Consider the following 576,716-nt stretch of genomic DNA (forward strand, 5'->3'; position numbering starts at 1 on the left):
AGCTTGCTGAAAAGTCAGTGTGTGCCTTAGAAAGCAAAAAGCTGCTCCTGGGCAGGCCCTGAATGTCTGGGTGTTAACACTGCAGCATAAAACCTCAGAGGTGGTGGAGTTGCCCACAGCCCTGGGTGGGTGGCAGGGCACTCTGATCCCACACCTCCAGCCTCCCGCAGCTTCACTGGAAGTAATGTGGCTATGGGAGTTCTTCCACTGGGCATCTGCGTGGACACTTCCATTTCCCGCTCCGTAACAAAACGTGTTCACCATTTCTAAGATTGCAGGCTGTGATACTCGACTTTTGCAGAAAATCTGAGTTGCAAGCCCTTAGTCCAAGGACTTCTTACAGTAACCCGGCAGGCTGCACTTTTAACAGGCAGCTGGGAGTGTTAAGGTCACTCTTACTATGCCTGTCCTCAAGGAAAACTAATCTTCAAGCACTTGTTCTGCCTGTATGAGTGTGAGACTACCCAATGACCCACTGACATGCACCAAAATGGGTATACAGTCAGAAAAACCACAGTTCGAATCAGCCGTTGGCTATCAGATGGTTTAACGAGCTCAACTCACAGACAGCCTGTTCTCTGTACCTTCTGTACTCACCCACACGTAAAGGTTTGCAGATGGTTTATGAGATCTTATGGTCCATGCCCCGACAGCTGCAAGATATTCAGGTTGTTTATAGAGATTAGAAAAGAAGTTCAGTCCTGGCCCCTTCCCCACCTACATGCAAAGCTGTAACTGGAACAAAGCGTCTGATGTTTGCACTGAACCACATCAACCTCACTTTCACTTGCAGAGCTGAAGACAGGAGGAAACAAAAGCAGAAGGCTGCAGGGCCTGAACATAAATGCAGACATTCATTTGAGACTTCTTCCAACATCCTGCTCTGCAACAAAGATTTAACCTTTTCACTGCTATTCTAATCAATACTTTCTGATATGATCTTACTGGGGAGAAAAGGTGCCTCGTATGTTCTACAGCTCTGCATCCAGAACAGATACACCAAAGTCCCTGTAACCTCAACACGACAGAAAACCCCTTTGCCTTGCCAACACATCCCACCAGCCCTTCTCGGGCTTGTCATCACTTGACAGTTTTTGGTGTTCACACACACTGCTGACAGCATTGTGTGAGCTGCTTAAAAAGGAGAATCTGTGCTCTGGATTATGCCAGTGGATCATGATGAAACTTTTTTGGGAAAAGGTTTTCACCAAGGTTAGATAATAAAGCTATAAAGTGACCTACCTCAGAGAAAAATACCATGCAGTAACGGGGGAAAGTTATTGACTAAGTGAGGAAAACGCTTAAGAATCAACATTGCCTTCTGAGAGATGGTATAATTATCATTCGGGCTTTCTTTTGCTGTCTAATAGATTAGGCATAATGGTAAATAGTATTTACAGAGAATTCTGCCTGGCTTTACAACAGCTATGAAACCCAAGACTATAAGAAAAGCAAAATCTGGAGCTTCTGCTCAGTATATGTTGAAGAGATTGCTCCAAGATGTTGTCTCTGATGGGTCAGTATTGTCCTGCCACAAGGTATGATGAAAGCTTACTCTGCATTGTGAAAGCTAGTGTGGTTGAGGAGCTACTTCTAAAGCTGAGAAGATTACCTAAGTGACTGAGGTAAGAGCATTGTCTGAAGGCTTGTGTTTCATCTTCCCAGAAAAGGTTCTTCAAGGATCAGGAGCCTGATAACAGGCTGTGTTGCTCTGGCTGAGAGAAGGTCCCTTGCTGCATAATGTGACTACGCAGAGGGTCTGGGGACAATTATCTCTCTTGGATTAAAATAAAACCTGTGATTTTCCCTAATCCCAGGAATTAATGGTGAACGTGAGTTCAGATGGCCTGATTTTTGAGAACCTTTTATTATTAACATCTGAGAAGTGCAAAATGTGATTGACTATCCACCAAAAGAGTGGCTTGCTCAGGATTTTGAAGGTGCGTAGCTTCTCCTGGGACTCTGAAAACAAAATAAAGATCACCTTCAACAAAGCAGGACCCCACCAGAGCAACTGAGAAATCCGTCTGGATTTTTTAATCCACAGAGGTCAGAGATCAATTTCAGGGCACTTCTTGGCTGATGCCACGAAGTGCTACAATTAAGAGATCACAGACCAGAATACCACTACAAGCGATCATGCTGCAGAGAGCAGAAATGGAACAAAAGGCAGTGAGCTAAGGTCTAAAGTTTTGCCTTAGTAGATTGCTAACTCAAAACAAGTGTAAGCCCTGGATTCTGGGAAGAGGAGAAGGCAAGTGTACTTGGTTTCGGTAGTGGAGGGCACTACAGGAGTGGCTTCTGTGAGAAGCTCCTAGAAGATTCCCCGATGTCTGACAAAGACAATGCCAGCCGCTCCAAGACAGATCTGCCGCTGGCCAAGGCCAAGCCAATCCATGGCAGTGGTAGCATCTCTGGGATAATATATTTAAGAAGGGGGAAATGTTGCTGAGCAACTGTAGCTAGAGACAGGAGCAAGAATGTGTGAGAGAAACAGCTCTGCAGACAGCAAGATCAGTGAAGAAGGAGGAGTTGCTTCAGGCACTGGAGCAAAGATTCTTCTGTGGCCCATGGTGAAAACCATGGTGAGGCAGGCCGTCTCCTTGCAGCCCATGGAGGTCCATGGTGGAGCAGATAACCACCTGCAACCTGGGGAATACCCCATGCTGGAGCAGGTGGGTTAATGAAGGAGGCTGTGACCCTGTGGGAAGCCTGCACTGATGCAGGCTCCTGGCAGGGCTTGTGGCCCCATAGTAAGAGAAGCCCACACTGGAGCAGGTTTACTGGCAAGACTTACGACCCTGTGGAAGGGACCCATGCTGGATGGGGCTGTTTGTGAAGAATTGTCTCCCATGAGAAGGACTTATATTGGGGAAGTTTGTGCAGTACTGTTTCCTATTGGAGGGACCCTACACTGGAGCATGGGAAGTGTCTGAGGAGTCCTCTCCCTGAGAAGAAGAGAGAGACAGAAACAATGTGCAATGAACTGACCAGAATCCCCATTCCTCTTTCCCCTGTGCCAGTGGTGGGGAGAAGGTAGAGAAACTGCGAGTGAAGTCAAGCTTGGGAAGGAGGAAGGGGTGGGAGGAAAATATTTTAAGATTTAGTTTCATATCTTATTAACCTTCTCTGATTTGATTGGTAATAAAATAAATTAATTTTCCTCTAGTCAAGCCTGTTTTGCTCATGACGGCACTTGGTGAATGATCCCTCCTTGTCTTTATCTCAACCAATGAGTCACTATATTGCCTGTTCCTCTTCCAGCTGAGGAGGGGGAGAGATGGAGTGCCTTTGGCAGGCACCTGGTGTCCATTCAGGGTCAATCCACCATATCGAGTCAAGAGGAGAGAAGAGAGGAGAGGAGGTCAGGTTGTAAAGCTTACCTATGGAAATCTTATGAACTTGTTTTAAGGTATAAACAAGGGACAGTGACTCGAGACATAAAGATCAATGTATTAATTTTGATATTATTTGACTAGGGAGGCTCAAAACTTCAGATGTGTAACACTCCTGTTTCTGTGTCATAGTGGATATCGCTATGAACTATGAACATTTTTTTCACTTTGGCATTGAACAGATGGCAAGAAACTGGAAGGGATTCAAACAGCAGTAGACATGATTTAAGAGGCACTGTAAGAACTGGTTTGAGAAACAAACAAGCAAAAGTAAAACTAGGGATGGGAAATGTGCTAGGGCTATTTAGAGAGTATAAAGCCATCAAGAGAAGGGAACTATTCAGTTTACAGAACAGAGTATAAACAAAATTAACATACCATGAGTAATCAAAGACTCTGGAAAATCAAAACTAGCCGATCGCTCTGCACTGATTCCTTTTTCTTGCACCTTTCTTACAACTGGGGCAGCAGCAAGGCAGGCAGTGTAGCATCTCCTCCACTGGCAGCCTCACTGCTTCCAGGCTTAAAGTGCACACCAAACAGCAGGCTTGGGTGCCTGGTGCAGGTCTGCTACCATTGCTCCTGCCCCAATATCCCCAGCAGCACAGGGGCAAAAAGACAATAGTGGGTGGCAATTTCTACAGTTACCCAGCATTAATTACTTGTGCATATGAGTAACCCCCTGTGGCAACTTTTCTGCAGGGGACTTAAATAAATCCCTGTGAAGGTGATGGTAACAGGAACAAGCACCTTGCTCAGGTGGATGTCCCACAGCAGAAACGTCCTTTTTCAGTACTCTCCCTCCCTATGACTCCCTGGCCAGCAGCTGCTGGGCATCACTTCCCTCTTTGACTGGTGCCTGCAGTGTGCTGACAGACTGTGTGAGCCCGAACGATTTTGGCTGATTTCTTCCACACCTTCACAAATCCAGTGCACAGCAGGAGAGATGACGAGCAGAAAGGCGGGCTGCCTCTGCAGGAAGTCCACTCTTCCTTGAACTGCTGGGTGTTGGCTTTTGCTGATCGCCTTCATGACTTGCATGTGCACGTAGAGCTGGCAGCATGGCGAGCATCCTTGCAGCCCCGCTTCTTCCCTTTCTAAAACTTGTCTCCATTTTCAAAGAAGACATAAAGTTACAGATGCCCATACTGAGCCCACGCAAAATATTTTTCCACAGTCACGGAGCATTTCTATGATGCATGTCTTCCTCTTGCCTGGTGGCAGTTTGTGGGATGCTTATGCCTGCAAATGAGCAGAGAGATGCTGGGCCCCTGGTGGGATGCCTGCCCACGCAGCCATGCACCTGTGCACTCCCACATCCATGCACTCATGCACCAGTGCAGCCAGGCACCTGCACACCTGTGCACCCACATACCTGCTCACCCACGTACCCACGCCCCCGTGCTTCCTTGTGCCCAGAAAGCCACAGTGGTTCCTGCTAGCTCTGCTGCAGCAGCACTGTTTGCTGTCTCCCCTTTAGTGGCCATGGCAACTGTCATTGTGTAAAGAAGTGTTGCCAGGATCTGGGCCAGGAGCAGAGCTTCGTAAAGGAAAAGGGAAAACAAAACAACCCAAACAAATCAGGGAAAGGCATGATGTCAAGCCACTGAAATCCAAGAACCCCTCCTGCCTGGCGTCACACATACTTTTCAATTCTGGCCCCCTGCAATCCAGCCTCTTCATGGCTGACCCAGGTCCCATCAGCTAAAGTGTCACTGCTTGGAGCCTCGTGTGTGCTTGTTTGTTCTGCTGTTTTCTTTCTCCTCCTTGGTAAACAAGAACAAACTGTATCCACTACTCATCTCGTTGTTCTTTAAGGAAGTGGCTCAGGCAATGAAACACGTATCAGTTAAGCAGCTAAGCCAACAGTACAGGCTATGTATTGCTGGATACCAGGATGAAGCAGTTTAAATAATTGTTATTTTGAGCTAGAATTGTCTACATTTGCTTTGATGAAAATCCCCCCACTGAAAGACAGAGGTATTTTTAAAAGTGCTAAACCTTACAGGTCTCTCTACATTTGTCTCCATGAGGGTTCAAGAATGACTGAATCCCTTCTGTGCCAGCCAGTTCAGACCTAGAAATCCCATCCCAAGCACAGTGAGCTCTTGTTGCTCCACAGGTGTCCCAGGCAAGTGCACTCGGAGTACTCTGTGCCTCATGGAGCTGCAGCCCGGCTAGGCTTTGACTGAGTGATATCTGTCCACCTCTCATTGCACAGCAAGGCACAAGGGAAGGCAGGAACTGCACATGGAAACTAATAAACTAATTTTCTAAAAATTAGAAGGTGGGAATGCAGGAACAGAGGTGTGGGAACAGGCGCTCACTGCTATCGTTTCATCTTTAATCCCTGGTTTCCGTGAAGGCACATCACCTCCACAGCCTGGACCCCTTGCCAGGCTGGCCTGTCACAGTGGGAATTGGGGAGAATGAGGGGAAAATAGAGAAGGAAGGCTATTTTATAAACAAGGCAAGGGGAAATCGTTTCTGTCCCCAGCCAGAGCGGAAATGAGAGGAAACACTGTTTTCTCCCAGGCAGTTTCTGTTGTCTTCACAGGACTTTTGGTCAACACAAACCTTGATTACCAGCTTTTGTGAGATAAATTCTCTGGGGCAACACACCATGAGGAAAAAACACGATAACAGAGCTTTTGATTAACTGCAAGAAGTACCCTGGTCAGTCCTATTCCTCTGTCACTGGTTTCATTTCACCATAAAACCGAAAGTGCCTGTTCCAACTCGTCTTAGTTCAGGACAGCCTGCAGTTTACAGCTTCTTGGAGGTAACGGTCATAGCTGCTTTCTCCTTTAATAACAATAAACCCCCTGCAGCTGTTAGTCTTCCCTGCCAGAGTCCACAGGGGCAACCTCAGCCTGCCCAAGTAGTTGTAGACATGAGCAAGGAGTGAGGATGCTGCTGCTAATGATCCTGGTGAGACATTAACTCCCTTCCAGCATATTCTAGGACAAGGGCAGGAACTTCAGGTCGGAGTTCTCTCCCCATAAAATGTGGCTTCTTTTGGCTTGTGTAAAAAAATGTTTATTATAAGAGAGACATGGCGCAAAGACGCAAGAGCCTACCCTTCCCTTTTCCCCTTTGCCACTGCAGTGCAAGAACTCCCCTTCTTTCAAGGGTGAAGACTGCCAGCCTAGAGGAGGGGTCTCTCAGGCAGCTCCTCCATGAGTGTGCACGAACCTGTTTGCAGTTCAGACAGAAGCACTCGTGTGTTTGGGCTGACATCTAGTGTCGGTGTGGACGAGGTCAGAGAAACCAGCTGACTCATTTCTCCCAACGTGTCAGTGGCGACCTGCAAAGAAGAAGGAAGAAAATATTTCCTTGCCTTACTGCTTCTAATTTAGTTAGAGACCTGACCCAAAAGACCATGAGTACTTTTATTCCATTAACTACCAAAGAAAATAATAGTAGTAGTAGTAGTAGTACCCCTAATTATCATTATTATTATTATTTAAAAAATACTAGTTGATGAGTTTTAGGTCTGGAAATCACTAAACCAGCTCAAATTGCTTACATATGCTGTTGTCTCCTCATTGTGGAGCATCACAAAGAGGAGCAACTGCTTTTGAGAGGGCAGAGGTTTGTTTATGGGGATGAAGACGCTTATGGCATGCTCTTGAATGGTAGTATATGATTTCAAAGGACTTATCCCATCAAAAGCATTCGGTATGATGAGCTTCAGGAAACTATATTGCTGTCATCTTGATGTGTCATTATTTGCTTGGCAGCCATACTTCATGTGGACTCATCCTTTTTCTCCTCCTTTAACCATTGCAAGGTCTTTTCACAAGTTCAAGTTGGTTCAGTATCATACTGTCTCACTCCTGAAATACCTTCCTTGGAGACTTTCAGCATTGGTCAGAGGCCATTCATGGAGTCAGCCCCTCCATGGATGTGTGGAGTGTGACAGGGATGGACATTGATCATCTGGCACAAGGAGAAAGAGATAAGCCACTTTTATGGATACTCAATACCTCTCAAAATTGTGGATCCAAGAATGAACTGGAAAGAGCATGCAGCTCAGCTGTGAAAATATATCCTGAAAGAAGCTTTGGCTGCTCAAGTTCACCCAAAAGCTCAGGTTCACAAGCGCTGAAGGAATGACTGAACAAGTTCAAGGAAGAGACATTAACCAAGGCTAATCAAGTGCAGAATGAGGCTCAGAGAGTCGCTGAATTGATGCAGGATGGGAAAGCATCTGGGAGAAGGATCATCAAGTACTTTCCCTGTTTTGATACTGCCCTGTAGACAACTGGTTTCAGCCTCTCTCTGAGGGAGACTGCTGGGCAATAGATGACCCTTTGGTTGATCCCAGAAGGGCTGTACTGGTATCACCCTGTATTACTATCTATGAGCGTTTTTATTTTTAACTTAGGTCTGCTCCAACCTTTTCAAGTGGCACAGGCAGAAGAAAATACTTCTCCCAAACAAAAGCAGTTTGGGCTCTCTCCTAAATGTACCCTTTCTATATTCCCACCTTCAAAACTGGATAGATTCTTTGGAACTGCAGGAACTGGCAAAAGGAGGAAGAGGGAAGAGGAGGAGCATGTAGGACCTGCTTTGAGTGCACTTGAGAAAGTTCATTTTTATTTTTATTTTTGCCTTGATACAGGAATGTCACCATTTCATATAGAAGGTCATATTCCTCCCACTTGTGCTGAGAACCAGCAGAAGACCTGGCTTCAGTTTTGCCCAACTTCCTGTGTGCCCTTTGGGGGTCACCTCACCCATGCAAACCTCATTTCTCTTCAATGGTCCCAATGTTGCCGCCTCAACCTTCCCCCTTATCTCTCTTGCAGATGAAGGCCATCAGCTGTCCTTATGGTGACACCACGGTGACACCACCTGTCTGGTGTGGTGGGGTTCAAGGTCCCAGAGGCAGCTTCAGAGGAATAATAACCATGTCCCACTCGGGGTCTCCCAGAGCCACTCTCTGCTCCTCACCTCTCTTTTTTCTGGACTTGTTTCCTTCCAGGTGCAACAGGAGTTTTATCCAAAGCTGCAGAAACAGGCTTCAGGCTTACAAGTACATGAAGGAAGAGGAAAATGTGTTTGTGCCCAACTCTCCCCATGTGAGTGAGAGGCAGTCTTGTGCAAGAGGACTCCCTAAGTGCTCTTGGTCAAAAGTTGGTGTACACAGGAGTGCCTTTGCTGAAAAGACGAAATGGAGTCAGGGAGCAGATTTTATCATCCTGACAGAGAATCCCCCTTCCCTTGAAGTTTTGAGCTCAGGAAATTTCCTGCTATAGTTTAACCTTTAAATACCTGGTCTTTCCTTTCAGATTCCCCATCAAATATATTTCAGACAGGGAACTCCTACTTAAGGTGAGATGATACAGGGCACCTTATCCAACCAGAAACTATTTGCTCTGTATACACACATGAAATCTGGACACTACATGGAGATACTTCATATAACTTTGAACCATTTAAAGACAAAGCATTCCCTCATACTGTTTTACTTATAGTGTATTCTACTTCATGCAGTATTCAAATACATACATATCTGCATTTGTGGCCACTGTTTATATTTGATACAGTCCCTCTCTTTATGACCACATCAATGATATTATTCTTTGCTGCTGTCATGTCTCATGAAGTCCCTTTCCACAAAATAAAAACAAAATACCAGAGAGCTGATCTTGGCATGTAGAAATGGCTACTGCAAACAAACCTCTTAAGAGGAACAAAACCAACACCAACCACTCCAGTTACTAAAAGCATCCATTAGTGACAGATCTCTGCCCAGCCCCAATGCTAAGGGGTACATTTTCATGACAGAAAAGGCAAAAAAGGGTCTGACATAGCACAAATAATATATATATTAAAGGTAATATCAAGGGTTTGGGGTATCATAACCTTCTTCCATTATACCAAGGCCATCTTATCGCTTGAGGAATCAAAAAATCCCCTTCTTCCTCCAAAACCCTTCTTCCTGGGGCAGCTGCTGCTGGAGGTGCTGACTAAGGCAAACACTGCGTCTGTTACAGGAAACCATGGCAGAAAAGGCTGTTGTGAGAGCACACCTCAACTATAAAATCTGATCTATTGCCTCAAAAGAAGACAAAACACACTTTTCTGTTACAATGTATGCTTTTAGAGCATTGCTTTTAAACCACTACTGGTTTATATTTCATAAAACTGTTTAGTGTTTTTGTTTTGAGGAAAGAGATACTAACAGCTGCACAACAGCTACACAAAGTGCAACAGCTTTGGATGACTAATCATTAGTTTCTGCCTATGGAATATCCAGAAAGAAACTTCGTTCAGAAACTGCCGCTTCCCTTCTTTTCTTCAGAAGAGCTTTCCCAATTGGTATCCCATGGATGAAGTTGCCTAGCCCAGTGTTTTGGCTGCTGTGAGATGTCAACTTGTTCCCAGGGCGCTTTTGACTCTTGTCTGTTAGCTGGTGGCAGCAATGCTGCTGTGGGAGGGACCCCCTGCATGGATAGTTTCTAAGGAAACCGTCCCACGCTGGGGTACAAACAGCCTTTCCCCTCCTGTTCCCCATCTTTTGCTTCACATGCACTCAAAGCACTGTCACTAGAAAAGTGTTTAATGGCTCATGCAAAGTATCTTTAATTACTATTCATCTGATGTCTCCCTGACAGATGCTTATGTCCTAGGTTTTAAAACAACATGCTTGTAATTCATATTTAAGAAGTACTGGACCAATTTTCCCCTTACAGGTTACTTCTGTGGCATATTCCACCACGGCAGCAGTGCTGTTGCTGGTGAGGACTGAATGAGTGGGGAGCAGCACCTGACCCCACAGCACTCCCAAGATACTTGCTGACCCCTGTGCCATACTAATTCCCAAGCGAGAACACAAACTGGAAATCACCATGAAGGCAGAGCCATGAAGGATGCTGGAGATGCTGGGCATGAGAGACCACCTGGGGGATGGTGCAGTGACCAGCAAGGGGCAGTGGGGATGCCTGACAAGGTAGATGAGAGGAGATCGCCTCAGGGACACCTAAGCTGGTGTTACCCATGCTGTCACTGGCGCTTTTCCCCAGAGAAAGGAGTGGAGAACTCCAATGCTGTGCACAGGGCAAGGAAAGTGGCTGGATACAGATGATGCTTCCACAGCAGAGCATCATCTCCAGAATCTGGACAGCGCACCTAGGTGTGGGGACCATGGTACATGTCCTGTCCAGCCAGGGAGGAGGTGGAGGCAGTAACACTTGGGTGCAGTTTTGGATGCCCAATTAAGGCATCTTGTAAATCCCTGCCTGCAGTACTGGAAATATTCCTGTTTGCCCTGAGACTCTGCTGCCTCTGCTGCAATTGTTTCCAGCATATGGAGGAAACTGCAGCTATGCAGGACTATAACTAAATAAGCCAAACTCCAAACACAAGGACCAAATAAGCTCTTAACCATATTTCTCAGGGGAAAAAAAATACCAATTTTCAAATCTTTTTTGCACCTGCTGAACGCATTAGCAGCAGTGTTGTATCTCAAAAGGGCAGTTGTAAGGAAAGAAAAATAGCTTCTTTGTGGTGATCTGGTGTGCTTGTGACAGCCATTGAGGAGATGATTTACTGCTCTGTGCTGTAAGCTGGACAGCCACGCTCAGTGCTTACGTGGTATGAGGTTGCTCTCCAACGTTTGCAAACTTCCTTGAAAGAGTAAAGTACTTTGCCACATATTTTCTCTTTTAAAAAACTGCAACCATCTTTAAATTTCACACGCGTTGACCATGCCAAGAAAAGTAAGTCCTTACTGGGAACTGGAGGCAGCAGGCCATTGGCCCTGGAGGTTATTGCAGTTCCAGCAACTGACAGCACCATAGGAAATGTCAAAGGGGTTTTTTTTGCTGCCATGCAGTGTATTAGCACATCAGCATAATGTCAGGAGGGAAAACATAGAAAATATGACCCATGTGCTATTAAAACAGATTAAGTGGAGAGCTTTGCTGGCGTTGGGCTGCCCCAGGGGACTGGTGCTGGAGAAACAGCCCATGCTTCCACTTTGGGGCCACCAGCTGCCTCTGCTCTGCCTGTGTGGCCTCGACCACACTTTTCCACTCTGCTTCATGGCGAGTAGCCAGGAACATTCCAAACAGAATGTAGTCCGGAGACCGATACCGCAGCCCTGGTCAGCTCTGGTGCAAGGCAAACAAGAAGCCTTTTTTTTCACATCACTTTGGACTCAAAATAATGTTGGGGAGTCATAGCTACTTCTGATGTGGTATCATCAGAGGAGACAGCAGTGGCCTCCAGGGCTCACAGGCACAGACTGTGGTTCTCTGGAAACAAGGTGAAAATGAATTCGAGGAAGCATGAACTCTGCAGAGTGAAGTGCCAGCTATGAGGCCTGGGGTCAGCCATTCTGTAAAAGTTTCATACTCAGTGCAGGATAACCACCACTTTGCCTTGTCTTTTTGAGGTGGCTGCTGAGAGTGTTGGCAGGTCATTTTGTCAAGATGCATGTGCTGTTTCCCTGTGCTCTTTGTTTTGGAGCTAAAAGAGGAATGATGAAAGAGGGAGGTTTTTACTAGTTAGCCTGAGCAGAGGAAAGGGCACATTTCTACCTACCTCTCTCTGTCAGTGGTCAGTGTGATGCCTTCCAGCCCACCATAACTCCTCTCTACCCCATGATGGTCTCAAGTCCCCCAGTGTAGTTACAGGAGAAAGTACGGGAAAACAAGACCCTGAAGTGATTTGGGTTCATGACAATATTTCTTACCCCTTAAAAGGTGATTGTTCAGGCAGAACAATCAGAGATTGGAGAAGTCCCAGAAGAAAAGAACCTTCTGAGGGAAGGCTCTGGAATCCAGAAAGAAAGCAAAGCACGGTAGGTTCTTGGATATACTGAGAAGTTGGTTGCCCAAGAAAGATGCTCCTTCCTGCTCTTTATTTCTCTTCATTTTGGGGGATCAGAGGTTTGTTTAGCTTCTTCTCAAGGAAAAACAGAGGGCAATGCAAAACTACCTACATCCTTAATTCTTCTGGGTCATTCTGGCTAAAGGGAACCCCTGAAGAGCAGCACACTGCAGTGGTTGGTCACGCAGGCCAACGGGGTGAGCCATGCCTTACATGTGCTCTCTCTTCGCTTGTTTGCCAGTGTACAGACTGGCTGAACTGGGCTACAGGAAAAGCTGTGCCACCAGAAAGTAAGCAAAGAGCAGCACAGGCAGGATCCTCTCCACTGGAAGAGGCAAGGTTTTTCCAATGGCAGGAGATGGACCCAGCAGTCCAGAGCCATTCATAGAGCAAGGGGAAAAGGAGAAGGCCAGCTCTTCAGGTTTCCAGCTTCTCTGGGTAGCACAAAGGGATGTGGAGGGAGATTTAGATATTTTTAGGAAAGGTGGGGTTGGTTGCAAACATATTGATTTAAGGATGTCAATATGAGGAGAAGAACATGTTTTATGTTGCCTAAAGCTGGAGCATTAAAGAAGAGCCTCCACACTGGGGACAGATTACAAGGAAAACAAAGATATGATTTCACTCAAGTATACGAGAAACTGCTTGAACAGAAAGGAGGGAGATTTCAAACAATGGAATGTTTCCACTATTGGAATTGGAAGATGTGAATATAAACCTCAGGACTGTGCCAGAAGAGCGGTGATCTAAAGCCACTAAGTTGAGGCAACTCAGAAAGAGAATGTGGATGTGGCATAGTAAATTCAGAGCTGACTACAGTCACTGGCCAGGTTCGCATCCCACTGGAATCTGGTTGAAGTCTGCTTTGGAATGCATTAAGTCAGAAAAAAAGGGAACAGGAATCAAGGCAATTTGTCTCAGACAGAGACCTGTGAAGTACCTGGATAGAAAAATCAGATCAGTTTCCCCGAGATCTGAGGGCTGTCCTAGCTCCTGTCCTCAGATAAAAGGTTCCTGCAGTGACTGAGATCATCTCAAGCTGTAAACATGTTAAAATTTCCTAACTTGAGTGTTTAGCCAGTGAGAGAAAGTAACGTTGACTCTGATGTAAATATATGACCTTGTCCTCCTATAGCAAAGGACGTCACCAGTGGTACTTAGACGAAGATTGGACCTTACCTGTAAGGAAATCTTATGCAGATTTGGCTTTGCATGAGAGGTTGTAGATTGCTGATGGAGAAACACCCATAGCTGGGAAACAGATATTGTGTAATCAGGTTGGGTTGTAAAACAGTGGTCTCTTCTCTGTGGAAGCAAATTCTCCAGAGGTAACTCAGCAGTCAGTGATATGAGAACCAGACACTCATGTTGCTACACAATCGGCAAAGCTGGGACTTTAATCTGTGTCCTCCAGGTGAGGGCTTTGACCTCCAGCTGATGAATGAGATACAATGACTAAAAGTCATGACTAACAACATTGAAACTACGAAAGCCAAAATGAATAAAGTGAAGTGGAACACGACAAAAGCAACAGCCGCTGTAGGCAGAAACCTGGAAACTCTCTGGAATACAAGGCACACTCACTGCAGACAGCCTGGCAGAGGCCAGCCTTTGGGGCCTGATTATAACTATTCTCAGGTTAGCTTAAATAACTACTGTCAGAGTAAAGACCTTCGTTAAGTCACACTTGGAGCTCAACTCCCACAGACCTTAAGCGGTGATGTCAGAAGTTAAAGCTCAACTCCATATAATCTCTGGGCGATAAAGGATGCCAAATGCAAAATACTTGGGAGTTTTAAAATGATATTTTACGCTAGCCCTGGATAGTTTACTTTACACCTATGTTAAGTTCAAGTCAAGGCTTAAAGTCTCTTCTGTGCTCCTTGTAGAAGTATACTAGGAAGATCAAACACAGAATATTATTTTATTCTTGAAAAGTAGATGCATGAGCACTGTTTCACCAGATATTTAGCCTGCCAAACTACCCCTTATTTAATGGGAAAATCTGAAATCTGAATACTTTGCTGAAATAGGTCTACATTTGACTAACACTAGATGACTGCAAGATTGTGTAAGATTGTTAGACCTTGGGCTCATACTTGCATCTTTAAAGGCTGCTGCTCAAGTGAGGTAATAAACTGGCAGAAACTGCTGTGCAAGGCACTGGTGGACATGCAGAATACCCTGTTGTTCTCTTGGAAGAGCCACTGGTATTTGAATGGATGTGCTGAGCTCAATGTCCTGAGGAACACTTTAGTGTCACAGCACAGCAAGATTAGTAACACTTACTTTATTTTACTGATTATGGTTTTATTTTTTTATATGAAATAAACTAGTCTTGATCAACTTGCATAGCTTGCCAAGCTTCCATCCTCACCCACACCATTGATGTTGGCTGCTGTTTCTAGAATAGCAGTAAAATCCTTCACCACAGTCCTCCACCACATGAGGAAATGACCAAACAATGGAGACAAAGCAGAAAAGGCAGTATCCAGTTACTTAGGACTATCTGGTTTTGCAATCTAGCAAACTTGACTAGATGATTTTGACAGAGAAATGCATTGCACAAGGTTTCGTCAATGAGGTAAAAACTCCAGCTTTACAGGACACTGGCGTCCAGGCAAGCATGGACTTGAGCTAATTAAGAAATAACATTGTAGACACATGATTTAGAGACATTGGAGAGGTACTGGAAGTTGAGATGGGTTGATATCCAAGTAAGACTCAAATGTTTTGGAAGGACTGAAGACTGTTTTCAGTCCAAGACAATGATACCCTCTCCCTGAGCCAGATGGTCCTGTGTTCAGGCTGATGTGCCATGGGGTAAGGGAGGAGGTGGTCTTCTGCCCCATGCAGCCATGAGATGTCATCACCTGGTGCAGACTTCTCAGGCTTTCTTGACCTGAACTCTTACAAATCTTCCAGTGGCAGGGGCCTCCTGCACAGGGAATTTAAGACCACTGGTGACCAGCTTATTTTTCTTAATTGCTAATAGAACCAGTAGGAAGTAATTCATGAATCTTCATGGCTCTGCAGGGTTCAGGTTAAAATTATTACTCCAGCCCACACTAGCTATATGAAATGTGTTTTTCCTTAGGGGAATATTTTGAGGGTTTATTCTATGTGATGCTTGCAGCCTACCTCCCTCCTCAGCCCTGATGATGTGCAGCTTCTCCTTTTGGGCAGCAGCAGATGGTGGATTTAGGGCATTGTTGACTGTGTTTCGTCTTGTTGGAGACATGTCACTCCTTCCTGCCGAACACCCAAACCTTTTCTTCTCTCCTCTACTACAAGTGTCTGCTGCAGCAGTTCAGATCATTTGTGTGGTTTTGAAGCAACTATTGCCCAAGAAAAAACATTAAGAAAAGATGTTCTTTGAGTTCTGAGACCTGGTTGTAAAAGAGCTAGGTTAAGAGAAGTACTAAGCAAAGCACCTAAAAGGTTCTCCTGTTCGATAAATACTCCATGAAAACATAAACTACAAGAATGGCTGGACTTCTTTGTGTTTCCCAGTCTGAGTGCACTTTTTTCTGTGACTTTGTCCCACATATGCTTTTAACAGTCATAGTCTTCAAGGATAAGACATTGCACACTTGAAGAATGCTTTGGTGTGAAGAGCCACCTCCTTTTTTTGCTCTGAAGGTGGTTTAGTCTCATTTAATGAAATGAAGTGTTCCCGAAGGCCAACATTGTTGGGGAGTACTCACAGGGAAGGGCAGCACCACCAATGATGCACCAAGACCACACAGCTCCTTGCAAGGAAACTGGGAGCCACTGAGCCACTGAAATCATTAAGTTTCTTCATCTCCACTAGATTTTTCTCAAATAGAAAAGTTATTAAAATGACATGTGACCATTACAGTGAGGGAGGAGTAAAAGATGTGGAAAGCTGCTCTCCAAACATCACAATTGCCTGGACTGAGACACTTCAAAGAGCATTTAACCAGCCACTGGTTGTCCAGCAGTGCCACCGTTGTCCCACTTTGATATAGTCACTACACAGCATGTGGATGTTTCCAGTGAGGCAAGTCTCATTCCAGCCAGGTAGGATAAAGGAAAACTGTCCCTTAAGAAGCTGAGAAAACTCACCAATTTTCTGCAGGAAAGTGGAGTTTCTAGCTTTGAAATGTTCTGTAACTAACAAGTGTGGGACTTCCTTTACTGTATGCATCTGTACACAACTGACAGTTGTGTGTGCCAACCAACCAGTTTCCTGTGTATTTAAGTCCTCATGACTGCACTACTGCACCCCAAAATATTACAGAAATAACTGTCTGTGCCTCAAATATCATTGAGGAAGATTGGATGGAACAGCAGATTCTTTGCCTAATGTGCCCCTCTATGCACAAGCATGAGAATGCACGGTCCAGGAGCAAAGATGCTGATACTAAAGTTGTGCAGCTGATGAATTCTACCAAGGCAAAACCTTCTGTCAACACACAAGGCAGATACAAGCATTGACAGAGGTTTTCTGTGGAAGTCAGCAGAGGAGTGAGAACCACCTGCCACGTTTTCAGCTAGGGTTTAGTGGGGAGAAAGTGGCAAAAATCCTCTTCTTCAAAGAAACACAAGCAACTTATCATTCCCCTCAAGGCTTTTATGTCTGGAGGTGGCCATGCCTTCTTCTTTAAAGAGAGAAAAGGAAAAACCAAAATGAGTAAGTCAGGCCGTGTTGGCCAAAGTGTTTAACTACTATCGTGTGTGAAAAACAGAAACTGAAAAGGAATTAAAAGCTGACAATGTCGTGTTATGCCTTCTTGCCCTTCTAGCACAGAAAGAAGGACATGTTTCCCCTTTAGATTCTCTAATTCACTGAGGAAAAGGGAAACCATGTTTTACTTCTAGTAGCTTTTGTTCTTGCGTCTGCTCCCGAACATAAGGGCATAGATAGAGTGGTGGTGCTGTGGAGCCTGGTACCTCTGACAAGTCAGACTGAAGACATCGGTGTGAGTGCAGAGAATTTTCTTTTATTTCTATTGTGTGCGTGTGATTTCTGTGGGACAAAACAATAAAAAAGAGGGGGGCAGAAGATATTCAAGGACACTGTAGGCAGTTTTCAAAACAATGGGAAAATGGAAACCTGTGTTTTGCCAAGAGGATTTCCTGAGTGATCTAAATGGTTCAGGATCTTTTCTCAAACAAAGTTTGGATCAGTGGGGTATCTCCTCATGCACAAATTGTGCTTAGCGGTTTTCATTCCTTTGTGCATGCTTCTTCCTAAACCTGCTAACTAGTGAGGACTGTTGTCCCTGTACACCAGCTCAGGCTCTGATAGCCTTTGTAAGATCATTTGTATCAAAATATTGTTGTGCTGGAGTCCCCAAGGCCATCTGGGGCTTTGTGAAGACAGGGTGCTTACAAATGAATGTGAACCAAAGCAAATCAACATTGCTTGGCAGGGATGAAATGTATTGCTAGGGTCTGTCTCTGCCAAGCTAGACTGTTTGGCTCCAGTCCTACTCTTTGGGGGGATTGTCTGTCAAAACACAATTTGGTATTGTACGGCGTCATGGTTACATGGCTCACTACTCCTTTAACCCTTCTTAAGTTTTACGTTCTTGTTGTTATTCGCTGAGTGGAAACCTGCAACTCTCCAACTCTTAAAGCAGACCTCAGGCTCTGGTACTGAGGTACCAGAAAATTGGTGCAAATTGTCCCTCATGACATTATGCAAGTTCAGGTAGAGTTTTCCCTTAGGAGCTGTTGACCAGTAGATTGCAATCTTTTTGAAAGACGTTATTTCTTAATGCTGTAAAATAGTAAGACAACATATCTTTGTACAGTCACATGATGAAAGCCTGGCTCCTTGACCTAACCACTTCAAAAACTTGATCATCCTTTCAAGGTGGAAGTCTGGCTTGGACATTTGATTGACTCCTCTCGATGATACTATCCCTTTGTAAACAGCAGCTGCTGCTTCTGCTGGGACCTGCTGGCAAGCGCAGAGGCCACCCATTAGAGGACAAGCCAAGACATCACCGTGAGTGTCCTCAGGGGTTTGCCAAAAGGTGTATAATAATAATTCCCTCCCCACTTATGGATATGTTTCTGAGTTCATTCAATATAAATATGGACATAGTAAATCATCACAGTGGCTTGGCCGAGACGTGCCAATACAGGCAGATTCAAGTTATACACAGTTTTTCCTGTAGTGAAAATCCTTAGTAAGCACAGGTTCTGCAGGGTCACCTCTCATCCTGGAAGCCTGGCAAGGGGCAGAACAAGGAGGACGTGCATATTCCCTTCAGGAAGAGGGTGAAGAGGCAGATACAGAGCTGAGACCTTGTTAAGCCTGGAGATGGCTGAGAAGAGCAGCGGGTCTCTGTAGGTATGACACACAGCACGTGCCACCCTGCAGGCAGGCAGCTGCCTGCACTGCTGCCCCGGCTGTCACGTCGCCTGCTAGACGGCATGCAGCTGCAGTCTCATCCCTGGCAGGCAGGGCAGTGGCAGCCTTGCACAGGCTGGGACACCAGTCAAATGCAGCCTGGCTGTCCAGGTCACGCAGCCTTCCTTGCAGTTTTCTCCTGCAAAGACACAGACAGAATTAAAGTTGTCAACAGTTAGAACACAAGGCTCCAAGTAGTAAGTGCTGTGTGAAAAGGGATAAACCACTGAAGGGTCTGGTTCACTCACTATCTTTTTCTAAATGTCCCTGAGCTGGAGGTTAGAAATGTCCTAAGTCCTTTGTTCAGGCTTAACTGATGTAAGGGTACATCCCAAGTGCTGGGGTCTGACCTGGGGACAGAAAAACAAGCATTGTCCAGGCAGCTGAACAATTTGTAGAGAGGGAGATGTCCATGAGGAGTGCAATTTAATCCACTGGCAGGGAGGAAGCGTGAAGAATTTGATTATGAAACACTCGAACATGAGTGTTGCTGGCTGAAGAGCCTGAGCAGCCCTGCTCGACTGCAGGCTCCCCCTCCATCCTCATCCACCTACCTTGAACAACTCTCTCCTGTAGAAAATCCCAGCATCCCTTCCACTGGTAGAACATCTTCTTTCTTAAGCTGGAAGCACTGTGGGAGAAGAGTAGGGGTAGCACTTCAACAACCATGTCCTGCGAGTGGTGACCTGCAGACAGCTGGTCTGGTCATGGATTGCAAAAGCCAGTATGAAGCCACATAAAAGGCAGACCAGGACGGGAGGGGGTTTTACGCAGGCATAAATAATTGCTTGAGGCAAAGGAAGCTGAAGGCCATCTTGCTGAGATTGCATCAGCCTGGTGTTTGGCAAGAGGCGACTAGACACACTGGATGCGCACTTGTGAGCATTGTAAGGAGCAAACAGAGGTTCCGACGTCCACACTGGGATAGTGGCCAGGTATTGCAGCCTTCCCCAGGTGTAAATGTTTGTGAGGTGCCATTCCCACGAGAAGGAGTGAGACACAGGCTGGAAACAACCCTCCCCAAGGCTGTATTCTCCTTGCACTGAGAAATTAAAAAGTTAGCTTTTCCTCCCTCCAGCTCTGTCCAGCAGGCAGCTTCTCCTCATCTGCAGTGTTTTAGTTACTACAGTGCTATAAATGTCTTTTATTTGGGAACACGAAATACAATTCAAGTAAAGTGAGTTAATATGTAATTAGAGAGTACAACAGGCACTGGCTTTGCATTAAAGGTATAGTCAGGCTCCTGTGGCTGGCAGGAGAAGGACCTGCTAATGACTCGTTATTAAAATGTGAACAATTTTTCATTTTTAACATGAATTTTGACACCACACAGCTCTTACCAGTAATGATAATAATATGAACAGTCAGAAAACAAATGTTTAATTTGTTGTGTCTAATGCTGAAAACTAGATTTTTCTACTAGTGTATCAGGAGCTGGATTAGCCCCACAGTAGCAGAGTGAGTTGAGAGGACAGGGTCCGTTGTGGGGTCTAGGAGGCTGAGGGGAGACCTAATTGCTCTCTACAACTACCTGAAAGGAGGTTGTAGCGAGGTGGGTGTTGGTCTCTTATCCCAAGTAAGAAGTGATAGGATGAGAGGAAAGTTGTGCCAGGAGAGGCTTAGACTGGATATTAGAAAAAATACCTTTAATGAAAGAGTGGTGAAGCACTGGCATAGGCTGCCCAGGAAAGTAGTGGAGTCACCACCCCTGGAGGTGTTAAAAAAGACATGTAGAAGTGACATTTCAGGACATGGTTTAATAGGCATAGCAGTGTTGGGCTGATGGTTGGACCTGATGACCTTAGAGGTTTTTTCCAATTTTAATGATTCTATAACTCAGGTCCAGGCAGAGTCAAACTCACTCAGCTGAAGCTCTTAGCCCCAGTGTGCCACTTGAACACTCATGTACGCCCCTCCAGAGCTGGGAAATGAATCATAGAATCATAGAATAGTTTGGGTTGGAAGGGACCTTAAAGATCATCCAGTTCCAACCCCCCTGCCATGGGCAGGGACACGTCCCACCAGACCAGGCTGCCCAAGGCCCCATCCAACCTGGCCTTGAACACCTCCAGGGATGGGGCAGCCACAGCTTCCCTGGAAACCTGTGCCAGTGCCTCACCACTCTCATAGTGAAGAAATTCTTCCTAATGTCTAGTCTAAAACTGCCCCTCTCCAGTTTATACCCATTGCCCCTCGTCCTATCACTACAACCCTTTATGAACAGTCCCTCTCCAGCTTTCCTGTAGCCACGTCAGGTACTGGAAGGTCACTATAAGATCTCTGAGCCTTCTCTCTCCAGGCTGAACAACCCCAACTCTCTCAGCCCACTCTCGCATCCAGCCCTATGATCATCTTTGTAGCCCTCCTCTAGACCCTTTCCAACAGCTCCATCTCCTTCTTATCTTGAGGATTCCAGAACTGGACACAATACTCCAGATGAGGTCTCACAAGACAGGAATAGAAGGGCAGAATCGCCTCCCTCGTCCTGCTGGCCACGCTCTTCTGATGCAGCCTCAATCTCAGTCTAAGTTTCTGTCACACTGGCATGTGTGACAGAAAGGCACTGCCAGAAGGATAAAAGGCTCCCCTTTCTGGCGGCTGGAGATGACGGAAGGCTCTCTTTCAAGGCAGCGGCTGCTCCCCGTGAGCGTTCAAGCCAGAGGCACCGCGCTCGCCCCTCCGCTCGCTGCGGGATGGAAGCGAATCGCGTTGACAATTAACCCGTGACCTCCCCCGCCCGCGGTGGGCAGTGCTGCAGCTTTAACACGGGCGGGGGAAGCGGGGGAGGGAGGACAGCCTTTCCCAGCCCCGAAGCTGCCGCAGCTCCTTCGCTCCTGCCCCGCAGCGCCCATGGGGAGCCGCAGCCTCTCCGCCTGCCTCCTGGCCGCCCTCCTCGCCTTCCTCCTGCCGCCCCCCGCCGCCTCCCGCAAGCTCCTGGTATTCCTTCTCGATGGCTTTCGCTTCGACTACATCGACGACAGCGAACTGGAGGGTCTGCCGGGCTTTCGGGAAATCGTCAACATGGGAGTTAAGGTGGATTACATGACCCCGGACTTCCCCAGCCTTTCCTACCCCAACTACTACACGCTGATGACGGGTGAGTACCTGCATCCCTGGGATGCTCCTCGGAGCTCAAGTGGGGGGCTGCTCCCTTCCCTTTCCCCTTACGAGTAACACAGCTCATGCTTTTAGCTGGGAGTTTAAAGGCAGTTGAAGTATCGCTTGCCTAAGACTTGCTCTGAATTTGGAAGAGCTGCTCACAGCTGTTGTTTGAAGTTCTTCTGCACTCTTGTGTGGGTCCCCACCTGCTGCCCAGTGCTCCCCAGTGGGAGCTCTGATGGGGGCTGCTGTGTATAGGACGTAAAAATGAGTGGGAAGTGCACCGGAGGTTAATATGGAGCCTGCTTGCAGACTTCCCAGTTAATAAAAAGGCTTGTAAACTGAGGGCGGCTGAGAGAAGAACTTATTTTCAGCCAGCAGTTCTGTTTTGGCAAGCTGAGTGTTAAATTTCTCTTAAAATTTGACATACTTTCTGCTTTCACACATCCCTGTGTTGCTCTGAGTCCTTGTATCTGTAAGACAATCTGAAATAACCAAATAGAAAGACATTAAAGATTTTTGCTTTTGCTCCTCTACGCTTTCCCTTATTCTGACTGCCCAGGAGAGGCTTTTAGAAAATCAGGAGTCATAGAGTTCATGAGGCTGATTTCCTTTTAATCTAAGCAGAGCAAGACATTATTACGGTGACACTAGGAAGGTGCACAGAGTACAGCCGAGTCCTTGTCAGTAGAGAAAGACACCCTGGAAACAACATTTAAGTGAAAAAAAAAACAAACCAAAACCAAACCAAAACCCAAATCCTAAACAAACAAAAAGCCCACAGAAGTTTTTCTTGCGTTTCTCGTAGATTTTTCTCCAGAATTATTTAACAAACAAGAGCTCCCACCTAACGAGGAGCAAGAAAATATGTTCTTTCTGAAGAAATGTGGTGTCTTCTGCTGACCTTGGAACAATACAATGCCCAGCAGTCCATATACTGCTTGCTGGGAAAGCAAATAGATGCCTTTGTAAGACAAAAATCTGACATCAGTTGTGCCCAGCTTGTTTTGAATTTGCTTAACCCCTTCCTTTCTCTCTTGAGAGAAGAATGCTTTTCTCTTGCTCATTTCTGAACAGAAAAGAGTGCAAAACCACCACATGACTTGGTGCAAACGCATAAATGCAGAGCAAATGGCATGACTGGAAATAGAGGTGTCACTCCACTGTGGACCTTGTTCTTTAGGTGTACGTAGGCAAACCAGCTTAACACATCATGTGTAATAAGCCTTCAGGTGACATCATTTAAGAGAACAGGGAAAGCAACTGCATCCTTACCACATTGGATCATTGTGCCTGTTAAGTGCATATGTATAGAGTGAAGCCTATAATCAGACTTTCAAGTAGTTTTGAAACTATCCTATTCTGTACTCGCAAAGGTGTTTTGTTTTAGATGATGAAATACCACTACTAGACTTTTCATGTTTTTAGGGTACCAGAGCTTCTACACCCCATCTTGAAACAATGAGACAGTCTATAAGACCAAACTAAACTCATCTTGCCAGTCTCCTTAATGGCCTTCATGATGAGAATCTCAATACAAATACGACTTAATTGCAGATAACAATTCGCCCTCATAACATATGAGTCACAGCAGTGTTAAATATGTCAGGAACCAACAGAGGGCCAAGTTTACGTGATGAACATGCCTAGAGGAAGATCCAAGACTGCACTTGAGACCTTGGGGTTTTAGTGGACCTCATGGCTGTGTCCTGGCATGACAGCAGTGTAAATCCTATGGCTGCGCTGTTCTTACTCCCAACACCGTTGTGCAGTCTGTATGGAAAGGGGATGTCACATTTTAGGTGATGATGGGGTTAGGAGTGTGGGGCATGCAGCAGATATAGTGGTAGCTGTGTTTGGTCTGTGCACATTTGACTTGCAAAGCTGGGACAGATTTTGGACAAAAATGCGGCATGGTAGGGTGACATGAACATTTTGCTGTAGTGACCTGCTTATGGACTGGCAAATTACTGTCTCCTCATCACTGCTGTATGGGCACGGGAAAGCTTACGTTGCATCTCACCAGTCGTGCATCTCCTGGTGGGGTTGGGGAGTGGGGGAGCAGGAAGGGAAAGGGCACAATTGTAACACATTTTGCTTCTGTTTGCAACTGGGATGTGTGAGTATTAATATTGCCATAGTTTCTTCTAGGAAATCCAGGACTACAAGGACAACCTATTCTTCATGTCTTGTCCTATACTACTGCTTCACGAGCTGTTAAGAAACTGAGATTCTAACCTCCAAATTGCTGTATTGTAGCATTTGTGAATGTGGTTTCATAGTATATTTGCTTTTTTCAGCTAAATCAGCCTAAGAAATTTCTGATCTCACCTGGACATTCCCACCTCTGGTTTGTTTATTATATCCCACCACTTCTTCAGATTAACACTCCTGTCCTTTCTTTCTCTGCTCATTCACAAGATCTTCTGTCCTTCCCTGTCCATTCAGGAGCGTATGTGGCTGCTAGGTCTAGGACAGTATGTGCATGAAAATGCTGTGGTTGGAATGTATTTCTCTCTTGTCTCTATCCACTCATGTGAGTGAGGCTTCTTTCTGTGTACTGCTCTTCACTCCACAGCCACACAACCCTCATGGCTCTGAAGAGGTCTAGTTGCTACAGAGGGAAGTTCTCCTTCATTTTGGTGGCTTTGGAGGAGGGCAGTGGACTCTGCTCCTCAGACACCATCACTGCTGGGACAGGTCAGTCCCCTTAAACATGAACTCACCTTCTCCTCCTGCCCAGAACTGCAGGTGTAAGTTGTGGAGGTCAGCAGCATCTTCCCCACTGTGTCTCAGTGCAGATACCAAACTGCGCGTGTCAGCCCTGCCAGAGGGTAGCTTTCCTCTGCAACAGGCAACTAGCAAGCAACAGCATGCAGTGCAGCTGCCCAGTTATCTGCAGGTTTTTCTCCACAACAGATTTGAAGCTCTCAATGTGGAGGACGGACCAGAGGAAAAAATGGAGGAAGATGCACCCATATCAGAGCAGGGTCAGAGACCGAAAAGGCTTAAACGCTCCATTGCCGCAACTGCCACAAGGACTGATGAGAGAGTCATAGTTATAGGAGACTCTCTATTGAAGGGGACAGAGGGTCCGATATGTCAAGAGACCCCACTCACAGGGAAGTCTGCTGCCTCCCAGGAGCCCGGGTAAGGGATGTGGCCAGGAAACTTCCGGCCTGGTGAGAGCAACTGACTATTACCTGTTACTGCTGCTCAATGTGGGAGGGGATGAAGCAGCAGTAAGAAGCCCGAGGGGGATTTAAAAGAGATTTTAGGGCCTTGGGACTGCTACTGAGGGAATCTGAGGCTCGAGTGATTTTTGTCTTCCCTCCTTCCAGTTACAGATGGTGACATAGCACAGCTCAGATGGGTCCTGCCAACTAATACATGGCTCCGTGGCTGGTGTCACCACAATAACTTTGGGGGTTTTTGATAATGAGATGGTCTACATGGCACTGGGATTACAGGCTTCAGATGGGAGACACCTTTCTCAGTGGGGGAGGAGGGTCTTTTCCCAGGAGCTTGCAGGGCTTTAAACTAGATATGAAGGGGGAGGGGGATAACATCAAGCTAGCTTGTAACAAGCAGTGGAAGGACGGGTGTCAGGGGTCAGGTGTTAGGGAGGATACTTCTCTAAAACACCTTATAGTTAACAAAGAGCAAGGGTCTTCAGTCGTCATTTGTAGAAAATCAGGCAGGAAAGGGAAGAGACCGGAATGGCTGAGTCGAGACCTGCTGGTTTAACTAAAGAAGAAGAGGGAACTACACAGGCAGTGCAAGCAGGGACAGATAACCTGGGACGTGTATAGAGATGCTGCCCAGCTGTGTAGAGATGAAGTCAGGAAGGCCAAGGTGCAACTGGAGCTGAACTTGGCAAGGGAAGTAAAGACTAACAAGAAGGGCTTTTACAGATACGTCAATCAAAAGAGGAAGGTCAAAGAGAACGTACCCCCACTGGTGGTTGGAAATGGCGATCATGTATCGACAGATGAGAAGGCTGAGGTACTTAACAACTGTTTTCCCTCAGTCTTCACCGATAATCGCTCTCCTCACCCCTCCTGGGTTATGGGACATCAAGATGGTGACCAGGGGTAAACCCCCTCCCACAGGATCAGGTTTGTGACCACCTGAGGAACCTGAACATATATGTCTGTGGGACCTGATGAGATGCATCCCAGAGTCCTGAGGGAATTGGCAGATGTGGCTGCCAAGCCACTCTCCATGATTTTTGTTAAGTCATGGCAGTCAGGAAAGTCCCTGGTGACCGGAGGAAGGGTAACATTGTGACCATTTTTTAAATGGTAAAAAAGACAACCCTGAGAACTACCAACCTGTCAGCCTCACCTCTGTGCCTGGGAAGATCGTGGAACAGATCCTCCTAGAAGCTATGCTAAAGCACATGGAGGACATGGAAGTGATTAATGGCAGCGAGAGTGGCTTAACCAAGGGCAAATCCTGTATGACTCACTTAGTGGCTTTCTGTGATGGGGTAACCACAGCAGTGGACACAGGTAAACCGATGGATGTGATCTATCTAGACTTCTGTAAAGCCTTTGAAACGGTCGCCCACAACATCCTTGTCTAAACTGGAGAGATATGGATTTGATGGGTGGATGGTAAGGTGGACAAGAAACTGGTTGGATGGTCATATTCAAAAAGTAGTGGTCAATGGCTCAAAGTCCAGATGGAGATCCGTGATGAGTGGTGTCCCTCAGGAGTCTGTACTGGGACCAGTGCTGTTCAATATTTTTATCAATGATACAAACAGCGAGATTAAGTGCACCCTCAGCAAGTTTACAGATAACACCAAGCTGAGCGGTGCAGTTGCCACACCGTAAGGATGAGATGTCATCCAGAGGGACCTGGACAGACTGGAGAAGTGGGCCTGTGAGAACCTCATGAGGTTCAACAAGGCCAAGTGTAAGGTCCTACACCTGGGTTGGGGCAATCCCTGTTTTCAGTACACGATGGGAGATGATGTGATTGAGAGCAGCCCTGCAGAGAAGGACTTGGGGGTGCTGGTCGATGAGAAGCTTGACATGAGCCGGCAATGTGTACTAACAACCCAGAAGGCCAACCATGTCCTGGGCTGCATCAAAAGAAGCGTGGCCAGCAGGTTGAGAGAAGAGATTCTGCCCCTTCATTCCTCTCTTGTGAGAACTCATCTGGAATACTGTGTCCGGTTTTGGAATCCTCACTGTAAGAAGGATATGGAGCTGTTGGAACAGGTCCAGAGGAGGGCTACAAAGATGATCGGAGGCCTGGAGCATCTTCCATACGAGGACAGGCTGAGAGAGTTGGGGTTGTTCAGCCTGGAGAAGGAAGGCTCACAGGAGATCTTTATAGTGACCTTCCAGTACCTGAAAGGGGCCTACAGGAAAGCTGGAGGGAGGCCATTTGTAAAGGCTTGTGGGAATAGGGTGAGGGGGAATGGGTATAAACTGGAGAGGGGCAGATTTACGCTTGACATAAGGAAGAATTTCTTCACCGTAAGTGTGGTGAGGCACTGGCACAGGTTGCCCAGAGAAGCTGTGGCTGCCCCATCCCTGGAAGTGTTCAAGGCCAGGTTGGATGGGGCCTTGGGCAGCCTGATCTGGTGGGACGTGCCCTGCCCATGGCAGGGGGTTGGAATTGGATGATCTTTAAGGTCCCTTCCAACCCAAACTATTCTATGATTCTGTTCTATGATTTCTAACCATTATATTTTACTTTACTGATGATTTCAAGAGGGCAGCTGAAGTGAATGAAATATTATGGGGAATCTGGAGGTTTGCTGAGATTTTCTAAGCTACAACCAAATACGTGTAACCATAACTGATGGATGGTCAAAAGCCATGTATTTGAAAACAACTAACTAATGTATACTAATATGAAACATACCCTGTTTTGCTGAGACTAGGTGCTAGGTGAAGCATAGATGCAGTGGGAGGAAGAGGGCCCAACCTAAACAAAATGGATAAATTTTGGAAGGGAAACTGGGGGGAGCAAGGTAACTTGCCCATGGTCATGCAGTGCTGCAGGGCAATGGCAGAACTCTCAGTGGGTCCCCTTCCCAGTTAAATCTGCTGCTGCTGTTAACCTATGAGAAAATATTGCTGGAGCTTGCACAAGACACATAAAGCCTCAGCTCAAAGCCCAGGACCTGCCTTTTCCTTTCCTCCACATCTACAGTAATTAAGAGAAAGAAAACCAGAGTATAGAAACATGATGAATAATGATTTGGCTTCTTCATGTAAAGTCAAGTGATTCAGAGCTTGGGGAGAAGCTCCAGTCTCCCTGTGAGCCAGGGTATGGTGTCATGACTTGCAGTTTACTTGAAGGAGCACCAAACAACAGGCAAGTCACTGCTGGAGCAAAGCGTTCTTACTGATGTGCAGCTGGAGAAGTTGGTTTGTTACAAAAATCTGGTGGTGTGCAAGGTGGCCCAAGGATGTACCAGCTTAAAATCCCATTCTTGGAAAAGCAGTTTTCTCTAGCAACTTCATTTGTGCCATGTTTCTCAGTTTTTGCTTCCTCAGGGGCATTAAGACTGGTTCTTGGGTGGCTGGGCTGTTTGCTGAGCTGCTAGATTGAATCCTACCTTGTGTCCTAGCTCTCCATGCTCCAGCTATGCTATTGCAGTTGCTGACCTAAAAAGCATGACATAAAATGGTGAATTGGGTAAAAGAAGCTCTTGCTGATGATGTGTATTTGAGAGCTTTGTAGGTCTTGACAGGGGCTTGTCAAGGGAGGGAAGAGGGCATCCAAATATGTGTGCCTGAAAGCTCACTTAATCACACCACGTGCTGTTTGTTTTGCAAAGAAAGGAGTTAAGACCACGAACCACCCCAGGTTCTTATCCTGTGGGGAGCTTTTAGCATTTCTTTTTCCCTGTCTTGGCCTGGCTCTGCAGGGAGCTCTCACACCAACCTACATGGAAAATCTGTGGTCTCCCCATAACCACTGTTAGCACAAGTTATTGCTTCAGAGCTCGTATTGCCATATCTCTTGAGTAAATCTGCTCATGCTGAGGAGTTTAGGTCTCCCTTGCCTGCCAACTCACAGAGGGACTCTCCACACCGCATCTTCCCTGACTCCCCACCTCAGCTCAGGATATTTAGGGGCCCCTCACATTTCCAGCCCCAGCCAGCATAAACACAGTATCACATCTGAGCTGGAAACTCAGGGAGGATTAGTTTTCCAAAATCCTAATGACAAATGAGATCTTCTCTGGCAGATCATCTGTGAGGATGCACTGGTTGGTCAGCTGTGCAACCCTGCATCCAACAGAGTATCTGTGGATTTCTCTGCTTATTTCTCTTGGACTCCATGGGAAGCAGAGGGAGTCCCTGCTTGCAAAGGTGGGTGGAGAGTGGCTTGGAGAGCTGGCGATAGGCCACTGAGTCCGTCTTTGGAGAGAACTTTATCTTAAATACTTGGCAGAAAGGCTATGAGAGTTCATTAATCTTGTGGGATGGGCGAGGTTGAACAGATTTGTGTTTCAGGTCTCCTGAACCCCAAGGTGAGGCCTCTGGTCTGCGTAGGGCTGGCCCATACTTGCCATAACTCAGCGATGGCATGTTTGGGGGTTCTTTAAAATACAGGGGTGGTGTGTGGTGCTTTCCCACCTGCTGCGACTCAGCCCTGTTTATACCATCACCTTCTCTGCAAGGCAGGAGAGAGAGGAGTAGCACAGCGTGTCCCAGGGATGCATGGCAATCAAGGTCTGCTCTGCCAGACTGAAGGTTTCACCCATCCTGTGTGTTTCTTCCATCCTTCCTCCACTCCTCACCCTCAGTATTGGCATACTTTACTGCTGAGGGGCTTTGGTGGATGATGATGTGGTCTGATATATAGTCAGAGTGTTTCTGTTTGCTGCTGAGCACAGCAAATCTTGATGTACGTTGCACTTTGTTTATTCCATGTTTTCTGGGAGCAAACGTCCATTTAGCTCCCACCCCTGGAGTCCTCTGGGGTCTGGATGATGTGCACATGTACTAGTACATTTATCGTTTGCTGTAAGAGATCTGCTGGCTTGCAGCACACAACTCTCCATCCACTTCATACTCGGAGGAAATCTCATCTGGTGATGGCTATAGTGGATGCCTCTTTTCTGCTGCCCAGTTAATAGTGCCAGACCCCTGCGTTGTCCAGGAAAGGATGCTGACAATTTCTCTTTAGCAGTTAAGCAAGATTTTAACTATGTAAACAATGCCTGCATATTGTCTGAGGCATGAAAAATGGAGGGATAGGAATACAATAGGGAAAATTATTATCAGTACACATGAACTGAAACTATCTCATCCTCACTGTCCAAGCTGAGAAAAAAGCCAGAAGGACACAAAGAGCTTCATGAGTGACAGGGGAGTAGTTCTTTTCTTTTTCTTCCTCTTCTAACCACCACAGATGCCAGCAGCAGCAAAGATTTAAAAGATTCTGTGTATGATATACAGTTTTAAAATCAATAGTCTCTTCTTTTTCTTGGGTTCAGTAGCTTTCTGAAATGGTGTGTTAGAGGCAAAAGAACATGTGGAAGTGTGTCGTAATACTGTTAACTGGTAGCGAAGAGGTACTGTCCTAGCAAGGACAGGATGGAAAGGAGAGTGGGAAGCAGGAGGGTTTTTCATTTTCACATTCTCTATCTTGCTTTGTTTACTCACCACCTGCAGGAAGGCTGCAATGCCAAGCACCAAGATTTTTCTCTTTCACACATACACAAAATGTTGTAAAAATCTGTGTTTGCTTTCTACCAGTTAAAAGGATAGAATCACTTTCAAAGCAGAGAACGGAAGGTTTTTTTTATCACAAGTTTGTATGCTGCAAGTTGAAACACAGAGGTTTTTCCTTCTTCCTCACAGCTCTCAACTAGCATACTTGTTACCAGCTGTTAGCAGCAGTAAGTGGACATTCACGTATCGAGGTATTTCTTTGCCAGAGCTGAGGTCACAGCTGATGAACTGAAAACTGCCAGACTCATACTCTCTCTAACAGCGCAGGCAGCAGCTTTAACTGTCCAGGCCCTCTGTATTGTTTGGAGCTGCAGTGCCATGCCTTCGAGCTATACCTGGAACCCAGGGATGCCAGTGTGCTCCCTCAGCCCTCTGCTGCCATTCGGTTCAGGAGACCCACCGACAGCTCAGAGCACCTGCTCTGCAGAGCCGCAAGACCTGCCTTCCCACACAAACAATCATCCAAAGCCTAAGCTGGGTGCTTTGGAAGCAATTTTTGTGTACCCCAGCCCTGGCCCCATTATGAGAGCAGTGAGTTAGAAGTTTCACTCTTATTAAATGAATCTTCTTCAGGAAAAAAATAAAAATGCTGTGCATAGCAGAGATTTTTCTGTGCCTTTTGGTGTGATCCTACTTGGATTGTGAAGTCTTGCCTGACATACGATAAAGTGTTTCTGCTTTGGACCTGCCTGTATTGGAGGTTATGAAAAATTGTGAAGACTTTGCTAGCAAGCTCTTCTGGGAACATAAATTGTCCATGAACATCTTGCAGGTACTGTTTTTGCTTGGGGGCCTGCAGATGGCTGGGGCACATTGCCCAGACCGGTGCTCCCGTCCTGGGTTCTCAAGTGCCCTGGTCTTCTACAGGCCACTAAAGCTTTAGCACATGCATTTTGGTTTTTTCCCTGAGGTCTTTTTTTTTTTTGGAGCAGGGCAGATGAGACGCAGCAGGGGAAGAGTGGAACAGGGCAAATAAAGTGTGCAGAGCTGGTCCCTTCTGGATGCTTTGCTTGGAGCAGGCTGGACTCAGTCCTTGGGGACAGCAACACCATGATATCTGCTCTGGAGTGAGAACATGGTGCTAGCAGCTTAAAGTCCTCTCTTCCTCCTCACAGCAGGCAGCATGAGCAGAGCATTTGCCAGGGCAAGTCATCCAGCAGGTCTTCAGGAAGGATTGGGAGTGGGGTGAGGAGCTGATAAGTGAGCAGGTATGGGTCAGTGTTCAGGTGACTCTTTGAGCAAGGGAATAGGGGAGGAAAGATGTTGTGGAGAGGGAAGGAAGGGGAGAAATGGAACTGCATGTCTCACTGACTGTTAAAACCTACCTACCTTATGTGTGTGCAGCTGTTTGTGTGGAGGAACTTAACTCTTCCCCAGCCTATGTAGCCCATGGTAGCCTGTGCTTGCATCTACTCTCCTGTCTCTTGTCTCTTCCTAGGGAGTGGGGACATCATGGTTGGGCATAGGAGGAAGGCTCTCACCGTAATGTCAAAGCATGAATATAATACTACATATTGTACAGTATGTTTCATTAAATGCATGTACTTATGTTCATCATCAGGTGGGTACCGCATGGATACATTTTATGGTACCTTTGCTGCATTGTCTAACATACACAGCATGGGTTCTCTGATAAATCTGATTTGCTCAGTGCAGAGACAGGTTACCTCTGTTTTGTTGCCCCATGCACCAGGCATAGCGTTGCACATCTGCAACATGCTGCCTCTTTTATGAAAGAAAAAAAGAAAAAGGATCATTGAGTGTCTCAGAAGAGCATTTTCTGTTGTAAATTTAGGCGCAAGTGGTTCCTGTATGATATATTGTGCCTACTGGTGATGTACATGCTGTCCTTGCAGTCAGTTCTTGCAGACCAAATAAAGAAGAGGCCATTCCTGTAGCAAATGCTACAGGAGCACACCCCCTGCTTTCCAGATCTCACGTATGGTCGATGTAGCTTGCACAGTGCTGAGCATTACTGTGCTGCTGTTGTGAATGGTCAAGTGGCTGTGTGTTCTTTTGGTTTTATTTTAAGTTCATCTTTGTTTTGTGTAGATTCATTTGAATGCTGACAGAAGTGCTTGGAGACATGGGAATGTGCTTTAGACAAAGCCAATGCTTTAAGAAATGTAGTGTCCAAGTAAGCTGTAGCACGCAGACTTGCAAATGCTGTTGCTGGCTCTCTTCCAGAAGAATACAGCAGTTATCATATTCCTGGGGACTATACCCTCTTTGTTTTCCTCTGTTGCTTGAGGAAGGGGTGTTTTCTACTACAATTGCTGTGAGTTTAGCCAATGGCATCTGTACGCTGAAATTGCTTTTTACCCTGTTGCTACTTTTGTAACTCTGAAGATAATGGTTGATCACAGAGGAAAGCTGCAATAATGGAAACAATAATAAATTCAGCATGTTTTGGTCACTGTTTAACACTACGTTGCTATTTTGATAATCATTAAAGAGGAGATCACAAAAGGTCATTTTCTCAGGAAGAAGAAAATATCTTAAAAGAGGGATGTAAAGAACTTGGGTTTTACTGGTGACTTAAAAGAAATTTGAGAAGTGACCTTAATTCTGTGCATGTCGATCAGGGGTAGAATTGCCAGCTATTTCAGAGATTTTTAATCTAGTGAGCATCGCACAGAATAGCCATGGTTGAAGATTAACAAAGATCAAAAATAAAATTAGAGACCAAGCAGAACTTTTGAACAGTGTTTACTGTCATTAAATAGTGAGGTGAACAAAGCCAAGGAAGAGATTAATTAGTTGGGTATTGTTGTCTTACTAGGAGGTCTGAGGTCTTTCTGGGACACAGGCTTCAGGCAAGCACATGTGATTGGTTCCAGGCAGCATTAAATGGGCATGTCTTTTGGTTTCTCTGCTCATCTGATTTTCCCTTCTGGCCCTATGAAGCTGCATTAAAAATTGAAACCTTATAGTCTCTAGGTCTCTTTCACTATAAAAAAGATAGTTGGAGTCCGTGGAAGAATGAACTTGTCTTATCTGGTGATCAGAAGAATACTGTCCTCTGTGTCAGTACACACTGTTAATTATACCTCCCAACAATGGTACAAAGAACAAATTCCATTCTGTTTCTTAGAGAGATGGGCAAACTGACATCAGACCTTAAATCCTATGGGGAGCTCAAATCAGCAGCAGCTGGAGCTCATCGGTTCTATATGGAGACTACACTGTACATCATACAAATATGTGACCTAACAGCTTCAGCACTGACCTGCAGGTTTTCCAGGCTGGCACCAATTGCCTGCCCAAAGCTTAGCAGGTTAACACATGCTTAGGAGTATGTGGACTTCAAGAAGCTGGAGAGATAGGTTTGTCCTGTAAGGAGGAAGGCTGCAGTTTTGATGCACTATAGAGGCTTCTTTCTAGCTCTTTTTAGACTTAAAGAGAAGAAAGCACTCAGCAGCCTAACGGGGACAGATTACTACCTATCCAACCCATCAATTTTCCTACAGTAAACCTAGTTGGTTTAATATGGTGAATATTGACTGCCATAAGTTGGGACTGCTTTTTCTGTGCTGGGGAGAAGTAAGTATTTTGCATAATTCAAATACTGCGTAGTAGGGAAGGAGATCTGAAAACCCATTTCAAGGTCATGTGTACCCGAAGTATACAGAGTCTCCTGCTCAAAATCACACAAAAGAAGTATACCAAGGTTGCTTCAGTTCTGATCACCATGCTCAGTGTCATAGTAATCAAAGCCTGTGATCTGGATCCTTGCAATAGCATGAATCACCAGCTAATGACAGTGTCTCACGTATGCATCAGTCATTGCTTTTTAAAATATGGAAATCGTGAACTTCCAGTACAACTTAATTTTCAACATTGCTTCTGTTTTTGTTAATTCGATGCAGATTAACTCTTAAAATAAAGCATCCTCTCTTCTGAAAATGATGAGAAGTGGAAGACATCTCTTGACTATTAAATACTGGTTTCTAGTAATATAAAGTCGCCCAAGGGCCTCCAAGATGCAGTAACAGGGCTGAAAATGTCTGGTAAAGCGATTGCTGTCACACAACCACAAACAAATTGTTCTAATTTTTTTTTTTTTAAATAGCAAAAATGGAAAATAAAAGTAATATATAAAGGTTTTAGCCTAGTTTTTGCTTGTATGCAGAAAAAAAAATGCCCTATGGATAAAGGAGAGGAGAAATATGCGTTTCCCAAACTTTATTCTATGGTTCCAGATCGTGCCCTTCTGCCTTCCAGTTCACAGAGTGCTTTCTGCACCCCCTTGGGTCTGTGCACTGGCAGGTACCTCAAAATGACTGCAGACTTGGCAGATGTTACATGTGTTGAGGAGCCACATGTTAGCCAAACGTGTGGCACCTGTGCAGGCTACTGCTGCCATGGTTCGTGTGGACTGGGTATGGCTCATTGAGCAGGCCATGTAGTGCAGGATTTGTTTCTTCTGGCCTCAGCTGTCTAAAAGTTGTCTGTCTCAAGCTAAGCTAGTGATGTGATTTTTCTCTGCAATTAATGGAGAGCAATATGCACCTCCAGACGAAAACTCCTCCCAGATGCCTTAGACAGCTATGTTAGTGTGGCATAAACTGCTTTCCAGAGGTGCCTTTTCTTCTACATTGACCATGAAGGGAATGCAGGTGGCTTACCTAAGCTTCAGCATCTAACTTTCAAGTGGCTCAATTGGGGGATATAGACTGCTACCTAGAGGACCTCAATAAAAGGTGACAGTTGAGATTATATGAGCAGTTGCAAGGTAAGAGGTCCCCAAGTTCAAAAGTGAGCTTTACAGATGATTTGCTGGATGAGCTGGTGGTAGCAGTGGTGGTGCTGGTGGTATCTTTCTGCTGGAGAACACCAATCTGATTGTGGGGTTTTTTTTACCATCCTTGAAGGTCGCCACTGCGAGGTCCATCAGATGATTGGAAACTACATGTGGGACCAAAAAGCAAATGTATCTTTTGATATTGGTGTGAATAAAGAAAGCCTGCTGCCTCTCTGGTGGAATGGATCAGAGCCTCTGTGGGTCACAATGATGAAAGAAAACAAGAACGTTTCCATGTACTACTGGCCAGGTTAGTATGTCGAAAATTGCTGCCGTCTTAACAGTGCATCTTTACATTTAAGCACTCCATACACTGTAGAACTGCTCTTCACTGAAGTACAGGTAAGACTTATGAATACTTTACTAACCATTCGTAGAAATGCATTCTCTTTTCTTAAGCCATCACAATTTACATATGCTTAGAAAGGAAAGCACTGAAGTGTTACTGGAGATAGTTTTCCATCAAATGTTATCTTCGAGAGAGTTGCTGGCTTGCAGGGCATCACCTTCTCCACCAATTGCTCATTCCTTTTGCCCTCCTGTAGTTTCTGCTGTGCTGAATCGTTGCTCCATGAATGGTTCATAGAGTAACACTGTAGACCATGACACCGATTAAAATAAAACAGTAACCATCCCCCCCCAATGCTTGTTTGGTTTTAACCTGGAAATAGAAGCTGAGACCTCAAGATCATTTGTGTGAAGACAGAAAAATCCAACTGAAAGCAAAGCATCCTTTGGTGAGCTGGAGTGGGCGCTCTTGGCTTCCTTCATCATTAAGTTGGGTGAGATCCTAGTTGCTCTGAGTCTGAGCCATTTGTTTGGTGGGAGTCGTTCGTTGTGTGCTGGGTACTGGACCACTGAATCACTAGGCACTTATAATAACAACTCCTTTTTAACAAATAGTAGCATAGCCTTAGCCTTTCCATTTAGGGACCTACATGTAAATAAACGTTCCAGCTGAGCAGCCAGACCAAATCTGTTGCAAGGTACCCAGCTTCTCAACTTTTTGACCTTTAACTCGGATACCTAAGCAGCATGCAAATATAATCCAATGTATAACTGCGGGCTAGAGGACCAAGTTAGAAGAGCTGTACTGAATACAGCCAGTGCCAGTCGGCAGGGCAGCAGCAGCTGACTCAGGCCTTGGGCTCCTGTCCAGCACATCTTCTGCATCCCAACACACATGTACCTGGTCATGCTTTTTCCATCCTATATGGCTTATGGTATCCCAGAAGAAAAAGGCCACAGTTCTTAGGAAATGGAAGAAAGACCAAACCAAGATGAAAAATATCTCAAGATGACAATATTGCCTTATGGACTCAAAGGCAGTCCAAGAGACTGGAAGTGCCAAATAAATGTAATGGTTTGGATCAGCCCTCAAAAAAAAAAAAAAAGCTTATTTTTACTGGGGATTACCCAAGTGACCTAACAAAAAGGATACAGAAATTTTAGAAGAATGTAGAAATTCTTCTAAAGATTTACGAAAAGACCTCTTTCTGTAGACTGTTCATTTTTAACTACTAATGTAGCTGCACTGAATAGGTATAATTAGGTACTGAATAGATGTAGCAGTCTACAGAGGGCTACTGAAATCCAAAAGGAAAGTATCCCTTTCCATTAAATGCCTTTGGGTTTTACCTAGCTCCTTCATGTTGCCCTTTGAGCAGTGTCTTCCCAGAGGAGGACATATAAGGTGTATTTGTGTATATCCCAGTATACGTATGTATAACCTTCACATTTATCTAGCTACTATTTCCAGTGGAAAACTGCAAAGAACAGCAGAGCCTCCCTTTTTCCAGTGTTTACACCGCCAAGTGTATGCCTGGACTCTCTTACAGCACAGAGGGAGAATTTGTGCCCTATTGATACCAGTGGGAGTTTTTGCATGGAACTGATATTTTAGCTGTGGATTGTGATGTGTACATTGGTCTGTCATTAATTATTTATCTGTGATGATCAACCTTTGGCAAAGTCACCAGTTCTTCGGTTCAGCAAATGCTTAAGCAGATGCTTATTTTTAAGGTTGTTCATGATCTCGAAGGACAAGTTGGCCATACAGGGTCAGGCACAGGGCGGGAAGCAGGGTCAAACATAGAACCATTGAACTAAACCACAAGGCAATTGGGCCACAGTGGGAGCCCAGGTGTAACTGGAGTAAACACAAGTCATGCCAATTACAATAGTATTGATTTATTACATTTTCCCCATATGATTGTTTGAAACTGTTTTCTAGTTCCATGGTAAAGATGTAATCTGTTTCTTCTAGATTTATTATTTTAAAATTTTAATTCTTTAAAAAGCATTTGACTGTGGAGAAGTGCCAAACAAAATGAAAGAAAAAATAAGGGTTTAATAACCAAGTTGGGTGGAGGTCCCATAGACATTTGCACTGAGTATGATCTGCTATTAATGATTAACTTTCCAGCCTAAGGATATACTGTTGCTTAGTCGTGAATCTTGCAAATCTGATAGAGATCCAACTAAGGAAAGTCTCATAAACTGTTAGTATGAACAGCAATGTGCAGCCAAATTCATCATGCTTGGTTCTGGAAGATGCTATTTTCTCTCTAGCCAGCAGTAAAGACAAACAAGACTGATCAAACGTAGCAGAAACGCGTTGCAAATGTCTGTGAGCTGATTCTAAGGGCTAACTTACACCACTGCCATTTCCTCCTCAGAGCCATTTCCCAAGCTTTGCAAAGTCTGAACCCAAAATGTGCTGCTTTGTATTCCTCCGTACATTCTTCTCTCATGCTTGTTCAGTGCTTAAAGGAAGAAAATTGAACAGAGCCACAGAGTAGGACAGCTGCTGGATGCGAACACCTATCCATCATAGTTTATCTGTGGGCTCTACATAAACATGGCAAAGATAACTAGTGGGCAGAATTCATCCAAGCTCTCCTGCCTGTAGAAGTAGAGGAGCCAAAATACGACTGTGCTGGGGGTCCCAGCTGCTGCTTGTGCCAAAACATAGGAGCTTGGCTTGTAGGGACATTTCTCTTCTTTCTCCACAGCATTTATTAGGCAGTTTCTGCTCTTCAATACATTCCTGGGGAAAAAGTCATGTATCATCTCACTGTTTGCTAAGTAAAACACAACAGCTAATGCCGTACCTGGGGTGAAGTGCACAGCCTCACACATAGGTTGCCTGTCTGAAGCACTTCAGCTCCAGCTCAGCCCCATGGGTGGTGTCATCCCAAACTTTCAAACTCCCTTATTTTTCAGCAGTCTATGCAACTACTTCAGCTGAAGTGCCGTGACATCTTTTCTCAGCACTAAAATGAGAAAAAGGGATTAAAAAAGGACTCTAAACCCAACCTTTCACCTTTTAAACACAACATTTACCAGACCATGGACCTAGTCTGGAAAGTTTTCAAAACCTTCTGTTATGACAAGTGGTGTCTGACTGTTAAATCAATGTTTAGAAATGCAGTTTAAAGCTGGCAAAGGTTCAGGTCTCCATGTCAGATAGATAAAGAGGAACCTATATATCACTGTGAAAGCAGTCCTTATTCCTGCTCCAGTTGTTCAGGTTTTTAAGTAAAGGTTTAGCATCATATGAAACAGTGCAGAAAGTTGTCTAACATTATATCTTAGTAAATATACCTCATCTGTTTGTAGTTTAACCCAGTAAAACTTAACTTTCCCTTTATCTGGCTCCAAATCTTTTTAAATTTCCTGTCCTGTAATATTAAGAGAGAAAATGTACCCTTTGTCCTGGTCTCTACCAAAATGAAATTTAAATAGTAAAGGGTCTTCATGGCCAGTATTTTTGAATTGTAACAAGCCTTAGCATCAAAAATCCACATTCAAGTTTTTTTCATCACAGAGGCTAAAAAAAAAACAACAAAAAAAGAAGATATCTAAGCAGCCTGAATTTTCAATGTTGCTGCTAATGAACTGCACACTTGAAGACCAATATTTAGTGGCTACAATTATTTCTAATTGTTGCTGCTTCTGTAGTCTTTTATGTCATGCTCATCACCTGATGATCTAGAAATAGCAAAGATATCTCAGCAACTAAAATATCGCAGATCCCCAAGAGGTTAATGCTTCTGGTTATAATTATCCTGTGAGTAATTCTGAGGAATAATATCCGAGAAAATTATAATCTGATTTCAGTATCTAAAGAGGGGAAAAAAGAGGTTAAATCATCATGTTAGTCATTTGCTATGAGCAATCATTCACCCAAACTAAAATACTAGGCATTTCCAGTGCTTTTCCACATGTATCCTTAATTTCTTGCCTGGCTTTGGAGCCAGTCTTTTCCCAGACTCAAGTGTCAGAGGAGAAGATGGCTCTGAAATTCCAGTTCAGACCTGAAACACTAGCAAAGGCCACAGAGAACTACTGCATCACCTCCAGAATCTGAGGTGGCTGAAAAACCATAACCCATGTTTTGCTGCTGGAATCTATCTTTGCTGCACAATGTAATTTATTGAAGATGCTGTGTGCATATGTATAGAACTTTTATGATGGGATGGTGTGGAGAGACAGTTCTTGCCAAGTAGTCCGCAGGATGTTCATCCACGTTGCAGATTAGTTCTGTGGTGGATAAAGTATCTCCATGCAGAAAGGGGAGGATTAAATCATAGAAGTTGGGGCAACAGGGCAAGAACAAAAAGTGACATCATCACACATTCCCACAATTTAGCAGACCCAAATATAGAGTTTCAAAATAATGTAAATAAGCTTTTACAGAAAAGTTAGTTGACTACATTTTCTGTTTATTTTTGCAAATAATTAATTCTTACAAACAATTAATCATAACAGACGGGGTCCCTTGAAACATACAAAGAATGTGGAGACCTGACAACCACTACCATGGATCAGTATGTGAAGAAACTGAATCTGTTGTGTGTACTAAGACTCTTTAACTTTTGGAAAGAGTAACCTCCATCTGGCTTTCTGAAAACCAGTGAAAGATTTTAAGAAATTTCCTAAGCTTGTATATTTAAGTTTTTTTCATTTTTCATAATACTCTTGAGAAGTCACAATCAGAAGTCTCTTAGCCAGCTTAGACTGGGAGTCTCAGTCCCCATGTCTCAGTATTGCACTTCTGCAATGTGAGCTCATGCATGCTGAGATGCAAGACACTGAGAAATTCTCTTTACTGAGTGTCCCAGTAAGCAAACCGCTGTAAATCATCCCTGAAGGTGTCTCTACTTGTTCCAGTACCCTCTCTGTACTTACACCTCCTCTGCACCTTCTTCCTCCACAAGCAATGAGTCAACTTGTGATAGTCCTTAATGCCTATTCCTTTCATCCCAAAGATCCAAATGCAGGCAGATTCAGGCTATGACTTACAGTTGCCTTTTTTATCTGCTGGCATTGCTGTATACCAAGGCCATTTTGCAAAATATCTCTCTTTTTTTTTATTTTCTTTTGTCCCAAGAATACACCAAAAAAATGCCTAACCGTGATGGGAGGACTCCGGCGCTTGCAAAAGATAATTTGCATGAATCCAGTGTTTCTAAAAGCACCATTCTTTAAAATATTAATGTTATTCAGCAGCATAGTCACTGGAGAGCAAAAGGGCAAAAAAACCCTCAAAAAACATGTTTTTGTGTGTTCAGGGCCATGTTCTCCTCTAGGATTTGTTGCCATAATTTTCTGCACCACAAAACAGACTGTATTTTGCAAGTAAGGCTGCAAGTTACCAAGAGAGTTAATTGGTTTATCCTGTTTTAATAAGACCTCCTGGGAAACAAATGTAATAGTGGAGTGCCAGTATCACATAATAAAATGTGGTTTATAGAGGATATTACAGCGTAAGATACAGCATGTCTAACTGGAAAGTATTTGCTGAACTTTCAGGGAAAAATATCTCAATCTATTATGTTGGAAGCCTGGAAATGAGGCTATGTGGCTGCAGTAGTTAAAATGAAAACAAGCTAGCAATTTAGGTGGAAACAGTCTGCCACAAGGGAACTAATAGTTTTATTGTGGGACAGTCACACAGAGACCTTACTTTTTGATAGTGAAATAAAATAATCAGATGTACGGTGTGCTACAAACGCTCATCAAACCAACCTCTTTTCCCTTCTCCCTTCCCAACCACAAGGTTTCCTGCAGGGAACATATAAGGTAAGTAATATCACAGGGAATTTACAAACCTGAACTTGGACCCCATGGTGTGGAGTTTGAGATCGAAGTGAAACAGCAGACCTTACCGCATTTTTTTGCTCGTAGGTTGTGAGGTCGAAATCCTTGGAGTCAGACCAAGTTATTGCCGTGAGTACTTCAGCGTCCCAACAGACAAAGACTTTGCACAGGCCATCAGTGATGCTCTCGAGTCTTTGCGGTACGTCAATGGCTTGAGGTTTCCTCTCTCAAGAATCAGTATTTGGGTTTACAGTCAGCTTTGCTGTAGGGTGATTTTCAGGATTGGCTCCCAGGCAGGAAGATGGAGGCTGAGGGTGGTTTATAATCCTGTCATACAAACACGACCGTTACAGAAATAGGCCCTTACATTAAGATCAGAGGGATTACTCTTCTCATGGGTAGGTTACAACACAGAGGAGACATCCTGACTTACTGTTTTTAATTTGCAATTTCAAAGAACTTTAATGTCAGTCTATGAGTATCTATTCACTGCAAGAGCAGACTTCCAAATGCTTGGATTTAGACAGAGCTCCCGGGAATCTGGAAACCCACTTGTTTACAAGACCAATGCTTTGGCTCTTTCTGCGCTTTAGAACACCCCAAGCACAACAATTTTGGAGGCATTAATTTTGTACGAATATGAGGATAGGATAGGATAGGATAGGATAGGATAGGATAGGATAGGATAGGATAGTTGGAAGGGACCTGCAAAGGTCATCTAGTCCAACTGGTGGGAATGATGGGAATACATTGCTCAACTAGCTCGTAGGAAAAACATATGCTCCATCCTCAGCTTTCCAGTTCCACTGTGTCGCATCCAAACATTAACAAGGGACAATTCCATGTGCTTTGTGAAATCAGGGAAGATTACACCACCACATGCGGAGCCAACACCTTACCTTAGTGATAACTAAGCTTCCTCTTTTAAAACCTTGTTGGTTCCATAATTTATCCAATCCTAGGATGCACTTCTAACCTGCTACTTGCAAACTGCCATAACAATTTGAATCTGAAGGGTTTCATATTCTAGTGCTGAGTGTTACTTGTTCTTGAAATGAACCCTCCAAAATGATGAGGCCGCTGCAAGAGATGTTGCTCTCAGTTGCACACTGGGTCCTGTTGCACAGATGCTCACAAATCACAGTGGCATTTACTGCACAGGGCTTAGAAAGAAGCTATCATCTCCGAACATGCGAGACATTTGATCCTGAAATGATTTAGCTTATATTTTAAGAAAGTCATTTGCATGTGACATGAGGAGGTCACATGTGCCAGAGGAGGCTTTCTGGGGCTTCTGCAACACTTTTAATTCAGTAAATAAAGAAGGAAATGGAAAAATGAATACAGACACTAGCTCTGACTTCTGGTGGAAACCTGGAATTAGCATGGAAAGCTTTATGCTCAGATATCGTTTGGGGATGGGGCAGGATACGCTTGGTGCTCCCTGCCTGGTTTCTATGAAGCAAGATGTGTAAGGCTGCTTCAGGTGGGTTGCAGCTTTGTAATTGTGAACATGGTTAAAAGCGAAGCACAAACTGTTAACAGCTACAGCCCTTCAAATTGCTCTTGTGAGTACCTGAGCCCATTGAAAAAGTTTCAATTGCTAATTCACCCCAAGTCACAAGGCTTTTCGCTGCTGTCTTCCATGGAAAAGAAGAAAAGGGCAGGGACCCAAGGGGTTCAGTGGGTCAGCTTGAAAGAAGTGAGAGCTGGTGATTTCAACAAAAGAGCAAATCGCTGCCACCACAGTACCTGCTGTAAACAGCAGCTGTGGCCTGCTGGAGAGCCCAGGTCCTATAGATCATGATGGAGCTGCAGGAGGTTCTGTCTCTGCTGTCCATTTACACACCATCCTATCTTGAATTTCTGCTTGGCTTCCTTTTCTTTAAACTATGTACCCTGTCTGCAGCAAAGGAGGAAAGAGAAAAAAGGAACCATCACCAATAAAATTAATAATCAGTTGTGGATGTAAATACTGCAAGGACTTAAAATAACAAAGGAGGTTAGAGAACGAACAGAGAAAGAAATAGGTATGTTTTCCTTATCCTTGCTCTCAATTGTTTTTCCTTTCATTCATACTCTTTGTTTAGTCCTTTAATATTCAGCAAACTGCTTTCATACTGCTAGGCTAGCCCGTAGGAAGTCAAGCCTCTGAAATGTCTTTATTGTTGGTGCATTCATTTAGCAGGATTTAGCATCTCTGGGTAGAAGAGTCTTGAGCATGTTTTATTGCCACCTGCATCTTTTGCAAGAACTTGTGACTCTTGATGCTGTTCAAAGGCTGGCAAATGCAGCACGTTTCCTTTCCACACTCCAACTATTTGAAAAAGCTCATTAAGCTGAGGCTGGCATTAGCTTTCTGCAGGAAAACAGCCTGTGGCAAGGGCAGTCTGTTGCCTGGAGCACTGCTTTGCTCAGCTGCCCTAATGGCAGGAATTGGTGGTTCGTGAACTGCACTTAGGCTCCCACCAATAGCAAACCTTACAAGGACTTCAGAGAAGAGAGAGTAAGCCCTTTATTGTGGAGTGGTGGCCCAGGGGTTAACTTGAGTTTGAGCACTGGAATGTCCTGACCCATCTTAACTTCACCAGGGGAGAAGAGAGTTTTATCAATGCCCTCTGCAAGGCCAGGAGTAAGCAACTCATCAGGGAGCCACTGAACTCCTCTTGCAATCAGAGGAAATCATCCTTCAGGAATATTCTCCAGTCTCTTCAAGCAGGTGTTTTGAGGCTGTTATTTAGACCAAAAATACTCAAAATGAAGTCAAGCACCCATTTTTGGCAAGTAAAACTAAAACCTCTTGTATGTCTTTTCCACAACTATAATTTAAGGGCTGTTGTAATCTACCTACCTTCCTGGACAGGTGTCATGAAGTTTGCAGGATACTTGCAAAGTGTATTGATAAAATATTTATTATTTATATAATAAATATATTTTATTATAAAAATAAATATATTAAAATGTTTTTGTATTGCCATCGGTGCCACTCAGCTTTCCTCAGCAAATTTCCGTAGCCATTTCTTTTGAAAGTTACAGGTGATTGGAGAAGACAGGACTAATAGAGTCAGAAAAACAGATTTCTTCTCCCCATGCAAGCCATGATCATCTGCATATCTTGATCAAAATGATTATTTAGTTATGGCTGAGAAGACACAAAGCAGTCTAAGTAAAGGTAATTAATACAGACACTGCAGTAGAAGAAAACTGTTCCAGTAGGTTTAACGAGTGTGTAAGATGGAAATTACAGGGTTAAATTGTAGAAATGAATTTGTGCCTAGTATAGATGGAAAGTAACACTTCAAGTGAAATTGGGTGAGGAAGGCTGCTTCATTTGAATGGCTTTAAAATCATGAAGAGTGAGAAAGAAACTATTCTGCAGGGCCAGTGGTGGAGAAATTTCCACCATGACAGACCTTCAGCTTCCTGCAGGACTGCTTCTCTGAGCCCTGCAGCAAGCTTACAAATGCAAATGACAGACACTAATTCATTCATTCAGTCCCTCACCTCTGATTTTTTTCCTTCTCTCTCTCATCACACAAGACTACTTGGGTGTCTTTAATCAGAGAACCTGGACCTGTCAGTACATCACACAAAGTCTGTTTGTAAGGATCTTGATCTGAATGAGGGCATGTATTATGGATGGCACACGCTGTCGTAGCTTAATACAGTAGAAAAAGACTTCACGAGCGTAGATTAGTGATTTTATCCACATGACTGCTTTCAGGAAACTTTACAGTGAACTGTAAAGTGGTCATGAAAATGTAATTAGGAAAAAGATGCACCTGCAATCTCCACTAATTACGCAGAGGGCATTCAGTGCAGAAGCGTGTGATCAGCTAAACTTTTGCAACTCCAAGATTAGCTTTGTTTCCTTTTGGTCATATTCCTGAATAAACACCCCATCAAAAAATCTTACCCCAATTCATACCATTTGGGATTTTGCAAGGTCATGGGAGAGCCTGTCCTGAGTTGGCCACGGTGGTTTGGAAGACCACACAAAGGAGAAAGTTTTATTAAAACACATTTAACACATTAATCCTTTTATAAAAGCATTCAGCACAGAAATTAATATTTCTTCAGAGTCTTTCTTTGTCATTAAAGGAAAAGCTGCCTTCTTAATTTGAAGAGGTAGCAGAGGGCTGCCAGGTCAGCCTGTGCATGTAAATGGCAGTCTCTACCTCCAATGGGAGTCTCAAGCAAACTTGAGAGACTCTGGGTGTGAATAATGAGCCCAGTCATGTGGCAGCGGGTAGGAAAGCACAGGCTGGAAGCAGAAAATGGTGCTTGGGGCTCTATATGCTGGTGAGGACAATAACACCAGCACCCAGGAGGTGTCATGTGTGTCAGCCTCTCAATCTTTTCTCTCCCTCCCACCTCCAGCAATGGCAGTGCAGAGATGGCTGCGGTGTACTACGAGCGTATTGATGTGGAAGGTCACCACTATGGTCCTTTATCCCAGCAGCGGAAGAATGTTTTGAAGGAGGTGGACAAAGCCCTGAGCGACATGATCACGCTTATCAAGGTGAGTGCTGTCCAAAAATCCCAGGCTCCTGGGTGTGTTTGGACAAGCCTTTTAAAACTGCTTTTTGTAACACTGCAGAGAACCTATTTAATGCCTGTTAATTGGATGCCTTGTCTGTAAACTTTTATTTCCTGAGAAATGGAGGCTACCAAGATCACATGGAAGTCAAGGCACTGTTCCTCTGATTTTTATTTTTGTGGTGTTATAATCCTCCTACTGTATTATTACACTGACAGCCCTGGGAAGCCAATATATGTGTTGCTCTGTTTATAAGTTGTTTTGCCGGATGGGATTTATAGTAGGAGAATGAATCAAAACTGCTCACTTCTTAAGGTTTGTGGAATCAGATAATTAACTTTTATAGCAGTTTTTATGGCACCACTCAGAACTCTGTACTTTAAACTCAGTTTTAAAAAACATTACCTAAATGATTTTGCAGCGAGGAAAAGAGACTAGCAAGCTTTTGGAAAAAATGTCAGTTCTATGAATATTTCTGACAATGATGAATGCTCATTAGAGTTTTTCAGCTGTTTCAGTGTGGAGAGGAAAATATATTTCCAGTCTCACTGAAGTAGAAAAGCTCTAGTGCTAAATGATTGTATATTTGTTGCTGTGCTCCTTCTAGTCACCTTCCACTAAATCAGTGGAGGTCTAATGGGTTTTAAAACTTGTTAGTGGACACATGGTGTAAAACGTTTACCTGGCTGTAACAGCTGTTATGCACTCACTTCACAGAAGAAGGACCTTCAGCATGATATCGATGTCATCCTCTTCTCTGATCATGGGATGACAGACATTTCTTGGGCAGACAAAGTGATTGAGCTGAAAAAGTATATCAATATGAGCGATACCATACAAATGAAGGACAGAGGTCCTGTTGTGAGCCTCTGGCCAGCTCCAGAGAAGCATGCAGAGGTACGTGCAGCTTATTCATATTTATTTGGTTTTGCATTTCCTTGTTTATGACAATTGTGTCTTTTGTTTGCTTGTAACATCCAAATTCTGCTCTCAGATGTGTGTGTAAAAATCAGCCTTAGGCTCTTACCAGAAGTCAGACTTGGATCCTGTGACACTCTTGTGATGACAATTTCTGAAGGAAAGTCACACCAGGCAAATTAAAAAGCATGATCTTTCACCGTTATTTGGCACAGATATATGTTTTCAAACCTCACCACTATATGCTTCTGATAAATAGCTAAAGGAACTCAGCTCAAACCCTATACTTAGGATTATATATATAAATATTAGTCAATTTATTGACACTCTAGCTGGGATTTTCAAATGATCTTCAGGAGGTCAGGCATGCATATTCCAGAAAACTCCCATAGACTTTGAGGAAATAACTCCATTAGACCAGAAGTACAAAAAATAAATGTCTTACAATATTCTTCTTTGAAAAATTTTGACGAATAAGCTTGTTGGATTGGATCAACCATAAGAGCCCAAGGCTAGAACTGTAGGATTTTGAGTGACAAACTAAAACAATATAGAAAAAAAACAACCTGGAAACCACTTGAAAAGAATGAAAATGCAGCATTTGTTAGTAATAGACTAGTACATTATAGTTTAACCAGAAACCAATGCTTGAGAAGTTGTTGTTGCTGTCCTCAGAATATAGATGATTGGATGTACAAAACTAGTGTGCTCCAGGTGAATAATTTTATTTTCTGTATCGTATTTTAGCTACTTCGAATAAATTGTAGCTTGTGCAACTTTTTTGAAGAGAACATTTGCTACTTTTTGTATAGGCTCTTCAGGAATTGCATAGCTGTGATACCATGAACATTTCAAATTAGTGCCAGAACTGAAAACTGTCCTTCATTTCTTTTTAGGACTTCTTACTGGAGTGCTTATAAAGTTGGTTTTCTGTTTCCCAATAGCCAGATTCCTCTATTTTTAATTCACTTTAAAGAGCCACATCTAGGAATTAGATTGTGTCATACCATAGAGGTATCACATGTAAGAGTTGTCCCATTTTGAAGCACCAGAAGTACTCCAGAACACTAGAGCCACTCTTTAGTCCATTTCATGGTGGGAGAGTCGGCTGAGTCCTGCCGTCACATCGTGGTGACACCTTAGTGACTGCATATCAATGCAAATCTCTTGCACATGAGTACACATATCACACATGCAAAGGAGATTTTGCTAAAGGGCTATTGAAGGAGCTTTCGTTCTTGTTGTATTATTTCCTGTTTATTCCTGAAGATTATTTATATTTAAGCAAATATATATAACCTCTGGGGAAACCCACCTTCTCTATGGCGTATGAACATCTTCTTTAGGCATTTAAAATATTTTTCTGAATAATTTGGGTTTTAACCACATTTGTGTGATTGTATTTGAGACAGTATGATTAATATTAATAAACCACTTGTACAGCATTGTGCAGCTTCAGAGCCACAGGCATCGGCTGGTTAATCTCACAACATTCTTATGAAGCAGATAACTAAGCACTATCAATCCCTTTGATAGGGATTGACTTGTTAAGTATAAGAAACATAGGTGTGGTGACATTAATTGTTCATTGAAGAGCACAAAGAGGAACTAGCGGCAGAAGCCAAAGGCAATATCCCCTTTCTGCAACTGTACCCAGTCTACATGGTGCCTTTGAGCCTCCTTCGTCACTTAGGACTGTCTCCTATGATGATTTGGCTTCTGCTGGTGTATTTCTGTTGGTTGATATACTCGCATGCACACATTTCTGAGTGTGTGTATTATAAATATATAAAATACAATAATTCATACTTTCCTATGTGTTTATGATCCAGTTTTCAGAATCTCCTAAAGCACATAAGCAAGTTTTGCACAGCTGGCATCTTTGGACTGGGAAAGCTCCAGTTTGAACGTGCTGATGATTAGCCATTAAAGGGAGTTAGACATTTTATGAACTCAGGAGTTTCCATATACCCATAGGTGTGCATATGCTCTTTACAGCCATATGGTATCCTAACATTTGTTTTATCATATCAAAACATTTGTTTTCTTTGCAGATATATCAAAAATTGAAAGCTGTGGAACACATGCATGTTTATAACATACAGGATATTCCAGACAGGTTTTTCTACAAAAAAGGAAAATTTGTGTCTCCTCTAACTCTTGTAGCCGACGAAGGATGGTTCATAGTAGAGGTATGATATAGAAGCACAATACTTAGACATTAATGTGAAAAGGTGCAACATATGAAAACAGTAAGAAAAATGTACCGTTCTGTGCTGGACGTTGTGTTAAAGTATTACATCATTTACCTGACTTGATTACAATGCTGATGTCAAAGATTGCTGTATGCTCAAAAGAGTCTAAAGGTATGGCATCTATGCTGAAAATAGACAAAGTTAAATAGTTAAGACAGCTCTTTTTTTCTGTGTCATCATAAAGCAGGAAGAGTTTTTGTATTTCCCATTCCAGTTCTGTTGTTTTACTCCTCTTCCCCCTGCCAGTTTACTTCATCTCAGACACAAAAGTGTTTCCATTTCAAGAGCTTACTATCCCTCCATTCAGCAGTACTTCATGGCAACTTTTCCTTCTTCCTGGCTTCCCACCCATCAGAATGTGTCCTAAAAATGCCCTGTTTCTCCCAAGCCCTCCAGTCTCAAAAGGGTCAGTCTGGGGATTTATTCCTTAGAGGTACCTGGTGCTTGTTCAGCAGAGAATTGATTAGACCTGCACATCAGGAGATTTTTCATACCAACTTATTTTGCTACTGTAAAATAATGTTGTTGTTGTTTTGTACTTATATGCTACTGAGCATCTCCACATTACATCTCCACATCCCTGCCCATCACAAGCGGGTTGGAACCAAATGATCTTTAAGGTCCCTTCCAACCCAAACTATTCTATGATTACAGATATTAACTGCACCCCAATACAGCTCAGAGAGTGGGGCAACTTACACATCTTATAAGTAGTAAATTGAGAAGCAGTACTAAGTGATTTCCCCAAGGCCAGACATTAAGTCAGTAATTTGGCACCTGAATCAAGGTGTCCCATTTTTCTGTAGTGTCCCAGCATAGTAATTAGATCACAGTGCCTCGCAGATTATAGTAACTTAGCTGAGCATCTATGACCATACCATGCTTTGCTCAAGATGGGTCACACTAGCCAACATGACTTTAGGATAATCATTTCTACAGCTGAATGAAAATGCATCTCTAAAAAAACCCGATTTTCTGAGTACAGATGGTTAACTTTATGGTTTAAAAAAAATTTAAAAAGCCAGAGTTGAGATTCAGGCTCATAAAGCAGGAATCTGAAACATTTTTGCTGGAAAGATTTTTAAAAAATTACAAATCTTTTGTACAGAATTTCAACACAGAACAGTTTTACGTATTCAGTAAAGAAAAAAAACCCCAGCACTTTAAAAAAAATCATTGAAACTCTGACAAACCTTAATAACAGTGCAGCAAACACTGCTGCCATGGTAATTATTTCTGTCTCTCTGCCCATTCCTTCCCATTGTTTCTGATTTTCAAGAATGTCCTCTCATTAATGCTGTCAGATTTTCCTTCTCCTCAGTACATTTTTATTATCTGTGAATGGGATGTGAAAATGAAAGTTTCCTGTCATATTTTAAAGCAATAATTGAGCCTTCCATTATACTTCCTTCCCAAACCACCAAAGAGAGGATGTTCAGCTTTTCCTTATCACACTCACAGAATGTTTTAACTCTCTTACAGCTATAAGCTGTTTGCAAAAGGTGGGAGGTTTTCAATTTTTTTTACTTTTTTGAGAGACAAAGTGGATGTATCTGGAAGGTTGGGTTTCTTCCCCTAGCAAAAAGCATAGGGACAAAAGCCCATCCACATTTTGGTTAAAGCAGGGTGAGGAGGGATTTCACGCACCTCCAGCTGTATAAAAGTTGGTCTGCTAATGATATCTTGTTCCTTACACATGAGTGAGTGGTCTCCATCCTTTGAGCAGAATTTCTCTCAGCTGCTCTCCTGTGTGCAAGAATGGCATTAGTCCTCAGAATTTGTGCTCACCCTGTACCCATCCCGGAATACTTTCCCAAGTTCTAGGGAACACTTGCTGTGCTGCTTCTAAGCATGCACCTGCAGGGAAAAGTCCATTGTCAGCAGTCCCAGACACGCCTGCTTCACTTGTCTTTGAGAGCAGGGCTAACCCCAGCTCAGGCTTACTGTGAAAAATTGGCATCTCAGTTGTGAAAGAAAGTAATAGGTTTTCTGACCCAACTAGCAGCAAAAGTAACGGAAATGGTGATGTACTTCGGCTGCACATCTACTATAGCCACAAATGGGTATCTCCTCGTGTCTGGGCAGGTGATGGAAAGGCAGGCTGCCTCCTGTGTTTGCTGGGGAAACAGCTGAGTCCACAACATCATCCATGGAGAGTTTTAGCTTTGGCAATGTCATGATAGTGCCAAAGAAACACTGCAAATGACATGTGACTTGGCTTGTCTGGGGCTTGATGCTAACTAGTCCTTGTACAGGTTGTCTAACGGTGAGCGGCCCATTGACAATTCATTCCCAGGAGTCGCAGTATGTAGAGCCTCAGCATACAGAGGTGCTGGGGTAGGAAGAGGAAAGGAGACTGTTTTCTCCTTGGCTTGCTCTGAGTGCTATCACTGAAATAGGTGAGGACAAGAAAAGAGATTTAATTTGTCAGCTAAAATTGTTTCATTATCTGGTACATCTGCTGACTACTACATTCAAAGAAACACAAGGGATACTCTGGGGGTTCCCCTGGAAAGCAGTTGGAAGAACAGACATAATCATTGCTGTCCTCAATGTGCCTGCACACAGTCAATTTTCTTCTTGGGCAGAGGAGGAGCACAAAACCAGACAAAATAAATGTCTGTAAAAGGAAAGGGATCCTTGGTCAATGTTACTCACTATCTGCAGAGGCTGCAGCACGACTCGCCTGGGGTAGGAATGCAGGAAACTTTGTCAGGGCATCTTCTGTGCTCCAGCGACAGAGTACGAAGCCCAGACCTTGCCAACCATAGCTCATTCTCTGTAACTGCTGAAGAAATTAATGCCAGGGTCTAACAAAGTGTCAGCTGATGTTCTTGATCTAAGTGAAATTCTTGCCATAGTTTTGGGGATGTTTGGAGTGTCACATATGCTGCCACCCTTAGGAAGCATGAGAAAAGAGAAATTCATGGAGAGGGTTGGTCCAGCAGTTTGAGCAGACCTCAGGGACCATGGCTCCCAAGTGGGCCAGGATATAGCACTATTGTAGGTAGTCTGATAAGAGTTGTTAAAATGGAGCAGGAAAAAGCAAGGAAGAAATTTAAAAGTATGCAATATGGGCAAGAATTATGATGACAAATTATTAAAGCATAGACTAATAATTAAAGCAGGGATAGAAAACAGTGGTCTATGCCAGGGATAAGGGGACCATCTTAGGTCTGAGCCTGCATTCTCTGAAAGGAACCTCATTGCTTTACTACTAAAACAAGCAGGGAGAAGAAATAATGATAATGATAAGGTATGTAGTAGGGGGTGATATTTGTATTGTTTAGGCTGACTAGTCAAATGGAGCAAAAATGGCTTCTTTTTCTATGGTGCCAATGGCATATCAGGCAGAACATGCCATCAAATCCACAGGATTGTGTGGGGCTGGGTGGGAGAGCAGAACTGCTAGCGTGCAGCAGGAGTGGGACACCACCTTGCTTACACATGGCACACATAGCTGTGATGCTTTGTACTTACAGTATACCTTTAGATGCTGAGATGGCAAAGCTGAGGGCCACCCCTCCTGCTGCTGAGCCACTGTGCAGCTGGCGGCACATTGTGGGGGCTGATGGGGTGGTACATCATGCAGAGACTTACTGTGTCACGCCATGGTGCACCGTGGAACTCCACACTCAGCCCAGCACTAACTGCGTTCTGCTGTTGTCGCCCAGAGCAGGGACAAGCTGCCCTTCTGGGAGAACGGGACAGGGAGGAAAGAGGCCTGGCAAAATGGTTGGCACGGCTACGACAACGAGCTCATGGACATGAGAGCTTTCTTCATCGCGTTTGGGCCAGGTACAGTGCCACGGTCCCTGGTGTCCCGCTCCTCTCACAGCCCCATGGCCCCGGCCGCACTGTCCCTGCAGCCCTGGCATATCAGGACCTTGATGCAGCACTCTGCGACGCCCCAAAATTACAAATAGATGGCAGGATTTCCTCACTATGGCTGGGTGCCGGGAAGGTTTCTAGCTCTGTATCTGTTTTATAGCTGGAGAAGCAGGGCAGAGAGATATGAAGGAATCTGGTCAACCCTTATCTGATGTCATGGAACAGTAACTCTATTCTTTTGCCCTGTTTTCCAAGACTGGCCTAAATTTTTAATTCTATTTGAAACACATGAATTCTCCTTTTGTTGGTGGATTCAGACTCACTAGCACGGAGCACTTTCTTTGGGAAGGCTGTAGCGTACCTTACCCACTTGTCCGATAGGCAGATGTGAACCCCCTGACTTTCACTTCATCAGTGGAAAACACTGCCAAGCACCAGGCTGCAACTGCAGACAGGAGCAAAAGCAAAGCAGAATGTGCAAGACAATTATTTCAAGGCTTTTAGATCTACCAAGTTTACAGAGTAAATTAATTAATTATTTTTTCTCTTTTAGTTTTTAGAACAAAATTGGACTTCAAGTAAAAATCATGAATTAAATAATTTGAAATGTGTTTGCTGAGCTGTGTTGCCCCACAGCACCTTGTGTTTCAGGAGCTGAGCCCCAAGCTGTATGATGCCAACTCCTCTCTTTGCCTCTTTTCCCTGCAGATTTCCGATCCAACTTCCGAGCACCTCCCATCAGATCCGTGGATGTTTACAACATCATGTGCAGCCTGGCAGGAATACAGCCACTGCCCAACAATGGCTCCTGGTCCAGGGTGGAGTGCATGCTCCGAAACACAGCTCCTTTAGCACCACTCCCCCCACACAGCAGCTGTGCCCTGACCCTAGCTCTGCTCTCCCTATTTGCCAAGCAGATCTCCTTACTGTGAAGCCTGAACAATGTCAGTCAGTGTCACCAGCAACTCCATCCTTCTCTTTTTTTCTTTTTTTAAATTCTTCATTTGAATAACAACTTCATTAATAGGGTGCTGCCCTGCACTCCTCTGTCATGCTCCACCAGGCGTGAATCTGACCCATCCTGCTTTTACAGTGGTTATAACATAAAGACAGCTTTTGTGTTGCTCAAAATACAGCCAGGAACGTCAGTGCTGCTACTGTGATTTACAGCACTGGTAACAAGAGCAGAATCCCATTTGGCTATCCACAAAATTTTCTGGTGAGTGTACATGGAGATTTCTGAGCATCAAACATGTCTTACTCTGGCACCTCTAACTGAGAGACTGACCCTGGCTCTTGGTGCTGAGAAACTCAGGGGTGGAGACAGACCTCTGTACATTTTTGTTCTTTCTGATTTATTCCTTCATCTCCAGCAGAGCCCCACCTTCTCCTTGCAGTGCCAGACAAGCCCAACCCGTACCAACATGTGCTTCAAGGAGCCAAGCTCTTTGCTGAGCAATCGTAATGCCGAGAGGGGTGGATCAGCAGGAAAGCAGTGGGAGCATCCTACTTCTCTCAGCCTTTCCTTCTTCATTTTCCCTGAAATGAACCCTGGCCCTGCACTCCTCCAGGGCTGGGCTTTCCTCACAGATTGCAGTGGAGGGGAGGGCTGGGAAAGGGAAAAGCAATAGAAATCCTCTACTTCAAAACCAGGAGGAAAGTGCAAAGACATCTGGATGCACAGGGATCAGGAGAAAGTAGGATGAGAAAGCCTGGCATTTAACTGCCTCTCTGCTTTTCCTGGTGAAGATAATATCTGATCAGATTTGAGGGGTTTGTACCCAATTTTGTTTCTGAAGCTTTTTCAACACTTACTGCTCTTCTACCAGCTCTTGCTCTCTACAACTCTGCCCAGTGAGCTGCACATTCCTCTTTATTCTGCAGCAGGGAGAGAGGTCTGCATTGATGGATCTCCCACTCTCTCTGCTAATCCTAATTAATATTTCCATCACTGACTGTCAAGTCCAAACAAAGTTGTAAGAGTAAAGTTAAATAGCAGGAGAGGATGGAGCTGTTGTTGGAGGTAATGCCTCTGAAGTTTAAGGCAAATGGATTATGTAATCCTGAAAAAATCAATGTGGCAGACATATTAAATCCTTGAAAAAAATGATTTTGCTCTATTCATTCTGTCCAGCACAGCCATGGATCCACCTTGAGGTGCTATCCAACACAGGGCTGGTGGCAAAGCCAGCACCACGGTCTGTCAGCTCAGAATATTCATTTCACTTAATTATTAAATCGTCTAGTTGTCAGAGTCCGTGCTGTTACATATGTATGCCATGGTGGGTCATTAGAGAGGTGTTCTTTTTACATCATTAAATTTCTACTGTGAAACAAGCTCCTCTAGACCTGGGCTGTAAAGCTCTGATCCTGCAAAGTGTCCTTTCCTCTTCAGGAGGCTGTGGCCTTCGGCAATGCCTTTGGGAGTGATCAACGCTTTTTCCAATATACCTCTGAACCAGGAGCTTTCCATGACAAACTGCCTTTGGAAGGATTCTCAGGGGTGTCCCCCCCTCATTGCAAAATAAATCTCTGGGACTTCTTCTTATGGATCCAGAGTCAAGCACGATCCAGGTGGATCCAGAGCCAAGCATGATCTGGGATCGTGTGATACAGTGAATTTCAGGATGAATGATTACACCGTGGAAAGAAAACCCAAACACCAAATTAAATGTTGACAAAAGACTTCTGTAATAGCTGTAAAGATTTATGTAACGTGTTTTTAAAGCTCAAGTGAACCATCAAATCAGTTGGGAAAAAAAGGGGAGAAAAATCAGTCTTTGTTATTAGACTGTTCAGTATAAAAGGCAATTTAATGCTTTTGAAGCATTTGCAGTAGCTGTAAAACAAGCACCTATTGTTCAGAGTTCCCTGTTGCTCTTTAATGGACCAGGCTCAATGAATTCACTGGAGCACATTTTTAAAATGAAAAAATTATCAGTATACAAGATAACCAAGTTTTGTTTGAAAATCAACAGGATAGATACAGTCAGTGCTTGTTAATCCCCTTATGGCCTACCATTTTAACTCTTACAGTGAGCAGAATCCAAGGTTCTTTTACAGAAAAAAGACCCCAAGACTGTAAAGGTATATTTAGATTCTCATTTATACAAGCAGAAATCGAAAATAACAAATCAGATCCATTCGGTTGTTCCAGGGATGGGCCACGACACACACAACCAACATTGATCCCTGGGAGTACTCTGTGTAACTCACTTTTGTCAGTGTTCACATGCAAATAGTGCAGAATAAATCTTTTAAATGCAATATAATTTGTTTTACCTTACTGCCAGCATTGTGTTTACGGCAATACACCTCAAAAGATACTTGAACTGTAAAAAGGAAATTTGATGGTAGACCTACAAGAAGCTCATTAGCTTCAGGAGAACTACAGCTGATTATTTTTTGAGAAGTGCACCTTTCTCCCTTGGATATGTTGTACCTCTGAATCAGTTCACTTTCTCATTCAAAAATCAATTGTCTTGACTCTAAGCCTGTTTTTCTGTATACTGTGCAGCAGAGGTGGGTGTACTTTAAAACCTATTTCTGAATTATGTTTTTTTACAATGACTGATTGTGAATGAGTGAATAATTCTAAGAATGCTGTTAGACAAAAATATGCATCTTTTTGTAAATACTGTAAGATTCTGGGAAAAAAAAAATGCCTCTGTAACACCTTGCCTTTCTTGTTTGATTGCTGCATCAAAGTGTGATAAACAGTGTTTGAAGCTTGTGCTGATTAATCATCAGAAAGATGAATGATAACATTGTTTAGAAATAGGAAAGTTGTCAGCATGTAAATTAGGGACATTAAATACATCACACGAAATACTGTAGCTTGTATATGCAGTCCTTTTTTCCAGCTGTATTTCAATATTTAACTTTTTGAACATCCATGCAGGGACGTATAATGCACACTAGCAAATGGACATGACAAACCATTTTTCTCTTCTAGGAAGACAGGTGAGCCTTAGGTGTTCTGCAGAGCCATTTCTCCAAGCCCATCTTGTTTCCATTACATTAGCTGCTTGCACAGAAGTCAGGTTCATTGTCACTAGTACCATGGTTCAGTGTCATTAGGGCTTTCTGGAGCACTCATGGTACATCCTGCTTCCCAACACAGGGTGGTGCAAATGGCAACCAAAAAGACCTCCCCAAAACCACACCAAGAGCCTCAAGGGCAAGGGGCCCTAGTCTTGCTTAAAGGTCCACAAACCAACAACAATGTTCACAGAATAGACCGATTTAATAGAAATAAAATTCCACTCAGCAGGTTTGGAGCCTATCTTGTTTTCCTTAAATTAACTGACCAGAAGGGCAGGGAGGGGATGATGGAGAAACCAAATCTGGGAAAGCAATGAGTCCTTCAATTCACAGTAGGACTACCTTTGAACTGGCAGCACCACCAAGCTCTGCCCAGAGATGCTCCTCCTGTGACCCATGAACACAGGTCCTGCAAACAAGAGAGTGCTGAGAGACAGCGTGGGAATCGGTCTCAGTCAGGTCCCTGTAGTTGTGCCCATTTTCCCACCTAAATAAGCTGGACCATTTTCATCAATGAGTTTGGCAGACGTATAGATGGCACAACTGACCAGGGCTCAATGGGTGAGCCCTCCAGCATCTCTTGGGATGCACCTTACATCGCCCACGCAGACTGCAGCCCCATGGAGACTTCTTCCCATCTGCCTGGATGCTGACCACAGCCCTCCACAAGTAACAGGACTTCACAACTAAAGGGGTGAATTAAGAGATTTCATGGCTCTGGCCACCTTCCTTGTCTTCTGACTGCTCAGCAGAAGTCAAAATATCTGTCAGATGTCCAGATGTCTGGGGAAGCTGCAGACCAAATGACCTCTGAACACTGGAAGGGAAAAGCATTGGAAAAGCTCAGTGCAACATTTGCCCCTCCTGCTTTCCCTGTAAGGCTGTGGCAGAGGGCTGGCAGCTGCAAAGCCAATGGGAATTTTTTAAGAAAGCATGGCTTAATGAAGGGAAAAGTTTGAAGCCCTCCATTTCAGCCTAACAAGTCCTTAATAGCTGTTTTGAAAGACAACTTTCACTTACATGGAAAAATGTTTTTGTGTAGGTACTGAAACACATTGGTGTTAAAGGAAGGTTATTGTGGAGTGCTCAAAACCAAGAACATTCCAGACTTACTGCTGACTGTGCACCATAATTCTCAAGCTTTGTATGGAGATTTATAGCTGTAGAGATTATTCTAATAAAATCTGAACTATATGGAAGCTGCTATGGACTGTGGTGAACATTACCCCAAATCTGGCAACTCCATCTCAGCAACACAGTTTCAGCTCAGTTTCATCAGAAAATGATGGTGAGACACCAGCAGACCTGCCCTGGTCATCACTTCCTCACCTGGTGCTGTTTGTTGGCCTCCCTGGCACTAGGTGAAGGCCTTGATGCCACAGCATCTGCCAGCAAGGATGCCTTTTCCCACGGCTCCCTGGCAAGCATCTCCTAGGGGTGCAGGCGAGCTCCAGCTTCGAGGTGGAAGGCATCAAGTGTCAGCAGCAGCACCAAACCAGCAGCATTTGCCCTGGGCAGGCCAAGAAGGCAGCAGCACGGCCCTGGAGGAAGGAGAAGGACCTGTGATCCCTCCCTGCACCGCTCATTTATGGGTGCTGATTGCTGTGCCCTTCCCTCTCTACTCACCCCAAAAATCAGGTGGCTGGGGGTGCATGTAAGTGATGGGTTAACTATAGACACGAATGCTGGAGTGAGCAAAGCGAGAATTGAGATTTATTTTTTTTCCTTTCATTCAGTATTTCTTATTGTAGTTTATTATTTCTCCCTTTTAATTCTCTTTCTGATTCTCTCTCCTGCATTGCCAAGGCCCCCGACAAACCTGCTGCCTCCGTGTATTTTCCCAAATGCACCTCCTGCATACCTAATTCCAATAGGAGGCTGAGTGGCCTCAGAGAGCCGTGGGTGTTTACCTGGCTATTACTCATCCTTGATAGTCATCAGCTGGATATACTTCCAAATGCAGCAAACCTGGGCTGCATCTGGAGCTGCTTGTGTTGTTATCAAAGGCTGATCCCACTAATGGGAAACAAAACACACGTGCCAAAGAGGGGAGCAGAGAGCTGCGGAGATGAGCAACACAGCTCCTTGTTCTGGGGCTCATTCTCACTTGCAGCATCGTGCTAGGGTGCAAGTGGCACCCACGGGCGCAGCAGTCCCAGCAGCGCTACTCTGAAGGAGTCTGAGCCTTCATCAGCTCAGAGGAACTCTGATTAAAGCAATAAAAGACAGGAGGGAAACAGCAAAAAGGGCTGAGAAGAGTGGTCTGAGGTTAGGGGAGACATAGCGTCCACCTCCTGCGCCAGCACGGGTCAGCACTGTGCCATCCACCTGTAGATCTCTCTCTCCCTTGTTACTCCTTCCATGTCTTGCCCTTCTGAGGGCAAGACTTCGTGTTTGCCAGGGTAGGTAGCACCGTGCTGTTCAGCTTTCAGCTCACTGATCCCAGCAGTGGGAGAGGGGTAGCATCAGCCGGCCACATCCCGCACCCTGCTCACATTTCAGCTGAGAAGATGCTGTGAGGGAGAGGGAAAGCACCCCTTGTCCAGACACGGAGCGCTGCTCCGAGCATGGATTTAATTAGGAAATCACTTTGGGCTTAAAATTAAGCAGCTTCCTGTAGCAGCTGTGAAGGAGGACAAATTAAAAACAACATTTAACATCTTTTAAGGTGGAGTTAAGCGCTTTATGAGGTGGGTCATACAACCTGCTTGCCTACACCACTGTGGGGGCTGGACAGGATGACTTGGAAGGTCCCCTTCTGCCCTAATCTCAAGTGCTTCCCTATAAGAACAGTTTTGACAAAGACAAATAACTTTTTAATTTTCTCTAAACAGAATGAAATTGAGAACCCCCTGAACTTTCTCTTTGCACTTCAGCCTCTTTCTGCAAGAACAAATGGGATGAACAAACACAAGTCCCACTGACAAGAAGATACTTAATAGCCATGATATGGGGAGCTTTCTGGCAAAATGAAAGGCCGTTTTATGCAGAAATAGCTGAATGCAGCCTGTAAAGGCCCAGCAATTAATCACATGTTTGAAGAAATCCAACATATTCATTGAGGCTGAAATTTGAATGCTCACTGCTCTGGTTTGGACAGTGACAAATTAAGGCCCATACAAAAGCAGGTATGGCTCTTGAAGAAGCCCTCTGAGGGCAATTAAAAATGGGAAACCAGCTGGTAAGTGTGCAAATGTGACAGCTTGAGCAGCTTAAGAAATGAATACAAAAGAGCAGGATGGCAGAATTAATGGTGTAGGAGCTGAGGTGAATGAAACAGGACCTGCTCTCTGGAGGAGGTTGCTCTGTGGTGGATGAAATGCCTCATCATGTGGGATGGGAAAGCTGTGACAGCCACATGTCCTTGCTGCCCTGGAGAGCTGCCCTGTACCTGCCACAGACAGGCTCCAAATGAACCCCTCTAAACCAGAGGAGGTGCTGCCCTGTGCATCCCACAGCTTCCCCAGTGCCCAGAGGAGAGCTGCATTACGGGACATCCGAAGCTGATGGCATAGGCACCTCTGAAAATGCCTGTGGTACCTCACAGTGGGAAAGGCAAGGGGCTGAGATCGAGGGTGGATTTCCACAAATCAGCTCGAATGAGAGTCAGGTCTGCTCCAATCCAACGGGCTGTCTGCAGCCAGGTTTTGCACACAGTGCTTCATCGTTCCCAATTAGTTTATGGTCTCCAGCGTTCGCTGTTCTGACTCAGTGAAGAAAATGGTTAATTTTCCAATTGAAAATGCAAAAAATAATTCAGATACCAGTCAAATGATGAAGGATTTGTAACTTGCCATGAAGGTTACCATCTAGGAAGTGTTAGCAGATTTATAGATAGTGCCACGAAAACAAACTATGAACCAGTATAAGCCAGAGCTTGTCACCCCAGTTGTAAAAGGATGGCATAATTTCTCCATGCCCTTTCTCCCGCATTTACCCCTACCCTGCCACTCCTCACACATACAGAGGGCATCAGGTACCACTGGGACAGCCTTTTCTAGAAATTACCAATGTGTGGGCTGGGGAACTGGTCACATTTGCCTCATGAAACTCTGTTCTTGTGAGGGAATTTGTGGATATAGATCTCTTTCCTGCTGTGAATTATACAAACTTTTTCTCAGAAAAAGCTGTTAATACAGATCATTATAGACAACTTGTTCCTTTTTCTTCTCCCCTTGTCCATAGCAAAGGATTGCTTCCACTAACATTAACCTTTGGCAGACAATAATCCTTCCGGGAAGCTCAGCATGACAGCATTTCATTTGAGGCTGCTGATAGCACGGAAGAGTGGACACGATCTTTACTGGTTTGAACATCTAAATAAAAAGAAAAAAAAAAATCTTCCATGACAACTTTCTCAGCCTCTCATCTGTCTCTGTGAAGCTCATTTAAGCTACTTCTTCCGCAAAAAAAAAAAAAAATCTTACGTTTGTTGGCCCTGTTTCCAGCACAGGGTGATGAAGCATGGGAAATATTTATGTAAAAGGAGTTCTCTTCTTGCATCCACCCCACAAGCCTTGCTTTTTGTCACCAGTGTGGGTAGTGAGAGTCTTAAAAGTGCCATCCTGGCCAGCACGCCAAATAATAAAGCAGGTGGACAGCCTCACCATAGGAAGCAGCTGCCAGATGATCATGTCTTTATGCTTGGGCACAGGTAGTCACTGCAGCAAGGAGGCCCTGTTTGGCCTAACAGTTTTCATCTGAAAAAACCACATCCCAAGACTGAATAATTTCTCTTATAATGAGCTCAGCATCCAGGGTCTCAGCCAGTGAAGAGGGCCCCAGCTGGCTGGTAACAAACCCAGCCTCAAAAAGCAGCCCTTGCCAAAAATCCTACGAGGGTGGGAAGAAAGATGCAACCAGAGAGAGCCACAAATGCAGCCCTGAGGCTGTGCTGAGCACATGAACAGCAGCTGCAGGGAAGAGATGGTTTCAGGCAGTGCTTTTCTTGTTTGAAGGGACAGAAATGGGCTAATTTGGATCTGGCAGTAGGTAACCGATGAGGAGATATAAGATGAATCTTATATAATGATCTGGAAGTGTTCTGCATACCCCCTCCAGTTCCCATTGACAACCACAGTCTTTCCCAAGTACAGCCGGCTAAAAGCAGAGAAGTCTCCGAATGACATTTAAAAGGTTTCACACACCAGTGCGGTAAACAGAGCCAGCACTAAGAAGAGGCATAGGGAGAAGCAATTGCTCCTTCCTTATCCACCTCCCTTCTGTAATATGTTATGTCTGGAGACTGCTGACATGTGCAAACATCTGGGATACATCACGGATCTTCTCCTGCTGGAGAGAAGAGATGGGTTTTGGACATAATTAAGCTTGGAGGCTCTCTGCAGCCTTTGCAAGGGAACAAACAGCAAGTTACTGCACGTACAACAGGAATGGAGGGAAAGAACGGAGGTTTTACTCTAAGACAAACGTGTGAGCCACGAGGGTGTGCAAAAACTTCATGAGCAGAAACCTCATGCGCACATGAGGAAGGGGAAGGCTAATGGGTTGAGACAAGCGATCTTGACTTGTGTTTTAGGGGGCTGCCTGAGCAGAGGGGAATACTGCCAGATGCGCTGAGTACCTTGCTGGTTTTGCAAGCCATGACTAGTTCCTTCTTCAAGAGGGAGGGACAGCAAGTTGTTCTTCAGGCCAAGAGTTAACCACAAGTAAGGAGAGCCATTGCACTTGGCAGCAGAGAGGAGGGCACTCATGGCAACACTGCCAGGCAGGCCCTGCTGGGATCCTTCTCCACCCCAGGGCTTTTTCCAGGATCCCAACCTGAGTGCAATTCAGCACCTCCAAAGGAGCCAGCTCTGGCTGTGCTGGGTTGTGGCTCCTGGCTGGGCACCGTTCAGGGGCACCACATCCTTGCAGCATGACCACAGACACATGTCAGAATACAGCAGCATTTATGCTCTTTATTTTAGGTCTGTACAAACCATGCAGGCAGGCACATGTAGGTCCCTGCCTCAGCTGGCTTTTGGTAGCCCAGGATCCTTCCATCTCCAAGTAACGCGAAGATTTTTTTTTCTTTTGCCTTCAGTTGACATCTTTCTTCTCCATGTCCTCATCCCAGTAGTGACTCTGCTACTGAAGTTCACCCTCACATTCCTCTGCCTTCTTTGAGTTTTCCTCTCCATCTCAGTGAAATCTCTTAAGCTTCTAAGCCCCAATATTCTGATTTCCTTGCTCTTCTTCTGAGGAAATGTATCCACCCTCCTTCTCTTCCACTCAAACTGCAGAGGCCCCAGTCTGGAACAAATTTGGGCCAACGCTGACAGTCTGATAACTCATCTGTCCATGGAGATCCATGCCAGGGTTGTACCACTGTCTACATAATCCATGGCACAAGGCAGCAGTCATGAGACACAGAATTCACATGCTACAGATCAATATAGTCCAGACATTATTTTTTTATTTTTTACTGAAAATTAAATGCCAACAGTCTTCCTTAGTCTTCTTTAGCCCAACATGAAACTACCTCAGTTGCCTTGCTCTCTTTCCAGATTGAAGCTGGTAGTCTTGCCCGGCTGGACCCGATGATTAGTCAGCCCCGCTACTAGTCCAGTGTCAAAAAGGCAACTTCCTCCTCAGCAACATCCCAAGCGGCTCTTTTTTTATAAAGACAAACAGTTCTGAAATCTGCAACGGTCTAAATATTTTAAGGCAATAGTCTTTTATTCATTTCTGGTTCAAGGGAAGTCCACTCATCTCCAGGTGAATGTTTTAAATACAGCGAGAGCTTTTCAAAACTGTTTGTCCTTCTGTAAGGCTTTAGTTTTCTTTTCTCTGTACAAGCTGTAATTTGGTGAAACAGTTATCTGCTGTATAACAGTGAAGCATGAGAAATACTGTCTCTCCATGCTGGGTTATAGGTAATAATAAAAACATTACAGGCAAATGATCTACATTTAAGGAGGAACAATAAATATATTGGTTCCCCTAGGCCTGAGGACTCTCGAGTTTCTTCATCATGAATGAATACTAAATCTCCAGGGTCCACTGCCAACCACTTACGAATAAAACACCACGATGAGAAGAAAAATGACTTTCTTCAGACGTGAGTGGGGAGGAGAAGATGGGACACTAGTACTGCCCGGGAGGACTCCCAGGGGGCTGCCAGCCTGCCAGGTGCAGGAACCAAGGGACAGCAGAGCCCCAACAGAGCTGCGGAGCTTCTTAGGTTTCCTCTCTTACCACATGGGTTGGCTGTGTCCTTACCTGCCACAGGATAAGACAGGCAGATCCAACACCACTCAGAGGTCCCTCTGTGGGCTTTGCACCTCTGTTCCTTGGGCTCGATGCAGGGGTCGCCTTGTGCACCAGTACGATGGACAAAGTGGCCCCTGCCCCTCTTCTCCTCGCGGTGCCTCCCCTGATGCTTCTGCCACAGACTTTGGCTGAGGGCGAGACCTCTGCTTCCACCCAAAGTTTGCTGGGAAGTTTCAGGCCGGGTATCTCAGCACAGAAGAAAACAAAAAAATCATCCAGAGCATCATCTAGGTTAAAAACAAAGGAAGAAAACCCGAAAGTTCTAATGTTCCCTGCCAGCTCTGACAAGGCCATGCCTTAGATAGGAGTTACAGCAGATAACAATCATCTGAAAGTCATCAGCAGCTTGTGTCCGGCAGAAGCACATTAAACTGCAGCAGCTGGATGCTAAATAGGATTTTCCTGTCAAGTTCACTTTGGGCTCGAGCCAGAGGCAAGCACTAAACTGGACAGGAGAGCCTCCTCCCCTGCCGCCTCCCCACGCCAGCAGCGAGCAGCAGCAAGGGGCTGGGGCCCTGCAGCTCACCAGGCAGGGGGCTGATACCACGGGGTTGCTTCAGGGGCAACAAGGGTGAGCTGGGCAACTGGCTGCAAGGAGCAGCAGTTCAGAGAGAGCAGGAGGGCTTCCCCATGGAGGCAGGGGCAGCATCTGCCTTCTGTAGCCAGAAAGGCAAATGCCCTTCCCTGCCATCCCCACCGCGGCCACTGTCCACAACGCTGAGGCACACCCAGCTCTGAGATGTACACTTGTTGAGTCCTCCAGTCTGCAACCTCGGTGGCTGTTCCTGGCAGACACTGCCCAGTGGCACCCGTGTAGCAGCGTGCATGTGGCAGAGACCACAGCATGTGGCAGATTCCAGGTACGTCAGACACGAGATATGGTTCAAATCCCTTCAATGTGCAAGCTGCCCCGAAAAATTAACTATCTAGTTTATTTCCCAAAACCTCAGGTAATAGGACCCAGAAGATCGTTCAGGGACAAGGCTGACCTGGTGGATCCAGGACGAGGGAGGTACTGCCTGTGCACCTTTTGGTGGGTGTAGTGAGACAGCAGGCAGCACAAGAGGAGACATTCCCACAGCTAAGCTTAGTCTAGGGGGACCAACAACCCCAGCTTCCAGCTCCCGGCTGCTCTGAATTGTCCCCTCCAGAAGATTTGCCTTCTTTGTTGACCACAGATGTATCCAAGGAGCTTTGTAGGCTAAAGTTATGCTTTGTGAATACCCTTCGTAGGTAGTAGCATACAAATGAAGAGCAATTCATTTGAAATACGTCACTTGCCAGGGCTTGTTATCTATATAGCTCCCAGACCAGAGCTGGCTCACAAGCTATCCAGGAGTGCAGGAAGAGCACATCCATGGCTGCTTGCACACACAGGCAGACTCATCGAAGCAGTGATCCCCACATAGCTTTTGCAGCTTCCTGTCAGACAGACCCTCCTTGGCACATCTTAGACAACCAGTCCAATTTTACCAGCAACAAGTGGGGGGACAAGAAGAGAGAGATGCAAAGAACTCAAAGCCAAAGGTTCCAGTTTTCCATAAGAAAGACAGAAAGGAAATGGGGTTCGTAACTATTCTAGTGTACAGAGATATGTACCTGCTGGTAGACTTATTTACTGTGTTTGCTTACTTTTAAATAGCTGGCAGCAAAGGGTTACGTTTTCTCTGCATGTTAGGATGAGAGATAAGAAAGAAGTTGTAAAAAAACCCATACTTGGCATTTTCTGTTCCCAATTGCCATTCGTCACTGCTGTAACATTTGGGCTAAAAATACTTTCTTAAACCTGAGGATCTAAAGGCAGAGAAGGGTTACCTGCATGTGCAAGCTCAGCCATCTCAACACAAAACCACTGGCAGCTACTGAAGTCCCAGCATCTTCAACTCTGCAACCAAACCCTTTTCCCTTCATGTACGAGCGGTGGTGAATGGGAGTGTCAGAGCAGTAGGCTCCCTCCATGAAGGAAGACAAGTGTGTCCTGTTGTTCCAGCATTATTTGGGGTTTGGAGTTTCCTCCTTGAGCCCTTGAGCAGTAGTGGGAAAGTGAAGAAAAGATTACGGGACTATGATGACATTTTGAGAAAGGAGAGTGAGAAAAGGGGCAGAGGACATCTCATGTCAAGTAATGGGTAGGAAAAAAACCAAAAGCCAAACTGGAGGAAAGAAGTGTCAAAAATGAGCAGGAGGGCAGGGGATTTTGAGCAATGGGAAAAAAAGATAGGACGTTATAGGAAATAAGTTGGGAGAAAACAACAGAACCTAAAGAAACAATCGAGAGGTTGATAGAGGGAAAGTCTGGAGAACTTTGAAAAATGTTATCTTACAGATGTAAGGTTATCAGTACCTATAGAGGGGTAGAAATCTGCTGGTTTGACTCCATGCTCTCAGCAGGAATGACATAACCCAACAACAGGAGGCTAGTTCTTCAGCCAAGCAGCAGCCCTGGACATTCTAAATATGTTATAAACCATGCCTCACAAAAATTATATCACTTGCTTAAGACCTTCAGTTTATCTGCCAGCAAACTAAGGACAAAGAGAATTCAAGCCAGGTTTCTAAGCACGTTTTAAAGCACATGGTGTGACAGGACTGGACAACAGCAGTTTCTTTCTAGACAACAAACAGCCTCATCTATTGCCTCATCTATCTAAAATCTGAGCCCACCAAGAGGACAGAAAGAAAGCTGCAAGGGTGAAACAGCGCTTGCAAACTTTGCCAGCAATACTGAAAATACATTAAAAGTCTGATTCTGACCACTCCCCAAAATTGACTTTACTTGTGCAAGTTATTAGGTCAGTGCTGGCATAAAGCCCTAACAAAACTCTGCCTGGCTTTGGCTTTTTTCCTTGCTATAATTCAAAATTCACTAATTCAAGGAGATGGATTATGATTGCAAGTGATGGATGAAGGGGAACCAGCAAAGAATACAAATGGCACGGTAGTAGTATGTGCTCTGAGCATATGACAAGCCAAGGTACTTATGACAGCACCTACTTCCAAGAGATGCTGCTTTGTTTTTTATCCTGTAAATCCTTGTAGCGGACCTTGGCAAATAGCAATTCTCAAGGCAAAACACAGGCAAAGTTCCTGGAGCATATATCTCCTCCAAACCTTCTTTCAGGTGGCGATAGGGGGCAGGAAAATGGCACCTGCATGTTACACTGTCCACTTGGACCTTTCCAATCAATCAGTTGCTGTCACAGTACAGAAAAAGAATCTGAATAATTTTTTGAAGAACGTGAAAACCAGTCCTTGCTAGAGCCCTTTCTCTTTGATGTGTGGAGTAGGTCCTCCTTTGGCTTATGAGGATGGAGAGAAGAGGAAAAGAAAGACCTGACGCTTGTTGCTTTTGGTGTCACGATGCCCTAAGGGTCTTCTCATTTCTTGGAGTGTGGGTGAGTCTAAGATGGGCACTCATGCGTTCGGTGGGGATCACACTCTCTCTGCACCCATCACCTCCACGTCCAATCCAAACCAGGATGTTTCAAAATCAGTGACTTTCCTCCCTTGCACTCTGACTAGAATGTCTCACAGACCTTTTATGAAGGGTACATGACCACGGCAAGCTGTAATGGCCCTTGGCTTTCTGAGATTTCTGGGTGGCTGTGCAAGGCTTCCTAAGTGAGGGAGGGAAACAGCACGTTACATGGGAATGTAAGTATTTTCTCTAAAAACCACTGATTGGTGCAAAGAATCCACTTAAAACATATAACCAAATGTTATTTAATATCTTAAAAAGTAACACAATCCAAAATGGATATTTCACACAACACTACATAAACAACATGAACACAATATTACCATATGGAGGGACTTTCAAATATAGACTTACAAAAATCCCTGTCCTTTTTTTTCCTTTAAATTATTATACTAAGCATGACAAGTAATCATCATTTACAATATGGTACACTGACACAATAAAAACCATGTTACAAATGTGCTGTTATAAATCAGTAACGTTAGGGAAGACATTTCATGAACTGTAATTATTTCATATGAAATACTATACAATATAAACAGAACATCCATCTTGGATGACCTTTACAGCAACCAGAGACCAAGTAATTTTTAATTTTTTTTTTCAGTGCAAACACATTTATACAAGGCAGTCTTGGCTGCAAAACTCCCTTCTAACATACAGTAAGTCCCACTTGCATTTATTAACTCATTTAAACCCTAATGCAACAGCCACATTCAGTCACTCACAGAAAATTACCTGCAGAATTACGATCCCTTTAAATGTAAGTCTCCTCCACATACAAAAGTAACATTTGCGCCAATCACTCCAAGGGCCCTTTCATACTTCTGGGTGGGTATCCTTTGGGTTGCTCTAACAGCTGCACAACACAAGGAAAAATCGCCCTTCTGAGGTGGGAAATGCGTGGTGGCTGTCGCAGCATCCCGGCTGGGTGGCTGTGCGTTTCACAGGGCATTCAACCCTTCCAGAGCCAGGTGCGTGCATGTGGCCTTTTGCTCCTTCTCTGCATTTAGTGTCTCAGGGGGCAGGGGAGGACACGGAAACCCTCAGCTCAGAACTGAGCTTCAATGGAGTTAACAACCCATTCCCATCTCTGTCAGATCTGCGGGAGATCAGGGGAGTTACACCAGATTTACACCTGTGTAACTGAAACCAACATTTGGAGTGCTGCTACGAAAGAAGAGTGATAGTCCCATTTTCTTCTAGCACCACCTTGGCTTTCAGTGGGTCTACCGCATGCTTCTCATGCAGTAATGATGTACTTTACTTATGCTGGGGGGAACATTTTAGATATATACTTTTTTTTTTAAAGAATTTTGTAAAAAATAGAACATTTCTCTCTAATACTATACAGTTTTCTTCAGAAGAGCAAAGAGAATTGTAAACTGTGGGTGTGACACCAGATTAGGAGTGCTATTTGCTTTCTCTGCACAACAATTTGGACAATTGTGTTGCGAAAAGCTCTGCGAAATGTATTTGAAAAACAAATTTTTAATTAAAATAACTGTTTCTAAAACCATCGCTGGCAGTACTCCCTCATATGACTGAAAACTGACTGGTTTTGGCACTTCTAACCCAAGAGTCTCTGCAGGATCGCAAAGTAGCTTCTCTCTTAAACAAACTGAATGCATCAAAAGAATAGCTTCGGAGTATAAACACAAAAGACTTTGGTTAACTATTAAACTTATTCCAATAACATTTAAAAAACAACCGGTTATTAATTAGGCTGCAGACTCTTAGCCTTTGTTTTTTTTCCAAGATGCCTGGACATAAAACAAGGTCAGTGAACTCTGCCTACCTCACAGGCTCACCAGGCTTAGCTGGTACCAGGTAGTTCGAGGCCCTTGGGTGAAAAGGCTTGATTTAAGTGCACAGTTTGATCCCTATTTACTATGGCCTCTTAAAATATTGGTTTGACCATCCTCTTTTCTAAAAATTACTACCACTGGCAAGCACTTAGGCATAGTTTTCATTAAAATTTGTTTTCCAATACATTTTATTTTTTAAAGTTGAGTGAACTATGTTTTGCTTCTAACTGGCATTTTACAGTAGTGCAGGAGTCAGATGGCTAATGATTTCTTATAGTTTTTAAACCGAAATACTTAAAATGGCAAAATGAGCTCAAGTGATGATTGTATATTAATTTGCATCAGGATAATGGTACTAGGATTGCTGAAAAAGGTGTTCATAAATTGGGATTTTATATAAATGTGATCTGCTTAGGTTCAACTGCCACTTCCTTTGGTTTTTTGAAAAATCTTTCTTCCCTCCTGAAAGGTGGCTCGTTGCTGCTGGCTACTTTTCAAAAGACAGCTTCATTTTTTTTGGAAACTTGCCCACATCCTTTGAACACTAGGGACACACCTCAAGTAGGGACCCTAATACTGCTCCCAGAGAAGTCAATTAAAGGCTGATGGTAATTTCTACAGGAGCAAGCGTTTCAGATGCACACAACCTAGAGAAGAGAGTGCATCTTGTTAAAAGAAGAGCTGTTTTAACACCCTTGCCAGTTCAGAGAAACTATGAGCTGATATGTTGACAAAGATGGAGGCAGAATAGGGCCCAAAGTACTTGAAGGCTGCCAAGGAAATACCCAGAGTCTCTTCTGTTAAACCCCAAACTGTCAATCACATTTCACAGTCCATAGATGTTAATTTGCTAAACTACAAGTACATTTTCAAGTTCTACCAGGCAGAAATTTTAGCAGTAACTGGGGAAAGAGGATGGAAGGTTTTAGCCTCCCTTTCACTTTTATCCCAATTACGCAGCCTTGTCAAAGTCTTTAAGTGACTCATCTGAAAACCAGATTTCTAATACTGCAGAAAGAAATTGTGGCAATGGAAACATGATGACTTCATACGCAAGCATTGACACACAAGAGAACGCCATGACCTAATGCTTCAAAGTTTTTAACCTTGCTTTGTACAATACACTTTTCATGTTGCTGCATTTCATCAAATTCATGGAGGTAGTTATATGTGTAAAAAAAATTACCATAAAAGTAACATGTTGTATTATAATAATACATATTAAGTGTGCAAAATGCCGACAGATTTGTGTTGACCCTCTACAACTGAACACAACACAGATTCAACCTAATCTAACTCTGTAAACCTTTAAATTGATACATTAGAAGAAGAATGATAGATTAAGCAACCATGTAATACAAGGCTATGATTTCATCAAAGGATTAGGGTGACATAAAGCACTCAAGCTCCACTCTTGTGGTTTTGTTACCAGAACCTCAAGATGGAATTTCCTTATATTCCATTGTTGATTTTAAAAGGAAAAAAAAAAATAATTCAAGATTAGAACGTTTCTATTTGAAACTTCTGTTTACATTCCATATTCCAAGAGTCACATTAATATTGGTACAATGCCATGTCAACATTAATATGACATTTGTGTTGTCTGCTGGTCTCTGGGAACTTTAGGAAATAACATACTATACAGTTTATAGGTATGTACTACTGTATTTTGTTGGAATTTCATCTTCTGTACAAACAGCTGCCTGCATAAATTCTAGTTAGGTTATGACAAACAAATATTTCCCCCAAAGGTGAAATTTGTTTTTGCTGTTCACATTTCAATACTGCCGTTAGTACTTCAGATCATCACTGTAAATTTTTTTATCGTTTCGATATTTTTATTTACTTAATTGATACATACTACTGATGTCAGAGCTCATCTCAGAAACAAAATCACAGTCAGCCACTGCATAGTATATGACAATTCCCCACAAAAACTCTGACTCTACAGTTCACATGGAATAAGTACGGCTGGAATTACATACTGAATAATAAGATGCGTCATGCAAAACATTATATGGTAATTAGAGCACATCTTGGAAGGTATGATAAGGCAGAAGGCTAAAGGCCAAGTGACTTTGATAACCAACCAAAAGCACAATAATTTCCTTTATGTGCACTGAAAGGTCTTATTGCTCCTATGAAATGGAAATGATACACTGAAATCAAGGAAAACAGACCTGTGCATTGACCGGGTGTTCTTGACAGAACTAGAAACCGATTGTGTCCAGAGTTAGAAAGCTGTTTCATAAGTAAATGAACTATATCCAAGTGTGTAACATAAGGCTGAATGTTCAGCAAAGACTTCTGATGACAATAGAGAACATGAGTGAAGCTCAATGACTTTGTGTACAGAGCAATATGTGTCACCAGAACCTGATGAAAATACCAGTTTTCAATATGTACAGTTGGGTTTCATACCTGTGTACTACAAGAGCTAGACAACGTAAACGTCCCTTTTTAATGCAACAAATTGGGCTGTTGAACATTTCAGTATCTTTGTTATTCTTCCACCAATTTGTCTGTTCTGATAAAAAAACAGAGTTAAATTTGAAGTCAGTTTGTTGCACTACCAGGTTGCATGAGTAACAGAGCAGAATGTGACCCTATACCTAAAATTACTCCTGGATAGTTTGACTATCCTTAGAAGCCACTCTGCAGTAATTGGCATAGTACTAATTACTTCAGAGTAACACTTTAGGGGAGAGCAATTAGAATATATCATACCTACGGAATTCAGATTTCTACTGCCAACCATGTGGACACATTTAATTTCTAGAAACTAGACATGTCCATAAAATGTTAAATTGCAAATAACATACACTGAATAAAAAGGCCAGAAGTTTATAATTCTCTAAATTTTGTTCTCTGATAATCACTACAATGTATGCTATTTTTAATAGCCTAATTTAGGCACTCTATTTATAAGCTACATAAAATAGATTTATGTCCTTCCACTAGAAAGAAATCAATTCTTCAGGCCATACTTGTCACTTATATCATAAAGAGTATTTTTCCCCAAGAAATTAGTTATCCTGATTCCTATATTAATGGCGATTGCAATACCAGAAGTGACACAAGAATTAGATTACCTTTTTTAAATACTTGATTTATACTGAAGACATCTGTTATATTTTGTGTCACTCCACATTGTGGCTTCATGACAGTTATAACTCTCCCTTCCCTCCCCACTCCCCCTCTACACAAAGGCCCACCTCCCCATTTGTGACTATGGAAGGTTAAGTAGCAAGTCTCAGTAAGTAAACATCTCTCATACTTTTGAAACACAAAAGGAGAAGTTGTCTCCCTTCCCACCCTCCACTTAAAAAACCCCAAAGCAAAACAAAACCCAAACCTCTTTTTACTTGCTTAAACAGGTATTTGCAAAATTGTGTCACAAAAACGCACAGTGAAAATGACTGATTAGTATTAATAATTCACAGATAGAGCTGAGGTCATCACTTGTCATGTTTGGCATTGTTTTCCCTCACGGTGATCCTGGCTGGTTACTTTCAGCAGTGGCTCAGTTTCTGAAGTAAAAAATTATTAACTCTGTAGCAGAGTTTAGCCTCTGACCGGGGACATCACACATCTGTGGCATTTTTTTCAAATGAAGTTGGCAACTGCATGGACATTGAAAATGCAGATTACACTTACAGTGTCTAGACTTTCATATATGTGCTCAGTTACAATTAAGTGAAGCAAAAAGTGTACGTATTATCTCTACTGCTATTCTGCTGCTACAGAGCCGCAAATGTGAAAAGCAATACCTTGAAATAAAGATTTCTTTGTTGCCCCTAGTCTACATAGCAGCACAGTTTAGATAAACACTAAAACTGTGGTTGAGATGCTTTTTTCATTTTTCCCCAAAGATGTAAACATCAGTCCCAGTGTCGTAAACTTTGCTGTATAAGATGAGACAGAAGATCGGAGGCAAGATGACTATCAGACACTAGTGACAGAAGCTTGCAGGCAGTTAGCAGGTTTCTGCAGTTTCTCAGCTTCACTTGTTGGAGGGTCTGCAGTGGCTCGGAAGTTGAATGCTGGGCCTGCGCCACCATGTGCAGGGCTCAGAGCAGGGTTCTGACGTCTGTTGCTTTCAACGATACTTGAAGTGTTGGATGCCAGGCTCTCACGAGTACTAGAATGGAAAAGAAATATATATACACACTCATATATGACATGCCTATGTATCTATCAACCAGACAGGAAAGGAGAACAGAGTGTTTTATAATAGGCTTCCTGTGTTTGTATGCAATGTCACATCAATGAACCATCTCATTTTGATGGTACACATATGTTCCTCCCAAATGGGTTCCAGAGGTACTCAGCAGTCACCATACTGTATCACAGGTATAGCACTAAGCAGAGCTGAAGCTGTCACACAAACTGTGAGCACACAAACTGTGAGCTGAACCAGTATTGAGCATCTGGATTTTTCACCCAAGAAAATAGCTTCCATCTTGCATGTGGAACACATTAATTTTCTTTCCTGAATGGTGCATTTTTGCACAAAGTAACTTCATCAAATCAGTTCCTGTGACTGTGTAGAGCTGGGCGAATGATAATGTAATACAACTTCCTTTGTTATCTCTTCTACTTATGTTTGGTACACAAAATATTAGCTATTTTACATTAAACACACAAATGCTACCAAACACAATGTTCCAATTTTGCTTTGCAGCTGAGACAATTGCAACTCAGAAGATGCTGAGAATTCTTAACTACCTGGTCAGAGATCATGCCCGAGACAACAACTAGTGCTGCTATTTCATTCATAAAACGGAAACGTGCCTTGAGTTCTAACATACCATTTATCCACGGAAGTGATAGGACACAATGTTTTTAAAGACTAAGCCTTTTAACGATACATCTAATGACGAACGCAGAGGAGCCTGTACTTTAGTCTACAGCTTTTAAAAAATTCAGCCAAGATATGCTAAGGGTAGTTTTACTACTACTATTCTTTTTATTCTCTTTCCTCTCTTAATAATTTTTAATCTCCAATAAAGTGTTCCTGTTGAGAGAAAAAGATTTGGTTGTCAAACAGCCATGTGGTCCCTGGTTATGTATCCTTCACCTATATGCCTACTTCTTTGTAAAATGACATCACCACTTGCTATGGAGATGTTTACAGAGTACATTTGGAAGACTGAATGGGTTTGTTTAATAAGCACTTGAAACAAAGACACTAATGTTTCATAGTCAGTTGAAAGTTAACCTAAATTTACCTGCTACTGAAAGGGGGAGCTCTTGCCTGCCTTGTGTGGACCTGACCCTGCCACATGTTCCTGCTGCTTCCCTGATGCTGAGCCATGCAGCCAGCCAGATCAGGGACCGCTCTCAGTTAAATACTAGCCCTAAGAAAAAAAAAAGATAAAACAAAGTTAAAAAAAAAATAGTGCTAGCATCGGGGAAGAGTAGGAATGCACAGCTTTGGATGTGGCAGGGGAGAAACATGTCAGTGCATGGCACAGGGGAAGGAAGAAACTCCTCGTTTAGTTTTGGGGCAGACTTAAATGCTCTTAAACTGACTGAATCTAGAATATCAATGATGCTTTTAGGAAAACTCGCATATATCTTTTAAATTGATCAAAATTGTATTGATCATCTTCTGCCAATTATCACCTCACTGTCAGTAGTTCCAAACAGCTACGACGGGTGATGCACTCGGAGATCCCTGTGAGCTGTGGTGATGCATGGTGCACTTCTGCTGCTCATGTTTCGATTCCTCTCCTGCTCTCTAATGAAAATAGCTGCAATTGCTGTTCATCAGAGATCATTCAGTGTTACATCACTCTTTATGGGACCACCAACTCCAGATCTTCAAACATTTTCAATTCTGATATTACAAACTGACCATTACAACATGCATACACAGAGACTGCAGCGAGAATATTGCATGCAGAGTAACGCCCCAATCAGCTTTCTTTAGGTGACAAAACAGAAGTATTATATAAGCTCTAAAAATAAAGGAATAAAATGAATATTGACAGCTAGTATTTACTGTATACAACTTGCAAAAAAGGCAATGAACAAAATACTGTGAAACTGTTTTCCCAGTGGTGATGTGTTCACAAATTTCAAACACAAAATACTTTTGAAGTCAAATGACCATTGCAAATCTCTTTAACTACACCGTGGTTTGTTTTTTTTAAAATATTCCTTTTTTTCAATTTGTCACACTTTAAAAATACACTTTTCCCTTCACAGTGCAGAACTGGTAATTTTGATCTCCCAAGCAACATGCGCACTTCAGTTTAAATGAAAAGATATCACCGCACCTCAGGAAGTCAAGAGCTACAACATTAGTGGAGGTTAGAAGAGTTTACCTGAAGATTATCACTACATGCACATCCTATTCTTATACTCTCCCCTAGGCACCTGCTAATGGACACTGTCAGATCCAGGTGAATCTTACCAGATTGATGCTGGGTAGCTTTTTTTGTATTTTCTGGAAAAGGGCTGTGAAGTACATTTTTTGTTATAAGGTAAGAAAGTAACAATGGCATGGTAATTATAGCCAAAGGGCTGAATTCACTCACAGCTCTATTTATTTTTATAGACTCATACTGAGGAGTGACCAAAACTCAGCAAAATCATCCAGTCTGATCATATTGATGCAAAGCCTATGAAAAAGCCTTTGAGATATCCAGGCTATATGCTGGTCTTTCAAAACAAACACACAAGAAAATCCTACTAAATGTTGCGTTTTTCTTTTTTTTCTTTAAAGCTTTATGCAGCCTTGCCAAGAAAAGATATTAATTTATAAGTAGACAGTAAAATAAAAAAAAAAGGGACGTGTCGAATACAATAATTATTGAAAGCTGCCTACCTGTTTCTCTTTTGATCTAAACAAGGTGGTAGAGAAGCACTAAATCCAGTATGCTCACCATGCTCTCTTCTCCTGATGGCTAAGTTTAACATCAACAGAAATTTTAGCTTTTGTGTTAATAATTAGGGAAGGAAATGCCTGCCCTTGCATTACCCAGAAAAAACAGTGTGATATCCAGCCAGCATACAGCTAGCAAAATAGTAATCTAAGAACTGATTTTTAGCCAGCTGACATCCTGTCCTGGAGGTGAAATGCACTCTGCAGAGTGAGACAGGCTGGGCCAGAAGCAAACACCACCACGTACTTCCCCACAAAAGCTGACTGCAAGCACTTCAACTATAAGAGAGATTACATTTAAAGAAGAACAGTGCAAACAGCCCCGTACAACAGTTGTATGTGAGAAAGATGCCAACCATCTGCAGAACAACCAATAATAGGAACAAATTCAAAACCTTTATAAAGTTTCTTTTTAAAGCTGGACTCAGTGTAAGTGGTACAATTTACTCAAATAATTTTTCACTCATAAAAATTATACACGTGCTAAAGCTTGCTCTAGTTTGATGATCACTGCATGCAGCAGTAGGCCCAATAATTGCTGCCTTGTCATTAACATCAAGTAGGAGTAGCCATCAAATCTTAAGGAATTTATTCTAGATTAACATGACTTAAAGTGAAAATGAAATGTAGTCCTGTGTAGAAACAAGAAATCCTTCATATGCCTTTTTGAGAGCTTTTGCTATAGATTTTAAAAAAAACATACGTATAATTCTGAGGAACAAGAATACCTTTTATGGGATAGGAGAAAAGGCAACAAAAAAACCCATTTCCCTTCACGTAACAGAAATCCAGTCTTGGAGGTTTTATTTTTAAACACAGGCAATAAATAATTTAAGCTTAAGTAAGATGCTCTAAAACAACTACCATTGTAAATTATTTCTGTGTTCTTGGAGTCATTGTTCTGAACTCCGATGGGTTGCTATCCAGGGCAAACAAAATCAGGCAAGCACCATGCCAGCAGAGACCTAGGACTGTCAGAGGCTAGAGAAAGAAAGAAGGCAGCTCGAGTGAAGGATTCTTAACCTGGAAATGAGCTTGTGAAATCTTCAGGGCAGGGAACATGCCAGCAATGCTCTTCTCCCTGCGCCTGTAAGGCTCCTAGCACACCAAGACTTCCATGATGTCTGAGATCCCTGGAATGGAAATGACTAACCAGAACCACTGTACAGAAATGTCTGGATTCTTTTCCCAAGTAACTTAGGTAAGGCATCTCTCTCCCAGCTACTGCAACGCTGGGCCACCTCTGAAGTTCAAATATCCTGAGCATTTTCAGCCACGGGGGGAAAGGTGGTTGTTCAGTCTTACCAGTTTGGAAAGTGATAGATACTTTTCCAAAATTTTTGAAGAAAACAAACAAAAACACCCAAAGCCAAAACAATCATGTTTGGGTTTTTTTGTCTGAGCCAAAGATTATGCCACCTACTCATGTCTAGTCTTTCAATTAATCATTTTGATGGCATCTTAGAGGGAAAGGGAATATGCAGGAGCTCATCCCTTCTATTCTAAATGCAAACACAAGTTTAATACAGAGAAAAAAAAACAATACAGGGAGGTTTTCAGCAAATGGAAAATGAACTAATACAGAGTCAATGCAGCAAATGGCCATTGGTTGCTTACGGTATGGCAGGAAAACCACACACCTGAATAGCAGATTCCAGAGCTGTAGAAAGCACTGTCTGAAAATGTGTGAAATTGTTTAAAATGGCCCTACATTCTGTCACCATATCACACACATATGTAACTAAAACTGAAACTTTCTAGTCTGTAAAGCTGCAATGAATGTGACAGTCCTACCGTGGAGAGTTGAACCCGCTGTCCACAGTAATGCTGCTGCTGTCCATGCTGTCCAGGCGGGCTGAGTGGGTGGCTCTCTGGTTGTTGCTATTTTCTGTTTCCTTTGGGGTGAGAAGAGTAAGATTCTTCTCAAACTTTCGCTGCAGATCCCTCTCTTTTTCTCTCTCCAGGAGCCACTGCATTGTGCCAACATCATCCCTGTTCTTTTCTTCCTCAGCATTTTTGTTGGTTCCTTCCTCTGAGTCATCATCATCAGATACGTTGTAGTAGTCGAAGGAAGCCTCCTGGTTCCCAGCTGTTTCTTGCTGCCTCTGTGAAACGGGCATGACTTGTGTGACTGAGGTTACTGTCGCTTGTTCAAGTTTCTCATATCTGACTGGCAATGTGTCAGAGGGGGTCTTTTGATGGGGCTTTAGCAGGGGTGTGCTAGACTTATGATAACTATTCACAGAAAGAGTGTTGTGCAGAGGTTTAAAAAGTGTATCCTTGCTAAATATTTCTTTCCTTTTATCAAGGCTGCTTGATTCAGCGCTATGGTGTTGAACCAGCCGCCCATTTGCAATCACCTCTTGTGTTTGGCCAGTAATCGCTGAACCACTGTTTGGGCCCTTTGGGGACTCCTCTTTGAGCACTCCAGGCTCCCTAGCAATATGTTGAGACTGTCTTTCTGCAGAAGTCATTTTTTTGAGGCCATCTGTCCCTGTCAGCGTATCATGATCCTCTTTATTCTTTCCCAGTGGTGATGGAGCAGTAAGCACAGTCTCACTGGATGTGTTGCACTGAAAATAGTCATCGACTGCAGATTTTGCTGTGCAGGAGTTGAGCTCGCTATATGATGGTAAATTCTCTGCAGTCTTGCTTTGTTCCAATAGGCTACAAGAGCTGGGAGTTTCTACACTGCCACTAGCAATTTCAGGGATGCAAGTCTCTTTGTAGCTCGCAGATGAAATCAGAGCCCTTTGATGACTGAGCGACTGAGATGGCCTTAAGGTACTATCGTCAATGTAAGTTTGGCTAGTTGTTTGGTCATCTGGGCTACAGCCTTCACCTATGTCTTCAGGTGTGCCTAAGGTAGCTGAGCCCAGAGGTCCCTTGGAGTTATCCATGGATCGAGACCTTTCTTTAGCCTTACTGGACCGCTCATTCCTTGATCTTCTATCCTGCGTATGGCTGTGGCTTCGATGGACCTTAGAATGGGAGCTTCCCCTGGAAGGTTCAGGGAAGGGCATTTCAGTTCTTCTTTTGGCCAGTTCACCAGACACATCCCACTCTGGTGTCATGGGAAAGTGAGATTCAATCATGCTAGGATTGCTGTGCATTATGTAATTATCTCCCTTGTGTTCTATTATAAAACAGCCTTCTCTTGGGGATCGAGTCAAGGGATCATAGAACTCATACTCCCTTTCAGCAGGTATATCCAAATGAGAGCCATCTGATGGGTCCCCTTTGGACACCCGAGTCTTGCTGTGCGATCTCGATTTCCCATGAGACTTTCTATGATTCCTGCTCTTTTTACTTCGCCCACTGTGGTGAGCTGAAGATCCTGCTTTGCTCCTTTGAGCTTTTTCTTCTTCAAGTTTCTTCATTAGTGCAGTGTGCCTCATGACATTTTCCACAGTCAAGTCTGGGTTAATACGCCTGATAATCTCCATTTCTACCTCTCTAGGTATAGTGGTAGGGGTGTCCTCGTCCCTTAGTGGCCACTCTTCTGGAGGAAACTGGGCAGAGAAATTTGCCAACTGTTTTGTCTTGTCCTTCTTAAAACTTAATCGGAATAATTTTAGTCCAAATTTCTTAGACTGTTTTTCTACATCCTTAGGCTTTGTGAGCGTCTCTGCTTTATAAGAAAAATTGACAGTACTTTTACTTTTCTCAGTAGGTGGGACCTGACATAACGAAGGAGGACAGTAGGAGTCTTTACAGTCTTTTGCTGATTTCCTCTGTAGGGTAGATGCATGCATGCTGTGCATGTCTTCTCTGCAACAATGGCAGGAGTCGCAGTGGTTTTTGGGTAGTGTTCGGTCCCTGACGCATCCCGAGGTGGAGGGAGTTATAGTTCCTTGTTGTGGAGAGGTACATTGAGACCTGTCAGGTATCCTCTCATCCAAATGGTACCACTTACTGTTAGTTCTTATGAGAGACGGTGTTATAAAGTAAGTCTGTGGGGTTACAATGAAATAACCATCTGGAGTTGGGTATATTTTCCTCTCCCGCACAAGCATATTCAAGGTATGCCGAAGGATTTCTGGACTGGGTGTTGGAACTCCTAGAAATGACAGTAAACACATATCAGGGAGTGCATAGAACCATGCAGGACTCTCTGGCTCCCCTCTCCCCAACAAAAAGCTTTTTCCCCCAATGTGCAAGCTGGAATATGCTGAACAAACAACTCCAGCAAAGCACTATGTTAGGCATCCTCTTCTCTGTTTGTTTTTCCACTTATCTCCTACATTTCAGACATATCAATTATTAATTCAATAGAAAGGAGGCCATTAATGGAGTGTTAAAAAAAAAAAAGGGGAGAGAACTTCTAGTCACTTCCACTGTGCAGGTGACCTTCAGCTACAAGATGGAATCACTGGAAATCAAAGGGTGTCAGGGGAAACATTTCACTTTTATTCTTCTTCGAACTAAATATTTATATCCCAGCTCAACAGACCTATTTATTGTAATGCCCAGTCACATATAAAACAGTGATTATTTCTTACTTTGGAGGCCTAAGTTGTTTTTTCACAAAAGAATATTACACAGAATAAAGTATTCTGCCAAATCACCCCTTTATCACAAACTTGATTGAGCTGACTTCCTCTACTATTAAAGTATGTTCCAACTACATCAGCTGCTCAAAAAAAAAAAAGACACACCTTGAATACCACAGTCCATCTCCCCCAGAAGTTTCCACTATGCTGGAAATCACAGATTTAGCTTCTAAATATTTGCTTCTAAGAGTTCCCTGCCTTTCACGTGAAATGTTAAGGGACACGACATAAGCACTCATATAACATATTGAGTGGGAGACAACTATGACAATGCTGCATCAATGCCACATTAGCCACACAGCAGACCTGGCACTGACAGCCTGGTCATTCCCAGTACCAATCCCCTTGTTGGGTTCAGTGGTGCAGGACCAAATCTTCTATACTTTTTTAAACAAAATACCAAGTTAGCAAGATCTGCATAGGAACAAGTTCCATCTAGAGCAAAGGAAGGAAGAGATTTAGGTCACAAGCTGGTTTTAAAAAAAAAACATTTATACTGACTAAGAAATCAAAATATTTTGACATGTTCAGTGGAAAAAGCTATCTATAATCAATACATTTTGCTGAACTAAAATGCATTTTAACTTAATCACAGAATCATAGAATCATGAAAGTCGGAAAAGCCCTGCTAAGGTGATTAAGTCCAACCATCAGCCCAACACCACCACGCCTACTAAACCATGTTCCAAAGCATCACAACTACACATTTTCTTAACACCTCCAGAGACGGAGACTACACCACTTCCCTGGGCAGCCTGTTCCAGTGCCTCACGACTCTTTCAGTGAAGTAATTTTTCCTAATATCCAATCTAAGCCTCCCCTGGCACAACTTGAGGCCATTTTCTCCTGTTGTATCACTTGTTCCTCAAGAGAAGAGACCATCACCTGCCTCAGTATCACCTCCTCTCAGGTAGTTGTAAAGAGCGATGTCTCCCCTCAGCCTCCTCTAGTCCAGACTACACAATCCCAGCTCCTTCAGGCGCTCTTCATAGCATTTGTGCTCCAGACCATTCACCTGCTTCATCGTCCTTCTTTGCACAAGCTCCAGCACCTCAATGTCCTCTTGCAGTGAGGGGCCCAAAACTGAACGTAGTATTTGAGGTGTGGCCTCAACAATACTGAGTACGAGGGAATGATCACTTCCCTGGTCCTGCTGGCCACACTATTTCTGATACAAGCCAGGATATTATTTGCTTGCTGGCTCACGTTCAGCTGCTGTCGACCAACACCCCCAGGTCCTTCTCCGCCAGGCAGCTGTCCAGCCACTCTTCCTCAAGCCTGTAACTCTGCACAGGGTTGTTGTGTCCCAAGCGCAGGACTCGACACTTGGCCTTGTTGAACCCCACACAGTTGGCCTCAGCCCATCAATCCAGCCTGTCCAGATCCCTCTGCAGAGCCTCCCTACCCTCGAGAACCCACCCAACTTGGTATCATCTGAGAACTTAGTGAGGGAGCACTCGATCCCCTCATCCAGGTCATGGATAAGGATATTGAACAGAACTGGCCTCAACACTCAGCCCAGGGGAGCACCACTTGTGACAAACCACCGATGGGATTTAGCTCCGTTCACCACAACTCTCTGGGCCCAACCATCCAGCCAGTTTTTAAACCAATGAAGAGTGTGGCCCGTCCAAGCCATGAGGAGCCAGTTTTTTTCCCGGAGAATGCTACGGGAAACAGTGTCAAAGGCTTCACTAAAGTCTAGGTAGACAATGTCCACAGGCCTTCCCGCATCCACTGAGCAGCTCATCTTGTCATAGAAGATGATCAGGGTGGTCAAGCAGGACCTGCCTTTTGTGAATCCATGCTGGTTGGGCCTAATTACCTGGTTACCCTGTACTTGCCTGGTGAATGCACTCAAGATGATCTGATCCATAACCTTTACCAGCAATGAGGCCAGGCTGACAGACCTGTGGTTCCCTAGATCTTCCTTCCAGCCCTTCTTGTATATGGGCATGACATTGCCAAGCCTGTGGTCATCTTCCCTGTGTGACCTTCCCTGTTAAGGGAGGGGACTGAGAGACACCTGGAATCGAGGCAAAGATGGCATTAAGTACCTCAGCCTTTTCCTCATTCTTGATGGCAATGTTTCCCTTCGCATACAATAAAGCATGGAGATTCTCCTAAGCTCTCTTTTTGTTGTTAATGTATTTGTAAAAATATTTTTTGTTGTCTCTTACAACAGTGGCCAGACTGAGTTCTACCTAGGTTTTTGCCTTTCTAATTTTCTCTCTGCATGTCCTAACAAGATCCCTGTACTCTTCTTGAGTTGCCTGCCCCTTCTTCCAAAATACTGGGCAATGTTTAATTAATAATGCTGGATACTGACCTGGTTTACATTTTTAGAAACAATTTTCAAAAGTATGGACGATCTATTTTAAACCAAAAAAAGCTAATATTGTTTGCTCTGGGTCTTAAGTTTTCTTTTCAACAAAACTCATTTAGAAAAAAAATAGAATCAGAGAGTAACTTAGGTTGGAAGGGATCTCATGAAGGCATCTGGTCAACACCCCTACTCTTGGTTCAACCTATATCACGTTGGTCAGGACCTTGTCAAATCAAGCTCTGATTACCTTTAAGAATGGAAATTCCATTGATTTATGCATGCAAAAACATTTCAACACAGTATATGCTTTTCACAAAAAATCTCAACCAGGTGTACCTGCCACAAACACAATATCACTGGTAGTGCATACTGTTTGGTCACCAACTCTTCTCTCACACAAAGGCTGAAGGCTGCAAGCTCACTGATTTCCTTCTGTCACCAAACGTGAAGACAACAGCAAGGGGTCTGGCACTATAATCAACACCCCACCAAAAGATTAGGAACAAGAAATAGAGACTCTGTACTAATTCCTTCACCCAGCCTCTTTCTTGCTACATGGTTGCAGGCAACATAGCAAGTATTCTTATATTTGGCTTTGAATGGTGTTTCAACCTACAGACATAACCACACTGCTCAGATGCAGTAATACCTATAACTAAAAATCTTACACTGGAAAAGGCAAAGTGTTAGGAGTAACTACTTTCACTAATATGCCCATGCTATATCAGAGAGGGTGTCAGGGAAAAGCACATGGGGGAAGTAAATATAGTTCATGCATAGTCCACAGAGCTAAAAGACTGGGGTTCATCCAGACGCAGGAAGTAAAAGGGGTGAAGAAAGGATATAATTTGAAAGAATAAATGAGACAGAAAATTTGAAAAAAATGAGCAAGTGAAACGGAAAATTGGGAACGTGCGTTTTCTCCCTTTTCATGTGGGTGTCCACAATTTACGTGATAATCCTAGAGAGTAACAAACATCCTCCAGAATTTCTGGATGAGTAAACATGCCAGAAACAGCAGTAGATGGGAAAAGCTGAAATCCAGAGCGCTGGGGGAATAAAGGACTACCCTTCCATAGCCCAGAGTCCCGAATCTCTCTGGACTGAAGGAAACAATATGCTGAGCTTCCTACAGATAGTGAGGCAACTGAAGAGCAGACATCAGGCTGCCTTCTGCATGAGCCTTCAGTAAAGCACAGGAACACAAAGAGTGATTTCAATTCCCGTAACAACCAGTGGTCATCATCCAACCCCTTCTTTACTGTGGAAGAGCTGCTGTACCTGCTTGCACAACACCACCCTTTTCACATTATGCCTCAAATCCCCACAAGAAGTGGATGACCCCAAACTCAAGCTCATGTGCTTCTCCATCCCGTGCTGAAAATGCACTGCAGGGTCCAATGTTGGTTCAACTGAGATGCACTTGCTGTGCACCAGCCAATCCTGCCTCTACATAAATCTGACTGATCCATTGTTTTCCAGGAGCTTATATGTAAATACCTCGACACGCACCTACCTTTGTGGGAACTTGGTCCATCATTCTGATTTTACTAAAGACTTTTTTTAACATACTGTTTCAAAAACATTGGAACAAAAATAAAAGCAAGGAAAACATTCTCCTGGGAGTTTACAGAAAAGTTGGGGAAAGAGGTTGAAATGAATCTTCTGATGTTTTACACTAACTTAGGCAAAAATGCTTTGCAAATACATGTCAAAAATAAGTATGTATTTTTCATCCAGTAAACCATAATGATTACAATGTATTGGGTAAATGAGTTCCTAAACACTGGATGCACAGTAGTTACATTAATGGACTAACTGCTGCGGAAACAGAACATTTAGACAAACATCAAGAAAAGGAAAAAAAATTAACGTGCCTGGGCAGTCAATGATGCTGTGAAGTTAATCGTGTCAGCCTTCTCGATGGAGCTGGAGACTATCACTTTTATTATACCAAGCATATAGAACTTAGAAGTGATTCACTAAGCCAGCAGTGACGATGGCAGATGCAGATCTTTGGAACTCAGCATTGCCAGCTAATGCTAGCTGAGGGTTTTGTTCACATCTCTTTCAAGTATTTAAAAAGCAGAAACAGACTCAAATTTGAACTGGGCTTTCCCGCACGGTGGCCAGGACCAATGACACTGCTCTGGCTCCCAATGTTGCTATTTTAAAGAGATTTCCTGGCTTTCCTAAGATCTTTGTCTTTACAGCAGCCTGCCTGCACTATGTCTCTATACGTAGCCTACCCTACTACATTCAGAAGCCTCCTTATGGTCTCCCTTCCTTTATTAAATAGGAAAGAAAACCAGTAGTTTAGAGACTCTAGCATATAAAATACTGCATGACAGCAGTGGTGTTATTTAAGATTATGTAGTGCTTAAATAATTCAAAAACAGAAACTGTCTGGACACTGAATCATCAGACATGTGCATTTTCTGCATCTCAAGAGAGTCTACTACGCCATCCACTGAGCTTCCAGACAGAAGATTATGTCTTGTTTGCGGCTCACAAAGAATACTGACCTAGAGTGAACTCAGTTAATGCAAGACACTTAAAATAAGTGCTACACGTACATTTCACATATTTAAGGAGCGAACAGTTATGAAGGTGAATGTCAGAGGAATTTGCCAGCTTTCAGAAAACAGTTTGCTTGGAAAGCAACATAGTTCAACACACACATCTATTTTCTAGAATGAAATTCTGAACACCTTAAAATGACTTCAATAAGTAGGTGGACAAAATTGGAAAAAAAAAATAAAAAGAAAAAAAATCCTTACTAAAGGTAGCATAGACTAAGGCTTGATGTTTTCTTCAGCCAGGTTCATACAGATAAGAGACTGTGGCTGCCAAACACAGGAACAGAGGTTACATTCTTAGCTCCTTATACTGGATTTCAAAGATTTACATTTAGTGTACGGGATTTAAACCATGGTCAATAAATTAAAAGTAGGTCTGTACAAACATCTCATTGTTTAATTGTAAGTTGGAATAAAGGGAGTGCATACAGCAGGAGTCCTCTTTCTTTTTAAAAAAATCTGACAAATAACAAATGCCACAAATAAGATGTGCATTATTATTACAAACTTTTTCAATAAAATAAATTCATGAAAAATACATCTGTAGTATTTAAATGGTGTTAAATCTGCTAAAATGATTTTCTCCTGAGCTGATGCTAAGGCTTAACAAGGGATAAAAGAAATACTCTGATTGGCTCATGAAATACTAGTTAAGGACGTGGAGTGGTTGCTATGTGATGTTATAAATAATTAGCATACCTTATTTCAGATAGAGCCATGGCCCAGATTTATGCCTGCACAATGGCTCAGCAAACTAGAGGGCTAGACTGCAATTGTAAGATCCTGCACTGAGAAGAAAGGTTTATTATTCTTAAGCAGTTTGAGAACAGTGTCTGGGGTCTTAGGAAATTTATATACGCCACGAAATGCAGTGAATCATCTCTTCATTAAAACACAAACAACACAGGCAGACAGGGGCTGCTACAGAGTGGGCTACAGAGGTTATATGACAGCGACAGATACATCTGCACTGGTAAGGCTTTCTTTCCTCTCTCTCAGAGCATCAGAACGTAATTAGGTAAAATGAACTATCAGAATATGGGAAGACATTTGATACTTGAAAATAGCCACAGTGAACATAAGGGCCTAAAAAGCTATAGGCGATTTATGAGAAATTTTGGGCGGAAGCACCACATAACACTCAGCACAAGAGGAGGTTCTGTTTACTGGAAAGGACAGAATTTTTGGATAATCCTCACGCACTGAGAGAACACGGATGTTTGCTAGGTTAAGCATGTCACAGCTGGGAAAGAAAGGCATATCTCTAGAGAGGAAAAAAATTGGACAACGAAGTGTGGATTCCACCCCCCAATAACTTTCTTTACCATTTGGGAAGTGAGTTTGGAAAAACAAGGCTCCCCTTCTTTTAATCTCAGACTTAAGAAGTGCACATGTTCATTGCTAGTGGAAAAAAAAGAGGTAGCAAGAGACTGTGCACTAACTCGCCTCAGGCTTCTTCAGAGCAGAGTCTACAAAATAAGCCAACCTGTTGAATTATTTTTGATGCATGGTTCCATCTAGCAAGAATAGCACAATACACCAAGTCAGTCATAATCACGGTCCCAGGTAATCAAAGGGATGCCACCATTAAATTACCATTTCCACTATGCAATAATGTTTATATAAAAACATTGATAGAATTATTGGAAAAATACTTGCAAATCTATGGGAAACCTCTAGTACATATATAGAAAACATGACTTGGAAAAAAATAATCAAATGTAGTTAAACTGGAATTATAACTGTGATTTGCCTTCTTTGCATTTATCCCTTTCAACTCTTACCACTACTTCCAAAATCAGCCAAGCATACTGGAAAAAATCCCTGATAAATAAAATCACAAATTGAGACAGAGAGCCAGTATTTACAAAATATACTTGCAGTACTTTTTTCCAAAGTGCAATTATTAAATGTCATACAGAACTGTTTATTTCAAACATAACCCTCAATCCAGAATTACATTTTAACATCTCAGAACTTAGTATTAGATTGGTGCAAAAATAATTCTGATTCTGTTGTTGTAAACTGCGATGCTTACTTTGGATTAAAGTTTTATTTAACTGAACTGTGGTGACGTAGTATACCATTTTAAAGCAAAAAGTTCACTCTACGTATTTATGCTAATGGTTTTGGATTCACTGTCTATTGTTTTTTATATTACACTCTTGAATTATAGATGGAAAAAAAGCAAATTTCATTAGATTTTGTTGTATAAGCTCAAAAGAGAATGTAAATCGACAGAAACTGCTAGCAATATCAACCAAGCACTGGGCCAAGGGACTGTCAATGAATGTACAGTTTGACACTAGTTCCCAAAAGTTTGTAACAGAAACAAGAGTGTTGAAGATGAGGAGGGTTGCAGACGTCCTTCTGTGATAAGACAACCACCAATTGAGGGCCATTAGTGAAGCAGATCCCTGCAAAACAACTCGGGAGGCTGCAGAAGAACTAAACGTTGACCATTCAACAGTAGTTTGACATTCGCACCAAACTGGAAAATCAAACAAGCTCGACAAGTGGGTGCCGCATGCGCTGACTGACAATAAAAAAAGTTGCCATTACAAAGTCTGCTCTGCTTTGCCAACAGACATGATCCATTCCATGGACCACATTGTGACATGCGATGAAAAGTGGTTTCTATTAAGAAACTGACGGTGTTCCACTCAGCGGCTGGACTGAGATGAAGCACCAAAACACTTCCCCAAACCATCAGAGCAGAAAAGTATTGCCAGGAAATCAACAAAATGCACCAAGAACTGCAACATTTACATCCAACACCGGTCAGCTGACTAGGACCAGTTATTCTCTATGACAGAACCTGGCCTTATGTCTCACAAATGATTCTGCAGAAGCTGCACAAACTCGGCTATGAAACTCTATCTCACTCAGCTTACTCACCAGACCTCTTTCCCATCAATTACATTTTCAAGCACCTTGACAACTTCCTGCAAGAGAAAGCTTTCAGCAACCCAGTAGAAGCTCAAAATGCCTTCAATTCATCCGTTCCAGAACTCCAGAGTTCTATGCTACCAGAATAGACTTGTTTCTTGTTAGCAAAAATGCATAGGTTCTAATAATTCTTATTTCAATTAATAAATTTTACTCTAAGCTGAGATACACTGCTTTAAAGTTGATGGTTAAAAACAGCAATTATTTTTGCACCAACCTAAGACCAGCTACAGCAAAAGCCACGTAACCTCCCAGGCTTTACGTAACTCTTACTCTAAAAGGCAAGCAAAAGAATTGAAGACATGAAAACACAGGTATCTTCTGAACACCAGCACTTATGAACATGCCAAGTGGCTCCCCAAACCTTCAGTCGCAGAGAGAGTTTTTGTGTGAAAGAAAAACAAAACACAAAAACCCAAAACAACAACTAACCAACCAAAGTATTCAAAGATTTTCAGGCAAGGGCAGTACAGAAGCAAAAGCTAGAACTGCATCCAAGAAGACTCTGAAACTTCACAGAAACCAGGTTGACAATATCCTTTCAGTTTAGATGTGCCTGCTTTGGGAAGAGGTGACATCATTGTCATCTACTACTTGCATCAAGCCATACCAGTTTTGAGAGCCTGTCTTAGATGAAGGAAGACATGCACCACGTAGGAAACCTACTCTTTAGAAGAGAATGACCTACACGGAGACCACCATGAGGTTATCCCTAGGGAGACTGGACAATGACACTTGAACTGATACTTGAACTAGTTGAGTGATGTCAATAAAACTCTTATGAGTTAGCTTATGACTAGCTGGAAAGCCATAAAGTGAAATAAGTTTGCTCTGGTTATGACACATGCTTTGTTCTTTATAACTACTGAAGAATCCCTAAACTCTCTTGAGTATGATGATAAAGGCAGCTATTCTGCGAGCAAAATCACAAACAAGCTTATTCTGGTATCAGTCTGAAAAAAGAAACATGCAAATATGGTTTACTGTTTAGTACTTTCCAAGTAACATTTCATATTCACGTGAAGTCAGGAATTAACCCTGCAAAATGCATCTCCACAATAATGGTTTGTCAAAGAGAACTCAATTCTCTCTTTATGTTTAAGAATAAAGAAAAGATTACGGGGTCAGAACCCTAAAGCCTCCATTTACCTTTGTGTAGCATCTCAGTATTAATCAATATTGCCATTCAGAAGAGGGAAGAAAAACAGACCACCCAAAACTGAAACTCCTTCTCTTAAGGAAGCCAAAAAGATAAGCAACCTTTTGGGTAGGGACTAGGACTTCTTTAACCGCCCTTTTACAGACATGTGCCTATCTGATCAAAGATTTATTAACATACACGTACCTGGGAAGCAGGTTGTTAGGTGCTCCATTAGTGCTTCTTGTGTGACTTGTTTTCGGGCAGAGTTCATTGCTGAGATGGCCAGGCAAAGGATTTCTCCAAGTGGAATAAATTGTGACTGACTGATGGGAGACATGTTGATGGGTGATACATCACCTGTAAAAAGACAACAGATGTGCAATGAAGTATTTTGTTTAAAAAGAGGTTCATATAATAAGGATGTAGAGATAAAACCGAAGAAGATGGGCACAGGTCTGTAGTCTTTATACTACAATGGGGTAAAAATGTTGCAACACAGAACCATTCAACAGCTTATTTTAAAATTTACAACATAGTGACCTCTGGAAAATGGGAGATATATACTATACAGACATAGTTTCTCAAAGGGTGCAGTAGACAGATTCAGAAAAATGCCTACAAATTAGCACTTATGGTTGCAAAACCGCATGCTTGAACATCCTCCCAGGTAACTGCACAAACAAAATAGCTGCATTTAGTTCTCTGGACACAAAAGGGGAGATTTCACTCCACTTTCAAAGGCGAGCGGTATGGATCACCCACCATTTCCACCTGATAGAAAATACTTTCTTCAAAGTAACAAAGACCAGAAAAAAATGTTGTTAATTTAATGAATAACATTTTCACTCAGCTGATAAAGCACAACACACTTTATAGAGGCCTGAAGTCTGATACTCTGAATAAATCTCTCTTGGATCTACATGTCAAATGTCTTCGTACAGACAAAAAAGTGATGGTTTAACAGTTCCAGGATAGCCTGAAAATTAACTTTGCTGTAACTTTTGTCATTTTGTATTTAAAAAGAATTCATTAACCCGTACTTAAACCACTGAAAATTCTTCAAGATGCAAGTTATAGGAGAAATTACAATTTCATAATACTAACATGACTTCACAAATACACATACACGTGCATTTTAACCTACTTGATAGAAACACAGAAATGCTTTCAGATTCTGCTCTGTACCTCCTCTTGAACTGTAACAGTTCCCCAATGATCTCAAATTGAGGGAAGCAGCAGGCTGAAAGATTTCCTTTGCCACTGAAAAAGGTATAAGAAAGAATAACAGGCAGAATAAGGGGTGCTTTGACTACAAATCCTTTTCTGGCCACAGCTTCGTCTATAGCCAGGGATTAAGTTTTACCTAAAAGGCTTTGAAATCTCAGGAAAATCACCCTATTTCTGCTGTCATGGAGCAATACCTTGTGACTAAATCAGGAATCAAATCACTGGAAATTAATTCATATTCAAAGTTTCTTCCACAATTCAGAGGATCTAATATTTGCCCTATTAATTCTATATTCCTATTATTTATAAAAAACAGGAACAGCAGCTTCTAAAACTGATTATCAAAATTCATTTAAATCTTCCGTTATATTCAGCACTTTGGGAAAAACAAAAAAAGAATTGGTGGGAGTAGCAAATTGCATAACTGCTTCAGTGAGACTTACAAGCAATATTTTTCAATACACCAGCTGTACAATCTGTTGTACAACAGTGATACGCATTACCCAAGACACAAGGATTTAAAATACACATTTGTGCTATGCTGCCACCTGATCGCTTCCACTGAAACAGGCCTTACCAGATCAATGCTGCAATCCCAACACAGCAGCATTTCTCCAGCTTCAACACAGCACGCCCCGAGATTCCTCTCATTTTTATCTGACCACCAAATGATGACTATAAAATATAACCTTTTCTGGATAATATTTATCCACATACACCTGAAGAGTTCCTGCCACGCATGCTTTACAGACAATGGCAAACAAGAAGATCGTAAGCAGCTTACAGGGAAATGTCAGAGATACGCTTTCACATGATTCGGGAGCCAACACCATTTGTCCCCTCATCATTTGAGAGTGGAGAAAGTTAACCATAACTAAATATAAAGAATTATTTACTACTAATTATACCTGCTATCAGCTTAAACTTGTTCATAGATGAATCTTTGTAATCAGCCAGACACATAAGTTTACCAAATTTGATCAACAGCTACCACACACTTTGTGTAGAGGATCACTTTCTTTACTGATTAGTTTCATGCCTAAAAAGCATCAGAATTATGATAAGAATTATGCAGATTTAGCTAAGCAATTTAAGAAATTACTGTCCTTCACACAGGGATTATCTGTCATGGGAGTTCTTGTGAGCACTAAGTTCAGTTCAGTGCAATGTCAAACGGATTGGCATACATTACCCTCAGCTGAAGTTTAACTTTATCTGGTTCACTGGGGACTGAAATGGGCTCCCTGGGTAGCTTTAAGGGCTTCCAGGTGAAGGGCAGTAACTTCATGAATTGTTTCATCTGGAACACCAAAGAGATCTAGCAATTTCTTAAACCAAATCACTGCGGTAAGAGTATCTGCCTAATTTATCTGCTGCTAATTTTTGCAGGTTTGCTCTGCAGTCTTCCCAGCTGCTCCCAGAGGGATGCTCGCATAAGAACTCAAACCAATGAATCTGCTCACCCCTGAGAGCTCCTGACTGCCGAGAGCCTGCAGAGATTCACTTCTGGGATCACTCTCAGTCGGGACCTGTTAACTTAAAACTGGCTAAGTACAAGTTAAGGAATAATGAATTTTACCTGGATTTTAGTAACCTTGCACTTTGCACAATCTTTCTTTCCAAAGCAGGCCTCCAGCATGGAACTGCTTTTCTAGGTTAGCGTGCAGAAAAATTCAGTCTGCACATTTGACCATTGACAGGTGCTCTTGTCAAGAGGAATAAGACAAGAGTTTCCACTGAAAACATATATACAGTAACAGTTCCTTAATGTTAACACAGTCTCTAGCAAAACATGTTGTAGTTAGTATGCCCGGGTAACATACATCCTTGCTTGCAAATATTCGCGAGCTTAACAACCATTTAATTAACCATAATGAAGACTGTAATTGTCCATAAAATCATAATGTCAATGGTTTTAAATGCAACAGAAGTGGCCAACAAATATTGGTTTATGTGTGCGCCTTTCTTTCTGTTTTATAAGGGGCTATAACCAGTTAAGCCGTATTCTTCGCCACCGAGTGCTTTTCAAACTTCTTCATTATGACAAGAGAGCTCCTCTTTCACCTCTGTTTTTGCCAGAATTACCTCCATTGCTTGTTGTCCCTCAACTGTCTGCTGGAGATAATTACTGGCTCTTGATCTGAAAAAGCTAGCACGCATCTGTAACATTTTCAGTAGATCTAGTTACAGAAAGCCAAAACCCCCTCAACTCAGGATAAAACTTGGCAAATGAGAGTCTCCCTAACTGTCCTGTAGCTCTGGGAGATTACAAGCACTCTGTGGATATAGTTAAGTGAACAAACTTCCTTAATGCACAACAACAGAAAATAGCTCATGTTTATGATTTAACATATTAACATTAATTATGCACATAAATACTGTTTAGCCTGTTGAACAGAAGGTTTAGAACAACTTCTTTAGGGAAGACCTGTTTACGAAAAAAAAAATCAAATAAGCTTTTCTTCTTTTTTATTTTTGGAAGACCACATCACTTACACAAAACATCTAGCATATGGCTCCTGTTAGCTCTGACTGATGCTTGTCTTGAGCAGCTTTCTTTTGAAATCAAATTACTGCCCTTGACTTTCATATGTTTATGTTCTAAATTAAATGAAAGCCGGAGCTCAGAAAGCAGTTTTCGCCAGCTGACTGCATGTTTTGTTTAAATACTATATAGATACACAGTTTTAGCTCTGTCTCTGCAGTGTCTTTCCAAACTTTTCTCTAAAGAATTTTTTTTTAAAAAAAGTTTCCTATATTTTGTGTTTTAAGTAGCACTTAATTTCCAAAAATATCTACATACATGATAAGCAATGAATGAGACTCATCCTCATTTATGCCTCGGGGATTTACAGTGCTACCATATAGAGGGGGAAAAAATGTTACTTTGAACAAAAGATTACGTAGCGCATAAAATAAGCACTTAGCTCTTACATAGAACATTTCTTCAGTGGATTTCAAAACATACCGAACAACTGGGTAACCATAACTACCCGTAACATACAGACGAGGAAGTGATGGTCCGTAACAGAGCTGGGAATCAAAATGCTCACACATCCTGAACCCACACCATACTGACTCCTTTCTGTGACATTGTATCTGCTGTCTCTGCTCTGTGAAAGACTGTGTAACACCACCTTGGGAGAAATTCTGCACCATGTACCAGCAATTAAACTAGCAACTACATACTGACGACAGAATTTTTATTGGTGATTCTGCTGCTGGAAAGAAGTGACCTGGACATCAAACTCGCCGTCTCATGAAGTTTGCATGAAAATTGTTTGAAATATCACCTCTTGGCTCATAAATGGAACCAATTCAGTACAGTCATTCTGAAGGTAAATTAAGGAAAATTAAGAAATTAAGGAAATTAAATGCAAAGCCATATTTTATTAGAATTTATCATACTATTTCCCTGAAATGGAGAAGAGATCCTCTGGTTATACCTTGCATTCTGTGAAATAAAGGAAGCCAAAGCCCAGTTACTCTTCTCCATCCAGCTTCTCAACACCTTTTTAACCTTGTGTTCCCTACGGATCAAGATAAACTTCAAAAATTACTTTTTGCCTGGTTTCCACAGGAAAAAAGGCTTGCACAATCACAGCCTGTGTACATGCATGTGCCAGAGAGGTCAGGTCTCTCTAGACTGTACAGAGATTCTACGGGTGCTTGTTATGAATGGTTTATCTGAGCAGAGTTTCAGGTATAGCCACTTCCCACTAGACAGGAGAGAATCCAGTAAAAAAACCCACTTGACAAGGGATATCTGACTTCGCTACTTTTGCTGCTTATAGAACTACATTATTAATCAAAGAATATCAAATTAGAGTACAGCAATTCTGCAGTACATCATGAAATCAAAAAAAATTTCTTACCAACAGCCTGCTCTGGTCAACCCTTACCTATGTTTTCACTCTGGGAAGAACTAAAGAAAGTCCTTTTCAAACAAAAGGTAGCTAACAAAACCAAAAGTACTGGTAATGGCCACAAAGAAGGGCCTTCAGTCCAGAATATCATCACTTTTTTTCAAGCACACCATAAATAAAATAGCTCTTCTAGAAAATGCTCATTTTCAGATTTACTTAAAGATGGGACAGATGCTGAAGAGGTTATAAGCCGCCTGGGTTGCACATTACCCTTTTTTCCCCAAATCCTAAAGCGACTGAATCACGCTTATTATAGAATACTTACACAGATGTAGCAAACAAAACGCTTCTTATGTGAATTCACAATAATGATAAAGAAACGCCATTTTAAGCCAGATAACATTTCCATCTGATTAAACAACAGGAGGGAACAGGAAGACTATGCAGATTTCTGTAGTATTACCTAGATTACTCTGAAATACCTTGGATCTGCAGTAGCACATTAACATAGAAAAGAACATATTTTACTGGCAAAATCTGAAATAAAAAAAATTAGAAGCTATGTTGCTTTTACTGTTCTCAGACAAAGCTAAATCCTCCTTCAAAAACCACATTTTTTGAGTATTTAATGAACAAAGCTGTAGGTTGTTTTTACTAGACAGTTACACATATCAGAGGACTGATAAGAAAAATTAAATAAAGATTCCTCCATTTATTCCTGTTTAAGAGCATCTTAAACAAAGGGTCAGCAAATGCTCTAACACACATTCGCTCACCATCAAGGTCCTTTCCCACCTCTGAAATGTACGCACACCAAAACATACCTTCCCTGGCATACACAGGTCATGAACACTTTAAGAATGTGACCTGGCAATGTGGCCACTCCAACTCTAACCAGCCTGAAAAAAACACGCCAACCTTAATAATGACCAACCATATGACAAACATTTGCCTCTTGAACATGGTTCTGCTCTCTTGCCTGTTATTAACTTCAACCATGTAAACTGATCTTAATTGTTCAGATCCAGCTAAAAGCACGATCTCCACATTAACCAAGTGCCACAAACTTTCAGAAACAGGTGCTAAATTGCCCGCAGCCAGCAAACCTGTCTTATATGCGTTCATCCTGTGTATTTCCTGTGAGTTAGATTTCTTTTTCTTTGTTCATGTCCTGTGGCCAGCTGCCTCCCATTCCAAAGTGATATCCCAGCACGTGTTACAACTACGATCAGAAAAAGCTTCTGCTGGAGCACGGAACTTTCCCAGAGGATTCAGTTGAGGAGATATTGATGGCACTGCTTATCCTGAGAAGGAGGGTAGGACTATCTTTTTTTTTTAATATATTGTGTGCTTTAGAATGTGCTTTCTCAAAGAAATATTTTTCAAATGCATTTTTCAATAAACATCCATGTCTATATTCCTGGCACACAATATTTTAAAAAAAGGGGACTTACCTGAACCCCTATGGGTCCGGTTCCATGCTCCAGTACAGTATCCAGAGCAGCTATGATGTAACAACTATGTGCATATTGGGGCTTTATATCACTGTGGAAGCTGGCTGGCTGCAGCATAGGTCAGTGCCACAGCATCTGAAAGAAGAAAAACAAAGCATGCTTTTAGGCAGTAACATGCTGAACACCCACATCTTACCGAAGGAAACAGGGGGGTCCAGAAAACAAAAAATAATGCAGTACCTATGCAGCTCCACTGAAAGGAACGTTATTTCACACAATTCCCACATAAGTACAAGAAATAAATGGTTAAGAAATGACAGGGGAGGTAGAGGTAGAGAATCTAAAGGGGACTGACTACAAGCATAACTCCCACACAGTGTTTTGAAAACATCTCTTTCCTTTGCCCTATTTCCACTGAACGGCTAGAATCATGTTCTGACACCACCCCCTGTTCCAAAGGCACTCACAGTCTTCGCAAAGCACCTCTCTACTGCAGTGCCTCAGGATTCTGCAGTGTCACTCCTCTTCTCCCTGGCTCTCTGCAAAGTGAAGTCATAGGAATGGATCAGCCAACCTGACTTCTCACTACCCTGCCCAGAATCCTTTGTGAACTGAAATGAGTCATCGCTCTGAAAAAATCCACAGCGCAATGTTCCAGGTTTCTCCCTACGTCTGCACTGGCTTCTTTGTCTTTGAAACGAAGTGCCTCTGCTTCTGGAACCGTGCCCAGCTGCACCACACAGGATAACAAGCCAGCCTCCTCATTAAGTGGACAGAAGAGCTATTTACATGCATTAGCAAAGACAAGTTAAAGCTTTAACCCTCTAATCAAGAAAAAAAATTTACCCCTCCTATATCTGCTTGATGTAATACATAACCCCCTAACACACAAAAGCAGAAATGCACAAATATACATGCACACGCTTATGCAGAGCAATATTTTTCTTAAATTATTCACTGTTTGAAATGACACTTACCAGTTTTTACTCTAGTGGTTAAAAAGGAAGATTTACTCCCCTTTGTCAGCTTGAAGAATGCTGTGGACCTGCATGTACCAAGCAGCCCTGCTGTACATGGGATCAAAGTTGTGCTGCTGTAAACTGTTATATCAAAAAATTAGAAGCAGTGGACAAGTTCTTCCAAGCTCATTTTTCATGATCCCATTCACCATCTGGGCTCAAAACAACGTGAGTCCCGAAACCATGCCAGACAGAAAATGTCAAACTGCTCCAAGTGCCGAGAGCCAGCGGAGCTGCTTCAGCTTCTGCTGCCACTGACAAAGAAGGTAATGCTCAGAATGAGGTCACTGTGTCAGGATCTCACTCCCAGTGCTAGGTTTTCCTTCCCTTGGTGAGGTTAAGCTAAGCTAAAGCATCAGGAAAACACAGAAGAAGAGGTAGGAGTACCGTATGATGCAAGGCGGATGCTGCTGTTTCGGAGAAACATTTTTAATTGTTTGCGAATTCTTTTCGAAGAGAAGGAAATTTCAACTTGTCTTTACTGCAAAATAACTATTTCTAGTCATGATCCAGCCATCAAAATGATAAGATCAATATGCAAAAACAGAAGGGGGGGAGCAAACAAAAAAAATGGAGTGCTGCCATGAGGCAATTCTTTAAAGGTTTCTGTATTCTAAGCACTCTGAAATAGTTTGAGGCATAGCAGGCACATAATCCATAAAATCCTGAAACACAGCACTTCAGGACTAACCTGTGCTATGCTGGAATAGGCAGTTCTCTTGGATTCTCCCCTAAATAAAAATACCAGGTGTTTAGGACTGAACACAAACGTCATCACCTCCCTAAGCTGCAATCCCTAGTGTTACAACTACCCTGGCAGTGAACGAGTCAAACCCAACCTAAAATAAGTCTGTGTAAATGTTTCAAGAGGACAAGTAAATAGCTGGGTTACACAAATAACAAACATAATTTTTGTTTACAGGTCTATGTCAACTGTTATGGAACAAAGACATATTACAAACAGGCTAATTTACACCTGTAAGGTAAGCTGGGTGCTTTGCTACACCTGCAGCTACACAGTAGCCAAGATCTCAACACTAAAAGCTGGGCTTTTGCTATACAGAGTCATCAATTTCTGTGTTCCCTGAAAGGCCTCATTCCAGGAAATCTTCCTTAAATTTTACAAAAGTTTTATCTTCCCTGGGGCTGCTGTATCAGCCACAAAGCTTCTAATGAATCCAACCTGGCGTTTGCAATGTTTAGGTCCCACAGGATCATCCTGCAGAAACTCTGATTGTTTGTCTGCTAAGCCCACGGTCACTTTACAGCAATAAAACTCATTCCAAGACAAAAAAAAAAAAAAAAAAAAAAATTCCGTGGGCTTAAAAGTGAATTACAACAGGTACGGACTGAAAGCAAAAATGAGAGCTCCAATCTGCTTTTCCCTTACACCAGACAACATTCAATGCAAAGCTGGGCTTGCGCGTGCAGCAATGTTCTCACACACACATAAGTTTCTGCAGCAGCTGTCACACTATCACTGAAGTTAAAATACTGGCAGAAGAAAGATAAAGGTAACATCATAACACTAAAATCTTTTCTCTCTAACAAATTTCTCTAGCACTGGAACCCATGTTTTTTACTCAGGACCAGCTTGACTACTCTGAACAGACTGATAACAACTTCAAGCTCTTTGAGGTAACTCCTCTTGCACATGTGACACCCTACACACACCTAGAACGCACTGAGCACAAATGTGTACCCACGGTGCACACACATCTTATGTGCACACACACCTTGATGTGCCTTTACGCAAACTGATCACCACACAGTGCTGTTACGCAGCTCTTTAATCAGTATTAACAACAGCAAAAGTGCCCGATACCTCATGCATGGCAGAGAGCAAAAGTGAACGCAGAGACCAGCAGCACAGAAAATGTAAATGAGAATGTTTAGAAGAGCTGAAGTTGATGGATAAATCAGTGCTGCCATCATCAGTGATGATATGGCATCCCCTCACAGGAGGAAAGCCTAGCCAAAATGCCACATGCACTTCCCAATCAAGGCAGCTACTTTGCTCCGCCACCCCACATCTCCCCACCAGCACGATAGAAGTTGGTTCTGAAAAGCTGCCTTATTGACAGTGTACAGCACGAATACACCATATACTTCTCTCTGTACAACCCCATGCGTGCATGAGCACCCAAAAAGACCAGCAGAGAATACAGCATAGCCTGCAATCAGCCTCCATCATACCCTGAGAAAACAGATGAAGTAAAGATCCTGTTCTCTGCCTTTGCACACACATTGTATCAGAGTTGAACACAACCGCCTTTGTCAAACTCCACGTTAGCCTGCATGCATCCCTGAGCCCTCTGGAGCCAGAGCCTGCGATCCCCCTCCTTTGCCACAGCCCTTTCACCATCACCAGAGGGAAACTCAAGAGGAGAAAAGGAAGGGCTCAAAGGGGGGTGGGGGTGGGGTGGGGTGGGGTGCTGCATAGAACAAAAAAAGTTAAAAAAATAAACCACTGCCAAAAGAAGCCAAGGGATTACCATAAGCATGAGAAAATTCAGACTAGCCCGTATCAGTTTCAGCGGATCCTGAATTTCGGAGCCTAAATCAGCCATCAGCACTCAGCATTTAGAGCCTGCAGCTGCAGACTACAGCCATCTACCTTTATGATTACGTCTACAAAAACCAACTTCACAAAACAGGAAGCATCCAACACCATACTGGGAACACAACCATCAACCCTGTGGCACCAGAAGAAACCAGACTAAGGAACATCAAAAAGACAAATTTACACTTCTATTTCTTTAGGAAATCTCTTCATACTAACAAGTTTGACATATCAGTGCTCTACTAATAACAACTTACTTGCAGTATGCTAATAAGTTCCACTTGGCTTACCTGAACAAATCCCATGGTTCTTTAAGAAATCACTTAAGAAATCACAAGAGGGAACATGATTAGGGTATTAAATATCCCAACAGGTAATGCCCATCTGGTTTTGTGATCATTTTGTCTATGAGCTTAAATACTCTTTCTTTTTTTTTCCCCCTCCTACTGCTTACACCCCAATGTATTTGCAGAAAACAATCTTCCTCTCCTTCAGACCTCATTCCACCGGATTCAAAAAAAACAAACCAACTCTCTCATTGTCCAGCAAATATTCCTGGGTTTGACTCTAAAGACCATGATTTTGCCCATGGTACTTAACCAGCTCACTCTGTGGATATGATTAAGGATCTCTGACCATCCAAGTCTTTTCATTTGTTATGCATTATTTAAGCATCTCCACTTTATCATATCCTAAAAAAAGTCACAAAAACGAAAACCAAACTACTTTAAATGTTATGTAGTGCAAGACAGAACCATAACCTTGTGCCACACTTACTAATACAACAACTCGGTAAACAACATTTGAATGAAGGCATCACTCTTAACAGGAAAAACAAAGCAACCCAACAACTGTCTCTTCCAAATTCAACTACTAAAACAGGTTTCTTTAAATTACAGCTCACTGGAAAGTATGTGATATTTTAAACTGCACAGAAGGATTCTCTAACAGATTCTGTAGCTAGGACCACAGGATGGGAAGAAAGGAGAGATTTGGGTTTTGTTTTTGGGTTTTTTTTTCACATAGACACTTGTTATTATTAAATTAATGCTAAAGCTACATTGCTATCGACCACATCACCACACCACCCCCTCAAAACCAAAGCCTGCCTGTTTTCTGGCAGTAAACAATAAATGCAAGGGAAGATAGAAGCATAAAAAAATCTGACACTAGAGGAGATATGGCAAGACAGTAAGCAGATGTGAAACGAGAAAAAAACCAACAATGGTAAACCTATATTTTTTTTTTAGGGTGGAAATCTTACAAATGCAGAGAAAAATATTGCAGACACTCCTGAAAGCACTGAATATGGCTACTGAAACATAACAACCAGCCTTAGCCACATGTTCTTCACTTTCCTCTTCAGTTAGCCAGAACACATTTTCAGTGTGTCTGGGGATGCTGCAGCAAACATACAGTCTAGCCAGCAGCTAAAATTCTTGAAAGGTGAAGGGCTGATTAGCACTATAACCCAACAACAGAGTAAGTCCTCTCTCATTTATACTGACTGCTGTAACCATGGAAGGCTTTTATCCCAAAGATGATACTGCAGTAGTTACAGCTTTTTAAATAAATAGTGATGACTGGCAGATAACTTCAGGTTAAAATAAGAACCTGCAACACAGAACACAAGTCCCACGGTACTGCAGCAGCCTTTAACAGCCCAGTTTTTCCTGGCTAGGAGAGAACTGATGAAAAGGCCAGGCATGGAATCAATTAAAATAGTGCTGAAGTGGTTTTAAAAAGAAAAAGGTCAGACACTCTGAAGACTTAGCAGTTGAGAGTTTAACAGACCATTTTTTATCCCTATGCTAGAAAGCAGAATTTTCACTATGGCCAGAGTAGACTTAAGAATATGTACTTTAATGCTTATGAAATCAAAATATCTTACACCATAATACATCAAGTAGCTATAGTAGGATATCCTGCCCCTATGCTCTACCTGTGTGCAGTAGATGCAGTGTACCCTATTTCCCACAATGGACCCAAATACTTTAAAATTGTGTCCTATGGTCTCCCTGCATGGAGATCAGTCGTGAGGATAAGAACTTGCGAAATGTCCTGACACAACAATTCAGCAGCTCACCAAATCTGCTCTCTTTTCTCATGCTGGTCAATCATTTAAGAGGAAGCATTAGAAATCCAACTGCACCCACTGCCACTAGTGTATCTTAAAGGGAAATGCCCCTGTTCTAGACAGAAACAGTTCTTTGAGATCTTCAAGAACTAGCAGATTTTCATTTTTTCTCTCAATTATTATGACTGTCAGCAAATACAGGAATCAAAAATTACCTCCAATAAAGGACAGTATCTGGAAGCAGGCGTTCACACATTTAAACAGCTCGCGAGATTAAATGTGCTTCTTCCTGTCCACTTCACATGGATTTTGCTTCTTAATTTTATTGAGCACTATTTTTATTACAGAAAGCAGTAAACCAAAACCTACACCACGCTTTATACCACTATTATCACAGTAACACCTCCCTATCACCTGCTCTTTTCTCTTTTAAGGGAAATTTCACAAATCTGAAAATCTCCCTGTACATGAGCCATAAAACCAAACACAATATCCAAAACAAGGATGAAACTATCAAATTCACAGGCAGACTTCTCTTGCGTGACTTATTCTTAGATATCTCCTAATTTACAGTCTTACATTTAGACTTCTAATAACTACCCCCCTGTCTAAGATGTTCACCACTGACTACAGCAACGTGCAGACCACGCTCTTAAAAAAGCATGAAATCGAATGTATTTGAGCACTGTTTTGTCCGTGCTCACTGCACTGCCTTACACGCCACTGCTGATGTCACTATCTGGCAGAACTGCTCAGCTGTTTCGCTCAGCTGTCGCCAGTGTCGTCTGAAGTCCTCCCCAGCAGCCTCAATGAATCTGAGCAACTGTGATCTGACAGATAGGGTTACCATTTCATTATCCATTCCCTCCTTCAGATTTCTAATACAGCTATTAAAGCCCAAACATTTGCTATTGATCTGTGCTGCACAGAACACTGTTAACCCTCTCCAGGGACAGAACTGATCATTCTTTTTTCTCCTCTGTGTTTTAAACTGAGCTCAACAAGATTATTCTCCTGGACCTTCACCAAGCATATAAAGCACTAGAGCGTGGAAGAGTCCTTGTGCTCCCCAAGTGTCGCTATGACCCAGTTTTCTGAAAGATGAGAGCACATAAAAATAGTCGTGTCTTTGCCCTCTCATTCAGTATAAAGAAACCTAAATTAGGATATAAAGACTAGGTTCCCGAGATGATCTCAGGAGCTACTGCTGATCTCAGCTTACATTGAACCAAACCGAAAGGCTAGCAAGATGAGAGATTTGGGATAATTTCTTGAGCAAATCTGGCAAGTAACCACTGGACACAAAGAGAAAATCACATATAACAAAATTCTGAGATTGAAGCATAGGGGACATATAAATGCAAGTTCTGAATGACTATGTTTTGTACCATAGCAAGGTAATATTTTCTCAACACACACTAAAACAACAAATAAAAAGTCATTCCTTATTTTAGACCATAAGAAAAAAGGGCTTAAAGTTAATGGCACATTCTTTCACCGAGCTTACCCCACAAGCAGTGCTTTAACTCACCCAGACCTTATAGGCCCAAGGGCACAACTCTTATTTAGAAGAGCAAAATGTGTCTGGGTCAGAGTTGGAGTTTGACAAGTGTCTCTGCCTTAAAAGCGTTTCTGATCATCAGTAAATACTGCCTCACATATAGTGAAACAGAGAGTGCACACCTCTCTCCTTGCCTGGCCATTCCCTTTGAGAGACTGGATTTTCTGTGCAGACCAGCCCTCGGAAGCACCCATGGAGGGGCATGTAGCTCTAAGAACATTTCTTGAAACCTCTCTGTTCCTCCTACCTGTTTGGTAGCTACAAGTTTCAGTCTTAAAGAGCAGATGTAGAGGCTACTTAAAGAGAAACCTAGTCTAAAAAGACTGAATTAACAACAGGAGAAGACTGGGGGGGGGGGGGGGGGGGGGGGAAGAAACAATGTAACTAAGAAAAAACACAGGAAAGGTTAAATGTGAGGAAAGAGATGATTTTTCTCTGATTGCTAAAGCAGGCGATGAAGCATATGTGATGTTAATGATGAAAGAAGACTTGTTAAGAGAATCTAATGATTAGAGGAACTAAACAGAAGCAGGAATAATAACCAAATGGTAAGAAATAAATTTAGCACCTCCAGCTGTAAGGCTAGGAAAATACAAGGGTCTACAGGATTGCTGGAATAAGCAAAGTGGGAATGGCTGCCTGTTTCAGTGAAGAAAGAAGTGGAACAAAAGGACAGTTGTTTTGTGAAGGCTGATCTGCATGTGCTCTGCATTCACTTGGTGCTTGCCTTTGTTTTGTTTTCCAGGCTGGCCTTCACCCCATACCACACAAAGGATTCAATGAAAGCCTCCATTCAAAGTCCCAAATTAAAAGCCTTGCTTACAGCCCAAAGCCTAAGCCCAAGTGCCAACCACCCAGCAGAGGGAGCATCCTGGGCAGCTCTGGCCAAGGAACCTGCATCCTCCAGCAGCTTTGAATGGGGTATCCCAGTGTTTGGAACAGGCAGAATAGCTAAATTTAGCTTGTTCTCTAAAGGGTGATTCCTAAGCTTTTACGATCAAAGATCAAAGCTAGAGAGAAGATGGGAGCTTACAGGACAGTAAAGAAAGTTGAGAGTAAATTATTAGTATGCATGCTAACAAGGCACACATGTAACATCCCTCCTCTGAGAGCACATGTGAATGGTTTGGGCAGTTTGAACTAAAACATGTGAAAGCAGTTAAGCATGTCATCACCAATACTGCCTTTAGAAGTGTTTCACTGCTTTATGAGAAGCTCTTCAAAACACACGCACATGTAGTTTCACTGAGGAAGGTGTAATCCACAAGAAGTCAAAAATGCCAGGCTGCCAAAAGTGCATCCTACATGCCACGTGTGGTCTGCAAAGCCTCTGCATGAGGCATGTGGGTTTTTTTCTTGACATTATGGTATTTATTTCAATTTCGGTATAACACTTAATTGAAGCATTGCACTGTAGATTTGTTATACAGCATATAGTTTGGCACACTCCCTGAACACAATTTGGGGAACATCTGTGTAACAGGGATAAGATGGGAACTGACCTCAGGGCTTTGGTCTAAAAGACTAATTTACTGATAGAATTATCTTGTTGTAATTATACCTATGTAAATCCTCATTTATTCTGGAATAAGAGCGGATTTAGCTTATACAACTTCCAAAAATTATATCAATGGGGGTAGCTGTACATGCATAATCCTGCTCAATTCCTCCGCATGACCTTTCATAGCACGCATAAAAATGTGAAAATGAAAACTGAGTAATCAACAGTAAAAATAAAATACTAATTTTATTAGCAGCAAGAACTTGTCTTTCTTTCTGTTGTTGAATCCCATGCTCCCTAATGTATTCAAAAAGTAAATGTTAAAACGAAAGTACAACCCTTTTCTTCTACTAAGATTTTTTTCCCTGGGTTCTGATAGCTTCAGATAATCACTGACATTTAGTGTTAAGTACTGTTCCTCTAAAAACTTCCTGTTATGGTCAAAGACAGAGATATTAAAGAAGCCAAATTTGGTTCCTACTGCCATATGTTGTTTCTAATAGTCACAGCTTGAGTTTCAAAACTGATGTAGATTTGCACTTCCCTTTATCTCCATTGACTGCTGCTGTACACTCAGTACTTCTTGAAAGGAGTTACGGAGGAGCCTAATTTTAGGCATTCAAAGCTCAGACTTGAACGTGAAAAGAATCCATGCATGTAAGCTATTTGGGAATATCTGACTGAAAGTCTCGGACACAATGCCTAAGGTTACACAACTCTTTCATACTTCCACTTATAAACAAGAGCCTAAAAGCCTAGTTTAGAGCACAAAACTTTGAATGAGACTTACACGTCTTTTGCCTTGCTCCTGACAAACTTTCTTTTCATCAAAGTTTTGATGGTATTAGGCAAGTTTTGGGCTTGCAAAATTATATTCTTAAGATGAAATATAAAAGAGGAATACTGAGTAAGGAGCTCTTGATTTGAGAGAAAATAATTCCGCTACTCAGAGTCATTTCCTTATGATATCTTCGGAGTCCGAGGATGTGAAAGCCTTGTGCAACTTCCTTGTGACATTTTCCTCTTGGTAACATAACTTCTTTCAAGGGCAGAAGTATTCTTGCCAAGCATAATCACCACAACTTTTCCTCTCATACGCAGTCTCTAACTCTATCATTCATCACCTATGCAGACAGACATTATGCAAGCTTGTTTGCCCGATACTGCTCCTTAGAAAGTGCTTGCAGAACACCAGAAGCACACAAACTCTCCCAGGCCTCCACAGAATGGGCCATATTCCCTTCAATTTAGGCTTCCCACCAATACTGAAGTCACAGTGCTGGCTTCGTGATATCACAGCATTCTCCGTGGCAACAGCCTATGAGGTCACAAATAAAGGATTATCACTTTGCTGCAGGATTAAGGGAACTAAGAAGCTGGTCTGTCAGGAAGATGGGCTTTACTTCAAATAATGGGAATTAGAAGAATGCCAAAAATAAATGGGTTGTAAATTGTCTGTCTGACATGTACCCTTTTTTTTCAATAATACTGTTGAATAAGATGTTGCTTTCTTTGACAGCTCCCAAGTAAGTGAGTGAACTGCAGGCTGCCTCTTGAGCCATTACACGGCAGATGAATCCTGAAACAACTTCTGTATCTTTTGATTCCCTAGTCATTTGATTTTGCAAGTGCAGACAGCAGTCAGACCGCTCTCCTCAAATTGCTGGTTAGTTTAGGTGCTCAGAGCTCGCAGTAAGTTCTAAAAAGTGACTCAAAGAAGAAAAAAAGTTAGAAAAGAAAGTCTGGAAACATCTTGCTTTATCCCACCTTATTGTTTAGGCAAGGGTTTGTGAAGACAATTTCAAACCAAGACTCTGTGGTCTGTGTTCCAAAGTCAGATTGAAATAATATGTGTTTTAAGTTACAGTGCTTTAACTACTTTTTAAAAATGCAAGAAATAGTAATTATTGAGAAGAACCTTCCCTGCAAAACACACGCATTCACAGGAATCTTTACCATAAGCATCGCTGTTAGAATAATACATTTGTACGAATAACGTCATTACACTCTTAGTCGTTAATTTCTTTCAACAGTCTCTGGTTTATTCCCCAATGAACAGCCTCTTCAGAAGTTTTGTAAAATACAGAACTCCAAAACCTGTTTGAAACTATACCAAAACCTTGATCTCCTCTCTTCCCCACTATGGAGCAAATCAAAAATAGCACAAACACAATCACCCAACAAAGGCTTCCTGGCACTTCAAGGGACCACTGAGGTTTCCATGCAACTTCCCACAGCACAAATTAAAAGTTAACTTTGTTTCAGCTTTTTAAGGGAGTTATAGTCCACTGGGGGAGAGGGAAATGAAAGGAGGATGATACCAGCTGAGAATACACTTACTACATTATCCACAGGAAGCCTACATCCCGTGCATGTTTGCACACGAAAACATTTTTCCTATATATTTGAAGTAATTGCCCACTTTTCCAGGTGCCTGGCAACTCTGGCTGTCCGATATCTGGCAACTAGCTACTGTATGCATATAGACTCATCTCATGTATGCAGCAGGTCCAACACAGTGTCCCATACATGCATAATTTATCTGTCACGGACTGTTCCAGGTTTTACAATTAAGCTTTTAAAAAACCTAAGCCACCCTGGTTTGCAATTTGCAACCTGAGCTGTGATGCAGTCATAAAGACTGGTAGAGAACATTGGACAACTTTGCAGTAGCTGATAAAGACTTCACTTGGAGTCTAAACCACCTGTCTGCAAAATTTAGATGTCTATTTTGCAGTGAAACACTGTTAAAAAGGTTATGAAGAAATTATGTAGACAGACTGATTATATGCTTCACAGTGTTTTAAATATGATCTGAAATTCTGTAGCCCATTTAAAAACATATTTGTTTCTTCGCCTTCTAGCAGAGCAATAAAGAATCCCAAAAGAAGCAGTTGGATATACCAGACTTACTGGCTTTGCTACCAAACTCTACAGCTTCCTACGTCTGTAAATAAGAGCCAAATTCGGCCCTCTGTTCTGGTTTGAGCTAAGGTAGAAGTTTTCTAACTTTAGCCAAGCCTCATCTAAATAACTTTATTTTCTGAAAGTTAACTGCATGTTTTCACACAGAGTTTCTCTTTAGAAGTGATAACACAGGGCACTGGTATGCAGAGAAGCCATTGCTTATAGTTATTCCTACAGTAAGCAAGGCCATCCTCGAGCCAGTGAGACTGCCGTAAATCAAAGATGAAAAAGGGTCACAGCTGCAGGAAGGAGTAGCCAGGACAGGTGACCCCAAATTCACCAAGATACTGTTTCATCCCATACATGTCATTCTCAGTATAAAAATGAGAGATCGCAAGGCTCTCTCTTCTGATGACCGATGTCTTGTGAGGACCTCATATCTCTGTTTGCCCTGATCCTGGATACGTGCATTCCCAAATCCAGTTCCTGCGCACAACTCCCTCTTCCCGCTGACCTTTCCCTGTGCTCGCTCTGCAGCATTTGTGGTGACCTACGGTCGCCGAGGGCTGGGGACACAATTTCATATATTTGTATATATTTCATTCATTTTCATATCAGTAGTATTTTATTGTTGTTGTTCCTATTGTTATTATGATTATTCCATCATTAAAGCTGCCGATGCTATTATTATTATTATTATTAACATTCCAGTACCTGAAGGGGCTACCAGAAAGCTGGGGAGGGACTGTTTACAAAGGCTTGCAGTGATAGGAGGACGGGGAATGGGTATAAACTGGAGAGGGGAGATTTAGACGAGACATAAGGAGGAATTTCTTCACCATGACAGTGGTGAGGCACTGGCACAGGCTGCCCAGAGAAGCTGTGGCTGCCCCATCCCTGGAGGTGTTCAAGGCCAGGTTGGATGGGGCCTTGGGCAGCCTGGTCTGGTGGGATGTCCCTGCCCATGGCAGGGGATTAAAAAAAAAGAAAAAAAAAGTAATAATAGTAATAATAATTTCTTTATTAAAGCTGCTGAAGTTGTTATTATTATTTTTATTACTATTATTATTACTATTATTATTTCTTCACTGAAGCTTCCGTCTCCAGCCTCTCATTCCCTTCCCAGCCCTCTCGTTCCCCCTCCCGGGGGACGAACCGCGAGAGCCAGTTTCAACCCGCTGCGACGAGACGCGCGCGGCTCTCACGGTACGGCGAGCCCCGCCCCGCCCCGCCCCGGCTGCAGCCGCTCCCCTTTCCCAGCTCCTTTGCCCAAGCGAGCAGTGTCCCAGGACCCCCCAAAATAAGGAAAGAAAGCACCGTTCGCCCAGCTCGGACTGTCTGGCAGAGAAGGACCCAAGGGTGTTGGTTGACAGCAGCTGAACACGAGCCAGCAGTGTGCCCAGGTGGCCAAAGAGGCCAGCAGCATCTTGGCTGGTGTCAGCAACAGCGTGGCCAGCGGGACCAGGGAGGTGATTGTCCCCCTGTACTCGGCACTGGTGAGGTCACACCTCAAATACCGTGTTCAGTTTTGGGCCCCTCACCACAAGGAGGATGTTGAGGCTCTGGAGCGTGTCCAGAGAAGAGCAATGAAGCTGGTGAGGGGGCTGGAGAACAAGTCTTAGGAGGAGCGGCTGAGAGAGCTGGGGTTGTTTAGCCTGGAGAAGAGGAGGCTGAGGGGAGACCTCATTACTGTCTAGAACTATCTGAAAGGAAGTTGTAGCGAGGTGGGTGTTGGTCTCTTCTCCAGTTAACCAGTGATAGGCGATAGGAAGAAGGATGGAATGGCCTCAAATTGTACCAGGGGAGGTTCAGATTAGATATCGGGAATTATTTGGTTGGAAAAGACCTTTGAGATCAAATCCAACAGTACCTGTCCACTACTAAACTATATCTCTGAGCACCTTGTCTACCATCTTTTGAATACCTCCAGGGATGGTGACTCAACCACGTCCCTGGGCAGCCCGTTCCAGTGCCTGATAACCTTTTCAGTGAAGAAATTTTTCCTAATGCCTAATCTGAACCCATCACTTGTTAATCCGGAGAAGAGACCAACACCCTCCTCACTACAACCTTTTTTCAGGGAGTTGTAAAGAACAATAAGGTCTCCCCTCACCCTCCTCCAGGCTAAACAACTCCAGTTCCCTCAGCTGCTCCTGATAAGACTTGTTCTCCAGCCCCTGGGGATTTAAGAGAATTAATGTAGTATCTACACTTGTACAGAAACTTAGGCCAATTTTCCACCTTTTAAAAAAGAAGTTATTGTCTAAAAAGACAAACAGAAAAGAAATGTTTTTGCACAAGAAAGGTAAGAAGACTCCCTACCCCCATCTTGAATAGATGCAGGAGTTTCTATGACCCAAACATGCTTTGTAAAAAGTGACCAGCACACGCTGGAATCTGAATTACAGCAAATGAGAAATCCAAAACAAACCACACTCTCCATCTTGCTCAGTTCTGCTTATAAAATGATGTTTGACTACACAGTCTTAACAAAAAGGCATCGAAAGCAAGCCAGACAAATAGTTTATAAAGACAAATCACAGGGTAGCAGGGCTGCCTTGCTGGAGATCCTGAGGATGAATTTGAACTTTGTTCTGAATTTGGGCTAAAGGCTTTCTTCACAAGTGTAAATGGGCATCTTGGGTTTTAGGGCTGGTGTGTCTCATGGTCCACAGGCATCAGTGACATGTTGAGCCTAACCACACCAAGCTGATGCACATTTAGGAAAAAAGCTAAAGCATTATTTGTGTCACAGTAACTCAGTGTCTGGGATGCAGCTGATGCAATCCCTGGTAAAATGTGGGAGGTCTGCAGCATGCTGTGGTCAAGAATCAGCGCCATGACCTCATCCTTCTAGAGCACCCAGGCAAAAGGGAAGCTGAGATCGGACTAGCAGCCAATTAACTACTGATTCAGCCTGAATTTCAATGTTCTTTCCTTTATGAGCTCACTCATCATTTGAATTACTTAAGGAAGCTGCACAAATGCTCTTATTCCAGACTTTGACATGCAACCCATTACTGGAGCTGGCTAACTCGAGAGAAATGGCAGCTTTCTGCTTGAGCAATGGAAAACAAAGATCAAGAAGGCAACGCAGCAGAGTAACACTAATTTTGAAAGGCAACTGCCACCACTCTGAGCAAGACTGAGAAACAGTGCATGGCAGAACAAGTGCTAGAATCTCCCTTGCCCTGCAACTGCACACTGGAAATGCACACACGATCCACAAGACTGCTGGCACAGCCCCTTCATACTAAACAAATAGCTGTAAGAGTTAAAAAAAAACAGAAACAAACCCCTCTATAAATCAAATTTCCTATAAATCAAATTTACCCATAGCAGGTAGTATAAAAAAGCAACAGCAGGTACTTCCTATGATCATGCAACCTCTGGCATGCAGGAAATCCCAGGCCAAGGCTCAGTGGAGAAGATACAAGCCAAGACAGTGCCAAGGTTTTTTGAAAGGCATACCACCATGCTGCGTCCAAAGCATTTTCTTGCCTGCATGTTCATACTGCTTGGCTTTTCTGCTTAATATTAATCTTTGAGACCTTTAACTACTGGCAACAGCCTTTTCTTCACTAATGCCACTGAACCTGTGACCTCCTCTACAAGTCAAGTACAAGGAAATGGTTCTGCAGTGAGTGACATCAGCAGCGTCTGGCATTTTACGAGATCTGGAAGAAGACCGGCCCTGTGCCAAGGAGTTCACAGCCTAGTTCAGACAGAGCTAACAAGTTTCAGATACAATCTATGAAGCCATGGAAGTATGAGATCACTTCCTTCTCGTGGTCTTCAACTTTACACACTTATCAATTACTTTAATTTAAAAGGCTCCTTTGAAAAAATCATAATGATTTTATCAGGTTTTGGATTTGGCTTTGAGACCAACCACGTACCTTCAGTTATTAAACATCCATAATTCCCTTTTTCCTCAAGTACAGGAGGAAGAACCTGCAAAACAACCAAGGAGGAGAAGACCGACAATACCTTGCAACTGCTCAACCAAACTGCACAATCCATAGAAAATACGCCACCACTACAAGCTTAAGGATGATAAGCCTAAATCAAAAGCCATCATTTCTATTGGCATCTCTTGTTTGTATTTATAGAAAATTAGGGAAAATCTGGTGCTCACATTTCTACAGTATCCAAAAGCAATGGATTAATTAGCTTTCTCCACAGTTTCTGTTCACTGGAAGTCTGGAATGACCTAACAACTACCTCCACATACAGGATTTGCCCAGGATACTAAAATTCTGGATTTTGGCTGGAAACTCACAGGATGCTTTTGCTCTTTTCTTCTTCACTGCTAAAAATGAAAGACTATGGCAAGCATTAAACTAGGCTATAGACACTCAATCTCTTCCAACTTCCCGCTTCTCTCAGATGCAGGTTCAAAAATGTCAATCTGACCTGAAGAGACGATCATCAAGCAAAGTAGTTACAGCAAAAAAACAATTTGAGAACCTGCACTGACCAGTAATAACACCAAGAGGAGAACCTCAAACAGCACACCTGAATTCTTCCATCCACCAGGAAAAGCTCCAAGACAGGTCCAGCACACTGAGTTCATGCAGGCTAACTGTCAGGATTCCCTAAACGGCACCAGGAAAAGACTTCTCATTCAAAAGAAGCCGGTAGCCAAGATGAAGTAAAGATACCTGACGTATTTGTGGTGCAGTCAGTGCTGTGACTGTAACTGACGCCAGCTTTACCCTACCCGTGTGGGGTAACTCCCTGACCGTTCAAATAGTTTTTGCAGTCTGTGTTGAACACTGTGGTGCAGCAGTTACATGGCTTGTGTTAATAGAGTTGACTAGGTTAGAGTTAGCTCTGGCTTGCCTATACAAGATGAAGTCATGCTTATAGCCTCTAGTACTCAGCATATCCTAGGCATCTGTTTGACCCTTTAGATTTCTTTCTAATTTTGAAATCTAACCATCTGGAAAACCTTACTGAACTGTTTATGCAAAATGGTCTCTCCCATGCCAGAAATCTTCCGTCTAGAACACAGAAATAGGGTTAAACAGTCAATAAAAGAAAATGCAAGCTCAAATTGCCCCTGAAACTGCATATATTAGAAATTATATACTCTTGACTGTGCCCAAAACCTCACTGGGAAATCAGGTGCTTTTCACAGGCAAACACCTAAGCTGGTGATGGAACCAGAAGCAAACTGCCTTCAACAGTTCTGGAGAAACCATAGCTGAGCACCATGCTAAAACAGCTCACAGCACACAGTCCAGCCGCACTACCAACAGGTACATTTGGGTAAGCCTCAACAAGACCAAACCACCCCAGCCTGACCTACACAGGAAAACAAAGTTATTTCTAACAACTATTTTCAGCTAGATCCTCTGGACTAATACCGAAAATGCTGCTGACTGGACGTCATCACTGCCACTTCAGATGGCATCAGAAATCCATCACCACACCAGTGATATTTAGTGATATTTCCTCTCTGTTCATAGGAAACTGGAAGCCCTTACACAGCCCTGTTAGGACAGAGGAGGCCTTGTCTCAGCAAAGGAGGCAATGCAGGTATGGAGAAGAAGGATCTCCTACTCTGGGGTCCACTAGTTATATGTAAGAACTATTCAGCTGTCATGAAACTGTATTGTAAAATGGCCACTCACCACAAAACTGACTGACAGAGTCACCATCCTGACAGTAAGTCCATGTGACAGCTGGAATTTTAAAAGGGCTTTAAAAAGGCTTACTAAATTCCATCTGTTTTAATGGCATCCGGGTTCAGGTCTATCAGCAGTGGTTTTATCAACAAAGGGCAAGTTTTGCAAAAGCAAGCATAATTTGTCGTATCTGACAGACCATCAAGACTTGAACAAAGTAAGGACACATATCTGGAAAAAACAAGGATATAAGTAGCAAGTGCACATTCCAAGAATGTGTTTAAAAATAGTGCTGTTCTGACAGAGACAGCATGTACCCATTTTCATCAGTAGTACCAAGGATCTGTTAAAAAGCATCACCAGGAGTAACTGAGTTTCACACGATACTGATCATTCTAGTGGAAAAAACCATGCTGGACAGACAGAATCCTGCATTCCTCCACCCACTCCTGGAGTATTTCCCCAAAACACAAATGACACACAGCCAGAAAGAATGGCTCCACAAGAACGACATCCTACTGTGTAGAATACAATTCCAATGATACTAAAATGTATCAGAACATCATATTGAGATTGTGAAATACTAACTTCGGAGAGAGGGAGGAGTACTTTGACAAATGTCAGAACTTCCTGTTACTGCATTCCTACATAAAGTGTTTCTTTCTCTCCCTTCAAATCAGCTTGTTCTGAAAGGCTGCATTAGGTAAAGCAACATTTAAAACATTTGAATGTCAAATTTGAAACAAAACAGCCTGATCCTGCTGGAATTAGTATTTCATCTGATCTAAAAATACTGGGTTTGGGATTTTCTTCCATATGAAATTTGAGTACTTCAGAGCTCTGTTTCAAATCAGAAAACAATTCCTTAGAATCCAAAAAACCTCCACAAAACAGAGCTTCTGTCTACTAGTCAGCCACATGTAAGCCTCAAATTTTACAACACGAGTTTCAACAAGAATATCCAGTATCATTTCCTGATTTCTTCATTTCCTCGTGAAGAAGGAAACCTGAAAACATTAGTTTCAAATGAAAAGTTTCACTCAGTCTGAGCAGGATTTGAACTTGAAGCGCTTTTGCCTTGTTCTGCATCTCAATTGCTGTTTTGTTAATGTATCTTGCGAATGCAATACTTGATTGATTTGCATGTGTTTATAAATATGTATGTACAAGTCTGAGTAGGAAAGCAGCAGCAGCATTACATCAGCCTCCACACCTGCACCATGTTGACTGAAGCAGAGAAGACAGCCTATTGTTTCTCTTTCTTACTAATGTCTAACTCGCCAGCCTTATAAACTCTGTATTTCTCTGCCAGTAACAGAAATCATGCTGACTCCATTTGACTTGTAAAATTTCCACTGTGACTCGCAAGGCAGGTCTTAAAGAAAAAAAAAAATAGAAGAAAAAACAAACAAAACCCAGTGAAAATATCTAACAAATATTCTTATAATTTCTATAATGACATCTGCCCCAAGTGCCCATTTGTGTGGAAAATGTTTAAATTGCTCCATTTTAAAAAAGTCTACAGTCCTAAGGGAGCTTTTAGAGTTATACACAAAACATTTTCGTGCAGATTGACAGCATTAAGTACTTCACGCGTGAAAAAAAAAAAAAACCAAAAAGAGCTTGAAGAAATTTTCAAGGAGAAAGCAGGAATATTTAAGTCTGAGACAGATATCTTGTACATCACCATCAAGAGAAAACAAACTGAAAAGAAACACAAAGGAAGCAACTAATAAACTACAGAACAGATTATTTCTGTAGTCAGCATCTAATGTGAATGATACAATAATCCTTCTTCTAATCTAAAACATAAGCCTTACAAAACACTTCATTTTGCACCTCAGACGTTTACCATTCTTTATGCCAAGCTATGCATTTAGGCAGAACAGACAGTAGGGATCCAGCCAGTGAAGGGGAGACACCAGGTACTACCTAGAAAACAGAGTTGTTCCAGCAAAAAGGAAATCTGGACAGGAATGGAGACTAAGACTGCTAAGCTATGACAGCAGTGTGTTAACAGTACAGCCTTCTAACACAAAAAGTAGGGAAAAAACTCATTTTGAAAATGGATCTAGAATCATTTGTGAAAAGGTTTAACTATCATCTGCAGCAGTAGCAAGTGATGGCACTCAAAGGCCCCAAATGCACTCGTCTTTAGATTCAGGCCCCTATCGGAAGGCAGCCATGGGAATGACTGCTGGAGAAGCATCTGAATACCTAGAATACAGGCTACAAAGCAGCAAGCATTGAGGCAAATCCCTGCAGGGCAGCAGGACTGCTTTTGAAATGTTTATTTTTAATTTCAAATCTTGATTCTGAAGTGATAAAGAGAAGCCGCAAGCAAAGGAACCAGAATGGCAATGCTGTCTTGAGTGTGATTTCATCCTCCCCACCTCATGAGTTGCTTATCAGCTCAAAAGGACACTGTCAAGCTTAGCAGCCCAGGCTTGCTGCTAGAATAGTGTGACCCCTCTGGAAGAATGTGGAGCTAAGCAGGGGTTTTCAGCTCAGGCTGGGACCTGGTACAAGGCTGCAGATTGAGCAACTTGAGTAAGTGAGGCACAAGTTTCAGGAACAGATAATTTGCTCCCAGGAAAAAGATCTGGAGTGCCTAAGCAAGCATTCCTGTAGGAAGGGACTGCTAGTCCTTCATTTGTTCCCACTTTGATGTTCAAGGGATCAGAATGGGTAGTAAGTGAGCAATCATACCATAAGAAAACATTCTGTTTCACTAACCTCTAATGTATATAAAAATACTCTGGAAAACTAGTTTTGGTTCCTGCATGCCAAAAACTCCAGCACTGCTTTGAAGATCTGCTGTGTTTTTGCCTTAAAACTCATTATTACTCCAAGCCCACAAAAAGTTTACTTTCTCCCCACCAGTGAACACACCAAACAGCAATAATAAACAAGCATAGTGAAGAGAGCATATCTAAGCATATCTACTCCCCAAGAGACTGATCAACAGTTTCCTGAGGGGCAGTTCTGAAGGGCAACAGAGTCCAGAAGACTGAATTTTCCTTAAGGAGGAAGTCTTAAGACTCTCTAAGCAGGAGAGAGCAGGCTCTAGAGCTTCCTCTAGAGCAGGCTCTCCCCATCCACTGGAAGACAAGATGGCAGGGAAAAAGATCAGCCTGGCCAAACACAGAGTTCCAACTGGAACGAGGTGGGGGGGGGGCGGGGAAGGAGAATTTAAAGCTTTTGGAAGAAGGGGCAGGCCTTTCAGGAGGACTATAAGGATGCTGTGAGGTTATGCAGAGAGAAAACTAGAAGGGTCAAAGCCCAACTTGAACTTTACCTGGCTCCTGAGGTAAAGCACGATAAAAAAACATTCGTCTAAATATCTTAGCAGCAAAAGGAGGGCTAAGGAGAATCTCAGACTTTACTAGATATTGGGGGAAATTTAGTGGCAAAGGATGAGGAAAAGGTTGAGGTACTTAAAGCCTGCTTTGCCTCAGTTTTTAATAGTCAGACTAGTGTTTTTTTGAGTACCCAATCCCCTGAGCTGGATGACAGGGACGGGGAGCAGAATGCAGCCCCCATAACCCAAGACGAAATGGTTAGTGACCCGCCACTCCACTTAGACAAACACAAGTCTATGGAGCTTCATGGGATCCCCCCCGAGAGTACTGAAGGAACCAGTGAAAGTGCTCACCAAGCCACCCATGATCATGCATCAGTCCCAGTTAACAGGGGAGGTACTAGTTAACTGAAGGTCAGCAAACACGAAGCCCATCTGTAAGAAGGGCCAGAAGGAAGATGTTGGAACCTACACGTCTGTCAGCCTGGCCTTACTGCTGGTAAAGGTTATGGATCAGATCATCTTGAGTACTTTCAACAGGCAAGTACAGGATAACCAGGTAATCAGGCCCAACCAGCATGGATTCACAAAAGGCAGGTCCTGCTTGACCACCCTCATCTCCTTCTATGACAAGATGATCTGCTCAGTGGATGCGGGAAGGCCTGTGGACATTGTCTACCTAGACTTTAGTGAAGCCTTTGACACTGTTTCCCATAGCATTCTCTGGGAAAAAACATGTCTCCTCATGGCTTGGACGGACCACACTCTTCATTGGTTTAGAAACCGGCTGGATGGTTGGGCCCAGAGAGTTGTGGTGAATGGAGCTAAATCCCGTTGGTGGTCGGTCACAAGTGGTGCTCCCCTGGGCTGAGTGTTGAGGCCAGTTCTGTTCAATATCTTTATCCATGACCTGGATGAGGGGATTGAGTGCTCCCTCACTAAGTTCTCAGATGATACCAAGTTGGGTGGGTTCTCGAGGGTAGGGAGGCTCTGCAGAGGGATCTGGACAGGCTGGATTGATGGGCTGAGGCCAACTGTGTGGGGTTCAACAAGGCCAAGTGTCGAGTCCTGCGCTTGGGACACAACAACCCTGTGCAGAGTTACAGGCTTGAGGAAGAGTGGCTGGACAGCTGCCTGGCGGAGAAGGACCTGGGGGTGTTGGTCGACAGCAGCTGAACGTGAGCCAGCAAGCAAATAACATCCTGGCTTGTATCAGGAATAGTGTGGCCAGCAGGACCAGGGAAGTGATCGTCCCTCTGTACTTGGCACTGTTGAGGCCACAGCTCGAGTACTGTGTTCAGTTTTGGATTCCTCACTACAAGAAAGACATTGAGATGCTGGAGCTTGTGCAAAGCACAACGCTTTGGAGGATCTGGAGCAGCTGAGGGAACTGCGGTTGTTTTAGCTGGAGAAGTGGAGGCTGAGGGAACACATTATCGCTCTTTACAACTACCGGAAAGGAGGTAGTAGCAAGTTGGGTGTTGGTCTCTTCTCTCAATTAACAAGTGATAGGATGAGAGGAAATGGCCTTAAGTTGCCAGGGGAGGTTTACACTGGCTATTAGGAAACATTACTTCACTGAAAGGGTTGTCAAGTACTGGAACAGGCTGCCTGACATAGCTGAGACTCCATCCCTGGAAGTATTGTCATGTGTAGATGTGGCACTTGGGAACATGTTTTAGTGGTGAACTTGGAAGTGTTAGGTTTATGGTTGGACTTGATTATTTTAAAGGTCTTTTCCAACCTAAACAATTCTGTGATTTTGTAATTGATGGACAGGTTCTTGAAACCGAGACACAATATTCAGGCATTTGTGTGTCAACTCTGTGATCTTACGCTTGAACTCCACTGTCAAGAATATATGATTCTTCTTTGATTCTATTATTATTTGCGGATCTTTCTACTGTCTCTTAGTGGAGCCCAAATCCTTAATAGCATCATTCAGCATTAATTATCTACTACTAAGATGTAAATGAGAGAGTCCTATGACATTCCTATTGCCTCTCAAAAGATGAGCATGTAACACCAGCTATTTTAAACAGAAATTTAATAATGGATAGTCTCACAAAACAAGGCAGACATACCAGGCATGTCCCCGTGTGTATTGGATGCATCACTCTTGTAACAGAGCTATTCATTAACCAGCTATTTGAGGAAAACAACAAAATGTCCACCTGCTTCTTGAGAGTGCAGTAAACTAAGACAGATAAACTTTAAGAGGCAGAAAATGATTTTAGCTAGAAAATTCATCCTGAACTTCTACTTTATCTAACTGGATCTCATACCTTAGAAAGCTGACACAACAATTCAGTAGATTCTGAGCATGTGGAAGGAATGAAAAAAAAAAAAAAAAAGAAATTATGAACTCCTCACCTTGGGAATTAATTTTCAGCCACCTTATATTACAAACCCAAAGGATGCCCACAAAATTGTATGGGTGAAAGCAATTTAAAACGTGTTTCTAATTATGCCTGAATGAAGAGCTGCTAGTGGAGTTATTCACACAAACTATTTCCGTTTGTTAAAGCCATCATCCTGATTACATGACTACTCCCCATTCACCTCCTTAAAAAAGAAAAAAAAAAAAAAAAACCAAACAAAAAACTGCCCAAACCTACAACACCCTCAAAAAGACAGAGAACAATTTTAATGTTTGGATGTGACAAATGCCAGACTCGAAAACACATAAATGTGCTTGAACAACGCACTTAAACTCTCATCCCAGTACCATACTTCTTCAAATAAATCTCCTGAGCTCATTCAAAATGCAAGCACTTCAAGCACACAAACACAGAAAGAACTTCCAAGCTCTCCTAAGAAGATAATGAATCACAAATTTAACTTTTTGCTGTCAAGATGACTCTCAATCGTTGCTTCAGTGATTTTGCTTTCAGCCTCACCCTGTCCCAATCCTGGCGCAGAACACACGCCGAGATCAGAAAGGCTCTGCTCAAGATTCTGAAAGAAGATTAAAAGTACGGGTGATTAGAATTGTACTCTACTCTGCCTGAAAAGATGCAGGGAGGGCTGATAGTGATGCGGGGAAGGAAAAGAGCACACGTGATATAATGAGAAATGGGAAATACTCTTCCAGAATGAGATGGAAGATGAAGCAAGGGAAGAAAGAAAAAAAGAGATCTGAAGCATTATGAATAAAAAAGGAGACATACTGGCATTTTTTAATTCCCAAGAGAAAAAATATCTACAGCATTAGGGAAGTGGGTGTATTTTTTAAAAACTTAAGCTAGAAGACAAAAAATGGATTTAAAGAAGAAACTAAGAGAGAGGTACCTGGGGGGGTGGGGCATAGGGCAATGTTGCAGTAGATGCTGATACCATCCATTATGGAGCCTGGCATTTGAAGAGGAAAGTGTCTGGAAAATGCTTTTCCTCCAAAGGAAAACTGGACAAGTTTATGACCGGGGGAGACCGATAAACAAGCGAGCATCATCTGTACAATGGTTGCATCGGCTACCCAGACCAAAAAGACACAACTAACAAGCTCCTTACTTGACCACAGGAAATGAAGGGATGGCCCTTTGCGGATGACACATGAAAGCCACAGCAGGAACCTTAGGCTGGCTCACACCTCAGCATCTGGACAAATTTTCCAAGCATCTACTTGAACATAGGTCTGGGCTGCTGGCCTAGGGGATGGTAGGACTGGAAGCAGGGTGGAATATACAGCTTCCAAATGCTGCTCAGCACTTTGAGCCACAGGACAACCCAGTGCAGAGAAGGATTTCTACCCAGGTTACTGCAGAACTCAGAATACCTTCCAGGCAGAAGCTCGCTCACTTCATCCCCACGACTTGCTATCCAAAACTGATTCCCAAGAACTCTTCCTTGGGTTGGGTTTTTTTTTTGTTTGTTTGTTTTGGGATGGATTCAGGTTTTTTCTTTTTGGTTCACTCTCCACTCTCAGGATGTAATTAAAGTTCAAAGCAAAGAAAGAAGAGGAACCAGCTCTGTGTCAGAGATTAGCTCAACATTCTGTTAATATCCACCAGCAATCTGTCTCAGACTAGACATGTATCACCTGAGAACTCTTCATTAAGAAGAGGCTCAAGACCATTTATGAGACCCCTGGCAGATTAACTTTCCAGCGCCTGCCTCCACGGGTTACAAATCTCCTCTATTTCTTGTCACATGGGCAAAAAATAACCTACCCTGTGAATACATAACCAGGTATTACACTTCACGTCCATGAACTCTATCCTCCTCATACCACAGCCTATATCCCCCACATAAGGAATATAAGCTTAGTGAGAAAACAAAAGTCCTGTTTTCCCATGCACTAGATCATCCTTCATTTCACATTTAAACCACAATGTAGGTGAGTACAAGTAGCTAGAATGACCTCAGAGGTTTTATTAAGGGTTTTTTTCCCTTCTAGTTCTTTTGCTTGCTAGAAAATTGTGTTAGTTTCACAGTCTATGGGTGTCAGTGCTCATGAAACATAAGATCAGCAAGCTATAGTCCCAGCTTTTAACAAGTTCTCAAAGTTCCTTAAAACCACATTAAACAAGTATCACTTATGTCTCCATCACCTTCGCACAGTGATCCATATTGAACATGTGCCACAACAGCATATGCACACCATTTCCTTCACAGCATTGCTCAGTCAAATCAAGCTGACATGCAAGAATACAGTACCCCACATCTCCATTTTTTCCCTTTTCCAACCCTCAGTGATGAAAAGTAGGGTCTGTAACCCAGCCCTGTCTTAAGAGTCTCCCAGGCAAACATTACTGAGTCTAGCCTCGCAGGCGTCTCGGACAACTTCACCAGCCACTGTGCTAAGACAATTCTGGCCATTCTGGTAGCCACCACTATTTGGAGACAGGCAGACAATTCTCAATATTTCCTTTTACTTTCCTAATGTCTTGGGAAAACAGAGATTAGCATCAAAATCACTAGAGAGAAGTGACCTAAATGTTAAAAAAATACACTACATCCTTACTGCTGACAGGAGTATTCATTTCAGAATGGAGGGACTCTGTTTATGTTGCAAATTTTCTCCATTTATATACATACTCTCTAACTCATAAACACAAAGAAGTTCTCATCATCAGACAATGGCTGAATGACAGAAAGCTAGGAATCATTCCCATTTCTTTCTCGTTGATATTTTTTTAAACAAAACTCAATTCAGTTTATGCATCATTTATGGAGACTGGTTTTAACTCAGCTATTTTGCACATAACTAGAAGGATGGCTCTCCTGCAAAAAGGGGAATAAAAGCTCCCAAAGGATGATTTACTCCATGTTCCCCAAATTCCAAAGTCTCTCTTGCAAACTGTAGTTAATAATCTGGATTCCTATCTGCTGAATTATTATTTCACTGGCAGAATTTACTGGCAGTATAAAATGTAGGAGAATATTTTCCTCTGCAAAAATTTTGCACCTCCATCTTTTTGCATCTTTTTTCTCTGAGTACATTGTTTAGATCATAAGGCTTTTGAGGTATTTACAGTCCTTTTATTTTCTGTGCCGAGCACAACGGGTACCACTTAAACAAAACTGCAATAAAAATAAATAATCAGCATCTTCTCTTCAGCTGTACACCAGGCAAGAGATCTTTGGTGAAGTCTCTGTTATTACAGAAGAGCCAAGGCCTGAATTTCTAGTCACGGCAAATCACTGTCAATAGAAAGGGAAAGCTATGTTGGGTTGGACTGGGACAGAGAGGAAGGGTCAAGTCCAAGACTTACCCAGCAGAGGTCAGGCTAAACCAACACTGCACCATCATTATGGGTTCTAAGAAATCATCTCCTTAGGTGCTTCACACCATTTCCCCTCAGAATTAACCAAGTACTTTTATAATGTGACAGATACCTATGAGTTACTGTGAGAAGCTACAAGAAAGGCTCCAGTTCATGGGCCAAATGACTTGAAAAAGACTCGAGATAGAAGTATCTGACACAAGACCTCAATATTATCGTTAGGCAAAAAACGTATTAATTCAGCGAAGTAAGAATGAAAAACCATTGTAGTAGTATCAACAAAACATTGTACTTCATCTCCGAGAGTATTTAAACTGAATTTTTGCTGAGAGAGATGAAGAACAGTAAATGCTTGTAAAAATGTTGTTATGAATGTTTCCATGAATACACAACGTTCACAGGGAAATCACAAAAGGTCTCAGAGTTTGGGAGTCATCTGTCCACACAACTGAAACAAAAGCATCCCGTATGAGATTTAACTCATAGCACAAAAAGCAAAAGACAGAAAACACTTAAAGCAAGACTCACGGAGACAGAATAAAGTAAGTCTGCATAATGTGCTCATATGCATAACAAAGAATCTATATAGGCCCCCACAGCTTTCACTTAAAAACATTACAAAAACATTACAAAAACCTAACAGAAGCAGATGCAGACAGTGTTGAGTACCACAGTATGCCACAGTATGCCGTGCTAAAATAAAGAGTACAAAACACTACAAAGCACAGAAAAGTTTTTAAAAAGTGCAGACTCAAGAATGTCTGTGTGTTAGTGACATGTACATACATGCAAACATGCATTCCTTGTTCAATAAACTTCTCTTCTACAGACAATAAGTGTTGGGGGGCGTGAGGTTTGGAGCTGGTGAAAAAGATGTAAGCACAGGTAAGACACTCTGTACCATTTCTTATGACAGCTAATACTACATTATCTCAGAGGTAATTACGCCCCGAGCGTTTTTTAAATCAAGTGGTGAGACACATCATCCAACAAAGTATGGCAAGCTGCAATACTGCATTTCACAGGGGAAGACATCAGAGCTGTTACGCCGCCACTACCTTAGGTATGTAAGGAAGTCAAGTATCTTAAGGCTGACTTGGGCAGAGTTGGGGGAGTGGAAGGGAGTGATTTCCATTTAAAAGGTATAAATTGAAAAATCCAGAGCACTTTCTTGTTGCACGACAGACATCTAGTACACTAGTTTATGCTCTGGTTCCCTCCTCCTTGCTGCCTACCCAAAGAATGCAAAGCCTGGTAATTCTGAATCCCCTTTGGGGTTCCCCTACCTTGCCCTGCTCTGTTGTCTCAGTAGGGTTTGATTACAACTTGAAGCTCCACAGCATTCCTCGTCCAGGAATACACCTTTTTCCCAAATGGTCACCCTCCTTAGGGCTTATGCACTGTCCACTAAAGGCATCCCCCTAGGATTGCTTTCCACTCTCTGCACCGAGAACAAATTTCCCCCAGGCAGAGCAGTAGTTTAAAGAGCTGCTCCTCTATCCCTCTTGCTCCACATTACACATACAGTCAGAGTGTTCTCAATGACCGCATCTAAAGCGCAACAGAACTGGCTTGTAACCCATCTGTATTGATATCAACACTTTGACGGGATGCCTTCAAGTCTTGGTTGTGCAGACAGCTGAAAACAAAACTACCCACTTCAAGGGGTAGTTCATAACACTTCATAATGCAATACAAAGTTCCAAAACTGTTGCAACATTATTATATGGCACATAAACAGTTTTATCAACCTAACGCATGCACAAACCTTTCAGATCTGAGTAAGAAAGACAAACACGTTCATGTAAACAATACTGCTCAGATGCCAGAAATGGGTCTTTTCTAAACATGACTCACATTGTACGTAGGTTCTTTAGCATGTAATTCCCGCAAGGATGGAAACAACTACGTGTGAATGAAATTAAATACAAAATGCACTTTGGAACGACTAGTAAATACTACTGTTAGCCTTTAAATGCCTCTTCTGCAAAGCAAGAGTCAATTACAATGATTGCAAAAGCAGGAGCAGTCTCCCTCGTGACTTGGAAATCGTGAACAAGAACTTGGGATGAAGTCAAAAGGGAGACACAATTCACGACATGAAAACAAGACAGACACCACCACTGCTCCTCCAGACATAGCCCATTCATCCGACTATTCAGCACGCAATTTTGCTTGTCTGCTATGCCAGCCACCCTTGCTCCATCTCCTGGCTAGTGATTAATCACTCTTCAGTGCAGCAATTCATCGACAGCAAACCCTGGAAACCAAAAGACGCTGTGGGAATCTTATGCTTTGCTTTGTAAAGTGCTTTCCTCTACTGGTGAAACTGACAGTAGTAAAAGCCATGTGGTATCACAAGCTTTTGGAGCAGAGATGAAAAAGAAAACACCAAACCAGCAAACCGTTGTGCATCTTCGTGTTAACTACTTAGCTGCCACTGAATAGTTATCACATCACACATATAGCCCAACAAAAGTTTCTGCAAGGAAAATGAAACACTTTTCAAAACCAAACCTACAACAAACATGCTGTACAAGCCACACTCTGGTTTGCAACAATGTGTGCCAATATCCCAGCTCAGTTCCTGCTGCGCTTTGCCAGCCACAAATCTGCCTCCTTACACTCTGCCTTTTCAGTCCAGAATTCGTTGCACTGCTGCTATCACCACCTTTTCTTCTTCCTCCAAGAAGTCTTTCCTCCCTGTCTTTTTGACAGCTTTGTTAAAAACTACCCAGAGTGTAAGCACAGTTTAGACTGCGCAATTACCTCACTCATACGAAGGCAACCAACAAGCCTAAAATTAAATTTACAATAATAATAAAATAATGAGAACCATTCTCATGGGCACATCTGAAATTTGGTGCCAGATATGCGATACAGCCCTGGCTAACTGTAGCACAAGTTCACCTCAGGAGGCAAGAAGTGCAGCACTTCAGAACAGGGTTTTTTCCTCTTGCTTTATTTTCGCTAATGTCACTACATAACTTCTTGGGTTATTCCATAAACTGGACACAAAACTGCACAAACAAACAACAATGATACACAAGTATTACATAATCAACAAACCCAGTATTTTTGCAATTAAAGCAAGAAATAAGATAAGGCCCTGGATGGGCCTGGATTAATTACACTTGTAAGTAAGAAATTAATGGCAAAAAAGCATGGTCCTTTAATTAGGGGTGCAGTTTATTTCAGCATGGACTTCACACGCTTTTGGTTAAGGCTACTGTGATCTGCATGTACTGTTCCTCAGCTGAATTAATAGAATTTAATTTTAAAAGCATTGTTTGTGCACAAATATTCAATTCCACTTGAGAGGAATGGCTTGTATTTGCAAGGAAGAGGTAATATAATCGCCTGAGATCCCTTCCATCCTGAATTTTCCCATAATCTTCACCTTCCTGGTGTTCAACTGGGTGCTGATTTTTATGGGCTACTGGGATGACTGGAGGAAGGGTCTGGAAGCCAAGATCTGCACAATCCTTTTCAAAATATCAGTTCTTATGCTAAACCTCTGACGCATGTCACGCAACAGTCAACAGCGATCAACATTGGGTCTTAAATTTGCAAATTCTGACATACTTGTATCCTGTGACTAGTACTGTCACCCTGGATGTGTTAGCAAGAGCAGGGCAACTAAGCAAATGTCCAAAATCTGGGCCTCAATGTGATCCACTTATGTATACTTTCAACAGAATATTTATAATGAAAACTCACAGGTCGAATCCAAGTAGAGTTCTTGTTATCCTTCCTAACGCAGCTTCAGACTTTGCTGATGATGCTATGGGATTTGTGCATGTTTGGGATTTTTTCCTTTGTTTTGCCAGCAGGACCAGAGAAGTCCCAGGGCTGAGACTGGTGGAAAGGCAGCGTTCCCAAGGACTGCACAATAGAGCAGTGTTTCCTAAAGTAGGTTATGTGAAGGACGAGCAGAAAGGCACAAAAGGAAGGGGTAACTGTGGAAAATACAGATGAAGTCACCCTTAAGATGAGCAGATCTTTGAAAATACATGGCAGTGAGTTACTATCCTAGTGAGAGCTGATCCCAAAAGTTGGGTAAAACGCAGACCTATCCCGTTTTTTTTCTTGTTTAACTGAATTCTTTTAACCAAATAGTTCATGCAATGTGGACAACCTGGTTATAAATGGCCACGTGCTTAGCCTTTGTCTTAAGCCTATGCCCAGATGACCCATTTTGCACATTTCAACCAAGAATAAAGTGACCTCATTTTCAAAAGTGCTGAGCACCAGCTGTTCCTATTGTGTTCACAAGCCACACTATAGGTTCCTGTTTTCAAGTTCTTGACCTCAAAAGAATTTTGAGGTAGTGGAGTGATTACATGTTCTTCCACTTGCCTATTTATTTTAGCTCAAATATAAAAATCTGGCTAAACTACTCTAAAATCCTGAGTGCTTTGAATTGGAACAAGCGCTCTTGCCATTGGAACATAAGAGCAATGTGAGCCACGTGGTTTAAAATTTTTTTTTGCACAGAAGCACAACTAGATTGAAAGTTAAGAGTATTTCAAGCTTAACTAAAAGTTTCTTGATTCTTTTTCTTCTTTTTGATGAATGGTTTAAGAATGAGGCAAGGGTAGTATCTCAGATCATTTAACACCTCAATTTGTATTTCTGGGATGAAGTTTCTTCACTATCTACTATATAAAGTTAGGTCAAATAATTCAAGAACATTTTACTACAATTGCCAGACAGTGACTTTTACACAACAAATATGCATTTGCCTCTAAATTGTTTTTAACTGTTACTTCAACACACCACTTCAACACACCACCAAAATATCACACTGCTTGGCAAAAAGTAAACATGATTACCTTATCTCTCCCTCAAACCCTAGGGCTTCAAGTAAAATCAACAAAACAACTTGCCCACAAATAACAAAAAGAGCTATGCCAGTGCACAACATTTGGATCTGATCTTTAAATTAAGTAATTTTTTAATAAAAATGTAGCAAGGGAAACTCAAAATATATCCAATCTACTGTGGCTTCTTGCTGTACTTTTACTGATAAGATGTTCTGATTTGCATTAAGCTTGGCTTGAATGCACTGTACAGATCCCAGTAAAATATCCTGAGTAGGAGTGAGGGAAATACCACTGCTTTTAGGTGCAAGGAATATCCATATAGAGACAACACGTACATACACACCATTTCGTAATCAAATAAAGTCATAGATGTTCTCTCTCCAATTACAATATTTTAATATTCACAGTAAGTAACTTACAAGAGCAATTGCTTGTACTCCAAAAAGAGGTGAGGGTGAAATAAAGGCACAGAGGTTTCAGGGTAAAAGTGAGATACAAAAAATTCTCACTGCTGCAGAGATGAGCTGGTAGCTCAGTCAGTGGCTTAATGTGGTTTTCTGAAATTCTTCTCATACTTGCTGACATTTTAGAGGTCAAACTTCCTCTAAACGTCACAGGAAACTATCTGAAGTTGCTGGCAAAGTGCACAGGAAGAGGCAAAGACTTTATTTTGGAAATAACTCAGAATAGAGCCATTCACTGTCAGGACATCAATGGTCCCAAGATGTTTGAAGGTGTTTCAGAGGACACCTTGTAGTATCAATAAAGGAAATACATAAAAACAGTTTCTTTCTCTTGGTGACACAACTTTTGAAACAACTTGTTTCCTCAGTGTGAGAAAGGTTTCTCAGAGGTATTTGCAGAAAAATATTGCATAAATCCTGCAAAGACACAGCTTATAAATCCCTTGACACATCAGTAGTTTCAACTTTAGGGCTCCAGAGCTACTTCTCCACTCTTACTTGAGTACCACAGCTCATCTCCTTCCAGAAAGACTTACTCTTCTTCATAAAACTGATGCTCAGCTCCTTCTCTCAAGATCCAGGGGCATGATCAAAACTTCTAAAACGTCATACTGGACTGAGATCCACTTGACCAATGCCTGGAGAAGCAAGGCTAGAAGGGTAGTAAAAATCACAACATGGAAGCTGGCAAAGTAGTGCTACCCATGGAGGAAGCTAGAAACTAACAAGAGCACTTAAATACCATCAAGTTGCTGAATTCCTTGTCTCTTTGGCTATAAAGTTCCACCTACTTCTCTGGCTTCACTGGTCTCATTATGGAGCCAAATTTAAGATTCTGACTGAATTCCGAACTTCCTACTCATCCCCAACTGCTATGTGGGGAGTGAAAGGTAAGACTGAAAAAAAGTGAGTGGAAGAAAAAAGCTAACCTTTGATTAGTCAAAATGAGAAGCATGGGAATTTCAGGAGTGCAAGATTTGAAATCAAAAAGAAACCACTTAAAAGCACGTGCACTACCGTTAAGACCATAAAAAAACATCCTGTTCTGTATCACTGATGCTCTGAGAACCACTAGAAAGCACATTCCAACTTTGACCCCTAAAGCCAGACCACATTATTCCCAAGGTTTGCTGTACTAGTGAGCCACAGAGCATTTGCTAATGATACATGAAGACCTGCCTCATCCTGCCTGACAAACTATCACGAGAAAAGCTATAAATCTAATATTTGTTCCCTAAAGTCACTCCTCTATATAAACTACAGCTGCAATCACAGTGGAGATGTCATTGTTAACAAGATGTAAGATTGTCTTCTATAATCACAAAAGTGAGGACAAGCAATGTAAGAGTCCAAATTTTGAGGTTCATACGCTAAAAAAAAAAATTGACATTTTACACCACACATCAGACGTGCTTATCTGAATGCAAGCTACAAAACCAGATTGTGCCTTTTGTTCTTCACAGAACAAAACCCACACAACAAACCCATGTGGACCAAGAAAGATATGAGCATAACTACAGTTTCTAGATCTTCAGAAACAAGTCATGCCTTGTTATATGTTTGCTGATGCTCTGAGCTGGTTTTACTCAGCTTTTACAAGCACACAACATAGCATGAGCCATGAGACATCCAACAAATTAACCTACACTACTCCTGTCTATTCATAACAGGCTTGGTGTCAGGCCATCAGTTCCTTGGTTTTAAGAGTCATACCACCCTGCCCTTTGTGGCTGTGAAAGAGGTGACAAGAGGGGTGCGTAGGATTTGACCTCATATAACATAAATATTTCTATACAAAAGACTTCCAAAACCAGCAAAGTTGAGATGCAAATGTTAAAGAAAAGGTACAAATGCATCTATGAACATGAGCTCTTTGCAATTAAACTCATTAGGCTTTGGCCTTTTCCTTCTGACTACATTATACTTGTGTCTTCAAAGATAAAAGTAGTCGGGCCAAAAAAAATACCCAAAATGCTCACACACAAACCCCAGCTGCTTAGCATATTTCATTACCATACTGACTTCAAAAATACTGAGCAATTTAAACCTGCAAGCCACTTGGCTTTAGTTACAGATAAGTGCCTGAGATAAGAGAAATATAATTGTTCAATGTAATACTGTATTTTGTTCTATATAAACATTTGCTAACACTGCACTTCACATATTTTGTTTCAGAGTTGTGAAATGCTGCTGAATGTTCCAACTTTATTTATGGCTGCGCCTTTAATACGCACACATCCAGGGTTCCCCTCAATGCTAAATTAAATAAACTATCATACCCACAAAGTGCCAATGCAATACAGAGCATAGGCTACAGGTTTCCAGCAGACACCCAGCTGATTCCCCTCCAATGCTGAAGAGGCAGGGGAAAATCCTAAAAGGATCTGCTCATGAAGAGCTCTGAAATGGGGATTCACAAGACAACCTTCAGTTCTTAATAAAATGCTTTGGGTTTAACAAGAATTTTTCCATAATTCACCTTTAAGTAAATTAGACACTCTGAAGTTAGGGATCCCGTATATTTCCAAGGGATCTGTTTGTAGACTTTTTTGGGGACCTAGCTTCATGGTGGAACAGAGAGTGCGACACTGTTGTGTCTATTAGCCCCACACTATCAGTTCTTCCACATCACAGCTCTTGGACAGTTATCTAGCAAAACTGACAGAAGTGAAGCAGTCTCAAAGGTCTTACGTCTCCCTAAGTTTTGGTGACCCATCAAACGGTCTGCTGAGGAAAAGACTAAAGCCAAAGCTCAGCCATATACGGACATATCAGAACACCCACAAGAAGAGACGTGGTCTGTGAAAGAAAACAATGGAAAACACATCTCAAAAACTTCCTGGCTTTCTTCACTTTAATAGCTACTTGTGAGTAACTACTGGGGAGAACCTTACAGCCTACACTCAGTGAAACCTCCCTCCAAACACTTGAGTTTTCTGCCTTCTTCACTCTTGCTTCACCTAAACATCAGCCTTCGGTCCAACTCCCTGCCCTCCACACTTTCGGTAAAATCAAGAGGACGGACTGTCATATTGCAAAGACAGCAGGGTGAAGCTCAGGATCATAGGAGGGAAAGGTGAATTCTATGATGTCACACTGGCATGTTCTAGCAAAGTACGACATCGCACCAAAAAATTTGGCACCTCACCCTGATTTTAGGATAGCCTGCAAGTAAACTCAGCAATAAGCACTTAAGGCTCCAGTTCTTCCCCTTTCCTCACCTACATGCTTTTGACGTAAGTGCCCCAGGGTCTTCTCCTTAGCCTTCCCACGAACACAAAGAGCTCTAGATTCCTTTTCACCCCTGGCACAAGCAGAGGCATCACCAGCCTGTGTGCATATGCCAGACCAGACTGAGCTCATTGCTGTCACAGCAATAACACCATTCATTTCAATGACACTCCTGCAAAGATAAGGTATTAATCAACGTGAGTGTGAATATCTGCCTTTAAATCAGAAAATTAGGAAGAAGCCAGCACCGCTAACGAACGCAGGACTAAAAAGTGCTGATTTTTATACCGCAAATGATCCTTAGTCTTCCCTGACCATCATCAAGTGGAGTCCAATTTTGTTTTCTGGCTCTCCGTCTAGAGAAACTACTTAATTTTTGCTAGCAGTGGACTCAAAGGCCTTGATTTTGCTCTCACCCTATCAACCAGTAACAACGAAGTTAAAAATCAATAGAATTGTACGGGTATACAAAGAAGAATCTGACCGTGAGGTCTATCAGGTCATTTTCAATGATCCTCCAATTAGAGAAGCCAAATTAAACATTTAACATTTGACCTCTGCTGTTGTTTCTAGATTAGCTAATACAGATTAAAAGCCCATACGCTTTCAAAGAGTTCACAAAATAAAGGTTTTTGATCCTTTCAAAGGGCATTTGACATGTTCTTATTATGCGCTAGAATTTAAAATGCTGTATTTCTTAATATGTAATAGGAACTTCAAACTCTTAAATCATTTACTTTGGACTTACTCTGATTAAGCACCCACTAGATGCTTAGATTAGATCATGGACTGGAGCGGACAAAAATCAATCTCCTGTGAGAATCTCAGTGCTAGAGTGGTAGTTAACACTTCTGCAGATGAAACAAGAAGTGACAAATTCAAAGATTGCAGAGAATGAATTCTTACACTCTTAAACTCGAGTTTACTACTAAAATTTCATCACTTTTCTATCATTTTTACTGGTTTGTATCCTACACTTTCAACCATTTGCATTGTTTTTCCAATATTTATATTTTAGTTTTGCCAGGAGACACATCTGCAACATCATTTAGAATTACTAACAGCATGCACATCTAAATTAAACACCTGCAGATGTACACAAAGCACAAACAAAATACACTCACGTTGGTGTACAACATAGTCTCTCCAAACAGAGCATATGAAATGGATGTGCTCTGATGCTATATTAACAAGTAAAATACAAAAACTTCAGCAGAAAGCTAGAGATTAAAGACAGCAGTCTTAAAAAGAACATAAGGTAAAATTATATATAACCTAAATAAATATCTCATGCTACTCAGCACATGCAGTGAAGTTAGTTATTTTGCACATACACAGCAAAAAGAGGATTCCCATGAGCGTCACTGAATATGCATACAGCATCCCTTGGGAGGACTGGACCATGCACAGCATGCACACAGAGCATCACTGGAAAAACAACCACACACAGTAATTTCCATCCACATTCACACAACACACCTGAAATCTATTTCAGAAAACAGATTTACACTCCTACGATGCCGGTCTTTGAATTAACAGTGCATGGGGACATACGATTGACAGACACTTTGGCAGCTCTGCAGAGAAATGATGGTGAGCAGACAGGTATTTAGCTCTGTGCTCTGTCAGCGCTTCCAAAGGCAGCCTATTTGCTGCACACATGGATGGGGTCCATCTAGGCTCAGATAAAAATCCAGATATCTTAGTTTTGAAAACTGCTCAGCCCAATTTACCAGCCTCCAGAGATATTTAGCGTTTGGCTCTTGTGGAATCAGCACTTTCACTAAAACACTCAACATGTCACAAGCTCAGGAAGCCAGGCTGGAAAGTTATGGCCTTTAGCTATTAACAGAACAATTACCTCGCAACCAAGATTAATCTTGTGAGCCAGCTAACACCTCCATCATAAGGAAAGGGGAATATCTTGGAGACATGAAACATTACAATCCATTTCTGCAGTATTTTCTCAGGACAACTGTCCTGGAACTGCAGCTCTGCGTGATTAATAAGTGGAAGACTTGGAAACGAGCAACGTCTTTGCACCAGATCCTGTGCGCAATGTGAATCAGGAGTTGACATTTTTGGAATGTCAAGAATTGATACAACAAGAAATTCCTGCTTAATGCAAGCCTTTCATCTAGGCACGTGTCACCTTTGAGATGAGACAGCTCGTGATACCCAGGATTCAGAGGGGTAGAAAAAGGAGGAACTAAGGGAATAAAACTAACTGAAAGAAGAAGGAAGGGGAATTACAGAAATAATTACCAAATGCCTGTTTCATGACCTCAAAACCTGTCTTATGTAAACAGAGAACGTGTGATTATGTGAATACTATTCATATCCCAATCACAGGAATCTGGAATTTGTGCGTGTTGTATTTGCAGAGGCAATTGATGTTGCCTCTTGACCTAACAGCTGATCTCTTCCACCACCAAGATATCAAGGACCTCAAAACCATCTTCACGTTTGTATCCTCCTTATTAGTAAGATATTGCAAAACAGGACAACATGAGACCCATGAGATTCAGGGTTAGTAGTGATAAAGCACACAATTCAGGACTACCAAAGCACAGCTCCTCGTATACAAGGGAAGCAGACGTTAGTCCCCTAATATTCCCACAGGTACCACAGAGTACACTTGCAAGGGAAACCTGCTGAGGATTACTAAAAAAAATGCATTGCCTGAAACAGTGGGAGTCAGGGAAGCTCCACTCTTCCTGGAGCTGGGGAAGTGCCACTCACACTTGCTCTCTTCCTCCTTTTCCCTGTTTGTGGTCATAGCGGGAAAAGGATCTGAGTCTTAACTGGCATAGCCACTCTTAACATTCTCACTTGTGGTAAAAAAAAAAAAAAAAAAAAAAAAAGGAAAATTTTCCATACATGCTCCACTCCAGCTCTTACTGGAAAATGATCACCCAAAACTGCCACTGCTCAGCAACGTATACCAGAGTGGTTTTGAGATATTTTTTATTCTTGCTGGTTCCCCATAATAGAATAGCTCTCCTAATGTTACACACAGCAATCATCCATTTAGGCGTACACAAAACCCAGTCCAAATATTCCAGTTTGAAAGTCAGATTTGAAGCTTATTTGCTACCAGAGACAGGCGACAGTTCCCAAGGGCAGCTGTGCCACCAGACAATTTTGCCACACCTAGCACTGACAGAGCTTGGTTTGACACCAACCAATGAGTAAAATCCAACAGTCCACATAATTTTGTATGTGTTTTAATTGTTTGAAATACATCATCTTATTCAGCCACTCCACTAATTAGTGAATGAATTACAATGACACAAGCAGGTAAAGCTTTTTCCTGAAGTTTTTTAAAATTAGGTTCTATTATTTAACTCTAAATGCTACAGTGAAGCACTTGATTTTACTTTATTACATTTCTTGAAGAGGTGAAAAAGGTAACTATGAAACCTGAGTGCGCTGTATTGCTGCATGCCTATTGCTCTACTCAGAACAACCAGCACTGGGACAAACACTGAATGAGATTGACAGCTGGTAGGCAGAAAAAAAAGTTGTTTCAATTATTAGCCTTTGAAATGAGCTCAGAGACACGCAAGTGAAGGAGCGACGGTCCTGATTTAAGTCCAGCAAGGTAAATGACTTAAAACTGAAATCTAAGGGTGAGCTGGGGAAGAGCACTTATGGCCAGGATGCAAGAACACAAGCCTGCTCTGGCAGAAAGGCAGCTCTGCCCACACCTCCTCTTTTTGTTCGCTGCCATCACATCCACGCTTGTTTCTGGTAAGCCTGTCCCAGTTTCCCCAGCTGTCCAATCTATGGCCCTTATTCACAGGCAGACTTCAATTAAAAGGGAGCATTACTCAGCAGATACAGCTATGCCCCTCTCTGCCTTTCCAGTTCCCTGATGTAGGCAAAGAATACGTGCAAGAGAAATGGGGATGTGCATTGTTTGGGGAAGCTGCACCGTTAGGAGTTAAGGTTTCCTACCTGAACAGTCAGCCAAAACTTTGTGCAGCTTTCCCACCAAAGGATAGAATTGGCACCTTGGGGACTTAAGTGTGCATGCTCACCTATAACCATTAGCACACACGCACAGAGCACAAGTTTGAAACGTAAATCTTAATAAACTTCTTATACTTAACTGTGCTGCTCAGGGCAATATGGAAGACCACATAGCTGATGAAGAGCTACTGCACGTGGCTCAAAAATAAACAATAACTTATGTAGCTACTTCACTCTCTTGTGAAAAGAGGTAGTTAAGAATGTGGGTTTTAAAATGAGGCCACCAAAAGATGACTGAATTTTACACTCATGGTTACTGAAGAATATTTCTGCAACTAAAATAATTACACAGACAGAACCTAAGACTGACTCAAAAGAAAATGCCTCGTGATTTTAGAATAAAAGATCTGCTAAATGTTTCATTTAGAGACGGCTGTATCTCTTCCCACAGAAATTCTAAAACGTTGTTCAGAAACTGAGACTGCATTATACCTCACTGGAAATAAATGCAGAAAAGCATTTTTTTGCTCCTGTGTTCTGTGAAAATATTCCAAGCAGATCCATTTTTATGCAGATATCCCATGCAAATATGATTTCAGGATTTCACTCCTGAAATACAATGTCTATGGAAGGACACTTGTCCTATACAGAAGCCCAAATTATTTGCATCAAAAGAAGCGTGGCCAGCAGGGCGAGGGAGGGGATTCTGCCCCTCTATTCCTCTCCTGTGAGACCTCATCTGGAATATTGTGTCCAGTTCTGGAATACTCAACATAAGAAGGAGATGGAGCTGTTGGAACGGATCCAGAGGAGGGCTGCAAAGATGATCAGAGGGCTGGAGCATATGAGAATGGGCTGAGAGAGTTGGGGTTGTTCAGCCTGGAGAAAAGAAGATTCCTAGGAGACATCACAGCAACCTTCCAGTACCTGAAGGGGCTATAAGAAAGCTGGAGAGGGACTGTTCATAAAGGCTTGTAGTGAGAGGACAAGGGGAAATGGGTATAAACTGGAGAGGGGCAGATTTAGACTAGGCATAAGGAGGAATTTCTTCACCATGAGGGTGGTGAGGCACTGGCACAGGTTGCCCAGGGAAGCTGTGGATGCCCCATCCCTGGAGGTGTTCAAGGCCAGGTTGGATGGGGCCTTGGGCAGCCTGGTCTGGTGGGAGGTGACCCTGACCATGGCAGGGGGGCTGAAACTAGACGATCTTTAAGGTCCCTTCGAACCCAAACTATTCTATGATTCTGTGATTCTATTTTCACTGAGTCTTGGTCTCACAGTATTTCCAAACAATGACCCCACTGACCAACTGTATACATGTATACCACTCCCCATAATTTTTATAAGATTTTTTGTAACTTCCATCACAAACCAACATAACGCATACAATTGCAAAACATTTGCATCTAAAGAACAAGAAAGCAACTACATCCATCCACAATGAAAGCAGAGACTAAAAACCTAGGAACATGTTACAAAACCTTAAATATTGCCAAAGATGGATTTTCTTTGTTCACAGTTTTGGACTGGACTAGTGCAAAGGGAGGGAGTCAGCACCTGGCCTAAAAGCAGCAAGATGGGCTGCTCCCACCTGTAATTCTATCTCTGCATCACTAAACCTGCCTTAAAGTTGGCACCGGAGGCTGATGGAACACTTGGGCATTGGGTCAACTTTCCATGGCCAGTGGTATCTGCCCTCTGCCTCTCAAAAGAGATGTGCTGCAGACATACCCAATTTACATGTGGGGGTTGCAGCTGTTTCAAACTTAATGTTAAAGCAAATAAACCTTTTGAGTTTTTTGTTCCCTCTGCTCACTCAGCCAGCCTGCAAGACTTACGCCTAAAAGCACACAAATCTTAAGAAAAACTTGCAAAAATATTTCCATTTCACCCTGTTTAAAATAATATTTAGTTTAAGGCTTACATGTAGCAAAACAAGGTCACTGTATGATCCAAGAATGTAAATTCTCAGCAGAGCAGAATTTAGAACATCCTATGAAAATGAAGATTGCTACTTCGCTTTAAGCACTGTGAAAAGAGGCAAAGTTAAACACCGCAATGAAAATTAGTACATCATTTTTACTGGCTTCTAAGATAAATGATCCAGTCTACGGGATTTAAAATGTTATCACATATGGTCAGAAGTTCATCTTCTAAAACTAGGTCACAGGTCATCAACAGGAAATTCATAGGAAATGATGAAGGAAATTAAAAGAACACAAATGGGCATGAAAACTTGTTTATATAATCTAGGTTCTCCCAACACAGCTTCCTGTGTTATGATGAACTCAGCTTTCTTACTGAACTTTGCCTTTTCCAGGGCACATTAAATAAGTATTTCTGAATTGTCTATTATACTCCTCAAGCCTCAAAATGTTGAGGTCAGATTAACTGCAAAGGACCATCCACTCATTTTTTTCTTTAAAAAATACAGCTGGGGAAGAAAAAGGTAGCTGGAAAAGGCATTTTGAAATCACTAAATGAAGGTTCCTATTCACTATGAGCACCTCAAGAACAGGTGTGTGAGATGCTTCACGGACAGTATCTGAGGGCCAGTATCTGCCCCCTCACTGAGGGCAGTATCCAAACTGAAGAAGAGATTCTCATATTGCTTCAGTTCCAGCATCCCACCCAAACGGCAACTGCATTCTCCAATACGTTTGGGGAAGATGATGGTTAGTATTAAGGAATCTGTTCTATTGTAATGTCAGACAAACTTTTCACATACAAAACCCATGGCCAACAAAGCATAAGGAAGAGAAAGACCTATAGCTCATCCAGGTTACCTGGACAAATATTTAAAAGGAAAACCTGCTAAAAAGAGCAGTTACTGCTTAATCATTTCAGCTGAAAGCCAAAGCATGCAACATACTGGCTATTCACCATTAGCTCTACTGGATCACAGAGGAAAAAAAAAAAGTTACTTTTTACAAGGCAGATACAAAATGGAAGACTTGCAAGACACTTTTGCTGTCTCTCTTCTTGCCACTTTCATTAAATAAAAAGACCTAGCATAACTACAATCAATTTCTCATTCATCCTTTTTCACAATACCCAAAATCCATGTGCAATTCACCAACCATCCCTACCCTCAAGGGCCATAGGTCCACATAAAAGTCTCCAAATAAAAAGCAGTTCCTCAAATAAATTGTTCATTTTTCCTCTTTCATCTTCTGCTTTTACACTATATCACATCCGATAATACCATAAAGATCTTGTTCATAACACCACAACTTTAGATTTCTAATAAACTGTGCATTTGTAGCTATCTCCTACAGTGTTTCTGACTAAAGTAATAAGAACCACTCCTCTACTTTAAAAATTATAGGAATCACATCATCTATGATTTCATGAAAAACAACTACCTTTGGTTTGTGAGGAGTTGATTGGCAAGGTGACAGTGGTAACAGGAGTGAATAACATTTTGCATCATTTACTGATGCAGAACAGACTTTCTTTTTTGGTTTACGCGAAGAGGAGATGGAAAATTGTTGTGAACATCGTGGCATCCAAAGGCTGATCTGCACACCAGATTTTACTTGCAAAATGAGGACTGCTTTGTTCACACTAAATACACCTGGTTTGGGACATTCATTCTTACCCCGTTAAGCACTCAAGGCCTGGGTTGAGATAGGACCTTTTTTGTGACTGGCAACATTACAGTACAAATTAAAGCAGACAGCTCCCCAACTGAACAGACTGCAATCTAACTGCTGCAGGAGCTGCAGAAACAGTTGAAATGCCTAGGAAAAAAACAATGACCACAGACACAACTGGGAACACCTCCTTCACCTCAAACTTTCAAACTCAGCCAGTTTAATCTCTCTTTGGGGGAAGGAAAAAAGGAAACTTCTTAGCGTTTTCATAATGAATCCAAGCCTTCTGAAAATCAAGTTTTCTTGTTTTGGTTACCTTTTGCAGGCTGCTTAAAAGCTGCCAACAGAGCCCAGGGCTCTGTCTACACTGGACTGCTCTACCCACTCCACCATGCTGAACGCCTAAATAAGCTTCCTGTAAAGTCAGGTTCTCCTTTGCTCTTTTTTTACCCCCGTCTTCTTCATGGAGTAAAATAATCCCAGTATCTATATGTCATCCAAGAGTGAGATACTAAACAGCATCAGTAGAGCAACCAACTCAATAAATGTGCAGAAAAAAAAGCAAGCCAGTAGCTGCAAACAACTTTCATACTCTCCTCAGAGCTACAGGCAGTCACTTGGGAGCAATAAATGTCAGTTTGGGAGTTTTGAAGCTCCAGTATTCAAGCATTTTTCCTAGGACTACTCTGGTTGCCATTGGCCTTGGTACCAAAAATTGGTGCAAGGACAAGTATAGAAGCACGCAGTTTTCTGAAACTTTTAGAGCTACTTTTAACCCATAGTTCTGCTTCCTATCCTCTAAATGAACTATAACTTAAAGTGTTCTGGTTAACTTCAGACCTTCAGGTCTCGGTTTCAATGGCTACAATGCCTTTTCCTTTTTCTGGTAACAATTAAACTCAATGGTAAAGTGGAATTGCATGAAGCATTCACTAGATACTTCTTACAAAGGGCAAAGGCTTAGATTTACATCTACTCCACCAAACACATCTAATACTCAGTTTTGATAATATAATGGAATCTTTATAATTTGAAATAATGTAATACATCATGCTTTTCAAGGAAAAAACGCCTCAAAATTAATATTTATTATTTAGTAAATCTTACACCTATTCTAAATTGGCCGACAATTTTCATCATGGTTTTAACACTGCCTGGCCTCTTCCAGCCAGGTAAAAGCACACTCAGGAGAAGTCAAGAGTAATCATATTGGAAATTTTTTCAGCATTGTTTTACTTGAATCATGGCCCAGAGTTTAGGTAATAGGATGCTGATTTGGTTTTAATGCTGTTCACAGCCCGCTACGGGTTATGAAGCAGTCATACTCAAGAAACTCTCAATTTCTGGAGGACTTCTACAATGTGTCTAGTAAAATATCGTCTTTTCAGTTTTCATACCTAATTGTACTTATATGTCTTTAAACTGTGCAAAGAACATTACAAAGATGGCAAGTTCACCATGGGATGGACTTTCCTGCATACAAATGAAGGCCTATTGTTGCTCACAACTGAGCAGGTCACTGGGCTAAATCAAGGTGATCTGCAAAATCCTCACATTTCAGCCTCCTCCAACAAGTAATGCATTTTCCAAAGATGTGGCTGCTATTCAATTCCAAAATGGCAAGATATTCGATACCTTTCAAGTTATCAAATGTTGCCAACAAAGACAGAGTGTAACTTCTACACCTGTGAAAGACTGGGAGCTATTTGTGATGAATCAGTACCGTGTTTGATCTGATACCTTGTCTATCCTTGAAAGAGGAACTTCCTGTATCTTCACTAGGCTATTATGATGTCTATGCATATATATAAATTACTTTCTATATATAGATTACTTTATATAAATTTATGCATATAATAAATTACTTCAATCACAGGACTTCTGGAAAACACACCTAGAAATGTATCTGGATTCAGACTTGACACCCCTGCACAAAGCCAATGAGACGACCCTCTTTGGCAACCGGATCCTGGAACACCTCTCTGTGCCCCGATGCTGCTGAAGGTCCCAGCAAACTGGCAGGGAGAACACAGGGACTTTGGATGCAGCAGCAACAGAGGCTGGGGAGGAAAAACAAGCTGAAACTTAGCCCTGCAGGGATGTGCACTTTGAACTGAGGTAGAAACATGAAGAGGTCTAGGTAAGATAGGCACACACACCGCCTTCTGTTTCTTTCTTATATGCACTCCTCTTTGACTTAACTCATACGCCATGAACAAAAAAAAGCCACTCTGCATCCTCCTGCTCATGGGTCACAGCAGCCATGAAGAGCAACAGGTACTCGAATGCACTTTGGTCAGGTGAATGCACGATGGGACACCGCCTACAGCCTGGTCTAAAAGTGAAGTCATGGACACGCAGAAAATATCTTGGTATCTGGTAGGGAAGGACCAGGTGTGGAGACAGTGGCATATACACAGGCGAGGGCATAGCCTGGGGAGTTAATACTGCACAGGTAACCACAGGAGTGAAAAAAAGGGGTCTACAAAAGGAGGAGAAAGAAGACTGTCTTTTGTATTCTTTGAGGTAAAAAAAACAGGATAAAAAATAAATGAGCTAGAAACCACAAAAATGACTGGTCTATGAGCTTGGACCAAGTCTGTGGTCTGAAGACAGAGCACACTTACACCCCCTCCCCAGTTCAGGATGCAGGGGAAGTTCCTGTTTCTCCATCAACGTAAGTGGATGCCCAAGAGGCTGAAAGGGACTGAAAAGCACAGCAAGTCCAGGAGCAACTTCCAAGCAGCAAAGCAAGCATAGCCCCTGAAGTAACTGAACAGAGTGACCTATGTGGGGTTCACCAGGTCTGCACGGGCTGAAGCAAAGGAGATGGAGCCAGAGTCAAGAGGCAAAGCTAGCCCTGCTAGCCACTGACACCTACACACTCTGATCTTTTCACTGTCCCATTAATGGGTCTGGTCTAAGACAGTCTAAAACTACTTAGAATTCAAGGAGGCAAAGAGATCACATTACTGTTAAGCAGATGAGTCGGAAGGTGTTTCTTAATACCACATTGAGTGAAAAAGAAGGTGATGCAATACCGATTATTCTATTAAATATTAATTACAATACAGCTACATTCAAGCTAGAACACATTCCTTTAGATAACTGAGTTAAGGGATGGAAGAACCAAATGAGCTTCAAGGCTTTGCATGTATCTGTCACTCCTCAATTAGATTAAACTTAGTTCTTCAGATCACACATGGTTATCTCCAAATCATAATTTTTATTACAGGGGAAGTTCAACATTATTAAGAAAAAAAAAAAAAAAGAAAAATAATCAGGACTCTCAAATTTACTCAAATTACTCCCCAAATCCCTCTCACTGTTCAAGGAGGCTGAAGAGGCAGTCCTGGACCTTCCATCAAACATCCTTGCAACAGAGAATGATATCTTTTCCTTCTACAAATTTTAATTTGCCCACAGATACCATCAGTTGGGTAGCAGCATTACATACTTCTCTCCTTTCCCTTCTGCTTCAACTTGGTAATCAAACTCCAGTAACAGCAGGGCAACACCAAGACCGAATTTTACGCTTCAACTACAGAGCACTGAAACCTCTGCAAGGAAATTTTATAGCAAAGAACAACAAAGAAATAGCAAACTTTTCAGAAAGTAATCATCAAATAAGCATGCTTTGGAATTAGATTTTACCGTTGTGGAAAGCTTGTCAGACATTCCTTGATTCTGTATGTGCTAGACTGTTACCCTACACCGCCTCCATCTCAAACCCATGCATTACCTCCAGCAGCAACATCTTCAATTAAAATAGCTCAAGAAAGACTGCAGGAAAAAATTATTTCTTTCCAGAGCGCTACTCAATTCTGGTAACATTTAATGGCTGGGTCAACTACAGGGTACAGTTCCTCTCTCCGCTAAAACAAAGAACAGGATCTGCCTGTTATTTAGGAGGGGGAAAAAAAAGAAGAAAAAGCAAGAAGCTTCCAACATTTCAAAACCTATATATATTATTACATCTGACTTTTTGGAGCTCTCCTAAGTTTCAGTAAGTTTTATCCTGCTTGGCAGTTTCAAATGTTTTCTTTATTTTCCCTTCAACTAAGCAACAATCTATCAAAAACTTCAAGAGTTTCTCCTTTTTCTGTAACGCATATGAATTTTATTGGACTCAAACTTTTCAGCATCTCTTTTCATGCAAGGTCAAAGCTCTACATTGTTGTAGTTTTCTTTTTCAGTGTGTTTTCTCCAAGTCAGTCCTCCACTGGGAAATTAATATTCCGCATGAACAATGAACTTCTTGCATGGCCTTTGAACCTAGTGGTTGCTAGGAGGCCTAAAGAAACCCTGGAGTACAGCTGATTTAATAGTATGTATCAAGAGATTATTCAGCAGTAGAACTGTGTGATTTTCTTAACTCCCTGCTTCTTTTCCTCCTTACTTCCATCTCCCTTCACCTATTAAATAATCTTTAAATTTCAGATGAATTGCATCTACATCAATCTTCTACAATGATGGGCAGTTTGTTCCCCAAGTATTGACAAACGTGACTTACAGCTGCCAATGCTGCTTCTCATCGAGCAAATATGAAACTGGTCCTCATCCAGTTTTACAGCAAAGGTTGCTTAAAAATCAGGTGTGCCTCATCTCTGTAGCATGAGATTTGCACTCCCACTACAAACAGGGTTCTGCACAGTCTGTATTTTCCCACCACCGTATTGACTCTAACATCATTCCTCAGTGTCTCTGTGTACTGAAAGAAGTGTACATATATACAGTTCTCCATGCCCCATTCAGGCGTGCTCAAATATTAATGTTTTACGCTTTTCAGCACCTAACTGAAAGCCGTTTGACTGTCTGCTTTTTCGTATTTCCCTAAGCAGAGTAATTGAGGCAAAACCCCAAGGTTTCTTTCCCACCGTCCACCCCCACCCCAAACAATGTGGCATTTAATTAAAAGAGAACCACAATAATGCTAATGGTGATGAGGTTAAATGGTTGGATAAACAGAATGCAGCCCTCTGAAAAGGCCATGTGTTCCAGGACACTTTCTGCCCTACAGTATTCTGGGTGATAAAGAATGTATTTCTGTTCCTGATCCTCACAACTTTTTCGGCCAGAAGACTTCCTATAGACTTCCTGCAAGGAAGAGAGTTTCTTTCTAATACTGAGAGGTGTTGAATACAGCAGCCATTCCTCCCAAAACTAATATTTGGAAAGGCAGTGGACAAAGACCCTTTAAAAAATAAATGAATGTGGAAACTATCCATCAAGAGAGAACAATTGCATTTCCAGCTAAAAGCCTACTAAGCTGCTGTTGTTTATTTAAAAGAAAACCACAAAAACAGTTGCCGATTTTAATTTTCAATGTATTCCCCTCCAACAACTTTAGCAAATTACTCAAACGTAACCTTCTTCTTCAGCTATTGCAGTTGAAGTCAATGTGCTGCATATTCATTAACACTGTATTCCTGGGGTCTGGAGATTACTTTAAAACGTTCATAGCAGTTTAAAACTCTATGCCCATCCCCTCCACGACACAGGTATCTGCCAAAAAATGCAGGGTGACGCAGCTGATTGTGCAGATCACTGGTGTTTGACTGAGAGCCTGGTGAGATCGTACCAACCTGCCAAGATAAGCTTTAACAGAGCCAGGCTGCTTCCCTGAAGAATTAAAAACAAGCAAAAAACCACACCGCTTGGCACAAAACGTTCACGTGAGCTCCTTCTCCCTTAAAGACGGGCTTCAATAGTGAATGGAAGGCCTTGAAGTACTGACTTCAACAGAACTGACACAGCGGATCTTACAGTGGGAATATCAGGAGGTTCTCGCAGAACAACAATCTTTGCAGAACGGGCAGATTTGGCTTTCCAGCTGCTTTCAGGTCCTGCAGCACCAACAAAACAAAACAATCCCTCCACCACCACTCTCCTCTTCTTCAGCTGTTCAGGCATAAATTATCCTTGTCATTTTCTCTCAAGATGTGGCTTCCCAGGCGAGGGAGAAATCACAGCAGCTATTGCCAAAACAGCACAATATTCGTACATGGGTGGATTTTTCAATAAAACACGTATTATTTCCCTTGTGCTCGGCCATTAGAGAAAGAGCAGTCACGAGACATTTTTAAACCATGAGAAACCAATCCTGACTGAAGAGATGTGTTTATTAGGGACAGAGATAGGAAAGCGAGCAAATAACTGACAACCACAATTTTTGGCTCAACCTTTGCAGCAGAAATGGGGGAGGGCGGTGGGGACAGGGCTGGAAACGTTTTCAGTAACGCATAATAAATACCTTCGCTTTCTCCCTCTTTTTCGCCTTTAAAGGAATCTGCCTACTCAACCTAAATCGAACCTCAGAGGGAAAACGTGCCTTCGTGGTAAATTGGAATTTGCCATCATAGTAAGGAAACGCTATGTGCAATCGCCACAATAAGGAGGCAGAAGAACAACAAAGAAGGTTTCCAGGATTTTCTGCCCCCGGCCCCCTCCCCATCAGCATTTTCCCAAGTCTTCTTTTGGGTGTTTATGAAATGTCTGAATTCCAAGGCCATGAAAACGATGCATTTCAGGATGGAGCCGCTTCCATCACCAGTCCCGAGGCTTTCCGAACCCGCAGCAGCACTCCACCGGAGGCCGAGCCTCTCCCCAGAGCCTGCCTTTTTTTGTTTTGTTTGTGCTCCCTTTCTCTTGCACAAACAGTGCGGTGCCCGCGGTTCTCCCACAGCCTCCCTTGAAAAGCAGCCGAGGGGAGAACATACGTGCACGTGTGTGCGTTCACACTCACAGGTCTGGTCTCCCCCTGCACCTCATATAAAGAAGGCGTTAAAAATAAAGCGTGTTTACAGTTCGTTTTCACCAAAGCACCCTCGGCGAAAGGAGAGCCACGCACGCGGAGAGCCCGGACCGAGGCGAGCAGCTCCGCAATCACGGGCGACCCTTTCCAAAATGGGAAAAAAAAAAACCCACGGAGCCTCGATGACTGAAGCAGAGTGAACTGCATGGGAAGGGGAAGGCGCAGGGCAGCGATAAACACCCAGCACACGCATGTGCGCACAAAAGGACCCAAGGGCTCCCGGCTCCGCGCTCCCGGTCATCTTTATCCGCCCTTCTCCAACAAGAGACGCGACCCTGCATCTATTTCACCCGACTGATAGATATTAAACACCATATTGCGAGGCCCCCGCTGCGAATCTCGCAGAGGTTCAAAATGGTGGATGTAGGCTGGGGTGGGTTTTTTTGTATATATATATATATTTTTTTCGCATTATTCGTAACAACTTGCTCTCTCTCTCTCCCCTTCCCCCGGAGCCCCCGCACACCGCCCCCTCCCCGCGTTCTACCGACCTGATGTCATGTATCCCCGCGACGCCTGGGAGAGGAAAGCCGGTGGGAAGTGTTTGTGCAGCCGATAGTCCTTCTCGCTGCGGGACCTCACGCGGTCCGAGGCTCGGTCGGAGAAATCGGAGCTGGGCCAAGCCCTCCGCAAGGTCGTGCTCCTCGTTTTCTTCATGGTGGGGCCGCCCCCCCCGGCCGGCATCAGCCGGGCATCCTCAGCCTAGCGCCGCGACACCTGCGCGCATCCCTCCTCCTCCTCTATCTCCGCGCCGCCACGCCGCTCGCTTTTTGTCCTTTCCCCCCCTCCGAGCGATCCTCCGGTCTCCCCCGCGCCCCACAATGCATTACACTTCATTTGCAACCGGCCGCGGATCGCGCCTCCCTTCCCCCCCCGCTTCGGGGAAAAACGAGCGTCGTGCGGGCGGGTTCGCGGGGGGACGCGGGGTGAGCTCGGGGGGGGGGGGCACGAATAGAGCACCGGGGGAGCCCCCCGGGCCGGCTCCGGCAAGAGAGGGGCAGACCGCGGCGCGCCCGGCGCTGGGGAGGCGGCGGGAGAGGAGGGGAAAAGGAGGGGAAAAGGAAGAGGAGGAGGAGCCCCGAGCTCCTCTCCCCGCCGGGGGAGGGGAGGAGGCGGCCGCGACCCCGCGCTGCGAGCGAGGTGCGAAGCCGCGGCGGGAGGGACGCCGCGCGGGCCCCTCCCGGCTCCCACGGTCCTTCCTGCCCTCCTCTGCCGCCTACCCCAAACGGGTGCAGCGGGGGGAGAGGGGCCAAGAGGGATTTGTGCCCCCGCGGAAGCCCACGAGTCCTCAGCAGCACCTTCTGCTCCCCGTTGGTGACTGGAGAGATGCTGCTTCCCAGATCTCTCCAAGAGAGAGTGAGGAATCTCTGGTCTATCACACCATGGGGAGTTGGTTGGTAGCAGACAACGTGAGCCAGCAGTGTGCCCAGGTGGCCAAGGAGGCCAGCAGCATCTTGGCTGGTATCAGAAACAGCGTGGCCAGCAGGACCAGGGAGGCGATTGTCCCCCTGCACTCAGCACTGGTGAGGCCACACCTCAAGTACCGTGTTCAGTTTTGGGCCCTTCGCTACAAGAAAGACATCAAGGTCCGGGAGTGTGTCCGGAGAAGAGAAAGGAAGCTGGCCAAGGGGCTGGAGAGCAAGTCTTATGAGGAGCGGCTGAGGGGACTGGGGTTGTTAAGTCTGGTGAAAAGGAGATTTTATCCCTGTCTACCTGAAAGAAGGTTGCAGAGAAGCGGGTGTTGGTCTCTTCTCCCAAGTGACAGGTGATAGGACAAGAGGGAATGGCCTCAAGCTGCACCAGGGAAAGTTCGGATTGGACATTAGGAAAAAATTTTTCACCACAAGGGTCATTCAGGCACTGGCAGAGGCTGCCCAGGGAGGTGGTGGAGTCACCATCCCTGGAGGTATTAAAAAGACGGGTAGGCGAGGTACTTAAAGATACGGTTTAGTGGCAGATAGAAATGGTTGGACTCGATGATCTCAGAGGTCTTTTTCAACCTGGTGATTCTATGATCTGAATCCATCACACCACTGCGTTAAACAAACATTGCACCCCCCCAAAGATATTGAGGACATGCAGCCTGCCCACCCTCTCAACGCCGTGGCACGCATGTCTGCACCCAGAGCACCACTGTTAACCGTACCAGGCCCCCCAGGAGACAGGGTTTTATGAACTCTGACCGAAACTGCACAAAGGGACTCAGTTCCTCCTCTGCAAGATGGCTTCGAGCACACCTGACCTCATGGTGCGCCAGCCTTAGCTGTGGAGGCAGCTGCAATGCAGGGATTTGAAATTGTTGCCAATAAATTGCTTAAATTTACATTTTAATAATTATTTAGCCTTTCCTACAGTGGTTATGTTACATTTCTAAGAACATGGAAAATCAAGAGGACAATGATTTTGTCAGTAATGGAAAATTTTCAGCAGTGGTGAACCAGTAAAAGGATGACCATCAGTGAAAGAATTGAACATCAAAGCCAACAGACCTTGGGACATCATCCCTTTGCTGACTCACTGTGCAGCTTTGGGTTAATCACTTCAGCACCTCAGCTCACCCAGCTCTGCTGCTGTGGGCAGAATGTGCACCAAAGTATCTTTCAGGGCTCAGATTGCTGCCAGCCCTTTCACACAAGTAGAAATTACGTGGATGAAACCTAGCAAGAACATTGAAAATTAAATATTCTGAGGTCCTTCCTCATTCAGGCTCATCTCCTTCCAAGTGTGTGAAAAGACATCAGGAAGGACATGTTTCCATCAATACTTTGTATACTGGTAGCAACAGGGAAAAGCAAGATGAGCAAAGAAAAATGGCCTAGATCTCCACTAATAAAAATATGTCTTCCATCATGTGATTTACTCATCTAGTATTTTACTCATCAACCTACGAAAATCTTGTAATTGACGTTTGCAACCTCATACCAGGAAAAAAACTTAAGGAGAACTTGTAGAATTATTCAACTTTTCTCATCAAAGACCAAAGAAGTTGGGATAGGTTGCTTAGCTCTAGCTAGCTAAGTCAAACCTAAAAACCTCCCTGTTTTACCAGATGCAAATTAAATTCTAGCCAGGAGCATAAACTCTCACTACACTGATTGAAAATTGAATGAACGATGGCTGGGCATTTCCAGCTGTCAAGAAGTAGTTGAATATAGCTGGCCAGCTAACTTCTACCTACGGCTGAACTAAACTCAACCTTTCTCCTAGTCTAGACACAGCCCTAGATATCAATCTGTTCCATTAAAAAAAGACATGAGACAAATAGGAATAAGCAATGAGGAGGAAAAATGAGGTCAAGAAGTAGAAAGACAGAACAAAGCAGGGTGGGGGAGGGAACAAACAAGACCACAGTGATCCTTACTCTGGCTTTCTGCATAATTATTCCCAACTAAAAATATGAGTCTAGTTTAAGAGCTATTCTAACAAGCATCAAATCAAAAACCAGGGGATAGCTCTGCAACTGTCCGATAAAGCACGCATATCCCAGTTCTTTTTGAGCAATTTGCTGTGCGCTAATGAACCAGCGACAGTGCACAGAAGTCTTTCAAGTAGTTTTAATTGATTTAATTTTTACACTTGCAGGAACTGTCATGAGAGTAATACAGTACATATGATTAACACATGATATCATCTACTTATCAATTGTAGGAATCAAAATGGTTCATAGTTTTGGGCACAGGTACCGGGAAACACTTTTACTGTGTCATAATTTTAAATTATTAATACTTTGTTCCTAGAATGATGAAAAGTTATTTTCATTTTAAGATGGGAGGAAGAGGGAATGAGATGAATAAGCAATCAATCTAGCAAGGTCAACTTTCCCTTCCTAAAGGTGGGGAGGTTTGTTTAAAAGCGGTTTTGGAGGCCTCCTCTCAGTACTAAGACATTATTCCTGTGGTCAGCTAAAACTCCTTGTATTCAGTGTTCTCACAGTTATCTTGTTTGGTTTCAGCTTAAAGTTTCCTGACATGGTATCTGAAAGAGTTCTCCTCTTTGAAGACAGGAATTCAGAGCAAGTTTCCTCCTGTTCTTGCATTGTTTGAAGTCAAGCGTTGTTACTGGGATGAATCAAATATATAATTAAAGACCAAGTTTAAGTTTTGGATGTTTTCTTTTTAAAAAAAGAGCTAGAACTGTGAGTGAAATTGATTTTTTGCTTGGGTGGCCAAACTGAAATAAAACCATTTTCTTCATACAAACTGAAAGCTAAAATTTGAGGGCTTTAAAAAAATAATCCTACAACATTTTATTCTTAGACATTTTAAATTACTTTTTTTTTCCACCCAATAAATGTCTAGATTCATATGGCTATGTTGGAGCAGAGTTAGCTACAAATGGGTGTCCTGCTTGGTGAACAATTGTACAATACCCTTATAAACACAGAGTGAAGTAAATAATAACATGCTGTTTAATCTGACAGTTCCAACAGGGGTGGGGAGGATCAATTTTCTTTGGCTGAAACACTGTGAAATTCTGCTTTAATTTACAAATATTTTTGCCTCCCTCTTACACATTTTCTTTTTTGCCTAATTGTAAAAAGAAGTATGGGAATAGTATGATGGAGCTTACTAGGAATAAAGGAAAATATATCTTCCAAGCAGGAATTGAATTGATGGAAATCTGATCACTTGCTATCAAAGATGAAGACAAAAAGGAGATGGTTTCAAAACTTTTTGCCTTTTTTTGTATTCACCTCCAGGTTTTTTTGTGTTCTTTTCTTTTAACTAAGGGAAGGCACTAAATTCAGAAGCTTTTTGTTGAGAACCAGATAAAGCATTTATTTTTATCATTTGGTATAATGGCCAACAGGTGCCATCTCTTTCTTGAATTACTAGAGGGAGAGGTGAGGCTTGGATGAATATACCATAGAGATCTTGAGGGGAAAAAAAAGGCTCAACTAAATAAAAAATAGACAACCTGCCTCTCTCTTAACCTAAGAATTCCTTATCAGGAACTGGCAACATAATAGTAGCCATTTCAAAGGCACTGATTTAACATTATGAATTTCAAAAAAGAGGCTTAGGTACACATAAGAAATGGCAAAGGATTCTTGTGTTCAAGCTTTCAATCACAACCCTACTTGAAGCCCAAACTCGTCCTGAAGGCTTTTGGAGAAGCAATTCAAAATCTTAGCTTCTGAAAACCATCTGTGTTATTTTTTCAAAGTGAGAAAACAAATATTAGTAAGGATTTCTATTTCATTTGATCTTCATAAACACTGCCTTATTAGTTGCTAAGCAGGTCTGCTGGCTTAGCTGGTGCCTGACAAACACCCACCACCACCAGAAGAACCGACACTGTCAAGATGCCAAGTGCTCGGCACAAAGCCTTGTGGCTTCACTCTCTGCTGGTCTAAGACAAGAGTCCATTCCTGGTCCCCAGCTTCAGAAACAAAGACTACGAATAGCATTGGTGTTACTGGGACACAAGGGAGAAGAATTGCCCTAACAGGTAAAACCAGGGGACATAGGGTCATTTTGTGGCCTACAAAAACAAACTATCAAATTCTGTAATTTTCTAAAAAGTCAAGATAGGATCTTGCAAGATGCTGGGAAGGAAATGCAGGGCCTAAGAAAGTGGGAGAGGAAGAGCAGGAAGGAATAAATAGAAAAAAACGAGGGGACAAAAGCCTGTAGTACAAGCATTTGAAAATCAGTTAAACAGAGTAAGGGGAAGGAAAGTTGAGTGTGAGAAGAGGTGGATAAAATGTAATTAAGAACTGGGGAAAACCACTAAACTTAGGTATAACATCCCAGGCCTTGATGATGTATGGTTTTATTAGATCTACAGTTCAGCATAATAGCCTTCCTGAGAAAATATATTACCTGCATTTCTAATATTAATAAATCCATGGTGGGGGGAAATTATCCACTGCATAATTTCACCATTTTCATGCGTGGATTCTTGTGTTTCTGTATTTTCAAATGTGCAGAACTCAGACTCTAAAAAAGATGGGTGTTGTGAATCCGTTACTGGTTGAGGAGGTCTGGTAACAGGTTGCAACTGTCCTTGGCTGTAGGAAGCACAAGGTTTCCCTTCCAGGTCTTTGTAATCAGATATACTGGCAAGAAACAAACCAGAAAAGTCATGATGCTGCGCATCCTCTCTTATATCAGCCCTTTGACTTTGGACACTAACACTGTTCATTTGTCACCTCTCGCTAGTAGTTGTTGTTTCTCAAACATACAAGAGAAGCCAAATACTTGTCATCTATGTTTGTGGTCCAGATCACAAAATATGACAGCCTCTCTTGAAGGATGTTTTGGTGAGGAAAATCTTGGGCTTGCTCGGACAACTCGCTCTCCTTGGAGAGCATTTGAGAAACTCCTCCAAAAGGGGAAACAAAAAATCCCAAAGTCAAAGATGCAGGTGAATAAACTTCCAAGTATAAGAAAAGGAAAATATTTCAGACCTTATCACAAGCAAGTCTTCTGTCTAACTCCAGGACGCTATCAGGTTGTGCTATACTATGGTAGTAATACTGGCTTACTTACAGCACCTCTTAAACCAGTTTCAGATCATATTTCTCTCACTGTTATGCTTTGGGAATGTGTGATGACAGGAATGCAGTACTGCTGCTGCACACATGCTGTAGCTCACCGATTCATTTTTCTGTGTGCTGGCTTATATGCTGTGGTATTTATTTTAACTTGCATGACTTTTAAGAAAAACCTGCCTCTGTTACGAGAAGAAAGCCTCCTCTGTTTTTTTTTTTCATGCCAGACCTTCTGATTGAATTTGTGCTTCCTCTGCACAGAAGACAATTGATGCAGGAGGGTTTTAAATCTGGGTACCCAACATTACCAAAAAACACTGCAGCATACTGAAAGGAACACAGGCTGCAGGATACAGCCTTTGCTTTGACGCATGCTTTTCCTTTCCTACTAGCACCGACTCAAAGCAACGAAAGCTGGGCTTGTAGCTTCTCAGTGCACAAAACTAACTGGAGAGGGAAGCAAGCTGTGAATCCCGCACAGATTTTCACATAGTCAAGCATTTATTAAACGTCTCACATATAATAGAATTCAAAAGCTTGGAGAAGTGGAGTTACAGCAGCTCATATCATTCACTGACTGCTCTTCCAAAGGATATAGTAGTAAAAGATGTGCTAAAAATGTTGGCCTCAACTTTCTTGTTTTCCACTGGTGTCGCATATCATTAGTACCCTGGTATTTAAGTAACATGCTGATATATGGGGGCCAGCTGTACTGTACGTTAGAAAGACGGCCTATCCTCCTGCTTCAGGAGTTTGAAAAAATAGACAGCAAGAAGTAAGTATCCAATATAAAGCCTACCAGCAGTAAAAGCCATTAAAGATTATGTTTTTAAAGACTAATTCACACATCTCCACACCTCTTCCAATTCCTCCGCAGAGCCTTCATTTCTGCTTTACTCCCGTGTGATGCATGCACTTGCCAAGAAGGCACCTAGCACGAGCAGGGCTTGGCCTCTGGGGAAGCTCCTGGGTGCTACAGCAACACAAACAACAAGCAGATTCTCCACGTCAAGTAGGTACACTTAAAGGAAAACTCCATTGAGAAAGAGAAGTAAACCCTTGGCCATAGCAAGTGGGCACTGTTTTGCATGTTGCATGGCCATTATTTATCACTTTATTAGTTTTGAACTCTTAACTTCTTGTCTAAAATAATTACTTACCATACATGAAACTGAACAAAGCACTGCAGGCACATTTGCAAATGGGACAATGAACACATTTGATAGGCAGCCCTAAAAAATCGAAGCGGCATACCAAGGGAACTAAATCCCAGCAGCTGCTATAACCCCACAAAGCATTTGCTGAACAACCTAGTACCAAGCTGCCTCTCAAAATTCTTGCTTATACAGCTGAGCAATATAATGAGTATACTTTATAGATGCGTGTGTACATATATATATCGTATGCATAATAGGCAGGGATATTAAAAACTTTAGAAAAGTTGGGAGGCCTGAAAATAGGCCACTCCACCCTTTGTTAACAAATTCATCATGAATTTACTTCCATATGCGCGTGAAGGTCTGCCTACATTAAACAGTGGTTTAGCACTGAAAATGCATGGTTCCCACCCATCAGTTTGAAGCGAATACAAGCAAGAGACAAACCCAAGAGTGAAAAAACACTGATTCATCACCTCACAGAAAAGTAATTCAATTACTTCTTGGATATTTTATTAATGTCTCAGATATAGAGGCTGTCTCATTGGCATATACTAGTATTTGGGCAGGAAAAAACTCTAGAGAGGAACCATAAACACAGACAGAAATTAGATGACTCAACACATGCCTGACCCAGAGGCTTCTGGAAAATTAGTGCAAAACTATCAGCCTGCATGTTCTCTGGAACAAGCTGAAGTGTCACGGAGTCAGTTTGTTCCCAGGAAGATGGTACTCTTTAGTCACTGGTTTTCAGTGGGACCCTGGAGCTTCTCTGTTCAATTCTGATGCCGCAGTAGCACCCATCAGAAGGAAGACTCCACTCTTGGGATAGCTACCCTACTTATTCCTGGTTACCATAGCGTCTAGTCACCCTCCACTTGTCTTTTGAAGCTCTGACATTACCCACCTGTGTGCACCCAGAGACAATTTCCCATTGCCCTGTTCAGATGAAGGTTTATTCAGGCACCACTTGCACTTGCCTCTCTGTAGAAGCTGTTCTGAGCATTTCTCCTGAGTGCAGAGATTTATGTATTCTAGTAGAGGAACAAGAAAAAACATTTTATAGCACCGGGTCTCAAACTTCTTCAATCACCTTGTAAGAAAATTAAAGTCTTCAGCTGTGGACTAGGCCAACAAAATAATTTTTTTTTCTTACCAAACGGCACCCTATGCAACAGTGCAATCTGATAAAGCAAAGATATCAACCACAAGGAGCTCTACGACTTTTTTCTATATATCCTTCTATATTACGGGGTGGCTGTGGGTCACTTTGTTATTAATTAATTTGTTTTTAAATACGAAGAGGGACTTAAATCCAGCGGAGCACTGTTACCTCCCAGATTTTCTGTAGGTCAGGGCAAGGTCTTTAACTCTTCTGTGAAGCTAAGCAGAAGGGAGCAACACACAAAGCCTCACCTTAGTGAAATGCTTCTAACATAGCACTTGAGTGTCACACTGGATATAAAAGCAGTCTCTGGTGCGAATTTTTCAGCCCACGACTTTCCTACCAGAGTTAAGGTTGAGAACACGTGAAATATGTAGATGTCATGAAGAAAAACATCCCTTATTACAAAGAACTGTAGCTGCAATAGCCAAATTGAAAAAGCAAAATTAAGAGAAGTAAACTAAAATAAAATCAGAAAAATAAAGAAAAAAATCTCCTGTCTATTTCTGAAAAGCATACTTTTCACTTGAACCAAAAAAAGTGTGCTTGCATCCTTTAAAGCATGTGAATGGCACTGGCAAATGATAAGGTTTCTTTCAAAATGCTTTTGATATTATAATGATTTTTGTGAGGCATAGAGAACCACTTATACTTAATATTTCCAGAAATCTAAAAAGATCTTTTTCAAAAGAAGCAAACATCTCAAGTAAGACCATTTACATGAACATGAAATTTCCTAGCATTATAATTCTACTTGAAAGAATCACGTACAAAATGAAGAGCTAGAAAGTCTTTAGTCTTCATTAAAACTGATCACTATTGAGCTGAACTCAATACCTTCACAAGCCAACCATGGTAAATCTTATTAGGTATGGTGCTTATCTCACAAACTCTTGCAAGGAGTCACCATGTTTCCATACATAAAAATTTCAAGTGCTCTCTACCCCCAGCTATTCCAGGAATCAACAAATACTCAGGACAAACACTTATTAGGTTCTATCAGAAAGTAAAAGAAGCTCCATATGCAAGTGCTGAGCGACTTGCCTTTGATCTTTTTCTTGTTGGGGGAGATGTTTGATAACCTTTCCATCTCCCAGGGTAAGGTAGATCAAGCAATCTGCCTTCATAACTGGCAGATTTCAGATTTGTCAGAGCATGATGCTAGTGTCAAATCATTTTTTTCTTCCTTCTTCCCCAAAGACAGATTTTACTATTATCCCAGCTGATGGAACCAAGACAAAATAAACACAGACATCCAGGACTGAAACAATGATAGACTATCCGAGAAGGCATTTAAGTGCTCTCAGTCATCCAAGGAGTAAAAAGTTATAAAAACAACTACTTCTTTTTATTGCCCACATCCCCATGTCATTACTGTGGTACTTAAAAAAACACAAACCCTATGGATTTCTACCCACCACACAGTAATTACTGAAATAACAAAGAATTGGGAAAAAAAGTATTTCCAAAGCCTGATGTTATTACTGAGCTGCCAATGAAAAAACGCTCACTAACACCCCTTAAGTCTATCCTCCTGCATTCCTAATCTGAACACAAAAGGCTGGGTTTAAACAGCCACCCCTCTCCCCCTGAGATTAAAACCACCCGCGGTTTTCAGCTTTGGGCCAGCAATGACAATACTTTAAATCCTTGGCTACTGGCTTCATGAAGACACAGCCTACAGACAGTTCCCCAAAGTTCTTTGAAATGTTAAATACAAAGCAGGAGGAGGTCATAAAGGAAATATTCCTTATAAAAAGAATGGATATTATACGCAGGCTTTTCATACACTTCTCAGTTTCTTTGCTTTCAGCCACCATATTATAATTCCTCATTGTCTGAAGCTTTTGAAATAAAATTTAGGAATTAAATGAAACACACAAATTAGTGCTGTAAATAGCTGCCAATATACGTGTTACCTTTTAGCTCTCATAAATCTCTCCAATGTATATTGTACCCTACTTCTTATCTGGAAAGACTAATTATTTATGTAGTAAATGGTCCTACAGAAATTATCAAAACCCAGCCACTTAAAAGTAACACATTGGTTTTACTGCATCATCTTCTCTATCATCTGCCCAGTGGTTCCCTGCCACACTGGAAATCCAGCTATCTTTCTGCCAAGAGCCTTCCAGTGCATACAAAAGGAATGAGGATTATGAGACCTCTTTTATCCACTCTTATCCCATAAACTAACAAGCCTTTTTTTCACTGCATTTTTTTCACAATGAGTACAAGAAATTATGTAGGAGGATGGGATTTTCAAGGTAGGCAAAAAAAAAAAAGTTTGGCATACCAGCTTTGCCCAGAAATACTGTCAGTCTAAACAATGAGAGAGTTGCTAGCGGGGTAGGGGAGGTGGCAAACACAACAGTGCACTGCCACTGACATAGGCTCCAGCTGCAAGTGGTGAGCTTTGTGGTTCAAAACTAATGGTAGGTGATCGAGTTTTCCTGTCCACTTGAATTCCCCTGGAGGTAAACAGCAGGACATTAAATTCTGGCCCCTGCTCCACCCTGAACACTCAATGCCTCTCTTTCCTCATTGGGGTGTCTTAAACTCAACAAAAAAATAAGTTTTATGTTAATTTAAAAAAACTTGTGTTTGGTTTGCTCATCTCATAAGGTCTCATGAGCCAAATCCACACTAGCTTCTAGCTAGATGCTCCACCAGACAGGCATAGAAACATCCACGTCCAGGTTTACAGATTGTATTATTGAGGAGGAACACAGCTGGTTGCCACAGTTGTGTCCACAGTCCAAGGGGCCTTCGGACTTCAGTCTCATGAAAGGCACCAAAAACCTCTTTAATTAGATGAAGCAATTAATGTAAGCAAGCGCTCCAGCCAGCAGCAAATGCATGGTTAAATCACTGGTGATCCCAAAGAACCAGGCTTCTGCAGTTTGAAATTATTTGAGGTGTTTAATGTTGGATTATTTGCAAATTAGTGTAGCCCAGCCCACAGAAACTGCCACTGCTGTGACTACACACGCACCTGACAAGGTGCTGTCCTCTGCTTCTAGATACATGTACATCATTTGGGTAACTTCAAAGGAGGGAACGCCTGTTCACAGAAATGTTCCAGCTACGGAAAAGGACTGAAAGATTATAGCAAACTCAGGAACATCACATGCAAGGTGGGATAGAGCAGAATGGATGGCAAAGAAGGGCAAGCAGAATAATTACTGTTACTTGATGATTAAAGAAGCATCAAAACTCTTATTATAGATCACGGACATCTTTTATAACACTTCAAACTAGCACACAGAAGAACATGCCTCCATGTCTCAGTTGCACAGGCAGTATTGGCTCTCCACAGTTTGAGAGAAGATGAGGGTCTTCTGAAACAGAGGTTCTGCCTTGAGCCACTACTTTAGGCCAGTGAAGCGGTACAAAGCCTTTGAAATACACTGGAGAATAGACACTGCTGGGCACAGCCCTGGCATACAAAAGTGCTCCTTGTATTCAATCTTCACTCTTCATGGCAGGAATCAACACAAGACACATAGTGATCTCTGCCTGTCTGTTAGGCTCCCTAGCCCCGTAAGAAAAGTAAGAACAAACCCCAGGTAGTTGTAACCTGCACCCAGGCTTCAGCAAACTGTGCAGCTAAAAAAAGTGTCCCTAGAGGAACCCTGGTAGGTAGTTACCTTTTGTTAGAGGAGATCAGGTGTGTAGAACTCCCTAGGAGCCAGAAGCAATAATTCACAGACACAGTTTGGGCTTGCCTTCAACTCATGCTGCTTGCAATATTGACTAGTCAGTCAGCCTGGTTTGTCCAACAGAAAAAATAAACAGTATAAAACAAAACTACTAGTACTCCATCCTCAACTGAAGTAACTGACTGCCCATTAGTTATAAAAGAATGCTGATGATTCAATATTAACATTTTTTTAATATCCCGTATTTCTGATGAGTAAGGCAATTGTAATGACACATATACCGCTAACATTATAGAAGTGTGATATTTTTTCATAAATGTATTCTATCAACAGCTCATTTAAATCTTTATTTCTGCTTGTTGTTTTGGTGTAACCAGTTAGAGAAGTTTCCAACACATTTTACTTCTTCCCTATCTAAAGAAAAAAAAGACAAACAAACCAAACAAGAACACTAATCTCTGAGAACACAACTACAGTAACACAGATTGCTCTTTAGCAAATTAAGATGTTGACCGGGCCACTTTGAAAGTGTCAAGATCTCAATTCAGAGGTTGTCTGAACAGATTCCTATTCATCTGTACCACTTTAGAAAACTGCATTCTCTCAGATTGCTATGCCTCGAAAATCAGTGCAAAGCCTAGTGAACAGATTTGAAAGAAGAAACAGAACAGATTGAGAGAAGAAATTTCATCATATCCATATTCTAATAACAATATTCCACCACCTCTGGAACAATCAGGTAAGAGATTGAAAACTTCTATCTCATAAAATAATTTTTAAGAAAAGAAACTTGAGCTTACCAGCTGCGAGAAAATTCAGTCATCAAAAGAAAGAGCAATCGCAGAAAATGTTCGGGCTATCTTTGCCATTTCACAGAAAACAAAAAGTCATTTGCATACACTTAATGGAAAAAATTGCACAAGTCCTTTCCAAAATAGCTTTAGTCAGTTATGGAGATGTATCCAGCAGCATGAAATCACTACAGGTACTACAACCAGGAACATCTCCCAAGTGACAGACACAAGTTATTGGGTACTAAGTGCCTCTAAAGAAATTTAATTATGTTCACACCAATGTTTGATCATATTCCTGCACAAACCAGGGTTCACATTTACCAAAAAGCGTGATCACTGGTTTTAGATTAAAGAAAATCAAACTCCAGTATCAAAATAGTATTCTGACAAACTGGATAAATCATGTTCTTACTTAATGTACGAGTTCATACATGACTTTTTTGGAAATCAGCTCATTCTTGAATGTCATGGTCTTCATGGTCAGAATCAAAACACAACCACCCATCATCCCCAAGGATGACTGTGACAGCTGAATTATTTGAAGATGGCAAACTGAAGCTCTCTGTGATACATTTTTGTATCTGAAAAGCAGGCAAGGAAAACAATGCCGCAGAGAGAAGCAGATGGCCAATGAGTTATCACTCTTGGTCTGATGACTTATGTGGGCTGAACTTGTTTATTTACTCCCATATTTGCAAAAAAATAAGCTTTCCATATGTTAGCGGTGGCTATATTATATATTATATACACAGTACACCACATAAAAGGTAGGTACCACAGTACCCACACATAAAATCAGGGATCAAGTACGTACCCTCAAATTACCACGTGTTCTCCTGCAATGACACAAGTCACAGCTGACCCTTCCGAGGGCCAAAGAGTTACGTGACTGATATTGCAGCTCAAGAAAGGGTTAAAAGGCGATCACAGACTTACAGCTGCCCTGCTTATTGGCTTGGAGACAGAACAGAAGTAGCTCAGGTCCTCCAAGGCAGGGAAGGGAGAGGAGGCTTTAATTACTGGCTATACCCTTTACATTCTCTAGGAACTGCTACCTCTACCTGTTCACTACCCCCTGTTGATGCAACCCCCCTACTAGCACTGCATGATGCATGATGAAACCTCTGTCATATGGTCCTGAAACAACAGGCACTATTTGTGTGTCAGTAAGCCCTGTCATATGAACCATCCTCAAAAATACAGATTGTTCTTAGATCATCTCACCTCCTCTTCATGATTGTTCTCATTATCTTCTCTTTAATTGTTATTATCTTCTGGGCAGAGAAAAAGAATGCCACTTTTCTAAGCACATAAAATCCAATTACGTATAAATACAGTGTTAGGAAAATAATTAGCATATTTTAGCTGACAAATTAGCCACTGAAAATCAGGATAAAAAGGTCACTGTGTGACCATCTAACCCCTTGAAAATCACAGAAAGTGTTTTCTGTCTGCAGTTACAGTAATGCTACTGCCCTCAGCTACAGTTAACAACCAGTGTTACAATAATAAAGTCTATTTGTAAACACCTACTTTCCTGTATCTTTTGGACAAAGAGCTTCTATGTTATTTTCCCACTAGCCAAAGTTTCACAGTGTTCTTGTACTGCAACTAAAGTGACTGAAGGATTAAAAGTAGTTAGTGTAATTTTACCTGCTGGCAAGAGTCCTGAAAGTAGGGCATTTTTCAGCATTTGATAGATTCTCTGAATTACCAGGATGTAAATGGGATGCAGGGTGTGCTTATTGACACCATCACACAAAGCTATGTGCTAGAAGATCCACACAGGATAGCTTGGATCAGATCCTCTTCACATTCGTAGGTATACAAGTAGTATATGTCCTCTCATACGAGCAGAGGCTGAGAGAGTTGGGGTTGTTCAGCCTGGAGAAGAAAAGGCTCTGAGGAGACCTTATAGCAACCTTCCAGGAACTGAAGGGGCTACAGAAGAGATGGGGAGGGACTGTTTACAAAAGCTTGCAGTGACAGGAGTAGGGGCAATGGGTATAAACTGGAGAGGGGCAGATGTAGACAAGACGTAAGGAGGAATTTCTTTACTATGGGAGTGGTGAGGCGCTGGCACAGGTTGCCCAGGGAAGCTGTGGCTGCCCCATCCCTGGGAGTGTTCAAGGCCAGGTTGGATGGGCCTTGGGCAGCCTGATCTAGTGGGATTTCCCAGCCCGTGGCAGGGGGGTTGGAACTGGATGATCTTTAAGGCCCCTTCCAACTAAAACTATCCCATTCTATGATTCTACGACAGCCTGGCACTGTACCTAATGCAGCGTCTGAGACTTTATGCCAGCATAAAGAAGTCTACACCCACCCCTCCACCCACCTGATAGTGTAGGAAGTGTTACACAGACAGACTCATGAACATCACCTGCTCAACTGTAGTGTTTGACTCCCTCCCTCCCGCGTATTAATAGTCTGAGATGGTCTAAGTGCATTTACACAATGCTACGTTTCCCATTTCTATATGAAGAAAAAACAAAGTCAAACATACTTTTCATCTCCCACAACATTGTTTTCTAGAATTCTCAATGAATTTGTTTGCACTGTTTCTTTAATAAAGGGAAATAGAAAATCTGTGGGAGCATGAAGTTTAACTAGAAGAAATCCTTACTTCAGTAAAAATTAACAGGCACAAGACTGACAACTGTACAGAGACAAAGTCTACAGAGGAAACAACTTTTTTTTTGGTGGCATCTTTATTCATTCTACTACGAAGAAAGAACACTACATTTCATACATTAATGCAAATAGAATGAAAACCTCAATCCGTAGCAGGAAAAAGGCCCTTCTTTCTAAATATGTAAAATCACTACCCATCTTCTCCCTGTTCAAATCCACAATTTAAAATGAAAAGAAATGAAGGAAAAAAATTTCCAAGTGTTTGGATTCTCAAGTCATGTGACAGTATGGTCTATTAATGACAGAATATATTACTTGAAGCATTTCTGTAAGTATCTCCAGGAGATATGACAGCTAGTTAGACAGACGGAAACAATCTAGTACACTCCATTTTTAAAAGCTGTCCAGTGATTTCACTTGCTTCATCTTTCATGAATAAAAGGATGATGGTTTTAAATGTATTTTTCACAGAAGTCCCAAGTCCCACAACTGCAAATGCTCTTGGCTCTCACTGAGCTCCAGCATCCCAGGAAAAAACAAGGAGAAAATCAGTTCCCAGGAGGCCCCACAATCAAGTTCTAAAAAGGGAATATTCCAGTGCACTGCTTGGTCTCCAGAGCATCCTAGGGAGCTTGCCCAGTACCACACAGAGAGCAGAGTTAGGAACAGCGCTTGCATCTCCTAGTGCCAGCCCTGCATCCTAACAAGAGATCAAAAAGGTGTTCCTCATGCACATATTGTATGTGGGCTATATGTCAGCTTTCCTTAAACTCACAGGCATATAGAGAGACAGGGTAGCTTTTGAAACACACAGATACAAATGATCCCAATCTTTTGTATATCTTTAATCCTAAACTATCTGTAGAATATCACCTGGGGAAAAAAAAAAAAAAAACAAAAAAAATATTTTTTCCGGAGACTTACGATAAACCAGTTTTGTTTGACATAGGAAAGAATGGCACAGGAAAAAAGGAACATACTTTTAATGTAGCAGCGATTTAACATAGCAAGAAGAATGGAGACTGCTCAGAGGGCTCACTACCACACCTAAACCTTTCTCCTGTAAGAGGAAGTCCCACCAGCCCCAGGCTCACGCTGACATCATCTTACATCTAAGCACTCATTCTGCCCCACCTCAGCTCAGTTCCCAGCAGGCATGCCTGCCTGCCTCTACACCATCCCACCAGTCCCACCACCGGCACTTTCTGCTCAGAGCTAGAAAGAAGGGGAAAGCCGAAGGACTTGAAATACCGATGCTTACCTGAAACCATATACCCAAATAAGCAAAAGGGTAAACTCCAAGCAAGGGGGTAGTTTCTGGTTCTTGTAAGACACAACAGATACCGAACTAAGAAAAATACGAAACTGTCAAATGAAACACAAAAGGATGACACAGTTCAACACTCACTGAGTATTTGCATGTAGACAAGACTGGCTTGTTTGGGATGATTAAAGCAATGCAGATCAAACCTCGGAGCATGTACTTCTGAGCACTCTCCCAAGCCCAGACAGGCCAGCTGGCTGCAGCAAAACCCAGCCAAGGGAAAAGCTGTTCTTCCGGAGGCTGGCGAAAATACAGCATTCACCGCCCCTCGCTAGGAGACAGTGCCCACATGCTCCAGGCACCCACAGCATCCTTTTACCACCTGGCATTTCCACACCCTGCTCTGCTCCTGGGTCTTCCTGGCAGATGTGGGGAAGACAAGCCCTCCTCAGGCAGGAGAACATCCTACCAGCAGGCTGGTGTGCCTCATCTTCCTGTGCAAAGCCCTACGTGAGCTGCAGCTGTGTTGAGATGTGCTCCACTTGCTCAGTAAAAATGTCAGTGCAGGGCTAGGAAAATTACAGTGCAACTAAATGGAAGACTCCCTTCAAAGACATTGAGCCATGCTTTTGGTGCTGGTGATACTCTGCTGCACGGAGATGCAGCAAGCGTGGGACATAACAGCCGTAATTCCCTGCTGGGACTGACTGCCTTTCTACTATAGACAAGACTGGAGTTACTACTGTGGCCACAGGACTCCTGCAATGAACACACATTAATTTAGTCCAGAATTCTATGTTTTGAATAGCAGACAGCATTTGTAACCTGCTCAAATACTTTGACTCTCAGGATAAGACATTAAAGAAAGCAACTACTCAACTTAATATTCTAACATCCTGCAAAATGGAGAGGAAACAACAGAATATGGGAGGTAAGGAGGAACTAACAGAATACAGGAGGTCACGGAAATATTAATATCACAATTATTCATTTCACTATTCATTCTAGTAAGCTATTAAAAAAAATATGAGAAGGTAGCTTTTGAAAACATTTAGAAAAACATGCTCTTAAGCAAGGCTTGAAAGCCATCAGAATAAAGTCAGCAGAAATCCTCCACAGGCGTGGGTTTATAACTATGATTTATATTTATATTCTATATTCTTCTGGGTGGAAAACTGGTTGGATGGCCAGGCCCAAAGAGTGGTGGTAAATGGAGTTAACTCCAGTTGGAGGCCAGTTACAAGTGGTGTGACCCAGGGCTCAGTACTGGGTCCAGCCCTGTTCAATGTCTTTATCAATGACCTGGATGAAGGCATTGAGTGCACCCTCAGCAAGTTTGCGGATGACACTAATCTAGGTGGAAGTGTCAATCTTCTGGAGGGTAGGGAGGCTCTGCAAAGGGATCTGAACAGGCTGGACCGCTGGGCTGAATGGCATGAGGTTTAACAAGGCCAAATGCCGGGTCCTGCAGTGCTATAGACTAGGAGAAGTCGGGCTTGAAAGTTGCACAGAGGAGAAGGACTTGGGGGTGTTGATTGACAGCTGTGTGAACATGAGCCAGCAGTGTGCCCAGGTGGCCAAGAAGGCCAATGGCTTCTTGTATCAGAAACGGTGTGACCAGCAGGTCCAGGGAGGTTATTCTGCCCCTGCACTCAGCACTGGTGAGACCGCACCTTGAGTACTGTGTTCAGTTCTGGGCTCCTCACCACAAGAAGGATGTTGAGGCTCTGGAGCGTGTCCAGGGAAGAGCAACGAAGCTGGTGAGGGGGCTGGAGAACAAGTCTTATGAGGAGCGGCTGAGGGCACTGGGGTTGTTTAGCCTGGAGAAGAGGAGGCTGAGGGGAGACCTTATTGCTCTCTACAACTACCTGAAAGGAGGTTGTAGAGAGGAGGGAGCTGGTCTCTTCTCCCAAGTGACAGGGGACAGGACAAGAGGGAATGGCCTGAAGGTGCACCAGGGGAGATTCAGACTGGACATCAGAAAAAAAAATTTCACAGAAAGGGTCATCAGCACTGGCAGAGGCTGCCCGGGGAGGTGGTGGAGTCACCATTCCTGGAGGTATTTAAAATACAGGTAGATGAGGTGCTCGGGGACACAGTTTAGTGGCAGATAGGAATGGCTGGACTTGATGATCCTAGAGGTCTTTTCCAACCTAGTGATTCTGTGATATTCTGATACCCAAGCAATGAATGCAGTTTGTCAGGCACCTGAAACTGCTTTACATTCATAATTCATTTGCTCAAGAATTGCTTTCAACAGCTTCATTTTTTTAAATTTGAATTATAAGACCACTAAACTAGAAGGAAGGTCCCAGCAATCCTCAACACACATCTAGTCCAATATTCAGCCTTCTAAATATGCCAGCAATGCACAGCCAGGGAAGAAGAAGGTGGCATTCATACTTCCTCCCTAATAATCTCTATCCCCCACATTTTCAACTCAAAAGATTTGCTGTGCCTACTGCGATTCCTCTGTTGAGTAGCCTCTGTAAGATCTCTCTGCGAAAGGCTTGCCCAGTCTCCCCGTCAACCTACATAAACTTCTTGCACCCACAGCACCATACAGCCAGAAGTCCTGCATGCAGGTTATTCCCTCTGGCAAGAATCACCTCCTTTTTCTTTTGAACACACCTCCCCTCACTTTTATTTCCCAAAAAAAAAACATTTTGGCCACAACAAGCAGCGTGTGGATGAGCAACAACTTTAAAGTGTATCACATGATGCATTATAGCTAGAAGCGGAAGCATCATGTCATTGCACCATATGATTATGTCATCTATATATTAGCACAGATTTATACATTATTGACATTGCCCGATTTGATGGAATAGTGGCTTCTGGGCACTTCAAACATTTTTATTTTTTGAGGACAGCATTGCTCTCAATATAGAAAGAATTCAGCAGTGGCATTACTTAATACTGGAATTTACAACCAAGGTTGCATGCACAAACATGTCTAACAAAGACTGGCCACAATATGCTCGCTCTTCAGAGAAGTAACAGTTCACCTTCTCATCTCTCACTGTAAAGAATGTTTTCATCCCTGATGTGTTGCGCTTAAATATAATAAACTCTTGCCTCAATCTATTTTTGAACCAGGAAAGTTGAATGTACTCAAAAGATAGCAGCGATATAAACTACTTTTTAGTATAGGGTTATGAAACTTGTAATGAATTGTCCCACACAATTTTTGTATCAGACAGCTTGAGAAACGTTATTTTGGATTATTCTTCTGTTGAAAACGCCACTGTGCAAAACATCCTGCCTGTAGAAATCATGAAAATACTTCAGTCTCCAGTTTTGCAGTGGTTGCTCTTGGTTAGCAAATTCTTCAAACTCTAACCCTATTTTTCTAGGAGTTTGCCTACATCATCACTGTGGAACAAGAGATTTGTCTGGGTCTTCCCCAGCTTCATCATGATTATGCCTGGAAACTTAGGAGTCACCATAATGACAGAGATGACTGCAGATGAACTAATAAAATGAGTACAATGTTTGATTTTTTTTCAAAACACATAAAACCGCCAACAGACTTCCTTTGGATGGGCCATCTCTCTAGATTTTATGAGGGCACAATGGAAAGAATCTGACAAAGGCACACAAAAAAGTACTAGATGGTAACACAAGAAGTATTCCTAAGGAAGGTTTCTGGGTAATGAATAAAATTGCAGAACTTTGCTGTACTTTAAAAGCTAAGCACCGTGTAGTGCCCTCTGCTGCATACAGAGGTAACAGGCACAGCACCACTGAAAAATGACATCATTCGATATTAAACAACACGATATGTTGTATGTATGACAAATATTTATTTCCTTAATTACTCATGTTTTCTAAAAATACTAATAAATTATGCAAACATCTTCAGTACCAGCTTAGAGCAGATGTTTTTTCACACTCTCTTCCCATCTAGTATCCTGTGTTCTGTCTGTGAGCAAGCTGTCAACCTGCCTCCCACATCTACACAGTAGGAAATTCATGCTGATAGTGAGATGAGACACTGGGCGGCTGGGTGGGGGAGCGTACAGCACCCTCAGCATGAGATTTAATCACGAAACACTCATGATGGCCAAAGAGCTCAGTGGGACATGGTCTACACAGTGCCTTCACCTCTCATCCTAAATTCAAGTGAGCTAGAAGTGTCCATTTCTCCCTACTCTCAGCTAAAAGAAACAAAGCAAAGACAAACAAACATACGGGAAGGTTAAACCTCCTATGTAATTTTCAACTTCTAAATAAACGTGCATTAACAGTCTATAAAAGATCCTTTACACACACCACAAGAGGTAAAAGTAGACTGGCTGAACTGCAAGCCTGAAGAGGATTTATTGATTGTCAGACAGAACCAAGGAGGTCTCCTAATGTGGGATACAACTATTTAATCTGATTCTGAAATCTTATCTGCTGCCTTTAAGAAGATTAACAGAAATTGTCTTGTAGCAGACTATGAATTCTGATCCATTTAATGAACTAGGAATATTTTCCAGAAGCAAAGCTTTTGCATTTTAACTAGTTTATTAGCATTCTACTCAAAATCTAATACAACAAAGTTGATCAAGATTAAAACCTGTTCAAGGAAGTTAGGTCATAGAAAAAAAAGTTATTTGCATACATACATATTGCATGAAACAAGCATGTCCTGCTTGCACAGACATGAAAATGTAAGGTCTCATATTTTACATGAAACATGAAATGTTCAAGGTCTCCGTGCTGTTCATAAACACAAAACTGGTATGAAGATGTTACGGTATAAACGTTCTTACTGAAAAAATTAAGCTTTCCCAAACTGATAGTTTCTGCTCCAGACTGGAATGAAAGGAGATTTTCTGGAGTAGAGGGAAAAACTCATACATACATCTTTTTTTCTGTCTTACACAGACTGAATAAAGGTCCATCGCTGTGCTTCGTTCTGCCTTATGAATCCATGCAACTGGCCAAGTTTTCTGCTTATCCTTTACTTCTCCTTCATGTATATAAATTGGCAAGGAAAAGGAAGTACAGACAGCCGGCTTGTTGCAGCTGGCTTCCCTTCCCCAGAGGAAAACAAGGGAGTCATCCTTTCTATTTCTTTTATTTCTGCCCATAAGCTAAGCTGGCAGTATGCCAGACAGCTCAGTCCTAAGTTTTCCTATAAAAACTTATAGTTTTCCAGTCTTATGTTTTTGTCCTATAAATCCAAGGGCTCCAGTAGGGTCTATCTGAAGTAAGAAGAGAAGGGTAGGCACTAAGGTGGAGGAAGTGGAAAGCTTCTGCCCCCTCTCTTTCCTTGGGCAAGTCCCCTGGCTATCCAAAGTGAGATGAACTGCTCAGGACTCTGCTCTGTGGTCACAAGCTGCCCTAGCTGGCTCGCCCTGCAGCCCCGCTGAACGCACAGCATCTCTGCTGGGCTGCAGGAATAAGGTGGCAATGATGCCAAATATCCATTTAAAGCAGAGCTGAGAAGGCATCACGCATCAGGCAAACCTCGAGAATTTGGCAGGTCTGCTTTAGATCTGCATTAGCTGGTTGAATTCAGCATGTCCCTGTTCAAAACAAGTTAACCTGCATTTCAGCAGGGCTTCAGCTGGGAGTTGTCAGCATGATGAAACCAACCCAGCAGCACATATGCCAGCACTCTTGCTTTATTCTTAATAGTCAATTCATAATGAAGCTACCAGGCGCTGAACATTATATCCCTGCACTATGAGCCCCAGGGCTTTTACCCGAGATGTAAAATAAGTCAAATAACCTTGCATTTATCATGACCAAAGAGTATACACGCCGTTGCAGCACCTCACGTAACTTAGTCTGAGCCTTTAATCTAGGCAAGACCTTGATCCAAGGGCAACCAAATCAGTTCTCAAGTACAGCACTGCGTGGGCTTCTGCTTGCTATCCAAGAAGGTAATGTAATACACCACTTGTACATGTGAACGCTTGTATCTTTCCTGTAGTCAAAGAAAAGTTTTAATTATATTTTCATGGTTTAAAAGTCCAAATTACATTGCTCTTTTAAAGCTCTATGTAATTCTTTATATTATCTAGAGCAGAAATACATCTTTTTCAACAGGATTACAAACACATGTGTCCATTGGCCTCCCAAGCTCACAGGAACTGAACACACCAAAACCATCCTCTTCAGCAGGGCACAACGAGTACTTCATATCCATTGGTTTTGCACATAACTATAGTCATGTAACAAATCTCCCCTACAGCAAAAGAAGTTTAACAAGGATCCTTGCATAACTTCAGGTGAACCATGTTAGTTTCAAGCTCTCCCTGTATCTTCTTATGAAGACACCCAGCTGGTGAAAAGCTGTATGTACACTTGAGGCAATGCAGTAATGCCACAAGTGCATTGTCATGGGACACACTTCCCAGTCTAACAGCCCAGATCCAAGTGGCCCTCGCTGTATTTTCCTTCATACACTTATCGTGCAGCTAATATGAAGCAGAATCCTGGGGTAAAATATGTGTATGTGATTATAATATGCTCTCCTGCTCTCAACTGTAAACCAACAACAGTAATGTATCCTTTCCTAAACAGTTTCTGTGATCATAGAAACAGAAAATAGTCACATAAGTTCCAGTATGCAGATAGCAAGGTCCGTACACATACCCCAAAAAAGCGTTTGTCCATCATAACCCAGAAGTAGGAGAGTGTCAAAATTTAAGTTGTACCAGAAATTATAAATCTGCTATTCCTTAATCTGAAAGCAGTTGTCTTCAGAGCTTTTAAATTTAAGATTCAACCCATAAATGCCTGAGGTATCTTAAGGAAAACAGAAAGGCTGCTAATTGCATGCATACGCGCGCCCTACACTGTACATGTACAACTCTAAATATCTTCTTTTTTACACTGTGGAAAGCCATTATTCCAGAACATACTACCCTGATGGTCCTCATTACTGAAGGCTGATCTCACGTTGCCTCTATTACTGCTGCCACTAAGAGTACATCATGCCAAGTTTACAGACTTTAAAAGTCTTTTTTTTTTTTTCATCTTAAGCCAAAACACACATTTTCTATGCAATATGCTCAATAATATATACACAGAATACTTGTTGGGACCAGCAACTACTACATGATACTCATCAAAAACTTAAAACTACACCAAAAAAATCTTCATATTAGAGAGGTTACATTGGACCTTGCCTGTTGAACTTGATCCTGAACTTCATCACACAAGCTCTCCTCTTGAGCAACGTGACAGTAGGGAAAGGCTGTGGTTACTCTGGAAGGAAGCAGGAACAAGAGGGACCAGCATCCCCAGGGCTAAATGGAGAGCCTGGAGGCTGCTCCTGGGAAACTCCCAACTGGAAGATGAGAGACTCTTATCACCTGTTACCCTTTAGCAAGGTACTTGGGATATATGCTGGGTGCTGGAAAGTTCTTCTTTGTCTCATAATTTCCTAGGCAATCCCACAGCCGTTGTGGCTGCTGCTGCTTTGAAGGCTGCGTGGTCAGACAGAGTACATATTTTCTGGCACACCTGAAATTTTCTCAAGGGATATAGGCCATGGTGAGAAAATTTTCACATTCTAGCTCCCTTATCTTTGGCTTTCCCAAGCCAAAGAAAAGATTCTGCCCTAAACAAAAGGCAATATATATGCTGCTGCAAACAAAATCAGTTTTATAGTTCCTTTCCCACACCTCCTGCTTCCCTTAAAAAAAGAGGGGAAAAATCCGTTGATAGCACAGTGCATTTGGTGGCCTAAATATGGTGTTACCAGATTCCCCACTGACGCAAAGAGGTCATAACTTGAGAAGGTGAGAAAATGACTTAAGCTTCCATAAGAAATATTGCCATGGAACAATTAACCTGAGAATGGCACCAGGATGATGTCCCAGAAAACTCGTTTCCAAGATAAGTTTCTAGTGGGAAAAGTTTAGCAGTTCAGGACTGCTGAGAATAAGTTCTCACATTTACACCTGACACAATGAATTCACTTGGACACACAATACTGTTAGAAGCCATCTGAAAAAAACAACTGCTTTTTGCTATCGTGTTCTTACATCATTTCATAACCTCCTCATACAGACACTACAAGTAACACACCACGAAATCCAGTATTATTGGCATCTGCCTCCAGTATACAGAAAGGAAAACTCTGTTGCGTGATAGCAAAACAACTGAGATCCTTCGAGAAACATCCTTGCTTCCCAGGATCTTGCCTGCACAGCAATAACTAATTACCACACACCACTCCTGATCATCTTTGCAGGTTTTTGATACACTTAAAAACGCTTTCTTCAACTACAATCAGTGTTTTTAACACTTTTTTTTTCCCTCAAATGTGAGAAGTAAAACACCATACTCTGTTCTGTCCTTCAATAAAATTGCCTACACAGCTACATTTGACCTACAAGTGCTTGTTCTCCCTCCCAGTTTTCTCTGCAAACCCCCCCCACAAGACAGACTTAGATTACTTAATTTTTTTTATAAGCTGTCTGATGAACCTATATTAGTGCAGATAAACACATGAAAATATTAGAAATCAAAGAAAGAGAGGCATATAAATGGGCTTTCACTAACCTTTCGCCAGGGTGTGGAAGCTGAAACAGCTTGCAAAGGTTGAGCCAAAGGGGACCAAACTAGGCAGTAAATTTGCTCCTGTCAGCCTGTAAGCAAGTGAGCAAACAGGGAGAACTGGTGGCTGGGAGGGGAGGAGGAGTGTACCGGGACAGATGAGTGGTTAGCTACTAAATTTGAGAATAGGAATTGCAAATAACTGTAAGCTGTCTGGGAAGAGATATTTTCTGTGAAAAACTGCCCTGAACTGTCAAACATCCTCATTTTTACTCCACAAAGGGTCTCTGCCCCACCTCCTCTGCCAGCCTTCGCTCAGCTTTTCACTGGAAACACCAGCTGAGTTAGCAAGAAAACGCAGGGAGGTGGCATACGTACACACACCTGGAAAGGAGTGCTTAAGAGCTGAAATTGCTCGCGGGGACCACTCAAGTCCTGCAAACCTTCCACTGTTGGGAGTGCTCTCTGCATCAGCTTCAAGTCTTTTTATGGTCAGCACAGTAGCAATGTTGCCAAAACGTTGAGATTGCTGAAGCTGCTTTGATGGCCTAAGAAGGTCTCCAAAAGCCTGAAGCAAGGGAGATGTGATTAGTCTTCATAATGAAATTTTCAAATACTCCTCTGTTGAGGTAAAGTCAACGAACAATAAACAAACCACAACCTCTATTAGAACAAACCTACACCTTCTGTTAGAACATAGCTCTGATGACTGTTAACACTCTAAAACTTTTAATTATGAAACTGAATGCATTTTGATCGTGGATGGATGGTTGTGGGTGAAGTAACTTTTAAAAGGAAAATGACTAGAGACCTTTCACAACTTGAATCTCAGATGTCATTTGAAAAGCCAAGAGGATTCAGATTCAAACCCAACAGATTCAAACCTGACCAAGATTGGACTGAAGCTGAAACAGCAAAGACCTTAATTTTCCAGTCAATCTTCGTACAGGAGGAGAGATTGCGTGGGTTGCCAGTGGGCACAACAAACTCCTCATTGTCCTCAAAACACTAGTCTAACCCACAGCACACATGAAAATAATACCTCATTGTACCATGTCTAAGTAAAATGATAGCCTTACAGTACCCTATCCTATTTTGATTGCTCTTTTTGTTCATGCTTCTACTCATAAAAGTAATATTTAAACCTCCTTTTCAGCACACTGTTTCTGTCTTATTGTCTGTAATTACCATTTAACTCCAAATGTATTACACGGGAACAGGTCATAGCATCACCATGCTTCACCACCTTCTCCAGCAGCGTCCTCTGACCTGCATTGCACATGAATCCTTGCTTAGCGGTTAGCATTAAGCTTTCATGTTAGTGACCAGCCTCTGGCTCTGAGAGTCTTTGGTGCCTTGCCCAGGTTTAGCAAATAATTATGTCTTTAGTGTTTCTGCTTTAGTTGATCCCAAGACTTATTTTCTCCTAGCAGAAATGCAAATACATATTAAAATAAAATGCATCTTTTTCATTACAAGTTCTACTTGTACAATCTTCTACCAGTTGGTTCCACATATTTCTGTTTCCTAGGTTCTTTGTAGTTGATATTTCTCTTTAAATACCTACATTCTAGAGTACAGGAGCACAAAATTTATTTCTACAACCCTCTCAAAACCACTTTTTGATGACAGAGATGATACACAGTCTGGCACACCTGCAGTCTGCAGTACATCTATTCCCTGGATATTAAAGAGGACTTCGCTTTCCAGTCCACTCAAGCCAACACATTTCAACAAGGGAAAGGAAAGGAAAGGAAAGGAAAGGAAAGGAAAGGAAAGGAAAGGAAAGGAAAGGAAAGGAAAGGAAAGGAAAGGAAAGGAAAGGAAAGGAAAGGAAAGGAAAGGAAAGGAAAGGAAAGGAAAGGAAAGGAAAGGAAAGGAAAGGAAAAGGAAAGGAAAGGAAAGGAAAGGAAAGGAAAGGAAAGGAAAGGAAAGGAAAGGAAAGGAAAGGAAAGGAAAGGAAAGGAAAGGAAAGGAAAGGAAAGGAAAGGAAAGGAAAGGAAAGGAAAGGAAAGGAAAGGAAAGGAAAGGAAAGGAAAGGAAAGGAAAGGAAAGGAAAGGAAAGGAAAGGAAAGGAAAGGAAAGGAAAGGAAAGGAAAGGAAAGGAAAGGAAAGGAAAGGAAAGGAAAGGAAAGGAAAGGAAAGGAAAGGAAAGGAAAGGAAAGGAAAGGAAAGGAAAGGAAAGGAAAGGAAAGGAAAGGAAAGGAAAGGAAAGGAAAGGAAGTAGTTCAATAACATAATTGCATACTTAAAAATAGCATGTTTTCCATGTGTGTCAGATATCAAATAGCTTAATGACAACTGATAACTGGCTGATTTCTGCAACCTGCTATCAGCTGCTATTTTCAAAAGAACACAAGCTATTCCTCATACCACAGTACAACTCCACTTGGTAGTGTAGGAAGCTTACATTTTTCAACCAGATGGCAGGTATATACTATTTTAACCAAAATCCTGTTTTAAGAACAGCAGTCAATATAATGACAGTGCTTGACAAGCCAAGAGGCATACAAAAGTAGATAACTACATAATATCATTTATTATTGCTCTTTAAAATAACATACTTATGAACGGTAACAGATGGGCCAGGCAATCAGGCTGCATGACCTGATCTACTAGAGGGAAAAAAAGTGGTTTGTTTGGTTTTTTTAATTAAACTTCAGCCTTTACTTCCAAAATATACTTTGTAAAACTTGGATGTGATTTTTCGGATATATATCAAGCCCAAAAGCACTCTGAGTCAAGCAGGGACAAGAGCTGTTTGGCTGCATTATAATGCGATTAATCCACACAACTGCATTCACACCAAATAGAGGGAAAAGCCACCTCTAGAATACAAGGTTTGATATGATACAACTAACCTGTTAAAGACCTCTGTCATTAGAACAGTGTCTATCAATTAGCAAATGAATTATTTACACCACCATTTCTATTGCAATAGAAAACATTATCCTGTTCTGTTTCCCTGCCATCTCCTAAATAGCAACAGCAAACAGTAGCTGTGAAATCCAGTTTACATCTCACAGGAGCAAAATAACTGCATTTTTAATGGGCAGGAACTCAGAATTGCCTTAGCCCAGACAATTTTTTTCTTCTTTTCCCTGCCGTGGTAACAAGCATCAGTCCCTTTTCACATCTGACCCACTGCATCCTCCTGCTGCTGCCTCGACCACAGGACGTGGTTTGTCCTTCCGTACTTACATTACTGCTGGGGTCCTCTCTTCAAATACAAATGAAGAACCAAGAGAAGTAGACTCTGGGTGACTGAGCAGCACAACTGAAACACCCCAGGTGGTCACTGCAGCTTCTCATCTCTTCTGTGTCAGAGACTTCCTTTGCATTCAAAGCTAATTTGAGCGCAGAAGATCCGATGTCCTACCAGTCAAACACACTGAGCCTTTGGATCCCCTAAATCCCTATCAAAGCATTTAGGAGTAGCTGTCTGTACATTTACTTTCGCTTTTTTTTGGATGTATGCCTATGCAAGAAGGAAGCAAACTCTTTATATTTCACACCCATTCACACTGCATTTTTTTCAGGGTGTTGTTAAAAGAATAAAAAGAATCCCAAGCTAGCTTCAAATGCCCAACCACACAATCATTTCTTTTCCTCTACTTAATAAACCAGTCAGTATGACTGGGTTATTTTCCCACACGCTCCTGATGTGGTGAATGACTTGCCTAAGCAAGCAAGATAATGCTTTAGGCAGCAGATTAGAAAATACAAATGCACAGGGAGTCCAATAGGCACCTCCTGGGCTGTGTCCTGCCCAGAGAGGCTTGGCTTTCCATCCCCAGCTGAGGTTTTGGGAGGTGCCCACCTCTTTGAAGGCTTACACTGGGGATCTTGGGCACTGAGGGAGGCGCTACACCTTCCCCATGCCCCAACCCTGTGTCCAAAGGCAAACAGCAAGAATGATTTTTGCCAACGGCACACACCAAGGCTCAGCCCTGCTATTAACCACAGTGACAGCTACCATGTCACCAATCCAGGGCAGGCTATTTCAGCCAGAACGGATGTATAGCTTACTGAGGAAAAAAGGACAGCACAACAATCCCTACTCCATCATGTAGAATTGACTTTTGCAAAAAGGGCAGGGAAAACCACAGATGGAAGGGGTTGGATTGGTTCTTCCCCCCACCCCCCTCTTCCCCTAGTCAGCAGGATGGCTTTGCCTGCTCTACACCTACTCCCAAAAGAGGAAAATGAGATCCTCAGACCTTGCATCCACCTCCTCATGGCAGGAAGCATCATGTAGAAGTGTCCCAGGCATGTGGCATCATTGCTTACACTGCCTCCTAAATAAACAAGAGTCTCAGGAACATCTACAGAGCGAAGGAATGACAGTATGCATTTACTTCTGACCGATTCTGTCTGCTCTAAGTACCAAGTGGTAATGATCAGCAAATCATCAAGAGTGTCCAAAAATGGGTTTCCCAGTGGGGTATGCTTTCCATGTCCCTGGAGGCTTTCAAACACCCGACTGGATCAAGCCCTGAGCAACCTGGTCTGATCTCACAGCCCTGTGTATGAGGTTGGATCAGAGACCTCCTGAGATCTCTTCCTACATGACTACTCCTGGGATCCTCTTCTATTTGACCTTCTCACTCAAACCAACACACTGCTGACCATTTACTATCCAAGGCAGCAAGTTCTCACAAGCCCAGACCATCATAATGATTTTGGGGCCAATTCACTGCAAAGGCACAGCGAGGTACCCTCCTCCAGCCAGGAAGGTCCCTGGATCAATGTTCTCCTATTGACCACCACTGAAGAGCTCCTAACACATACAGGGTTGGGAGTCAAGAAGTGTAGAAATAAACAATGTCTCTGCTATAGAGAAGGATTTTCTAGATTTCTCTGTAAGCTTTTACTTCTCAGTTTACTTTTTTTTTTTTGCATTGAAAGAAAGTCTGTATGGATCTAGCAAGAATAAACACATCACTTTTTTATATTTAGAATAACTGAAAATTTGTGTTACATCCAAACCTTAACTGGAATCAGGAGGTAATTATACAAGTGGCAATAATGAAGCAATGCTGAGAAGGAGCACCCTGACACCTCTTTTCACAGGCTTTTCACTTGAAATTGCAATTATAGTGATCTAGGTATGAAGACAATGCTGTCGTTAAAAAAAAAAAAAAGTTGTTGTAATAAAAGAAAACACTCTTTTCAGTTTGTGGGGCAATCCTGAACAACAGGTATGCCTGAACCATGGGGTATACCCCACCAGCTAGCAGGATGGGTCCGTCAGCTGCACCACACGATCCTCCCCAGGCTACTGGCTCATGCAGTACTTGAGAGCACAGCTGAGATGTCCAGAGCCACATCCCACTGCTCAGCAGTAACGACTGGCCTGCTGTCTTCTGGGCAGGAGCATGGTTAGGGGTGATGGCAAGGTAGGAACAAAAGCTAGTCCTGCTGCAAAGACATCCCAAGACTTGCAGTATCTCACAACGCCAAGTCAGTCTGGCTTCCTTCCATCTGACTCATACCCACGTGCCAACGCAGCTGGTGCATGGTTGTGCCGGGAGGGAAGCCACATTTCTACCCTAAGGGAAAGCTTGATTCATGCTAAAAGTTATACCAGCCTGGATCTCGGTATTTGCCTGCTCTTGCTGACACCATGGCTATTTAGCTTCCTCCCATCACCCATCCAATATGCTCAGCAGCTCGGGCACATCACACCTGAGCAGCAGCGGTCCCACGAGGGGGAAGGGATTTATGGACAGGGTGATATAATTCAGGTGTTCAAAGCCCCCTGATCCCATTCAAAGCTTCACAGCAGGAAAACAGGGAAAAAGATAAGAAGAAAAATTAAATTTAAAAAAAAATGCGTCCACAGAAACCTGAAACACAGATAGACAGTAACCCTGTTATCACTGCTACAGCTCATTTAAAGGCAGTACTTTTCCACACTGCAGTCACATTTCCAGTTACTTCGCAGACCTACCTGGGGGGACCAAATAATTTGCATCTGTCTTTTCCCAACATTCCACATATTATTTGCATTTATCGTGAAAGGGTGGAGAATAATAGTGCTTAGTGCAAGAAATAAATACATTTAAAAAACAAATCAGTCAGTGCTGCCAGTCAGACAGATGCAAAAGTTGACAAAATACAGCCTTTCATTATTTTTTCATTCCATCCAATGCACAAAATACATGAAATATAAAAGACTGCCTCACATAGATTTTTTCCAGCTGAATGGAGCTTTGACAGTCAAGAACACTGCATTTTTCACATAATAAAATGTGATTTTCCATCAATTGTACCAGTAATTGAAATGTAGCATACAGCACAATCCCTTGAAAGCCAAGGGTGAGGCTGAAAGTTGCAAAACCAGAACCCTCAAGGGAAGAGAAGCAGGGGATAGAGAACTGGTCCTCTGCCAATCATGTATTTTTCTACCAACGTCCCCCAAAAGGGCTCCCTCTCCTCCCATTCCTGGTGTTCAAGAGGCCGGGGGAGCAGCCAGAAGAAAACCATCCATCTGGTTCCCATCACAGGAAAGACTGCCTAGGCTAACTCCTGCCAAAGCTTGTCATTAGCAATCAGCATGAGAGAGAGCATGAGAAAACACAGCACAGCTAAGATAACAAACTTAATACTTTTAATACACTAATCATAACAACAGTACTCAATTTTGTTCTTTATAAAACTATCACAAGCGTCAGATGGGTCATCCCAGTAGCCTCATTTTATCAGAGAAATTAATGTAACAAGCAACACAAAAGTTATTTTCTTCTGCCACAGTATATCCATCAGCACCTATTAGAAGCATCTACAGGAGTGAAATATTGGCAAGGAAGGATAATTTGGTTAAGCGTGTGCAAAACCTTGCTACCCATTAATAGACTTTGTCTCCTTTTAGCTACAGCATAATAGATATGACATTTAAATCCTGATGCGGCTGCTATAATCTAAGATCCGGTATTTTATGAAAGCTTGGAGAGACTGCCATCGGACTGCCCATGTTTCCTTGCCATGGAAGTTCAGCACAGTCTTTCCCATTTCTCCTAGCCTTGCCAGTCAGGCAGAGTAATGCCATCATTTCCATAACTTCCACAGAGAAACTGCCCTTCTTACATATCATCCTTTAAGATCCATCTTATCACTCTTTCATTTCAGGTGACCAGGAAAAAAATCCAACAAAACTCAAACCCACATGCAAGTGGTCTACAGCAGTACCTCACTGGCTGCTACCACAGAGAGCAGAGACCTGCAGTGGTATTGGGACCTTGCAGTGCTTGACACTGCATACAGAGGAAAGCAGTGCTGTCAGCTGGACTTTTCAGTCACAACTTCCCCCCATCCTCAGGAATATAATCACACACACCACTAATTTCTGAATAAGAGTGTTGGTAAATTACCTACCCAATATAATTAAATCTGACTGGGGTCACAAGCGATCTGCCAGTAGGGGACAGAGAGAGGTGGCAAGCTCTAATCTTTTGCTATTCTCTGAAGTTGCCTCAAGCCTCAAAACAGACCCTGAAGGAGCTCGTTCTCCTCCCCACAGGCAATTGCAGACTCTGTTTGAAGTGTCAGTCCACTCTCTACAAGCCGCATTTCCCCTCTTCAATTCAGCAAGAGGTACCGCTGCTCCATTTGCTCAACCCAGCGATCCTGGAAGAGTGCATGGGAGAAGGTGAACACTTCAGGATCTCCAGGAGAGCAACCTGAGAACAGCTCTGTGTCACGATGCCTGCCTTGAGCTCCTTGCACCAGAGTACCAGCAGCAGCATGACTGACACTGGCACAGAAGCAATCAAAGCTGCTACGTTTCTTCCTAAACTCTGCTTCTTCCTGTGCTGAGGCCAGGGCAGAGACATGGAAAACGGGGAAGAAACCTTCGGGAAGAATTGTGGTGTCTTTGCCTTAGGATGACACGGCGCGAACTCCCTCAGGACTGTCCCCATGCACATCACCGTCACCTATCTTGCTTCTCTAGAGCTTCTTCCTTTTGTTAGGCTGTTCCCACGCAGATCTAATAATATCATGAACAGATGAGTGAATATGAATAACAACTCTTTCTCCCTCCTTTCAGGAAACTATTTCCCCATTTGTTTCTTTCACCCCCCTGCTGCGGGGTATTTAGCTCCAAACTTTAATGACCCATTTAAGAAGGAGAAAGAGGCTTCTAGGAATAACTTGCCCTTGGCTCTTCCATGGGCTGCTGAGAAGTGAAATCTCATCATTTATACCCTTTTCAGTTGAAGAGGAACAATTCTGGGACCACATCTAAACACAAAGATGGAAAGGGAGGGGAGATTTTATCTCATTCTCTTTTGCATGTTTTGCTGTGTTTTGTATCCTTAGAAAGTAAATACATCTGGGAGATCAGAGCTGAGCCTCAGCTGACTTGATGCTGGGTAATTAACGAGAAACTTTTCAAAACGTTTTGGGGTTTTTTTAGCTCTGTTGTGGGACAGGGACGTTTACATCTCAGCCTGCTGTGCTGAAGCTAACACAAGCCTCCAAAGGGTCAGACAGGCGTTGGTGCCACAGCCCAGGGCGGAATCGCAGAGGAGGGCAAGGAGGTAGCACCGCTGACTGAGAGGGGCCTGGACTGCTGCAGGAATGTGGCCAACATCAGTACTTATCTCTGCCCTATCTGTACTCCATCATAGCTCCTCCTGCCCTTCATTCCGGCTGTCCTGGCTTGACACTGCACACTCACCTGCTGGTTGGTAAAAAGCTGCGTGCTGGTTTGACTCCTTCAGGTTGCTCACTGGATCCCAGGAATCATTTCCCCTCCCACCAATAAGAGGCACGACCATGGAACACCAACAGGAACCAGCCACGGGGCACTGCATGTCCGAGAGAGCTGGAGAACAGGATGAGATGAAGAATGAGGACAGACAGCTCTGTGAAAAGCCAGAGGGGCAGCATGGAAGGAAGAGATATGGTAGAAACAGAAGTTGGCCCATAAAAAAAGGAAAAAGAGCAAAAAAGGCAGTGGAAGAGCAACTCAGCTGCTGAAGACCAAGCAGTTAAGATGTGAGAAGCAGCAACCAGTCCAGTGCTGATGGATAGGAGTTCAACTTCTCTCCTGTACCTCTCATCACAAGAAGATGGAAAAGGGTGTGCAAAAAAACCCTCAGAAACCAGAACTAGTAGAAGCGTATCTTTTATTTTAACCACTCAAAGTCATGGATCATGAAGGCTTTGCTTCCCTTACCCCATTCTTCTCATCTCTGAAACATTTTTCCTGCTGTTTTTCCACTCTAAACTTCCAAATAGCAGAAGATACTGTGTATAGGAAGCCAGCCTGTTGTTTAGACACAGTCATTCAAACCTAAACAACACAAAGAGAAAAAAAAGCAGAGGGGAAGAGACAGGCAGATGGTGGTGAGCCGTGCAGACAGCAGTGTTATTGCAACATGCTGAAGCACAGTTTGCCAGAACTTCTAACTCCCTGTTTTTTTCACAACCTTAAAAATGCAAATACAAAGTCTCACTGTGAGGCTGAAAGTTGGAAGCTCAAGTTTCAGCTCAAAACTACATTCCTAGTGATCTTGTACTTGAGCTGAGGAACATTATACACGTACATTGAAAAATCTGATTCATTGTGTCTCTAAACTTAACAAAATTAAAATAAAGTGCAGTTTTGGAGAAGTGAAAAAGGGGAGAACATTATAATATTTGCTATTTATTAGTTGATCATGTATGTTTAAGAGATTATACATAATATTTTCACAAAAGACTTCACCCAAAATCCAATAAAGCTTCTGAATACGAAGGAGTACCTCAATATTGCTGGGCTCCCTTACATTTAAAAAACAGCACTGGACATTTTTTAAATGCATAATGCTTGCTATTATAGATACTATGTACACTATACTTACCAGGGTAGCGCCCAACAACTCTTAAGACTATACCCAGAGATATTCACAGTAGGAAAAACAAGTATTTCCTTTCCCTTTCCCTTGAAATTGCCTCAGGCTCTGGTGAGGCAGGCTGTGAGGAGAGGGCAAGTGCCCAGTGACACCTCCTTTGACCACACTGAGCACCCAGGCTCCTGTCTCTGTGCCCTCCTGGAGTTCAGCTGCCATCCATCCATCTCCAACCAAGTCAGGGCAGCCAAGCCGTGATGAACCATCGACACTGAACTTTGTTGTTTTGATGAGGTAAATGAATGACTGTGTTTGTGCCCTAAGTGGACCATAAATCACCGAGGCATTTAGCCACTTAGCTTAGGGCTGTCAAACATACTTTGCAATGGCCAAACACAACCTGTATGACAAATTTACTCAGCGGAAGTTTTCAGACCACCAGTAATTTCTGCCTGAAAACCCTCCCCACTAAGAAGAAAGATAAGAGAGGAACAAAGTAAGGAAGAAAAAAAGGAATAATATAAGTTCCATTGACCTAAAGTGGCACAGATTTCCCAGAGAATGTGACAAGCGGAGGCAGAATAAAATAACCTGGAGCGAAAAAGGCAGAGGTGATGCTTTCAACTCCTCACTCCTGCAACCTTGCACTGTCTGTCAGCAGAAATATCGGTGCTCACAGAAAACGGTGCAAAACCACGGGACCTTCTGAGTGCCTGCCGCAGGACAGATGTAGAAAGGGACGATTTTAATCTTACAAATCCTGGATCTGGCCGCCGGACACTTTCTCCTCTGCACACCCAGCGAGCAGGGACGCAGCGATGCGAAAAGCCCGGCTTGGAGGGGCCCCTAGTGGTGCCGCCACCATCGGAACGGGGCTCCTTCTCTCCATCCACCCCAAGAGCAGCAGCTGCACCCCATTCCCGCTTTTGAAGTGGCATCACTTCCAGCCACCACCTTCCCAGTAACAGCAGCCCCGGAATTTTCAACCAAACACCAAGGATACCAGTGCTGTTGCTGCTGGTTTGTCGAATTACGTGCATCATCCCTCCTCATCCATACAGGGAACGTGTTCACGAGGTCCCCACTCACTCCACAGGCTTCGCTTCCCTGAACTGGCCCATGGTGTCAGTGAAAACACAACTGCAAAAACAGTTGGTGATGGCAAGGCTCAACCCCCAGCTGCCATCCAAGCTGCTGACATCAGCCCCAGAACCACTGAGCACCAGCTTTCCTCCACAGACCACCCTTCAAGGGCTTGCACCCCATCCCCACCCCTCCCAGCATGGATGGTCCAGCTCCTGACCACTGGAAGAGGGACCCCAGCCACTAAAAGGCCAGTACGCTTGGGGAAAGCAGGCTCCAGCCAGTACAGAACACTTTTATTTTATTTTATTTTACTCCCAGTTTCCTGCAACAAAACCTGGATCTCAGTCAAGCCATACAGTCTGTCAATGTTCACCCATCAACTTGGGAAAGGGAGATAATGGCAAGGCTGAAGGTTTGGATGACTTCAGGGCTCTATTTGCTGCACCTCAGATAACCCCCTCACTTGCCTTCCCAGCGCTCCCTGATGGGGATACAATTAGGCAGGCATAAATCAATTGCTTATCAATTTGCTGCAGCAGAATTTCCCCACTAATACCAAGTTTAGCACAATCACAATGGAGTCTCTTTTTTCACTCTCATTTAGAACTGGAATACCAAAGGAAGTGCAAGCTCAGTCCATGCTGCATTTCGCTCCCCTCTAAAGTCCATGTTTATGGGTAATGTCACTAAACAAGGTTGTTCAGGTGGGAAAGAACCATGGGAAGTCTCCGGCCTCCTGCTCAAAGCAGGGTCAACCCTAACTTCATGTGAGGTTGCAGAGGGCTGGGTCTAGTTGGGCCTCAAAAACTGCCACAGACAGAGTTCCTAGAGTCCCCCTGGGAAATTGGGCAATGGTTGATTGCCCTCATGGAGATTTTCTTTTTTTACTATTTTTGTCAGTTTCATTTCAGTTTGCAGCCATTGTCCCTCAGAGCCTGGCTCCATCTTTTCATTAACTTCCTCAAAGATAGAGAGAGGCAAGCTTCCATAAGGTCCTCCTCCAAAGCCATCTCTTCTTCAGGCTGGAGAAGCTTCTGTTGCTCAACCTCTTCCAAAGCATGTGCTCAGGGCCCCTGACCATCAGAGAACCCAGGAATTGGACTGTTTTACATGATGTGCTCCTCTTGTTTTACAGGACCTAACATAAAACTAAAATGTGTATATATGAATCCACAGGTCAAAGATTAGATAGCTGTCTAATTAAACAGGATCAAGCTTACCAGCTATGCAATTGTTCAAGCAAAAGTCACACAGTACAGATCATCTCTGTTTTAATAAAACGGCAAGCCTCATTCAAGGCAGCAGAGGGAACCTACTTCCCATTTTTCACATGCCTCACTGTGAAATACACATGAATATACTTAACTCCTTGAAAACTTAATGCTGTCAATATGAGTCATGCTCCGAAATGCTGGAGTGCTTTATACCAAAAGACTCCTCTGATTCACACACCAAACATATTTGATGCAGGTAAATTATTTGTAGCAAGACAGATGTCATATTAGCAAAATACATGCTGTGGTACAATCACAGAATCACAGAATCACAGAATCACACAAGGTTGGAAAGGACCCATTGGATCATCGAGTCCAACCGTTCCTAACACTCCCTAAACCATGTCCCTAAGTACTTCATCCACCCGTTCCTTAAACACCTCCAGGGAAGGCGACTCGACCACCTCCCTGGGCAGCCTGTTCCAGTACCCAATGACTCTTACTGTGAAGAATTTTTTTCTGATATCCAACCTGAACCTCCCCTGACGGAGCTTCAGGCCATTCCCTCTAGTCCTGTCCCCTGTCACTTGGGAGAAGAGGCCAGCTCCCTCCTCTCCACAACCTCCTTTCAGGTAGTTGTAGAGAGTAATAAGGTCTCCCCTCAGCCTCCTCTTCTCAAGGCTAAACAACCCCAGCTCTCTCAGCCGCTCCTCATAAGACTTGTTCTCCAGCCCCCTCACCAGCTTTGTTGCTCTTCTCTGGACACACTCCAGAGCCTCAACATCCTTCTTGTGGTGAGGGGCCCAGAACTGAACACAGTATTCGAGGTGCGGTCTCACCAGTGCCGAGTACAGAGGGAGAATAACCTCCCTGGACCTCCCTGGACAAGAGACTGCTCAGTGCCCGGTACCTGGGGAAAACTAGAAGAATTATTAGCACTTTTGTATATGTTGATGGGAACGGCAATAATTAAATATTAGACGGCCTGAATAAAACTCCCAGGAAACATATCTGGCCAGCCTGACAGGTTACTCTGGCAGCAGCCCTTCTTCTCTGATATAGCCACAAGCCATATCCTTGGGAAAAGCTGCTAGAAAGTCTCAGCTGGACTGAGAACTGCACCTAAGCCCAGCTCATGTACTTGTTGGGGTACCCTGGCAAGTCACTGCTGCATATGTAGGAAATTCAGCCTCTGTGCAGAACAACTTCAGCATATACAGTGAGTTGACACTGTCAAAAGCTGCCACCCAAAAGTAGGAACGAACACAGCACCTGAGCTCAGGGACACTGAATAAAACTTAAGGATTCAGCTGCCTTTCTGCAGTCTGGGAAGACAACACCAAAACCACCCAGTCAGACTGGTTAGCTGGCTATTCTGCTCCTCCACATAAGAATCAGGATTTTCAACTTGCTCCCCAAGCGAGCTGGAACAGTGAGGCATCACCATGACAGAGCTACACTGAGACATGACAGAATCACGAGCAAGGCTCCCATTGACCTCAGGTAAACTCAACCACACACCACAACAGCCTCCGAAGAAACTTTACAAAGACAAAAATTAACACCACTATTATTTTCTTGTTCTTTTTCCTAACATTTCTGGGGACAGCGTTTGGAAGCTTATCTCCCACTAGCAGCCAATCATTTTTTTTTTTTCCCCACTGGTGATATTTCAGAGGGAAAAGCATCACACTAATTCAGAACAAGGAGGTATCAGAACAGTCAGCGGGCTGTGCAGGCCATCCACGAGCTACAGAGTTACTGATCTGGAAAACACACATCTTTCTTCTTTCAGCTACAATCAATCGCTACTTTTCAAGCTCACCAAAGCAGAAAACTCCATTACCACTCAGCATGCCAAAGCATACTCTAAACTGCTCCGACATGTTACACTGGAATTAAAACAGAGTTATTTCTGGTTTGTTTTATTTCCTCGCTAATGTGGCAACTGTGTGAGGATCCTTTGCTGAGAGCAGCTATCTTTTGCTGAGGCTAATAAAGTTAACAGCAAAAGTAGTTGTGTCCTGGACCAGACCGAAGCCAGGGATGAGGCGGAAGCTGCAGGGCCGAGCAGTGCAGCACGTCAACGTGCTGTTTGAAGCATGGACAAGATAATGCAGATTTTGTACTAACCAGAAGTAAATTAAAACTGTTGATACATTTGGGAGGTAGCTCGTAGAACAAGATAGGCTTCCCTAGGCATCCACACTGATGTATCTCTGTTCCCAAAACCCATATGGGAGAAGGCAGCTAAGCATAAAGCAAGGTTACAGACAGGGAGTGGGTAACAGGGAATGGGTGACACAGATGCTGACACTGTGTCCTAGGACTGTGGGGGTGAGCCCTCCCTAAAGCTCCAGCTCAGGGGCAGTCCCCGTAGCCCAGCACTGCACAGGCTAGATGGCAAATAACCTTACTGATTCTCTGCCAGCCCTGCAGAGGGGCACAGAGTTATAGAATAGTTTGGGTTGGAACCGACCTTAAAGATCATCCAGTTCCAACCCCTCCGCCATGGGCAGGGACACCCCATGAGATCAGGGTGTCTAAGGCCCCATCCAATCTGTCCTAGAACACCTCTAGGGATGCGGCAGCCACAGCTTCTCTGGGCAACCCGTTCAGTGCCTCACCACTGAAGAAATTCAGTGAAGGAATTTCTTCTTGTGAAGCAATTCCTCCTTATGCCTAGCGAAATTCCTCCTTCTGTCTATGGGGCATCTTAGGGTGCTTTGGGAAGGGAAGTGTGCGACTTCAATGCTCTGCCAGCCTTGGAGGGAATGAGCAAGAAGTAGCAAATCCGGTGTCAAGGGCAGCAGAAGGGCTGGCTAGGGTGAGCAAAGGTTAGTCTCACCTTATGTGCAAGAAGCTACAAAAAGGATTTGAGAACAACCCAGCGCACCATGGCAGAGAGAGGGTCCAGATATGAGCATCACGAATGAACGAAGAGACTCCCACCAGCTTGGGAGAGGTGCCACAGCACTCTGCTGGAGCCAGGACCCAGCTACAAAGAGCTGGCAACCAGGGTGCCAATTCACAATACATCCGTAAACACCTTTATTTTTCTGGAGCTACATCAAGGTCTGGAAGCAGAAAAAACAGTTACTCCAACCCAAAACTTGGCACAGCAGCCCCAATTGTGATTATTTGAGAGCCAACGCATTCCCAGGACAATTAATAGCACCATGCTCTGCTTAGAAAGGAGGACTCCACAAACACAAAAGCGGAATAAACAGAGGCAGCAGTACCACCAAAGTTGCAGTTACAGAGGATTGCAAACAGGTCAGATGCCAATGATACAAAGCTTATTCAAAGACCATCAAAGCACAGACTCATAGTATATCACAGACACAGCTTGAGAGACAGCTATTTTCTTCTGTTCAGCAGCCATGAGGCTTCAGATGGAGATTTCACCCAGCCTCGGAAATAACCCTTTTGTAAAAAGGCAGGCACATTTGGGATACAGTCCAAGAATCAAGCAACAAGAGCCAAAAGACATTCGGAAACATTAGTTAAAACTCAGAAGATTAAGAAAAAGTTACAGAGGTGGCAAATACATCCTGAGAGTATACGGTCCTAAGACCAGATAACTGTACAGAAAGAACAGTCATCAGCTGTTCTACTGCACAAAGAAAAACAAAACCCTATTCTACACATGGTAAGTTTTGAGGGTATTATGAAAAATCCTTCTGACATGGAGAGTGAAAGCCTGGCACACAAGTTGTTGACAAGTTGTGAAATCGCTCTCATCAAAGGTTTTGAAGATAAACATCTCTCCTTCTTGGGGGCAAAGAGATGGATTAGAAGATATCTTGAAGTCCCTTCTGGCCCTGAATTTCTAAAAGTACTCCAGTTCCACTTGTATGCCCTTTCTTGTCAGTAGGCTCTGATTTTTAGCCTTAAAAAATATTAAAAAAAAAAATCTTGTCCTTCATTTAGCTCTGTGATGCCAGTTCTTGCTTTCTCCCTTCTTTTTTTATTACTTTATTGAGTCATCAGACCATACCTCTGTATCAAACCTCAGTGAACAGAGCTTCTTGTGTTCAGACATATAATGAACACAGTGGATACAGAAAACATCAGCCTTGCCAGCTTTAAAACAAAACACATTGAATTACTGCACAGCAGCATACCCTTGAGTTTTGCACGACACCCAGAGATACCAGCTTATCAATAATACACAGAGACTTTCACTGAACAGCAGAAGGAAAGTCAGAGGTGAGAGGCAGCAGCGGATAATTGAGAAATTTAAAACAAATATGTAATAGTCAGATCTGTTTCCTGTTTCCAGAAGTAAAGGAATTTCCTGTTTTCAGAACTGGCTATTTAAAGAAAATTCTATCAATGGAGGGTTCAGGGTTGGGTCTTTTTTGCTAATAATGCCAAATGAAATAAATTAACAGGCCCGGTATTCCTGAGCACATTCTTTGGAGAGGAGCGGCCAACCATTTGCAAGCTATGCAGATCACCACGCCGCAGATGCCTCCATGGTCGGGCTCAGATGCAGCATCCAGCAATGAAGGAGGAGGAGGAAGAAGAGAAAGAGGAGGAAGGCTTGGCAAGCAATTGCAGCCCGTGTACAAGAGTGCTGCCACCAGCCTCTTCTTTGAGCCCATGCCATAAACACTGAGGTCAATCCAGATTGACGCACAGGGACAGCAAAAGCCCTACAGCCAGCTCCGAAACTCAGCTGCTGCAATTACTTTGCAAAATATCCAAATACCTAAAGATTCTTTTTTTAAGAAGCATGACGCTGGATGTTTTTCATTCCAGCTCTTTTTGCAGACTAGGCAGCCAAGGAGAGGGGGCAAACCCAAGATTGCTCACTTGTGGAGTATTCCTGTTATGTTGCCATTTTAGTAGTTTTCATCTCCACTCCAGGGCAGTTCAAACAGGTTAAAAAAAGGGGGAGGAGGGGGCAATACCGACAGTTTACAACAGCAGTTGAATGTATGCAAACTGCTTTAGTGTAACGTTTAGCAAGGCGCTATAGAGAGAACAATTTGCCCATTTTCTAAACAATTTCAAGACATTTTCTTGATCATCTAAAAGGTCTTTTCCAGCCTAGTGATTCTATATAGCCCTGCTGATAATGGCAAGAGAACTCTGACCTGCTCATGGGGAAAAAAAAGGATTTTGAACTGGAAGTACTCCTGTGTACAGGAGCAAACTGTGCACTTTGAAAAGTCAATGTTTTATAAATTTCACATAGATAGAATTGCTTCTTTTTTTAAAGGAAAAGTTATAGTTGCAGGTTTTCAGCACTTAAGAAGCAAAATTCTGCCCAGGTTGGACCTGAGGAAGAAAACTGCATATCAGTTTGTACTGTATTGCAGTAGGATCATACTAATTTGCGAAGGAAAACCAAACCAATAATGTTGCAGAAGGGTTGGCTGGGCTCAGGATTTTGATGCTAGAGACCACGCAGGTAGAGAGGCTGGGGCTATTATGATGGAAGCCCCAGACTGGACCTTGATCAAGCTAAATGTTTGGGCTCTGCAATTATCCTGACCTGGAAGCAGAGAAGTTCCACAAGTCTTCATAAGGCAAGAGTTTCCTGACGCTTCTTTTATCCATGACTCCACAGGAACACATAGCCTTATCCATCTGCCAATTAGGCAAAGCATGTTTAAGCCAGCACAAATGCAGGAGAGAGAGGAAGAGGCTTGGACAGGATTGCCATTACCCTTCAGCTCCCTTGCATCACTCCCACAATTAAGGGAACCAGAAAGATTTGTTATGTGGAAACGCAGTGGGTGTCCCACCCCAAATGGGAGCAGGAGGCAAAGACAAAGGAGAGGGGCTAAAGCTTCCGCTAGCTACCACTTCACGTGATGCTGGGCTAGATGAAGTGCTGGTCTGGTAACAGTCACTTTGGATGTGAGCAATATTCAAAAATGTTGCTTCAAATTTTTGCAACACTGAAAACAAACATTATTTTCTTATTATCTCGGCTGTGAAATATTTGGGTCATCTGAGTTAATGCACAGACAAGTGTCAAAGGGATAATGGATTGAAACACCAGATTTCCTGACATTTTGCACAGAGAAACTGATGCTGAATGGAAACACACCTGCTTGCCTCAGCTGCCTAAACCCAAACTGCCTGTTGCAAAAAACTGGTCCATTTTTCCTTGACAGTCTTTCCACCTGTTTCCTGATAGGTAATTACATCCAGCAGCAGGGAAACAGCTTTTAAGGGTCATGGTGATAGCATCACCCATACAAAGAGGTGGAAAATCTTTACTCCAGATCCATTGCCACAGCAGATGCTTTTACCCCATCACACTCCCAGTTTGGTTTTCTGTGCACCAACAAAACCACCCTTGGAACAAGCAGTATGCAAGAGACGGCCTTCTTCGTCTGGCACCAAGAAGGGTTCACATAAAAACTAGCAAAATGGCATTTTGGCAACACCAGCTTGCTGAGCCTGCTCAGAGGTGGCCCCTCCATGTGACAGTCTACCTGAGAGGCTGTCCCTGGCAGCCTCAAACACAGAAGCTCCTGGGTTGACGTGAAACCCTCTTTCTGACATCTTCAACAGCCCAACACTTTCTGGGCTGGACTTTCAGAGAAGGACAAGTACAACCAAGTTAAGGAGATCCACAAAGTTCTGCAACAACTTTTCACTGCGGCATTCGATTTTTTTTCCCCACAAGTTCAGAGACCTTCTTGCAGCCAGTAGCTACCACAGGGTTTGGCCAGGGTTGTGAAGGCATCGCATGCGTTCAATTATGCAGGAGCTGCAAACATAATTGCATGCATTTCACAGACACTATGGTGTTTGCCACGATGCTGTATGACTCCCAGTGTGCAAACACAGTAGCATTCCCATGATCTACGGGTCTGAAAAGGTGGTGAGCCTGGGAGATGTTCAAACAGCTCCAAACTATTAAAGATGTTAAAAGGCAAAATCTCACCTCCTCACTCACTGTCCCCATAGACAAATACCAAGCTGGTGATGTCAAGCTCCTGACAGCATCACCAAGAGCTACATGAGACATTTCCTACCAGAGAAGGACCAAAGCTCCCTTCTGCACGAGCATCCCTCAGAAACAGAGCAGACAGTGAAATGAGCTTGCAGAATCATGCCCAAAAGTCAGGATAATACATCACAAGTAGCAGTAAGTTATTCAGTGATCTGATGCACCAAACCTCCAAGACCTGCAATCATTCAGGAAGTCTGGAAGAAGGCAAAATTAGCTCTTATTTCAAAAGCAGCAGAGCAAGTACAAGCTTGACAGCACGCACTCTACAGCTCCTAATCTTTGGAAAATATTGGAGAAAATATTAAGCAGGGGGGAGGGTGTGAATTTAAAAAAACAATAGTTGCCTAGCCTGCCTCTACCCTACCATTTTACAGCTGAACACTTCCCAGCATACCTCTCCTGTGAGGTGGAGGTGGCTGGCAGGGCCAAGTAAAGGAGGGCTCCCAAGGCCAGTGGTAATGACCTAAGTGACATGACTAATGACAGCAGGAATCAGTAAGCACCGCTTACATGCTCGCCGTCATCACTGCCAACACCAGTGGGAAGCATCTGCCAAGAAAAATCTGGTCTAGATGACAGCAAGGCATAGAGCTGCCTACAAGATGCAGATGCTGCAAATGCTGCAACCGATGCTTTCAGTTCCATTTCTCACTTACTCCACCAGACTACACCACCTTGCTTCATTGGAAGAAACATATGCAGATAAACCAGACGTGATGTTTTCTTTTCAACATCAAAATAATAGATGGAAGCAAGTTTGTCCACTTTCTTGGCATGTAAACTGTGTCCACACAGCACAAATAAGGGTATCAGGTATTAAATTGAGGGCTTGCTGAATGGGAGTTTTTAGTGTTGAATGCTGAAGGGTTTTCCTCCCTCATCATGTAAAACTAATGGTCTGGAACCTGCATATTTCTGGCTTTCTGTGCTGTAATTTTATGCTACAGTGACTTCAGTTTGAATTAGTAAGACAGTTCGCACACCAAGAAAATATTTAACAACAAGTTCTGAGTTTGGGTTTTAAGCATAATTGAAGATAAAAATCACTGTGTGTAGGCTTGGTGCTTGAAAAAGTTATTGTGAGATAGTCTAACGCCATTTCTGGTAACTATTATCATCACGAATTACTTAGTGTTCAAGTAATTCTCCAAACCTAAGTATCTGCAGACCACAGGCATTATCAGAATCTAGATCAAAGTTAGTCAGGCCATTCAGAGAAGCAATTGCTTATCATGTCAAAACAAAGCGCAGAGTCACTTTGCCCTTGTTCTTTTACAGCTAAAACAATTTTAATATATATACCTAAATCTTTAAGTGTTGTTGAGACACCATTTAAATTCAGTAACTTCAATTTCACATAGAAGCTGTGGAGGGAGGTCAACTGGAAGACACAACAGTAGCGATACGGAGCAGGAGGAGGGAAGAAGGTGGCTTATATGTGTAGAAAGGAAAACAGCAGCAGCAACATCTCCACACAACCGGAAATCAAATCAGTAATGAAACTAGGAAGGAGAAGAGTGGGGGGAAAAAATAAATATGTCAGGTAGTTCACGTTACACAGGAAAATTACTAGACTGAAACAAGCTTGCAGACATCAGGATTAATCTGAAGCTGAGATTTTCAGACCACATCCATGAATTTATATTTCACCTCCCTAAAAAAGAAACCAGGACTCTTCATTTTATCTGAACAACATAACTTAGTTACTGGAAGATACCACTATTGACATAAACTGGATAAGCATAACTAAATCAAATAAGAGAAGCAAGGCAAGACCACAAAAACATGAAGAAGAGAGTGAAGATTTTATCAGCTGATGGATGGCAAAGCACCTTAGGACTTTTGAAAGATAGGGGGACTCTATTAATATTTTATAGCCAATATTAATTTTTCCTAGCTGCAATCTCTTACGTATATCTATGCAAACCTTTTGGACTACTATCAGTTCACCAAACTTTTCCTGGAGTTAATGTTGGCTCCAGAGCAAGTTCCTCCGTGAAGACATTATAAAAATTATGCAACTTTGAAGATCAGCTCTAAACCCCTTAAAATGATCCCACTGATTGCCTGCTGGTCCTAGGTCAAGCAGCCTTGGAGTCAGGAGACTGAGGAAGCACTAATAACAACAGGTCTTGCATCATGAAACTGTCTCCTCCTAAACACAGTTTCTATAGTGAAATCTGGGCACAGCATATACTCCTTAAATCCAAGGCATGAGCCTTTCCCTATAGGCTTTGTCCATTTGGTGTAACACTACAGCACAATACAATTCTCCACGTCCCACTCTTTTCTAAGCTACTGGCACGTTTGCAGGGTTTAAACTTACTTTTAAATGGGAAGAGTTAAAATATACATATCGTATCTATTCTACATACAATATCTATTCTTGTCCTCAGAAGATCACGACGCATCTGGATAGCATGCACATTACCTCCAGGGGCTGGTTTAACCTGTTTCCAAAATGTCAAAGTCACTTCCAAAGCAGATTCCTCCTGTGCTAAATTTAATTCTGAAAAAAAGCAGTAGAAACATGCTGTCTTCATTCACAGAGTGTGTCTTAGGACCCCAAATCCGAAAGGTCATTCATTGGCAATTTTCTGGGAGAGAGAAATTAGTATTTCCACTCCCTGTGACCCTGCTCCCATACTGCTCGGGGAAATAGGGGCTCCAACATGCCCTGACCCAACCCCACGCAGCAGCTGCTCGGGGCTGACAGACGTGGATTTCACCACGTACCTATGACAAAAGTTTACATGGTTTGGCTCGTTTGATTAATTTCTCTTTTGAAATATTAATATAGCTCCAAATTACCTATGAAGCAGCACTGCCCATGTATTTAGACTTCCTGGTCAAAACAGGAAAATTTTGTTTTATTCAGGTTTGAAGAATGTTTTCTCTCCTGCAAGTTTTCTCTCCCTTCTCACCCTCACCCTTTGAAGTGCCCAGCTGGCTAATGCCACCCATATTTGCCAGCTGTAGGTCATGGCCCAACTTGGCAAGCTAGCATCACTGCCCAGGTGCTGCCCAGACAGACACAGGAAGTCCAGATTTCCCAGTTGTGGGTGTTCCCATTGCATGGTTAGACAAATTAAGTACAAGCAACAGGCCTAATAATTAAATAGCAAGCTCATATTTGGTGCTTTTCATCAGTACGCTCCAAATGCATTACAAGAGCAGCAGCATGTTATTATTGCTGTTTGCAGTACAGGGAAACTGAGGCACCGAGAGATGAATTTCCTTACAAGGTTCACATAGTGGGTTGAAACAAAGATTGGGTGGGGGCCTGTTTGCACAAGTTTGAACCTAAATAGCAAAGAAAATGAAGTTATTATCTGCATTCCATCAACTACTGTACCATATGGTTAGAGGTGGGCACAAGTCCAATCTAAGCACCCAAGCGACTCCTTCAGCTCTAATGAAACAAACAAAACCCAAAACTTGCATCCTCAGATTAACCAGAGTAATCCTTTAAACTCTGCCTGCATTTCTGCTGACGCTGTGTTATGAGGATCTATGATGAAAATTTAACAAAGGGTAAATCCAGATGAGCAGTCTCTAACACTACATATATCAGATCCCATCTTCCCAAACCTCTCAGCGTCCAAGAAGATTTATTTTTATGACTAGAGGCTGTTTCCATTCCTAGTAAGATGGTATTTGAAAGTATTCTTTAACAAAGCACCTCACCTCCTGATTACATCTCCAGCACGTGACAGGAAGACACTGCACACACTAATTACTCTTTAGCAAAATGGGAGATTCTGAGGTTTAATAATTTAGCGTCTGCAACACAAGAACTAGCAAGTCTTTTATTAATAAATATTCCACAGCTACCAAACAGAAGAACAAGCAAATGAAAACCAGATATAGTGTCTTTATTTCCTTTGAAAACTGCTTTGTTCTGCTGCTCCGCTGCTTGAAGGATATGATCGCATGCGCACCAAGAAATGGGGAAATGAAACGGGGGATGAAGGACAGAAGAAGAAAGCTTTCACCTGAGCACTCTGTGCCATTGTGCTGGATATAGAGAGGTCTTTTTTATGATTAAAATGACACTTCCTTGGGTTTCTCCTCTCAAATCTAGGATCAAGCCATTCTGGACAGCCACTCTGTCCTCCGCCCTCAGAGGCCCCCAAGAGGAGAACCAGAGGGAAAACAACGGGTGATACCACAATGAATCTCAGAAATCAGACACGCATGTCCAAGCCAGGCGGAACACAGCCATGCAACTTCATGCTTCACAACCGGGGGCTTTTCCTCCTCCAAATTTTAATGCTTCAAGCATTTAACCCAAGAAAGCACCATGACAATATTCACTGTGCATCTAGGAGGGAAAAAAAGCAGGTACGTTGACAAAAAGCTGTATCTCCAAGAAAGTCCGCTTTCATTTTATGCCCTCCCTGCAATTGATTTCCAAAGTGCAAATAATTTCACCTCACTGACAGTCAATGTCACACTAAGGATGAGTTCACCATAGCTGTTAATATACATTTCAGAATCAAATAGGATGCTGTGCACTTCCCAGAGCAGACTAAAATGTGAATGCACCCCTATCCAGAAGGGTGACTGCCTGCCTTAGACCACAGGAGAACTAAGGGAACAACAAAAAGAGAGCAGTTGTTGTAAGGCTGAGTGTTAACAATGGGCAAGAGATGCTGAAGAAGAATTCTCCACACAAAGATTATGAAGGCATTCAGAGAAGCAACCAGAGAGAGTATTTCGCTATGACAAAAGTAAGGCCTCGCCAACCCAAAAAGACACTGCAGAAGCGCACCAGCGAGTCCTGCCTTGCCAGCTTGATGGGAAAGGGGAACACGGGGGACAATACCTGGCTCAGTAGACGGGAGGAAAACCAGGCAGAGCCCGGAGTAGCTGAAGGAGGCGTGGCAAGAGGCAGCAACAGCAAAGATGCAGTGCAGGTGATCCGACGGTTGCACAGGCTAAAGAGACCTGGGGCAATAGGGATGCTGTATATGTACACGCGTGTGTGTGCGTGCCTGCATCAGGTAAGCCAGCAGGAAGGAGGTCTCAGCGATGACAGCAACAGGTAATTACAGCCTGCAAAGGTCTGTGCTCATAAAGACTGAATTACATTTCCTCGAAAGCTCATAGCCAAAGATTTTGCACGTAGTCTGGACGCATGGAATGAGCAAGAGGCAGAGACATGATATACTCACTACATGCCCAAATGGGTTGGGACTGGCAAAAAACACAAGGGATTAGGAAAGGGTGTATGGGAGGGAGGAGAAGAACATAGTTCATACCACCAGTAAGCTAGAGAGAGAGGATTGTGACGAGAAAGGCAACGAATGGCTCAAGGGAAAGAGATGAACAAGGGAGAAGAGACGAGCAGAGCAATATGGTATCTGAGGCCCTGGGGCAAGCTGGTGTGCAGCAGGCAAGGAGCCTGACTCATAACAAAGCCAAAAGGAACGTGCAGGACAGCTCAGAAATGAGGTGGCAAGAACTAAGGCAAGGAGGTGCTGGCAGGGCAGCGAGAGAGGTCAAATAAGATCAGGGGATATGAAAAGAGGAAAGTCAAAAGCAAAGCAGCCAAACACGGACGAAGAAAGGGTCTTGAGACAGAAAAGATGTGACAGTAAATCAGAGATCAAGCAGAAAAGTTTCTTCATGCTTAGGATTAAGAATATAGGGAAGACAGAGGGGGAAAAAAAACCCAAAATTTTATATAGTGTTTTTAGGAGAACCCCAAACAGAGAGAGCCCATAGGCACAAGAAGTCAGGAGTTAATATAGGTTTTTGCCTGTCCTTGAAATACTTCAAACCAAACATACATATTTTGCAGAGTACATTTAAACTCTTCCCCTCTCACCTCATGCAGAGAGATGAGAGAGCCTGCAAATATCTTTTTTACTTCATAATTTCCTTTCTCATCGCACCACAAGGCTGACCAGTACAGTGACAAGATTCAGAGAAATGCATGTTTATTTCCATAAGCCACCATGTAGAACACAGTCCAGCCAGAATGATAATGACAATTGCTTCCTACAATTATTATCACGTTTCACACCCTTTCCTCTGGGTTATGGGAAGCAGCACCCCTTCCTCAACAACAGCTACAGCCAGTTTCCTTCCTCACGGGAGACCTGCAGATGTTCAGTGTCTTTCTGGGTTTGTCACTACTGTCCCAGCCTCCATCCTCCTCACTAAAGAAAAGGGTGTTTGTTTTCTACCAGAAAGAACTTGGTCCACAATTTCATTTGAAGAAAATAATTCACTTGGCGGAGGTTAAGATAATTATTAAAACATTTCAAAAATCTCATTTACACCATTATTGCCCCATTCAGAGGCAAATTTTGATTCTTCCCTAAATTGTTACTAATTCCTAGCAGGGGCACATCTTGCTCATCGCTAGTAATCACAAGGTTGGGCGTTTTCTTGTGAAGCACAGGTCATTGCTCTCCTGCACGCCTTCGGCAAGGAAGGTTTTGGTTTAGCTTCCTTCTAACTTCAGGATGCTACCTTTGCCACTCCTTTGGTGACACCACCAGTTATTTTTAAGAAGGATAGTCATTTTACCCCTATAAATAAATTTCCATCATTTCATATGCACAGAAAGTATTTCCCAACCCCTTCATGCGATTTTGTGCTCACTTAGCATCCACTACCCATAGACCTTCCAGGGATGTATAAACAGGGAGCCAGAGAGCACCAGCCATTTTCAAGAGCATCAACATCCCTGTCGAATTCACTTGAAAGTCATAACAATAGAAGGGCATGCAATAAAGACTTCAACTTCTTTTTTTTATTATTTTTAGTTTTTAGATGAAGGAGGTTGAAATAAAGACATGGCTCATTTCCCTGAGGCCTGAAAAATCGGTCACAGTTCACAAGGAAAGCTGTGGATTGTGCGAGATCCTAAAACAAAATACTTCAAATCAAGCAGATCCACTTTGCAGGTCATATTTAAACTCCACACATCTTCTCACCACTCTGCAGGGGAAAATTTGAGATTTTCATGAGTGGAAAATGCTTTATATCAGTTAGACAAAAACACTCAATAAGATGATGGTGCCGATTTGAGGAGAGCAGAGCAGAAGTCTGCACTAAGCAGAAAAAAACTTCAAATAACAGTGTAAATTGGATGATCAGGGACTGGAAATCTTCTTTTTCAGTGTAAAGGTAGTCTGGTAGTTTAAAGAAACTTACAAGCACTGTCTTTGCAAGATACTTCCCATCCGCAGGCCCAAACACATCCTGCTTGGATCCAGCTCCAGCTGGATCCACCTCCTCTCACACTCTTTCAGGTACCACATTTTTAATTATAACTCAGATAAAATAGCTAAACGGCCACTAGCAGGGTAATAAGGACAACACACCTAAGTGTCTAATTTCAGAAGATTACATCAAGCATTCCTCACCAAGCTGAAACTGCTCACATGACTGCAGGGACAGGATTGGGGCAAGCTCAGCTCTTAACCAAGAAGTTGTGTATTTTGCAGGAGAGAAAAGGCAGAAGAAGAGTTGTGTATCACCTTTAAATGAGGTCATGGGAACAAAATATGGCTATTTCTTAGTCTTCTTTACCTGACAAATAGGTCTAAAATGCAGCCCAGCTTGACATCAGTATTTAACCATCCTGCATTCCTCACAGAGATAATTACACCCATAACAGCTGAACCTCCACTCTGCAATGCACCAAAGGGGTTTACCTTTTGTTACATAAACTCAAGAAATGGCTTAGAACAACATGAGTTAGGTTTTACAAGTCAGCAGCAAGATGTATCTTCACTTCCACAAGGCAACTAATAAGCTGGACAAAGACAGAAGCAAGAGAGAGGGTAAAAACAGTATGTTTATATGGATTGGTGCAAGTGAACATGCACTTTTCTAGTCTGCTGACCTGTAATAAAAAGACCTTACCCAAAGGAAACAAAGGCCCTGTTTTATAAAGCTCTACTACTGTTTTAGAAGCAGAGGGTGAGTACCCATAATGCCAACAGAATCACACAGGGATAATTCTTCGAAAATACTCAGAAGCGTAACCCTATTCAATGGCAAGGAAAGCCACTGGATTCTAAGCTAATACATTTTACCTCATCTGAGTTTTTTACTAGGGAAAAGAAGCTTGAAGGGAAAGAAGACCAGGAATCCAAAATCCAGAGATAAAACCCAGCACAACAAGAAGCCACTCCTTGCCTACTCTGTTCAAGTTTTAGTCATTAAATACTCTGTATTCAATATTACATTTAAATTTACAAATTATTTCTAAATCTTCAAGACAAGAGGGTCTTTTCAACATCCTGCTTACGCAAACGCCAAAGCACTGAAACTTCAGCCACACTGGGGCATACAGCCACCACCACAGTACAGTATCTGTACATGCACGAACAAGACCCAGAGGACAATTTACATTGGCTTTCCTATCTGAACAAATATATATCCCAACTGTTCTCTTAATTTTTGCTATTTCTGTCAATTTCATTTCTTTCCATGCTCTCTTCCCTCTGTTTTCCAGAGCGTTGAGTTGACATTAGACACATCCCATATAGAGATGCCGTCTATCTGCCACTGGTCACGCAAAGGACTAAGCTCTGACATTACCATTTGCTTCTGGAAGTTTTAGGTTTCTTAAGCTCAGAGGCCTGATTCCCTTGAATGCATTTACAGCATAAATACTCCTTAATAAACAAACCTACTCAGCTTTTGCAGGTATCACGCAGTAAATGCTCCGCCAAAAATCTGGTTTTGTGCATAGTTCAGCAGATCGAAACATAGGGGAGCAGTTATCCCAAAGCACCCCCTTTGATATAAAAGCCACCTCCTAGGATGCAGCATTTCACAAGGCATGTTGCCGCTGCAAGAAGTGGCCTGGTTGAGCCACACAAGCAGGTGCAAGAAAAGAAACAAGGGTGCAATTCTGAGAATGACACTGAAGCTACCACAACAAGGAAAGGCTATTGCAAAGAACTAATCATACAAAATTTCTTCCTTCTCCTCAGCCTGCCACACCAAAATTGCTGTGCCTTGTTCCTAACGCTGTCATCAGCCTGCAATGCCCATAAGCACACCAGCCAAGGGCATAGCCCCTAACACGTTCCCCCTCACTACCCCAACAAACTACAAACACCCTGCGTGGGATGGACTTTATGCCCCGATCAGGGGGAGCAAGCCTTTCCTCCATTCCCACCACTTCTGGTATTTTTGCCATGTTAAGGACATGCGCGGCACAACCATTTGTTTTCTTTAGGGCTAGCAAAGCAAAGAGTTATTGGAGATACCCTGTAACAGCCTGTGTCAAAGTCGCAGGAGCACGTTGACAAGTTATTTATTCAGCTTGTTGCACTCTGTAAAGTCACCCCTCGGACAGATCTGTGCAGAGAAAGATTTCCAAGTAACTAGCTCTCAAACCACCATGTAAAATAGCGTAAGAAAGGTCTCTCTCAAGTGAGCATCTTGCTTCTTGGTGTTCCCTATGCTACTTACAGAGGGCCCAGCTACTGCTGTTCTTTATACTAGTTGTTACTTATCACTCTATACAACACGCTAAAATTGCAAAATCAATTCTCATTGGCTGACCCAGCCTTAAAGAATGATATCAACAGACCCACGACCACTGTCTCATGCTACATTATTTGCCATGCTGAATTATCTACCAGGAACATCAAAAAAACAAACCCAAACCCTAAGCAACAATCAAAAACGAGCAAAACCCCTAAATGAGACCTTATGTGAAACTCTATGCTCCAGAGGAGTACAGCACGTATACTGCTAGTTGTCAAATAGTTTCACATTGCACAGGTAGCATTATTTTTTTTCTTTTATTGGAGGTATTAATGGACTATGTTATCTTTGTTCTGCTGGTGCTGTTCAAAAGAGGCGACAAAAGAATTCTACCCACCTACTTAGATTACATATTATCCCAAAAGTATTACTTTACAGTCATGCTACAGAAAATACTCACACCAGTAATTACACCAAAGTCCTCAGAACTACCCCTATAAAGAAACAATTTATCTCCTCTTCAAGTATTTGCAGAGATCAGGACTCAAAACTCAATGATGTGCTGCACTCAGTTCCAAGCTCAGCAGTTTTAAGTAAAACAGTCCATTTTTAAATTAAGACTGTAGTAAATGCCTCCTTTTGTACTAAGCCCCAGACACCAAGACCCCCTGGCTTCACTTAGTTCCTTGCAACTCTATAGTACGCTCTTAGAAGGTCTCCAGGTTTTTCATTCAAAGACGGGGGCAAATACCACAGACTCACTTTTCTAGTCCTTGAAAGAATTATCAGATGAAGGAAATAATCTGCCTGTAAGAACAGAAGGAAGATCCTACAATAGGCAACATACCAGTGCACTGACCCCCTTCAACCCACAATATGGAATTCAAACACAGCATTTGCAGGCTGGGATCATCTACTCAATGCACTCTGGCTTTCAGGAAGAAGGGCTCTCTGTCTCCAGTGCCTACTGCCCACCTTCTCAGCCAAGTCAAACCATGGATGGCAAACCCTCACAGCTCTGAGACAACAGGCAAGGTGTTTCATCCCTGTCTCTTGGGACTCAGCAACCACGGGCACTACGCGGAGCAGCAAAGCATGCATCTTCATGCACGACTCCTCCTGTGAACGCTTCAAGGAACCACCTGTGGCTACAGAAACCAGCTCTGCCTTAGTCACAGGAGGAGCCGTACAAGGTCTGGCAGCATACAAAGAAGCTGCCACATTTTTCTTTTATTAATGTATCTATTTACTTTTGAACAGCAAAACTTTCAGGTTTTGCGGGGAGAGGTTGTTTTGTTTGGGTATTTTGTTGTTGTTGGCAGAAGGGTTTAAGAGAAATCTTTCATATAAGATACAGAGGATGCTAAAAGTTTAACATATGACCTCATTGCTTTATTCTGTTTTCAGAAAGAGTAGCTCTTTTGTTTGTTTCAAGCTTCCCTCCTAATAATTCAATTTCATGCTCCCAAATCCTTACATCAGGAAAGATAGAAAAACGTCATTGCTCTACTCATTTTCTCCACAGGACTCATTTCAGTCAGCTTCTGTAATATAGCAGTTCCATGCTTTGGAGCACTCTTTAACCTTTCCCTGCATCTTTTTTTTAGTTCTCTGGCTTTTTTCATGCTTTTTTTTTTAGTGGGTTTTTCCAACTTAGGGAAAAAAGCTTCACACAGTATTCAACATGCCTACGCACCACAGTAGTTACATAATGGTATCCCATCATCTTCAGTTTTATTTTCTGTTTCTTAAACCATAAATTTATATACAGAAGGGAAAAAAAATCATACATTAAGTTTGAAACAAACTGGTAAAACACTACAGGTTCCAAAAATATCAAATGAGGAAGCCTAACTTACTTCCTTAATTTCCCCAGTATTCTGTTTACCTTTCTGTTATCAACTTAGGTACACTTCTCAAATGTTTTTCTATCATTTAGAATGAAATGTAATGAAAGAGTAAAATGTAAATAAAAGAGTACTTGGGCTGCTCCCTAAAGAAGGATGAGAGAAATCTTTGGTCCAGCTGCCTTCTCGGTCAGAATAAATATGCAAAAACTTCTCCAATGGAAAAGCAGTGACCTTCAAAACAAAAAATCCAACTGCTGTTAGGAAGGCAATTCACACACTTGCATTTGAATTTACCCAACAATATGTTTCTAAAAGGAACAAAGGCATTTTAATTGTGTTTGTTGTGCATCTGCATTCTTAGCATTGTCTGGTCATCAGCATGAACTCCAGTCATGAGAGCCAGTGTGGGATGCCCAAGGCCACCACCATAAACACAGGCTGACACTCAACACAAACATGGGATGGGGAAGGACAAAAGATTTAACCTAAATGAATAGCAAAAGGACTAAATAAACGAAATACAAACTGCACCAATAATAATCTTTTGAACACATTGCCTATGTTTTCCCCCCACTGTTTACGACATAAAGTAATGAAACTCAGAAACTTCCAAAGTAACAGAAGAATGCTTTCACTTTCAAGGAATCGGGTGCTAACGGTGTGACATGGCTCTCCTAAGCACTGCTAGCTAGTCAGAAAGTAATAAAAAAGATTGGTTTTAGTGACTTGATCAAAAAATAGTCTCCTATCTAATTCAGCTAAAGAATAGACTCCTGTCTAATAAAGTTAGGCAAGTCCTTACCAACGTATTAGCCAGACAGGCAACTCTGGATTCTAGTTTTAGAAATCTTGTATGTAATTGTCTGGACTTGCAAATGCCACTATACTGCATTTCTAGCAATGCTTTGGGCAGCATATTTTGTATGAGTTATACCATCAGGAAAAGTATATAATCTCACTCAACCGGCAGTAAAGCTTCGCTTATAAACACACTTCTCAACTGTTTAAACATAAAAGAGAATAACCGAAACATGTCAGTAGAGAATTGCCTGATTTTACCCCACCATATCTTCTACAATTCACCTGAAACCAGCCATTTACAGCACTACAAAGAAAGCTATAGTTTGTCCAGAAGATAACAGAAAAATGTATTTACTCTTGATAACAAAATAATGTGAATATTCAACTTTACCAGCAGTCTGCATAGTTAGCCTAGAATAACATTGAAAAGTGTGACCTCCCCTCTTTACTGAGCCCAGGGTGAGCCTGGCTCCAGCATTTACAGAATAGTTCTACCCAACTGTCATTATTCATGTTGTCTTCACAATCATGAAGAGAGCTGTACATTTTTGCAGAAAGAGCACTCTCATTCTGAAGACTCAGAAAGTATTTCCTGACTGGAACCTCAGAAGCTGATCTGTTAATATTTTCTTGGGCAAGAAGAGAAGAAAAGCATATTAAAAGAAATCATAGGATAAACTGCAAACTCTATGCTTTTATATATTCTTTCTCTGCTGTGTTCCCCTTAGCTTGAGCCATCACTATTTCTCATTTCACTAGACACACAATCTAACTCCTGCTGTCACTGGATCTTTTATGTAAGATGGGATGGGAAGCTCTATAGTTACCAAGCTTTCCTCCTCAAGGAGCCTACTAGGGTTGTGGTAACAGCTTCTAAAAGCGCAAGGGTCATCCATCTACTTGACTGCTTCCTTTAACTAGTCCCTTTCCAGATCTCCTGCGTTGTAGTCCCCCAAATCTGCTGACCAGCCACACTGAACACAACCAGTCTAACCCTGCATCAGGAGCAGATTAATAAAACGGCTGTATGAGGAATTGAAGTAGATAGGCTGGAAAGCTTGAAAACTGTATGTTTTCTTTGTTTTTACTGACATCACAGTCTATGAAAAAATATTTAACTGGGGTGGGCTTTTTTAAATAACTTATTAAGAAGATGAATATTCTGCAATATTTTCATAGCCCTGAGGTTTTCATAGCCCAGTCAGGCTGCAGAAGCACTGAATGAAAGCGTGGTCAATGTCTCCTCCTCCTCTCATTCATGGAGACCAACTTCTTCAAGGTCCACAGCCTCGGTTAAGTGTTTTCTGCCAGAAGGTTGAGATAAGAATGAAAGGAAGGAGATAAGAAGGAAATGCTCACTAACAAGAGTAGTTTGTGAGCCTAAAGCCAGACTGAAAACATGATTTAATGAGCTGAGTAAAAAGACTGTGGTGGCTCAAAGAGCAAGTCAGCTGCAGGCAGAAAAGTCACAAAAGAAGTGGAGAAATGAGGTTAGAAGAGAAAGAAGGAGCACTTGGTTTATTTTGTTTTTGTAATTTCCATTCACCAAATCATTACAACCTAATTTCTCAGCATTTAAGGAAAGGTCAGGCTTACTGGCCATTTCAAAAGGCCTACCACAATTACTCAAAGCACATATTGCTGCGTTTCTGGCCCAAAAAAAACCCCAACCACGTTTAAACCATGGAAGAAGAGGCTGACAAGAAAACATATCTCTCCCAAGAACAAGCAGCACAGTATGAAGAGATCCTTCTATAAAAAGCTGCTGGCAACTATGGCTCTGTCAATCACCTTAAGCATCTGTCAAAACAGACAAATACAGCTGAGGCAGGCCAATATTTCATGGTTTTTTCTGTGCTTTTTTGTTGTTTTTTTTTTTGTTTGGGGGGGAGGAGGAGGTGTTAAAGAAGGAGCACACTGCAACCGAAGGCATCAGCTGCCTGTTCTTGTACATAGCTGAGCGTTCAAGAAGGCATCCCATTTGCATCAAAAAAAGACAGTGTCCAAAGAGCGTGGGTGGAAGAGCCAGCCAGACGCTGTGTGCTCTCGGGGCTCCCAGAGAAATTGGAGGCAGGAGGACCAGGGGAACCTGTTATGCAGGAGCCAGAGCTACAAAAGGACCTTTCCATAGCAAAACATGCATGAAACATAGAAACCATCCATAAGATCCACCAGAGCCACTATAGCTGCTGCTATATTTAGAGGGGCGTTAAAGGTTGGATGATGTGAGCAATGTGGCCCTATCCCACAGCTGGTCCTGCTGTGAGCAGGAGGTTGGATCAGGGACCTCTGGAGGTCCCTTCCAACCTGAATTACCTTATGATTCCATGAATACCCGTTTACAGACTGTAATGCAGAGGACGTAAGACTGCAGGTCCACAACAATTTATCCTGGTCTCTCTTTTCCTCCCTCCACACCCCAGGTTAGGTTTTGAGCTGCCTCACTGTGGGCTCAATTGTCTGAGCAAAGGCTGGGAGACCTTCACCATGCTGACCCACACCAGCTCAAACCACTGTGGCGGTGCAAATACAGAAGGAAGTTCAGTCCATGTAGTTAAACGTCTGAAAATAGACTTGTGTGTTCCTCAACTAAGACGAAGCAGGGATAAAAAAGGCAAGCTAGGGACAACACTGGTAGAGATCAACTCAAGGTCCTAGCAGATGTTTTCTCAGCCCCCTTGTTCCTGCAGCTGTTCAGCACCATGCCTCGCCTTAACCATCTTATGTTTTTAAGGGACAAAACCCACAAGTTTGCAAAATGCATAGTCTGACTTCAAAGGAAATTATCACCAAATCCATTCCAAAAGCCAGCTTTTGGAGGCTCAGTCCCAGCTAGCACCAACAGGAGCCAAAGGCATTTCTGGAGCCATCAGGAGAGACAAGACATCTCCAAGGAAAGTGGAGATTGTAGAAGGAGCTAGAGCAGAGTGCAAGATGCTGGGCAGCAGGTAGGCTGGGCAGGGTTGTTACCAACACTTCATCACGCTGGTGTGATCCTGGCACAAAGCCACTGTGGAGAGGAGAGCACACATGCTGGCACAAGCTTTCAAGCAGAGAGATAGCATCGACAGAAGGTCAGTCACAGATAAAGGTAAAAGCCACACTTGCTAAGTTCACAGAAAAAGAAACTCAAAAGGCAGGAAGTGAAAAGCCCTGAGGAATTCACTGGAACTGCTCAGCTTGAAAAGGAGGGTTACAGTATCCCAACGTTGTACTGTAGTCTAGATAAACCTGAGCTGGCTTAAATCTAGGGACTTAAGTCACTTGCTGTAGCAGGCTGCCTAAGCAGCAAAGTGAGTTAGCCACTGCAGAAAGCCGTAATTATTGCTGCAGTTGAAGAATGTAAATCCTACCCTAGCCGGCTAGCTCAAACCTAGCTCAGATACATTTATATCCACCTGCATCACACAGAGGAAAAAATCAAGAAGCCTAACAATGAAACAAAGCTTGGTCATCTTGCAAAAGCACTGAGATCTATGGTTTCAGCAACAGAACAGAAAACTCCACAAGGTATCACTTACCCTTCCACCCTCAGTTTTCCAGGATGAGATCAGGTCACTTTCCCAGTTGTACTTCTGAGCTTAGAGAAGACAATCGGACAGTACTGACAAAAGCGCTTCAATAGAAGACACAGAGTTGCCTTGAGATGCAAATCTCATCTTTTCTTACCATATTTAGAAAAGAGCAAGCCTGTGAGAAGTCATATGCAGTACTAAAGCCTACAGGTAACATCACACAAGAATCATTATTTTGCAGTTTAGTGAAAGAAACATCACATAAACCACCACAGGCTTCAGTTCCCTTCTGCAACACTATGCAACCACTGCTGGTGTTTTCACGGAACATACCAAGAGTGTAAGGCCACAGACCGTTACAGAATGCCATGCCTATTCTTAGGTCTGCTGACCCGATGGGACCTGCACTCTTTTTCTTAGTGAAAAAACAGAGCAGATAAGGTAACGATAGCCATTTATGAAGTATTACGTGTTTATGGCTCCAGAGTCAAGTCAAACACATATCTAACTATCTGTGATTGCAAACTCAACATAGCTCTATTCAAGCTTTCAAAAGACTTAGGCTACAACTCATGAGGCAGGCTAAGGGGTGCCACAATAAGTAATTAGTACAGCCCAGGTGTAAGCAAATCCAGGCAGGTTTGGGGCAGGAATTCTTTGCCTGGTTGCCTGCTTACAGATTACCTCTCATTCACAGGTAACCTCCTCTGCGAGTGTAATTATATAAGGGTTTGCACCACAAGAGCACCTACAGACTTCAGCCTCCGGTCAGCGCGGCAGTGCCCAGCACAACATCAATCTGACAGAGCCACCAGTTCTCTTCCCCAAAGCACTTGTGCCGTCGAACACAAGATGAGGAGCAATGTTTGGACCAAGCTTTCCAGCACGCAGCCATCAAAGTCCCAGCCATCCCAGCCCAACCCCGTTCGGGCTGCTTGAAAAGTTATCACCACAGGTGGCCTCAAAGTGAAAAGGAGATGGAGAAAAGGTGCAGAGCCAGCACTGAGGTTCAGGGTTGTCACCATAGATCAGAAACAGGGAACTATCATAAGGTAAAGTCTGATGAAATCTGCAGCACGGCTGGTAAGGGAGCACAAGCTTCAGCTGCACAGGGATCGGCACAATCACGCATTAAGCCACTAAGCAAAAGTGTTCACTACCACGAAAAAAAGAAAAAAATGAAACAGCAGGTCCCAGTTGTTCAACATTTTTGTAGCTAGTGGGAAAAAACTTCTGTCAAAATTATTTCACTTTTACCCCCATCACTCATCACAAAAATCAACTCTGAAGTACGTAGCTCAATTTTCTTCCATCTCACAAGGTGATTGGTATCTAGTGGCTCCCGACAGACAGGATATGTTTTGTCCTCTGTCTCAAAATAAACACTGAAGAGATTGGCAAGACTGCACTGGGATTAATTTAAGTAACCACTGAAACCTGAAACCTAACAATTACCCAAGCAGAAAAATTAAAGAGACTCATGCACTGGCATAGAGATAAACTTGTTTTCCCTATTTAATATCAAATATGTCACTGAATGAGACTAGCTATTGACAGAGGAAAGCAGAACTATGATAGATGTAGTGATTCTGACACTAAAACATTTTACAGCCATACTGTACTTGAAAGGTAGCCAAGAAGCAAGTCCCTACAGACCTTCCAACAGCTATGTGGCATTAGCTTCATCAAGGAGCTCTATCTGTACACCTCTAATAAAGACTAACAATCAGAAAATCCCTTGGAAACAAGAGCAAAGAACTTGAATTAATAAGAAATCTATAAACTAAATTCTAGAAACTACTGCCATAAATAAAAAATGACAAGATCATAGCCACTAATTCTTGTCCAAGGACAGTAATCAGAAAGATAGTAGGTCAAGTTGCCTACTTTTTGTGACTTCATCTTTATTGACAAAGTATTCATTAAAATTTCCTCTTCATTCCTCTATTGGAGAAGTATTAATTATGACTTCCTCTTCATACTTTTCCTGAAGGCACCTACAGACCCTCGATGAACTCTTCTGTTTATTTTTCAGAGTATTGTACACGCCAAAAATAAAAACATGAAGAACACTAGTCCTGATTTTGCAAGCTTACCTATCAAAGAGCTCTCTGCTTAGATGCAGATGACCCGCCCTGTGATTAATCACATAGATTAACTCCTCAGATGAATTTCTTAACAACAGTCAGGCAAATACAAGAACATACAACACACCTCTATTTAAAAATGTGAGCTCTCCCACCGAAATCTGACTTAATTTGTTATGAGCACATGTGGGCATCTGCATCTTGTTGAATCAAGACCACTCAAAGTAATGGAAAACCTCTTAAAACAGCACTTAACATTACATACACCCTCACACACATATCTAGATGAAGGAACACAAAATTTCTCTGAGAAACACTGCAAAACTTCACAGCCCTATGATTCCCTCCCCATCTCGCAGGCGCCTCCCAATTGTCTGAAAGATGGAGATGATACCACATAGCTAGACCTACTAAGAAAACGCATTAAGTACCATTGAAGTCTCCACTTCTGATAAAAAGAGCAGACCTGACACCTATCAGACTTGCTTCCCTACCACACGAAACACTACATCCAAGATTACCTGTTAACACTAAAAACCGGACTAGCCTCCCTTCTCAGTTTCCCATTCCTTCCAGATGTTCATATTCATTAAGAAGGTTTCTCTATAAGGGTAACGTCTGGTCTGAAGATGCCTGTATAAAATATATATTTGTTTCTAGAGCATCTAAGATTGCAGAGACTGAAAGCTGTTATTTTCCTGCTCCCTATTTTCACTGTTTACCTCTTCATGACTATTCTTCTCTGCAGCTTCTCATAAAACTAATGTTTTGCTCTTCAACTGCATAGGATTTTTCAGTCAGTAACACCAAGAAAGTACGTCTTTTTAACCAAAAGGACAATTGGGACAAATTATCAATGACAGCAGGAAAGTTACGTATCCTCAAAGCTTTTTTCAGCCCCACTTAAGAAACAATGGGTGAATGTGCCCCTTTAAATTCTCTTTCCTCTAATTAAACACCTCCTTTTATTTACTTTTAATAACCTCTCATGCTATTAGTGTCTAGTATGTTAGATACTGTCTTTGCCTTAAAACAGACATTAAAATTCCGGTTTTCAGCTGGTTAAACAGCCTTGTGAATATGTGGCTAATGAAAACATCCCTTCAGCCCAGGTGAGTTGCTGGCTTTTCACACCCAGACCAGGGCCATACACAATGCAACAACAGCCATCTGAAAATCTTCATTCAGGCCCATCTGACCGCCCACAATCTGTTCCTCCTCTGACTTAAAACGGCCATGTAAACCCCAGGTACGTCACATTCCACTAGGACCTTCTTCCTCTAATCTTCTTCCCACTGCTGTGGATATTTTACCCTCTTCTTCGGGCTCTCAAGATTACTGATCCCAGTCTTCACAGGAGCCATTGGAAAAGCCTCACCAGGAGGATCCCGCTAGCAGGCAAGTGGAAGGGAAATCTTCCGAACAGGTGCTGATCTACTTCTGGTTTCAGAAGCTTTAGCACCCTTGTATTAAGCAAGGTATAAGGGTTTGCATGAGCAGAGACAGCAGAGACAAAGGAGGCCCCTTCAGGGAAACCAAAAAAAACCACTTGGCTTGCTCTTAATGCCAGCTATTGTTATTTCATCTATCAATGAAAAGGGAACTTGTCCGGGCAGTAACTGCAATACACGAAAGCAAATATTTAACACTGGTCTGCCAGAGCGGTAGGCAAGGACATAGCCCGCTCCCACATGGGCTGAGGAGCAGCTGGAAGGCTTCAAGGGCACTCTGAGCACATTGGGAATCCTTCTATTATACTGATACAACCTCCTAAAAGAAAAGGAAAAAAAAACCCAAAAAACAAAACAATCCAACCCAACCCAAAACCACCAAATTCAAACGTATAGAAGTTCACTGCAGCATCACATGGAGCTTACAGGACTTCAGTTACCTCTCTGTAGAATGTGAACACAATAAATTAACAGGCAGTGATAAATCCCATTTATGTTGAGTTGATCTCTTTGGGAAGGAACACTGGTAATGAACTGTATGCATTGCTGCTGGAGACACCACAACTGCAGGGCTCTGTAAGCACATGGATGCAATGATACAGGTAAAACCAGGTAGGTAGACATTATATATTTATTAGGCTATTAGGTCTTCCTCACAATGCCCTCGACAAAGGCTGATGCCCCCAGAAACCTATCTTATTTCTTCCGTATTCTTTGCATGCAGAAATATAGTCGTGGACATTACTGCCAAAGTGGAAAATACAAGTACAGTCCGAAAGACTGAATACTAATTTGCTTTTCTTCTTAGGGCAGAAGTTTCACTATTCTTGGCATAGGCTATTTTCTTTTTTAAAAAAAGAACAAAGAAGTTCCTTTTTTTTCAAAAAAAAGAAATGCTCATTTTATAGCCCCACAATATTGCCTAAGACACTGCTGCCAAATCTCAGCTTCTTCTAATGCTAATATTACATTGCAAGTTCTATAGTTCCAAAGCTAAACACGGTCCTTGCTATTATCACTCCTCCTTGACAGCCTCTGAACACCTAGTGTGAACATCCATTACAGCACATAGAACTTCAAGGCAGCAGATAAGCAGAAGTTACTGGAGCTGCAATTACCAGCAAGGATGGACACAGAAATGCGCTACCCTGCTACCAGTGTAGGGATGAAGCCACTGTTCAGCCACAGTCCAGCTCCAGGTCTTCCCCTGACCGAAACGCGCCTTCCCACCCCTTCTGCTGGCACCAGAAAAGTGAAGCAGCCTCCCTCAAGCCCAGTCTCACAGGCCACTGTGTTTTAGGTCATGCTGTTGGGAAAGCAATTGGGACTTGCCATCGTCCAAGAGCCTCTCTCCCCTGCTTTGGTGGAACTTCCCCTACCAGGACCAGCACTGGCTCCCTCAGCACCTCCACTCTCCTCTGAAGCCAAGCATGAGCTACTCCATGTACCCTATGAAGCACTAAGAGCTAGCAAAAACTACTTAAAAAATAAACGTTTATGAAGCTACCCAAACCACACTCTTGAATTAGAAAGATTTTTCACTGTCTCAGGGTATAGATCTCATAAAGAACCACGTTTGGCATCACTTCATAGAGTCTAAGTGAATTGGTTTGCGTTTCTTAAAGAGCAATCTTTGATACACCTGCATATCCCTTCATTAAACATCTGAGAGTGGAATTCAAGGTTAAGGTAAAAGGCTGCTGTGTTTCACTCAGACTTCTGCTGTTTTGGTGTCCCATCCCGAGACACCCCCCTCAAGGAAGAACAACAAAGTCTCATATCGCACGGGTTAGAAGTACATACAGTTCCAGAAAACACATTACAGAAGTCACTATACTGTGCATATTTTGCATATTTAAATGCACAGTGTAGTAGCTTTCTTTCATAAGAAAATAAAAAAAAATAAGCTCAATAAGTGCCAATGGCAATATTACACCATTGCTTTTTTGCTATAGAAAAAAAAAAAAGGAACAACTGCAAGAAGCACTATTCAGATTCCCTGGGTAGTTATCAACCCTTGAATGCGTGTTTTATCGCTATTGTGGCTCAGTACAGGACCCTGATTAAAAAAGGCCCTTGGAGACCTGCTCAAGTGTCAACAGGAATGCGCTTTGTTTCATCAAAATATATGTGTTGGTACATTCTTAACATTCAGCTATTTCTTGTCACAGGTCTCAGGTGAAATTCCAGGTCATAAACTGAGGGATCAAGTACACAGGACAGAAGAAAGCACGTTTACATATTAGGTGAAGGAATTTTATTCCAAGAACATAATATCCCTAAGAACCTTTCCAGATCTTGCCCACCCAGGGAACAGTTTTGATATGGGAAACTGGAGACTGCAATAACATTCCCAGCAGTCAACATCATCAGAAAATAATCAAAACATTTATGCTTCTTATATTTAAAACAAAGAAACAAAGTTTGGAGAGAGCTTGAATTTTCAGAATCCCATTAAATTTCTGCTACTGCAGAAAACTATTATTAAGAAGTTCCTCTCATCCTCACACTTCACAGCTACATCTTCTGCAGGGGAAACCACCATCTGGTTGCAGCTTATATTTTCTCCAAACCTTTCAGCCTTTCCTTGACTACCAAGAAAAGAGAAGCCTGGCCATTCCATCTTTGCCAAAGCCAAGGGAAGGTGTGATGTTTCTCAGAAGGCAGCTTTGGATGCCAAGAGCCTTGGAGAACATCCGATCCATCTGGGTTGCATCTTTTCTGCTATTTCTCTCTAAATGGATCTCCAGCTCAGACGAAAACATGGGAAAGCTTTGGCATGCCATACCTGGGGGACAAGCTGTAATTCTCTCTTGGCCAGCAGAAAGGAGGAAAGGTCCACCATCCAGATGAATGGCTCGAGGCAATAACATCAAAAGAGCTAGGAGTGAAGTTATCCTTTACAAAGAAGCAGAATCAAAAACCTGCTACTCAAGCCCAGGGATAGCAGTGTTTTCATGTACAGTTGACCCTTCCTATAGCACCCCTGTACTAAACACACATTTTTCTAGGAAAAGAAAAATACAGCAAACAAAACAAAGCTGAATTTTAAACTGTGGCAACATGAGTAGAAGGTCTGAACTTAGTCCACTAAAATCATTACAATTTGATAAATTAAATATTAAGCAACATGCCTCTAACCAGCAAATTACAAAGACAGGATAATGTTGGAAACACAACTGAGGCTTTGTGCCGCAAAAACACAAAGCAAATCATGCAAGACAAGGATGCCGGTGGCTGGCAGCCCCATGGCCATCCCTTGCCATGGCCCCCAGGCACCACATCCACCTCAGTTTTTGTAAAACCAAAAACGACTATGTACAAAACAAGAACAGGACAGAGGGAAAGGTGACTTAATGAGTGGTTTGCCAGCAGGTGCAAATATTTAAATGCCAGCAGGTGATGCTGGCAGCCCAGGAGCCCACTTTAAGCACCGGAATAACATCTGACAAAGGCTTCATTCAGTGTGCACCCACCATGCCACTCCCCCATAAAGACAAGAGCCCTTTGACAAGGGAAAGGGGGAGTATTTAATTAAAGATCAGACCCTTACACACAGACAAAGAGATGGAGAGAGTGAGGGCCATGGTGCCATTTCTGCTTTAGCAGAGCCCGACGGCCAAGGGCCACCATGTTTCCCTTATAGCATTGCTTCTTTATACAGAGTGTACAATTAACTTGCCAGGCTGGATGACTTATTTGCTACCAGGAAAGACTCTTTACTACACAATGATGCTCTTTGTGACAGGGAAGGAGGTAGGGAGACAGCACTAGCTGGCCATTAACCTAATAAACTCTTCGCTTGTGTTGCATAATGAATTCCATGCATCAGTGTATTTTACTTTGGTTCTTCAAGAGAAGCTGCTTTGAGTGAAAAAAAGAAAAAGAAATGAAATGTAATACATCGTATCTTTTCTTCCTGTGAAAATATATTTTCACAATACATTTTAGACAACCTGCAGTAGTCTTGCAGACCATCCACAGCTTTCTTTAAAGAGCAAAAAAGCATTTCTGACAAGAGAAAAAACACAAACCACATACTGAGAAATCAGGCACTTTATATGCAGTCCATACTCATTTAGCTCTTGCCTCTCTCTCCCCAGTCTCTAAAACCTGTTTTTACAAAGCACATTCAAGGCCCAACCCAACACTTCTGAGCAGCACAGCTCTTCACTCAAAGTTGGGAGTACATTCATAAGTGGCCCAGCCAGGCCATGAGCTTAAGTTTACCTTTTTTTTTTTTTTTTTTAAGGTTGCAATAACCACCTCACAGATATAAAAAGTGCTACTGGATCTCTAAACAGCTCTGAGTCGGGGTGGGAGAGAAAGGGGAAAAAAATCATAGCTAAAACCCTCTGCAGTTCCCATGGTAAACCAAAAGGCACACAAAAGGTGTAGATGAGTGTGCGGTAAACTCCTCCTCAAAGGTTTTATTATTATGAAACCTAATGCTCCCTCACTGAAAAGAGATTTTCATTATATAAAGGAGATAATTGGGAGGAAAAAAGACAATTCACAATTTATGACTGGCTATAGATGAATAACATTTAATGTCCAACAGTCTACACTGCACCATAATCATCCACTAATGACTGGAACACTTGCTTTGAAAAATTACTGAACCTAAACTGGTGGGGTGTTAATTTAATTTTTGGTGGCAAGAGAGAACACCACAGGGAGAGAAAATAAAGGGAGCACTTAGCTCCAGCTCCCAGAGCGGCAAAAAAGTTTCCCCCCCAACGCCTGGCCGAGCAGGAACAATGCACAACAGCCTGGCTCCATCAGCTTTGCTGAATTATAACTCCTGCTAGTTAGTTTAATTATTGCACATACATTTCTTGAAAACTCCATTTGAAACATCAGCTTCTAATTGGAGAAATTGCTCTGGGCATGACCGAAGGGTTACTGTGAAGTTGGTCACTTCTTTTCAAGCAATCATCACAAAAGGGCACGGCCCTTCCACGAAGCATATGAAAACCTCTCAAAGATGCCCATTGTCCGAGACACAGAAAACAAGTGCAAGAGATATAGAAGGAAGTCTCAGCTGGGAACACAAAAGGCGATGAAGACATGAAAATGAGGTAGAGCATCCTGGTACACCAGCAGCACCTTGCATAGAAGAGCTGAAAGCAGAAAAAACAAAAGAGCTTCCAGGATGACAAATATTAGTGGGTGCAAATGGAAGGTGTGTCAAAGACAGAAATCTTATTAAAATAATAATACTTATTAAAGACTTAAAGTTGCAAAAGCCTTGAAAAGTTACAAGAAAGCATCAAATGACTCTTACCAAAGACAACGAATTTCATCATGGGTCTTACAGTTCACCTAAGGACTCCCTGACGCTCTAAATCAGTAAATTCAGCATGTGCTGGTGTGGGGGTTTTGTTTATTTGAAGTCTATTTATGTTTCTCAAAGCTTCCCCTTCAGCCAACTTAAACGCCTAAGATACACCCATCAATTTCGTAACACCCAAGTAACTGATCACTGCAAACATAGACACTGAGGGAGCTTTTTATGGTGTAACCATTTGGTTTAAGAAAATTGCCAGAGAAGTAAGTTTTAAAGTAACACATGAAACGCTTTCATTCTCAGTACCCTGAAACCCTAAACTGAAATGCTAAAGCAGCTCTCTGACGTGCTTCACATTCCTGCCCTATTTCATGGTCAGATCTAATTTTATAATTCAAGAGTTGCACCTTTGGATATCAGAATCTTTTTTGGATTTTAATCCGTTTCCTTTCTGGCTCAGATACACCTGCACCAAGCATACAAGACTGTCCAGCCCCTGTTAAATACAGATTACACTTTCATGGATTTTTCAAGTGTTATTTCTTATCAAGCCAGGGTGATTTAAACATCACCCTGTTCAGGAACGAGTTTCCTCCTGGTTTACATTTTACAATCCCAGTAGGAGAAAACATGCTATGCATATTAGAGTATCACCAGACACTTTTTCCTCCAGTTATCTCTGTGGCCGTCACAACCCATTACTCAACAGATCAGCCAAGGCTCTGGACTGCAAGAACCAAAAACCATCAGCAACACCAGCAGAGGTTTGAAAGTCAGGCTGCAGAAGTAATTTCTGGGTCACATTAGCCCTTAATGATGCAGATGAAGGGAAGCATTGTACGAAGATTTCCAGCACCTGTGCACTGAGGTCTCTTCAGTCAAGAAGAGGAGGAATTTCTGTCTCTTGCCCCCTGCCAGGCAGCAGCTGGAGGTCAGGATGCTCTCACACTGCAGCTTGTGCTTCAGCTTCAGGGGCAGGCAGGGCAGAAAGCCACCAACACCTTTCTACAAGCAGCCAGACAGAAAAGAGAATAGGCATGAATTTGCCCTGACTGCCACAGCATTGCCCTGGTACCCCCAAGGTCCTGGGGTGCAGAGAAAGATCTCCGTGCTATGCCTGGCCACAGCAATCCCCTATTGCCAGCACAGTGCAGGGGCTACTATCTGGGCCAGAGCGGCAGCAAACAGCAGCTTCACCTTAATCAAAAATACCATACCACCTTTTCCCCTTGACCCCACCAGTTATTTATTAACAGTAGTAAGATATTACTGTTCCACACTTCCCCACAGGCAGGTTTTTCTCTCAGCCTGATACTGCCTCTTTTTTTAAAGCTGAAAAGCATGAGGACTTTTTCTTTTTGTCTACAGGTGTACCGTTCACTGTTTTAACACAACAAAGTGGATGATAAGAGTGTGAGAGAGCTCCTAAATAAGTCACAGCCATTTACACATTAGGCACCTAATTATGTTGAAAACACAATTACACATATTTAATCAGATGCTCATGCCCATGGGCCAGACTCTTTACTTTTGACTCTTCTTTAATCACCTGACTTTACAGTAAGTGCAAGTGGAATCTACTTAGATACAAGACCTGAATTATCAGTCTGGGTGTGGAAAAAAGGCAGTGGAAAAAAAAAATTTTAAAAACCCACAAAATCAATGTTCCTGTCTCATTTACCCCAGCTAAGGACACCGCACAACACGTAAGACTCCAGCAGGACCCTGTTCTTCTTTCATAGCCTTTACCCAAACACTGAGAGGCATTTTCTATTTTTAAAGTCAAATGAAAACTTTCGGCTCCAGTCTTTTGTAAATTCACAACAAAGATAACCCCTCAAGGAATGTATATTATTTACACATCAGTCAGCTTACTTATTAACATGAACTTTTAGCAAAAGTTGTGTTTCCGTATTTTAAAACGGGCCACAAAGACCTATTTACATTCCATGCCTGGTTTGAGTAACATCAAGTCAGAGCGCACCCTTCAATACCACTCCTGCACAGCGGGCTGGGGAATGTTACCTAGTGGGTAGAATCCATAGACCCCCCAAAATCAAACGCTGACCCTTACACTCCATCACACGACGGCACCCATGTGGGAACTCTTCCTCCCTGATCCAACTGGAGGCAAAAAGCCCACGTAAGCTATACTGAGCAGCTAGCATTCCTCACTGCCTGCATCTCTTTGCTCGCCATCGCACTTTGTTCCAAAAGTAAAGGCACAAGGAATTAAGAGGCTGGGGTTAAAAAGACAGCACATGCACGTCTTCTCGCCTTGTTTGCTGGCCACGACCAGCAACTCCATCAGAACTCCCAACACAGTCCAAGTTCACTACCTGCCTATCAACTTCTTACCCTCCTCTAAACACTGGTGGAATGCAGAAAACTTCCATCACCAGAACAGGGTTTACCATCTCTTCTTCAGAGGTTCAGAGAATTTCACTATAATGAGGAAAAAAAAGGTCCATCAATTCATTTTAAAATGGGCAGCTTGTCCTGATCTTCCCTCTTAGCATGACAAAACAGCAGTATTCAAGCAAGTCTGACGGGGAAATAGCGAGTGACAGAGAAGCGTCTGAAAACTGTGCAAGAGACAACACAGCTGATGAACAGAAGTGATCAGACTCTGCATTGCCTAGTCCAGAAGGACAGCTAAATGCATTCAAACTGAGACTAAAAAGGGAAACAGGGAGAGACAGAATATTCACACTCTATTCTTTGCAGGAACTTTGCTCATTTTCAAAGGAGGCACAGGAGCATCCTGTTACAAGGACCTGAAACTCCTAGTGTGGACAAAGTACCTCTAACTCTGTGACCTGTTCTAGGTGCCCACTGCGTAACACAAGGATGACAGAAATTGTCTATAAACAAAAGACAGTTTACCTCACCACCACCACCACCACCACAGCAGCTGTGTGGAGCAACAAGACCTTGACAGCAAAAAAAGTAAATCCTCACAATTTGTCTTCTCTCCATAAGAGAAGCTGCATGTTTCAAGCTGCGAAGGTTGTAAGTTACCGTAAACCCTAAGGAAAACTTCAGTTCTGTCGTTCTTCTCAGCTCCCCAACATGTAGAATTCAAGCATGTTAAAAGACGGGTAGACGAGGTGCCCAGGGACATGGTTTAGTAGCAGGTAGGAATGGTTAGACTCAATGATCCAAGAAGTCTTTTCCAACCTGGTGATTCTATGACACACCACCCAGCCACAGCCTTATTTCTTATGAGGCTTTGGGTTTTTTCTCAGTCAAAATAAGTGCTACAAACATTTTTACTTTCCATCTTGGCAACTTTTTGTTTCCTGAAGATCAGTGAGGAAGAGATGTGCTCCTTCCTAGGCCACACTGCACACAGGTGAGATTCTCTTGGGGAATATCACACCATGACTTGAGTCTTCAGCCCACCACAACATGACAGACTTGTCATTTACTGCTCCAAAAGCCACCTGCCTCGCACAGCAGAAAGACACCCATTCGGCATCTACTTCTTGCCGCAGAAGACACCTTCACAGCAATACTGTGACCCAAGTTCAAGCTACCAAGGAGATCAGGATAAGCGAAATAATTGGTTTATCAGGTTTATAAATAATTGGTTTATCGGGATAAGTGAAGTCATTGGTTTAGCAGGACTGGAAATGTTAAAATTATTAATTTTTGTATTTCTAATGCTATAAATTGTTATTTTTAATGAGGTGATTACAACCCTAGTTAGAAGCTTGTACACGTTAGCAGTTATCCCTGTGCGGTGCGGAGGTCTCGGAGCTCGGGAGGGCGTGAGAAGCACAAGGACCGCCGGCCCTGCACCTTGCAAGGGATTCCATCCAAAACGTACAAACGATGCGTTTACCCTCGTCCGTCCCCCCCAGCCCGAGCCCCTCGTAGCGCACCCCCCAGCCCCGCCGCTCCTGCCCGGGCCCCGCCCGCTTTCGGGGCCGTCCGCGCTGCGGCGAGGGGCGCTCCCTGTTCTGCCCCTCTCCCCCCGCTCTAGGGGCAAGCTCCCCGGGGGGAGTTTCGGGGGCAGACCTCCACGGGCGGAGCTCCACCTGGAAGCAACTCCAAGGGTTGCTCCGCGCGGGGGCAGGTCCAGGGAAGCGCCCCAGCTGGGGAGCTCCGCGCGGGGCAGCTCCACGGGGGGAGCTCCGCAGGAAGAGTTCCAGGGGCAGCTCCAGCGGGAGAGCTCCACGGGGTGGGGGGTGGGGGGCAGAGCCCTACGGGGAGCTCCCGGGGGGGGGTCCGCTCTCCAGGCGGGCAGCTCCGCAGGGAGCTCCAGGGGCAGCGCTCCAGGGGGCGCTCCACGCGGGGGCAGCTCCAGGGGGAGAGCTCCAGGGGGAGAGCCCGGCACCTACCCAGGCACTTGATCTGGAAGCCGCTGGGGGGCTTGAGGGATCGCCGCGCCCAGCCCTGCCGCAGCACCTCCAGGTGCTCCTCCTTGCCCTGCACCAGCAGCACCTGCTCGTCGATCCAGCCCAGGAAGAAGGTCTCGGCCACCGCCGCCGTCACCCGCCGGTCCCAGAAGTGCTGCATGTTCTCCCGCTTGAAGTCGGCAAAGATCTCGTAGCCGATGCGGTGGCGCCCCAGCTCCGCCGCCGCCGCTCCGCCGCCGCCCCCCGGCCGCCCCCCGCCCAGGACGATGGCCAGGGAGTGCGGGGCGATCTGCAGGCACCGCTCCGCCCTGCGCGGCATGGCCGCTCACCGCCCCGCGGCCGCCGGCATCGCTGCCCGCCGCGCCGCGCCGACCCGCCCCGCACCGCTCCCTGCCCGCCGCCCCGATCCGCTCCGCCCCCGCTGCGAGCCCGTCCCGCACGGGCAGCGCCGGGAGCCGCCTCCGCCCGTCCCTAGCGCCGCGGCACCGGCTCCACAGAACAAACGAGCCCGCCGCGCAGCCGGCACGCTCCGTAGAATGGTTTGCCTTGGAAGGGACCTTAACGCTCATCCGGTTCCAGCCCCCTGCGGTGGGCAGGGACACCTCCCACCAGATCACGTTGCCCCATCCAACCTGGCCTTGAACACCTCCAGGGATGGGGCAGCCACAGCTTCTCTGGGCATCCTGTGCCAGTGCCTCACAGCAAAAAGATTCGTCCTAATGTCTTATCTAAATCTCCCTTCTTTCAGCTTAAAATCGTTACCCCTCTTTCTGTCCCCGATAAAGAGCTCCTCCCCAGCTTTCCTACAGAAGCGTGGAATGGTTTGGGTTGGAAGGAAACTTGAAGATCTTCTGGTTCCAACCCCGCTGCCATGGACAGGGACACGTTACCCTATCCAACCTGGCCTTGAACATCTCCAGGGATGGGACATTCACAGCTTCTCTAGGCAACCTGTGCCAGTGCCTCACAACCCTCATCGTGAAGAATTGCCCAGTAATGTCTAGTCTAAATATTCCTTCCTCCAATTTAAAGCCATTAATCTCCAGTTTTGGGAGACCTCACCTTCCCCATGTAAAAGACAGGGGCATCCCCCAGACACTTCTAGTCTTTCAGTTGATATGTTGGTGCTTCTTCCAGTGGTGACCCAGCTGTAAGTTAAATACCTCACTCCCACCTTATGAAGAAACCCTTAAACCTACAGCAAAGCCCTTCTGCAAACAGCCCAAGTTCCTGAATCATCCAGGGCTGTTGCTCCTGAATTCTCTCACATCAACATACCATGGCACTTTTGTCCCCTTTAAAGTATCACCTGTTCAGTTTTAACCCCATCCAAATCCTGTGGCACTCTCCACCTAGTTTCATCCATTTCCTTCTGTTGAGCACTGTGTAACAGTCCTCTTATGTTTCCACTCCCTACTTCTTGGGTTTCATCCAGGGCTGTCTAGACACTGTATCGAGTAAAGTCAGATTTACCAGCATCTCAAAGAGTTTTTCAAGGACAAAAGTTGTATGAAAACAAATTTATCAAAGGGGAAAACAGGGGTAGAATAAATTGTCCAGAATCACTGTGAGCCATTTTGAGCTAGGAGCAGAGCCTATTAACACTGGCTTGCAAGTCTCTAACCTCTTCCCAAGTACCCAGCGCAGCAAGACCTCAAGATGCCCCTCACCTCAGCCAGCGGTAGTTTTGATGATGCTAATGTCAATATTTCAAAGGAGCACTTTCACCTTGTCATTCAGCCCTAACCTTTGCAAGAGTGCTCCTTGGCATCCTCGTTACCCTCCAAACTGCTTCCCAAAGTTCACTTGAGCCACTGGTTGCCTGTTAAATGAACTAGTCGTAGTGTGTTGAAGCTATTGTCATGATCTTGTCATGCTTATGTTATTCTTACCTTGTGCCTTCCTCCTCTCTGCATTATATCAGCCTTTTATCTCATCCATCATACTTCCATTTCAATTCTCCTGGGCAGGGCTCACCTTTGTATTGCCTTTGTGTAGAGCACGTCACATTGACATCTTAACTGCTGATCAGAGTCAACAGGTAATTTACGGGCTCAGATGGGTTTTGAGTTTTTATACCTACCTGCAAGAACAAAGAAGCCAAATTAAGCCTTTTGATTTTTTAGGTTTCTGCACTGGATACATAATGAGTACTTAGATGTGGGGCCCCACATTTTGCTTACAGCCCCCAGATTCCATGTCCTAGCCAAATCTGTGATCCTTCTGCTGCCTCTGGAAAAAACACATGTTCAGCACAGCTTGCCAGGCAGCCTTTGGTCATGGCAACAGCATTGTTCTCTCCATAGCTGAGCTCCTTTTCTCTTCAACACTACTTTCTGAAGCAATCGGTGTGGTGAAACACGCCACACAATCATTTTCCTTGCCTTGCAAGGCATTTGCAGTAACACTTGTGGGCTGTCAACATCTTCCCTACTCTTGATTTGTTCTCCTTTAAAGGCTAGTCCTCAGCCTGCTAATCCTCTCCCACTCTGCTTTCATCACCTCTTCCCTGCACTGGCAGACTGGCCCTTCTCCCCTCCCTCTATCCTTCTCTTCCTTCATTGTCACACAAATGTAACAACAAGGTAATGACACAGATCACGCTATAATTTGTCCAAAACATGTTGGACAGAGCACAGTGATTGTGGCACAAATCAAAATACACAGTGTACTAGGGGTTAGGTGCGGTCCCCATTAAACTCAGTGCCAGGATGGCCTTAGTGGGACCTTCAGCCCCTCATTAAGAGACTCCCCTTGTTTCAATGGCCTGGGAAAAGGCTGTGGAGGACAAGCATGTACGGAGTAAACAGTTCATCATTCGTTGTCCTCCTTTCCCATTTCATTACTGATTCAAGCAATTGGTTTTGCCTCAGGATTTTGGAGGTTTGGTTTGGTTTTGCTTATTGACATTTTGTTTCTTGCCAGCTTGGGGTTGAACAACCTTTCCTTCCTTTTCATTCACTCTTGTTCACTCTTGCTTCAAGGGACTTCTTCCAAGCAATCAAGATCTATAGGCAGATTCAAGCCAATCTGGTATTTCCTGTCAGAAATATAAAAGAAAAACAGCCTACAATCTTCTTACAGCCAAGTAATGAAAATGGGTGAAGTGGAACTCTCAGGTGCCTCTGAAGTGTTTGGAAAGGCAGGGTAGTGGGGCAAAACCCCTGAAGATTTAGACATATCCCTTTGAAATATATCAGCAGTGGCTGAGATACTCATGAGACAGCGTCTTTTATTCTAGGTAGGAGCAGGAAGCCAAATAAACTGGATAGAGCTGTGTTCTCTGGCTGTCTGCACCGCCTGATCTGGAACTCAAGTGTGCTACCTCTGTCTGCTGTCAACGTCATCTTATTAAAAATGCTCTGGGAAAAGGGTTCTCCCCCGCCCCCCACAGGAATTTTGTGTCCAGGCCACAGAATGGAAAAGGCGGGCTGAGGTGAAATGTGTATTTGTGGTTGTGACTTCTTGATTTTTATGCAGTAAAGCAAGTTACACAATTTTGCAGCCTGCATAGCGTGTCAGCAAGTGATCTACCTCAGACGCAGTATTCTGGTAAGTGCCTTCTTCAGGATTTCTTCTGTGAGGGTTTTTGGAAAACATTCCCTATAGGAAAATGTAAAAAAAAAAAATCTCTACTGATTTTATGCAAGTAGAAATGATACCTTCCCCACTTACTGCCCATCCAGTGTTGGTACGTGGTACCCACTGCACTTCCCAGCCAAGTCTCCTCATTCCCAGAAAGAAACTGCTCTTACTGTTACGTAGGTGTCTGAATGCCTGAAGCATTTGACAAGAAAGTGCCAAGCCGTCACAGAACTACCAGCTACAGGTTGTCTGGGTTTTTTTTTAACATGTATACATCATGTGGAAGGACAATGGAGAGTCACACTGGTGGCCCAGTGACACAGAGCTCAGTGCAACTGCTGTTGTCAAATACAGCGCTTACTGGAACCCTCATGAGAGCAGAGCTTACAGACCTCAATAATAAATTTTGAGAAGAGTTGCCCCCTCATCCTACTCCAACAGAGTTACATGAACCTGGCTAGTCTTGTTCAGATGCTGAGTCAATGTAAACAGAGTCGAAGGAGGTGATTCTGCTCCTCTATCCCTCTGTTGTGAGACCTCATCTGGAGTATTGTGTCCAGTTCTGGAATCCTCAACATAAGAAGGAGATGGAGCTATTGGAGTGGGTCCAGAGGAGGGCTACAAGGATGATTGGAGGGCTGGAGAACCTCCCATACAAGTATGGGCTGAGAGTTGGGGTTGTTCCTGGAGAACAGCCTGGAGAAGAGAAAGCTCTGAGGAGAACTTATAGAGACCTTCCAGTAACTGAAGGGGATATAAGAAAGCTGGGGAGGGACTGTTTACAAAGGCTTGTAGTGATAGGACAAGGAGCAATGGGTATAAACTGGAGAGGGGCAGATTTAGACTAGACATAAGGAGGAATTTCTTTGTGATGAGAGTGATGAGAGTGATGAGGCACTGGCACAGGTTGCCCAGGGAGGTTGTGGGTGTCCCATCCCTGGAGGTGTTCAAGGCCAGGTTGGGTGGGGCCTTGGGCAGCCTAATTTAGGGGGATGTCCCTGCCCATGGTAGGGGGTTTGGAACTGGATGATCTTTAAGGTCCCTTCCAACCTGAACTGTTCTATGATTCTAAACTATCCCTGGTGTCTGGCTTTGCTGCTGCAGACATGCAGGAGAAGGGCCAGGATCAGGTGTGCTGGTAACGTAGAGGCCTGATTCTCTCTTGTCATACTTTGAGAAAAAACAGGAGCAATCTCAGAAGAGTGAATGCTCTAAAACAGCAGAGATCATAAGCAGTGAAGGTGGCTTGCATCTAGGAAAAGCAAGATGGGGGAAGGGGTGTGCTAGTGGTTGCTCCTTGACACTCTTCCCAGAAGTTTGGCAGCTTTTGTGGGTAAATACAGCTCTACATCTCCCTAGTTTGAATCAAATGAAGACACTGATTTGCCACCAAGAATTCCTCTGCCAGCATTTCATTTAGCTTTACCCTTTTGTTTTGGTAACTGTTTTTTGTAGCATGGGGATAATTATACTTCTCATGTTTGTAAAGTCCCTGGAGACCTGCTATTAAATATCATCCTGGCAATGGCTGGTTGACCATCTCTGCTCTGGTAGGAGCCGAGTATTTCTGCACTTGATCCTCTCCTGCCATTCTCCACAAAGAAGCCCTGCTCAGAAGTCCTTGTTCAGGCAGAGTTCCCAGTGAAGTCAATGGGAGTTTCCCGCGTGAGGAGTGATGAGCTAGATCCAAACTAAACACCCAACTAATAAGCAGTGTAGGAAACAGCTGACTGCATCATTTTTCAGCTCTGCGCTTTTACCTGACTCAGACTTGCTGGCATCAAGAAGGATCCCAGGGGCAGGATGGAACCCAAGGGAGGAGAGGAGATCCCTGGTTATTGTAGGCGTGTCCCTCTTCCTCTTCATGAATAGCATTGGCATTGGCATTAAAACTTTGCAATGAGGTGACTACTGCTTGGATAGGTGAGCCAGTGGGTAGACAATTATCTGTTGTCTGCTTAACAATAGCCTACAGATACTGGGGAAGTTAGGCTGACCAGGAGGAAAATTACCTACTAGCAGACACGGAAAACAAGTTCCCACTTCATTCACAGGACACATATAACACAGGGTACAGGTCTCTCACATTCAGACTCAGGTGCCCATGTTTAGACAGGTAAACAACACTGCACTAAAATCCCCCAGATTGGGAAGCCCTTTAATTTTATTTATTTATTTATGAAGTTGCAAAGAACAAAATAAGACTTACAGGTGCTTTGAAACCAAAAAGCTAGTAACCGTCCCATCACAGTGGCAGAAGTAAATGAGGCCAGAATAGATTCCCTATATGAGAAATTCCTTACCGTAAATTAATAATGAGGGAAGAGAATTATATGTTCATATCTTAACCATCTAAATATATTTGTCTAGAGCAGAGAGACTTTTATGTGCCATCCAAACTATAATTGTCTCTTATCTGCTATAATATTGACGCTGCTTGGTTTACAGTCCAACACTAAGACCTGGGCTTAGGCAACGTATTTGACAGAGACAGGATTTTGTTTCAAACTCTGTAGCTGTGCTTTACTGGAGTCATGAAGGACTCAATACTTGCAGTTAATGTGTGATTTTAATTATGAAAATGGCACACCAGTTTGCCTAGAATATCTGCTTGTTTTATTGCTTTGCAAGACCCACTGAAAACACATTCAAGCAGCTCAGGCGCTGATACACCAAAAGAACTAGATTTTGTACTTGAGTCCTCTACCAGTAATAGAAAGAAATTGTGAATTAATTTTCATGAGTACTCAGGAAGAGAGAGCAATAAAATCTGCCTCTCTGCTCTTTTTCATATTTTCTTTCACACCCAGTGGCCTGAAGCAGGGCTCTGCTGACTCCTGACCCAGCCAGGCAGAGGGCTGTGGCTGATCCCTGGCAGTTCCCACATTATTGAGTTAATGGCTCCAGAGTCAGCCCAGGGCGATCAGGAGGTCTCCACCAACCATGGCCTTTTAATCTGAAAATTCTTTGCTTTGAATAGGTGTGTTTTCCTCCTATTGTCCCTTCTCATGTAGTGCAAGGCAAGTCCTGTGAATAAGTGCTGTAGGCAGTGCAAAGTTGCATCCAGCAGGACAAAATAGGATAAAATATGATGAAATACATACACCTCTAAAAGTATGCAAATGTCAATAGCATACATAGACAAAGTGAGGTAAAGAGAAGTGCTTGTTCATGTGAGATGCACAGCCAAGAGCTCCGAACTGTACAGGCTCAATTTTCCTGTGGGGACCCCATTAGACTGAGGACAGAAAGGAGGATGTGGTGACCCATGACCCTATACTTTCATTTGAGAAGTATATTCTGTGCCTAAGCAGGAAGGCAAGGTCAGCAAGAGCTGACCACTTCTAAATGAACAATTAAATGAATGCTTCTACCTTACAGAAGAATAATTTAAGCAATAGCTGCTATTGCAATACCCACAGGGAGTTGGAGGGGGGAGGAAAGCTTTAAAAATAATAATTAAAAAAGAGAATTCTGCATGAGGCACTCTGCAGGGAGAGTGATCAGTGCACAGAGTGTGGGAACCAGAGCTGGGTATGGGCTTTGTAAGCAGCTTTGACTCTGCCCTAGCAGCAGAGCTGTGGACGACAAGCAGGTGTCAGTCTCAGTTGAACAGCTCAGATGTGGGCTTGGAAAGGGTAAGAATACTATGTCTCTAACAAAAACTGGAGCTATAAATATAAGAGCTGGAGATAAACAACATAAAAAGGATATGGAACTGTTGGAATGGGTCCAGAGACTGGCCACAGGGATGATCCAAGGGCTGGAGCACCTCCCATATGAGGACAGGCTGAGAGAGTTGGAGTTGTTCAGCCTGGAGAGAGAAGGCTCCAAGGAGACCTTATAGTGACCTCCTAGTAACTGAAGGGGCTACAAGAAAGCTGGGGAGGGACTGTTTATAAAGGCTTGTAGTGACAGGATGAGAGAGAATGGGTATAAACTGCAGAGGGGCAGATTTAGACTAGACATAAGGAGAAGTTTCTTCACAATGAGAGTGGTGAGGCACTGGCACAGGCTGCCCAGGGAAGCTGTGGCTGCCCCATCCCTGGAGGTGTTCAAGGCCAGGTTGGATGGGGCCTTGGGTAGCCTGGTCTGGTGGGACGTGTCCCTGCCCATGGCAGGGGGGTTGGAACTGGATGATCTTTAAGGTCTCTTCCAACTCAAACTGTTCTATGATTCTATAATAAAATAATGAGTTGGTGGGAACCATACAGTCCATCCCTGTGGGTAGGGGTGAGGGACCTTCACTGGTGGCCTCAGGCTTGGAGGGAGCTGTCACAGGGTGATGGGGGACTAGCTGTTGGATGTTGGCTTCTTGGAGACACACTTGGTGGCACAGAGCTGCAGAGGCTTTCCCAGGTCACAGGATGAGGAAGCTCCGTGGTTGTTTGGCATGCCATTTTTTTTGGATGACAGCACTGCTTTTTTTTTACCTGGGGAAAGCTAAAATGACTGGTATTGCTGGTCTGGGGTAAAAGCTCTTTGAGATATTGCTTTGCCTGGCAGGCGGGCAGGCACTCATAGTGATACACAGTAGAGGGATATAGTGAATCAAGATACTAGGAGGCATTCCCCTGTGCCAAGACATTCTTGTTTTTCCTGCCAGAAAGCAGAGACTGGCCAGCGGGCTTGCTCTGTAACTAGCTGGTGACATCTTTCCACTGTCTGCACACCAAACCGCTGACCATGACTCGGTTCAGAAAACACAAGCCAGGCTTACAGCTTTTCTCTGGGCTCCCCTACACCAAGGCCTGTTTCCAACAACCAGAGCTCTGCGCGAAGAGGATTTCTGCACTTGAGCAAGGAAAAATGCCTGCGGGAAGGGGGACTGACTCCTATCATTGTCTTTGTGCTTAGGGGAAGGCTGGATGTAGCAAAGGCCAATGGAAGACATTCCTGCCCATGGGTTTTAATTCACTGCTTCCACTTGCTGCTTCTCCAACAACTGATCTATTACCAGTGGATATTTAACAAATCTTCATATTTTCTTGATCAGGATAACAGTTTCTGATGTTTTTTTGCTTTGTACAGATGCCTCTGGAAAAGAACAGCATAGCCCTGAGAAAGAAATTACCATGGTTTTTTCGGTTTTATTATCTTTTTCCTTTTTCACTGAAATTTCTTATCCAGTTTGCTCAATTCTCTTATCTCTTTTCACTTCACTTCAGGCTCTAAGTTTCTCACTCTCAATGAGCAAACTGCTTGGTTTTCAAATATGAAAGTAACAGACCTTACAGCCGCTTATAATAAGCAATTATTACTCTTAAAACCAGTCTGAAACTGGCTATAGTATGATGCAAATCATCCTCTTTTGCTCTTTTAAGTGGTGAGGGACAGTGGAATAGCCCAGCAAATGCTCATGTGCATAAGGAGGGAGGTAACAGCCACCTTCTCCAGCAGGACTGACTGCAGGTCCTCCAGCACTGGTTTTGTGCCTGTTGGATGAACGCCAAGAACTGGTGCACATTAGGGTTATGGTGTCTGCCAGCCACTGGCAAGTTTCTCTGCTCCTCCATCATTTTCCTTTCACTCACATCAAAGAGAGAAATATGAAGGTTGATGGGGTAGATGCTCAGTTTCATGTCCCCCTTGGCAATACAGAGTCAGTGAAAGGGGTAGTGGGATGGGTGAAGGAGAATTTATTCCTAGTTTAATAGGCCTTCATTATAGCTAAGCCTTTTGTGTAAATGGCAATTTGGCTCCTGTCTCTTGAACACTGCTCCCTTGTGTTAGATTTTTTATAATAGCTGTAATTGCAGATGCAAGCTTTGCTTTTATTTTATGGGAGCCGAGGTAAACCTGCCCAATGTCACAACTGGTGATCCTCAAACGCAGCCAAGTCCACGAGGCAGCATCACCAAACAGCGGGATTTGATGTGTGAGTCACAGTAAAGACCTGCTGGTTTCCTCTGCCTGCTCTCAGGACTGATCTCTCTCGCAGGTATTTCCAGGAGCCATCCTGCTGCTCTCTTGCCTCCTTCCTTTGCCTCAGCTTGTCAGGATTAGACAGTTTAACCAATGACCCCAGCTGTCATCAATCTCAATATTGAATGCACCGAGATAATACAGGCAATTCTCTGCTCTGTGAAGACAGGCAGTTATGAAGTATTTGTGAAACCATTTTAGCTAAAGAAGACAGACAGCTCTATTTTGTGCCTAATATTGCTTGACAGGTGTGGACACACCCTGAAATAACTCTCTTGTCATCCTGACTAGAAGGTCAAGAGTCTACATTTGACGGAGAGAATCGCCTTTGGCACTCCAACAGAAAAATGAAAACGCAGCAGCGTCCAGAGAAAAAGCCCACCAAATCTTTGTAAACCAGGTGTGCCAGATTTAACATTACCCAGAGCTTAATTCCTTTTAAATTTTCTAGCTTCTCTTTGAAGATTATCAGTGGACCCAGGCTAAACCAGAAAGATTAGCTTTTGTTCTTCTATTAGCCATTATCAACTTAATGTTTTAAACAAGTCAGGGATGGTGAGCAGTGGTTCTCTGTCTGCTCTGTTCCTCTTTTCTCCTTTCCTCCCCATGCAGCACCACCCATTCTCCCCTCTCCTTCACTCATTTTCATGCTTCCTTGGGGTATCTCCATGTAATGCCACCCTGTGTTTTACCACTGTCCACAGCATACAGCAAGGCTCAGCTATGGAAAACGAAAACAGGGGCTGGCCTTGGTCAGCAGCTGGCACTCCTTTGACCCCACTGTGGCTCCTGAGGGAAATCCCAGCCCCAGTGGGTTGCAGAGGGTTAGCTCAGATTGGAAGTTGACTGGGAGCTCAACAGCTGAGTAGCAGAGGTGTAAGATGCACCAGAGAGTAGTCTGAGCTCTCTTGGGTTATTTCTTGGGCTGGTGCAAATCTCAGCAACTAAATCTCAGCCTGCCTGACTGGCAAATGTCAGACCCAGAAGATAACATAATTTCCTGTTAAGGTAGTAAAAGATACTATTATAAATAAATGTTCTCTTGATTTTCATGGAAATTAAGTTCTTAAGTATTTCTTTATAAAAAAGGAACACATCACTATTTCATATTTGTGCAGAAAAGAGTTGCAAGATAATAGCCAAGAATGGGATAATCTCTTTGCAAGGAAGAAGTAGGAATGAGTATTTTTATTCATGGGTGTTATGGGAAGAGCTTTGCCAGGATATATGGTAGATTTAGAAAGAAAATCACATAGACTTTTCCTTCTTTTTGCTGTAGGAAATGCTGCAAGTTTCAAAACCCAACAGCCAGCTTTTGCGCTCCTACTTCCCCAAGCTGAAAGAGAACATTGAGAGATGCTGCAGCTATTGATTATGGTCAGCCCATAGTCATTTTTTTGGTCATTTTTGAGGCCAATCTACTATTCATTTAAAAGGGTGAGTGGCTTTGGGTGGTACATACCAACACAGGCATGAAGCACGTATGAATTTACGGAAAGGGGAGAGGAAGAAGGAAGCTTCAGGGTTTCCTTACTTGCCTTTCAGCCCATGCTGCCTCACTGTATGAAGCACTTGAAGTGGTGCAGCTGGGGAGACCTCGTGGAGATCAAAGCTAGATGTAACCTGGCTCTGACGGGTGCCACTGGATGGTGCTGTACAGAGGGGAGGAGGAATGGTTGGTCTGCCTACTGCTAGTCTGAGCCTCGATGGCTTCTGGTTTCAAACTCTTTTTGACAGGCAGCGGGCACCCGCAGGGCTCTGGCAGGAAGTCCTGTGTCTTGCCCCACACCATTAGCCGTGGGCACCCACGGGCGGAAACCTGAACGCACAGAGGAGTACAGCTGCTAGCAGAACAGTCACTGAAAACCAAGGGAGAAGAACTCGGTTTGATAATGTCAGGGTAATGAATGACCTGCCAGACACACTGTTCCACCAATGCTGTTTAGGTTGACCCTGGAGCCGGTCCTCCAGTCCAACTTCTTCCTCTTCCCCAAGGCCAGAGGAAGGAAGTGGCACCCAGGCCAGGGCAGAGAAGGGATGGTTGAATCATCTCTCTTGCTGGGGGACAAAGCCCTGAAGCCCACTTAGGTCCCTTTAGGTCCTGAAGTGGTCAGCTTACATTGACATCCTATTGTGACTCACGTTGAGGAGAAGCTGGGGTTCATCCCTGCCAAGGGTCTGAGAAAGTGCTGGTGGACAATGCCTGTCACAGGGGATGTGAGGCCATGTAAGCGAACAGCTCAAAGTGCACTGGAAACTATTTTTAATGGGGAAGCAGGAAAAACATAGTTCACGGCTTATGTAAGGCTTAGGGGGCTTTTCATTCTGGAAATAGCCATAGAACATATATGGCAAAATCAATCACTAGTGTGTATATACCATCAGGAGTCTTTATAAGGAAGGGATCCCTTTAGCACATCCCCTCCTTCCGGCAGCACTGCAGCCTGTACCTCGCCACGCAGGGTCTGTCTGTTGTTCATCACACAACCAGTTCTTCTTGTCAGTGCTAGCTGGCTTTCCAAGGCAAGGGCAAGGAAACTACCCAGCTGGTTTTGAAATGCCACATGGCCACTAAAATGTAATTTCATTATTTTGTGGGTTATCCGCAGAGGAGGTGGGGATCAGTACAAAGCACCGGGTTGGGGGGAGTCTGGGCCGTGCCTTAGCTCTGCAGGCTCTAGACCAAACACACTGACGCTATTGGGAGAAAGACAGTCTACAAGCAAGAAAAGGAAGTTTAACCAGGATTCATAAACCCAAAGAGAACCAAGAGTTTCCCAGAAAGTTGTTTCTCAGAGGCTTCGCAGAGTCCAGGTGGAGAAACCCATCCCTGATTTTGTGGGATTTTTTACCATGAAAAAATTCACAATGCTTAATGAAATGCAGCATGGGCCACAGCTCCCCTGGGAGAATGTGCCTGCAGAGCACCCAAAGCTCGCTCCCGAGTAGGGGTGCAGTCTTTCTTCCAGTGTGTGGGCTTGAGGAGGGGGAAGCTCCAGGAGATGCAGATTCTGGTTTGCAGGAGATGGCCATCGGCTTTGCAGCCTAAGCAGGCAGGTTACTTGCAGTAAAGCCACACAGCAGAGTTCAAACAGCCAGTGTTTGTTGATATTCTCATATGGAGAAATTAATAAAACATCTAATTAATTTACCTAGAAATAGGACAGCAATCACAAGCCAAAGTTTACCACAATGATTTGCATTACAGTAACGAACGTGTAGCTTAATCATAGCCGTAGATCTCTATTTCCCTATGGCACATGCTGTGCCCTCTCCCCGTCATGGATAGATCACAACTGATGGTGCTTGTAGTAGCATTGTTTTTCCCCTAGCAAGGAAATCCCAGGTAAGCCCCACGTGCTCTGCTCAGCAGAGCATATTTCATCCCACAGTAAAACCCTCGCATAAACAGCATCATGCCAGATTCCTCCACATAGCAACGGGCACAGTTTCTTTCCAGGCAGTGGAGCAACATCAGGTCACCCCTACAAAGAGCATGGTTTCTTAGGGATATGTAACTTACCTAGGAAATAAAAACATGTTCCACTTAAAATCGCACCGTGTATTCAGTAGTACCCGGCTGAAGGGGATAAGAGCATTCCTCTCTCGATACCTAAAAAACTCCTTGACTGAATTCATTAATCATTCTTATCAGCATCCCCTTAGTTCCTGGGCTTTAAGTGTATTTGAACTGAAAACTTCTGGAGCCCAAATCCTCTCCAAGTAATGAGTATCTTCAAGGCCATAAATTAACATAGGCAATTGCTACACTACTTATATAAAAGCCTTCAGTGGAGCAGTAAATCCCTGAAAGAGAGGCTTTATTAAAAGATAACATTTGTCTGACCTCTGTGCAACCTCCTAGTCAGGTAAATGGCTTATAAACAGGCTATTGTGTAGCCGTTAGAGAAAAACTAGTGTTTTTCTTGTTATAAAGAGGTAATTGAAAACTGGACTAAAATATCTTAACTTTGCTTTTTGGTTCCTGATGTTGGCTTACAGAAAAAACATCATATGGAAAACCAAGCAGTAAACATTGTACTATTTACAAGTGCATTTCTATTGCTTCGTCACTTGTGAACTATCTCGAGACATCACAGCTCTTACAGTCAAGGGGGTCCATTACTGATCACATGCATCCAGGTACCAAACAAGCTCCAAGGAGACATTAGAGTGGGATTCCTTAATGTCAATAAGAAAGCAGAGGTTGTGTATACATATATGTATGTATATGTGCATATATGTATATGTACATATATGCTTATGCCAAGCTTATAGGTAGTGATCCTGATAAGGATTGGGTACTGGCTACTGTGAAGAAATGCAGTGTTTTTTTCACTTTCATAGAATCATAGAATAGTTTGGGTTGGAAGGGACCTTAAAGATCACCCAGTTCCAACCCCCCTGCCATGGGCAGGGAGATCCCACCAGACCAGGCTGCCCAAGGCCCCATCCAACCTGGCCTTGAACACCTCCAGGGATGGGGCAGCCACAACCTCCCTGGGCAACCTGTGCCAGTGCCTCACCACTCCCATCATGAAGAAACTCCTCCTTATGTCTCGTCTACATTTGCCCCTCTCCAGTTTATATCCATTGCCCCTCGTCCTATCACTACAAGCCTTTGTAAACAGTCCCTCCCCAGCTTTCTTGTAGCCCCTTCAGGTACTGGAAGGTTGCTGTGATGTCTCCTAGGAACCTTCTTTTCACCAGGCTGAACAACCCCAACTCTCTCAGCCTGTCCTCCTATGAGAGGTGCTCCAGCCCTCTGATCATCTTTGTAGCCCTCCTCTGGACCCATTCCAACAGTTCCATCTCCTTCTTATGTTGAGTATTCCAGAACTGGACACAATACTCAAGGTCGGGTCTCACAAGAGAGGAACAGAGTGGCAGAAACACTTTTTAGGTGAATACTTGAGGCAAAGTTACTTTTTAGGGCTGCAGCAAACACTTGGAATCCCCCCTAGCTGAGGCTGCAAGGCACCTTCTCCTATTGCTTGCAAAAACAGATGCCAGGAAGACTTCTAAAATGGCATCATGAAACCAAGCAGCAAAAGCAAATCAGGCTTTTCACCCTGTGTTGCAGGCTAATGGAATATCTCCTGTACAGGACAGGGAATTCAGTGTGAAGGGGTTTAGTCTCTCTTGGGTGTTTATTGCAGTTTTATTGAAATTGATTTATTTCACTGGTATGCATAGGTGTATGGACATATTATGTAAAAGTTTCATAATGAGAATCAGTATACTACATAAAACTACTTACTGTTTTGGCAAATGAATAATTTAAATATGGTTGGAAAAAATATTCAGGTGTAAAAAAACAAGTATTTTTTAAAATTCAAGCTTTTCCTTTAACTACTTTAAAATAAACAAAAAAACCCCCAGATTCACAGTAGGTGCTAAAGAGTACAAATATGACAGAAAAGCTAAATATTTGCACATAAAATGATTTACAGGGAGAAAGTACATGCATGCTTAAGGCAGAAAAACTGTTGGAGGATGAACAGTTCAACTTTTTGAAAGAATAATAGAAATTTCAGGCTGAAGGTCAGCTTCCGATATCCCAGTGGAATCAGATACTTTTCAGCAACTCCTAAATCTGTCCAAAAAGTGCCAGCTACACGTTTTCATTTACTTTCCAGAGAGAAATTTTCAACTCCCAGATCTCTGTATCCCACTGGCAAGTTCAGACTATGGTAACTAGCATGCATAGTTAACATAGTTTTGCATTGATACAACACATCCTATAAGCATGGCTATACAAACTTGATTGCCTTTGCACAATATCATGTTCCCCAGCAAATGATCTAGAAATCTGGCAAGGAAATTTGTCATGATTTTCTTGAAAAATATAAGAATAAATTATTTATATTCTGTTTAGGTGAAAGAATTTATACTTTCTTGACTAAACCTTAGGGGTATTTTAACATTCTATTGAAATACATTAGTGCCTGGGCTCATGTATCCAACACCTGCGATCTCTTTGAAAGTAAGAACTACAACACTGAGAAATGTAGAGGTTTTCTTTCATAAAATCTGATTCATTGCCATCAGTAATTGCAACATATATTCCTTCCTCACCTCACCCAAAGGTAAAACCATTTCTTATAGCTTCACAAAGACAAGAGACAAACAACATTAATCGAGATTACTCTTTTTCATTTAGCTTATCATGCTCACCTCTACCTAATGTAACACCCTGCAATATGAAAGAGTCTTAAATTTTGTAAAGTTTCACTGGCAGTGAGACAACAAGGCAAAGAACACGAAGGCTTCTGCAGTAAAAGGTGAGGAAGATTGGTTATTCCCAGCCTGAAGGATTATAAGATATACGACCAAACTAGCATACATCAAGGTGGTGATGCTTTCCAGGCTCTGTGTGACACCCCTTGGGGTGCGAAAGATGAGGTAGTTCAGCAACTGGATAAAAAGAGAGCTGAGCTCTCCTAGATGAATTGTCTAGAAAAGTCAGCTTTCCCCCAGAAGGACTTTGGAATAGGGGAGAAAAAGCAAGCAAACATCTTTTAAATGCTGATGTGAGCAGGCACATGAATAACAAACACACTGTGGAGAAGCCACCGGTAAGTAACCATCCTTTCTGCTCTAAGCAGCTCCCTTTCTGCCTCCTCATGCGGCAAGGGACACGGCTGTCTCCACCAGTTTCTGTGGGGTAAATGAAGATGAGACTTAGAGCTGCATTAACACTGGGAACATCACCAAGTCCTGCACCACACCTGGGTATTTCCACAGAGGGAGAGTGCATACGCGCGTTTGCACACGGGGCCATGCCAAGCAGTATTCCTTCCTAGTTCAGAGCACTCTCAGAGCAGGCTTTTACCACAGAAATCCATGGGCACAATCCCACAGCAGGTCCCGATGCAATCTGCTGTAGGAATAAAGTAAGGATTTTCCCACTAATGCATAGCTGGCATCCAAGGTGCAAAGGCCATTTCAGGCATAGAGTTCTGGGGTCCAGAAAAGGCAGCAGACCAATTAGTTCTTTGACTAATTGCAAAAATCACAACTCATTATAGTGGAAATTTACAGAAATTTTTGAGAAAAAAATGTATCAGGAAATACAGTAACAGAATGGAGATCAAAAAAGTCATAGTGATCTCTGGAATCAAGTATGTATCTGCATGGGCAAGTGAGCAAGCAGGAAAGCACACTGCTGAGGATTGGAGGGAACATTTGAGGGATCTTCTTGAGAAGCAGGGACCTTGCTCCTGCTGAGTCATGTTCTGCGTGGATGGTACCCTTGCCAGTAGAGATAGATTGCTGAGAGCTGAGGAATGGAGCAGAACACTGGGATAAGTTTTAACCAGTTTGCACGTCTCAGGACCAGCCTACATCTGTATTATCACCTCCATGTTTCTTTATGGAGTGCGCAGAGGTGTAGCCCAGCATACTAGCCCTTAAATTTAGAATGATGAAATGGGTTCCAGGCAGTACTTAACATTTCCACTAGGGTTTCTTTTAGCAGAGGCCTCAAAGCAGTTGAAACTATTTTCCCCCATATCTATTTTTATCAGACTAGTGTACCCAGAACCATCCCATCATGGTTTAGCCCTCTCCCAGCCAGGTCAGCAGCCCAAAACAGTCTGTTGTGATCCCAACCCCCCCCAAAGGAAAGGGGAAAAAGGAAATTAGAGACAAAGTCATGGGCTAGAAACTAAAATAGCCGTAGTGAAACAATAACAATAAAAAATAAAATAATATTAGAAATAATAAAATATATACAAAATCAAGCTCTCATGTAACAATACATCACCACTGATGCTGCAGAGCCAGTGCAGGAAAAGGTCCTGGACTGGACTCAGGAGCTGGAATCACAAATGTACAGATCTAGGATCAGGGGGAAAAAGGGCAGACAGGGTCCATAGAAGAAGACAGTCATCAAAGAAGAGAGCTTGACCCTCCTGATCCCTCAACTTCATCCTGAGTATGACGGCTATGGGATGGAACAGTCTGTTATTCAGCTTAGGGTCACCTCTCCTGTCCACTCCTCCCTGCAGGTGTGACCCTGTTTTGCCCCATTCACTCAGGGTGTTCGAGAAGCTCCAGGATGGCCTTAGTCTCCATAGAATCAAATATAAGCAATGGCCTTTCTGCATCCCTGTGCTCTGTTATTTTGGTGATAATCATAAATATTAAGCATTATCACTTCTAGAGAGAAACCTTGTCTGAAAACATGCAGTTAACTTACAGAAAATGAAGTTACTTAGATGAGGCTTATTTGAAAAGTTGGGAAATTAATTCTGCTTTAGCTCAAACTAGACCACATACCTACAGAGAGCTCTAAAGAACCAATACTCTAAAATTGCTTTGCATGTTATAGAAACTTATTTTCTGAACCTCCATTAAGCACAGTGGCTCATTAAAATACATCCTAATTTTTATGATAACACAACTTGTTTTCAACAGCACTTTACAGCTTTTCAGCAATCATGTTCCTGGTGAGGTAAAAGGTGGTAAAACTGTGAACTATTTTACAACTTCATGTCTTGTGGGGCCATGGGACAAACCTGCTAGACTAGCAGAAGGTGCCTCAGTCCCCCATTGAGCAAATGTCTGTCAGGGCACACCTGATACCTGGCAAGCTAATATATACCATACAAGGACAGGCTGAGAGAGTTGGGGTTGTTCAGCCTGGAAAAGAGAAGGCTCCAAGGAGACCTCATAGCAACCTTCCAGTACCTGAAGGGCCTACAAGAAAGCTAGGGAGGGACTGTTCACAAAGGCTTGTAGTGATAGGACGAGGGGCAATGGGTATAAACTGGAGAGGGGCAGATTTAGGCTAGACATAAGGAGGAATTTCTTCACTACGAGTGGTGAGGCACTGGCACAGGTTGGTCAGGGAAGCTGTGGGTGCCCCATCCCTGGAGGTGTTCAAGGTGAGGTTGGATGGGGCCTTGGGCAGCCTGGTCTAGTGGGAGGTGTCCTTGCCCATCACAGGGGGATTGGAACTGGATGACCTTTAAGGCCCCTTCCAACCCAAACTATTCTATGATTCTGTGATAGATGAAGCAATCCGTGCAGTCATCCTGAATCTGATAAAGCCAAAAACACTTAGTCACAAGTCTTGCACAGGTCTCCATCCTCCAGTTAACCAGGTAAAATGCCTAGTCCTTGGAAGAGAGCAGAGATTACTACTCTTAGCCCTATCGATCTCTTATCAAAAGCATTCATGGACTAGGAAGGCAGGTTGGGGTAAGGTACCCACATTCACCATCGCTCTCCTTCAGCCCACCTTCATCACTGAGAAGACACAAAGGAGCAGGAGATCATTGTTTCTCAGAAAAGGAAGCAGCAGAACAGTTTTGAGGAATGAGGTGCTTTTGAGATTTTTTACTTCTTCCTACTCTACACATGGAAACTTCAAACCTGAAGGAGTCCTAGGAAGTATTCTTACCTAGAGACTCCCACTCTCCCAAGGCAGAGAAAGCTTGGAGAGAAACATCTTGTTCACTATCACATGCGAAAAGGAAGCTGGCAGAACCTCTAACACCCCCATGCAAATGAATGATCTGAGAAAACATTCTGCAAGGTCCTAAAAAAATTGATATGGAATTAAAATCTTTATTTTAATCCTTCATTTTTCCTGAACTACTTACAACTAGAGTTTCATGATCAGAAGCAACAAAGAAGGGATACAGTACCTTTCTTTGCTTCAGACTTCCCTGTAGGCCAGGAGATATGAGGTGATGGGACGTATCCATCCCCTTTCAAGAACTTAGTAGCATAAAAGAGGAAACAATACTGCTAGGGCTAAATCTCCAGCTCAGTAGCTGTCTGAACATGTTGATCTCAATTTTTTTTTTTCCTCCCTGAAAACTATTTTTAAACTAGTCTAAAAGTAGCTTCTCTTTTCTTTGATGTTTGAGTGTAGTCTATTTTAATTGGAACTAATTAAGTAGTGTATGTTGACATCTGAACAGTGCTCATAAAAATACAGTAAATGATGAAAAACTGCACTTACACCAAAATTATACGTGCCCTTTTTATCTCCCCAAGATTTCCAAAGGGTTTTGGGTTGTGAATCACAAATATTCCCTTCAGCATTACTGCCTTATGAGTCAGGAGGATAGTTGCCATTAATCACTTCTTAAGCATTTTTAACAAGGTGGTTCCTGCTTGCTGCATGTTTTTATCCACATCAGTCATTACAAAGCATAAAAGGTGTGCCTAGTGCTGTACAGACAACTAAGACAGAAGTCTTTGCCTTGCAGTTCTTACAGCTACAATAAGAGCACACAAAACAAGAAAGAATTTGTGAATGACAAACACCAGACACTGCAACTATGGCAAAGTAGCAAGTAATTTTTTTTCCCCATAGTGCGAGAAAAGTTTCTGTATTTCTGTATTATTTTATAGAGTTTCTACTTTTACTACTTAAAATGGAAAATAGATATCTAGTTACACAATTCAGGTCAGACTTCAGGACCATTTTAACCACAAAAGCATTCTATGCTCTCCCCTTTGTCAAAGGAATACAAATCACTATTTTGCCCCTATACTGTTTTGGGGTCGGGGGAAGGCACCCCCACTTCTCCACCAAACACTTACACCACTTGCACCAACTTGTCTTTTGAGAAGCAGCAGCAGAGGTGCCAGAGTTGCTGTAATCTGAGTGGCTACTTCAAGGGAAAAAAAACCAACCTGGAAATGAAATACATTTTCCACTCTTAAAGGAGATAAGATACCTATTCCATGACTACCACTGAATTCATGACTTTTAAGAAAATAATAAGGAAGGTTTCATTTGTTCTTTCCACCGTGGTTTGTCACTCATCATCTTTTCCTTCTTTATAAACTGAAAAACCTCATAATATAACTATATCCACAGTCCATGAAAAAGCTGTATATGCTCACGCATATTTTTCAGGATTGCCAATTAGCTTACAGTCCTTTCACTGTTAAGGAACGTTTACATGCTTCTCCAGTGCTTCTCTCCAAATGTTACAGCTGTTATTTTGGACTTCAGTGCCATAACTGAATGTATCAGCCCACAAGACAGACCAGAGTTACGAAACAACAGCTGTGAAAACAATGCAATTAAGGACACACTTTCAGAAGAGTTTCTGTTACAAGCTGTTTATTAGAACTTCACTTTGACAATAAATAAGGTATTTCCCGAGCAATCAAAATGTAATCATTTAGAAAGTTAAACAACTGAAATTTTCACAATGCATTTTTTTTTATATACATGATTTACTGTATTTTAAACACCAGTTCATCCCAAGCTGTACAACAGTAGGATGCCCATTATTTTTAAATTCCCACAGCATGAGGCTACCAAGACATCTCTTTAATCCAGAAGCTGTGTGTAAAAGTAGTCCAAAACCATATCAGCTTCAGGTTGGATAGTCCAGCTCTTATGAATGCACCTCTGTCCATAAGACTACCTGTTGCTGAATTCAAATTCAGATGTATGGCTTACCCAGGACAAAGCGTCTTTTAGATTTATGGTTTTGAAGACCTAGTAAGCCACTCAATTCCAACAGTACAATGTCACTATATGTAGTTTGCTGTGCTACTGCACACTCTCTTCTGCCCTTAACCCAAGAAGTACAGAACAAATCTTAAAGGATGATAATTCTCAACCTTGTAAATCTCAGTAAGTATGAACTTTGCACTTCAACTTACTGTTAATCATGAAAATGTCTTTTGGTTTTGGTCAAATGAATTAGCATTTCTTCACTTAAATACTCAAGACACTTAATAGGCCTTAATAATACTTCTAAGAGTTGACATTCAAAGTTAACTTCAAAAGAAAGTTCCTGTTAAATAAAGCACCGAGTTTCCCCCATATGTTTATTCCTTAAAGAAGGTCCACAAAAGACCAGGCTTTTTTAAAACATTAGTTCTGCTAAGAGATGCAATTTAAAAACAACATTTAATTCTTATCATTTGATCAAAGCCATGTTTCCAAAGCGAGTGTCACATATTCTGTGCAACATCCCATCTTCGTTAAGTGCAGAGGTACAGGTCTCGAAGTCATGCAGCTGCAATCGAGTTATCGTCTGCTTGACGACCCTGAGGCTTTAAGAAAATAAAGAAGGAACTAAAAACCCCAAACAAATGTGCCAAAGACTAAGGCTAGTAGGAAACTCACTTTGCAAAACAATGTATCCATCAATGTAGCTCTAACACACAAGCATGCATTAAATCTATCCTTAAACCTATCTAATGGTTTCCAATAACAGCACAAACATAGAGGACATCCAACCTACATTTCAGTTTGCCCCAGTGAGTACTTGCTAAAGGCCTCAACTCCTTAACTGCCCCATTGTGCCAAGAGCACTTCCACACACATTTGGACAGCTTAGCACAAGGCCTGGCTGATCAGAGTACAAAGTATTAGCGCAGTATAAAGAGCTGCTAATTATCAATGCATAAAACAGGAATAAGACTGACAGTTTCTTGGAGGAATTTTAAGAAGAACCACTAGAGATGGGAGAGAGCAAAGAGGAAGTTTTAAAGAAAAGTCATCCTTACAATAAGGTTTTTTGAGGTCCTGACAGCCTTTGCAAAAGCAAATAATTCTGATTTCTGAGAGTTTCCACAGAAGTGTTGAGAACACCATGCTTTTGAGGAAAAAAGCCTTTTGTATTAACTTAGGAGGACATCTTGACAACCAATCTAGAAGAGCAACTGATTGACAGCATATGTAAAAAGTAAATTCTGCCTATCTCTTTTGGCTAAAAGAAAATTGAAAGAACGCCAGGCCTGTTTCCTGGAAACAGGATTATAGATGTCTGAACAAGTCCATCTCAAGTCATATAAACAAACTCTTCAGGATCCTTGCTTATTAAGAGTCTGATTAAAAAAAGTGAATACAATGTTCTGGAGACAGCAGTAGTGCAACGTGAAAGCATTGATTTGGGCAACTGGATTTAAATGATTCTTAAAATTTCAAAAGGAGCCTGTGATTTGTTTTTCGTGACATAACTGAATTGTCTTTAGAGTTGCACTGTTTAAGAAAAGAAAACTAGACCGAGGGATTCACTGAGAGAATGTTTTAGAAGTTAGGGAGGCATGGCATGCTACACTACTTTCTGGACCTAGTCAGATCAGTTGCTCAAACACTTTTTCAGGAGTGCTACAAATTACAGTGTTAAAGTATTTATTTATCTCACTTCATTGTACTCAAAATACAAAGAACTTTAAAACTCATTTTACAGAGTAAGACAGAATAACAGGGACAGGTTAAGCACATTCAGCTAGTTCATCTAATTGTAAAAAAATACCTGTTGCACTTAAAACAGATTTTCTAAGGATTTTGGTTGATGACACCAACACACAACCCAAGACTCTTCCAAGCAAATAACTATTGCAAGTGAACCATTTTAGTCTGCTTAGAAACCCTCAGCTTAGAACAGAGCTGGAGCAGGTCCCCAGGAATCCAGCAGCCCCATGGGGCATCTTCAAACACAAAGAACTTCTCAGTCTTACCTTTACAAAAATGTGTGTTGGTATGAATCGCCTGAGCAACTGATTAGTGAAGTTTGGGAATCGCAGCAAGTTAACATGAAGAGAGGGTAACTGCTGATATCCAGCCATCAGAGGATAGAAGTTATATAACATTTCCTGCTGTGTGCCAGGAAGAATTCTTAATCGGATCTTCAAAAAGAAAAAAGTCACAAAAATAGATAAGTGACCAAAAGCAGTGCTCTGTTTATTTTCTACTTGCACAGTTTACTTTCTGAAGTTGTAAAGAATGAGATTACATTCTTATTCTAGTTAAACTGTTACTTCGGTACTGTAGCACTATGTTACCCATAAACAAGATGACAAATGGCTTCTAGTCATGCTTCCAGTTAGCTCTTCTTTAAAGAGCCTGCATCCATGCATTCTTCCAGACAGAATTTACCATACTTTAAACATCTGAAAAACAGTGAGTTTGTTGTCTCTGCCCATCGGTGGTAAGCCTAATCAATGTATCCTTCACTATCAGATCAACCAGCAGGATCAGCAGATGTGCAAATTTTGTACCTGCTTAAGGCCAGAGAACATGAAGGCATCACTGGGTTCCACTGACACCTCCACATCCTGGACTAAGTTGGTTTTGTTTTGCAGGTGGTATCTGACAGGTAGGGATTCTCGGACTCGACCAAACGATGGCAGATCTTTGGAAAAAAACAAGTAATTTCAAATACAAAACGCATTTTTTAAGTTTCACACAAAGTTCATTGTGAAAAGCAGCAAAAAGTCTTAATAAAGAAAACACAACATACAATAACTAGGAACCTAAAGCTTTTCTGGCAAGATTTTTCAGAAAAAAAAATTGAAGAACAGAACACAACTTCATTACAGCTTTTTAGTAACAGTTCAGCATCTAGCTACAAAACCCCGACTATTAACACTGTCCAAGAACACTACTGAAGTCAGACTTTGGTTGCTGCTGGTTATTTTCAGCTTACTAAAACCGTATTAGATACCATCGGGAATCTCCATCAAAATATGGGGAAGGATGGTGGAAGAATCTCAGTACAAACCAAACTGAACTGAGGAAAGCATAAGAATTTTGTGTGTTCAGTGAGCACACCACTCTCTCCCTCCGCTTCTTGTGCGGGTGAAGTGCCAGAAGGGAAACAGTTCACCTGCCCCCAAGCAGCTCCAATTCTCCACGCTCTCTTTCCTGGGACACAGCCAGGGTGTGGGTGAACGGAACAATGCTTGCCATAAGCGTCTAGAGAAATCTATTGGGAAGGCAGTGTCAGCAGAGGTAACTGTGCTGCCACGTAACACAAGATCCATTGACAGCTTTTAAGAGAACACATTTGTAATCACCCTCCAGCTCTTCCCTCGAATTGAAGGGGGAAGAGAGGAACAATGTTTGAGGCAGACTAAGCGATGATACAGTTTCTTCCACTAGCTCCATGATATCCAGCATCAGTTTCCTGGTTTTTGATACAGTAAACGCAAGCTCTGGGTGCTATAAAACTTTGGCAGTCCTAAAAATTCTAATTGGGACATACCTTGCCAAATTAGTATTACCTGCATTAACATGGAGGGGAATGCTTTCTACAATCACATGCGGCAGAGTGATGACTGTATTAACAACAGGGACACTTTCCACAGCTGAACTTCTGTAGTAAAGAGTCAAATGCAGACCATTTTGAAAGTTATACAATATGAAATATCAAGCGAGCACACCAAAAGAACATTACTTATATGTGACTAAACTAAAGTTACAGTAGTTTTGGTGGTGGAAAGAAAAAACCCAAATCCTTACATTGGATTGGTTGAAGCGAGCAAAAGATAATGGAGACAAAATAGCAAAAGGCAAGGAAGAACAACAGCTCTAAAACTAAACAAAAGCAAACTAGAAGGAAGATATAGATCAACTTTCTCTTTGACAACTGAGTGAATACATATACCTACAGTGGAGGATGCAAAAACAGTTTTCCCATTAAAACAGTTTATACTATGACAAAACTATTCCTTTGACTTGTCTTCTCGAGTGAAGTATTTAATGACTGGAGAAGACAGAGCATGGAACATGACAAGACAGCTCTGTAATTGATCCAAGATACTACAAAGGAAAAAAGCTTCATGGAACGTTAAGACTATAAGTAATATTTATCTTCTAAGTGAAACAGGTATTCATTCAAAAATCTAATAAGCTAAGCATTAGTAAGGTCTAAAGTCTAGGCAGTTCCTGTCACAGTGCTTTGGATGAAGCACAACCACCAAAAAAACCCAAACCAAAACCACCTTAAAAGCCCCCAAAAAACTCCAGCTCACTATCATCCCTGAGAAACAAACCAATTTATCTCTTGGCCTAGATGAGGAGAGGAAACACTTACCTCTTCCAGGAAATTATGTAAGATCCAGTTGCCACTCCACTAGCATTGGTAACTGGAGGACATCGGAGGCAAAAGCACTCACTGGCACTCTCACCTGTCTGTAAAACAACTATCAGCAAGATTTTGTTTAAAATCAAAGCATAATCATTATTGCAGAACTTACCAATTCTAAAAATCCAATCTGACACAAAACACAAGTATTCAGCTAGAAAGGCTTCTGAAGTGCTTTGCAAACTATACTTGCTTCATATATAAATTCAATAAAGATTGTGAAGTATCCCATAATATAAATGGGTGACATATGCAAATACAACGGTTGAATTCTGGACAGCATCATAAGATCTTTCACATACACACGGAAGAAGTTGTTGCAAAATTAGAGTTCATGCACAAACAAGGCAAAATTATGCCAATTCAAATTCTACAGTTCCCCAACAGCACATTCCAAGACATCAACATAAGATGTCTCATGTTTTAAAATGAACACAGACATTTCTCCTCTTCTACCCAAATGGATGAGAGGTGGGGAAGAGAGGGAATGCAAGAAAAAAATCTACTGGCTTTGAGCTTTCACTTTTTTCTTTTTTTTTTGCCCGCAAATGAATGACTTTTCTTAAAAAAGTAACTTTCCTCTTAATGATTTCTAAAGAAGTACTAAGAAAATATTTCAGTCATTCAAAATAATAATTAACCTTTATTAAGTCTTACACGTTAAAATAAAAAAATCAATTGAAGGATGGACAGCTAAATAGTTGGTGTCTGAGGGGGTTCCTGCCTCCTGCGAATTAGCTCTTTAGGAGCACCAGTCAGAAGCTGTGAAGCACAAGGCGCCAGAGCTAAAGATGAAATCTCAGCTTGAGGACTAAAGGACCTGGGAAATAATTGCTTTTTGCCTGGTAACCCTTGAATCTACAGAGGAACTACAGTCTTGCAAGACCAAGAACACGTGGATGGACAACTGCCTCACAATCTGGCAGCAATCCAGATCGCCTCATTTTATTCCAAGAATACACACATTTTCACAACTCTGAGCAAGCATAAAGACGATGTTTTGTAGGAAGATTTTGGATCAGCTCTACTGCTAAGTGTTCCATTTATTTGACTTTCAAACCAACATACTGAGCTCTTGAAGGCTGAGCTTCATAAGGGAATTTTTTTTGCATTTAAGTGAAAAGTTATTAAATTATGTTACTATTAAAAAAGATGGTTATTTCTAACTGTTGTTTATAGTCTACCCTATCTAGCTTCCCATTTTTCAGTTTCATGCATGCAATCACTGACACGGATCACTTTAGCCTTCAGATGTCACCGCAATCACGTGGTACAGTGTTCATGGTCCACAAACTATTCATAGTCCACAAACAAGTTGCATATCAGAATTATTTCCAGATGCTTTCCCTTATGTCTATTATATTTAGACCATCTATCATTCAAGTTTACTTGATCCAGTGAAGAAGAACTACATTTTGAAAAATACTGCTGTCTAAGCTGTGTTCTGGCAAGAAACTCTAGTATTAAGCAGCCTTCTTCTTTCTACTTTTAGTTTGATAAGCAAATGCTGTTTAAAATGTCCTCCCTTTCTTACTCCCAACTTATGCAAAAAGTACCCTCCTGACAGAGAGGATAATCAAAGAAAACCTACCATTCTCCACATAAGATTCCAGTTGATCTACTGGGGTCATGGAAGCTGACAGCTGTAGCTGGCTGGTTACAATAGTCAGAGGCCAAGGAGAGGTACTCAGGATGTCCGTCATCAGTAAAAACGGTATATCTGCAAATACTCTGTCCAAGGGCTCCAGCTGTTGAGACAGACAGGAGATCTGACTTTAACTAAACTGGGTGTGACCACTGAAAGTAATGGGATTCTGAAACATCAACAATTTTTCAAAGCATACCTTTGTAGAGACAAATTTGACAGCAACATCAAAAGGAAACACAGTTTCTATGGTTACAGTTTCATCCTGTATAAGCAAGGAAAGGGGTGGGAAGGAAAAAGTTACATTCAGTTTTAGACCTGGCTACTCATGTCAAAGGTTACTAACAAAGTTACTTATAATCATCATTGAAGCTCTCTCCAGGGCAGAACACACCTGTAGTTATTTTTTAAGAACAAACATAGAAAGGTTTTCCTCTGATTGTACTTATGAAACCGCTCACCCTAAGCTGGGCTACCACACTGGTGATTTGGCGTTTTTTCTAGCTACTAGAAACGCTTCTAAGAGACTTGTAGTTAAGACTGAAAACATTCCTTCTATTTTGTTAATGTACCTCCAGCCATCGGTGCATCTTTTCATCTTACCCGATGACACTTGCAGAGGATTTCTTTTCCCTCAACGACAGTGTTGATTAAGTAAGAAACGTAAACCAGAAACATCCTTGCACCAACTGTTCCACAACGAATGTACATTGGTTTTTCCAGCTGCAAAATAAAGTCGACAGTATGAGCTATACCCAAAATTTAGGTACCTAAATTTTACCTAAAATTAGGTAAAATTTTTACATTTTACCTAATGTAAAAATACATTAGGCTGTAAGCTGTCATCTTACTCGGTCCAAGAAGGCAACAGTAGAATAGATATTATTCTGACCATAAAGAATCTCCTACAATGCATAATCTTAATTATGCAGCACACCTTTTCAACCAGAGTAGCACAGCTCCAGTTGCTCTGCTATCACTGTGTGTTACTTAACAGCACAAGAAAAGGGCCATTACTATGAAATATATGATATCTCCAATTTCTAATTTTCTAGTCACAATTTCAGTTCAGTGCAACATCTGCATGTTTGATGCTCTACCATGTTGAATCACGCTTACTGGCTATCATCTACTGTCCAATAGCGAGAGCATTTAATTAACAGTTGAAAATAACTTAATTTTATTTCTTTTATGTCAGCTGTATCAATCTCACAACACACCTTACTCTCAAATTTAGTCCAATATGGGATCTAGCTAAAGAAATACTAAACTACAAGTAAACAGCAGGTAAAATATTCTGCGAGTATTTAATTTACTTGTTCAGATACCTGAAACTAAACATAGGCCCTTTTATGAGAGTCTTGTACTAGTTGATCCTCATTTTCTTAACTGTAACTTAGAAAGAAGGTTTTAAGCCTTCACCTTTTCCCCTGGCTGCAAGTCTCCTACAGGGATATCGGGCAGCAGCGCAGGAAAGGAGTCATCACATGCGTCTGTTTCACGAAGAGTCACCTGAGTTTTCTGAGTCAAGTTGGCATCTTGGCCTAGGATTAAAAACAGTCTTCATGTTTGCACAGGCTTACATTATTGAAGCATGAAAGCAATAAACTAAAAATAGTATCATATTAATCTCAAAAAAGCAAACAAACAATGTTAATTCCTTGTGCATTGGTTGAGGGAAGCTTTCAAAAGTACCAGCAGAGGATAGATTTGACACCACCATAAGTCTTATAGCTTGGAGGGATTACATCCTGCACGATTTTTGTTTCATCTGTTTAGGCCCAAAAAAAAATTATATCGAAAATCATATCTAGATGTGCCCTACTATACACAAACCCACATGATTAAGTCAAAGTTTTTCTTGGTATTCTATATGAAGTAAAATGCAAGTTTTACAGTTTGGTGCTTCTTCTGTTTTCAAGACAATGGCCTAATGACTTGACCTCTTTTAAAAACCGTTCTTCCAAATCTGTGTTGAAAATATGCAACCCCAAATATATAGATGTTAAATTACACCATTCTTCAGTTAGAGGTTGACTAGAATAATGGCATTACTGCAATCACTTGGGATAATTTTCAAAGCAAAACAAGCCACATCTTGCCAAAGAGCTGCTATTGTGGAAATATATAACCTTCCCCTTAAATAAAATATCAAGTTTCAATTGTACTCTTAACACAATCAGGAAGCCTACATTGACCTTGCACATCACATGTTAAGAGTCAAAATCAAGGAGGGGGAATGAAGACTATTAAACACTGCTTTAGGAGCCAAGCCCAAACATTCAATTAAATAAGTTTAAAGAACACATCACTGACTGTGCAACTACAGGTAATGTGGTTCTATTTCAGAGTACATGGCACGTATTGCATCCTCTATGCTAGTGGCTTAATATTTTTAACTTTTAGGATAATTGCTACAAATAGGCATACAAACTATAACATTTGTACTTAACATTTTGAAATCTATCAGCGATAACTAGATATAGTTAACTAGGACTCAAACAAAATACTTGGTTTTTTAACTTTTATTTTGAAGGAATACTGTCTACCACCACTCACTAGATTTGAAGTGGTTTAAAAAACAAATCACACTGTCCATAGCTGGGAAGAAAAAAATGAGGGTGGATAAGGGAGAACACCCGCAAAAAGACTATACTTCAAAAACATTTATCTAGCACTGTGTGATGCTAGATAAGAAAAAAAAAAAAATTGTCCCTTGGGAAAAGAAAAAAAATAATTATGAGCAAATTACCTAAAAGTTAGGAAGGAACACCAAAGTTTCCATGTTTTCTTTTAAACTCAAAGACTTTTGAAAATAGCCATGTAAACACTACCAACAAGCAGTGGCTAAGATAACCATAAATTAATGGGACTGTTAGATTCTTACCACTAGTACCTCATCATTCCCAACCTTCGCTTTGGTTTGGCTCTTATATCACTACAGGAGAACCATTTACTTTATTTTTCTCTGCACTGCGTCAAGAACAAGAAGTCAATTAGGAGACTGCTGGATTAAAAGAAAATAACCCCAAATACCTGGCTTTAAACCTGCTGTAAGCTTAACATCTTTGGCCACTGTCTCCTCATGTGACTGGACTGTCACAATCAAACAATACATTTCATTAGTCAGGGCAGGAGGTTCATGACGGAGCTGAACAGAAATGTTTGGCACTCTAGAAATAATCCTTTAAGAGAAAAGACTCAGTTATTGTATGTTTCTTAAATAACAAGTTTTTAAGTTTAGTTTAAAGGAGATTGAAACTGTCTGCTGCTTAAGAGAGGTAGCCTATTCAACTAGACGATGCAAGATTCCTGAAAAGCAACATGACAGGAACAGATATAAAACCAGTTTGGAAACCAGTAATAAGCGTGAATGCTTCAGATGTTCTGCCAGGAAAGAAAGAAGCACTTCCCCAACTTCACCAACTTCCTTCACCAACAGTAAGTGGATTTAATTCTTTTAAATACATCTAAATTAGTGCTAGCCTATTCATTGATAATTATTTCCCAATACAGATTCTTACGGATTCTTTCTTTGTGCAATGGCTTTTTTAAGAGAAAAATGACACATAGTTTGCACAAAAATCTGGGAAAAGTCTGCCAAGCAAAGTCAGGTGAAGGGGAGAATTAGAGCATACTTGGTATGCTCGGAGATGAGCGCAATTTTTTTCTGTGGTTCTAGCTTCCTGAAGCCTCAGTCTTAAAGAATTAAGATGGTACCTATCTTATTCCCAGTAAGGCAAAAACATTAAGAGGCTCATATTGAAGTCCCAGCAACTCTGCAGGGCAACTGGGACTTTGCAGCAGACTCACAATGATATATCATACATATTTTTTACTCACATAGTGCTTGCCTGAATAGTCAAACTGTCCCAGTGCACTTCATTATCTGGAAGCTTAGGCCTTCGCCTGAAGGAACGTGATGCCTGCAATGCTTCTTGAGATGAAGCAGCATCTCCACCTCCTCCGTGCCAGTTCAGAATCACGCATCGGCCAGAATCACTTCCCAGAATCAAATCCACAGAGGTGATCTGACAGACACAAATTTAAACACACAATGGGAACTTTGTCTTCAGATCACTTACAGTAAGAATGCGGCTATCCAACATACAGTTCTTTATTGTTCCTGTATATCACCAAAAAGCTTCTGGCAGCTTTGCAGGCTGAAACACCTCACCACCCCAGGATTTCATTTAATGAAACAGTAGTGGGAAATGTATCCATGCTCATGTGTGTGCAGTGAAGTATTTTCAGGCTTCCTATGCTCCCACAGTGCTATACCAACCCTCACCCTTCCTTTCTTTTAAGGATGTATTGAACATATTTAAAGAAACAAACCTGAAACAATACTTAAATTTTTGTGATGATTTTTTGCTTTGGTATTGTCAAAGTTTTATTCATTTTTGGTACTTAGTTTCAAGAATTCCAACATTTGGAACTGCAACGACATTAGTAACTGGGTCCAGATTAGAGACAGCCTTGTAATTTTGAGTTCTTTGTAAGCATCAGTAAGAAAGGTGTGCAACAAGCTGACAAACCTCTATCTTCTTTCCTACATCTTCAGTTTTTGCAACAAACTTGAAAGTGAACTTTCTCGTTTTTCCAGGGACTAAGCACATTGTTCCTTGTGATGACTGTTCTAGAACACCACTTTTTTGATAGGCTTCCTCTACCACACAGTATTGGTTGTAATCCTAGAATGGAGGAGTGGCAAAAAACATCAATAAACCCAGACTTAAGACATCTTTAGAGAGTAACGGTAGAGTTAGAGTAGTAGAGCAAATGTTAAGACTTCATTATCAGATAAAACTATATGGGTTCTTGCAGCTTTTCACACCACTGCAGTCAGACTTAGCAAGTAATGACAATACAACTTTTGACACAAGATATCCATTATATTAACATAACTTTATGCAAGAACATAAAGAGAAATAAGACATTAAAAGGATCCTTCTGAAACTTCAGAGAGCTTCATAGTAAAATAAAGATATGAGAGACAAACTAATCAAACTGCATTTGGGGGTGTTATCACAGTACCAGTATACTTCTCAAAAGTGATAGATAAAAAATACCAAAACCTTTCCAACTTGAGTATTAATAGAATTTTTGGAAATAAGATTTGATTTTTAAATGTTTAGAAACACTAATAGATATTACCCTATTCTTGTAATAAGCTTCTATCACTAGGTCAGAGAGAACATAGTTACCTGATTATTGAAACTGATGCAGAGCTTAGAAAACCTGATAGGATGAGGACAATCAGCTCTCAAGTATACATCAAACTGCACAGGAACATCAACGTGAAAACTAGGAGCAAGAAATTTTGCTTTGCACTGCACTAGAATTAAATAACAACAACAACCATAAAACAAGAAGTAGGTGTTAAACACAAACATTAAATTCCAGAAGCACACTCTTGAAATAGTTGTATATACAAATCAAAGTTTTAAGAGTATAAGCAAGACAAATTGGTCTGCTAAGATTGCCACAGAAAATCAGTTTTCAGCACTTAACCAAAACCTTCGCAGAGTAAAGGCAGACATCCAGCAGAAAAAAAGAAATAATCCTGTACGGTTCGATACTCTTCTTTTGTAGGTAACACTCACTCATGTCCCCTTCCTACAAGGAGTATTACTTTGTACACATTCTGCCTTCTTCCTTTAGAATCCTACTTCAATGCACACCAGAGTGACAGAAGTCTTCAAAAAGCAAGGGCTTACTACTTCTACCATGTTTAAAGGCATAAGTAGCCTCAGCTGGAAGTTCAGAGATTCTTCCCCCTCAAAAGACTGCTCAAAAGATTCTTCTTAAGGAATCCATACTGGGATAAGAGATCACTGACTCCTTTCACAACTTCTTATCTTACCGATTTAGATGAAGAAGAGAGCAGTGCTGAAACAAGAGTTTCAGTGTTGTTGGCTTTAATATGTGCATTATATTTTTTTCTTAATGAGTTATTTTCAAGATATAACTACATTGAAATACAGAATCTCATGTAAATTCGTTCTTTTACTTACCAAATGGTATAAAGTCTTGGACTTCTATTGTAAAAACATTACTGCCAGCCAAAGAAACACGGTCTGCCCACAATTTTTGGGATGCTTTCACAGCAGCAGCGTCACAGTCAGGTTCAGGATCAGGGCTTTCATTCTGTACCCAGATAGAAGATTATAAACAACAATAAAAGAAGGTTACAAAAAACTGACTACTCTTAAGACTATTTAAAAGCATAATAGGAATTCTACCACTTACCATTAGAACTTTTATCAGGTTTTTTTCTATTCGAGATTTCTGATCTTCTTTAAGAGTAGATGCTAGCAAGCAGAAAAATAAAATGACAAGATAGAAACAAGTCCTCTTACTTTTAAGTTTAAAGAAAATCACAAGTAAATCTTTCCTTTAGATTGCATCCCTAAAAAAAACACATTCTGGAGGGGAAAAAAATATTCTAACATCCATCTACCAGTAATGAAGGATTAATTCAGTTTTCAGAACTTCCCCCATTTTAAGTGTCTCCTCTTAATTCCACTGGAACCAAGTAAAATATTTTTTGGTTAGACAAGTGTTTCCGAATTTATTGGAGAAAAACTCTAAGAGAATAATACCTATAGCCTCTTCTTATATATGTTTAAAATTGGACAAAACAATAGAGATTTCTAGAACCAGCAAAGAGGCAAGCTTGGATAACACTAGAAACAACTAGAGAATATGACAGGAAGGAAAAAAAGGACTAACAAGCACTCTTCTCTTGAAGATGAAGAAAGGGGGTTTGTCTCATCAGCTGTTATTTAATACAAAGTGGAGTGGCCTGGCTACATTACAGAAGATGCAGACCCATTTTTACTACATCTACCCTAACAGTGGTATTAGCAATTTAGGACACAAAAGGACTATTTCTGCAATGCCAAGTAATAGACTTTATACGAAGCAGAGTGCTTGCATTACTACCCAGCAGCCACCCCACATCACAAAGGTCAGGAAGTTTCTGCTATATTATTTAAACGGTCTCAAATGAAGCTCTGTGCCTAAGGTATCCTGACACAATTTTATACTACAACAGCAAGAAAATTCAAATTCCAGCATGTGAGAGAAGGTAGTACAAATTCAGCACAGGTATACAGTAATTTTGTAGTCGAGTCATTTGAAGCACCATAAGCACTGTTGTCTGACAACGATTTGTCAGACTTCTAAATACATGTATTTTAATTTTTCTCTATGGGCTGAGTTTATATCTTAAAAGAATACCTCTACCCAGTAGCTCTAAAGAGTACGTTATATAATCTTTTAGCTGGGCCATCAGATATGAACATTTGAGAGCTGTTGTCAATATGGAAGTCAGAAGAGTCCACCATCCTTCACTGCGATATTCACACATAACATAATCCAAGAGCCTGCAACACATTGAGAGAAAAACAAGTTATACCCACCAATATTTTTTTTACAAGCTTGCATTTGGTTTCATTATACAAAATTCATCTTCACTAATACAAAAGCTAGATCAAAGTTAAATCTACTGCCTACACGTAGCAATGATTTATTGAAAACAGCATGAAATTATTGTAAGGCACCACATTTATTCTATTCATTTTCTATTTCAGGCTGGAATAACTTTCACAAGAGAACAAAAGGAAAACTCATCTGCCTTCACATAAAGAATGAGCAAATTGGGAACTGGACAGAAGAGTCTTAGTCCAGCATTGCATTAAAAATATGCTTTACTGTTAAGTATGTGGTAAATTCTAAGAAAAAACAAATAAAACCCACACAACAAAGTCCCCTTCCAAACTGAAGAATTCTAATGTTCTTTAAGATGAGATTTTTTTTTTCCCCTCCTACCTCCTCTCCCCTGCTTCGTTCAAGGGTTTCAAAGATCTACAAATAACACATGCATCAATCTTCATCAAGCAAAACTGCACACTTTAATACAGCTTGAGTACCAAGCAATGTTTGATATTATTAGCAAAGCAAAGAAGTGAATTTCTTTTAAAATCTGTTCAGCCATTGAAGACTAGTTTCTGTCTACTTCAGAAAAAAATCTACCAAAACATAAATAAGAAATGTCTGTTCATACAAAAATTAGGCTTGATACAAATTGGTCTGCTTATCCTAACCTATCTTCTCCTCCAGGGAGCTTCCAGTCAGCCAATAACAACAGTAAATACACCTCTTCTACCTCAAACGTACTCCCTTTATGGGGTGATCCCTGAAACCTAATAAATGAAACCACTGTGGGACTCCTACTTAACATGATCTTGACTTTGTTTCCCCTTAAAAATACAAAGTTAAGAAACTAAGCATAAGACATATCATTCAGAAGATATGGCAGCTGTAGCTCAGCACTAAGGTTTCCTAGCTCCATGGTCATCAATAGCAGAAAACTATACCAATAAAAATAATTTACTGTGCCAATTTCTTGGTATATGAAGAAAAATTCAACTCTGCTACATTTCCATTTTTTTGAATTTTGTAACTACAAAGTCTGTAATTAAGTGTAGCTATATTCTCCTTGCAGTAGCAGGCAAGTTGCAGAAATCACTGCTGGGAGAAAGAGAGAGCAAGCAAGTACACTAAATCTATCAGCTAGAAATAAATAGTATTTGCCTGATAAAGCAAATTCCCACAACAGCTTACAGCAGGAACTTTTTCTACTCTAATAACTGACACCTTATCTGTTTTGCTTTACTTAAGTAAAGTTTGTAGACTCCAAATCTTGTGCTTCGCTCAAATCTAGGTACCAGAAGCATCTTAGGTGAGCTTCCAACATTATTCCATAGCAATAAGACAGAGGGTCTCAGTGAGAAGAAGAGTGCTTGAAAGAAGCAATCATGGAGGGTACTCACTTCAAAGCTTTGGCATAATCTTTAGCGTAGTAATATTCTTCTCCCATTTGAACCACTGATAAAAAGAAAAAGAGATGTTCCAGATCAATACTATAGACTTTGTGAAATTAACTTAAAAAAATGCCTCTGATTATGTATACTCACTCAAATGACTTTTCATTCTTGGACATTTGTATTTCTTGAACTGCGCGACAGCATTACTCAACAAAGTGATTATTAGCTCCTAACAGATAAAACCATTACTGATATCATTATACAGGCAAACATTACGATAACGTCAGAAAACAGATGTGGGGTTTTTGGACAATACAACTTACCGAGTGAAGGACATGTTTCTCCTTCAACTGTAGGGATAAAATCCCCATCTTCTCTTTTTCAGGATCAGAAAGATCAAAGCCTGCATAAGACAATGAAAAATCCATGATATTGGAATTTTTCTAGACCCAGAGGGAATCATTTATGAGGAGAGCCATGTGCACTGCAAGCTCCAACTCAAGCACACTCAAACTCAAACATTCCGTTGCCTAGGAGACAGATGTATCCCTTCAACAACTCATACAGTCTCCACGTTCTAGAAGGGAAATTCTTGCCTTTTGACTAAAAGAGGGTATATCTGAAGCTACCTAAAAAGAGCAAACTACAGTAAGACAACCTAGTCTTTAGACTGCATGTATTAACATTTAAAAATGCGTATGTTAATACAAATTACTAGCCCTTTTACTACCTGATCTCAAGTAAGGATTCAAGCTTACGTTTCTTTACTGCTAAAGAACACCAACATATGAAGAATTGTATAGGGATTTAAAGACGATAAACCCTTGCTGGAACCAAAAGAACTGAATATATTCAACAGATAACGTTTCTCTTCATCTTAAACTGTTTAACCTTGGCAGCAGATTCTAACTAATTTTAAAACAGTAACACTTGAAGAGGTTAGACAGAACTATATTTACAGTAAAAGAAAGTTCTTAAAAGAGTGCAGTGATAAAGTGGCAAAGCCCAAAGGATATTGAAAGAATAAAGAACAGGAGATCAAATGGAGAGGGACAAAGGAAACTAAAACCATAAACAATGAAGATCTCAGAACTGGATGCGTATTCATACATAGCTCAAAGTCGTACACTCAAAGTCTGAATTTTGAGAAAAAATCCTCCTTAACAGGAAAATTACAAATTCCTTTCTTCGGTTAAAATCTAGTCATTGCATCCTCACAATACATTTAGAAATCCTAAAACCTTTTTCAGACAAGAAAAAGTCATGAGTTCCCACGTACAGTTGACAAGACCCAGTAAGGATGGCAGGATGAATCTATAACAGTTGCCTTCAGGGACATTGCTAATATTGCTGTATCCAGTTCTCTCCACCTTCTTTTCCCAGGAGCGCACTGACTGCAAGGAGCTCTTTTCCCAGTGTTCCTGGAGCACACTGACTACAAGGAGCTCAAGCAGCAACAAGAAACAAAAGAGCAGCAGAGCTTCAGCTTTGCCTGTGCAACTTGGCCGAAGACCTGCTCCTGCACAAATCTGAGGTTCCCTTTTCTCTTTGTTACAGAGACCAAACACTTCCTGTGCTTCTAGCTGATGCCTGTTCAACTCATACCAACAGCTAACAGAATGAGGTCCAAGCCCTGCGCCTGTCTCAGTGGAAAACGGATTACATGCTGATGCCCACCGTCAGCTGGCAGGATTGGTAGTTAAAGATGTTTGTCTGAACTTCACAGATACAAGACACAAACGTACTTAATATACCCTGCCGCCATGGTCTTTGCCCGTAGAAGTCAAGCAATCCAGTTTGCGTTTCCAGGGGATCCGGATTGGGATATATCACAGAGGACTATAAATTCAGAAAAATATAGTTATAAAAGAAGGGTCCACGTTTCATTTTAAAGCATTAAAAGTGATCTGATGCTCCAATACACATGCACATGCTCGTACCCAACAAGGTAATCAAAGAACAACAAATAAATAACAACAAATAAATAGCACAAATAGGAACAAAGATATTTTTAAATAACTAGGACATTAGGAGGGCAGCTGATTGACTGCAAAGATCAATCTTCCATGCAAAACTTTGTCAGGCAAGTGTCAGAAAAGAACCCAAACAACCCCTACATACACACCCCAATACTAATGCTCTTGTGTACATGCATTGTATTTCATGATTTATAAGATGCAATGATAGAGAGATACACTGGAAAACCAAAAGAGTAAGTTTTCAATCAAGCATCCAGAGATGCAGAAATTATACTTTTTTTTAATAATTATTTTTAAAAAATGTCAGAATTATTTGTAATAAAAACAAACATTAACACATTTGTTCTGGAGTAACAGATACATGTAATGTTAGTAAGAATCAGAAAAACATATACCTTTTCCATGGATTTCATTTACAAATGTTACAGATTATTCCACTACCATTTGAGACTAGAACATTAACTAATTTCCTACGTGGTTACTTTCAAAGCACTTTCTCCCCTCCCAACTTACATCATGGTTACAAAGCATAATTGCTAGTTGCTTCCGTTCCTGAGCATAGTAGGCTGCCTGCTGGTAATAGAAACCTGGATTCTGAGTTTGAATTGCTGTTAATCCCAGCTTAATCGCTTCATCAAACAAGTCACCAAAAGCCTGAAACCTATTAAAAAAAATTCATAACCAAGATTAAGTACAGAACAGCAATTTGAACTAAAAGGTACACACTTCAATTAAAAGTTCTGATTAGTCTTAAGACAGATGATACTCCTCTGAACATACCCTGTTCATTCCCAGGCAAAAGCAATGAATAATCAGGACAAAGCAAAATAACAGCATACATTTTTAATGACCAAGTGTGCCTCTTCCTCGAGAGGAAAGCTCAGAATTTGTATCTTGCCTAGACAAGTAAAACAGTGAACTTCACAAGAACTAAACAAGAAGCATTACTAAGCTAAAACATACTGTTTAGACATCCAGGCAGCATGCTCAAAAGCCAGTTCTGCACTTCCTATTTTTTTCTTGCACAAGTCAATATGTTTCCTGAACTGAGCAATTGCATCCAGTGGAGTATTATGCTGAAAACAGAGGCGACAGATCTAGAGGAAATCAAAATAAGAGGGGGAAAAAAAAACAACTGTCAGGCTGCTAAGTATTAGCTTAAAAAAAACCCAAACAAACCAAAGTGCCACACTCAAACCCAAACAAACTAATTTTACTTATTTCTGAAAAGCTTGAACAGCATAGAAAACAGAGGGAGAAAAATAAATCTAAACCGTAATGTACAACACCTGAAACCATGTGGTCCTTTATTTCATCTAATGTTATTTTTCTTCCCCTTCTCCCCCGAAGTCATTAATGGAAGATTGCATAACTCGCAGCCAAATTCAAGACAGAACCACAGAGCCACTAGGAAGATCATTATCTTTGAAGACTTTGTTTTGCCAAAAAGTCTCCCAAAATACCGTAAGAGTATGGCCTAATTCTTAGACTTACTTCCCCCCTCCTAATAAGCAGTAACTGAACTATACTTACTTAAGCTTTGCAAGAGGACAAAAATATTCAAGGATCAAGCAATCCTTGTTTTCACTCCCCCTCCACAGAGTGAGAGTTAAAGCAAGACTAGTCTTTCAAATGACTGCATCTCAAATGAACTCAAATCCTTCAAGACATTCCCAAACCTCAGCTAAGAATCCTTCTTTTGTGTGGAATTCAGAAGGTTTTGCAAGTCTGAGTATAACAGTCAAGTAACTGTTTCTAATCCATCCTTAAAGCAATGCATAATAAAATGAAACTTTTAGACCTTACACATTGAAGAAGCATCAACTTGGTTTTTTAAGTAAAGATTGTCAAAGATTAGAAGTACATCTGTTACCTTGTAGTTTATAAATCCTGCCATGGTCTTGATTTCCAGCATGTTTGTTTCATGAGCCCTTAATTCATGCACAAGATTATAGGCAGTTCTGTAATTTCTAAGCAGGAATACTTTAAATTAGAGTTAAATCATACAAGATAATGAAATTTAAGAACAAGATTGCTGACCGCAGAAAACAGCCTTACAACCAGTGCCTCCCAATGAAGAACTAACCCCTTATTTGTGTGTTTAAATAATTTTGCCTTTGGGAAAATATATTTATCTTTTAGCAGTAATTTGGGGTAGAAAGGTGGAGGGAAGATTACATGAGTCTTACTTGAGAGCATTCTGTGTATCCTGTTTCAGCTCGCTGAAAAATGCTATTTTGAACTGGTGCCTCACAAATAAGAGCTGCAAAATACAACCAGTGCACATCATTCACAAACATTCATAAACATTTGAATCTACCTGTTATTACAAAGCAGATAGAGGTGATAAATTCAGAGGTTTACATAATACAGCAGTTGATTCAAAAAAATGACTAAGCAACTGTTTCATAATGGTTCTCTCTGCAACCATAACACAGCAGCAATCTTTCAACAGATTTAATCTATTCTAAACCTTTCACCCTTGAAACAGCTACCACCTCAAAATCTCTCCATCAGTGTCAATTGTTCATTTGGAGCTCACCACATGGATCCCAGCTTCTAAGAGAGAAAAGATGGCAATTGCTACATAATGTTGTGTGTCTGAGCAGACATTTAACAAACTGAAAAGCAAAAGTTAAAGCCAAATAAAGGGCAAGTTTAAGTTCTGAGCTTCTAAGGGAAGCACTTCCCACAATTTGTTAGGATATTACATTCAAACAGGTTAAGCTATACACAGAAATTTAGATTTTTTTTTTTTTTTTTAATCACCTTTCCTATAGGGTCCTCCTCTAAACAAGATGTGAGGAAGACAAATATAAGGAAAAAAGAACTAATTAAAATTAAAGTTTAAGTTGCAGAAAAAGCCAGATGTACTTTCTACACTGCAAGAAGCTTCTCAAGTTGGAAGGGGGGGCACTAAAAATGTTTAAGCAGCAAACCACCCTTAAGTTCTAGCACTCACTATAACTTGCAGAGCATATAAAAAATAGGGTAATTTTACCTGATGAGTGGTCTTGTTCAAGAATTCCTTATGAGATTTAACTCTTCGTATTTCTGTATAGTAGTAAGTTTGTGCATGCTCATAGAAAGCATTTTCCAACCTGCAACAAAGTTGATCATAAGTTTCACTAAGTTTTTCCCACATACAAACAATCTGAAGAACTTCAGAATAAGGTACTTCTAACTATGTTCATTTTGAGGTTGTCAAGAAAAGTTTGAGTTATTACTAAAATTTTCTTTAAGTTATCACACCAGGTAAGAGTTTGTAGACAAAATCTGTTCACAAAAAGCCTTACGCAGAGGTAGGACGACGTAGAACGAGTAGGTTCAAGAGCTTTACGGATTAACTTCTCATACAACAGTCTCTAGTATTTAATGAGAAAGCCTGAGGATAAACTGTTAGGATTTTGCAAGTCAACAAAACAGACACACCTCGGCCAAAACAAGCAAATTTTGTAGAGGCTCCAGGAATAAGTCCGAACAGGTCAAGAACTTATTTGCTGGACTGTGAGGGAAGGAGTAGGAAGGAAAAAGAGCAGTAAATAAAATTATGAGGGAACAGACTAGATTTCATCATTCTGTCCAAATATCAACAGCTACCTGGGTTGCAGAGGTAACTGTCAAACTTGCGTTTGCAAGATAAATAGAGCAATGGCAAGTCACAGGGGGAGAAGAGAAAGACAAAGAGGCCCAGAACACTGAATACAGTATGAGACTGAGGGGGACATAAGAAGTATATGTTATATCATCAAATTATAACAAGTAAAATCAACTCTAACAAGACCAGAATCCAGGATAGGAATAAATTCAATAGCACTCACATACACAGGAAATAAAGGATGAAATACCAATTCTGTGATTTGGACAAGAACAGATCGCTGCAGACTTTGACTAAGGCAGATCACAACTTGTGTTCTGCCCGCCACACAACAGAGAGGATGGTGATGAAAACAATGGGTCAGACCAACAGACAGCAATTGTTAGCTGTAAGCTCAGTCACAAAAGGAAGACAAGATAAATTGTGTACCTATCATATTTATTTTAGAAGTATATAGCGATAACCTATGGATAACTGAGTCCAAGGGGTAACAAAAATTTATTCTCTTTTACTACTATGAAATCTCAATTACAAATGTCAAACCAAAAACATTAATACCAGAAAATCAGACATGATTATATGCTCAAACATCACATTTGGTTGTTTGGTTTGTGTTTTGTTTTGTTGTTTTTTTTTTAAATGAGTAGTAAGAGCTATTAATCCCCAATAACACAACCCTACCTAACAAGCTTGGAAACAATTGTAAATCTCATATCAAAATTCAACTATACGCACTTTGCAAAGGCTTAAGTTTGTTAACATGCTGTAGACGTTCCCTCTTTAGTCTGAGCATAATACGAAAAACTAGAAGTAACTGTTATTTTATTTTGATGAATTCTAGTAGCTGTTTATGACCAGCATGGATACAATAAGAACATTGATTAGTGTCCAGAACTTCACTGTTTACATATAAATTAATAGGGTGCAGGAAGGAAGAATTAATCTCTCTGATCATGACTCCTCCTCTCACTGAGGACGCCTGGAAATATTAAAACTATCCCTAATATACGATAATTTGCTTTAGTTTGAACCTTTCTTTTCAGGCCTTGAAGATTGTCATCCTTCCCCCGTTCTGTTTTTGAAAGGCTTCAAAGTTTATTTGAAGCTGTATGCCCTGTAACTATTTAAACAAAAGGCACAAAAAATGTAAAAATGACAAAGACACAATATTTGCAACCAGATAAATGCCACTCAGCATAAAGACAGCTACAGAGCCAGGAGGGTGGGACAGGAAGCAAAGACTTGCTAAGAATTACGCATAACAGAATATTTGTAGGGAAAATTATACCAAACCAGCAGAGCCAAAGCCACTGCAGAGGCAGAAAAGCCCACTTTTCCTTTACCCAACTTGAGGAAGGGAATATCTTGGGGTATCTAATAATGTTTCTTAAAAAGCGACATCTCTGACAGCCATTATTCAGCCTCACAGAGAAAGGGGAGCTGTGTGGAATTTATCAATCAGGTTACAAATAACCGAAGAATTCCAGTGAACAGAATTCACAGCTACTATACAACGAGCGTGCCACAAAGCAGTCATCCCAACTTACCAACTCAACTTCTCCGTTAGCAAACAGAGCAAAACAGTGTTTTACAGTCACTTACCTTATAATATAACCAACAAGATGATCAGTGTGTGGAAGTACAAAGAGGGATTTTCCAGAAAGGTCACAAGCATTACATAAAGCCGCTGCCCTCTCCGACGCAATAACATCTTCCCCTAGTGAAGTCAAGGAAAGCACAAGTAAGCAGTGCTTCAATGCCAAACTACCTCCAAAAGCTTGATGAGTACAAGGTTTGGAAAAATCTAATACAGATAAAACTAAGACCACATTCTTTCTTACTTCTCTCAGAGTACTACGTGCTTCATTCAGCAGAACACCTTGCAGAAACTTTCTTAGCTAGTAAAAACCTACAAGTATGATGCAAGTTTTTCATCTGCCTCATAGAATTAAATATCCTGATGTGTCTTGAGAAATACAACAGCATCCAGAAAAAAACAAGCACATAGAAAAAAAAAAAAACAAAATCCTGTTTTTCAGACACTAGAAGCTGCAGTTCCGCAGAAAGACAAGGTTAAAATGTATCGCACTTCACTCCAAAATGTAGGCATCAAGCACCCTCCCTATAGGTTCTCATTGCTTTTTACAGCTTTTCTTGATATCAAGCAAGGTTTAAAATGAAACTTGTTTACAAGGAGGCACCTCATCTGTACTGTACTAGCAAATAATTTTTGATACTGTGTATCGAAAGATGGACTTGGACTGAAGAAGAATAAATTAAGGATTAAAGATCAACTGTTTAGAGTCAACTTCCTTGAGCATTCTTTCCATTTGTGCATCTTCCAGCAGTCACAATGTATTTAATGCACACTTAATGCACATAGATGACATCACATGAGAACTGCAGATTACGTGACAAATGATAAGTCAGCTCAGCCCATCAGGTCTTCTGAAAAATGAGATTATCAAACTGTATACAGAGTCTTCTGGTACCTGGAGGTAATGGTGTTTTTTTCTGAATCAAAACTACAGCAACTTTCGTGTTTCTTCCCTGCAAACTTTGCCTAAAACAAAATAAAAAAAACACAGCATAGTGTCAAGTTTTCACTTCTTATTTGTAAATAATCAGAAAAAAAGATAATCCAGTCTAGATGGAAGCATTGAAAGAATGCTATAAAAGAAAGTAAGCCAAACACAACAACATGCTGCATCATCAACAGAATGCTGTGCTCTCTTCTTTGTTCATATGGGGCAGAATAATTGTGCTGAGCTGAGCAAGCAAAATTTCTGGGGCTGCTCAAATGACTTTTTAAAAGAAATCAGTTTTTAAAAGTTTCTTTACTGGCAGTAGTACTTCAAAAAGAAGAGTTCAAGTTCCTCTTAATTTGGATGTAACAAAAAATAATATATAGCTTAGAATGCAAAAAGGATTCCACAATTCACATTTACCATTAGCTTGTAATACATTAATGAACCAAATGAAAAACCTCTACCTGACAATTTCAACTCGAGTAGCACATTCCGACTGTTTTTCTTTCCATTGCGGCTCATCCCAGTCTAGTTCATAGAACACCACGACAAGTGCTGGAACTAAATTCAGGTGTTTGTTCATCCACCCAGTCTTCAGGATTCCTTTTGGAATATACCATTCATAGGATGTCCTCTGAAAACATTGAGGTTATTAAAACAAGCTACCAAATCCATTTGGTGGCCTCTTAGCATAGCAGAAGAAGAGGAACTGCCTCTACATTCTTGTCACATGTAGATATGCTTGATCATCTTTCCTTAAAGATTTTTTCCCTCAAGTCTTTGCTTCCTGTCAAGTAAGACATTCCCTGGCATCCCCCGGCATCAAAACCTGATGCCTGAAATATCAACAACAAGCAATAACAGATTCCAGGGTAGACAGGAGAAAAAGGTCAAGTTCAGAAGCATGTTTCACGCATCTTTATGAAAAATTAGATTTATTTTAAAAGGCAGGTTTTCAAGGGCTCACAATTGGAGCCAGAAGAATTCGGTTAATAATCTTGGTCCTTGCCCACACCACACAATTATGTAGTTTTTCTCAGGTTAAACCCACTGACATTGCTTCGTAACTGCCATTGCAAAGCAGAATGTAGAGATATTATTTCTGCTTCATTTCACTTAGTTAAAGGCTGTACGTTTTTTCAGAGCAGGCCAATTTCAAATATCTTGTTTCTACAGATGTAAACCTTGAGTTTTATTAAAGCTCAAATTTTACAAACGTACCTTAATGTGGAGTAAATGAAGAGCAAATATTTCATAGAATCATATAACGATTAGGTTGGAAAAGACCTTCGAGATCACCAAGTTCAACCATACCTGGCTACTTCCAAATCATGTCCCCAAGCACCTCATCTACCTGACTTTTAAATATCTACAGGAATGCTGACTCAACCACCTCTCTGGGCAGTCTGTTCCAGTGCCTGAAAACCCCTTCGGTGAACAAATTTTTCCTAATATTCAATCTAAACTTCCCTTGACACAGCTTGATGCCATTCTCTCTTGTCCTATCACCCATCACTTGGGAGAAGAGACAAGCACCCACCTCTCTACAACCTCCTTTCAGGTAGTTGTAGACAGCAGTAAGGTCTGCTCTCAGCCTTCTCTTCTCCAGGCTAAACAACCCCAGTTCCCTCAGCCACCCTCATAAGACTTGTTCTCCAGCCCCTTGGCCAGCTTCCTTGCTCTTCTCTGGACAGACTCCAAGACCTCAGTGTCTTTCTCGTAGTGAGGGGCCCAAAACTGAACACGGTATTAAAGGTGTGGCCTCACCAGTGCTGAGTACAGAGGGACAATCACCTCCCTGGTCCTGCTGGCCACGCTGTTTATGATACAAGCCAAGATGCTGCTGGTCTTCTTGGCCACCTGGGCACACTGCTGGCTCGTGTTCAGTCTGCTGTTGCTGAACACACCTGGGCCCTCTTCCGCCAGGTGCCTCTCCAACCACTCTTACCCAAGCCTGTAGCTCTGCAAGGGGTTGTTGTGTCCCAAGTGCAGGACTCAGCACCTGTCCTTGCTGAACCTCATCCCATTGGCCTCAGTCCATTGATACTACTTAAAAGAAGAAACCTATCCTGGTTTTCTCTGCTGCCTGCTAATGAGCCAAGGCACCCCAGTTCGCCATCCCACCACAATGCCTGTGCCTTTCCCTCTGCCCTGACAGTTCACAGAATCATAGTTCGGGTTGGAAGGGACCTGAAAGGTCATCCAGTTCCAAACCCCCTGCGATGGGCAGGGTCACCTCCCACCAGACTAGGCTGCCTAAGGCCCCATCCAACCTGGCCTTGAACACCTTCAAGGATGGGGCAACCACAACCTCCCTGGGCAACCTGTGCCAGTGCCTCACCACTCTCATGGTGAAGAAATTATTCCTTATGTCTCGTCTAAATCTGCCTCTCTCCAGTTTATATCCATTGCCCCTCGTCCTATCACTACAAGCCTTTGAGAGCAGTGCCTCCCCAGCTTTCCTGTAGCCCCTTCAGGTACTGGAAGGTCGCTATAAGGTCTCCACGGAGCTTTCTCTTCTGGTTCTTCGCAGACCTCGCGCTCCCACCTCCCTCTCCGGCAGCAGAGACAGAGGCACCGGAGAGAAGCCCGGCTGGGCGCTCGTACCTTGGTCCTGCACTTGGGGTACTCGTGGTCGCCGGGGAGGACTTTGAAGGAGATGGGGACGCGGTCGGCCCTGCGGTTGGCGCAGAAGGCGTCCCACACAGCGCGGTGCACGGCGTTGTACACCACGTCCAGCCCGGTCAGCGTGACGAACGCCATGGGCCGGCAGCACAGCTCCACCGGGAAATCCCACTGCGACGGCGTCATCCTGCGGGAGGCACCGAGGCGCTACCGGGACGGCACCGGCGATGCTACCAGAGGTGGCACCGGGAAAGCTACTGGGAGAGTCTCCCAGCGCTTTTCCGCCGCGGCCGGAGCTATGCGGTGGGAGCGCCCCTCGGAAGGGCGGCGGCGCGGCCAATCGGCGGCGCGCGCGGGGAAGCCGGAAGAGACGCAGCCCAGGACGCGGCCAATGAGGAGGGGGGAGGGGGGAGGGGCCCCGACGCGGCCAATGGGGAGGCGGGAGGGTGGGGTGACCGGAAGAACGCAGCCAATGGCAGCGGGCCGCCGCGTGACTCGCGCGGGCGGGGCCGCCCTCGCGCTCCCCGCGCGACCCCTGTGACAGCCCATCCCCGGCCGCCCCGGGGGCCAATGGCGGCCAACGAGGACCAGGAGGTGAACGGAGGAGAGCCGGCAGGGGGAGTGGGGAAGGGAAGGGGGAAGGGGGAAGGGGGAAGGGGAAGGGAAGGGGGTGGGGGAAGGGGAAAGAGGAAAGGGAAGGGAGAAGGGGAAAGGGAAGGGGAAAGGGAAGGGAGAAGGGGAAAGGGAAAGGGAAAGGGAAGGGAGAAGGGGAAAGGGAAGGGGACAGGGAAGAGGGAAGGGGAAGGGGAAGGGAAGGGGAAGAGGAAAGGGGAAGGGGAAGAGGGAAGGGGAAAGGGAAGGGGGAGGGAAAAAGGGAAAGGGAAGGGAAAGAGGAAAGGAAAGGGAAGGGAGAAGGGGGAAGGGGAAAGGGAAGGGGAATGGGAAGGGAAAAGGAGGAAGGGAAGGGGAGGGGAGGGGAGAGAAAAGAGGGAGGGAGCTGGGGGAGCCAGGAGGAACCTGGGGAAGCGTTTTGCCCAGCGGTCCGGGCCGAGTGTGAGCTCCGTGCCAGGGCCGCAGCTGGTAACCCCCGCTCTGCCCGGTGCTGCAGATGGAGCTGGAAGCGCTGCGTTCCATCTACGAGGGCGACGCGTGCTTCAGGGAGCTCAGCCCCATCTCTTTCCAGTACAGGGTAAGGCAGGGCGAAGGGCTCCATGGCCTCTGCTGCCTTATAGGTGGCTTACCGGGGATTATTTAGAACGAGTGGGTATTCGATATGCGGTAAAGGCTGGAATCGTAAGCCAGTGTTTCAAGATCTTGGGTACGGTGGTGCTTGTTATTGCAATGCCTTCATATTTAGGAACCTGCTCCCAGCACGGGTTTATTATCCCTCAGCTAGGGATCCTGATGACTCGTCTGTGCACTGCGTAGCTGGAACTGTCAAACTGGCTGAAGGAGCATGCGTGCCTCGTGGTGCTTAAACGACCTGGTCAGAAATGTTGCTTGCAGAGGCGTATATACATAGAGCTCTGAACCTGCCTTATTGCTAAATTACGAGGTTCTAGTCTCTTGTCCAGAGAGACCACCAGGGTGACCTCCGAAAGAGGAATTCCACAAAACGCTTTGGGTGTTTGCACTGATATGATCTGTTCTAGGGAGAAATACAGGGAGTGCTGCTGAGCTTGAGATATGGAGTGGGATTCTGGTATGAAATTCTTGCAAGCTTTCTCAAATTTAAAAATCTGGAAGTTCTTGTGGGCGTGGACTGAGGCAGATCTTTAGACTGCAGGGAGCTTTACTGATGAAAATTTAGGCACCCATGGGACAGAGGAGAGGCTTCTGAAAATGCCACATCCCTGTAGTAGGGAGGAGGTGTCTGAAATCACCTTATCACAACTTCTCCAGTAACTTCAGAATAATATCAGTAACTGTAATGAGATAAGTCAATTTAATTAATAGCACTTGAATCCCGTGTGTGTTAGGTGTAGCCTTCCTTCACTGTTACTAGTAAATTTAATTTCCTCAGAAGAGCACATGTGACATGCCAACCAATCTGCAGTGTATTGTTCTACATTTTTCTAGCTTTGTTTGTTGCTGATTTTTATTAGATGAAAAATAATTGTCAAAAGTTAGAATTCAGTTTAAATACAGTGTAACTTAGCATCAGACAAAGGCGATCATGCATCTTTACCGCGAAAAGGAATTTGTATTACAAGAGGGCAGTAGTGCAAGTAAGCGCACGAGAAAGTTGAAAGAATTAGCATGCCGTTTCTCTGATCCTCGTTTGTCTCACACACGTCTCACATACAAAATACAGCTGTTTTATAATCAAGTAAGACTACCCAGTTTTTAGGTTGCACTGACAAAGGAGGAGCATAGTCACGCAGCCTTGTGTATGGATTTGCTCAGTGCACAAAGTGCTTTCTTGGGAGAAGAGCTCTGTAAACCATAGAACCAGTTGCTCTCTTGGCAGCAGCAGGGATTGGGCTTCAACACTGTAAGTGATGTCTTGATAAATGTTGCAGACTAGATTTTTGTTTGTTTGTTTGTTTGTTATTTCATCTCTAAACCAGATACTTCTGAATGTCAGTTGATTCAGTCTGTTGAAACTTACACTGTAAATAAAAAAGCAGCTACTTTTCTTCCCTTTTTTATCTTTTTTTTTTTTAATTTTGGAGTACAGTAGCTTTACTGTGATTAGGACTTTTTTTCTAGCTCCTCTTCATTCCACATAATTTGGTGAAGCAAGACATTGACTATTCTGTAATGAGTAAAATAAGGGAGAACTTTCAGGTGGTTTCAGAATGGTGGTTTTCACTTTTACCAGCTTTATGATGATAGTCTTCCAAGTCCTTGTGTGAAACAGTTACTTCTGTTTGTACAGTATGTCTTTGTTAGAACTTGTATTGGTTTGAAACTAAAAAAAAAGGAATTTGTTTTTATTTAACTTAATGTAATTGTAAGGATCGTATATGTCATTTGGGTTCATTAAATTGGCTTGATGTGCGTGATTATTTATATTAAAGTACACCTCTTTTAATGTTATGGGGTTTTTATGCAGTCTTAATCTGCTGGCTTCTTAAATCGTTTACTACTCATTCTTTCTTATAGCAGAATGAAATATCTGTAAGGATAAGACGTAGATATTGAAATTCTTATCTATTATTTTTGCTGTCTTGGGTCACTAGTTTATCATCGTCTTTATTTCAACACTGTCTTGTGATTTGGTTTCATATTGCTCTGCACTTGGATGCCTGTGGGGGAAAAGGCTTCGTCTTTTCTGTTCTCATATATGGTTGCATAGTATTTTTTAAAAAACAAGCAATTGGAAAAAAAAAGCCAAACCAACAACAAACCATAAAGAGAGCTTTGAATGTTTTTGCTGCTTTTCCTAGGATGAAAACTGCAGGCTAAAGGTTAATAGGGATATCGTAAATTTAATACTTTTTGTAGATAACCACTTTATTTTCCAGCTGATAATTTTATGAAAATAGGTTTTATCTTAAGGATTTTGGATAATCTTAAAGGAAAGGCTTGCATTTTGTCATTATAATCCTTAATAAGTGACTGGAAACTGTTCTTATATAAAATATTTGTTTTCCCTTCAGGTAGGTGAAAGTGGAGATCCCAAAGCGTTTCTAGTAGAAGTTTCTTGGCCAGAAACATATCCACAAACAGCACCAGTCATATCGATGGATGCTTTCTTCAACAACACAATGTAAGTATGACAGCTTCACTTCTTGGCTTTATATGTGGGGGCTTTTTGGTTGACAAGGTTTTCTTCATTTGTCTAAATTGTAGTTGAGATTATGATTTCTTTCAGATCATCAGCTATTAAACGGAGTATATTGGATAAGTTAATGGTAGAAGTTGAAGCAAATCTTGGAACTGCTATGACATACACACTTTTTGAATATGCCAAAGATAATAAAGAGCTGTTAATGGAAAATCAGCCTGTTAGCACTGTGGTGAGTAGATACATTCAGATTTTAATTTCTTGCTTTTAAAACTGAAAAAAATGGCTGTTAGAACTCTAAATACTTCATAGCTCTGTCAGTATATTGAGTATACTCATGTTAGTGGCTAAGCAGTGACTCACGGAATATGGTGTCACAATGCTCTGCAGTCTTAATTGTTATATTTGTTATTTTGCTGTATACCAAAATGTTTATGGGCTCCAGTTCCAGCCCACAAAGTAACATTAAAATGCAAACAGGAGCAGAAGGAGGACTAAGAGAGAGGTGAAAGGAAGATTAGAGGCATCTGCTTGAAGGCAAATTACTGCAACCTTCCTGGGATGCAATGGCTTGCATAAGTGCACCTCCAGGTCTTGACTGAGTCAGGCTGGGTCTGTTTGTGGCTTCTGTGTTGTATAAGGACATTATTGGCCATTGTGATGCTGTAGATTTGCTTTGAGGAAGAAGTAATTGTTTCCATGTTTGGGAAGTCTGAATCCCTTAGGCTAAATCACACTCCCTGGTTAGATTTAAAAGGTGTAAGAGGTGTCCTTTGCAACTCTGAAAGGGACTCATTCCAATCCCCAACATGTTTTTTTAAAACTGCAGTCATGATTATATATTGATTGAACACTGTAGACTGACAGGAGTGCTTCTGACAGTCGAGATACTTCAGTACATCAGGTTCAGTAGTTCTACACAGAAGTATCAGTGCAAATAATATGTGAAATATTAACAACCATTTTTATCCTTCTCAGACTTCAGTAAGCAATAGTATTGCGATTGGAACTCCTGCTGTGCCAGCAAGTAAGAAAAAAGATAAAAAGGAGCAGTTATCTAAAACCCAGAAACGAAAACTAGCTGATAAAACAGGTCTGTTTACTATACCTTTGTTTTGTTTGAGAAGTATGAAAATCCAAATTTTATAGCACTGACATCTTGCTAGAGTCAGAATCCGTAATTATTTGTTTGTGAGGTTAACTACTTTAAGTCTGTGGTCTCTCTTTTTCTTGATTCAGATGAATTATTCTTGCCTGAGACGTTAGTTCTGACCAAAGCAACTTTCTGTAGAGGACAGATTTCAAGCTAATAATTGATTCTGTTGTTTTTTGTGTGATAGCAGTTTCTGTGTATAGTTTGCCTGTCCTAACATATAATTGGCATATTAGATGTTGGCCATGTAAAGGAAAAGCTGCATAATTTTTTTCTGTTTGACAAAATGTATCATTGCTGGTCAGGCCAGCTCATCCGGAGTTGCCTCTAAATTAAATACCGGATGGACTGAGGTGTTTTTATTTAAACAGAATTACACTGAAGACCAAGATATGTTTTAGGAGATTTGTATCTGGTTTTGTTCTCAAGGAGAAATTAAGGCTTCTGCATCTCTGGAATTTTGTGTGTTGATTTTAAAGAAGATAAAGATCCCCCTTAGCTTGTGTGTTGAAAATAAAACCTTCTCATTCTGCAGATAACAAAGGGGAGCTTCCGCGAGGATGGAACTGGGTGGATGTAATTAAGGTAACATGATAGTATTATATGCAGTATTAAGAAAACACTGCATATGTACATTTAAAATAATTTGTACTTCTGTCAGAAGAAAAATGATCTAATTTTTTTCCTTGCTTTTCTTCCTAACTTTGTTTGGATTTGACTGTGGTGTCTGATTCATTTCTATATGCGTACAGCATGTAAGTATTTTCAAGTTATCTATTTTAATGTTAAAATTATTTGCAAGAAATAGTAAGAACTGTTGCTCATTTTGGGTTATGATTTGCATATTTGTCAAATGCTTTAAAATGCTTAGTTCTTCTGACTATTAAAGTCAGAAGGACTGTGATTCCTCTTTAAAGTTTGTTGGTTTAATATTTCTTTTTTGTTTATTGAGTGATTACATTTTAATTTTATGATGAGAGCTCTTTGGCCGAAAGAGCTGCAGATATTGTCTCCGTATGGCAACAGGATGTAAAATTAAAGTTAGTGGTGGTGGCAGGTTCTGGAGTGCCATGGATAAGTAAGCAGAAAAAAAGGAAAAGGGGGCACCTTGCTGTCTCCTACGTTCACCGCCAGAGCTCCTCCAGTGAATAGTTCTTTTCTAGTTGCTCCCTCAGCGCTGAATTCTTGTTGCTTCAGTGGAAATCAGCATAATGGCTTCACAATTAAAGCAAACTATTTTATTTTACACAACTACAAGTAATTCTCAGTGTAAGACCTAGTACCCGTTCCAGTTGTGAAGTAAGAGCAAGTTAATGATGATGGTGGGTTTGGGTAGAGTCCTTCTGAGTTAAAGTGGCGATTTTGTAATGGACATCTTGGATTCTAGATAGATTTCACGCTACTTTTAATGGCTAGGTGTGCTACATTTAATAATTATAAACTTAGCTTTAAAAAAGAGAAAAATAGTAAGTTAATGTCTCTTTTTGTACCATGTAAATTTCAACATAAGAATTCTCTCAAAGCTATGTGGAGTTAACTTTTTCCGTTACTTCATCTTTTTTTTATGTTGGAGAGCTGATGATAGAGTCTTCAAATTAAATAGCAACAGTACCCTAAGGTTTTTCCTTGGGGTTTGTGGTGGTGTTTTTTTTTAAATCAACTTTCACATCAGGAAATAAGTTTAATGTTTAAGCTTAATAGTTTTTATTTTCATTCTCTTCGTACAGTAGCATAATCGGTCTGTATTATTAATTAAATATATGTGTCTTCTGTGTAAGATGGAGATAATGTTATTCTTGTTTCCTAATAAATGGAATGGCAGTCTAAACTTTGAATACTTTCTTTTTGTGTCTCTTTTATAGTTAAGCAAAACTGGTTCTAAAGATGATGAATAAAGGACTTTGGTACAAGGAAACTCCGCCTTTTAATACAGTGCAATTTTGGGTCACCATCTTTCTCTTAATAACTTTCATATTTGTTGACGTAAACATTTTATAAAGCTCTATTTCCTAACTCGTAAACCTAGTCACACAAGTTTATCTGGAGACTCTGTGGTCTTTGGGAAAAAAAAATACAAACTTGCCTTAAATGAAGGTTAGAATGTGACAAGGGATGAAGAGAGCCAATGTGGTGAAGTGAGTAGTGCTATATGCAGTGTTTTTTAATTTATATTTTACTCTGTAGTAAAATCCTGTTATAGTGATCCCAATAATACTGTAAACATTTCCTGATGTTCTTATTCCAGTTGAAGAAAAAAAACACTATAACAGCGATTGGCCACTTGACAGCATAATTAAAAATAAATTATTCCATGGAAACATGACCTTTGTCCTTCATTTATGTAGTATGAATGTAGAAGGAGAACTTAGAAGTTGTTACATTGCAATATAGACTAGAACTTGTGGTCCTGTTTTCACTAGTTGTTGGCTGAAATAGTAAATATCAGCAAAAGCAAGGCTAGATATCCTAGTCACCTCAAAAATTAGTTATTACAGCAGGAGTATGTCTTCTTTATGCTCTGCAGTGTCCATCTGTTAGCCTTTCTCCACAGGGCATCTTTACAGAAGTTTGGATGTCTGAGAGGAGGGGAAAGTGCTTTCTCGCACGTGTTTCAATGAGTGGTGGGATTTTTGATCTCCTCTTTCATTGGGGAAATGGATATTCCTTAGAGAGGTTCCTGAGTGGTGGGATAGTGGAAGTCAGCATTCTGCCAAACGTGTTGGGAGAATGTGAGTTGGTTTTTTCCTTTCTGTTCTCTTGTATCAGAAAGAGACGTCATCTTCACTATATGAATGGTTACTGATTACAAGATGCCTTAATGTCCTTTATTATTTTTGTTTGTTTTGAGATGAACTTTAATAAATGCCTATTTATCTCCTGTGGTATGTGCTTTATTTTTTTAAACTGTGTATTGCCTACTGCACCAAGTTTGAATTTGCAAAGGATTTTCTATTACAAAGAAAGCCTTTGGTGAGAGGGATGTTGGAGGTGCAGGCTGGATGCTCTGATCAGTGGTGCTAAGAGCCTTTATAGCCAATAGAGCATATTTTATGTGACTGTCATGTTAGGACCTCATTTGGTAGAGTGGAAGTGTTTATGCTGCTGTCTGTGTAAAGAGAGCTTATGTGCAACATACATTAATGTAGTTCTCTTAAATTCTCTTAAATTATTTCTGTATTGTCAGAGGATGATACACTTCATGTTGCTAAATGCTTGTCTTCATTACATGTATAAAGCAAAAAGAGCTATGTGAAAGATTGTGACTGCAGGTGAAGGAAAAAAAATTGAATTTGTGCTGTGGTGTTTACTCTTTTGAAGAGATCTGAAAGAAATATGGTCTGTACTGCTGTTATCCAACAGAGCAGTATTTTTTACTGAAACATTCAAGCTACATTCAAAACAATTGTGTTTCCTCGATATTATCTCTTCAATACCTCTTAATTTCAGAAAGTTGTGGTTTCTTTTTGCACTAAACTGGCATTTAGTAAAAGCTGGTAAAGTACACAAAGTGTGACATTTTTCCAGATGATGCAATCCTGCTGTTGAACAGGAGGCTCCTGGCTGCAACCTGAGCAAAAGTGTCGGGCAGGGAGAAGTTTCTCTGGTAGTAAGTACATGGTGATCCTGTAACAAGGAAGGGCATTTAGCTTTAGTCTTTGCCAACATATGAATGGGCAGGACTTTCAGTTCACAAGTTCTCCAATGGGAATTGACTTGTTCTTGATGCAGTATGAATCAAATTGCCGTGACAATTTATCCAAATAGATTAGTTACAGAAGACGGGGGAGAGACGAATAAGAGCTACGTCTCTCACTTTTATTGCATTCCTGTGTGTAATGGCAAACTTGTTAGCTTTGTGAAATGCTTTAGTTTTCAGCTCCTACCCTGCCTGTATATCACATGTTCTTGTGGAGGTATCTGAGCAATCTCCCCTTGTTCTGTTAGTAAACATGTTTGGAAGTCTACTTTAAAGGAAAATCTTTCGCATCAAGAATTTTTGTATCAGTTGTTTGCCTCTGTGTAAATTCTGAGAGGTGACTTATGTCGTTAAACCATTTTCTCATATCACGTGATGGTTGGAACAGGGTCATTTCTCTAGGTACTTGATATTACAGAGAGGCCTGAGCACTGGAACCTGAGGGGAGAGAAAATGTAATGATTCTTATCAAGGCACACCTGTAAATACAGATCGTGACTACTGAGGGAATTCTAAACACTGTTGAAAAATACACCATCCCACCCCATTTTAAATTAAAAAAACATTGGCAGTGGATAAACAGAGGTTTATTTCAGTGGGGCTGCGCCAGCTCTTTAAATTGGTGGGTTTTACAGCTTTTTTGAGCTTTGGTTGGCCTGAGAAGACAAATGCCAATATGAGTAACAGTAAAGGAAAAGTAGCAAGTGTCTAAAATGCAGGAACATTAAAAAGGAATTTGTTAATTTACAAAATATTCCATACTGCATGGATATTGATTGCCTTGCTGAAGAACTAATTGTAAGGGCTTTTTAAAAAATTACTTTTTATCTATAATGTTGTTGCAGTAATCACTTAGAAATCTCACTAAGCATAGCTTACTTTTTGCCCTTTTTCAGATCTGGCCATGAGAGTCTTTCTTTGGGACAGATCTGGTGCAGAAAGTTGAAGTGGCAATACCAATGCTTAAGTGAAGTTTAGTTTTTCTGACTGAGAGTTAACTTAAATTTTTTTTCTCTGCAGTTTTTTAATACTTACTTGAATTGCTTAACATTCTTAATGCCTTTGAAAGTTAATTCTTTTTAACTATGCATTTTTTTTCTTTCCAAACTTTTCTCAGCAGGCTGTTATTTTGTGGTTTGTTTTCTTGACGTTAAGGGGGCAGGGAGTCCCCCCAGCTCCTTTTTCCTCTCTTTCAGTCCTTATGATCCCCTGAGGCACATCCCTAGGCGGTGCACTCTCCAGCCTCAGCTTACAGGAGCTATTTGTATAGGTGGTATGAAGGTTTTACTATAAAATTATTTGGTGTCACTGAAACACAGTGACCTCCAGAATCTGTCCAGCTCTTTTGGTCATTGATACAGGTATTTGAAAAATAATAAAGGTGTGTTTCAGGAGTGCAAGAACTGTCAGCATCCGTTGATATTTTATCTTTGTCTCTTTGGATAAAACCTCAGAGCAGTCTTTAGTTGCTTTTGCTTGATGTTAAATACTAAAACCATTCATATTTGTGCTGTTAGTACTATAGAATCATAGAATGGTTAGGGTTGGAAGTGACCTTAAAGATGATCTGGTTCCAGTCCCACTGCCATGGGCAGGGACACCTCCCACCAGACCCACCAGACCAGGCTGCCCAAGGCCCATCCAACCAGGCCTGAACACCTGCAGGGATGGGGCAGCCACACCTGGGCAACCTGTGCCAGTGCCTCACCACTCTCATAGTGGAGAAATTCCTCCTTATGTCTAGTCTAAATCTGCCCCTCTCCAGTTTATAGCCATTCCCTCTTGTCCTACCACTACAAGCCTTTGTGAACACTCTCTCCCCAGCTTTCTTGTAGCTCCTTCAGGTACTGGAAGGTTGCTATAAGACTGGAATGTTGCTGTAAGATGATTATACCAAGACCAAAGCCGTTCCATGGTGCTATAATGTCTCAAATCCCAGGGAATAGTGTGCAGTGCCTTTAAGTGAGTCGGGTGGAGGGATGACAGCCATGTCATTCATACAGTATGTACCACTCATATAGTATGTATCTAGTGTGTCCTGCTCGCCCTCTTTGTTTATCTGGCACAGCTGACACCGAAATCAAGGCTACTAATGTTTGTAGTACCACTGGGACTGGTGACGTGTGGGGGAATAGGTAAAGCATGACCAACAGATGAGTGATTGGATTTTGATAAGTAAAAGAATGATAGGAAAAAAAGCCCTCGTTTCTTGATATAGAACCTTTGGTAGAAGTGCAAATGTAGGGAGGCTGTTCTCCTCGCAGCTGAGGCAGTAGAAGTGGTTTGGGGTTGTATCGTGAACTTTGTGTCAGGAAAGTCATTGAACTGGTCTGAATCAAGAATAGTTCCACCTTAGAAATTCTTTCCTTCAGCTATGTTTTGTGGCTTATAGTGCGTCCCCTTAAGTACTTGGAGTTAACAGCAGAATGAAAGAAGGAGTAAATGTTCACTTAACAGAGAAAATACCAGAAGCATGATAGTTATGGGTGGACTGGAGGAAGGAGGGGAGAGAGAAAACCATCCTTTTACACAAAGCTGGAAGAGCACAGGGGATAAATCTTCATTGCTGTAGGTCAATACAACAGAACTAAAGCTAAGCTTATGGTTGCAGAGCTATCAATTCTAGAATGACTTTGGGTTATAACAATAGACAAGAGGGTTGTAGATTTTATTTCGGTCACTATCACCTATTCTTTCAGCAAAATGGATTTGGCTTCATTTCAGAGTGGAGCTGCTAGCTCATTGTTGTGTCTGACTGTTGTGGCTCCTGTTATTCTCTTTCTGAGCCCATGGAACCTCTGAAAGTTCAGTGTACTCTCAGAAATAAGTGAAGACAAAACACATTGGGCACTGGAAAATTGTGTTAGAACATTTGACACGAGTGAAAGAATTAACTGTGTCTTTTCTCTCTTTCATTCAGAGGAAAGTGAGGAGTGACTTCAAATGGCTGAATTACACCAGACCTATGAGAATCTAAATCTAGGCACTGGTGCCCTGTGTCAGACTGAAAGTTTGTCTGTCTAGTTTAAAATTTTACATAGCTAGGCCTTGGTACTATGCCTGAACATTCATGCTTGTGGTTCCTATAGCAGCGTGTGTTTTGGGTATTCATATTTACAATACAGCATAAATCTGAAAACTGTCATTGTGATGGTATGCTGCAGGTTGCTTATGTTGTGAGATCGAGTAAGGTCACAGCAATGAGAGAGAAAACTGAACTGTAAGTGCAAAGATTCAGTGGAGACGAGTGGGGTTGTGGGGTTGTCTCTGAGGGCATAATTCCTTCTGCAGTATCTTTGTTACTGTCAATGATAAGTAAAAGTCATTCTAGGATGAGTTTGGAAGGTAATCATTCAAGTAGAGATAATCATTTCTAAAACAATTATCTGTTATAGTGTCGCTGAGGCACAATAAATAAACAGCCTTGTATGCAGTCACTTTTCAGAGCGGGATCTTACTTTAAATCAAGTAAGTGTTTCTGTCAGTAACGCATGTTATGATTTCCTGCAGGACAAACAAACATGAAGAATGCATTACTATCTTAAGAGTCACCATCTCCACTGTAGGGAACCATTTGATCTATTCTTATAGAGAAAACTATCGTTCAATTGACCTTGAAGAGAGAGATTTTATAATAGTACAAGGGAAAATGTAGCAGCCCATTGATAAAAGTCTCAGGGAAATTAAATAGCCTCTAATAGATGGTTAATGAGTTTTCACGGCATCACCAGTTTTATATTTTTCTCTGAAGATCAGCAGTAGACTATTTCCAGTTTTGAGTTAACTGGCATACAGCACGATTATGATTTTTTTCCCCCTCGTGTTATATGGCTTTTGATGATAAAAGTACACGATATAGTATAGAAATTTATTTCCTAGATTGAAACAGTGCGAAAGTTACATATCCACTCAAATAAACAAATTCAGTCTTACTCAGAAGTATAAATGTGCCAAAATTGAAACAGCCTGTGTGATGTCTATATGGAAAAGAGTGCATAGGAAGATTTTTCTTTCTGTGACTACATGGTTTTGGGGCTTTGTATTCCACTCTCTTCCCCCCTAGTCTTTAGTTGCTTTTGCTTGATGTTAAATACTAAAATCATTCATATTTGTGCTGTTAGTACTATAGAATCATAGAATAGTTAGGGTTGGAAGTGACCTTAAAAATCATCTGGTTTCAGTCCTACTGCCATCGGCAGGGACACCTCCCACCAGACCAGGCTGCCCAAGGCCCCATCCAACCTGGCCTTGAACACCTGCAGGGACGGGACATCCAAAGCTTCCCTGGGCAACCTGTGCCAGTGCCTCACCACCCTCAGAGTGAAGAAATTCTTCCTTATGTCAAGCCTAAATCTGTCTCTCTCCATTGACCCTCATCCTATCACTACAAGCCTTTGTAAACAGTCCCTCCCCAGCTTTCTTGTAGCCCCTTTCAGGTACTGGAAGTTCGCTATAAGATCTCCTCGGAGCCTTCTCTTCTCCAGGCTGAACAACCCACACTCTCTCAGCCTGTCCTCATAACTCATGTATTTAGGGTACTGCAATGCGATGTGCAGATTGTTCTTGTGGAAGGAATTAGATTTCTGCACAAGAATATAAATTATAAAATACTCTTTAGTTTTCAATTGTTTCAGCTAGTAAATGTGTGGACGAGTATGGTTTGTAGGTAAGATGACACAAATTTAAAACAGTATTTTTTTTTCCACTGTAACTAAAATCCTTGTAACAATTAAAGCATCTTTGGGAGATGAGATTTTTGAGATAATGAATGTTTTCTAAATCCTACAAACAATGTTTTTTGAGAAATGACATCAAACTTTAAGCCTCGAAGTATCAGTCAAAACCAAAATCCAAGCGAATGTTCTCATTGAAAAGAATAGTGTTTAACTAGTTTCTTAGTTCATTTTAATCAACTTTAGGTGCTAAAAATAGATTTACACCTGGACCAAAACCCCCATCTCTCCTTTTCTCTGGATTTGATTGAGTTCAGTTCTGGCAGGAACTGTACATCTTCAAGATGAACATGTCAAGTTGCAGCTTAAAGCTCCGATCTCAGTTATAGTCATTACCCAGCTGGTGTGTTTCTCTATATTTTAAGAAAAATATAGCAACCTGTATGTCACTTTCTTTCTGTGTGGTTACTTCTACCAATAGCTGCTGTACTCTGGAGTGTGCATTACCCACCAGAGGGAGCCGAAGCCAAGAACTGTCAGATTTTCATAGACTCCCAGAATCATTTAGGGTGGAAAAGACAGGTAAGATCATAAAATCCAACCATAAACCTGACACTGCCAAGCCCACCACTAAACCATGTCCCTAAGTGAAACATCTATACATCTTTTGAATACCTCCAGGGATGGTGACTTAAACACTTCCCTGGACAGCTGATTCCAATGCCTGACAACAAGAAATTTTTCCTAATACCCAATCTAAACCTCCCCTGGCACAACTTGAGTTGACCTTTCAGTTCCCAGGGGTTTCCCAGGTGGAAGTGCTCTCCTACACTTCACAAAGCTTTGGATTTGGGCATCTAGACATAAGGAGGAATTTCTTCACCATGAGAGTGGTGAGGCACTGGCACAGGTTGCCCAGGGAAGCTGTGGCTGCCCCATCCCTGGAGGTGTTCAAGGCCAGGTTGGATGGGGCCTTGGGCAGCCTGATCTGGTGGGAGGTGTCCCTGCCCATGGCAGGGGGGTTGGAACTGGGTGATCTTTAAGGTCCCTTCCAACCCAAACTGTTCTATGATTCTATGATCTGTCCTCAAATTAGCTTTGTAGCAGATGGGGACCAGGTAGGAGATCAGCGCATTGTGCCTGTGCTGAGTTATGGCCTCTTTTGGGAACCATTACTTCAGTATCACAGCAAGCAAAGCAAAACCTTGTGATATATGTGTCGTCGTTCTTTGGGGTTTATGTCTGCTGTTCTTTGTAACGTGAATAAGGACACCCAAACTGTATAAAAGGGAAATAATTTTGAGAGTAAAATAATTATACCTGAGAAAATTAGGCCAAGCAGCAGCAACAGTGACTAGGTTATCCATGTGTGTAAAAGGGAATCTCTCAAAATGCCTCACTACAGACAGGCTGCAGGATGTTTCTGTCATATGTTAAACAGGCATATTGTTTATCAAGAAATAAATTGGCTGAAAAAGGGTGGAAGGTATAGTTAATGCATGTTGCATGTTTTGATTTTGTTCAGCACAGAAATATGTGTTGAATGTCTGAAGTGTTTATTTTGACAGAGAATTTTGGAACTAAATGTTTAATTGTTTCCAAGCTTAAATATCTTCATTTTTCCTTAAAAAGACAGTATTTTGACTTATTTCAGTTTATCCCAATTTGTGATGACATACTGAAGAATGTTCTGATTTTTTTACTCAGCCAATTTTTTATCCAGCTCAGCTGCAGTGGTTTCTTAAATGTATATTGAGAGAAGCTTATTGAAATCGAAATTATTTCTTTTATTATATAAAGCTATAGTTTCATTATTGCATGTAAAAACTCCAGGCCTCTAAAATTATTTGAAGTTCATCCTTGGCACTATGGTGAAGAGTTAGGAGCCTGGCACATCTCATAACAAATGATTAAAAAAAAAGTAATTGAGAAATGCGTTATAGCTAATTTATTTATCAATAAAAATGAAGGGTTAAGACATACATCACCTTGCCTTAGGTGTGCACTGATATCAGCACTGAACAGGGAGCTGATTGTTAGTTTTTTTGATGGTAACCAACTGGTCACGGTGAGAGAGGTTTCATGGTATTTGGTTTTCTTTCTGTTCATTAAATCATAAAATCAGTTTATAGCTAATCGATCTTTCTAAAAGAAGTCTTCTTTTCATTTAGAGGACCGAAGGAGTGCTGATCGTTCTGGACAAATGAGCTGCTTCTTTCCTTCTGCATTTGGGATAGGTCATCCACAGGGAAGTAAATAGGTATTGAGACATGGAGGTTAACAGCTGAAAGGCGGCAAGGATCAGCGTCTTATGCTAATTCTGAATTATAGCTAACCATATGAACATAAACAATCTTTAGGAACAGGTGGAGTTGACTTCTTTGTACAACAAAAAGCACGACAGCTCACACAATTAGTGATAGCTGACCGATCTGATACAAAGCTGATCCTTATTGCTTCTAAGCCGCTTGCTGCACAAATAATTTGTAATTTTCAGGGCTGTGGCATCCTTAGACTTCTGCCGTGAGTCTGTTGGTGTTAAAGGATTTTCACCAGGCTGTGGGTAACTCTGGGTTTGCTTTATTAACAACTCAGAAGTGGGCCATCACCTCAGTGAGTGGCAAAAGCCCACGCAAAATCATCAGATATATATATATATGTTATATAATAGGTATTTTATTAGAAAAGTTCTTGGTATATTCTTTCTTTGAAAAGTTCTTAGTGTTTTTCCATGGTGTTTTTCCATGGGCTGTCAGTTCTCTATTGTTCATTATTTTTCTTTAAAGTCCACCTTGTTTTGGTTCTCCCTCAGAAGTGATGCTTCACGTTTCTCCACCGATCAGAAAAATCGCTTATCTTCTTTCTCGAGACATTTCTATTTATTCTTTAAAACTTAAAAGAAAATCTCAAGCAGTTCTACTAACTTATTCCTATATTTAATCTTGATTTAATGCCTCAAAGTAGTTTAACCTTTTAATCATTAGTTATCATTAAATCAAATACCTATTCTAGGTCTGACATTTCTTGCACAACCTTTTGATTCAGCTGAATTGGGCTTTAAACCAGCCATAGAAAGGGCTGTGTATAATTAAGCAGTATTCAGGGCTATGCATAACTGAGCAGTATTCTTATAACTGCTCTAAAGGTTACTTTCCAGACACTGGTTCTGATTATACTCTTAACACAATACTCTATCACAATCCACTAGCAATAATATCTAAGTTTTACATCAATATATCCATCATACCTCCTTATTTTCCCTAACAGTTGGTCACAAGAATTATGATGGGAGACATTTAAACTTCCCTAGGTAGCTGTCAAATTTGCTTTCTACACCACTAATTGTGGGTAAACAGCCTATTAGACTTTCTATGGGATTTTTTTTTCTAATTCAAAATCTTATCATACAAAAATGGTAACAGTGACATCAAATAACTTCAATTTCAGCTTATTTTCTGTTCCATGACAGTATTCTGTCATGTCCCTCAGAGGAAGGTACGAGTCACTGTCTAACAGACTTCACTTGAGTTTCCTCAGCTTGAAGTTGCATTTTATACTGGATTGTGAGGTTTTAGTAGATTTTTTTTTTTTTTACTTTCTGGATCCTATCATATAGCTTACAAAGGGCTCATTATCCATATTTCAGCATTTCAGAGAGAAGGGCTTATTTCTGGTTTTGTTTTGCTGTCAATTTAGTTAAATAATAACATACCCTGTCAGGATTTTTAATAGGCATTTTCCAATGTTTCAGTGGGAATTAATCTGTCAAATGTAGCAAATAAAAAGAGAAATGTAAAAAATTTCAAAATTATTAGCAGGAGACTCATAAATTTGAAAAACAAAACAAACCTTAAATTATGCAGTTTACAGTTGTACCTCCTCAGCCATGGCTGTTGGATCAAATACAGTGCTATATGACACTTTGAATGTGTGATTCAGGATTTTCTAAATTAAAGAAAATAGAAGGAGAGAATACTCACAACTTTTTTTTGAGACAAGATATGTTATATTACAGTTTCTCTCAGATGCAGTTAACTAGCTGGAAAATTACTCTTCACTTCTTTTTTTTATTGTTCTTGGGTTACTTTTTACACTCTTACGTATTTCTAAGAGTTTTTTTTCTTCTGCCTCTGCACTTCATTCACACTGTCATTTCAAACTTAGTTTCAGTTCTTTCTGATTTGTATTTATTTTTCTCTCTTGCTTTGAGTGGGGGCAATACATTCATATTCCCTGCTTTCACATTTGATTTCCCTTCTCCTCAGTATTTTATTACCTCATACTTTATTCTGAAGTTAGAGCAGTGAAAGGAATACCTGCCAGATGCAGACTCAGGAAATCTACTCAGCTTTCTGTTTGAACCTCTGTTTTTTTCTATTATTTCAGTTGCTGCATGAAAGACATGTTTCTTAGAATCATAGAATAGTTTGGGTTGGAAGGGACCTTAAAGATCATCCCGTTCCAACCCCTCTGACATGGGCAGGGACACTTTCCACCAGATCAGGCTGCCCAAAGCCCCATCCAACCTGGCCTTGAACACCTCCAGGGATGGGGCAGCCACAGCTTCCCTGGGCAACCTGTGCCAGTGCCTCACCATTCCCATCATGAAGAAATTCCTCCTTATGTCTAGTCTAAATCTGCCCCTCTCCAGTTTATACCCGATACTCCTGTGCACATGAATCGCTCCATACTTACACCAAGAAATTCAGTAAAATATTATATTCTGTGTGCATATTGAGTAGTAGGAAGTCTTTTTCACCAGTGAGAATTTAGGATTAAAAAATTCCTCTTCATAACTCAACTTAATATCAACCTTCCATCATTATATTTTTGTGGAAGTCAGATCTGTTAATAATTTCTTTGTATTTACTCCATTGCTCTCTAGCTGATATATTGTCATCCTATAACCCAAATGTTATAAGGAATTAATCCAAAGGGTATATTTTGTAGGTATGAATTCCCTCATCCCTTCATCAGCCTACTATGTCTTCCTCTAACTGATACTCAAGTGCTTATTCCAGAAATAAGCTGAAGAGCATTCTTTCCTGGTTTCATACATCAGCCCAGCATGTACCTTTATGCAATGTCTGAGGTTGTCAAACTGAAATTTCTGAGAACAAGATTTGTGTTAGTGCAGTGCAGGAGGGTTTTTTCAGTGTCCTACTCCCTGTATCAGCAGAGAGTTTGTTATTAATTTTTGATCTGTGTAAATATTGTAGTCAAGTAAAGAAATGAAAGGTTTTCTATAGCATATAATGGTAGGAAAAGATAGCCATAATTGTTTGTGGAGTATGTTTGACAGGGTTTAAGTGATGAGGTGTAGGAGTCTGCCAGTCCAGTGTCTGCCACTCACATTGATTTGATTTTCAAGTGGCACTGGCAGTGTTCTGTGTCACAGACAAATAGTTTGCAAAGGCAAATCCAGCTGCAAGGAGTTGAGACAAAGTGTTACAAAGAAAATGGATGAAAGAAGGAGGAAGTAATAGGCCACACATAAAAGGGAATCTAAAGAAAATAATCCAAAGTGCATGTTGATATCCTTATTCAGTCCTGTATTTTATCGCTGGTGTGCCTGAAGGCTTTAAAACCTAGATTTGCAGACAGTAATGACATTGGGAGCACAGCAAATCATAATGTGTGCTGCATCTAGATTCTGTGCAGGCAAAGGCAGGGCAAAATATTTCAAAAGAAGCAAAATCAAACCACATTTAAAACCCAACTACTGTACATGACAGTCTTTTATAGCATTAAATAGCACAGTTAACTAGAATATTTGGCAATCTCATAGGGTATTTTTATTCCTGAACCGCCAGAGCAGCAAGATTGCCCTTCCAATCGTCCCCCTCCCAGTTATATCATAGAGAAAATCCAAATCAGGCTCTGTCAGAGCATCTACGGTTTATTCAGTACCTTGCTCATCTAGTTAATTCTGACACTATAGACCTGATGTTGTCATATACCTCTTCCACTGGATTGTGCACACACATCTGGAAACAAGCCAGTCTTCCTTGTACATACACTTAGTATTCAGATTTTATTTAGTAGCATGACATAATAAGGGTACTTGCAAGGTGTATTTTCTCTGTTTTAATTGACTCTTATTTTGTACAGGAATAGAAGAGAAGCTATGTTGTTCAGTGCTGGCAAAGGAGATGTGGCTGTTAAGCTGAGATGCCAAGACTCTGGCTGCTCTTCAGGGAGAAGTTGTAAATAATGACTACTTCCTTGTGATCTTTAGGTAACAAGTATTTAGAAAATATATTCTTTCTTCTCAAGAAAAGGAAGTTGTGCCTATTTTTTTTGATATTTATGTGGCCCGTGTTTTTGAAGATCACACTGGCAACTTTCCAGCCACTTTACGTGACTAATTCCTCCTAAAAATCTGGGCTGTTACCCCTAACCTTTTCACCTAGGTGTGTTCTGTCTGAAGGCAGGAGGTTTTGGCTCTCACACACCTCCATTAAACCTTCCAGATTCTGGAACCTACATCCTGTCATGCCTGGCAGCTGTTCCAAGAGCAAATTCTGTATTACTCCATTACTTTCAGAAGGCCAGCAGGGCTGCCCTTGCTTTACACTGAGGTGAGTTGACCCTGAAGTATTCTTGAGAGAGCACATTTTCTTTTCAGATAATGTTACAGATTTAAAAACAATTGCTGTATTAAAAGTGCCTGTCGTGGTGTAGTAGCAACCTCCCTCCTGCTATGAACAACTCTGCTGTCTTACAGGACAGCAGGCAATCAAGAAAGTAGAACTTTTCAGTTTTAGCGCTTTTGCCTTCTGTCACACTCTTCAGGGTTGCTGCAATGACTTTATTTGCCATTGCTTCATTAATTGCCTGGGCTATCAACTCTTGGCATTTAGCTGTATTAAAAAAAAAAAACAACCTGAAGTCACTGAGATAACACTCTGGAATCTGAAAACTGCAGACATGTGGCCAAATTATCTTCAGTTCATCTTACTGGTGAGGAGTTTGATTTCTGTTGCTATTTGTTAAATAAAGGAGAATTGTTTCTATGCATTGATTCATTTCTGAAAGGTTCCTGCAAATGTAAATCTCAAAATATCAGTGTTGTCATTCCATATTCCTGAGTTACTGCATGTTATGTTCTGTTCTGCCATATTTCAATAATCTCTTCAACTTTACTATGCTACACTACTTAATTTCCTACTGTTTCCTGTGAACATCTCTATCAAGTTTGCAATGAAAAACTGTATGCCATGTGGTTAAAAAAAAAATAATAGCAAATGACCTCAGTGCTCTGAAATCAATCATGTGACAAAGGAGACAAGCTTAAATGGTGAACAAGTACATTCATTCTTGCGAGAATACGGGAGATCTGAACCAAATTTCGTAGGAATCCTGTGAAACTTTAAGAAAATTTAAATTATGTTCCATGTGTATTGGCTGCTCCTTAGCACTGAAATGTACTCTGATCTTAAACATCTCTGCAAATCTGGGAACCAAAGATCTTAATTGCAGTGCTGAATTCAAGCTTCTGTTGTTATCTCAATAATTCGTCAGTAAAATGAGTATTATTCTCCAAGATCCATCATTGAATATGAATCTTACATCTTCTTGTAAATCATACAAGATTCTACCATATATTCAGTGACGTTAACGTCAAACAATGGCTTATTCTAAGAAATGTCCAAGTCCTTAAATCCTGTGAAGCTTAGGTCAGGAAAAGATACCTGAAACATTCCTTCTGAACCCAGTGAGACAATTGCAGGTAGAAAATTTTGCTAATTTCTATATTCTCTGTAAGCTAGATCACATCAGTTTTTTTTATATGTAGTGATGAGCATCCTGTATTTCACCCAGAAAGTGAACAGATCACCAGCGTAGACTTTTATGTACCTGTCCTCAGTGTTTTTTTTTTATTTTCATAATAGTCATAAAGGGCGTTCTCTTCAAATCCGTCAAATACTCATGGAAGTATCTCCAAATAAAGTTAAAATCTGAAAATAAGCAATTATTTAGAGTATATTGTGTACTTGAGTGGAAACTTTAAGTCTGGTTAAGGTCAGCTGTACTACTTAGTCTCAAAGCTACTGCGGGACCCAAACTGTGAGCTAAAGCTCCCTTTTCCAGAAACAAGAAGACAAAAGAAGACACTTTCTGGGATAAAACCCTCTAAGAGTAATAAAGACCTCACTGGAGCAGAAAGATGCAACTCATTCCTCCTTGTGCCTTTTGGACTGGGTTGGTTTTCCCTGGCGTTTGTGAGGTCTGTGAGAAATGTTTGGATAAGATCTTTTGGTGCTGTTCCCAGAACATGGTTCATGTGATATCAAAGAATCCTGATGTTTTGCCAGGGACCTTTTTGTCATTGGGGATTTAGAGACTGGGTTTGTAAAGGGCTGGCTGAGCCAGAAAACAAAGAAAATTCCTGAGCAATCTATTCTGGCAGGCCATCTTCTGTCCAGGGCCACCAGGGACATGCACTAGGAAACTGCACCCAAAAGAAGAATGAGCAAAGGAATGACAGGTGACAACTTTTAACTTCTTTAGCACTGCAGAGCTGAAGCTGAAACATCAGTTGTCCAGGCCATGGATTTGCACTGAAGTATAAATTATTGAAATAAATAAATGAGGTCATTGTAGCCTTCCTTAAAGCCAGAGTGTCCTTGTCTTGAAGCAGGGAGTTCAAAGAGATGAAGACCAGACTGATGCACAATTATTATATTGTATTCCTTCAAATGCAAGAATTAGTGACCCTAGATGCATGAGAAGTGGGAGTAAAAATGCTATTTAAGTAGCACTACTATCTCTCTAGGCATCAGTCTAAAGCAGGGATTTCCAGTCTTATTTTATCTGTAACCCATAAGCTTTGTCACTGGCAAAGCGGTCCTGGGTGAACAGAAGGTAAAGCAGACTCAGTTTCCTCACTCCTTTCCATTCACCTCTTCGCTGTCTGCACCTCCAGACTTTCATTTTTGACTTCTGAGTAAACGTAAGGAATTTATCTTGAATCCAGCATTGCTGTTTACAGTAGTTATTTAAGGTGCAGTCTATCACTACCTGCTTACAATATCCAAAAGATAAGAAGGAAGCAGGTTTTCCAAAAGCCTTAAAATTGTAGTGATCACCTATTCAGTAAATTATGCATCCTTCCTTCTGGGGAATAAATGTAATCAAAAGGTTGTATCAGGAGACAAATGTCAATATTTAATATTTTTTCAGAACTTTGGACCCCATGGGAAAGGTGCAAGGAAATTAAGACAGGAAAGGAGACCGGAGAAGGTAAAACATGAAATGGGGAAAAAAAGGAACTTACTAAGTGAAAAGCAGATGCCATTGATCGGTACTTGCTCAGTGGAGATGAAAAGGTGAGGAAAAAAACATCCTAATGTATGATGTTCATACACTTTCTCTCAAATCTCACAATATTATTCTGCTTCCTGATGGATGTATTTTGTAACAACTGTTAGAATGCCGAGAAGCTCTTTTGTCCTTCTCGGTATTCCTTTTTTTTTTCCTCTTCATTATGTCATTTATTTCTATCTTGTTTTCACTCCGTAGCCTCCATTATCATCTTGTATTAGGAAGTTCTCAAATAGGTAAGTGTTCTGGGGTCATAATCATAATTACATCTATCTTTCGATTGCTTAATTTACACCAATGGTTAATTTTTGAACCAGGAATTTTATAGTATGTCTTCCTAAAGATCAAATTTTAAATGGTAATAAGAATTTTACAGTTTGTGTTGTAACCAGAATGCCTTTTTTTTTCACAAATGTGCAAAGTTTATTAATATTCTTTGCTGTTTACTGTCATCTGTATGTATAAAGTATGACCAGCAGGCTGCGTTTGACTTTACTATGAGCGGTTTCCCATATGACTTACTGTACAGGCTTTCAGGTCTGTGTTCATTTGACATGATTTGCCTTGATTTTCTCAGTCATGACTGCATTGGGTCAACAGACAGATCAACTGGAGAAGTTATTATAAGTGGCTATGCGTACGGATACAGTAATTCATAGTTCCTCATGTACGGATACAGTAATTCATAGTTCCTCATGAAAGGGCTTGTGCCTAGAGGTCCATTTAGCTTTAAAGTTCATTGACCAATGCTACTTGTATAAATAAACAGGCTAAGATTGAGAAGAAGGTTGATATTTTTAATTGAATATAAACGAGATAAAAAATAAAAGTGCTGACATAAAGCTGCAGAAAAGTTCTTGAGCTTGTGGCTGACTTGTCAGATGATCTCCTGCTCTCTAGGTTGCTGTGTGTTCATGCCACTCGCACCATCTCGCTTTGTTCAGTTTGTGAGCCCTGTGCCAACTCTGTATCTTTCACAATAGAACATCCATCTTCTTTCCATACAATACTGTCTTGACCTACATGGGCTTCCCAGCTACACTGAAGAAGCGAAAATTGATGATATCATGCTATGAAACTTAGAAATCAGAATGATGGGTATTTTTATAAGCTTAAATGCACTTTTCATGTTGAAAAGTGACTGCTAGGTGTAGTATTTATAGAAATAACCAAATACTCATGAATATTTGCATGAAACTACTCAAATTATCAGCACACTAAGCGTTACTTACTGAAGATGTTATCTAGTTGCTAAAAATTCATGTACTTATTTTGTTAGTCCGTTCTGCCAAAAATTAGCACTTATCAAAGAAAATACTTTGAAGCATTCCTCCAATGTTTTTTGAATAGGTAGAAATCAAAGTATAGCTTCTAGGTGCTGCTTAAAATACATGAACATACACCAAATTTTCTCTGAGGGTGGAGAATATTATTACTTTGTTATTAATTAATTACACATACAACAAGTAGAAAAGTAGAGCTGGAAATCCCGTTAAGAGGTCATTTATTAATAGTCATAGAACCGTTTGGTTTGGAAGGGACCTTAAAGATCATCCAGATCCAACCCCCCTGCCATGGGCAGGGACACCTTCCACCAGACCAGGCTGCCCAAGGCCCCATCCAACCTGGCCTTGAACACCTCAAGGCAGCCACAGCTTCCCTGGGCAACCTGTGCCAGCCTCACCACTCTCATGGTGAAGAAATTCTTACTTACGTCTAGTCTAAATCTGCCCCTCTCTAGTTTATACCCATTGCCATTCTAAAGTTTGTTATTACTGGGCCAACCTTTCCCCTGTACTAGGATAGGCCCTTTATATATAGCAACATCCCTGCCTTCACTCCAGCAGTAGGTAGTCCTTCTGCACAACTAGAATCTTGTACCTGGGCAGCTGTATTCTGCAGCCGTCACCTGAATTGCCACGTACCATTAGATATTTCTTCTTGTTTATCCTAATCTTGATGCCCCATGGGAATTGCACCATTCCTCACATTCTAGGCCTTTACATTTTCTTTACTTGTGTATCTGGATTTTGCTGGGAAAAGTCAGCCTTCCCCATAGACTTTGTGCTGCTGTGGTAGCATAACCTCTGACACAGTTCAGCTTGCTTTTCCCAGGGGGATGCAAGGAACACACAAGGAACGCCCACCCAGCTGGCTACCAGCGGTGCTCAAAATATGCCCCCAGTGTCTCCCCTCATTTTCACTATGCAAGACAAAAATTAAACAGTTTCAACTTTATTATGTGTTTCTGGCTTTTAAATATTTTTTTCCTTAACACTTGAGCCAGCTTTTGAACAGAGACAGAACCTGCTTCATGCGGTTCCCATATTCTGCCAAGGCCCCAGTTTAAAAGTGCACCTCAGTTTTACCGGTTATTTAGGTTGTTGAACAGGAGATGAAGCACCTGCTGAAGAGTGTTTTTGCACACCACCTTTGGAAAACTGGGTAGAGAGGACAGGTGCAAGCTGTTAGGAAATAATTTCAGTTTATATCAGTGGGAAAATAAAAGGTATTTGAAAGCACAATCAGACTAAAGAACTTAGCTTCAGCTATAAAGAATTGAATGGAAGTATGTCATTTTTATATTCATCAGATAAAAGCATAGCTTCTAAACAGAATTAATTTAGTGAGAAGGAAAACTAGGACTAGAATCTGGGCACATTTTACATCTCTTTATATGCAGATTTACTTTGGCCATAAGGTTCGAGAAGGAGCCTTATCAAATGATCTGTTGTTTTGGCAAGCATACTAACATGATCTTAATTTAATAACAGCTTTTTTCTACTGAGTTTTTTTTAAAGAAAATTCTGCCTAGAGGCAGTGTTCTAAAATATCAGGGTATTTTAATAAAACAACAAAACCTTAATCCGGAGACAGAATAGATGCAGGAATGTCTCTGGTTACAGTCAGTGGTGGACTTACAGGATCTGAATTATTAAGAAAAGTTTTACATTACTGCTCAGTTCATTTAATTTTTGTAAGTTTTAGCAGCCTTTTACAGTCAGCAGTTACTGAAGCTGCAGCTCAGTTATTCTGGTCCACTCCACAAAGTCAAGCTTTTGAAATCTGTGGGTGCTTTCTTCTCTGCTGTTGTGCTTCATGCCAGCAAGTGAAGATGACAAACTAAATATGAGAGAGAGAGATTCTCAAAAAATAATTTATTAAGTACAAGACATGTATCTGACCTGCTTCCCCTAAAGCAATTCTGTCTCTGTGGCAACTGCCACAAGCATGTGACAAAACATTCAGGATTTCTCTAAAGAAAAGTTTAAACACTTAAATGTCACTTTTCAAGGAAGCATCCTATTTTATCCTTAATCAGGATTCAGAAGTGCAGAGCACATTTACAGGTAGACAAGCCTTTTGGCTTGTAAAGCTTCATCAGCTAATGCATTAAGGTGTCTCCGCACAGCAAGCGGAGCCAACTGCTGCATAGGTGTAAGAATTAATGCTTACTCCATTCACTTACCTGGCCACGCTTTGGGAACTGTGTCTTCTGAGGCTGTTTTAGAATAGCTCTACTATAATAATTACAAATTTTATTGCAATGGTCTTTACATAAAACCGCCCAGAAGAACTTTCACAGTTTACTACAAATATTTTAATAGTATAAGAGGAGAAAGACTCAATTATTCTTACCTTCTGCTACTAAAGAAAATGTAATCATAGCATAGATGAATTTGCCAGTCCAGCATATAGAACCGTTAGATTACAAATTACTGTATTGCAAAGAGTAGCCAAACAAAGTATGTATCTTTATTTAGAAAATGATCACCGGTCTGTTTCTGTATGGTTTCTATTATCATTATTCAGCACTTACAAGTTAATTATGAAATTAATATCAAGAGTTCTTCACAGATGCAGAAATCCCAATGATCTAACCCAATACTCAAAACTCCAAATAATTTACTGTTTTATAAACTTAAAAAACTCTCCAAAGCTATTTAATAGTCACACTAGCTTGCATCTTGTGCCCCAGGCCCTAATGGTTAATTCATAAAACTGTGTCCAACTGGTAATGTAATTGTTTGTTAGCATCTCAATAATATACCTTCGGGGAAAAAAAACCCCATATTTAGGTTTTTCTTATAGAATGTACTGTCTGTATGTACATTTTTGTTCGCAGGATAAAAGTTTGGGATCCATTTGAACACCAGCATAACATTGTTCCAGGTTATGAAGGCTTGTATCATACTGTGATCAGCAAACTCCAGCTGCCAGAGGAAAGGGAAAAGCAGTCCTACTTGCAGGTCTGTAAAACTAATTATTTTACTGTAAATGCTTCTACGATTCTACTTCTTATCCATCTCCAGTAATAGATAGCATGTTAGTATTAAACATTTACAAGACAAAACTTCTAATTAAGCAATAACGTAAATAAACAGCGGACTAAAACTCTAGCGTGGTCTTGATATTACCTTGGTTTTATTTTAATTTGAGAAACGATGGGTACTTTCTCCTTTTAAATGGGATATTGAAGACTTAAACTTCGCTGTCTGATAAGGTCAAAAGGAGTCTTGGAATAATTCTGTGTCTCCCCAACAGCAGCTGACAGACTGGGGAGCATACAGCCCCTCTTTTTGACCCTGCACTGGAGAGCAGAATTGATCACCCCATTTACCAATCCCTCCCTGCCTCAGGCACCAGCCTATTTTAATACCTCAAATAGAGTTCCTCAGACAACAATTAAAGGCATTCTTCAGGGCCCGAAAAGCACATAGTCCAGAGAGGACAGGGTTGAAAGAAGTCAAAGAACAAGAAAGCAGAAGTAAGGAATTAACAGTCCCAGATAATCTTCATGCAAATAACAGCAAGGAAGTAGTATCTCCATACAAGCCCAAATGGGACACAGAGCTTCCATAGCACAAACATGAATGCTGGGGCACCTGTTGGCAAATGAATTAATTGCAGAAACTGTCCATCTCCCTAAAAAGAGAACAAAAAAAACCCCAGAACAAAACAAAACACCGCCAACAAAAAAAACCATCCAATACTGTTCCTCCACTGCCAGCAAATGCAGCTACTGGGGAAACCTTTCATAGTACCTGTCTGGACTGCTGTGTCCCAGATGACTCTTGCTGCATTCCTCAATGGAAGGTTACAGTCGCGAGTAAATTGCAGTCTTTTCCCCAAAAGTATAAAACAAATTTACGCACCTAAAACTTGTCAGATTTTTAAATTCATATTGCATATGACTATATAGCATCCGGCTTGCCTCCCACAAAAATCTCTACCTTGCTGAGACCATTCAGGGGCAAAATGAAGTTTGGGGTGGTATCTAGAAGCCTACCATCTCCTGGCCTGCCTGGTGACCTAAATAAAACTTTCAGTATTAGGTTTTTCCAAGATGTAATTTATACTGTGCCTGTCAGGAGTTAAGATAGCAGTTGCCATGGAGCTTTAATCTTTTTTTAGGCTTTAGTCAAAGGAAGCTGAAAATCTGTATGCTGGGTAAAACCCTACTCAACAGAATTTTATTTAAATTGGGAAGGGATTTTATCCTAATTTCTCTACTGAAAGTTATTCTCAAATGTTCTAGAATTCTTGTTATTTTATTCTGTTTCTCAGTAGGATAAGAAAGTGTCCTTTTAGGCTTCATAAATCACACTACATTCAGCCACAGAAATACCAAAGTTGGTTGCCCCCAACACCTCCAACTATAAACTGTAACTTTCTGTTAGTCTTAATGTGCGCAGCTAATCACTGTAGTGAAATTCATTCACCATTTTTACCATTTTCAGTGAAGGCTCTCCTTAAGTATGCAGAAACCAAACGTTGAGAAGGACTTTATTTTCTATGGGCCCACTAAGCACTAATCCCTGCACTGGAAGACGGCCTTTGGAACAGGAGATGTAATTACAGTTGGAATCTGCGTGTACACAACTTAACTTCCTTGATGTATATTTAAGAAAGAAATAAGCATGCAATGCATAAAACGCATCTCTGAGAAATACAAAATTACCCACAGGATAGTCAGTAATCTTCTACTAGAGCATGGTTGCGGCAGAATGGAGACGCAGTCCAGTCTAATACTTGCAGTTAAAACGTTGCTGACTTAATTAAAACTGAACTTGCCCTACCCCATAAACCAAAAGAATGCAGAAATAGGTGGAGAAACCCACAGAATTTGTCAAAATAAGCTTTTAGAACTCTTACCCTACTCCAATAAAAAATTACAAAGGTTTCAGGTGCAATGTGAGCTTGATCTTAAGAAGAGACTTGGATTCAAAGGCAAATGGCAGCTTAATTTAGTGAAAAATTTGTCAAAATTTTCACAAAATAGAACTGTTTACAGGCCATCTGTAGTGGAAATCCATAATCCTCAAGCTGTTCCAAAGACTGCAGAGTAATCAGAAAAATAGCACAAAAGAGAAGATTTCAAACTTTTTCAACTCCTTCATGGCATGTATTATAAAAGAGACATGATCATAGTAAAAAATAAACATCTTTTTCCCTCTAGGATATGTAAATCTGTGGGACTTGAACAGTTGCGCAGTAACGTCTGGTTTTATCACTGGCAGCAAAATGTCTTCCTTAACTGGCATTGGGCAGAAACACAATTTTTGTGGTTGACTGGAAGCTCTGCTTGTCATCTTGAGAGCATCAGATGCAAAACCAACTGTCCATTCGGTTGAAAAAGATTTATTTGTAAAACTATCCACTGCAGCCAGGAAGAACCTCGAGCAAACTAGATTGTCTGATGATAAAAACACAAACAGCATCTCAGATGTCTTAAAGACAGCTATTCAGACACAATTGTTCTCTGTGCCCAAGAAAAGCTATGCACTGTGAATAGGACTCTGAAAGCCTTAATGGTCAAGGAAACCGCTTAAAGTAATTCAAGGTTTGAGAGGTGAGATGAAGAAGATAAGAAGTGCATATCTTCAAAAGCTGCTGCTTTACTCTGAATTGCAGGGAGATACACATCTCTGTTCAACAGTTTAACCTTTCTTGAGTTCAGGTCCTACAGGAAACTCTCACAAAGCAGCAAGCACCGCTGCTTTCCTGGCCTGATCTCACTGGACTAATGCAGAGCTTCCCAGCACACATCTCGGTTAATTTGTCTGGTCGGTGGCATTCCACAGGTCAAACCATACCTGGCTTGCCTCCAGTCTCCTCTGCAGAGACTAGCCAGGGTTGGTAGTCCTGACAGAGGAAGACATGCTATTTTAAGATCTAGCATAAGCAAGTTGGCTTTTTCTCTGCCCAGGACACATTTCTTTGCTGAGACTCGCTGAACAGATATAGTGCCTTTCAGCCCTAATACATCTCTCATTTGAGTTTAAAGCAGGTTTCAGCAAGCGAACACTACGAAGATACTATTAGCTTTAAAATATGCAACAGAATAACTTCAGACACATTGCCTAACGTGATAAAGTATTGTTGCAGGTGCTTTTATCATTGCTCTGTTAGATTCAGGTATGTATGGAAAAAGAAAAGAGGTCTAGGTTAAATTGCGGCATTTAAAGCAAACTGGGCTTTTATATGAAGCCTGCAGTATTTTTGAGGTGCAAATGTCAAAGACTTGCAGAGACCTCTTAGTAAAGAAATATGTATGCAGATAAGAGGGGAAAAAAAGAATTCTAAGCCCTTAACTTGCTGGTGTGGCAATCGCTGCAGTTTTGTCCCAATAGACTGGTTGGATTTTAAGGGAGATTGAACAGGATGCAGTTCAGCCCCGCTGAGTCTAAAGAATAAAATCTCAGATTAAGGCTTTAAGAATCAGATCTGTTGCAGTCAGAAACTGTACAAGCCACTGAAGTGCAAACCAGCTCATTTTTAAGTATAAATTCGGACAAATGGTAGTGGTTTCCTTCTAGCCAAAGTTAAAGGCTCTTAAATGAAGAAAAGGTCTTCAAAGTTAGGAAATGCCATCTTCTTTCCAAAGGCCCGCTTCAGCTGTAAAAGGACATCCAAAATGGAAAATCCTTAAATTCAGAGAGGGATGGGGTGTTTCACTTGCCACCCTTCTGTTCCAGTTTCAAGACTTGTTAAGACCACATTGCCATTTCTGGATGTGTAGAGCAGTTAATGTTTGGCAGGGAAATACAGTTAAAACTAGTGTGAATACAGAGGTATTATTGTGCTTTTTAGCAATCGACAGGTATAAGCGCAGAACAGCATGAAGGAGACTGCACGCAAGCAATGTGCGCCTGTCGTGGCTCATAATTAACTGTAATTGGATTCAGGCAGCTTACACAACAGAATAAAACAATATCCAGCCACTGGAGGAAACCTGTATTAATCTTGTGTACTATTCCAGACTTGCCAGTATTCCAGAATCCAAAAAGAATGCAGTAACTGCTGGAGATAGCAAGATGGCCTTAGCCTTAGAAAACAGTAAGCTTTCTATTAGGAGTAGTATTTCTTTCAAGTTTGGTTCGATTAAATTATTATTTTGTCAAGATTAATTAAACTAGTCCATGGGACAACGATCAAGAAACACTCTTGCTCTGATACCATTCCTTTTAAATACTTTATGAGGATCTTTTGCCACTGCTTAACTTTCATTACTTCAAAGCTGAAAGGCAAAAAGCAAGAACATAGAACTTCAGCATATTTTCATAGTCTTTAAGAAAACAAACTGTAACCTTGACTTTTGATCCACACTGACTTAGGATGCAGCATTAATTTTCACAAAGGAAGCAGTTTCCTGTGTAGTTACATTCATCTCCATAAGTTTCCAAAACATGTTGCCCACTTTTTTTTTCTTTTCTTTTTGCAAGGAGCTAGACTTATTGCTTTGCATTTTCATTCCATTAGTGAGGTTCATCCTTTTAAGTAAAGGAACTCAAAATTAAGAAGCAACACAAGAGTTCTCTACTTACCCTTCTGATTTCACACCATCATCTTATGCACATCTTCAGCAATTACTATTGATCTTCTATGAAATCAGATGCAAAATCACAAAATCTGGGTTTGGTTAAAAAAGGTGGTGAAATGCTGAATGCCACATAACAGAAAATCTTTTCTCAACTAAGTTTTAACAACAAATTATCTAGAGTATTTTAAAGAGGTTATTTTAGATGCACACGTGTATATTTGAGGCACACTGCTAATCTGCTTATGAACAGAATTATTTCTGCATTTGAGCAATTTCACATATTAGGGAAGTAAGCACTGTTTCCCCAGCAATATCATCGCTGGAAACCTTGAGGATTCATATTCCCTGCTAGGAGGGCCATTAGCATAAAAGAAAGCATCCCTGCATTACAGATATTTATCTGGACCACTTTCAGAATCTAAAATTTTCTTTCTGTAATACCACAACACACACATCCTATTTTATCAATTATTTCAGATGAACCATTATATAAGGCTCACGGCTTTCTTCTCTGCCTTGGAAAAAAAAAAAGTGTTCTTAATTTAGCCAGTAGAAATACAAGCAATACTTTTCAAGATAAATTAGTAAAGTTGATAGTTACAATTTCACTTGTACTTTGTTCTGCAACTTCTGTGTATACTTAAGTGATGTTTGTTTTTTAATACTAGGTAGAATCATCATTTTAGGTAGACATTAGATGCCAATACAATTCCCAGCCCAAGGCTCCCAACCAGTCTTCCCAAGAAGGAAATTAAGGATTCATTAAGCCATAGCAAATAGAAATAGTAAAGTGCACTGAGAGGTTTTCCAACACTTGTCTCCAACAGCTGTCCTGATCACTCTCCATCAGTAGCCATGATCTAGCCCCCTCTAGAAGCCTATCTTGGCAAACTCATATTAGCCACTAGGCCTCAAAAGCAAGACAGGGATATGGAATAAGGCTTACCTTCTTACCTACCCTGATGGTCAGAGCCCTTACAGTAGTTTCCTGCAGGAGCTCTTTGCATACTGCAGTACTGGTCTCCCCCGTGGAGCCAGTCCACTTAATAAACCTCCAGTTTAGAGCAAAAATTTAGAACACTGGCTTTACGCTCCCCTGCCATATGTTAACTAGTATTACTTTCAAATGCTAAATCCTGTTAGAGAATCATTAAAACTGTGGAAACAGGCTCAGTATTTTACGTAGCTTATAATATTTAGTCTTCTGCATTGATTCATACTATCTGGTCTGACAGTGCTGAGGTTTTCTTTATGCCAAGCGTAGTGCATCCAGCCCTCCAGCCCCAGCTGTCACAGCCCTCTAGTGGAGATGCAGGAGGGAGTTTTGATGGCATTAATCCATCATGCTTCCTTTTGCTCATCTGCCTTCTGGGCTGCTCTCAACTCAGCACAACTGCTTTTAAGTCAGGTTTGGACCAAGACTGTGTCGCTTCTTCCCCTTTGTGCTGTTAAGGGAGACTTTAGCAGCAAAAAGGAGAGACCCATGGGTCTCCTGAGTGCTTGCAGCCCATCTAGAGACAATCGTTGCACCCAGCTCTGTAGAGCTGCTGTCTGTCTTGCTAAACCCACCAGCTGGCCTGTCTCAAGGAAGGACACTATTGAGCAGGAACTCTAGGTGCAAGCTTTGGTACACCAGGTGCATCACTCACTTCTGCTCTATCAGCATCTCCCCGTGCAAAGAAGCACAAAAAGTAATTTTCATCATTTTTGCACCTCCTAACGAGTGGAGGTGAGGAAGTTCACTTAACTACCACCCAAGTACTGTTTAGTACCAGCACACTTCAGGACAACACTGTTACTTAGCCTACCACAAACCTGCCAGGATTTGTCTACTGGCTCTGTGCCAGTCATGCTTATGTTTCATTTATTATCTATCAAAACTTTTATTGAAAACTTTTGCCTTCAAGCTTTTTGGATAGTTGCCAAGTCCAAGAACTATAGTGCTGTGCCCAGTCTCAGGTGTAGCCACACATGTACCCAAACGCCACTTAAGGAAAAGCAAAGTTTACATCCTAAAGAATACCAGTCATTTTTCAGCTCTCTATAGAGGGATTAGGATGAAGTTCTCTCATCATAATTGCAACTTCTGTTCCCCCAAAATGTCAATATTCCCTTCTCAAGGGATTCTTATGCCACCTCAAGGCTTTTATAGGCAGTGGCAAATCACAGACAATCAAGAAAAGAGTTTCAGCATTAGAGATGCCATCTTAAATAGCAAGGACCACATCAGCGTGTTCACTAGAACCCCAACACTTCTTATATACCATAATTCTACCACATCCAAAAATTGACTCTCAAATGTAAAGTCACAAAGACAAGAGTTTAATATTGACACCAAAAAAAAAAAAAGCTTAACTTAGTGGTATTTTCTTCTGTGAAATAACATACTGGTCATATGAAAGTCACTGAAGAAGTCTGCTTTTAGCTCGGAAGACTTTTACAGTTACAGCTGAAATAAAAAAACTAATTCCAAACGTGTGATGTTAACACGAAAACTGAAAACTTAAGACCCGGTATAAAGAACAAATTCAGTTGTTAAGATGCTAGCAGTTACATGAGGCCTCTCAGTGCCCCTCCTGTAACATGAAAGTCCTTCAGTATCTTTACCACCACCACTATTTCAAGATTCACAAAATACTAATGGGGTTAAATTGATACCAAGCGCCATATGCTTGTAATGTCTTCTGTGAAGGTCTGAAGCCACCCTGTTTCAACTATTTGGTTATTCAGTGCAGAAAGTTAAAGATCACAGAAGGTATAACAGCTTTTAATACTCCATTAATATTATAGATTAAAAATTATTGCATAGTCTTATGCATTTCCTAAAACAGCGTTCTCTGGAAATTAAACATTTTAATATAAAAGGAGCAACTCTTTAAAACATGAATTGCTTTCACTACCTCGATCTTCTATCCTTTTTTGATTTGTCAGTACATTTGTCCATTGTTTTCTCATTGTCTCCTCTGCACTTGGGGCAATACCATTTCCCCTTTGGTTTGTAGGTGAGTCCAACACAGGAAAAGTGGAACCACTCAATAGGACACTGTTCATTATCACATCCTATCATTTCACCATAAGACACTTGGTTGCATAAGCAGTAAGTTGGTTCATTGGGATCAATTGCAAATTCTACAGGTGAAACCTCTCTCTCTTGTTTGGCTTTGGAGCGTTTTTTCTTCTTGGAAGATTTAGATCTTTTTTCCTTAGGGGGCTGATCATCGCAGTCATCAATACCATTTGCTATATGGCACAGATCACGGCTCTCACTGGTTCGCTGGCGACGAGGTCTACGTGAAGATCTCTCTGGCTGGCAGGACTCCATCTTCGCCTTTTCTAGAGGCTTTTCATTCTCAGACAGATCTTGAAAACACTGAGAGTGCGTTTCCATTTGTCGGGCTCTGTTCTCTACCAGTTCTAGCATCTGAGTAACTATCTGAATTTTTTCATCTCCTAGTTCTTGGCTGTTGATTAATGCACGCTGAAGGTGCTGCTGCAAGCGTTTCTTCTGAACGGGATCATTTTCTGACTTGTATTTTTCATAGACATCATCTATTTCTTTTAATGCTTCTATAAAATAAAGATAATAGGAATAGTTACACAAGATAGAACATGCTGAAGAAAATATAGAAATGTATTTCTAAGCGATGAGAAATACTACAAATTTTAATAACAGTATACCCTAGTGGGCTAGATCAGATATTTTATTCAAGCTGCATTTAGTCATCAAACCACATGCGTTTAAGATCACAATTTGTTGCAAGAAAAGAAAAATCTTGAGTTCTAAGAAAGCTTTTTTAGCCACTGGAGAAAGAAAGGAAATCCCAAGAAAAGTGACCACAACTTCTGAAGTGTAGATAGTCCAGGTCCTGCCTCCATATGACAAAGCAGGAATTTCTGTTTAGAGTCCTTACCTCAGTATTCCAAAGCCCTGGCCTACAAACCAAAGCAATAGCTTATTGTATTGCAGAAAGAAACACAGAAGTCATATAATGACATGTAACACTCCAGAATTAGAATATCCAGGTCCTCTGCCTTCCTCCTGTTATTCATCTAAAAGTTTAGTATTACACTTTCAAGTTGACATAGTTATAAAAGGAGTATGAAAACTGAAGTTACACAAAGCAAACTTTCAGTTGGGGCTTAAGTCAACTTAAACCACTCAAAATGCTTTTCCCATTCAAGACAAATTACAGCAAATCGAATTTTAAAACTGAGGCTGAACTCAGTAGAGGACCTACTGTTTAGTGCATCACAGGATATTTTTAAGTAACTAGTGATGAGTGGCTCACAGTTTGACTTCTAAGCTTTTTTTTCCTTCTTGCAAGTCATGCAAAATAACTGGATGAGTTGCTGTGAATCTTTCATAAGATTCAGTTCTTGGAAGCAAATTTAATGAACCCAAATACAAGATTAACAAATGCCTTATAAGCCAGTCTTAGTCCGTACACTATTGTTCTGTACTGCTGGACGTTGAAATAATATCTTATGTATAGATCTCATCTACCTTCTGGGCTGGAAAAGATGAGAAATTGCTGTTGTGGAAGGAAATAGATCAGTAAAACTGACAGTGGAACCTGATGCACCATGTTGGATACGGTACTGGTTCCTTCAGAAACAACTTAAGGATTCCATTTGAACAGGCAAGAGAATTTATGAATGATACTGAACTATTTACTTCTAAAGGGAGAAGATACAGAGGATAATCTCTCTCTTTCTGAAGACCTGTGTTTCACAAACTGGTTTTCATTTTTCAAGTATTTATCTGCATTGTACAGTTGTGAAATAATTCAAGCTTGCACTATACGCTAGCCATAGATCTCAACATTGTTCACAGTGATTTGTTTCCTGCTGACATCTTGAAACAGTAGCTTAAGCATGAATGGACACTTTTTACTATAAATTCTGAAACCTGTCTCACGAAAGGAGCCAAGAGCATTTTGTTCTGTTCCAGGCTTTCACCAGGGGAAGATAAAAATCACTACTCTGCCTGTCTAATAACTCACTCAACCTATTTTCTCTCAATACTAGCATTCCAACTACCATTAAAAACACAAACTTTGTTTCCTTGCATCTTCAGCTGCATCTGCTGCCCTGATGGGGGAGGGAATCTTACTGTCCACTCCTGAAAAGCTGTTGAACTACAAAGGCATAACCAGAATACAATATTCTGCAGACACATTATCCTCCACCTTTTTTAGGGGGGGTGGGGACACGGGGAAGGAAGGTAGGTGTAATTATGTGGTTTTCCCCGTATTGGAAGCATCCAGCCCAGAAGAATCCACAAGCAAGAACTGTTTGCTTTTCATATGGTGACAGAGAAGAGCATTCATCCTACATTGATTATATCCTGGATACAGCCTGTGAAGATATGCTGAACACTTTAAATGGATCGTCATCCATTAAAGAGAGGAAAGAACTTTTGGACTGACAGAGATGCAAGTTCACCAAACTTCTTGTTGGCCTCTAAGACTAGGGAAGGCATCCATACCCAACTAAATAGCTGGGAAATCCCTGTTAAAATAAAACAACAAACCAACCCACACACAGAGAAAAAAAAAAAAAACAAACCAAAGAAACCACAAAACAAGGCAGGGCCAAGTGTTCATTACAGAGAAACTGATTAAGCACAGTGGAACTTAAGCTAAAAGGATTTCAGTTTTCCAAGCGCAGGAGTACCTCGTCCTTCCTGCATGAACTATCACTACCCTTTTAAATTGCCTGAAAGAATATAGCACTGCTTTAACATCTTCAGAATGGACAAAAAAAAAAAACATTTATCGAGTTTTTAGGGGTTTGAGGGTTTTGTCATCGTTGTTTTTCAAAGCAGTTGAAGACTTCGGCAATCCTCTGCTTTGGCCCAGATGATCAGAGGGCTGGAGCACCTCCCATATGAAGACAGGCTGAGAGACTTGGGGTTGTTAAGCCTGGAGAAGGCTCCGAGGAGATCTTATAGCAAACTTCCAGTACCTGAAGGGGGCGTAGAAGAAGGCTGGGGAGGGACTGTTTACAAAGGCTTGTAGTGATAGGACGAGGGGCAATGGGTATAAACTGGAGAGGGGCAGATGTAGACGAGACATAAGGAGGAATTTCTTCATGATGGGAATGGTGAGGCACTGGCACAAGCTGCCCAGGGAAGCTGTGGCTGCCCCATCCCTGGAGGTGTTCAAGGCCAGGTTGGATGGGGCCTTGGGCAGCCTAGTCTGGTGGGAGGTGTCCCTGCCTCAAGACAGGGGGTTTGGAACTGGATAATCTTTAAGGTCCCTTCCAACCTAAATTATTCTATGATTCTATGAAATAGGTGATACAAGCCAAATAAAACGCTGAATTTATCCAAGACAGAGCCACAGTGCTATCACCACAGATCAGGCAAAGCCCCGCTTGCCTAGAGCTCAGAAGTTAATGCCTTTTAGACTTTACAAACAAAAAACCGTACAAAAGGCTGTCCTTATATACCGCCCGGGCGATTAGAAAGATAATTGATGGAATCCGTTCACAGCAACTGCTCCAGAGCCCCACCACCCCCTGCCCCGCAGCATCCTCGAGCCCGGGGCCTGCGAGGGGCCGGTGCGGGGGCATTCGCCCCCGCCCCAACCCTGCACAGGCCCCGGCCCCCCCCGGCATAGGCGCATGTGCGGTGCCCGTTCCCGCGTCCCGCCCACCTTGGCACTGCGTGTCCATCTCCCTGAGGAGCGAGGCGTTCCGCTGGATGTCGAGCGGCAGCGACTCCACGCACTCCAGGTAATCCTGCACGTAAAGCGAGAGCAAGCGGGCCCGCTCCCCGCCGGGCCCCGACACCAGCTGAGGCCCCGCCAGCATCATCCCCCCACGCCAGCAGCACATCCGCCGCTCCGCTCCGTCCCCTCACAGCGGGACGCGGGCCCGGGGCTGGTCCCGGTACCGGGTCGCCCCTCTCCTTTCCCGCCGCCGCCGCCGGAGCCGAGCCCGCACGGAGACCCCGCCCCTCGCCGCGCGCATGCGCGAAACGCGACCCCCTCCCACCCCTTTGCCCTTATAAGGCAAAGCCGGGGGTTCGCATTCTCCCGCCTTGCACTAGCGCGCGATGCGACTGGCCCGGCGCAAGCGGCGAGGGGCGGGGCCTCCCCTTAAAACGGCGCAGCCCCCCCCGCCCCTACCGCGGGGTGAGCGGTGACCGCGGGGAGGTGAGGGGGATTACGCCCCGCCCCGCTGCGACCGAGCGGCCCGCCCCTCCCCGCGCCCGGTGCTCCCTGTGCGAGCGAGCGGGCGGGCGGGCGGTGGTGAGCGCGCGGAGGCGGGGCAGGGCGGCTTCTCTCCAACGGCCAGGCGCGCGGGTCCCCCCTGCGGCGTGTCGTGCCCCTGGGCGCACGGGCGGGGCGGGGCCTCCCTGGGGGTGGGCCCTCCCCAGGGGCGGGGTGGGCGCGCGAGTCCCGCGTGTAGAACCCCCGCAGCACCCCGTGTGCGGGCGGGAGGCGCTGAGCGCGCGGATGGGGCGGGGCCTCCCTAGGGGGCGGGATGGGTCCGCGGGTACCGCGTGCGGCGCTCCCCGGCCCGGGTAATCCCTGTGCGGGAGGGGCGCGCGGGCGGGGCGAGGTCTGTCTCTCTCCCCCCGTAGGGGCGGGGCGCGCGGGTCCGGCGTCCGGTGCCCCCTGTGAGGGCGGGGGGCGCTGAGCGCGCGGACGGGGCGGGGTCTCCTCAGGGGCGGGGTGTCGCCCAGTGGCCAGGCGCGCGTGTGTGTCGTGCGGCGTCCCCCGCCCCTCCCCTCCCCTCGCAGCGCCGGGAGCCCTCGTGAGGGCGGGTGCTGAGCGCGGGAGGCGGTGTCTCCCGCTCTTTTTGTTTCCTCTCCCCAGAGGCGGAGCCTCCCCAGGGTTCGGGCGCGGGGCTGCCGCTTCCGGCGCTCTCGCCCCCCGCCCAGTGCCCTCTGTGCAGGCGGGGGGGCGGAGCTAAGTGCGCGGCGGCGGGGCGGGGCCTCGCTAGGGGGCGGGGCGGGCGCGCGGCTCTCCTGTGCAGCCCACGCAGTGCCCCCTGTGCGGGCGGGGTGTCTTGGGGCGGGGCGCGCGGGTCCCAGGGGCGGGCGGCGCGTCATAGAGTCTGAGAATCACAGAATCAGCAGGGTGGGAAAGAGCGCTGGGATTATCGAGTCCAAACATTCCCATCTGCCACTAAACCATGTCCCTGAGCACCTCGTCTACCCGTCTCTTAAATACCTGCAGGGATGGTGATTCCACCCCCTCCCCGGGCAGCCTCTGCCAGTGCCCCATGATCCTTTCTGTGAAAGATATTTTCCCGATATCCAGCGTGAACCTCCCCTGGTGGAGCTTGAGGCCATTGCCCCTTGTCCTGTCCCCTGTCACTTGGGAGAAGAGCCCAGCTCCCTCCTCTCCACAACCTCCTTTCAGAGAGTTGTAGAGAGCAATGAGGTCTCCCCTCAGCCTCCTCCAGGCTAAACAACCCCAGCTCTCTCAGCCGCTCCTTGTAGGACTTGTTCTCCAGCCCCCTCACCAGCTTCTATGCTTTTCTCTGGACACGCTCCAGAGCCTCAACATCCTTCTCGTGGTGAGGGGCCCAGAACTGAACACGGGATTTGAGGTGCAATTTTCTTAAGACCCCAGTTCACCGACATATTTGAACACATTCTTAACTTTCAACTCATGCAGCTGTTAAGCTGGTATTGCACATGACGGCAATTTCCATATGTCTGCCTCTAAGATGTTGAGTAGTTGTAGCTGTAGATGGGCGGTTTTGTCCGAGTTAGCAATGTCAATAAAAATGAATGAAAACAGTTCTCGGCAGTAATTTAAAAACATTTTTTTATTACACTGGTGTCACTCTGGCCGAAAAAATCAGCAAGTCTGCAGCTCAGTCTGCAGCTGTTCATGTTCTTAAGAGGACACCTTCATCTTAAAATCTGTAACACCAGATGCTTGTTTTCTGTGTACTGTGATAGCTCAGGTTAACGAAGTTAAGCCTTAGATCATTTTATGCTACGTGTCTTTTTGCACAGATTTAGAAAGTGAAAATAACCTAGTTGCTTTCACTTCCATCAGCAATAAACTGCTGAAACTGTATTGTATGGTGCTCACTGCTGTCCTTTCTGAGTAACTGAAGCCTCATAAACTGATTTTTTTCATATAATATTATCAGATAGCACTGTACAGGTGAAAAGCATTACCTGTATATGAGTGCAAAAGGACCTGAGTTAGTGTAAGTGATGCAATATTGTTTAGAAAGGTGTTGGCTGTTCTGAGGGGCTGGGTTTCAGCTTATAGTGAATTTGAATGGTTGTGTCGTTCTGCCATCTCATGAAGAAATAAAGCAGAGAAATAGATTTCCCTTATGGAGCAGAAAAATCAAGCAGAAATGTTCCTTAAAAATTAGCATGTTATTTAAAATGAAATGTTAATTACAATTAAATGTTAAGTTAAAAATAACATTTTGGCATCACTTCTTTTTTTTTGATAAGAAACTATATATGCATCATTGGGAAAGAAATAGCCAAGGAAGTCTTTTTAGAATAACTCACAACATTACTTACAGGTGGTTTCTGTGCTAAAAACTTGTGGTTGTCACTATGGGGGAAGCAGTTTCTAAGGTACGGCAAAGATTAGCTAATGTTTCCTGAATTTAAATGTTGTCTGCTGCTGTCAAACACTAAAATTAAGATGTAAATTTGAGTAGTCTTAAGAATGCAGCAGTAACATTAGACCAGATTTCCCTCAGAAAAAGAAGCCTTAGCTTGCTGTGCGTTTGAAGCCTCAGAGGAGAGGGGAAAGCAAGAATAGGAGGCAGAGTCCTCTGGTTTGATCATGCCTCCAAATGGCAAGCACTAGGGAATTTTGATGTATTGGACTCAAGTTTGCAGGTTGATAGCATCTATGACACAGCTCTCTTTTCTTTCAATGACTGAGAATGATCTGTAGATAAAAGCAAACCCCTGCTATTTATAGAGATGGACAGGCAGAACAACCACGTTTCCAACCCTCTACACTTAAGTGGAGGATTTTTTAACTTGAGGTTGACATTCACAGTTATATCAAGGATGTGTTATTAGGGTATATTGTGTAAAACCCACCTCAGTGGGTCTTGCAAGAGTAAATAATACACAAAGACCTGTATTAGATTTATTTGGATTTATTTACATGTCTCTAAACTACCCCCACTTTTCATGGAGAGCAGATCCCAACAGTTTTATTTCTTCATCATTTCCCAATATAGTTTTTCAGAGTCCCAATCAGTATTCCCCTTCTTCTTGGAAAGATTATATTGTTATGTTATAGGTTTTACTACGATAAAGTATTTCCAGATAGTTAATCCAAATCTTATTTTCCCTATTTGCAGTTTTGCCTCGCATCTGTCATAATCCTTATTTTACATCCTCAAATCAAACCTGATTCTTGTCCTGTTTCACCTAATATTGCACAAGTTGGTTAGATTTTTTTTCACCTGTCCATTGATAGTATAGGAGGAGTTTCAGGCTGTGGAAAAATATTGAAAAGCAGCATTATCAACAAGGACAAGTGTGCAGGTGATGTTTAGGGAAGCCAAGTGGGGAATGGTAACCAGTTAATTTTATGCAAATATGTGGCAACTGTCTTTATTGTCTTATTTGAGCCCTGAAGCTTGATTCTCTTCCATTCTAGTAAATGGAAGAATCCAGGTGACTTCAATGGAAAAGAACTGAGCTGCTTTTGCCCACAATGAAGGATTTTCATTTGCCTTTACCTGAGCTACATGCTAACACGTCCCGAGTGTCTGTGATTCTGCTACTCAGCACAGGTCATGTGAAAAACACGTTCTTTCATCTTGCTCTTGTGAGGAACAAACATACACAATCGCACCTTTGTAATCAAGATTGTGAAATGAGGGCAGGCCGTGCACCTGCAGGAAGTTTCAGTAGTTAATGGTTTAAGGCGTTCATAATGTTCTCCCATATGTGGATGGTGATTTTGCTTTCCACCTCAGGAAATAAAGGTGGGAGTGATCCAGCCAATTATGCTGAATGACAGAGAATTTCAGTAAATAGGTCTTGCTCTGAAAACGTCTCCACTGACTCTAAGGGGAGCCCAGATCTGGAGTCACAGGTATCAGTGACATAAATTCCACTCTGTACGCAGAAATGGGGTAACTACATACCTATATTTACCATTTATGGATTTCAGACCTCCCTTGAAAATTTGAAGAGAGTTTTGGCACATGTTGTTAAAACTCCACACCAGACAGGAAGAAAACTCATTGGATTTCTCTTTTAGTGTGGGTTTGTTTTTTTTTTCTACTGGGATCTGCTTTTCCAGACCTGGTACGAATTATTAATCTGTAGTGAAGCTGAAAAGCCACTGCAAATAGCACCAGAGGGTAGTTTCATATCTTCAAAATACCTCTGTAGTCCCAAGTCACTTGCATTATGTGTTTCTTAGCAGTGCTGCTGCTACGCAAATTTTTCAGCACCACCTCTTACTTTGAGTTATCAAAAATGAATACTATTCTATACGACTAACATATGACCAAAAAACACTTTTTTCCCCAAAAAACTGACAGAGTTTAGATTTGTTTTTTTATTCAGCTGTAACCATGAGAAAAATTACTTGTTAAACAGTGAACAGATCCTCAGCCTCTCAACCAGCCTCTTCCACAAAATAATAAACAGAAATGTGACATTTGCTCCAAACTAAGGAAGGCTTTGAGGTGGAATGCTATTGTCAAAATATGGGCAGCTTCTGACTGGATACAGTTTGTCTCTTAGACTGCAGTTAAAATGTGAAACACCAGAGGATTTGGAAAATTGGGAAAACATTGGCTAGACGGGCTTTCTTACTAGGAACGAAGTATGTTTTCCCCAAGGTGAATTATCTCAGACAGTAGCATTAAAACAAGTTTTTTTTACAGCCTGCTCAAGCCTAAGAAGTATTTTTACTTGACCATCAGTGACAATTCAGCCTTCAAAGGGCTGTGGGCTCAGGTGTGGGAGCTAAACAATGCATTTTTAATTTCAGGAATGTTACTGGAGGAAGAAAATACCTAACTGGTAACTGCTAGAACACAGTCTCCTATTGCCTTAGCCATAAGCAGTTGTGCTCCAAAGTTACCATGTGCTGCTTTAAAACTGGCCTACAGCGTAGTTGAAACTGTTACCAGGTATGAACATAAAACCTGTTTTTCTGCTGTCATTTACAAAAGGCCTGCTGTATCTCTGAACAGTCAACAGTGCAAGTGCTGCTAGGACTCAGGCCTGCACAGGCCAGTGTTCTAGCTCAGGCACATGCGGTGACCATCTTTGTCTAATCAGGGGCTTGGTGGAAATGCACGGGTTTAAATTTCTGCAAGGAAGAGGAGTAGAATTAATGCCGGCCTAAAAACTTAGGCTTTCTGGCAGCATTTTTTAAACGAGGGGTAGGGAGGAGGTGCAAGGGTAAGAAGCATAAATGATAGTATTGTCTTAAAAACGCATAACCTAGCCAACAGCAATACTTTTGCTGTGGTAGTGACAACTAGAGCCATCTAGGTGACACACAAATGCAAATTTTTGGTTGTTAAGTGGACAAAGAGTGTGATGTATTATACACTATGCAAAACATTGCAAAGAATGCTCATTTTAGCTGAAAGAAAGGCTTAAAAATATTCCACAAAGCAAATATTGTTGATGTTTTCTCTGCAGTTTGCAGCTTAGAAAGCTGGGGGATAGCTCTGCCCTGTGAAAGAGCGAGGTAACATCAAAACTCTTTCAAGGTGTGCTTTTTCCCCCTCTGTCTCTGGACCACCAGATTATGTAATGTCAGCTTATTGTCATGGATAGTCAAGATGAGTTTGATTTTTGATGTATTTTCTCATCTTAACAAATTTGAAGACCTACATTTGCCATAAACTACAAGTGAAAGAATTTTGTCTGCACACAGATGGAGCCAGCCCGAATCGTGGTCTTCAGGGCCAAAAAAGAAAAACAAACCCACATCAGTCACTGTTCAGGCTTCAGCTTGCCTATACAAGCTTGTCTGCAGCCTGTAGCCTGTCAGACAGGTGCTACCTGCGCTACAGAGGGGTGACAGCTATGAAATGTTAACTTCATAGAGCCTTGGATGGATCCTTTTCTGCAGATGAAACTGGGACACTGGGATTTCATTACAGCTCATCAATTGAAAAAAAAAAAAAAACCAAAACCAGAGAGAGAACTCCATAGAGCTGTGCCCTAGTTTAGTTTTTTTCCTTTTGGGAAGGGTTCTTTGATAGCATTTTAAGTTGAAATCTCTGTTTTTCCACACACGTATAGCTGATCACATGAAGAATTATGGGAGAAAAGAGAGAAAGATACTTGAGTAGTTCAAGTGGGTAAGACAGCCTTTTGTGCACCCTTCCAAAGCTTTCATGTGAAGCAGTCAGAGCTGCCCTGGCGAGTTCTGCGCTGAGCTGCTCCTCGCACTCTGCGCTGCTCTCCTTTGCCTTGCACAGGGGGCTGATGTGGCTGGAAAGGTGTCACCATGAGAATATTGCTGGGAAAAGAACAGCAGATGTTGGAAACAAGCAGGGTTTGCAAACTGTACTGTGTCTACCTATGAGCCATGTGCCTGTCACTTGACCAGAAAGAAAAATGTTGCTGGAGCTTCGCAGGTGTTTCATAAATACTGAGACAGGATGAACCAGAGGAAGTGTTGACTCTGGGCTGCTTGGGTGAGGGGGAGCATTAATCACATTTTTGGGGCCTGAGATGCCTGAATTTGATGTTGTTCTGGGGATCTCTGCCAGAGCTCTTCTATCACGTTTCATACCCAGACATGACTGTAGGGCAGCCAAGGGCTTAATTCCATGGACGTGTTGCTTGCTTGGCACATTGGAGGCAAAAATGCCACAGCCTATGAAATTAATCCAGTTTATCAGCATGGCCAGAACTTAGTGCACGATTGCTGCAGCATCTTGCATGGTATCTGGGACCATAAGCGTGAGAATTGCCTGGAACGGGCTGCCATCACTGGTCAGAGGTGCCAAACATCTCTGAGGAGGTGCCAGGGTGCACCCCGCACCCACAGCCCTGCAGCCAATCCCTGCAGGAAGGGAACTTAGGCAAGATCCAGCCTTGGATTATCTCCAGCAGCTGCTCGTGTCTTTGCTCTTTGCAGTCTGATGTAGCAGCAGGATGAGGCCATAGCAGATGGGATGATGAAAGGTCAGGGCAGCTCCCCAGGACACCAAATTCCCTGTTCCCACAGGTGATCCCAGGAAGGAGGGAACAGGAATACCTCGTTGGTACTCAGGGTTGTCCTGTGTCCCTGCCACTTGGGTTCGCATCAGACTCTCCTGCCTGTGATGTTTGTCTGCGTGGTGTGAACGAATGAGACAAGGTCCTTCCAAGGGGCTTCTTGCTTCTTCCTGGAGCAGGGAAGGAAGGAAAGCCTTTTTGGGCATGGACAGGAACTCCATCAGGCCAGCGCTTTTCCTGAGTCCGCTGGTTCATGGGGAGGACCTGGAGCCTCATGGGTGTGCGCAGAGGTGCCTGCCAGCAGATCCCAGGCAGCTCTGCTTGATACAAGAAGTTGCTGTTACAAAAAATGGAATATTTTGATTTAAGCTGAAGTTTCATCTAAGCAGTCGTGTTCTTTGAAAGTTAGTCTGAATATCTCTCTACAGAGTGTTTTCTGTCAGTGTTTTCCAGACACTGTTTATTCTGTGGAGATGACAATGCCTTGTGTGCAGTGTGATCTGTGCTGAACAGATGGCGCTGCTGCTGCCAGCGTCTGCTTGGAGTCTCTGTCTCAAAGGCAAGGTCAGGAGACCTTATAGTGACCTTCCGGTACCTGAAGGGGCTACAAGAAAGCTGGGGAGGGACTGTTTACAAAGGCTTGTAGTGATAGGATGAGGGGGAATGGGTATAAACTGGAGAGAGGCAGATTTAGGCTAGACATAAGGAATAATTTCTTCGTGCCTGGAGTGGTGAGGCACTGGCACAGGCTGCCCAGGGAAGGTGTGGCTGCCCCATCCCTGGAGGTGTTCAAGGCCAGGTTGGATGGGGCCTTGGGCAGCCTGGTCTGGTGGGAGGTGTCCCTGCCCATGGCAGAGGGGTTGGAAGTGGATGAGCTTTAAGGTCCTTTCCAACCCAAACTGTTCTATGAGTCCATGATTCAAATCAGTCCTGGGAAAGTAATAGAACGCTTATTCATATGCGTGCAAGTAGGAAATGCATCCTGCCTGGCTGCACACGGTGGATGGAGAGCTGTCCTCACGGAGGATGCTCGCTTCCCAAAACTCCAAAACAACGCTTGGGAGAGCGGACGTTGGCAGCTGCTCGGGGTCTCCCACCCGTCCAAAACGGATGTCCTAAGAGTGAGCCCCGTGCTGTTAGTGCGCCACGCGCACTACCTGCGTACCTGTGTCCGTGACGAGAACCCGCCCCGCGCCCGCCCGCTCAGCCCAGGGGCGTCTCGGCGGCAACTACGCGGTGTCGGGGCGGGCAGGAGCGCGGCCAGCGCCCGACACTCTCTGCCTGCGGTCCGGGGACTTTCCCCTAGGCGGGCCGGAGCCCGTGAGGAACCGCGTCCTCCGTTCGTAGCCTAGCGAGCAGGTCTTCAGGGCATCCCACCAGCTTTCGGTATATGAAGAAGCTTTATAGAAGGCGGCAACGGGTTAGCCCTCACGGATAGAGCGAGTAGAGTTCCCGCACCGTTCCTCCTCTCGCTGCTTTCCGCAGGCGACGCAGAAGCAGCAGATTCGTTCCGCCACCGCGGAGGCCTGCCCGAACTCGGATAGCCGCGATATCGGCACCACCGGAGCGCGGTACCGAGCCCCCGCCCCGCACATTGAATATGCAAATCGAGCGCGTAGTCACGCCCTCTCCCCTCGGCGCTATCGTAGCGCCGCCGTGTGGCCGCGGGCAGGAGGAGTTGCCACCGCCCGCCCTGGGAAGCGCGGGGACTGGCGCTGGACACGGGGGTCGTCTTGAACCACTCGGGTTTCCCTGCACCGACAGAAAGTCCGCTCCGACAGTGCTGTTTGATGTCTCCATCAGTGGTATAGACAGCGAGATCGAGTGCACCCTCAGCGAGTTTGCAGAAGACACCGAGCTGAGTGATGTGGTTGTCACACCAGAATGTCATCCAGAGCGACCTGGACAGGCAGCAGAAGTGGGGCTGTGAAAACCTCAGGCAGTTCAACGAGGCCAAGTGCAAGGTCCTACACCTGGGTCGGGGCAATCCACGGTTTCAAAATAGGATGTGGCATGATGTGATTGAGAGCAGCCCTACAGAGAAGGACCTGAGAGTGCTGCTTGATGGGAAGCTCTACATGAGCTGACAATGTGCGCTCACGGCCCAGATGGCCAATCGTATCCTGGGCTGCATCAAAAGAAGCGTGGCCAGCAGGGCGAGGGAGGAGATTCTGCCCCTCTATTCCTCTCCTGTGAGACCTCATCTGGAGCATTGTGTCCAGTTCTGGAATTCTCAACATAAGGAGATGGAACTGTTGGAACAGGTCCAGAGGAGGGCTACAAGGATGATCAGAGGGCTGGAGCACTTCCCATACAAGGACAGGCTGAGAGAGTTGGGGTTGTTCAGCCTGGAGAAGGGAAGGCTCTGAGGAGACCTCATAGAAGCTTCCAGTACCTGAAGGGGCTACAAGAAAGCTGGGGAGGGACTGTTCACAAAGTCTTGTAGTGATAGGACAAGGGGCAATGGATATAAACTGGAGAGGGGCAGATTTAGGCTAGACATAAGGAAGACTTTCTTCACCATGAGAGTGGTGAGGCACTGGCACAGGTTGCCCAGGGAAGCTGGGGCTGCCCCATCCCTGGAGGTGTTCAGGGCCAGGTTGGATGGGGCCTTGAGCAGCCTGGTCTGGTGGGAGGTGTCCCTGCCCATGGCAGGGGGGTTGGAACTGGATAATCTTTAACATCCCTTCCAATGCAAACTGGTTTGCGATTCTAAAATCAGTTTTCCTTGCGGTTGGTTTCCTCCATCCCCCGAGACAACCTGGAACACCTGCAGGGCTGAAGAATGTTAAGGCATATGAGAAAACATGATAAATATATCCATATAGGACTTAGATATTATTGATAGTTGATTGTGATAGAGTATTGTACTAAGAATATAATAACAGGTGTTGGAAATCCATCTTTATGACAACTACAAGGATACTGTTCAATTGTCCCATTTACAGCCCCAGTTAGGCTGAATCAACAGATTGTGTAGGAGATGTCAGAAAATCATATTAGGTTTGATGATAATTGAAGATTCAAAGGTCACCTATTTTTGAGTATAAGCATAGACTAGATAAAGGTATATGTTAATGGAACAGCTTGAGGTTTTTCTTCAAAGTTTAAAGGTGAATAGACCAGCATCCTGGCTGCCTGGGACCAGGACAGCACGCGGGAGACCCAGAGGTTTTACAGCTGATGGGACGGCACAAACACTTCCTGGAACAGCCAGTTCCTTAGAATTCTTTCTTTTTTCCGTTAGGGTTAACGAAATGTTACTAAATTTTCATTCAAATACTTTACACTTCTTTACTCATAGAGTAGAATCCACTCATTGAACTGCTTCCTGTGCAGAATGCAAAATAAAAACAACACACTTGAACTTTCAGTTTCTATTAAGAGTAGATACAGACTCATCCTTTAATGAATCATAACCAAACATCAAAGAGGAATAACATTCAAAAATTTTTATAAAAGTAACCTTAAGTCAGGACTTTAAAAAGGCCTCCAGGACCTCAGCCTTTTCACACAGTGACCCCAGCCCCGCCCCGAGGTCGGTAAATACTGTGAGCTTTGCTTTACAGGTGGGAAGCGCAGGCTTCCACATTGCAACATGCTGCAATTCCCAGCCAGAGACCTGGAGATGCCCAAACTAACACCTAGCAAGGCTGTACTTCAGAGGGCACTCGACACAATTCCAGCCCCGCAAAAACAGTCCATGTTCTCACCCGAACAGGGTGAGGATTCAAACACCACAGCTCCTAAATACAGCACGTAACTCCCTGTGCACTAGAGGCACGCACCAGTCCTTATGCTGTGTAAGACACGACACGTTGCATTCAGAACATCGCGTGGTGCTCCAGAAACACCCGAGGGGGAGCTCCTGAGAAACCCAACTAGAGCAAAGGGCAACCAAGGCCACAGCAGCACCGGGGTTAGACGGAAGAAGTTCTCATCCGGCTGTCGGGAAGCACAAACGCCTCACAGGCTTGAGGTGCTACGGACTGGACAGCCACTGCTGTTCAAAATCACACAGGGTACAGTGTAACACCACCACTGTGGTTTAGTCCCCAGAATCACAGAAGTAGTCTTTAAGTAGACGTACATCCTATCGAGATCACAGGAATTCCTATTCACAAGCAGTGATCACTAGATCTGTCAGTCAAGTGTAAAGTCTCAATTAAATAATGCTAACTACTGTCATCAGACAAGATTAATTCAAAATAGCACTGAAGACATTATGGTTTTACAATTACATGTCATTATGCAATATATCAAAACATGCAGTTTGCTCAAGTATTTCAGTAACATTGAAAATAAAAAGGTAATCTCCCACTTTCTTTGAGTCAAACCATTCTGTACATGGCATAAAAACATAGCAAAGGAAGGGCTTGAGTAGTGTGAAGCCTTTATAACACACTCACTGTCTCTAGCAGACAGCGGCATCTTCCTTTTCGCTTATATGGGTGTTACAAAAGTAGAAAGAGATACTCCATAGGTTTGCTGTATCAGTTTTACTTCTACACATCCAAAGAAAACAACTCCTTATGGGATTACACCTTAGCCACTCAAAGTAAAGCTTTTCTTAAGGTGTTGCAAAGTTATTGCAGTGGCTGGAATATTTAATAGTCAAACCCGAAGTACTATAGAAGCATACCCCAGAGGTTTTATTAGCAGTCAAAATATGCTCAGTATACAAATCAGTGTTTATTTGAAACAACTGTAAATGATATTTCACAACATAAATGAAATCTGGTTACAGCGTTCTGGTGGCTGAAGTAGCTGTGAATCGACTACAAACCAATAACCTGCCAGTATAATCTTAAATGAGGTTTCATTTACACCACAAATGCTATGACATCCCATTAAAAAGTAGTCAACCAACTATTTTCTCTCCTAGAATGAGCAACGGTGAACACTACGAGCAACACACTTGAAACAAACAATTCAACTTTTGTGACTGAAATTTTTAAACAACTTTCAATCATTCAAGTACTGTGGTCCCTAAGCACATACTCCTACATGGCTAAAAAATACATGGTAGACAATTGAGCACTCTGCCGTCATCAAATCGTAAGAATACAAAACTGCCAGATTTTAAACAGCAAATTGTAATCATTTAATTAAAAATAGAAGAATTAGGTAGACTATTTTGCAAATAAAACAGCACACTAGTGTGCTATATATTAAGGCATACTTTTAAATGCGCACTTGTCATCTCTAACAAGTTTTATACAATTGCTACCAAGTGAAAGGACTATCATTATCTTGCAAAACTGAGAAAGAAATACAAAATATCTGGAAGCCTACATTTTTAAAGTACAAAATTAACCTTCAGTCCTTGGGTTGAAATACTATACATGGTACAAACAGTGATTCTCCCCTACAAGATCTCTCGAGGATTTCTTAAAGCTGGAGGTAAATTCGAAGGTTTTGATTCTTCATCCAGAAGTACCAAATCTTCAATTTCGCGACCTTTGTATTTTCTTTTACAGATCTTCACAATGACTTTCTTCTTGAGGAACAATTTCAAAGCTTCTCTTGAAGCAACCGCTTTGGCATTTTCCATACTTTTACCACAGCCAGTACCCAAGTAGACAGACTTGCACCTCAGTTCACAAACTATATTTTCTAGAGAGCTCTTATTTTGAGGCAAGTCTGCAAGTTCCTTCAGGGGAACAAAAGCAACATCTAGCGTAGCTTTTACAGACTGAATAGACGAGTTTAGAAGTTCCACATGATTTACGTTAGGACTGAAGCCTCCAACAGCAACCAGCTTCCAGGCTACAGCTTTGTACAGTCTGTTGAAAAAAGGTTGTCTTTCCTTTGCATCTTCACTGGTTAACGGTTTGCACAAAGCCTTAGCAGGGCTTTCACCTGCCTGAGAGCCACTCTTGGAAGCAAGCTGTGGTGAACCTGCCTGTGTGCCACCTTTTGAGGCCAACAGGGAAGCACCTGCCTGAGCTCCACCTCGGGAAGCCAGCGATGAGGGCCCTTGCTGAGCACCGCTCCGAGCGGCCAGCAGCGAAGCAGCCACCTGAGCACTGCTCTTGGATGTCAGCAGTGAGGATCCCTGCTGAGCACCACTCCGAGCAGCTAGCAACGAGGCAGCCACCTCAGCGCTGCTCTTCGATGCCAGGAGCGGGGAGCCCACCTTAGCAGGGCCCTTGGAAGCCAGCAGCAGTGAAGCACCTGCCTGAGCGCTGCTTTTGGGGGCCAGCAGCAACGAGGCGCCCACCTGAGTGCCAGTTTTGGGGGCTAGCAGCAGCGAGGTGCCTGCCTGAGCACCGCTCTTGGACACTGATGCTGGAGCACTCACTTGGTTTTTGGAAGACAGCAATGCAGCACTTGTTTGTGGTGTGCTCTTGGCAGCTGGTGGCACCGTTGCTGCCTGTGGGGTGCTCTTGGTGGTCGGTGTCACTGCCACTGCCTGTGGGGTGCTCTTGGCAGTCAGTGGCACCGCCGCTGCCACCACTGCTGCCTGCGGGGTGTTCTTGCTGGTTGGTGGGACTGCTGCCGCTGCCACTGTTGTGCTCTTAGCAGCTGGTGGCACTGCTGCTGCAACTGTTTCTGCCTGCGGGCTGCTCTTGGCAGCTGGTGGCACTGCTGCTGCCACCGTGTCCGCCTGCGGGCTGCTCTTGGCAGCCAGTGGCACCGTTCCTGCCACTGCCTCTGCCTGTGGGGAACTCTTGGCAGCCGGTGGCACCGGTGCTGCCACTACTTCTGCCTGTGGGATGCTCTTGGCAGCCAGTGGCACTGTGCTTACTGTAGTTTTCTTTTCAGGTGACGGCACATCTTCACGCTTGCTTTCCTTAGGTGGATTTGAGCAAGGCTTCTCTCCCGACTCTTTTTCAGATGAAGACAGATTCTGCTCAGTAGTATTTTCAGCATTTGAAGGTTTTCCTTCTGTTTCCATGTCTGATTCTGTGACCGTTCCTTGGTTTGGACTGCACGTTGACTGGGAACTTTCTGGATCTTTGCTAAGAACTTTTTCCTGCTTTTTTGGCAATATGCTTTCTCTTTCCTTTGTAGTTTCTGCCTTGGTAGTTTTCACATCCTTTCCAGTATCATTACAATCTTTGCTTTTCTCAACAGCTCGCTTCTTGGAGGGCTCCTCTACCCCTTCTGCAAAACAAGGAAAATACATTACCCTTTTTAATTTCTGCACTGGCAAACATTCATCTAGTAACAATTTATCTGTTTTCAAAAAACTTCTAGCAATAATCTCTGTAAGCTTAGAAGTCGTATGTTAGGAACACACCTTCTAAGTATTACCCTACTATTTCAGAATATTTTAGTACTGTTTGACAAAAATCTAAAAATACTCAGGTGCAAAATTTCAGGTTTTGGTTTGCGGCCTGTAGGCAAGTATGTATTTATATTCTTGACGTCCAAACCAAAAATGACCAAAGTATGTTAAACAGACTCTCCCACCTAAAAAAAGTGCCTTACTAGTATCATAAAGATGTCTTTAAAATACCATTTTAAGAAAGTAAGTTTCTCACAAAGCAACAACATCTGATTAGTGTTAAAAGCAAAGTAAGAAGAATACATTTAAGCTGAAGTTCTACAGTCTACATGTCATAGAAAAAGAAAAATCAACTAGAAGCACACTGGTTGCAGAAATCCAAAACAAGAGCTCCACATCACCGATGGAATATTTACGTGTTACATCTATTTCACATGTATTACACGAGGAGAAAAGAGCAGGGAGAGGGGAAATGCATAACAAGGAATTTTAAATGTAAGTTATCCCGACTAGTTTTGAGCGCGAGGTAAAGCGAGAACATTCAAATAAACAAGCATTTTCTAGACTCCTATGTATTGTCACAGCTATGATCTGCTAACCATTGCTACTTGATATGCCTCTTTTCTTCACCTTGGCAACCAGTTCGTCTCTGGTGGTGTGGACGGGTGCGCCAGTCACTTGGATGCCTTCGGCCATTGCCAGCGCCTTCCCCATCACCCGCGCCGGGTACCTGCAGGGGCGACAAGGGGACAGGACGAGAAGGCCGCCCTCAGCCGGCCGCCCCCACGGAGCCTCACACGCTGCCGGTGAGCGCCCGTCCCACACTCACCGGCAGCCCAGGAAGACGTGGTTGGCCCAGACCATGGAGAGGGACACGAGGCGCTGCTGCTGCTCGGTGCCCGCCGCCGGCAGCTCCCCGCCGGCGTTGCGCAGCAGGAACTCGCGGCGGTGCCGCCACTGGTGCTCGGGCTCGCAGGCCCCGCGCAGCGCCTCCGCCCAGGCCACCTCTTCCGACGTGCGCCCCAAGGGCTCGGACGACGCCTTGCCCGACGCCATAGCCGCCGCGCGGGGCCGCCCCACGACACCCCCTCCTCCGCCTCTGCCTCCACCTTCCGGCTGCCTCCGGCAACGGAAACGGCAACGGGCGCCGCCACTTCCGGCCGCGCCGGGTGACCTCACTGCCGGCGCGCACCACCCCGGGGGGCGGGGCGTAAGGGAGAGGGCGGGAGAGAGGGAGAGGCGGGGACTCAGGGCGGGAGCGAGGGGGCGGGGCCTCATGGAGAGGGAGGACATGATGGGCGTGGTCTGAGGGGGGCGCGGCCTCAGAGAGAGGGCGGGAGCGAGGGAGGGGCAGGGCCTAAGGGCGACGGTGAAGGGAGACGCGGGGAGGAGGCGGGGCCTCAGGAGAGGGAGAGGGCGGGGCGAGGGGGGCCGGAGGGCGAGGGCGGGAGCGAGGGAGAGGCGGTAGGCGGGGCCTCAGGGAGAGGGCGGGAGCGAGGGGGCCTGATGGAGAAAGCGAGGACGAAGGGCGGGGTCAGAGGGCGGTGTCGTGGAGAGGGGCGGGGCCTAAGGACGAGGGGGCCTGAGGGCGCGAGCTGGAGCGAGGGGGCGGGGCTTCAGGGCGGGAGTGAGGGGGGCGGGGCTTCAGGGCGGGAGTGAGGGGGCGGGGCCTCAGGACGAGGGCGGAGAGAAGCGGGGTGGGGCTTCTCGGTGACGTCACGGTGCCGCGAGCGCCGCGGGGCGGGGTTATTTAACCGGCTCCGCTCCTCCGTACTGGAGCTATGGGTGAGCCCTGGGGCTGTGCGGGAGCTGTGTGCTAATCATAGAGCGGTTTGAGTTGGAAGGGACCTTAAAGATCATCCAGTTCCACTCCACCTGCTATGGGCAGGGACATCTCCCACCAGACCAGGCTGCCCAAGGCCCCATCCAACCTGGCCTTGAACACCTCCAGGGATGGGGCAGACACACCTTCCCGGGGCAGCCTGTGCCGGTGCCTCACCACCCTCATGGTGAAGAAACTTCTCCTTACGTCTAGTCTAAATCTGCTCCTCTGCAGTTTATATCCATTCCTCTTTGTACTATTACTCCATGCCCTTGTAAACAGCCCCTTCCCCAGCTTTCCTGTAGCCCCCTTCAGGTACTGGAAGGTTGCTGTGAGGTCTCCTAGGAATCTTCTCCAGACTGAACAACCCCAATTCTCTCAGCCTGTCCTTGTATGGGAGGTGCTCCAGCCCTCTGTTCATCTTTGTAGCCCTCCCCTGGACCCGTTCCAACAGCTCCATATCCTTCTTATGCTGAGGATTGCAGAACTGGACACAATACTCCAGGAGGATAATCATGAGAGCAGAGTAGAAGGGGAGAATTATGTCTATGAACCTGCTGCCCACGCTTCTTTTCATACAGCCCAGGATATGGTTGGCACCCTGGGCATTGTTGCATCCCGACTTATAGAGGAGTAAAAGCTCCTTGGAGAGCTGCTCTCCCACTATCCTCAGCCCTTGAGCCTGTGGCATGCTGCCTGGTTCTCCATCCTTCTGCCATGTTTTTGAGGTGCTAAAGGAAAAAAAAAAGATGGTGTTGGCACAGCTTCTGATTTTGTATCCTGCCTGGTAAAAGTGTGAACAGAAGTATAGTGATCGTGCCCCTGCACTCAGCATTGGTGAGGCCGCACCTCAAATACTGTGTTGAGTTTTGGGCCCCTCACTGCAAGAACGACCTTGAGGTCCCGGAGCATGTCCAGAGAAGAGCAATGAAGCTGATGAAGGGTCTGGAGAACAAATCCTGTGATGAAAGGCTGAGGGAACTGACGCTGTTAACTCTGGAGAAAAGAAGGCTGATGACCTTATGGCTGTCTACAACTATATGAAAAGAGGCTGTAGTGAGGTAGGTGTTGGTCTCTTAAGTAACAAGTGACAGGATGAGAGGACGCGGCCTCAAGTTGTGTCAGGGGAGGTTTAGATTGGATATTAGGAAAAATTTCCTTACTGAAAGAGTCGTGAAGCACTGTAACGGACTGCCCAGGGAAGCGGTGAAGTCACCATTCCTGGAGGTGCTCAGAAAAGATCTAAACATGGCATTTTAGAACAAAGTTTAGTAGGCATGGTGCTGTTAGGCTGACAGTTGGACTTATTTTAGACATCTTTTCCAACCTTAAGGATTTGATGGTTCTGTGGTCTTTCTGCTTATGGATTCATTTGAGCTTTGCTGAGGTAAGAGTTCATGGGATGAAATCATATTTTTGCCCCCTTGGTGTGTGATAGGAAAGGTGGTGGCAAGAAAATGGGTTGTTGTATCATTTTGGAGGAAACATTAATAAATGAGGGCTTTTAAGTATGAGGCCTGCTGGCTACAAAGGGTTCAGCTGTGTAGGCTGTCTTCACATTGCAAAAATGTATCCCAACATTTTATTCAAAACCAGTTGGAGAATTCTGTTTGAAAAAGTAATAAACACACTGAAAATATCCCAGGCTTCAGTATGCCAAGATGGTGCTTGCTAAATTAGTGCAACAGGGGAGAGAGTTTTGAATTCCAAAGGGCTGCCCCGAGAGACCTGTATTGATTTTCTGCCCTTGAATTAGAAGGCAGTGCTTGCTTAAGTTTTCAATTTTTAACACCTGTATGTCATCATGAAGTGAACTACAAAACAGAGAGCATTTGGGGGAGGAATGTTTCTTCTTAAGTGATTTAATGTCTTATTTCATTAAAATTGTTGTGTAATGGTTGAACTTCCTACCTCTATGGTGCAAACCCAAGTGATTAAGGAAACTAAGCCAGAAAAAGACAGTCCAACACACTTTTGCTCGGTATCCATTGTTAGAGTGGAAGTGCTTTTCCTTCACTTTCTTGGTTAGCCCACACAATTTCAATCTTGTACATTGGCAAGAATAATCCATTGATAGAGGACAAGCGAGTGTTAGTGAGTGGGATGGGACCTGACAGACTCACTATTGTTTTGTATTTGCATGTAGAGGAAGAAAAGGGCAGGAAGTTTGTACACTCTCTGGTGTGGATGTCTTGGAGCATTAAGTTTTTTTAGAAACAGTCAGAAGATTTAGAACAGCTCTGTGGTCACCAAGGGTATAGCGTTACCCATCTGTTTCCAGGCATTTGTTGTATCAGTCCTGCATGTGGTTATCTGGTAATGTAGCCTGGCATATATGAAGGGCATGACATTAGGGTTTTCACTGAGAAATGAGGTGGGCCTGTCTCCTAGACCTCTGAGTCTGTGATACCACAGTTCTTGACTTCACGATTAGTACGGACCCTAGAAGGGAACGGAGAATGGAATTCCAGGCAAATACAGGTTTGAGTTTGCACTTAAGCTGAGATCGTCCATGCTGCCAGCCTGTTTGTTCATACTCTGCAATGAAACAATTTGGTTTTTTGACAAACCAGTTTGCACTGGCTTTGAGATCTGCCCCTCAGGGACAGCAGGAATTCAGCCAGGCCTGAGTAGCTGTTGCAGGACTGCCTGTACTCTTGCAAAGGTACCAGAGTAGACAGCACAGCCTTGAATGCCCTGTTCTCCACAACCATCTGAGCTGCCAAGTGAAGTGGCTAAGGACTGAAGAGGGTTAGGCTCCACCAGGTGGTAGGGGTAATCCTGTACACCCAGAAGGGTCCCCAGAAGTCATGTTCTGGAGTTGCAGGGTGAACATCAGTTCCTGATGCCAAACATCAGAGTAGGCCTCCATGTATCAGAGTTTTATGTCTGCTCTTGGTCACCCTATATGTATAGGGACTCAGCTGTGAGTCCTGGACTATTCCAAGAGCACCACTTTGGGGAGCACTGGAGGCTCAGCACAGCTACAAAGTTTTGTATGTTATCTGGTCCTGGGGTGGCTCAAGGACTGATTAGAACAACTTTTTCTTGGCCAGTTTTTGGAGGACAAATGAACTGAAAGCCATTTCACCTCTTTGCCCACTGACTATATGTGTGAACACAAACATAGGTAATAGCTAGAGAAAAGTCAGCAGACAGTCCTGTATGCTTTTGGAATGGTTCACAACAGCTTTTGGCTGTAGTGAGCAGCTTCTATGATCTGGTACCTTTCTGGCACCTCATGCTGCTAATAGTGGTTAATTTTCTCTAATGTTCCTTCTGCATTAACTTAGCCTTGCTGTTGGTACAAAGGTGACGTAAACCAAAATTGAGCCTTTTCCTACCCTTCTTTTCCAGATATAGTCTTTCTAGTTTATTATTGTGTGCTTGAATCATACTGGAAACAGACTAGATCCCAGCCCCAAACTGTGGGATGTCACGCACGTGAATGAACAGACAAATATAATTGTATTCCCGCAATGCTCTTGGAGCACTGCAGGTACATGGTGTCTCAGGTTGATTAAACAAGTGTGTGTGGTAGCAAAGAGAGAAAAACACTGCTGTTAATTTTAAAAAAAAGGAAACAAGTAGCGTTTTCATTCTCACCAGGAAAGGCAATTTCAAAGTTAAACACCTCATTGATGGTGCTAATACTGTGCATTTAATTTTCAACATTGAAAGGAGAGATGTTTTTGTTCCCACTAGGGAAGGAACTTCTAAATACCACATTGACAGTAATGTTGTTAGAGTCATTTGAGGCTTGATAATAACTTCTTTTGGCAAGATATAACTAAAATCTCAAGGTGAATCATACCAGTGTCTATAATCACAGTCTTGCACCTGTACTTCCTGTATAATAAATAAAGTTTCTTTCTGACTTTGTAAACCAGTGAATTATTATTTCTTCGAAGTCGAGTCCTGCTGAAACACAGAGGGCAGTAGTCCCATTGAGTTCAATTATGTACTGTGCAGTTAAGGTTAAAGTACAGTGGCACTCTTGATTCAGCTTAATATGAGAAGTGTGGCCTTAACATCATAGCAATGCAAAGATAAAGCTCTAAGTTATTGCCACAGAAAGGCAATAACACTGGGATCTTACTGGCCTGGCGCAATAAATCCTCTGAGCACTATCTGTGGGTTGATCCCTGCCATAAGGACTAAGTACACAGTTGAGAGCCGTGGCTTAAGTTCAGTGGAAATGCAGCTTGAAGAAGGATGAGGAAGAGATATTTTGCCATTCCCTAAGATCATAGAATCACTAGGTTGAAAAAGACCTCTTAGATCACCTAGTCCAACCATTCCTATCTGCCACTAAAGATAATGTATATGTTCTGCTGGAGCAGAACTTTGAAGGTTTCCTAGCCGGGTAAGGGACAGCACTTCCAGCGAGATGTGTCTGTATGTGCCAAGGTAGCCAGTCATTACTGTTCAGTAAACTAATCCTTGAAATAAAAGAAAATACTCACTGAAAGAACATTAATGACCAAGTAGGCTTCTCGATGGAAGGGAAGTTAGAGTAAACCTGTGTTTTTAATTCACCACAGTTACACAGCTGTTGTTATGCTACTGTAAGCAGTACTGGATTACAAAAAATCCAGTCTTCTGAGATTCAGCAATGGAGGAAAACATATAGAGTAATCACAGTGGATAAAACTAAAGATAAAAATGAAGACCTTAATTGATAATAATTTTCCTTTACACATATGTGCTCTTATTTCTAGCTTAGAGTACTATCTTGCATTTAGTAATATGTTAGATTTGAGCTATGTGACAATGCCTACAGTCGGGTTGTGAGTTGTTTTTCTGTGAGTTTGTTAAACTACAGCTGAGGGTAGCACACCACTTGCTGAATTTCGTTTGCTAAGCTGTGCTTTAGGGAGCGAACTACTTTCTAAAGGACCGTTGCTTGGCATGAAATTCACCATACTGAAGATCGAAGTTCAGGATGATGTTACTGATAACAAACATGTTCTAAAAACAAAGGCAGGAAAAGAAAGGGGCTTTGTCTAGGATAAAATAACATGGAGCTCTTATCTTTGAAGTGCTTAAATGCCTTTATGCTCTAGAACAGACTTGGAATTTGTCATGAAAAACTGAATTGGGAGGGGGCTGTCTGATCTTCTGACTACATTCAGCATAATTTATAAGCCTTTGAAGAGATTAATTTTCCGCATTCCTGATTTAGCATGTGCAGTAGTAGCATCCTTGCAGTGAAGTCTACCCAGTTCTGGGGTGCAGGGCCCAAAAGAGTCCTCTCTTTGCCACTATGGACTGGGTGGATCTCTGGGCTGAGAGTGAGTCTATGGCACCATCCCCTGTGCTCCCAAAAAACTGCTGTTGTTTCTTCACAAGTGATTGATCACGATAGTAATGGTGAGGGGATAAGGATCTGATTGAGAGCAGGGAAGTAGTATTGAGGCAGGGGAGATGGTAAGACTGAAACTACTAGGTGGTAGAAAAGCTTAATATGAGAGTAATAGGGGTAGGATACTGGGATTAGGTGAGGAAGGAAATTAAATTCTCAAGGAGAAATGAAGGAGAATTAGTTCAATGCAAGAGGACAAGTACATATAGATGAGGAACTGGAGGGGAACTGTATCCCAGGAGCCTCAGACTAAGAGAAATGAGAGAGGATAGATGTGGAAACCAGTGAGGAAACCAGAAGAATGAGAGCACATCGGCAGAGCAGACAAAATCAAACAGAATCAAGTCTTGGCTCTGTGAAAAGGGACAAGCTGTGATGGGAAGGGGAGCATTGACAGAGGAACCACTGGGATTTGAACAAAGACTTGGAGAAAAGGAAGTTAAAACTCAGAGAGCACAGACACATTAGCATTTCAATGTTTTTTTCTGTTGCAGCAGGCATCTGCTAGGGGAAGTAAGACCAAGGAAATATTCTGCCATTCTAATTTAGTATAAGGTATTTTCTTGTCTTTTCTGTGTGTTATAAAGGAATAAAAGAGGTAGAAGTCCATTTATTTGCAGAAATCCATCTTGCAAGCCACATTTAAAGAATTTTTAGGTAGAAAGCCTTAGGCCTTTGGCAGACAGCTCTACCCTAGAGTTGGGAAAAGCAAAAAAACAGCCTTAGGAATCTTAATGCAAATATTGGCATGAGTTCATTATAATTCAAGACGATTCAGGAAAGCACTAAAAGGGCAAGGAGGTCTTATCTGAAAAAGAATCTGTAATGAGGCTATAACATACTGAACTTTCATTTGTATGTGCGTATATTTGTCTTTAACATGTATGCATTTCTACATGCACATGGATATCTAATACAATACAAATAGAGGTGAATATGTTTTTAAAATACTTCTATTATTGCAAATGTAAGCACCTATAAATCTAGACGCCCCTGCTCCTTCAGTCAAACTACTAATGCCTCGGAGAAAAAGAAAAAATACAACTCTTAGCTTGGGTTGTGGGTAGGTGCATTGCACAAATGGAGGCTATTAATTCTTTATACCATGCTGTACCAGTATGAATTTTGTATGTGCTACATATTTTGCAGACACAAATAACTATTTTAGAAATGATATAGGGAGCTTTCCTGAGACTCCAGGCAACAATGTCAGGTCTAATTTGAATTATTGCTATTGAAAATCATGGATCTGTTTTTCATTATTGTTATACCAATATCCCTGACAACCTGCAATTTACCTGGTGTGAACAGCACCTTCTGAAAATATAGAGCTGTTTTGTGTGCTGTAGTATTTTTCTATATCCTCCTTGTGCAGAGGCATGGTATTTCACATTAATTCCACTGGATGGCACTGAAGGAGACAAGATTGTGTGGAAATATCTCCAGAAGTTGAATGTAAATCTAAAGAGGTGAGAGCGGCTTACTTTTTCATTCCATTACTGAAGTAGACAAATGTGGACTCATTTTCCATCTTGATGTAATAATTTTTCATCAAAACCAGCTCTTAAACACTCCTCGCTGTAGTTCTAGGTTTTGACAGAAGCAAAATTACAGCGGAGCCAGAGTCAAAGCTTCTGAATCTGAATAGTCTTTCTCCCTTCAAAAAGGTAAAGGCTAAAAGATGCGGCTTTGCACCATTCTAGATTGTTATGTGAAGGTTTGCAAAACATCTGGACAATTTTTGGCCCTTGTCCTCCATGGCAGTGCTGTCGATACCTTCCCCTTCTACCATTATGAGCAAATGTAGGTGTGCTAGCTTTTAAGCTCATTTGAAAAAACTACATGGGAACTACTCAGAATTAAAAGTTTCCACCTTTTAAGGAAACAGATAGTGTTTCAGAGAATGTCCTGATTTGAAACTCCATCTGCAGTCCCCACACAAGGACCCTTGTTTTTCCCTGGGTAGGGACTTTGTGATCCTGCCTGGAAGGCACACCATTACTCTCTGTCAGTCAGACCTGTAACCTGGGAGTCATCTTTGACTCTACTCTCTTTTTTGACCTGTTTATCTTGATGTATATGAATTTTGTTTCCTTTTCTTCTCCAAAGTCTCTTCTTATCTCTGTCCACATCACTGATGTGCTTTTTTAGGCTTTTGTTATCTCTCATCCTGCTTATGACAGCTTTTTTTCCTATGCCTGACCTGACCTGTCAAAAAGGTCCCTTGAAACACTATTCTTGCACTTATCTCCCTGGCCTATTTCTGTGGCTTCTTTTTGTACTTACCTCTTTAGTATATCTCCATACATTTCCCTGTCTCTGCAAGCCCTCTGGTCCTCTGAGAGTGCAGTTTGACAATTTTTTTGGCAGCTGTGCTGGCCTAAGACAGTTTCTGCTCCCAGCCATTCAGTCCTGTCTCTTTGATATACCCACTAGTTTGCTGGCACGGTTGTTTTGTTCAGTTGTGTGGTAAACCAGATTAGGAACTTGATTTGGCTGAAAAGCAGCATGGGGGAGGGAGGAAAGGCACCTTTTTCAACCAGCTGATTTATCTATTTTAGTCTATCAGGCAGCACTTCTGCAGATGCAACTGAGGGGCTGGGACTGCGGCAGAGATGAGAGGTGCGAGGTTGCAGAGCAGCAATGGCTTGTGCTGTTTAAGTTGTTCTGTTGAGAGCTGTTAAGCCGTGACCTGATTTTGCCGATAGAGCTAAGCCAAGCAGCAGTGTGCCCAGGTGGCGAAGAAGGCCAATGGCATCTTGGCTTGTATCAGAAACAGTGTGACCAACAGGTCCAGGGAGGTTATTCTCCCTCTGTACTCGGCACTGGTGAGACCACACCTTGAATACTGTGTTCAGTTCTGGGCCCCTCACCACAAGAAGGATGTTGAGGCTCTGGAGCGTGTCCAGAGAAGAGCAATGAAGCTGTTGAGGGGGCTGGAGAACAAGTCTTATGAGGAGTGGCTGAGAGAGCTGGGGTTGCTTAGCCTGGAGAAGAGGAGGCTGAGGGAAGATTTTATTGCTCTCTACAATACCTGAAAGGAGGTTGTGGAGAGGAGGGAGCTGGCCTCTTCTCCCAAGTGACAGGGGACAGGATAAGAGGGAATGGCCTCAAGCTCCACCAGATGAAGTTCAGGCTGGATATCAAGAAAAAATCTTTCACAGAAAGGGTCATTGGGCACTGGCAGAGGCTGCCCAGGGAGGTGGTTGAGTCACCTTCCCTGGAGGTGTTTAAGGGATGGGTGGATGAGGTGCCGAGGGGCATGGTTTAGAGATTGTTAGGAATGGTTGGACTCCATGATCCAGTGGGTCCTTTCCAACCTAGTGATTCTATGATTCTAATAGTTGCCTGCTGCCAAAAGGGTAGTGCTGTGCCTCCTTCCTCACCTGTTCTTACGGGCTGGTTCCTGGCACTTCCTTTGTGTCAACACTGGTGCTTATGCTTACCTCAGTGAGCTGGTTGTGGGAGCTAATCTGGCACAGAAGTACTCACTTTTTCTAGGGGTTTGCCTGGTTGTTCTGCTGAGTGCCCATGGAACCCACCCACTCAGCAGTATCTGGGTGCTCTGTCAGCTCAGCTGCCTTCTCAATCGCACCACAGCACTTCACTACTTTGTCTTTTCCTGTCATCTGCTGTCCTCTTCTCTCTGTCTCCATATCTACTCCATCTGCTTTTCTTGTAGCTGTGCTAATCATGTCCTTTTGGTCACCCGCAGCATATGGAGTAACCTTCCCTGAAGCAATCGCCACATCCTTCAGATCTTTCAAAATTTCTTCTACTATGACACACATGGTAAACTACCAACTGGTAATGTCCAGGTTAGTTGCTTTTAGGAGTTTTGCAATTCATTACTACACTTAATGCATCCATGTGCTCTCTTGAAATGGGCATACTCTGTCAGTTTATTTGAAAATCTAAAAGAGATTAAACCGCCACAGAATCTTTTTTTTCTTTAAAGAAAATTCTCAAAGCTATCCGCTGAAGGAGATGTACTTTCCTAAGGTCATATATAAATACCAGAGCAGCTTTTCTGTTGCTTCACACCTTGGATCATCATTCATGCTTGTGCAAATGGACATAGCATTGCTACTAAGCAGTTTACGGTAACATCTTACAGAATTGTAAATTAGTGCCCCAGAGACAGGATAGCAGAGAGTCAGCACTTACATGAGCAGCTGAGCATAGAGGCTTAGGGATTTCTTTTCACCTAGTTGTTTTCATTGTTTTGGTTCTTTTTAGACACATGTAGGAGCATATCCTAAACACATTTTATCTCAGTATTTTGGTATGGTAAGCATTTCTTTCCAATTCAATTAAATAGAAAATATATGGGAAAACAGTAGTGAGTGAAGCTTCATATTGCCTTGGAAGCAATAAAATAAAATTATCTGTGTTTGCTATTTAAAAAAAACATGACAGAGGGCACCTCTACACCATGTAAGAGAGCACAGGACTTAGAGTACATACTCATCGAGTTGCTTGTAGAATAGGAAGCAGCAGCTGTAGACTTGTACGTGAATGCTTCTGCACCCAAGTACTTAACCCTGTTGGTAGGTGGTGCTAATTAGGTTGGACATGGTGCTAATTAGGTTAGGTACAACACTGTGGTCATGCAAATACATGGTGCCTTTGACTCCGGCTGAGACCTGGCTGGAGGATTCTGCACATATTGCTGCATCAAGCCATATGTGCATATCCAGAGAGAAATGGTTTGCCTGTGACCTCTTGTTCATTACCCCTGTAGGGTTTAGCTTCAGTAACAGATGTGTTTGCCATATACAGGTGTCAGATGTGGCTTTGTGCCAGGGATTACCTCCCTCTTGGTAAAAATAGAAGATACCCATTTTAAGTGTATATTTTGGGCTGTAAGCTGTTGCTGTGGAATAATGGCTATCCAATGTAGCTGCTTCTTAAAACTGTTCTGTTTTACTTCTTAATGAAGACTGTAAGTACTGACAGAGGAGCAGGAAAGACAAGATGGTAGTTTTTCAGCCACCATAACTTTCTAGAAATTGTGAATCTACTGCAAGGTCATGGAGGCAGACAGCAGCATGGCAAAGAGCAAAGCACAGCCTCCTCCGGCATGTTTATCAGGAGACCTGCCTTCCCCCTTCAGTGAGACAAAGCCATGTTTCAAGTTAGAGATATGATCATGACTACAGCATAAATTCTGTAGCTGTAACTGGGTGGGGAGTATATTCCCAAAGCACTGACTGCAGAATTGCTGTCTTCTCAAATAACTGATTAATATATCTATAAACATAGCATTCTTTCAAAATAATTCCAAGATTCAAGCTGATGTTTGTACAAAAGCTGGTGCTTATTAGTAAGAAAAAGCTAAACTGAAGAAGCAAAACAAAACCATTGTTCATTGTTCACGAGGCAGCTCAGAATGACCTATGGAATGGACGGTAATAGAACATCTTTCTCCTCTTTTGTATTTTTTAAAGGATCTCAAGTAGTCATTTTGGCAACTTCACTTTGGTATTTCATTTCTATTTGACAGACAGATTAGATAAAGGTTTTATTAGAATGTAGTGAACCATCGATAATTAGCCCATGACAAGCCAGGAAGGAACTACGCAGCCTAATATACTGGGGCATAATGGATTAAGATTTGACACCTGTGAAATTATGAAAATGATGAAAATTAATAGCTTCTTGATATTAGAATCATAGAATAGTTTGGGTTGGAAGGGACCCTTAAAGGTCATCTATTCTGACTCCCCTGCAATGAGCAGGGACATCTTCAACTCCATCAGGTTACTCAGAGCCCCGTCCAACCTTACCTTGAATGTTTCCAGGGACGAGGCACCTACCACCACTTTGGGCAACCTGTTCTGGTATTTTACCACCCTTGTCATAAAAAAATTCTTCCTTATATGTAGTCTGAATCTACCCTCTTATAGTTTAAAACCATTGCCCCTTGTGCTATCGCTACAGGCCCTGCTAAAAAGTTTGTCCCCATCTTTACTGTAGGGTCCCTTTAAATACTGAAAGACCACAAAAAGGTCTCCCCAGACTGTACTCTTCTCCAGGCTGAACAAGCCCAGCTCTCTTAGCCTGTCTTCACAGGAGAGGTGTTCCATCCTTCTGATAATTTTTGTGGCCTCATCTGGACCTGCTCCAAGAGGGCCATGTCTTTTCTGTGCTGAGGGCTCCAGAGCTGGATGTGGTACTCCATGTGGGGCTTCATCAGAGCAGAGGAGCAAAATCACCTCTGTTGACCTGCTGGCCACAATTCTTTTGATGCAGCCCAGGACATGGTTGGCCTTCTGGGCTGTGAGCGCACGTTGCCAACTCATGTCTAGCTTTTCATTCAGCAGTACCCCCAAGTCCTTCTCTGCAGGGCTGCTCTCAATCCATTCATCCCCCAGCCTCTATTGATACCGGGGGTTGCCCCGATCTGGGTGCAGGACCTTGCACTTGGCCTTGTTGAACCTCACGAGGTTCCCACAGGCCCACTTCTCCAGCTTGTCCAGGTCCCTCTGCATGACACCCTATCCCTCAGGCATGTCAACCACATCACTCAGCTTGCTGTCATCTGCAAACTTGCTGAGGGAGCACTTGATCCCACTGTTTAAGTCACTGATGAAGATATTAAACAGTACTGTTCCCAAAATGGACTCCTGGAGGAAATCACTTGTGACTAATCTCCATCCAGGATTGAGCCGTTGACCACTGCCCTCTGGATGTGACCGTCCAACCAGTTCCTCATCCACTGAATAGTACACACATCAAATGCATCTCTCTCCAATGTAGAGAGATGGATGTTGTAGAGGACCATATACTTTCTTTTCTGGCTGACATGCCTGCAGAAGCCACGTTCAGCTCCAGCTGCACTTTCCCTTCCTGACCACATCCATACACAACTGGGCAGCGTCCCTATACTTTTCCAAGGATACCTGTCCCTGCTTCCACTGCCTGTATAGTTCCTTCTTGCCCTTTAGATTGACCAGTATGTCTCAAATCTGTTCGTGGTGTTTTGCAATTTTTTTTTATGTCAGAGGGAGGGATCCGGTTCCCTGAAGATTTGAACAATCATTGAAAACTTCATAATGTCATCAACCTTTTTTTTTTTAATCCAATGTGTAACAGTAATAGTGAACACATCATAGCAGAAACAGATTTTAGAAAACAATACTGCTATTTGAAAGGTGCACACAAAGTAAGTAGTCAAGAAAACAAAGTCGGGTATTTTTTCATGTCTTTAAAGATCCGTTTTGATACTATCTTCAATTATTTTTTTTTCCACTGTGTCTGCTAGGAAAATTTATGCATGCACAGCTAGATATCTCTGACTTTTAAAGTCATGCACTTAGCAAAATGCTTTTAAAGAGAGATACACAAAAGGCAATATTATCCATGAAATTTTTGTAAATATTTATGGGTAGTATATGTTTATTTCTGGGTTGTTTTTTTTTTATTTAAAAAATCCATCTGCTGCTAGAGATGATAAATATTTAGATCAAATTTGTGCCTGAGATGTGGGGGCACTGTTTCTTCCAGAAAGGACTTTATAAATTTGACACTGTAGACCCAGCCCCAGTTCCCCAACTCAAACGGCATAGCAGGCACTCTGTTTGGATGCACTCATAGACTTGTACAGGAGCTATAAGAAACCTTGGAGATCACTTTGCCCGATCTATTTTAGGAGTTTTCATAGAGGCTGGACTGAAGTGTGTATCCTGGGAAAATGTCCCATTTTGCCTTAAAGACGCCCCACTAGATCAGGCTGCCTAAGGCTCCACCCAACCTGGCCCTGAACATCTCCAGGGATGGGGCAGCCACAGCTTCCCTGGGCAACCTGTGCCAGTGTCCCACTGCTCTCATCATAAAGAATTTCCTCCTTATGTCTAGTCTAAATCTGCCCCTCTCCAATTTAAAGCCATTCCCCCTCGTCCTATCACTACATGCCTTTATAAAAAGTCCCTCCACAGCTTTCTTGTAGCCCCTTCGAGTACTGGAGGGTTGCTGTGAGGTTTCCTAGGAACCTTCTCTTCTCCAGGCTGAACAGCCCCAACTCTCTCAGACCGTCCTCCTATGGGAGGTGCTCCAGCCCTCTGATCATCTTTGTAGCCCTTCTCTGGCCCCGTTCCAACAGCTCCATCTCCTTCTTATGCTGAGGAGTCCAGAACCGGACACAATACTCCAGGTGGGGTCTCACAAGAGAGGAATAGAGGGGCAGAATCACCTCCCTCGCCCTGCTGGCCACGCTTCTCTTGATGCAGCCCAGGATACGGTTGGCCTTCTGGGCTGTGAGCGCACATTGCCAGCTCATGTAGAGCTTCTCATCCACCAGCATCCTCAGGTCCTTCTCAGCAGGGCTGCTCTCAATCACATCATCTCCCATCTTGTATTGAAAACATGGATTGCCCTGACCCAGGTGAATCGTGGGCACTGTATTTTCTGATGCTGTGTGTAGAGCAAGGTCACATCCTTTTAGTTATTTCCTTTTTATCATATAGCCAATAAACAGTTACTATATATTACAGCTGACATTTGCTGGATGCATTGCATGTATTAGTAAATACAGTCCCTGGAACTGTGGACACTTGCACTCTGAAAGTGTTTACATTACCCTAATGTGTGCTGTGAATTAAAGGAATAGTGCCTGCCAGATCTTCTGTCACATTATTTCACTTTTTGCTGCTTTGATGATCCATTGATACTACTAACACATATAAATTGTAATCCCACATTTTCTAATAAAGAGAGAAAGGCTGTTTTGTAAAAGATGAATTTTGTCCTTTCTGTAGGAGAGCGTCTACATTAGGAAGAAAAGCAGAGTCACTATTCTATTGCTGTGCTCAGAGCAGAAGAAATAAGGGAGGAATAAGGGTAGAGAAGCATTGGGAGAATGCAGTGGCAGTCTTCTGAGAAACTTCTGACTGACTGCTTTTCTGGGCAGGTGGAGAGTGGAAATAGCACCCAATTAGGAGTTTTCCCCAGGAAAAGCTAAAGTTTAACAGGGCTGGCTAGCTTAAGTCAGGATAGATAAAAAAATTGTTGAGAGAAACTTTGTTGTTAATAGCTTGTGAAGGTTTAAAATACACTTATTAGTAGAGTTCATTTAGCATGTGTACCCAACTTACTGGTGTGCAGCTGTAGTACTGGTGTATTCTTGAAGTAAGGAATTATAAAATCATGGAAACGTAGTTTGGGAGAGACATATGGAAGTCATCTACTCCAACTCTGTGCATGAAGCTGGCTATCACCGACACTCACTCAAGAATGGATCATCTGAAAATGTTGTCCACAGCTCCTCCAACTCCTTACTTACTGCATCTATCTGCTTCTTGTTCTGCCATCAGACAGACAGATCTTGTTCAGCTCTAACATGAACTTGATCAGGGAACAACCCTGGCTGAAAAAAACCTCTGCTTTTTTTCCCCCTAGACTTCTTGAGTGTAATTAGGCCTTTGATCCTGTCCATCACAAGGCTGAATGATTGTGGATGCTGGCACACGAATGGGAAAGGAGCAGATACAAGCATTCAAAGGGAACTGCTCATGAAGCACAGCCTTGCAATGCAACCACATAGCCGAAGTGAAGTCGTTCTAATTCTCCCCTGCCTCCTTGGCCATACATTTTCACTTTTCTGGTGGCCATGGCACGTTGAACTAGAGGAAAACAAACCTCACCATAGAAAGTGAGTAAGTATTGAATGGTTTATTGAGTAGCAGTGCCAATTGGGGCAGACTTGTATGGAACTGCCCTTTCAGTGTGGCATGGTTGTGAGCTCCCCAGCTGGCAGTAAAGAGCCATATGGCTGCTAGCCCGAGAAGGCAACAGAAAATCACTCACCCCTCCCCCTTCTCTGAGTCCCACTGGGAGGATAATAAAAAGAAACAAAGGCAAAACTCGTGGGTTGAGATAAGGACAGTGAGGGATCATTCAACAGTTACTGTACAGGCAAAACAGATTTGTCTTGGGGAAAAAAACTCCCATCTAATTTATTACCAAACAATCTAGGGTAAGATATTGATAAACAAAACCAAATCCACAAAAGAACACCTTTTCCTCACCCTTCCATTCTTCCGGAGCTTCACTTTTACTCCCTATTTTCTCTGCCTCCTCCCACCAGTGATGCAAGTGGATGGGGAATGAGGGTTGTGGCCAGTTGTCTCTGCTGCTCCTTCCTCCTCAGAGTGAGGACTTGTCACCCTCTTCCCCTGCTCCTGCGTGGGGTCCCTCCTACCCGAGACAGTCCTCCACAAATTTCTCCAACATGAGTCCTTCCTGTGGGTTGTGGTCCTCCATGACCTGCTCCAGCATGGGTTTCCACGGGGGCATGGCCTCCTTGGGGCACCTCTGTGTTCTTGATCTTGGGGTCCTCTATGGGCTTCCAGTGGGTATCTGCTCCACTGGGACTCCTCACAGGCTGCAGGGAATCAACCTGCTTGGCCATAGTCTCCTCCACAGGTTGCAGGGGAGTTTCTGCTTGGGCATCTGCAGCACCTCAGCCCTCTCTGTCTCCACCATTCTTAGTGTTCTCTGTTGTGCTGCTTCTTGTGCATCTGGTGTCTGCAGAGTGGTTTCTCACACAATTCGCTCCTCTGTCTCTCTCTATTCTTCAGAGTTACTGGTCCACTGAGCCCTGGCAGCCCAGCTGCAGGCAGGGGGAAGGCCAGTGCCTCACCCCATGCATCCCCCATCCCTCCACTGCTGTTCCCTCAGCATTTCTTTTCCCTCTTCTTAGATATATTATCACAGAGGCATCGCCACCATTGCTGATTGGCTCAGCCTTGGCCAGAGGCAGGTCTGCCCCAGAGCCAGCTTCTAGTAGCCTCCAGTAGAAGCTGCCCCTGTAGCTCCTGGCTATCCCACCACACAAACCCAACACACAGTGGCAGCTGGCCATTTGGTTGGCTTTGCTGCAGTTTCATTTCTGGAGTGCAGTTCCATAACAGTTTTTCCCTTATCCAAGTCAGAACTACCATGGTCCCTCCTGGTATTTGCGCAGCTGAGCTGTTGGTTGGTCCAGGGAGCTTTGCAGCCAAGAACTAAGCTTGCCAAAAAAAAAGAGCTGCTCATTCTTGATTGGTTTCAGGGGACTGATATGGCAGAAAATGAATCACTGTTTTCTATGGTGAATTTTCAGCCAGGCTTGTGATCTGATCTGATGCAGTGTGCTGGTATCTGTGGTGAGAAGGGGAAGGGAGTAAATCTGGATTGTGAATCTGTATCCTCAGACACTGACAATGTCCATGATTTCACTTGTTCTTTTCCTGAAGCACATTATTGATGTGACTTTTCGTATTCACAGTAGGTCTTAAGATTATTGTAAGATGTTCAAAGAGGCTTGTTGTGTATGGAGGCATGTGGAGTCAATATTCTATGAATCGTTCTGGACTTGGTGTATATTATTGAATGACAGCTTGTGTTTGCAGGAACTGACTCTGTGACCCAGATGGTTTCTTCCAGTCTTATGTTTCTAGCAGTAACCTTCCTAAGAGCATCGTGCTGTTAAAACTATTGAGAACTAATTTTTTTTTTATCCCGTATTTCACTTTAGCCACTTAAAAATTTGTTGCATTTACTTCTATTCTGTCCTTCATTATTATATTTCTTTAACAGGGAGAGAGAGCCAGAGCTTCTGCTCTTAGCTGTGCTAAAGATTTTCTCCAAATGCAGCCGCTAGAGACCAGCTGCAGACAAAACTGCACAAGCATTTGATTTTTTTTTTCAACAATGTTACATTTTGAGCTCCTGTCTGCAGTAATTAATTAGCATCATTGCTGAGCGGACTCCCTGCGGGACTGCAGGATCATTAATGCCAAAGCCAGGAAGGGAGCAAGAACTCCCAAACCTCTGAGCAGGCTGCTACAGCAAGTGTTGGCATCTACAGTGTTTCAAGAACGTTTCAAGTGGCTCTGGTGGAAAGATTCACTTTCTCATCTCTGTGAGGGGGCTTGCCCAGTTACGTGTCTGGCTGGAATCGGGCAAATCTCCTTCCTGGGCAAGATTTTGTCAAAGACCATCTAAGACCCGAAGGGTTGCTCTGTTCTTTTTGCTGATATGCAGAGAGAATTATAGAAGACTTGAGGGACATCAGGATACAAATGAGTGAAGTACCATACTGGAGCTGCTGTGCCAAAAACTAGCCCAGAACCAAAAATCTGTCAACTCAAAATCAAAGTAAAATCCAGTCGAGACACAACTGAATCCAAACAGGCCAAAATGAAAGTGCTGGCATGAAATTAAACAGCTTCCTGCAGGTGCAGCAAAACAGACGACACTGAGAGCATTTACAAGTCGCTTTTGTTTAATATTTTTTGTAGGCTTGGGATGCAGTGTAATATAGTTTAATGTCTTCTCTCATTCCCCATGCCTGTTTGAGAAGAGAACAAGAAATTTAATCCAAACAAAGGATTAAGAAATTTCAATGCCTGGACTACTGCCATTACCCAGACAATGGGCCAGCTCTTTAAATGCTGGTTCTTTATTGAATTGAAGTCATTGACTACCTCAGAGGGAGCAGAATTGGAGTGCAGAAATGAGGAAATGAAACATCTAGGAGAGCTACACAATTATTTTACCTATTACACACTTCCAGCAATGCATCCCATAAACAAAGCAGCTCTGAGAAAGGATCTCTCCTCACTGGAGAATAAGGTTAGGGGCAACTTTTGAGATGGACAGAGGAAAGAGAAATAAGATTTAATATAGATAAACGTAAGGTAATACACCTGGGAAGAAATAACAATCATTATATAATGCAAAATCAGGAGCTACTGTTAGAAAATAGCAGAGAAGGAGGCCTGGGAGCAATGGTTGATAATTAATTACTGCAGACAGGAACTCAAAATCTAACACTGGGACAAAAATCAAATACATTCTTATTCTGGGCCAGCACCAGAAGTTTGTTTCTACAGTGAGTGCATGGAGACCATTTACACAAACAAGAGAGAGGTAGCAACAACATGAGCAAAATATTAAACTTATGGCTACAATGTTATTAATATTATTTGTAAGCTAGAGTCTTGACTGCCAATACCCTAAGCACAAATTTGTTGTTTCCTATTTGCAGAATACAGTAAAACAATAAAAGATCTCCAAGATCCAAATCCTGATGCATTTGTAGAAAGGCACTGTCTCTTTATGTGTTCCTCGTATTTAAATACAGAACAGTGGCTTAAAAGTGTTCAGATTTAATCTAGCCAAAACTGAGGAAACAAAGCCCCTGAAGAAAAACACTACAGCTGAAAACAGTATGGAGAGAATTAAGACAATGTAGCCATTCCATAATGCAGTAAGAGAGAATCTGTTGGTAAGAAATGAATGCCAAAATGTAGAGCTGTGCTTTTGTTTAGGTAAGAAGAGTTGCTCAGTAAATGCATTCAGCACATCATGAACAAAGATGTCAAAACTATCTGTGTTCCACCAAAGACCAGATGAAACATTACAATGTTGAAAAGGCAGTGTCATGTGAAAGGCTGCCAGACAACCCAGACAGAGTGTCATAAAGAACTGTCTGATTGCGAGACCTGATGGCTGTGTATTTAGAAGTTCATAGACTTGTAGATCAGAATGAAACACAGATTGGTTCTCGTCCTAGAAGAGGAAAGGGGGAAAGCCTAACAAGGCACAGGATGCAGAATATTAAAGATTTACGGGATTATTTTATCTTGTTAGTGCTGTGAGCTTTGAGGTTAATCCTGTCTTTGATTCCTTACAGGTCGTGCTGGAAAGATGGCACATCTCCATCTATAAGGCAGCCTTGGGGCGGTACCGTTTCTCCCTGGGCTAGATATAGCTTGGGCTCAATCCACCAGGCTGTATGCAGGCACAGGAAGAGGCGTTGATTATACCAGGATAACTTTTTTTCCTCTAGGGAAAAGGGTGATGGATCATTTCTTAGAGTCCTATACCTCAAAAAGCATTTGTGTTGATAAGTGCAAAACTGAGTAATTATTTTATTAAAGCAGCAAAAAATATGGCGATGCTATACAAAAGGCTTCAAAATTGTAGTTTCACCTTCCATCTGAAGGCAGATAAAGCTACATAATTAGAAAGAGAAGGGTCACTTCCCTTCCACCCACAGCCTCCAGAGGATAAATGCCAGATAAGCTTTTCAAAGACTGCAGAGCTTCAACTGCAGAGGGTTTTAGTCTGTGAAAAGAGGTTTGGAGCACATGATAATTAGCAGTTCACAGCTGTATTTTGCTAGCTGTCAGAGTATTCTTTGCTATCACTGCATGAAAGTACTCCTGTAGGTCTCCCAAGTCTCCCTAAATGTGTGTTGTAACCTGATTTATCCGCGTGGAACTTTTTAATATAAAATTTGATCAGTGTATGACACTTAAAGGCTTATGACAAATCCCTTTTCCCTGGCAGAACAACGCCTGGACAGAATGACAAACATAAAGTTTTTTTTTCTTGGACAAAGCAGGAACTGATTCACCGTTTGTGCTGTACCCAGACCTTACATTCTAGGGGAATTCAGAATGCTTTGAGAATCCATGGGTAGCCTGCTAATCCAAATCCACATCTTCTTTGTATCCCCAAATCAGTGCTCAAGAGTTCTGGCAGAAGACAGGCCTTTTCTTAAGACTTGTCCTTCATCTCTGCTTGCTGACAGTTTTTAACTCCCAGTGGGAAAACTGTAGAGATGCTGGGAGAAAAACTGTAACTATAAAGCAATTGTTCTAAACTTAATTGAGCGTCATCTCTGTTTTAAGAAAGCAAATAACCACAACTATTGTATTTACCTCAAGTTCAGCATGTGTTTAAGTGTATCAGGACTGACACTGTTCCTGAGTTACGTCTTCATTACTGCTGCTTTCCAGACAGCAGTGTCAGATTTGTATGAATTTCTTACAGAGTATTTCTAGCCTTTAATTACAGGACAGTTGATGGTAGGGTCCACTTGTGCTCTTGTCTCCTCCAAACCAGCCATTCAAGTTGTTAATTTGTGGGCTCTAGTCTGTTTTCAATAGGTGAGTTCTCTTATGCTACTGCTTTTTGTCTTTTTCAGGTATGTCTTTCTTAGCTTCTCAGCTCCCATGGCCTCCTGCCTCCCTCTCCTTAGAACAACTTGCTAGGAGCTGTGTGCATAACACATATGAACTTAACACCACTTTCATTATCTCTCAAGCCAATTAAAAAGGTAATTTTCTCGGCTTTTTTGTCCCAGTCGTCACTCCTCTTTTTTTTTGCTTTCACCCATGCTGCTGATTATACATAACACAAAATCTGTGAAAATACCCCCAAATCCACCTTCCTCTGCTTTTTCAAGCATCTCCTTTCTGCCCCAGGGTCTGCCGGAGTCTAAGCACAGCTACATAACTGGTTTGCTAGATAGACTTTTTCATGTGAACCGGTATCACACCTTTTTCCTCCTCATCTTCTCTTCTATAAACCTAGTAATAAATAATAAGCACTTTAGACTCAAAGCAGCCTGCTTGGTTTATGCTTGTAGAGTGCAAACTACAGTGAGGGTGGGTATAGGAGTAATTTTAAGCATAATATTAATCAAAACAGAATAAACCACATAATTTGTCTTCTTTGTTATGTCTGTAACAGACTTCCAGGATATTCCAACTTACGTTGTTTAATTTGCCATACCAAAGTTTCTTCAATCTGGTGATTCCAGGAACAAATTAGCAACTAAAAGAAAGAGGGGGACCGAAGCTGTGTGTTTTGTGAAAAATGACTGTTCCTGGCTTAGGAGTATAACCAGCCTGCACCCTGAAGAGCTCCAGTTACCCAGTTTGTCTCAGTCAGTGAGAACCATGCTCAGGATGGTGTGCTGGGGGCGCAGTCGTGTTTTTGATACATTCCTTACCATCACCACAGTCAAGTTTGCCTACAATGTTTAGAATTTCGGTTTTAGAATGGGGCTGCATGTGGTTCTGCACAGTTCTGTTTTATGGAGAGGCAATATTAACTGGCATTTTTTTTCCTTATTTCTGTCCTTTTGGAAAGTCTATTATTTTATCATCTCATGTGTATGTAGAGAAAAGTAAATATTCTGTTATAAGTTATACCATCTGAAAAGCTATCGGAAGGGATGAGACTGGAGGAGAATTTAGGCTAATAACTAGAGTATGCAATTTAAGATTCTTAGAGACTTAAGACATGACCGAGAGGTGAACAGAAAGCTAGAAAACTGAGAGATATACACGCTTTCAATATTTAGCAGCTAGAATATCACATTTTCATTCATGACCATAAAGCGGCTGTTTCGTTCAGGAAAAATGGGCCTTGTCAAACAACTTCGATGTTGTTCTCTGGCAAGATTACAAGTACATTTGATAAAGATGACTCTATTGACATAATACACTAGAGTTTATGTAGGGCATTTGTTTTATTTTGCATGGCAGCCTACATAAAAGAGATGTATGGGAAACAAACAGATTAAACCTGTTTTCCTATATGGTTGTTTGCTATGTCATACTTCCCTGCAATAAGCCTGCCTCCCTTCTGGTTTTTTTTCCATGACTTTATCACCTCATAATGCCTCTAGTTTAAAGAGATCCAGTCTTTGCATAATCTCTAACATCTTGCAGGATTCAGAATACCAAATAACGTGTACAGGAACAAAGCAGTTTGTCAAGAATCTGTCATTTTCTAGTTATGCTACGAAACTATAACGTAGCTATGTCTTTGCTGTTTTATAAAATATGTATTATCAGGTTCCTACTTGAATGAAAACACATATGAATCAGAGGTGCAGCCATGGAATAAAGCTCATGAACTGCTGTTATAAAATGAACCCAGTGCAGGGCATGACTCCATCCCATTCACAGTGTATACATATATACCTTTAAAAATATCCAGCTATTGTTTTCTTGCTGTTGGACTAACCTCAAGAAAAGTCTATGGATTGATCAGTGAAAGGGTGAAAACTGCTCCCAAAGCCCTCAGTAAGACTGGAGCCCTGGCAGTGTGAACACAGATGCCAGTTGAGGGTAGAGAGTTTAAGTCCCTCTGGGATGGCAATCAGTTCCTCAAGCCATTCACTCATACTAAGTTATACAAAGTTTAGTCTCTGTGATTTCAGTACAATTCTCAGTAGATTTCTTAGTAATTTTTCCATGCAGGCAATGAAAGGCAGAACTGTTTGGGTTTTTTTCTAGCACTCAGGAACAACATTGATAATAAAATGCCTCTATAATTGTTTAGTAGTTTGGCTAATTAAGGTGATAGGCCATGAAGTTTCAGAATATTCATGCTTTGAAAAGGTGGATTATACACCCTATAAACACCTCTAGATATTCGACTCTTTAGTATTCAGAAAGACTTGATTCCCAAGCTGCAAATGCTATTAATCATCTGTGTTAAGTATTGATTCTAGCAGGTACATAGTAAAGAGGCCTTTGACTCAAATCATCCAAATAACGTACACACTATATGAATAAATCATACAGAGACAAAACTTCTCTGACTACAGGAAGGCTTCTTTCTTCTTTATGTGAAAAAGTCTCAAAGGTTACACAGTCATATCTTTTTAGCTGTGAACATGTAGAGAGTTGGGGCTCTGAATATTTCTCTGGTGTGTGTAGGAAACAAGGCGCTAGAAAAATTATTTTGTATAAAAGCAGTTCAATTGTCAGCAGTCAAAATATTTTGTTTTCTTCAAAAGCATATTTTGATCGAGACAATGCTGTAAGAAGAGAGGCATACTTTATCTGACTTTATCAAATGAAAAGTTGTGTAATTTGCTGTGAGGATGACAAAATTAAATATACTTTTTAGCACCTTGTAGTCATGGGATATCTCTTAAAGTAACAAAATGCAACCAGTATTGTGTTTATGGAAGTTTCTTGGAATTATGAGTATGGCTATAACAAGCAAGTAGTGTTACCAACAAAGATTTTAAGTGAAGGCTTGAATGCAATAGACATATCTGGTTCTTTTAGTATTTCAAACTCTTAACAGACTCTTTTAGTGTTTCAGCCCATAAATCCTGAAGAGGGAGATACTATTCTCATAGGTCACTGACAAACTAAAAGTGAATCTTTGTTTGCAGAGCTCCATGGAGTTAACACGGTACTAGTTAATGATTTCACCATGGTAATTACTTTCTAGGGTCTGTCAATCAGGCAATTTTAATGTATTCCACATGGGCTGCATTGATTTTGTTCAGTACTACTATTCTACCTGGTTTCATGCTATTTGTCTACCAATCTGCCTGTAACAAGTTTTGAATCTATGGAACAATTTCTGCCAAATTTGAGAAGAAATTTGTTTTTAAATATCAAAACCAGTTGGAGTCATGCAAATTTAGTGAAGATTGACGGATGGGTAAAGAGAAACTCACATGAGGGCTCCCATGGTAAAAAGATTTTGGAAGAAGGTCAGCTGTTACCATTTCCCTAAGGTGTGCTAGATGACCAGTTGGTATATGCTGTAATTCAGAAATTGCACATCATATGCTGCTGCTTGACAAGCTCGCAGGTAGGGGCTGAGGTGGACTGAAGAGTACAGGCAAATTATAGTTAGGTATTTTTTAAGGTACACTTATCCACTGTGAATTTGATTTTTAGACCCGCCCTGCAGTGAATTAGCCATTCGTGAGCTTTATAACATGGTTATATACATCACTGATTCTCCCATCCTTTATTCAAGCAGGCATCCAATAATACCTCTTTTATACAACAGGGAGAAAGCAGGTCTAACCTTATAGTTTTGGGGTGTAAATAGACAGATCCTTGACAAACTGCTTTGGTTCCCGTGCCTATTATTTTGGTATTCTGAATATCACAAGACGTTAGAGATTATGCAAAGATTAGACTTTTTTAAACATGAGTTCATTGAGTGTGCTTGCCAATGTTTGTAAAGGACTCTGGCACCCAGTTGGAGTGCTGACATTGGTTTCAATTAGTGTGTGATGAGTCCCTTTGTCCTTGAAATCATCATGTGTAATGGTATAAATAGACAGAGCAACTGGCTAATAAAATGTAAAGTGAAATAAAATCGGTTTTAATATGTTTGTAGGAGCTGGGTCGTGACTTTTTTCAGCACAACAGTTGGAGTCACAGCTTGGAGAAACTTGAGAACATCTGTTATTTCTGTTGAAAAATACAAGTACATTGAGTAACTCGCACCTTTGAAATTCCTTTGTGGGGGTGGGAGACAACTCCTCTCCAACACAAAGCCGATTTACTCAGGATTTGGAGAACATTTGACTGGTTCATCCTTTAGGTCTCTCATAATTCAGACACAAATGTTCTTCATAGGGAAACTCTGAAAAGGTTTTTTCCTGTGTGACTAATCAGTGAGATTAGTTGATTCCAGAAGGAAAGGCTAAAATGCCTTACAAATTTCCAATACATAGTAGTTAATTTTGCTTATAAGCTTATTTGGTTTGTAAAACACATGAAGTTGCTGTTTCTAAAAAAGCCAGAAGAAACCTGTTTTTAAAAAAGCCAGAAGAAAGTTAGAATTGAACTGTGATCCAAGATTAAATTTCTTTTGTACATCTTACTGTATTTTTTGTAGTATATTTTTGGGATTCAGTTTTCTTCTATAACAAGTCCTAGGGGTAAGAAAAAAATCAGCAGGAGCTGAAAACATTTCTTATCATCAACACACCTATTGTGTGCGCATACGTGTTACACCCCTGGGTATATACATCACAACACGTAATTGAAACATATTCTCTTTTTAATGCTTAAAATTCTCTGTTGGTACTGAGTTGTTTTTTTTTTTTTTTTTTTTTTTTTAACCTACAAATGTGTATCCTTTCTGTCAGCACACACCAAGGACTTCATGTTTTACAAACACACTTTTTCCATCAACCCCTTAACTAGCATTGGCTAAGAAGCTTGTTTTCTGGGCTCGTGAAATAGGCCTGAGTGACAGCCATTTGAGAATGAAGATTCCTGGACAGGATGATGTGCCTGAAATACTAAGGAGAGCATATTACTTTTTATAGCAGACATACTAGTCTTCGTAGCAGACTGTCTAGTGAGTAAGAATGAGGGCAGAGAGAAGGTGGCAGTAATGTGGAAAGAGACCTGGTAATAGTGGCAAGAGCATGGAGCATAGAGGAAATATCTTTGTGTGTGAGAGAAAGTGAGAGTAGGAAAGAGAAAACCATAATAAGGCTGTGGACTGGAAGCAATAATGAGTACAAGTGGGAAAGAAGAGCTGTGTGAAATAAACAGTTCTGTGCCTTATTCCCATTTTTGTCTCTCGACTAGGTGTTTGTTTAAGCATGAGGTACTGGGTTTTCCTGCAAGTAGTGTATAATGTAACAGATTTGGCAGATGGGAAGCTGCAATCCGGCTTGGGAAAGTTAATCCCTTGAATAGAGTGTGGTAGTTGAACAATAACTCCCCAGAAATCCTGCAACAATTCACATAAGAGAAATTTAGTTATAGATTAACCCTAAATGAGGGGGTTTAAATGGTTAGGCAAACTTAAAACGAGTTCGGTTTAACTCATAATAACATATTTTATTCTACTTTTTCTAACAGAATAGAAGCATTTCAGGAAAACTGTGCTTTGGACACTTCATTTTCCTGAGAGAAAACCCATTTTGTACAGCTTTCCTGCCTTCCTCTCAATCAAAGACAAGTATGTATAATTTAGAGTAGGTTTTGTACAAAAGAGAAAATGACATTTTAGGATTTTCTTCATTTTTCACTTTTTCTTTTTGTAGCTCCTGTTTCTTTAGTGTAGCTTAATAAATTTTCCTAGTGATTTTAATTTCTTCCACATGTGCAATCAATACAGATCCTGGTTTTCCCCCTCACACAACAATCCACGTTTCTCACTCACATCTTCCTCAGTCTTTTTTCCTTACTCTCCTCCTCTATCTCCCAGTGATGTCCTGTCAGTTTCCTGCATTTCTATACACCTTTTCTTCTCTGCATTTATCTTTCTTTTTCTTCTCCACCAAATTCACCAAAGGCACTATCTCACTTGCTTTTCTAAAGTTGTTTTAAACTGCAGTTCTTACCCGTGAGTAGCTTCTCATTCTCTCCCTCAGAGTCACATAGTGAGATATGTTTTCTCTCAAGTATTAGAAAGGAGGCCCTTCGGTTTCCATCCATACTCACTCCACCCAGCAGAGTTATGATTTTATTTTTCTAGATCAAGATGTCTTGTTTTTTCCTCAGTTTCTTTTCCTCCAATTTCAGCTTTGACACTAGGAGGAAGAATAACATAGTAAATTTTACCCCTTGGATGGCATTGGTCTCTAAATGAGGAAGGTTATTTCTGTTCTTGGTGGTGTTTAGTCTTTAATAAGGAGAGTTTGCTTTGCAAATATTTGTCAATAGTTTAGTTAAATAGTAACAAAAAGTAAACTGTTTGATTGCAAATGGAAAATTCCTTCTCCTGCAGTGGTTCAGGTGGTTTAGGTCATGCATAAAAGGGAATTTCAGTTTACAGAGTAGAGAATTTAAAAGATGGCTGTTTAGCATGAACATGTATATATGCTGCAAGAACAATTACAAAACAATTGCTATTAAAAAGTACATGTAATAACTAGAAAATAGAAGTTGCAAGCTACCTTATTAATACTTTAAAATATATTGAAACTAACTGAAAAAGTATACACATTAAACTGTAGACAATACAAAGCTTATTTTTCCCCAGAGAAAAAGAAATCATGGCCAGAGAACAAGAACAGAGATAATTAGAGATTTGTTTCTTCTCTACCTCCCAAGGTAAGGCTTAATCCTACAGTAATCTCTTTATTGAGAGCCACATGTTAGTCAAGGAGCCTGCTGCACAGATTTAGAACTAGCATTTAGCCCATATTTTCAGTATCTGAGAAGAAGCTATCCTATGAAGTTATGATCTGCATTGTTTTAAAGAGGTATTTCAATATGTTTTTTATTTTGTCCTGCACTGGAGTGCATTGGCATGGCTTCATGATACATTTCCTAGCTTATATTGTGATTGAGAGCGAGACTTCTCATTCATGACCAGTAAACCTCTGGAGCCTTTCTTTTAGCACAGTAAAGGGTTTTGCATTGGGCAGACAATGAATGGCACACTCTGCATGTGCATAAACTATTATCCCAGAACAGTTTTGCCTTTGAGCATTTCAGCATTGGGCTTCCCCGTTGTCAAGAATGCTTTCGGGATAAATGCCCAACAAAACTGGGGTTCATTTGAGTAGGGTATATATTAAGCAAATTAGCCTTCCGTCTTTTTTATTTCCAAATTCTGGTTTGGAGCTTTGTTGTAAACTGATTGGCTCTTTTAACTCTCAGGTTAGATGGGGAAAAGTAGCAGAGAGAGAAAAATACCTGCTGAGGTTAGTTTTATTTAAAAAAAGGCCTAAAATTTAGATCCACAAATAGATTTAAGTGGTATTTATGTATGTGAGGTTAAAATTCAGACTCTGCTGCAATTTTGCATCTGCACCTGCAATCCACAGGTGTCAGCTTCTCTGAAAATGAAGTTCTCACAGGTTCTCTGCCATGTGCTGGAGTGTCTCAGACTTGGTGGTGCGGGAGAGCTCAGTGCCTCTCTCATATAGGTTCCATATAGGTTCCAGTGAGGTGCTTCCTTCGTATGTGAGAATAAATCCAAACGTAATTCTGGACTTAACGAGCACAGGCTCCACGCAAAACACAGGTATCTCAGCAACAGTTAATGGTACTTTTTAGGAGAGGAAATATGGAAAAAGGGGTACTCTATAGGCCTGGGAGAGCAGCCATAATACTTAATAAAAGAGCCCATGGGTGCCTGATTCATACTCAGTTGTGTAAATTGGATGCCAGTCCAGAAAGAGAAATGAGTGGTCTAAAGCTGAGTGTCTCTGGAAGCGGTGGCTTTTCAGTGGGTGTGGGTGTCCAGGTGACCCCATGTGATGATGGCCCATTCCTACACTCTGGCCTGAAGGGTCAGTAGAAAAAGGTTAGAAAAAAGTATTTTGCTGCTTGGTGGGTTGACATCCTATGGATATTCTTTGTTTGTGTTTAAAATGAAGCTGAGATAGAAAAGTTTTGTTATCTTAGGCTAGTGAAAAGGCAAGACTGGCCTATACCCTCTCCTTTTTTATACAAGACCTTAACGATTAGAGCATTCATGCGGATAGTAGGTACACAAAGTCCACTCCATTCACTGCTTGCAGGAGTTCAGAAGGCAATGCCCTAATTGCCAGGCTATAAACTGTTCTAGTATTCTGCTTACTGAATTTCCTTTAGTGAATTAAATATGCTTTGGATCAGGAGGAGCAAGTGTGTCACTTGCTGGTGAGACTGCTCCCAAGGAAAAAGGAAGGCAGGGGCCTCTGATTCTTATGAATAATTGGTGTAGGATAGTTGCCAAGAGGGGGATGGAAATCCCTTGTGCAGATCTAACTGAGTAGGCTGTAGGGGTTACTGTCTTTACGTGCAAAATATACAAATTGGGCGATTCAACCGAGTACTTTCACACCAGGTTGAAGCTCCTCAACGCTGTTCCTAAACCTGATGAAGTATGATGGCAGGAGTGATTTTTGTTCAGGTTTGCTGTATTAAAGGCAAACATCTCCATGTTTTGTGGGAAAGGGCAGTGTTTTTTGTTTGTTTGTTTGTATAAGGTGCTAGTATGTTAACTAGCAGTTTCTGCAAGAACATACCTGTTCACAGAAAACTTCTTCAGTGTAAATGGCATTCCTAGTCAAAAGCAAGCGCACGTCTGTCAGCGAACCCAAGCGACTGAGACACTCATTTGAAATCTAAGGGTTAGAGGTCAAAACTGGTTTGAATAAAGTCCCTTTTATCTCAGATGAACAACCAAAACCGTTTACTCTCCTGGAGCAAGCAGGTCTATCTTATTTTTATTCCTGTAGGTTTTTAAAGCGTATGGGTCCATCTCAAAGCAAACCAAAATATTTTCCTGGAACTGCTGCAACTCTTTGTAATGGCAGAAAACAGCCTGTTTCCTGCCTTGTTCCGAGTTAAAAGCAACCCAAAAGCTCCTTTTGTACCCAACAGGAGTTGAAATCTGCCCTCTTTTTGCCATAGGGATGGGATGCCTAGTGCAAAGGTATAACCCTGAATTAGAGGTAGGAGGCTTAATGGCACCTGAGGACCTAATTAGCCCTCAGCTGTGCTTGGGGGGGGGTGGTGGTGAGGAACTTCTGCCTGCAGCAAGGGAAGGAGGTACGAGAGGGAAAATGCTCGCTGTGGTGACAGTGCTCCGCTGCAGGAAAATCACAAGGTCTGTGTGAACTGAAAGCGGAAACGGGGAGCTGGAGGAACCCAGGTGAGAGCAGAAACCTATGTTTGTGGTCTGCGCTTTGAGTGAGGGAAAGCTGGGATTAAATGGGAGCTCTACAGGGAACTGTGCTGTGAGTGAGGCAGACCTATTTGCTCTGTAGTGGTGTTTACCAAGGGATACAAAAGCTGAGAAGACTGTGCTTCCCTGTGAGGAGAAGTGCAACAGAGAGCTCCCCGAAGGAAGCTCTGGCATTTGTAAACCTTGTGTTTAAATCCTGACTGGAGCTCAAGTTTGCAAGGTCCAGCAGGATTTGTATGGCAGCACTGGTGTGGATAGCTGTTGTTTGCAGACAGAGATTAGATTGAACAAAGGGAAATGTTGAGTGGTTCCTTAGAAAGACGCTAATACTTTTGATGTATTGGCCCAGAAGTTAACCTTTCCCCTCCGTAAGGAAAGAGAGCAACGTCTATGCATGCCTATGGCAGGGCAGGGGGTGCTATATAGCTTAGGTAATCATGTTCCAGTGCTTTTTCCAGTTGTTTCCTGATATTCGTAAGTAATGTCCTATCCATCCTCTTTGTATGAATGTCTGGCAGTTGTCAAGTGTAATGAATAATGGATTCCTTTCTAATGGCTGAAGTGGAGGTGTTTGAAACTTTACTTTCCAGAAGGAGTACAGGCAACACAGCTGACAGACTTGATCATTACTACTGGGAGATATTGACCGTAGGAGTTGTTTGCTCCATAGGCCTACCTGAACCTGGAATTGGTGACTTAAAAGGGCTAGTGGTATATACCCCTGTATTCCCCATCAGTGGATGTAAGAAAGGAAATTTTTTTTCCACCTGCCTAGTTCTAACTAGCATCAGCCGTCTAGAAGAGGCACTAATGATGTAAGATTTCATCTCTTAATCTAAGCAGCTGTATCTATAATGGCACTGGGAGGAAATCTGTAGTTTACCTGAGGCCTTTTTGGTAGCTGGTGACACAGAGCATGTCCTTCATTGTATTGGTGCTGTGTAAGAGCTGAATCTTGTCACAAAGCTCTTGTCCAGGACAGATTCCCTGGTTTTAGATTTGCTTTGGTAATCCTAAGGGCTGCTGTTTTAAGCTTGTACATTGTCCAGCAGAGCTTTACTAGATTTTTCTGTCTCCATTGAGAAGTTACTGTGCTTAAAGGCAAAGTATTTAATGTATTTAGAGATGATCTATCCCAATCTTGTCTTCAGAAATTGTCTCTTTCGCAAAAACTAAATTGTCTCCCTGTAGTTACGGTACAAATTTTTGTCTCACCATATAAAGTTTCTCAGCTGCTTTTCCTCTCCTAATTTGTAAATGGGAGTTTTTCTCTCTTAATTTTTTTTTCTCAGCACTTTTAAATGGCATGTATTAGAAATTGTATTTGGTCTCTTTTGCAAAACAGAGCTGAACAAAGAAGCAATGTTATTTATCTTCTAACAACTCAGAGTTTTCGCCTTCTACCGTGGCAGTGTATGATATTAAAATGTTAGCTTCTGCTGTTTGGTAAAACTGAGATATTCTAATAAGAAATCCTACTAAAACCGGTTCGTCACATCTATTCCTGTTAAATATTGACATTCAATTTAAATTACATGATGGAAACGATTGTATTAGAAGTTATTAAAAAAGTCACTAAAATTCTCTTTATGCATTCTTGTGTCATCTTACACTTTTATCTGTGTGTCTTAAGGCTCTAATGGCACTGGAAATAATATCTCACAATAGATCTCCATAATTCCCATTGGTATGCTGAAAGATAGTATTAAGAAGATCATTAAGTGCATAGTCTTTTTATGTTCCCATAAGCTTTCCATTAATTTGCATTTAGTGGTCTAAACTACAGCAAAGTTAATATTTACAGCAAGATAATACATTACTAACAGAAATGCTAAGCACACTTATTCCTCCTGATTATTAATGCTACTGTCTGGGTGCAAATATGCTTTTATAGGATTTATTTGCTTGCTAGATATGTGCTAATGACAACTACACCCAGAATCTTGCTGGACACGCTCAAATTCATAAGAATGTGCTGTCCAAAAAACCTGAGTATTTTATTATATTATCCAAAAAACTCAGCAGTGAGGCTTCTCTGTGTTTCCAAACTTCTCTGAAGAGCTATGCTGGTAGGAAACAGGCTTTGCTTTAGATAAACAGAATATATGGATTGTAGAGCAACAATTTTGGCCAAGCCCATTGTGTATATGCAGCTTGGTTTTGGAGGCATGCATGTTCTACGGGTCCAGCAGTGGGTCATGAGGTTACAACCCATGCATGGTCAAAAAGTGATTTGCGTTTGCCAGAGCAATTGAATCAGACTTTCTGCAAATTTGGGCATGCATTGCTAAATCTGATGATCAAAAACTGGAAGGGTAGATTTGGATGTAATTGCAGGACTCCAGAATCTGGTACTCGGGCATGAATCTACTCTGACCATATTACACCAGTCTGCCGCTTTTGTTTGCTGGTAGGGAAAGGCGCAATGCTGTATTCTTCCCAGATGTGATGAAATAAATATTTTGTTGGAATAAAATATGTTTGCATGTATTTGCTACAATCTAAAGAGATGTGTTAGATTTCATCAGATGGAAAGGTAGTAAATTTTATTGATTCAACTTGTTTCTCACTGCCAGCAGCCTTCTGTGCCTCGCAGATCTGTTTTTACTGAGGCCATTTCTAAGGTTCCAAAATTTGAAGCAGTTTTTAAACTACTGTTTGCTTAAAAGCTGTCACAGAGCTGAGGAGAATGAATGTTTTCTTTGACTAGCCCCAGGCTGCCCATCTGATCGTGGGCTTCGCTCCTGGTCGGAGTGGGGACCTAACTTAAGAGCAGAGAAAGAAAGTTGAGGCAAGTGTTGCTACTTAGCACAACATCTAGTATTATTGTGTGCTGGTTGGAGCCTCAGTGAACTCTTACAACAATATTAGATGTGGTTTTTTTCATCAGGCCTGCAGGGAAACTATTACAGAAAGTTTTAATCTTTTTTTTCTGAGTGGAAGTCCTTCAGGACCAGGCACTAACATTTTGTATGCTGTCATAGCGTGTCTTGCAGCACTGCTCCATTTGTGCCTAGGATCACTGAGTAGTCGCATAATGAAAGGAAAAACAAATGGTGAATGACTCTCTATTGCTTTTGCCTTGTGCTAACTTCGCTAAGGTATTTGTTTAAATGAAAGCTTTTAGCATAAATGGCTACACATACAGAAACCCATTAAAGTTTTGAGAGGTCTACCTAAAATTTCTATTTGCTTCCACAACAGCTGTAAGAATGAAATAAACAGAATAGTCTGACAGGAACCATATGTCCTTTCTTATGTTAGAGCAATAACAATCAACTTGTTCTACATTATTGCACTAGTGTTAAAATGTTTGTAAGCTGCGTAATAACGACATTTAGCAGTTAGGCGCTCGGAAAGAATTCAAGCTGCATTTAATTGAAAGCAGTCTTTGAAAACACTGTCAGCTCAGGTTGTAGCATAAGAGAAGTTGTAACGTAAGAGGTAAGTATAATGTTAATCAATAGTCTGTAGTAACTTTCTCTGAAGTACAATTGGTTTGGTTTATGAATACACACAAACTGTGTCTGGAAATGTCCCTAAGTGTCTCTCATTTAAGTAGAGAGGAAAAGTTTTTTTAGGGAAACTGTCTGGTACTGTTGTTCATCACATGACTACTATTTGATCATGATTCTGCAGAAATACACTTCTACAATTTGCTTGTTTAAAAATGTTATTAAAGGATATTAGCATACATAGCAACAGAAAACATTGTGTATGTGAATGACTTTTATGTGATTTGCTTAAAAGAACAAACCTTACTTTTAAAAAGAGGTAAATCTGGCAATTCAGGGGCAGCCTATGGTATAGTAAACTATTCTAGCCTTCTTGAAAATGAATACCTAGAAACAATGGCAGCATAGGGATAAACAAACCTACAGTTTTTTATTTTATCCTACGGGTAAAACAAGCTTAAAAATGCTATCATAACCCTTTACAACACACACCTTTTTAGTGTTGAGCTCCTAACATAATTTTGGTGACTGTCCGGTCTGATTATTAAGAACTTAAATAGTGGCAAGTGTAGCAAATTCAAATTTCTACTTCCATATATGTAAGCCCATGCCTCAGGTTGAAGACTTGTTACACAATATGAGAAGTTTTGCATTTGAACACTTATGGGATGTCTGTAGAGGAACAAGGGTTCTTACTATAGCTTTCCAAAACTGAGAAAGAGAAATACAATAAAGGCTTAAGGGGAGATGGTTTAGTTCTGCTTCACTTGCATTTAGTTCTTCAGGTTTAAGTTTCCCATTTCTTCTGTCTTTCCAGTTATGCCTGACATCATAGCATAATGAAGGTTTATATAATTCTCAGAGCTTGTTCCTGAGTAATCTTTTAGACACATAGATTTTTTTTTAATTGATTTTTTTTTTTCCAATCCTGTTAGGATAATAAAATGAAGGCGGCTATTCTTTACCTCAAGGCATGTCAGCCTAGTGGCATTTGCCTTCAGATTAGGAATATAAAGCAGCAGGAGATTGATTAAAGCAAGATCTTGTTTCCTTGTGAATGTTACCACTGTCACGTCCTGCTAAGTTCTGGCTTGTGTTGATATTGACCTTGGGTGCCTCAGTGGTACCTGAGGCAAGAAGAAAGATGGCTATTATTATTATTTTGATCAATACCTGCAGAGGAGCATCTGGGACAAATTATGGTTATTCTGAAGGGACAATCGAGACTATCTGGAATAGAATACGTATTGGAAGCAGGGTGGAGAGGAGGATACAAGAATAGCAAGATGTAGAAATATTACTTCCTGGGAAGGAAGGAAGCACAAAGTGCTTAGCCTTCTGTATCTAGTTGTGATGTTTCTGCTGTAATAACAGATCCTGAAGCTGACATTTTGGTTTTGGTTGGGTTTTTTTTTGGTACCTGGATATCTTGTTTAAAGTGAGAGATGAGAGGGTTACAGCTGAGGTTGATAAAAGGTACCATTCAGTTAAGAATTGCTTGTTTTGGCAGAGAATAAAATAAAAATAGCTAATGCAATTTAAAAATATATTTTCGGATTCAATGACTGGGGATAGGTAGCCCTGACTGTGATTATAGGACTTGAGATTTATAGCTCACTTGTTATTCACTCCCTAGGATGCTAATGGGATCCCAGAGCTATGTATTATTGGAATTTATGGACAAATGGCAATGTAGCAACATGCTGAGTTGTTGGAAATTTCCATATTTGCTGTGTTTTGATGGAAGACTCTTTGTGGGAATGCATTTCCTAATTTGGTTTGGCTTCCTTGCTGTTAGCAAATACCTTGTGAGGTTATGTAAAATAATTTTGTAGTTCCTGCTAGAAAATGCAGAATGGCAAGGTATGTTGCAGTTGTGGGAATGTAAGAAATTAGTATTTTTAATCTTCTGTGTGTGAAACTAAATACGGGCAACTTGAAAGGGAAATGAGGTGTCTGTGAAAATCTGTCCATCGGAAGTTCTAGAAATCCCCTCCTGCTGTGCCAAATGTTTTTTGTGACACTTGAGAGGAGTAAGGCAATGTGTCTTTCAATGAAGTAAAGGTAAATCCTCTTTTTGTGATGAATCCTGCTGAATTGTGTTCTTGGGATTCATGTGAAACAGGGTTTTGATTAATTGACATTGGGTTATCTAACTGACCTGACAGAACTTTTTCAGGGATGAGAGGGAAAGATACAAGGAACAAAACACATACATTTTACTTTTCCTTTCTATGTTTGTCTCACCTGGAATCCTGAAAAAAATCTGGCATCAATAGGCAATCAAAAGGGTAGAGCATCACATGTCTGTTAATAAAAACCTTGGCGCTGCTGTGTAATCTTCATCTATTCACTCTCACAGGATGAGGGAGTTACACTAGGGTTACTGTTTAGGTCCAAGACTGTGCCGGTTTATACCCCAGGTATAAATATATCCAGGGTTAAATAGTGAATTATATGCTTCCTAAATTACTGATACTTTCTATCCTTGTGTTGGTTTGGTTTTTATTCATTACTGGATTGTACTCATGGCACGTTTTTACTCTTTCCTGATTTATAATGGATCTCTTTATTGAATTATTGAGCAAAACTTTTAAATAAAACATCAAAGAATTCTCTTCTACCATCAATTCTCCTATAGTCGTAAGATGTATCAACCCTTAAGACCGCTTTCTTCATCAGAATACTGACACTGTTGGACTTATTCCTAAATGTACTGTGCACTAAAATGTTCATCCAATATAGTCTTTTTTTCTTTTGGAAGTGAAATTATTTGCCTTATAAATATGCAAAATTAGATTGCTTCTTGTACAAATATCTTGCGCAGTATGTTTTGTTCTTTCTGGCCACCTTAGATGTGCAGTAACCTTTTCCTGCTCTGAATCCCATTTTATAGGTGAAGAAAAAGTACTTAACAGAACATGTAGTTAAATTGCTTCTTAAAAGTAAGTCCATTATCAGAACTGAGAAAAAGACTGGAGCCTGACTTCCAGCACTTGGTCATCTTCCTTGTTCTGCATGCTGTATACTACTTTGCCTGGGCTAGAGAGCCACTGAATCCAGCCTGTATTATGAAACTGTGGATTGTGATTATTTGTCAGCAGTCCAGTCCAGTCCAGTTTGTATGGAGATCAGAACCTGAGCTCAGATTTTCTCATGGTCACTCCTGTAAGCTCAATGTCTTAATGCTTTCTGGGGATTTGTCTGCTTATTTCAATGGTTAAAACTGGCTTTATGGTTGTCATTACTGTTGTACAATAACTTTATGCTACCTTTTGAAGTTCTTGTCTCTTCCATAGAACCAGTAAGTCTGTTTTATGCCTGGAGGGGATTAGTGTTTAGTTTACACACCACAAAGTAAAGAGAAGGCATAAAGAACTGTTCTGTTATTTCAGAACCCCAAGAAATAGTTTGTAGCGTAAGTATTATGCTTTAAGGATTGATGAGATGAGGCTACTGGGAACAGCATTCAATTTCTGAAAGTAAAAGCATAAGCTTTGATTCACAGAAAATGAAATTTGAACAGCCTGGCATTTTTTTTTTAAATAAATAACATACCAAAAGGAATACACGTTTATATTTCAATGTTTAATTTCTGTGGATACTATTAAATATATATTCCTGCATCTGGCTATCTTTCTGAAGGCTAGAATAGGCTTGCTAGGATAATCTGGACTAGAAAACCTTTCCAGGATGTCTTGTTATTGAATATATTTTATTCCCACAAAAGGAAGTAAGCTGTACAAGCAGAAAAACTTATTTAGGTGCAGATTTTAAAAAAGGAGAAAGAGACTGACTTTCTCCACAAGCTAACACTGTTTAACTGGTGAGAGTTTTCTGTAGGCTTGGTCTGAGGTGAGAATTTTTCTTTTTTTTTTGTAGCTGAACATGATTTCAGTAAGTGCTTGGACAAAATGATGAAAGAACAGTGTGGGTCTATTGAATGCAAAGACACCACCTCTAGACTTAGGAAACCCTTGACCTGCATTCAGGTAGGAGTTGGAAAAGATGTTGAGGAAATAGCACTATCTACTTGCCCTGTTCTTGTGCTCTTCCCTAGCATCTACTACCTGGCAGGAATAGGATACTGGCTAAGCAGCGCTTTGGTGAATGGCTGTGATCTGTGCTCTTAATGCACCTGCTTGGATTTGGCATGCTTTGTGTGCAACAAAAGACTTTTCTTATTGTTTGGGGCTCTCAGTACAGTTGAAACTCTTTGAGTTCTGTAAAGAACTGATTCCCCAGCCCCTACCCGTTTCAAAACAAAGCAAGGTAGTCAAAGACAATTCACGATGCATTCAGATACAAACTGCCTTTTGAATCCTTAGGCAACCCGCCTACTTGACTGCTTTTCATACCAAAATCTAACCATTTATGATAGAAATTATTTTTCTTTTCTCCTTCAGGGCCCTAGATATGTCTTTATAAATTAGTTTTGTATCTATATCAGATACTTATGGCAGTGAAGAGTCTCAAGTTTTCTGTATTAATTATCTAATACTTAACATGTTTCATTTCAAAGATCTTTTCCTGCTTTAGTTTGCAGCAGTTCTGCGAGGCATACTCAAAGAAACTTCTTGTCCCAGTTTGCCCAGCTGAATGTAAGTCTTTCTTGCTATTACTGCTGAAATATTAGTAGGCAGCTCTCAGCTCTGTATCAACTACTGCCTCTTCCCCGAGCTGTTGGAAACTCTCAAATTATGCATCTGTATGTCCTGTTTCATTTGCAAGAGTCATTCATTTCTGCCCTTAATTCCTATTCCAACTGGCATTGGGAATTGTGGCAGTCTCAGGCTGTGCTGCAGTACTTGACACTGTAAATCCTTCTACTGAAAGTTGAATATCTTTCTTCCATCACACTCCAAGATCTTTTTTAGCTGTTATTGGTTGTTTAGGTCATTTACTAGGCTCCAACAGTGTATTTTCACTCCTGCTGTTCTCTGATACAGAAAGCTAAATCACACAAAAGACAAAGGAGCCAGGATTTTTGTTACTTTTTCACCGTGAGACCTCCAAAAGTTTTCCCTGGCCCACTTCTACTGCTTTTGCACAAATAGCATAGCTCTGTAGTCAACAGTGCATCAGAAGATCTTGTTGAATTGGGAATTTGAGGCTGTTATGCAGCAATATTGCTGTATGCTGATAAAAGTTGTTCCCTCCTCTAACTGTTTGCATTGCAGCTGGTCTGGGCCCTATGAAGATCATGGGCTTTGGAGCCTGAGCTACACCGGATCAGCTGGAAATAGAACTGGTTTTCCCTGTACACACATCTGAGAAGCCAGTTTATTTGCTGTGTTTTGTGGAACATGCTATGTTGACCAGAAAGGTAAATATTCTGAGTGGTAGCTGTGAGATGACTCGAGCACATTGATGTTTTCTGTGCCCTAGAAAACGGTCCAAGATATGTGATCATTCCGTAATTAAGAGGGAGAAAGTGCCAAAGCTATGTGCTGACTCACTTTCTCTTCTGATACAAGCTATGCCTCATGTGGACACAGTATTTAGGAACTGAGCTCCAGATCTTTAATAATATTCCTACGCTATATTCTTTCCCTTCCTTTCCTTTCCATGTCCTCAAGCCACTCCGCTTCTAGCCTTTCACAATTTGGACATAGTTTGGTTATAATTCAGAAGTTTGAAAAAGGCTGCCTCTCTCTTGAATTTCTGGAGGTGTAATAAGAGTTCAGCAGGGAGCTCGGTGATTAAACATTTCTAAAAGCAAACCACTCGCAGAGGTGAGAGACAAAGGCTTTTCTGTCAAAGCTACGTTAGGATACCCACATATTCTCCATCATATCCATCGGGGAGTAGAGGAAGGGGAATGCTTGTCAGCCTCCATCTTATTCCATACACATGCTAGGAGCTGGGAAAGGTCCTTATCCCCTCAACATCATCATAAAACAGAATGTGTGTGTATGTGTGCTGCAGGGAATGTGAGCATCATACCAGAATTCAGAATTACAGCAAGTAATAAACTGCATGTGATTTAATGATGGCATCAACGACAAGAAGCAGCTACTTCCTTTTAGGGATTGCAAAAAGAGGAATGTTGTTTGTAAGAGTGCAGACAATGCCCATCTCTGTGACGTTAACAGCTAGGTGCTATTGCTTAGGAAAGGATGACAAAAGGGGAGAATAAGAACATGGCGTAAGGAAATATGAACTTTTTTGCAGTGCTTCATTAGAACAGGCTGCTTAGGAAGGCTGTGATTTTATTTATTTTTTTTTTCCTGTCAGCAGAGGTTTTTAAAGGAAAGGTAAGTGCAAATGTGGATGCAGAAATAATTGCTGTTTCTGCTGTTGCAAATCACAGAATTGCTTAGGTTGGAAAAGACCTTTAAGATCATTTGGATTAAAGTTTTATTTAACTGTGTTGATGTGGTACACCATTTTAAAGTGCAAATTTCACTCTACTTATTTATGCTAATGGTTTTGGAGTCACTCTTTATTCGTTTTTATATTACACTTTCAAATTAAAGATTGGGGAAAAAAGCAAATTTGAGCACTTTTGTTGTATGATTTCAAAAGAGAATGTAAGGCAGTGGAAACTGCTAGCAATATCAACCAAGCGCTGGGCCAGGGGGCTGTCAACGAACATGCATTGGTTCCAAAAAGTTTGTAACAGAATCAAAAGCATTGAAGATGAGGAGGGTCGCGGATGTCCTTCTGCAATAGACAACAACCAGTTGACGGCCATTATTAAGGCAGGTCCATGCAAAAGGTTGCAGAAGAACTAAACATTGACTATCCAACAGTTTTTTGATTTTGGTGGAGATGTCAAACAAGCTTGACAAACTGAACGAAAAGAAAAAGTTGGCATTACAAAGTCTGCTCTGTGCTGCCTTTGCACAACAGGAGTGATCCATTCCTGGATTGCATTGTTACTTCTGATGAAAAATTGATTTTATATAAAACCCAACAGTGTTCTGCTCCGTGGCTGGGCTGAAGTGAAGCATCAAAACACCTCCCCAAACTGAAGCTGCGTCAAAAGAAGGTTATGCTCACTGGTGGGTGGCAAGTGGAATCATCCAGTACAACTTCTTGAATCCTGGCGAAACCATAAGAGCTGAGAAATATTGCCAGGAAATTGCAGTTCTTGGTGCATTGATCAATGCTTATGTCAAACACCAGTTAAATTGAAAAGGATTGGTTCTTTTCTATGACAGTGCTTGGTCACGTGTCTGCAGAAGCTGCACAAACTGGCCCGTGAATCTCTACCTCACCCAGCTTACTCACCAGACCTCTTTCCCACCAATTACCACATTATCAAGCGTCTTGACAACTTCCTGCAAGAGAAGGTTTTCCACAACCAAGCAGCAGCTCCAAATGCCTTCAAAGGATTCATCCATCAGCTCCAGGACTCCAGAATTCTATACAACCAGAATAGACTTCTTTCCTGTTCACAAAAATGCATAAGTTCTAATGATTCTTACTTCAGTTAATAAATTTTACTCTAAGCTGAGATACACTGCTTTAAAGTTGATGGTTAAAAACAGCAATTATTTTTGCATTAACCTAATAACTGCCTAGGTTTCCTTTATTTTGTCTTGTAAGAAAATGGACAAAAATGACTCTTAATTCTTCTTTCAGTTTATGTGGAAACTACATGTAATTTTTTTTCAACCGTTGAGGGAGAACTGCCCAAGTTAAAAATATTTCTGCACTCTGCTTCAGTGGTGTTCCTGTGAGTTGTGGTTCATGTAATTGGACATAAGGGTCGGATAGAGAAGTTCACTTGCACTCCTTGAGGGACGTAATGTCCTATTTTTCCCTCTACCAAAAAGCAGCAAATTTTGTAATTATTGTCCTGCAGAGAAGTGATAATTAGGTAAAGAGAAAGCATGATAATATGATGTAGCATAAAGGGTTTTCACATGAATACAGATTCATTACTCCCAACCACCGAACCTATACTTTATGAGAATCATCATGCACTTGGTGCCAGGAGCAGTTTCCTAATCTCATACCATCTGTTCATCTGGCAGATTATTATAGGAAATTCATTCATACATCCACTTGGAATTGTAGCCTTCCTATTTAAAAAAAATACTCATTTTTAAATGAGTACTCATTTTTAAATTTTAAAGATCATCTCTTACAGTGGAAAATACTAGATTTCAAACAGGCTACTGTTGAGAGAATTAATTTTTTTCCATTTTATTTCTTGGACTAGAGTTCTCATTTTCCCCAAATGGCAAAATGCAGATACCGACATATCAATAAACCAACAAGACAGTGCTGTTCACACTGTTGCCAACTTCAGGAAAGATTTTAACAAAATTTTTTTTTGGTCCTGAAGTGTATGATGACGAGTAACATAAGTGTGACCATCATGATTGTCATGCTGTGAAAGAAGAGAGGTTTATTTTCCAACATCTATTCTCTATGGGACAATAGCGTACACGCTGTATTGACCACTGACAATGGGAGGGTAGGACCACTGCAAGAGAGGTTACTACTCTTTCATCTGTTTAGACACAATTGTATATATAATAAGCTAGATTTTTTTTTTTTTAGCGTGAACAAGACCTCTGCATAAGGATATTAAATAGGTATATATCAAAAAGAATAGTTTTGAGATAGCCAATTAGGAAGAATAGTGAACATTACATAAGAACTAGGGACTAGTAGATAAAATTATCTAGCAGTGAGTTTATAATTACAGGGGATAAAGTGATGCAAGGCAAAATTAAACTGTGGAAGTTATTGTTGTAAGGTACTTTGGATACAGCAAGCCTATGCTTTAGTGGAAAATTCATAGGGGAAGAGTCCCTCAAAGGCTGCTGAATGTGATGATGTAGACTTGAAGTCCAGACTCGGGGATTTTGTGCTGTATGATGGAGACAATATCCATCTATCTGTCTCATGTTGTTTATATTATTTTTTCTGCTGGGCTAGCTAAACTTTTGCCTTGGCCTGGATTAGTACTGCCTTCTTGTATTAGCAAATCTAGCTTTGCAAATGTATACTAAACTCAGTAACATGTACGCCTACGTTGTCTTTATTTATTCCTTTGATTCGTGCAATTGCTAACTTACGTCTTCATAGGATTTTGTACAAAATGATGCAAAGACTCGAGTGTATTGCAGAATAGTCACTTTCTCAGTATCTCTTGCTAGGTACTATGTAAAAGAAAAAGTTGGCTTTTGTGACTGGCCAAAGAATTCAAAGCAGATGTCTGCTCAAACGAACATAAGTTATCTGTAATTGGGAAATACCGCTTGTAATAATGTTAGCAATTGTTTTCTTGGAGTCAGAACCTAAGCCTCTTCACTGTTGCTCATTTAGGATAAAGCATTTTCTGTTTAAATGTGTGAATCCAATATACAAAGGTTGCCCTCACCTCTGTTTAAGTGTATCTAGAAAGTGCATCATACTTTTCAGAAGATATTTAATGCCCTTCCAATATGCAGTCTTCATCAATTAGTTAAAACAGAAATAACAATTACATAACTATTGCAGAGGCATGATATCAGAAGCCTTCAGCAGTTACATCGCACTAGGTTGATACTGAACATTGGCAGGCATTATTTCAATCAGCTAATGCAGAATTAATCAGAACTCCTGTAGTCTCACTCTTCTCAGCTATACTGTGTTTTGGAATACATCATGCATGTGTAAGTGGGTTCTGTGCATCATCGTTTTTGCCTCTGCGGCAAGTATTCGAAATCTAGGGATGCTGCTGGGTGGCTGCAATCAGTGGGAGGGCTGGAGGAAAGCAAAGTGAGGAAACTCCTGTTCCTCCTTCCCTCCCTGCATCCATCTTTTCCTCAGCAGTAGCCATAGGTATCTCTGCTTGACTTACTCCTTACTGCCCCCCTTGAAAGAACCTGAATATAGAGGCCTTCTAGCTTTTTTGTCACGTGGGGTAGTGAGAGGGAGTAGTGAGAAGGGCTGGGGATGACAATAAGGTGTATATTTAAGTTTTAACTAATACTGACAAATGTTCATGGTTTATTTTGTTAATGAAAGGATGTCTAAGCTTTCTTAGATTTCGGTTGTGTGTGTGTATATTTAAATCCTAGTTACATTCGAGGAGGGAAGAAAAGCTCTACAACATTAGAGACAACAGTTGCTTGCTAGGAAAGAACTTCCCTTTCTGCACCTCCTAGCTCCCTACACCTTAAAAGGTAAAACACTAGAACATTTTAAACCACTAGAATCTGAAGAACAATGATGTTTCAAACAGCCACCGTAAATTCTTCTAGCTGCTTTTCTCCCTTTCCCCCACATCTCAATAACAGCAGATGAGCAAAATGCAACAGGTGCCCCTCACTTCCTTCACTTGTCAGAAATTCTCCTGCCTCATTTAACACTCTGGCTAGCTTAACGTTAAAAGGTATATGCAGTCTTCTAGTTTATGGTTAACAAGTCCTTGTTATCTTTATAATGTCATGCAATAACTATTCTTCATGTTGATCCAACTGGGTACTACAAATAATTTCTCATAAGTTAACAGATAGTAAGAAACACATCTTAAGGAATGAGAGAAAGCTTATTATAATGATTGTTTGCAGGTGTTTAATGAAGAGCATTTTTTATATATATGTGTGTGTGTGTGTATAACACTGTTAAACCAGAATCTCATAATGAGGGATGGGTAATGATAAAGAAGCCTACACATCTCACAGCTCAGAAATTAATTTCTTAGACTTCTATTATTCAAGGAAACTACATTCCAATCACTGTTCAAGTGACATGAGTTTTCATACTTACAGTAATCTCCTGTATTGACACTACCTCAAAAATATTCCCCTGAAGAATAAGGCTAATTTTCTAACCCAGTCAACCCTCGCTTTGAAGTCTGGATTGGGACGGAAATGTTTCTGCAAAGGTTGAAGTACTGAGCCTTAAAGCATTCTTTATTCTTCCAGTATAATGATGGCAAATCTACCCTCTCTCATTTCAATCTTTTGAATAAGTCCCTAAAGCAGAAATAGGCAGTTTCACCTTGCTGTGCTTAACTCTTTCAGTGCCTTTCTCTCCTAGATCTTGTCCAACTGCCATTGATCCTGCATGACATCTTATTTCAAACTTCTGATTAATCTTACAGAAGTGAAACTGTTAGCAAGGCCTTTCACTCCCAGAAGTACATTTCTTTGGCATACATAATAGTCTCTTGTTAAAGATGATTAGTAGATTTCATCCAGTGTTTGAAGAGGGAAGGTATGCAGCCTTGGACAGTCCTTGCAATACTGAGAAGCTGGTGATATACCCATGTGAGGAGGGAGGTCCTATTCAGGGGGCCAGTGATGGCTGTCTTTTTCACAAAGGAGAAGGATCTGCAATTCCTTTGTGGCTCTTCCAAAGGTGTTGAGGTGACACATGCTCTCCGAGTCCTCCCCTTCCACAGCTGCCCTCAGCTCAGCTTTGCCTTGCTCTCTGCGTGTCAGCCCTGGTGCACCAGCAGTGTAAAATCAGCAGCAGTGGCAGCACTGCTGAGGTGTAGTCTCTGCCTGCATCAGGGAGGGTGGACCAGAAGAGGTTATGTGGCCTTCATGGTGATTTGTTTTCTCTCTGCTGGAATGTCCTCTTCTGCTGTTAACTTCTCCACAAAATGTTCAGTTTTTTTGTTTGGTGACCTCTTTGCTCTAGAAGTATCCTAGCATTCACTGATGCACACTATCTCTAGACGTAATGCAGAAACAAATAGTGTGGTATCATAGATTATTACCTCTAAATGTTGAGTTAGATGTTTTATGAAAGTGTAGTCACACCATGAGCTAACTTTGTGTGTGTGTGTGTGTGTTTAAAAGTTACTCTCTCTTCCCCTTCCAAAATGGAACCTGTCATTATCTTTGTCACTGGTGTACTCCTCTCTTCCCTGCTTTCACAAATGGCCTCTATGTGTCCATAATTAAGGCTTGCTGCTGGGCATAGCACTAGGGTTCAGGCAGGTGTATAACAACAAATGCCACAGATACACTGGAGTATGGAAATATTGTGGATGTTGTGTCAGTTTGATCCACTGGACTTCTCACATGAACACTGCATCTACCCTTCCAGCTCTGTGTGAGGCTGTCTAACTTGGTACTATAATTTCAACTGGAGAAACAAGGAGGAAATCAAACAGAAGAGCCAATATAATAACTTCAGTAATAAGTAAATAAAATACAGACCAGTCTTCTTCATTAGCAGGCCAGAATATAACTGCTATGGCTCTGTTGCAGAGTTTATGACTCTCAGTGGTTGAAGGCATGCAAAGAATTTTTCAGAGAGAAGTCAACCTGTCTCTATGGTGATGCTCTCGGAAGCACCCTGAAACTTTAGGATCTACCAATATAAGTAATTATTTTTTTTTTCAAAGTTAATTTAAATGCAAGCTAGAGTAAGTCAGTGTGGATTGCAGTATGGGTTGTGTTCTTTGCTTGATGTTTCTATAGGTTTCGCTTAAGGGCACGTTGCAGATGTTAAAACCAAAAGGTGCTCCAGCATCACCAGCTTGAATTAAGAAAATGCTAACTCCCATGACTTCCAGTGCAAGCAATAAGGTGGAAAGCAAAAGATTGCCAAGCTGAATTAATTAACTCACTTGTAGTAAGATGCTGAATGCCCTACCTTGCCAACTCCTGACAGTAGCTGTGTTTTACTGGAAATCTATACACTGGCTCTTACTTTATCTTTTGCATATGGATCCATAAGATGGAAATCTGAAGATAAGAGAGACCCGTGAATGATTCATTATAATACTAGATATTTAAATGTGCAATGAAAATATTAACAGAACTCTATGACACTCTTCGGATTAGCAAAAATTATTGTAGTGTCTGGGTAATGTTATTGGAGACACATAAACTTCATAGATGAGCACATTTTTTTTGACTGCTGGAGGAGAATAAACAAACCCACAATATGAACATGCTTATGCCTTACAAAGAAACTGTGAAAGTATAGGAAAGAGTCAATCTCCGATAATACACTGACTGCTTTTTTGGGATTAAATTGCTTGATCAGCTCCCAAAGTGCTGCACCTGATACTTTTTTCTCACTTATGCTGAACATAAAACATTTGGATAATTGTGTGGGCTGCAGAAGTGTGTAAAGACAACAATTCTCTAATACTCTTTGCAGGGGGTAATGTATTAGAGTATCTCTCTCTGGCCATGGAGATTCCCAGGAGACTTATTGTAGTGGTAAGGCTTTTAAAGAAAATATGTATTACTTGCAATGAGAACCCTTGTGTTCAGCCTGAAATGGTTTATGGGGGAGTAAAAATTTAATGCACTTACCTGCATAAAATGATATGTATATTGACCATCTCCATTCTGCTTTAGTCTAATCAAAATCAGTTTGCAAAATGATGCTTGGAGTTAGTTAGAACAAACAAAGTGATCTCCCATGCTTCAAACAGTATTACTGAAGCTGTAGGATCCTGATTGTGATCTGCACTATAGTCTTCATGGGCATTATTTGTACAAAAGCTTAATGTCTTGCAGAACTGGCTGCTGAAATAGTCCTGTGGCAACAGAAGCAAGTGTAAGCTGTACCAGTCTGTGTGTCTATGGCAAGTGCCCGGCTTCAGGGGGGCTGATGCTCCAGAGAGTCTCTGCTGGCTCCTGTATGAGGCAGTCATTGGCAAACTGACCAGAAATCTCTCTTCTCTGTGCCTCAGTTCCTCCTATTGAGGTTACTGTAGCTGCTTAAGCTGCTGTGGTTGATTCTCCTGAATGCTGCATGCATCAGGCTTTATTTAAAAGGAAAATGAGAAAGCAATGCTCTAAAACCAAAGGGTTAAAAACCCAGCTACGTTCATCCTCACCTCCCTTACCTGAAAGCGCAGTGGTCAGTGGCGGCAATAGCCGCTCTTCCTTTTCTTCTTGACAAGCTTGTGTTAGACAAGCACAGTGCTTGCTGCAGAGGCTGGCGAGGTGAGCAGGGGATGGAGAAGGGACTGGGTTCTCCTGGAGCAGCTCCCCTCTGTGTGGGCCCTGTGGCACCAGCTGGGGAGGTCCCCGTCCTGGGGCGCAGTGACCAGCTCCACTGAAACCCCTTGAGATGATCAGGCCAATGCAGCCACTGTTGTTTCAGGCCGTGCAGATGTGGGCAAGTGTTTTTTTGTCAGTGTAACAGTGCACTCTGTTTCACAGAATCACAGAATCACAGAATCACAAGGTTGGAAAGGACCCATTGGATCATCGAGTCCAACCGTTCCTAACACTCCCTAAACCATGTCCCTAAGTACTTCATCCACCCGTTCCTTAAACACCTCCAGGGAAGGCGACTCGACCACCTCCCTGGGCAGCCTCTGCCAGTGCCCAATGACTCTTACTGTGAAGAATTTTTTTCTGATATCCAACCTGAACCTCCCCTGACGGAGCTTCAGGCCATTCCCTCTAGTCCTGTCCCCTGTCACTTGGGAGAAGAGGCCAGCTCCCTCCTCTCCACAACCTCCTTTCAGGTAGTTGTAGAGAGTAATAAGGTCTCCCCTCAGCCTCCTCTTCTCAAGGCTAAACAACCCCAGCTCTCTCAGCCGCTCCTCATAAGACTTGTTCTCCAGCCCCCTCACCAGCTTTGTTGCTCTTCTCTGGACACGCTCCAGAGCCTCAACATCCTTCTTGTGGTGAGGGGCCCAGAACTGAACACAGTATTCGAGGTGCGGTCTCACCAGTGCCGAGTACAGAGGGAGAATAACCTCCCTGGACCTGCTGGTGACCCCATTTCTGATACAAGCCAAGATGCCATTGGCCTTCTTGGCCACCTGGGCACACTGCTGGCTCATGTTCAGTCGGCTGTCAACCAGCACCCCCAGGTCCTTCTCTTCTGTGCAGCTCTCCAGCCATTCTTCCCCCAGTCTGTAGCGCTGCATAGGGTTGTTGTGCCCCAAGTGCAGGACCCGGCATTTGGTCTTGTTAAACCTCATCCCATTGGTCTCGGCCCAGCAGTCCAGCCTGTTCAGATCCCTTTGCAGAGCCTCCCTACCCTCCAGCAGGTCGACACTTCCTCCCAGCTTAGTGTCATCTGCAAACTTGCTGAGGGTGCACTCAATGCCTTCATCCAGGTCATTGATAAAGACATTGAACAGAGCTGGACCCAGTACTGAGCCCTGAGGAACTCCACTTGTAACTGGCCTCCAGCTGGAGTTAACTCCATTGACCACCACTCTCTGGGCCCGGCCATCCAACCAGTTTTCAACCCAGGAGAGTGTGCGCCTGTCCAGGCCAGAGGCTGACAGTTTCTGAAGCAGAATGCTGTGAGAAACTGTGTCAAAGGCTTTACTGAAGTCCAAGAAGACTACATCCACAGCCTTTCCCCCATCCAGTAGTTGAGTGATTTTGTCATAGAAGGTGATCAGGTTAGTTTGGCAAGATCTGCCTTTTGTAAACCCATGTTGACTGGGCCTGATCACCCGGTTCTCTTGCGTGTGCTTCATGATAGCACTCAAGATTACCTGTTCCATGACTTTCCCTGGCACTGAGGTGAGACTGACAGGCCTGTAGTTCCCCGGATCCTCTCTGCAACCCTTCTTGTATATGGGCACAACATCAGCCAGCCTCCAGTCTAGTGGAACTTCCCCAGTCAGCCAGGACCTCTGGAAGATGATGGATAGGGGTTTGGAAAGGACATCCGCCAGTTCCTTCAATACTCTTGGGTGGATCCCATCCGGCCCCATAGACTTGTGGACGTCTAGCTGGGCAAGCAAGTCTCTAACCGCCTCCTCTTGGATCACGGGAGCCTCAATCTGCCCCTCTAACTCTTGGATTTGTAAACAGAAGGAACAACTTTCTTTGCTATTAAAGACTGAGGCGAAGAAGGCATTAAGTACTTCAGCCTTGTCCTTATCCCCTGTCACTGTTATTCCTTCTGCATCCACTAGAGACTGGATATTCTCCCTCGTCCTCCTCAAATTAGCCCAAATAGTAGAGCGGAAACTTCTGGGAGCTCTGGGCTCAGTGGTGGAGAAGGCCATTCAGCTGGTGCTGAGAACAGCTGGGACACGTGTTGTGGGTGCTGTGTGCTACCGAATTCTAGCCCTTAGGATCTGCAGGAACTCTGGCCTGTCACCTTCTGCGTAGGCACGAGTCCACCAAAATAAAATCATCTGGGAATGGAACGTTTGTGGTTGTGAGAGAGAAAGAAAAGGTGGAGAGCAAAAATAGGAAAGAAGGACAAGGGAAAAAGGATTAAGGTAATTACTGACCCAAGAATGTATGCGTCTTGTGTCAGCTAGAATTTCATTTTGTAGGTTTGCTGAAATATTCATAAGAGCAGTTAAGTTCAAAGTTAAGGCATTTCAGACCTTGTCACTAGCCAGGCAACAAGGCAAGTCCTGCCTACATTTTTTTTTTCTGCTGGAAGAACAAGGATTCTTTTATAATCTTGCACAGGATAGCATAAAGAAGCTTGGCTTGCTCTAAGTTAGGGTATAGTTAATAGCAAGCTGCAGAACTTAATTGGCAGATCTTACTGATGCAGCAGTCAATGCTTCTGATTGCTGAAATGTAAAGACTGGCATCCTGCTGCAGTTGTGACCAAAATAAGTAAAATGAATGGAAACTTCTCATGCCAGATCTTGTGCTCTCACACCGTATTGACTGTCAGAATTAAAAGCAGAGAAGAAAATGTTAAAAGTTCACAGATGAGAAAAGTGAAGGTCTACAAGGATGATCAGAGGGCTGGAGCAGCTCCTATACAAGGACAGGCTGAGAGAGTTGGGCCTGTTCAGCCTGAGGAAGAGAAGGCTCTGAGGAGATCTTATAGTGACCTTCCAGTACCTGAAGGGGCTACAAAAAAGTTGGGGAGGGACTGTTTACAAAGGCTTGTAGTGACAGGACTGGGGGCAATGGGTATAAACTGGAGAGGGGCAGATGTAGACTAGACATAAGGAGGAACTTCTTCATGGTGACAGTGGTGAGGCACTGGCACAGGTTGCCCAGGAAAGCTGTGGCTCTCCCATCCCTGGAGGTGTTCAAGGCCAGGTTGGATGGAGCCTTGGGCAGCCTGATCTGGTGGGAGGTGTCCCTGCCCATGGCAGGGGGTTGGAACGGGATGATCTTTAAGGTCTCTTCCAACCCAAACCATTCTATGGTTCTATGATAAGTGCAACAGGCTTCCAGTAATAGTCTGGCAGAAACCATCATTTAAAAGTCAAATAAGCATGTAGCCCCTGAAGGAGCAGAAGCACTCCTGAAGTGTAGTTGTTTATCTGAAAAATTATTCAAATAGCATTATGGAGTTTCTCATTGAATGTTGTGATAATTTCCAGAACTAGAATTCTTGCTCGAAGAAAGGGGAGAGAAACGATGCTGCCAAATCTGAAAATACAATCTAGTGTTTGAATGAATAGAGAGTTGTATTTTTTCTTGTTTTGCCTGGCGGATGGCCAAAGTTAGAGCCTTGCTTGCATCAATTTGTTCCCACTGTTGTCAGTAATATTCTTGGTGGTTCATGCTCCTGTGCATGGTAATTTTTTGACTAGGTCCAAGTTGTTGTACGCAAGCTGGTGCACAAGGGAAATAGATAATTTTTTCTGGTATTGGCTCTTCAAAGCTTGTGACAGGAGAAACACAGGGTTTAAAAAGTAAGACTCAATGCAGAAATGAGAGAGAAGGTATCTTCTCACAGTGAAATTTCTTAAATGATACCTTTTAGGATTTTGGAAACCTTCAAAAGCAGTGTTATATTTTTCCATCACCTGATAACCCATTCTGAACAACTGAATTAAATTAAAATACGCAGGTGAATACTTTATCACACCTAGGAAATGAAGCCAAGGAAGACTGGAAAGCATCTCTGGGACGTACATGTGTGCTCGTGTCCCTGCTGCTCAGCTTTGTCCTGTACAGGCTGTGCTGTGACATCTGTGGAGGGGAATAGCAGACAAACATTCTCATTGCTGACCCCGTAGACAAGCACAAGTGTAGCTGACAGGAGAGCAGGAAAAATGCAGGGTTACCTAGTGGGGTAATGGCATTGTGGGATCTTGCTTTGATCAAAAAGGCACTAGGCATTCCTGGCCCTGGGAGCACTGAGCGCCAAATGTTGTTAGACACTAGGTGTATACACTCTGTGCCATCTGGGACATGAGCTCTCAGAAAGGGGACACTCTGAGCTGGTGTAAGCCGCTACCGTGGTGTTGCTGAAGTCCTGGGGCAGGTAAAGTTTACACTGGCCAGTGATCCGCCCGGCTTCATTATGATGGAGGGATGTCTAGGATTTCATTTACTACGGTACTTTCACCATACCCGTCTCCTTTTCCCCTTAAAAGTCGGTCAAAACAAAGCCCATTTTAAAGGAAATGAATGTAGAAAATGTGAAACGTAAGGATCTTTTACAAAAGGTCTTTTACTGTGCTGAGGACATAAAACAGGGCAGTGGAAGATAAGCCATTATGTATGTTGAGGAAGTCTAAGAATAAAGATTATAGGCAAACAGTCTACCTTTCTTTACAAGGCCTTGATTTACATCCCTGAAATCTCAAATTTAGCTATTACAATGAAGTCCTGTTGCACACAGAGCTGACTTTTTATCACCACTTAAAATCTAATTAATCCGTATTGAAGCACAAAGATTTCTGTTGTGTTTTAGGGTGAGGGGTCATAGAGCCCTCTTTGTTCATCCTCAGGCTTGTAATCATCAGGCATTGGGATATAATTTTACCAAGCAAATTGGAAGGTAACAGATCAAATCCTTATCGGAAAGCCTAACTCATGGTTTAGTGAAGTCCTTCGTCCTTTATGTGAAACTTTATATTCATGAAGAACAAAAAAGTGTTTCAGAGCTTAAAAAGGGTTAAAAGCAAGGGCTTATATTTTGGGCAGCAGAGAACCAAAATCATCATAGCTTCCACCATCACTCAAGGTAGCAGTTGTTATAGCTGCTGGGGAGACCTTCCTCCACAGGCTTCTAGGACTCCGCTCTTATAATGGCCTTGGTCTATCGTCTAATGATGCAATTAATTGGCGTGCTGTTCTCCCTGGTGGGATGGGTCCTATCCTGTCTCACTACCTACTTACCCCAGTGGAAAAATCTTAACTTGGAACTGAATGAACTCGAGATCTGGACCATGGGACTCTGGCAAGCTTGTGTTGTCCAGGAAGAAGGGGGAATGCAGTGCAAGGACTTTGATTCTTTCCTAGCTTTGCCTCCAGAGCTCAGGATTTCTAGGATTTTGATGTTTTTTTCCAATGGATCGGGGCTTTTGGGCCTCTTGCTCTCGGGATTTGGGTTGGACTGCTTGAAAATTGGTGAAAGGCAACAGGAACAAAAGAAACGGTTGTTGCTCTTTGGAGGAATGCTCTTCTGGATATCGGGGATTACAGCTATTGTCCCAGTTTCTTGGGTTGCTCATTCCACAGTCCAGGAATTTTGGGATGAGAATATACCAGATATTGTTCCCAGGTGGGATTTCGGGGAAGCGTTGTTTGTTGGCTGGCTTGCTGGATTTTGTCTTATATTAGGAGGATCCCTACTTAATTGCACAGTCTGTTCAACAGAACTCCATCCGTCTTCGGTCCATTACACAGTAGCACAGCAGCAAGATCAGTGTCAACACTTGGAAACTGAAATGAGGTCTTAAAACGGAAGGTTTTAAGCAGTACAGAAAGAGCGCCCTATCCTTTTCAAACCCCAGTGCAAGCCAGAAGCGTGTTCCAGTAGTAACTCAAAGGACTCTTTGTTACCTAGCTGATTTTCTAAACGTATGCCTGTGTGGGAAGGTGGTGTGTTTTCTCACCTGCAGAACTGTTTAAAACTTTATTTCACAGCAGAGTGCTGAAGTTTTCATAGACTGCGCAGAAAAGGTGCTTTTGCTTTCTCAACTGCACTGTAAAATCCTGAAAATGAATATGCATGTTCTCTTACAGCTTGGCTTTTAACGAAGGCATGCCTCTTTTTTATATGTAACCAATTAAATGAGTGTCAAAGCTTGACTCCCTGTTGCAATTTGCCACTTGCCGGATGCAGTGACATACAAAGTTGGGAGGTTTCACATCTTTAAGCAGTCCTAATACGTCTGTTGCATCCAATGTTTTTTCTGTGTACTTGGAAATTGTTAAGAAAATGTAGGCAAGCTTTGCAGATCTCTTTTTGTGCATGGGATGTTAACGGTGTGGGTGCTTCATACCCAGGAAGCTGGGTTTGCCCAGTCTGGCACACTGAGCTGCCCGGGCAAGTTACTCTAAGCATTTCTGGCACCTGCATACTTTATGCATCAAAAATAGGCTGAGAAATGCCGCTTTTACAAAGCGTTTTTCTGGTAATACAGGTATCCTTAAGCTCCATTCACTTAGAGCAACATGTTCTGAACATGTAGCCTTCGACTTTAAACAAATCATATTTAACTGGCCACAAAGCTTCATTTGCTGTAAGCAGAAGCGTATCAATTAAAACCTAATTTGAATACAAACTGTGAGATGCCCAAACTAAAGCGTTACTGCTGTAATACTTTAACAGATTGATGGAAAGCAAACTAGATGCTTTTCTTAAGAAAAAGACAAAACAACCAACCTCAAAACTAAAGGTAAAGGTGAGCCTGTCTGTGGTCCCACCCTCAGCTACTGGTTTACCACAGTGCCTTCCAGTCCCCCAGCAGTGCACATGGAACCTGGCAACACAAAGCAAGAGGAGGAGGAGTATTTCATGCTTTATAAAGCATTCATTTAACTTTTGCTGTTGTTCAGTATGACAAAGAATAGAGCAGACCACTGTCTGCAGAAGTAAACAGTTTAGTGCTTCTGTTGACTGCTAAAAACGAACTTGGCCCTCAGGCTACAGTTAGTTGCATTTCTGTTGTCTCTAGAATGGATTTTAAGTGGTATCTGTAACTATTTACCAGACTGGAAAAATCTCAGTTTAGACTTAAATGTATTGGAGCTTTGGACCATGGGACTCTGGCAAACCTGTGTAATCAAAGATATAGGAGGAACACGGTGCAAAGATTTTGATTCTTGCCTAGCTTTGCCTCTAGAATTCAAGATTTCCAGGATTTTAGTATCTACATCAAATGGACTAGGACTGCTGAGCCTTGTGATTTCTAGTCTTGGTTTGGAGTGCATAAAGATGGGGATTCAGAGGAGAAGCTGTTACCACTTGGAGGAATACTCCTGTGGATGTCTGGATTTCTGGCCTTAGTCCCAGTTTCTTGGATTGCCCTTACAATAATCCAGGAATTTTGGGATGAAGATATCCCAGAGATTGTCCCCAGATGGGAAATAGGGGATGTGCTGTTCACTGGTTAGTTTGGTGGTTTATAATTCTAGGAGGGTCTCTGCTCCTCTCCACAATCTGCTTGTCAGGCGACCATCAGCTGCCAGAGCGGTGTGCGATGGCAGAGCTGCAAGACATCCGCCAGCAGCTGGAAACTGGAAGTAGATGACTTGAAAAAGGGTAGATACCAGGTTTTCAGATTTCTTCCTCCTGCATTACAGTAAGAAAGGTATGCTGCACAGACAGGTTACTGTTTACAAGATCGGGGGAAGGGATTATTCCTGCCTAAGTAGGTCCTTTAATCACTACTTACCTTCAACGTTAATGATGTTAATTGACAGAGCTATAGAGATCTAAGTCACCACTGTATTTCTCAAGAATCTGATCAATTGCACACTTTTATTTTGTAGGTTTTTTTTTGAGGATAAGTGAATATGAAATTTTTAATCTCTAGGCATGCACGGATAGTTGAGTATCTTCTAAACGGCAGAACTCCTGCTGGGGCTGCTTTAAACAATGCGTTTCTTCTTACAAAAATAATATTAGTTGAAGTCCTGTAACAGTTGGTTGTGTCAGTTCGACGTGTGTTAGAAAAACCTAATACAGTGCAACCTTGACTAAAGTTCCCTGCCCCTGTATCAGTTACATTCGTGCGAACTAAATGTGCTCAGATGTGATGTCACGCAATACAAGATTCTCCAGTGTGTGTTTGTGTGAGAGAATATCTGACTGAATGTATCCCTGCACAGTCTCTCTTTAAGCAAAACCAGGATTTCTGATTAATGATGAGATATTGTGCAGTGCAGAGTTGACTGTGGTCACTGTTATTGCAGTTTTTACTTAATGATTGGAAAGAACTAACTTCAAGTATATGAATCACTTTCTATAGAACTTACCCTAAGACTTGTCAGTGATTGATGTAACCTTTCTATAAATTGCAATGATTTTACATTGACAAAGCTGTAGCAGCCATCTGTTTCTGCAAAGAGCACATAAAGGCACAGAACAGCAATAAAAGAATTAAATAAAAACACTAGTCTGGAAAAGAGCTTTGTTAAAAAAAATGTATTTTCCAATCACTGAAACACATGGAAAGTGCAGAGACAAGTTAATCTATGTGATGTATTTGCATACTCTTACAGACAAAATTAGAACAGAAACACATTCAGAATATAACCTGATTAAATATTTAGTTCAGTCCTGAGCATTTGATATTTAATACAGTATAAACATAGCAATAGTAAAAAAAAAAAATAATCTTAAAATTATTTGATTTGTGTCCTATTACAATTTCTGCTAAACTTTGCTCATTTGGCTAAAGTCTTGTACCAGCAATATTTAGATTTTGATATATGCAACTTCTGTGACATTGGTACCTGGAAACAGAACTAATTAACATTTGTTATACCCTGCTGAGCAGCGTAAATTCCATTTTGAGAGTGATATTTATAATTTTATACTGATGGGGGTTTATTTATATGTATTATTTTAGCTTATTCTATTGAGTGTTTAAAGTGTGAGTAATGTGAATTAGTTGAAAAAACAAAACAAAACAACCCCAAAACTCCAAACTCAGAATTGTTAAAAGCTGCCTAACAATATGTTCAACTTTACCAATTTGGAAAATGGGGAGCATGAATATGTTTAAGTCTCTCATTTTTAAATGAGTTTTGCAAGCTAAAGACAGCAATCCCGTAATTTTGACCTCACCTCATGCTTACAAATTGGACAATAATACTTTCCTTGAACAGCTAATCTGACAAGAATTTAGAGAGCTCTAAATATTTTTCACAATAGCATCCTTAATGCCAAACATTGTTATGGCCAGAACTGAACTATATTAAACAGAACATAAATAAGACTGTAAATAAATAAAAGAAAAATCATAAAGTACACCTCTAAACATCACTCTACAAACAACTTATATAATAAAATGGAGAAGTTGAAGCTGTCAACCTTCATTTCACCTCTACATTAAATAATTCCAGATTTGGTTTTTTGAAAAATTGACCTTTCAAACATGAATGTTATCTCAAACCCAAGAAACAAAGACCAAATGGGGCATTCAGAAAGGATGTTCAATCAGTCATCTCGCCCAAAATAGCACGTCTGGCTATACATTTAAGTGAACTGATGTATTTGTGCATAAGAAAACCCTTGGGTGTTACACAGACCTCTCATCGCAGAATTGTCACTTTGAATTTGAGGCAGCTGCTACTGTGTCGTGGTTATGTTTACTACCATTTTCTCACCAAGTAATTTATAGCCTTTTTTAAAAGATGAAGTCCACACATATGTGGCTTGTTATTTGAGGAAGAGAACTTTAGCCAGTGAATTTAAATACATCCGAGTGCAACATATTAAGTAGAAAATGAGATAATTCTGTTGGTTGCACCGTCCACCTACTTACACAGAACTCACAGAAAACAAGACCCTAACTGCTTTACCAAGACACCTACATTTAATGTTCTGGACTTCTTACGGAATGAATCCAAGTTGATGCTTCTTCCTAGCAGACTGCGTCATGCATGACAAATCTGAAGCACATTGTTCACGTCCATCTATTAAAACTGTACACTCTCAACTGTGTATGGGGTCGATTGTGTGTTTTTAGAAGTGTTGCTTATTGTACTGCAATGTGCGAAGACTTCTAGTCAGGAACTTCTCTTTTTTCAGAAGGGTTTACCTTACCAAGAAGACTTCTGATATCAGAGTTAGCACGTGACGTTTTTCTCCTGGTACAAATACTTTAATGAAAACATCTTCGTATTTGTAAGCCTAACACACGCTTTTATGTCTTCCTAGGACAGCCACTCGGACAAAAGGTTAACAAAAAGACACTCTCATTTTTACATGTACAGTGGATATAACTACTCCGATTTAAACGTCAGTATTATGAATTTGATTTGGTTTCCAGTTCAGAAAGCAGCTGCCCCTTTTGGTAGTCTCATAATTACAAGTTTTTAGGGTTACCTGTCTGCCTTGCCTTTCTCACTCCCGCAGATGCAAGAAACCTTTTAGTGCAGGTTAAAGTACTGTACATTCACAAAACTAAACTCTGAACTCTGTCTCTTCCTACAAAGTATTAAAATCAAAGCAGAAGACACTTGTTTTCAAAAACAAGGTGATGAATCTAATAAGCAGCTGTTGTGAGGCAGCCTTGATCTTTTGGAAAGAAGCTTACTATAGAAGTCAACACTCGTACAAAAATATTGCATGGCAACACAGCCATCTTCACAGTCTGCTCACACGAAAATAGTGAAAAGAGAAACAATATTCTGTTGAACGTAATATTTCTCCATACAGTGCGGTTCAACAGGATACATGCTTAGTACTGCCTTGGTTCCTTTGTTCCATCTTTACAAAACAAAAACATGCAATACATACAAACTGTACAAAATCAGCATCAGCATACCAAAATTAATCTACTTTGGTTTTCCGGTTGTTGGTGGGTTCTGCCGTTTTTTAAGCATACAATTCAATTCACTATATTTTACAAATAAACATATGGATAGTGAATGTAAGATAGAAGATCTTTACAAGCAGGTCACTGGAACTACAAAGTTCATCTGCAAAGAGATGAGCAAGTGGAAAAACACTTCAATGAAAATGCACAACTATACATCATCAGCTGGAAGGGCTGGTATACTGATCTTTGCTCTTGTGAAGTATGCTATCTTCTCCCTGAAATTGGAAAAGGGAACACATCATTTTACCGTTTATGGCATGACTCCAATGTCATCTGCTGTACAGATGTAATGTTGCAGCGTAGTTCTTTAAAATATAGGTTTGGGAAACATAAGGCGAGGAAAATACAGAGTGAATTTATTTACAGTTGTGGTTACCAGAGCATTCTGACATAACTCCCTTCTTAGGCAGTTATGTAAAATGCAGCTTCAATTTGAAAAAAGAAAAAAATATCAATATTTCATTAATGATGAGACTGAAATATTGATCTAGTCTCTGAATTTCCTATGATGATATTTCAATGCAAGGGGTGAGAAGGCAAAATAAAGCATTTTATCTTGACACGGGAAAAGGGAGGTGAAAAAAAGAGAAATGGGTCTGGGCAAGGCTCAAAGGAGCAGAATTGTCAGCCCATTCTCTAAGTTGCTTCTGCTGTGCTGTTACCACTTCTGTCTCCTATGAACTGAGAGATTACTGAAGCATAACAAGTTTGCACAAGCTTGTCTGCCAGCAGCCTAGAAAGCTGATGATAAGTATTGGGGGCTTAAAAATTAAAGCTCAGAACAGTCACTCTCCCTAAGAGCTTCAAAAGTGCTTTTGTGTGATTAGTCTTCAAGGCCAGAGCACTGTAACAAGTCCAACTAGCAGGGCAAGTACAATTCAGCCTTAGGAGGTAACTATTTGCCCAGTAGATTAAGTCATGTTTTCCACTGGTGAGGCTTGAGCTCCCTTCAGAAACGGTAGCTCAGTGCGAAATCAACTATGTAAACTGGATTCCTCAGGTAATCATGTGGTGCTTAGAAGATAAAGGAGAAAGGAGCCTTACAATTCTTGCAGGGGAATGATGTCTGGAGCTCTATTACATGTAAATCTGTGCAGCAGCCTGTTTGTGGCAACTGATAAAATGACCAGCACCAACCAAAACTCTTTCTCAAGACTGGCACAGAAAGTTAACTGTTTGAAGATGCTCTGACTTTCATACTGAAGACAAACAGCTCAGTTGTAGCGTTTTTTTTTCTGAGAAACCCTTGTCCTTTCTCTCTTGCTTCGATTCTGCCTCACTTAAGAGTTGGGTTTTACAGTGTGCACCTCACACGCCCCTATTTGCTTATGGACTTCTCAAACTGCTCACAATAGACTGGATTAAATTTGCTAGACAGGAATTTGGAAATCAAACCTTAAAAAAAGTGTTAGCAACAAAGCAGATTAAATTAGCTTGCAGTACTGCTTCTGGGTGGAAGACTAAGCACCGTATTTTTCAATCAACTTTTATATTTATTTTTATACAGAAGTGTGGCCTTTGGGCTGCTGGCCTACCACTTACTGACTGGCCTTTAGGACTTTAGATCAGTTAGAATTAAGGCTTGAGATATAAAGTTTTCATTGTGGCTTATGCTAAGCCAGAACACTTGATTAATTGCTTCATGTGATCTGTTGCTGTTCCCACGACCAAAATGAGGAGGGAAACAAAAGGAGGGATTCAAGGTCTTTCTTGAATAGTAAGTGTTGAGCAAGGCAGAAGTAGCGGTTAATCAGTTTCCTGATGAAATGTATACTGTTCTACTGTTCCTTGAGGGGCGATTTGCTGCAGGCACCTGCCATCTCCTGAAAAGACCCCATTACTTAAAGCCTACTGTCCATCTGCTGTGGGCGAGGTGAGCCATGGCAATGGTCTCACACACGTTTGCCCACAGCAGATGCCACACAGAAGTCTGAAACTTCTCACTGTGCTCGCTCACCACCGCAGCTCAGCTGACACGCTGCCCCTCTTCTGCCACACGGACAAGTTATTGAGGCGCGGCCCTTTGCACTCCAGCTTGGAGGTATGTTAGAAGTGTATGATATTTCTTGCCATTCAAAGGCACATGGATTTTTGACTTGTGTTACAGGACGTGTCTGATTATATTTAGGAATAATTAATGTTACTGAATGAAAAGCAGAACAGGCCATACCTGAATGACTGCACCTGCAGTGGCACTTTCTGGCTCTGCTCCCGTAACCGACATACATCCTTAGAAGCCTTCCTCATCAGCTTCTCAGCGCTTAAACCTCGTTTCTGTTCTTCTTTTGACTGTGAACAGGGAAAAATAACTATGTTGTTAATAATGAACAACTAGTCACTTCAAAGTTATGTCAAGTTCTTCTGCGTCAAGCAAAACACTTGGCAGCGTTAGGTTAACAGTTGGACTCTATGATCTTAAAGGTCTTTTCTAATCTAAGTGATTATATGCAAATCTCTATACAAAGTCTCAGCTTGACAAAAGACTGACATCGCAAGCACAAATCATGGGCACAAAATAAGATAACAGAGCTTGTCCTAAAAAAAACAAATAGAGCAAACAAATCCCAGCCATCGCAGGTGGTTACTGGGTGTTACAAATTTGATGAGATATTTCTTGGGGCTATAGTTAGACAACACTTAAATTTGTTAGAACAAATGCTGTGTATCCAAATATCTTTGTAGGACTGGGAGAAAGTGATTCTCTTATTTCTTAATGAAAGCTCCCAGGAAAGTTGCCTACACCTAATCTAAAATGACAGACAAAAAAAAAAGAAAATGGAGAAGGCATCCTCTCAAAATATACTTTCAAGTTTTGTTGACCTTGTTAGCAAAGTTAATGTTCCTGAACTCCGGTGCTTTTATTCATGAAACAACAACTGTTTTGCATGTAAGACTTGCTTCCTTCATTTGCATTGTAGTGGTGTCAAAGCCGAGGCAAGCAAACAGAACACCAGCTTGATATGAATGGGTCAAGGATCTTTCTTGACATGAACATTGTTTAGCAGCCAAATATAAAGTAAGTAACTTCTTGTCTTATATTTATTTTTATATAGAAGCGTGGCCACAACCTTTTAGGAATTTAGAACAAGCTGAGCCCCAGTAACATTATTTCTGTACCTCAGAAATGCTGGCTCTGTTAGGTCTGTCTTTACCAAGCACTGCTGCATCAACAGGACAACTGAACCTGTACCATCCACCATTTCAGTAACAGACTACTGTTAAAGAGTTGTATTTTGTTTTTTAAAACACTTTATCAAGGGTTTCTGAATGCCCTTTGAACAGCGTCTCTTTTAGGTGGACAGTCACCTGGATTTTTTCAACAAATGGCCACTGTGTGCTTCTGAGTCCCACAACAGATGCGTTATCACATGTGGGGTGCAGGGCACGGGCAATACCACCTTGTGTGGTGTGCAATTCATTTCTAGACCTTCGGGACACTCAAGACAAATGTTATTTACTGCATTTTGAATTTTGCCACACATCAAGATTTAATAGAAATCATCCATGTTCTTAAAGAATTTTTAAAGTTCTTTAGAGATTAATTTTTGATGCTTTCAGGTGCTTTAGGCACTCAGAATTGAAAATGCTGTTCTGTTACCTCAAATTAAAACATGCCCAAGCCAGAAACCATGATCTTCAAAGATAGTTTGTAACTTAGGAGTTCATGTCTCCAGTTCTGAATTCAACCCAGTTGCAAACAACAAATCCAACCAATTCAAAAAAGTTAGTCTCTACTATCAGTTTCACACTAGGTATTTACAGAAATCTGTTCCCAGCAGCGCAGTGGTACCCAGGCTGTCGAAATGCACTCCAGTGTTTAATATTCAAGCGTTTTACATGACCAACCTTTCCAAAATTCACTCAAAATTCAATCTACTCATATTGCTGTTAGCTTCCTCGCTCCTCAACGCCAAAATAGCTACGATTTTAAAATTAAATTAACCTGTAATAGTTTTCCTTATCAGTGAACATAAATTTGCAATCTACAACTGGCAGTGCTTTAACTAATTTTATGTATGTCACTAGCCGTATGTTTTATCAGCTCCCCTAATTAATATTTATCAAAGCACTAAACATACAATGTTTCAAAGTTTTATGGTTTTATCTTTTCCCTAACTGTACAGGACATTCTTGTGACTACTGCATTTTATATTAACAGCTTAGATGACTTCCTTTTTTTCATACTCTCTATTACCACGGACTTTAGTTTTTCAGGATGCTTTCAGAAAACTTTGATTTCAGCCCAATGTCCCTAAGAGCAAGCATGTGAGAAGGTACGAGCATGACCAAGGTTTATGTTTATGTCATGTTTCTGGAGTGGTTTATAAAGATAATGAATCTTTCACCTATATAAAATAGAGATAAGCACACTAATACGTTGGCCATACGTTCAAAAATCTGCCAAAAATAAGTGCCAGAAAGGAATCTCTGTATCTGTGCTTAAGTACGAGATAACAGAGAAGAAACGTTACCAAAATTAAAGCTGAAACACTAATTCCTGTCTTGTTATTCAGGGGGTTTTGTATAGATGAATGAAAGCAAATCTAAAGAATAACTGTTAATTGTGCAAAATGCCAAAACAATGGAACAAGGACATATCCATAGTATTAATGACATAATTACAGATTATCTCTACACAGTAGATGTACTGAAAAGAAATAAGAATTTTTACAGATATTTACAGGAACCTTTGTTGGATGTACACAAAGAGGAAGTACTTCAGAGGACAACGGATGTCTGAAAACTTACTTGTATGAAGATTTAAGACTCAAACTTTGAAATACTGCGTGATGTCTCACAAAAATACAATCTAAACAAGAGAAAATGCTTCTGGTGCACAGAATCTACCTACTGTTTTCTGATCCGCAGGCATTAGTAGGCTTTGCGTAGTTGCTGTACTTAGGAAGGTGTGGTAGGAAGGGGAGGTAAAAGTATGGAGTCTGTGTATTTGACTTCAAGCAGAGTAACTGCGTGCTAGCAAGCAGCTACTGATTTTCAACATCACCCACATCTGCCGTTTCATTTCTCACTTGAGACACTCTCAATTTCTCTGGCACTTCCAGCTGCTGCATTAGTCTGCGCCATTATAATGCCTGCAGGATCTAAAAAATAATCTATGACAATGTTCTCTAGGCTGCTGCGTTTTGCTAACCCAAGAGGAAACGGTGACAGCAGAGTACAGCATTCTCAGAGTTGTTTTGCTCCACAGGGGAAGGCTGCAATGATTTTAAGAGTAAAAAAAAAATATTTCTAGAAACTTCGTAAGCACTCTTCAAAGAGATGGGGTGGCTGTGATCATTGTTCTGACTTTTAGCTTGAAAAGGAGAACTTAAATGCTGTGCTGCAGCCTGCATATATTTTAGGAATGTATATTGTTACTTGTCTTCCTCATTACAATGAGTGTCATGATGTTGATCACTGACACCAGAGAGAGAAAATATGACAAACCTATCTGTTGCCTTGAAAGAGCAAGCTGCAATAAGAAAGCACAAACGCAAAGGATTTATAATATTAAACGTTGCAGAGGCACACTCTATTCTGGTGGGAAAAGCTTTAAATGAACAATTAAAAGTTATAATTTCTATCCTGCATTCAGCCTTAGATATAATCTGTGACCCTCTCAATAAATTTAGCCATGCCTCTTTTCTGTAAGCCCTTATTTTTAGGGGTTAAAACTTAGAAAAATCGAATTCATACAATGAATTCACATGGTAAAAACACGAAGAGTTACACTGTGTGATGTTTAAAGGCTGTGCCATCTTATCCCATCTCTCACAAGGATTTTTCAGGACACTTGTCAATGCTCAGCCTGAGCTCTGCTACCTTTATAGCCGCTCGCTATAGGCAACACCAGATGTCAAGGAAAGAGAGACAGGAAGACAGAGAGCACAGAACAGGGCATAAACAGAGCTGGGAGAACATTTTGGGAAAATGTTTTGTCCTAAGCTATCAGACAGTCAAGGACTTCTTGACGTAGGTGGTATCATTATGGTTAATGACTTCTGATGGATTTTTCTTCCAGGAATTTATCAAATGGCTTTTTGAACCTATGCAAACTTGCAGCACTCAAATGTTCTGTGAAAAACATTTTTACAGTTTCTGAATGCTGTGCTATATTTGTTCATATTTAAAATGCCATGTCTTCAATTCCCTACTTTCTGCATTATTAAAGACAGTCATTAATTGCTCTCCTCCACCTCACTCATAATCTTATTGACTTCAGTTGTAGCTACTTAGCTTGTCCTAACATAGAAGCCGTTTCCTCCTTTGATCATCCTTATCGATCCTCCATATTTTTATGATCCGCTTTGAGAAGGGGAACCAGAACAGAAGAATATTCCAGTTACAGCCATAGCATGTATTTATAATATAAACCAACAATTTGTTTTGGTCCAGCTCCTTTTTTTAGTAATTCCTCTTTTATTTGCTTTTTGATGTCCGCTGATCACTGTGATGGTTTTGCTGATGTTTTTCTTTCTTCTACCCAGAGTATCTCATCCCTGACATCTAACTCGGAGTTCAGCTTTGTATATTGCAAATATTAGGATCGTTTCTTCCTCTCTACACATGGCTATTTACTGACATTTAGCTTTAAAAAAAAACAACAAACATTGCGTACATGTTAGGATGTGCTCTGCAGCTTATTAAAATTGCTCACCATTTTTACTACTCTGAGTAACTGTGTCATCAAAACACTAATCTCTATCAACCATAAACGGCTAAATAGTAAAATCCCTCCTGGATGTTACTAACAACATCCCTCATTGAAAACTGATATACATCGACTGACATAGATGAGAAGAGGGCTCCAGAGGGCACCTACTCCAACCTCTTGCTCAGAGTAAGTGAAGCTAGAGTTGGGTACTCAGGGTCTTGTCCAGTTCAGTTCTGGATATCTCCAAATACGGAGGCTTTTTTGTTTGGTTGGGTTATTCCCTCCTCTAACAAACTCTCTTGGTCCCTATTCAAATGTACAATCACCCTCACAATTTAAAAACACAACCAACCTCCCCAAAACATCCAACTCTTTAATGCCTCTCTACCTGTCACAAACATCAGCTACAAGCTCTGTGCAGACTGCAAATCAATACACGCTGAAGGACAAAACACGTGTGCAACTCTGTAGAATTATGGCTAGGAGGTGAGAATTTTAAATTAACTTTTAAGTGGATGTCTACAATATTTTACTACACCAACCACAACTATTACTCCAAGTAATAGTTTCTACCCTGAGTTACCAGAGTATTTAGAGGGCACTAGAAAAATACGACCTCAAATTCTAAGTTTGAATGCTGTACTATTGACTAATAAAGAACAATCATTTACGCTATGTAATTCAGAGGCATAATTAGTTAAATGTGAGGTTCAGTAAAAATCTTTAACATGACAGAACGAATTCTTTAATGAATTTATGGAAGAGGTAGGGGCATACGTGTATTCAGTCACGCAGCATCTGTATGCTGCTCATACCTGTTTTTCAGCTTGTTTCAAGAGTTTCTGGAATCGTTCGTCCTCTAGCACACACAAGGGAAGGTCTGTCTCTCCTCTGCCTTTCATTTCCTCAAGCTTTTGTTTGAGATCCCGCAAGGCCTGAAGCTCATCATTCAGACGAGTCTGTCTTGTGCGTGATGCCTGGAGGTCCAGCTCCAAGTCAAGGGAAGTGCGTATGGGGCACTCTTGCGTAGCTCTTCTCATGATTGGTTGGCAAACAGGCTGAATCATTTGGGAGACAGAATAATAAGAATTAATATCTAGAGAGACTAGCATAGAGTTTGACATAATACAGTCAAAAAGGCTCAAATATTTTTGTTTTGCTTTAGCAGGGAGCTGCTATAATGATATCCAAGTCTAAAAATTCATCTATTCTTGAATTTTTCTCCAGTAACTAGCTAAAAATAAATCCAAAGGTTTCTCCAACCAGGTGCGCAATGATGTATTTACCAGGACAACACAATGCCAGGAGACCAACACTACAAACTTCCCCATAGGTTTCAGCTACATTATTCATTTTTAGAAACATTTGCTTTTTCAAGGCCTAAGCAAACACATGAGGTCATGAACTCTGTAAACATGCATTTCTTTAGTGTATTTCACATTGTTTACTATCCTTTGACTATGCATTTTTACATTAGTAAGTCAGGCAGGAGAAGCTATTCCAATATTTATAGACATAAAGAACTCCCCTAGACACAAGGAGGAATTTCTTCACGATGAGAGTGGTGAGGCACTGGCACAGGTTGCCCAGGGAAGCTGTGGCTGCTCTATCCGTGGAGGTGTTCAAGGCCAGGTTGGATGGGGCCTTGGGCAGCCTGATCTAGTAGGATGTGTTCCTGCCCACGGCAGGGGGTTGGAACTGGATGATCTTTGAGGTTCCTTCCAACCCAAACTATTCTATGATTCTATGATTTATTCCTTATGCCAAATGTAATCTGCTACCTGGTAACAACTCTTCCGCAGCAGGATTTTTTTCAGTTGCAACCAACATTAAAATACGCCTCTCTCAACTCATGTAAGAATGAACTCCATGCTTGAGAAATACAATCTTACTCTCCTGTTCTTCAAGTCCTTTTGTTATTCGAACACTCTTGAGAAGAGCAAATCCCTTTAAGTGGACATCTGAATCCTCAAAATTTCCACCAAAATTTATTCAAGATATATGTACTGCTGTTGACTTTTGTGCAGTGTAAGCCATCTTTGGTGACTTTGTAATAAGTGTGTTCTTTAGCTTGTTCCTTTCAGCAGGATCTGGGCTGAAGTTCAACAGTAAATGCCACGATGCTGAGCACCAGTGCTTTGCTGCTGCCTTCAGCCACAAACTAGAACAACATAAGCTCTGCTGGTGGGGGAAGATGAACGATTGGGACCACTGCACTGAGATTTCACCCTGAAACTAGAGCACTACATGAGAAACTTGCATTGCTTTTGCCAAAGTACTTGAAATGAAGCATACAGTTTAAATTGTTTCTTATTCCTTCTCTCCCCATACTTTTAAACCACACCCAGGTCACGTAGCACATACCCGTTTAACTCTAAGGCTCCGTCGTTCTGTGGCATTTCTCACAAAGAGAGACTTTTTGGCTAGTGTTGAGCTGTCACTGTCACTTCGATTCAACTGTCAAAACGTACATAACAACACATATAAAGCACCGTCGTATACAAATACATGTGTATTGATATCAACAGTCAGAAAACCTCAATGTTCCTATACGTGGAAGTAATTCTTAGTATAAAGTAAACCTTTTTGCAACTAGAATAAGTGTCTACTCTAAAATTTTATTCCTAAACCAAGACAAGCATTGATCTTAACGAAAGAATAGTGAGTAGACTCTTCACGAATGCAAAGAAGTTAACTATGCTTATTAAGTGCTGTCAAATCACTGTCAGGCCTTCATATGACTGCAGATTGTAAACTATGGGTTTTGCTTACCTGGGGCAAGCTTTTAACAAATCTACGACAGGGAAAAACTGCCTGAAAAACTGTATTTTTAGATTGTTATTTGTAACAAGTTTAGATGTGCCTACAGCTTCCTTCAGAAACACTTCCTGCTTCTCAAAAACACGCACTACAGCTCGGTCATAGTTTCTTCCTAATTATAGCATTAGTTCCACACACATCAGTGCAGACTGCCTGCTAGATGCACCAGCATGCGCGGTGGTAACATTCAAACAGAAGCATCTATCTGCAGGATATTTATTTTATCTCTTCAGAAAAGGAAAGACAGAAAGAATCATTCTGCTAACAGTTCAGTAACAAAAGCCAGAGCCCTAAAACATGCTTACACGGCACTGACTGGGAGTTAGGGGTGAGAAACGCAACTCAAGAGACAAATATGTCTTTTTGACCATGGAGCCACGCCTTACCCCTGGATATGCACGGGTGACTATCGTCACTGACTGCCTTTAAAAACTTTGCAAGAGTTATTTTCAAAGGCACCAACAGACTTGAGGTCTGTCCTTCACGCCTCAAACATCTTTGTGTTTGCTGTGACATCGTACGAGAGTAGGTGCTTTCTTAAAGGTAGGCCATCGCTTCTGAAAAGAGAGCAGCTGGCAGTTAGCCAGAGTGTATCCAGCGGATGCTTTCCTCTTATACAGCATCGCAAAGCGAGTGAGGGTGGATTTGTTTGTGCAGGCTGGGGACTGGGGAGACACAAGTTGTTCATCTCTTTCTGTCAACTCAGATACTGTTAGAGTGCCAACTCTTGAGCCTCAACAGTGGACTGCAAATATTTCTGAAGATACAGAACATTCATCTGTGCAAACATGGGGTTTTTCTACACTACTTTGCTTCCAGGAAATATTGTACACAACAAGAAAAAGAATGGTTTATTCTGGGTGTGTTTTTTTAGATAATGGCTTCTGGCAGCAGGTACGTAGCAGTGTTCAAAGTTACACAAGCCCAATACTTTTCCAGATGCAAAACACACAACAGTTTATACTAACTAAACTATCAGAGCAACTGGTGTTACTTCCTGTCAAAGACCTCCACAGGCAGCAAGCCGAGGCTACACTTTTGCCAATACAACCAATTTCCAGTGTACAGGAATAAAGATGAAGGCTAGGTTCTGAATTCAGCCAATAATTTATCCGAAGTATATATAGAGACTCTTAAAAAATGATCTACTGTGTTTCATTCTGGAGGGTATACAAAACAGTTATTTAAGTATGTAGGTACTGACTATAGAGGTTTTTTTTAAGCCAATGATAATCAGAGAAGTGATCAGCTTTAATGTTTCCAAAAGATTAAGGCAACCACCTGAAATGGAGAAGAACTGAAGCACAAGACTTCTTTTTAAAAAAGTCTTACTTGTGTGAGTAACCTTTAGGAAGCAAAGTTCAAAAAACAACTACCTTTTTGTAATTAAAATCTAGAGACCTGGTAATCCATGCCTACATCTTTAAATACATGATTTTGACAGTTAGTTTAGCAGCAACAGGGTCCATAATTTAAATATTTTTTTCCATGCTGCCATAGATATAGAGAGACTGGAGAACACTGTTGCCAAAGCCATCTTTAAGACTCGGCTCCTAGGCAGCACTCACGTCTTTCAAAGATGTAATTACAGCAGGATTTGGGTTGCCCAGGTTTAAAACCAGCTGAGATACAAAGTGAGATATAAAACTGATGACTGAACTCTTTCTGCACTGTTACCCTTAAATGGTTACATTATTAAAATATGGTAATGCAATGGCAGTTTACAGTGAACTCTATTCTATGTTTAACAAATTATTTTGCTGTGAGCGCGCAGTAGTTGCTGACATGTAGCAAAAAGCACTTTTTGCAGACAGCCAGCAAAGGAACCTGTGTTCCTTCACTGCAGTGGGATGTATTTTTGCCCTAGTAAAGGTGTTTTGTAAGAGTATGCAAGTCTGCTGAAAGTCAATTCTATTATGCATCAGGTCAGTGAGGGAAAGAACCTAGAGAAAGCACAGACTCTGACTCTTGCAGGGAAAACTGGCACACGACTCACTGTCATTAATGCATCATTCTCAAGAAGTTAAATGACTCTTTAGTTAATGGCTCTTCCTCTCAAGTGTTTTTCCTCTTACCCTACAGATGTATTGGTTCCGCTCGCCTGGAGAGAAGGTTTGTGAGCGCACTATCATGCTGTTCCTGACAAAAGGACCCTGTCTTGAGCTCCAGCTGGCTCTGTCCTTGGGTCGGACTGTTGCGTTCTCATTAACCGATTCCTCAGTGTTAGTCTCCTTATCAACCTACGAAAAGGAATTCAGTACATAAGAACTACTACATCTAGCCACATGCCACTACATAATTTTTGTGCCTTTGGATTTTACAAGCATTCTTGTTACCTTGCAGCAGATGGAAAAAGACCAGCAGCAAAAAGCATCTTGCACATACGGAGAAGCTATGCTAAGTAAAGAAACACAAAATTCCTAAAGTGCTTAATAGTGTGTGGGGTGTCTTTGAAGGTACTCTGTACCAAGTAAAACCAAAGCTCCTGCAGTTAAGGCCTTGGCCGCCCTGCAGATGATCTGATGCAATCATGATGTAAGTGTTTTGCTTTGCCATTTGCAGGCTTTATTATTATTGCTGCACATTTATATCTATTTTGTTCTGCATTTGCAGAACAGCAAATTTCTGCCATGCTAGAGGTGATGCCTATGCCCACTGAAAGGGGTGAAGCTACATTGCCCAGGTTCTTCAAGACATACTGTCACATGTCCCTCAAGAACCAGCAGTGGGGCTGCCTGGTGACAATCTGCAGAGCTGCACCAGCCTTGTGACCCAGGGAAGACAGTGCTAGGCTGGTGTCCCTCAGAAGGGCCTCCTAGAGTTGCCCCACATGTGCCATAGGGAGTTTCAGGTGCCAGCATCCCTACACGCGCTGCAGACTCTGCTTATGTGCAACAATCATCTTCACAGCCCAGACAGAACAAGCACTGCAGCAGCTGGCACAGCTGATGTTACTGACGTGCACTGGGGCATTTTCTTCAACTCTGGTAATTTAATGAAGTTCATGGTTTTCAATGCACATGTGATAAATACAATGACCTAAATTGCACAGCTGCAACCCTGGGAGGATGTGGCAGACAAAAGGTGTAAGCTATGGCTGGCTTCATGATGAGGTCTGCTACATCTTTCATTCACTGTTCAGGTGTGTCCAGCACAGGCTTTGAAAAACACTTGTGTGCATGCCTAACCTTTAGATATTGTCCTTGATGTTTCCCCTTGCCAAGTTAGAGCTTTGATCTATATTTGCCTGCTACCCAGTACACTGTCAGCCCTTTTAATACCATGGCCTTAGCTCATCTGGCATCTTGCCACACTAATTGGAAGTTAATTACAGTTTCCAGCAAGTCCATTGAGATGTTAAACTTTTGTATTGTCACAAACTTGAAGGATCCAGACACCATTCTTTGCCTTTTTATCTTTGTTATTTTACAGAACTTGTGGATTTAACGCATGCAACAGTATTTTCATTAAGATGCAGAAAGTTGTTATAAAAAATTTTATTTCTAGCATGTGTGCTACTACATCAGGGATACGTTTACTAGAAATTTACTGAAAGTGCTTTCAGAAAGGTGGAATACAATTTAAAGTCAACAGTGAACTAGAATATGGAATTTGAATTTGTTATGTGCAGCGTGTGGGTAGTTCAATAGTGCAGAGTTTAATACACATTTTGTGTGTAATCTTCTATTTATTAATCTTTCCTCCTCTTCTCTGCTAAGCCAGTTTTTGTATTTCACACCCTAAATAAAGGGAAGACATAAAGAAAATCCCTCATTGGTTTCAAGATCTTGGCCTCTGTTCTGTCTTTTCCCGTTTATCAGATGAATCAGAAATAACAGTGAAACAGATGTGCAGAAATACTTTAAATATGCCCAAGCTGAAGCTACAAAAATGCACTTGTATCTTAAATATTCTCCCTTTGCTACAAAAAAATGAAGACAGACATTTTTAGTTAACTGTCTGACTTAGAAGTTTTGCCTACTGTGCCTGTTAAATGCCGCCTTCACAGCTCAGAAGTGACCACAACAATGATATTAAAAGTACATAATGACAAGTGCTACAGCAAAGGCCACATCAAATTGTAAGTGATCAGATGCAGCAGGCTTTTACATTAACTGCTCAGAAACAGATCTTGAGGCACAGTACAATACCATAGGAACGTGTATTTCAAGATATTCACCAGTGTTAGTGTTACAGCAGCTCGCTGGCTTTCATGGGCCTCATCACTGTTCTCTCTGTTCTTGTCTTCATTTGTTTCTGGTGCGTCAATGAGTAACCCCATGTCATCAGTACAGCTGTCTTCTACTGCCAGCTTCATGCCTTCTTCCCCTTCATCCCCAATTTCATCGGAGGCTTCTGTGAGCATTTCTAACCTGTATGAACAGAAGTAGCCCAGGCTCACTCTCAAACTGAAAAAGCCCACCAAAGAAAGACATCGAAAGGCCTAGACTTTGACTCATATATAATGTACTTATTTTTCTGAGAGGGAAAACAAGAGTATCATCAAGGAAGTATGCTTCCTTTAAGTTCACATGAAGACAAATTTCATCGTATGCTTCAATAAAGCCTAGCAAGCTCTACTACAGTTCACCTTCAAGATTATTATGACAACACTGCACTACATTCAACAGCTCTATGTTTGTAACTTTGAAGGACTTTGGTTGCAATAAATAAAACAAATGAGCGAATCTCCCCTTATCCTACAATGCAGCATGTATTTATTTTCACGCTGCAGCTAAGAAGTTACACAGGAACAGAAGTGAACGTAGGAATTTAGCAAGCAATTTGTTTCTTGGGAAACCTCACAACTTCAAAAACAAGACCATCAAAGGAAGGACATACACACTGACTTTGTCAGTGAGCAGCTGTCTTTTCAAATCCTATTTGTTGCTTATTATAGTTAATGCAACTAACATTTGATAGGAGACATTCTAGTACACCTCCAGTGGCTTAGACTTCCCAAGTGGTTTCATACAAAGATGTACATGGCATAGAGGAACATCAGCAGTAGGAGCCAATAAAGCAGCCAAGACACTGTAAACCTCAAAGAAGGTGAATGAATTGACCACACAAGAGAACAGGGCTTTACCCCAACTCCAGTGGTAGCGAGACACTGCAACAGGTTGCCCAGAGAAGCTGTGGATGCCCCATCACTGGAAGTGTTCAAGGTCAAGGTTTGATGGGGCTTTGAGCAACCTGATCTAGTGGAAAGTGTCCCTGCCTAAGGCAGGAGGGGTGGGGGGCTGGACTACATAATCTTTAAAGGTCCCTTCCAACCGAAACCACCCTATGATTCTATGATGTCCTCCGAAAATACAGCCCTTTCATTTGTCTAAGAATAGGAGGAACAAGTGGAATCATCCAAACATGAACACAGTGAGGGGAGAAAAGTGGCTTTACCAGTCTTCCTCAGAGCCCCTTTGCTCCTGTTCCTCTTCCTCCTCCTCATCTTCAGCCAGCTCTTGTTCTACTGCTTCCAGCTCAGCAGACGTCCTCTCCAGCAGAGCTGACACAGCATCCTGCTCACAAGAAAAGACTAGATGAAACCAGAATTGAGTGACACATAACAGAGGTAAAATATGACATGTATTGTAAGAGCTGCATTACCCTGCTGCTCCTTGATGCCAGCAAAAACATGACTCACATCACAAGCATAAGGGGTTTGAACTGTCAGTGTTAACTGGTTGTTTTCATACAGAGTAAATCTCAATCAAAAATAGTTTGTAAATTGATAATGCAATCAAATATGCTCCTTTAATGTCTTGTGTCTATTTCCCTCTCATACTTGTAATACCCCAGGTAAAAAAACCAGGTTGTTCTTAAAAGTTATTTTTTAACACAGTTCTCGAGGAGGAACTAAAGCAGAAAAGCATATTTAACCAGAAGAATTAGTATATGTTTTGCATAAAAAGCATTTTCAGTACAAAGGTTTTAAAGTATGAAATTTCAAATAATTATTAAATAGCATTTTTAAGGTGTGCATATGAATAACAATGGTGAACTTAAAGACACTCTTCAGTATTCTTTTTAAAATGAAACACGGCTGAAGTGCAGTTTTGTATCCTGCTTAGGAGCATCAGCCCTATCCACACTTACTACCAAGTCTGAAACCCCACACAGATCTACTAACACACAACGTCACTACAGTCAAAAGTGCCTGCAAGACAACAGGGCCTTTGACCTTCAAGGCAGGACAATACATGTATTCAAGTAACCACAGTGCAACAGCACAATCAGAGGCTACGGCTTTTTTCCTTCTATTACAGTAATAGCCAAAACATTGCTCACCAAGTCCAATGAGTCCGATGACTGCTTGCTTAAAAGAAACATGGATTCTTCATTTTGTTCCTTGTTTTTTTTGCTCAGAATTTGCTTGCAAGGCAATAGGTTGTACCACAGAGTACAAGTCTGATCAGAAAATGATAAATCTGCCAGGCTGATTTGAGTTCCAGCCTGCACATTACAAGAAAGGGGAAGGAAATAGTTTAATTTTATTTTTAACTCTACAAGACAGCTAAAAATAAATTCTACAGCATTTATCATGTAAAATAGGCAGGCACAAGTTTGACATGAATTTTAAATTTTTAACTGTACAGTTTTCTATTTCCACCCACTTCTAGTAAAAATAAACAAAAAGTATGATAGGGAAAGGTCCTTCCTATTGTCCATTCTGCCATGTTTTATTTCAGTTTGTGGAATTTCTCCCCACATGCACACACACAAACCCCTCTATCACTGTAACACACATATCTTTCTATAGCATTCAATAATGAAAAACTGTGTCAATGAAACCTGCAGCATTAACTCATGGAGCAGCAAGTTGCAGTCAATTTTTCAGTTGGTCCACCACAAAAATCATCAATATGGCAAACAATAACATATGACTTTGTTTGCTCTAACCAGTGAAGAAGCAGATGAAAAGACAGTAAAACCTTAAAAAAGATTAAGAAACCCTTTTATCTGGACAAGCACTGACATCCACTGAGTTGGCACTCTGGGAAAATTTATGAAGTACTCGTGTTTGGGCTGTGCCTTGAAGATTAAAACCCTCTGTTCTTCCGCAAAGCAAATCATCTTCACAGCTACTGGGCTCCATACATAGCTCTTGCCAAGACTCTGGTCACATTGCCCAGGGCTTTCTGCCAGGGGTGGTACTCTCAGCTCTTCATTTTGATCTTATGACTAAAGTTTATGTCTTTGGTAGTTGATTTTTGTTGTTGTTGTGTTTTTTTCTTCACCTTTGTATCCTGCATTCTATTGCATTTTGTTCTGCTGCCCTTCCCTTACCTGAAGGGAAACCTCTTACATAGTGAAAAAGGCCAAAACATTCCCTAGGAATTAAGTTAATTTATACATTTTTGGAAGTGAGAGGCTGTTCTCGGTAGTTGGAGCTGATGAATCTCACCAGATTCCAGCATCTCTTCAGCACGTTGTGATTAAAAATCTCGCTGTGCTACTATGTCAGACTCATGGCGAAAAACTAAACTGAGTTGTACCAGACCATACAAAAGCAATTTGAAATTAAGTGAAGCATCACTAATTAGGTGATGACCACAATTAACAACAAAATTAGTGAAGTGCCAGTTTCCAGTAGGCTCGTCTATGAATGTCATGCCTTTTTATTATTTCTACAGATCACAAAGACTAAAAAGGTGGATGTCATATAATCTACAACAACATACAAAAAAGTAATCTAGTTTGTTCTTTGTGACAAGCCGTGATAATAAGAGTTTACTCTTTTCTTGGACATACTGTGGCTCTTATTCAGCATTTACTTTAAAATCTAGTGTTACAGTAATATTGCAATGAAGTTTATTTATGGGTCTTTTTCATGTATGAAACTGCAAAGATGGAATATCAATCTGTAATTAAAGGTTAAGGTAATGCAGTGTTAACATTATCAAAGTGCCTTCCAAAACTTCCATCCAGGATCAGAATCTGTATCAGGAATTTCAGAAAAAGGTACTACTTCAAGTACTAAAGCAAAACCCAAGGCTTCAGAGTTTGCCTCCAAGAACTGTGGAATTTTAGCAGCCTTGACTATCAAAATTAGAGGGGACACTATAAAAAGATGCATGCCAAAAAAAGCCAGAAATAAAACTGCATACCAAGCATTCCTCCCGACGACTTCTACTGACAGCACAAACATCTACTCTCAGTGTCTTCTGTAGCAGCGTTACTTGGGAGATGGCTACTCTGAATATCTCATTGAATAAAATGGTTTCCATGGCAGGATGAACTTTTGTGCGGAACAGACAGCTGATGTCAGTTGATGATGGAAGCATCGCTACTCTAACATACCTGCCAGAAACAAAACAAAATCTTTACCTGTACTTAAACTAGCAACCACTAGTGATGCATTACAGAAGATGACCCCATCAACTGAAGGACTGCATAGCAGGAAAAAATGAAACAGCAACACGTCAGAGGTGGAATGGAAAAGAGGTGAAAAAGAGGAGCGAGACACTCCTTCTGCCCCTTGCACAAACACTTCCCAAAAAGAAATTTCTGTGCGTGGTAAGGTGGTAGCAAGAGAGGTAGCTATTTCTCTGTCCAAATTTATCCTCTGGTTTAGTACTGGGAACACTGAAGATCATGTCACAGACAGGAGCAAACACAATGTTAGTTAACAAAATGAGAAAAATTTGGGTGGATGTAGAAATTCAACTCTTAGAATGATGCAAGCAGCACCAAAAAGCAGTGACATCTTTTAATCATTTGAAGTGACACACAAAAAACCTTCAAAGAAATCAGTAAACTAAGGAAAATGAGGAAAAAATAGGTAGGCCGATCTTAAGCTAGGTTTAAGATCAGTGAATAGTATTTTAAGTGAGACTTGGAAGAATGCATCTTGCAAGCCTAAACTTAAGCACAGGGAATAACTTGAAACTTTTACGCAGCTGTGTTCTTTTTATAGAACAAATACGGATGAATATTATGTGGATAAACTACTTGCTAACTTGCAAGGTCTCATTTTAGTAGTGTAGCTTGATAAAAACATTCCTAATGCAATTTGTACATGTTATTTGCCTATTGCACCGCTTCTCGTACACACGAATGAGCATAGTAGTAGTTTACAGGATTTCTGTGTCTATGCATTAACTTATTTCTGGTATTACTTTTAAATATAATCGACATTCACTGTATAACAGAATGCAATGTAGTTAGCTAAAGCAAGAAGAAAAAAACGGTAATGACTGGTAATGACTTTCTACGTACCATTATTAGTATTATTATTAAAAATTTTAGTTTATTAATTAAAGCATGAGAAATTAGGACTGTGAGAATTTTGATGTTATTTGCATTTGGGCATAGCCTTTAGTCCCCAGTTATGCTTTGGTTTGCATGTATAGCCTGGATAGCAGATATTGAGGATTTTGACCAAAATGCCAAAGTTAAGTGGTAGCGCAATGTAATTCCAGTAACGCTGCTGCTGTGTTCACATAAATGTAGGTGAGCAATTTGCATGGTCTACTGAAAACAGGCATTTTAATAGATTAAGCAATTAGGAAACATTTAGAAAAGTGGTAGGAATAGAAAATAAAGTATATTAAAAGTACGTTTAAAAAGTGGTTCATTGAAGTGTTCTTTTACTAATTGTTAATTCGTTTTAATTAAAGAAGTTAAAAAGTCAACCTCAGATTTTTGCAGTGACAAACCTATGACTTCTCAACTGATGAAAAAAATTATCCTGGCACAAATAATAAGCATTTGGCTGAGCTCTATCTATTCTAAAAGTGAATGGCTTCTACAAAGTGTGGAAACGGGCATCGGGAAGGCCTCATGTCACATCTATTCCTCTGCGTACTAATAACATACTAATTATGCAATTTGATGTTCTAGAAAATACAGTTATCAGATAACCACAATTTTCAGACCAAATTTTCATCATTATATGTATCAGTAGAGTAGATATACATCTGTGCACACAACGGCAAGTGATAGAAAAACTGCTATTTGCCAGGTCCTTCCTTTACCCTGTCTTCTCTTCTTCCTTGTTCTGTGTAGGTTTAGTTTTACAATATCTTTTAGCAGCAGCACGTCTGGAGTTATGCACTGACTACTAATTACAACTTCAGACTTTAAATCCTAAAAGGATGCCAACGTAAGAAGGATACTGGACTGTTGGAACGGGTCCAGAGGAGGGCTACAAGGATGATCAGAGGGCTGGAGCACCTTCCAGCCGAGGACAGGCTGAGAGAGTTGGGGTTGTTCAGCCTGGAGAAGAGAAGGCTCCAAGGAGACCTTATAGAGACCTTCCAGTACCTGAAGGGGCTACAAGAAAGCTGGGAAAGGACTGCTTACGAAGGCTTGTAGTGATAAGACGAGGGGCAATGGGTATAAACTGGAGAGGGGCAGATTTAGACTAGACGTAAGGAGGAATTTCTTTGCAATGACAGTGGTGAGGCACTGGCACAGGTTGCCCAGGGAAGCTGTGGCTGCCCCATCCCTGGAGGTGTTCAAGGCCAGGTTGGATGGGGCCTTGGGCAGCCTGGTCTGGTGTGGGGTTGAGACTAGATGATCTTTAAGGTCCCTCTGTGATCTCACTCTATGATTCTATGACCTAACTTCATCTTCATTCTGTTGACATTCTTTTTATATTCTACATTATTTACTTTTTTTCCTTTCAGCTCTTTCAATTTACTCTTCCATATTTTTTTTCTGTATTCTTGTGCTAAATTCTACTGGACTTGGAAATGTCAGCAGGGGAAAGATGGAGATCAGAGAAGGATGGATGATAGTAGACAACCATTTGTTAGTAAAAACAAACAGAAAAATCCAACAAACACTCAGGCCTGTATTTCTTTACATCCTTTCCATATTCAGTGGCTTCCTATTGATCTGCCAATCAAATTCAAGTTGATGGGGGACAAGGGGAAAGGAACCAGCAAGAAAAACAAATTTTCCAAGGATTGATTATGTTCTACTCTAATTTTATTAAGCTTCTCAACAGTTTAAGATAGCTTTCTAGTCTAGAAAAAAGCTCACTGAAGTACAAGTGTCCCCAAGGAATCAAGGCAAACTGTACGTATTTGTACAAATGCGTTTCGGATTAGAATCTCAGTGGTAACATTTTCGTATCCAGGCATGTTCATTTCCTACATATATTCCTGTAATTACTTTTTTTTTCCCCGTTAGTCCAGTTCAAGGCAAGAACTAATACTTAACAGATCTCCAAGCTGCAGTTATTAGGGATGGTGTATCTCAATGTGGCTGTGCTTGCCCACTTGCAGTTTACCAAATTACGCCAAACTTTTAAAAGCTCACTTAAAAGACGGGTACTATTTTAATGTAATTTTACACAAAAAATGCCACATAAACGTAAAAAGGCAATGCTGAACTGAAAGAATAGCAAAGTATCAAAGGAATGATTTTAGTAACTGCACTCATAAAGCTACAGATTGTTTAAAACACTAAATGAAGCATCATTTAAAAAGATACTTTTGTCCGCTTTAGTGGAACGTGCAAATTTCCTGATAACTACTTTTTCTTGCAGCACTGCTGGAGTGAGTAAAAGCTAAATACTACTACTGCATGAGAAACCTTATACATGTTGGTGCTGTTAAGTAGTAACTAAATCCATTCCTTTGGAGAATTTGTACCATTTATAATTATGCTCTCGTATTTCAACACTACTGCTCAGTAATTGTTTAACTTACACTTTAGAGCCAAGTGGGACAGAAAATGTTGGAAGATTTCTGAGATGCACTATGATTATCACAAAACTTGAATTGCTGTGGTCGTATCTGTTAAAGAAAGGACAACATGTGGGAAGTTTACTATTTGCATTTATGGACGAACAAAAGCATTCTCTTTGTCAGCTACTTACCTGAGTCCTATTTGCAGCTGGGCAGCCTCTAGAGTTGTTGCATCATCTTCGCTATATACAATGTCCTCAGTTTCATTTGGTCTAGGGCAAACAGGCAAATACTCAAACTTAGGAAAATTATAGTTAGCTTTCCACAATAATTAACGCGTGTGTACACAAAATGTATATACATTCACGTAAACAGGCTGATTTAATTACAGCATGCAGTCTAGATGAGAATTTCAGAGCCCATAAAATAGCAATGCCTGTTTTTGGGACAGTCATTGCCTGAACAGTCTGACAACTCCAGTGGTGAGTCAGAAAGGGCTTAGGCTGATTATTGAAGCAGGCCAGACTAACAGGCAAGACAAACATTTTCCTAGACATACTTAGTACGTTTTTATGCCCCTGAACACAAAGTTGGAAATTAAAATTTTTAATAAACATCAGAGCATATGTAAACTGAATATGAAATACTGCTTTGGAGGATACTTGAGAAGCAGGAACTCTGTAAAATAAAGAGGTTTCTGTACAAACAAGGAGCATCTTTCCTCTGAGCCCATTTTCAGAAGCATTCAAAGAACCAAAGGGACTCAAGTCTGGCAGAAGAAAAGCAATTCTAGTGTTGAATGGAATTACAGAGAATCCATGTGGCAAAATAATTTCCAGTCATTTTCTGGGAGGTTTGAGCGAGGATGTGGTATTAATGCGTTTCATTGATTTTTGAAACTAGACTGCTGGGATCAATAAACAAGATCAAGATAGAAAATGTCAAGATAGGAAATGTGGAGAATGACAGAGACAACCAATAAGACAGGACAGCATTATTTTAAGACTCTGCATTTAGAGGTTTCCTTTTTACTATTAATTTCCTGGCCGATGGCTAATTTGACAGTGTATTTCTTTCCTTGCTTTAAATTACTCAGTAGGAAGGAATGGTCTGTGTAGCAGAAATCACTGTACTGTAAGTTCAGGAGCACACTGACAAATTGTAAGTCATTCCACACACAGTGCTCATAAAGACACTTCTACTAAACATGAGTAACTCACACAGAGGCAGCGCTCTTCTACCTGTTCACTACTAACCAGTAATAATTCTGAGTTCGCACACCTGGAGTATTATGGAACAAATAGAGTCTGTAAATCTTAGGCAACAGTTTCCTTTTGCACATGGGGAGTGTAACTGTGTTCTTTCCTCTCTTTCTGAGTAAGGACAGGAATTTGTTCTGTTTTCAATCTATTCCACCACTCAGTCATTGGACAGGAACAGTTAAAGACTTGCTCCACAGCTTTTGGTCCAATGTCTGTTCATTTCTATCTACTGGACCCAAAATGGGAGCAAACAGTAAGTTTTAATCAGAGTGGCTCAGCATTGAAACAAAATGGAAAGACAATGATTACTGAACCAAAATACACAGTCACAGCCACTCAGTCAAGTGAAGGTTGAGTTTTCAAGTAGATGGGAGTTTATTTAAGCCTAAGAAGTTGCATTAGGCATAAGATATGGAGCAAACTAAGACTAGGGTTCAGAATTCAGCCTTAATGTGAGATAGACTAGACATTGTAACACTTCGTATCTGAGCTTTAATTTGATCTTATCAATTTTTATCACCTTTTACTTAGTTGTCCTAACAGAAAACATGCATCTATGCCTTTGTAACCATTCTGCTAAAACACCTCTTTCCCAATATTCAAAACGACAAAAATTCTTTATGTCAACAACTTGCCAAAACTGAGGTGAAAAATAAAGATTTTGGTTTCTCTTACAGTTTGCAACAATCTTCTTTTATTCAGTCTAAAGTTCATTGTTTTCACTGCCAGAAAACAGACAATACTATATAAACTAGTATGAAGAATCCTGTAGAAGTTACATCTTGTCAAAAAGCAAAACCAGCAAGGACATTTCTTATATCCTGTTCACCACAGTGAAGCGTGAACATTAAGCCCCAACCTGGATTATTTTCATACCAACATTACAACTGAGCATCTTTTCTATATCTCTTGTTAAAAAAAGAAAATATTCAAGCAAAATGTTACGCAATCTTAATCTTGTATCTGAACAAAACAAGAAGTAACAAGAGTCACTTTGGGCAGTCAATACAGCCATGTGGCAGAACCTGTATTGTTTAAATTCAGCTTTTCTCCTAGGAACACTTACAGCAAGGAAAAAAACCCTCAGGATTAGAAGGTAGCATATTAAAGCTACTACTCAATCCAGTTATACAAGCACTCTAATGCAAATTTATTAGCTTAAAAAGACCAAATTAAACTTCATTGTATGGCAGATGTGCATTTACTTTCAATATGAAAGTACTATATACTTATAAAAAAGCCAAGCTTGATAAACTACTTCTGCTGGTATTGTAGCTGCTTATAGATACATTTAAATTTTTGGTGGAAAGACTTGCATTACTTCTCAAAACCTACTGTTTCACGGAAGCTTCATATACGCCACTGTCTCCAGCTACAGACTCATCAGACACAGCAGCAGATACACAAGCTGTTTTCTCCTCAAGCAAGTGATTAGCTGTTCTTCTTGGTAAGTCAACACCTACCAAAAGAAAGAAGAATGAAAATTAGTCCAAGAGATTAATAGTCAGAAAGAGAAAGCTTAGAGAGTTGTCAAGTTGAAATCAGTGACCCTTAACTGAGCATCACAGAGTAGTTTTGTTCCACATCATTAAACTTTCCAAGACTGTACAGCTGTTATCACATATTCTGGCTAGGGACATAACCAAACTGATGAACTTGAAAACATAGAACTATTATTCCTTCCCAGAGACACAGGCTCCTATCATCACCTATATCGGTTGAGCTAGTTATTACCCTTCACTATCTTCATTATTAACCTTCATTATCCCGATCTTTAAACCTCTACTTGCCATGTTCATATTCTGGACTGTAGTAACACTTCAGCTACATGGAAAGTGCTTGTCTACTGTTTACTACATATTCAGAAGTCAGACAGACAATCTCTCCCCAGCAATATAACTGCTAGAAATGAAAAATCCCCTCTGGTTTCCTATTATCAAGAACTTTTTATCCTACATTCTCTCTACTATCAACTACTACTTAGCTTTAATCTTCAATTTGCATTTATATACTAGTGTCCTGCATTGAAGAAGCAGCATTTGCAGAAAGCCACGTTCTGCAGCATAGTTAGTTGAAGGCCTTTGCAGTACTTCGATCTGCCAAAGGGTGAGGATATTGGTATGCATTATCATCCCCACCTGAATCATGACTTTACATCTTGTTAAGATGTTTAAAATTTAAGGCTTCAGATTAGGTGATTGATTGCTGCATTTGTGCTTTTATTTATGGCAGTAGGAATGCTTTTTCCTTGATGATGAAGTGCTCTTTCACTTCCCCCCCCACCATATGAGGGGTGAAGGTGATGACATGATTTATTGATTACCCTTAGGAATTACCACAGCAGCCTGAATTGACTTTGACAATGACAGAGACTGACTGTGGAAGAACTACATGATATTCCAACTTGGTTTCTGACAGCAGGGACATGTGCAGAGGAGCAAATATCTGTATGGTTCACCTGTACAGAAAAGTCAGAGACAGAGAAGCAGGTGAGCATCTAAAAAGCCAGTGCAAATTATTACATAAAAATACTAGCTATATTCTCGTCAGGTATGTTTTCTACCTCCAAGTCAAGATTCAGCAATATTCAGATCTGTAGTCTTGTAAAACTTAAGTGTGGGGGCTGTAATTTTCCATGCAGATTTTTTACCTCCAGCTGAGTTTGTTGAATATCTTCCCATTCAGCATCGCAGCAGTTCCAAGAGCGAAAATGGAGTTAGAAACACTGAACCAGCCCCAGGTCTGTGTCTCACTGCTAATGTACTGAAGCCTCATCGTGAGGCCCATTTTACCGTTGAAACCAGATGCACTGAAGCATAATTAACCAACGTCTCTCTTTTCAAAAACTGAGTGCTTGTTTTGGCAGTCTTAATACAGATTTAAAAATAATTTGTATCATATATATGACCCTACATAAGGAAGTATCAGTACGAAGAATCACAGGATGAACTTGATATTTTAAAACCATAACTACTTCTAGACTTAAAAACCCTGACACTATCTGGAATAACAGGTAAAAAGAGCTCAAAGTTGCTAGACAACCACATGATGCCTTTGAAAATAATGGTCTAAGGAATTATTTTATTTTTTTTTTTTTAAATCTGATTCCTTATTTCCCTATGTGTTCCCAAATTCCAAACCATCTTAACTTCAGTCCTTGGACTAGATGAGTTGCAGTCAGATTGCAAAGACAGAGAGACTGAAAGTTGTTGTTAATTTGGAAAAGATACGCTCCCCAAATATGGTCAGAAAAATTAATGATTTTTTCCATCTTTTATAATGTGGCTCTCAGCCAAAACAGGCACCGTGTTCCCCTATACTGAAAAGACAAAGGACAAAATGACCCCCTACCTCTCAAATCCCCTTCTGTGTTTTTCCACATTTTATTTCATAGGTTCAGACCAGTCAATTTCTTTTTTTTCTTTCTGCACAGTTGAACGGGAGGGACTCCCAGCTTATAATATAATATGCATAACATATATTTCTCTTCCAGTGCCACATTGCCCTGGTTGATACTGGAATTACTACAGCACTGCAGTAAGGTAGTCTAAATAACTAACAGATGATATTAAAAAAAAAAAAAAAGCAGATTTATGATTAAAATATGTTTCTATCAATATGTCCTGGTACTTCTACTAAAAACTGGTAAACGCCAAGCAGAAGGGTTCAAGCTTATCAACAAATCTGGACAAGGCACTCTCTAGAGCTAGCCTTTATTCATTCTAAGATACCCAAACTCCTCAGTTAGCTGCTTCACTATCAACTCAGGCCCAAAAATGTCGAGCTGGAAATGCTAGATATCGATCAGGTTTAAAATAGGGCTGCCAGTGCTCAGCACTAGTGGAAATCTGGCTCAGTTCTTCCTTGGAAAAACAGAGCCACTGTGTAACACAAACACACAAATGGTTTGCAAGATGAAGACTATGACACAGAATGACACTAGAAAAAGTCAATAATATGCAGAAAAAGCCCAGCATGCTGTCAACCCTAACAAAAGGCAGCAGAGTCAAAGCTCTGAGGACAAGCCATCAATTCTTGACAGCTGGAATTTTTGAAATTCTAACTCTGCCAAAGGCTTTGACAACATAAGATGACTATGCTGCATGGCTTTTACTGCAGACTAGAAGCAGAATTCATTATATCCAATTAAACCATCTCAAAGTTAAAGTTAAGTAGTTACCTAAGGAAACCTCAATATCTCACAAGGTCACCCCATCTTCCTTAACTGGAAGTATGTTTTAGGATAAGATGACTCACCCTTTTGAAAGTTACCTACAGACTTCAGGGGAGCCAAGACTAGTTTAGGAGCTCTGTTCCACCTCATATGGATAAAAAGCTAAAAGCTATGAAACCCATGTTAAAAATGGGAGCACTCTCACTGTAACTCACATAGCAATGTGGTCACTTGTCACAAAAAAAAACAAACAAACTGCAGGTCTTTCAGTGACAGCAGGTTCACATAACTAGATGTGCATACACACAAAAATTCTAACTCTTAAATCCAGAAATCTTTTACTGAACGTGTCAGTTTCTAACTTATTCTCCAGTAAGAAGTAAAGCACCTGATTTAACGTTACCAAAAACCAGCAGAAGGTATTTTTGGTCTATTGCCACACATCCTGACAATACCTAGGAGCACCATGCACCCTCCATGCCTTTAAGATCCAGCTTCAGGTCTTCCTGTCGTATTTTCATGACAGTATCTACAATACACGAACTTCCCTTCCGAGATAGCTATTGAAAAACATAGATGGAATTGGGGTGATTGTAGCTCTATGCAACCAAAGCTACAAGTTATGTGATGTCCCTCAGAATTACTGACTGCTCACCACAGTAAACGGATGCCCATCAAGATACTCTTCACTTACATGAGGTATCTCCCCATTCAAAAGCTGGCTGTTAGTTCAATATTTTTTATGTTACATATACGTTTAAGAGTACATGTTTTTATTACCTGATCTTCCTGCACGTAGAGAAGGCAGAGGCTGCCTAATGCCTTCATTAATTTCTTTATCATCTGTAGAATTCTGAGATCCTGCTCTGGCTTCAGAGTCCAGTAATATTTGGTTCTCACAGAGACTAATGCCTGCAAAATCACCGGAAAGGTCACAGTCTTCAAAGTCTGTAGTGAGGTGATGCAGAGGGGAGTTTTGAGCTTCTAGAACCAAAGGGGAACCTGGCGGGGACAAGGAGGACAGTGAGGATCTGGAAGACAGTGATGCCACTGATTTGGGAGGTTCAGTCAGTTTGGGATGGTCTGCAGCTGAAGGAGAGTCACTGTAACCCAGTCTCCCATGGGAACCGACCACTTCATTTTCATGAATAGTAGTGATAGGCCCCGAAGGAATGTAACCACTTTTTTCTTGTAATATGAAGTCAAGTTTATACTGATAGTCCAAATCTGTTATTTGATCGCCTTGGTTATAGTAGAGATCCGTGGAGCTGAGCGAGTTTAGTGACCCTCTGCTTGATGTGTTCAGAGATCCCCGGCTGGATGCCAGAGATCCCAAACTGCTCCCTGAAGACACAGATAACGTACTAGCTGAGAGACTGCAAAGAAAGCACAAACATGTACACTGATGTTACTAAACTAAACCAGTACAAGGAGAGATAAGATTGACTGGAGCTGCATTGTAACAATTTGCAACTGAATGCTGCTTGAGGCATTAAGCACGCATACTTGGCTTAGATCAGCATGCCCAACCTGCACACTATCAGGGCATTTTATCCAGCGTACAGCTTGTGGCCAAAACCTCTTTTCTTCTGGAGAAGGATGCCGATTTGACAGACTGGTCCAGCAGTAACAGCAGCCTTCTCAGCTGTAATGGTCCCTCAAAGACCTGCTCAGCTCTCATATGGGTGCCCATAGGGGTCAACGTGACAAAGGGATCCCCAGGAAGGAGGTCACGACTGCAGGGGAGTGGTGCCACCTCTACAGCAATTTACGCAGCCTGCCCTCTGCCCAAGCACCTAGGAAAGATGGTAGCTGAAGGAGACAACTTACAGCAGAACTGCTTCATATCTATTAGACAACACACACTCTACAGGCACAGTACATTCAACTACAAAAGTATGGCAAAGGCCATAACATGCAAACTTCTCCTGTTAATACTAGAAGATACGGAGCCCTGCCAGGGCAGAGAAACTGAGTGTCACTACCTTGGCTCAGGACAACCACGCTGGGGAAAAGTATCAGGAAAAAATAATTCAAGGCAGCCCTTTCTAAACACTTAAAAGATGTTTACTGAACAATAGCAGAGCTATTAACTTTAATAATTTTGTCATCAGGCTAAAAAACTGCTTTGGGGAGTCTCTTTGTCCTGTTAAAAGTCCTGTTATAAGTCAAAAAAACTTGAGCACAAAATATTTTAAAAAATTATTTAAAAGATTCTTTCCCTAACAAATAACCAATCAAGATGCAATTCATGGGATTGAATTGCTGAGATCCCAGTACTAGGATGGTAGGCTTATTGTGAGAGGACCTTATAGAATGCTTAAAAACATTTTTCTTCTTAAAGCCTCATTTTGATTTCTAAGAGAACAGGTAAACATTAAATACAGTCTGATTGATGTATCCCACTTGGATATGCAACAATATCCAGGATTTTCTAAATAAATACAACGGACACATGGTTTGGTAGTCGAGGGTAACAGTCCAGAAGTGAGAGACACTCTTCCCTAGGGCTAGTTACATGTATCACTAAATATCAAAATTCCCATCACAATGATGAGTTTGACTTTATAGTTGCTGCAGATGATTTTTTTTTTTTAATTACCCTGAGTTTCATAAACCCAGAGTCAGCTTTTGAATCTATGACTATTCAGGAAAAAAAACATCCTGCTGAGGATACATTTCCCTCTAGAGAAAGTATAAGTCACTGTTCAAGAATAAAACCAGAATCGGCTCTTCACATTAAGTATTTACATGCATAGAAGTATGTGTTAAGCCTCTCCAGTTGTTACATAGACTAAAGGCTACAGTTCTAATAACTTATTCTAGACAGAACTCTAAGAAACCATTTGGTCTCCTCAATGACATGATTTTGAAGATATGACCAATTAGAGAATTCCAGATTTCCTTATTTATTTATACAGAAGCAAAATAATGTCTGGCTGCTTAATTATGGAGGCTGTGCAAAAAGTCAATTCAATCCAGTCTTGAGTGCTTACTGAAATAAAAAAAGGTACACCAGGTTTGCATGGTGGCAAAATGCTTGAAGCTCTTACACTAGCATTTCCTCACTTAAGTACTATAAAAATATTTTGTTTGTTTCCGGCTAACAGAAAAACCAAAGAGTGAAGTTGAGATATTCAGGTCCACTAGATTGTTGCTGAAAACAGGTTATACATTATGCACTACAGTCTCACCTCCTAAGTTGTGAATGCAAATAAGTAGTTAACTTCGTAGTTTCTTCAAGTTTCTGTACCAACTCTTTTCTTCTCTCCTCCAATTTCAATCTGGAAAGAGAGGTACATATAAGTATAGGAAAGCATTACAAAATTATCTGGAAGCTAAAATACCTTATAGAGGAGACAGAAACAAAGTGAAGATCCCATGTATTTTCATCTGGTTGCTACCTACTGAAATCCAAGAGACTATGTTAGCTCTCAGTCCTAACCCCTCCAGCAGAGTGACTTTACCCACAGAATACTAAGCACTGTAAAAAAACCTGCTGAGTGTACAAGCAAGTAGTGTGTTGATACATTCACACTGTACCAAGGGGAATGCGCACCCAATAAAAGTGTAACAGAGGAACGCTGGGGAAAACAGCTGCAACTTCAGGAAAATAAGAACTGTACTAATGCAGTTTTAAAGACGCATGCTGTAGATTGTCTCCTCACTTAGTTTAGTACCAGAAAAACACTCAAAAATAAAAATAATACCAGTATTAGTTTGATAATGCAGGAACTTTGGGTAGCACTGCAGGAAGGTTAAAATTAAAGCACTTCCTTTGATTTCAGAGTCTTCATACAGAAACACAATAAATCAAAGCAGCATTCAAATGCAAGGTTCTGAGATGATGAACCATACTTAGGAGTCCTTGGTAAAGATTTTTACATCCCCAACAGCTTTGTCATCACTTCAGAGTGATGTAATGCTTGTTATCAAGGTTTGCCTTTATTGCCTCCTGCACTGTTATCCAGCGTAGCTCTAAAACCACAAATGGTCACACACTCCTATCCATTTTGGCTAGCTGCTAGCAGAAAGGATTCACTAACAGTTACAGTGACTTTTTCCTTATAGATTTCCCTTTTATCACTGCATTTACACCAACAAATAGATTACTTTCCATCAGTGGATTCAGCTAAAAACCTCCTGTAATTGTGGATTAGTATATTCTCCTCTAGCCCTTGCTCAGTCAACTGATGCATGTCACAAGTTCTCAAGCAACTAATCTGAGAGGCAAGAATTTACCTTTGTTCCTTTCCTCCTTTTTTGTTAAAAAAAAATAAAAATTGTTGACATAAATTGTTGACCTTCATTCTCAGCAACCTTTCTCTTGGCCTTTCTGGCATCTCAAGGATGTATAACTTTAAATTCAAACACAGAGAACACCTCAAAGAACAAAACCCAAAAAAACAACCACTGCTTTCTTACGCAAACTGAATGAAATACTCCAGAGTTCCCAGAATTCACTCTCTTTGAGTGTCAGATAGCAGTAAAAAGACATTAAGTCCTCGATTCAGCAAAGCATGAAAAGCACTTGCTTACACCCATGCTTATTCAGTGAGCAAATCTGGGTTATGCAAAGGTGAATAAGTTACCCTGAGGTCAGCCAGGGTGCGAACTTCCACTCCACTGCCTAGGCTGGGTGCGCTCTTACGCTGCAATAATGTGTTCATCTGCCAATACCTGCTAAGACCGTTAAAAGCATACATGGTATCTCATTCTTTACTCAAAGACATACACATGGGTTTCCAAACCAAGAATTATGCTCATCTATTGTATCAGACATTCCTTCCTACCATTTTACTATTTATCAATGCCTTCTGTCTTCTTTTAAAGCCTAATCTATCCTGTGTTTCACAAGCAAGAGTGCTCTTCATTAGCTCTTTTCTGGCTTTTCAATAGAGAACGATCATTTTATTTTCAAGGAAGAGGCACAAAAATTGCTGTATGTGTTCAATTACTAATGGCAAAAGGCAAGAAAGAAAACAAAAAGCTTAACAACTTCTGACTGGAGCCCTGAAACCAGACACCTTGAATTTTCTGCTGAATTTGTACTATTAAAAGAGAAGGTTTAGTTTTTATTTTTTTGGGGTTTTTTTTCCCTCTGCAAAGCACAAGCAAAAGTTTCTTTTCCTTCATTATCTTAGAGATGATACAAGAAGTAGTTACTACTGCAAGAAGTGGAATATTCTGATTTAAGATAAAGTAGAATCAGTTTTCAGCATTTAACTAAATATTTTTTTAAAGTTACAGACAGAATATGTCCCTCTGATAGTATGTTTTTTTTCCTAACAATGTTTTTACGGACACTTCTCTTAAGAAATGATGATATCTTGTGTTAAGCTTGTTTGGTGTGTCTTCTGTAATCATCTTCATATTCTTTCTCCACCTAAAAAAAAGCAAGGTCAGAGAACTGGTACTGTCCCAATTAGTGGAGATTTGGCTGTTGTGAAGTTCATAAAAATTAGTCCTTGCAAAATAATAGAATATGCATAAGATTTCTGGGAAATGCTATATATGCGTGTAGGTGGGAAACAGACTTGTCTCATAACGCATGCTTGATGGAATTATTCCTCCATGTGTCCAGCACTGTAATAATGGATGCCTGCTTTCTAAAACTCCAAAACAAGTCTTAGAGGGTATATTTGCCAGCATTTTTAGTATCAGGGAGGTTGCTAAAAATCTATTTTTTGCATACGATTTAGCTGCTGGGGAAAAAATCTTTCCTGAACGTAATTTCATCTACTAGTAGTAGTACATTAAAATTATATTAAAATAAATATACATTAAAAAGTTGAAGGGCACATACCTCACCTTTCAGTGCAAACTTATTTGGACATTTGTTTATGACTGGCACAAGAGCAGCAGCCAATTTTGCAGGCAGCAGCACAATCAAGTAGTTAAATCAGGCATCTGTTTAAATGCCTGTGACTACTTAGATGATTTTATCCTTAGATGCCAAGGACTAAAGCATAACAGAATCTTCCTGACATAAACGTAGAGGCCTGAAAGTAGCAAGTAGTTCTCAACAGTTCCACAACTCAGTTACTTCTATATAGCTGCTGGAAGGTTTCTTAAAGCAGGCTGAATATGTTGTGTCTCTGCTTTTTTGAAGCAGAGATGTTATGATTTACATCACCCTTTGATAAATAGATTCAGAGTACTTCTACTAGTGGTAATTTCAGCATCCCACTCCCAAATAACCCAGGGCCATGCTATAATGTTTTTGTTTTAAGTCAGAGCAAGTCTTCCGTTTCTTCCTCCTTTAGAAAAAAACCTTTAAAACTCTCAAACAAACCCAACTGAAAAACAAGGAAGCAAACAAAAAACCCAAACCCAACCAAAACAAAACCAAAACAAATATCCCATGTCACATCAAGATCTGACACAAGCTTCTTACACTGTTGCTTCATTATCAGTACCTGTGAAAACACTGGAAAATAAAGCCTTCATGAAACTCCATGAAAGAAAATAGTACTGCAACAACAGTGTCGCACTTTGAAGATGATGTGGCTCCTCTCCTTAAAACGGAGAGGAGAATCTTCCTCATCTCCAAGAAAAAAAGCTGATGGCTGATCCAATACAATTATGCATCCTTTTCTGAAATTAACACTTCAGGAAAAGTTTCACCATCTGAATCCTTTTACAAAATGAAGATTTTGTTTATGTTCATACCAGGCACACCAGAAATAATCCTCAAAACAGCCTGCCATGAAAGGATTTATGTGCTTTGAAGTCACCAAGAGAGAGAGTTTTAATATCATAAACAGCTGAAGGTAGAAACTAAGTGGAGATTCACTGGAATGGCAAAAAAACCAAACCAGAAACCAACAGAAATGCTACTTTAGCCAGCAGTATACAACATGAAATCTTACAGTAACCTCTGGAAAAAGTTCCACATTTTTGAGAAAAGAAATTGGAAGGAGAAAAAATTGAAAACGGGAAAAAATTCAGGCTCTAAAAACTATACATGGAAAAACCCCTGCCATTTCATTTCTTCTTGACAGTGGGAGACAATTCGACTTGCCATTGGTACTCCCAACTTTGGCATCTGGCACGTATGCGAAAATAGTTGGGTGCAGAATTTTCCTTGGCATTAAACAAGAAAATCCAAACTATAAGACTAAGAAACCAGCTACCTATTCTCACAGCACGAGTCAAGATTTAGCTTTTATTTACGACAGCGTATTATCAAAATCTCAAAATCTTAGATGAAAGGAATTTATTTGTGATTGTGATTTATTATTGATTCTTTATTCTCTATTTATTAATGGAATTCCAAAAGCAACACATCCATAATACTTTGGATACTACCAACACAGACAAGTAACTTTTCCTGTAAAAATATAGTTCCAGTAGGACATAACCTTTCTTCTAAAACATGTTTGGCTTATCAATCTAAAGCAATTTATACTACTATGAAGTGTACAAATATGTTTAAAAATCATGACTAATACACACATACATACTTCGTGAAGAAAAAAATTCCTCACTACTCAGCTACAATTTAGGACCCAGCTTTTAATGCCACTAACAGGAATTTCACCATTCAGTGAAACTAGAGCAACAGCAGGTGTTCCCTAGTAGAGGGAAGTAGGAAAGGCTTACAATGCTGGTTGTATTACTTCAATAAGGCACACTACACTGATATACCTAATGACATTTTGTATTTATTGTATTTTGTGTGTGTGCCCATATATTTATTTCCAGTTACAGTTGATGAAAAGTCCATTTGTGATGGTCATCTTTGACTTTTTTGAACCCTGAATCCGGCTAAAACAATTTATTGTGGGAGTTGCTTCAGTTACCAGTATGGTAGCAGCAAGTCAGGAAAGTTTTTCAGCAGTTATATTTCTCCTCTGAACTTTTTTCCCCCCTTTTGGTTGCATTTTTAGATGTAATATAACTCACAATGAAAGGCTTCATATGTTGCAACAATCAAGATAATCTTTGTAACATGAGTTCAAATAGTTTACAGCTATTATCAGAAACAAGGGAATGATCTATTGCCCTCCCGCTGGTAGGCTGACATTCCTTAGTTATTTAACATCTGTCACAGGCATTTTCATGCTGGTACCAAACACAGAGCAACCGATATTGCAGAGCACATATCAAGAGTGTTCACATCCTCTCACACTAACAGAAGTCTTCTTCCTGTTTCTGCCCAGTGGGCTAATTTAATTAAGATCTACATAGAACCATTATTGAAGGAAAACAGCCCATCAAGGCATAGTTCAGGGTCTGTAATGAGTACAAAGGTTAGATTGTAGGAAGCAGCATTTAATACTAGCAAAAGATAACCTCTTACCTTTCAGCAAGGGCTTCACTGGGTGTGCTTTTTACAGACAGCAGCTCTTCTTCAAGTCTCTTCCTTTCTGCTTCTAGCTGCTCTAGCTCATCTTGAGTACGTTTGCGTGGTGTAATAAACTGGAGTTCCTTTAAAAGCTCTTCTTTTTCATTAATTAAAATCAGTTTTTCTTTTTCCACATCCAGTGCCCCAGGCCAGGCTTCACTATCTAGCTTGGAGAGTTCAATCTTCAGGTTAGCCATGCTAAAATGAAACACAGATTTGTCTGAGCCCAGCATAGCACACAAATCCCAGGAAAGAGAGCAGTGATACAGTATTTTGAAAGGTATCAGCATATAACAACATTTTCTACTGAAAGCCATACTTTTAATTACTTTTCCTTCACAGAATGCAGGCTATGCCAGAAAAGCAAGTGACCTATCCAGGCTAACAGCAAGATACATAAGAATTAGAAATGAGTCCCTGTTCCAACAGAGTTGAAGTCATATTGTTAATAAAAGATTTGCTGAAAGTGATCCGCCTGGTAACACAGTAGAGGCACTATACTTTACTCATAGAGGAGTATGAGGGATTTGTCCTAAGCTGTTGGAGGCTGACTGCTCCTCAGAGACAGCAACAACCATAGTGAAAGAGAACACACCATAGCAAGGTGCTCACTTCAGCAGTACCCATGCATGCAGATCTTAAAAGACAAAAGCGTTGCTTTTCTATGCGATTAAAATAAAAGGTAACAGGACAGCAGCTTACCTAAAGAGCAAGGAGACTATGGACTCAAAAGTTTGTGATTGTGCAACGGCTGTTCCCATTGTAGATGGGAAAACTACACAGTTAAGATACCCAAGACTTGGTTATCCATACATATTGAGCAGACGAACACATAGAATGGTAGCAGAAACTAATGTTATCACTGAGCTATAGCTCAGTCTTGATCAAGACAGTTTCCATAATCATCCTGCCTATGGGCTCAGCAGCACAGCTTAAGAAGTGCAGGTCTTGCAATAAAGACTCATTGTCCACTGGGAAAGCCTAAAACTTCCTGTTATAAGTGCCACATATCTAATAAGATGATAATTTTCAGTCATTTCCAGCCTTAGCCACACCTGAACCAGCTGCATAGCTAAAGATATGGAAGCTTTGAACTATGTAACAGCTCTCAGTCTTCTTCACCTTTCTTGTAGGCTGGGAAAAGGGGAGAGGGAGGAGAAACAAAACCAGAAAGATGCTCCCACACAATCTAGGTCAAGATGAACTGATTTGTTGTGTTTATTTATCTGTAACTGCCATAGTTACATACACTTAAGTGAGCTCAACAACTGATAACAAGTTTGCAACTTCAGTGTTACCAAGCACAACCTAAGGTAATAACCCATGCTATACTTCATAAATACACACAAATAATTTGGTATATATAATCTTTCTGTAGTTCTGACACGTTTCTGGGAAAATGTTTTCTTCTTTCCAGTTTGTTTTCTGTGATTAACAAAACTAATATGTCATGCTTATTTTGCATCTCCAGTATTAATTTTACAGTATGTTAAGGCATTTATTGATGGTCAAAGCTAAGAATAATTAATGTTGAACCTAACTATCCCAGTGGTTATATTAGAAGCGTAAGAGGAACCACTTCCCTTTCTTTTTCCATAGGTAACATCCCCTTCTTATCTGTACCTCAGCTTCAAAAATGAAAACAACCCATACTTCCATCAAACCCCTGCAAGAACAAGTTCGACGCAGGTGATTTTCCCAGAAAAACAATGTAAAACAAAGGAATATACTATCAGCAGTGCCACCATAACCAAAAAGTCAGATGAAATGAAGCATTTCAACATATTTTGCAACTGTTACATATACCACTTGTATTTAACAGTCCTTTAGAGGAGTAATACTCGGAGGGAAAACAACCCAATAATTTCAGATGGATAATGAAATGTTGAGACATTTGATATTTTAACATTTCATCACAGGATGGGATGGTGGTCTCCAAAGAGTTCTTTTGCTCTCTCTGCTACAGACAACTCTCTGCTACCATAACAAACACTCTTTTCAGCTGTCTCAGACAGGCAATTGACCAGACAGACATGAAAACTGAACTGGTCTCACTCTTTTGAGGAAGTCCTGGCTTGACAGGTCAACAGGGAATATTAGCCAGATCTTCACCACATCAGGATAGGATTGTCAGCATGCTATATCAGATGCTTTTGAATAATAATCGCAGCTGAATTTAGCATAGTTAACATCAATGCTCCACCTCTTCGAGGTGTTCTGCTGGCTAAGCAACATAAAACATACAACCTACAAAATTAGCCAATAATTTTAAATAGAGAAGTTCACTTACAAGATCCTCCTTTAGTTATTTTAACACAAAACAATTAAGAATTTGCACATTCAGTATTTCAGAAAAGGTGGTCAATACTTGTTATAGCAATGATTACAATGGCCATAATAATTAGGGAAGATGTAATTAGGTACTGAACTTTATGGCCACACTGTCATGTATCTTCATTATTCCAAGATATGTACACTTTATGAAGTTCACTGTGGAATCACTGATAAACACAGTACGTGCAAACACTTTAAAGGTTTTAACTGTGTCTTACAGACATACAATTGGCTTATTTAAAGTTGAAAAGAATAGTCGTTACAGGGCAGTTGCCAGACAAAGCCAAATCATATCATAGAGTCGTAAAGATACTAATTAAAAGGAGATAATTTAACCTTGAAACATATTAATGCTATATACAACAAACACTTAGTCATGCAAAGGTACGTCTACGAGCTGTTGAAAATTTGACCCACTTTCTTGGCTGACTAATTTGTGAGAAAGTAAGATCTTATGCTGAAGTACCACATACTTCGAATGCTGTACTGGTGGGTTTTTGGTTTGGTTTTGTGGTTTTGTTGCTGCTCCTTTTTTTTTTTGTATGTGGTTTGTTTTTGCGGTGCTGTTGTTTTGGAGTTTTTTCTGATTTTATGGTAGACATGGTAAACTGACTTACTGCCAGGATTTTTTTTATTCCTACAAAAGAGAGATAAAACACAATGCTGGGACTTCTTGGTATCAAGACATTGATAAAGCAGGGGATGATCTGGTTTTGGATCAATCATGCCTGATAAAAAAATAAAGCCACTTATCTGCATCTAAACCACCACCTGACAATTAATATTATGTACATGATGATTCTGAGCCAATCATACATGTTCAATACTGAACAAACACAACAATCTTAGCACTCTTTGATGAATGTGTTGATTATATAATAAAGTTTTATGGTCTGCAAAGAGGATATAAAGGATTACTGTTACTACTGGCAAGGCTGGCAGCTTCTACTGTGTACGAGGAGGGTATGTATTTAAAATCAGGCAAAAAAATGTTGACTGGGCAGCCTCTTACCTTTTAAACATAAAACCTAACTATGCCTTTACGTGGTATTTACAAGCTGCAAATTTCTTTTCCTAGTTTTGTAACTGACCGTGTCACAGTATTCCTACTGAAATAATACTTAAATCTCAGATTAAATGGAATTTAAGCACAGTTTTAATCTGGGGAAAAGGGCTATTTTTTTATTTTATTACCTTGTTTCATTCTTTATAGTAAAAAAGCAACTTCAAGTGTCAGATATCCTTTTAGATTTCCATTTCCCTTAAACACCTCATAAAAAACCCCTATATGACTTCTGAATAGCCAACGCCTAATTTTGTGAAAAGTATCAGAAAATAATACAATTAATGCATTACTAGAGAGATACCACACACGTGCACCTTTTTTTTAATAGTATGTCTTCCCCAGTATTAGGCAGCATTTTTGGCGCACCAGATGACACTTCATACTAACCTCAAATGTTTTGCTCTCTGACGCTCAATTATTCAGTGCTGTGCAAATAAAACAAAATGGCACTGCTTTCATGAGCAACCGCTGAAGAACTTAATTTGAAAGGCATTCTGCATTTGCCAGTGGAGCAGTTCCTGCTTTCTTTTCTCCTCAGGTTAAACTTATCAAAAAACCCAATCCCACAGTGATAACACGTATTTAAATTATCCAAAGAGCCAGGGGGGAAAAAAAAAGAGGAAATAAAAAAGAAATAATTAAACCTACTAAATCTGCACTGGAAGTCTGAAGCACCACTAAAATTGAAGAGCCTTCAGTGGTATAGTAAACTGAAATGACTATCCCAAAGAAGGATATAATGAACATACCTGTCAATTCCTTTCAGTGGAAAGCCAGTTCGCTCTATTCCCTTAATCCTAGAACGGCCATTAATTTATCAGTATCCACATATTCTTTCTTAAAGCATTCAGCTTAGCATTAAACGTAAGACCTACTGTTCAAAAGCACCAACAAAGTCTGCTTGCATCCTGAAGGAAAAGGAACGCTGTGCAGTGATGCCCACAGTGCCTCCAGAGAAGCCACCACTAGATGTCACTGACAGCACAATGTTAGCTCTGCAGAGCTCAAGCACGTTGCCAACTCAAGACAGTAACTTAAGGCAACTAACCCTATTACCTTCTTTTAGCTTCTTCATATTGAAGACTTAGTCTGACCCTCTCTGCTAAATTTGATCTACTTCTTGCTCCAACCTGTTGAGAGAAAAAAAACCAACAACTTAGCCTTATTACTGTGTAAAGCTGTTAAATGAATCAACAAAAACCTGTGCACAGGCTAGAAAAATTACAACTTAGAAAAATAAAACCACACCCACATGTAGCCACACATTTGCCGTTAAATGTCTAGTTCGGAATCTACTCAGATATACAGACGAGAGCTGTTTTCTTCTGATCCAACTAATCAATTTTTAACTACCGTGCTACCAGTCGTCCATGTTCCATCAGAGTAAAGTAAGAGAATTTTTCAAAGAAGTCTTGTAGTGATTGCACCCAAAATTTTGATCTCCTACTTTGAACTCTGCTGAACTCAGAATCTGGAACTAAGTCAGCGCATTTCAAAGTCAGACTTCAACAAATTTGCTACAAAACACAGACAAGCGTAGCTCTTTCTTTGGAAAACCTTGCACAGCCTCTTCCTTATAAACTTACCTCGCAGAACTTAAACGAAGTTACCAAAACTAAGCATAATTTTCTGTGTATGCAAACATAGCATCAGTGAAACAGGGGTTTAAAATGAATCACTAAACAAGTACTTCCACTAACAGCTTTTTCAGCTGCATGAAATGCCAACTGCACATTTAAATTCTGTGATGCTGTTTCTGAAAATTAAAAAAATCTTCATATTGAATTAACTCTGTAAGGTGAAACGTATCCTATAAACAGATCTGAAAAAAACTGTCAACTTATGCTCATCTTCACTGTACTGGAACTATTCTATTAAGTCAGATTGTCATAAATGCTTCATGTCTGAATCTTGATTTAAAATTAAAGTGGGATTCTAAGTAATTCTCTCAAACATGTATATCACATACACCCATCAGCAACAGTAAACAACCATTTGATTCCAAGTCCATTAACTGCAGCATTGCAATTCAATTTCTCTTTACATTTGACAAAACAGAAGAAAGCTCACCTCACCAGAAATGTCAGTCTGAGACCCTGTATCCAGAGTTTGTCTAGAAAAACACAGCCGGGAGTTTACAGAGCTGGAAATCAAGTCTGCTTCAGATGTCCCAATGGTCTGGTCAAGATTGAATTTCTCTCTCAGCTTTGCAAGACTCTGTCCAGGAGACAGAGAAGGAGGCGGTGTTAAAGCTTCTTTACGCTTTACCATATTTACACCAGTTTACCTTCAGAACAAGTTTACATAAAAGATTCAATTATAAAAATTCTGAGTTTACTTCCTATTAAGTAAATTATCATTTTAATCAAGTAGTTAATAGGTGATATTAGGGGTGACCAACACCTGTGACAAAGTAAAAACTACTTGTGGGTTTGTGCCTCTTAAGTTGTCAACCAATTAAATATTTGGCTGAATTAAAAAAAGATCTGCCTTCAGAAATGGAAAGAGGGCAATTTAGATTTGGAAAACTGTCACTGATTTAGAAAACAGCCATGCATCTAAAAAACACAATCTGAATTTTGTCCACTTAATATTTTAAATTGTGGGTTAGAAGTAACATATGCATTGTACTTTACATACAAGTTCAGAAATCTATATTTTCTGACTGACAAAGTAGCTAGGAATGTCACAGGATTCAGTTTCTGCATCTGCAAATCTATTTTATTACTAGCTTGACTCAAAGAATTTTGAGAATCCCTTAAAAAGTATAAAGTATTCATCATCAGGAAAATGAGTCATGTTAAAACAAATCCGCACAAAACTGACATCAAGCATTCAAAATACCTTCATTAAATCTTGTTTTTCTCTCTCCCCTGAACTTATTGCCTTTCTGATGGACTTTAGTTCACTCAGGATGGCTTTGGCTTCACACAGTTCATACCCGCTATGGCCTCCAGACATTTTTCGGTCAATTCTATGGAAAGAGAGAATATTAACACCAGATACAGAAAATAATACTAATGCCTCTGCTGTTCTGCTTCAAGCAGAAGCATAGAGAACTGAAAGGAAGGAGGGAAGAGATAACGTTTCCTGTAACAGACATGCAAAAGGAAAAAAGGACATTGAAGTCTCCATTAAAATACTTAACCCCTGGCAAAAACGTGACGCTAACACACACACAGTGCCCAGTGAATGGCTCTTGCTGACATAAGGAAATTTAATGCAAAAATACTTCTGTTGAGTTTAAAACTGCTTCAGCTAAACTACTGGGTCCTTACCAGAGGCAGAGACTCCACAATCAATTTTAGTCTTAAAGACATGAGGGGCACAGCACACTAAAGGCTCCTACACATGCTACCAGGAGCACAGCAGTGTTGCTGACACCACGGTCAAAATTTCCATCCCCACCATAATTCTCCGCAGCACAGAAGCAGCTTTTGGGTACACCTTGCATACTACAAATGGTTTGCAATCCTCATAGAATCAGAATTTACTAGTTGTAGTATTCCTCTACACCATGATGTGCGCAGACAGGCAAGCTTCTTGGTACTAATCAGCCTTGCAGAAAAGAAACATAACCAGCTCCTCTCTTGTCTCAGCTTCCTCTTGTTCACAGTAAACCTAGGCATTAACAATCTAGAACAGCTGCTCTGCATAGCCAGTCACCAGGCTTTCTTTATTCACAAAATCTCTGGATAATTAATACCATATGTCACACATCAGACAATTTATTAGATTCCTGGACTATCAACGATTTTCAAATCTGGAACTTGAAAACAACAAAACAAACACCACCCCCACCCCCCCCAAACTTAGAGGTATTTCATTTTAGCATTTCCTTATTTACTTCAGTAAGTGCACTTCGTAAACACACTTCTCTGATCTCTGGTATAACTGAGTATTTCATAGCATCATGGAAACAACTGCAGCTGCACTTCACAAAACTATAAAAGAATGTACTCTATACTAGATTCTTGACTTTTGTGAAAATGGCTGTTGTTTCTAATGTTGGATTTCTGTTTTCATCATCATTCATCATCTTTGCTAGAAGATATTAACCTTGTGAGTGAGGAATGAACAAACATTTTAACGATCGGAAGTGATCCCTAGCATCCCCTGCAAAAACAAACTTACACGAAACACTTGTAACAGCATTTTATTTTACTTACAGTTTTGTGCACAAAGACATCAAGGTTCTAAAGTAGTCTTTAAAGCTGTGAGCAGTTCTATTTTCCTTTCTCCTCAGTTCAGTTTTTGTGCAAACTAGAACTGCATTTGTGTAAGAAAATTACCTGTGTGACTCAGCACTCAGATTCCTATTCAAGGATATATTTGTTTCAGCTTGAAAGTTCCTGAAACTCTTTCATAGGAAGGCACTTACTGTCTGACAACACTAAATTTTTGGTAACTTATCAGGTTCCTAAGGTCAAACAGATACAGGATATACAAACAATAGGGATCACGAATGAACAGTTGGTAATGCACCACATGCTGCCTAGTAATATGATGTGTCACATTCAAATCACAACTGCTTTATTCTGTGTATAATTAAGACGGACAAGAAGGATCTCCAACATACAAGATATTCCATCTTCCTGTTTTGAATTAACGGGATTAGGACTGTTTGAAAGTAGCTGACTGAATTCTAAAAACAAACGTCCATTGTGTTTCTGTGGAATGCTGTTGACAGTTTCTGAAACATGCTTTGGATTCCTATCAAAATGGCTTGTGAGCAAGCTGCTTTAAAACAATACTTCATTGTTGAATTAATATAATAAAACCAGCATGATTGGCTAACCTTTAATCCTGGGACAGCAGCATGAGTTTTTATTACCTTAAGCTTTAGAATCAATATGTCTTTCTTCTAAATTTTGCTTTAAATGAAACCTGATTTATGGTTAAACAAATTCAATCAACTATCTTTTTCTCCCTTCACTCCTCACTGGTCTTTATGTGTTTAAATAAAAATATCTTACATTTCTGTTCCAGTCAAAATGAACGACAGACACTTGACTAGCATCCTCCTAAGGTGCAGAGAGTTTTCAGTTCCCAATTATCTTTAAACTCTTCATACCAGAAGAGTATTTTTATTTTGGTATGTCTTTTGTTACAATTGACCATTTCCTGGACCAGATTTTTTTTCTCCCACTTTAAAAAAAATTCCTACTGTATAGAAATGATCTATTAAAATAAAACCATAGAATATTTTGGGTTGGAAGGGACCTTAAAGATCACCCAGTTCCAACCCCCCCACCATGGGCAGGGCCATCTCCCACTAGATCAGGCTGCCCAAGGCCCCATCCAACCTGGCCTTGAACACCTCCAGGGACGAGGCATCCAAAGCCTCCCTGGGCAATCTGTGCCAGTGCCTCACCACTCCCATGGCAAAGAAATTCTTCCTTATGTCTAGTCTTAATCTGCCCCTCTCCGGTTTATACCCATTGCCTCTAGTCCTATCACTACAAGCCTTTGTAAACAGTCCCCCTCCAGCTTTCTTGTAGCCCCTTTCAGGTACTGAATATAAACAGGCAATAGCCTATGACATGTTTTTGTTAAAAATGGGAACTGAAACCCAATGTCTCATCTCCAAACACAGATGTTCTGTCATCCTTTGCAAATTACTTCTCTACATTCTAGTACTCTGCCTGGAAGATAGGAACCCACTTCCCTTCTCCCACCTTTGTCCACCTTCCCTATATATTCTGCAAGATCTCCAGGAGACAGTTTATTACTTATCTGACAGTTTGACGCCATACACAGGAGGTGCTGAGAAGAAGGATAATTTAATGAAGACAATATTACACTAATGAAGCAATATTGCTTCTGCCACTAGGACTAGTGTAGTAAGAGCACACAGCACAGCATTTTATATGGGTATACGCAGCCTTAATACGTGGGTACACACCAAAATAGAGAAAACAACTAGCAGCAGTAAATTCTTCATTTCAGTAGTAAATTTCACATTACTGAAGAAAACACACTTGCTCATGAGGTTTCTTCTGCAGCAAGTTCTCTGTGGTGACAGCTCCAGCAATGTTTAATATTTCAGGGCCCAACTTTGCAAATCAGGAGCAGCAGGGAGTGCTCAGACTGAAAAATGTTCATTCCCTAATAATCCAACTCGTTAAACACTCAGAATGCTCACCCAGTTCAGCATCAGCCCTTTGGACACCAGGCATGCCAGCAACTGGAACAAAGAAAGTCAGGTCTCTAATCCTCATATTGTGACTCATTTCAAACTCTGCACAGCTGTGCACCATTTATACCTCTGAGAAGATCACCCTCCCTCCTCTCTCTCTCTCTCTCTCTCTCTATCTATCTCAGAGATGGGGAAAGAGGAAAGAAAGACCTAATTAGATTTTCAATTTTTTTAAATGGGACATATGAAGCATGTACGCTAAATTCTTCCTCATGACCCTTCACCACTGCCCTTCTTTCTGCCTCTCTGCAATACAAGCTACCTCATAGAAAAAAAAAATAGGAGGGGGAACAGATTTCTCATGTTAGCACTTGCACAATAGGTATGCCATCTCTACATATTTCCTGCTTCTTAACTACAACAAAAAGAGTTATTAGGTTCTCATTTCCCCCCCTCAATAATTCTCTCACAGAAGATGGATTCAATTCCATGCCAAGAAAATAAATTGAGTGACTGCATTAAGTCAGTTTCAACTATTTTCTTTTACTCACTGTTGCAGTGTTTCAAAGCCCTGTTCCTTGTACAGTAGTTCTTGCTTCATCTGAGAGAGTTCCCTCTTCAGCTTCTTAACCTTGTGTTAAATCAAAGGAAGAGTTAGAAAATTCCTCTTGTTAAATGGCATAACACACAGCTTTGAACAATTAATGTATTCTCTACATCAGATGAAACAAAAAAAAAAAAAGGAGTAAATTGCTCTACTGACACATATTAAAAACAAAAGGATCTGCTCTCTTCCTGATGTCTATGGGCAACATGCTTCAGTATTAAAGGGACACAAGCAGATTAAATCACATTCCTTATTTGTATTGGTACCACACTGTGTTATTAAACCTGAGAGAACTTTAACAAGTCATTTACTTCTCACTTGTTAAGCATGCATTCCAACTGTCCTACAGGGACATGCCTGTTTATTTTTAGGCTTATTATATTTTCACTTTTTCATTCCAGGAAGCTCTCAAGTCATTTTCACTGTAAAAGACAAAGCATGGACTCTTCCTGCCCACCCCATGAACCATCCTTTCTTATAAAGCTTTCTATGCAGACACTGGACCCCTAAATATAAAATTCACATTAATTTAATTCAAAGACGACAATCACCAAACACACTGGGAATGTAAGTACATTGCTCTATTTAATAGAAATGTCTTTGGGAAAATATTCCCCAATTTCCCTAAATTTGCACACTCAATTGCTTTTTAATCTTAATATTGCTGTTTCAGATATAAGCAGACATGAGTACACTACAAAATATGTATGTATCAAGATTAAATTAAAAAAAAAAATCTCCATATGATTTTTATGTCATACTTCACAAACACACTAAAACAAAGTTTCTGGACCACTTACAAAGGAGTGCACTTTTAAAATTAATTTCCAGCATACACAGAGACAGAAATGCCTCCATGAAATATTTCTACCTCTATACATGGCTTGTTTGCACTCTGCCTACTAGCCAGATATTGTTAGGGTTTTTAACTTTCCAACCAGTAAAGTGAAAAAAGGAAAAGACTGCTGGAATTCCCCTGCTTTCACTTACTACTGTGAAATTCGTGCTTATTTTCATGTAGGTCCTTGGGTATTCAAAATTGTTTTTTATAAAAATCAGTAATTTTGACGAATTTAAATGAAATTAATTTGAAAAAGTTTCTAAGACTTTTTTGTATCCATATGTCCTCAGGTTTCCTATTTGGTGCTATTCTTCAAATAAAAATAATAATTAAAAAAAGCTGATATTCTCATCATGCCAGATGACTAAAAGTACAGCGTATCAGCAGCTGCTGTAGCTTTCCCAGAGATTTAAAATGCTTTGTATGTCTAAAATAACCAGTGATTTGCAGGGTTTTTGTATGGGCTTGTGAAGGATACTTAGGCATTCAAGTTTGTAGCTTCTGGCTAATGAATTTTCTGTGACAGAAATAAAATGCTTTCAATCGCTGTTTTCTCCAAAGCAAAATCTGTTCTCTAGATGAAGAGTTAGGTTTAGGCTTTTGGAAATTATCACTAGTTGCTTTACTTGACAGAAAAGTGTTTTTATTTTGACTACACTAAATAGTAAGTTTATCAAGATAAACAGGCAATGCTTCCAAGTAACACATTCAGCACTCCTTAACTATTTCTTCCCTGACTAGTATGAAAACCCCAAGAATAATCTCTCAAGCGTTCTGATCAAGGTTATATAAAATGAACAGATATCACCTCTATGTTCCAGGTAATGTGTGAAATACGAAAGAAGTGCTAACATTTCTGAGAAATGCAGAATGGCTAAACTTTTTTTTAAATCAGAATCATGAATTTCTATTAATAGCAGAAGGCACACTTAATTTCAACTTAGAGGATTGGATCTCTCAGAAACCCTTACATTTTTCCTCAAGATCATCTTCTGAGTGTTCTTTGCTGTAATTCATCATCATTTCATTATCAAGAAATGTGAGTTAGGCACATTATCCTAGAAGGACGTGACCTACATCATAATATACACTGTGTTTACTGCATTAAACTTGCATTGAACTATTTTTGTGCTCCTTGTCTTCTCCTTCAAAACTTTCATATAATTCCTGCTTTTTCACAACTCTTCACTTGTTTTATCCTTCACCTCCTTTCCTACTGCTTCTGCACATCATCTTAAGTTTCCTGACAGGCCTCTCGCTTCCTCCTTCTAACTGCAACTTCAAGAAGGCTCCTGTGCTAACCTCCTTCTAGTTCCCAGCACTCGAGTGCTAATGGAACTGCACCAAAAAAAACCCTCTTCTTATTTAATAAAGACACATCCCCTACTTGCTGCATGTGCATAAAACATACTGTGATCACATATGCTTTGTGTTCTTTGAATTATGTTACTGATTACTAATAAAGATCCCAATGGCTCCACTCAAAGTCCACTGCTGGATCAGATCCTTCAATTTGAGACTTGTGTGAAAGGTCTTTCTTCTCCTACTTATTAGACAGCTGTCTGATTTTATCGTATTTTCTCCACAACCCATTGCACAGAAGGCAATTCACATATCCAAAAGGTCCCACGTGCACGTATTAGGCACAGAATAGAAGGAAAAGGACCAAGACCAATTTAGAACATCCTCAAATGCTGAGTTTCCCCCTCTAGCCACCATTAACCTGATGATACCAGTAAACCTCAGGCAGTGTGAAAGAAACCCATTTAGTACACCTGACTTAATAGTTTTAACAACGTGCAAACTATAACTAGTTGGCTAGCAGCTTACTAATGACTAACTGCGTTTCCCATTAAGTCCATGCACGCACATACCATGAAATGCCAAAAAGTGGAATATTAGCAAGCATCCTCAAACATTCAAATAAGGGAAAACCATGATAACAGTGGTACCTCTCTTGCCACCTTCCATGAAAACCACTTTCAGCCCTAGCATCACAGGGCTCAACTTCTTCTTAAGTAATGGATTTTCATATCCAGTGACTTTGGATGATACACTTTCTGCTGACACAGATGGGCTGCACCTTTCTAAACTCTGCAGACAAGATTCAGGTCACCTATTTTAGGCACATATGCAACTTGGACTCAGCAAAGTCAATAAATCAGGTGTTGGGAACCAGCAGGATATTAGGCTCCTCGACTCCAAGAAACAACAGCGGGGGAAGCACAACCAAAAAAGAATTATTCTGATTAACTCATCTGCCTCTCTCCTCAGTGGGCAAACAAACAAACTGTAGACCTGTAGCCAAGAAGGATTCAGCATTTCTGCATCTTGAGCTGGGAGGTGATCAGAGCTAAATAATGGAAAAAACTGAGCACAGGATTATGCCTGAATTTTCCCCTTTGACTTTTAGCTGACTACACTGAAATCTGGTCATGCATTTTGCTCTTTAACAACACTGTTAATTTCCCAAATATACTAGTTATCCCCTTGCCAAAGGGAACATCTGTTACTACTCCACTCATTTTAGAAAGAAGCTCTTGCTTTCGCTTTTCTTTCTTGTTCCTAACAGGGTCCTTAGTGCTGTTGATTCTCCTAACTAAACTTAAAAAATTTTTTCTCCCACCTCCTCCACTGTTGAAATAAGTTCTCTCACTAACCACCTTTGCTTTTCCTTAAAGGATAAGGGACTAAAAATTGAGGTTAGGTAAGGCTGAACAGGTGCACACAAGCAGTCAGGAGGGCAACATACAGACATCAGTTTTATGGTGTCTTCCATCCCTGATTTATACTGGGTTTTAAAATTTTAAAGAGCTATTCCACAGTTGCTTTCAAACATTAATTGTTCAGACTCCTAATCATAACTCTTACTCCACGTGAAGATGGTTGTTGTTTGAGGCTTCTATGCATGCTGCTCTGTGTGGAAACCAGGAGGGGGCAATGGAAGAGCTGAAGAACTGCTGTTGGTTGTGCTGCTTCTGCTCCCACAGAGTTTGTATTCCAACCCTCACAGAAGGACAATGTTGTGGAGTGCTGTCTTTTTGACCTGCATGGTTTGTGCTGATTTTTTTTCATTACTAACTGTAGAACACCCAGGCTATCCGTAAAGCGTTATACGCCACTGCTTAAATAAATGAACTCTCTATATAGATTTAAAATGTCTTCCACACCACTTCCTCCTTATTCAAGATTAATTCAGTAGAGACTAACCCGTGAATACAAGTTCTTTACATGGAGTCTAGTAGTAACCATATTGAACAGTTGCCCAAATAATGATTTTCTGTTTACTAGCAGTTCCAAAATGAGAACACAAACTTTCATTCTTGATCTGACCTGTTCCATTTTGACAACAGAGTGAAGTTCCAAACCATTATTGAGATATGTTTTTTAAACCAACGGAAATTTGTGAATTTGCAGTTCATGTAGCACTTCTTGCAGAAGAAAAATTGTGTAAAAAACAAATCACCTAGCTGTAGCTCATCTTGTCCTATTACTTTATTTTCACCTAAAGTTTTTTACTCGTTTTTAAAAACAAAAGCAAACAAGTGAAAATAGTTATCAGTTTTATTTAAACCCACATCTAACTAGAATATCTGTCTAAGTTTCCTCAAAATATTTTATTTGAAAGTAACAGAGATAGCTTTAAAAACCTCTGAATGGTATTTAATGAGAATATTAGGAGGTTTCAGTACCAGGGTATAAGCTACCTCTGCTAGTTCAGGCTTTGCATTCTAGAGTTGTAAACTTTGCATACAGAACAGAAATTAATACGAGTTAAGCACTCTCACCCTTAATCTTGTAGTGGAGATTTCAGCCTTCAGAATGTCAGGGTCATACTTAGTGCTTGATGAGGAGCCTGAGAATACTTTTTAAAAAAAAAAACAAAAAAGGAAAATATTTAAGTACTTTCAAATCATTAATTAGCCCCTTCCTTGATGAATCCACATTGATCCAAAACTTTAGCATGCAGAAAAACATATAATATTTATATATATATATATCTATCTCCTTTTATAGAGTAGCCAGCATAGCAGGATGGATGTAATTAATGGAAAAATCAAAACCTTCCCCCTTCTTCCCTACCACTATTGGCATCTCTCCTCCTTTGCCTATCCCAGGATCCTAAAGTAGCACCTCATTCTCCCTGGCTTTCTATCCCTTGCTTTTTGTTCCCGTTCTATCCGAGCCTTCTCGCAGTCACCTCCACCTGGAAGTTTTGTTTTCTAAGGAGACTTCTGGAAAGCAGAATTATGCAGAAGCTTCAGAGGTCTGCCACTCAGTTCTTCCACAGCTGCACACATTACTTTTATCACACCATCTATTAAGAGAGATGTTTGGACAATGACAGGCCTCTGATAGCACTTTACTGCATGCCAATTTCTTGCCCAACATTCTAACATGTATCTCTACTTCATCTCTGATCACTGCACAAAGGCTACAAAATTATTGTACGCTATTGGTATAAAGCTGCAACAAATTCCTTTCTTGGTCTATTGCAGACACCTGTCAACACAGTAGGGTCATTTCAGTATGCAGCCATGAAGTGCAAGAGATCCTATTTACTTTGAACCTAGATTTGGCAGAATTTTGTTCTGACAAACTACATGACAAAATAGATTTCAGAGCAAACCGCTCTAAACCACAGCTCAAAGGAGTTCAATTGTAGCAGAGAGAAGAGGGTTCTCTCCAGCAGAATACCTTTATATATATTTAAAAAAAAAAAAAAAAAAAAAGGTAGAGATGCTATCTCCAAAAAAGCCAGGGTACAAGGTGTTCATAGCAAACCCTGAAAACTCATCCTAAAGAGAAACAGGATCCCCTGCAAGGCACAGATCAAAGTTATATTGTATTCTCTACTGTACTTACAGCTTGTACGAGAGCTTGATTTTTCTTTGTAGGCATCATTCAATCGTATATACTCATCCAGTGCAAGTGCTAGTCTCTGTTCTTTCACCTGGTACAGTTCTTTCTGAGTACTGAGAGCATCCTGGGCTACCATAAGATAATCTTTTAACATTCTCTCTTGTTCTTGCCTCCATTGTTTCCTGGGATCTTCTATTTGTGTTGTTTCTTTATAGGAGAAAAAGAAAGGATTTAAAGAAACCTTTGTTGAAATCTGTTGACAACTAAATTGGTTTTTTTGCCTGTAATCCACAATTATAGAATTGTAAACCATTGCTTGTCTTTGGTTACTAAGGAGATCCTAAATTTTATTTAAGTTTTTCTTTGCCACAATAGCATGTGCAAGAAAGCATTTAAGGGATCAGTTGCAAAATCAGGAATCAGGGTGCAACAGGTAAAAATTCTGATGTAGGTCATTCTCAGATCTTCAACCTTGAATTAATAACATCCTAAAATTCAAGAAAAAACCATTTTTTTTTTTGCATGAGAGTATTCAGAAATAATTGGATCAATAAAGTCTTTCAATGACAGTTTAAAATTGAATGCATTTCTGAACAAAAATGAAAAGTAATCTTAGCCATTACATTTTTCAACCTCTTTCCTCCCCACTTCATTAATTTTTACAGCCATATGTTACTCATGTTTTATAGAAGTTATCTCTCTCCTTTCCCTCTACAAAAACAGTTTTATCTTTTCCCCTCTAACTGAACTAACAGAATGTTAACTCTCCAGACCGCCTCATCTAACGCTATCCCTCTCCCTGCTAGGCATCTGATCCAAGATACAACTTTCTTTCATGGCCAACAGACAGAGCTGCCCTCAGAGAGCACTTCACTCCATTGAAGACAGGTGACCAAGATACAGGAGACCAAACTGCCTTTTTGAGGTGCCTAGTTCTTTCCACTAACTACCCAGCTAAGATAAATGAGTAGACTGGAACAGGCCCTTAATTCACAAAGAGCTTCAGGTCAACCATTTTAACTCCAGAAGCCACACAGAACACAGACTTGCATAAAACATGTAGACAAGAGGATTTGCTACAACATAATGGTATCTATTAAAAAGTGTGTGATGAGATCAACCTAATTGTAGGGTTCAAGATCTTTATCTTTCATGTAAGCATGCAAAGAAGAGTTAAGGCTGAATGTTCAATCTTATAATTAATATTTCCTGACTTACTTCAGCACTTTTTGAAGCTGTAAAATGCATATTCTTCCTTTAAAGCTGTGCTAAGTACAAAAGTATTCTCATAAGGCATATTCACAAAAACTCTGAGAACTAAATGCCAGTGCGCACCACACTGCATCTTCTTTGTAAATTACGTATTATAAATCTACCAAAAAAAAAAAACCACCCAAAAACATTCTGTACCGAAGTATTTAAATAGTAAGTATTTACTTCAGGTTTTCTGCAAAAAAGGAGGAGGAAAGTTCATTCTCTGGGTTAGATTTCTGCCACTTCAGTCTTCTGAATCGCTTTACTGTGAGGACCAATGGCACAGGAGGATGGGAATATGTAGCTAGAGACATGGGGGGAAGAGGAACTACAGCAGAACCAACCTGATTGCTCCAAACCATAGCTGGAGTGCACTCTTGGGGAGAAGGCACTCTTTCATCTCCAGATATGAAAACAGATCTTGTAACAGCAAAAGCTGATAAAGACTGGTTCTGGTTAATAACAATTTCCCATACTGACTACCTACCAGTTTTTCAAAAGCCTTTTTTGGTGCTAATATAGAAATAAATACACACAAACACTGGTGACCTCCTCCAGCATTTACAAACATGACATGTGTTTGTATTCCTACTTGGGAAAGGTATTTCTTAGATGTACACAATGGATACACAGACAGTATAAATCACATAAACCCTAGTGTGTCGCATAAAAGATTAAAGCAGAGCAGCTTTATACACAGCTGGTTTTCCAATAACCCCAACAGGTACACTCTCTCCAAAAAATTAGCTATAGCTAGACACGCACACCTATATCCATGTTTGTAACCACCTGCTCTTTTCCACAAAGATATCAGGCACACAAAGAAGCAAATCAATACCTTTTCTCTCCTAAATGGTCAACACATGTCCCCTATCTGTGGCCACTTATTGCTGTTGTGCTTTAACACACCTCCACATTCACAGTTATTTACACAAGATAAGAAGTGCTGGTTTCCAGAGGTATCCTTTTTTTGTGAAGTAGGATGAAGAGCATGAAGCATGATTCTCATGGGTCAATGATCAAATACGATAAATGCAGTTATGTTCGTTTTTTTCAGAAGAATGTAATGATGTGATTGTGTTTCAAGAGTGCAACCGGCAGCTACCAAATAATCTTACAAGATTGGAAGGTCTCATCTTCGAGCACGTTGTAGGTAATTGCCTTGTAGGTTTTAAGTGAAGATTGCTCAACATGCAGCCAAAATACCAAATGCAGCCTGCAGAGTCCTAAAATGTGGCCTACAGATGCCCTGTCCTTGCAACTGTGAGAGAAGGACAAAGCTCATCAACAGCAGATTATTTTGTATTGCTGACAAATACAATCGAACACTTTCTTTTTGCCTCTCCAAGCTGCACGTGCAAAATACTATGATTGCATGAGCTACTAACATCTTTTATACTGACAGTCGTAAATGATTTAAAGCTGATCCTGCATTTAAAAAATTGCACACTAACTTCAGCATACTAAGGTTTGGATATTTGTAGATTCCTTAACTAGCTGAACTATTCTCAGCCAAGCTTACCTGCATGTATTTTATTCCAGAATGGATGCACACTCAGGAATACATATAATCCGAGAAAATGGAAAGCATCACTAGAATAACTACTCCAGAAATGTTAGTCAACTTCTGCCAAGTAGAGAAGGCTCTGGAGTATTTTTCACTCTATATCTACTTAAACATTACGAAGTGGAAAGCCTAAAAAAAGTGTATAACTTGTTTGGCAAGTTGTTCATATATATACATTATATATATATATATATATATATATATATAAAAACACATGCCTGTGTTGCAGCACCATATGCTTGTTCATCTATAATTTTCAGTTGTCTCAATTTTAATCAGTAGGTTTACCCCACAGAGAAAAAAAGCAAAAAGACAGAACTGCAGATAATGTTTCTAGTACTGTAGTGCTGCATTTTGAAAAGTATGTTCATTTGAGCACATGTTACTTTGCAATAATTTTTTTTTTTTTTAAAAAAAAAAAAACCAGAGTTCTCCTTCAAAAACAAATATTTATACTTCCCAGAGTAAAAATTCAAAGATAAGGATTTTTTTTTCCCCTTGGAAAGAGAATGTTATAAGCACCTGCTGTTAAGGTCAAACTCTTACACACAAGAATATTATAGGGATAGTTACGTGCATGTCATTGCAGGAACACTTGCTGAACATTTCAAAATGAGATATGAAACCTTTAATGATTAAACCAAACAGTAAGATTTAAACCATAAAGAACATCCAAATATTTTCCTAGCCTTACTTTTTGACAGTTGATGTACAATAAACTTGGAAGATCTCATTTTTTTTTTTAGGGCAGATGAATGTTTCCACTGGTGACTGCAACAGGATGCCTTACAAACTTGTCTGTGGCAGATATAAATCAGGCAACAAAGATTGCTAGCCAGAACAGATGGTCAGATGTTACTTCTGCTGGTCAGGTCAGGAGTAAGCACTGGTTATTAACACTAAACAGATCTGTAGGGTTGTATCTGTTCTAGAAAACGCTAACTGGACTTCAATCATCAGCAGTGGAGAATGAACAAATGCACCTTCCTGAGCATGACCTCTCATACATTTCCTGTACTAGATGGTTAAAAAAATTCAACAGTTCAGCTGTTTCTTGTAGACAAAATGAAAATGATATATTTGCCATCATCTTCCATGGTAAGAGGTTAGATATGAGCTAAAAGGATCTCCTTATAATGGATCTTTAAACAACTAAGACTTCTAAATCAGGCCCTATCACAAGCACGGCTTAGATTTTTAAAATCTATATACAACAAACTTCTTCTGCCCAATCACAATGCAAAAATAAAGACCTATAGTAACAGGATGAGGTCAGTGGTGGTGTGCTTTCTCAAGTTACATGTTCCTAATTTGATGTGGGTTTAGTGCCATTTGGCAAAGCCACTTGGAAGTGAAAATTACTCAATTCTATTAAGAGGTCTTGATTTAAAACCAATTAATTTAACTTTAAACAAATTACTGCAAGTGCATAGTTAATAAATCTATAAAAAATTATAAATGAGCTATTTATTTTCTCCTATTTTTAACGTTTCAAGTGACTACCCATGCTGGGGGGAAATTCTACGAGACAGAAAACACTTGAGGTCTCTTCCAGCAGAACTGCACAAGCAGCAGAATGGCATGCTCCACCCAAGGGCATTCCTGTGCACTGAAATGATCACAGCCCTGTAACACAGAAGAGCAAGCTGCACCACCTTTAATCACGCTGCTATTCATGAAACACTCTTCCTGGGTCACTGCCAGCCAGGTTTGATGCACATAAACTCAGCAAAGAATTTGGCCCAAACAACAAATCAAACCCAAAATGCCTTGAAAGCTTTATTTATTCCTTTGTCTAGAACTTGCTTCGAGAGCAGCAATGTTATGCATGCTCTGTGTAATTATACATAAGATATATATTATATGTACAGGATACAGGTGACAGTCAGGCATGCCATTTTTATTAAATGAGATATTTTCATATGTTCTATTCCTGTCCGCTATAAAGGAGCTCTGCCAAATTTTTTATAGTCTAGTTGAACAGAAGGAAACTATTACCTTATCAGCAGTAGATCGTATTTCCCTAAAATACATGAAATTAAAATACTGCTAGAAAATCCCACAGGGAAGGGAACGGCTCCCTGACCCCCTGCTGCTAGACATGAGAGAATTGGACATTTTACTACAGGATTAACAATATGTGGAAGCAATAGTTTTCCAACATCTCCCCTTGCCAAACAAAATAATAGTGTTGATTGGCTCTATGGTGACCCACATGTAGGCTATCTTCAGTTAGACACATTGTATTCAGGCACCATAGTTAGAGAACAAATACTCTCAAGGGTTCCCACCAAAAATAAAAAGTCAGAGATCCTACACAGCTGCTCAAGAAGGCTGCATACATAAAAGAACTCTCACCTGTCTAAACACATGCAATATAATATCAGTTTGTAAATGTAACAGACTCATTGTCTCCCAAGAAAGGCTATTTCAAGGCAAACTAGCTGACCTGGCTAGAAACAAGGGACCTGTAGGGAGAAGAGTAGGGGGAGATGCTTGCCACAGCTGCTGTAATAGCCCTCCATTTTGACAGTGATGGGTTCCATCATGTCACACTCGCCTATGCTATACATTCGCATGTTCTCTTCTGCGCAGTCTCTGGTGTTCACTCAACCCAGAATAAAGCCTATTTGATACACTAAACCAACTTGAGCTGGCTCCAAAATGGAACGTGAAAGCAGATGCATCATGTTCTGGGAGGTAAGGCGAGTTGTGCCATGTTACCAAAGGTCCAATGAAGAAGAAGAACCACTCAGCTAAGGAAAGAACCATACATCCTTCTTTTGGCAGCAGCAAGCCTACTTATCGATCTACTCATCCATTAGAATCTTCAGCACGGATCTACTCATCAGTATCATGCACCTTATCCCCCATATACTAATTTACAGAAAAGTCTCCAGACACGAAAACCAGGGCTACAATACTAGACAAGAGGTGACAAAACTCCACTGGCTGAGCCCTGAAAACAGGATGGCTCTGACCAACACAGAGGTGTGCCACCTGCAGCTGGCTGTCCCCTGGGCTGCCCCATGTCACAACTCAGCTTAGGTACCCTGTGTCAGGGTGGCAGCTTCTCTGTCTGAAATAGCGAGCGATGAAAAGACAGCTCCATAACATCAGACATCGCTGGTTATCTTGCATAATAATTACAGGACTACTACTTCCAACCAAACAGAACCCCATCTTCAAGAGAGAAACACACGCCCAAAGATCCCAAACCCAACAGCTGACTACATTCAGGATCCCTCATCACTGGTGCTTCTCTTGAACCTCAGTGGCTGAAGAAAGTGCACAAGCTAAATCTAGACTGAAGAACAGCCCCCCATGTTGTGGTAGGATTACATCCTACTCCAAAGAAGTGGTTTGAAAAGGAGGGGATATCTGGAAAGCAGCCTACTGCATGCTGAGGGCAAGCCCCTGATGGCACAAACAAAACCAAAACCAACTATTTGACATACAACATCAGAAGAGGAAAAACGGTGTCTGGTATCAACCACCATGGGATAACACAAGTTACCTTAGTCATGGGTGGTGCAAACAATTTATCAACAACATCACATAATCACTATGGGTATGTTTATTCTACAATTTTATCCCACGTTTCTTGATAAATAAACTGGCTTTCAAATTACCAGTAGTTTTGCCTGCAATCAGACAAAAATACACTTAGAAAGAGTGCAAATATTACTTCATTGTACTTCAATTGGCACAACAAATATTGCAGGCAACTGAGTAACCAGTTGTAATGAACAGCAAAGAAGCAAATATACCAGTACTAGTTTCAAGGAGAATACTCAAGTGCTACTAGACTGGCTTAAGGAATGCACTTTATTGTTTATACACCAGAAGCTTTCTGAATGTATTTTCTTGTTGCTTTTTTCTACCGATTTTGAAAATACTTACAATGCAAACCCAAACAACAAGAAACACAATTTGTACCCAAAAATTTGAGGAAGAATTCACAAAAAAAAAATAACATAATTTCACACTGGTTTATTTGTTCAATGGTATATAAAGACATGGAATAACACACTACTGAGAGAGCAGTTCCAGTAAGACCATGCGGCTCAGCACGATGACATACACAGCATCTTAAAAGTTATCTAGTGCATTTCTGGATACTCAAAGAAAATCACATTCTACCACACAGGATGGAATAGAGGTTCTAAAGAGAGATCTGGAGGAAAATTAGGTTATTCGGAGTACGTTCTGAATGGAGCTCTATACAGTTTGTTTCCTGCCATAGACCTTGCACACAAAAAATGCCTCTTCTATTCCAGACAACTTCTTCACTTTTCCATAAAATAATTCTGTGCTTGAATTGAGTAGTGAGAGAAAAGGAGAACATTTTCCAGCTATACTGTGCAAGCATGAGCAGATTTCCAAAAGACAGTTATTCAGAAATTTTTATGAAGAAATATTGAACATGTTATCCTCATGGCACATTAGTTTCCTCCAGATATTGGGTAGCATATGCTTATCTATCTCAGACTCAAATGCAGTAGAAACTCTGAGCATTTTGCTCTACATTATCCAGTAAGTGGGTAATGTTCTACTGCTACGCCTATTGGAACTAAGACATAAGAAAAACATGCAGGTATGATCTTCACATGAAAGTCAGCAGCTAAAAATCATCTCTAACCCAAAGACTTCATTGCTCAACCCTTCCTCCTGTAGCCAGCATTTACCGGATTACACTAATCCCTTCCTACAGCCAGGACACAGAGAAGATATCTGTAAATAAGATTCAAGATAAGATATACTGCGCTTGGGTATTCACCATCTGTGTTTGCTAACAGTAAAGGGGCTTCACAATTGTTTCCCAAATGCTTGCATGTCACTGCTTGCTTAGAACATGGTGATGGGTCAGGGAAACAAACAGTGTATATTTATGATCATGATACACAATTCGACTCCCTCAAGCTAATGGTAACTGCAGACTCATGGTGGAATTTTCAGATTTCTTTCTCTACTGAAGATACAGTGTGGCGTATTTTCATAGACATAAATACCCTAGAGTCCCAGGCAGGAGCAAAGATGAGTTGGTCTATCCACAAAACACCTGTGTTAGATAAACTAGTTCCACAGGCATAAACTGGCATGAAAGCCTTTAAGATTACAACAACAAATAGAATACCTATAGTTAAAATATTGCGTTACAAGTGTCAAACAACATAGGGAAATAGTTAGGCTTTGAAATTTCAAGAAGGAAGAAGACTAAGCAGGAAAATAGGGACCTCTAAAGAATTCTATTTGTAAGCTAAGCAGACAAATCTCACAACCTCCATGCTTCCCAATGTTTTAGCATCACTCCAATTTTCCTTTTCTTTATAGATGAAACAGTGGTAGAAAGCAGTTTCTGGGAAAAGTGCATTCATCCTTACGAAGTGGACAATTAAAATTAAAACCAGTAGGGAGGAAGTGAGAAGGAGCTGCGGAAATAGGGAAGGTAGATGCCCAACTCTGTTTTGAAGAAAAGTGCTGGGAGTGAAGGCTAGGGAGAAAAATCATCATTGAATGCAAAGTACAGAGTGGCAAAAAGAGATTGATCTGACGGTCTAAAATGCTGTTGGGCTAGGAGTCGCTATTCCTTCCTTGCTGTCATTCAGTTCTCTTCTGTTACCTTTGCCACTAAACATTACTCACAGCAGAGTATATGTTTTATAGGCTAACTAGATCAATACAATGAAGAAAACCACCCCTTGCCTGGTTATTCCTAAGGCTGAAAACAAGAATTGGAAGTGAAGGGGAAAAGTAACTTGGGAATAAGTAGGGTGCTGAAGGCAAAGCAGAACTTGTCCCAGCCTAGGATTTCCCCAGACTATTCATGCCAAGCAAGAAGTAGAAGTTCCCCTCTTGTGCTCCCATTACCTCCACAGCTGTTGATCTATACACATCCCATGCAATGATCTGGATCAGAAAACCTGTGCAGCTCGAGGGGAAGAAGAGGTTGTGAGCAATGACAACTCACCTCAGGAAGCAGAGTGCTTCCCCATTGTCCATGCTTACTATACATCCTCACACTGACAGAATGTAGGAGCAGGAGCAAGAGCAAGCAATGTCTGCTACGTCAGCTGCGCACTTGGAAATCACAGGCTCAGAATCAAAACTGCTTCCTGGCAAACCAGCACAGGATGCAGAACAGATGAAAGCGCAAGGGTGTAATTTCCAAATACCTTTAACCAGTGCTACCACAAAAAGCTGTTGTCCCCAGTCCTTCACCTTCATTCATATCCCCAGGTCATCTTCCCTCTCTCACTTGCATAAATAGGGGTGTGGAAAGGAGAACAAATAACTTCTTTTTTTGCCCCCATACCAGATTAAATCAGCTGAACTTAAATCAGCTCCTTAATCTGATTCACTGTCTGGCCATGCAAATGTTCATGCCAGTATATGCAAAAAACACAGTAGGGACAGAACAAAAAGCCAGAGAGTTAGCAATAGCATAGGACCAATTCTTTTGGAGATTCTATCAGCTTAAAAGTGTTTGCAATCCAAGCTCTAAGGCCATAAATGTTTGCATCTCAGCCACTTAGCGCCCAATGTTGAACAACCTGCAGAAGAATTGGAAAAATGTGGAAGTGATGATTTCGCCTGTAGATACACAAAATAAAGTGGAGTAATAGGTCTGCGTTATTTTTGGTATTGCCTTGAGTTCCTAATTGTGTTGTTTAGCAAAATTGGTAAATGTTAGCAAATTAGATAGCTGGACTAGATGAACACTTGAGTATGCCTATGCAACAATGATTAAAAGAGTAAACACTATAAGCTATGAAATCTCTGAACTCTCCCAAACCACACTGAGAAGGATCCTGCACAAAAGGAACTTGTCAATCTCTGACCACCACATAATATTCGTTCAGTCATCCCTCTAACAAAGGATGATACTGAACCTCAGGGTAAGCATTTAGGTTCTTACAGTATTAGCTACCCACATCATATGTATTTTGTGCCTTGCCAGATGGCCTGTAATCTGGTCTCCCTTGAAGCTGAAAGCATCACATTAAAACTCCTAATTGGGGTAATATATTCATAAAGTAATGACCTCAGTCAATGTTTCTCAAAGCGGGTTACATTATGTAAAAGGATCATGAGAAAGCTCTAAGGCAATCAGTAAGAGCTAGGAAAAAAACCACAAGCCTACACTGTATTTGGAAAGCATCTAAAAAAACATATAAAACCATAAAATCAGATTATAGTTAAACATACTGATACCAAAAGCAAGTCCCTCAAATCTGAGGGAGTCTTTACAATAGCAGACTTCTCACAGCCTACTCTTTCTTACCCCTTCATAGAGGGGAAACTCTTTGAACCAGCAGTTAAGGAAAGTGGGCTTTCCTCAGTTTTGTGTGGGAGAAGGGAAGGTAAAGGACTAAGACAGACAATTACACAGATGAGCAAAGTACTTAGGGGGTTGGGTTTTTCTGGAAGATATATCGAATTAAATGATTTTTGAATAATTTAATCTTTCATTATAGAAATTCGGTAGGATGTTTAGAATTTTGCAAGGTCCGGTCTAGTACTGCTTTCCTGAAATCAGTGGGAGTTTTGCCAGTACCTACCACCTTCAAAAGGGGCAGGATAAGTCCCACACTAAACAATAACAGAAATTCCTTTAACATTTTCAACGTTTCAACATTTTCAAGTTTTTAACAGAGAAGGAGGGAACAACCATGAGCAAGATCATCTGAATTTACAGTCTATTGCACTAAGGTCTCACCTGCTGCTTACTGTTTATTTGGTTTGCTTGAGAAATCTAATGAGATTGGCCAGTTTTACTACAACAGCTCCAAATCCTGTGGGCAACTGGAACCTTCACAGTTGTATAAGATGTAGCTTTGCACAGAGGCACAGAAGAGGATCACTAACTAGAAAAAGAAATGAAAAGAGGACAGATAATAGAGAAGTTGTTCAGAATAAGTAATTATGGGATGCAAGAGAGAGAATCAATGGGCCTTTCTGCAAACATTTTGCTGAAATAAACCCAGCCAGAAGGCACTTAAATGAAACTTATTTAGTCACCTCTCCCTACTTAATACACGGGAGCAGATTTCTTCCCAAGATGCTACCCCTCAAGCTGTCATTTACAGTTCCTGAAATCTCAATTCATTCCATGTGTTCCTTCAGGCACCTACCCATTTGGTCCTCCTCCTACCCATGGGTACAGTTTTTCTTTCTCCAGTACAAGAGAGAATTCACAAAATTATACTCTGTTGAGATGAAAGAGTAAAGGAGTCTTCCTTGTTCTAACATATCCACTGTACTGACAGAATTTTAACAGTTCAAATCCAGAAAGCATACTCAACACATCTGAATTACTACACTGCTAACAAAGCAGTAAGCGGGCACAGAAAACTATTTCCTTGAAATGCCTGCCCCCCGATTATTAGTCATCTCCATACTAGAGATTTCAATAGCATCAAAACAATACATCCACTCCAGTCAGATGACATAGAAGTTATAGTCTCCACAGCTGGCATGGCAGAAATATGACCTGCTTTTAAGAGACTTAGGGAGGTTACCTGCCATCATCTCAAGTGCTCTCACTAAAACACTGTGCAAAATAGAGTGTGCAAAGCTAAAACATACCACTTTACAGAATAAGAAGCTTCACAGAAATGGCGACAAAGCAACAGATATATTACTATTACAGAAACCAAATGCACTACTGAACGATGAATGGAAACTACTTTAAGTACAACACTATGTTATCCATTGTGCACATTAACATAATATAAAGAAACCTAGCTAATCACTCTTATTTGCCCTGGCCACAGAAAGATGTGTACAGATGGATAAACACAATTCTTCTCTGTTAAATGAGGTATTAGTGTTTGCAGTATATTAATGACTATCAAGAGAATTCCAAGACAGTGCTGTCAAAACCTTGACATATAACATGTGTCTGAAGCAGAACTTCAAGTCACAAACAACTTATATAATATTCAGGAATTCACCTTCAATGCACAGAAACAGCATATGAAACATAAGGACACTATTTAATCTTTAAAAGATATAAAAGGCTGAGATTTTTAAAACTGATTAAAAATGTTGAGCATGTATAGAATAAAAGAGCACGACTGTCAAAGCAATAATCTGAAAGCGCTTTCAAAATGTCCAGGAAAGTGGATTGCCTGCTCAAAATTTTACAGCTTTACATGTTATAGTTTTAGCTAAATTAGAAGTTAAAGACAAATTTTCTCTTATAATAGCATTTAGAATCATACAGTCCATAGGCTGGAAAAGACCTTTGAGACCATCAAGTTCAACTGTGCCTGTCAACTACTAAATCATATCCCTAAGCACTTCATCTACCCACCTCTTAAACACCTCCAAGGATGGGGACTCAATTGCCTCCCTGGGCAGCCTGTTCCAGCGCTTGATAACTTTCAGTCAAGAAGGTTTTCCTAATGTTCAATCTGAATCTACCCTGGTGCAGCTTGAGGCTATTCCCCCTTGTCCTATCACCCGTCACTTGGGAGAAGAGACCAACACCCACCTCTCTACAACCTCCTTTCAGGTAGTTGTAGACAGCGATCAGGTCTCCCCTCAGCCTCCTCTTCTCCAAGGTAACCAACCCCAGTTCCCTCAGCTGTTCCTCAACTTGTTCTCTGGCCCCTTCACCAGCTTCCTTGCCCTTCTTTGGACACACTCCAGGACTTCAATGTCTTTCTTGCAGCAAGAGGCCCAAAACTGAACACAGTATTCAAGGTGTGGCCTCACCAATGCCGAGCGTAGGGGCAGAATCACTTCCCTGGTCCTGCTGGCCACACTGTTTCTAATACAAGCCAAGATGCTGTTGGCCGCCTTGGCCACCTGGGCACACTGCTGGCTCACATTCAGCTGCTGTCAACCAACACCTCCAGGTCCTTCTCTGCCAGGCAGCTTTCCAGCTACTCTTCACCAAGCCTATAGCTCTACATGGGGTTGTTGTGTCCCAAATGCAGGACTGCACCTGGCCTTGTTAAACCTCATCCTGTTGGTCTCAGCCCATCAATCCAGCCTGTTTGGATTCCTCTGCAGAGCCTCCCTACCCTCAAGTAGATTGACACTTCCTCCCAGCTTAGTGTCATCTGTGACCTTAACTAAGGATATACTCAATCCTCTCATCCAGGTAATTGATAAGGATATTGAACAGAACTGGACCCAGCACTGAGCCCTGGGGAGCACCACTTGCGATCAGCCTCCAACTGGATTTAGCTTCATTTACCGTGACTCTCTGGGCCTAGCCATCCAGATAGTTTTTTACTCAGCACAGGGTCTGCCTGTCTAGGCCAGTGGAAGCCAGTTTCTCAAGCAGAATATTGTGAGAAACTGTGTCAAAGGTCCTCCTTTTGTTGTTGATGTATTTGTAGAAAGATTTTTTTTTTTTTTTACTATCTTTCACAGAATTGGCCAATCGAAGTTCCAGTTGGTCTTCAGCCCTTCTGATTTTCTGTCTGCATGACCTCACTTATCCCTCCCAAGATGCCTACTCCTTCTTCCAAAGCTCATATACCTTCCTCTTTTTTTCTGATATCAACCCAGATCTCCCTGCTCAGCCAAGCTGGTTTTCTCCCCCACCGGCTTATTTTCTGGCACAAGGGGGCAGCTTGCTCTCGCGTCGCCAAGATTTCTTTCTTAAAGAGCTTCAGCCCTCTTGGGCTCCTTTGCCCTTGAGGGCTGTCTCCCATGGAACTTCATCAACCAGCCTTCTGAACAGCGCAAAGTCTGCCCTCCGAAAGTCCAGGGTAGAAGTTCTACTGACCCCCTCCTTTCTTCTCCTAGAACTGAGAATTCAGAAGCAAATTAATTTCTTTCTTCACATTTTGAATTCAGTCAGGTATGTCCCTATTTTTTAAAGTTCAGGAGCATTTAACACCACATATAAGATCAGAGAAGTCACATTGTTATTCCAAAATAGCAGGGCTATAAAACCCCAACTAAGGTCACTGGGTGGGATTCAGTTTGAGATTAGTTGTCTATCTGCAGGTGTTCAATAAGCACAGTACATGTCTAATGTCTCATCCGCGTTATCAGAGTTACAGTCCAACCCAACCAAAGGAGCTTAAATGAGCTCATCTTCAAAGCAGACACCCAACCAGGCAGCTACATTGCACTTTACATTACATTTGCTGTATTTGATTAGATAGCTATTGACTACAAAAGCCAGTTTAGACACCTCCGATTTTATTCACTTGCCACACACTTGAAATGCCACAGGAAATGCCACAAGTTTTGTCTCTACCTTTGCTCCACAAAGCCATTGGTCTCTTACTATCCATGCTGTATGTGCTGACTTGGTACAGTTGTCTCTGTTAACCTAAAGCATCTCAAATGGCCATAGACACCTCACTATTTTTTAAGCAAGCACACAGCACTGCTAGCACAGATACAGGCACCTATATTCACATATTGATCTCAAAGGGAAACTCTTCTTTTATGTAAATAAGAATAATTTCTGAGAAAATAGAAAAAGTTATCCATTAATATGGAGTAATGAACACAGAAAAAGATGATAGAAATGCTTTCAGGTTTCAGGAATATATTCATTTCATTAAGTCTAACACGTACCGTATTTCAAATTTTGCTACAATTTTGTATGGTTTAGACATAATTCCTGTGCAACTGAAAATATGTGTAGAAACAGATGTAGTCATTTTGTATTAGCAGATTTTCTCATAAACCTTTTAAAGCCAATAATGTTACACCAAAGGGTAATTTTCCCCAGCATCTTGATTTGCCATTCGCTTTCCAATTACTACAAAATACAGTATTATTTATAGCCTGCAATGTATTCTACAACATTCTTAAAATTACAGTACATTTGCCAGCCCTCATACACAAGTTAAAAACACCTGTGGGCACACTCCAAACTACCTTATCTGTAATAGTTCCTTTCAGCAGTGATACTCAACCAGTTTTTGTTACTCATATCAGACCATCTCTGCTAGTGTTCAGTGCTGAATATTCAATTGCCACCAAACATCATCCACTTTTCAGATACCAACAGATGTCAAACATCTTTATTTAGTACACATTACACGCACTTCTTCCACAGCAAAAGATGAAGAGTCACATGAGTAATTTTGAACCAGCTACAATACATCTGCAACCATTCCCAACAAACCTACGCACACAAATGGGATAATTTGTTCACTGAAAATCAGAAATCGTTACGTCAGCTACACTTATCTCTCAAGAAAACTTTCCCCGCTCTCAGTCATGCTTCAAAAGCTTCTCACAAAATTCTAATCATGACAAGACTTCTTATATAAGCAATATGGCAAACTGAAAAACACTTACGGTTGATGTGATCAATATAGTACACACCAATCTGAGGATCATATGCAGCTTCCCAACCCCATGGGAGTTCATCCCCAACACAATCCGCGAATGACAATGGCTTCGTTAACCTAAAAAGAAAGGAAAAAGTTAATGGTCTAGCTTTTCCCTCTGCCATACATATCTTTATTATTCACTAATTCCTATTACGACAGAAGCTAAAGAAATTATAACAGGCAGAAAGGAGAGCAATGCGTTTTCTCCCTCTTAAAGCTTAGGCTCTCAGTTGTTTTTCCCCTATTCCATCCTTCTGAATTCATTAACTTTAAGAACATAATATAAGTTACTGCAAACATTTTTCAGCATAAGCACTCAAGTGAGAAATTCACTGCAACATTTTTCACATTTGACAGCTTAAAATTAAACAATAACCAATAGCTTGTAAAAAAAAAAAGTACACAACTATTTGTCCCCAGAAGAACTGGACTCTTCAACCCTGAGTCTGTAATTACAGCACAAGATTTCAAGTTCATCTTCCCTAACGACTACAGACACGGAACTCTGAAAAGAGACTACAATCACCTAAGATGCAGTTAGTGGTGTCTATCAATAAACATGCTTGAACAAAATAAACAGTAGTGTGCACAGCACAAACATTTTATAAGTAACAATTAATGGGTCTTAGATCCTCACATGGTGCTTTTTTAGGAAGACAGATAATAGAAGTTTTTCAATTTGAATAACAGAACACCTATTTATTACAAGAAATAGTCATAATACATGTGCTCTTTTCCAACTGAAGCTGAAAGAAGCTTTACATCATCATCTTTTGCCTCCATGCACTCCTTTTTTTTTAAAAAAAAAAGAAAAGAATATTGAATTTCTTCTTGAGAAACCCACAGATAAATGCCCTATCTGATATACTGATATATTTAACAGGAAGAACAAGAGATTTAAGGTTTTATTGTAACCATGGTGACAATAAGATTAGTACATATCCAGAGTTTAAAAAAAATCCTCAGAGTAAGATTATCAGGAGCAGTTTGTGGGACACATGCACATCACCTTGTTTGCTTATTCAGGCAAGCTGTGAGAAAAGTTCTGTTTACTTGGAGTCTCCAATAAGAATGGCCAGCCACAAACACCTTTCCTAGTAGAGCGAGAAGGTGTAGTTTCTGTAATACCTGTTCTATTTCTCAACCTTAATCTGCTATATGCTGCTTCACAGCCCAAGAGCTCCTTTTGTAATGGAAGTCTTAAATGGACATGACACATCCTCCTCATTACGATGTAGGATGCAGGAGAAGACACCACAGGAGAAGACATCAGAAGACACTGCACTGAAGCTGACTGGGGTTAACTCTTCAGTGATCTCCAGGGAGAGTCCAAGCCTGCAGTAAGCCAAGCCTACCTGTTGTATCCTGTCCTACTGATGACATGGATTTATATACGTGGACATTACACTGCTCTGAGCAAGGCTGCTGTGAGAATGGGCTCTCCAGAAACCCCAGCTCAGAACTGCCACTCTGCTCCTCATCCTCCTCCTTTCCTCAGGGCAGCAGCAGTTGTGCTGACACGGCCAGGCTGGGAGCAAAGCTGCAGATGCCTGCCACATCAAATACACCTGCCCAAACACCACCTACTAGTAATTACCAGCACCACTGCAAAGATTACTGGTTTGTTTGCAAACAATAACAGACAGAAAGAGATGGCTCTTCAGAAAGCAGGAGAAGCCTTTCAAAGCCAGGATAATGAAGACAATCACAGTTTCAGCCAGGCTGCCCACAGCACCCAGCAGCCTGAATACTCACGTCAGTGTTCTGAGGCCACTACTCCTCAGAGGGAGCATCCATCACGTAAAAGCAGCAGACTTTTGGTGGGTTTGGCTAGTCAGTGAACCTGTACTAACTACTAGGGTTCACCTTGCTGTGAAGGATGTCCTGCCTCAAATTAGATTACAAAGGTGGATTTTCAAAAAAACCCATTTCTTAAACCGAATAAAAATCAAAGTCCAACATCATCCTTAGCCTTAATGTTATAATATTAACTCAAACCACAAGTCTTGTAGGTCAAGTAATAAAAATATTTAAAAAACAATATAGCAGAATAGGGATGACAAACTATTACATGCATGCCTAGATGGTGTCTAACAAATTCATTTAGAACTCTGCACTTAAGACTTTCATCAAAGATACACACCACAGTCAGCAACAATCACAAGATGTGATTTTTAAACCACCTCTATAGGGAGGATATAATCCCTGTACTATCCTGGCTTTTCATCTGCACTCCACACCAATTTTATTTTTAATCAAATCCTGACTACTTGCTATTACAGCTCATTCTGTAGGTCAGACTGCAGGCCACTCAGGCCATAGGGATGTTCTGTCCAGGTGTTATCACCTGTCAGAAATCTGACACCGTGAGAATGAACGGCAGTCTCTCTCTCACTCCATAAATTAAAGCGACACTAAAAAAACTGTGGAAAAGTACTTGAGTGACCCACTCTAGACCTTAAACAAAAGAAGAGGTGGGAAAGAGAGACCCTGAAGTACAGAGAGTACTAGACAAATTCTGCTCTGCTTGATCACTCTTGACGACGCAGCCTTAAGATCTGAGCTATGTCAGGAGAATTGTTCCTGAGTAGATGTTTTTAAAAATTAAAAGCTTTGTACATAAGATCACAATTACATAAGTGTTACATTGCCATTACTCTTCTTTTTTGTTCCAGAATCTTTTAATAGCACAAGATTTTTGAGCCCAACACGGTCTTATGAAACTGAGCAGCAATTGGTGCAAGGTGATGCTAGACTGCTTTGGGCCTTCAGAGCTGTCTCTACATAAACAGCATTTACTTTCAAAATACATATGGCAAATGGATGAGACTAACATGACATGAAGATTAAAACACAAGAAAATTTGCAAGACAAAAGCTGAAAGCAAAGAGAGTTATGAGACAGAAAGGAAATAATACCTAGGAGCAAAGACTGAAGGAATCTTGACTGTATGAAGATCATTATCTGTGACATAATGACCTATGATAGACAGACTACCATTACATTCATTAACCGTGACCCAAGAAAAATGAGGTTTATTGCACCATAACTGAGGATTAAGTGCTGCCTCTCAGGGCACTGATACACTGGAGTAGTTCATAATACTTTCTCACTTTGTAGTCATCAATTTACATGCTCTTAAAAGAATGCCAATACTCTAAAAAGGAGGACTTAAAGTCCACCTTTAGTACACTACTAAGTTTAATCAATTAACAAAAGGAAGGAGCTTTAATGCATACCATTAAGCTCAAATATTCTCACCTATGAGTACTTTTTTTTTTTTAAACCTTACAGAACTTCTGAGCGAACTGTATTAGCCTTTAACTCATGTACAACATTTTCCCCTATTCAACCCCACATGGCTGCAACACTCCCATTTCAGCGTATGGACTGAGATGCACTCCCCAGAGCAAGAGAATAAGAAGCAGGTAGGTGTGTGTGATGAGAAGTGGTTACTCCTAAGAAAACCAAGAAGCGTTCTGGAATCCCACTATGTAAACAGTATATAATTATGTTATTGCCAACCACTTCACAGATGCCCTGGGAAACCTAGGAGATGAGTACAGCTTAAGAATTGAGAAAGTATATTACCACCTCATATCCACATTTTTCTTTGAAGTTTTCAAAATACAAAGTTAGCCAAGACCTCAAAACGTAGATTCTACAATATGTGTGTATTAACAGTTACTATTGCACCTGCAGCCATGTCTGTTAAGTCTGTATATGTATCTAAAGTCAATAAACAGGCAGATGATAATGTAAAATGGAACCATAACTACAGGCTGATGGATTGTCAGTGCAATATTGTTCAATTTGGACAACTCTGTGCACCTTACTGCTTGACGTACTCTCTAGACCACAAAAGTACATACAAGAAAGTTTTCTTCCAAAGGTCAGGATTCACAGAAAATGAGACATTTACTGCGTATACTAGTGAATGTTTTTGTTCTGTCAAGATACAGACAACCCATTTTTCAACAGACTCCTACCCCTTCCAAAAAACATGCCTCTCCTCCACACTCTAGCAATTGAGAAAAAAACCCCATAAGTTATTTAGATATGCAGGAATGCACACTTATTAAAACACAGCTGAAGAAATTTGATGATGGAAGAACTATATGCACACTTACCTGCAATCTGGATCTTCATACACTCTTACCAAAGGGTGTACAGATGACTTAAAAATAACAAAATACAACAGTAACACAACTACTTCCCAAGTTCTTCCCCACAAATATTTTGCTAGCACAGTGACACAGAATAGGAGCATGTGAACCGATTTCTGATTTTATTTTGCAAAAGGACAGCTGAAAATATTTACTACTTATTTCAATCCAGTGGCTCAAGACTAACAAATGTAAAAATTTAAATCAACTGATTAGGCAAAGGAACATGTAAGAGGAAGAAAAATGTTCTAAATTCTTCACTAGAACTGATTGCTGTGTTCAAGTTGGCTCTCAAAATCAATTCAATTCATATCCAACTTTCTAATGCCATAGGCATTGTGAGTTTGAAGGATCTATAAATAGGTCTTCTAATCCATCCGAAATATCATCCAAAATGTGGATTTTACTCACTTGAGGCATAATAGATTTCTTACATAAAACTCGGGGGTGCAATTCATCTCATTAACTTCAAAAGTTAGTTATCTACCCTGAATTACTCCTTTAAGTTCCCTAGAGAGTCTGATTCAGCACATCTACTTAGACTTAAGAAGAATCCCGGTGAAGGTTTCCCGCTTTTTCTACAGACTGCAAGAGTATGAATGCAAGGCTGCGTAGCCTGTACAACGTACCTAAATTTATAGGGGGATGAATACTATACTAGGCAGGAGACTGCATATAAAACAGCAAAAAAAAAACCCCAAGCTGTAGCTCCACACTGCAGGTCAGAGTTAAAGAAAGGTATTGCTGCTCCCTGTGGCTGAGGTCAGTAACCATTAACAGCATGAAAGTCAGAATTACATTGGGAGGACAATCTTCTCTTCTACAAATTACTGTAGCTAAAACTGCAAAAAAATGCAGTTACTTTCTACTAACAATACTGCTGTCACCTTCCTAATGTTAAAAAAGGTGGTAACTGGGCCATTTACCAGTAGAAAGGGGCAGAATTTGCAGCCCATAAAATACCCTTCTGTTATATTCTTTGTTCATCCAAGTCTATAAACAAGCAAATCCCACACACAATTTCTGTCTCCAGAAAGCTCATTCATGAGTCTGTTGTCAGACAGAATTTCAGCTTCTAAACATCATGTTCTTAACACAGTAATGCCTCCTGTTCAGATACCAGGCCAAGGTATTACGTAGAACCTTTGTATTGCTTGGGTATGTTCTCTTTTAATGAGGATATTATTAAGATATACTGCCACTTTATTATGGGTATTACTTTGAAAGAGTACCTTAATGGACTTCAGTACTACATTAAAACAAATCAAGCAAGGGGTGGCAGCCCCTCTTTGAGTAGTTGTAAAATAAACAAACGCTAAGCTCAAGCATCTGTTTACCTCATTCACAAGATTTGTGCAACCTAACGTTAACAAATGCCTATATTTAAAAGACAGCAAACATGCATGTTATCTTTGCTACACAAACATAAAATTACTAAAAGCTGTTCAAAAGAAATGTCACCATATTCTCTTATAATGAAAAATGCTCAGTGACATTAAATTATGCTGTTTTATGCCTATGGCCACTAACAGGTGCACCATTAATTGGCTTGTTTCATATTACACATGCATGAACACAACAATATAGTTTTACAGTCAACCGTTCCTATCTATGCTCCTAGCATTAAGACATGGCAATCAGCAGTCCAGTGACAGTACCACTGCTTTATTGCACCCCAACCACATACTTGAAAACCAACAGCATTATGTAAAGTCACTGTGGAGTTATACACTCTTAGGAGACAAATGTTTATTAACTCCATCAGCAAGTATTTTCTGGAAATGTTTAATGAATTTTCATTTGTCTTTCAGTTTTCAGATCATTTTGCTCCTGGTAATACAAAGATGGGTAAAACAGTCAATTTTGTCTAAGAATGGAAACTTGAGCTATGAGGACACTGATTTGAGAAAAACACATACAGGTATAGTATAACTTCTAATAGCCTGCAATTTCTATTCTATGATTCTTTCAAGCCCTTGAATACCTACAACAGACAGCAGGCCTTAAAGAAATATACTACTTAAGTGTTTTCCTGGCAAACAAACTTACACACATGTCAATAAGGGGTTATACTGAGACACACAATTTCAGCAACACAAAATAGCTGGACTTACTTGGGTACGCACTACTGGGATAATGGGTTCTAGCAACTATTTTACAAGCTCAAAAACTTGGTTTGTAGTACTGAGCTCCTACTCATGGTTTACAGCATCTCCCATATCACAGGTGAGCTGTAGGTTCATGTAAACAGGACTAGACCACCTTCACAACATTTCAGAGAACATCTAAAAATTTGAAAAATACAATTTCTGTTAAAAAGACTTGTCTAGCTAGACAGCAAGCCCAAGTGAATACAATATTGAGTTCATGAAGCATATAAAGATCAAGGCGAAACTAAAATCTAATCTACTTTCCATCCTCTTAGGGCTTGGGGGTTTTAAAACCTTTTTAGGTTGCTGAATAAGCTGTTTCTTCTATGTAATTTAAGCAAAATAGTCAAGGCTGTTTTGAAATGTTCTCCTGAAAAGGACAGTGTGTTGAATAGTGATGGAGTTTCCAGTCCAAGAGCCCTCCAGAGAGCTGCACTAATACTGCCATGTGAGATAGCAGTATCAGCCCATTATCGGTTCTGACTTTTACTGCCAAAAGCCCTTTCTGAAGATCAGCTCAGTTTCATACACTGTATCATGGCACACAACCATTCACCATATTCAGTAAGTACTGTTTAGAAATAACAAGCTGATACCTCACCAATGACTATTTTTGCAGGCAAGCACTTTCTACAGTAGAAAATTGTACTCCATTCCACAAATATTTTCCAGGAACTACTCTTCTTGATTTAGTTAAACATTTAACTGCCAGGGCGAGGCTGCAAACAAACCAACTAACCTTTCTGAAATTCTACTACAATAAAAAAAACTAAATTCAATATATTCATACATCGCCTATGAAACTTGTACAACACCAAAACCCTGAAAACCCTGACAAAACCTCTTAACTTCCAGTATCTATTACAAACATAGCCATTTTGAGCCAGTACGACCATGTATTTAATAGAAAAGATGCACGGTACATGAAGAGCAACAAGTTATTTAGTATTAAAACCAACTTCTATCTATAAAGAATTTGAATCCACCTATTTTAACTGTAGCACAAGCTGAAGGAAAACAACTACACAATGATTGCTAGGCCTTTAGACAAGCAAAGGGCATAAACCGGGGGGAGGGATGTTGCCTCAGAAGAACCAGTAAAATTTGCATAAGTAGTGAACTAAACTGAAAAAAACAAGAAACCCACCAAGAAACTGGGGAGACCCCCAAAACAAATTAAAATGCCTATTAAACGTAAAAATCAGAACTCTTATATGATAGAACACTGTTTTCCCAAAAGGCTCTTATCAGTTTTGCAAGCGTCCTGTAAAATCATCTGCAATTAAGTGCTTGCAATATATTTAACAAAAATTACTATTCTTTTTATTTCTTTACTTTAAAAGACATACCTTCAATGATCAAAAGTCCTACACATCCCCAAACTCCCTAAGCTTTACACAATACAGGGAGGTTAAGGATGAAAATCTGCAGGTCCTCTAAGGATCTTGTCTGGTTTCTCCACAGAAAAAACACCAAAGGGGGAACTGATAACCTTCTCGCAGCCACACACAGGAAAAGAAACAAGCAAACTAAGAAGACAAATTAAGACTTCAGCACAGGAGGTAGAAGACAACAGAAGGCGAGTGGAGAGGGAATATGCTGCCTTCCTGCTTAGTCTAACATCCTACATGCATGTTAACGCTTGCCATAAAAATACATTATAACAGCAATGAAGCAGAGCATAACTGCCCCTTCCCAGTTACAAAGGGGTTAACATTAGCTCAATGTCAGCTCACTCTGTCCCTTCCCAGGTGCTTCTGAAAAGGCACATAAACTGAATAGCTGAGACCCAGAAAGGGGAAGAATGATTTTGGGAAGGAAGGGACCCACACCCACTGGTTGCAGGACCAGGTCAAACTGCCTGCTGGCATGGGGGTTTTGTTTCCTTTTCCTTTTGATTATGATAAACTGTTTTGGCTTTTCACTTAACAATTATCATCAGTGAAGAGAAAAACTGCACACCGAACACAGCTATATATTTTGCTACATCATTTTATCCTTGAAAGTACTTCAGTGAGAAGGAGAACCAGTATTTTTCGGCTTAGCTTACTGGATATTTGATTTTGTAGGAGAAATCCCCCTAACAAAATCACTACTTGTAATATGTTTATCCCTTTTTGCATTGCCAAGTTCAGTGGAAAGATGATAGTTTGAAAGGTTAGGGGAGAAGTGGGGGCAGACAAGTGGAAATGGGTAATGCCATGAATGTTTTCTCCTGCGTTTTTCTTTGACGCAGCAGTTGGTCCTGCGCTGGCGTGTAAGCACTGTAATATTAGACACCTGGAATGTGAGGAATGTCTGATAACCATACCCTAGCACAGGGATAATTCCACAGCCATAAACCAACGATACGACCTTTGAGCTTTCTCCTGGAAAGCTCAAATGCAGTGACATTATGAAAAGGCTTTTAAGAGCAGTGTTGCTATAGGTTATTTGTATATACGTGGCTGTACACTATTGATAGAGGGAAACCATGTTGTCATCAATTGAGAACACTTAAGAAACTTAGCTATTATTTTTAATCTAAGCCCATAAACACCACGATATTTTAAGTAATTTTAAGCATTCCCAATCCCAAAATCCCTATCTGCAAGCTTGACTTGGAAACGTTTTTTTCCTTACCTGTCTTGAACCACTCTGTTTCTCATTTCATACATTTATTATCAAACTATTCCTCTTCCTCTATAACAGGAAGATGTACCCTTAGAAATAAACAAGTAAAAAAAGAAAAAAAAAAAACAAAATGCCAAATCAAACAAAAACACCACCCCTTCCCAAATCTAGTCAAGCATTGGTTTGTGAAATTAAAAAAAGGCAGAAACTCTGCAATAATTTTCACATACAAACAGGAACAACTTCTGTCTCCAGAAACTTACAAGTTAATTGAAGTATGATATAACAAAACAATGGGAGGATAATGTCCATAGGTTAGAAAACTTTCACAGACTAAATCAAAACACTTACAACAAACAATTTGTCGGCTTGGCTATCAGTAAGCCACTAAGTATCAAAAGCAGGCTTCCTAGTAGATAGTTAACTACTAGAGGGTTAAATACAGGACATTTCTGTAGTGTGAAAATTACATCTAGGAAAGAGAAATGCATTTCAAAGAAAGAACACAATCAAAACCACAAAATAATCATGATAGTTAATGTCAGCATTGAAAGATGTTCCCTATCCTTAGCCTTTCCCCCTCCTCCTTTCTGTAATCTCATACACACTCTATTTCAAATCATACCGCTACTCACCTCATCAGCTAAAGAAAATTATTTGAAAAATTTTGATCTGTGAACTCCCCTTCACTCCTGTAAACAAATGCTTTCCTTGCAAGGAACCTTTGGCTTTATCGAGAGGTCATTTGAGAACTCTCCTCGCCTAATTCTGCTCCCACTGAAGTCAGAAGGAACGGTACCAATTTCAGTAGCAGGGAACTTAAATCTGTGACAAGCACATCTGAAAAGTATCATCCATCTGAACATCTCAAATAACCTCACAAACATTCGACTTTAATACTGTGAACCACTCCAGTCAAGTACACCAATCACTGCAGAAGCAGAGAAGAGAGAACTTAACTGTCCAAGGTCACTGCAATCTGGTTACAGACCTACAACCTGGACCCAAGTGGAGCCTCCATGGGGGGAGCACCCCACTCTAGCCATTATTCTCCATACCAAGTTCTTCATATCCTGATTTCTACCTTCTCATCTAATCATTTGCTCTGTGACAATTTTTAAGGCATACGTCATTAAATCATGACACATTTCGCAGTACGCTGCAGCTCCTGCTGCAAGAAGACTTGAGCTAGATCAGAGCTCAAATGGTGCACAGCCACTGGGCCAACAGCTGGGCAGCAATAAACTTTATTTCCAGATGCCACAGGAGAAGAAATCTTTAAAGTGTATTAACAAATCTTTATAAGGAAAACAAAGACACATCACTGATATTATATAGCTGCAAGCAACGTATTTAAAAAAAGGAAAGGGGAATATATTTATATTTTAGTATTAATAAGAGACCTTAAAGTCTGCCAACCCTTGCTGCAAACAGTTCAGAAATTTCCTTCAAATCACTTCAGCTATAGTTTCATAGAGGACAGCCTCTAGAAAAATCTTTACATTCTTGAGAGCGAGTGATGGGAGCCACAGACTGATTTACATATTAGTAAAACTACACAAAACTGAAGTAACGGATAAAGGCTGTGGAAGATCTCTGTGAAGCAAACACACTTAACGTCAAGCTTAGAAGCGCAAGATGCTGAAATGCCAGGGTACAGTTATAAGAAGATTTCAGATATATGTTCTGGCCTACATTTAATCCCTCCCACAAATTATTTTCATACATAGGACTCTAGTTCGCAATGCTTTTATTAAAATTATTCTTTCTTTTAATATTCCAAGACACTCCCAAAATAGTATTATATTAAACAAAATCAATACAGAGTTCCTTCAGCACCTTTACTGCTTTTACATTTCTTTATTCACAAAATTAACTGAACTCAAGTTTTAGATTAAATTTATTCCTAGTGGCAGTAAGGTTTGAGGAATGGGAAATATGCAACAATTATCCAACAGGAAATATCTAAGTGTTCTGCTGTGACTTCCTTCCCATAGACCTACTCCCAGAAACTGCCTGAAAAAAAACATCCCAAAACCTATAACAAATGCAGCACATTTTCTTTTAGTCACTAGCAGGAATACAACACATACACAGTTTATTGCAACATGGCTTTCCATTTAAAACAAACAAACCAACCAACTTTTGCCTCTTATGTCAAACTGACTAAACATCTTTCAGGTCAGACAGGCTTTTTCAGTTGCTAAAAGGGTGAAGTTAAAAAGAAAAAAAATAAGAAGGGATGTTGATAAAGAAAAAAAAAAGCACTGAACCCTTCTATGCCTTTCCTCTACCCCCCAGCACACAATTACTTATCACACATCCCACTTTACCAAGTACATTTGGCACAAGCAGTAGTTAAGAGTGGAGGAAATACTTCCAAGGCAGCAAATTGCTGAGGAACTCTGAGACACTGTAAATGGGAACCTGAAGCTGCCAGATGAGCCAATTCTCTACTTACAGGCTGGAATAGAGCTATCTACCCTACTGACATGTGAAAATGCACTACCTTCAGATTTATTAGCAGTTTGCACCACTGATCTTAAAATCCCTAGGTTAAGGGATTACTTCAGAGAACATAGTACACATTAAAACCTAGTCCCTGACTGTGGTTGCTAATAGCACAGAGTAAATTATAACAGTTTCTTCAAATGCACATACAAACATCAAAAAATATTCACAATACTCCCATTTTACCAGTCTTGTCTTTCAAGGTGAAAGTGCATGCAAGAAAGGCAAAGATGCTGAGAATACCAGAACAAAGTTGCTTAAGCTGACACTTGGAAACCCAGAATTAAAAAAATTATGCACAAAAATCTATGAAGAGATTTGGTACCATTGAATCCCTTTTAATTGGACCAAGAGACACTAAGTATACCTGCCAACACCACTGAAGAAGTCATTCGACTCCCTGTGGATGGATGGCTCTTTGAATCAGCCCAATGTTTAGCAGAAGCCAAAATGCAAAACAACTTCCAAGGAAAGAAACATAAAACAAAACGGAAAAGATCACCATAAAACTTCCATAAAGATATTGCATGATAACATTTTAATACTGTGTTCAGCTCTGATAGCCCTGTACTTCCACACCACAACAACATCTAGAAAGGAAAACCACAGAGCAACATACAGAGAGAAGCAGGCACTGGTGAGCAGGATACAGACTGTATATGCAACTGAACAGATTAAGATTATTCACGTTCAAAGTTGCTCATCATATACAAAGAAAGGAACAGTCAGCATTCACCATTTCTCACACTACAAGGAGACACAAAATACAGAAGAGCAGGTTCAAGACAAAGTTGTGGAACAACACACAATCATGTGTGGACCTCACTGCTGCAGTATTTTGCTGAGGTCAAAATTGTAATTGCTTTCAAAACCACAACTGACAAAAAAAGACAATATATCCACAGTGACAGTAAACATGATATTCCAGATGCAACCATTTTCCTATTGGAGTTTCTATTCTAAATTCATTCTTCTTCCAGCACATGCAGAAAGATTAACTAAATCTGCCATTCCCTCCTTTCCTGAGGCTACTATGACTGGATATTGGAATTGCAAAGACAGAAACCATGTTAGATACAGTACCTTGTCTGAAAGTAAATTAAAAGAAAAGATTCTAGCTATATAGAAGTTGCTGACCTTCACATTAATGATTAAAAAGACATCAAACCAAACATACAAACGAAAGAGGTGATACTTTTCAAGACAGCTAGTACAATAGCAGCATAGCTCAACAGGATGCCACCATCTTCATTCACAGAATCTGTTAGGTTGGAAAAGACCTTTAAGATCATCAAGTCCAATTGCAAACCTAACATTGCTGCATCCACCACTAGACTATGTCCATGAGTGCCATATCTACACCACCTCCCTGGGCAGGCTCTGCCACTGCTTGACAACCCTTTCAGTGAACTAATATTTACTAATATCCAGCCTAAACCTCCCCTGGCACAACCTGAGGCCCTTTCCTCTCGTCCTGTCGCTTGTTACTTGGCAGAAGAGACCAGCAGCAGCCTCACTACCAGCTCCTTTCAGGTAGTTGTAGAGAGGAATAAGGTCACCCCCTCAGACTCCTCCCGACTAAATGCTAGTTCTCTCAGTCACTCCTCAGAGGATTTGTACTCCAGACCCTTCACCAGACTCACTGCTCTTCTTTACACATGCTCCAGCACCTCAATGTGTTTCTTGTAGTGAGGGGCCCAAAACTGAACACAGTATTTGAGGCGTTTCCCCACCAGTGCCAAATACAGGGGCAGAATCACTTCCCTGGTCCTGCTGGCCACACCATTTCTAATAAAAGCCAGGATGCTGCTGGACTTCTTGGCCACCTAGGCACACTGCTGGCTCATGTTCAGCTAGCTATTGAACAACACTTCCAGGTCCTTTTCCACCAGCTAGCCTTCCACCACTTTTCCCCAAGCCTGTAGCACAGACTGGGGCTGTTGTGACCCAACACAACCTTGTTGAACCCCACACAGCTGGCCTTGGCCCATCAATCCAGCCTGTCCAGATCCCTCTGCAGAGCCATCCATCCCTCAAGCAGATCAACACTCCGCCCAGCTTCACGTTGTCTGCAAACTTACTGATGGAGCATTTAATCCCCTTATCCATGTCATTGATAAAGATATTAAACAGAATCAGCCCCAACACTGAGCCCTGGGGAGCACCACTTGTGACTGGCATTATTCTTTGTAAATTAACTCTTAGGATTTGCCCATTATATGTTCCTTTCTGTTGTCAATGATAAAGTGGAGAGAATGCTTCCCAGTGGGAGGAAAAAAGACAAGGAAGACACTTTGGCCTTGAACACACACTTCAAACTAGACACCTCTGAGAATTCTTAAAACTGCCTCACTACAGCGAACATTATGGAGCCTCTGCAACTCAAAGGCAAAGATACCTTTGAAGTCTCTCTAATGTATCTTATGTAATAAATATTTAGTTATTTAACATTTTATAATGAGTTACTGGAGTTTTTGCTACTGCTGAGTTATAGTAAAAGGTTTTTTTTTTAAGTAAGTATTACTTACAGTTGACATTTATTACAATTACATTAATCTCATTTATGGCAAATAATATATGGTCAATATTGAATGTTATTATAAATGGAAAGTTAACCTAATTAAGAGAGTAACAAGTTACTTCAGCAGTACAGCTCCCATAAAGCTCACAGCATCAGGTTCCATCTTGAGTTGAAAGAAAGAAGTCCTAGCTAGCCTCCACTTTTGACTAAAACCCGATACCAATCCTTTCCATCTGTCCTAGTCTAGTAACAGCAGCCTGCAGTACAAGCTTGCCTTCTTTTAGGATAGTAGTCAACATGTTGTATTCTACCAGTAGAAGTGGAATGTTGGAGGAACATATCCTGTTTAACATTTGCACCAGTGATTTGAAGGAGGCATTGGAGTGTAATCACAGACTTGCAGATGACTCCAAACTTGGGGGGAACAATCAATGCTGTCAAGGACATGACTACCATTCAGAAATGGCCTCCAAATAGATTTAGCTCCATTTACCAAGACTCTTTGGGCCCTGCCAGCCATTTTTTTACCCAGCACAGGGTCTGCCTGTCCAGGCCAATCACATTAATGGCAGCCAGTTTCTCAAGCTGAATACTGTGAGAAACTGTGTCAAAGGCTTTACTGAAGTCCAAATACATGACATCCACAGCCTTCCCTTCATCCATTAAGTGGGCCACCTTGCCATAGGAGGAGATCAGGTTACTTTGGCAGGACCTGCCTTTCATAAACCCATGTTAACTGGGCCTGGTAACCCAGTTGTCTTGCGTGTGCTGTGTGGTAGCACTCAAGATGACCTGCTCCATGACCTTCACTGGCACTCAGGTCAGACTGACAGGCCTGTGGCTTCCCAGCATCCTCCCTCTAGCCCTTCTCGTAAGTGGGTGCAACATCTGCCAGCTTCCAGTCAAGTGGAACTTCGCCAGTCAGCCAGGACTGCTGGTAGATGATGGAAAGGGTTTTGGCAAGCATCTCCACCAGCTCCCTTAATACCCTTGGGTGGATCCCATCCAGTCCCATAGACTAGACTTGTGAATGTCTAATTGGCCAAGCAGGTCTCTAACCATTTCCTCATGGATCACTGGGGCTTTGTTCTGCTCTCCCTCCCTGTCTTCTGGCTCAGGCAGCTGCATACCTAGAGAACACCTTACCTTACTATTAAAGACTGAGGCAAAGAAGGCTTATTGTACCCCAACCTTACCCTCAGCCTTTGGCACTATTCTTCCTCCATGTCCAAAATATGAAGATTCTCCATGGCCCTCCTTTTATTGTTGATATATTTTTAGAAACATTTTTTATTATCTTCCACAGAACTGCCCAATCGAAGTTCTAGTTGGACTTTAGCCCTTCTGATTTCCTCTCTGTATTCATCCTTGTAGTCCTCCTAAGATGCTTGCCTCTTCTTCCAGAGTGCGAAAACTTTCCTCTTTTTTCTAACATCTACTCAAGAGTTCTCTGCTGAGAGCCAAGCTGAGCAGAGAGCCCTATCACACCAAATACTGTGGTTCCATAAGAATTTAAGTGGCTCTAACCTGGCTATCACAGATCTGTTCCTCCTCCATGCTGCATGTTCATGTCCCTTCTCTTTTACTTGTGCTGGCACTCATCTGACTCAATATTAAGTCCGTTTGAAGAAATAAACTAGTAGGAGAGATTGAATTATTTTTTTAACCAGCTTAACTGCCTAAACAATTCACTACTGCTACAAATGCTGATGCAAGAGAGGGTGGAACCACTTAGAGTCCCAATTCAAATTGGTATGAACTAGTCATGGAATAGTACCAAACAGACAATGAAACCCTGGTTCTTAATGGAGATCGTAGGGAGTACTGTAATATACATGCTAACTCCTCCTCCTCCTCCTGGTTAAGCTATTAAAACAGACAGGTAAGACCAAACATCCAAAATTAAGAGAGGTGCTTAACTACCTTGAGCAGTTTTTATATGGTTAAGCTTAAAAGACCAGTTTTAGTAGGTTGAGGGTATTTGGACTAACAAACAGCTGGTGGTGAAGTCCTGTTTCTGAGAAAAGAGAAGAAATTACAGAAAATAGAGTTTAATTCCTGTTGTATTACGAAATGGAAGTGCTCAAGCATTTAGGACATTTTCTGTTTGTTGCAATATCTTGATCTGCTGTCTACCTGAATTTCGATGTAGAACAAAGTAAATCAGTGAAGTGCCCAATCCTGCAAAGCATGAACAACTTCACAGAACAAGCCAAGGAAACTTCCACATGCACTTGCCTTCTTCTACACTAAATGAAATGGAAGTTCTCAAGCAATTAGGACATTTTCTATTTATTGCAATACCTTGATCTGCTGTCTACCTGAATTTTGATGTAGAACAATGTAAATCAGTGACGTGCCTGATCCTGCAAAGCATGAACAACTTCACAGAACAAGCCGAGTAAACTTCCATATGCAGCTGCCTTCTACACTAAAATCCATGGCATCACCTTCAATGAGGACAGAAACAAAACTCTGTAAGCGAATAATACTTAAATTACCTGACTTTTCTCAGGTTTGTCAAAATAAAATCTAAATAAATATTTTGTCCTTCTATAAGGGGCTTTGCTTTTACCATTTTGAGTTCTTTTCAGCCAAAACTACTAGTGCCTCATTAAGGAACTAAAGACAGAATTTAAAAACTATAGTAATACTGAAAACTACAATGCTGTCTCAAATACTGAACAGAGGCACTTCTACAGAAAAACAACACCTAGGCATAAATAATTGATTAAACAGTAATCTCCCACACTGTATATATTTTCTGTGCTGGAAGAGGCAATTTGCCATATGAGCAATGTTTCAATAAATTCAGCTGACTAGAAAGCTGCAATTTCACAGATTTCTCAATTTCTTAGACACACTATTTTTAAATGATTACTTCATAAAAATCACTAAGTATTTTGTTAAATGTAAAGTTTTTTATACAGTTTGAGTAATGAACACTCTCAACATTATGTCACACAGTGGAAATACGCAGCCACTCCTTGCCAAGATAAGCATTACATCTCCATTTGCCATTTATTATTCTTTTAAACTGAATAGAGAATATTGCTCTTAAGAGATAGTCCAGATACAAATCTCTGCTATCCAATTACTTATGTAATCTCCTTAAACTTCTCAATGGAACTCTTACTATCTCTCATAAATCAATCTACATCAGTTGCTTTTGTGAAAAAATCCGTAACATAAATATTAATACTTTCAGATACCATTTTTCCCTCCAACTCTACATGATATTCTTTGGTTCCTCTGGGAAATTACTTCATGTATCATTCAAGCTTTTAAAACAAAACTTATCTACTTGGAGGCTAGGCTTCCAACTCTCACCCTGTAAGCAGCAGTCACCTAAAACAATTCCCACAAGTATTGGAAAGCTTATAAAGCTTATTGGCACACTGTAATTAAATAGGAGTCAAATTCTAATCTGTTGAAAATGCCATTAGGTGCCTGCATGCATTTTAATGCTCTATAGCATATTAAGTTAAGCAACGAAAGTAAGTACAAAGAAAATTAACGGCCAGAATGTGTACAAGCATAGAGTTTGACGTAACAAGAGGACAGATTTCCAAGCTCATAACAGTACATGCAATTCTTTTTTAGCTTATCTACAGACACTCTGCGTGGCTAAAGTTCTATTTTAAAAGTATGTGAAAAGGTTAGGGAAGAAAGAGAGGATCGTGATTATTCACAGTCCAGCAAAAATCTGTTTTCTCCATTTTAGACTCTAGGGATTCCATAGTAAATTTAAGAGAAGAAGCTGGAATTTCCTGATCTGGCAGATATAACCTAGGGTGGGGGAAGGAGTATTCTCAAAAGACCTTTCAAATGTGGACTTGGAATTTTGCCGGACAGAACAATGATTGATTTGAATCAGCAATTAAAAAAAAAAAAAAAAAAAAAAAAAGAGATTTGATCTTCTGTCAAGCCTTTGAAATTGTAAAACTTAATAGGAATCATCAGAACTGCATGCTTGTTTAATGAAAATTCCATTCTTTAAGTTTAGTTCTAAACATTTCTAATGCACTTTTAGGCTGATCATTGCAGTCACTGTCAGTATACCAAAGATCTCTTTTTGTACTGAGCTATGAAGAACTGACTCTTCAAGACAAAAACAGTAAGGAAGAAAGGTAGTTTTGCAAAAAGCTACAGCACTTGTATGCCTTTTTAAAAATGATCTGCATAGCTCTTTACTGACTTTTTCAGTATATAATTTTATCCTCTCCAAACCCAACCCCTGTGTTTTGTCAGCTCTTACACCAAATCAATAGTGGGAAGACTCTGCTCTTTATCAAAATACCAGGTGAAGGGGTTTAAGTTCTGTCTTTTTTAACTGACTTTATCTGCTTCTTGCCAAAGACACAAAAAGCTTTTCATTTTGCCCATCATATTTTCTCTCTTTCACCTCACTACTTTCTCTGTGTTAAAGTCATTGCATTTCTACCACTTACACTCACAACAGATTTTAAGAAGGTGTCTGGTTTGGTTTACATAAATAGCAATATCACTTAAGAACTAGAGACATCCACTGGATGGTATCAGAGCAGTTTCTGGGTACCAGCAGAGCAACAGTGCTGCTCATTTCCTCACATTTCAGTATTTCAACCGTTATTAGCATTTCTGCATCAACACATACAAGACATTCTGTCTGGAAGCACTCTGTGCCTTCAAGAATCTAATTGTAACAGCAGACATTTTTTATTTAAAACTCAAAAAATACCCAACCCACACCCAAAAACCTCAAACACCACTACACTTAGTTTTTGATCATGACACCTGGCTTCATTTGAGCAGAGCCTGCAGAAGAAACGCATGGCCTTGTGCAACAGAGACACAGTTTGCAAAGTAACTAACAGTGTTGTCTCCTTATTTTTCCATGCCTGGATTGTTCTTCCTGTTGTCCCTCTAAAGCCAGCTGCTGGGAGATACACAAGGAAGCAGCAGTGCTTGGTGACCTTCGCTGGCAGCCAAAGAATTAGTCTGGTTGACAGAGCATGGCAATCCACTGTGCCAGCTGAAAAGAAGCAGCCTAGAGCACTTTTTTGATCCTTTCACTGGGATTTGGGAAGACAAAAACCTCTTCCTTTCACAAACCTGACTAGGAAGCTTAATTGATGCCCGAAGGACCTTTACTGTACTGACACTCCTTATGCTTAGGCTATAACCAAAGTCCTTTACAGGTGGCCCAAATACTTGTGAATGGATTGTGACTAAGTGTGACGCAGTTTGCCACACTGGACCATACAATATGGACACAGGAGAAATGATCCACATGGCATGATGCTGCTGTGATACTCACATTAGACAGAAAGACTGTTCAGCCTGTCTGTTGGTGAGCAAAGCGGGACAGAATATAGCTTGCAGAGCACGATCTGCAGTCAATAGGTGCAGAATTAAGTAGAGAGGGCAAGAGAAATCCCTGAGCTGGGTGGGGTATAGGTGATGTCTGTAGCCTGCAAACTCCCCACTAAGACAATATAAGGACTGAAACACCACAACCATGATGTTAATGTCTTTGTTTACTTCAATTTTGCCTCCTCCAGCTGCTATATGCCTCTGAAAAAAAGCAAGCAGAAAGTGGAATGCAATTTCCAGGGGCAAAGGTAGCACAAAACACAGCTAAGGCCTTCTAAAGTCAGTTTGTTACGGATCTGCAAAAGAAGGCCTGGCCAAGCATGTCTTTGTGACCCAAGAAGCAGTACGAACTGTACAGAGTAAATCATGCTCCTCCTGCCAGTTGCCAACAATCCTAGTTGTGCTGTTGAGCTGCCAACAAGCTAAAACGTATCGTGGACTTTAGGGCAGTGAAAAACGTTGCATTCTGCTGCTGCCATCACCCTTACCCACCTTTTATTTGTCCTATACTATTCATACAGATGGAGCGATATATTCGAACAGGTAAAGACCGACTCTTTCCACCACGCTCCTGTCTTCTGCTTATTCACTCAGGCTACGTTTTTGAAGAAAAAAAGTTCAAATGCTAGGAACAGAGGGCACAGAGGATATGGCCACTGAAGCTGGGAACTGCTGTTGATAAAAATCTGAGAGGAATTTATGGACATGACAGCCAGCCTTTCCTTGGTTAAATATTTCTATGACAGGAACAGCTCTTAGTGCTATCCAGAGGACAATAATTATATTTCATAGGAATTTCTACAGCATTATTTCTTTTTGTTCATTTGTCTGCGTTTGCCCCCAAAAAATTTTCAGTGTTCCATTTGCAAAACTGAAACCTGGATCTTCCTGCTGCCTTGGGTTACAGAAGTTCAGGAAACAGGATTGGGATGTTTAGCTACCTCTTCCGTCTCATTCATTGAGGGAAGACTGCTTTTCAATAGCACCAAGTCATTCTGAGCCAGGAAAGGGATTGGAATCTGATTCTTTCACATTCCAGACCAGTAACAACTAACAAGCAACAAAATCTTCCCAGTTTTTTGCACTCCCAAAAGGGCCTCCAACAAAAATTTTTCATCAAAACAGAAGAATGGAACATTGTGCACAGACTTGACACTGCAGCTTCTGAGAAAGAAAACCCTATCCACACTACTGCCATATTAATATTTTCAATCAAGTATTAAAGCAGTATTGCTTTTCTACAGCACAGTTGTGGATGTCACTTGGAGCTTTCCCTGTGACTAACGTATCTCTTATAAATTAAGCAGTTTCCAGTCTATCAGCAACTATTAGTATAATAATTATTCATTACATAATTTACAGCTTCCAGTGGAAGAATAATGCAAAATAAACTGCATCTTTATAATTAAGAGAAGCTTCTCTGTACATCTTAGCTTGAAATGACACTTTTTTTTTGAACAAGAAAAAAAATTAAAGATAGAATTACTATTCTTCCTAAAATTGCACAAATATAAGAAACAAAACAAACCATGCAGTACAAAGATTTGAAAATGCTAGGATCATCAAGAACCCCATGTAATTTAAAGCCAGCTTCAAGATAGCCCCCAATCAAACCAAATATGCAGCCAGCAGGCCAATTCTTTCAAGTATCCATCCACAGGTAGTAATTTAAAAAACAATCACAGTGGTGAATAAAAGCTGTTATGATCTATGAAGTACAGCAAGGTGCCATTCAGGAGAGTTGTTTTCAATCATCCCTCTTTGAAAGTGCTTTCTGGAACAAACTTTAAAATGTTGTCCCACCAAAGTCACATTTGAAGGAACAGGAAAAAAATCATAACTAGATGTTTCTAGTACATTTAGTAGTAAATTTAACACTGCACTGCAAATAACACAGCCCTCACAGGTATCTAACAAACCAATCACTAGATGGTATATATAGTTTACTTATCAAATTCTGAAATTCAGGTTATTAAAAGTGGATGCTAACTCCTGGGTATTTGAGATCCCTATCCCTAAATAGGGCAGTGCTGGTCTTCAAAGTGAGAAAGAAATTTGATTTCTATGCTTTTGCTCGTAGGATTGATACCAGAATAAAATGAAGCTTTAGATCATTGTCTATAGGCACTACTAAAGTGGACAGTTGTTGAATTACTGTCATTATACTACAAAACACCACTAGTAACCTCCCACTACCATAATTCCCACTCTAATGTAGCCCCTTTTGGTCTCCTAGTCCTGCAGCCACCTGATCATCACCCAATTTTTCCATTAAAGGCACAGGTGTTTGGGATTAAGGACTTCATGTCACAGTATGATAATAAACACTTCCCTTGAATTTAAAGAGATTACATCAACACATTAATTCTCTGAAACTATTTTTCCAAAACATGATATTTAGCTAATGTGAGGATCTAACACTGATAAAGCCACATTTACCATCATATGCCTGGTAAAAAATGAAGGAAAGGCCAGGTATAAAATCATGAAATTTTTGCTTACAGTAATAGCAGACCAGTTTTCCCCAGAAAACATTTCTTCCCCCTTTTAATCAGAGAATAACGTCCATGGGAAAGAACCTCTGGAGATCATCTGGTCCAACATCTGGCCCAATACAGGAAAATGCTGAAATCTGACCAGGTTGCTCTGAGTCATGCCCACCACTACTGAGGGCAACCTGTTTCAGTGTTTGCCCACAAATCCCAGTCTACACTGCCAATTCTTTTTGATTCAGCAAATCATTGAAATTCCAGTTGCAATTATTTTTAAAGCTCTTCTGGGATACAGATTATATATTGACACATCAGCTTCAACAATGAACAGTATAAATTCTATCTCAATGTTAAAACACTGTGGTTTCTATTAAAAAAAGCCCATTTTCATCAATTGCCTGCTGTTAATTTCATACATTTCAACATGTGTATGGAAAACCAAAGTCAGTACTCATTTCAGTACCTATTCTGTACTTAATTTATTCTTAGTCTCCACACCATCCAGAGACTGTGCTTTCACAAAATGAAGTCTTCATTACCAAAGCTAGTTTAAGGAAGATGATCCATTTTTTGCGGGGAAAAAAAAAAAAAAAGAAGAAGAAGAAAAAAGGAAAGGAAATTAAATTAACTTTTCACTGATGCAGTAGTATTATAAGCTTTTGTTCCAATATGACCTTTAATGGGATTCCTCCCCCCCCCCCATCTTTACTCCTAGTGCTTTTAAGCTTTTCTACGCTGGTTCAGAGCAAAGCTGCAACCTACTGCCTCAAAGACAACACTACCAAAAAAAAGGGTCCTCTGGTAAGCACTGTCACCCCTCACACCAGACACCTGCAGTAGAAGCGTTACACAAGAACTTCAGACAGTTGGCTGAAGCTACTTAAACACACTTTTTTTTAAACACTCTTCATACATTTTAAAAATACTAGCCACATTAGGGACCACGGCTATGACCAGAAAGAAGGTACCTTACAACTTTTCAGCAAAATCTGACAGATAAAAATAAAAGAATGCAAAAGATGAAGTATATGAAGACATTCTAAAAATTTTTAATACAAACCCCTTAACTGTTCTACATTTGTCCTCAAAGCTTATTTTCTTGCCCAGTTTTTCCCTGGAAATACAAAGTTTTGATGGCTTTCATAAATTCTGAGCAAATGAACCAGCCAAGTCCTGAATGTAGATCAGCAACCTGCCACAGCAAAGGCCCATGGCTCATTTTAGATCACTGTAAGTCATGCTAACAAGTGAGAGACAGAACAATCAGACAAGCAAACAAGAACATAAGCAAGAACCAAAAAGCCTAATTCATATCACCATAATAATTTGTTTTGCTATAAGCAATTCACTTTCTAGACCACAGTATCATTAATTTAGGTAACACAGCAGTGTAACCAATTAACTACGCCTTAGGAAACCTCAAACTTTAGTTTACTGAAGTCTTTCCCTCGAAGAGCAGACATAAAAAGAGCCTAGGGATGCTAAGTAACAGAGGGAAACCAGAAAAGAACATTCAAAGCTCAGAAACTTGCACAACTCATCTGTTTACTGTGTAAATCCCTGCACATTAAGCTTTACTTACTGCAGTAGTAAACCACTGATTGCACTAGCCTGACTAAAAGGGCTTAGGGTGTTTGTGTGCCTTGTTGCATCCCATAATTCCTCTAGCCATTTGAACACTATTTCAGGAATGTCCTGTAGAATTCTCAGATGATTATTCACATCCATAACATTCTACTGTTCACCAGATCGTTTGTAAATGTGTTAACAGTTCATTCCAAACATTGCAATATTCACAATATTAATGACAGAAAGACATCTTTACCTCTTCTTAGATTCCTATCTTGAATTGTATCTTCTTATGTACAATCATTTACTACTCAATGCTTCAGCAAAATATGTTCTATTTAGTACTTCCATTCTAAACGATCCTTCTTCATGATGTAAGCCCTTGAAGCGCCAGCTCAATGAGCCACTTCTGTGCAAAACAAAGCTAGCGACAGCAAAAAAATGTGGGAAATATGAAAAAGTTTGGCAAAACTCCTACTGTCCAGGAGCATTAAGACATGGAAACAGAAGAAAAGACCTCAATTTCTGGGGCTTCCCTAAACATATACGTTCCAATCCAGTAATTAAAACGAACACTATCATTCACTTCAGAAGGGTGAAATTCAAGTCAACCCTCAGAGATCACATCATCATCTGAGCAGTATCTCATTTTCTTTATTTCACTCCAACTCTACGGACATTCCAATTCCAGTTTTGGCAGCTTTTCACTGTTCACTCTGGAATTTAGTACTGAATAGTTTGTGCCTTAAGCTTGTATCACAGCTTATTTTGCAAATCTCTGAGAAGTCCCCAGAACTCCAAACCAGAATCATTCACCACTGTACAACTCTATTCAAACTAAAAAGGTGCAGTAAGCATTAAGTCTTTCCACTAAAAGTCTCAAGCAACAAAACCCCAAAATATCATTTAGGTCAGATGCTGCAGACAATAAAACTATCCATTACTGGGAATGTGATTAAAATCAATGCAATCCCTCAGAAAAAATACAACCATACATAAAATTTGCAAGGTCATACTTGAAAACTTATCACAAACTGCTGTACAATATGGCACAATGTGTTAAGACAGCACTGACAGAATAAGTGGAGAAGGACTTGGTTTTCCTTTTTGGTAATGTGTGAATACACTGAGTACACATTGTACAGGTCTTGGGAATACGGGGATCAGATTTGGATGGACAGTGGGCTTAGGTATGCCTAGAAATACATCGAAGAGTATATAAAAAGCATAATTAAGGAAGGCAGAACCATGACTTAACTTCTGTCAAAGTTTTAACAACAAATTAAGAACAGAAGTAATGCATTAATATTTTTCTACCCAGATACCTAGACATCACTTCCTAAAGAAAAGCAGCTACCAAGCTCCAAAACCTCTGAAGGCTCATGAGTTTCTCACAGGATGCTTGCCTTATCTCTCTAAAAATAAGAAATTTAAATTACATTTTTTGATGCTGTACCAAGAAACAACATATACAAATATACCTCAAGCTGGGTACTCACAGTGTAATGTGAAATTGCCAAAATGTTATAAAATTGAAACCAAACCCCAATCAAGAACACGCATTTGACAAGAGATGTAAAAGTACGCTTGAGGGATGGATGATTTATAGAAGAGAAATGTCACCTCATGAGGAAATTTTTTATCATACATTTCTTAAACAAAACCACAGAAAGCTAAATATAGGTCAAAGGAGCTTTATAAGCAAGAGTAACCACAGACTGTTTCACAAAAGCAAAGTCCATTCCCCACTGCCCTCCCAAAATCAAGAAAAGCATTCAGCTCCCAGCTACTCCAGCCTCACTGCACTATAAATCTTTCTCCACAACTGGTCTCCACTGGATCTTTGCAGAACAGAAGCCAAAACCAGCACCCCGTGTTGGGCTCTGCATCAGTCGAGCTACAACAGGGACAGCAGCAACCACCTAGAGGTTCTACACACCCAAAATGGTTCACGAACATGAATCCAAGCACAGGATAAGACTGTAATCATTTGCTAAATAACAACATTTAAATAAAATCTAGTTGATAAATCTGAAAGCACATCTCCCTCTCTGATGCACAACAACAGCTTATTAACCAACTTAAGTTTTGCATGGGGTTATTTCTAAGAGGAATTAGGTGTTTTCGTAGAGATATTTTGTCAACACCAGTGAAGAAGCACAAAGTTGTAAGTCTACATAAACATTTTTAGCAGCAAATTAAGGAAAACAGAATTAAGAATGAAGGGACTAGGCTTTGAATAAGAGTACTGTTTCTTGGTTAGATCATCAGGCCATGAGACACACTTCTCTGGACTAGACTACGGTTTAACAATTGATGGTATTAAACAAAGGACAAAAATCCACACCATTGTTTCCTCATCTAAAACAAATAAGTGTCTTTTCCTTGGCAATTTTCTGTAATTCACCACAGACAGCGAGCAAGGTTACAATGACCCCTTTTTCAGCTGAAGTGGGCCATACCTTCTCTTCTGAAGGAATAACAGAAGCACATAGCAAATCACCCTCTCTTCTGATGATCAGAACAGAGCAACAGACAGAAGCGACCAGAATAGTTCCTCCACAGTGTGATCCAAATAAAACCACTGTCATGCCATGTATACAACAGAGGACACCTGCGCTTTGGTCAAACTCTGTTACTTGACAAGATGCTACTAAGACGTACGCCTGCTACATAGCTAAAAGGCAGGTGCTATACATCATCTGTTTGACATACTGCCATATGGCATGATGTGCTTGCATGCAATCTGCAAGATACCAAAAGTTCATCTGTCACATGACTAAAAATATCTGCATCCTTGTGAGACATTCTCAGCTCTGCGAGGGAGGTAAGCTCTTAAGAGCAAAGGACCAGGCATTTTCAGAGTAAGAATTCTTCACAGGTCATATCTATAAGCTGCAAGATATGCTTATCTGTACAAGACTACAGTTCAGCACTTAAGTACTTTAAAAGAAACGTGCATAAAGTACTGTTCCCTCATTAATACCATGAGAAAGTTGCTAATACAAAGAGGGTACTAGCAGGATTCAGTTAAAATACAGATTCTTCCAGACTATTTCCTCTATACCAAAGGTAAAAAAAACACTTGGTATTTCTAGACATTGAAAGCCTAATTATCAGAAGAAACAGCATATTATGGAAGGAAACCCAGTATGGTGGTTCTTTTTGTTTTTCAAATAAAGATCAATTCAATTTAATGAACTGAGAAAAACAGCACAGACATACCCAAGCAGGTCCAACATACAATACTGTATAATACACTGCAATAGCGCAGAATTTTGAGTTTGCTGTCCCAAGACAATACATCTTTACATACCCAAACCATTACTTTGAATACAATATGCATTCAGAGTTGATGAGATAAAGTTGCCTTTCTTCAAGTACAAACAGTATCCAACTTAAAAGGAAACCATCTGATCTTATTCTTTGAGATGCTTCAGTTGACGGAATACATTCGTGCCACTGACATGCTGCATCTAACCCAGAAATACTAACCAAACAAAAAATTCCAAAAGCAAGTAGCTTTTGGAAAAAACAGGGGGTGAGGGGAAGCAATCTCTACCCTAAGAAGTCTTTACATTACCATTTAAAACCCAAAGCCAGGATTGACTTCAGCAGGAAGGAACCTCATCCCTAATGGTTTGGCACAGAAAAAGGCACTGGGAAGAGCAGTAGTATTCAGCAACACTCAAAATGTGCTGTTTAAAAAGACCCAAACCCTACACTCATAAAGCAAAACCCCACAAAATACTCAAGCAACACAAAAGGGAAAGGAAGCCAGAACTACTGTACCACTCCCCTTTCCAGCCACTAGCTGCTCCTTCCAAATGAAGGATAAGCCTATTTGTCCATACAGATGACTCCCTCAAATACATGAAGAGAAATGGCTACAGTTTGCTTCACAAAATAAAACATTCCAAGTCTTGAATTATAGCATCATTCTGGTGAGATGCTTTGCAACAAAGTCTAAAACACATTTTATGAATAATTAGGAAAAAAACCAAACTCAAAGAACTTCTGTTCTACTTTCATACACAGCAGAAATTGGCTATTCATAAGCATATTGTCAACAGCAGCACTTTCCTGGGAACAGAAACTAATTCTGCAACCCTGCAATGACAAAATTTCTCTTCAACAAGAGCTTCAAAGTAACAAGCATTTTAAAAGTCAGTGAAAAGCTTGTAACATCATAAAGGTTTCTTGATGGCAGAAAACATATTTGGGATCAAGATATCTGACAGTTGCACTGATGGTTCACAGCAAAGCAAAGGTGAACAGAAACAAATGTACAAGAAAACAATGGAGAAACCCAAGAAAAGAACTGGACACTTAAGATGAAAGTTCCATGGCAGCTAGGATTGATCAGCATCTTGGATTCTACAGCACCACTCTCTCCTTTTTGCTCCCAACTCTGGACTTGCTTCCTGTCTCACACCAGCCTAGTATCCATTTGGTAACTCAACAAGCTGATTCTGCTGGAAAACAACTAAATGCAAGGGGTTTCATTTCAGCCAAATGGTCTTCTGGGGTCAGTTTACTATTTGGTGGCAGGAGAGGGACAGATAAACAGAACAATGACAGTCCAGACTCAGTGGGCTGTGTTAACCCTCTACCACCCTTTTCCATTTCCCTTGTAGGTCGTTGTAATAAGAATTTACACAACCCACCATAACAGTTGTGAAATCTCAGCACTATTTCTATTAATGTATTTCTGAAAATGTGCCACCATGGAAATATTACTGTACGTTGGTCTGTTTTCAACCTTTTCCATTACTTCCATGGGTATTCTTCTACACCTGTGTGATATAAAAATTGTGACATCTCAAATACCTATAGCATTTTTTTAGACTAAAAAGTAGACAGAAAACCAAAACAAAAGCTATTTCACAAAACTCAACTAGGTGTCTCTAGGTGTTACAAACATTAGTAAATGGAAGTAGAGAAATCTTATTTTATTCTAATAAACCTAGTAACATGTTCAGAACATAGACTTCTTACCACAGGATCAAGCAGAAGTTATTTTACTGGAGGAAAATAAGAACTCCTAAAGTAATCTGTACAGATCTCTAAAGCTGTAAATAATTTTTATCTATGTTTCTGATCTATATATTGACCCTTACCTGTAAAAATGTAAATTTCTTTCAAAGCTATTATTTCAAAGTAAAGCCAGTTCCCCTTCTCTGAACATATTAGATAGTTCTGAAGGATGCCTTCATTTATCCATATTGTAGAAGGACATCTCTAGCAAAGAGCTCAGCTCCATCCAGCTGAGAAAAGGTCCATTTCCTTTCAGGTGTACAACGTCTCATTAAGACTTAAGTTGCCCATGAAAACTACAGTAATGCTAACTTGTAAGCCAAGATAGGTTTTAATCGAAAGTAGGCAAGTACTAAAGACATAGGTCTGGAGAAACCACAGTCTAGACCACTTGCCCTGCTTTACATACCAGGTCACAATCCTTGGCTTTAACCAGCGGGGTACATACTTTGCACACATAAGCAAATATTCCACAGCATTTCCTGACTTGTTAACTTCTCACGCTCCAAGATGAAAGATACAGCGCAGGCCTATCACTCCCAGACAAATAAAGAATAAAAGCGTTATCTCATTTTCACCAATGCTAAAAATCAACAAAGCAAACGACAGACTGGCTAAAAAAACCTACATACACAATCGCTATGTATTTTAACACTGTCTGATGCTACCAGAGCTATATTAGCACTGTAATATAAGAATTCCACTTTAAACAAATGAAGGTGTCAGAAGTTCAGACACAGCTAGTCTCTCATTGCAAGTTCAGTACTTGCATCACAGGTTTTATTTTGAATAAATACACATCAGTTAAGTAAAAGCAGTTCCCAACCTGTCACTGAAACTGGTATGAGCTACCAGACAGTTTCACATGGAATATGCACATTCCTGAGCAGACAAGGAGACAAGAACAAATTATGTAGAGTTTGGATAAAAACAAGCAAATGATTCTACAAGATTAAATAAAGCCGAAAAAGATACTTGAGGAGGGGCAGCAGGAATCACTGTCCTATCTCACTACAGGATTATTGCCAGTTGTACAAATGAACCTTTACTAATTTTCCAAAATAGGTAGGTGACTATTTCTTAATAAGGTTAGAAATCCGTAAGGTATGTTGAGGTGATCATTTAACAGCCCCCACACCACCACAAATGTAAAATCACTGTTCCCTTCTGAGCTACTAGCAAACAAGTGAGATGCAAAGGTAGAAAATAGAAATGGAATGAAAAAGGGAACTCTCAGCAATAGTTTGTCATTAAATTCATTCTTAGCAAGCAGCAGGCTAAAGAAAAGATTTATCAGTAATTGCTCTAGTTGTACCTTAAATCAGTAATGTCAAGATTCGCACTTAAAACAGAATTAGGACCCATCTCTTTCCAAACACAATGACTAACATTTACAATTTAACATCATTATTCTTCAAAGGACACATGAATCACTCCTGTATCTTGCCTAAATTTTGTTTCCTCCCACCCAGAAGTTTTAACATTTCAGAAGTTTTTCTTATTTTAGCTGAAGTCCTGCAATCACCAGTTTCACACAGAACTGTACTTGCCTCAGACACCAAACAATTCAGATAATTAAAGTTATTCTATACTCATCTGTCACAAGACAGCTTAATTCCATGCAAAAAAGACTAGCCATTAGGAAGAGATTCTTCACCATGAGAGTGGTGAGGCACTAGCACAGGTTGCCCAGGGAAGTTGTGGCTGCCCCATCCCTGGAGGTGTTCAAGGCCAGGTTGGATGGGGCCTTGGGCAGCCTGATCTAGTGGGATGTCCCTGCCCATGGCAGGGGGATTGGAACAAGATGATCTTTAAGGTCCCTTCCAACCCAAACCACTCTATGCCTCCTATCATGCTATTCCCTCTTCCGCTTGCCTCTTTTTTGCTACCTTTAACTTTTACTGGAACAACATCCTCTATTTCTCTGAGTCTCCACCATGACTAGAAGCTGCTTACCAAGCACCCATGAGCTCCAGCAGCGCCCAGAAAAGAGACAGGATGAAAGTCCTCCTGATCAAGTAACTTCAACCTCAGTATTTTCCTTCCTCACAGCATCTACTGTTCACAGGACAAAAGAAAACAAGTTCCAGTGAAAAAGTAAGGAACAAAATGCCCTTTGTTTCCAACGGAAAACAGCACACGGCATTTAATTGCTGAAATGTAATAAAGGTTCTAATTCAGACAAATGTTGCACAGGTTACAGAATTCCATGATAAAGACTGTAGTGTTTTCCTCCCCAAAATATGAAAGCACCAATGGAAACTGCACTCCCTCTCCACAACCAGCACAAAACCACTTTAACCATCTTTTAACTTGTGAAGTTCTCTGGTTTCTGCACATTTGATGTTTCTCAAGCACTATCTCAGTTACATAGTTAGCAAGTACAAAGATACTTTAAATAGATTTTTCTCCTTTGTGAAAAGGGGAAAGAATATATCCTATATTTTCATATATACATTTCCATGTATGGAACTTTACCCTATATTATCCATATTTTCCATATATATGGATATATAGGATATTATATATCAAGATTTATTGATAAGTATATTATATACCAAGATTTCCATCTCCTATTCCACTCCTCTTTGGTGCTCTACTCTGTTGGTTCCACTAAGGAATATAAAAAACATGAGGCCTACTTCACCTGGCGAATGATGGAAAAAATGAAAACTTTTCCTTTCAAAGTTTTCTGCCTCCACCACAAGCCCTTCTTAATTGTCTACCAGAAACTAACCCACACCAACACTTTACTGTAACTCAGTACCCCAGGAACCTAAAGGAATCTCAAAGAAACCTCAAAGAGAAGGATTAATTCCTCTCAACCTTTCTCACTTATGCATCCATTTCATCCTTTTCAGTCCATAGCCATCTTTTTATAATCTTATCAAGTAGTAGTAGAATACAATTGATATTTTGGGCTATTTCCTTCTTACAGTAAGTAAATAATTTTCAGAAGAACTGTCCAGCTCAGCAGGTTCAGTTTGCGTTAGGAGTCATAAACAAAGAAATAAAATCTATACATTTAGTAAGTGAAAATGAAACTGTAACTTCCACATTGCCTTTACATTTCTCTTCCTCACACTTTAAATCATCAAGTCTCCTCTCTTTTGGGCCACCAGTCTTCAAAACAAATCAACACAGTAATCTAAGTGCTTGCAGAGAGAACGCACAGCCAAACAGTGCAAAACATTAAAACCCCCTGAAGAACAGAGCAGTTCAAACAGCTTCCACAACACTCCGAAACCATAACAAGCCAAGTCACTCTTGCCCTTACAAGTATGAGCTTCTCTAACATCAATAGGATTGCTCAGATAAATGAAGTGGGCAAAACTGAAAACTGAGCCCCAAGCTTGGAGCTGATACGAGGTTTTCTTCACAGCTGTACACAAGGCTACCATTATATTAACAGACTTGCACCTTATAAGCAGTAACAAATACACGTTCTATCAGCATAGTCTTGAAAACATGAGAAAAAGCACCACTGTACTAAAAATACCAGACAGAAAATTTTCCAAGAAGCTTTGAAATATGGCATTTTCAACAGCCAACTTATTTCTAGACATGAATATTTTAAATCGGTAACAAAGAGGTTTCTAATTGTGCTCAAATACACCTGGCAACCCACAGACATATGGCTGATGTCTCACAACACTAGTCTGCAGTATTTGTATTTTCTAAATTAAAAAGGATAAAAAATATTTTAAAACATCAATCGTGATTTTTCTATGTAATCATCCAGGGAATGCAGTATAACAACAGCAGAAGGAATACTGTTCATGAAAAAAACCCAAAACTTATCTATTCTACACTTACTTTCCCAGTGAAACATTTATAGGAGCCCCTGTGGTACAATATTCCACAAGTACATTATGAAAACTTTATGACCTCCATCAGAGAAAATAGTTGGAGGGGAAAAAAAAGTCCTAAAGCATCATCAAATCAGGAAACGTTATCAGTCTTTCTATAGAATCTATTATCTCCATTTTGACAATTTAAGACGATACCTGGAAGGTATAATGGAATCTAAAGCAAAGTTATCACAGGATTTTCACGCGTTTCTTATTCAGTTTTCCAAACAAGGTCAACAATACAAATACAGGTTTTAAATATGGATATTGTAAATACAAATACCGTAACCTATATGTTAAATGGGCTTGTCAGTCTCTCTTCTGTGCAGGCAATTCAGCTTCACAGTTGAGCCATGAACACTAGACACAGATTCCCTCAAGCATCTATGGCAAAATGTCTGTTTGTTTTCCATGACTGACATAGCTTAACAATTATTTCAAACACCATTCTTTCTGAGAAAGGTCTTTACTTCCTCAGTTCCACTACAAATCATCAAGTGTCAGGGCTTGATTTCTCTTTCACCTGTAATCAAGATATTAATAACTCGCAAGTGCGTTACACACTTGGTGGTTTACTCCGTTAATCAGAGCAAAAACTCAAGCTTTACCACCCCTGAACTCTTCAGAACTACAAAAAAAGTGTAAAAAAATCATTTGAAATTACGGTACTCATGAGGTGGTATTATAAAGAGCACACATCAATGTCATGATTTCCATTACCTCAATCATACCATTTTGAATCCTGCCTTGCAAACACAAATTAGAATCACAGAATCATAGAGTAGTTTGGATTGGAAGGGACCTTAAAGATCATCCCGTTCCAACCCCTCTGCCATGGGCAGGGACACCTCCCACTAGACCAGGCTGCCCAAGGCCCCATCCAACCTGGCCTGAACACCTCCAGGGATGGGGCAGACACAGCTTCCCTGGACAACCTGTGCCAGTGCCTCACCACTCTCATAGTGAAGAAACTCCTCCTTATGTCTAGTCTAAATTAAGAGTCGAAAACTATAAAAAAAGGTTCCACTATTTGTAGAGTAAAAACTTGAGTTTTATTGCCTGCAGTAAAAAACCAAGTAGTGTATCACGCAAGACGGCCAGGTACCTTAAGTAACACTGTCCTGTATACCTTATCACCTCACTAATATTTACAAGGTATTTAACGTGTTCCGAAGCACAAAGGAATTTCAGTATGAGGTTTGCCACTTGCTGGAATTTGCTGCCACAGCCAGCGGGGGGGTGGGGGGGAGCGAACCCTGCAGATGATGCTTGTCAAAACTTTCCCTGCCCAACTTGCAGCCAGCAAGCTTTGCCACAGCCACCTCTCCTAATTCCGCCGGAGAAACAGAAACCACAGCCTTCATTTATAATTCAGCGCAGTTCGTTCCATCCATTTATAAGGGCTTTTAAGAGTTTCTGACGATGAGACAGCGCGGTTTTCGACAGCAACGTTGTGTTTCGTAACACACACAAAGTTTCGGGGATTGAGTTACTTTTTGGGAGGGGAAAGGGGGAGACAGAGGGCAGCTGGTGCCGGGAGGGGACAGAGGGGACACGGGGCACCCGGGATAGGGGGGTGGCCAAGCGCCAGCGCCTGTGTTTTGGGGAGCACTCGCCAACTTCGGTACCTGCCGGGAACTTCCCAAACTACAGCGACCCCTGCCACCTCCAGGAAGGGCTTTGCAGGCTTTCCTGCCCCCCTCTTCCCCCCGCCCAACATCAACCCACGCCGCAGGCTCAGAGCCGATGGGAAGGGGGGTGCAAGCGGGGGCTCCTCCCGTCCCGTCCCAGCGCTTCCAGCTCCCCCCCCACCCCCCTCGCCCACCTGTCCCGGGGGTCGATCCAGCTGGTCTGCTTGGCGTTGTGGTCGACATAGAAGACTTTGCCGTCGTAATCCCTCGCCTCCTCCCAGCCATCGGGTAAGGGGAGCTGCCCACTGCCCGCTTTCCTAGGCATGGCCGGGCGGCGGCTGCTCCATAGGGACAGAAAGGAAGAGGGAGAAGGCCCAGCCGAGCCTGAGGAAGGGTCCGGGAGCGGGGAAGCCCTGCTCGGGGCCGGTTCTCAGCCCGCCCGGGCGCGGGGAGCCCGGCTGAGCCCCGGGCGGGCGCCGCTCATTAGCATGAGATTAGCATCCACCTCATCTGCATGCACATTCCTCCCGCCGCATTCCTCAGGGTTAACCCCTGCCGGGATGGGGAACGCGGGGCGGAAAACGCGCGGCGAGGGAGCCCCGTGGGGCAGGAGGCGGTGGGGAAGGGGGAGGTGAGAAGGGGCGGCTTTGGTGCTTCCAAACGAGCTCTGCCCGCGGGCGGCTAAAAACAACCACCTGGGGAGCACTTAAGCTTCCCGGATTCGTGGTGTTTGTCGGGCAGGAGCCCCTCTTCCCCGCCCCGAGGTCGTCCCTTTGTCTGCGAACTTTGCTGGCTGGGGGCGCGGGGGTGTCCCGGGAACTTCCCCCGGGATTTATTGCAGTCTCCGTGGCCCGAGTCGTGGGGAGGGTTTTCTTATTATTTCCCTGTTAAAGAAGAAGAGCTCAGGTCACAGGAGCAATCCTTGGACACAAGACCCGATGAGGTGCTGTGACAGAAGGAGTTAATCCAATCCACGGCCAAAAAAACTGTGGGAATTACGGTAGAAGTGGGTAGATGCCACATATCCCTATATTTGGCATTAGTGTGGCTATTGCTGGGGAGTTATTTCTGATAGTCAAACTGAAGAAACATGTCCTTTAGTTAGAGTGGAGTCATAAAATCATGCGATAGTTTGGGTTGGAAGGGACCTTTAAGATCATCCCATTCCAACCCCCCTGCCATGGGCAGGGACACCTCCCACCAGACCAGGCTGCCCAAGGCCCATCCAACCTGGCCTTGAACACCTCCAGAGATGGGGCAGCCACAGCTTCCCTGACCAACCTGTGCCAGTGCCTCACCACTCTCATGGTGAAGAAATTCTTCCTTATGTTTAGTCTAAATCTGCCCCTCTCCAGTTTATACCTGTTCCCCCTCGTCCTATCACTGCAAGCCTTTGTGAACAGAGAAGAAAAGTTAAAATTATTGAAGGACTGAAAAGTGAGCTTTACAGTGAGAACTTACCAAAGAGGAGCCTAGGAAGCGATTTGATGATATTATTTACGTTTGCAAACTAGAACTAGTCTTTTGCCCTTGTGCGAGATGAGGTCATGTCCCGCTAACCTTGCTCCGTGTCCTCCTGAACTCTTGCTAAACTCCAGCAAGTCTCAAGGGCTCCTAGGAAGGAACTTGACATTTTAAATACCTGAGTTCAAAATTTAAATAAAAGAGGGAACCCTTCTCTAACCCTGAAAGTACCTAAACTCATAGCTGTTTTTCCTTTTTGAACAGAAGCACCAGTGGAGAGTAGGGACACACCCCCCCCCCCCCCGGTTGTGCCCCACCTGTCCTGGCACATAAACAGGCAGCTGAGTCGCATTAGGTATGGAAACCAGGTGTGAATTACTGTGTGGTTGTCTTACTTTTGCCACAGTAGAAGAGTACTCCAAGGTGATTACCATAGTTCGGGTGATAGAAGGTAACTTAATGAGCTCTATTAATTTGCATGTGTATCTGATTCCCAAGATTTGGCACTAGAAACAGAGCACCCATGGGGGAATCTGACTCCTTAGTTTGGCAGCCAAGACTCCGAGGTAACTGAAGTTTTAGTCCCCGCTTCTTAGAATGTTTTATTTCTTTTTACTTTGAGTTACTGGTTTAAAGTAACAAAGTGTTATTGGGAGGGGAAGTCTGAGACCCAGAGCTGTCCTTTTTCTTTTCTTCTTTCTTCTTTTTTTTTTTTTTTCTAAATCCGGTTATCTGCTCCATTATAACTATCTCTAGCATTCAGCTCTATGAATTATTCTACTGAGACAATTTACACTTCTTAAATATTGAATTTGTTCAGTAACAAATTTTTTGATTCTACTTCAGAGGCCACATAGCTGACAGGCATTGCAGTAACTGATTTACAAGTGCCTAAGTCCCGTTGTTGGATCTGCTCCTAAACAGAAAAAAGTATCAGCAAGTTATGATTTTAATTTAGCTAATTACAAATCCGGTACATCTATGACCTTTATTATTTTAGCCATTCCACTTATTTTACTCTGCAACAGTATCTCTGCAAATGGCTGGTGCGTTGAGCTCCAGGCTATCTTGAAGATTTTATTTTACATCTGTTGTAGTAATGTAATGTGCAGTGAAACTACATACATGAAGTAAGGCCCTGGTGGTAAACATTGGAGAAGAAAATGAGCGGTACTAACTTCTGGATAGCCTTAAGAATTCAGTTGCTAAGGGAAAGCAAGAGGATCATTACCTATTAAAGTGACAGACTCATCTATTTTCATTGAGAATATTAAGTTTCAATGAGCTGGTTGGTTTATAAAGTCCAGTTTTATTTTCCATCACTGTAAAAAAACCACTTTTGCTATCCATTTATATTTATATCCTTTTAAATAGTCTACTCTTATTTTAAAAACTTGCTTATAGGTGACATCCTACAGTGAGAAAGAACATGTGGCATTTGTGGGACGGGATAAATGGGATTTCGTTTTCCTTTTTAAAGTTCAGTTTGAGTTATCAATAAGTCATTTTGCTATGTAAGTTGATTAAAAGCTATAGAAGGGTATACTACTTTTCTTTCTAAAACTAGCTGCCAGTTACTTATCTTTGGCATTAACAGGAAGCTTTTATAATGATTCAGCCTTTTTCATCCTGAAAAAGGCCCATTATATAGCAGCACTCATATACTCCTACTCTTTAAATAATCCACACAAAAGAAAGCACAAGATTAGGAAATCTGAAATACCAAGGCAAAACTGCAACCTCATTTATGTCAATACTTCCTCTGAAGTTAGTTACGGCACCTGAGGTAATACCCAATACCTATTTTATGCCACCGCCAAGGCAGCTGGAATCGCATCTTTGCTTATTGGTCAGATGAGATCAAGACAATTATGGCTGTAGATCTGTTTTATAACCATCTTTACCAGGGCAAAACTTCTCATCAGAAAGCATCAATTTTTTATTTGCAGAAATAGATCAAAATTGCAGTTCTTAATTTTTGGAAATAAATATACTAAGATCATTGGCTAATTGTGTAGTTTCTATGTATATGCTTGTGTGTCCATATACAGATGTCCTTATGCTTTAAAATATAAACTGTTGCATGGGGTTAAGTGTTTGGTTCTCCCCTTTCTCCCTTCGTTTTCCATTGTTTGAGTACTTCATTGTGTTTGTATTCATAGTTAGAGTCTACAGCCCAGAATGCTGGCTTTGGACTGCTTAGAAATAACAATATTTGAAGTCAGACTGACAAAAAGTGGGTAATATTTGTGTTATTAGAAGCCAGACCTTTAGTATTATCAGTGAGAACATTGAGGATTTTGAAGGACTGCTATTGTTGTGTGAAACAGAGTCCAATTATCCTCTCTTTCTTTTTCTTTTTTTGCAGTTCGTCCTGGTAGAAAATAATTTCTTCTGCTGTTCTTTAATGTTTTTTTTGATGTCTAATATGGGAATGCAGAACAGATGTTCATAATGATCCTTTTTATCCTAAAACATGCTATAAATTCTAAATAAAAGTAGTTTTGCAACTGTACCTCCTACATCACAACTGATAACCTGCCCAGCATTTTGTGCTGACATTGTCAGCTGACAGCATACCACAGATTGTTTCCTCTAATTGCATAAGACAGCATAGTTCAGAAGATGTAAGCATGCTTTATTCAGAACACAGAAGGATGCTTATGAAATTGTCCAAAAGCACGGAACAATGTAGCTATGGCATGACTTAAGTATTTATCAGTAAGTATGATAAATAACAAAATATGCTTAATAAAAAGTAGGTAATTGTTCCTCTCTTTTGATTTGCATATGCATGTTTAACCAGTCTGGAGAAGTTCACGTTGTAAGTAATACATAGGTAAAGGATTGAATTAAAAGGGATTAGAATAATAACTATTTTATGCCCTTTCTACCTACTGTTATCAGCTAAGAGGAAAAATGTCTTTGCAAAAATCTGGAACACAAGTGTGGAAGTGGCTGAATCAAGAAGGGGAGTCTGCAAAGGCAAATGGTTGTGTCCCATCACGCAACAAAAGCATACTCCAGTCTGTACTAGTGTAGTTAATCTCCTGATACCCTCTGCTTGCTTCTTCTTTCACAGCAGGTCTGTTCTTGGGACTGAGTATGATCAAAAAAAGGCATGTTTGTACCTTTCCGTGCATAGCAAGAGACTCCCTTAACTTCATGATCCACTAGAGTGAGGTCCCTGAAGAAACTTACAGCTGTTACAACTCTAACTTGTACTATGCACAAATGGCTCTGAATCAAGAGCCACAGCTGTCTCTCTGAAAATCTACATAGTTCAGCCCCCATTGCTTTCAAACAGAATTTGAGTGCAGAGTCAGTTATGAAGCATGGTGACAGAATTAATGTCTAAAAACATCTGACAAAAATGTTTGAAAATATATATTGATTATGTTGGATTTATTTAGACGCTTAAACACAGTGTGTGCCCAAATGTCGACAAGTTCTCCCTTCCTCACTTACAGCTCCTGTGGAACTCTAAAAAGTTGTCAGTATTTTCAGCGTTATAAATATTTATTTATTTAACAACAGTGAATTTTATCTAACAGCAATGTTTAAAAAAAAAAAGAAGAAAACACCAAAAATATGACTCCTTTATGCTGCAAGATTTATAGTTTGAAAGGGGTTTACAAAGTCCTGTAAAGAAAAACAGCGTATGGACATGAGGAAGGAAAGGAGGAGGAGTGCTGCTTATGCTCCTGTCAGCTTGTGATGTGTATATGCATTTGAGAGCAAAAGATCTTTGAAAAATATTGTTTCTGGTTGAATTTACGATGAAGCTTTGCAGAAGCAATGTAGCTAGAGAACAGCTTTGATAATTTTTATGCTCATTCAGGTTTTCTCTTTACTCCAAAGTCCGCTCTTTCCACTGATATTCAGTAGGACAGCTTGATGTCCTACAAAGACTTCCCAGAGCATCAGTGAAAAACACTATAGCAGGTTCTGTTTCAAATATATACTAGCTTTTGTTTCAGAATTTTTGCCTCACTTTTGCTTTCAGGCATGCATAGGAGAAAGTAATGAGCAATTACATATTCTTGGGTCCTTGCAGACATAATTTTAATCCTGCAAATCTGAAAATAAGTACACAGAACAATTTGTTCTGATTGTTCGTCTGAGTAAAAGTTCAGGCTAGGTGGGATGGAAATGATGTTGTTAGGAGCTTTGCCTCAAACCTAACTACAGATATATGAGTAATGTTTTCATGGTAAAATCATCTCAAACTTAAGGCAAACCACTCATTAAACTAACTTAGCATTCAGTTTGTTAACTCAGATTCATACTTCTGGTATTTTTTTGAACAAAGAAAAAAGAAGAAGGAGAGTTTTTTTTGTTCTGAAAACCCTAGGGTAATGAGGTCCAAATTAGTCTTTGAGGCATAGTCTCAAAATTTCTTCATGCAGTCTTGGTATGTTTGTTTGATGTTACATCTTCCATAGAAACAGTATCACTGTATTTTTTTAATGTGTCCCAGATACTTGTACACACACATTTAACTTTCCTATGTTTCATCATATCTATGGAATTTCGGTGTCTCTTCACTGCTGTGTAATGGCTTTGGAGATCTGCAAAAGCACACCTGGTCAGCCAAGAAGGTTCCCAAGAGTCTGGTCTTCTCATTTGGCTGCATGTAAGACAGAAGCAGGCCAGAAACAGAGGTTTTCTGCTCATCGGCAGGGAGGAGGAATGAAGGAGTTTCTCAATAACAGCTCCTTTGGTGGAGAACAGCAATTAATTTCTTCAAGTATTTAAGATACCCCATCAAGTAGTATACAAGCGCACATGTTTACAGAGCTCATGCTTTTATCAGTCCCACTCTACTGGTGCAAGAAGTAAGTGTTCCCTCCTCGGCCAGAAGAAAGGAGTTAAAGTACATCTGCCATGTTTCATCTCAGGGGAGAAATGGGCGAAATACAAAAAGGAATATATTCACAACATCTTGAAGTGTGTTTCTTTTCTGTATCACCCACGTTCTTTCAGAAACACAGTGCAGTAAAAGAGGAGGACTGGACTAGTTGGCTGAGAACTTAAAAGCTGCATTACAAAAAATATGTCTTCTGATTGATGGAGAGGCTTAGGGAACCTTTCTTCTAATGAATGAAAAAATCTTATTTGAAACACAAAACAGGTATGAACCTCCCAAAATATAATATGAAGGGAAAAAAAAAGCTGCTTCTCTTTTTCACCCACTTTTCATCTTTCCCCTCAAAAAGTACAGTTTTTTGCATGAATGTAAAGTACTTTTACGTCTGTCCTGGCCAACAACAAAAGAACCTCAGTCATGTCTTTTGCTTAGTGAGGCGAAAAACTATGCTGTGAAAATAAAATCTGAATCTGTGCAAATTTATAGCAAAAAAATGGGACTGATACATCAATACCAAGATTTATTACTGCTAAACTGCTAGAGATGTTGCTGAACTGTATGAATCATCCTATGGTGATTTTCACTCTAGTCTGATTATTCAAAACCCAGAATCCCAATGTGTGCACTTTTTGGAGGACTGAAACAAATTAAGGAACACAGCATGATATTATTATGTCCACTTTGCAGTGGACATAAAAAAAATATGTGTTAAGTGACTTGGTGGAATAAAAAATACCTAAATGAAATGGGCTAGGGATTAGAACATAGGATGCTTTAAGCTTCTGATCTGAATCAGTTGAACCGCATTGTGTAATTTTTATTATTTCAATATGTGGTCCAGAAATGCTTGGGGTGAGCTTTCTTATCATGAGGAGAAGATTATAATTCATACCAAAAAATCCTTTTATTCAGTATCACATTCCCAGGTAAAATGTGGTGTATAAAAGCTATCAGTTCCATATGGTCCAACATATGCTCTGAAAGCCTATGTCCACATGAGAGGCATGTGACAAAATTTCAGTGGCTCTTTCCTTTGAATTTCTTGGTATGGAAACACAGAAAAAGCTTAAATTGTAGTTAGCGTACTTATGTGTTTATAATCATAAAATCGTAGAATGGTTTGGGTTGGAAGGGATCTCAAAGATCACCCAGTTCTAACCCCCCTGCCATGGGCAGGGACATATTCCACTAGGTCAGGCCGCTCAGAGCCTCATCCAACCTGGTCTTGAACACCTCCAAGAATGGGGCATCCACACCTTCTCTGGGCAACCTGTTCCAGTGCCTCACCACCCTCACAGTAAAAAAATTTCTTCCTTATACACCATCTAAATCTACCTTCTTTTCATTTTAAAGCCATTACTCTTTGTCCTATTACTTCATGCCCTTGAAAAAGGTACCTCTCCAGTTTTCTTGTAGGTCCCCTTTAGGTCCTGGAAGGCTGCCATAACGTCTCCCTGGAGCCTTCTCTTCTCCAGGCTAAACAACCCCAACTCTCTCAGCCTGTCTTCACAGGAGAGGTGTTCCATTCCTCTGATCGTTTCTGTGGCCTTCCTTTGGACCTGCCCCAACAGGTCCATGTCTTTCCTGTATTGAGGCCTCCAGAGCTGGATGCAGTACTCCAGGTGGTGGTCTCACAAGAGTAGAGTAGAGGGGGAGAATCACCTGCCTTGACCTGCTGGTCACGCTTCATTTGTTGCAGCCCAGGATACTGTTGGCCTTCTGGGCTGCAAGTGCACTTTGTCAGTGCACATCCAGCTTTTCATCCACCAATAGCCCCAAGTCCTTCTCTTCAGGGCTGCTCTCAATCTATGCTCTGCCCAGCCTGTATTTGTGCTTGGGATGGTCCTGACCCAGGTGCAGGACCTTGCACTTGGGCTTGTTGAATTTCATGATGTTCACACAGGCCCACCTGTCTAGCCTGTCAATGTCCCTCTGTGTGGCATCCCTTCCCTCTAGTGTGTTGACTGCACCACACAGCTTGGTGGTGTTAGCGAACCTGATGAGGGTGCCCTCAGTCCTGCTGTCCATGTCACCAGCAAAGAGTTAAACAGTGTCAATCGCAATACTAACCCCTGAGGAACATCACTTATTGCTGGTCTCCATTTGGACACTGAGCTGTTAAGCACAAGTCTTTGAGTGCAACCATCCAGCCAATTCCTTATCCATTGAGTGGTCCATCCATGAAATCTGTGTCTCTCCAATTTACAGACAAGGAAGTTGTGTGGGACAGTGTCAAATGCTTTGGCTAAGTTAAGGTAAGTGATGTCGGTTGCTTTTCCCTTATCCACTAATGCAATACACTAATAAAGAAGTGACCTCCAACAGCATAAAAAGGTTACGCTGAACAATAATTCAAAGAAAATAATTTGAAGCTAGGCAGAGTCTGCAAAATTTAAGTATGGAAACATAATCGTTGAACTATTAAATGTCAGAGCTGTTGCTGCTAATCATCTGTTCTGTAAAGGCATTCGTTTTGTAAAGCTAAAGAATATATAATTGATACTTATACCAAAGGAGTCACAGAATCACAGGATGGTTGAGATTGAGAGGGAACTCTGGAGGTCATGTTATTCAACACTGCTGATTAAGCAGGGCCACTTGGAGACAGCTGCCCAGGCCCATGTGCTGGGTTATTTAGTATCTCCAAGGATGGAGATTCCACAGTCTGTCAGGGAAAACTGCCTGTATCTTTGTTGTCCTCACAGGAGAGAAGTGTTTCCTAATGTTCAGAAAGAACTTCCCTGTTTCATTTTGTGCCTATTGCCTCTGGTCCTGTCACCGTACACAACTGAAAATAGCCTGGCTACATCTTCTTTGCATTTATATACATTGATGAGATACCCCTGAACCTTCTCTTCTCCAAGCTGAACAGTCCCAGCTCTCTCAGCCTCTCCTTATACATGAGGTGCTTCAGTCTTTTAACCATCCTTGTGGCCCTTTTCTGGACTATCTGCAGTATGTCATGTCCATGTCTGTTTCATGGGGGAAGCGCAGAACTGGGCTCAACATGCCCGGTGTGGCCTCACCAGAGCTGAGTAGAGGGCAAGATTCACCTCCCTCGATCACCAAGGATCACCTTGGCAACACTACTAATCCAGGATGCTGCTGGCTGCCTTTGCTGCAAGGGCACTTCGCTGGCTCATGGTCAACTTTTTGTCCGCAAGGACCTCCAGGTCTTTTTCTACAAAGTTGCTTTCCAGCCAGTTGGCCTGGAGTGTGTGCTCATGCGTGAGTTTATTCCTCCCCAGGTGCAGGACATTGCATTATTCTTTGTTGAACTTTATGAGAATCCTGTTTGCCCATTTCTGCACATCTTTAAAAATCACACCACCATGCCGCATAACTCAAACATACCAAAACAAAGAAACTACTACACTGCAAAATGGCTTCTTGAACTGCCCCTGCAAATGAGCAGCTGGGTATTTAGAATCAGTGCTGCTTTCCCTTTTGCCTTGCTAGACAATCAGAACAAGAGAGAAACTTCCTCAGGACTGCAGTCTCTGCAGCCTTTGGTAGGATCGTGGACATCATAACTCACAAAAGACCTTGGTTTTTCTATGGAAGCATTAATGCATGTTTGTACAACTCAATATGCCACCTTCAGCAACAGAAACAAATAAAAGGATTCTTTTATATAAGGAAGAAAAATGATGTTTTCAAATGCTAGCTCAAAAACTGTCTGATTGCTTAACCATTGATACCTTCTTTCCCCATCATAACATATATGAATGAGGGACGACACTCTTATGCAGCAGCCTGCTTGTCGCTCCAGGAACCCAGAAACAATTATTTTGGGCTTTCTTTTTTCAGATTGCAGAATTAGGCTTTTCAGCCTGAGGAATTAAAGCACAGTGTATCTTCAAAATGTAGTGAAACAAGGGTTGGTTGGTCTACAGCTTCAGTCTAGTTTTACTCCATATACTTAAACCACCATTCATGCTAATTTTTGATATATCACTGATGGAGTGGGAGCAGGAAAGGTAGTGTCACCTTTTTCCATGGCAGGTGCTAGCTCCTGTTCTTTTTATTGCCTTCCCCTTTCCACCTCCTTTCTTCTTATACCTGTCTGTCTGACACTCCTGTTGCTCTGCAGCTATCAGCTCTGATCTACCAGGGCCAGGGCTGCAGCGGAGCTAATGCTAATAGGCCTGGCTTACTCCATGCTGCCAGTTTATCTCCACAGTGTGCTCCCCAGTGTGTGCCGTCATACCAATATCAACTGTGCAGCTCCCATCTACAGAGCATCCTGCATCCCTACTCCCTGGAATAGTCGTGGCAGTGTCTCTAGTCACCTCAATACTTGTTGTGAACAGCCATCAAAGGACCGTGCTGCCAACAGTAACAACTGTTGTTATAGTCAGTGGTTGGGATTGCTACTCAAACCATCCCACTCTTGTGAGACAGAAAAACAGGGTCCAAACCAAAATGGAAATGCTTGCTCCCGGATTCTGCTCAGGAGGGGCTCCAAGTGGAGGTGAATATGCTGCACATCCTTCAGTGGCCTCAAAACAGCACCGATAGTCACACCAGCAGCTCCATCCAGTGAGAGCTGGAGGAAGAAAAAGCAACTGCAGGTTTAAGAGTCACCATCATCTTTCGAATCAATGTGCCTTCTACATTAGCTGCTGCCAAAGAGTCATTCTCAAGCTACACATCACAAATTACAGGAGCCAAGATGCTGTTAAGGGAAAGCAAAGATCTGATAAATTAAATAAATATTTTTTAGAGTTTTAGGTGGTTTTCATAGATCATGAGCAAACTAGCACAAGCTTTTGTTTTGATTTAATAAGAGGAGGCAAAGAAGTACACTGAGGCAGGGGACAAGAAGGTGAGGAGTTATTTATGAAAAGAGGTTTTATTGAATCGAATAAATCCTTGAAGGAAATCATGTTTCAGAAGATGTCAAAAAGAACATAAAAAAAAAAATCTCAAAAGCACATATATGCACACTTTGTGTCCATATTGCCACGTGAAAGATTAATACTTTTCTGGATATAATTTTAAGAGACCTTTTTTGATATATCAACGTAAATGAAGAAAAGCTAAAAACAGAGAAAACTTGTCTGCTGTAGTGAGCATGTAATACTACTCCTGCCCTTTATCTTAGAAGGCAAGAAAAACAAAGTAGTGTACGCTGCCTTTTGATGCAGTGGAGGCTCTTGCCAGTCATTTTGTTTAATCGCTCTCCTCAGTATTTCACATCTGTGAAATACACTTCTCCAGCAATCTCATTTTAATAATATATTCTAATCCATTAAACTCACTCTGGTGAGCTTGCAGTGAACCATGATATTTCCAAATCAAAGTAAAATCAAAGGCCTTAAACCAGACTGCAGAGCTAAAATTCTCTTTCATATCCCTTTACTTTATTTACAAAGGATTCATATATTCAAATATACCAGATCATCATGACAGAATAATTATGATGTCTTGTCATGTAATATTTTTTGAAACAATGTCAAATACTGAACTGAAGGACCTGCAGAAAACTAAGATATAGCGAAAAAACCCAAAGCCAAACAATGATGGATGAAAGACAACCCGTAATGAGCATGTCAAAACTGAGTTTTCTCTGCTGCTTTACCTGACAGTTGATATTTTTGCAGCACAAAGTGAAGCCTGGTTAGTCCAATGATTTAAGCCCTTGACATGACCCCCTATGCTAAATGCCATCTAGCTAGGTATAGGGTAAGCACTGTCAATTCCAGGGCATGACAGGGCTTCTTAACCTCTGCAAAGCCTTGCTTTCTCTGGCCAACACTGGGAGATAATCTACATGGACTGTTACACATGATTTCTGAGGTGTAAGAGTGTCTAAAAGTGTAGCTAGGCTTATTAATATTTTTAATCTGTGTACCTGTATGAGCCAATTGTTCTAGGACAAGTCACAGGAGCAGGCTTTCTTGAAAGCAAACACGTAGCAGGTAGGAAGAAAATTACATTGCTAAAGTAAGGAAGGATAATGGAATACCAAACCAAATAGAAAAAATAATCTTTAGCGTTGCCTTCAAATGATTGCAGGCAACTCAAAGAGATGAATGTTAATAACTGTTGAATTTTTATTTTAAACAAGGCAAGCAGGTGATTTTTGCGTCCTCTTAAACTATTGGGTTTTCATTTTAGTCTCTATGCATAGCAGAATTAAGCATAGGTGTAGAAAAGAGGTAAACAATTCCATGTCAGAATTCTTTATTCTTATATTTTATGAGATGTGATTAAATCTCATCTTGCACAAGGGAAAGGGCTATTTCTATTTTGCAAATGTACATGATATGATCAAATCACTTCTTAGTCTCCTCTTTGTTAAGTTCTCACTGTAAAGTTCACTTTTCAGTCCCTTAATAGTTTTAATTTCTCTTCTCTGATTCCACTCTAATTAAAGGAGATCTTTCTTCATTTTGAATTTCAGAAATAACTCCCCAGCAATAGTCACGCTAATGCTAAATATAGGGATACATGGCATCTATCCACTTCTACTATAATTTCCACATTTTTTTGGCTGTAGATTTGACTAACTTCTTATGCCACAGCATCTTATTGGTACTTAAGTCCAAGGATTGCTACCATGTCCTAAGCTCTTCCTCTGTAACAGGGATTCCCAGGACTAAGGCCACTGTCCTCTAAAGATGACCTGCATTCTCATTCCCAGATACATAATTTCGTATTTTGCCTATTGAAACCCATATTATTTACTTTTGGCCATCATAGTCCAAAACTCTAATGCCTTTCCCAGTGCCATCACACCTGTTTTTCCGTAATTTACTATCAGCTCAGGAAGTATTTTATCATCATTGTTTATTAGGACTTAACGTGCCTTTTCTCCATCTACAAGACAAAAGTATTTCTTGAGCATGTCTGGTTTTTTCTGCATTATTTCTAATTCCATTGTTACCATCCATGAACGAACCAATACCACTGGTGACATCAGAAGGTGAAAAGCTAAACTACACAAAGTCAAAAAACAGGACTGAAGGTAGACCTGTCTTTTTCAGCTCTGATGCCATCAAAAATAGTTTGTGGAAGTTGTCATTGAATTTAAAAGTTTCTAAACAAGGATTTGTGTGTACTTTTACCAGAGTCCATTTTGATTTAACTAATGTAGCATTATAAATAAAAAAGGGATTATTTTTCTTTTGTCACCATTTTTAGTGTAATTTAATACCATCTCTTTATCTTAAAATGTATAGAGTTCCTCCCGAAGACCACACAATTTCCTATATTTTTTAAAAAAATAAGAGCTAATACTTTTGATAACAACAAAAATATCATTCAAGACCTTACTTCAGCACTACTGCTCTTGTTTTATGTCACTGGTACTTTATTTCACAATGTGTAACTTTAGACTAACTACAAAATAATTGGACTAGCTTTTTGGCTAGTCTGGAATAGTTTTGTAAAGATGCAGTAATTATGTTTTTATAAGGTAAATTTGCAAACCAAGAAAACACACTCAAAAGCCCTTGGGCTTAGAGCAATTCAGTAATTTTAAGTTTCTTCTGCTAAGGACACATCTGACATTTTAACAAGTCTCTGAACACTTTTCATTTCACATCTATTCCTTGATGGCCCTTCCTATTTCCAGCCCTGAACCCTGCCACCTTACCAAAAAATCTCAGTCACCTTCCTTTAGGGGCAGCTTGACAAATTGATGCAGTGATAAAGGTTTATCGCTCCTGCTGCTGCGACCCTCCCATCCTGCCTGGAAGAGCGATAGTCAGAGCACAGAAATGGACATAACCTCTTGGTGTGTCTGTCATCTTCTGGACATTTTCCTGCCATATAAGATTTCAATTTATGGCTCAAATTAATGAACACATACTACCACCTCCCCCAGGGCTGTTTGAGAGGGACCTTTCTGAGCCACTTGGTCAGTGACATTGGAAAGCCGCAGACCCTTTGGTTTCTGTAGGAGCAACACCTGGACCTCACCTTCCTGCTAGGAGCACCAGGGACTGCACAAGATATTTTGCCTCCTGGACTATGGAAATGGACAGCTTCTGCCTCAGCAGCCGGGCCGCATTGCTTCGCTGATTGGACTGACTGATCGCATCAACATCCTGCTGCCATCAGCACAGTTTTAAATAGGGAGGAGGCATGCCTCTCTCCTCTCAGCAAAGCAGATTAATAGGACTCTTCAATTTTGGGCCTCTCGCTACAAAAAGGATGTTGAGGTCCTGGAGCATCTCCAGAGAAGATCAATGAACCTGGTGAAGGGGCTGGAGAACAAGTCTTACGAGGAGCAGCTGAGGGAACTGGAGTTGTTAGCCTGGAGAAGAGGAGGCTGAGGGCAGACCTTATTGCTCTCTACAACTGCCTGAAAGGAGGTTGTAGAGAGGAGGGAGCTGGCCTCTTCTCACAGGTGACAGGGGACAGGACAAGGGGGAATGGCCTCAAACTCCACCAAGGGAGGTTCAGGCTGGATATCAGAATAAAATCTGTCACAGAAAGGATCATGGGGCACTGGCAGAGGCTGCCCGGGGAGGGGGTGGAATCACCATCCCTGCAGGTATTTAAAGGATGAGTAGATGAGGTGCTGAGGGACGTAGTTTAGTGGCAGATGGTAATGGTTGGACTTGATGATCCAAGAGGTCTTTTCCAACCTAGTGATTCTATGAGTCTATTGCTCAAGGTTTCATGTTTTCTACAGCCACAGGCAGACATTTCAACGGGTATTTAGCATAACAAGATCTACTTTCAAACTTCTTTTCAAACCCCTAGCCCTAGACAAATAATAATTTCCATCTGATAATTTTAAGTTCATAATAATATGACTCTGTAAGGCTCTGAAAGCAAGTTTGTGTCTAAAACATATGTAGGAAGGGGAGGAATCAGAATGAATTATGTTAAAGTATTAATTATAATACGAATATTAAAACCTAACATGTTCATATTATTATATCCAGGTTTATATTATTAGATGCGGAGGGGAAATTAGTGTAATAAATAGGTGAACCAGAGGTTTCTCCTGGCAGGATGAAACCATGTGAACCTAAAGATCCACAGTGTTTCAGAAGGCTTGAGGCACTTTTAGAATTTGGTCTTTCTCACTACCTATGCATAAAAGATTCAAATCTGTTTGCATGCTTAGATTTTAAAATAATATTTAGATAATGGGTCACATATATACAGGTGCAGCAGAGCATTTGGAAGAGCTGAACTTTGTAAATTAGCTGAAGCTTGGAAGCTTAGCAAAATACAACTTTAAGTTAAATAGCAAAAATAATGGTATGTGTATATATGTATAATTTGACAATACATTAGGTTTTGCTATTCTCTGCTAAGAATGATGCCTTTAATCTCTTGCTTCCTCTGAACATTTATTTGACAAACATAACTACGATTTTTTTCATCAATATTACAAAAATTGTGCCTCAAATAAAAATATTGTTGTCATGGGACAAAACTTTAGATAGTATATGCAGAAGTTACAGGAGCATCCAGAAGTTCATATTTTGTAGCCATTTTCATTAGGGAAAAACTTTATTAACAGTTAGCATTTTTTTCCTCAGCAAAGTGCTTTCAAAACATTTGCTAATTAAAACCTTTATATCTTTTAGACAGTAAAAATGCCGTTTCCAACCTGCAACAGCTATGTAACTTATTTTATTAGTGCTTTAGTAATAAAGTCAGATAAACCTTTGATTTAATAATTAGCATTTATAGAGTGCTTTCTGCCTTCAAAGCACTTTGCAAACATTAACTAATTAACTCTTACAACTCTCTTGTAATTTGGGGAAGCAAGTATATTCGTACACGTTTCCGTATGGTTTATGGAAGAAAGTATTACCTCAGGCTGTGGTGGGGTGACCCTGGCTGGACACCAAGTGCCGACCAAAGCCACTCCATCACTCCACTTCAAGGACAAAGGAAAGAAAATACAACGAAGGGCCTGTTGGTTGAGAAAAGGACAAGGAGGGATCATTCACCAATTACCATCACAGGTAAAAAGGACTTGGCTTGGGGAAAGTTAATTTAAATTACCAATCAAATCAGAGTAGGGTAATGAGAAATAAAACTGAACCTTAAAACATCTTCCTCCCTACTCCTCCCAATTTTCTCTACTTCCTCTCTCCAAGTGGCACAGAGGGGTGGGGAACAGGGCTTGTGGTCAGTTCATCCTATGTTGTTTCTGCTGCTACTTCCTGCTCAGGGGAAGGACTCCTAACCCTCTTTTCATACTCCAGTGTGGGTCCCCTGTGGGGTCACGAGTCCTGCCAGCAAACTGCTCCAGCATGGGGTCCTCCATGGGCTGCAGGTGGGTGTGTGTTCCACCATGGACCTTCAAGGGCTGCAGAGGGACAGCCTGCCTCACCGTGGTCCTCGCCATAGGGGAATCTCTGCTTCCACACCCGGAGCACTTCCTCCTTCTTCTTCACTGCCCTTGCTGTCTGCAGAGTTGTTTCTCTCATGTATTCTCACTCATCTCTTTTCTGACTGCAGCTGCACAGTTTTTCCCCTGCTTCTTAAGTATATTATTGCAGAGATGCTACCACCATCACTGATGGCTCAGCCTTGGCTAGCAATGAGTTTGTCATGGAGCTGACTAGTATTTGCTCTATCAGACATGGGGAAAGCTTCTAGCAGCTTCTCACAGAAGCCACCCCTGCAGCCCCATTGCTACCAAAACCTTACCATGGGAACACAATACACAGATGTTTTAAGAAACAGAATTAGGACATATAAATTAAGTTATTCACTGAAGTCCACAAAGATGGAAATGTTGTCAGAGTAGGAACTAAAGCTAAATTATCCTCCTCATCCTCTTCTGTATTACAATCACTTGGCTCTTTTACTGATTTTCTCTGGAGGTGTCCAGCCAGGTCTGCCAAAGTAAAGCAAAGCTTTGGATGCTAAGCAGGTCTCTCCTCTCTCTACCCAGGGCTTCAGGCCACTCACCTGTGGTACATGCATACCTCAGGAACATGTGGTGTCCACAGTTCACACAGCAGATTTGTCTATGCATGATGGCCACAGACTTGTGGCCATCCGACAAGGAGGCGGCCACAGCAAAAGATTGCAGTGGTGCTCCTGACCTCTGCGCCGCTCATGGCCAGTCACATCCAACAAAGCAGGCATTTGAGTCTGGGAACAGGGAATGGGTGATGCACAGAAGCCTCAGTGGCAGCGTGCAGCAGAGTAGTTAGACTTCTCTCTTCCCAGAGATGCTCCTCTGGGCTCCCTGACCTCACTAATGAACTGTGCACATGCTGGTCTACCTGGTCTTAGCTCTCTCTGGCCATCACCACAATATGAAGGCAAAATCAAAAGAAGCTATCCTGCTGACAGCTTGCTTTATTTCTGCCTTGAGTACAACCTGCTACAAGTATTTATTGTTGTGAAACAGGAACATTGTTTGTTCCATTTCTTTCCTACGGGTGTACTGATTTGTTGCCTACAATAATACAGCCTTCCTGTCTGCTGCAAGCCATCTAGCTACTATGTTATATGGCATCTTACCCACATGATAGATTTGTACTTAGGCATACCCTGCAGGTGGAATGAGGGGAGTATGAACTGCAAGAAGGCTGTGCCATGGCCCTGGTGGTATCAAAGGAAAATAAAGAGTAACATAGAGTATTTTGATTCAGCAAAGCAAGTAGGCTTTCTTCACTCACAGTCTTTAGGAAATGTCCTGAAATTGAGATACCTTTTTTTACAGCAAATAAAGACCATTAACAAGATTTCAAAATGAATGACTTGTTTTCAGTGAATTTAAGAATTCTATCAGGTACAAAGGACTAATTATTTATCATTCTTTGGTTTTGCTTAAAGTTAGGAATAAATATTACAGTGTAAGTTTTTGTGTATTTTTCTAACTGTATTTTTGTTAGAGTCATGAACTAGTAAACCAGAAATTGATTGTATCACTGCTGTGTATCAGTTTCTCTTGAACCAACATTTAAAAAATCCAGGAAATATCTGGACATTTTTAATAGTTCAACGTAGCCAAGTTTTTAATATGTTATGGTGTCTTCTTCAAGCAAGAGAAACAGAGTGAAATAGCAACAGAGATATAGCTGCTAATCTTCACCATCACATTCAGGTTAGCTGTACAATTAAATAATGTAGAAGGTTTGTAAAGATTACAGAATTAAGGGGCTAAGCATTCCTCCCTAATCAGCTATTTGTTAAGTATTGAAGAGTAACTTTTTTGTGATTCTGTTTCTGTAAGCTGAGTGTGTCAAATGGAGACTACTAGTAAACAGAGCAGTGCTGCATCTTGTATTTGGTGTGCCAAGCACTATTTCTCTATGGAGATGAACAGATTTTTTTTAATTTGCTATTTTATTGTATTTATAATTAGCCGTCTGGAAAAAAAAAGTTCTCTTTTAGCATCTGCAGTGATGCATTGATTCTTTCATTACAGCAAATACACATGACCCCCGGTGTTCAACTGTAAACAATAATAGTTACTGGCTTCATTAGGAAACTAGCAGATGGCTTATAAGTTCTCATGGTAGCTTTTATCCATTTGAGGCTTGCAGTCTGCAAATGTTTGTCTTTTAAACAGGATAAAACAATGTAAAAGGGACTCTGTGCTTTGTTTTTTATTAGTAGCAATTCATTTGTATTTCAGATTTGAATACGAGCATGTGAGTGCACTGTCAGTTTTTCCTGGCTGCAGGTAAAATACTCTCTGGGCCTTGCGTCTGCCTCTGTGGTATTTTCTGTACCAGAAGAAATGAAGTCAAATACCCCTTCTTGAGCTTTGGCAGAGCAGTATTTCTATTAGTAGGACTCATGTCACATACCCAGCTCTCTCTGTCTTGCCTTGCCTTGCCTTGCCTTGCTTTCCCTTGCTTTCCTTCTCTTTCCCAAATCAAGTGGAGCCCCCTTTCAGCAGAGAGGCAGCACTGCCTCTAGTTTATCCTACGTGGGCTGGTGGTCTGGCCATAGAAACCATTAATGCCATTTTGTCATTCAAAAACATTATTTACACATCCAAGTTTTTCTGTACAGTTTTGGAATACCTGATAAATAACAGCTTATTTACTGCTGGCACCAGGCTGGTACCCAGACTATGATAAACTTCAGGATACTTCCCAGACAGGCGGTTGCAATGACTGTCAAGCATAACCACTGCATTTGTTACCTTGCTGGGAATAGCTATCTGAAGACCAGTTAATCTTTTATATTAAATATGGTGTTAAATGCTTTCAGTTCTCTTTGAAAAGATGGACATGTGGTGATCCAAAATCCCTCAAACTGTTGCACTGCTGCATTTCAACTGGGTCAGCACATGGAGGAGTCAATAGGTAGTTTATAGCTAATGTTCATTCAGTATTGGCTGCTCGTGGTTTCTCCACTCTAAGGCATAAACATTTGACTGATTGATTTTTATATGAATATGAGTGCTTCTCTTCAGATAGAAATCAGCTATTTGTTTCGGAAAGAACCATAAAAAATTGGAAACTTGTATAGAAAAAGTCATATTTTGAGGGCTTAAATGACTACCCGAGCCTTGTGTCATTACTGTACAGTGAGGGCACTTAGTGTCAAATTAGATGGCTTTTTTTTGAGTAAACAGTTATCTAGTGAATCTCTAGGGTTTCGTATTGTATTTCCATGTTCTGTATTTAATTTTAAAGTTCAAATGGAGGGACATTTGTATCTCCTGGAAGAGATATTGGAATTTTGCTTTCAGACCATGTATTTTGATTTATTTTTCTTTTCTGTTTTATTAAAAATAATATTTGCATAAAAAACTTTCTTTCTTCTGAGCACATCTGCTCTTGCTTCTACCTCACCTGGAGATCTAACTCTTTGCATGTGACATCTTCAATAAGGAATAAGCAGCAGGAGCAGATGAGCTTTCAAGAAATAAAGACCTATTTTCATGCAAATGTACTAGTAATTAGAAATGATGGGGGGGAAAAAAGGTAACTCAATGTGCAATACCTTCAAATTTAATTTGAAGTGTGATAGTTTTAAACTTTTCGATAAGAACTCTCAGGCTCTTTAAGTGGTTTAGTTTTGAGAACAGTAATAATAGTCATTCAGATTAATGGGTTAGTTTTTCTTATCAAAAGATACTTTTAAGCTGAGTTTGGGGGTAATAGTAAGAAGTTTTGAATTTTTTTTTCCCTGTGGTTTGAAATAAAGTTAGTTAAATTACTAAGTAAACTGAACTTTCATTCAGTTCTGTGGGTGAAGAATAGCTGTATTCCGAACAGCAGCGTAAAGCCTACTACAAGCTCCACATGACTTCCACGATGGAAAGTATGCCAAGCTGTATCTTCAACATTTACTGTTGCTTCATTAACCATCTCACCTTTCCTGAAAGAAGCATTTTACTGAAAAACAAAGACACTGTTTTTTATGAAGTTTTACCATTCCTCATTAATCACTCCAAAGCTTACAAAATCAGGGAGAGGAAGATACTTTGTGGTAGTAATATGTTCCACAATTCTATCCTTTTAAAACCACTCCAGAATTGAGAGAGATTTAACTCATACTGGTTCGGTTCAGTTCAGTTCTGTTCTGTTCTATTCTCTGTCTACATTAAAACAGTTTAAGATCTGGAGCATTCTCGAGACAGATGACACACGATGAGACTGACAAGCACACAATTCACAATAAAATAACATCATTGCCTAAGAAACGGACCTAGTTCTTTCGTTTTCAAAGTTGTAAGGTTGCAGGGCTGGAATGCATAAACAACAACTGCCGTTTTACCCTGTGTTATTTAAATTCATTACTCAGTATATACAAGTAGTCACAACTCCCAAATGATAAGTGCACATTTGTTGATTAGAAATAAGTTTATTTCTGATAGATTTGGAAAAGCTGAGCACTACATACATACATACACCCACATATATATAAACAATGGAAAGCTGCATAAGTTAGATCCCTAAGAATAAAGAAGTGAGGTATTGATGATTTATTGATTACAGCTTACGTTTAGATGAGGAAATGCAGGAGCTGATAAATAATGTAAATATTTTAAAATTCTGTCAGTGATAATCTAAAGGGAATATTGTGATTTGCAGTAATACTTGGAAAAAATAATTCACTAATGCTTGCAACTAGAATTTCTTGTACAGCAGTCTGAAGTTGTCCATGGACTTCACAGGGACTTATTAATGCCCCATCCATATCAGCTATAATAATTCTTTCTTCCTTCACATTTCTGGCTTGGTTTTGAGTTTTGGTGTATTTTTCCTTAGACGAGGGAGGTGGACCACAAGAATAAAGTGACGCAGCTCTATGGAAAACCATTACTGTAAATGCTACAAATAGGACCTATGACTATGTCTTGGTGCTTCAAATTTCAGTGAAATTAATAAATGGAGGAGGCTAGTAGAGGTTTGGTGTAGCTATGATAGGGATGGCAACCCATACTCGGTTACTTTGTTCCTGGGTAAGATTTACTCAAATATTTTAGCTTCACTTACATGCAAACTGTTGGAACTTCATCACAGGTTTGTTCAGCCGGTGCCTTAGGCAGCTATACCAAGTGCTTGAGTTTCCTGTGATAATGAACAATTAAAGCTAACTGAAAGCGCCCATATTTTTATAATTGATTTAGCAGTTGATTGTCTCTCAAGATTAATGATTCCCCTGTGCTCAGAAAATAATGTTGTTAGTTGATGCCTGAAGCCATATTATTTTTGTTGCAGACATCATGGATGAAACATCATTTTTGTCAATTATGGTTTGAGAGCATGGAACAGATTGTTCATAAAAGAATATAAAATACAGTTTTCAAGACCACCATATAGACCATAGCTGATGAGCATTTAGTTATAAATGAGCTACCAATAAGTACATTTGATATATTAATTCTTCTCCATATAATAAGATAAAGCAAGGAACTTAGAGTAAGTCCTTTTTTTTTACAGTACAGTCATAAGATTACTTCAATTTCTTCTTCTACCTTCATTTCATTTGCACACCTTCATTCACTACACGCTTATTAAAAACATTATTGTATTTCTTCCAATATATTAGAAAGACTTACATAAAAATTCAGGATGTCTTGTAAGCTTGATAAAAGAAACAATTAAATGTAAAATTGTCCTGAACAGGATCCCAAGAAACTATTATCTAATACATGGGACTTATTTCTATTCATCATTGTACTCAGAAAGAGTAGGAATAATACCACTGATGCTAGCTGTGCTAACAGCAGAGTGCTCTGTTTTGCATGTTATACCAAAACTGGTCATTAGTATTGCAAAATTGAGCATTCAAAAATTACAAATTGACAATATTATGAAAAGAAGCATTAGGAGATTCCTTTAAGGATGAAAAATAGGAATAACTTGCATCTTCATGTGTGGATACAAAATCTGGAAGTCTACCAAAGATGGATATCTGAATGTCTTTGAGGGAAAATTCTTTATGAAAATGTTAGATATGACGTAAAGATCTAAGATTTGTCAGAGAGTTTGATGACACGTTTCTATTACTGTTACCTAGTAAGATGATGCAAATATCTGAGATTTGTTTAGAATTAAGCAAGAATAGCCATAGTCTAACTTAAGAGAATCATAAAAGAAAACCATGAACACTTTACACTGATTTAGAAAGACTTAATAACACAGAACAGACCAGCATGGCAGAGATTAGTTCATTGCCTTGCTGTGAGAAGGATTCAGATGGGCCAAGGAAAAGGTTTATTTTTTTCTCAGTACCTGATCCATAGCACAAAGACCTCTGAGAAAGGATCCCCAATAGGCATCTGACATCAGTAGGAAGGCAGGTGTATTGCTCTAGATAGTGAAGGTTAGAACTCAGTCCCTCCAGAAATCAGATTTTATCCTGATAAAGGCTGACCAACAACTCTGTCAGGCCATAACCACACGTTCTTCATCCTCCAGCTTTGAGTTAGTTTGGCTCGAGTTTGCAGTATACTGAGATCTGAGATCTTCAGACTTCTATGAAAAAGCAATATAGAGACTGAAGAGTGCATTTTATGTGTCTAGAATTGACTCAGATTCTCAGAAGATGAGTAGCGGGTTAGAGATTCTGGAAAGCTGCAGGTTTCATACTGCTTTGCTGTAATCTAGGTAATGGAAGAATGAATAACAAAGCAAGGTCATCGTCTAGTCTAGTTCAACAAAGACAACTGCCTGAGAGCAAGCATTAGTCCCAGATGCAAAGATGTAAGAATCCACAAACAGTCCCTAATTATGGGCTGAGTTCGCCACTTATGGGCGTTTTCAATCAGGGTAGACTTGGTGCCTCTGTGAGCTCTTGAAGTGACATCACTTATTTCTTTACTGAGCTTCAGCCAAATATTTATTTGTGAGGTGCTGTTGTCAAACGAATAAGCCGTCTTGATACTAATGAGTATGGTCAGAGGCAATGAAATGTAGCTGGCGTTTATTTTCTTAATCTTTTCTAACTTTTCTAACTTTAGGTTCTCCTAAAGGCTGCATTTGGAAACCGAAAAGGCAGGTGGGAGACTAAACCTGCATGTGACTTACGTAAATGGAGGATTTGGTAGCAATAGCACTGCTTCCACTTACTGTTCTTGAGTAGCACCTTTGGGAGGAGGGGGGACTCACACTCCAACACTGAAAATGCAAGGATATCTACAGCAGTGATGAACGTAGCATAGACTGCACTGGTTAGAGAGTGTAGCAGTCACTAATGTGTCTGCCGGCAAAATTACCAGTTGACTGCACAAAGATAGCCAAACAAGTAACCTGTTGGAAGGAACTGTTGATCCTTGTCTTCCTAGGACAGATTAAAACAAATAGTCTAGTTTTCAATGATTTTCATGCTCCTTTGTATTATGAGCCTGGATTTAGCATTCCCCAGCTTCTGCATATAATTTTTGTCCTTTCTAGCTACTGCCAGATATTGCATGGCTAAATGTAATTATGCAGTATTTTACATTCTTACCAAACGGCTTGACTGTAATTTAATATAATCATTTATCTAATTACCTGATGTTTTAAAATTTGTATTGATCACTACTGATCTTTGACATGCTCAGTACAGCCCATAATTTAGGGCATAACTTATTTTTTATCTTCCTTATGCTTACTTTTATACATTTTAAATTTAAATTTTAATTTTAAACTTCTATGGCATATACTTATCCACTTTTTTTTCATTCGGTTTGAACTACATTTTCTTCCTTTCTGTTCATGACCAGCTCGTACCTGTATTCCTGACACATCAAACTGCACACCTTGTAGCTCTGTCAGTTTTCCAGTTCATTAGTATGACAAAGATGAGGATCATAGAATCATTAAGGTTGGAAAAGACCTCTAACATCATCAAGTTCAACTGTCAGCATATCCAGTTGAGTACTTCCTTATCTTCCTACCCCATTCATTAATAGTGTATTTGGTAGTGGATTAAAAACTTCCTTGGAATCTAAGTGAATATGTACACTTCTTTATTCTTGTCTGCTTTTATTGTCATTTCCTCAAATAAATCTAATTAGTTTGGTATGCATCATTTCCATTTTGGTAATCTTCACACCAAAATATTAAAAATTCTATTTGCACGGAAGGTCTGGGCAGTTTAACAAAATGGAAATGTTCCTCTTGTATTTTTAGATACCTGTTGTAATGCCATAAGCAATATCTAATATTTTACTGACAGTACATAAAGCAATGTATTTGGTACTGTACCAAATGCAAAAATACATTTTCACATAAAAGAAAGTAACTACAGCCTAATAGAGAACAAAGTAGATTCCATCAAGAAATACTTTAAAATGTCATGAAACCTATATTTTACACTCAAAAATCTGCCAATCAAGTTTTTACATCAGTTATAGTTTCATAAAGTACCCTGGGGTGTGACTTTGTAGCAATGTGAAGACAACAAAGGAAATATGAGTCTGCAAAAATGTCACAAACATATTAGATCTAAAAACGACCTATTAAATTTGATGGAAGAAGTATTACTGTTCCAACCTATTAGGCTGGTTTATATTTAGAACTGGAATTCCTTTAAAATCCCCTGCCACTGAAACCCCTGTGAATTCAACAGGGATTCATGGTGAAAAAAAGTCCGATTTGAGACTTTTGCCTTATACTGTTCTTTTGACTTCACTGAAAATTTTGTGGGCATGTTAAAGGAAATATAGAATTTTGTTAATAACTGTTTTTTCCTTACATATGTTATACTTCATTTTTTTTGTGCTTTATTTATTGATGCGAATTTTAAATAATGAGAATAAAGAAATAGAAATATGTGAGCATCTTCTCTTTGGGCTGCATAAAATCAGAAGAACAAAGCCTGAGTTTGTGACTCTCCATGCAGAGAGAACATAGTTATGTTCCATATGCAAAGCACAGTCCCATAAACTTGACCACTACAGCCAACTTTGCAAATTGGTAGTCAGCCTGAGACTCCACCTTAGAGGACTGGTTCTCAAGCTATTCAGGTGACTTAATGTTTTTACCACACTGGCTGATGTGTCCTACCATTGCTTCTTGAGGTCTACTGGCCCCTGCTGGCTGTCCATCATGACAATTGATCTCTTGGACTGCACAAGCTCCTGAATCACACTAGTTATAGTTGTAACTGTGGGGCCAAATAGTGAAGTGACAGAGTTGACATGTCCCTCTACATAATCTTGGACCAGGGCATATCCTTCCTGGGATATTCTCTTTCACTCCTTTCAAAGATGAGACATAGTTTGTATTGTATGTTTAGGGACTTTACCAGTCTCTGGGACTTTAGCAGTTCTTCACAACAAACCTTTGTCCCTCTAACCATTAATTTTATTCCATCAGCATCACACACTGCCATCTCATTATTGTCTTGCCTTTCAAAGTAATTTATGAATATGCTAAAGAACGCAACCTGAGACCATGGTGAATCTCCACTATGAATACTGACCATTCACTCTCATGCTCTCTTTTTTTTTTTTATCTTTTAAATAACTATTTATCCATGCAAGAAGCTTCCCTTTTATGACCTTATTGTTTAGATATGTTCAGGATTGCCTAGCTTAACGTTCTTGAGGAACCTCTTACGGCCTGCCTTCTACTCCCAAGGAATTCCGGTTCTTACCATCAGTCTCACCATCCCTGTCACCATTGTATTAAAACAAACCTTATTCAGCTCAGGTTTAAATGCACTAAAAAGAGTAATATATCAGATATTGTCTTACAATTTACCTGTGATAGGTCTTTTTTTGCTTTTCTAGACATTTTCTTCCTTGTTGAATCAAGAAGCATGCTCTTTTCAGCCTCCTTTTCTGAACTTTGTCAAAGGCTAACACTAGTCTTAGGCTGAAGCTTCATTGCATGTTTAAGGCCCCCTTAATATGTAACGTTCTCCCTGGGACTGTCCAGGACACCTACTCTGCACTTTCTTGGAGTCCTTTTTGTACTATCAGTCTCATCAGCCCCTGTGAGCTTTCCAAACCTTACCCCTGTTCCTTAGGACTAGCCCTCACCTGAGACTGGATTTGTATTGTATTAAAATCCTGCTCTGTGCTAAAGGAATCATGCCTTAAAGGAGGACGCAGAAATGTACTGTTAGTTCCATTAATGTTTTAACAACCTAATGGTACAAATTACCCTTCTAATATGGAAAGAAATTAACAATACAGCTAAAATTGGTATATATAAACTTTTTCATTTTTATTTGGTTTCTCTGTGCTGTGCTTATCTTCTGCATGTCCCACTGGGTCTGAAGGCTGGCAACTTCTATCTTCCCTAAAAAGATTGCGTCAGAAATGGAGGTGTTATGGGTCATTGGCCTCCCGTGTCCTTTGCTAGAAAGAGTTTGACGTTCACAGTAGGAGCTTCCCCTCTGTTTTGGGGACTGCTGGAGTTTACTGCAGCCCGCATCCTTCTCCTGGTAAAGTCTGAAATTTGCCCCACAGCCCCCTTCAGCCTCTTCCAGTGTAAAGAGCCACTGTTACAATGGGGTAGTTAGGCTTTTATCATATAAAGTATCCAAAGACGAAGCTCAGCTCAGTTAGGCAATATCCACTTGACTACTAGACAACTGTCATACACTGAAAAAAAAACCCCAAATCAGCTCAAGTTAAGATAAGCCTAGACAGTTCCTGAGACCCTGCAATGTCAGGTCACTACAGAGTCTCTGGCTTCTGCTAGGATTGAGAAAATCCTATTTACTGAGCTACATCAGAATGCACTGAAAAGAATAACAAAGTGAACAGCACCTCATTTTACCAGTAAGAGGTCTTTGCTTTTCTGGGCCTCTTCCTCCATCTGGGAACAAAAGCCACACTCTTTCCAACTACTTTTCCTCAGTCTTGCCTCAAGGCTAATGCCAGGCCAGGCTGAACACGCTTAGGATACCTTCCCATAATGTTCTCCCTGTAAATCCCCCCAAAGTCCTGCCTTGCAACTCCTCAGTGGTCTTTTTTCTACCTTCAGTTTCACCATCCTAGTAGATGTTCCAGTTTAGCAAACCATAATTCTCAAGTCTTTTGGAAATCAAAGTACGCTGTTTAAACATCATGACCTTTGTATTATCCATATCCTTTCGGCTCTTTTGAAAATCTTTTATCTGAACTTTTATCTGTAAACTGTAAAGCATTCCTCAACAGAATGCTAACTCTTCCCAAATAAATCAGATTTGTTCAGATGTCTCCTAATTCTGTTCCTTGTCATGGTTTCTAGTAATTTGCCCAGTACACATCAAACCTCTATTCCTAACATTCCCCAGATTTTCTCTGGAACCTTTTTAAAGAATTGATGTCACATTTTCTGCCTTCCAGAAAAAAAGGCAATTTTAAGCAATAGGTTACACCTTGCTGTGAGTAATTCAACTCTTTCGTTCTTGGGTTCCTTTAGAAATTCACAGTGAATACTATACAGTCCTGGTGATCTTCACTTTATGTATTTATTCCATAATCTCTTCTACAGTAATTTCAATTTCAGACTGATCTTCAGATGAGTCCCCCACCAAGAAGGGTTCTGTTTTTGGAATCTTCCCAGTTCCTTCCACAGTGAACACCAATGCAGAGAGTTCACTTAGCTTCCCTGCAATGACATTGTGTTCTCTGAATATAATTTTATGCCCTGAAAACCAACTGGCCTTACAGGTTCTGGCAAATTTCTTGCTCCTGATGTGTTTTGTAGAGAAAAGGATTATTAGTTTGGATTCCTTTGTTATTCTCCAATACTTTTTGGTCTGCAGTACAATGTTTTCACATTTAACCTTGCCAGAGTTTGTAATTCTTTCTCCTTATGTCATTTGAACATGACTTTAGCATTTTCAAAGATGTATTTTTGCTTCTAACAACCACACTTACCCTGCTGGTTAGTTACACCAGCTTCCTTTTGGCCTTTCTGAAGTCTTCCTTTAAGGAAAATATGTATTTCTACTAAAACATCCTTAAGCAGATCCCTTGGTGTCTGTAGATAGTTGAGACTCTGAGCTGCTCTTTGCTTCCTTTTAACAAACTTCCTCTTTCTTACTACATTAGTCCTTTTTGAACTAAGCCAAAACTGTAGAGAAGAAGTTCCTAGGTGCAAGGCCCTAGCTCTTCCTTGACCATGATCTAGTTTATATGTTTTCTGAAGGAGATTCCTGGCAGGGTTCCCTTCCTCAAATGAAATGTGGGGAGATATGGTGGGATCTGTGCATGTGCTGTTCTAGGACTTTCTGTGTTCTTACCTGCTCTCGCTTTTCCCCCTACTCCTCTGGATAATTAATTGATGCAGCTCCCCTTTCATTTATACCACTGTTGGTTTCCGTGAACAGTTGTGCCTATTTGTATTTTTGTGTCACTCTGACATTTTGGGACCATAGCAGTGAGGAGGGACTGGGCTTCTCTGACATCGTATCTGGAATGACAGTGGTAATCAGTGTTGCTTTGCACAGTAAGGCTATAGGTAGTCACTGTGCCTCAAGCTTGCCAGCTAAAGCAACAGGGACAAGTCTTCACTGCATCTATTCAGTGACCTACTGTTTGCACACACAGGATCAGCAGAAGTCAGTTGGGACGACTGCAGTGAATGATGACAAGATTGTGCAGAAGGCCAGTGTAAAGCTCTCCTCTCATCAGCCTCACAAGTGACCTCGGATGCCTTGGGTAAGGTAGCCGTCAGTCAGGCTCCTAGGAAGGTCTCTTTGGGTACACAGGAACTGATCGTCTGATCTGGGAAATCTTTATCCTGGCTAAGAAAATACAAGTATGGCATTCAAAATCAATGATTTTTCAAGATAATGAAGTGTAAAACCAGCAACGCTGGGATTCTTCTCACTTCCTTTCTATGGTACTTTTTCAGACTTCTGAAGTTCTTTACTACTGATGTTTCTCTGCAGCCCAGTTCAGAAACTTTTTGAAGAGCTGAGGAAAAGCTGAAAAGATTTCAGCTGAAAGCTGAAATCCATAAGTTAGAACTTTTCTCCATGCCATGGCACTTCCAAGTGATGGGAACCAGTGAGAAAATGGAAAGCTTGGGTCCTGCCTAACATTTTAATTAAAAAAAAAATATATATATATATAGTCAAATGTGAAAACAAACATGTGGGATTAACCCGTCCTGACATATTCTAAATTTGGGATCAAAGAAAGAAGCTTGTCACAGTGGGCTTCCACAGAAATTGGGGAGATAAAATTCCTGAGGCTTTGATCAGCTTTGGCTGATCCTGAGCTGTCATTCAGTGGTTTATATCCCTGGAATATATAGTCATGGTTACAGTATGTTCCTCCTTTAGTATGCACGGATCTCTGCTCTGCAGAAAGTAAAGGATTTTAAGCTGTTTTGTAAGATCACAAATAAAGATTAAGATCTTGCATAGCATAAATACTTTTTTATTTATTTGTCCTCTAGCAGTGAGGCACCACTATTATGGGTGGGATTTCTTCTTTACTTGCTGTATCTCCTTTCCAGCACTAGTCATTTCGAGCTATAGCTATCTTACTTATTTTTGTTCTGTGCATTAGTATTTGTCAGCAGGTGGTCATGAGTACAACAGAAATTCTGTGCAAGCAGTCGGTGCTTCTGACAGGGTTTTCTTGGTCCTGCTGCTGTTGAATTATCAGGGGAATAGAGCAGAAAAACATTTTTAGAAAGCAGTGTTTGGCGCCAAGTGGAAACAGAAGACTACTTCCATCAAGAAACCTTTCTTTACTGGGCACCTGATGCACTACAACTAGCTAAATATAAATAGCCTTATTAGTATTTCTTACAGCTTCGGGCTTTGAGAATAAAAGCATTAGCTCTTATGGACCATAGTAGTTCTCATATAATCTGCAGCTCATTTCAGGAGCCATCATCTTTCATTTGTCAGCCCAGAAAAATTGACAAACTCAATCCAATGTCTGTTATTGACTGCAAAAGCCCCTATTTTCCTGGTAATTATCTTAGTTCCTGCCACAAGTTTGAATTTAAATGCATAATTCAAATTCTTTTGAAGTTATATGAGTCTTAGCTGTTTCATTCCTCTGCATTATGCTTGACAAATTTAGGTCCTGTTTAACATTTCTAATTATTTTTTTTTATCTTCCAGGATATTATACTTGTCAAGCTGTTCCATAAATACATAATTTTGGAGGAAGGGTTTACTCCTGGAAGCATATTGTCATCCTCACACAAGGAGAAATTGTGAGTCATCTCCCTTCCCCAATAAGTTAAGATTTGACTTTACTTGTCTTGTGATTTCAGAGCCTTTCAGATTCACTTAGTTCACTTTTAAAAAGTACTTAAAATTCACTTTTTAACTACAAAGTCTAGAAAGAATGTTTCTCTGTAAGTGCTATCTCATATCTTCACACTGGCACTTAGTGGCTCAACCTTTATGTAAACCATCAACAATCAGAAGATTGAAATAAAATGAAATAATAAAAAGAAGAGCTTTGATAAACTAGTATGGCTAGTGACTGAGAGAAGAATAGAAGTTAATGCTTGACAAATTATACTTTAATGTACATCTGGATCTGCATTTCATTGTAGAATTGTAGGTTAAAACATATAATGCTGATTCTCTTAATTAGGACTCAGAATAATGTCAGAGAGGCTGCTCCAATATCAAGAGACTGAAAAAGAGACTTTTTTTTTTAATTATGTAAAATCTAGAAATATAGTATTCTAAACATGGTAAACAGTAGCCACTCCTTAAGGTGAACTTTAATAGGATACAAATTGAATTTTAAATGTATCTTGAAATTGAAATGTAGGCTTTTAAAACACAGAAGTGTTCAATCACTCCTGCAAATAAGTGAGGCAGATGACATGATGTCCTTGTCAGCTTAGACTAGGACAAAGCACAAGATGATAAAAAGCTGTGAGTGTTAATATAGTGTATATACATGCTAACATATAATAGATACATAAAATATACAATGGACAGTTATAAACTAGTGATAACTAACATTATTTTTTATATTTTTAAAACAAGGTTTTGAAAAGGGACTGTAACTCAATAAAATTTTTACTTTGCCTCTGTAGCTGGCATGTGATTGTAATCGTAAATGGTTGGATATCAATGAGTGTTATTCTCCTAACTAATAAAAGGTTAAGCAATGTAAAGGGGAATAACCTGGAATGGGGTCAGCATTCCCGACAATTTTTTGCAGCTGATTTCTGCAAATGAGTCACAAAGGAATTTATCTTGGAAGCATAGGAAATACTACAGACTACACAACTCTAAGACTCCAGCATGCTACTGCCCGCCTGCTGAAATGAATGTAACCATTGTATGAGATACCCTAATAAAACAAAACATCTGTGTGTGTAGTTTCTTCCCATGCTCTAGGCAACTTATGTTTGTTTTGTATCCTGAATCATGAGACTTCATATCCCTCATACATTTCAATACTATCTAACATAGTATAACATATTATCTTGCTATTCTTGTTTTCATTTAAAGCACAATCTTTTTTTTAAGTCCTATTTGGCTCTTAGAAGTTTCTAAGATGTCTTTCAGACAGGAATTTACACATTAATTATGTATCAAGAAAATGTTTCCTTTTATCATTATATGTATCATTTTTTAGTTTCTCCATGTCTTGTTTTATGAAAAAGGGTAAACAAAGACAAAGATTTTACCTAGTCATAAACATCATATATGTCAGTTAAGACAGTATGTTATCCTATCTTCAGTTTCCCCCAACATGGAAGCATCTAATTGCCTTTGCTGCCTTCCTTTGTACTGTTTCCCCTTCTGTTATATCTTTTCAATTCCTGGTAAGAAGGATACTGAATACAGTATTTATGAAATGCTGATGGAAATGTCTCATCTTACAGTGTTTCATAATAGCACAGAAAACACAAAACCCAGTTTAGTTTTATTTTTAATAAAGTTGTTCAGAGAATGTGAATTTCACCATGTGTCTTGGCCAACAAATCTCATTCTTGGGATTCTTATCAGGACTGGGTTTATGTGCAATTGTCCACTAGAGAGCAGGCTGAGACCAACAAACCCATTTTGTTCTTGTCATAAACTGACTTTGAACCCAGGTGTCTTAATGTAAATCGTTAGTACATTAAAGCACTGCACCTTCTAGCTTCAGCTGTGAGTATATATACTGCTGTCAAACTTGATGGATATAGCCTGTGAAGCTTACTGACCTAAGGTGGTGATAATAAACTATTCTAGAACCTGGATAACATTTTATTCTGTCACTATGTTTTTCTTGCTCTGGTGACATCAACTAATTTGTACTGCTTTGCAGGGAATTTCTGTATCCAGCCTTTTAGCCAGAGTGTCGGTTTGCTTACACTGCTCTTACTCTTCTCTGTCAGACTGAATTTCTTTCAGATAGAAAATATTGCTCGATATTGATTCCATTGCACTAGCTAATTTCAGGTTCTTGTGCTGCTGATCAGCTGAAGTGCTGTTCAAAATCTTGAAGAATTTTCTAACTCAAAATGGAAAACCAAAATGACCCGTATAATATCTCCGAACAAGAATCCTCTGTTTTCTAATCCTTTAAAAAAAAAAAGTTAAAGTCAATTTAACAGACTCCTTGCATGGAAACATTTTTATCCTAGTAAGTTGTACTAACAAGAGCCAGTTTTCACAAAGCCCATAAAATGCTTAGGATTTTTGGCCTGTTTCTTATTTTGCTTCTGTAATCTTCTCTGGAAAAATGCTCATCCCAGAGGACATATATACCAGTGGAGAGATTCGTTGTTCTCCTTGTTGCTGTCCCTATAGAACCCCCTGAATTTTTGTAGAAGTAACGGGAAGTTTTTTAGTTTACTTTCCTGTAAATGAAGGATATCAGTTTTGTGTTCCCTTTTCTTTCTTCAGTTTTGAAAAAAAAGAAAAAAAAAGGACACCTGTTCTTTAATTTTGTTATTTCCATAGGCTGCTGTGAAGAATGGCTTCAAAAACATTTTTTCTTCAGTACTTTGACCCTTATAATATTCTGTTTTATTCTGAGAAATAATAATTGGAAATATCTAACTAATGTCTGTCTTCCCTTTCGACAATCTATAGCCCATCCATCTCTGAATTCCTTAATGATTCCTGCTCTAAAGATCACATCTTGTGTTTTGCCGCTTTTACTTAATCATCTGTTTTCTATAGCATGAAGCTGCTGTGGCTCCATGCTAGAATTTGTCATTTAAGATACACTGTCTTTGCTATCTGAGTCAATGCCTTCCTAATGTGAATATGCTTTTATTTAGAATGGTTTTAAAGTTACGATAGCATAAAAAATATGGATATCACCTGATAGATAAAAAGTAGTCTTAGTAGAAGCAAATGCTCAGCTTGGGTTATTGCAGCCTGAAAAAATCATGTTTATCTGATGCAGACAACTAAAAGCAGAATCTCATAATGAGGAAATACCAGGAAATCTTGAAAAGGAATCACACTGCCAATGCTGCTTATGAAATGAATTAGGTTTACTAATGATTATATTTCCCCTCATATCTATAGAGGGAATACAGAGTTCCTGTTCTTCGAAGTTGGAATGTCGAATGTATTTCCTGACAGCTCCAGCTCACTTTTCATTATTGATGAGTTAAAGCAACGTGGCTGTTAACTGCTCTTCTATAATTAGTTCAATGAGTTTAGGAAACAGTCAGTCAGAAGAGATGAAAAGAAGTCACACATAATATTATAGTGGCACCTGAGCTCCCTCTGCCCAGCTGCCAAGCTAACAAGATGTAACAAAATGAAGGCTTCGTGCCTTCTGTTTCACAGTTCTCTTGGTGCTATGTCCCAGGAATAGAGCAGTTATTGATGAGCTAGGAAAATGCCTCTAAGGCTAATGCTTATTTGAGGAGATGGGCATACCGGCAAACTTGAAAGGCAACTAGGTCGAGGGAATCTCATTGTGTGGAGGTGAGATACAGGACAAAAACAGGGTGATTGCATTTGTTCCTTTTGTTTATCTTAGTTTAATTTTGCTAGCTAAAGTGCTGTATCTAAGAATCCTGAAATATTTGTCTTGTTTGGTTTTATTTTTATTCCAATCCACAGATAGCCAGAAGGGTAATTCATCTCTTACCACAACACATTTACTTAAAACCTTTTATGCTAAAACCCATATAAAGATGTAAGAAAATTCTTCTCTATAGCAGCTCTTATATGAAGATTTAAATAATATCAACCTGTAATAATGAAACCTACAGACATATACACGGAAAAATTTGAAAGGAACAAGAAGAAATGTGGAGCGAAATGATTCCAGGATTCTAGACTCCACTGGAGTTAAAGGAGACAACCATAAAATGAATTAGTAACAGAGAGGGTGGGAGAAAAAAGGCTACAAAGAGCAAACTAATTGCCCACATATGGAGGTATATATATACTAAAGATTATTTGTATGTCATGGAAGAGCAATGGTTTCTTTCTTCAGGTGTCTGAGGTAATGGTTACAGGTAATGTTATTGTACAGTTGGAGTTCTTGCAAGCTGACGCAGTGCAACAGATTTTGAAACTGGGGGGAAGATCATGGAAGTAATGTGAGAAGCTACTGCATATGATAGGAAAATCATGCCAAATCAGAAGGGATGAAAATTGAAAACAATCTTCTTTGATATTGAAAATAGCCTTGAAAAATAAGGGGAAGGTAACAGAAGAAATAGAAGTCTGTGAAGTATGTAAGCAGGTGCTGAGTACAAAAAACAGCATGCCAAGAAAGTGAAATTTTATACTGAAAGCAGAAAATTTATTTCTCATTTCTAATTAGGGAATGGCTGTGATCATGGCTAGGTTGGGTAGGCAAAGAAGGTAATTAATATTTTGGAAGAAAACACTAGGGTTGCCAGAAGTCTTGCAGTCTGAGACTTTGTGTCTCAATTTACTTTCCAAAGGACAATTTAGCAAGAGTATCTGGGATTTCCAGTTCTTGATGGGTATAGGAGAAAAGGCTGTATGTAATATTTTCTGGTTTTCTAGCATTTGTCTCTGTCCTGTCAATTGTACTAACTTGCATAAAACAGGAAATTCGGGTGCAAGGGCAGGTATAAAGGGGTCAAGGACTTTAAAAAGTAGAAGACTGGTCAGAGATAACTGATATAAACATTAAAAAAAAAAGAACAGAGAAACTATCAGCAAATAACATCCAGAAAGAACAAATCTAGCTGGAGAATATACTGATATCAAAGAAATGACATGGTGATCAGGACACTGGGAAGATAACATTTGCTTGTAACTGGAACCAGCAGTACGAATAAAACAAGAAAACAGTCAAAATTAGGAAAACTGCCATATGTTCATAAAAATTGTAGGTGAGATGAAAAATAGCTGTAATGTTAAAAGTGGAACAAAAGACTGTTTACGGAGTATTATATACTCCTTTGTGACCCCAGTCAGAATAAAATGCAAATAAGAGATGTCTCTCAGAAAAAACTCTTAACTGCTATTCACTGAGGTGAGAAACTGGATTTAGGGAGTTCTGAATTTAGGGAGTTAGTAAACTGAAGAAATTACCAGTCTGGTAGACTGAGATTGTGATACTCAAAATAGTGTCAGACTTGGGCAGGAAGGAAGAAAACTGAAATCCACTTGATTCTAGTTTTCAAGGAATGAATGTTATAGAAAGATAAAGTAATATACAAGCCATTGAAATCTAAGAATAGCGGAAAAGTTTCCAATAGGACATTGAAACCATAGAAATGCCTTAGTATTGGCTGGATTCTATCAGAGATGCTTATCATGCAGAAGAGTTTCTGGCATTCAGTGTTTACAAATCATTAAAAATGTAACCGCAGGTTTCAATGTCCTGAATTTTGGCACCTGAGTTTGAAAATATTGGATTTGCAACCGGCTTCCATCTGCACCAAAATTGCCATGATACCATCCTATTTGGTTTTGATCAAAGGCTGGTAATAAGTTGCATTTCTTACCACATTTATTAATAAATAGTTCCAAAGTTATGTAGTATAATGACTTACATGCCGAAGTTAAAACTCCTGTAGCAATTCTGTAATGCTTGCGCTATACAAAATGCTGCAATGTAAAAATCTAAGTTTATTGCACTCTGTTAATGGGCTGCTTTACTAACAAGCTGCTGCAGCTAAGCCTCTTCAGGTCTTCCAGTGAGGGGTTCCGTCCACAGGACTTGTTTCACAGAACAAAGCCTGACAATGCAACAAACATCATATGATCAGTGAGGAAGCTCTAAATACATACTATTGATTAAATTAGCTATAAAAATTGGGAACTGCAGCATATACCAGCAGCTGTATTTGTATGTAATATGTTCTCACTGTGTAAGCAAGTATAGGAGGAAAAGTTTAACTCAAGCAGAAATTCCTATTTCGAAAAATATTTGGAAGATCTTTCTCTATGAAAATTATCCTGCCAGGAAGCATTACTTCTCTGAAAGACAGATAAGAACCAGATGTTAAGATATAAAGACATATTGTCATACTCATTTGTCTTTCTCTCTGAATCTCTAATTAGTCCCTGAAAAATTCATTCTGTACTATGAGAGAAACAGCTCATTAGCAATTTCTTTTTACTTTCCCCCTAAGTTTTGAGATTTCAGGATGGTCTACCAAAATACGTACGCCATATCCTGGCAAACTGCAAACATTACTCTCTGAGTAACAACTTACATATATGCTATATTGTAGGAGATATCTTGCTTGCTAATGAAGCTAAAAGAGTCTGTCGGCAAGAAGGTGGGGAGAACAGCTGAAACCTGGGGTTTCTTCAAACTCAACTTTTTTTTGTTGACAAAAGGTTGGTGTGAAAATGTCAAAAGTCGTAAGTTAAAAATACAAGCCTCTCAACAGGTGTTTATATATTTAGCATGCTTTCAAACTCCTATCACTTGTCATTAATAAGAATCATAGAATCATAGAATCACAGAATCATAGAATAGTTTGGGTTGGAAGGGACCTTAAAGATCATCCTGTTCCAACCCCCCTGCCATGGGCAGGGACACCTCCCACCAGACCAGGCTGCCCAAGGCCCCATCCAACCTGGCCTTGAACACCTCCAGGGATGGGGCAGCCACAATTTCCCTGGGCAGCCTGTGCCAGTGCCTCACCACTCTCATGGCAAAGAAATTCTTCCTTATGTCTAGCCTAAATCTACGCCTTTTCAGTTTATACCCATTGCCCCTAAGAGCATCTAAAATACTTTTAATTGGCTCAGATTGTTTATTGACATCTATACAGCAAAGTCATGATAATCTATGTTCAGGTCTTATATCTAGGAAATGAGAAACAAACACAAGAAAACCCTATAAAAGGCTCCTCGAGGTACTCCACGCTTCTTCACATACCTCCTCCTCCTGTGGAATAAAAGACAAATGTATAATGATGAGGTTAGAGTGTCAGATACAAGATTAAAAGAAATTTAGCCTACTTGGGTGCACCCCTTTCTTAACAGGGGCTTTGAGTTCGAGCACTCCAGTTATCACAGAGACCTGAACAGTGCCAAGACAGATGAAGGGCACAAAAATAAGCTTCTAGATCACAGCATGAGACAGAGTTAATGGAGAGGAGGATTCACAGGATCCAGAGAAGCTGCTGCTTTTGCAAAGCACGCAGCTGCCAGCAAAGTCCTATGGAACCTACCAGGCAGTGGGACTTTGCCCCAGACCTGTTGCAAGTCAAGCACGTTGCAAGTTTTCCTTCTTAGGTCATGTATCACTGCTGTACTATTAAAAATGCTGACTGTTGTTGGTCTGGTTTTTGAAGATGAGAAGAGAGAAGAGTCAACAACCTTTGAAAAATTAAAAAAAAACCTATACCTTTGTGGACTTAACAGATGGAGTTAGAAGAGCAGTTTCAAATTATTATGGCAACTTATTTGTTAACCATGACAAAAGCATTTAAGTTTTGCATTTCAAAATAATATTATTCTTCTGTAATTTTATAGAAAGTTGAAAACTGCACTCCAAAATTAAAAACCTCATTGCTTAATAATACAAGCAGTTATTTTACAGAGTACACGTTTTTCTTCTGTGATGGGAGAGAAAGAGAAGGGAGCAAGAATTTGATTTTGTTTCTTTCTGAGAATTGAGGATTGTATTATTTCAGTCTGATTCTGACTGATATACAGATATTAACTGAAAAAAGTGATAAATTCAGAGGAAGGAAATAGTGTATAAGAACTGCTAATCAGCGTTCACAGAATAGAAAATACATCATTCAATGTGTATGATCAGCATATAAGCGCTGCTTTTTAAAGGTTAGTAGTTCTTATGGTTTGTCCTCAGAATCTTAATTATGAAAAATAACAAATATGGCATGGGTAATTGTAGCACTATTAATTTTAATTCATATTTCAAGAGTGCAGAAACACATACACAGATAGTAGAAAACTTTTTGAACTGAATTATGCTATTTTTTCCTCCAGATTAATTAAATGAGTGCTCTTTAACTCTCTTCGTGATCAACCATAATCAGGCCTTTCATTTCACCTTCAGGCTTATGCTTTCCTGCGTGATGCTACTTTCATTTCTTTCCTTTTTCTTGCATTTAAATTGTTCCTTTTCATTCATTAACAAGCTGTACATGAACATTTGTTGTCCATATGAAATTGTGATAATAGAAGTCTTGCAAACTGAAATAGCTATATGTTTTCCCACTCTGGGGGGCTGGAAAACTTGTCAGTTGAAATATAACAGGCTGCTTTTGCCAAGTGTTCTGGTTACAACTGAATAGGAATATCTGAGAAATTAAGTAACAGTTTCATACTTGACGGTTTGTCAGTTGCTTTAAAAAAAAGATAACTAGCTGATACAGCAATGTAAATATGAAAACATATTAGCAGTGTGTTCCTGTGTTTTGATCACTGCAGGCTCTCTCTCTTTTGTCATAGCTTCAAGATCAACTATGAGCATGGCAGGTTCCTTGACCTAGTCGTCTTCTTGCACACACATCGGTGCACTAACTTACCTGTGCAGTTTTCTATGCATATGGTCAGTAAGGGGAAACTATAAAGACAGCTTCTGGAATGCGACCACTATGTGCCCCCTTACCCACAAATGTCCTTTTTCCCAACCTCACATTTAATATTTATTATTATACCACTTATTTTGCACTGTAATGGGCTACACGTGCATGTTCTGCTACCTGAGCATCCAGGGAGGCTTCTAAACTCTGGCAGCAGCTGGAGGTATTAATAAACCATAACTCACTTTCCACATCAATTTCATACCCAGGGAACAGAACCTTGATGTTTTAGACATTTTAGTATGTTAATGCCAAGCTTTACTAAAAAGGATTTACCTTGAGAGCTGTGAAAACCTGCACACTTATGTCAAAGCACAACATTCAATGTTCATTTTTTAATTAATTCTTATTAATGTTATAATTGTATTATAAAATTTATTATATTTTATTTCATTATTTTAGTATTGTTTATTGAGTATGATGCCATAAAAAGCCAAACTCAATAATCAATGACAATTTGATTATTAAGCAGGCATTCTTTATTATGTGGCAGCAGGCAAGACCTCCACCTAATGTGTGTGCAATTATTGAGGCTAGTTACATGATTTTTATCTGGTTAAATATATATATTCATATAGATTCCAGGAAACACGTTACATATTCATTACTTTTCCTGGAACAGGTGTGTCTTTTATAATAAGTTCTCAGAATTTATTTACATAAGTTTCCTCCCCTTGGTGCATGCGCTCTGCCCTCCGGGGGTCTTCAAGGGTCTTGGGATGAAGGCCATAGGTCTTCCTCACAGCTGAACTTTTCAACTCTGCTTCTTGCACGTGCTCTTAGACTCCTTGGGCACCTCTTCAAGGTTGCATCTAGTCCTAGTTCCTGTTACCTGGCTTAACTAGATACAGCCACATTCTTTCCACATTCTTTCTAACTGCAACCTTGCTAAAAGTCTGTCCTTAAGCATAAGTGCACAGGCTGGCTAAAAGTTATTATTCAAGCTAATCCTACGTCCTTGTATCAGAAACATCCTACGTCCTTGTATCAGAAACAGAGTAGCCAGCAGGACCAGGGAGGTGATTGTCCCCCTGCACTCAGCACTGGTGAGGCTGCACCTCAAATACCCTGTTCAGTTTTGGGCCCTTCGGTACAAGAAAGACATTGAGGTCCCGGAGCGTGTCCAGAGAAGAGCAATGAAACTGGTGAAGGGGCTGGAGAACAGGTCTTACGAGGAGCGGCTGAAGGAGCTGGGGTTGTTTAGCCTGGAGAAGAGGAGGCTTAGGAGGGACCTTAGTGCTCTCTACAACTACATAAAAGGAGGTTGCAGAGAAGTGGGAGTTAGTCTTTTCTCCCAAGTGGTGGGTGATAGGACAAGAAGGAATGGCCTCAAGTAGCATCAAGGGAAGTTTGGACTGGACATTAGGAAAAACTTCTTGACAGAAAGGGTTATCAAGCACTGTAACAGGCTGCCAAGGGACGTGGTTGAGTCACCATCGCTGGAGCAGTCTAAAAAGCGGGTAGATGAGGTGCTCGGGGACATGATTTAGTAGCAGGCAGGTACGGTTGGAGCTGATGATCTCAAAGGTCTTTTCCAACCTAATGATGCTATGATTCTGTGATTCTACATTTTAGTTCTAAAATCACGATATCTATACATAATGTTCAAACAGATAGAATCAGAATCTCCAGGTTGGAAAAGACCTCTTGGATCATCGAGTCCAACTTAGAACAAGTCATTTCTTCTTTAAAGTATTACACACGGTTTTATTATGCTTATTACAATGTTTATTTTCTCTCGGAAGACTCAAGCCTACAACTACCACAGCCGCTCGCGGGGGGCGGAGGCAGCGGGACACCGCCCGCCCCCGTGGACGCGGATGGCGGCGCCTCCGCCCCCGCCCGCCCCTCGCCCCGCCCCTCACCCCTGTCCCGCCCTTCGCGCCTCGCCCCGCCCCCTCCCACCCCTCGCCCCGCCCCCGCCCGCTTTGGCGCCAAAGAGGCGAAAGAGAGCGTGGGCTGCGGCGTCGGTATGAGTGGCGAGCGGCCCCGGAACGGGTACGGGTACGGGAGCGGGAAGGAATGGGCCGCGCGCGAGAAGGAAGGAGGGAAGGAATGGGAGCGCGGGCAGCACGTGTCGCGACTCTGCCGCGCTCTTCCCGCCCCGGGGGAGACCTGAGTTGGGAGGGACCATAATGGTCATGGTGCAGAGGGCTGGAGGACCTCGCTACGAGGAGAGGCTGAGAGAGTTGGGCTTGTTCAGCCTGGAGAAGAGAAGGCTCCGAGGAGACCTTATATTGACCTTATAGTACCTGAAGGGGCTACAAAAAAGCTGGGGCGGGACTGTTCATAAAGGCTTGTAGTGACAGGACGGGGGGGCAATGGGTATAAACTGGAGAGGGGCAGATTTAGACTGGACATGAGGAAGAATCTCTTCACCATGAGAGTGCTGAGGCACTGGCACAGGTTGCCCAGGGAAGCTGTGGCTGCCCCATCCCTGGGGGTGTTCAAGGCCAGGTTGGATGGGGCCTTGGGCAGCCTGGTCTGGTGGGAGGTGTCCCTGCCCATGGCAGGGGGGTTGGAACAGGATGATCTTTAAGGTCCCTTCCAATCCAAACTAGTCTATGATTCTGTGATCATCTAGTTAGATTAGGCTGCGCAAGGCCCCATCCGGCCTGACTGTGAACACCTCCAGCAATGGGGCAGCCACAGCTTCCCCGGGTAACCTGGAATAATCTCCCCAGGGAAGTGGTGGATTCCTCTATAGAGGATGCTTTTAAGGCTTAGCTCAACAGGGTGCTGGGCTATCTTGTTTAAGCTTATGTGTCACCTACAAGGTTGGACTGCATGATCCCTGAGGTCCCTTCTAACCTGGATTTCTATGGTTCTGTGTGATTGCCAGGCTCAGCACCGTGACTAATTTCCCAGTGCTCCACCACCATCTAAGTATAGAACCTCTTTCTAATATCCTGCCTAAAACTCCCCTGGCACATCTTCTTGCCATTCCCTCGGGTCGTGCCATTGGTCACCAGCAAGAAAACAGTGCCTGCTCGTCCTCATCCTCTTGTAAGGAAGCAGTAAACTGCAATGAGATCCCTCCTGCCCCACGGAGAGGCCTTTCCTGAAGTCTCCAAGGGCCCTGTTGTGAGGGTATGGACTTGTTTGTTTTGGAATCACTGGGACAGGAAAAAGAGCAGGTGAGGTGTCGTGTAGTCACTGTTGCCTGAAATGGAGACCACCATGAGCGATATACTGCTAGTTAAAGTTAAGAAGTGATGCTGTAAAAGCAAAATGTGTGACTCCTCTCTTGTGGTACCCCACCTGGAATACTGTGTCTAGTTCTGGAATCCCCAGCATAAGAAGGATATGGAACGGGTGGAACAAGTCCAGAGGAGGGCCATGAAGATGATCAGAGGGCTGGAGCACCTCTATGAGGTGCACCACACCTGTGAGGACAGGCTGAGAGAGTTGGGATTGTTCAGTGGGATTGTTCAGCCTGGAGAAGAGAAGACTCCAGAGAGACCTTATAGCAGCCTTCCAGCGCCTGCGGGGGCTACAGGAAAGCTGGGGAGGGGCTCTTTACAAGGGCATGGAGTGATACTATGAGGTGGAATGACTTTAAATTGGAAGGAAGAAGATTTAGATTAGGTATCAGGAAGAAATTCTTCATAATTAGAGTGGTGAGACGCTGGCACAGGTTGTCCAGGGAAGGTGTAGATGTTCCCAGCCCTGGAGGTGTTCAAGGCCAGGTTGGATGGGGCCTTGGGCAGCCTTGTCTAGTGGGCGGTGTTCCTGCCTGTGGAACTGGGTGATCTTTAAGGTCCCTTCCAACCAAAACCATTCTCTTATTCTATAAAATATTCATGTACTATTCAGTTGAGGTGCAGTTTTTATATTTAAAGGTTTGGTGGGTCATATCTCAAGAAAAACTTCTGTATAGTTAATTTTCAATGCCCAGAGTAGTGTTTTTCTGTAACAAAGGCTGATTTTCCTCACTTTCTCTCAAACCTTACCTCCCAGAATGGAATAGGTAATGACCATATCTCAGCACTTATATGAGGGCACAAGCCTCAAGTTGAAGGAAATGCCACATTCATTTGATGTAATAGCAATTAAAAACAGAGTCACGAGACTTAAAAAAAGCAGCCTGTATTGGAAGTCATTAAGAGCACGTATCCCATTTGCCTTTTGGGGAACAAGAGCATTGCTCAAGATATGTGATTTTTATTTTTAACATACGCCTTACCTCTTTTTTTACCTTAAATTCTGCAAGTTCTGTGGCAAAATAATGATCATCTTCAGTAGCATGCTTGGTACTGGGGAAAAAAAACCCTACTACAGTTTAGTTGCAACAATGCACATGACATCACAGATAAGAAATCATAGGAAAAACTTAAAAAGAGAGAAGAGGAAGAAGTCTGATAACCATCAGTTCTCCAGTTGTACTATCTTCTTGTGTAGCTGACTGTCATAATTGTCTTACAAAAAGATTTGAGGTGATGTGTTATGTTTTAGGATTCTCAAGTAAATTTGTCATTGATAGACTTTTTTTTTTTTCTTTTTAGTAGCTGAATGAGATTGCTTCCTTTTTCAGATGGTATTACAGCTTACTTGAAGTCTACATGGATGAAACGGAGCTGAAAAGGGAGGCACTGCCCTGTGATTGTAGAATCTTTTTCTCTATACTGTTTATGCAGACTTTCCTACAGACTACTGATCGCTCTAGAATTTAAGAATATTTTTTCCCTTTCTTTTTAAGCAGTGCTATCTTCATGACTTTCAGTTCCCATTATTTTTATTCATAAGTTCTTCTGAGTTATCACAAGGATAAGCCTTAATTGCTTGTTTTACAGCCAGCTGTAATATTTTCTAGAATAGTTTTCATTCATGCAATTCTGGAACTTAAAAATGAACATAAGGAAGATGATCAGCTGTCACAAACGCATAAACTTAATTTTCCTCTGTGTGCTTGATTGTTAGCCAAGGCCTTGGCTTCTGCTCAGTCAGAAATTGTTTTATACCGATTTCACACTCTTGTGTTCCTGCGCACCAAGTTGAGGGAATTATCTTACCAAACAGTGATGTTAAGTAGAAGCAATTGAGTAAGGGTTTTTTTTACATTCTCTTTGATGTAAGCCTTCTGCTCTTTTTTAGACATGCTTCTCTCCCTGTGAAGTTGGTACTCTAAGGGACCTCCACTTACATACTGTTCTGTATTTATGAGAAAAGTAAATAGTAGCTTTTGTTGTGTTTTGAATAAATAGAGTTGCTAGGGAATAATTTAACAAAAGGAGAGCTCACAATCTCTTAGTTCAAAATACTATTGTCTTTCTGGAGTCTGTTTCCCCAGCATGTTTTTATTCAGTGTAGTTCTGCATTGTGTGTGTGTGCCTCTGCAAAGACATCACTGTGAATGTCATGTAGTCAGGGATGTATTAAACTGATCATTTGAAGTCTGATGGTGTTTTAGATTTTGTGAATCTGTTTTTGTGTGATTTTTAAAATAATCACTTAAATTAACTGAAGCACTTTCTTGGCATTTCAGGTAAACTGTGAAAGGTCAATTTGGCATGAAGAGGTGTGAGGGCGTGTGTTTAATTTCTTCTTTCTGCTGTCAGCTGCTTGTTCTTGGAATGCTTTTCTTTCTTAGTAGGATATAGCCCCAACCCTAGTTTCAATGATTCAAGCCAGTTTGGGCACTTTCAGAATCCAGTACCTGATTTGTGTGTTTGCTTTGACAATTGACAGTTTTGGGTACTATTTACCCAGTTGTCAATGGCTGAGAGAAGTGTGCTGGCTAGTTACATCAAGAGTATATGTTTCTCCCTCCTTAAGTTAAGATGATGGCCTTAAAGGTGGTCCTCGTTCATTCTTAAAACAGGCCAAAATTGCTAACTTGTAATGTGCCATGTATGAACTATTCAAGCTGAGCAATTTATCTTTGGTAAATAGTACCCTGTAGGTCTCTAAAACTACAATTTTATCCTATGGTGGCGTTGTCTTCACTCAAGTAGTATAACCTCTTTATGACAAGGTAACTGCAAACTGCTAATATATGTTTTTGGTTATCAAAATAATATTAGAAGACAAGTATTTTGTTAATTATTTATTTGTCTCCTGAAAGTGCTGGTACTAGTGTTGCGAGGAGATGCCTTGCTGCATGCAGTTACCTGGGATGTTTTTTTCTGTGTGGCTGTACATCCCTATAAGGGTATCTCAGTCTTAAGCTGTAGTCTTTGGTAAGAGAAGCCCAAGAAGACAAGTACTGTGTCCTGTGTATTTTGATGGGCTTATTATTTTATTTGAGATGTTCTGTTGCTCTGTTTCCAGTGTAGCAATGATAGGTGAGAGTTTGGGGAATTTTCTTTGACTTTGATCTTTTCCTTGAAATTTGCCAAGCTTAAATGGGGGGGGGAGGCAGGAGCAGAGAGGGGGAGAGAGTGAGATGTCCATCTTTCCTCTCTTTGAACTGGAAAGCACAAGGTATTCCCATGTTGCACCTTATACTGTTCAAGCAGTCCTTCAGCCATAAGCAGGCAAGAGAAAATTATGCACCACTTTTTATTACCTCCTTCCTTCCCCCAGATAAGCCCCTCAGTGCAGGGAAAGAAGCAACCTTTCCTATCGCTTTTATACATTGTATCTAAATGAAAAGTTCGCGAACCCATCTCCTCTCAGTTTTTCAAAGGCTTTCATAGGACATAATCTCAAGAGAAACTTAGCAGGAGACTATCAGAATGGTCTCAGGTTTTTGCTGGTAAGTGTTGTAAAGAGAGACAAACTCATGGCAATAACTCTATGGGCAGAAAAGAACAAATGACTGCACAGGAAGCTACCAAATAGAAGCCTAGTGAGCATTTGTCATAGGCAGAAGTACAAAATAGCTTAGATTAGAGGCTCGCAGTTAGTGTATCATACAAAAGATTATGTTGTTTGGGTGAAAAGAATGCCAGTACATGATATACCTGAATCTTAGAAATATAAAAGGTGTTATCTGTAAAGGATAAATAGCTCTCCCATTGAATAGCTCAGTCTTCTGAATAGCTCAGCCTTCTTATCTAAAACTGAAATTTGCAACCTCGCTTGGATGCCTTTCCCCTGAAAAGAAATGTTGCATATTGAAGTTCTGGGTAAGCACATAACACTATTGGTTTTACTGTTAAAATATTAGTGAATGTGTAGTCCTCTTAGCCAGGTTCTGGTCCTGGTTACTTTGAACCTGTGCACATTAAAAGAATACAATCTGTAATAACTGTAGCTATGTGTTGTTTGCTGATGGCTGTTTTTTTTTCCACAAAATATAGTTTCAGCAGTGAAGCATCCTGCAAAAAACGAGAGGATTATTTGGAATGGCCTGAATATTTTATGGCAGTAGCTTTTTTGTCAGCACAAAGAAGCAAAGATCCAAGTTCTCAGGTAAGAAGGCAACGTTTAAGAATAACATAACTGAATCTAAATGGCACATCACATCAGATGCACATGTAGCACTTTCAGGGATTTCTTATTAAAAGTTATTTCAGTATATTGCTATTCAATTTTTCACGTAGTCAGCACCATGTTAGATAAATTCTTTTATTGGGCCTGACCTCGTGTATAATTCTATGTGTATTTTTGCAGCTTGGAGTTTTGTGGATCTTCTTTTCACCTAGAGGTTAAAATAACGCGTGCATTTTTTCTCTTCTTTCCAGTAAACTTAGTTACTGTTAAAGAAGTTTAAAACTTTTGCAAGTTTTAAATTGTAATTTTTTAACACACAGCATTTTACAAGTTCCTTTTCCTCACCTGTAAGACCAATTTCTTGTTGATTGGAGTTTTCTTCTAGTTTCGTTCCTCCCTCAGGTTCCCCTTCCCCCTCTACTTCACTGTCCACCCCCATTGTTTGCTTCTTTCATGTGCCTCTGTTGAATATTGGTTTGAGGTGACTGATACATCTCCTGAAAAATGCTGTTCTGCAGGACCCAGTTATTGCCATTTCAATAATTCTAAGATGTGGACAGAAAACATAAAAATGGGAGACTTCGTTTTATGAGAACGGAACCTGTGCAAACTTGGACTGGAGTAATACAGGGTGGGATTTAAAAGGCCTGGTATTTTGGTACACATTTGCATAAACAAGCCACAAAAGTTTGAGCCTGTCTCTGCCTAGGTCAACACTACTGCATTTCTGTTCCATCTTCCATACCTTTTCTTTTGCTGCTGCTGCTCACACTGCTGGTGGCAAAGCAAGTTTAGGGAGTTGAACTGACAGAAAACTTATATTAAATGGAGTTAATGCAGTGCCAGTTGGGCTCCCTGAACTAGGTTCACTTCTTAATCAGACAAAGAACAGTGCTGGCAGGCTGGGATGGGGGTTGCAGGACCAGAGGGGTAGCAGGGTTGCATATGCACTAACTTATTTTAAAGCTCTACCAGTTAGGCACAGATGTAGCGTTGCTCACTAGATGGTGTGACTTAATATAAAGTGAAGCTTGTACCTCTTAAACAAAAATTACAGGACTGTCTTTTCAGATCTCATCTTTCTTATTAGTATATCATTTGCATGCTGTTGGTACTATAGAAGTGATTTTATTTAGGTTAAATAGATTCATTAGATTATTTAATTTTTAGACTATATATTAGATTATTTAATAGATGTATTTAGGTTTATTTATTTATATATTAATTTTATTTAGGTTGGCGCCTGCATTGTAAATTCAGAAAACAAGATTGTTGGAATTGGATACAATGGGATGCCTAATGGCTGCAGTGATGATATACTACCCTGGGCAAGAACAGCAGCACATAGACTAGAAACAAAATATCCTTATGGTAAGGCTTCTTGTGGCTGACAGGTCAGGCTTGTGATGTCTGTATATGTGAAAATTCAGATGGTAAAATATCAATCAGTTTTTCTTCTACTCACCTGATTTTGTTAATGTGCTCATGCGTGGTATATCAGGATAAAAATCACAGCTCTGAAAATAAGTGAAAAGAGTCTTTATGAAGGACTGACTTTCTGATGAAGTATTTTAGTAAATAATTAGCCATTTTGGACAGCGTAGTGAAAACTTGTAAATGTAGTGCAGCTTATTAGCCCACAGTTGATGTGTATGCGGGTAATTGCTGCTTCTATGCGTTTGTCTCCACAGAAGTAACAGAGAGCATGTATATGCAAAACAAATAATCGTGCTTAAAATACAGGTATTAAAATTGTAAACTCCAGTGGCTGTAGGAAATTCCAGTGTTCAGGTGTTCACGGCATAGGCAACAGATAATATGAAGGAGCTGAATTTTCTTTGTCTTGAAGTATGAGATTGCATTCTGTTATTCCATGCCATTTTTGCCCTTCTGGTATGTGTTAGATCTACCCTGCTCTGGGTGAGATGACTTTCATTGTTTTTTTCAGCCTCTGATTTGGTTTACATGAAATCAGTGAGCAAAAGGAGTGATGTTTTCATGGTAAATGTGGCTGAGTGCTGCTTTGGACTCTGTCTTTGTCTTTGCAGCAGGTGAAATTTGTCCTTCTGCAAGCTTGCTTGGAAGGGTCCTCAACAGAGTTGTATGGTTACTCATCTGGGCCAGGTGTGGCTTGCAGGAAGGAAGGAGACAACCTGCTGGGCTGTCTCAGGCTTCATGCCATGAGTGTTGCCTGCTGGGCATGGAAATGAGAGGTGCTTTGTGGCCTGCAGTAATGGCTGTTGGAGAGGAACTGTGGTTGGGAAGCAGGGAGTGTATTCTCTCTTAAAGCCCCCTTCTTCATGTTTCTGCTTCACACCTGCTTTTGCTGCACCTCCGTAGGGTGAGACCAATGCAGCAGAAACCATGGGCATAGGAAAAAGGGGTATTAGGAGCTCCTTCACCCTGTGCTGCATCTCAGCCTGTACTGGACTCAGGAATATCAGGGGGAGGAATCACAAGACTGAACGAGACACCTGAGAAATTTTCCCTTTTTCCTGCAAGGGTGGGGAAGTGAGCACCAGAGTTCAGCTTGTGCAAAGGGATACTGACTCTTTTCCAGTGTACAGTATTTAACTCTGCTTACTAATTCTGTTCTTCACTTGTAACTTCTAACAATTGCTCTGATACAGAAATAAGACTTGCATGAGTTTTGATGTTCCCCGTGTTCACCTAGAGCCGTCTCTGGTTTCCCATAGCATTGAAGTGAAAGATGATGTGCAGGGGCTCAGCACATAATTCATCGGTTTCATATTTGAATTCTTCAAACCCTGGTACTTTATCCTTATTCCCTTTACCAATTTATTACAAAACCTCTAACGTTAACTCTTAAGCTTGAGACAGTTTCATATTATTTTTCATACGTGATGTATTCCCAGCACTAGAGGCAGCTCCTGCCAAATTGTGAGTCTGCTCTATAGCACAGAATCACTGGTTTTGCATGTAATGACGGTACATAAGGTACATAAAGGTACAATTTGGTATGACTGCTCTTTATTTATAGGGTGAGGAAACAAGTGTTAGCCCATTGATTAAATATAAAGTACTGAAAACAAAATATTGATTTTGGTTGAATCTTTATGCTGCTGTAAGGTCTCTGTTCTGAACTAAGATCAGCGTGGGTGTTCTCTGGGACCTGAGCATCTTCCAGGCACTCAATGACCAATTTAAACTGAAAATGCCGTATGAATTTGTGGGGAATCTTTGTACAAGATGACCTGAGAAATTTTTATTTTTTGTTAACTCTGACTCTAGAAGATGTGGAGTAAAATAAAAAATAATAAATGATATTAAAAAAAATGCACTAACTGATCCAAAAGCTTGGAGAGATGAGTTCATTTCTAGGAACTGGTCTAACTACTGCCCTTCCCCCCAAGTATCTTAGTTTTCACCTCATTAGGAAAATCACAACTTTGCAACATCAAGTGTCTGCTGTGATGAATAAACGATCTATTTTGTAATTCACAGATCATTTAAACTCTAGCAGTTTCTTATTAATCTTGATAGCACAGTTGACAGACCAGACAAGTGTGTGTGTGTATATATATATATATAAAAATCTTCTGCTTTAAGAAATTCTGGTGCTAAAATCTCATTAAGCTGTCATGTTTTCATTTCTGCTTTTTGCTAGTCATCACAGCATTTGTGTAAATTGGACTTTTTATCCTTGCTTTTTCCTGTCTAGCTTGTTCAGAGATGGTACAGTCTTACTGTGTGCTCTATTAGCTTGTGGCAATGCTGGCATGTTCGTCACTAGAGCTTCAGTGTAGCTTATTAGGTAATAATAATGGTGATTATGCAGGTACCACCAGTCTAACTTGGAAGATGTCTTCTAGAGCTACTTCATGCCTCTGTAGTGCTACAGAAAAGGGCTGGAGGTAGATCTGAATGCTGATCTCCTGGTTTTATGTACTGTTGCAGGTTAGGCATAAACATTAGCTGCTTCCCATCTATTTCAGACCACTCTGGCTAGCTTTCTACAGAGCAAAGCCTGAGTATTACTTGGTGAATGGCCAACACAAATGCTGCTCTGGAGGGTGGGGTGGAAAAAAACGCTGCAAGAAAATTGTCATCCTTTATAGGTCTATAATGCAAAGCCTGCTGAGATTGTATGCTTAACCCTTCTCCCTCCCTTAGGCCATACTGAGGGATATGCAATGCATACTCTGTTTCTTTCTGTTAAAATACCACTCTGATGGGCTGCAAAAAAAGTCATCTCACTTCTTTATGCACTTTGAACCAAGACATACAAAATAAGTATGTAGTATGGTAGGACTCTGGAGATGTGGAGCCTTGACGAAATCCAGGGCCAAGTGCTGTGTAATGCTGATAGAGCCATGAGTAAGATGAACGTGAGCCAGACTATGCCAGTTGGCCTCAGGACCAAGAGTCAACCCCTGGCCCTGTCGGAGTTTAGCAGCATAGACATAGCAGGGGATTGGACCCAGAGGCTATCTTTGCAGGAGCATGTTATATGATCCTATAATAAATTTATTGAGCTCCAGCAGAACAGATGGATGCATTGACCCCACAGCTCTGATCAGATTCACTGTTTCATGGCTAGAAAACTTCCAGTTTCCACCTTGAATATATTTGTGGCTAGTTTATACATTCTTGTCTGTGCTGGCATTGTTCTTTTGGCCTTACTTACTCACTGTGGTTAACTCTTCTTCCCTTTCCTCTCTCCCCTGTGCACTTACTGATAACAATAACCTTCTGAACTTTTGTTGTAAGCCTAAACAAGTCCTGTCACTCTTAAATTTTACTGTATCTTGAAACTTGTCTTGAAGTTTGCCAGTGTATCAGTTATCTATGTCTGCCGCAGTATGCTGTACATCTCTAGTGTGCGTTTTGTTCAGCTCAGTGTTAGGGAAAGCATTGGGCTTGGTTAAAAAATTTGTATTCACTCAGCCTGCGCTGCTACAGAAAGAAAGCATCAAAATATGGGAGGTAGTGCTCGCTTTACCTTAGAGGATGCAAATGTTTGCAAGGCATTTGGATATTACAGGAATTATGATGTGGATCTCCTCTATTGGTACTATGCATTCTTTAAAGAGTCTTGAAACAGCTTAAAACTCTTTTCCCTCTAGTTGTAGTGTGTATTTGAACAGTTCAGTAGTATAGCCTTGTCATGCTAGAAAGCACTGAGTGTTTTGCAGAATGCTGTTTTTCGCACAGCACAAAATTGGACTTTTGTTGTTACGTTTCAACTGGCTTTATCCAGGCCGCCAGTCACTGATAGGAGTGGGGATGTTTCTGTGCACTCGAGAATGGTTTGAGTTGGAAGGGACCTTAAATATTGTCCAGTTCTGCCCCTGGAGGTTCTGCCGTGGACAGGGACACCTTCCACTGGATCATGTTGCTCAAAGCCTCATCCAACCCAGTCTTGAACACCTCTGGGAATGGGGCATCCATGACTTGTCTGGGGAACCTGCTCCAGTGGCTCACCACCCTCACAGTAAAAAAACTCTTCCTAATATCTAATCTAAATCTATCTAGTTTTCAGTTTAGAGCCATTAGGCCTTGCCCTATCACTCCATGCCCTTGAAAAAGTCCCTCTCCCGTTTTTTTGTAGGCCCCCTTTAGGTACTGGAAGGCTGCTATAAGGTCTCCCTGGAGCCTTCTCTTCTCCAGGGAACTCCAACTCCCTCAGCCTGTCTTCATAGGAGAGTTGTTTCATCCCTCTGATCATTTTGGTGGCCTTCCTTTGGACCTGCTCAAACAGGTCTGTGTCTTTCCTGTGTTGAGGCCTTCAGAGCTGGATGCACTACTCCAGGTGGTGGTCTCACAAGAGTGGAGTAGAGGGGGAGAATCACCTGTCTCGACCTGCTGGTCACACTGATGCAGCCCAGGATACGGTTGGCCATCTGGGCTACAAGTGCACATTGTTGGTGCACATCCAGCTTTTCATCCACCAATAGCCCCAAGTCCTTCTCTTCAGGGCTGCTCTCAATCCATTCTCTGCCCAGCCTGTATTTGTGCTTGGGATGGCCCTGACCCAGGTGCGGGACATTGAGTGTGGCCTTGTTGAACTTCATGACGTTTGCGTAAGCCTTTCCAGGGCCCTGTCTGAAGCCTGTCAATGTCCCTCTGTGTGGCATCCCTTCCCTCCAGCACGCTGACTGCACTACACAGCTTGGTGCCACTGGAAAACTTGCTGAGGGTGCCCTCACTCCCACTGTCTGTGTCTGCTATAGGATATTAAACGATGCCAGTCCTAATACCGACCCCTGAGGAGTGTCACTCATTTAGTGTTCACTTAGTCATTGAGCTGCTGACCACAACTCTTTAGGTGTGACCATCCAGCCAATTCCTTATCCGCTGAGTGGTCCATCCGTGAATTCCATGTCTTTCAATTTAGAGACAAGGATGTCATGCAGGACAGTGTCAAATGCTTTGCTCAAGCCCAGGTAGCTGGGCATCAGTTGCTCTTTTTACCCACCAATGCTGTATCCCTGTCACAGAAGGTCATCAAATTTGTCCTTAGTGAAGCTGTGCTGGCTGTCACCAATAATCTCTTTATTTTCCAAGTCTTCCCACTAATGTTAGTTGCTATGGTCCTGTTATGCCCTCTGTCTCCACTTTAATCTAATAACATCCATTTGACAACCAGTCTCTAATTAAGAGCATTTTAAATTAAAATGACTGGTAAATTTAGAAACCTCTGAGCAACAGAGGAAATATTGAGTAAATATGCTTACAAATATTTATACAGGTTCAGATATGATAAAATATGTGCTGTGGCAAAAGTATGCTCTAATTGAACAGTACCTGCTGTGTAAAATGAAACAAACTGTTATCAACATTTCCTCATGTTAGGATTATGAGCGTTTTGTCAATTTTTTTAGAGAGATGAACACTCGGAGATATTCAGGCAAATGTGACTTTTGTAGAAGCTGTTATTTTGACAGCACAAAACTTGATAAGCCACTATAAGAAAGTGTGATGCTCTTTCTCAAATTGGCAGTGCTGATGCTTCAGCTGGAAGTGAGATCTATAGGAGTCAGTCTCCTCCTACAGCCACTCATTGTCTTGTCCTGCATGGATTTCAGTCCAATTCTGGTGTCATACATCAAATCTCAAGAAAGTTTGAAAAGTTGGAAACAGCAAGAATAATTTCTCTCGTTCTGCTTGCCCACTTAGAAATGCCTCTGTGCATGATGGGAGGAACCGTGAAACAGGGTGGGTTAGCTAATGCTTCTCAGGATTTGAGAGGGATTTCTCTGGTTTGCCCCCAGCAGATTTTGTGATGTTCATAAATGGGCTGAGTGGTACCCATCTTCACGTCTCAGTTTTCCTTCGCAGAAGAAAGCAGTGAGGCTGGGGCTGCTCTCTTTTTGTTACTGCAGTCTGAAGAGGCTGAAGGACTCCAGTAAAATTTGGTGGGGTTATCCTTGTCTCCCTGCCCTGACCATAGCTACTGCTCTTTTTCCAGCACGCAAAGCAAGAAGGAGAGCAGCAGGAATGGCAGAGAGCAATGTCAGCCCAACTTTAGTGTTCTGCCTTCCCCTGATGCAGTGGCCAGCAACCATCCCTGTGCCTTCATAAAGGCTGAAAATGGATTGATGTCATTCTACAAATTCCAGATCCACCAGCCACTGTCGCCAGTGGCTGTCACTCCAGACCCATTCCTTTCCATATTTTGGTCCCTTCCATGATCCTTGCTGTGCCCAGTGTCAGGAGTCCAGTGAGTAAAGGATAACTGGTAGTTGGAGCCTGGACGAAGATGGGATGGTTAAAGCACGAACACGAAAAGGTGAAGATTTTGCCAAAAGTCTGAGGAGAGGTTGGCCAAATTACAAACTCTCTGTATCCATTCCTGTGCGAGGCTTATGTTGAAGAAGGCTGTGCTATTGCCATTTATCTGTATTGAGAGTCTGTAATACCTCTCAAATCAGTTAACATGGAAGTATAAAATCTTATGTCAATAAATAAGTCAAAACTTGATATGTGACAATCTGTATGCATTGAAATGTGTTCTTTGAAATATTTAGTGCATAATTTCTCAAAATTCCCAATCTGGCTCAGTGAGTAATGAATTGTATAGAGAGGTTGCTCCCTCCAGTCCCTCCTTTGATTGCATCTTAAAAGGTGAAATGCCATGGTGGTCCCTACTCCAAGCTCATCATCAAGCATCTAAGCCTTTAAACAGTATAAAGAAACACTTTGACTAGTCCTGTGTTTCTTATAAAATCGCTAGTCAGAACGATTTAGTAGGTGGGAATAGTACTTCTGACTCTGCAGCCCCCTAGGAACATGTTCATGTTGAGCGGTTAATCCTGAAAAAGGACTATTAATAGGGTAAGTAGAGGTCTCTTTTTTACAGGTAAGCTTAAGGATGAGTGCTACCTCATATACGCAACACAAAGCAGTATGAAATGCGAAAAGATAGAAACATTAGCAATTAATACTACTAGTAATGAAGCAGTCATTCCTCTGCTTCCCCCCTCCTCCCGTGAATAGCAGGTGGTAGGAATGTCACAGCACACACTAACATATCATTGCATGGTTATTTATTCAGCTAATGAAGCCTTGCGAGAATACTTTTCAAGCCACTTTTCCAGAATGGAAATGACTGTTGCAGACTTAGTATTATGTTGAGTATATTTGAATATTATTTAAAAAAACAAACCAAAACAAAACTCTGGGGCTCCCATAGGGTACAGTAAAAATTCGTAGTTCTCCTACTCTATTTAAATATATTTTTCAGAGTTCTGAATACTGTGCACCTGCGAAAGCTTATTTTAAGTTAGTTTCTTATTGTATGAGAGAGAATAATGTGTGACTAGTAGTGGGAGCTCTTAACAGGGCAGAAAACTTCATAGCCCCCCAAATGTGAACTACTTGGTTACTAACGCGGTATTTTGGGCTCTTGGATTTGTCTTCTGTCTCTTACTAATGCTATGTACAAAACTGGACAGGTTTCTGGGATAATAGCCTATCTTACTTATAAATTGGTTAACAGACAATGTCTGTCCGCCAGAGAGAGATAGGAATATGAAGAAGAGGGAATGAAGAGTGATGGGACAAGGCCTAAAAATACTTGTCTGATTCCTGTACCTTCTTAAGGATCATCTAGCATAATATCCTTTACAGGCAGATGTCTAGGGAAATGTGTAAAACAAAGACACATGTCATGATAGTTTCCCAGAATATATTCTATGTTCCAACAAATGAGCCAAAACAGTCTTGTATTTAATAGTCCAGTAGATTAGAAAAAAAAAAAAAAAAAGAAATATTGGAATTAAAAAGACGACTTCTGGAATCAGTGCAAACTTCTAGTCACGTACTACTTTCTACAGTAAATGCAGTAAGAAATATTTGGATAGGCTACAGTATGCATGAAAAACCTACCTCCTTTTGCTTTTGAAACAAAAGCCTGCTGGGTTTGTTGGAGACCCCACTATGTTTTGCCTTGGAATTAGTCTTTCTTTCTTCCTTTGTACTGATCTCTGTGTCTTCCTTCCACACCAGAGTGTCGTAACTGTTCTTAACTTCAGGCTTACGTTAAGATGATCAGGAGGCGAAATTTCTCTCTTCCCTCGCTCCAGCCGATTATCTTCTGTGAGTTATTTTTGGCATGAACTTGTTTTTTCTTGGGAAGAGGTTTGTTGTTGAAAGTTTGTAGAAGTCTGCAAAAATAGCCTTTCTTTCTCCTCAGTGCAGAAAGGAATCCTGTCACAGTACTAACAATGAAACTTATTTGCTTTTATGGCTGAAAATTTCTGAGTTTTAGTCAAGGAAAAATATTTACTGAGGGAATTAAGGTTTTTGTTTTAGTTCTGTGAGCCTTTGAAAACATTCCCTCATCCTTCTGTCTGAAGGCCTTCCATATTTTAGACTGCTGCCTAGAACATAAGTGTATCGTTCAAAGAAACTTAAAAGTGATGTTTCTGTCTTGTTGGCGTAAACTAGTTACAGTTGTGGATATGATGATACTGTTTTTCACTCAATCCCCTGTAACTCCTGAAAAATAATTCTCTGAATTTATTTATTGTGAAGCCTACATAAGATTAGTGCAACTCAGTAGTACACTTAGAGTTAAATGTAGTCTCTGGGTTTTCTAAATATATAGGTTCATGTGATTGTATATGTTGTACACTTCATGGCATATGTTTAAAATGCAGTGTGACCCAATTAGAGTTAAAATAAAATAATAATAGTAACAGAAACCTTAATGTGATGGTGCTTGTTTTTTTTTATTGATTTCCTATTCTTATGTTAGTTTCTGCTAACATAAAATAGTTTCTGCTGCATAAACAGCCTTACTGTTTATGAGAAGGTTTGTGGACAGCACAGTCCTGGTGGTGCTGAGGACTGCTTGTAGGAGTCGATACTTAGCTTTGTTTAGCAAGTGTTTGGTCCTTTGTGACTTGTCTTCACGGGAAGGCTTGTGTGCTGTAAGTTAGGCTGTAAATTTATAGTGCATTAGCTGTTATATAGGAAATTCCATGTAGACATCTAGTGCATACAGAAAACATTTCGATTCAGCAAGGATTCCTGCGTGTTGAAGGTGCTGCACTCAGTTATTTGTGTGGTGAGATCATTCACACAGAGGTCAGTACCTAGTAGCAAGTATATTATGAGCTTGTGCTCATAACTTTGCCAGCTTTGATTTTCCTGTGAATTCAAGGGAGAAGAAAGCTACTTTTTTTTTTTTAAATTAAGTCTTCTAAAGAAGCAGTGGAAAAAACTCTTAATGTTATCTGCCCATGCAGGTCTTCAGATGACCTCAAGCCCACACCACACTTGAGCACTTGTTTATGAAGTAAGTCAGGGCAGCAGGCAGTTTCCTGGTAGGTGGGTGTATAAATTATGCAACTTGGTTCATTCCTAGGAGTAAATAGGAAGTTCTTGCAGAGATCCTAATGTTTTTTTTTTCAAAAGTTCATGGTGGATGACACAGAAACTGCGCTCTTCTCACCTGTGTTGGTAACACAGTAGATAATCTGATGTGCACAGCATGAAAACTTGAACCCTAAAGTGCAATCTGTCCAGAAAGAGCTGTTGTGTTACGGTTGAAGAAGTCAGGTTAGTCTGTTGCTACTTGGCCTGGCTCAGATCCATGGAGAAATAGAGGACTTTGTTTTCCTGCTTGGGAAGTCTGGCACCTTTTAATAAGCAGTAAATTCACTTTAATATTAAAGCTGGGACATTTTTATGATCGAGTGTGTCTTGTGTATTCTTGGGGTGAAAGAATCATGCAGCAGCATTGAGCCGTTCTGAGACCCAGAGGACAGAGCTGCTTGGTTTTACTTTGCGATTCTCCTGCCTTTAAGAGCGCACATTGTGCTCTTATAACCATAAGACTGTTCCTATCTGTGCATGTAAACACATAAATGAGCTGTTTTATACAGGCAATTAGATACTCCAGAGAGTTGTGAAGCTGTGAGATATTGCTTCACTTAGGGTGGTTGCAACTACTTGGCCCACAGCCTGCGGCTTTGTTGCCTGCAATAGGTGTTGGCAAACAGCAATGCTAATGCGCTTAATATCATTACTAATCAGAGCCTGGTCAGAACAATTGACCTTCATCGATCTTGGTATTTCTGCTTTTATTTCTTCCTCTGGCCTTTATGACAAGCTGTGCAAGCTATTTGCCTTTGAAAGGATGTAAGCAGTTAGATTGTAACTCTTTAATTTTAGTTTGACTGATTTATTTTAATGAACGGTATTATGAATTGTTTCTTTTTTTTTTTTTTTTAAATCAGTGTGCCATGCTGAATTGAATGCCATCATGAACAAAAACTCAGCTGATGTGAAAGGCTGCAGCATGTATGTTGCTTTATTTCCATGTAATGAATGCGCAAAGCTCATCATCCAGGCAGGTAAGGAGTAGTGCCAGCTTGCTTTGTCAAGGTTGCAGTGCTGCCTGCTTGTTGGTGTCTTACAACGCATGTATTTGATGTTAAATTGCTGCTGTTAGATCTAAATTAATTGCACTGTCAACTTCATAAGATGCTACTTGTGGGGTTTTTTTTGCATCTGAACAGTGCCAAATTTTTCCAGTGCTAATTGCATCTTCTGTGATTCTAAGCGTGCCTCTAATTTAGGTTTGTAACTTCTTAGACCAGGAGCTGCCAAAGAACAACACAAGCTTTGCATATAATTACTGTCAATTTTACTGTGCTCTGACACATTGAATAGAGTAGGGCAGAAAGAAATAAACTTCTGCATGACAAAAGGTCTGTTGGGAGTATATACATGAAATTTTAATTTGAATATGATGCATAGTGGATATTTGAAGATTTTAAAATATCTTTGCTCATAAATGTCATAAGACTTCTATGATCCTACTTTAATTATGTCTTTCATTACAATTGTTATAAATCTGTGCTACTGCAGCAAGTGTGCTGGCCTAAATGCGTCGCCTTTTTTTGGATTAGGCATATCTGCAGTAGGCTTCAGTTTCATAAAAATCTTTGCTTAAGGTAGCATAGCTTTTGGTCATTGAGTAGTTTCGCAGTCCTTGGATTGCTGTTCTGCGGAGTTTTGCCACTAATAGCCATGAGAATCTAAGAAGAAAGTAGCAAACAGAATTCTTTATTTTGGTCAATTTAAAATGAACAGAGGTGAAGGGGGAAAAACAACGGTATTCTGTATTTGTGCTACATTTCTCTCATTTACTGATTAAAAATCAAATGGTCTTAAAGGTAGATTGGCTGCTTTGTTCGCAATGTAGTCACTTATCCTTTTCCTTATGCAATTAGGATAGCACTAAATTGCAATGTGTGGATATTTATGTTGTCTAGTAAATATAGTAAGGTGTTGACAGACTGAAACATTTGTATGTTCTCCTGAGTAAACCTTAACACTTCTCCCCTGCCTAAGTAATTTAGGTATAGATCATGGAACAGTTTGAGACAGCATGTGTTTATGAGGATTTTAACCTGAGACTGGGAGTTATTTACAAAACAGAGAACAAAAGGAAAAAGGTTTCTTTTATAGCTATGCGTTTGAAAGGGGAATGGGATTTGGGGTTTAAGTTCTTTCTGGGGACTTTTGTCTGTATTAGAGAGATAGAAAGATAACTTTTCAATTATTTTGACAGAAAGGCTTAATTTCAAGTTTGTCTGTCAGCTTGTGCTTTTGCCTGCAAGCTTTTGGTTCTGGCTTTCTGACTTAAACTTAGGTAAAAGGGGAGAAAAAAATAATTCCCAGTATTTTTGAAAGAATTGTCTTCTGAAACAGCTCTGTCTTACCTTATTCTCAAGTACTGTCTATAGTATTTTGGGAAGGAATGGGTACCAAGGAGTTCTAGAGTGTGTGGATGAATGCTGCCTTTTCTGGGTTTGTGCCTGACTTTTTACGTGACTTTGCTTGGGGTTTTTTTTTTCCCAGAATATTTCTAACATTTTTTCTGTATGCCTTTTTTAGGCATAAAGGAAGTTATTTTTATGTCTGACAAGTATCATGACACTATAGAAATGACAGCTGCACGACGGATGTTTGATTTAGCAGGTATTATATACAGGTAAGAGAGCTTTTGATTAACTTTATTTTTATTTTTGAAAGGAAACAATGGTGTGTAAACCGAACCAACCTTAGAGTAATAGCTTTCTTCTTTGCATCATGTGGTGTTTTATTTTCTGGTGGTGTTTGTAGATGGCTTGCTCTGTATGCCGGCAAAAGATACTAGGTTGACAGACTGTCGCACCATTCTTTTTGTCTTGTGTATGGTTAAATTTCAATTTTATAACATTTGTATGAAGAAATGGTCCATTTGGAATATTCATTTCATTCCTGGAGTGCAATAGAAGTTGCAGATATGATCATTATTTGTTACATTTTACTCGAGAGATTCATTGCTGACCCTGCTTGGAGAAGGAGGTAAGACTAGAGGACGTCCTAAAGCCCCTTTTAACCTGAATTATCCTGTGATCATGTGAGTTGGACTGAAATGACCAATGAATATTTTTTGGTGTGTTACCTGAGATTTTAGTATTTTTATTACAGTCAATTTAGGAAGGTGTCAAAGCAGCCACCCAGAATTAATTTTCAGTGCCTTTTTCTTGTGAGAATAGGATAAAACTTGGAATATTAACCTTAAAGTACTGAGAATCTGAAAAATGTTTGAAGAGTGGGGTTTTTAAAGGCACTGACAGAGATACCTAAAGACAATCTGTTCAACAGTGATTTTGATAGCAATAACATGCTGTGGGTGAGGCTAATTATGCAGTCATGGAGGTTTTGCAACTTTAAAAAGTTTTACAATATTAATATAAAGGCTTCGAAAAATTCGCAAACATAAGATTCCTGACAGGTAAAATTTTAGGATGAAAGGTACCTGCTGGGCTAAGAAACATCCATGAAAACACACAGCAGTACTTCAAATTCACTTTTAGTCCTTCACTGTATTTCCTGTCTACTGAGCGCATTTGGCTAAGAAGCATAAATCATTCTCTTGCAAGTCAAATCTTGTAACTTCTGCAGGGTGAGAAATGTTTCTTGCATTTCAGGGTGCTATTCTGGTCAAAGAATCCAGATTTTCTGTGGTCAGCAGCATGTGCTTTTCTATGTTGGCTCTTATTCATTCTTGTATTGATTATTAAGGATGTAGGTGGTACTTAATGAATCTCTTGAACTGAACTGCAGAGCTTAATTAGGCACTAAATCCACACTATTTGCATAATCCTTTGTTTACTGGTAGACTGGAAAATATATGCTCAGTCCCCATATACCTTCCTTGCTAATTGCTGTAGCAGATGCTCTAATGATAATAAAAGGAAACATTTGGTGGCAGTATTAATTTTACAGTTCTAAAGTTACGATTTGAAAATTATTCCCTCTTAACTAGTTTGGTTTTTCCCTAGCATGATGCATAATGTGATCTATTCCCCTAGCACAAGAAATATTTTAATATACTGGGGCAGAGTTTGAAACTTTACTTAGAAAAATGAGCAAGGAAAAAGTGATCAAAATATTTATCAAAATCTATTTCAAATATATTTTTGTATACGTAACATGTGTACAGTATATTCAAATACTGTAATGGATACCTATATGTGTACCAATAGCTGTATATATTAAAAAAAATTGAAATATAAGTGTATGTGAACAAAAATCCCAGCTCTGGTAACATGATGCCACCACCTGCAGCTAAGTTGTTAAAAGTTCTTTGACTCCTGTGTAATTTATGGACTCCAATAGCCAAAGAATGTACAGGCTAACCCACCCCATGTGTCTTTTTTGTCTTAGTCTTTCTTGTCCAGGTTTCTCTCAGTGTGGTGCACTATAATTGGCTCCCATAGAGATGAAAACGATGTGAATCCAAGGAGGGTTTTTTTTTATTCCTTCAAAAATTTAGCTGGAGCTAAAGCAAGCAAAATGTTTTAACTGCTCACTAACTAATATCTGTATTTTTCTTTATTTTAGGGAATTCAAGCCAAAGTGTAACAAGATCATCATCGACTTTGATTCAATTAACAGCAGACCAAGTCAAAAGCTTCTGTGAATTAAGTCTCATTAAGTCTCTAGAAGACTGTAATTATCCTTTTCTAAAAAGCTGCTAATGCCTTTCATCTTGAAGTTACTTGCAACTTTTTAATGGCTTCTGTAGCTAAAGCAGTCTTCTAAGAAATCCAATGCATAAAATGTCCCTTTCACTTCATCTTGTCATGTGGAATCTAAATCTACTTAAAAAAATTTTAATGTCTTTATCAAAATTGCTTAAAAAGTCTAGAGACATGTAGATGAGACAATATAACGTATGTCAGGAAAACTGTTCTGATTCTTGCTGTATTCATCACCACATGCTCTGATAGGCTGTCAGCATTGATTTAGACTCAGTTTAACAGCAGTACTTACTGTAACCAGTAGTACATTGGAATACGCTAATATATGTTGATCTCTCTCTCTCGGATATGTGGATCGAAATAGCTGAGCCTAATAAAGGACAAAAAGTGTAATCCATGCAAATACTAATCTTCCAATTAGCATAACACTAATATTTTAAAAGGTTATACAGCTTAAAGAATGTGTGGTATTCTGCATATGTTGTCCAACAAATGAAATACTGATTTTTCTTGCATTAATAATTGCTGTCTAACACTGCCGTGCATGGGTAGGGGTGAGAGGGGGTGTTGTTCTATGAACGGACCATGCTGGACCATGCTTTACAGGTGCTTTCAAGTCCTTCTTTCCTTAAGCCTCCAGGATTGGAAGGAGTTGAGGGAATAAATAATTTGGCTTTTCACCTTTGAGACTCTTACTTGGAGTTGTTTTTCATGTGTAGAAGGATATTGGTTTATTGGTCTATGCTGTTTCTAGACAATCCAACATATTTCAGTCTTAGAATCAACCTGAAAGGTAACTGAATCATTTTTTGTCCTTGGAGAGAAATTGGAGATAGTCAAACTGTATCCATATCTGCGCCAAAAGAGGTAATTATGGTGTTAGCATGTTTCCCAGTGCTGGCGTAGTACCTTCATTTTCATAAATGTTGCCTAAAATAATATCCTTTTTAATTTTATCTGGAGATCTGGGAATAGATTTGACTTCCTTTTCTCTAATTTGATTTTTTAGAATTAAATATGCCTAATGGCTTTGTTTAGATAACATTGATGGTTGGTTTTTTTTTTTTTAAGTGTGGTTATACTTCAATGAGCTTTTATTTTCTCTATAAAAGCTTTGTTTCATATTTTGGGACATTATGTAATTTGGCTTCATACCAGTATTATTAAAGTCTTATTAAAATCCACTACATTGAAGTAGACTCATTATTATAATATTAAACCATGTGCTTGGCTCCAGAGTGCTGCTGGGTTTGCAATCATATGCAAAGCATATTTTGTGCATTTGTGATATTACATAAAGTGTAATGTGCGCGGACCATTTGGCTACTAAAGGGAGCATTGTAATGTATTATTAGATGTGTCCATTTATAAAGTAATTTCTGACTTTCTCTTTTTTCCCAACAACTGTTTTCCACCTCAGAATTGGTGTGTGGCTTATTGCCAGAAGAAGAAATTTGCACACATGTGGAGGGGGAGGGTGAAACCTGAAAAATTACTTTAATAAAATGTTGCTAAAACGGCTTATGCACATTTTTTCTTTGGCCTGAATTAATAAGTAGAAGCATTTTGAGTTACACTGGTCTGACAATGGGACAGGGGAGAGAAGAAGCAGAATTTTTGGTTTTGGCAGTAAAATTGCTATTATCTTCATAGATAATTGCCGATCTAGATTCAGACTTAACAGATATATGCATTATGATTCTGGCTACTTGAGGTATTTTTATGTCAGGCCTTGGATAATGGGAATGTATAATGTGCATAAAAACTCAGGAGTTTTTTGAACCAATGTCCTGGTAGTATTAGGAATGTACTATTTTTTATAATGACTTATTTTTTTTCCCAAGGACTTTCCTGTTTGTGTAAAAAAAGAGCAGTACTGGAGAATATGATAGGATTTTATATTTCTTCTGATCAGTTTTTGTTCTAATAGAACCACATCTTCGGGCTTTCGGGGTAACTGCCAGTTGATTCGGTCTACTAAGTGGGCTCTCTGATTTCCAGGGGAACTTTGCAGAAAGGGCATATGCACACTCTCGAGACAGCGCGTGTGTGGTTTGAGGTTAATGTTTTAGAGCAAATCTTAAAGAAGCTTTGACCTTTACTTTGTGTGCATGCCTAGAAATCTGTATGCTTCTGGCTTTTTTTTTTTTTTTTTTGTCTTAATAGTTCAGGGATTAGCACTTTGACTTCCAAATTACTGGAGGAAGCAATGAAAACAGGTAAATTTAATAACCCACGTTTCTGCTCCTGAAGCTCGAGTTCAAGATGAACAGAATCATCTAGGCTGGAAGGACCTCTAGAGGGCATTTAGTCTTACCCTTTGCTGAAAGCACCATTAATTTCCAAGCTAGATCCAGTTGCTCAGGACTTGTCCAGGCAAGTGTCTCAGAGGACAGAGATTCTGCAGCCCTTCTGGTCATCCATTCCAATATTTGACCCTCACTGACACCCTCACTGTGTCCCGGTCAGAATTTCCATTGCTACAGCGTGTCTGTTGCTTCTCATCCTTTTGTTGTACTTGTCTGAAAGTCTCTCTGTCTTCTCTATAACCACCCATCAGGTAGCTGAAGTCAGCAGTTATTTTCCCTGCACTTCTAACCTTTTCCAGGCTGAACAAGGGCCACACTCTGATCCTTTTCCATGCATCATGTGCTCCTCCCTCTCACCACCTCACTGTGTCCCCTCACTGTCTGTTTCATACTGGGGAGCCTACAAATGACACTGCTCCAGGTGTGGCCTTACCTAAGCTGAATAGAGCAGCACAAATAATCACTTCTGTTGACCTGCTGGCTGCACACTTTCTTGTAGAGGCTGGGATGTGGATAGTTTCTCTGCTGCAAGGGCGTTTCATCACTTGTCGACCTGCATTCCTGTGTTCTTTTGTCCAGTGGGCACCCTGCTGGCATGGAGTTGTTGGGTTCCTAGTGCAGGCATTGTGTATCCATCAGCCTGTTCCTCCAGCCATTAGTATAGCTGGACTTTGCACTGCTAAGCACTGACACTTTCAGCCTGATGGCTCACCAAGGTGAAGCTCAACAAGTTCCATTGTGGCCACAAGCATCACTTCCATGGTAAACCACCACCCCTGCAGCCTGCTTGGGGAGAGGGGCGGTGACTGCAGGCTGAGACTTCACTAGAGGTTGCTTGAGAAACCCAGTACAGGAAGCTGAAAGGAGACTGGGGAGCACTACGGTAGTTATTTCAGGAGCATTAATTGGAAGAAGAAGCCACATTCAAATAAAATACTGAGATCGTATCCAGTTCAATATAATTCTGTCTTAAAGGTTAAGTCTAAATCCTGCCATTGTCTAGATTTTCCCTCTAAATATTATTCCATTCCTCTGTTAGAGAACCCAAGGAACTATCAGTCTTATTTACATAAATGTCATTTAAGAAAGGGTGGTTTCACAGGCTGGCATACTGAATGATAGCATAATCTCAATTTTTTAAGCTCTGATCGCTGACTGAGCATTTTATTGCTTTGTGTATTAGGAATTTTTTCACCAAGATATCAAAAAGTAGGCTGTGACCAGTACAGTTGTTCTGATTTCCAAAATAGCCTGTGATAACGTGGGAAATAAAAGCTCTTCTGGTGCTTCACTCAGCTGGAAAGCTCTGTGTACGTAACTGCAGAAGCTGCAGTAGTTCATTGGCCACCAAAATGAATCTTGCAGGGATTTTAAACTGCTGAGAAGGAGCAAAATAAACAAAAATTCTGACCTGCCACACTTGGTTTTTCTTGCTGAAGCTGGGTGATGCAAGTGAGGTGGGACAAAGTGCAGAGGCCTCACCTGCTCATCCTGAAGCAACAATTACAGAAGGCTGTGTCTCCGCCAAAGGCCTGGGATAAGCTGACGAGGTGTGGCTGGTGCTGTGGGGAGCAGGTGGGCTGGAAGGAGCCTGGAAGCTGCTGTTGAGCTGTGTGAGACTCATGAAGGAGCAGCGAGCAGTACTTATCAGTAATCCAGCAGAGCTGGCTTGGGTTTCTGCTACACTGGGAGCACTTAAGGAAGGATGAAGTACAGAAGTGACCACAGCTGAAAGGCCATTTGCTTGCAGCTGTTTCTTCTCAGTTGTAGGTAAGAAAAGGATTTATATAATACAGGCTGAAAGTATGAGGTACCAACTCTTTCTCTCTTCAGGGGTGATGGCTCAAAGGGTTTGTACCACTAAAGCCTCTTTTAGCAGATTTCTCTCTCCCTTCCCTTTAAAATCCAGGTTTATATAATGTAAAACCCTCTGATTTGAGAACAGAGGGGTAAAACTTGTTTCAAGTGTGTAGTCTGCATCTGCTCCATGTTCTCAGCCTGGGAACTACTGAAAGGTGAGTGGTAGAAATGCATTAAACAGAGCTGACTGTCTAAGAAGCCTTATACGAAACCTTTAAACCTGTGTTCTCTTCCTTTTACACTTAACTCATCTGTTTACATTCTCTGACTTGAAGGAAATGAGGGGGAAAAAAGGAGAAAAAGAGTATTCGTGAACTGTCTCTGCCTCGTTCAAAAAAACCAGAATTTACAGCTCAGTTAAATGGCAGTGAAAGCTGTAATGAAGCATGCAGTTAATCAAACTATGGAAGAGTGCAGCGTTTGTTTGGGTTTTTTTTCTGGACTAGGAGCTTACTCGCAGCAGCTCACTTCTCAACATTGCACATCTTAGGAAGCAGTGGATTTACGTCTCAATGCTTCACAGGCACTGATGCAGCTGAGCTTTGAACCCCTTCCCTGCTGAGAAGGCATCCCTGGAGAAAGGTGCCTTGAGCAGCTCCATGCCTGCAAGGCAGCACCAGATAATTGTGGTGGGAGGGCTGCTGCCTGTCGCTCCGGATAATGAATGTGAAGTGCACCGTCTTTCTGTGAACTGTGCAGCAGAAGGGAAACACTTAAAACAGAGACATATGTGACAGAGTCCATGAATTACAGTGATTTGGTTGGTGCCTCTACCTGATTTTTTTTTTTTTTTTTTTTTTTTTTTTTTTAGGAGGGAGGAAGAAGAAGGTGTTGGAATGGGAAACTGCTACCCCTGGCCTGGATGCCTCAAGGTTTATGCTGGAAAATCTGGCCTAGGTCAGGGCACTCCCTCTCATCCAAATATGAGGGGAAAAGAAAATGAAACTCAATGTGCTGGATTTTTAGTTGTTGACATTATTTACTGTGCTTTTAACAAGCAGTGCCCTAAGGAGAAGGAGAATAATGTGCTCCAGCGCCAAAAAATGCATAATAAAGAAGCAATTGCCTATAGTTTCCTGGGATTTTTTACTCCTAGCTGTCTACCTCCCTGTTCTTTCGTTGTTTCAAGCTAATGTGTATTTCAGTTCTGCCATGCAAATATTCAGAAGGGCTCCCTGCACCAAAGGAGAGGAAACAAAATATATTCAAATCACCACTTCAGTGGCTTAAGTTGTGTCTTGGTTTGCTGGAGACTTGGGTACATTCTTTAGTTGGCCGGATACTGCTGTTGCTGCTTGTTGACTCGTGCTGAATTCTTTTATGTGGCATATCTTGTTGTGAGAGATTTTTCCTCCACTGTTCAATCACTGCTAATCAGAATGTTGCTGGGTAAACAGGACTGATTAAAATTAAAATTTTAATTTTGTGTTGTAAACAATGTGGCACTTTAATGGTTGTACTGTTATTAAAGATACTAGTAATAATGGTCTAGCATTTTGTGGTATGGTTTTCATATTTATTTCTTGAAGTGCTGACAGGTTTTGCTAAAGAGCTTCACATTCAGATGCCAGGATTTTGTATTCAATGTATTCCCTTTTTCAGTGGTGAACATACTTAATTGTATTGGATATGGTTATCCTATTTATTCTTTCTGATTTTAAATCTCATGGAGAAGAAATGTTTTAGTAACAGCTGGGGATGTTACACTGTAAGGAACAGCCGTGTCATTAATGCCTTAGTCTATATGAATCTACTCATTGCTGTTAAAATTGCTTATCTGTCTTCCAAAGGAGAAAAAACAGAAGCTGGTTAGGTGTGGAAACACCTTTAAAAGAGTGTTGGCTGGTGCTTGGAGACTTGCCCTGAGGAAAGAAACAGGGAAGACTAGAAAGCTCTTGACAACAAAACAAATTTGTGATGGAATATTGAAGTTTGAGGATGAAAGGAAGAGAGAAAAGGAAGCGCATGTTTGTACAAAAGGTCTGGTACCTATCAGGCCTTTCAAGGCCGTAAGAAGCTGTCTGGAAATGGGGAGGGAAAGAGCCTCCCTGTGATTTGGAGAAAAAACTGGTGTAAGAAGGAGGGTGGAGAGCTTGAGCATTGTAGATGACCCTGTTCTACACTGGAAGAGCTTTTCAGAACACCTAGGGAACATACATGCTGAAAAATCTGTTCCCCTTGTGCTAACTAGAGTTGCATTTTGAAACTAATAGGCTTCATAAATGCTTCTAGTGTGCCTGGCCACAAAGAGGAGGTCACTGCAGAGCACTTGCATGGTTAGTTTGTGGGAGTATGCTGAAATTACTGTGCAGGCTTGATGCAGCTGGAGTGCAGCCTCTGCTCCAGGGAGTCCCATGGACAGCCCATAATCTGGGGGACTGTGCAGGAGGCAGGCTGTGTTCTGAGAGTCAGCATCTCTATAATGAAAATAAAACTTGCCAGCAGCTTTCACAGTGCATTAGCTCCTGGTGATTTCCAGGTGTATGTTTTGACTGCTGCCTCTTCCTCCCATCCCTGCTTTCTTGCATCCTCGCACTGTCTCTCCCTGCAGCCCCCGTCATCTCTTTGACAGCCTTTTTCCCTCTAAGGATTTGCAGAGATATGAGCAAAAGGGCCACATAGCAGAAGCGGTATGGGCCAGGGTTGTGGGTCCCTGCATCTTCCACTCCTCCTCCCTCAAATATGGGGTCTTGCAGCACGATAGCCACCTCCCCAGCGTTCTGTTATGTGGAATGGAGTGGGACTCATGGTGAGCATCTCCATCCAAGGGATACTTGTCCTCTCCCTGGGTGACACTGTGGCTTGGTTCAGGCAGGATGTCCCTGGAAATAGGATGCTCCTGCTGCTCTTCTCTTCGTTGCTCATGCTGGTTCACTTTCCTGTCTGGAAGTGCTACTGCATGAGTGTTGGTGAGCCAGCTCAGCGCCCAGCAGGATACCTGTCCCTGGGGATCCTAGAACCCCTAGGACTGACTCAGGCCTGCAGAAAGGTGCCTGATGTTTGGGATGGCTCTCACTGAGAGGCATAATAAAACTGTACCTTTGTACATTTGGTTTGAATAAAAACTTTCACAGTCCAATGCTATTGTTCACTTCTGGCCAGTTCATTTCCTTTTCTGTTGATCAGAGCTTGGAGTGCAAGAAAAGCCGTGATCGTCCTTTGCAGTGAGCTAGTAAGCCTGTATAAGTATGTGGGTGTATTCCCCTTGCAGCTAAGGTGACTAAAGTACTACGTATTTCCTGTTCATGACAAAATGTAAAATATGTACTTAACTATCCTTTAAGTCAGTGGGGCTAAAGCTGATGATGTGCTCACATCCTTCCCTGGCTTGAGGTCTATAAAGAGCCTGATGTCCTGATTGGCATTCAAATAACATCTCCCTGACAAAATCTGTGAAAACACAGCTTTATGGCTTGGTAATAAATATTCTGATTTCAGATTCTGCCCTCAAGTACAGGCTATTTCTTACCTGGATTGATTTTAAATGCACGTTTATCTCAAACCAATGTAACTAAGGCGTTCTTTTACATATCCCATAGTGGGGAAATAGGAACGGATTAGGGGAGAGCAAAAGAGAGCCGTTTCAGGCCTCACTCTTCTCAAATGAATAAGTCCCTTTAAAAATCAAAATAATGGTGTGGTACTGGACTGTCACCATATTTGTTTTGTTTTATAAGGTTAAGGCATAACTACCAGCATTGGGCACGCAGAACTGACTGACTTCACCTCAAACAAAGAAGAAATATCTAGGAAGATGAGTGTTTCTGAGAAACTGGTGTTGGAGAGAACAGGTCATGTTCTCGCATGCCCAAATGTGTTTTCTTCCTGAGGAAAAAGTCTCCAAAACAAAGGGCAGATTTTCATAATGTCTGAGGGATTTCTTGCCTTTTCTTGGTTTCCTTTATTGTTTTTTTTTTTTCCCATAGAGATCTTCCTATCTTGGTGCTTAAAACTATCTGGCAGGTGTGTTTATGACTTTCCTCACCCATGTCGTTTCCCTGACTACAGAAAGAGTCCTTTCCAAGGTGCATGCCTGTACACATGTAGCAGACACTTCTTGTCCCCACCCTCCTCGGCTGTGCTACCCGGGAATGCAGGCAGGTTGGTTAGTAACATTCAGATGTGAGCAGCGAGGACTGCAAAAAGCATGTCAGTCTATATGGGTTGTCTGTTCTAATTTGAAAAAATCTGTTGAAGAATGCAGCAGGGGAGATGGGCTGTGGAGAGGAGCTTAAGAGACCAACATCTGAAAAGGGAAGCCTCTCGAAAGAGCCAGGAGTTGTGTTTAAGGAAGGTAGATTGATCTCCTTGATGTCAGGCAATGAGACCTGACAGATGAGCAAGGTTTTAAAAAAAAAAAAAAAAAGAGTTTATATCTACCCCAGAGATAATGTTAAAGCTACTGAGAAGTAGAGAACAAACAGAAAGTATGTACTTTGAGCCTTGCCCCGGTGTGTTGCAGGGTATGCACACCTCAGATTTTAGTTTCTGGGAAAAGACTACCAAATTGCAGGACCCTCTGCCCGCCCTGGGGGCTGAGCAGCAGCCAGCCTGTACCGCCCCAGCCTGATATTTGTTTTGAACCTTTTATACCAGAAGGGAGGATGTGAAAACTTTACATCAATCTCCCTCTGGCTGTGCTGAGGGTTAACATCCACTTCTTCTCAGCTAGTGAATGGGCTCTCCAGGCAGGAGCCTGCAAGCTACAGGAAGGCTTTTTGTGGTTGCCCCTCAGTGTGCTGCCTGAGACGGGGATAAATAAGAACAAAAGTAACAGAGACTCCAAGGGGCTCAGTGACATTTGGATGGTGACAGAGAAGTTTGATTTTTCTTGCAAAGTGTAACTGAGAAGTGACTTGAGAGATGCTGGAGGAGATGCTATTAAGGCCTGGAGAAACACAGTGAGTGAGATATTCCTGGTGCTCCCGGCTGTGTGCTCTGGACCAGGGCTGTGCCTCTGTGGCTACTGCTCTCCTGTGGGCCCTCTGCAGCTCTGCTCTCCACCCTGCTTTTAACTCTAGCCAAGTTTCTTATGTCATTGTGTGTGCATATCCTTCCCTGTGAAATATCTCGTTGCCTTTGAGGTACTGGAAAGAGGGATGATAGATAATGGTGAGAGCTTCACAGTTATGACTGTCTTCCTGCATCTCCATAAGTCATGCATGTTACCATTACATTAAAATATTGCAAGGACTTGCCTGCAAGTCACATCAGGGTTCTGTGGATGAGTAGAGAGTACAGTTCTCTCTGCCTACTCTGCCGTTTGCTTCCGGACATTTCTCTTCTGAGCTAAATTGAAATCCTTGTGTCATAGTCTGATCAAGCTTATCAGAAAAATATTTTTTATATAGTTATAAAATGAGAAAACTTATTCATACAAAATCCGTTATTAGAGAAAGCTTTAAACCCAAGGTAACGTATTCTTCAAATAAATTTTAACAAGACATAGGTATCAAAATCCACATCAGACTGTGAAGTAACTCAGGCTTATGTAGTTGTGCAGGTACATTACATTTTTTTGTTGCCAGTCATTTTACTGAAAATAATACATTATCAAGATTTTTTTAGATGGAGAAATCCACCACCCAAATTTCTGAATTAGTAAATTTTAAAGTTTAGCTTAAAAAAAATCACAAATTAAAATGGCTTTTTTTCTCTATCACCTTCTAAATTCCTGGGTCTTATTCTTATTGAGTAGCAGATAATATTTGAAAGACTGAATGCATTTAAATAAGTGGGGACATTTTTGACAAGAGGGCTTGTCAGGCAGAGGGTCTGAGTGTTTTTTTTGTGTGGGTGATGAATCAATTAGATAAAGCTTTAGGTTTTGTTGATGGAGTTACTCAAAAGCATAGCCAAAGAACAAAGCAGTTGATTTCTTTCTTCCTTATTCCTTATCTTTTAGTGTATGCTTGCACCATCACATACAATTGGTATCCATGGAAATCATACCATAACAGGAGCTGCTGATGAACTCTTGGGAAATAAAGATCCCATTTTCATGCAAATATTCTAAATAGCAAAGAGGTGAGGAAGAAAAATGATTGATAAATAGAATTATTTCTGTCTTAGAATATATTTCAGTATTTTCCTTGAGGCAGCAGTAGCTTTTTGAAATTGTGTTCTTACCGAACACAAACTTTGATACACTTCCATCAGTGTGTGTGCAAGTTATGAGGAAGAAAGCAAAATCTAAAATTATGCACATTGGTTTTGTGATTAAATATTCTAGATACTCTTTCTGTGATTTAACTTTATTGTCAGTATATAATCCAATAACTTGAGAAAGAGAAGGCACCTTTCATTTAAAAGCTACATTGAGAGACAGATGAACCGCTTGCTAAGGGCTGGACATTGGTGATTAGTGTAGTCTTCCATGTCACATGAAAGCTGTCTCTCTGTGCCCCCTCTATAATGCCCTAAAATCCTACATTTCTCTCTGCATTGAAACGAGAGCAGTATAGTATTCAAGACTGCTGTTTCTGCAGTATTTGTATTCCAGATTTTAGAACTTACCTGCGCTGATGTGAACACTTGCTTTCTGTCCAGCTGCCAGCATAATTTAATGCACGCTCTTGAAGTGGATGGTGCTCCAGTTTGTGTTTCTGTACAGGCAAAGGTGTAGGTTATGTTCCTAAATTGGGCTTCCTGACTTCCATTTCTGTTGCAAACTATGGAAAGAAGCTTTGGTGAAGTAGATGTTGTTATAACACCTCAGATAGATAGCAATAGTGGGAAACTTGCCATAAAGAAATGCACTTTCTTGACAGAGAATCCCTCTAACACTCTTTGGACACACACATAGAGCACCCTTCCTTAATATGTTTTGTTTTGTTTTGCTAATCAAGATCCTGAAATCCATTCCTCTGCCAGTTTCTAAGAATGGTTACAGGGCAGAAACACATGCACCAGTTGTGTGAGCCAGCTCTCCTGTTATATATCTCCTGTTAGGTCTCTTAAGCAAGAATTTAATAACAAAGTTGTGGCAGCCACATACGTTAGCTTTCTGAATTAAAAAAAAATACAGAACAGAACTGTTGCCTTGTACATACCTAATTATCTCTGTATTGTGGTCATTAGATCCTCAGTTACTAAAATGGAAAGCACTGTGACACTGTTGCTGAAAACAAAGGGAGGGAGTGATTGATGCCAGTCATTAATGCTGATGGGGTTCTGATCCATTTGATAGACAAGATCTTCATTAGGGGAGCTGTCTGGACCATTGGAACTGTCTGCAATCTAATCCAACACACATGGCCTGTTTAGCCAGATACTCTAACAGCCATCAGCATTGTCTGCTTTAAATCAGTGTTAAACTTGCCCCTAGTTTGATGGACAAGCCTATTGTGGGGATTGTCTTCCTGTAACTTCGGGCAGTTACTGTTCGGTTTACATCCTGCATCACAGTCGGTTGTCTGTAGTTGGTGTGGTTTATTTAGGATGTACCTTAGTCACCTAAAGCTAAATACTAGGTAGAGATATTCACATGATATCTTTGTAGGAAAAGGGGACAGGGAAGGAAAGAGGGTCATTAAATTTCATTGACTTTTTCCTTTCCAGTCTTAGACTGGATAAATCAAGGCCAAACATTTACTAGCCAAGGCGGTACATGAGACTAATGTGTCTAAAGTGTGAGAGTTTTTCTCATTAGTTGTGTCTGACTAAAGTATCACATTCAGCTGTGCTAGACTTCCCAGCGTGAATGGGGAGTGAGTTGGGCTGACTGGGTCTCACTCCAGACTCTCAGAGGTAATTGCCCTCGAGACTGGGCTCACAGCAAGATTCCTTAACCACTCTTCTATTCTCCACCTGCTTACAAGAGAGAAAATTACTGCATATGGGAAAAACATCACCCAAAACACAGAAAGTCCCTGAAAGGGAGAAGTTTTGGAAGAAGTTAAGTAATGTAAGTGCTGGTCAGTAGTAGACAACAGATGAGTTTGCAATGGGATACAGTAGCTCAAAAAACAAGAAGACTTTTGGACTCTGTGACAGAGAAAAGAGAAGTTGTCCTTCCTCACAGGGCTGTTCTGCCAGGTGTTTGCACTCTGTTAGCTGCTAGGGTCCTGTCTAGGACAGTTTCTGCTTTGAGTAATACAGAGAGGGCATGACAGTTATCAGGAACCCAGGGATGAGGAGGCAACTTGAAATAGGTAACCTCTTTAAATGATGCCTAAACTGGCACTGAGGTGTTTCCAGATGTTTGCAGTGATATGGAGGCACTAATTGGTTCAAAAGACTGTGACTAGAGACAGTCTGTTAAAATAAAGGATGGGAGGAAATTAAATATTTGGAGGAGCTGTGTTCTGATAGAGTCACTGCAACCTGTAACAGCAACAACGTCCCTGCTACAGTGAATGTGTTATCAGAGTTTCCTCTGCAATCCACGCCTTCAAGAATCTGTAATTAGTTGTAATAAAAACTTCCAGTCTGAAATTTCCCTCCTGTTGTGTAAGCCTACCGCAGAGCTATTGTACACTTAAAATACTTATTTTAAACGCTTTCTAAACTAGACTACAACTAGTTGACGTTTGCACCTACAAGTATTTTTTCCTGGAGAAGAGTTTGACAGCATGGTGCTTGTGTCTCATGGTAGGACAAGGCAGCATCATGACATGGGGGTGCCAAATGTCACCTGTGATACAGGTCAGAGCTATTGAGTATTTAATAAAACAGCTAAATTGCTCCAATTGCTTTGATAATAGAGTGACTGCTGAGCCTGCCAAGTAAATAATTAATTTCTCGTACATATTCTTGTGGCTGGCGGCCACCATATTTGGCTCTTGTGGCTGGCAGCCACCTTTGTTTCATGGACCATAACTTGTTGGCACTATTCAAGTAGGACAGAAGCCTTTAAATAGTGATTAGCAGGGACATTAACTTTTAGAACAGAAATGATCTGTGTTCTTTAAAAGGTTGTATGTGTATTTACAAAACAAAATGCTGTAGTGTGTTCTTCTAGCCCTGCCTCTTTAGCCTTTTATGTATCGAGATACACCTCTGAGTTCTATGAGACTGGTGTTTGTAGTTACAGTGAATCTACCCATCATTTTTAAGATCTGGTATGATAGCTTTCTGTTGCTTCCAGAAAAGAATGACACTCAGTTTCGGGGCAGTACTCAGTGCACCTCAACAGGGAGATTTTTCTTTTTTCAGAGAACAGAGGTAGGGAAAGATTGGCAATAAGGTGGTTTGGGGGTGTCTCTTCTATAGCTTCAGCTGTTAAGACAGAAGGTCCAGCACAGCTGACATAGGCAAGCAAATATATGCATGTGCTATGTCTGGGTTTTAGTCTCTCACCTGTAAATTGAAATAGTACCTATTCTACTTACTTGTATAAAGAGTTATTTTGGTCAGTCCTACCCTTCTTTTAACTTCCAAGCTCTCACAAACAGGTATTTATGTGTCTAGGGTCCCTGCTAGACCATCAAATATGGCACTGATTAAAAAAACCCCAAAACTCCAAAGCAAGCCACCTCCACTTCCCAGACTGTGGGATCTGATGCTCCATCTTCTCTTTACTTCACCCCTCACATGCCTGAAGATTCACAGTGCAAAGTCAAAGGGGAAGAAACAAAATGATATCGAGGACTCAATAATACCCACCTTGCCTTAGACTCTCTTCATGCTCTGTCACAACCTGAATGTAATTTAAGACACCTAGGAAGTATTCACGGCCCTACCTACTCAGAATCTTAGGGAGCCTTTTAAAAAATTTATGAATTTGTAATATAAAACAGGCAGTTGTGTGAGCCATCTAAAGCCACGCTTACTTTATAATGGAGAAGTGGCAGTGAATGCAGTATAGCTTGCAGTATCCAAGAGGGATATGTACTCACCTGTGATTAACCTTCCTTGGCCATTAAATGTCACAGTTGGTGCATACACATGGAGCAGAAAGAATATATATTTTTCAGTAAAAAGGTGACTGAAAGAAAGAAGTCATGAAATGACATTTTTTCAGTAGGTTTGTCATAGCTGGAGTGTGGAGGAAAATTGCTTTCTGTAAATCTTGGCCCAACAGAACAAAACACACATTTCTTTCCAGTTGGGAAGCCATACTCATAGACATAATGAAAGCATTGTGCGCTCTGACTTTTGCAAACTCTGATAGAAACCAATCTGCAATCTTGACAGATATGATCTTTTGCAGGATGCACTGTTCATTTACAGCAGCTAGAGACCTCAATTAATTTATGAACGAGGACAGCAGGCTGTGAACTCCACTGCTCAGCCTAGGTGGATATGTCCCTGCCTGAATTTATGTTCTGGTAAGTTAAAAAGATTTATACAAAGCTTTTCTTTCATTTTGAAAGTAGATTAAAATTCTAATGGAAGCCATTTGTATGCATGTGTTGAATTGAATAATATTTATTGCTGTATGAAAAGGGGAGAGAAAAATAGAAGGAAATGCTGAAAAACTTTGCCAGCAATAAAGTTAGTGAGGCAGGAATAAATAGGTACAGAGGCAGAAAGAACCCAAACCAGAAAGTAATACTTAATAGAAAATCCACTGTTTTATAAAAGCATAATGAAAGCAACTTACACCTGTTTCTGAGCAAATAGAAAATAGGCTGCCACCCACTGTGCATGGTCTCACAGTCCTTTAATTCATCTGGTGAGATACTTCTTAATGCTTGAAGAAAACAGCTTTATTGTAGACATGTTGTTTGCAGCTCAGAACATGCACTCTCACTCTGATAGGACTGTGATTTTCTGGCAGGGTGTGATGGTCAGACAACCTATTAATTTACTCCTGGAAATACTTTTAAAAAGTTTGTAGATGACTTAAGGGCACAAATCCCATTGAAGGGGAAGATGTTATTAGGACTTATGCTTCTGGACCTAGTTAATTCATAACCTTTGTTCTAATATGACTATTTTGGTTGGGGTCAAGCTTTTGGATTTTCTTTTGATGTCATAGTTTACAAGCACTGCCCATCACGCAGAGGCATGTGCCGATACAACAGGAGTGTATCCAGGAGGAGGAATAAACCAGAATACCCATCCAAGAATTACTGTAATCTTACTTGGCAGTTGCCTTGTCTGAACTGTGATCAATAGAGCGAACTTGTGAGAGTTCTGCATGAAAAGGGGTATGTAAATATTTGAGCTGTTCCTGAAAAGACTTCTCAGCGAGATAAATTTACTTTTATTAGCTGACTTAATAAAGAGAATGCATGTACTCCTAGAGCTATCGACAGCGCACAAAACAATGCAAAGGTATTCTCCCTGAGCACCTCAGAGCTGGGATCTGGTTTCCACATCTGAATGTAGTAGTCCAGGTAAGCTGTTGGCGTTACATAGCCACAACAAAGCAGATAAGCTCATATAAATGTTGGTAAGGACCGCAACAAGTTCATGCTGTACAGCCGTGGGCACCAGAATGAGGAAGGGGTATCAGAAGAGAAGGTAATACTGTGGAAAGGGCCAGTTCCCAGTGGGATGGGCTATGGTGGGCAAGAACATACTGATAAACTAGTAAGATTTGAAAACATTAATTTTGTATGCTCTTAGGTTAGTCTTTATGATGCATAATCACCTGAAATGCTCTACATTTTCTGGGGAAACCAATATTGACTAATACAATATTGTGTTTCTTTGCACATTCCTCATGCCAATTCCATAAATTTAAATCCACCAGTATCAAGATAAAACAACCCTTGATAATAGATATATAAAATATAAATGAAGAACTAATGCAAGATATAGACATTCCAAACCAGTCAGAGTTAGTTGTGATAATACTTATGTGTTTTATGGGGTGGCAAAATTAAACTTAGGACCACTTTCTAACATTTTTATTCACATTAAATAGTATCTTGTTTTATGCATAATTCCACACATGTTTCATTAATTCTAGTTAAGAATTTAATTGACAAAAAACAAGAATCACAGAGCATAAAAGAACAGGACTCTTATTAAAGACAGTATTTTCATTAATCGTTTAAAGATATCAGACAAAAAGATGATACACTCTCCTTCAATATGTATCCATATTTTGATACACTTTTGAAAAGGTAGAACTGGGCTTATTTTTGTAACTAGTTCAGCATCTAGGCCAGGTTTTTCAGGGGATCAAAGAGGCTCAGGTGCAGACTCTTGTTTGATTCCTGTGCCCTAACTCAGTACGTCTTAATGGCATTATTTGAGCAGATGCTAATTTTGAACAGGATAGGAGAATTGAATCCTTGATAAATTACCAGCCAGCCAAGCTATCTAAAAGCAGTTTTTTTCTGGGCTATCCTGTGGCAAAAGCATGCATAAATCACTATCCCTTTATTGTATGGCCCCCTGGAACGTAAATCTTTTCCTTCTGCCTTTTATCTCAGCTTACGTTTCATTGAACTATGCAGTGAATTTTTTTTTTTGGGGTGGTGGTAAATTAATGCACTGCATTTTCCTTCCACACACATTCTTCATTGCCTTTAGGGATTTCATTTGACAAAGGCTTCGCTAATGGAAATGCAAATTTTCTATCTGTCATGGAGTACTTTTGACTCTGCTGTTTGTCAGAGCAACACATTCCTCAAAAGCGTGGTTACTTTGACTTCTCAGAAGCCAGGGGAATTGTGTCTGCACCTACCAGGGCTCTGTTTGACCTACCAGACAGCAAAGAATGTATTTATGTAAATTTGAATGAGAAATATTAGCCTATTCAGTTCTCTGCTATAAATAAAAAAACCACATAGATTGAAAGCCTTATTAAGCTTTGATTTATTGTAGCCAGTCATCCGTTTCCTGTTTAGTAGTTTTGTTGCACTTTAATAGACAGCACCTTCTTTCATTTTCTAGTGATACATTAGTTCTGATAATATTCCATCTAATCTAATCTTATCTTCTGAGGGTTGTAGAAAAGCACACACATAATAGTGGAGAGACCCTTGAGCTACATGATTTGCAGATTAGAAAATGTCCTTTGTCTTTATTGTTCCACTATAAACAGAGAAGACAGCCTCACCAAATTTTTAGTACTGGAATTGTCCAACAGCAATAGACAAACCTTTACCCAGTGCATAGAGGAATGAGCCTCTGTGTTGTCATATTTATATAAGAACTGAAAAAAATAAAATGCTTTGCATCCTTGGCAAGAGAAACCCTTCTCATTCACGCTTTCAGAATTTGCCCTTTTGATACTGTCTGAATCTCAGTGGCCACAAAAGGTTCTGTCTAGGGCAAAACAGTAAGTAAAATCCTTATGCCTTTTAAGTAGTCTGTAAAATTCCCAGTTACCAGGGAGGTCCAGCAATTTGTGTGCCATGTTAGTCCATCTGAACATTACTAACAGTATATTTTTACCATCCATGTTTGGTAGCCTCCCCTGGTGTGCTCTCTAGCCTAAGCAATGCATTTTCTAACTCTTCTCCCACTGAAACCAACGCCCTTGAGTAGTCACACTTCTCTTTTTAATTCTGACCTCCGTTTTCTTTTCAAATTTTGTATAGTTCTTTTCTTTCCTGGAAAGCTGTACTCCTTCCTGCAAAACTGTGGCATTCTTTCACCTTCTCTGTCCTTGAGTCATTTCATCTCTTCATGATCCACTCACCTTCATTACTGCCCCTTACAAAACCTCTCTCACTTAGCATCTCTGCTAATGGTCTCAAAGGGGAAGGACCGTCCTTGCCTTCTCTGCCACACTTAGGCTCTTGGATGAAAGAACTGGGGAAATTCATGGCTAGTGAATTCATGCAGTAGCTTCTGCAGTTCACATTCTCTGTTCAAACCAGGTTCCTGTAGGGCCATTACAAAATGAAACGCCGTGGAGTCACTCCTGCCTGAACAGGCAGATGTTTCTTGTTGGCGTTGATGAGGTTCCAGCTCCAAATTTTAATGACTGTATAATAAAGGAAAGGAGCTGAATGCCTCATACAGATGGATATTCTTGCTTGTGCAAGTCCGACTGTACAAGCAAAAGATCGCTTCACCATAGTTATCACATGATGATGATCTTCACAAACATGGATTTTGTCCTCTGCATAGAGTGGAGGAGACCAGCAACTGCCAGGGCTGCTCATTGTAAAGGCAGCCAGTGGTTTCAAAACGCTCATTTCTGCAAAGACATGATTCTTCTGAAATGGAGGATGCTTTCCAAGGCTGGAGTTGCAACAAAGTATTTACTTAGCCATAGAGATCATAATGTTCCACTTTTATTTGAATTATTAAAATGCAATACTGCACAATAATCATTATTGCAGAGCTTCAGAACGCTTACTGACAATGCGGTCTTGGCAAGGTAAGTACTAGTCTTTTTAATGGACAGTTGTTGCAACAGAGGGGGAGAAACCTGCTTCAGACTAAGCTGTGCTTTCTGAAGGGGCAGAAGGTATCGATTGTAGTATTGATCCCACACAGATTTTTGTTGTTGCTTTATATATTAAAAATACTCCCCGTCCCCATCCTCTCTCAACAGATCAGATGTCACTTCACTTTTCTTTCCTTGAAATAACACTGGAAGCAGATTGTTGACAGCTTCAGGCTTCTGCACAGTCAGCATTCTAAGAGAACCGTATAGACATGAGCAAAAGTCAAATGGTCTCCTAGGAGCTCCAACCCATTAAAACAATTGCTAAGGGCGCAAGAGCACAATAAACATCTGTGGTTTGTCTCCCCAGCATACCACATGCCTTTCAGCTTACCTCTGCTTGGAAATGGGCTTGAGCTGTCTGATTGGACCCAGATGTGAACTTGCGGAGTTCAAGGCTTTTCAGAGCTCAGATTTTGGTTCCAGGCTCAGTCTGAGAGTAAAGTTAGGTTCCAGATCAGGACTTGTCATATTTGACAATGCTTTAACAGTACTTTTTCTTTTCAGCTCTGTTCTGCTAGGAATTGTCTCTTTGCAAGCATCCTGATCTACTGGACAGTCATCATTGGAACCAAATACTGGCAATGGAGAAAGTAAGCACCTTCATAAGGTACTCCATGCATGCTGTCTTCTTCGTGAGTCAGTCACTGTTTTTAGCTAACTCGGTTTTAAAAACATAATCATCAAGTTGTTGCCACAGAACATTTTATTACCTTGATTTTGTGACAAGATGCATATTCATATTTTATTTTAAAGACAGACTTTAGCAATCTAAATGATACCAACCTTAACATACTAATTAGAAAACAGTTTTATACGGAAATGTTTATCACAGCCCTGTGCTTAAGTAAGAAACATCTTTTATTTACAGAACTATGATGTCTCATTTATGATAGCTGGCTGGCCATAGTGAAGTTCAACAAAAAGAAAAGTGAACCAAAACTCTGGAAAAATCTGTTTTACTAACAAATGCCACTCAGCAGTATTTCAGCCTCAAGGATGAAATATACTTTAGAGGGTTAAGCTGAAAGGAAACAATCGACCTGTTACTTTTAAAACAGCTAAAACTATTTGATCAGAAGAGATGAGAATTAAGATGTTGAAATAACTTAGTAGTATGGTAAAGGTAAATCCTGCAGTGCTTAATTCTTCTGTAACTGTGTGATTGTGCAGTTCAATGGAGAATAAACACAATCTTGTTGGCAATGATGATATTACTCTTAAGTCTTTGCTAAAACACCTCATAGAGAAGGAAATGAGAGACAAAAACCTGTCCTAAATAGGATGGAATAGGGAGCAACAGTTCTAACTCTGACTGCCTCACTCTCAATCCACTTCCATTCAGAAAGCTCAAATAAGAAATCATGGAAGTGAACACAACCCCTTCCAAGTTGGATCTGTACTTGCTTATTAGTTAAGAGATTGCATCAATGCATCAAAATCACAAGTCTTACTACCAGCGCAGCATCGGCAGAATTTGCCACAGTCATTTTAGTGTGCAACGTAATGGTGACTTGAGAACACAAAGAGAAAAATACAATGGGAATAATGCAATACAGATGGCAGAATATTTGCAGTTAATAAAAGAAGGCACAGTTCCTGTAGCTGAGGAAAGTTTATCTAAAGGCACCAATACCTATCTTTATACGTGGGGGAACAGCAAAGGGAAGGAATGGCACCACATAGGACTTCTTGTAGGCAGAGTAGATAAGGCACAGATATTAGGGATGCTGCAAGACAGCTTGGGTGGAAGCTGCATGGCTGTCCTGGATAAACAGTATCATGTCACTCACTAATGGCTTAAATGACTTGAATAGGGAAGATTTGTGCCAGAAGATTGGCGCCTGCCTGTTTTGAAGTTGCATTCTCAGTGCTGCAGTTCTGCCAGGCAGAGAGAGTGTGTCTTCTGGCTAGGGGCTGGAGACAATGCTGGCTGGTATGGGAAATGAAATAGCAAATAATCCCAGAAACAGGGTAGAGGGAGCAAAGCAATGAATATTATCTTTTATTCTGCAAAGTTCTCAGTACAGGTATTGCTTAATTGCAGAGCTGATTCCTGATAAACTGTCGTCAGAAGAGGACTAGAAATAAAGAAAAGAGCTCTTAGAATTGGTTCAGGATGCCCGGTGCAGAAAGGCGATGGGGCCTGTTCCTAACTTTGCAATGAAGGGTGAGGGGGGTCTTGTCAGCACTGCTGGGACAAGTTTAAGAGGATATGAGCAGGGAGGATAATCACAGCGCTCTGGCAGGTGGGAATGCATTGCAATAGAAAGGATGACCTGCACAGAGTGAGTTGCTGCCAGATGGCTCCCAGCTGAGGGACTTAAGGAGACTGTGATCTGGCCTAATCAAATGCCTGGCACCTTCACTCTCTGCAGTGTCCAGAAAGACAACTCTCACTGCCAGTGGTACAAAGGATCGGGAGTGATGAGACTGCCTGTTACAACTACAGTCTGGGCAGTGTGTGCAATTCTTTTTGCTGGCTTTCCCTCGGTGGCATTACCTTGAATATGAGGAAATTAAGGAGAAAAATTGCTATGAGCTTTGTAGGCCCTTTATCTCTTTAATCTCCTCTCTACTTTCTATTTTCCTGCCTCTTGCCATCCATCTTTGCAGAGACAGTGACCAAGTTAAGCTAAACAACAATTCAGATTTTTGAGACTAATTTGATTTCTGCTTTCAGAAACTGTTTGAAATTACCTAAATATACTATTTTGACTAGGACTAAATTTTCAACGCAAATCCTGGGATCACCAAAGCAAGAATTCAACACAGATCTATTGGATTTGGGGAAAGGAAAAAAAAATACCTTGCATGTCTGTGGGTAGAAAAGTAGACTATATGATTTCTGGGATTCCCTTTAGAAGGACATGAGGAAAGGGCAAGAAAGACTGCATTCTGTAGCATGTTTCCTTACAGAAACTTGGTGTGGTGGTTCTTAAGGTTTGATGTTGCAAGAAGCCGTAAAGTTACTGGTTGAGCCTTCTGGATGGTTAGTGCAGAGCCTGCAAGGGCTGTTTGTGTTAAGTTGTATTGATTGCCTTGTGTATAATTTAATAAAGTTGAAGCCTGCTTTCTTTCCTTGCAGCTACACACTGCATCTGTCCTTGTTGGAGTGTTCCCATGGCAATTGTGGGCTGGATTTTTATTAGTTTGATTTACTCGATAAATAAATAGAAAAATAAACCAAGATAATTACCCAACAATGAATAGCTACCATACGAACATAGTGAAAACTACACCAAAGGCCACTGGCAACGTTCTAGTTTAAAAGTGGTGCAGAGATTCCTAATATAATTTTTCTGACCTTCATTGGCCCTTCCTCCGTGAGGTGTCAGTCTCTGTTGCTTGTATGAGTTTCGCTGCATACCAAATGCCTCTCCTGGCGTCTCATGTTCCTTCCATTGTTATTCTTGTTTAAGCAGTGGCAGCAGCTTTTATGCCCTCTTAGTCTGAATAGTTACATTTGTGGGGAAGAAAGTTCCTTCTTTTCTCCCTGGAGAAGTGGTAGAAAAACCTGTTGTAATAAAACAAACACCTATGCTTCAGCTGAGGTTTGCTTTTCTAACAGACTACTACGTGAACATACAGGCAGGCTGCTAACAGGCTCCTACATCTCTTAGGAAGCCAGCACTGCTGGGAGATGTGGGGATGTGGCTTGGCTCCTGATAACCTTGGGGGAGATAGAAGCATGGCACAAGTGCCCTTTGCAAGCGGTATTGCAGCACAGCTTCTTTAATGGAAGAACAAGAGGGGACTAGTCTGCAGGTTATTTAGAGGACAGGAAGACTTCGGTAGTAAGCTCATAAGGAAATTGCATCTGATGCTTGAAATATAGATGCATGTGTCACTTCTTTTACAATGTAGTTTGAGTAGATTTTCAACTCACTGTTCATAAATGTTAGGAGCCTAGGCTTCTGCTATAGGGGCACAGCATTTGGTGCAGCACAGCATGGGAAAGCTGTAAATGTGGCAGTGCATTCAGCACTGACAATAAAATTTGACTTGAACTTCCCCAAGTACTTGTTCTAAGCTCTGGGAGCTGCTGATAGCTAATGATTGCCTGGCCACTAACACAACTAGTACCAGTAGAAAACCAGAGGATTTTTGTTGTGACTCCTTGTTCCTTTGGGACGGGAGATGTAGAGCAGGAGCTATGTTTCTGAACAGAGTCAATCAAGGGCTGTCTCTGCTGACTGCAGGGTACTTGTGTTTCAGTCAAGAGCCATTTTAAATCCTAAACTTCGTATAAACTAACAGGAAAAGAAAAATATTTCTTTTGAATGTTCACTGCACTGCTGATCAGAATATGCTATGCAGGATGCACCCAGTGGTGTTCAAGCAGCATACTAAGCTAAGCTTTTAATCAGAAGTAGATACTGGTATGCCTTTGAAGATGTCCTTTTTCACTAGAGGATCTCCTACAAGTGCAAAACTTTTTAAGAGCATCCGCTGAATTGCTTAAGACATCCCCGAATTTTTCAGCTTCCCCAGTGAAAAGCATTTAAACTGTTGGAAACTGGCTTTAATGCTGATTGGAAGGCAGCTGTAACACAAGTTAACATTTGGGTCTGTTACAGGGAACTGTAGATCCTGTTTCAAATCTCATTTTCATGAGAATTACATCAGCACTTACATCAGCACTTAAGTCTCCCACCACTACTAGTGGAAATGTTTTTAACATTACTGCTGAAATGTCAGTGCCTTTGTGAAGAAACTGTCATTATGAGAAGATCCTTATGACAGCAGCCTGTTCCCAGCGTTAGACCTGTAGAAACTGGGAGGCATGAGGTTTGTTTCTTGACTTTGCTCCTGGACTGTCGTTGCCTGCAACCCTTATCATCTCTCTGTAAAATGGGGATAAATGTTGGCTTCTTTTGTACAATGTTATGAGCACTTCAAAGAGCGATGTTTCAAGAACCTCTGTTGTTCTCACCTCCGTCTCTCCCCTGTGGTGAGAAATATTACAAGACCTGTGGCCTTGGAAGGTGCGTAGGTTCTCTCCTGAGCCTCTCCGGCAGCTGCTTCCGAGGCCAGCTTGCCTAGCGGGAACGCTGAGCAGTGGGCCAGTAATTGTAAAATTTCACCCTAGGAGACTTTCCAATTCTGCCTATAGTAATACCCTAGAAATATACTGCTATAGAGCTATTATAGCCTGAATCACAAGTTTTGGGAGAGAGGAGAGTGAACAGATTCACCTTGGCTTTCCCCAGCAATGTAGTGAGAGAACATATCCTGAAATAAACAGGAAGAGAGCTCTCAGATGTTACTTCTCAGTCCAAGGAAGTAATATGCACTCTCTCTAGCCGTGTAGATTATCAAGATACCATTAATAAGGTTTGTTTGCTGGTCTTGTGAGCACGAGGAGCATGAGTCTTCTTGGGGATTTGCAAAGCACTTGAAGGAAAAGCTTTGTGGCTTCGAGGTGCGGAAAACAGGACCCTGGCCCTCTGCCACTCTGGGTCTTGAGGTGGCTTGGGAATGACAAGCAGAAGTTTATAACCCTCATTAGATGGTGGGATAGCGCCTTCCATTTCTGAAATCCCTAGTTTTTAGCCTGTGCCTATTATTCTGCCTTGTGGAGATCTATTACGGAGAGAAGACTCTCTGAGGGGCAGATGAAGAGGAGGTCCAGTATAATACAAGTTTGTGAGAAAGATCAGGACCTTGAGCCTTCTCCCCTGCTTCCAGCCCTTTGTGACATTGCCTCCTCTGTGCTACATAAGGTACAGTCACTTTCTTCCTGCCTCTTTACTTGCTATCGGTGTTTTATTCAATCAATATTCTCCTCTTCAGCCAGTACTTCCTTTTCTTTTTCTTTTTCTTTCTTTTCCACTTTGCTTCCCCTCTCCTGTTCAGCACCTGATCCTTCTCCGCTCTGTGGGGGCTGTGAATGTCACTGGTGCTGGGACCCCGACTGCTTTTGCACCATACCTGCACTGTGACACATGCTTGGTACATATGGCATAGTATGAGCTTGAGCAATGATTTTTGCTCTTGCCAGACAAGTCCCTGAGAAATATTCACAGGGCGAGGTCTTTTGAGGTCCCAAGCCTGCAACGCAGTACAGAGAAACTGCTCCCTTCCTGGGCAGCAATGTTGAGTCACTCTGGGCAGGGAGCAAAGCTGGGTGGCTTTCTGCCTCCCCCAGCTCTCCTTCTTGTGCACGCTGGTTTTGATCTGGAGGACAGTAAAAGCCAAAGATAAGCTCCTTGGGCCACTCCATCTACAGCTGCTGCCTTTCCTTCCTATTAAAAAGATTCTCACACTACACATTGTTCGAGCATTTTTGTGGTGGGGGTATTGAGCTGGGATGTACCTGACAGTTAACTACTGTGCTGTTCATGTTAGCTGGTAAGTATGGGGAGGTTTTTACTATAATATGCAGTTGTTTTGTTTGTTTGTTTATTTTTAAACACCTAACCCTCAACTCGATCCAGGAATTTCAGTGGAAGACTTGTCATATCCTAATTAGTCCTACAAATTTTGTACAATACAAATGTTTTGGTAAGGGAACTGTATTGATCAAAATTTGTATAAATCCTGTTAGTCACAGTAGCTGAACCCATGTGAACCCTCTGATGGGGATTGTATCCTAAATTCCTATGGTACCATTAAAACTTCCACTTTTTATGCATAGATAGGCTTTTATTTGAGCTTCTGTGTCCTCACGTTCTGGTGCACTAAAGCATGATGTCATCTGATGTGATGCGTGGGCTGCAAGATCTGGGCTTACCAGGCTTCCTTGACTATGGGTTGTCAGCTCCATATCTCCCTTTGTTTGTCAGCTAGAGTCACATCCATAGCATTTCGGTTGAATGTTTCTTGTCTACTCTGACTGAGAAGAGAAATACAACTCCAGAAAACAGATAACGCTTCTTTACTGGGTTGCAATGATTTATGCAAATTACAACAGGAATGAGGAAATGCAAATCCCTTGTGCTTCCAGAAATTTCAGGTTTCTGTTTAATAACACCCCAGGCCAGCCACTTTGAGGACACTATTCTATTTCTTGGGTTGTTGAACTCATTTGGCCTTGTGCCTCACAGCACCACATGGGGTATGTCTTAATAGACCTGAAAGGTATGGCATGCTGTGACTTGATTTTATTTACACTTATGTAAATATCACTGTGTTTATTTTAAAATGACTGAACTTCTGCACTTTACTCTGGGGTGGCAAGGGTTGCTGAAAAAACAGTTAGGTTCCTATTTAAATCTGAGAGACTTAAAATCATGCTCACTGTCTGACATATCTTACTTTGCTGAGCTCACCCAGTGAAAATGTACTGCTCTGTTGTCTGGTCTGTGCTGGCATCTTGGTTTTCTTTTCTTTTACTAGCCCATGACTCTAATTGGATTTCCAATGACAGAAGTGATAGCTATCATTTCTTGGTAATATAGAAAAAAATAATATTCCAACAAAAAATTAAACTTTGAAATATATTTTCTCTAATTTAACTGAAAACCCCTGTGTCTCTAAACGTCAGAGTTCCAGCTCAAAATGACAACTTGACTAGCCAGAAAAGGGAGTTCTAAGGAGCTACAGGTGTAATGAGATAAAAAAATTTCTAGCTTATCATGTGGTGCTGGTCAGGAACTTTCCATCAGAGTGTTTTTATTTTCTGTAGTTGATTTGACGGCTGTTAGTGGAAATGTACCTATCAGTTTTGGCAGGCAAATCTTCTCATGCAGGAAAAGCAATCTCTGGAGCAGGGCAGATGTCTGTTTGTGGAGCATCCTGCTTGCTCTGGTGTGGCTGACAGCCCTCCCTGGGTCCTTGGAGACCGACTGCTTCCAGTGCTCTACCAGCCTGGAGACTTAAAACATGAAGACTTAAACTTCCATCTCTAATAGCCCAGACGGGACAACTTAAGGCTGGTACTGCTAGTATGAGTACGCCTTCTCAATCTCAAGTTAGTTCTGTTTTATGTTTAACTAAGTAATTAAATATTTACTAGGCCAGAGTGGGAGCAGGTGACTGAAACTGTTATGGTACAGCCGCTTAAACTGACTCTGATCAGCAAGATCCTGCCCGTCTCCCTGGCTGCATGTTCTTATCTTCTCACTTGGGTTGTGCTCTTCTCATGCTGCCTCATGCATTCCAGAGAGCTAAGAACCATTCAGAATGCATCTCTGCGGAGGAGGTCATTTAGGTTCTCAAAGTGGCTCACAACAGGATCAGATATATATAAGTGGCTGGCCAAAGGAATGGGAAGGTTTGGCTGGGAAGAGCTGGGAGGAAAGCATACAATTATTCCTTTGGACAGCAGTGGGCCTTTAGAATGGTTTAGCTTTAGCCTCACTTCATACCCTGATTTCTGAGTCTTAACTGGGATGTGTACAGCTGTATATTAATGTTTTCATCTGGTTTCAGGGGATGAATATGTATGCCACTGCTGACAGTAACGAGGTGGTTAGCATGTGAGCTGAGAATATTTAACTCTCAGATTCCTGGTTGTGAACTTGTATGTACCAGCAACATGCCCTATTGATAAACAGATGGCTACTTTGGGATATCTTGCTTTCTCCCCAGTGATTCCTTCAGTGGAAGATCATAGATATCTCTAGGTTTCATCAAGATGTGGCATCAGGAGGTCAATCGTCAACATAGCCCATGGCTACGCCTTTGCTCCCTTGTCTTCCTCAGCCCTTTTCCTCTCTCTTACTGCTGTTCTGCTGCTCCCTCAAACTAAGCTAAACAGCCTCGCAAGACCAGGAGATGTGCAGACCTGGCAAATGGCTTTGCACATGTGATTTCCCAGAGGCTTCAGTCTCAGGAGTGGGGTGCAGCCGGCCTTGCCTGGACCCAGCAGAGCCCATTCAGCAGGACCATACCCAACACCTCATTTGCAGCAATGACCTGTCCCCCACCAGCTGCAAACCACTGTGTTAGGAACATCTGGTATGAGCTGCCATCTGTGCCTTCCAGCTCACAATGAGTTCAGCGGGATTACTTGTATTCATAAGGCTGGTTGATGCTGCCATTTTTAATATTTCCTTTCTTAAAGTTAGTTAAGTGAGATTTTTATTAAGCATAGTCTACGTGTGAAGCTGAGAGCCTCTGTTTCCAGGCACAGGGTGCAAATGACCGCTGAGCTGCTGCAGAAGGTAGCCAGTATTTCTACTGGTTCATTGCTAATTATTGCTTCAGTAAACAACAGCTGTTCAGACACAGCTCAGCTTCTTGCTTTGAAAAGATTACAGTGCCCAAACTGTAGTCTGGTATTATTGAAAAAAAGAAAAAAAATGTTATAATCATTTCACTCCCCTACTGCTACAGATTTTATGGGCCTTGTAGTGTGCTGTTATGTCAGGCATATTAATTGCTCGAGAGTCAATGTTAAGCAAATGAAACAGCAGTGCAGTGTTTGGACACTTGGTTATAGACAGTTTAACAGCAGTCTTCTGGAGAGACTGTGCATTAGTCTTAGATTATTTTTCAGCACTAGAGGAATGTCTCTTTCAAAGTAACTATAAAATGAACCATTGCTGCCATGCAATCGCAGTAATAAGCTGTTAAGGTACATTGCAAAGCATGAGGTCATTGGCACTGTGTTCTTCCAGCCACCCAAGAAGTGCAAGAGCAACTAATTAGTGCAGCTCCTTCAGAGGCTATTGCAACAGGAGGAACGAAAGGCAGAAAAGTGCAAGGAGGCCCCCACTGTTACTATCTGCCCTTTAGATGAAGGAATTGTTGGTATTAACTTAGCAGAGGCTGAAGGCCTGACCCAGCACAGCACCGAGTGTCACTGATGTGTGCTTGGCACTGAAAAGAAAAATAGCCCTGTTCTCTACTCCATGCAGTTCCTGGCATTCTGCTTTCTTCCTGAGGAGCAGGATTTATTGGGGCATCTTCTTTGATTTATTAAGGAGCAAAAAATTACAAATTAATTTTCAAGGCATGTGCAGACACACGTGCTTTGCTGCACAGTACCAGGCCGAGCCCTTCCCCTCCGCCCTCCCGGCCAAGGCAGCTGTAGCCCTGCAGTAGCTGGGCCGGCGTTGGTATTGGGCTGTGGCAATGCCTACAGCCATAGCCAGCCACCCGCTACCGTGGGGCTGCCTCCAGCCAGAGCACGCTCCCTCCAGCTAAGCTGAGAAGCAGGCTGCTCTTTGTTTGAAGCAGCGATCTTCACACTGTTGCACTTCACTGGCTGCAGATGAAAGCCATCTGTAAATACCTTTTGTGCCGTTAAAAACAAAACCCCTCACATATTTTAATAAATGCATACACCAGCAGTCCAGCTGGCACCCTTTGATTGCGTTTAAAAAGGAACAAGGTGGTATTGAGCAGCTACTCACGTCCAGGTGCAATTCAGCCCGCAGCAGAACAGGACTCGCTGGTGCGGCTGTGTGATGCAGCAGGGCTGTGGCAAGCGCCTGCGGGCTGAGGGCAGCAGGCAGGGTCCTGCTGGCGTTGCTGCCCCTCCAGAGAACATGCCACCTCCTCTGCAGGAACGGTGTGCTACAGGGAGAGTGGAGAGGGAGCAAGAGGTGGCACTGGGCCCAGCAAGACATGCCAGGCCTGCGTCAGCCAGGTGCCATGCTGTGGATCAACATAGCATCAAAGAATGGTTTGGGTTGGAAGAGACCAGGAAGGTCATCTAGTCCAACCCCTCTGCAGGGACACCTTCAACTAGATTAGGTTGCTCAGAGCCCCACCCAACCTGGCCTTGAACGTCTCCAGGGATGCGGCACCTACCACCTCTCTGGGCAACCTATTACAGTGTTTCACCACCCTCAGTGTAAAAAAAATTCCTCCTAATATCTGGTCCAAACCTCTCCTCTTTTAATTTAACACCATTACCCCTTGTCCTATTGCTACAGGCCCTGCTAAGAAGTTTGTTCCCATCTTCTTGTAGCCCCTTCAGGAACTGGAAAGTCGCTATAAGGTCTCCTAAGAATCTGCTCTTCTCCAGCCTGAACAACCAGCTCTCCAACTGGTTCTCCAGCTCTCTCTCAGCTTGTCCTCACATGGGAGATGCTCCAGCCCTCTGATCATCTTCATGGTTCTCCTCTGGACCCGTTCCAACAGCTCCATCTCCTTCTTGTGCCGAGGATTCCAGAACTGCACACAATACTCCAGGTGAGGTCTCACAAGAGAGGAATAGAGGAGCAGAATCACCTCCCTCGACCTGCTGGCCATGCCGCTTTTGATGCAGCCCAGAAAGCTGGGGAGGGACAGAGGGGGAATCGGTATAAACTGGACAGCAGCAGATTCAGACTAGACATAAGGAGGAATTTCCTCACAATGAGAGTGGTGAGGCACTGGCACAGGCTGCCCAGAGAAGCTGTGGCTGCCCCATCTCTGGAGGTGTTCAAGGCCAGGTTGGATGGGACCTTGGGCAGCCTGATCTGGTGGAAGGTGTCCCTGCCCATGGCAGAGGGTTTGGAACTGGATGATCTTTAAGGTCCCTTCTCAACCCAAAGTATTCTATGATTCTATGTCCCCAACCCAGACACCCCCTGTGGCTGCCGTGCCCAGGCAGCGAGCAGCTGTGAGCACTTGCTGCCCTTAAGCCTGAAGTTGGCTGTGGGGTGAACAGGATCCTCTCCCAGCGAGGGATGTGTGGGTGCTGTCCTCCCTCCTGAGCCTGGAATAGCTGTGATGGAGGCTTGGTAATTGAGGGCAATTCATGCTTAGGGCAAAGCGCTGGCACAGACAGTTTTATTATTTTCCTTTTTTTTTTTTTTTTTTAACCTAAACACCTGCCTCTGGATGCCTTGGAGACACAAACATGCAGGCGTATTGGCTCCTGCTACGCTTGTGAAAAGAATTTAATAGAGAGTGAGCAGGTTTATTTTAGTTAGTGTTAATAACCAGCTGCTATAAAAAGTAATAGAACAGCGCATCTCTGCTGTGGAAACCATTTAAAATCTCAGGACTTGAAGGTTAATCTTTGTTGGCTTCAGTCTGTATCACTTTAGTTTGGATATCTCAGGGTTGGAAAAGGGAAGGGGAGAAGGGGAAGACAAACCCAGACCCTTTGGTCTGTTTTTTTACCAGTTGTTTTTCACCAGTTACAGAGGTTTCACTTTGATGTCTTCTGTGCAGCTAAATGCATGTGCCATCATCGGGTTTAAAGTCCGAGCACCAGCATGCATTACGTGTCATTCTAATAGCTGCCTATGGTGCCAAAAGATTCAAAAAACTACTTTCCTAGCTTGCTCTAGTGGTCATGTAGCAGAACTTTCCCTGTGTGTGTTTTGATTTTTTAGTATCCAGTTCCCAATGTGAATTTTATCAAAATTGCATTCCTACTCACTTCCCTCTTCCCTCCTTTAGAAGCACTGTACTATAAGGGGGGGGGGGGGGGGGGGCGGTTCTTGCAAAGGCACTTAAGAGTCACTTATTATCAAAGGAGCCTTTGGCTCTTTTGTATTGGTTTTTTGGGTTTTTTTTTTTTGGTGGGAGGTGTGTGAGCTGTTTAAATCTCTCCCCACAAGACAATTTTTTTTTTTTGCCAAGCCTCAGATTTGTGTGTGATGACTCCTTTCTGCTCTTTCTCCAGGGTTTTAATGTCTTTGTGATGTATGTACCAGGCCTGTATACAAGAGTAGTTTGCTGGTGCCATATGCAGAGATAACATTGCCTTCCTATTCCTTGTTTAACAAGACCGGTAATCTCATTAAGCTTCTCTGTGCCTATGAGCTCTTCATTGCCACCACTATTGTACTGGAATCTCACAATGAGTTATTTATCTATTATGCGCTCCTCATTCTTTCCAGTCATTGCTTTCTTGTAGGCAGCTACATACCTTTCATCATAAGATTTGCATTTCTTATTCTGAGGTATTTTACTTCTGGAGTTGCCTGTATTAAAATGCATTTTGTTTGAATGGGCTCACTTCAGCAAGTGATCCTTATTGTTCAGTATGACTGCTCTGTCTTAGCCATTATTTGCCACTCAATCAATTTTTGTCATCTGCAGATGTCGGCATCAGTAATTTTTTATTTTTATATCCGCTTCTCCGTCATTATGGAAAATAGTGATCAGCACCAGGTCCTAGTATTATAGTCTCATACACCCCCTCAGCCTCTCCAGCCCATTTGTTCCCAAGCAGTTCTTGTTAGCAAACACTGAATGAACTTTACTACCACATCACGTGCTGGTAGTTGTTCTCAGATTTGATTCTGCTGTTAGCTTTCCCCATGCTATTTTATTTTGTTTGATTGATGTAAGGTTAATTGGTTCATTAGATAGCCATTCCTGTAATTTCAGTTTTAAAGTGATTCCTGGGCTTGAAATGTAGACATTCTTCATTGCTTTGGGATAACAGTTTCCTGCATGCCTGCTGTCTCAGACAGCTTAAGTGTGATTGAGTAAATAGAGCCAGTTGAAACATGTTGTCGCCTTCCAGCCTTGTTTTTAGTTTCTGAGTTTCCTCCTTTTCCTTCTGAACCCCAGAAGGCTTTATTAAGACAGCTTTGTGCGAACCATTAACTCTAAGCTGCATAATTATGTTACCATGAGCTTTGACTTAGTTTATAGTAGAAAAAATATGCATGCGTCTCTAGAATATGCTCCTCAATGACAGAATTTTAACTTAGTAAATTAAAAGGTTTAGTCAATTTACCTAGGAAGTTATAGTAATTAAGAGTTTACCAGCAGAACTATTGAATGCAATAAAATAAGTTCTGCGAAAACATGACACACTAATGAACTGCCATGTTATTATGCTTGTTCTTCACCTTCCAAATTGCACATAAAACAGGAGATAGTGTTGTTTAGCTTGTTTTGTTTAGAAGTGGAGAACAACACTTAGCATATTTATCTTTATTTAGGGATGCATTTTATGTCATCCTTGCTCAGCTTAGAATTGCATGCATTTGTGGTGCTAGAAAGTGGGCCAGGGTATTTTTTTTCCTCGATTTTTTTTTTAAGGCATGTGTACAAAGACTAGTACGGTTAAGATAATCCTCGTGCCAGTATTTGTCTGATGGTGTGACTTCACTCTTACGGTTGCATTTTAGACCACCTAATGACAGGATTTCTCCCTTTCCCTCTCTGTTCATCCTCTGCACATGCCATTACTAAAGCAGGGCAGACTGTGCCTGAGCATCAAGACAGCATGTTCTTGTCCTCTGTCACCCTTACAGTGCCAGCTGCAACATCCAGTATTGTAGCCTGTTATGACATGGCACGAGAAACAAACCTTTCCACTGCCTTTTTACCCTGATAGGCCTAAGACATTTTTAGTGATCTGCAACAACTACTCTGCTTTCTGAGATGGATGAACTGCATATTCTTCACATTTTGGTGCTGGCATCCTTATTTACATTACTCTTAAAGTTGAAAAATGGGCTGGGGGGAGCAGCGAGGCTCTATCTATTATCAGTGTTTTGACTTTTTTATAGGTATAGCCTAGATACTCACAGAGTTAAATTTGCCTCATGTGGTCACTCTGCTACAAAGCTGAAAACTTCAGAGGAAAAATTGTAGTCTTAAGCTCTGTCCATCAGCATGAAAGCTATAGACCATGCATTTCTTCTTTTCCCTGGGGGAAAAATTAGCACCTAAACATCAATTAACTGCTTTTCATTTTGGCTTTTTTTTTTTTTGGATCACTGAGCCGCAGCAACTTTTGTGCAGTCAAAGATCGATTTATTTTTATAAGCATTGTATGTTTAGTCCTTAGCACTAATTGGCTCTAGGTGAGAAGCTGATCAGTCTGGTTGGTTTGGATGTGGCTTTGCAGTTACGGGTTTGATTTCACTGTGCCTGAGCTGTGTTCAGTTTATGCTGTACAATGTGCTGCTGTGGCTTATTTTTAACCCTGGCAGCTTCTACTAGGTGCCAAATAAACAGCTTCTAATAAGCTGTTTAGAAGCTGTTTCTAATAAGTGTCTTTGCTTTGCGTTTCCTGCTGCCGAAGAATTCCACACTAGTCTCTTCCTCTTTTTCTTAAAGGTTCTCAAGCTGCCCATATGCGTAGCTGTAGCTCGCCATTCTCCACTTAGCAGTAAACCAAGGTATTAAACTTTTAGAAATTTTTCTTTTCTTCTTTCCCCAAACCAGAATTCAAACATTTTGTCATCTCAGATTCTCTGCGAATGCAGCTGATTATCTCATAGACAATCATTTAAAACTGTTATGTAGTGTTTTTTCTTTTACAGGCTTTCAGCAATTTCTTTAAAAGTGCCTCTGAAGACTGGCAGGGGTAAGGGCATTTTTTTTTTTTCTCTTGTCAAATGCAAATCTCTCACCTCCCAAGTGTGAACACAGAAAGCTCTCTTACTGTTTTGGGGTTTTTTTTTGTTGTTTTTTAATAACAAAATTAGGCCACAGTTAGCTAAGCAGAGTGACCCGATTCGTGCTGGATCAACATGTTATCAACTCCAGGTTGTCACTACAAAGTAAGCGTGGTGAAGTCTGCCTGTTCCAACTACAATCAAAGCAGTCTCTTGACATACAGCAGTGCTGAAGTCAGCGGTTTCTGCAAAGTGGGTCTAAATACAGATTGAAAGATCTCTTCTGTGTATATATGTAACTACCACTGCCAACCTAATTATTTATAATCAAATACTTCTTGTCATGTTTTTACTCAGGAGGACATTAGAGAAAAGAGTTCTAAGTGTTTTTTTGTTCTTTTGGCTTTTCCTTATCTATAAAAGATGTGGCTTTTTGAGGTATATTTAATGTTTTCTTTAAAGTAGGCCACCTGAGAGATCCCATGGAGTAATTCACTTTGCTGAGTTAGCAGACAAGACTGTTGGACAGAGTCAAAAAAGATACTGCCAACTGTGAAGCAAATGAATCGATACCAGTTCAACTGGATCAGTTTGCTTCTTCTAAAGCAACAAGAAAAGCAACACCAGAGATGCAATATCTGACATACAGATAAAAAACCAAATATAAACACGCACACACACACACATTGGGTTGGCTTTTATTGGAAAGCCTAGATGCAATCTATAGTTATCAATTTGTGGAAAATTCAGGACACATATAAAGTTAAGAAGGCAAATTAAAAGAACAATACAAATCAGATGAAATATACATCTCAAAATATCAGGATAGCATTTTGACTGGCATTGCCTAAAATACTTAGAATCTCCTTTCTTTTTCTTTTTGTAATATGCTTCTTTTAATTATACATACTTTTTTCTTTAAAAAGAGCTTTTGTTTATGTATTTCCCAAGGTCACTATTTCCTGCATGAGCATGTCCAGATCACAAGTCTTTTTTAGCAAGAAATAGGCTCATTATACCTACTAACAAGGCCACTAATTGCCTTGATTTGACTTTATCTAAAATGATTACCAACAGATACTATAATTTGTTGTTTATTGGTGCCAGAACAAAGGAGAAGGAGCTGGTATGCGTCAAGTAGAAGATATATTTCATTGTTGACATGTTATACAAGCTTTTCATATTCAAACAGAACAGAAACATTTGACATAATTTAGAATATGAGCCTATTTCAACAGAGAGCACTTACAGCATGCTAAATACAGTGCTGTGGAAGAGCCACCCAACAGAACTGCAAACACCTAGCATTTTACATCTTCAAAAAGAAAACGTAGATCAATGACACGTCTTTGGGGTCTGACATATCATCCTCTCTAAATTTAGGGCCCTCAAGACTTCAAGGGGAAAAATACTAAAACTAATCTGTGCTTTCATTCTAATAGATGATTAGCATTCATTATATGTGTAATTAGTTCTGTATGCTCTACCAAATACACACATACAGTACTAGCACTGATACTGTAGATTCAGTAGCAACTTGGCTGGGAGAAATTAAAATCTGTTTATCAAACAATCCTAATGTGCAATTTGGAGTATGTAATACCATAGACTCTCAGAATACAAAGCAGTTAGAAAACTATTTTTATTACATCCACTTGAACCATTCATAGTTAAGACACGTTCACTTACTATGTTTCGTCATTATAATACATGGATAGAAATACTGTGTATATTTCAATGAACATCAAAAAAACCCAATTTTGTCTCATCTTAAAAATATTTATTTTTGTGGCTGAATTTAGTGCTCATGACAGTAAAGCTCTAAGAATGATTTCAGCCAAGATGTAGAACAGATGCCATAGATGCCATCACAGGCTTCCTATAAGGAACCAGCTGCACACTTCAGTTCTGTCCCGCAGCAAATATACCAGGCCTTGGAGCAGAGCATGCCAAATATATGCAGTGGTGTGGAGATGCAGACTAGGCACTGGAATTGGACCTTCCTCTCCATCCCCAGGTTCAGTGCTCACAGTAATGGGATTTGATCTGCCAGCTCAAGGCCAGGAGATGAACCTACTGAAGAGTCTGCCTGCCTAAAGAGCAATTCTGTAGCATCATGTCAGAGGTACGCTTCTTCTATCTGGAGCTATAACATCTAAAAGAGCTGTATTATACAGAAGACAAAGTTGACATAACTGGATGAAACTACATCATTTCTTCTTCTTCTACATACAATTTGCCAAGCACCTGAGACACTATTCTCTCCATTGTGAAACAAAGCTTCTAAAAAAACAACAGAAACCCCACCTGGTACGAATAAATGTCCGTTTATTACGTTAGGGCTCGAAAAAGACAAGGAAAACCCAACCTATTAAAGTCTTCCATCATAATAAATGAGACTTATTTGGTTACTGTGCCTTCTAACAATGACTGATGAAGTGGCACTGGCCTGGGTGACAGGAGAGGTACGGGAGGGGAGGGAGCTGTGGTCTGATTCAGCCCAGCCACTTTGGAGTGTCCCATCCTATCAGCAGAGTGAGAGATGCACAGCTTCAAACCTAATACAAAAATATTAACACTTTTGGACATTAGTCATCACTGTTATATCTCTACAATATAATTCTTTATACTGTACAGCTAT

General features: G+C 41.3%; 12 protein-coding genes and 1 long non-coding RNA gene across 53 annotated transcripts in view; 6 read left to right on the forward strand and 7 right to left on the reverse strand.

Annotated features, from left to right (window-relative positions):
* The first annotated feature begins 21,263 nt into the window (after positions 1–21,263).
* Positions 21,264–58,106, forward strand: ENPP6 (ectonucleotide pyrophosphatase/phosphodiesterase 6). The gene is made up of 8 exons (XM_009565679.2): positions 21,264–21,724; positions 35,312–35,491; positions 41,434–41,545; positions 45,727–45,868; positions 46,604–46,783; positions 48,859–48,996; positions 52,734–52,857; positions 53,599–58,106. Exons 1-8 carry the CDS (start codon positions 21,478–21,480, stop codon positions 53,820–53,822), a joined length of 1,347 nt encoding a protein of 448 aa, XP_009563974.1. The 5' UTR covers positions 21,264–21,477; the 3' UTR covers positions 53,823–58,106.
* A 9,796-nt stretch (positions 58,107–67,902) lies between these two features.
* STOX2 (storkhead box 2) lies at positions 67,903–195,377 on the reverse strand. 5 transcript variants are annotated; one of them, XM_054064955.1, is made up of 5 exons: positions 146,165–146,354; positions 91,077–91,192; positions 90,137–90,289; positions 78,179–80,444; positions 67,903–73,633 (listed from the first exon to the last, which is right to left on the reverse strand). In XM_054064955.1, the coding sequence occupies exons 3-5, from the start codon at positions 90,267–90,269 to the stop codon at positions 73,438–73,440; spliced, it is 2,595 nt and encodes an 864-aa protein (XP_053920930.1). In that variant the 5' UTR covers positions 90,270–90,289; positions 91,077–91,192; positions 146,165–146,354; the 3' UTR covers positions 67,903–73,437. The 5 variants fall into 5 exon arrangements, with proteins under 5 accessions (XP_053920930.1, XP_053920929.1, XP_053920927.1 ...); XM_054064954.1 differs by lacking the exons at positions 91,077–91,192; positions 146,165–146,354 and adding an exon at positions 195,297–195,377; XM_054064952.1 differs by lacking the exons at positions 91,077–91,192; positions 146,165–146,354 and adding an exon at positions 174,549–174,688.
* LOC128852002 (storkhead-box protein 1-like) lies at positions 152,714–219,713 on the reverse strand. Its single transcript, XM_054064956.1, has 3 exons — positions 219,274–219,713; positions 154,234–154,360; positions 152,714–153,142 (listed from the first exon to the last, which is right to left on the reverse strand). The coding sequence occupies exons 1-3, from the start codon at positions 219,608–219,610 to the stop codon at positions 153,052–153,054; spliced, it is 555 nt and encodes a 184-aa protein (XP_053920931.1). The 5' UTR covers positions 219,611–219,713; the 3' UTR covers positions 152,714–153,051.
* Positions 219,714–239,887: 20,174 nt separating this feature from the next.
* On the reverse strand, positions 239,888–266,230 carry TRAPPC11 (trafficking protein particle complex subunit 11). The gene is made up of 29 exons (XM_009565682.2): positions 265,853–266,230; positions 263,710–263,879; positions 263,210–263,280; positions 262,320–262,434; positions 260,121–260,220; positions 259,309–259,382; positions 258,993–259,089; positions 258,083–258,216; positions 257,633–257,780; positions 256,886–256,979; positions 255,464–255,543; positions 255,291–255,369; positions 255,147–255,201; positions 253,552–253,697; positions 252,559–252,620; positions 252,324–252,456; positions 251,514–251,644; positions 250,845–251,000; positions 250,150–250,337; positions 249,343–249,491; positions 247,729–247,850; positions 246,910–247,029; positions 246,506–246,571; positions 246,253–246,409; positions 244,611–244,719; positions 243,799–243,890; positions 242,794–242,927; positions 242,254–242,421; positions 239,888–240,840 (listed from the first exon to the last, which is right to left on the reverse strand). The coding sequence occupies exons 1-29, from the start codon at positions 266,054–266,056 to the stop codon at positions 240,796–240,798; spliced, it is 3,399 nt and encodes a 1,132-aa protein (XP_009563977.2). The 5' UTR covers positions 266,057–266,230; the 3' UTR covers positions 239,888–240,795.
* Positions 266,231–266,313: 83 nt separating this feature from the next.
* RWDD4 (RWD domain containing 4) lies at positions 266,314–273,641 on the forward strand. 3 transcript variants are annotated; one of them, XM_054064492.1, is made up of 8 exons: positions 266,315–266,464; positions 266,979–267,059; positions 269,476–269,585; positions 269,691–269,835; positions 270,582–270,696; positions 271,292–271,341; positions 271,509–271,511; positions 272,619–273,637. In XM_054064492.1, exons 1-8 carry the CDS (start codon positions 266,441–266,443, stop codon positions 272,649–272,651), a joined length of 561 nt encoding a protein of 186 aa, XP_053920467.1. In that variant the 5' UTR covers positions 266,315–266,440; the 3' UTR covers positions 272,652–273,637. The 3 variants fall into 3 exon arrangements, with proteins under 3 accessions (XP_053920465.1, XP_053920467.1, XP_053920466.1); XM_054064490.1 differs by having other exon boundaries at positions 266,314–266,464; positions 271,509–273,641; XM_054064491.1 differs by lacking the exon at positions 272,619–273,637 and having other exon boundaries at positions 271,421–271,634.
* A 6,618-nt stretch (positions 273,642–280,259) lies between these two features.
* On the forward strand, positions 280,260–292,689 carry LOC128851980 (uncharacterized). 2 transcript variants are annotated; one of them, XR_008449551.1, is made up of 5 exons: positions 280,260–281,378; positions 285,238–285,364; positions 285,600–285,707; positions 288,313–288,458; positions 292,580–292,689. It is a non-coding gene; the product is annotated as an uncharacterized LOC128851980 (long non-coding RNA). The 2 variants fall into 2 exon arrangements; XR_008449550.1 differs by lacking the exon at positions 280,260–281,378 and having other exon boundaries at positions 283,819–285,364.
* A 6,951-nt stretch (positions 292,690–299,640) lies between these two features.
* On the reverse strand, positions 299,641–304,247 carry ING2 (inhibitor of growth family member 2). The gene is made up of 2 exons (XM_009565701.2): positions 303,937–304,247; positions 299,641–300,844 (listed from the first exon to the last, which is right to left on the reverse strand). Exons 1-2 carry the CDS (start codon positions 304,115–304,117, stop codon positions 300,174–300,176), a joined length of 852 nt encoding a protein of 283 aa, XP_009563996.2. The 5' UTR covers positions 304,118–304,247; the 3' UTR covers positions 299,641–300,173.
* A 10,592-nt stretch (positions 304,248–314,839) lies between these two features.
* Positions 314,840–319,833, reverse strand: CDKN2AIP (CDKN2A interacting protein). Its single transcript, XM_054066238.1, has 3 exons — positions 319,502–319,833; positions 319,272–319,402; positions 314,840–318,548 (listed from the first exon to the last, which is right to left on the reverse strand). Exons 1-3 carry the CDS (start codon positions 319,726–319,728, stop codon positions 316,807–316,809), a joined length of 2,100 nt encoding a protein of 699 aa, XP_053922213.1. The 5' UTR covers positions 319,729–319,833; the 3' UTR covers positions 314,840–316,806.
* A 52,538-nt stretch (positions 319,834–372,371) lies between these two features.
* On the forward strand, positions 372,372–373,025 carry LOC104063507 (claudin-22). Its single transcript, XM_009565703.2, has one exon. The coding sequence runs from the start codon at positions 372,372–372,374 to the stop codon at positions 373,023–373,025; it is 654 nt and encodes a 217-aa protein (XP_009563998.2).
* Positions 373,026–373,330: 305 nt separating this feature from the next.
* On the forward strand, positions 373,331–374,822 carry LOC104063508 (claudin-22-like). The gene is given in 4 exon segments (XM_054066044.1): positions 373,331–373,347; positions 374,215–374,510; positions 374,513–374,674; positions 374,677–374,822. Coding segments are annotated over 4 exon segments (621 nt in total).
* Positions 374,823–375,718: 896 nt separating this feature from the next.
* Positions 375,719–478,437, reverse strand: WWC2 (WW and C2 domain containing 2). Of its 2 annotated transcripts, XM_054064815.1 has the most exons (23): positions 478,104–478,435; positions 443,979–444,088; positions 428,876–429,079; positions 427,798–427,874; positions 423,113–423,192; positions 419,267–419,396; positions 418,493–418,639; positions 417,479–417,552; positions 412,978–413,220; positions 407,867–407,956; positions 405,453–406,048; positions 401,834–401,957; positions 399,428–399,508; positions 399,258–399,344; positions 395,706–395,898; positions 393,886–394,050; positions 392,998–393,116; positions 391,778–391,970; positions 389,673–389,837; positions 387,142–387,234; positions 385,593–385,835; positions 380,293–380,411; positions 375,721–378,337 (listed from the first exon to the last, which is right to left on the reverse strand). In XM_054064815.1, the coding sequence occupies exons 1-23, from the start codon at positions 478,232–478,234 to the stop codon at positions 378,271–378,273; spliced, it is 3,531 nt and encodes a 1,176-aa protein (XP_053920790.1). In that variant the 5' UTR covers positions 478,235–478,435; the 3' UTR covers positions 375,721–378,270. The 2 variants fall into 2 exon arrangements, with proteins under 2 accessions (XP_053920791.1, XP_053920790.1); XM_054064816.1 differs by lacking the exon at positions 389,673–389,837 and having other exon boundaries at positions 375,719–378,337; positions 478,104–478,437.
* DCTD (dCMP deaminase) lies at positions 477,999–541,908 on the forward strand. 8 transcript variants are annotated; one of them, XM_054064819.1, is made up of 9 exons: positions 478,099–478,197; positions 502,356–502,504; positions 507,126–507,236; positions 508,661–508,755; positions 524,766–524,877; positions 526,134–526,269; positions 536,607–536,723; positions 538,273–538,369; positions 540,271–541,907. In XM_054064819.1, the coding sequence occupies exons 3-9, from the start codon at positions 507,228–507,230 to the stop codon at positions 540,347–540,349; spliced, it is 645 nt and encodes a 214-aa protein (XP_053920794.1). In that variant the 5' UTR covers positions 478,099–478,197; positions 502,356–502,504; positions 507,126–507,227; the 3' UTR covers positions 540,350–541,907. The 8 variants fall into 8 exon arrangements, with proteins under 8 accessions (XP_053920800.1, XP_053920795.1, XP_053920794.1 ...); XM_054064820.1 differs by lacking the exon at positions 502,356–502,504 and having other exon boundaries at positions 478,079–478,197; XM_054064825.1 differs by lacking the exons at positions 502,356–502,504; positions 507,126–507,236 and having other exon boundaries at positions 477,999–478,197; positions 540,271–541,906.
* A 32,867-nt stretch (positions 541,909–574,775) lies between these two features.
* TENM3 (teneurin transmembrane protein 3) overlaps positions 574,776–576,716 on the reverse strand; it is a 1,341,795-nt gene continuing 1,339,854 nt past the window's right edge. For 15 of the 26 annotated variants that reach the window (XM_054065078.1, XM_054065077.1, XM_054065076.1 and 12 more), the window contains one exon: positions 574,777–576,716. This exon is cut by the window's right edge and continues 1,667 nt beyond it. The gene's annotated coding sequence lies outside the window, so the exon portion shown is untranslated. The other 11 variants (XM_054065057.1, XM_054065066.1, XM_054065065.1 and 8 more) reach the window with 1 other exon arrangement.

This window comes from Cuculus canorus, chromosome 4, assembly GCF_017976375.1.
Source record: "Cuculus canorus isolate bCucCan1 chromosome 4, bCucCan1.pri, whole genome shotgun sequence".
Lineage (NCBI taxonomy): Eukaryota > Metazoa > Chordata > Aves > Cuculiformes > Cuculidae > Cuculus > Cuculus canorus.

What these genes read in the sequence shown, in the direction of transcription:
- ENPP6 (XM_009565679.2), top strand. Translation starts at nt 21,478, where the DNA reads ATGGGGAGCCGCAGCCTCTCCGCCTGCCTCCTGGCCGCCCTCCTCGCC. An exon ending in AAGGATGGTTCATAGTAGAG is followed by an intron (nt 48,997 to 52,733) that starts GTATGATATAGA and finishes GTTGTCGCCCAG; the next exon opens with AGCAGGGACAAGCTGCCCTT. An exon ending in CTTCATCGCGTTTGGGCCAG is followed by an intron (nt 52,858 to 53,598) that starts GTACAGTGCCAC and finishes TTTTCCCTGCAG; the next exon opens with ATTTCCGATCCAACTTCCGA.
- STOX2 (XM_054064950.1), bottom strand. Translation starts at nt 146,357, where the DNA reads ATGCCGGCCGGGGGGGGCGGCCCCACCATGAAGAAAACGAGGAGCACG. An exon ending in CCTAACAACCTGCTTCCCAG is followed by an intron (nt 80,445 to 90,136) that starts GTACGTGTATGT and finishes TGTCATTTCTAG; the next exon opens with GAGTTCCAACACCCAGTCCA. An exon ending in AGCGGGTTCAACTCTCCACG is followed by an intron (nt 73,634 to 78,178) that starts GTAGGACTGTCA and finishes TTTCCATTCTAG; the next exon opens with TACTCGTGAGAGCCTGGCAT.
- LOC128852002 (XM_054064956.1), bottom strand. Translation starts at nt 219,610, where the DNA reads ATGCCGCGCAGGGCGGAGCGGTGCCTGCAGATCGCCCCGCACTCCCTG. An exon ending in CTTCCAGATCAAGTGCCTGG is followed by an intron (nt 154,361 to 219,273) that starts GTAGGTGCCGGG and finishes TTCCTCTACTAG; the next exon opens with AATACATAAATCTCTGCACT. An exon ending in TTGTCTCTGGGTGCACACAG is followed by an intron (nt 153,143 to 154,233) that starts GTGGGTAATGTC and finishes GTGTTGCTGTAG; the next exon opens with CACCCAGGAGCTTCCCCAGA.
- TRAPPC11 (XM_009565682.2), bottom strand. Translation starts at nt 266,056, where the DNA reads ATGACGCCGTCGCAGTGGGATTTCCCGGTGGAGCTGTGCTGCCGGCCC. An exon ending in CTTGTTGGTTATATTATAAG is followed by an intron (nt 260,221 to 262,319) that starts GTAAGTGACTGT and finishes ACTTTGTTGCAG; the next exon opens with GTTGGAAAATGCTTTCTATG. An exon ending in TGTTCTCTGGCCTTAAGCAG is followed by an intron (nt 242,422 to 242,793) that starts GTACAAAATTTG and finishes TTCTTTTTGAAG; the next exon opens with ATCCGATTAAGAATTCTTCC.
- RWDD4 (XM_054064490.1), top strand. Translation starts at nt 266,441, where the DNA reads ATGGCGGCCAACGAGGACCAGGAG. An exon ending in AAAACTAGCTGATAAAACAG is followed by an intron (nt 270,697 to 271,291) that starts GTCTGTTTACTA and finishes CTCATTCTGCAG; the next exon opens with ATAACAAAGGGGAGCTTCCG. An exon ending in ACTGGGTGGATGTAATTAAG is followed by an intron (nt 271,342 to 271,508) that starts GTAACATGATAG and finishes ATATGCGTACAG; the next exon opens with CATGTAAGTATTTTCAAGTT.
- ING2 (XM_009565701.2), bottom strand. Translation starts at nt 304,117, where the DNA reads ATGTGCTGCTGGCGTGGGGGGATGATGCTGGCGGGGCCTCAGCTGGTG. An exon ending in GATGGACACGCAGTGCCAAG is followed by an intron (nt 300,845 to 303,936) that starts GTGGGCGGGACG and finishes TTTATTTTATAG; the next exon opens with AAGCATTAAAAGAAATAGAT.
- CDKN2AIP (XM_054066238.1), bottom strand. Translation starts at nt 319,728, where the DNA reads ATGGCGTCGGGCAAGGCGTCGTCCGAGCCCTTGGGGCGCACGTCGGAA. An exon ending in CACGTCTTCCTGGGCTGCCG is followed by an intron (nt 319,403 to 319,501) that starts GTGAGTGTGGGA and finishes TCGCCCCTGCAG; the next exon opens with GTACCCGGCGCGGGTGATGG. An exon ending in AGGCATATCAAGTAGCAATG is followed by an intron (nt 318,549 to 319,271) that starts GTTAGCAGATCA and finishes CTTGTTTTGCAG; the next exon opens with AAGGGGTAGAGGAGCCCTCC.
- LOC104063507 (XM_009565703.2), top strand. Translation starts at nt 372,372, where the DNA reads ATGGCCTTGGTCTATCGTCTAATGATGCAATTAATTGGCGTGCTGTTC.
- WWC2 (XM_054064815.1), bottom strand. Translation starts at nt 478,234, where the DNA reads ATGCCTAGGAAAGCGGGCAGTGGGCAGCTCCCCTTACCCGATGGCTGG. An exon ending in ATCAAGCTCTCGTACAAGCT is followed by an intron (nt 427,875 to 428,875) that starts GTAAGTACAGTA and finishes TTTTTTAAAAAG; the next exon opens with TATTCTCAGGCTCCTCATCA. An exon ending in GTCCCACTTGGCTCTAAAGT is followed by an intron (nt 395,899 to 399,257) that starts GTAAGTTAAACA and finishes TGTTTCTGGCAG; the next exon opens with GTATGTTAGAGTAGCGATGC.
- DCTD (XM_054064818.1), top strand. Translation starts at nt 520,549, where the DNA reads ATGAGATCCCTCCTGCCCCACGGAGAGGCCTTTCCTGAAGTCTCCAAG. An exon ending in TGGGACAGGAAAAAGAGCAG is followed by an intron (nt 520,659 to 524,765) that starts GTGAGGTGTCGT and finishes CACAAAATATAG; the next exon opens with TTTCAGCAGTGAAGCATCCT. An exon ending in AGAAACAAAATATCCTTATG is followed by an intron (nt 526,270 to 536,606) that starts GTAAGGCTTCTT and finishes TTTTTAAATCAG; the next exon opens with TGTGCCATGCTGAATTGAAT.